Source organism: Crinia signifera, chromosome 1 (assembly GCF_055691185.1).
Source record: "Crinia signifera chromosome 1, ASM5569118v1, whole genome shotgun sequence".
Lineage (NCBI taxonomy): Eukaryota > Metazoa > Chordata > Amphibia > Anura > Myobatrachidae > Crinia > Crinia signifera.
In genome coordinates, this window is record NC_139217.1 from 49,561,615 (window position 1) to 50,083,109 (window position 521,495).

Sequence of the window (521,495 nt, forward strand, 5' to 3'; positions counted from 1 at the left end):
AGGTGTCCCGAATCTTCTTGTGGGCGGAACAGAATGTTCCAGCATTATCAGCAATATTCATACCAGGAGTGGAGAATATAGAGGCTAACTTCCTGAGCAGGGAGGAGCTGATGGAAGGGAAACCTGAACCCACAAGTATTTCACCAGATTACACTAAGGTGGGGTACTCTGGATGTGGACCTGATGGCATCCAGGTTCAACCATCAGGTGCCCAGGTTTTATGCCAGGACGAGGGATCCGCTGGCAGAAGCAGTGGATGCCATGACTATTCCCTGGGAGGGGAATCTTCTTTATGTTTTTCGGCCAGTTCCAAGACTGACAAGAGTGTTTAAAAAGAAAAAGATACAGGCCCAGACAATTCCAGTAATTTTAGTGGCCCTAGATTGGCCAAGGAGGTCCTGGTACTCGAGGCTTCAGAGATTGTCTGTGGACTCGTGGCGTCTACCTCTGAGGTCAGACCTTCTAGAGCAAGGACAGTTCAACCATCTGGATTTAGCTTGATTAATTTTGACGGCCTGGTTGTTGAAACCGCCATTTTGAGGAATAAAGGATTATCCGAGGCGGTGGTTAACACAACGATTAAAGTCAGAAAGTCAGTGTCTTCTGCAGATTATTATAGGGTCTGGAAGATCTATATTCGATGGTGTGAAAGACAGAAGTCACACACATCACGCTTTAAATTGGCAAAATTGTTGGAGTTTTTGCAGGATGGCTTTTCCTCCGGGTTAAGCCTTCAGTCACTCAAAGTACAGATCTCGGCCTTGTCATTTTACTTCCAAAGAAGGATTGTATTGTTACCGGAAGTACAGACCTTCCGGCAGGGGGTGTCTTGATTGAAACCTCCCTACAAGCAACCAGTAGAACCATGGGATTTATCTCTGGTTCTGGAGTGTCTTCAAAAGGCACCGTTTGAACCATTAAGGTCAGCAGACCTTAATTTCCTTACATGGAAACTGGTATTTTTGTTGGCAGTGGCGTCTGCAAAAAAAAAAAAAAATATCGGAGTTGGGAGCATTGTCATGCAGGTCTCTCTTCCTTATATTTCATGATGATAGGGCTGTCCTTCGGACAGTACCCCAATTTTTACCAAAAGTAGTCTCTGCTTTTCATCTAAATCAGGAGATAGTTCTGCCTGTGTTTCAACCCCCAGAGGGTTCAAGGAAAAGGGACAAATTGAGGAATTTGGATGTTGTGCGCGCCTTGTGCGTTTATGTGGACAGAGTTAAGAGTGTCAGAAAGACTGATACTTTGCTAGTTTTGTATGACATACACAAAATTGGTTGGCCTGCTTCCAAGCAGACCGTTGCTAGGTGGTTGCGCTCTGTTATAGCATTTGCATATACTAAAGTTGGTAGGCCTGTATCGGCCAGGATTAATGCGCATACCACCAGGTCGGTCGCCACCTCTTGGGTGGTTCGACATAGGGCGACAGCTGAGCAGGTTTGCAGGGCTGTCACTTGGTCATCTGTTCATACCTTTGCCAAATTCTATAGGTTCCATGAGTTCGCGTCGGTGGACGCATCATTCGGGCAAGCAGTGATGAGAGCTGCAGACCTGAGCGTACCCACCCAAAGGACTGGCTCTGGAACGTCCCAATGTGAAGCTGTGTCACCAGGACCATTGAAAGAGAAAAAGGGATTTTTGTAAGAACTTACTGTTCGAATCCCTTTCTCTGATATGGTCCTGGTGACACAGCGATCTCTCCCTTACGCTCAGTAAGTATGCCAGGTTCATGATGTGTCATGTTATATGGTTAAAAGTTATTTTTGAAAAATGTGCATATAATGTGTGCAGGCGTTTGTACTGAGTTAATGTATTCCAGTGGCTTTGAAAGATTGAACTGAGGAGTCTGGGATGCAGTAGGGGAGGAGCCTACCCTCTAAAGCTTTAGGATAGGTGCCTGGCTCCTACGGACCCTCCTACATCCCAATGTGAAGCTGTGTCACCAGGACCATATCAGAGAAAGGGATTCGAACGGTAAGTTCTCACAAAAATCCCTTTTTTTTTTATATAAAAAAATATATATGAAACATTTTTTTTTTTTACACAGAGCAGCCAGCAGGGGGCCGGGAGCCGAGCCGCTCATTAGATATTCATGTATTCACTGCACCCGATCATTACATATGCACAATCGGGAGCAGTGACTATACCCGGTCCCCTGCTGGCTCTGGGGGGGCAGCTTGTGCTGCCTGGGTCCCGGGGAGCCCTCCTCCCCTCCACAAAAGTTCTGGGGCAGGCAGGGAGACTTCAATCTCCCTGCCTGCCACCGTCCTACGGCTCCCTGCCGCGGACGCTCGTCCGCTGCAGGGGTTAAGATTTGCCGCGAGGGGCAACTCGCCCCTTCGACATTGAATACAGGGAGAGCGAGTGGCAGCCAGCCCTCCGGAACACAGCGAGTGTGCAGCGAATCCTAAACAGGATTTGCTGCACATGGCGATATTTTATATTGAATACTGCCCAAAGTATCTGCTGCGCTGCAATTCCAAAGCGGTATTTCTGTAAACTAAGATATACACACCCACTGACGACCTACAGATGATCACCCGTTCCATGGAACAGGTGATCTATCTATGTGTGTAGCTAGATCATTAACGTGCTGCCAGTTGAATGGCAAATCATCTACAAACCCAACGTAGTGATATGCAGTCCTGCAAGTCGCCATTGGTAGCTCAGATCTTGACTACATGTAGTCGTGATGTAGCCAAATCACCTGTGTTCTAACCAGAGAATTCTGGTTGGCACAAATCACCCATACACAAGTCGCTACGTATGCATTGGCGATCCAGCAACCGGGATGATTAAGGGGCGATTTCCCTAGCTTGTGTCGGGCTCAGGATGTAGGGAAAATCACTGTGTGTATGAGTCTTAAGAGTACTATGTACAGTATTCACAGGATAGGTTATCGATGTTCTTCCCTATTCGCATCCACTTCTTGGGTTATAGAGCAGTGATAGGCACACCGATGTACAGGTGGCCCTATGGTAGCACATTACCAGTCATCTCTGTAATACAGCATGTTTCACCAAAGAATCTGATGCTTATCTGTAATAACATAGCAGCAAGCTCTTTATATTAGTTTTTTTACTTATATGATGTGACAAGGTTTCAGCAGCAGCAGCACACAGAGATTAAGTGGAATGGCGCTAGTGTCAGATCATTCGTTCCAGGGTTGTAGAGTAGAGGCAAGGGTTGTGACACGGTTTCTAATCAAAGCTAGTAAAGAATGAGTCCTATTGGGTGGGAGGGGGATTCTGTACAATGACAGGAGCAATACATAAATCAACAACTAAGAGGGCAAAGCTTATTGCTATAAGCGGAGGAGGAAGCAGCTGGGTGCTACAGATCAAGGAGGTGTTGGATCTTATTTTTTTTTTTATTTAAAGTGCTGCCAAATATATCAAGGGGTGCTGTATCTGTCCAGTGTTTGTACCACTTGTGTCGCCTCGCTTATTCATCCAGCTACCTCAATGCAACCATTTGAAAATAAAATTGTGAGGTGTTCAGAATAGACTGGAAATTAGTGCAAATGACTTATCATTGGTTAATCTTACTGTAGGATTTTTTTATTTTAGCACGTTTTATGATTCAAAAACCGGAAGGGTGGTTTTGGCACACCAAACAAGATCCAAAAACCTGAAAAGTAACCAGTGCACACAAATCAAGGTGTTGCGCTCCCCAATTATACTATACCCAACATGGAAGCATTTAAGAGACTCTGTCCATATATAGATGCCAATGTTGCCAGTACCATTATCTGAGAGGCCATGTAGGGTGAGGAGTTTCTGAACACGCTGCAATACACAGTACAAAAAGTATGTGCTGGATATACTTTTGTACTGCCCGCAGATCACAACACAAGCAAAATGCATGCGATCCTGCCGATAACGCATTGCATTGCACGCTGCTATCGCAGCATGTTGGGGGGGCCTTGATCATGCACAAGTTGCATACAGATGTGTTTTGCATTACTTATTGCTTCAGTCATGCCAGATCGCCTTTCTCTTAGTTCCTGCTCCCGTGTGGCTTTCTCACTCACAATGTGCATCTTGTTTGCATAAATACAATCCGTAGCACCAACACGACATTGCTAGCTTACACTAATTACTGTGCTATGCACAAGAGTTCTCCTGCTCCGACTTCTGTTGTGCTTCATCTGCTAATTTTTACCTACAGGATGTAAAACCAATCCTTCAGCCTTTGGTCTCAGCCCAGTGTTTCTGATACACTTTGAGATTATTTAAAAGGTGCCCATACACGGTCCGTTTAACGGATCCGTTCGGCACTTAATTAGCACGCATCGCATCCCTAGTGCATGCCTTGTGCATGCACTGTGATCCGATGCGATGTGTACCTAGTACAAAAAGTATGTGCAGCACATACTTTTTGTACCGTACGATGAGATGCGCGGGAGCGCGCATCTCATAGTACAGAACGGACCGTCTATGGGCACCATTACTGTAATGGATTCAAAACTTAAGGCCCCCATACACTATGCGATTTCGGCACTTTGTGCTGATAATCGGGTGAAATCGGCCCAAAATCGTAGGTGTGTGATATCCGATCCGATGCGCGGTCCCGTGCGCATCGGACCGGATCAGGGAGGTAGGACGGTCTGTACATACGATCACGTCCGACCTCCCTGTATGCATATGCCTGCCACCTGACAGGCATATGCATGCAGACACCGGGGCAGCGGGTTCCTGAGCACCGGCGAGTGCTGCTGACTGACCTGGCTGGGCGGTGGTGGGGGCGGGCGACGGGTGCGGTGAGCGCTGCTGACCTGGCCGGGCAGTGTACTTACACATAGCAGCAGCGGGGACGGGCAGCGCAGTGGCGGCTATTATATTTTTAAAATACTTGTCAAATGACCGGCCGCTCTCTGATTGGCCGGAGAGCTCTCAGCCAATCAGAGAGCGGCCGGTCATTTGACAAGTATTTTAAAAATATAATAGCCGCCACTGCGCTGCCCGTCCCCGCTGCTGCTATGTGTAAGTACACTGCCCGGCCAGGTCAGCAGCGCTCACCGCACCCGCCGCCCGCCCCCACCACCGCCGCCCGCCCCCACTACTCCTCACCGCCCTGCAGCTCCCCGGGTTTTTTTTTACATGGGATAAATCGCATGCAAAAAATGGCACATCAAGTGCCAAATTGTATGTGAGCCTCCCGGGGAGCTGCCGGGCGGCTCGCAGGTAAATTGGGTCTGACTTGTCCCAAGTCGGCCTAATGTATGGGGGCCTTTAGAGAAAAAAATCTGGTACGCTACTGTTTGAAATGTCTCCGTAGCACTAGCAGCCTTGGGCAAAATGGTTTGCCGACAACCAAGCTGTGATTCATGTGACCCTGGACATTGTTGTGGTCTTCGGGGTAATCTTTATTAATCCAGGTCAGCGGTGGCCAAACCGGTTCTTGAGACCTACCAATGGTCCATGGTTTCCAGACCACCTAGCTGGTGCACAGCTGTAGTCATTACCACCTGTCACATTTCCCAGACTCCCCTAGCTGGTGCACAGCTGTAGTACATGATGGTAGGTATTAATGAGCAGGTGTACCTAATAAGGAGGAGGCTTCGAATTATATTTTCTCTTTTTCTTTTAAAAATATTTATACAAAGGAAAACCAGTACAGTAAAATAATTATATTTGAGACCTGTTTTTACTATAACATAAAAAATTGTGTGTGTGTGGGGGGGGGGGGGGGGGTGTCCTTATTTATGTACTTTCGCAACATTTAAACATCTAATTAAAATAACGCTATATTTGGATATACAATGCTATGGTTAGGAGTTACAGTTCAAATTACGAGGAAGCAGCTCATGACCTCACATTGTTATATAAGCACAGTTGCCTAGTTAGAATGTTAATGTATAGGTGCCCATACACGTTACAATTATTGTATACAATATTGCATCTCATCGCATCTCAGTTTTGCGATGAGATCTAGTACAAAAAGTATGTGCTGCACATACTTCTGTACTAGATCTCATCGCAAAACCGAGATGCGATATTGTATACACTATTGGGTATTTGTTTCCTAGCACAGTGCCCATCGCATACATTATGTAAATAAGGTATGCGATGCGATAATCTGGTAAATGACCTGGAATGTACAATTAAATATAATATCGCATGCCAGTAAATGGCATGCAATGCGATTTTTAATTGTACAACCCTGATGGGTGCTTACAATGTTAAATGCGCCCCCTTTGTCCACGCCACCCCCACTATCAACGCCAACCCGAAGCGTGGCGAGGGCAGCGGTACGCGTCCTCCAACCTTTTCATACCCCCACTATCCACGTCGGCGTGGAGTTTATTTTAGATAGTGTGGCAAATCCCGCGAGGGGGCGCGGAATACATGTTCAGTCATCCGCGTCCCCTCGCAGGGCTCGCCACGCTTCGGGCTTGCCACACTATCTAAAAGCAACTCCACACCGACGTGGATAGTGGGGTTATGAAAAGGTCGGAGGACGCGTACCGCCGCCTCTCGTGGGCTCGCTACGCTTCGGGGTGGCGTTGAAAACATTGTAAACACCCATCTGGGTGCTTGTACAATTAAAAATCGCATCGCATGCCGCTATATTGTATGCGATGAGATTTAGAAGATGCAGTAAGATCAAAATCGGGGGCGCCGTGCTAGGAAACAAGTACCCAATATTGTATACAATAGTTGTAACGTGTATGGGCACCTTAAGGGAGTAGCCAACTAGATGAAAAAAACATTGGGAGTGAAAAAAAAATAAGGGGGAGGGCAACTCCGTGCAGCGCAATTAGCCGCGATCAAAGAAATTGAATACCGCCCAAGGAATGATATGTGTGCCCTGTTATCTAAATGATCAAATTCAAAATTCATTATCCCAAAATAAATTAAGTAATTTTCGGAACATTCCGTGACTACCTCCAAGCTGTGTTAATTTTGGCAAGGATTTTCAATTAAGTTTTAGTCACTTTCTTAAAATCTTATTTAATTAAATGTCATATTTTAGTAATTTTTTTTTCATTTTCGTCTTCGTCTGTGGGTCTCCCGTTAACATTTCAGTCATTGATTTAGTCATAGTTTTGCAGTTTATTGAGACTGTAATGGATTTTGCTGAAGAACATTTCTCTATCGTATCCTAGAATACTTTGTCTACCTTTCACTGTGTTTAGTAATCGGTATCAAACAAGTGCAACACAATTGCTATTTCCTTCACAGCAGGTCATTTATTTTCTGCAAATATCCATTCAAGAATATATTAATTTTTTATTCAAACAAATGTTAATTTAATTAATACAATAAATCACTATAAAGATAAGGAGGGTATGCACTAATGCAAAAATAAGGTAAAAACACTTATCGGGTTTTTACTGCATTTTGTGATTTGCTAAACCCCACCGCTGGGTTAGCGTGACATGGAATATCGCCAGCAACACCACGTAGAAGCCTATGGGCTTCTTACAGGGACCTCCGTCACCCCGCACCAATTTAGATGACTAAATTAACACCGCCTTCAAGTTGGCCAGCATGTTTTCCCCCAGGAAAGGCTTACATGAAATTGATGTATAGCCACTGATGTATTTCTGGGACTTTATGGAGGTCACTCTTTAACATATTTATATCTGCTTTATTTGTTTAAAGAATTAATTAATATGAAACGCTGTTTAATAATAGAACTTTGTATGCTAAAAATGCAAAAATACTTTGGGCGGTATTCAACGTGAATACCGGCGACGTGCAGCGAATCCTGTTTAGGATTCGCTGCACATTCGCCACTGCTCGCTGCGTTCCGGAGCCTCGCCGGCTCCGGTATTCAACGAGTTAGGGGCTCGCTGCCCCTGACTGGCGAATTTGAGCTCCTGCGGCGGACGCCGCAGGGAGCCTGAGGACGGTGGCAGGCAGGGAGATGGAAGTCTTCCTGCCTGCCCCAGAACGTTTGTGGGGGGGAGGTGGGCTCCCCGGGAGCCAGGCAGCACAGGCTGCCAGCAGGGGACCGGGTATATTCACTACACCCGATCATGCATATGTAATGCTCGGGTGCAGTGAATATATGAATATCTAATGAGCGGCTCGGCTCCGACCCCCTGCTGGCTGGACTATGTAAAAAAAAAAAAAACTTATTAAAATTAAATATATATTCATGTGCTTACAGCACATGAATAAAAATAGCATGCCCCTCCTCAGAATAAAATTCCAGATTTTTTTACACCAATTGTAAAAAACAAAACACTTTATTTTAAAAATTCACCTTCCACTTCACCATAAAAAGATAGCGATTGCTACTCGGTGAATCATGGTGAAAAAAACCTTGAAATGTATTCGCCATCTGGTCATTGAATAGGGTGATTCACCGTTTTAGTCAGAAATTCACCTTACAGCACAAAATCGCCATAAAAACCTGGCGAATCAGCCTCATTGAATACCACCCTTTGTGTGTCCCCGCCTCCTCGTCGTCAAGACAACGCGATACCTGGTAGAGCCAAACACATATCAGGTTTTATGTGCATTTGGCAAGAATACAGTGGAGGAACTAATATTGGGATACATTCATTGGGTCACCACCAAGTAGGTGGACACGGTCATTAGGTTGACAGGCAGTATTTCATGCCCTACCATCCAATAGGGCAGGGTGGGAGAATAAAATAGTGTGCCGAGCCCAAATAATGGCAGTTGCTGCGAGCCTCCCGAGGGGACGCTTTGCTACTTTTCAGTGTCCATGTCGACATTTGGGACAAAAAAAATAAATGAAGAACCCCATTTCGACCTAATAATTGTTGACCTTAATGCTGCCTAGCCAATGATCCATACCCCTTAGGTCGACATGGCTGTAGGTTGACAGGGTCATTAGGTCAACACAAGCCATGCGAAGGGACGCGGTGCTACATTTTACTGTTTATGTTGACTGTCAACATTTGGGTGGGGAAAAAAAAAAATCATATCGACTTTCACTGTCGCCCTTACCCACCTACTTGCTGGTGACCTAATGATCCATACCCATAATATTGCATTGCCAGAGCAGGGCAGCTGTCCTAGATTATATAAATCACAAGTTCTCAAAGTCAGTCCTCAGGACCCCACACAGTGCATGTTTTGCAGGTCTCCCGATTGGTAGGTGTATAAAGCATTCCAAACTGGCGCTATACCGGCGGATCCATCGGCATAGTACGTACCCAGTCGTAGGTGCATACAAATTTGTGCATAAAAATACTAAAAAGTAGGTCGAACAAAGACTCCAAATCAGGACTTCGATGTCAGCTTCTGTTTATGGGTTCAAGTAAGACATTTAACAATGTAATAAGTTTTATTTTTGTCAACCTTTGTTATTTTATATTTGGACAACTGTCGGGTCTAGTTACTAAGCTTTGGGGAGAGATAAAGTGGATGGCGCTAAACCAACCGCCAATAAGCTCTGAATGGTCATTTTTGTAAACACAGGCAGATTTTGTAAGCTCCGTGAAGTGATAAATTGGCGAGTACTTTTTCAGCCTGTAGCAACTGCTAGGAGCTGATTGGCTGGTGATAAAGTACCAGCCACATTATCACTTCACCGAGCTTAATAAATCTGCCCCACAGCCTGTAACATGGCAGTTAAGAGCTGATTGGCTGGTACATTATCTCCGCCTACGCTCTCTCTCCCCATCTCTCTTCAAGGCTAAGTACATAGATCCCTTAATCACACAAACTAAATGAGAACACAATGTAAGCAAAAGCCAATGGAGGCAGAGGTATAATTGATAAGACTTTGTTTTGCCAAAGTACACGGAACAGGCTTGTTTTGACAATCGCTCTTCCTATGATATACGGTCTCTATGACTGACAATATGCAAGCAAGTGGTGGCTTACCCTGAATGACCATCATAGCGAGTCAATATCATTGGACAATATGTATGCACTGTACAATTGTTCTAAGCACGAAGACAATCAGGACGGTGTATACGTTCTTCCATCATTCTTTTTAGGAACATTTACGATGTCCATTGTATTCACAGAATAGGGACCTCACACATGGAAATGAATGTTCTGATACATGAATAAAGCACTTTACAGTTACCATTATGAAACGGAGATATACACAATCGTGACTCTCAATGTTTCAAATAGAACTCAAAAACCAACTGAAATGCAGCTTTGTAAATCCATTATAACTGCACCACAGAACATAAAAAGCAATTCAGAACTAGTTGACATTTACACAAGTGGCGATATTTACAGAGTCTACTATAAAGAATTCCTCACAGACAACTCACTGGCTGTACACTATACATAAGTGATGAAGATCTAGTAGAAACATTAAATAAACATTCACATTCTGTACAGAGACATTTTTTTTTAGAAAAAAAAAAAAAAGGAGAGGGAATCTGGGTAAATTTGAAATCTCAGTATATACAGTGACCGACGCATTTCACCATCCAGCATACACCGGCTCAGCATCGTAAGTGATCCCATACACGGGGCTGGAAGATTGTTGTCTGTGCAGTAGGGGCGATTTTGGACTGAAACCGATTACGTGTTGTTGCTCCGATCTCCGTTTTTGCTTTCGGACCAGACAGATTATACCAAAAAGGAGCACTGTATGGGAAGAAGAAAACAAAAACATGGACAGTTTAAGGCATGCTTGGACTTAAAGACAAAAATAGCCCACCCCCTCCATCAAAGAAAGCCCCAAGAAGAGTTTGGCGTCACAGAGGTCTTGCTAATCCTTGGTTTGACGCCAAGACATAGGCGAAACCATTGTGGACAAAGAGAAGATTGATCCTACACATGTAGTCATGCAAAGCAAGTGCAGTTCTCTCAAGTTGCAAACCGTAAGATTGCAGTCAACTTACCAAGTGCACAAACGACCAGTAGCATGATCGTAAGAGGCGCCAGTTTGCAAGAGTCTCCAGCCTTCCGCAAGAACGTCTCCATGCAGTACCTCGGTTCTGTGCTGCCGGTGGGGCAGAAGGCGTCTTCGGGACAGCTTATCGGGCTAATGTCGGGGGTCTGCACACATATAAGAACACATTTCATTCCAACCTTGTGAAGAATTACATTTATTGCAGAACTAAAAAAAAAAAAAAAAAGATTATTGTAATGCACCAAGTTGGGTTTAGGAAGAAGACAAAACACAATGGCCTGTAGCGGAATGCAACTTAACAGTTAGGGGCATATGTAATAGGGTCGGATCTGCTGAAGGTTCGGGATGCCAGACCATCGCGAACGTTTTTGTTTTTTTAAGTAGCAATTTTTTACAAGGCAAAACTAGGTTGGTTTTGACTTGTTAATGATTGCCACTTTAAAAAAAAATAAAAAACACACGTCCAAAATAAGCCGGCGTCAAGGGCCTCAAATAGAAGACAACAGTTTTTCGGTCTGTACCCCTCCATTTACTTACAGGACAATAGTGATCGACAGGGCACACATAGCAGCGTTCTCCTCCCCAGTCCTCCTGGTAGTCACCATCTTGGCAATACAGACATTCATGGTCTCCGAGACCTTTGTACATACCTGGGTCAGCAAAGCAGATATACTTTATTAATTACAAGTGTCAGACTTGGAATGCCCACAACTTTTATTATGTTGATTATTATTATGAGGGTATAATGCCCTGAGCAACTCTTCTAGGATCTATGTCGACAGTCATAATGCCGACATGTTAGAATATCGACACTTCCTCCTGGCGGCTCCAGCACATCTTCTGGGTCACGGAGGTCACGTGACCGTCACCTACTATTCCCAACTTTAACCTTTGGTACCTAGCCCTAACACCCCACCCTCCTCTCCACAACTCTAATGTTGACATTTCACCTGTCGACATTCTAAGAATGTCAACATAACTCAAAATTGTTATGCCGACATTTTTACCACAACCTTTCACAATGATGGGGGCCTAGACGGTTAGCTCATATGCCTGTTAGTAGGAAGTATTAAATGTTAAATCTGACCCCAATCGTAATGACCATATACACACGGGTTATTCTGGTTCACTTGGAAAGGCACAATCACTCTCAAATTGACAAAACCATGTGCACTGCAGGTGGGACAGATGTAACATGTGCAGAGAGAGTTAGATTTGGGTGGGGTTTGTACTTCAAACTGATATCTATATTACAGTGTTCAAATAAAGCAGACAGTATTTACCCTGCACAGAAACAAAATAACTCACCAAAATGTAACTCTGCACACGTTACATCTGCCCCACCTGCAGTGCACATGTTTTTCTCCATTAGAGAGAGAGAGAGAATTTGCCTTTGCGTGTGAACCAGAATAACCCACCGTGCGTTCAGCAACCCCTGCTAAGTACGACCTTTACTTAAAAAAAAAAAAACCCTCATATAAGAGGTATATAGGGGTGTGCTAAGCCCTTCCTTTGCCCCATTACAACCATAGGCAGAAGCAATCCTTTACTGCAGGCATGTCCAAACTATGGCCCACTGTTGTGAAACTACACATCCCAGCATGCCTTGCCATAGTTTTAGCATTCCCTAATGGCAAGGCATGATGGGACGTGTAGTTTCACAACAGCTGGAGGGCCATAGTTTGGACATGCCCGCCTTATTGTAACAGAACTCACAATAATCACTGCAGTGATGTCACAGCTGAACCAATATAATCTGATTATAACCATAGCAGATCGGCTAACCACATGGAATATTAATGAATTAACAGTACAATAACTAACAGATTAGTCTTACCGGGGCGACACGGACTGCACTCTATAGAGCCAACTTCCAAAGATTCCTTTCCCTGGGGGCACACAGCGCAGCCAGTGCATCGCGTAGTGCTGAGGAAACACAGATAGACATTACATGGCATTTCTAGCGTCAGACCACATACACTCCTAATGCTTCTGTATAGGATATGAACAGATTTAGGACAGTAAGTGATCGGGAAGTTGTGACCGGATAAAGCCACATGACGGGTAGATGGCTCTGTACAAGCAATAATATGTCCCGATGTAATAAGCCTTGGAGAGTGATAAAGTGGAGAGATAAACTACCCACCAATCAGCTGCTGGAATTTTTCAACTACAGCCTGTAACATGGCTGTTAGGGGCTTATTGGCGGGCATTTTATCTCCTGTTACATGATCTCTGTCCAAGGATTTGTACATCTCTTCCATAGGCACTTACAGAAGGTAATGTCTGCAATGTACAACTCCGTACTGGTCATGCAGCAATCATATACATGGCCGCCAATAGGGGGGTGTCTGTGGGTACAGCGGTCCCAGGCCCTGGCCTCTGGAAGGGTCCAGGCTGCGCTGAACAAAGCAGGTCCTGTAGCACAGGCGATTACAACCCAGGATGCCGGCGGGCAAGTAAAATGTTGCACCGGCTCTTGAGCTAAATCAGAGCGGCTGCTGGCACGCGAGCTCCGATTGGCTCACCAGCCAGTACTGCATTTTAATTGGCCTCCGGCATCCTGAGTGAAAGAAGCCTGTGCTCCGGGACATCCGGGCTGCAGCTCAGCGGAAGAGGAGATGGGGGAGCCGGAGCCAGGATACAGTAAGTCAAGTGAGGAGGGGCGGGGGCCCGGGACCTGGGGCCTGTACTGGAAAGGAGTCCCGACGGCAGCCCTGATCATATCTACCAGGGGAGGCTCCAGAGTTCAAATTCAAATAGGGGAGGTACAGCAACTGTCACCAACTGCCATTCCAAACAAACTCACTGGCAGCTGGTGTTTCTGCCCTATTTAAATTTGAACTGTGCTGCAGTCCAAACCCTGTAGCCACCACTGATATGGGAACACTTCTCCATAGAAAGCAATCAGATTCCATAATTGTATAGGCTTTACTTGCTAAATGCTACTTCAAAACCATAGGCCACGACTCCTCCCCCTAACTGCACGCTATCTAATATCACTATGGGGAAAACCATGCAACAGGCATTAACCCTTCTTTTTAAAAGTTATAGGCGTTAGAAGAAATGTACTTGCAAAATGACCCCAGTGGGCACGGCTGGCATTGCGTGGCATTCTGGTCAGCAGCAAAGGAACCTGCAAGGGGAAATTATACCCGTTACAATTAGAACAGTAATAATACCACATTCAAAGATTAGAAGCAGCTGCAGCTGGAAGGGGGATACGGTCATTGGGTCTACAGCAAGTTGGTCGACAATCATTAGGTCGACACAAGCATTAGGACAGTGTGTAGGTTGACAGTCAAAAGGTCAACATGGGGTTTTTCACTGTTTTTTGAGCCGACAGGCGGTATTTCATGCCCTACCATCCACTAGGGCGTGGCGAGAGAATAAAATAGTACGTTAAGCGCAGCGAAGCACCGTACCTGAAGCATTTTCGAGCGATGCGAGGGGGTGCAGTGCACTGGAAACTTTGCCCATGTCGACTGTGTTTGACTGACATTCGTGTAAAAAAAAACTGTGAAAACCCCATGTTGACCTTTTGCCTGTCGACCCAGACACTGTCAACCTATTGACCCGTCGACCTAAACCCATGTCGACCCAACGGTGTCAACCAACTTGCTGTAGACCAAACGATCCCAACCCGCTGGAAGAACAGAATAGGAGTTTAAAAAGGTAATTCCCTACAGCCAGTATAATGTAGAGATGAGCGGGTTCAGATCCTAGAGATCCGAACCCCCACAAACTTACCTGATCCGAGGCGTTCGAGCCGTTCGCGTCCATCCCGCCGAAAATGAGGCTAGAACGTCATCAGCTTGCGTCGGATTCTCAAATTCCGGCGCCTGAAACTGGACTTGTGACCAAGCCAGTTCATGGGCCCCGCTGCTGAACACAGGCAGCGGCGCTCGCAGCATGGGCTGTCTATGGCGGCGGCCTTCCTACCTCTCCTGCCCGCTGGTCCTCTTGTCCTACCACAGCAACCTCTCTCCCTGTGGACAGAGCAGTGACAGCGCTGCCCACCTTTCCACCATCTGTTATGATGCTACCTCCCTCTCCCTCATACCAGCAGCAACAGACCAGCAGCCACACCCGATGGAGGAGGAGCCAGCAGGTCTAGGAAGAGCCTGCAACAGCTCCAAAGTTAGTCAGCACAGTTTCAGGTATGTGATATGTGCTGCTGGGGAGGGGTTTAATATATTAATTTGTGTTGAGGAGGGGGGTGTCATGGAAATCTGTGCTGAGGGGGGGGGGGGTTTCATGTAAATGTGTGCTGGGGGGTCATGTAAATGTGTGCTGGGGAGGGGGGGGGGGTGACATGTAAATGTATGCTAGGCAGTAGGTTATGCAAGGGTAGAAGCATATGGAGTGTATGTGGGTGGACAGGAGGAGTAGTGTGTGTGTGTGATGGGTATAGGGGAATGGTGATAGCTGTTAGGGGATGTATGTGGACTGTGAAGTGGTAACAAGCGAGAGGAGAAGTGCAAGGGTAATGGGGCATAGAGGTACAGGGGGACGCAGTGGGGCACTGAAAGGCTAAGTCTTTTTTTATTTTTTGTGGGCTGCCAACCTCCTGCCGCTACTGCTTCTGAGTGCCTGGAGGCAAAAGGGGCACAGCAGTCAGTGAACAGCAATTGGAAGCAGCAGAGGTGGGACGTCAGCAATAGTGGCACCGGCAGGCAGTCTGCAGTGGAGGGGGAGGGAAGCACTATAAATTTTCTTGACCTCGGCAGCGATGGGGATTTCAGCACTAAGGGGCAGTGCTGTAACTAGGGTGCAGCAGCTGCAGGGGGGGAGCCGGCGCCAAGGGGGCGCAAGATAGCGGTGCAGTGGTTTGCTGGGCCAGAGGCTGCGAGAGCTGGAGGCAGGATGAGTGCCAGGGTGGTGGCTGCTCCGCTCCCCGGCCACTCACATTGCACAGCCAGCAGACCCAGATGAAAAGGGGGCAAGTACTTACGTGCACACAGGGTGCGCTGATATATAGATGAGTTTCAGAAAGTGAGAGATTTTGGGAGAATTTTCCCTTTTTTTTTTTAAGCGGCAATCATTTACACAGCAAAACCAGGTTGATTTTGCAGTGTAAATGATTGCCGCTTTAGTTATTGAGGTTAATATAGCGTAGGAGCAAAAAAAAAAAAAAATCCGTTGATTTTAGCAGTTTTTATGCTTTTTTAACAAAAAAAAATCAGAACCCAAAACCCAAAAAATCCAAACACAAAACACTTAGTAGGTGTTTTGCCAAAACCCATTAGAACCCAAAACCTCAAGGTAATCAGAACCCAAAACCCGAAAAGTGGCCGGTGCACATCCCTAGTATAATGTGGTCAACAGATTTCTTTAAACCCCGGAGCTTCTGAGTGTGTGTGCGCCCCGTATTTAAAAGTGCAATGGTCTCACTAGCTATGTCTTATAGTGCAGTGGTTCTCAAACTTGGTCCTCAGGACTCCTCACAGTTAACGTTTTCCAGGTCACTCGGCAGGTGCACAGGTGCACTCATTACTGAGTGACACATTCTAAAATATCCACAGGTGAAGCTAATTATTTTACTTGATTTTGAGAACCTGTGTTCTAGTGAGTTAAAGGATCGCCCTTTTAAATATAGGCCATAAACACGCTAAGAAGATTCAGGTTTTACAACACAAGGTTTTAAAAATAGTATCACCCCCCCCCCCCCCCTCTTGTTTTTTTCCCCAGATAATTTAATCCGGCAAAGAAATCTCAGAGGTACGCTTTCTTGCAGCTGGCTGAGGTTGGGTGATACTGTGAAATCTGTAGTCTTAATCATACACACAGTACAATCCCTGCCCTCATTAACGATCCACTCTCTTGTCTGTACATGCACAGATGAGGCCGTCGGTAGGTGCATGAACACTAGTCAATATACTAAGCGATATTGGGAAATCTGTAGTCTTGCAAACAGGGAAAGATGTATAAAGCAGTGATATAAACGGAAAATGAGCCAAAGAAGTTTCCCATGGCAACCAACCAGCTTCGAAGTAACCTATCAAGTGCATTATATAAAATTATACATAGCAAGCATGTGGCAATGATACATACAGTATATAGAAGGCAGGTATGCCAAACGTTGGGCACTGCTACTATGTGGGCATAATGTGTAAGTGGCACTACTCCTGATTTAATTATTAAGCAGTTTGCCTGAAAAAGAGGCGGTGGCACAAGTTATTTACTTTGCCAGGGGCCCTCAGACCCCTGTATACACCCCTAATAGGTGTGATCAGAGATTCCTGAACTCTTTGTATCCCCTGGGCATCCTACCTGCGTTATTTGTACCCTTAGCATTTGTGAAACAATACATTTGTAAGAATAAGAATTCCCATTAGATAAACGGATTGGTACTTGTGTATTTTGGCGGCGCCCATCGCATCGCATACCATAACGCATACGATGCGATATCGTACGATAGTGCACGATGGCATACAATTTTGAAATTGTATGCCATTGTACATGGCATACGATGCCATGCGATGCAATATTGTATAAGCACCCATTATACAATGTAAAGCACCCAAATGGGTGCTTACAATGTTAAATACACCCCCACGCCACCCCCCCCACTATAAACGTGAACCCGAAGCGTGGCGAGCGCAGCGAGCCCGCGAGGGGCGGCGGTACGCGTCCTACGACCTTTTCATACCCCCACTATCCACGTCGGCGTGGAGTTGAGAATAGAATAGTGTGGCGAGCGCAGCGAGCCACCGAGCCCGAAGCGTGGCGAGCCTGATACCTGTGAAGCCCGCGAAGGGACGCGTTTACCTGTGAAGGTATCCGCGTCCGCTCGCCACGCTTCGGGCTCGCTGCGCTCGCCACACTATTCTATTCTCAACTCCATGCCGACGTGGATAGTGGGGGTATGAAAAGGTCGTAGGACGCGTACCGCCGCCCCTCGCGGCGCTCGCCACGCTTCGGGTTCACGTTTATAGTGGGGGGGTGGCGTGGGGGTGCATTTAACATTGTAAGCACCCATTAGGGTGCTTATACGATTTTTGATCGTATAGGGGGTCAAAATCGCGTCGCATCGCATGCCATCGGGTGCATGGCATGCGATGCGATGATCGTACGACGGACATCGGGGGCGCCGCCAAAATACACAAGTACCAACTGATTTACTGAAAAGCAAAAAATCTGCTTTAAACACGACTTCTATGTCTCCCAGATCACAATTCAGGGAAAATATAAAACAGATAACAGAATTATAATCCACTTTGTCTTTTTCATTTTGTTATCAGGGTCCTACGGTGATGCCTGGGCTTGGAGATCCCTAGGACACAGCTGTGAGTTTAATTATCCCTTGAATATCCCATATCACCCCATTCCGGGTGCCGGACAGTTTCCCGACAGTCATGATCCCGACAGTCAAAACCCCAACACTCGGGGTCCCGACGGCCACCGGCTATTCACCCTCGTGGGGGTCCACGACCCACATAGAGGGAGAATAGAATAGGTGGCGAGCGTAGCGAGCCACCGTGCCCGCAGCGTGGCGAGCACTGCGAGCCCGCAAGGGGCTTTGCTGCGCTTGCCCCGCTGTCCGAGTCCGGCCAGTCGGGATCCCGACGTCGGGAATAATGACTGTCGGGACAATGACTGTCGGGACCATATACCACACCCTCCCATTCCACCATTATGGAAAATGTTTCAAGTACCCCTGAATCCCACACAGAATCATTGCCCTGGAACACTGCAGTAACATAGCCTGGAGGATACTTCTGAACCTCGTGGTCAACTGATTCAGCCCTATAGTGTGATAGTTGGAGTGTGAGAACATATTCTTTCAAAATGGCAATTGCTCACAATAAATGAAAGGATGGCCACACAGTGCCGCCTTTGTTTTACTCTAATATGAAACGCAAGTGTCTAAACAGAGCGCTTCAGGACTGAAATACACATTTTATACAATCTGAAGAAACAGCACAGAGGACATGTGGACATTAGCCTTGGGTCCGAGAGACCCAACTACTTAGACTAGATGAATTGAGCATTCTGGCGATCAGGGAGCCAGCATTCAATAGAAGGGGGCCAATGACGACTAATCGATTGCCAGCATCCCAAACGGCGAGTTTGTGGGCCAGGGTAGCATGCAGCTAGGGAAGGGGAGGTTAGTTTTAGGTACTAAAGGAGGGTCAGACTGCAGCCGCAGGCAGGCCCGGCGACAGGGGGGGGTCAAAGGGGACAGCTGACCCAGGCCCCGACCTTTGGAGGGGCCCCAGAATCAGCCACACATCCAAGCAGTCAGCCGCCCGGTACCCGAATTGCTGTGGGTGGCTGACACATAACCCCCCCCCCCCCTAACAAGAATATATGCGGCCACGGCACTGCAGACTTGGGAGGGGAAGCTTCCTGGGTATGCCTGTCAGAATACGCAGCTTCCGGCCGCCGCTTACACACACTGACAGGAGCACTGCAGCAGCACGGGCTCATGTCAGTGTGTGTAAGCGCGCGGCGGCCGGGAGCTGCATGTTTAAACAGGCATCCACAGGGAGCTTTCCATCCCGAGTCTGCAGCGCAAGTATTCTTGTTGGGAGGGGGGGGGGGGGGGTAGAGGGGTGGGTGTTATGTGTCAGCCGCCCACAGCAATCAAGTGCTGGGCGGCTGACTGCAGGGGGGGTGGGGGGGCCCCAGAAATATCAATTTATGGGGCCCCAAGATTTCTGTTGCCGGCCCTGGCCGCAGGGAGGGGGGGTGTTAGGTGTAGGCAGCGGGCCTTAGGTTTATGCACTAGCGGGAAAGGCTACGGTCAGGCTGCAGCGGGAGGTTGAGCCCCATACACACTACACTTTTTTTTTTTTAAGAGATTGTTCAGATGGGCCAGTCATCCTGCATGTACAGATAACGGAGCATGGCCCCCACCCTACCACTCTCCCCTCAGTCACCCCTTCCGCATCGGCAAGCCTGTATGCACTTGCCGATGCTGGCACCATGCCGCCAATATCGCCGGGTACACGCATAGGCCCTTATTCTGGTTCACTCGCAAAAGCAAATTCCTTCTCAAATGAACAAAAACCATGTGCACTGCAGGTGGGGCAGATGTAACATGTGCAGAGAGAGTTACATTTACGGTCACACAAAGCGAATTGGTATAAAGTGCTGTGAAATTGGAATACAATGCAATCTGAGCACAAGGTAAATGTATTGAGGAAGTACACAAGGGTCTAACAAGACCAGAACAAGTCAAAGGTTCATGCAAAGTAAGGAGACTTCTGTGCTTCAAACAGACAAAGTATTCACAGTTGCCCAGCAACCAGTGGGGACCGCCTGCCTTTGGCAACCACTGGACTTGTGACGAGAACATGCCACACGGCAGCTTGCAACATTGACAAAATAGGATTCGAGGGAACGCACATTCAAGGTTTTCATTTATACCTCTAATATAATGACCATTATTAATGCACAGAATTATATTGGTCAGTAAGAATGTTTAAATACGCTGGTTTTGTCTAACGACTTCCAAAAACGTTATAATTTAGAGGATCAATATTCTAAAAAATTGAAAGCACTTTGTTTTAGTTGCATGTATGAAAGCAGAAATACAAAAAAAAAAATGCAATTTACACATATGTACATGTAAGATTATACCTTCTTCACATGGCGGGCAAAACAAGGAAGCGGTCTCATTAGAAAAATAGCCAGCTTGGCAAGACTGGCACGTCACACTTCCTGTTGAGCTAAAAGACAAATGGAAGAAAATTGCTCCGAATTAGTTATGAGATAAGTAATCCACATAATATATACATACATACATACATAATAGACCAGGAGCTCTGAACCCACCAGCCTGATTCAGTGAATGGGTTAGCGCAGGGGAGCCCAAACCTTTTTGAATCATGGCACCCTAGGGCAGGGGTGGCCAAACCTGTCCTCAAGATCTACCAACGGTTCATGTTTTTCAGGCAACCTGTGGATCTATAGTAGGAATGATTGCAGCAGGTTTGAAAATGTGACAGTTAGTAATGACTACAGCTGTGCACCAGCTAGGTAACCTGGAAAACGTGGACCGTTGGTAGATCTCGAGGACCGGTTTGGCCACCCCTGCCCTAGAGTATCGGAATCATTTTGTGGCAGGCCAAAATTTCTTATGGAGTCATTTAAATTTAAGTCAATTATGTTCCTATGTCATCCTTAGGTTCAATTATATGGTGAGGGTCAGGGTCCAATTCTGTTTGTCCACATATCTTATGATTGTACGCCACCAGCGCTGGTTTTCCTGGTTTCATAGACCACCAAACCAGGGCACCCCTGCATGTGCTCCCTGGCAGCGCAGGGTGCCACAACACACAGTTTGAGATCCACTGGGTTAGCGCCAGTGGCGTAACTATAGCTCCGCAGCCCCTGCGGTGGCGGGGGGGCGCAGAGAAATTGGGGGCGCCGCCGGGGGCTGCGGGGCTATAGTTACCCGCAGTCTGCGTCTCGCCCGGCTCTCTGTCGGGACCTTCCTGACGTCACGGTCCCGGCCGGCTCCTGCTGCAATGAAAACTGACAATTAGAAAATGGCTGCCCCCATACTGCAGACAGTTTTCCGTCTGCAGTATGTGGGCAGCCATTTTCTAAGAGTCCGTTTTCATTGTAGCAGCAGGAGCCGGCCGGGACCGTGACGTCAGGAAGGTCCCGACAGAGAGCCCGGCGAGACGCAGACCGCGGGTAAGAAGGGGGGGCAGGTTAGGTGCGGCAGGGGGGGGCGCCCCCCCACATGCGGCGGGGGGCGCTAAATAGTTAGTTACTTCCCTGGTTAGCGCGATTCCCAGAAATTATTTTCACATATAACATATGCCTCGTCGCTGCATCCCCTCGGTACCATGCGGGGGGTTATGTTTACTTCAAAAGATAAGAAAGGGGGTCACAAAAGACCCATGCATCATTTTCATAGGCTGATTGATATCGTTGTGATGCAACGGTCTGCCTCTTTAGCATAGTGGGGGTTATTCTGATAAGATCGCCCAGGGGACTGATGTTTTGCGTCTGCGCATGTGCAGAAGCAGGGTGTGAGCGGGCACGGCAAACTACATGTTCGCCATCCGGCTCGCACCTAACAGAATCCCTGGCACATAAATGCTTATTCTGCAATAAGTAAAATGACCATCAGAAGATCAGGTCACAGATGGCTTACTATACTGTATGGAGAAATAAGATGGGATAGATAAAAAACCGCCGGAGACTTACTTGGTATAGAACCCACGGGGGCACGGCAGACATGTGGCTTGAGAACTTTGTGGCTGGTAATAACCGGGCGCACAAGGCAAGCAGTCGGACGTGTTTGTGCAGGAGCCACTGGAACAACAGACACATGACTCTGTATCTGCAGGAAAAGGAGAAAATATCACATTAGTACAGGGAAACCAGGAAACTTACAATGGGGCAGAAATGGGCCCATGCAGCAAGGACACCACTCGTGTTGACCTTTTGAGTGTCGATCATGTTTATGTTGACCATTCTTGGTGTCACAGGGCCTTATTCTAGTTCACTCTTTCTGACAAATTCCTTCTTAGATGGACAAAACCATGCGCACTGCAGGGGGGCAGATGTTACTTGTGCAGAGAGAATTAGATTTGGGTGGGGTTTTACTTCAAAGTGAGATCTATATTGCAGTGGAAAAATAAAGCAGCCAGTATTTACCCTGCACAGAAACAAAATAACTCACCCAAATCTAATTCTCTCTGCACATGTTACATCTGCCCCCCTGCAGTGCACATGGTTTTGTCCATCTAAGAAGGATTTTGTCAGAGAGTGAACTAGAATAAGGCCCATAGTTTTGACCAATAGTAGTCAACCTAGACATTTTCGATTCATTATCCTGGAACCAATGGAACGTACGCAAACATTACATAAAATACATCTTATAAAAGGCTAAAAAAAAAAAAATCAGACATTAGGTCATCAAGGGCAACATCAAGGTCACAAAGTAAAAACTTATTTGAAAGCATGAACTAAAAAAAAAAAATATGTATTTTATATTAGGGATGTGCACCGGCCACTTTTCGGGTTTTGGGTTCTGATTACCTTGAGGTTTTGGGTTCTAATGGGTTTTGGCAAAACACCTAAGTGTTTTGTGTTTGGATTTTTGGGTTCTGATTTTTTTGTTAAAAAAAGCATAAACACTGCTAAAATCGCTGAATTTTTGTTTTTGCTCCTAAGCTATATTAACCTCAATAACATTTATTTCCACTCATTTCCAGTCTATTCTGAACACCTCACAATATTGTTTTTAGGGCAAAAGGTTGCACCGAGGTAGCTGGATAACTATGCTAAGCCACACAAGTGTGCGGCACAAACACACACAGCCCCAAAACAGACGGTATATACGACAGTATTAGGCAGTGGGCCCCAGACCAGACAGGTAGATACGCCAGTATTAGGCAGTGAGCCCCAGACCAGAGTGGACAGGTAGATACGGCAGTATTAGGCAGTGAGCCACAGACCAGAGTGGACAGGTAGATACGGCAGTATTAGGCAGTGAGCCCCAGACCAGATGGTAGATACGGCAGTATTAGGCAGTGGGCCCCAGACCAGACAGGTAGATACGGCAGTATTAGGCAGTGAGCCCCAGACCACACAGGTAGATACGGCAGTATTAGGCAGTGAGCCCCAGACCAGACGGTAGATACGGCAGTATTAGGCAGTGAGCCCCAGACCAGACAGGTAGACACGGCAGTATTAGGCAGTGAGCCCCAGACCAGACGGTAGATACGGCAGTATTAGGCAGTGAGCCCCAGACCACACAGGTAGATACGCCAATATTAGGCAGCGATTCCCAGACCAGACGGTAGATATGGCAGTACTAGGCACCAGACAGGTAGATACATCAGCAATACTAGTATTGTGCACCAGCAGAATTTATAATAATTAATTTTATTATTAGGTACTGCTTGGCAGTGGCACTCACGTCAGTGCACAAGCAGCATGGAATTATTTTTTACAGTCCCACACAGCACAAGTATTATTATTTTTTATTAAATTAGATATAGCAGCCTAGTATGTAGTTGTACTACTAGGTAGGTACACTTAGGCAGTAACACTAACAGTGGCAACAGTGGACTGAGTAAATAATACTGGCAACCTCTATTCACAGTATTCAGTGCAGGCAGCACCAGTGGACTATATATAATTCAATTAATTATTAATAATATAGCAGCCTAGTAGGTAGAGAAAATAAACTACTAGGTAGGTAGGTAGGCAGGCAGGCAGTAGCACTGCCAGTGGTCACCACAAAAGATAGTTATATATTACACACCACCAGTAGCTTTATGCAGTGCACCAGCAGAATTTATAATAATTAATTTTATATTAGGTACTGCTTGGCAGTGGCACTCAGTGGCACTCGTCAGTGCACCAGCAGCATGGAATTATTTTTTACAGTCCCACACAGCACAAGTATTATTTTTAAATTAAAATTAGATATAGCAGCCTAATATGTACTAGGTAGGCAGTAGCAACAGTGGACTGAGTAACTAAATAATACTGGCAGATTCAGTGCAGGCAGCACCAGTGGAATGAATATATATATATATATATATATATATATATATATATATATATATATATATATATTAGTGGGGTGAGCCGGCACTCCAAATGGGGATGATGCAAACAATAGCTGACCCGGTGCCTTCCAGCGTGGACGTGCAGTCCTGGTATAGGGGTAGGAATCAGGCGGCACTCCCGGATTTGTTGCAAAGTGAAAATATTTTTATTCAATCATCCGACATGTTTCGGGCACGTCCCTGAGGACGGGCCACGTGCCCGTAACATGTCGGATGATTGAATAAAAATATTTTCACTTTGCAACAAATCCGGGAGTGCCGCCTGATAGATATAGATATAGATATATATATATATATTTTTATTTATTTATTAATATAATATATAGTACAGCACCAGAGGTAGGCCCCAGCACATAGGAGACAGTAGTACTACAGGTACACAGTTAGACTGTTCTCCTTGCTAGGGAGAGCTCACCCTAAGCAGAGAGGAGAACAGAGTACACAGCAGCACTGAGGGAGACAGCCCCAGCGAATAAAATAATTACAGCACAGCACACCAGAGGTAGACCGCACAGAGGAGACAGTAGTACTACAAGTACATAGTTAGACTACACAGCAGCACTGAGAGACAGCCCCAGCGAATAAAAAAATATTGCGTTCAAGGTCAAGCTCAAGTTTAAGCCCCAGCAGCAGCACCAACACACCCTCTCCCAACCCACTACTAGACTGGAGTAAAGATGGCAGGCGCAGCAGCCGCTTTTAAAGCCTCGCAAAATCCGGCGCCGGGAGATGACGTTCTGATGACGCGGACGGACCCCAGTCAGACAGGAATCTCCAAACGCTGCTCGGAACCGTGCTCGGAATGATGGCGTCCGTGGGGGCTCGGATCTCTGGAATCCGAGTCTGCACATCTCTATTTTGTATACCTATATACACACACACACACACACACACACACACACACACACACTACAAAAAATATAATCAACAAACTATAATGAAGCTAAAAGGAAATGTGTTTTCTTTAAGAGTGCAGAATAATTAAGAAAAGGAATGATAACCATAATATGTAACACTAGGGGGTCCATGGGACCCGCTGACTCTCACCGCAAAGGACAGCTCTTAACCAGGGCAGCCGAGAGGGGGGGGGAGCGGGTACTAATTACCCGGGCCCAGGCTTGCTGCAGGGGTCCCTCCCGGGTAGCAACAGCAGCACACACTTCTACAGCATGTGCTGCGCGTGTGTGCTGCTGCTGAGATTACAGTTTTTAGAGTTTTTGTTTCACCCTCCTCTAAACATTTTGGGGGAGTGGGCCAAGTGTGGGAGGTGCCCACACCCCAAATTTTTTACCGGGGCCCGGCATTCTTCTCGGCTGCCCTGCTCTTAACGCAAGAGCTGTCCTTTGCCATAATTATCGCATATGTTAGTGCATATGCGAAAATGATGTGCAGCGATAGGGGGCGGAGCTGGGGTGCGGATGTTAGAACATCCCCCCCTAGAAGAGCCAAGTGATTCTAACCGGCTGTCATATTCTGTGTTTCAACGGAAGCGGTCATCTATTAGAATGAACTTAGGTCTACAGTCAATAGGTCGACCCCACTAGGTCGACTGGCAGGAAGGTCGACCTGACTTAAGGTTGTTAGGATGGGACAAAGTTATATTTTCACACAAGTTGAAGATTTCAAATTAATAAACAATATATATATATTCAGTATATGTATCCAAGGACTTATCCATGTGACATATTGTAATTGCAAGCTACTATCACCTGTTGTCATCAATCAAAGACTACCAGCTCAATGTATTTTGAAGCCTCATCACCTGTTGCTGTCCATAGAAGAGATCGTGAAGTGAATGTATAGCTTAAATGTATAATTACACATGTTTACGTCAGAGAGCCGATTAGAACTGCTGACCAGTACTAAATATGTTCTTCCATATATGTAATGATTTAAATAAAGGTAGTTAGCATGATCACCATATATGAAAGCACCCCCATACTATTTGTGGCCGTAGGAAGTTTAGAAACTATAAATTGGATGATGTGACGACAGCAAAGTGGGAAGTGCTGGGGGCCCGCCCCTCACACTATCCTCACATTACACATGTCCTTGGATGCTGTGCTGTCCTGTTCGGTCTGTCTAGGAATTAAGCAATATTGTATAATATATTATTTTGGATAAATATGTAATTACGTGTCATTCATTTATCCTCGAACTTAACAGTGGATTTATTCCCGACTTATCAATGGTGACTCCGACGTTCCTGCCTAATCACATCAGGCTACCTGCTGCATTCTACGCAACTTCTACAGACACAAGGTGAGAAAAAGCCTTTTTTTACTATAATATGATTGCAAAGTTGCGTTATGAATGGCAGGTGGACTGATGTGGACGGTAGGTGACACGATATATCTTATATGATATTGCTTATTCTTATTCTAAATTGGAAAACTTATTATAAAAACTGTAGTAAATTATAGGCTGTTAATAAGGAATAGATTAATTTAATCACAGTGTGTGACAAAAGGTCAATTGTCACTGTGGTTCACGTTAAATATTAGGGCTCTTGTGTCTTACAATATTTTAACGGTTCTATGGGTTTTTTTTGGAACACTAAAATTAAGTTTTAAATAGATGTAATTTAATCAAAGTGAGTGACGGGAAGTCAGCTCTAGTATGTGATAGGTACAATGACTATTGTGTCATAAAATATAAGCCTTTCATTTGTACGGGTTTTTAAAACCTACGAAACTTCGATGAGATATGTCTGGGACTATCTGCTTGAAGTTTTATTCTGGTTCATATAGGTCTTAGCAAGAGACGTCTTGCTCGGATATTGAACTGGATTGTTCTGAATATGGTAATTCAGTAATCATCTATTAACTAGATCAAAATTATAGCCTATTCTAAATTGAAGTAACATATGGTATACAGTTTTTTTTAATAAAGCAAATTAAACTTCAGTAACTTAAGAAGAAGTGTTAAGATAATCATAACAGGTTAGAGATTAACTTAGCTTAAACTTAATAAAATAATGTACACTGAGAGCAATTAAGAATAAAATGAAGTATCTTAAAGACAGACAGTATAAAAATTCATATAAAACATGCCAACTAAAGTAACTAGTTACAATGAAATTAAAGTTTTTAAAATCCTAGGAATACATAAATGTGTGCCCAGATCAAACAACATGATCTGAGAAAGTAAAAATGTCTAATATGACTTATGTTTGAAGTCTGCAATTTGGTAAAATGGGAAAATGTATCCTGGCCAGGAAAATACATTTATATCTTTATTTAGTTTTTTTTCCCCTTTACCAATAAACAGTCAAATGTATTGCGTTACGCTCATGAGCTCAAAAGTAACAAACTAAAATTATCTAAGAAATCTTGACATAAGTTTATGTCATGTGTCTAAAGTAATTTGAAATGTTTCATGTGAATGCCTAATTCTTACGTATGCCTTTGTATGCTCTGCATTTGGTGAATTTTACTACTTAACTGTATTTGAACATTCAGTAAGTGCAATGTTTTAACATTTGAGCATGTACTGATCTAACCAACTGCATGTGAGAACTCAGGTCAAACAGGTCACGGTGCTGCACTATTTTTAGTACCAGTGTGTGAATTGAGTGATGTCTCTCTGTGTTAAAGCATGTGACATCTGTGCACGGAAGCTGAAGCTAGCTGAACACCATTCTGAAAAATCAAAAGCGCTAAATTTGAAAAACTTTTTTTTTCTTTTAGAAATCTGATCAGTATTTAAAATTTTATGTTTAATTTGTTTTTGAAACCATTATGTGACAGTAACATTTGTTTTTTTTCTGTCTCCTCAGTCAAGTAGAAATACGATCTGACTGCTATTTCTGTTCTCTTTTTTTTCAAAGTTCAAAAGTAAAGTACAGTTACATTATGTTTGCAGATAAGATATTTCTTATATTTCATTGATTATTTCTACTAGAATTTTTCCTTAAAGCAAGAAGTATGTGATATGTACACTAACACACATTATGTGTGCATTTAATTAGAACTGACAGTACTTAAAAGATCAGTGGTATAATTTTAGACCATCGCTAGTGTAATGACTTAGTATACAGATTGCTTAGAATGTAAAAACAAAACACGGATTACTATTGTTGTTCATATGTGACTACGTTATCCTTCATAGCCTAATATGAACACTGATAACTTACTGGAACATTTTTTACTAGCCACAGAGTGGCTCATTCCTGTTTTGGGATTTTGTTGAATTTTTATGTTCTGTGTTTAGTTTGTATGTTCTCTCCAGATAAGTTTTCTGGGTTTTGCCTTATTCATTTGTCATTGTTCTTGTATCTGTGAGCACAGCTGCTCAGGTGTAGCTTGTGAACTTTATAGTCTGTTTTGTATCATTTGTGGGTTAAGTCAATTTTCCAATTATGACCTCATAGCCTCTACGGGTGCCTTGTATATAACGATAAATCCATGCTGCAACGGAGTTTGGGTGGACCTAATTCACCCTTCCAGCCGGGGCGGCCACAGGTGAAGACTAGTACCTTGCAGGCACCGGTGGACCACTATGGGGATATAATATAATATATTATTATTATTTTATGTATAAGGTGCCACAAGTGTTTTACAGCACCTCAAAGGGCCCAGTCTAGGGCTTCAGACTAAGTAGAGCTGTTGAAACATCACTACCAATCACAGCTTGACCGTTAGTTGTAATACCGCTTCCTCGCAAACATCGATACTAGAAATTATGTCATCGCCTATATTGACAACTGTGGTATGCAATCTCTTGATTAATTGGTTTATAACTATGCTAGTGGATCAATCTTTTTCCATAGTATGAATAATGCCCAAGTTTCATAATTATTTTCTCTTTTATAATTATATGGTTAATTACACGCTAATTGTTTTTAAAAAAAATATATGTTTCTTACGTGTTTTGTTTGCTCTATGGGCGAACCATTGTGCAAACAAACAGGGGATATATGTAATAAATATATTTTTAGTTTTATAATGACATAACTGCTGCTGTGCAGTTTTCAATGTTTTATTTTGTTATACAATAACCATGCACATTCAAATAATGGTTATTTACATAACACCAACGGGAAAAATTAATGTCTAAGTATTATTTAATAAGTATATATGCCTTGATAAGATTCCTTGTATGGTCTGCGACCGCAACATACAGTATTTTAGTTTTGGATAATGTGCAAAGTTAATTTATTTTTTGTGTTTCTAGTTAGGTGATCTAACTCTTACCAGAATCCTGATTTAGTTTGGACTTTGGGTCACTACAAAAAAACCAGGGTGGAGCTAGTCTGCCCCAGAAAGGTGGCTATTAATGGCGAAGTCAAAGACCTGCGCAAGTGCCTGCTGACACAGGATATGGTAACAGAGTCAGAATTAAAGGATACTGTGGTTTTACTACCTCAGTTGCAGAAGCACAATTCAGGTTGAAGTCAACTTCTTACAGACCTGCGAGCCAGAGCAAGGGTTAATTCTGTGCTCATCCCAGATTAGCATAACATCTGCACCACTGACATCCACATTTTAGGGCTTATCATGTGTGAGACATTATTGATTATATGTTATTAAATGTTTTATAGATAAAATCCAAAATATGTAAATTATGAAGTTAAATCTACAAAATAGTCAGACAGAAAAGATTTGCCTTATGCTACCTCATAGAAACATCTAGACTGCTATTGGGGATAAGACAGTAAGTATTTGCACTGTACAGAGACAATTATTAAAAGTTATTCAGTAACAATAGTATCCATTATGAAATGGAAGATGGATTATCTGCTGATATAAGGATTGCAGAAGTATTTTACATAAAATCTATTGTGTGAAACATTATCCTATGGTCAAAAGGTAGTTGTATATGTACTAAAGAAATATTGTCTTATTTCAGAGCAACTATTGGTAAGTGTGGGGAATTGTGACCTGTTCACAGACTACACCTCAGGACAATAGTGTGTGCCGTGAAGATCACGTGTGCTCACATATAGGGCAAGCCAGAACCCAAATTTGGGTTATCCGTCATAACAGATGGAAGGTAGAATGGAGAACCGCAACACACACAGTAAGTGGAATACCTATCTAGGGTCTTGCAGGAGATCTGAGGTAGGAAACCCAGTACTGTAGCACATTGGAACTCCATGCTCTAAATAAAAATAAAAAAATACATGTAGAAAAGGCTGTCCAATCCTGGACGTGGTTGTGAGCGTTGGATATTCGGTTCAAGTTTCCTGGTATTACCAATAGCTTCTCTAGTCTGTGTTCATTGCACATAGCTAGGGTTACTGACGTAGATAATGTTACACAAAATTAGATTTACTATAGATATAGATTAAATTGCTATAGTTTGAGAATTTACATTGTCTCAATCACACTAAGTGATTATAAGTACAATGGCCTTATTGTCTCTGGAGTGCAACATACTACTGACATTAAATCAAATGAAAAACATCTTTGATTAAGAAAAGCACAATAACTATTCGATATTATAAGTGAATTCACGTTTTAAGGTTCAATGAAGAGAAAAGTAATTTAAAGCTAATAACACTGGTTTAATGTGTATAATAGTCTAAGATATTAGTCGACAGTCTATTTATCATATTCATATTGTTCCTACATACTGACAATATTACTAATATCCATTGATTGATTATATAATTGATACAATGATGAAAAGATAGGGTGATAATTGACAATTTTCTTTTCACTTACACTTAGCTGAACATATGGTATCCATAAGAAAGATGATCATTTATAGAGATAATTCTATATTTTTGAGACCAATAATTATACATATTAAGGGATAAAGCTGATTCTACAGAAAGAATAATGCATGGGTTTATTCTAAGTAAGATTCTTAGTAAGATTCTAATAAAATGGTTTATGAATCAAGACAATAGGTTACACGATTATTAATGCATTGTGCTCCAAGATTACAGAAGTTTCTCTGAGTACTTCAAACTGATCATCCGGATCCAGAGATGTCACCTGTATCTAAAGAAGTCCTGTCAACTATAAATCTTCATTTGTGGGAAAAACAGGAGGAACTGTTAGGATGGGACAAAGTTATATTTTCACACAAGTTGAAGATTTCAAATTAATAAACAATATATATATATATTCAGTATATGTATCCAAGGACTTATCCATGTGACATATTGTAATTGCAAGCTACTATCACCTGTTGTCATCAATCAAAGACTACCAGCTCAATGTATTTTGAAGCCTCATCACCTGTTGCTGTCCATAGAAGAGATCGTGAAGTGAATGTATAGCTTAAATGTATAATTACACATGTTTACGTCAGAGAGCCGATTAGAACTGCTGACCAGTACTAAATATGTTCTTCCATATATGTAATGATTTAAATAAAGGTAGTTAGCATGATCACCATATATGAAAGCACCCCCATACTATTTGTGGCCGTAGGAAGTTTAGAAACTATAAATTGGATGATGTGACGACAGCAAAGTGGGAAGTGCTGGGGGCCCGCCCCTCACACTATCCTCACATTACACATGTCCTTGGATGCTGTGCTGTCCTGTTCTGTCTGTCTAGGAATTAAGCAATATTGTATAATATATTATTTTGGATAAATATGTAATTACGTGTCATTTATTTATCCTCGAACTTAACAGTGGATTTATTCCCGACTTATCAAGGTGGACATGGGCCAAGGTCGACATGACTTAAGGTCGAATTTGCATAAAGGACGAAATGAGGAAGGTCGACTGGTCATAAGGTCGACATGGGGTTTTTCACTGTTTTTTGAGCCGACATGTGCCGACAGGCGGTATTTCATGCCCTACCATCCACTAGGGCGTGGAGGAGGTTATTAAAGCTGTGGCGAGCGAAGCGAGCCTCCGTGCCCGATGCATCGCGAGCGAAGCGAGCGTTGTGAGGGTCCGATTCTCATTGCCAACTGTGCCCATGTCGACATTCGGATAAAAAAAACAGTGAAAACCCCATGTCGACCTTATGACCAGTCGACCTTCCTCATGTCGACCTTTATGCAAATTCGACCTTAAGTCATGTCGACCTTGGCCCATGTCGACCTTAAATCAGGTCGACCTTCCAGCCAGTCGACCTAGTGGGGTCGACCTAATGACTGTAGACCTAAGTTCATTCTGACAGATGTACCGATTCCGTTTCAACATCATTAACCTATTGCTGCTTTACAATGGCACAGTCTGCATCTCGCAGCACCGATGTGTAGGGGGCGCTCCTGCTGAGCTACATTTCACAGCACAATATGGTAGCATCAGTTGGACACACCCACAGCTTACCAAGGGACCGATTCAGACGTGTTGGCCGAATGGGAGAGAAATTATTTGATGGTCACTGAAATTTATTCCGAATACCATCCGCCGAATTCGGGAGGGGGGCACTGATGTCCTGTATGTATATCAGAAGGAAGAGCATGCTGTAACTTCCGCACCATAGGACATCTAGTATTTTTTTGCAGCACACAATTTACTCATTAATGTCATTTCCAGACTAATCTGTGACATTTAATTCCGCAGTGAAATGTTTAAAGTGAAAGGTCGTCCCTGCACATCACAGTACTGAAGGGGATTCTACCATAGAGCAAGGCCCTGGTTCCATCATTTTGGGGAAAACCTCCATTGCATAGATTTGCCACCTGAAATGTTGGCAGCTTTCTGGTGTATTTCTAGTGAGGAACAGAGGTGACTGGAGGGGTTGGGTACAAAGCCCCGGCAGTGGGATGCAGCAACATTCCAATACACCCCCCCCCCCCCCCCTGCAGCCTTATTAACCTATTGACTGTCTCTCTAGACCAGGGGTGGTCAAACTGGTCCTCGAGATCTACCAACGGTCCATGTTTCCCAAATCCCCTATAGTCATTACTAACTGTCACACGTTCCATATCACCTAGCTGGTGCACAGCTGTAGTCATTACTAACTGTCACATGATCCATATCCCCTAGCTCAGTGGTTCCCAACCTGGGGTACTAGTACCTCTGGGGGTACTCTGCAGACCAGTTAGGGGTACTTGAAAATAACATTGGTAATGGCGGAAGAAGGAAAAGTCTTTTGATGGTGGCAGAAGACTCCCATTGCCATGGAGACGAACCACGTTGTGTCACTTTTGGTTCTGTCTGCAGCATCATTAGTGTCTCCTTGTGCTTTTGCCTGACCAGCAATCCACTAGGTGCTACCTTTGCTGCCCTCAATCATCAGCAATCATCTGCCCTGTGTCAGGTGTCAAGAAAGCAGTGGCATTAATCCTACAGGCATTAGTGGGAACACCAATAACAGTACACAGCCAGCGGACAGACACAGAGGATTCCTGACTGCATACTACACCTCCACTACTCCTTAATATAAGGACACGCATCAGTACATGCATACTGCTCACTTTCACTACACTCGTAAGTTCTGTGGATATTTCAAATTGAGATGAGGGGGTACTCATAAATTAAAAGTCTAATCAAGGGGTACGGGAGATAAAAAAGGTTGGGAACCACTGCCCTAGCTGGTGCACAGCTATAGTCATTACTAACTGTCACACGTTCCATATCACCTAGCTGGTGCACAGCTGTAGTCATTACTAACTGTCACACATTCCATATCACCTAGCTGAAGCACAGCTGTAGTCATTACTAACCGTCACATGACCCAGATCACCTAGCTGGTGCACAGCTATAGTCATTACTAACTGTCACACGTTCCATATCACCTAGCTGGTGCACAGCTGTAGTCATTACTAACTGTCACACGTTCCATATCACCTAGCTGGTGCACGGTTGTAGTCATTACTAACCGTCACATGACCCAGATCACCTAGCTGGTGCACAGCTGTAGTCATTACTAACTGTCACACGTTCCATATCACCTAGCTGGTGCACGGCTGTAGTCATTACTAACCGTCACATGACCCAGATCACCTAGCTGGTGCACAGCTGTAGTCATTACTAACTGTCACACGTTCCATATCACCTAGCTGGTGCACAGCTGTAGTCATTACTAACTGTCACACATTCCATATCACCTAGCTGGTGCACAGCTGTAGTCATTTCTAACTGTCACACATTCCATATCACCTAGCTGGTGCACAGCTGTAGTCATTACTAACCGTCACATGACCCAGATCACCTAGCTGGTGCACAGCTGTAGTCATTTCTAACTGTCACTTTCAAACCTGCTGCATTCATTGCTGCTATAGATTCACAGGTTGCCTAAAAGCGATATGGTCGCTTGGTCGACACACATTAGGTCGACCACTAAAGGTCAACATGAAATAGCTCGGCAGGGTCAGAAGGTCAACAGTCAAAAGGTCGACATGAGTATAACTTTTTTTTTTTCCCAACAGGCTGTATTTCATACAATAGAAGCTGGAAGAGAGACGTCCCCAGCGCTTCACACAAAAATTATAACCAATTACTTCCCTGTACAGTCAAGCGGCATGTACAAATTCCAAGGCTGTTACGATGCAGTCAGAAGTTCTCATTTAAAGAAACCTCAGCATCATGGGTTCATGCAATGAGAATAATAACTTCATAGCATAAAATTCACATAGAAATACAACATGTACACAAAAAACACAAATAGCACAAAGTTTCCCAGGAGCTTATTAATGTTGTGTAGCTTATTACCAAAGATGGTGGAGCTGTGAACCCTATGAGCCATACCTGCCTAAAAAGCCGTGAACTGTTGGTATATCTTGGGCAGGTTTGGCCACCCCTGATCTAGGCAATGTAGAATCTTCAGTGTCTGGATCAGGGGTGGCCATTACTAATCTCTACATAAGCGCCCCCTCTCTAAGTATTCCCCAAACCTGTTCACCAAAGACTCCATAGCATAACATTATACAGGAGCGCTAGAAGTGACCCCATAAATACCTAATAGCTTCAGAAATCTCTCCTATGACCTCCCCTCCCTCATCCGGGGTCTGTGACATAACCTGCTGCCTCCACAACATAGCAGCCTACCCTCCTGCAGGAGACTCCCTGAAATAGCAGCAATCTCCCTCTCTCCCTGATTAGTCTGGCAATCTCCCTCATGTCACCTAACCCACATTACACTGTTACATCATAGTTACCTCCCCTCCTGCATGAGACTCCCTGAAATAGCAGCAATCTCCCTCTCTCCCTGATTAGTCTGGCAATCTCCCACATTTCAACTAGCCCACATTATGTAGCTGTAGATAGATAGATAAATTTACAATGAATCATCAGCGCCATTCCCAGTATTGGTGATAAAACACAATGATCCCCATGGCTACATACAGGTCTTGTGGCCATTTATATGGAACCACGTGTAGATGTACAATCCCTGACACATATCCGTAACTTTTCTTTAGCAAGTATAGTAGCTCTTACTAACTGCTTTGGGGCATTTTAAAAGATTCCTCTCAGATGTAGCAGTACACACCCATGCTTCTTGGTGCCACGTTGAATCTCTTTTCACAATCTCTCCATATATGGAACTAGCCACGCCCTTTGGGTGGACCATGACACGCCCCCTCAATGGGGCGTTGTGCAAAATTATACTACCAACTATAATCTCCCCAAAACTAGTTTTTAAAAGTAGGCAAGTATGCTCCACGCTTCACTCCCTTTACTGGGATTTGGAAAAAATCATCAACACAGGTGGGTGCCTCCTGTAAATAGGCAAATCATGTAGTTTACAAATCACACACACTATTGGAGGGGGAACATTGAGGAGTAGAAAGGTTCCAAGGTGTATTAGCTATCTTTTGTACTTTTTGCCCAATAAATATACAAAGACAATACGTCAAGATGCCCATACACTATCCGATTTTGGGCGGATTTCAGCACTTTGGGCCGATAAATTGTGTGAAATCGGCCCTGGTCAGAAGGTCGGCCAGGCTGCACATAAGATCATGTCCGACCTTAAGTGGTTTTACTGTAGTGGGCGCTGGTGCTGAAGCAAGCCATGAGGAGCAGCGGGGCGGGCAACGGATGGTGGTGCTGCATTGGGTGGTGAGGAGCAGTAGGGCGGGCGGCGGGTGCTGAGCACTAGTGGGTGTGTTCAGCAGGACGGGCATTAGAATATTAAAATAAACTGTCGAATTACTAGACAGCCGCTGATTGGCTGAGAGCTCTCTCTCTCAGCCAATCAGAATGCCGGCCAGTCAAATGACAGGTTATTTTAATAATTTCTAATACAGTGCTAAACATCCTGTAAATGGCCCGCTAGCGCTCAGCACCCGCCACCCTGCTCCTCACCACCTGAACCAGCTCCCTGGTTTTACATGTGATAAATCGCAATGCTAGAAGCTACCACAGCAGAGAGTGACACCCCAGACAAGAAAGAGGAACTGCACAGGTTTTGAAAAGGAGCAGGGTGCTAGAATGAACACACTCTCTCTCTCTGTCTCATACAATGCTCCATATAATACCTTCAGTTTATGAAGAATGGTAATAAAATATTTGGACGGTTTTTGTTTTAGCATAAGGAGCAGTTACGGCTATTGGTAATGATCTGTATATGAATCATCCGCATATTTTCGGGTCAGATGATCCAAAAAAAAAAAAATAAATAAAAAAAGTGAACAATGACAAATCTGCCTTTTGTCAGACTCCTACCATAAAGAACAATGCTTGTGATAATAAAAAGCACACTTGGGTGTGTGACACAGACATGCCTAGAACCATCTTCGCTGCGTCACCTCCCTACACAACTTCCACATGTATTCGGGACCTGCTGACAGTCGCAAGGTCTGGTATAAATAAATAACCACAACCTATTTAATAGTCCAAGCTCGAGGGTAATCTATATTTTAAACTAGACAAATAAATAAATGTAGATTTGTCAGCTGTCCTACAGTCGCACTAAGCAGAGGTGGGTAGATTGTAGTTGTGAGTACGGTACTTGTTTCCTAGCACGGCCATAATCTTATGGATCGTGTACCTTTAAGTTAAGGTACACGATCCACACGATGGACCCGATTTCCTTTGAAATCAGGTCCATTTGGCCGGCTAAGACACAATATCGGGGGCATCGCGTCGGTCGGGACCATTAACATTGGTCCCGACGCGACCGACGCGATGCCCCCGATTTTTCCATAGGCTTCAATGTTAAAAAATATTTTAACATTGAAATCGTGTCGGGAAAGGTAAAATATCGGGGGCATCGCGTCGGTCCCATTAACATTGGTCCCAACGCGATGCCCCCGATTTTTCCATAGGCTTCAATGTTAAAATATTTTTTAACATTGAAATCGTGAGAAAATGTGAAAAATGTGAAATGGGCCAATATGACCCATTTCACATTATAGATGTCCCCGTCGTCACCCCACGATAGACGCCAACCCGAAGCGTGGCGAGCGCAGCGAGCCCGGGAGGGGCGGCGGTGCGCGTCCTCCGACCTTTTCATTCCCCTACTATCCACGTCGGCGTGGAGTTGAGAATAGAAGTGTGGCGAGCGCAGCGCGCCACCGAGCCCGAAGCGTGGCGAGCGCAGCGCGCCCCGCGAGGGGACGCGTATAACTTCACAGGTATACGCGTGCGCTCGCCACGCTTCGGGCTCGGTGGCTCGCTGCGATCGCCACACTATTCTATTCTCAACTCCACGCCGACGTGGATAGTAGAGGAATGAAAAGGTCGGAGGACGCGCACCGCTGCGCTCGCCACGCTTCGGGTTGGCGTCTATCGTGGGGTGGGGTTTACGCCGTTAAATTTGGGGGGGTTGGGAATATTTTACATTGAATCCAATGTAAAATCGGGTCCCAGGGACCCGATTTACATTTCATTCAATCAAAAAATCGGGTCGGTCGCGTCGATCGCATCGCATGCGACCAAATCGCATGCGATCGACCCGATTTTTCCGACACGACCACCCCAATGTAAATCGGTGTGGCCGTGCTAGGAAACAAGTACCGTGAGTACTACTATAAGCCGTCTATACATTTATTTGGCTTGAAACTCTAACACACCCTTTAAGCTAGCTTAACTAAAAATAACTCACGCTGAGACAATAAAGACACGGACACCGTAACAATTAGATTTAAAGGCCATAAGTATATTTATTAACGTGGTATGACCCTCTCGTAAAGGGCTGGCAATAAGGCGCCACGGAATGCCCAGCTCTAGTCACATCTCAAAATGGCGGCGACTTAAACGCCCCAACTGATTATATTAAATATGGGACGACTGAGACGGCCCATCTGTCTAAGGCACAACCTAACGCTGGGAAGTCTCACCACCCCCGCTCTGGCCGGTGTGGACACTCCGCTGACGGAGTGCCCACCGCGCCCCCCCGCAAAGGCAGGACACCCTGCCGTCTTTCCAGGGGGCAGTGCCTCCCAGCGCCCTCTCATGCCACAAGTGACCGCTGGACCGTGACGCCCTACCGCCTTAGCTGAGAAAATGGTAAATGTACCAATGATTTGACTATAAATTGAAATGCCGAAGGCAAGGGAGGGTGGGTGGGACTGAAGAAAATCTGCAAGAGGAAGTACCCCTGTAAGGACCTGCCTATATATACCCCTCTCCCTAAGCTCACGCCCCCCCCTCCAGTTCACCCAAAGGCTACTTAAACAAAACTGAAACCAACTTTAAACACACTAGCAGTCATTAACTCTTTCCTGCCAAACCAAAAAATGTAAGTCTCTTAAGTACGCTCTGGCTTAGGCAGCCCTTGCTTAATCTAAACAGCATCCCTTTTTTATATGGAAGTGGGGGGAGGGGAGTTATCAGAATCAAGATGCTGCAGCTAGACGCAGTGGGCTCGTAATGGTCTCCCTGACAACGTGCATGTACTGTGGCATAATCTGAAAGGGGCATTACGGTGGGGGTCAATAACATGGTGCAAGGGGCATTACTGGGTGGAGTAAAATGTGGTGCAAGGAGCGTAATATGGTGCATTACTGTGGGTGAAAGGTTGTAATGTATTGCAAGGCCACACCTGTTGCAGTGAGGGCAGGCCATGCCCCCTAATGTGTAGGGGTATGTATATACCGTGACACACAGAGCCCATCCAGTGGGGCAGTAGCCGATGCCTGGCGCAGCTCTCTAAAGGGCCCTACACACAGAGAGATTTGAGCTCAATTTAAATAATGGGTTAGAATGGAGGGGGGGGGGGGTCATATGACAAGTCACATTGGTGCAATAGTGCCCCCCCCCCCAAATACATAAAAGTTAGTGATAGTGCCCCCCTTAAAACATAATGCCCCCCCCCCAAACACCCTGCATTGCACCCATCAAATACTATGCCCCGCACTGCACCCATACTGTGTCCCACAAAGCCCTGCTTGCACAGGAGGAGAAACCTCACATACCCTAAACTGCAGCCACAGATCCAGCTACTTGCCCAGTCACCTCCTGGAGAGGGTCATGTTGGGAGGTATGCAGTCAGCACAGAGCCCAGCACATGCCCAGTCAGCACAGAGCCCAGCACATGCCCAGTCAGCACAGAGCCCAGCACATGCCGAAGCACCAGAGCCATCACTGCCTGAGCTACACTTCTTGCAGCGTTCACTCAGCCGCTGGGGCGCCGAGGCGGAGTGCTGCCAGTGCCGGGCGGTACTCGTGGTGCTCTCCATGCGCTCACCTGCCGGTAGGAGCCGGCTCCGCCGTCTAGAGGGGCAGCGTCATGGGGGCCTCCGCTCGGCTGAATGCTCAGAAGGCCACCGCACACAGAGATGTGTGGGCCTTCTGAGCGACAATAAGAAGCAGGTCTGTTATGTATTGTGGTCCCGCGCATCCCTGCCGCTGGGTGAGCCACACACACAGTCAGACACTTTCTGAGCGATTATGTGAAAGTGGCTGAATATTGCTCTGTGTGTAGGCATCTGAAGTGTTCATTCAAGCACCCTGCATCTTTCTAAATTCATGAAGTGCCTCTTCCCTGCCTGGGGTGTCTCTAGCACAAATCTGGTCTTCTTATCAGTGCTGAAATACTGATCACACTGTGCTAGAAGCAGAGAGCGACACCCCAGGCAGGAAAGAGTAACTGCACAGGTTTTGGAAGATGCAGGGCGCTAAAACACCACCACTCCCTGTATACCATCATAGCTGTATATTAACACCATTACCAAACTGATGACAATTTTGTCAGTCTCATATAAAATTGATATTTAACCAATATACAGGTGCCCTCATACACCTAGCGTTTTTACATTTTGCAGGTTATTTGTATTGGCAGAGTGTATATAAGTACGTGCAGTGTGGTTGTTAGACCTCACACTTAGAAGATATAACCAGTTTGAAGGGTTTATTCAAGTGGCAGGCTTGTAGGTTACAACAGTACTTTAGTAGTTAACTTCAAGCGGTAATACAACTTGTACATTTGGTAACGACAGTCTCTGGTTGTTACTTAGCTGTAGCGTTTTGGCGCGTGCAGGGTAAATGACAGTCTGCTGGTTTACGCTGCGGTATCTCTCCCAGTCTCGCTGCTGCCAATGATGACTGATCTCCCTGTGCAAAAGGTCACGCTGGTAACGGGTTTACAGCGGGGACTTGCTCCTATGCGCTCCGGTGCACGTGGAGCTACAAACAGCATGGACGGAGTCACACACGATCTGAGGCACACTCTAACGCGGGGACTTCCTCACAGGAAAGAGTAACGCTGCTAGCAGGGTCAGGGGTCTCTGCCCTGCTATTCGCTTAAGCGACCTGTCACTCAGGGTGACGCTTAACTACGTTGGCTGCAAGGGGAAAAGGCAGACTGAAAGTCTTGCACTAAACAGTGTATGCGGAGACAGGCGCTGAGCGCTGCTATCTAACACTCCCCCTCGCTTAAGGCTGTCTTCGGCTACATAAAAGAACTCAATACAATGCTTTGTCCTTTTGTAATACCTGTAACCGAAAATATGGTTAGAGAGAAAAGACATTCAGAACATCAAAAACTTCAAATCAACATTTTTGAACTTAGACAAGTCCACAGTCCTTCACGAACTTAGTAAGCAAGTTTCCCGACAGTCCTTTAGTAAGCATGTCAGCGACATTCTGTTCACTTGCAATGTATTCAACATCGATGGACTTGTTCTCCACTAGTTCTCTGATGAAGTGATGTCTTATCGCGATGTGCTTTGACCTTCCATGGTGCTTGGTAGTACAGGAAAGATCTATTGCTCCCCTGTTATCACATGCGATACTGATAGTCTCTTCTTCATAAAGTAGACCTAACTCACACAAAGTCTCTTTGATCCAGAGTGCTTCTTTTGATGTCTCTGTAAGAGCCATGTATTCGGCCTCGGTTGTTGAGAGAGCAACGGTCGGTTGTTTTCTACTCGCCCAACTAACTGCTGCTCCGGCCAGTGTGAACAGGTAACCGGTGTGGGAACGACGATCATCTTCATCTGCTCCCCAGTCGGCATCGCAGAAGACTTTCAAATTTGAATTGCTTGTCTTGGCGAATTTTAATTTCAAGGAACTTGTACCTTTTAGGTATCTCAGAATCCTCTTCACTGCGATCCAATGTTGTCTTCCAGGATTTATTGCAAATTGGCTCACCCGACTGACTGCATGAGTGATGTCTGGACGAGTTCCAATACTTGCATACATAAGACTTCCAACCACGTTCTTGTAAGGAACATCTTGCATTTCCTCTATTTCTTCTTGTGTGGTTGGTGACATACCTTTTGTAATCTTGATGCTTTTGTCAATTGGTGTATTCACTGACTTGGAGTCTGCCATCCCATACTTCAAGATTGTTGCCTCGATGTACGTTTGTTGGTCAACTGTGACTGTTCCCTTTTGCAAGTTTTGAACAATCCTCATGCCCAACAGATGATTGGCTGGACCTAAATCTTTCAACTTGAATCTCTGTTTCAGTTGATCTCTTACACTTGTGATGTGATCTTCGTGACCTGCTATAAGTATATCATCCACATAGACTGCTATGATGAACAACTTTTCTCCCAGAGTTTTGTGATAAAGGCAGTGGTCAGTCTCTGATCTAATAAAATTCATTTCAAGCAGTACTGTGTCCAATTTTATGTACCAGCAACGACCACTCTGCTTCAGGCCATATATGGATTTCTTCAGAAGACACACTTTCTCTGTCTGAAGTTCATTCTCATCATAATGATCTGGTGATTCCATATAGATCTCTTCAAGTAGTTCTCCATTTAGAAACGCTGAATCGAAGTCTAATTGGTATAGCAGTAAGTCTTGTAAAGTGGCGACTGCAATTACTAATCTGAGAGTGTTATACCTCGCAACAGGTGAGTATATCTCCCCATAGTCAATTCCGGATCTCTGTGTGTATCCCTTAGCAACAAGACGGGCTTTGTAACGGGCAACTTCTCCGTCTGAATTTAACTTCTTGCAGAAGACCCACTTGTTCTTGACTGTCTTGCGGTTGCTTGGCCTATTTACTATGGTCCAAGTATCGTTCTCTCTCAGTGCTGATAACTCTGTGTCTATTGCAGATTTCCATTTCGCCCAATCACTGCACGCTTTCGCTTCTTGAATACTCTGAGGTTCACTGAAAGCAATATTCGCATATTCTTCCTCATATCTTCTGGCTGGTATGCCCTTGTTTCTTCTTACAGAAGCTCTTTTAGTTGGTTCACTTCCTTCTTCAGTATTTTCTGTTGCAGGTATGCTTTCTATTTCACATACCTCTACTAGTGCTTGCTTTTCTTGCTCTTTTGCTTTTGTGGGTGATGCTGTTTCTTGAAATATCACATCTCTTGATTTCAGAAGACGTCTGTTCTCTGCATCCCAGAGCCTGTACCCTTTGCTCTCCTCACAATAGCCTAGCAATATGCACTGTCTTGATTTTGGGTCAAGTTTCTTCCTTCTCTCTTTTGGTATATGTGCATAAGCTCTGCTCCCAAAGACACGGAGGTGACTGATGTCTGGCTTCTTCCCAGACCAGGCCTCTAAGGGAGTTTTTCCCTTCACGGCCACTGTAGGTGTTCTGTTTTTCAGGTATACTGCAGTAGATACAGCTTCTGCCCAAAAACTCTTCTCCAGGCCAGCATCGTTCACCATCGCTCGTGCTCTTTCAACGATTGTTCTGTTCGCCCTTTCACTTACGCCATTCTGTTCAGGCGTGTAGGCCATCGTCAGCTGATGCTTTATGCCATGCCTTTTTAGGAAGTCGGTTAGTACTTCATTTTCGTACTCTCCCCCATTGTCGGATCTCAGGACCTTTAGCTTTAGGCCCGTCTGAGTTTCCACTAGGTTCTTGTACTCCACAATTTTCTTGACCACTTCACTTTTCTTCCTTATGAAGTATACGTGTGTCATTCTTGTGGCGTCATCGATGAGAGTCATGAAGTACTTGTAACCACTGGTTGACTCCTCTTCCATTGGTCCGCACACATCTGTGTGCACCAGAGCTAATTAGGTTTCTGCTCTGCCTGCTGACTTGGGAAATGGGTTGCGGGTCTGCTTGCCTTTTATGCAACTCTCGCACACAGGTCTTCCGGTGTCTTTCACTGTGATTCCTGTTGCCATCCCATCAGCTAATTTCTGGACATTATCATATCCTAAGTGTCCCAAACGTCTGTGCCAGAGCTCCATGGACTCATTTTCAGCAGAGGCTGCCAAAGCTACATATTCATCTGTGTCTAGGACGTATAGTTGGTTGCATCGGGTTGCTGAAGCAATTACAGTCCCTCTTTCATTATGCACCATGCACTTGCCCTTTGCAAACTGGACTCTGTAGCCTTTTGCCTCGAGTACGCTGATAGCGATGAGGTTACTTCCCAATTCTGGTACATACAGGACGTCTTGGATATCTGTGACTACTGTCTGTCCCTCAATTCTTAGTCTCACTGTGATTGTCCCAACACTTGAAGCAGTAAGGATCTTTTCACCAATCCCGGTAACTGTTGTGGGGTTACACTGTGTTAAAGAATTGAACCACTCCTTGTTGCAGCTGAAGTGTCTAGAGGCTCCCGAGTCCATGTACCAGAGATCCCTCCTTGGCTTGTCTGTTACATTCAGTGCTGACTCGTTCTTCTTATCATGCCGCTTGTGCATGCCACTAGTGTTCTTCAGCCTGCATTCTGAAGCCTTGTGCCCTACTTTGTGGCACGCATAACATTTGAATGTGCATTTCTTGGGTTTCGCACCCTTTGCTACTAAGGCAGAACCTTCAGCTATGGCATCTTTGTGGATTCTCTCTTGGAACTGTAGTAGTTTGGCTCTCACAACTTCAGTTGTAAGCTTGGTCTCATTTGACTCTAGTGCGACAACCAGAAAGTCAAATTCCTCTGTCAAATTCTGCAGCATTACCATTGCTACTTCTTCCTCATCCACTTTTGCTCCTACACACGCCAATTGCTGAGCTATCGATAGTATTTTATCAATATAATCGTTCATGTCCTTGCATGCATTCAATTTTGTTCCATACAGTGTGCGTCTCAGACTTATCCTTCTCATTAAGCCTTTATTTTCATAAGCACCTTGCAGAGTTGTCCACATGTCCTTAGCGGACTCCTTCCCACAGATAGTAGAATAAACATGCTGCTCCACAGCCAGGCCTATTGTGCCAATGGCCTTGTCTACCTCTTCTGGGTTTGGACTATCTCCTGGGGCTATTGTGACTTTCCATAGCTTCTCCCTCTTAAGCTGCATTTCCATAGCGAACTTCCATGTAGTGTAATTCTCTGAGCCTTTGAGCTTTGGAAAGTTCATGCTATGCCCTGTACTGTGCATTCTCGTTAACTCTTCCACAAATGGCAATTTAGAAATAATTCCTTTGTGTTCTTTTATGTACTGCGCTAGCACTTTGTCTTCAGGGGGTTAATCTTCGCGCACGTGACGTGCTGGGCCCATAACCTATTGGCAGAGTGTATATAAGTACGTGCAGTGTGGTTGTTAGACCTCACACTTAGAAGATATAACCAGTTTGAAGGGTTTATTCAAGTGGCAGGCTTGTAGGTTACAACAGTACTTTAGTAGTTAACTTCAAGCGGTAATACAACTTGTACATTTGGTAACGACAGTCTCTGGTTGTTACTTAGCTGTAGCGTTTTGGCGCGTGCAGGGTAAATGACAGTCTGCTGGTTTACGCTGCGGTATCTCTCCCAGTCTCGCTGCTGCCAATGATGACTGATCTCCCTGTGCAAAAGGTCACGCTGGTAACGGGTTTACAGCGGGGACTTGCTCCTATGCGCTCCGGTGCACGTGGAGCTACAAACAGCATGGACGGAGTCACACACGATCTGAGGCACACTCTAACGCGGGGACTTCCTCACAGGAAAGAGTAACGCTGCTAGCAGGGTCAGGGGTCTCTGCCCTGCTATTCGCTTAAGCGACCTGTCACTCAGGGTGACGCTTAACTACGTTGGCTGCAAGGGGAAAAGGCAGACTGAAAGTCTTGCACTAAACAGTGTATGCGGAGACAGGCGCTGAGCGCTGCTATCTAACAATTTGCACCACTTCACCTCTTTAGTGGCAGAGCCAGCCTCGGCTCGGACAGGATCTTATTTTTCCAGTGTTCCTTCCTTGGTGATACCTGCAATCCCAGAAGGCACTGCTGTTCCCACAGTTCCTGGGAGAGATCTCATGAGTGCAGTGTGAAAGGGTACATTCCCGGTTAGAGTCCCAGGAAGCATCCGGGAACACATTCCCGGGTATGACCCGGCTCTGCGAGTGTGAAAGGGGTATCAGTCGTATGATGTACAAGTGTCAGACATGACCAAGACGCACATTCTGAGTGAGAAAGACGTGTGGACCTGAAGTGAAGTGTCCAGACGAGGCTGAGGGATAATTGTCGGGACTTGAGCAACGTTGGCTGAGTACATTAATTCTGTAGCGGAGAAAGATTTTATTTGTCCTTGTGATGGGTCCCAAATACTTTGTAAGATAAAGTGGTGATATTGGAGGGGTTGGGGAATTTACAACATACAGCAAATGTCAGTAATCCTGATAATGGACACACACACACACAGCAGCTTCAGCTTACTGCGTAATACTGATTGCACCTAACTCCAAAGCCAATGTAAACAGAAAGTCAAACATCTCCGGTTCTAGGAAACACACACACACACACACACACACACACACACACACACACACTTACTTCTTTCCATTCATAGCATCTTCCCCAATTCTACAATTCTGCATGACTGTAGTTAACCCTTTAGCTGGCAACGTTGCTAGCAAGGTCACATCGGGTAAGGGTCATTAGGACGACCCCCAAAGTCTAACATGGCCTTAGGTCAACACATGAAAAGGTTGACATGGCTGTAGGTTGAAAGGGTCATAAGGTCGACACGAGCATTATGTTGACATGGATTTAAAAAAAAAAATTGTCCCAAATGTCGACACAGTCAACATGGAACCATATCGGTGCATCGCCGCATTTCCCTCCACATCCTAGTGGATGGAAGGGCATGAAATACCGCCTGTCAGCACATGTCGTCGCCCCCCCCCCCCCCCCCCCACACACAAAAAAAGTGAAAAACCCATGTCAACCTTTTGACCCGTGACCTTTACCACGTCGACCTAATGACCCAGTTGACCTACAGCGATGGTTGGAGTTTTTTTAAGGCGCTATTGTAAACATACAAACATATATAGTGTAAAATATATAAGTATATAAGTGGGGTAAAATAGGATAAAATATGTGCTTGCCTGTGGAAAAAAGATGATTAGGATAAAATGTATACAGCTCTTTTTAGAGTACTGTTGGGTTTTAGCGTTTTGCGGAGGTTCCGGGGATTGGCGCTTGGGTGAAACAGTTCTACACTTTCCCTACAATACCTCGCGGTTGTCCTGCGGGGATGTCCGTGCAGAGCTGTCACTCTCGATGTCTTCAGCGTCAGCTTCACCCGGCTTCTCCGTCCGATCGTGGTGACCGGAAGTTCGGGTAGCGTGTTTCCGGTCCTTCGTTACACGCTCCCGACAATGTGTGTCCAACGCGTTTCAAGTTTGGCACTCTTCATCAAGGATGAAGAGTGCCAAACTTGAAACGCGTTGGACACACATTGTCGGGAGCGTGTAACGAAGGACCGGAAACACGCTACCCGAACTTCCGGTCACCACGATCGGACGGAGAAGCCGGGTGAAGCTGACGCTGAAGACATCGAGAGTGACAGCTCTGCACGGACATCCCCGCAGGACAACCGCGAGGTATTGTAGGGAAAGTGTAGAACTGTTTCACCCAAGCGCCAATCCCCGGAACCTCCGCAAAACGCTAAAACCCAACAGTACTCTAAAAAGAGCTGTATACATTTTATCCTAATCATCTTTTTTCCACAGGCAAGCACATATTTTATCCTATTTTACCCCACTTATATACTTATATATTTTACACTATATATGTTTGTATGTTTACAATAGCGCCTTAAAAAAAAACTCCAACCAAACTATACCCTAATTAAGGCAGCTGAAATATCGCCAGCGCAGAAACATAAACCAATCCTATCTGACCTACAGCGATGTCGACCTTTTCACGTGTGCCAATGCATGTCAACCTTCGGTGTGTCGACTGTATACCGTTCACATCATATGGGACCCTGCCGCCCCACTGTGTGCCCCAGCTTAAGAAGAGGAGTTCCATTCTCTCCATTGGACCCGGCAGTGAGGCGGCGCTGTGTGACCATCGTCATCCTTGACGGAATCCCACCTCAGTATGACGTGTAGACGGCATGTGCCGAAGATCAGAGGTCAAGTAGGGGGAACTTAAGGCAGATTTATTAAGCCCGGTGAAGTTATAATATGGCCAGTACTTTATCACTGGACAATCAGCTCATAACTGCCACTTTTCAAACCCAGCTTGTAACTTGACAGTTAGGAAGTACCAGCCACTTTAGCACTTCACCGAGCTTAATAAATCTGCCCTTTAGTTCCTCCCCAGCACTATTTGGCAGGGGGTCATCAGACACTCCTGATACACACATAAATAAATAAGATGCTGGGGGGGGGGGGTTAAAGAATAATGGACTTGCTCCAGCCGTGTGATTTCACCTCACACCCTGACCCGAGGGTAACTCAGACATCTGATGGTAACAGATCTGTAGGCTGTGGACACAGCAGTGTATTACAGAGGCCAAAAGTGGGACCCAGCAGCAGTTCTGCTGTACAGTAGCTGCCACGTCTGAATCAGCCCCTGAGGCCGCAGATATTAGATTCTCCAAGGACACCCAGAATGCCATTGGAAATAAATATACTTATTGTAGATCAGTACAATAAAAAGGAACAGCATCAATAATCAGCAAAGACAACGTGTCACTTTGGTGCCCACATAGGACATTCGTTATCCATACAAAGATTATACACTTCCTACAGTTTAATAGTTCCATACGCTCTCCTTCCAGGGAACCTCAGGGCTTACATTATATAAAGTCCCTGTACCCGTCTACCAGGTGGAAACGCATATCACAGCGCAGACACTGACCGCTGCCATTCCTCTCACTAAAAATACAGGTGTAGATGTATGCAGCAGTGATCAGGGAGGAGAAGTGATAAAGTGCCTGGTACTCTATCACCGGCCAATCAGCTCCTGACTGTCCCATTTGAAACCCAGCCTGTAACTTAACAGTCAGGAGCTGATTGGCCGGTGATAGAGTACCAGGCACTTTATCACTTCTCCTCCCTGATCACTGCTGCATACATCTACCCCTGAGTTACAGAATTAAATAAATACTATACAGACAGAGGGGAACTCGGCTTTAGATTTTACAGGCGGTGTTTGGTTGGTAAATCACCTTTTTATCTCCAAGCTTTCATAAATAACCCCCAAATCATATAACATAGTATGGATGATAAACTAGCAAACAGGACCCGCTTCCCTCGTCCTCTGCCTGTTTTTATACAGTTCTATTACTGTTTAGTTCCCGAATGTAAAGAGTAATGCAATATACTGGCCTTATAGAAAAACATGTTAATAAATAATAAAATGGTTTACTTTCTGTTAGCAATAAAACTGCTTATGTATTATAAAGCAACCTCTGTGATCATTACATTATACCTCGCCAAGTAGCCGTGTATTTGTATATGTGACTTCTAATATCCTTCTATTCACCCTCAACGTGCTTTGTTCTATATTCGGGCACTCACCGTTGTTGGGGTATGCTCCAGGTGGGCAGGCGGAGCACTCAGTAATGTTTATGGAGCTGCAGTTGGCATCCAGAGTAGATGGGATATCAGTAGGGGACAGCTGAGTATTCACCAGGCATGCTGCAAGGAATTAGCAGAACAAGACAATTACAGGAATTCTGCAGCAGTCTGGTTACCAGACTTACATAAGAAGTAACATTGCGGCAAGAGTCGCATTATCTTACTCATACACCGAAACATAGGGCCTTATTCTAGTTCATTCTTTCTGAACAAATCTTTCTTAGATGGACAAAACCATGTGCACTGCAGGTGGGGCAGATGTTACTTGTGCAGAGAATTCGATTTGGGTGGGGGTTTTACTTCAAAGTGAGATCTATATTGCAGTGTAAAAATAAAGCAGCCAGTATTTACCCTGCACAGAAACAAAATAACTCACCCAAATCTAATTCTCTCTGCACATTTTACATCTGCCCCCCTGCAGTTCACATGGTTTTGTCCATCTAAGAAGGATTTTGTCAAAAAGAGTGAACTAGAATAAGGCCCATAATTCTGAGAAGAGAAATTTGCAATGTATACACGGAAGGAGGTTTCATTAAAGGCGTATTTACAATACAAACAAACATTGTAAAATCTGCACAACAGTATTAGTCCCGGCTTTGTCTACTGGTTACACAAAGTGTAATAATATATATTATTATTATTATTATTATTTTTTTAAGCAAAAGCTGCAAACAAACAAACAGACCTGAGGCTGCATCTGATTAATAAGACGGGGGCTATGTTGGATTAGACTAGGATATAACTCACCTATAAGGCACACACCGCTGACAGCCCACCAGAGTCTGCCGTCGCTCATGGTTACAGCGACATGTCCTCAGCTGGGACACCAGGCTCTATGGAACAGCGAGACAACCACAGTCACCAGAAACTAAACCTTCCTCCTCCTCTCCCAGCTGCAACTTCTTCTGTTCTGTCTCTGAGTCATCACCTGACTCACATCATGTGCTGGCCTCAATCTCATTCACTGGGACTGTTCCCTCCCTAAACTATTGTTAATAGAGAGGAAGAGATTATATATCCCTATAATATCCACATAATATATGTAATCTATCCATTTTATAAGTGTTTGTTTGGGGGTCTGATGCGGGTTTCACAATTGTGTAGCCGGTGATGGTCACTTTCCCAGGTAGGATTAAGGCCAGAGTTTGCCAACTCCAGTCCTCGAGAGCTACCAACAGTTCACGTTTTCCAGCTCACCTCACAGGAGCACTCATTACTGACATAGGGGCCCATTTATCAAACCATATTTGCAGCTAAATCCGTTTTCGGGGTTTAGCCGCAAATATTAAGTATCTCCTAAATGTATCAAAGGGGGACCGCAGCAGTGATCTCCGATCCCTGCTGCGATCCTCCCTGCAGTGCCGCCGGCCGCATCCCCCTTAGATTTCTATGGGGGGATGCAAAGCTGCCCGATGTATAAACATCGGGCAGCCCGGCATCGCACCCCTGGGCTATCGCCATTCTGGGATGGCGATAGCCCATTGTAGCGTATGGCTACACATCGCACTGACCGAGTAGGGCAGTGCGGTAAGAATGGTCGGCTGGGGTCAGCGCATAACCGCGCATGCGCAGACCCCCGGCTTCCGGGTTAGGGCTTCGCAGGGACAGGCTCCTATCGGAGCCCTGTCCCTGCGCCCTTAAAAATGATACATTCGCCCGATGTGATCACATTTTACAATGCGATCCTGGGCGGTAATATTCCACCCAGATCGCATTGTAAATGCGATCTTGATAAATGCGCCCCTAACACATTTTAAAAGATCCACAGGTGGAGCTAAATTCTTCACTTGTGATTCTGGTCGGGATGTACTAAGCCGAAAATGCGGTAAACCCCCCCACCCCCGTTTTACCGCATTTTCATATGTACTAAAACCCCGCCACCACGTTACCACGTTACTGTAGGGCAGGGTATCGCCACCTTCTTTGGGTGGTGATACCCTATAGAAGCCTATGGGCTCCCCCCTCCCTCTGGCTTACCTTGTTGCAGGTCCTCCTGGACCCAGAAGGTAAACCCCTCCTCCCCCTAACAAGGCAGCCGGACGTCCTGCAGGAGTGAGGGGAGAAGGAGGCGCCCAGGGAGGTGACGGAGACCCCTCCCACACCACATTACAGGTATCGCAGGGGGCCTCTGTCATCGCACCGCGATGCCAGCCGCATATGTTAATACATCCCACCCTCTGCGAGGAGACATGGAAAACATTAACTCAGGGTTGCCAATTTTTAGGCTGGTTTCACACACTCCGGCTGCTGCCGGACGGTGAAATCCCGCACGGCCAGGGAGCCGTGCCGCACACATTAGTTGTGAATGGACACTATTGTGTCCATTCACACGGGACGGCCACGGCCCGGCCGCACGGCTGCAGCCGGATCCCACCACTGGAAGGGACGGCTGCCGGGCTGTGGCCATCCCCTCCATGATAAAGTACTGTGTGCGCCACGGCTCCCTGGCCGTACGGGATTTCACCGTCCGGCAGGAGCCGGAGTGTGTGAAACCAGCCTTAGAGTCACCTCTCCAAGAGAAGCCTGGAGAGCAGACTTTCAGCAGCAGGGCGGGGCTTGAGCGTGGCTTCATTAAGCCCCGCCCCCAGGATGTAAATTTGCCAAATTCACGGATCTCCGTGGAGGGGGTGGGGCTAAAATGACGCAATGTGACATTTCAGCTCCGCCCCCTCCTCTGAGGCCCGTGGATTGCGGCATTTAAATGCTAAGATCAGGGGGGCAGTGGGGGTCCCCCTGAATCCGGGAGGGTTGCCCACCTTTCTGGGGGGACTGGAGGGGGACCTAATTTTCGTGAGACTCCCGGCCACTCCGGGAGGATAGGCAACCCTGCATTAACTGTTGGTAGCTCTCGAGGATTGGAGTTGGCTAACACACTAAAACAGGGGTTCTCAAACTCGGTCCTCAGGACCCCACACAGTTCACATTTTCCAGGTCACCCAACAGGTGCACAGGTGCACTCATCATTATTTATTGACACATTTTCAAAGATTCACAGGTGGAGGTAATTATTTCAATTGTGATTCTGTGAAGAGACCTGCAAAACTTGTTGGAGAGTCCTGAGGACCACTGTTGGGGAGTCCTGAGGACCAATTTTGAGAACCTGTGCACTACAAGATATATCTGGAGATCATTTGATCTGCAGATATATCTACAGACGGATCTGGCAGAATGTTATCCATATATGATGCCCTATTCTTTGTGATGGACATCCCAAAGGTCTTGGGCTGTAAACTTGCAGAATTTCTTTTTTCGTTTCTAATTGGTTGCATCGTTTCGGAGTTATGTGTCAAAACGTCCGCCTTCCCTTTACAATGCATCACCATTGTGCTCTGGAAAATATGACCATTGGTAAACTCTCCCTTTTGCATCTGCCTGATGACTTGGGACATGTGACCTGCTGGGTGGTCTGGAAACTGTGACAATTATGTGCAGCCATACATTAGGGGGGAGATAGATGATTTGCTTATTCCGTCGGAATTAAAATCAGATAATCTATGTCATGGGCCTTCCCATAAGAACGCTGGGTGTCCTCATGCTAAAGCGGCCGTGACGGACATACGCGGGGCAGGCAGCTGACATGTTTATGTGAAACATCCATTCGCATGGCATGTGACTGTACGCGCCCTGCGAATGGTGTGCCGGCGTGCCACCATTCGCAGGGCAGGGTTTGGTGGACTCGCAAGCCTGAGAATTCGCAGCCTTGCGAATCAACCAGAATAACCCCCATTGAATTGCTCACATTGGAGGCCATACTCAGATGGATGATCTGCAGCTAGCAGGGGGCTTGTGGAAGTTTCAGTGGCGCGACCGATGGTAATGTCTAAAGATGCACAAACCAAGATTGCCGCATCACAGTGGCATCTCTGCCCTTGCACCATCGGGCACACAAATGTACACCATGGAAGGGCATTTTATCGACAAAAGATGCAAGGAAGGCTGCAAGTGCCTCCAACTCAGATACAGACCCAATGATGAGGGAATCCGTCCCCTCCAACAGACCTCACCCCAGGGCTGGTGCGAGCTGTCCCAGCACCCTAGGCAAATCTTCGCACAGGGGGGCACTGCTGCAGCTCAGCACCACCCTCCAGTGGTCCGCTCCCTAGGCGAATGCCTGAAGCTGCCTAGTGGTGGCGCCGGCCCTGCCTCACCCCCATTATGGCTGCTTCCATACATTTCCCAGGCAAGTTTTTCATCCCAATCTGCCCCTAACACTATCTACATCAGGGGTGGGGAACCTCAGGCCCGCGGCCCCCGTAGCCAATCTGAGTGGACCGCCCACCCGCCCAGTGGCAACCAAAGACTGTCAGTCCTTTTCAGCTGCAGCCGCCGGAGCGTGGGACGGCTGCAGCAGGACAATGTGTAAGATACATTTTTGCATATGGCCCCCGAAGGATTTTTTTCCCCATACATTTTTTTCCCCTTGGCACAAAAAAGGTTCCCCACCCCTGATCTACACCTTCATGAAATGACTGCTGAATCTACAACCTAGAAGCTTGTATCCTAACAATATCTTTCTCATTTGTAAGTGTTACGTTACTAGCTGTGCTATTGTTGCTACACAATGCTGGTTTGGCAGACCAAGCTTTGATAAATACCCCCCTAAAGAAAAACAATGAGAGAGGAGAACTTGTGTATTGTGAAGAATGATAACTGTATTGTTGTATGCGCACCGGAGCTCCCCAGGCGGTGAGCGGCTCTGGTGCTCACCCACCCCCCAGCCGCTGTACAGGGTTGCTGGTGATTGCGGTGGCAGGCCGCAATCACCATGGCCTGCTGGGGATTGCCGTGGCGCTAGGGTGGGGTGATGCCCGGCGCCTGCGGCGTTCCGTGGCGGGGGTTATGCCCGGTGTGACGTGATGGGATTCCTGGGGGTGGGGGCAGTGGCGTAACTATAGCACCGCAGCCCCCTTGGGGGGGGGGGCGCTGTGCATATGGGGGCGCCGGGGGCTGCGGTGCTATAGTTACACCTCTCCCCAATCCCCCGCAGGCTTACCTATTTCGCTGGTCTCGGAGGCTCCGTTCTTCTGCTGAGGACCACCACAAAATGGCCGCCCCCATATAGCAGACAGAAACTGTCTGCTGTATGGGGGCGGCCATTTTGTGGTGGTCCTCAGCAGAAGATTGGAGCCGCCGGGACCAGCGCGAAAGGTAAGGCTGCAGGGGATTGGGGGGGTTTGCATGGGCGGCGGGGGGGGCGCACAAAACGTAGCTACGCCGCTGGGTGGGGGGTTATAGGAGGCCGCCGTTGCCACTCAGCTCTCTGATGCACACTGGTGCCCTCCAGTGGCTGGCACCCTAGTTAAATGCCTAGACCTGCCTAGTGGTGGCGCCGGCCCTGTGTATGCGCCATTTACCTACTAATACAGTATAATTCTACTGTTACAGGTCCGTTTGCAGTGTTAGGGGTGGATACATTTGAGATGCATGTGTAACACCCGCCTGGCACTGGGTATGACAGACTACCCCTGCATTGTCCCAGTTGATATACTTCACACCAGCTTCGGCTGGTCATGGGTTAGGCATAAGTACCAGCGGGCACCCGGAATACTCAGGAGTTTACTTACAGAAGCCTTCTGTGTGTGGGTTGCAGATGCCAGTGCAGTGTAGTAAGAATTGGTCGCCAGGCCATCTCATCATGAACAGCAGTTTATTTAGTGTACAAACAGGGTTATCACAGAAAGAACATTTAATTACTTGCTCTTCTCCTCCAGCACAATATGTGTATAGATTACATCAGGCTCCATCAGTCCAGCACATCCTTTCATTCGTGTAATGACGATGGGTCAGCGGAACATTACATCTCAGTGTATCCTGGGGACCAGTAGTGCCACAGCCGCAAACTGGGTCTCGTTGGGTGCGTTCTCCCGCTACTCGCTGGGGATTCTCTCTTTCTGCCCCGATGGTCAGCATATGAGGGGATATGTCTTCGTTACACATTGCCTCGCATGGTTGTGAGGGGAAACTGCGGTTCAGGGGGGAAGGGGGGGACGCTTGGTAAACTGCAATCTTCGCAGCTTATAGCGCCAACCAGAAACAGACCCCATATGTAATAATAATCACAATAATAATAAAACAAATTATATATTGAAACCCAGATCATGACTAATATAGGTAATACAGATACAATAGAGAGACACATAGCAGGCAATGACTGAGACCCGAGTCATGCTGCTTTGATGTATATGAAAGGTGTATGTGTAGCAGCTGCTGTTATCCCAGAACACGGCTCTCTTGTGTGTGTGCATTGGGTATACACATGTAATGATCGCCCCCCCCTGACCCACACTGAACAGAAGCAGCCACACGGATGGCTTCCTGGGCAATCTGCTATCACTGCCGCCCCTCTCCTGTCTCTGTAGCTGATACAATGGAACACTTGTTAGATGTTCATGTTTCAGGAACTGAGGATATTTTAGTTACAGTTTGACTGTGGGGAACATTTGGGTTTTACAGAGGACAATATAATTATAATTCTATAATGAATCAGCTTTATTATGTAAGCATGCCGGCTTAGCATGATATCCCTATCGATAGTAGTGATGGCCATCGATGCAGTCGCCATCGAAAGTAACTAACTATAGGCCAGATGCACTAAGTTTCCAAAAGTGATAATATTGAGAGTGATAAACAACCAACCAATCAGCTCCTACCTGCCATTTGACAGTCTGGGTTTGAAAAATGTCAGGCAGGAGCTGATTGGCTGGCTGTTTATCACTCTCTATTTGATCACTTTTGAAGCTAAGTGAATATGGCCCTATGTGATGTATAACCATCGATAGTTTTACCTATCCATGGTTATGTATTTTCTTTGACTTGCTGACCCGTTTCCATACAGAACATGGATGTGGGGCTTACGGGTTGTCGTGTCCCAACACCTTAAAAAAAAAAAAAAAAAAGACCATCGATGGCAAAAGTATTCAACATCGGCCATGAACCATAGATGATTTTGAATCATCGATGGTCATCCTTAGCTGATAGGAGCTCAGATGGGAAGATGAATAGGATGAATCATCGTCCTTGTATGGCACTTTTTCCTGCGGACAAGACCAGTTACAGCAGGGGTGGCCAAACCTGTCCTCAAGATCTACCAACGGCGCATGTTTTCCAGGCAACCTATGGATCTATAGTAGGAATGAATGCAGCATGTTTTAAAATGTGACAGTTAGTAATGACTACAGCTGTGCACCAGCTAGGTAACCTGGAAAACGTGGACCGTTGGTAGATCTCGAGGACCGGTTTGGCCACCCCTGAGTTACAGCATTCCGTGGGTACATGTCCATGGGGGCTTTCCTGTATACTGTATGTTATGGCTGTTATTAGACTATGCTGTGTGGGCATCACAGACAATGTAAGGGTTAGCATTACTGCCTCACAGCACTGAGGTCATGGGTTCGATTCCCACCATGGCTCTAACTGTGCGGAGTCTGTATATTCCCCCCGTACTTGCGTGGGTTTCCTCCGGGTACTCCGGTTTCCTCCCACAATCCACAAATATACTGGTAGGCTAATTGTCTCTCAACAAATTAACCCTAGAATGTCTCTGTGTGCATGTATATGTGGTAGGGAATATAGATTGTAAGCTCCTCTGGGGCAGGGACTGAATGTTCAAATATTCTCTGTACGCAGGATACTTCTAGTGCCTCACACCTCATGTCACAAACACTTGTAAAATGTACCTAGACACACCCGGTTGTACTGCATGATGCAGTGATTCGGACACATTTCTTTGGATGTGTAGAAAGAACTGCAGCAGATAGAAGAATGGAATCAATGTTTTCATCATTACCTACAAATCTGACATTTCAGGAAGATCTGTTCAGCGTTTGTCCAAATGGGTCCTGTGTGATTGACAGGCTGTGTCATTTGGGGAAAGTCATCTTTCCTGTATTTCCAGCCTTATTTTCTTAGTTGTACCAAGGGGTACCCGACAGGCATTTACCTGACTGTCAAAACACTGACAGCCGGGTTCCCGATGGCCACCTGCTATTTTCCCTCGTGGGGGTCCACGACCCCCATACAGAGAGAATAGAATAGGTGGGGAGCGTAGCAAGCCCGCAAGGGGCTTTGTTATGCTCACCATGCTGTCTGGGTCTGGCCAGTCGGGATCCCGACATCGGGCTAATGACTGTCGGGATCCCGACTGTCGGACCCCTGTACCACACCCCTCCCAAGTGTATTCTTTATGCTGTCATCCCTGGGTCTATGGGTGACCATTAGGTAACAGGCTTCACATGCTTCCTCTTGTCTAAATGTCATTTTGGTGGACGAGGGTGGGAGAGGATATATATGATTTAAATCAGTACATTGACTTGTGTCTTAATTACATTAGCGTGTCATGATCATTTGGTGAATGATCAGTCGTTAAACTGTAACATTGACATGAGACTGTGAGATTGCTTCCCGCTAAACGGATTTGTATGGTTTTAATCATTTTGTTATGGCTATACGTATTGTGGCAGGGACGCCATCTTTACACATGAAAGTAATGCAAACACCCTGCGTTTCCTGGGTGTACCCACAAAAACGCTGGGTGTGCCCAGGAAACTGACATCACAGCTACTTTCAGCTCAAAAGCCACCCAGTGTGTACGGGGCAGTGAGCGCTGATGTGCGCTACCGCATAATCGGCGATGGCCGCAGCTCATCATGAGTGACAGGGTGGACGGCTTTCCATAGAGTCCTGCTATAGAAAGTCATTCACCCTGGGAAAATCGCTCAGAAGGGGGAAAATCACTCAGTGTGTATGCAGTGAGCGATTGTCCCCATCATCGATCAGCATACACGCTGGACAAAATCACCCAGTGTGTATGGACCTTTAACTTCTTGCAGTCTACTGTAAATGATGACATTATGATCCATGTGGAATTAGGTCCCAAGTACTACATATGGATAATAATTGGGAACAGATAACCATTCATTAGACCATTTAAAAAATAATCTAGTTATATACAACTACACTGGAACAAGGGAATCTCTGCATTTCTAACATATGCATAACATCATGCATGTAATAAATACAATATATAAATAGGGTTACAACAAACATTTAAATCACACAAGTAAATCACACTGTTCTATCTCATACAACCTATGATTATTTCACTTTTAGCTAGTATTTTGTGTACTACCCACGGGTACATGGACGGATGACGCAATATTAGATATTGTCGTGCAAGCTGAGCAGCACACGTCAATGATAATCATGATTCACTAAAATCGTTATTGCTCTGCTCCAATATGGGCGACTTAATATACCTAAACCTTACTCGATCTGCACTACATAAGTGACAACTACACACATTTTTTAGTGGTTTTCGAGATTAGCGCGTTCAGACAGACAGACAGACGCGCTTCAGGAACTTTCTTTTATACTATGTAAGGATAAATATTCAGAGATATGTGTCTTGAAACCTGTGACAAAGCACTAATATATATATATATACACGACCATATATTACAAGCACAGTATGAATGGTGAGTCCCTGAGCACCCATACACGTGTTTGGCATCATTACAAGGGGAGCTATATGTGTATTAGCCTAGGGCACCTGGAACTAGAGCCAGCCCTAAATAATTTGATGCCCTAGGCAAGGTTTTGGCTGGTGCCCCCTATCACCGCCGCTAGAGATGATGCCAGCCTTATCAATGCCGCAATGCATACAAATGGGCATATACTTAGAGGCAAGCTGCAGTGAGAGACGCAGGGCGGTAGGGAGGTGCAGAGCAGTAGGGAGGGGGATAGTGAGAGGCAGGGAGGTAGGGAGGGGATAGTGAGAGGCAGGGAGGGGATAGAGAGAGGCTGGGAGGTAGGGAGGGGATAGTGAGGTGCTGGGCAGTGTGGAGGGTATAGTGAGGTGCAGAGCTTGAGGGAGGGGATAGTGAGAGGCAGGGAGGTAGGGAGGGGATAGCGAGGTGCAGGGTGGTAGGGAGGGGATAGTGAGGCAAAGGGCGGTATGGAGGGGATAGTGAAACGCAGGGTGGTAGGGAGGGGATAGTGAGAGGTAGGGCGGTATGGAGTGGATAGTGAGACGCAGGGCGGTAGGGAGTGGATAGTGAGAGGCAGGGAGGGGATAGTGGAGGCAGGGCGGTATGGAGTGGATAGTGAGATGCAGGGCGGTAGGGAGTGGATAGTGAGAGGCAGGGAGGTAGGGAGGGGGGGTGTGGTATGTGACTCCGACAGTCAGGATCCCGACAGTCATTATCCCGACGTCGGGATCCCGACTGTCCGGAGTCAGACAGCATGGCGAGTGCAAAAAAGCCCCTTGCGGGCTCACTGCGCTCGCCACTCTATTCTATTCTCCCTCTATGGGGTCGTGGACCCCCAGGAGGGAAAATAGCGGGTGGCCGTCGGGCACCCGGCTGTCGGCGATTTGACAGTCGGGATCCCAACGTTGGGTAAATGACTGTCGGGATCCCGTCCGGCACCCGGGAGGGGATAGTAAGAGGCAGGGCGGTAGGGAGGGGATAGTGAGAGGTAGGGAGGGTATAGAGAGATGCAGGGCAGTAGCGATGGGATAGAGTGAAGCAGGGCGGTAGGGGGGAGATAGTGAGATGCAGGGAGGTGGGGAGGGGATAGTGAGACGCAGGGTGATGGGGAGGGGATAAGTGAGATGCAGGGTGGTAGGGGGTAATAGTGAGATGCAGGGCAGTGGGGAATGGATAGTGAGATGCAGGGCGGTATAGGGGTGATGGTGAGACGCAGGGCAGTGGGGAGGGGATAGTGAGATGTGGGGAGGGGATAGTGAGACGCAGCGCGATGGGGGGTGATAGTGAGACGCAGGGCAGTGGAGAGGGAATAGTGAGACGCAGGGCGGTGGGGGGGGGGATAGTGAGATGCAGGGTGGTAGGGGGGGGTGATAGTGAGACGCAGGGCAGTGGGGAGGGGATAGTGAGATGCAGGGCAGTGGGGAGGGGATAGTGAGAGGCAGGGTGGTGATAGTGAGAGGCAGGGCAGTGGGGAGGGGATAGTGAGATGCAGGGCAGTGGGGAGGGGATAGTGAGATGCAGGGCGGTAGGGGTGATAGTGAGACGCAGGGCAGTGGGGGGGGGATAGTGAGACGCAGGGTGGTGGGGGTGATAGTGAGACACAGGGCAGTGGGGGGGGGGGGGTGATAGTGAGATGCAGGGCGGTAGGGAGGGGATAGTGAGATGCAGGGCGGTAGGGGGGTGATAGTGAGACGCAGGGCAGTGGGGAGGGGATAGTGAGACGCAGGGTGGTGGGGGTGATAGTGAGACACAGGGCAGTGGGGGGGGGCATAGTCATGACCCCCGTGACCACACCCCTTTTTAAAAGAAAACCCCCTTCCAGTGCGCCGCACACATCAAGCCGGCTGGAAGGTGCGGGACCTGACAGGAGGCAGATGAATCACTGCAAAACTGACACTGCCAAGCTGAGCTGGCCCTAGGCTAGGCAGGTCCAAACTATGGCCCTCCAGCTGTTGTGAAACTACACATCCCAGCAGGCATTGACATAGTTTTAGCATTCCCTAAAAGCAAAACTGTGGCAAGGCATGATGGGACTTGTAGTTTCACAACAGCTGGAGGGCCATAGTTTGGACATGCCTGCCCTAGACATTTTGCCTATGCCTTGGGCCGGCTCTGCCTGGAACCTTTACTCAGGCCTTGCCCGTAGGGCTGATTCAGAGTTGCACATAACTATGGTTTGCTGGTATTGTGCATACTGTGTGGCTGAGCATAGACCTTGGTGATCAATGCTGTCATTTCGAGGGCATGTAGGCAGAATTGCTGGCTGTGCTGAGTTGGACATAGCAGAGATCGGTCTTATTTTGGACAGGTCACACGAGGTATGGGTCTGGAGTAAATACTTAATGATTTGATGGCGGCTACTGGTACATACCCTTATTTGTCTCCCTGCCGACATAGGAGAGGGTGGGAGGAATAGGTAGGAAAGAGTGGCGGGGCCATCTTAACTTTGTAGGCACTAGGCAAAGCAATGCATTTGGGGCCCTTCCACACCCATTCCCAGGAAAAAATGTAAACACACACACAAAAAAAACCCCCAACAACGTGCCCATTCCTGTAGTCTTGTGCCATCTCGCCACTTACTTTCACACAGTGAATGGCTTTCAGCACTCTATCTATATCTGGAGCTATCTACCAATCAGCATGCTTGCGGCCATTTACTGTTTGGCTGCAGGCTGGGACGCTAGAAGAAAATGCTGCATTGTCGCTCTGTTTGTGTGTGATTCACTAAGATACCAACCAGGCCGCATTCTCTACTGCCTCCCAAGAAGCTCAGGCAGATGCCCACAACCCAATCTGCCCCAGCTCGAAGCTGCCCATTGAGGGCATAAGTTAAGATGGGCCTGAAGGGTGGGAATGTGGGGAAGAGAGATGAGCGATATTGTCGAGTATTTCCCTTGAATCCACAGTGATCGATATAGCATCATTAAGGACCCGCGGGAGAGTGCATTGTTTGTACGATATACACCGAGAGATATTTTAAATGATATCGCTCAGAAGGGCCAAAATAAGAGATATCCTTTAAACTATCGCCCAGTGTGTACATCAGAGAAATAATGACCACTGACAGATCAGCTTTCATTCACCGTATCCAATAAGATCATTTCCATATTGTTTTCTAGGCCTAGCAAACAATTAGCGCATGGATACAGACTGTAGGGTCAAATGTCAGTCATGGATAATCAGGCTGCTCCTATTCATATTCAAATGAAATAGTTCTTTGTTTAGCTTCATAACCACTGATTTAATATACCGAGTGACTGTCCTGAAATCAGATGGGAAGGAATTGGCCAATGAGCATCAATATTGGAGAATCTCAGCCAGAAGTCAACCGGAACGCCTTCAGTATCAGAGCAACATGAAGTCACATAACGCTGCCACAGGCCATCCGCTGACTCATCCTCTTGTATGTGTACAACGTTCATGGACTGAAAACAAAACTATCAAATACTATTAGGAAATTAAATCAACCGTTAATTAGATACAAGTAACCCAGTGGTGAGCCACTAAATAGAAGACAACCCTTTGTCCGTGTGAACCATGGATGTAAAGCGCCGCGCCAGGTTTCGCTAGTGGGTCTGGTTCAGCATTGTACACAAACCAGAGTTTTTTGCAGTTGATTACTGGACGCACAAGAGTGATGGTCTCGGCAGGTGCAGAGATTACAAATTTTTGACAAAAATATTTCGGATTTTCCAGTGCGATTGGCAAAACCCTGTTTTGTTCTGCATATTTTGGCACAATCGCTGTGTCCTAGGCGCATTAGGACTTTGGGAGATGAGCTACACCAGGCATGTCCAAACTACGGCCCTCCAGCTGTTGTGAAACTACAAGTCCCATCATGCCTTGCCACAGTTTTGCTATTAGGGAATGCTAAGACTCTGGAAAGGCATGCTGGGACGTGTAGTTTCACAACATCTGGAGGGCCACAGTTTGGACATGCCTGGGCTACACAGTCCCTCAGAGGCACAGGATTGAGGGACCATAGCCCAGGCAGGCAGAATTTTGAGAAATCCAAATTATAAAAAGAAAATAATTATAAAGAAATACAGACTGGTGCGTTGTATTCAATGGAACTGAAAGAATGTATATTTGAACTCACTATAGACCAACCCTTGTGCAACGGAATCTGCTGCTCTATATAAGAAACTGTAAATAAATAAATAAATAATACATCATATTTACACACTAAGCCTGGCTAAAAGACAAAGGGCAGTATTCAATGAGAAAAATTCTCCGTGTTTTATGGAGAATTTTTGCTTTTTTCGCCTTGGACGGAGCATTTTGCTCTCCAAAAGTGAACCACCCTATTCAATGTGAAATATTCGCCGTCTTTCTAAGTGATTTTCGCCGTCTCTCTCCGTGTAGAAATTCTCCATCTTTTGATGGAGAGCTGGAATGTGAACTTTTAAACTAAAAGGTTTTTTTTTTTTTATTTTGGTGTAAAAAAATCAGGTTTTTTTTTCTGTGAAGGGGCATGTTATTTTTATTCATGTGCTTATAGCACATGAATATATATTTAATAAAAAAAAGAAAAGATATTTTTTTAAAATTTTTTTACACAGTGCAGCCAGCAGGGGGCCGGAGCGCTCGAGCCGCTCATTAGATATTCATATATTCACTGCACTCGATCGTTAATATGCACGATCGGGTGCAGGGAATACTGGGTACCCCGCTGGCTATAGGGGGGGACAGCCTGTGCTGCCTGGGTCCCGGGGAGCCCTCCTCCCCTCCACATTCCTCTGGAGCAGCCAGGGAGACTTTAATCTCTCTGGCTGCTTCCGTCCCCCGGCTTCCTGAAAGCTCCCTGCCGCGGACGCTCGTCCGCTGCAGGGGTTAAGACTCGCCGCGAGTGGCGGCGAGTCTTAAATACATTGAATAGTGGGAGCAGGAGGCTCCGGAACAGGGAGAGTGCATGGCGAGAGAAAAAATCTCTCGCCATGCACAGAGAATTTTTTTCATTGAATACTGCCCAAACACTAGTGCAGGCATGTCCAAACTATGGCCCTCCAGATGTTGTGAAAGTGTGGTGACAGTACACGTCCCAGCATGCCTTGCCATAGATGTGCTTTTTAAGGAATGCTCAAACTCTGGCAAGGCATGCTGGGATGTGTAGTTTCTCAACAGCTGGAGGGCCACAGTTTGGACATATCTGCACTAGATATAACATATACTGATATGGAAGAATAAATTCAAGACATATCAAAAGGCTTAAGGTGCACTGGCTGTTTTTGCACATGACCAATGCTGTGAAAATCGCTGGTTGATAAATCGCTCAGTACATACTGTGACAAGGAATCACATACACTGGATAAGATGAAGTCTTAAGGTGCCCACACACGTACCGATCCCGGCGGTGCGATGCTATGTGATGGGGTGCGCGCTCCCGCGACACCTCATCGCACAGTACAAAAAGGTTTGGGTGAGTTATTTTGTTTCTGTGCAGGGTAAATACTGGCTGCTTTATTTTTTACACTGCAATATAGATCTAACTTTGAAGTAAAACCCCACCCAAATCTAATTCTCTCTGCACAAGTTACATCTGCCCCACCTGCAGTGCACATGGTTTTGTCCATTTAAGAAGGATTTTGTCAGAAAGAGTGAACTAGAATAAGGCCCTATGTTCCATCGGTCCTATCGTAGCCCACACCCCCGGCCTATCACCTGGGCAGTTATTCCATCATCAGGAGCAATTACCTCTTCCCCTGGAAACACTTATACCAGGAAAGCACAGGTGCTGCTAATCAGCCTAACCCAGAGTATGTTGTCCCTGCCACAATACATACTAAGTGATATTTACAGGGGGGGGATACTGGAAATTGGTTCACTCGGCTTGTAATACATGCCATAGGATGGCAGTGGCTGGTGATGATGCAGGAGCATCCATTAGCACTCATCGCCCAGCCATATACACTAGGCGATTTTGAGCTCAAAATCGCTTCGGGGTATACTCTATTGATGTCGAAACCAACGTTTTTTTTTTTTCTTGCTGAAAAACTGACGTTTTCAACATGAATAGGTCGGAAGGGGTTCCGATCTATTCAGTGCTAGCGGAATAGCTAGCATTGCCACCTGCTTTTGACGGAAACATAGAAAAACAGAAAGGTTTTGGCCGTGTTTCTGGCTATCTCAATCCGACATGAAAAGATGTTGGATTGAGGCAGGGAGGATGGCGCCGGGTGAACAGCAGCAGCTTACACGGCACTGTTCTACTGTCCGCCACCTCTCATACCCATCCACTTGTCCCACCGCCGGGCCACCCGGTCCCCGCGCCGGCCGGGTGAGCATACATCAGCGACCAAATCAGTCATCTGGATTTGCATTGAATAATGGATAATGGATCCATTTCGTCAAAAGAATTTCGGCCTTGAGATATGTTATATAAGAACATATAACCCATTGTACACATAGCTAAGCAATGAATAGCAATCGCAATAGCGGCTTGGTCTGATGTACCAGCTCAGACATGACTGCTTCATATAACCCCCTCTCACATGACTGCGAGCACCACTTACATTATTTGGTTTCCCAGGGCTTTCGTTTCCTCGTTTTTCATTAATTTTCTACTTTCAGTGCATTTGCCATTTCAGTTCTGTTTGTTATGTGCAAAAATACAGTAGGTCTATTCTAAGCAGACCATCAAAAATATTTCATGTATGCATGGCAGGGTGGGGGGGGGGGGGGGAAGAGTGGCAGTAGCGGTATTGTTTCTTTGGCGGTGGTGTCACTGCCGAGGTGCAGAAATGTCAGTGGAGGGGGATAGCCGTGGTAGCATTATTAATTTACTTTTTTTTTTTTACAGGGTGACGGAATCTGTATTGGGCAATATTTTTGTGGTGGTAGTATTAATGCTGCAGGGGATAGGAGTTGGTTACGGTTGAGAGATCTACAGTGTGTAGACAGACAGTGAATAGGTTTACCCTAAGATGTCAACATGCAATAGCATGACAGGGTCATATGGTCAACATGAAAAAAGTAGACATGACGAGGTCAACATGCGTTTTTCAGGATTTCTTTTTGAACGTCTTGTTCTTACAGGCATCTGGCGAACAGCATCGGGCAGGTGTCCAGTGTCCCCTGTGGATTCGGAGAAATGGATTTAAACAGCGAGTACCAAAATCCTGTTGTTTTCTACTTCATGCAGCAGGGAACAATGGAATGTAGACTTTACAGTGGGGACACCACAGAGCCATACTGGGTGGGAGAGCGCTGAAAACCCTGCAATACCACACATCCATACTGGGAAGCAGAGGCCGCAAATGTGTCAAGCCTAGAAACGAACAAAAAGGTATGCTGACTTCACCATGTAGCCGCTCTACGGAGTTGGTTTAAAGTAAACCCCATGGGCGCCTGCCCAATTGGAACCAATCTAACGTGTAGAATGCACCCTGATCTGTTCAGAAGCAGCCAAATAAGCTTGTCGAATAGTGAAACTAATCCACTATGCAAGGGTCTGTTTAGATGCAGGCCATCCGAGTGCATCATACTGGACAAACAAGCCAACCCTTCTCTGCAGTCCTACCCACATAGACCCTTTTAAAAGACCTAGATGCAGCAGAAGCATCAGAAAAAATCAACACAATAAAGCACCTAACTCCGACACACGCCTTGCAGAAGGCTCCAGAAAGGAAAGAACAAGATTCAAATCCCATGGAGCTGTGGGTGGAACAAACTGAGTATGCAACCAGTCCACCCCCTGGAAATACATCTGAACATCTGGCAAAAGAGCTATTGTTAAAGAAAATTGACCATGCCAAAACATGTACCTTCAAGGAACCAAGCTGAACGCCTACCTGAAAGAACAGCAGAAGGCAAGATGCATTGAACCTCAGGAGGGGCCAACCTCCTACTTTCACACCAGGAGATGTAAGTCTTCCAGATGTGGTGATGGTGAGGCCTCTGCAGGTCCGAATACCATGCCCAAAGGGGACAATCCAGAGTCACCAACAGAACTTTTCCACGTTCTGCGCCACAGAAGGCGATGAATCAGAGGAAAAGGAGGGAACTGGTAGACAAACTGCTCATTTCAAGGAATCACCAGAGCGCCAACCACCACCGCTGTCGGATATCTTGTTTGTGAACAAAATTCTGGTAGCGGATGATTCCATCAGATTAACTTGTGGAAGACCCCACCATTGAGAGAACATGCGATAGACCTTCAGATGTAGGTCCTATTTTCCTGGATCTATGTCTTGCCGACTTAGATTGTCGGCTTCCCAATTATCGACCCCCCAGAATGAATATTGCCGAGAGAGAGCCGCCCTGTCAATTTATATATGCCAGCACAATGGCATTGTCAGACTGAACTCTCCGACAGCACAACCCTCTAGTAAGGAATGTGCCAGTTGCAAAGAACACAGCCCGCAGCTCCAGGATGTTTGTAGACAGTCTTGCCTCGTGTAGAGTCCAAGACCATGGAACAGAGATCCAAGTCACTGCTCCCCAGCCACAAAGGTTTGTGTCAGTAGTGAGAACCGCCCATTCCCACACTCCGAATCTCTTTCTCCTGATACCAGCCACCAAAAAAAAATAGATAGTCATGTCTTTGGGGCTAAGAATACTCTGTGGTGAAGAAAAATGTGCGACCCTGACCACTGAGCAAAAAGGTCCAGCTGAAATGGTTCGGAGTGAAATTGGGCATATGGCATTGTCTCAAAGGCTGCCACCATAGAACCGAGGAGTCTGATACACATAACCGCTGTCATGAGGGATAAAAATCCCATTGCTTACAAGTGTCCATAGTCATGCCCAGGAACAGAAGCCTCTGCCTGTTGTAAATGTGACATGGGAAGGTTCTGAATCCACCGATGTCTGACGTGGAAACTTCTTGGGACATCTTGGGTTGATTCAGTTTTGCTTGGTAAGCTGCAAAAAATAAAATTCCAGCTTGTACCCATGAACAATTAACCCCTTGAGTGGTGTAACAAAAAAACGTTATATATGCAATTAAATGTACAAGCTACCTTATGTACATAAGTAGAACCTGTAGGATATTCAGTACGTTTATGTGAACACACAAGAATCATCAGAAATGGGCTTGAAAAACACTCTGCTCATTTGAAGAAGATTTACAAATGTGTAGTCACAGACTTAGTCTTGTCGGTAGAAAATGAATTAAGGGGAATTTAAGATGCAGAGATTTGCCAAGGCCAACATGGGTTGTATTTATAATTTGTACACACTTAGGGGACTATTCAATTCCGGGTCACGACTGTTGATCCATCTCAACAGCTGTGACCCTGGCTCGTTTTTGCTCGACAGCATATCACCAGGCGTGATTCAATATCCCGCTTGGCGATCAGTGAAAAGGGGGCGTGTCCCTGTAAAGGCTGTGAATTGTCGAGTTTCGGCCGGGATTGCGACAATTCGCAAGCTGTAATCGACAAAAGGGTCCCAAAACTTTCAAAGTCACGTCCGTTCTGTCGGACAAGGCAGCACTGAATAGGCGCATGCCGCTATTTTCCCCCATCGGAAATTGCGGCGGGCCTTGCATACCCTCCGTAGCCTGAACGGGCTAAATTGTGACTTTAAATTGAACTGAAATGGTTCCTTTAAGTCTTTTTTTTGGTTAAATTTACTACATCATCATCAGTATATGGCTATGTATATACCTCTTACGTGTTGTCATTTTTTTTAGTCGCTATGGCAACCCACTGACATTCACAAAGCAGGAATCCGATATAAAAATAAAAGCCCCAGAAGTCCACAGGGACAACAATACAATGGACACACTTCCGGTCCAGTCACCAATTATGCAAAAGAAACCTTTTGAGTAAAGTTCATTATACCAACTCGCTCATTCGGGACAGGTGACTGAGGCCCTTCCGGTTTCAGATAACAAAAACAGTTTTAGGATGGTTTATTATATGGATCTAGATATTCACTAACACATCTTGACAAAGGTCCTTGGTACCGAAACGTGTTGATACAAGGGTTGTGAATAGCTTACATAGATGTGAGGTTATGTTTTTATCTTTGTGGATTTATTTTATGGTTACTTTTAGACTATTTTTCAAATACCTTCTGTTAAAAACAAAGTTTTTTTTTTTTTTTACAAATATTCTGGCATTGTGACTGGCTGGGAATTGGAAAACTAAAGATACCTTGATAGGACTATACACGCGCTTTAATTAGTCACTAGTATGCACATTCTGTGCAAAGATACCTTTATGTGTACTTCCATCCATCCTGAATGTGCAAGAGTGGGATATGCATATTACGGTTTTAAGACTGATCTAAAGATACCTTTATATAGTTTGGGTACACACACATTTATAGGGTACAGAGTGCGCTTATGATATACTAATATGCATATCATATAAAAGATATTTATTTATAACAGGTTTGACCTTTATAATATTTTGTATACAAAAGATAAAAAACTAACAAATACAATTCAGTTCGTATCCTGTATGTGGTTCATTCACAGCATGTGATCAAAACATTAATCTGGCTCAACGCGTTTCGTCAACTAGGTGACTTCATCAGGGGCGAATAGTAGTTTCAAAATGAATGATACTAGTAAGAGGTCAATATGGATATAACCATAAGGGTAGGTAGGAGCATCTCCTTCTTAGGAGTTAGTTAAACAAGAATCAGATATGAAATTCTAAACAGATCGATGATCATCAAAACTGTGAATTCCTTCATACAATCAGGAACAGATTAAACTGCCCAGCAGTAGGTTTCAGATAACAATGAGTCATTCCAGCTTTGGACTTCAGAGCTAACACACCTACTTGGGACCATTATTCCCTTGTGGTTGTCTGAACCTTTAAGAACCTACTGCTGGGCTGTTTAATCTGTTCCTGATTGTATGAAGGAATTCACTGTTTTGATGATCGATCTGTTTTGAATTTCATATCGGATTCTTTTTTAACTCCTAAGAAGGAGATGCGCCCACCTACCCTTATGGTTATATCCATATTGACATCTTACTAGTATCATTCATTTTGAAACTACTATTCGCCCTTGATGAAGTCACCTAGTTGACGAAACGCGTTGGACCAGATTCATATGTTTTGATCACATGCTGTGAATGAACCACATACAGGATACGAACCGATTTGTAGTTGTTTTTATCTTTTGTATACAAAATATTATAAAAAAGGTAAAACCTGTTATGATATACTAATATGCATATCATAAAAGATTTATTTATAAGCGCACTCTATACCCGCTCTTTGTTCATTTCTACATTTCGGGTCCCGTCTAACAGGGGATCCAACAGGGTTGCTGCTCCAGGATATCAAGGCGCTCTGGGGGGGCGGACATCATGAAGGGGGCATGCCCGGGCCACCGCCGTCATGAAAGAGGCGTGCTTGGGCCGTCATTTTCATCAAAGGGGGTGGGCCCGGCTGCCACAGTCAAAGGGGGCGGGCCCGGCCCCTCCGAATCCACTGTGCTACCGGGAAGCGCCAGGCATCGCCGTCAACGGCGTGAGGCTGTTTTAGCGGAGCGCTGCGAGACGGGCAGGGCGCATTTTGCCCTTAAAAAAAAATAATAATAATTCGGGCAGGGCGCAGCGCCTAGCAGGAACACTAAAATAAATATATATCTATATATATTTTTTTCTATTCTTTTCTATGCTATTTTGGGTGCTGGTGACACCTCTTCGGAGGTAGAGTATTCCCTTACGCTGCGTTTGTGAGCTTATTTCAGGGGTCTTCCAAATTGTTCTAAATTGCTTTGTTACCCAGAACGATTAGAACCCCCCTTTCTGTTGCATAGCGCCACATTCTACTAATCCCTATCTTGTTATCTGTTGCAAATGCAGCAGGCAACAAGAAGATTACAAGGCCAATGATGATATTTCAAGACTCCTACATTAACAGCCACTGTATATCTAGCATCATCGCCAGCAGATGCAACAAAACACATTTAGGTTGAAGACTAATCAAGACTATACAACAAGTAGCAAAATTTTTAGAAAATCTAAACTTTTATTATACACACCGATGCACCAAAAATGAGCAAAAAAGATGGCAACTGTATTAAAAAAAAAAAGTAATAGAAAAAAAACATCAGCTATGCTATTGATTTTACAAAATAAAAATCATGAAAGCTTTGGATTTTACAGCGGCTCTAAAGAGTTCAATGATGAAGTCTATTGCAGTAGTTTTCAGAACCGTCGGTTGGGTGAGAGGAACAGTGATCCAGCAATAGAACCGGAGATCGCAGCGCTTACAAGTCCTACTTTTACCTCCATTTCTTCCTTTTGTGCGTTACCAATTGTAACATTTCACCATGCGGTCTAGAGCCAGCAGCACAGAAGACCTGTCGTACATTGTACGGCAGCATGTTGTCCGCATTCGCAGGACCTGTTAATGGTGTGTCAGGTATGAGTTCTATGCCAAATATCCATTTGTGAACCGCTGTAGCGCAGTATGGTTTGTCTGAGCCATACCAGAACAATTTAAAGATTAAAAAAAATGCTGTTAATACTTTGTGGCGGACTCCTTGCTCTGCAAAGCGAGATCCCAGTGTCCCAGATTATTTCTGAAAGATATTAGGTTTATCGTGGCAGCTATTCCCACTCGGAGACATTGTCTAGATCCCAAACTAACCCCTCAAGTGAACCATTAGCAGCCCCCTTTCTTTAGAGCAGCTAAGAAAGCAGTTTACGAGTAGTGGTCCATACTTAGATTAAAAGGTGAACAAAAAAAAAAAAAAAAAAAAAAAAAAAAAAAAGGTACGCCTACTACGTACCCAGGAACTCTCCAATCTTCATAATTCAGCCTTGCTATCAACCTGCGACATCACCATCCCATTCGGCCATAGCAATTATGCTTGCTAAGTGAACAGAGACTTAACCATAAAATCTAGTGCCATTGGCACAACCGATGGCACAATTGTCTCTGCTCAGTGATGCAGCTGGTTCCTAGTGTATTTACTTGCAGTTGACCAAAGTACTATAACTTTGGTTGGTTTCTGCTACAATAACAGCATTTCTGCCATTTGTGGTCTACTGAACGATGGTCCAACTGTAAATCACTGCAGGGTAGGCGCATGCTCTATAAATGTGATCATTCTAATGCCACATCTAATATCCCAGACATTAAAAAGACTAGGCCTCTGTGATTGTACTTATCCAGTACAGACGTTCTGTACAGCAGCTGTGACAGCACCCGATGGCCAGCATAGAGATACTCACACGGGAGTTAAAAAAAAAAAAAGATCGGTTACGGGCAACTCTGGTAAGCTTGACCCAAGACAGAGCTGCTCATGTTCAATACTTTTGAAGGTCATGGAAATGCTCCAGATTAAAAAAAAAACCCAAGAAAACCCCATAATGCTGAATACTTCTGCCACGGTTTTGTTACCTGGATCCATAGGAGGTATAGTTTGCTGTAAAGTCCCGCCCCCCAAAAAAAAAAAATCAAAGTGGGAGAATCTGTATCATTATTGTAGAACACATTTTAAAATTGGTTTCAACGCTACAAAATTGGCCAGCTTTCCATTCTCCGACACGGTTTCAGGAATAGGTCAAGTGTGTTTTATTTAGAGGATATAACCATTGAAAATAGACCCCCCCACCCACTTCTGGATTCCAGTCACAGCAGAAGGAAAAACAAAAACTCAACTGGACGGTGACTGTTTTGTGTTGAACCCAACTTGCGAGTGACTTTGGTCCGGCCACAGTTTACTGCCTGGAAACAACACCACCACCCCCCTATGACACATTGGTTAAAGGCTTGTATTTCTTTAGTTTGGACCATTTGCCAGTGGTATAGTTCATTTCAAAAACTGTATCGACCATCATCGTGGTGCTGCCTGTACCGTCTCCCTTCTGTAGGACTTCTGTGTCTTCGCGCAGTTTAATCTGTATGACGTCACCCTGCTCCGGGCAAGGATTCTCTGCAATAGAACATGACATTACAATAACGAAATCAAATACAGTTTGCGGAGATAGCATTTCTATATACAATGAAAGGAATGAGCGGCTTGGGATAGGGACTGCGTGTCTGAATAAGGCCTGTGATTTATGTGCCATCATACTTATACATAAAAAAAAAATATATACAATAATTTCAATGGTTCTACTTTCATAGAACTCCCGATCCTTACATTGCCAAGACAGCGACCTACCTCTTACTCCAGCCATAAATCCAATTATTAGCGCCTTCTCTGGCTTTGTAACCTTGTTTGCCGTCGCAAACATTTCACGTGCTGTAGACGCCTGTTCCTCCTGTATAATGTAGAGATAATCACATTCCTTCTGTAAACATTTACACTCATTCATTTAATAGTCTGCGGCTACAGAGGTTATACATACAGTAGCGCTTGCTGTATATAAAAGAGGAGCAATAACACGACCACAAATAAAGAAACTTGTGGCAAGCAATAATAAACCTAATGTGTACTGTTAGAATTATTATTACATAGAAACCTAGATCAGAGATGGTGCATTAACTGCATTAATTTTATTATAGCGAACGGTGTAATCTGATGCCCTCTATACTGAAAGTACAGTAATAAATACTGTGCATGGACAGAGGCAAGGGGACTTTGAAAAACAGACGCCCCCTTTACTAATCAGCATGCTTTACTGACTAGGCATCACATATCAGTGGAGCGACCTCTTGACCCACACAGCGCAACTAAATACCTGATCTGTGCACACAATTGTTTACACGATCCATCAAAACCGTGCATTCGGGCCTAGAATTGTTCTAATGTATGGCCAGTTTAAAGACATGTATGGCCAGTTTAAAGACAGAGGGGGGGAGCCAGCCAAACTTCAAGATTTAAAATACCGAGTCCCATCAACACTCTATCCCCAAAATAAGGAAGACTGCAGTGTCCTCTAGCGGATAAAGGAGAAATCTTATATTTTTCTATCATACTGCTGGGATGTCCTAGAGCGGTCTACTCACGGAAAGGAATGCTCCTGAACTGCACAAATGACACTTCGGCCAAAAGCCGAATCCGCCGCAGCGAAAGTGTCAAATATATAGAAACAAAAAAATGTGTTGGCAGAGGACGGGGGGGGGGGGGGGAAAATAGGTAAAGAAAAAAAAAAGGGACGTTTTACGATCATAGGGGGGGGGGGGGGGTTTATTTTTTGGTTCTGTTCCAAAATTGCTCCAAATGTGGGACAACTTGAGGTTTTTCAGGGTTTTTTTTGCGTGACAAATTCAGATTGACCTTTGTAACTGTCAACTTTTCCATTGTTGACCTAATGCATGGTTCGGTCTTGAACCTTAGCCATGTCGACCAGATACATGTCAACCTAAATTGAGTTGACTCAATGACCCATACCCTTCACAACGCACTGCTACATTAAGTACGTACTCATTTCTTCATCGATGGTCTGTATTTCTTACACTTGGTTTCATTTGCTTGAACTGCTACCATTATGGACGCTGGCCAACGTTCTGCTGCAATTAAAGAGTGGTCACTTACTGTAAGCGAAAGCTTTTTCTTGTTGGCGGGCTGCGTTTGAGTTGTGATCTGAGGGACTTGTGTTGTTGGCGTCAGCGGAGATGCAGGGGTGGTTGGAGTAGTCGGAGTGGTGGCTGCGACATTGGAATCGCTATGATACATTAAGGTCCGTTGCTTTAACTGGGTAGGAAGAGTGTTGTTGGTAGTCGTCTGCTCCTCTGCTTGTCGTGCTGTTTGTAAAGCTTCCCGAATTGACCCAGCTAACCAGCATAAAAAAATAAAATAAAAAAAACCCGAGAATGTAATAAGTGAATTCATTCAATCTATAATAAAGGTCCTATTAGAATACGAAGCATCAGCCGAATTCAGCAGTTCAGGGATACTGAATGCAAAGTGCCGCCTGGTTCAACGAGGACCACCCAATTCAGCATTTATGCTATGCCCAACAATATAATGGGGATCCATACAGACCACCACAAAGGGCAAGCGGTATTACCATTGACTTACACTGGCTTTCCACAACTTTCATTTACAGCCTTTTGCACACCGAACAAGCAGCTTCACAGCATTTTTCTGTCCAACTTGGACATAGAACACAACTCTGTCCACAACTCTGTCCAAAGAGAACCACACTGTTCTATTGTACTGGTATCACTATGACGGACACATTCTTACCTTGTGGAGCCTCAGATGCTGGGATGTAAGAGGACGACGGCACCACACTGGGGGTCGCTGGCAGGTAACTCGTAGATGGAAGGGCGCTCTCATTTTGCAGGAACTTGGCACACTGAATAGGCGGCAAGACATTTTACCATTAGGTAGGGAACCCAGACAGCTGTGCTATAGTAGAGGGCTACAGTAGGTTCTAGACACAAGGAGGCTGCAAGAGCTACAGATTGCCAAAGTCACGCTAACATTACGAATGTCCTGCAGTGTTGGGTGGCTGTAGGCCTTCTGCAACAGAAGCTGAGCAGGTGTCAGTCTCCTCACGTTCAAGCATTGACATCTAAATACTAAACTCGGTTTGTGCATATTGGGAGTTAAGAGAACAAGAAATATATTTTTGATGTTGAAGATTAGGGATTGCAAAATGCTAACAAATCCCTGCCGATAAGAGTAACACAGCTAGGGTACAGTTTATTTTGCATCTCCGTTAATTACTGAAAAGGTCGTGGTGTGTTCTACACAACAGACCAAAACATACCGGTGTAGAGACAAGTCCAGCAGCGTAATCAGGGGTTGCACTCTCCACAATGGTCTCTTCTTTTGGAGGCTTTTCTACAGTGTCAGCTTCTGGAAATGAAGAGCAGATGCAGCCAAGTTACCACTTGGTAAGAAGCACTTGGGAGGTGCTCCGGTGTACAAACAAAACAAACACACTTCAATTGTTCAAGAGGCCAGGAGTTGAATTTGGCTGGTAAACTATGGGTGGCATTACATGACAACTTAAATTATTATTATTTTTTTGGATCTCTGAAAAATAGCGTCTGTACCCTCTGTGTGATTATTACAGTACATGTTCAAGGACCTGAATCAGTAGCTTAACTATAGAGGGTGCATATAGACTGGCTTCTATACCCATCCCAAGCCAGCCTTAGAAAACCGTGCCAAGGGGGTGCTGAAGAATAAGTAAGGAAGAGGAGACCACACAGTAAACATAACCGTTAACATGAAAATCTGTAAACACCAAGGTGGAAAGAACAGCACTGGGCAGGCGTTCAGCAAAGGATTTACCGGTAGGTACCAAAATACCATTTTCTCCTTCATCTAGCGGGTGATACTGGAAAGCAGTTACAGTGGGGACGTTCCAGAGCTCCCAAACTGGGTGGGAGTGCGCTGTGAACTTTGCAAAAAAACTCCTCACCCGAATAATTGCAAAGTAGAACTTACAAAAGGGTCAAGCCTGTACAACTTTAGAAAAAGTTATTGCTCTTGGACCACGTTGTCGCGCTACACAACTGTTCCATGGAGACTGCTTGAGTGGCCGCCCGTGGCACTGTCTAATTGGGCTTGCGTTACTCTGCCCTGCAGGAGATATCGTGCCTGATGTAGGGCTAAGAAAATTGCTCTCAATTTCAATAGGTTTATTGGGAGTTTTGACTCTTGTAAAGTCCACACAATTTGAAAGCGTGCGCAGCATGTCACCGTTCCCCAGCCGCGTATGCTGGCATCCACAGTTACTAAAGTCCAATCACGGTCCCCAAACTGTCAGCCCTGGGGCAGGTGGCTGGACTGTAACCAAAGAAGGGACAGATGTGTCTTTGCATTTAGAGACTTTCTGATGAAGCTATAGGTGTGAATCCGAACCATTTTGACAAGAGTCCGAGTTGGAACACCCTGGAATGAAACGGCCATATGGTATAGCTTCGAAGGCTGCCATCGGATGCCTTACCAAACCATGAAGGGCTGTTTGTTTTTCTTGTGGAAGAAAAAAAAAATTCTTCCTTGTGCAGTATCCCGAATCATCCCCAGGAATAGCAGTGTCTGGGTCGGCCGCAACTGGTATTTAGGAAAAAAATTGAGAATCCAACAGGGTCTGAGATGGATCCACTGAGTTGTCACCAGATCTTGTAGAAGGGGAATTGCGGAGGGAGATTAGATAAGGAATAATCGAGATCCCCTGAAGCCTGAGTAAGGTCAGCTTACGGCTCCCAGGGTGTTTACCAAGACTATGGCAGTCATGATGACCTTACCCGAAGGGTAAGGCTTGGAATTGATAACGATCCCCCTTTACTAAAGATCTTAGAAACCTCTGATGTGGAAGGAATATCGGGATATTCTTGATGCCCAGAGATACTAGGAACTTGTGTTCCAAACCTGCTAATACTGAACGTAGGGATTCCGTTTTGAATTTGTATTTTTTTTTTCTTTGTAAGAAGGGATTGAGAGCCTTCAGATCAGGTCTTAATGAACTGTCCGGTTTTGGCACCAAGAAAATACTTTAATAAAAGCCTTCTTTTCTTTGATTATAACTTCATCCAGAAAAAGTTTTGAAATCACATTTTTTCTCTTTTGTGTAGATGTTGGAAACCCTGTGTTTAAAAACTAATGAGGAGGGATTGGGAAGGGGGGGGGGGGGGGGGGGGGGGGGGGGACGACGACTTTGCAAGAAGACTCCAATGCACCTAGAAACGACTGAAGGTGGGTTCCCTTCATGTGCCGAGCTTTGAAGTAGATTTTGCTCTTTTAAAATGGCGCCTGTAGATCACCGACAAGGAATCCTAATGACCATCTTGATCAAAAAGCCTGCTCTCCCGCTAGCTGGTGCCTGGATACTCACCACCACCCTGTGGCTGTCTGATGCGGTCAGGCTGGGGGTCCGCGAGATGCTGCATGCAGCGGCGACTGGTACCTTAGTGACAGTGGTCAAGCAGCCAGAGACTCCATTGTTGCTGCATTCAGGCCAGAGGAGTCTCCCCGACCGCTCCAGTGACAGACAGACAGGGGCAGTTACTGCCTGTCTGTGTCTTGATTGTAGCATTCACTATACAGGGGCCTGCTGAAACCGTACCCGAGGTATGAATCTAAGACTAGCTTGTGAGGGGTATAGAAAGAGGAACTAGCACACTGACTAAAATTCTTAAAGTGCCAGCTCCAGGTGACTACCCATTCCATACCTACTGTAACTGCATTCCAGTATCAACTGCTAAATCGAGAAAAAACAAACAAAAAAAAAAAACAGACTAAAAACTGTTTGAAAATGGCTGCAATTGAATACTAAAGACAGTTTTTAATCAGGCTAGCCAAAAAAAAAAAAAAAAAAAAGGAACTTAATTGAATAACCCCCTATTTGTCCTTTGTGTAAATAGATCTGCTAGCGGATCTAAGGAAAGCGGCGTTTGTATTTTTGCGTCAACCAGACAGAGCTATGTACTGAAAAATCACTTTATTAATATTCATGTTTTACATTAAAAGGTGATACCAAAAAAATAAAATAAGTGAAGCAAGTTATACAGGTGAATTGGAATCTCCACACAAAGCAGGACTTACCGACAGTCTTCCTCCTCCTCTTGGCTTCTTTCCCAGCTCCCATCTTGTTCAAATCATCAAGACGCAGGAACTGCAAACAAGATATTTACATAAGCCTAGTGTAAGCTTCGTACCTAACAGGATCCTTCTGTGTGTGTGTGTGTGTAGGCCCAGCCTACCCACAACTCATTAGCCTTATATCAGACAGACAATGACAGTCACTTACCTTCACTCCCCTCTCCCTTCCGAGGGGTGTCCTGGAGGGCGCAATAGGCGGAGTTCTGTTGTTAGTTGGGCTAAATACGCTAGGTGTTGTTGGGCTCCTAAACGGCACCTGCTTTGGAATTCCTTTCAGAGGAGCTGTGAAGGAGAAATGTAGAAAAGAAAATAGTTCCATTACAGTGGCGGGATCTCCTCAGAGGTTGGTCTCACCATCGTTTTACATTTGCATACATGCCCTGGGACCAAAACAATGCATGCTTCTACTACAAAGTGTACAACAACGTAATCTGCAGTGGGAGGGAGGCACAGGAACACATTTCTGACCAGGGAGAAACCCAAATTAGTTGAATTTTTTCTTAAAACTATTGCAAGTTACTCCCATGTTGCCGGCTGTATAGTGGCCAATTAAGTGTGGCAAAATAACTCTCCCAAACACAATTGTTAATGTTAGTTGTAGAGAATAAAGAGGAAGATGTATTGGGCCTGGTGAAGCGATAGAGTGGAAGGTAATAATGCACCAGCCTATCAGCACGTAACTGTCAAGTTACAGGCCGGGTTTAAAAAAATTACATGAAAGCTTATCGGCTGCTGCGTTATCACCTTCCACTATATCCTGCTCTGTAAAGGTGCTGCTCAATACGTTGGAGCTATGAAAACATAGGCTCACTTTGGCCAATACCACCAGCATTTCTGGATTTTCAGGACTGGGGGAAACAGTAAAAAAAAAAAAAAAAAAAAAAAAAAAAAAAAAAATAATATTTTTTTTTTTTTAAAGTTATCTGAATTCTGGTTGCAGTTTAACAAAAAATGTATGGAACTAATAAGCCATTTCAGTCAAGTTTTTGCATCATGTCCAGCACATTTGTCAGGTTTAGCCAATATACATGGCTAAACCTGGTCTATCTGGGCACCATCAGAGAGTTATACTTAGATGGGAAAATGGTCACAAATCAATGGAAATCGCCCCCTGTGTATGCGATTAAACACATCCAGACTGGAGCGTATGTGTAAGTGTATAGGCGTTACACATATCACAGCAGCCAATACATTCTCTCCCCCCCCCCAGCTACAGTATCAGCTCCTCATATAATCCAACGTAAAGGGGTATGCCGGTCATCTGATCCGGCTCCTGATTACAGCAATGGGGGAGCCAAACCTCCATCCTGCTGTCAGTATGGCGGTTGGACGGGGGGTGCACACAGCTTCCGGTGCTGTACTGTGCAGACAGCAGCGGAGCCTGGGGAGGTGGTGAATGGATGCATTTGTGCGGCATCCATTCACCTTGGGGGTTGGACAGCAGCTTACCTTGGTGCTGAACTTGCCTCCAGCACGGCAATCAGCAGTCGCGGTGCTTGGAGATGATGTCATCCCCAAGCGCCGCCCTCTGCAGTGTAAACCGTGCTGGACCGGGAATATTCCAGGTTGGCACCAGTGAGCAAATCCAGGATACGGACCGGATTGGAACAGTGTTCCAAATACAGGGTCGGATCCGGGATTTTGGTGTAAAAGAGGTATTACTTATACTAGCAGAGTATTTTATACCTTATCTAGTGTCAAGCTATGTGTGCATTCAGTGTCCTCATTAATCCAGAGTAATAAAAGGAGTGCCTATAGCTATGAATAGTCTGTTTCTCAGAAGGATGCGAGGCTCAGCCAGGACTAAGCAAACATTAGGTCACACTGACATCTTTCCCTATGCTGCATGCCCGAAACCAAGCGGAAACAGCCATACTCACTTGTGGTGTCCACTTTTTTCACCAGACCTCTTGCCTTTGCATGGAATGGAACGCCCGCCGTCTTCTTCAGCTGCTGGGCAGTTTCTGTGGCTTTGGGAATAAGAAAAGAAATGTTATTCCTGAAAGACACAAACAAGTGTTTATACTAGCGCTCTGTCCCATGACGTGTAAAATGTAGCGGCACCTCTTTAGTTTTATTCTAGTACGCATGCAGGAATGGGAAAAAAACAAAACAAAACACTCGGCCAGCAACACCTATACCCATGGTTTCAGTGTCCCCCATAGGAGAATAAATAAATTGGGAATGTTGATGTAGTAGGGGATAACAAAACATTAATGAAGATCAGCACTTACCAAATAGCCATCACCTCCAAAGAAAATAAGAGACCTATATTATAGCTACACAGTTCCTGCCTGCAATTTACCATATGCTTATATGTGGACGTACAACACCATCTCGAAGGACCGCAACATAAACTTACATTTCTGTAGAAGCTCTGCTCTGAGCGTGGCACTTTTTGGCTTCCGTTTCAGCTGGAAATGCTTGACCGGGGGAGTCAGTGGTCCTGCCAGCATGGTGAGGGCATTTTTGTTGAGGTACTGACATTCCAAGGGCAGCATAGCTGAGGCCTCACATTCACCCACTGGTTTAGCGGAAGAAAGGAAAAAAAATAAATAAAGTTACTGGTTGGTAAAAAGACAGCGGTTCTCACAACGGGAAAGAAATGAAGGTGATCCCACCTTTTTCTCTGAGCTCTCCCAAAATATCCTGTACGTTTGGATTCTGCTCCTCAAGGTCCAGATTTAAGGAGCCGGTGTCCGGAAACGATTTTAAAATGTCAGCTACCATTAAAATCCAGGGGTCAGAGTCCAGCGTGGCCAGTTGGATGATTTCGGTTAGTGCCATCTTCATCTGTACAGACAAGAATGTATTGTAGGCGTCAGATCAAGGAGGACAGAACTAGATGCAATATACACAATGTGATCAGCACAACTTTAGCCTGGAGCTTAACCAATAACCTGCACATTCTGGAATCTAGTAACAAATAAGTATTCAAACTGCACAAATTGTCAACGGTTTCCGCTGGTGAAAATAGCGGCCTCCGCCTAGACAATGCTGCTGTTTCCGACCGCATTGAAGGCAGTTTGACAAAACAGATCCGTTTTGTTTCGGAAATGGCTGCGGATTGACAAATTCAAGGACATTTTTTGCCAATCCGCAGCCGTTTGACAGGCGGAACACTGAATCAGAGACTGAATACCCCCCCCCACACACACACACACACCTCTATATCATTTTCCTTTCTTATCTTTTCAGCTGCACATAGGTGCCACAACTGTATAGGGCTCTAAAACCACAGGATTTTTATACATTTCTAATCCCCACAGCAGGAGGCTGTGAGCAAGGGTGTCCACCCCCCCCCCCCCCCACACCCCTTCCAGCATCTACTTGTGGCAGCCACAGGGGGAAACCATTGAAATGGACCCTAAATACTTCTTGACTAAAGTCAATAAGGTCTGGATGGCTAGACCCTAGGGTTCACTGGGGGGGGGCGGGGTGGTTTTTCCTGTTGGAGCAATTAAATTGCTCTGTCCCACCATTGATTATCATGCTTGTGGCTAGGTTTAGCTGCAAAATCCCGTAAGTCCTGTGGAGACTGAGGCAGAAATGAGCTCTCCCATGGCATTTACACAAACAGAGCACCAATTGAATTGCTCCCTGTGAGTGCCCACTAAGTAGCCTCAACAGGAGAGCAACAGAGTATGGCCCTAAATATCAATTTGTTACCAGCTTTTAATACTGCACTTCAATTCCTCTGGTTACATTTCCGACCCATGTAATTAGACTCCAGCCACCAGAAACAAACTGACAAAAACTATCCAACCACACTACAGCGAATGACGGAACAAATAGAAGAAAAAAAAAACCCCACCAGATCTGGAAAATTGGAAATCTCAATTTACAATCACAATTGTAGGACCCGCTGTGGTTTGTGAAATTATATTTTGACTTTGTCTTCTCATTTCATCATTGGCTGGTGCAATAGCAAGTAACAACCTTCTGTCCCTAAAGGACAACATTACTTTGGAAACAAACCAATTAAATGCTGGTCACATGTACGGCTTAAGTGTGACAAACCGCCAAATGGGTTTAAATAACCACAGGCATCCATATGGAAATACAGGAAACTAATCTGTGGAGTATATGCAACACTACAATGCATAAAGACACCTCCAGGCATTACATCACTAATGCTGGGCACACACGGTCCGATCACAGACATACACCGGGATATTGCACACTGTATGACAGTATAATATCGGTGTTCCTCTCCTATGAAGTAACAGGGTAAATGTCAGGCAGATGCAGCTGACCGGTGGGGACGCTGAACACTCATACTATGTCCATGTCGACATATGTGAACAGACACCAATAATAAAATAAAAACTCATGTAGACCATAAGCTGCTTGTGTTCACCTTTTTGTCAACATACCCTGAAATGGTCGACATACCCAAAGTTCTTTGGGTATCGGCCTAGCCGCTGTCGACCTAGACGTTGTCTACCATCTATACCGTAACCTCACCAAACACTACACGACATTCCGCCCAGATAGCGGCTATGGATGCGCGGCTTACGCAGCGTGTTTGTAGCAAACGCGTCCGCAAGTAACCCGGTCCCCTGCACAAAGCAGTCAGGGTGTGACACCACTGAGGCACAGATTAGTCTTTGCCTTAGGTTTTGATGTCACCGTCTCAGTCCCAGATAGACCTCAGTCATAGGAACAAGCCTCATTTCCATACTTTAATATAGTGTTGGGTACACAAATAACACCACAAAAGCCGCAGACATGGGCATCTCAGTGTGTCCTGTATACTGTTTTCTTGGAATAGTCTGCAATTTACCAGCTAGCAAAACTTTCGGTACTTCTTAACTTTCACGGCGCCAGCATGGCGCCGCGCGTCAGAGTCCCCTTGCAGGGCTCGCTTCGCTCGCCCACGCTGCGGGCTCGGTGGCTCGCTACGCTCGCCACGCTAATTAAAATCAACTCCATGCCAACATGGATAGTGGAGGTATGAACTATCCATGTTGGCATGGCGTTAACTTCGTTTATTTTACTTAGTTTGTGGCGAGCGTAACCCGGAAGTAGCGCGGCGCCATGAAAGTAAAGAAGTACCAAACTTTCCAAAACGTATGTAGAGTGCACACCAGGACGATCATACGATGGTCTCATCACAATCTGTACCCAGTTGAAGGGGTCGGTTTCAAATCCTGACTGCAGCAGGTAGGAACTGCAAAACGACCAACGGGGATGCGCATCGAATCTAAAACATGCCCAAGATACATACAATCAGTCGGGATTGTATCGAAATTAAGGACAAATCGGTGTGTATCCAACATAACTGTGCACATGGACAGATCTTTAAAAAAAAACTTGGTACAGCTCATCAACACCTTACTTAATATAAATGCCATTTGGAGGGTACAGACTGCTACTCACAAGATTAGTGGGTTGCTGGGGGCTTTATGAGGTGCCCTGGGACCACATTTCAAACTTTCAATAAAGTTCTGGAGTAAATAGGTTGATATCGCTTAGCAACAAGCGTAGCTGCCAGCACCCTTGCGACAGGGGCAGATTCATGATCACAGGAGGAGTTGACCCTTCGTCACTCTGAAACACCTCGGGGATATCCCAGTTACGGTCTCAACATAAATAACCAGATCTATGGGATGTAACAGTCCTCCAAACCGAACTTGGCCATGGTGACATTGACGTGGGCTGCACAATTTATTCAAATGCTAATATATGAATTCTCCTCACAGCTGTCATGTATGGACATAGAAATGTTATTGACAAGTCACCCACTGCAGCTGCAACATAACAGTAACGTCAAAGCGGTGACCAACAGCTGAATTGTTCGGCACCACCTAGTGGCCGCCGGTACGCACAATACTTGCATTTCCCCCATAGAGGTGAGAAGCAGGATTCGGCTTTTATTATATAGGATTAGGATTCCAGCTGGACTGTCCAGAAGGAATTATGAGATCAGGAGGCTAATTGCCGAATGTCCTAAATCAGCACTGATCTCTTGTTTATGTCAAACACCCGGATGACACTGATCAATACCGTATAGGGTTATAGGAGGAGTAGCAGGTGCTCTCATTCAGGGCATGTTGTCGTGTAATGCGAAGAAGTTTGAAGATTTTGTTAGCCGACAGGCGTTATTTCATGCCCTACCATCCACTGCTGTGTGGTTAGAGAATAAAATAGTGTGCCGAGTGTAGCGAGGCACTGTGCTAATAGCATGGCGAGCGCAGCAAGCCATGTGAGGGGACGCAGTACACACAAAAAAAAAAAAAAAGGTGAAAAACTTGTGCCGACATTTTGACTGTCGTCTGCAGTTTGTCCGGTAAGCATTCAGACACTGTTGGACAAAACCAACCCTGTGGGGGTCCCAAAAAGGGATCCTGTCATTACGCAAAGTGCATAAAAAAAATAAAAATGATATACCCCTTGTTGCATAACAGGAGGTAGAGGACATGTGGTTTAAGGGGGAAAAAAAAAAAGTTGTCAGATCAAGGAGTCAACCACAGAGAGGTGTATACTGGGCACACTATGCGCATGGGGAGCATGTTCAGGGCCACCCGCCAGACAGATTTAGATGCGAAAAATGGCCTGGGATGCCCATTGGAGTGGCCAGGACCTCTGTCCAATGTCAAGTTGGCACACACCAGGCAGACCGTTTTCTAGTGGGAAGCCACTTTTACGAAAGGCAACAGATACAGAATAAAAGGCGTAAGGCATTGATCACCCAAAACGCCCCCCCCCCCAAAAAAAAAAAGTTGCTGGTCAGAGAAATTCTGGGGATTATGGCTACAAGCAAAACCCCACATTAACAGCATGGGCAAGTGGGCATGGGCACTCGCTGTTCTTGGCACCCTACCAACATCGTTGTGTGTGTGTGTATATGAGGCTTATCTGTGCCCCAATCCACCTTAGGAAACTACAAGTAGAAGTGCATGCGCTCGACAATTGAACTGCTCCCATTCATTGATGCTCCGCTTAAAACAAATAAGTCCCCCCCCCCAATAAATTGACACCACTATGTATGCACACGAAGTACACTAAGCGCACTTCGTGGCCTGAATCGGACAAGACAGGACGCATACCACAATCCTAGGTGCCCATGAAAGAAAAGCTCAGTGTCTTAGAAATGAGATTTATTAAAAAGGCAACACATTTGAAATAAGCCTACAGTGTAAATGAATAATAAAAAAATGGTACTATTTCCTAGCACGGCGCCTGCGATTTTGACTGTATTGATCGGGTCGGAAAAATCGCGTCGATCGCATCGCATGCGATGGACCCGATTTTTACATTGGAATCAATGTAAAATGGTCCCGAGACCCGATTTGACATTGATTTCAATGTAAAAAGCCCCAAAACACCCCATTTTAATATAAACCCCCCCTCATGTTTTAAATGCCCCCTCCCAATGTTAACGCCACACCACTATTGACGCCAACCCGAAGCGCGGCGTGCGCAGCGAGGGGCGGCGGTACGCGTCCTCCGACCTTTTCATACCCCCACTATCCACGTGGAGTTGATTTTATAAAGTGTGGCAAGCGCAGTGAGCCACCAAGCCTGAAGCGTGGCGAGCCCCGCGCATAACTTCACAGGCATACGCGTCCCCTCGCTGCGCTCGCCACACTTTATAAAATCAACTCCACGGCGACGTGGATAGTGGGAGTATGAAAAGGTCGGAGAACGCTTACCGCCACCCCTCACGAACTCGCCACGCTTCGGGTTCACGTCAATAGTGGGGTGGCGTTAACAATGGGGGCCATTGTCCCCTATGTAAAATCGCGTTGATCCATTATAATGGGCCACGACCAGCGCGATCAACCCGATTTTGACTTGAAAAATTATTTAACATTATTCTCTATGGGAAAATCGTGTCGGTCGCATCGCGGCCCATTTTAATGGGCCGCGATCAACGAGATTTTCTTTTTCACCGGCAAATTAGCAGGTGATTGACAGAAAATCGGGTCCATCGCGTTGATTGTATGCCTTAAGTACCTTACACTTAAGGCATACAATCAATGAGACGGGCGCCGTGCTAGGAAATAAGTACCAAAAAAAAAAAAATCTGTATTTTAAAAGTAAAACGACACAATAGTAGGTTTTACCAAACACAAATAAACCTTACACTCAAATAACAGTTATGAAACCTTTTTGCAATAAAACAGAAGAACAAGCATCTTCCGAGAACGTATTATGAGCTGATAGAAACTCAGCAACTTCCTCTGATTTCCGCAAACTACTTTGCATGAGAATATCCACTGTAAAGCTCAATGTGTAAAAAGTGTACCGATGCAGCCCCCACACACAATTGAATGCCTGGCTGCAGTTAAAAGAGGATTTACAAATATTGTTTATTTACATATCGTTAAGCAATTAAGCTGCCCTGTACAGTTAAGCCCCATACACAATAGCCAACCCTGGCCACTGCCAATATAGTTAATATTGGCTTGGGGTGGCAGATATTGAGTGCACACACTGAACAATATCAGTACACGATTTTGTTCAGTGAAGTCACCGGAACCCACTAAGCATGCAGGTCATTGGACTATATAGCCAAACTGACCTGCAGGCGTAGAGTGCATCATTAACGATAATGAGGTAGACACTAAAAGATATTTTATTTATTTATCTATTTACAGTGTCTTATATAGCGCAGCAGATTGCGTTGCACTTTACAATAGTACAGTGATAAAACTAACTGGGTAACAACAGACTTGGAGGTAGGAGGGCCCTGCTGCAAGCTTACAATCTATAGGGATAAAGGAGGACAAGGACAGGCACCAGTAATAGCATAGCAGTCCCACCATGTCCAGAAGGGAAGCTAAATAATACATAAGTGCCTCAGAGGGTTAGGAGTGTGGTTCTCACAGTAAATATCGCAAAAGATAGCACTTATAAAACCCTTAAAAAGCTTACGATTATCAGAGCACATGGGTCGATAGAAGTAAAGTTATAGGAATAAACAGTGCAAATTGGGTTTAAACAAAGTAAGGTAATTACACATGAGATTGCAGCGATAAATCGCATGAAAAACATCAATATCGCATGCGACTGACAGCACATCTGATGTGATGCTTGATCTGCAGAAGCGATCTGTTAGATTGAATCCAAGCCGGGCTTCCTGCCACCTGGGAAAGTCATGGGTGGCTTTAGGAGGTGATTGCGTGCGACTTCTCAGAGGGGAGAACTTGCACAAGTGCATGCCCAGCTCTACTTTTGACCATGCAGACACAAAGAGAACATTGTATGCAGGTTTAGTGGACAATGGGTGCCTGATGACCTCCCGATAGTCATTACACCAGTGTCGGGATCCCGACTAACAAGTGTTATTCTTCCTTGTAGGGGTCCATGACCCCCATAGAGGGAGAAGAGAATAGGTGGTAATCACTGCAAGCCTCCAAGCGGCTTTGTTGGGCTCGCTTTGCTGTCCGAGTCCCGGCAGTCGGAATGCCGACTTCTGACTAGTGACTGTAGGAACCCTGACTTGCGCGCTATACCCCACCAGTAGACCACATGCCTGCCTCACTGCACTGAGGTCATAATTTCATCATCATGGTCCCGATCAGAGTGGAGTTTACATGTTCTCTATCGGGGGATGCAATTACCAAGGCGGTGACATAACTACAGGGAAAAGCACCCAGAACTAAAATTTGTGTAGTGACAACTACAACTTGCTGTAAATTGTGAGCGAATTGAATGGGCCTTTATGACGGCTATACGCAAACCCTATAGCTTCCACATTATATAATGGAGAGATCAGGAGAAGGCAAAGTTTGGTCCTGTAGGTCAATCTAGGATATCCATGCTTGAGCAGAGGTGGAAGTGCTGGGACTTGTAGAGGCTCCCCATGCAGTGTAAAGGATGCAACTACAAGTCCCTGCAAATTGTGGCTCTCTGCGGGGCAACATGAAGCCTCCACCTCATTTGTGAGACTACACACAGAGTCTCTCAGCGCGCACACTGCTCCAGGGCAAAGAGGGAGGAGTGGACCGGAGTCGGGCAGGGGGCGCTCACCTCGTCCACAGTGCGGCGCGGCAGGTGCAGTATCCCCAGCAGGAGCTTCAGCTTGACAGCGGAGGACAGGCTGTGGAAGCACAGGCGGACGTTGTCGATGACGGAGGTGGTGAGCAGCGAGGCGATGCTCGGGGGCGCCCACAGCTCGTCTGCCGAGCCCAGCTTGTTGTGCAGCCACAGGCCGGTGTCGCTCTCCCTCATCGACGCCATCTTGGGAAAAAGGGAAACATCGCGAGCAGGCATTTTATGAAGACAGCTAAACAGGCCGCGCAAGGCCCCCCCGCTGCTGCTCGGGAGCACGGGGGGCAGCGCCAGTTCTCGCGATGCCTGGCAGCGGGCCCGGCCGTAGCGACGAAGCTGCCCATGGCATATGAAGTCGCTGGAGTCTCACGCTGAGGCGGTTGGGCTGTTACCAGGGCACGGGCGCTGGATAAGGATTATTGGGGAAGTGAAGCACGTCGCTCGTCCTCGGCTCCATTCTGTAATTGCCCAAATCAAAGATGGCCGACAGATATCACAGCGCCTCCCTAAAAGGAAATCATTGGGACCGGCGCTGTAAGGCTTGGACGGTTCCCTGGTGGGTCCAAAAGAAACGAGTATGCACTGGACAGCTCCTAGAGCAGGAATTACCAACCACAGTCCTCAAGGCACATCAACAGTGCAGGTTTTAGTGATATCCAGACTTCAGCACAGATGGTTTAATCAGAATCCCTCAGATACTAATTAAGTCACCTGTGCTCAAGCCTGGATATCTACAAAACCTGCACTGTTGGTGTGCCTTGAGGACCGTGGTTGGGAATGCCTGTCCTAGAGTAATATTGGTACACGTACACCAGGGTTGCCTACTTAACCCTCTCCTTCAGGGAGAAAATGCTCTGTTCCTGGACTTCCCTAGTAATGTATTATGGCCATCACCTGTGGTGAAACATATTTCTTATCAATTAACCAGCTCCACACAGGTGATGGCAATCATACATTACCAGAGAAGTCCAGCAACAGAGCATTTTCTCCCTGAAGGAGAGGGTCAGGTAGGCAACATTGACGTACACTGAGACAGATGTACTAAGCTTGAAAATTGATGGAGAGTGATAAAGTACCAGCCAATCAACTACTAACTGCCATGCTACATTTGAAAAATGTCAGGAGCTGATTGGTTGGTGGTTTATCAGTCTCCAATTGATCACTTTTCAAGACTAAGGGCCCCATTTATCATTGACCGCATTTACAAAATGCGATCTGGGCGGAATATTACCGCCCAGGATCACATTGTAAAATGTGATAATTTTACCCCAATGTATCACCTGCCAGGGTGCAGGGACAGGGCTCTGAAAGGAGCCTGTCCCTGCGATGCCCAGAGCCGGAAGCCGTGGGGTCTGCGCATGCGCGGTTACGTGCTGACCCCGCTGATCGCACTGCCGCTCGGGCAGTGCGATGTTTAGCCATAGGCTACAATGGGCTATCGCCATATCAGAATGGCGATAGCCCAGGGGTGCAATGCCGGGCTGCCCGATGTTGATACATCGGGCAGCTTCGCCTCCCCCATAGAAACCTATGGGGGATGCGGCCGGCGGCGCTGCAGGGGGGGATCGCAGCAGGTATCGGAGATTCCTGCTTTGGTCCCCTGTGATACATTAGGGGGATACATAATATTTGCGGTTAACCCCCGAAAACGGGTGTTTTCGGGGATTTAGCCGCAAATATTAGTTGATAAATGCGTCCCTTAATACAGTGGTTCTCCAACTCTGTCCTCAGGACCACACACAGTACAAGGTTTCTCGGTCACACGGCAGGTGCACTCATTACTGAATGACACATTTTAGAAGCTCCATATTCTGATTCTGTGAGGAGACCTGCAAAACATGCACTGTGTGGGGTTCTGAGCAGAGCCGCCACAAGGGGACGCGCTCACACAAGACGTGCGTGCATCCCCTTGTTATGGTGCTCCCCACCGCTTCGCCACCAGTCCCCACTGACTGATCCCACCTCCCCGCTCCCCCCCCCCCCCTCACCTTGCCCGTCTCCCTGAAGTGGAGACGGGCAAGGTTTGCCTCCCTTGCCCCCAGGAAAGTGGGACGCGCGTGCGTGACGCTTATCCAGTTAGATTAAGCGCCGGCTCGCCAGCGGGGGCGTTCTGTGCAATTCTTGTGCAATTATGAAAATTGGTTTGCTCATTAGGCTATTCCATGCAGAAATTGCCAAGAAACTAATTTCCTACAGTGGTGTGTCCCTTCAGAGAATAGCTCAAACAGGCTCTAACCAATGTTTGCTGAAATATGCTCGCTCCTTGATGGTCTGTTGTGTTTGTAGCTCAGATGAGGCCGACTGCCCGCTTTTGGAAGATACCAGATGGGCCGATGTGCTGATGTAGTAACTGTCTGGCCATGCAGAAAGATCGGGGCAGGCCGTGAAGACTCCCAGCACTCTGCTGAGCTGCCCAGGATATGTGGTTATTAGGTCAACAGTGTCTAGGTTGACAGTCAATAGGTCGACCACTATTGGTCGACAGGAATATGTTGACATAAGTTTTTCATGATTTTTTTTAACCCGAATTGTTCTTATTTAACCATCGGTTAAATATTTTAAGCATCGGTAAATTCAAATGGTATCCATGTCATTGTCAACATATGCCGACATAGACACCAAAAACATAAAAAATGAATGTTGACATTTTCCTGTGACGACCATATAAGCGTCATCATTTTGCTTGTGTGGACCTAGACCATGTCAACATTTTTTATGTGTCGACTTATTGCTTGTCAACCAATAGTGGACAAACTATTGCCTTAATAGACACTATCGACCTAATAACCCATAAAGAGACGGGGACGGGGGGGTGCGCTATGAGACCAGGCCCGCTTTACACGCGGCATGTCCCTATGAGCTGTGACTACGCCCCCTGGCGAGGAGAGCTGTCCTTTGCAAAGCGGCTCCAGCGCTGGTCTTCCGGGTCTGAGACGCAAGAGTCCAACTGCACATGCATAGAATGACGAAGCCAGGCTGCGGTGCATGCTGGGAGGGATCCGTGACGGATCCCTCAAACACAGCCTGGAGAGAAGCCCATAGGTTTCTATAGACTAATGCCAACGTTGTCTGGCCTGACTCTATATGGGAAAACCCAGTGATCGGGCTTTAGAGGGTTATTTTAATTTATCAGTCCCCCGCACGTTCGCACAGCGGACCAAATTTTTTTTTTGTGCAGGTACATTTCTGTGCATGTGCATGTGCAGGGCGTGAGCGGGCGTGGGGTGGCAGCGGGGGGCACAGCCCATGGCAACGCCCAGCATTTCCCATGAAAACCGCCTGGTGATGCAGGTGCGGCGGGGGGCGGGCAGCTGACATCAGCGAATTCCGCCCAATTCCTACACAGGGCGCTCGCAGATCAGAGGTGTCTCAGATCTGCGAGCGCGGAGAAATCGCTGACCATCGAATGATTTCTCCCCCTCATCCAGGACTGCAAATGGATGATTATGCAAATCATCCATGCGCAGCCTTGCGGACAATTGCGGCGTGCAAGGTGGGGGTCATCCCTGCGGGCGGAGTTTAGTCCACAAGCAACTCTGCCGAAATTCGCAGCGCTGCGTGTGGACCATAATAAGGTCCTTAGTGCATACCTCCCAACTTTGGTTGTTCAGCAGGCGGGACGCTGCTGCTGCGCGCCCAGGGCCGTTTCTACAGGCGGACAAGCCGTGCAGCAGCCCGGGGCGCCGCACGGCTTGTCCACCTCTTTTAAACAGCCGGGGCGCCGGCAGCTGAGCTCACCCCATTGACGCCCGCCCGTCGCCGCCTCTGCCCACCACTTTTAAACAGCCGGGGCGCCCGGCCGGCAGCTGAGCTCACCCCATTGACGCCCGCCCGTCGCCGCCTCCGCCGTCGCCGCCTCCGCCCCCCTCCCCCTCCCTCCCCCTCTCCCTGTCCGCTGCTCCGCAACGAACAGAGCAGGCACAGCCGGGTGAGTGATTTCCGAGGGGAGGGGAGCGCATCGCGCGACGCTCTCCTTCCCCTCGCTCACTGTGTCATTAGGCTGTCAGCCAATCATAGGAGCTCGCGGGCTGGCAGCCAATCAGGAGCCAGCCCGCGAGATATGAATGGCTGACGGCTCAGGGACACAGTGAAAGCAGCAGCACCAGCGGGGGACTGGAGGGGGAGACACAGAGAAACAGTAAGTTGTGCTGCTGGCACTGTGGGGGCATATATGTGTCACTGTGGGGGCATATGTGACTTTTCATTTGTCAGCACTACAAGTACCAGCGCTCTGCATATACTCCTATTGAGGTCTTGCAGTAATTATTCCATGTATGTGACTTTTCATTTGTCAGCACTACAAGTACCAGCGCTCTGCATATACTCCTATTGAGGTCTTGCAGTAATTATTCCATGTATGTGACTTTTCATTTGTCTCCTGAAATCACTTTTAACTGCTAATTTGAATTATGGCAATTTCAGAACCAGTGTTGTATTGTTAAGGATGTTTCTAGCCTTTGCATAACCTGTTTGAAGCTGTTGTCAGTGAGGCCTAATTTATTGGGGTATATATTTTTGGCTAGTGTTTATTTAAAACAAGCTAATTGATGTCCTTTGATTAGCTGGTCATGTGCCCTCAGCTGTAGCCTCTTCTAATCAGACTTGGTATATATTTTCACTTATTAGGCAGTCCTCTGCCTGGGCAGTTCTCTAAGTTAGAAATCTCCTAAGTGAGAAATTACAAAGTGATATTACTTTTAAAGAACAGTTAAAAAAACAGTTGCCAAACATTGAACAACATCAAGCAAGGTAAATAATATATACATTATTACATCATGCTCAGCAAACTGCTATTGCTCATTTCATTACATGGAATTTTCACCAAACTTCACTCATCCTATAATCTCCCTGACACTCAACACTCCGTGCACATTGCCTCTTCTATTATTCACTCCCCTCTTCTAAACACTCATGAGCTCTTTACTTACTTCTCTACTTGTACTTTCACATCCACATCCCACCACCAATACAAAAAAACACAAACATCCACCTTTATCTATCTCTCCTTTCTAATCTTATTAGCTGGTGACATATCACCAAACCCAGGCCCAAACCACCTGTCCCACTCAGAGTTTACTGGTTGTATGCCTAGAAATTCGGCTAACCTCATAAATATCACATGCCTCCCACCACACTCCAAACAACTTACATGTGCCCTATTGAATGCACGCTCTGTTTGCAATAAATTAACATCCATCCATGACCTCTTTATCTCTCACAATTTCAACCTGCTGGCAGTTACAGAAACCTGGCTCACACAATCAGACACGGCCTCGCCTGCAGCACTGTCACATGGTGGTTTCCACTTCACTCACACCCCCAGGCCTGGTAACTGTAAAGGAGGTGGGGTTGGTATATTACTGTCACAAGATTTCACATACTCAGTTCTACCATCTGCTCCTTCACTCACATTTACATCATTTGAAGTTCACTCTATTAGGGTTTTTTCCCCTTTCTCTCTGCGTGTTGCTGCTATCTATCGCCCACCTGGGCTTCCCAAAACTCAATTTCTAGAAGATTTCTCTGCCTGGCTCCCCCATTTCTTATCCTCTGACATCTCCACTGTCATCCTGGGTGACTTCAATATTGCTATTGACAGTCCACCATCTTTGCATGCTTCCAAACTCCTCTCTCTAACCTCCTCTCTCGGCCTCTCCCAGTGGTCTGACTCCTCTACTCATGAGGAAGGCCACTGCCTTGACCTTGTTTTCACCAGGCTGTGCTCAGTCTCTGATTTTAATAACACTCCCTTCCCTCTCTCTGATCACAATCTCATTACCCTCTCACTCTCTTCCATTACCCCAAGCTCACTGACACTGAAATCATGCAAGCCTACTCTAACCCGCAGAAATACTAATGCTATTAATTTTCCACAACTTACCACCTCCCTGCAACAACAGCTCTCACTAATTTCTACATTTACCTCTCCTGACTCTGCTGTTTCCCACCTCTACCAGACTCTTGAAACAGCCCTTGATGACGTGGCTCCAGTTACCCATTACACCCCACGTAGGCTTAGATGCCAACCGTGGCACACCAAAACAACAAGACAACTACGAAATCAGTCACGTAAAGTAGAACGCCAATGGCGCAAATCTCGTAGTATGACTGATTTCCTCGCATATAAAACTAGCTACTACTCCTACAGCAATGCTTTGGACACTGCCAAACAAACATACTACCAATCTCTCATCTCTTCTCATGCCACCAACCCTAAGCGACTTTTTAACACCTTTAAGTCTCTTCTGTACCCTCCCCCTCCTCCCCCACCGGCTACCATCAGTGCACAAGAACTTGCCTCCTACTTTAAGGACAAGATTGATAACATCCGAGATGAAATGGTATGCTCTTCCACAACCTCTAACCCTCTTTCTTTCCCACCTGAACCCTCTGGCACTTTCTCTTCATTTGAGCCCACAAGTGAAAAGGAAGTATCCGCACTCTTCTTATCCTCTTACTCTACTACCTCTCCTCTCGATCCTATACCTGCGCAAGTCATCAAAAATCTATCTCCTGTGATTATTCCAACCTTAACTAAAATCTGCAATCTCTCTCTTACTACTGGTACTTTTCCTTCTCTGCTCAAACATGCAGTGATAACTCCTATTCTAAAAAAACAGAATTCTGACCCTAACTCTCTCTCTAACTATCGTCCTATATCTCAGCTCCCATGCCTCTCCAAGCTACTGGAGAGACTTGTCTACTCTCGCCTCACAAACTTTCTTAACTCTAACACCCTATTAGACCCACTTCAGTCAGGTTTTCGCTCTCAACACTCCACTGAGACAGCACTGACTAAAGTAGTGAATGATCTGGTAACGGCTAAGTCTAAAGGCCATTACTCACTACTTATTCTTCTTGATCTTTCTGCTGCATTTGACACCGTCGATCACGCTCTTCTCTTACAAACACTACACTCCCTAGGTCTTAATGATACAGCCCTTTCCTGGTTCACATCTTACCTATCTGATCGCTCTTTCAGTGTTCGCTTCTCTAACTCTACTTCCTCTTCATTACCTCTGTCAGTCGGAGTTCCGCAAGGTTCAGTCTTAGGTCCTCTGCTCTTCTCAATCTATACCTCCTCTCTTGGCAAACTAATCAGCTCTTTCGGATTTCAGTATCACTTGTATGCTGATGATACTCAAATCTATCTATCAACCCCAGAGTTGTCACCAGTGGTTTTGGGTCGAGTTTCTGATTGTCTCTCTGCCATCTCATCTTGGATGTCTTGTCGCCAACTCAAACTCAATATTTCCAAAACGGAATTACTTATATTCCCGCCAACTAAGAACAGTTACCATCCTGACATCTCCATCGCTGTTGACAACTCGATAATCTACCCTACCCCACAAGCTCGTTGCTTAGGGGTCATCCTCGACTCTGAACTGTCCTTTCTTCCCCACATTCAATCTGTCTCCAAATCATGTTACATGCATCTAAAAAACATATCCAAAATACAACCCTATCTCACACAAGACACTACCAAATCTCTTATCCATGCACTCATTATATCCCGCATTGACTATTGCAATAGTCTCCTAACTGGTCTTCCCAAGAACAGACTCTCACCACTGCAATCAATTTTAAATGCTGCTGCTAGGCTGATCTTCCTTGCAAGACGCTCATCGTCTGCTGATCCGCTCTGCCAGTCCCTCCATTGGTTGCCTGTATATTACCGTATTCAATATAAAACACTTCTACTTGCTTATAAAGCTATTAACCATACTGCACCAGTATATATCTCTGCACTTATCACAAAATATCTCCCATCTCGACCACTACGCTCTACACAAGATCTGCGTCTCTCTTCTGCACGGATCACTAGCTCCCATTCATTATTACAAGACTTTTATCGGGCTGCTCCCATCCTATGGAATGCCCTTCCACGCACATTAAGACTCTCCACCAGTCTCCAAACTTTCAAGCGTTCCCTGAAAACTCACCTCTTCAGACAAGCCTATCATATTTAAGTTCTACATGCATAACCCTCCGAGGCACTTATGTATTATACAGCTTCCCTTCTGGACTTGTAACTGCTATGCTATTACTGGTGCCTGTCCTTATGTTTCCCCCCTATATCCCTATAGATTGTAAGCTTGCAGCAGGGCCCTCCTACCTCCAAGTCTGTCTGTTGTTACCCAGTTTGTCTTATCACTGTCTACTATTGTAAAGCGCAACGGAATCTGCTGCGCTATATAAGAAACTGTAAATAAATAAATAATAAATAATATGTGTGGCACTGGGGACACATCCGTGGCACAATGGAAATATTTGGCACTGTGGGGGCATATATATGTGGCACTGTGGGGGCATATATGTGGCACTGTGGGGGCATATGTGTGGCACTGGGGACACATCTGTGGCACTATGGGCATATTTGGCACTGTGGGGGCATATATATGTGGCACTGTATGGGCATATGTGTGGCACTGTGGGGGCATATCTGGCACATCTGGCACTGTGGGGGCATATATATGTGGCACTGTATGGGCATATGTGTGGCACTGTGGCGGCATATCTGGCACTGTATGGGCATGTGTGGCACTGTGGGGGCATATATGTGTGACACTGTGGGGGGCATATGTGTGTTACTGCAGGGGCATATGTGTGGCATTGGGGACATATCTGTGGCACTAGGGGCATATTTGGCACTGGGGGCATATATATGTGGCACTGTGGGGGCGTATCTGGCACTGTATGGGCATATGTGTGGCACTGTGGGGGCATATGTGTGGCACTGTGGGGGCATATTAGTAAACGGCATGAGTTGTGCGGCAGCGGCGTGTGGGGCATAATGTGTAATAGACATTACGGTGTGGAGAGTATTGTGTAATTGCCATCACAGTGTGGGGTGTAACGGGCATCATAATGTGTAATTGTCATCACGGTGTGCGGCGTAATGTGTAATTGTCATCACGGTGTGCGGCGTAATGTGTAATTGTCATCACGGTGTGCGGCGTAATGTGTAATTGTCATCACAGTGTGCGGCGTAATGTGTAATTGTCATCACAGTGTGCGGCGTAATGTGTAATTGTCATCACAGTGTGCGGCGTAATGTGTAATTGTCATCACAGTGTGCGGCGTAATGTGTAATTGTCATCACAGTGTGCGGCGTAATGTGTAATTGTCATCACGGGGTGCGACAATGTGTAATTGTCATCACGGGGTGCGACAATGTGTAATTGTCATCACGGGGTGCGACAATGTGTAATTGTCATCACGGGGTGCGACAATGTGTAATTGTCATCACGGGGTGCGACAATGTGTAATTGTCATCACGGGGTGCGACAATGTGTAATTGTCATCACGGGGTGCGACAATGTGTAATTGTCATCACGGGGTGCGACAATGTGTAATTGTCATCACGGGGTGCGACAATGTGTAATTGTCATCACGGGGTGCGACAATGTGTAATTGTCATCACGGGGTGCGGCGTCATGTGTAATTGTCATCACGGTGTGCGGCGTCATGTGTAATTGTCATCACGGTGTGCGGCGTCATGTGTAATTGGAATCACGGATAAATAGTGTATAATGATTCAAGTAGCCTGTCTTTGTTTGGCCTTGATCTGTGAGGCGTACTAGGTCACTGTGTGGGCCTTTATATTTTTATGTCACTGTGTGGCCTTCACACAGTGACATCACAGTACAATGACAATTCCTGCGGTAACCAATATCTGGACCTGCAGGTTGCAAAGGTGAGATGTAAGGTAATTGTTTTCCTGCTAGACCACGCCCTTATATTAAGCCACACCCCCTTTAAAAATAAACCACGCCCCCTATTTCGGCGCGCGCGCCTGCGGCGCGCGCAATTTTTTCTATGACATGTTCACTTTTTTTTGGGGGGGGGGGGGGGGGGCGCATTTTCATTCCTTTGCCCTGGGAGCTAAATTGTCTAGAAACGGCCCTGTGCGCGCCTCAGGTGCGGCGAAAATTTCAGGGGTTGTGTGGCCTAATTTGGGGGCGTGGCCTATGCCCGCGGCTCTTACGCGAGGCCACGCCCCCATTTTGCCGCTATGGGGGCATGACCCAGAGGCTCTGTGAGCCTCTAGCCATGCCCCCAGCCCCCTGGCTGCGGGAATAGACGCTGTGCGCATGCGCACAGCGTTTATTCCCCGCTGCTTAGCAGCTGACAGGGGGGACTCCCAACAGCCCCCCACACCGCGGGACACTGCCGCCCGCGGGTGGGACAGCGGGACAGGCCCTGACAATCGGGACTGTCCCGATAAAATCGGGACTGTTGGGAGGTATGTTAGTGCATGGGAAAATACGGTAAACGCCCGATGTCAGGTTTTTTACCGCATTTTCCCTTTAGTGCATCCCCCCCCCCCCCATTCTCTCAGCGAGCACAGCTGTGTTCCTGCCGTTGTAGCTGATAACCATTAGCATGTATTTGATAACATATTCAATTATTCATCTCAAACATAATTCAGCTGGAGACAGCATTATAATTTAATGTTCTGTGTATAGTAAAAGGAGATGGAATATTGAATGATGAAACCAGCTTTAGTGAGAAGGAACCGCCATTTACGTGTAGTCTGTAACATGACAAAGACAATTATTAAATGGCTGCTTCTATTGTTGTTTTCTCTCGTAAATTATTCCAGCGTATAAGGCATTTAACTACTAAGTAATAAAGGCTCTGTTCTGGGGAAGATCAATACTCCGGTACTTAGACGGCTAAGATTTGCTGACCTTCCATTTTTCTCTTGAATAATCCGTCCATCAAGTCTCCACTCTTGATTTAGTACAGTAAAATAAAAGGGACACATTACACACGCTCATATCACACTTTACACTAATAATGTTGTATGTTTAACCCCTTGATGTTGAATAGGCATTAACAAGTCTGATAAAACATGGGACATTTGTGGCCCTCAGTATTTATTTATTTACAGTTTCTTATATAGAGGAGCATATTCCATAGGGATAATAGGAGGGATACATAAGGATACAATTCCATAGCATGTTAGTCCCATCAGATTACAAGATGGTCCTGATGGGATGCAATTAGATATGAATACTACTGGAGGTTGTGTGGGGGTCCTGAATATGATAGGCTTGCCTGAAGAGGTGAGTTTTCAGGGAACGCTTGAAATTTTGAGGCTAGAGGAGAGTCTTTGGGGCCCCATTTATCAAGTAATATTTGCGGCTAATATAACCGCAAATATTAAGTATCCTCTGAATGTATTAAAGGTGGACCGCAGCAGGAATCTCTGATCCCTGCTGCGATTCCCCCTGTAGCGCCGCCGGCCGCATCCCCCATAGGTTTCTAGGGGGGATGCGCAGCTGCCCGATGTATAAACATTGGACAGCCCGGCTTCGCATCCCTGGGCAATCGTGGTTCTCCTACTGCGGCGGGAAGTCCAGGAGCGCTGGTCCCGGTGGTTGCTAAGCAACCGGGACGTCGCGGCACTTCCGGGCCCGAATTCCGGTGGGGGCGGCGGCGCCTCGGCAGTTGCCGGGCAACCAGGATGCCTCCTTCAGCCCTGCTTCCACAGCGGTTGCCTAGGCGACGGGCACGCTAGGCAGCCGCTGCACCTGGAGATTAGGAGAAGCACCTGATGCAGCGATCAGCTGCTTTCTCTGCTTTACATTAGGCATGCTCCCTGTGTCATGGGTGGGGGATGCTTTTTAAGGAACTCTCCTGGGGCATTCCAGTGCCGGTTATAGAGTTTGGTGTGAGAACTCACTCTCTGCCCCGTAGGTTTATCCGGTCCCTGTTGCAGTTATTCCTGGTTTGCCCTGTCCAGAGTTATTCCTTGCTTGGTCACCAGCTGTACCACATACCTCCCAACATGACCCTCTCCAGGAGGGACACAATGCTCTGTTCCTGGACTTTCCTCTTAATGCATGAATACCTTCATCTGTGTTGAACTAGTCAATTGATGAGAAAGGTGCTGCAACACAGGTGATGGCAATCATGCATTAAGAGTGAAGTGCAGGAGCAGAGCAATGTGTCCCTCCTGGAGAGGGTCCTGTTGGGAGTTATGTGTACAATTACAAGTAAACAGTGCCTAAATCAGCAGTTCAGTTACATCTTGCAAAGACAGAGTATCCTATATTTCTCTGTTACATTGCCTGTGTCCATTGCTGCTACAGCTTGCTCCTATTAAGGAGGTATTGCAGAGACCTTAGTTAAAGGGCCATCACCCTTTTAGCAGGCTCTTAGCCTGTCATTTGTGTGTTTTCTTGTTTCACTTGTATGTTATTTATATTTGCGTCATACTTGCCTACCTGACCCTCTCCATATGGGAGAAAATGCTCTGTTCCTGGACTTCCCTGGTAATGTATGATTGCCAGCACCTGTGGTGAAACACCTTTCTTATCAATTACCTAGCTCCCCACAGGTGATGGCAATCCTACATTACCAGGGAAGTCCAGGAACAGAGCATTTTCTCCCTGATAGAGAGGGTCAGGTAGGCAAGTATGATTTGCGTGGTTCACCAATCTAGCACTTGGTTCAGTCCTGCACACTGAGTAATTCACTTTAGTAAGATTCTAGTCTTCACTTATCCTTTAGAGTGACCATTCCTCTGTCCTCTGTCATTTCTTTAGTCCTGTAGTTAGGGTAGTTCCCTCAGTATCACCGGTAGCTCACCCGGTTCAGCTTACACTGCCATCTGTCGACGTAAGTCCTGGCGGCATACTAGTACCGGTAGACATAATCAGTCTTAAGGGAACAGGGATGTTATAGGCACGAAGGCTCGCTGGTGTGCTCTGTGGGCTGAACTGGAGGGGGTTTTGGGTGACTACCCAGAAGACTCCAAGATCGCCAGCCCTCATCCATGGGTTCCCATAGGCCCTGAGGTGTCTCAGATTTGCGAGCGCTGGAGAAATAATTTGATGGTCGCAGCCATGTAATGATTTCTCCCCTGCACCCAAGGCTGCGAATGCGAATGGATGATTATGCAAATCATCAATATTCAGCCATGCGGGGAATCGCAGTGTGCGAGGGGTGGCGGGCAGCGAGTGACGTCTGTGGGTCGCGCAAGCCTCTGAAATTCGCAGAATAAGGTCCATAGTCATTGATGCAGTGTCTGCAATTAGTGTTACCCAAGGTTCTAGGGTGTATCTTACAGATATACTCTGGGGTGTACTGTAGGGATGGCCATTGTTGCCATTGCCATCGATGGTTGCCATCGATGGCAATTCTGCAACTGGCCATCGATAAACTAAAACTAAACTATGCAATGGATGACCATCAATATTTTTACATATCGATGGTCATCCATTGTTTTTAATTGCTTGGCCTGTGGGCCAATCAAAACATGGGGGCGGAGCTTCGTGGGTGTCGGGGGCGGAGCTATGCTCCGTGTCCCAGCACTTTGAAGAAAAAAAAAAAAGCAAAACATTGTTTTGCTGTTCCATCGATGGAGGGAAACAATCTGGTTCTCCCCCATCGATGGTGAAAGTATTCGACATCGGCCATGAACCATCGATGATTTCAAATCCCTAGTGTACTGTATCTTCTGTCCTGCAGTGGGTCCGGGCAGATTCTATCCTCCTGATTAAGGTCACTCCTTTATTACACTGAATACACAATCATTTATAATAATGAATAATAACGCTAAATTAACAAGAAATGTTCGTTCCGGCACTACTTCTCTGAATGAGCATTTTATACTGTCGGGAGATAGCATACAGCGTAAGTCACATCCAGAAGGAATTACTGTAATTCAGTGCATGATTTTAACCTATGAATATTTGTGAGCATTTACAAAGCACAATGCATTGCACACGTTTAGCTTACAGCAAAGTCTATGACAAAGAGCCTAGCTCATTACTGTCAGTAAATCTAATCCCGGCAAGTGATTGCTTTACAACAATCTGAATGAGCGATCAAGCACAACATTCACCTTTTCCATCTCGCTTGTAAATACACAGAGCAGGCGCTGTAGCATCCATAATCCGGATGTTAATGGCAGATACACCATGGAAATATATTTGCATACATTATACTCCTTTCAGCTTCCATGTATTATGTCTTCTGAAAAGACTGCATATTATTTGCAAATACAGCCAAGATCATACTTGCCTACATTTGAAAACTAGTTTCAGGGAGATTATAGTTGGTAGTAGAATTTGCACAGCGTCCCATTGAGGGGGCGTGTCATGCTCCACTTAAAGGACGTGTCTAGTTCCATATATGGAGAGATTGTGAACGTGGCACCTAGAAGCATGGGTGTGTACTGCTACATCTAAGAGGAATCTTGTAAAATGACTTATATCCAAATGTAGATGAGCCCAAAGCAGTTAGTAAGAGCTACTATACTTGGTAAAGTGCTGGGAAATGGTGCTGACGATTCAATGTAAATGTATCTGTCTCTCATTCCTTTTTCCCCAAAATGTAACAGTGTAATGTGGGCTAGGTGACATGAGGGAGATTGCTAGACTAATGAGGGAGAGAGGGAGATTGCTGCTATGTCAGGGAGTCTCCTGCAGAATGCAGGAGCGGAGGTAACTATGATGTAACAGTGTAATGTGGGCTAGGTGACATGAGGGAGATTGCTAGACTGATGAGGGAGAGAGGAAGATTGCTGTTATGTCAGGGAGTCTCCTGCAGAATGCAGGAGGGTAGGCAACTATGATGTAACAGTGTAATGTGAGCTAGGTGACATGGGGGAGATTGCTAGACTAATGAGGGAGAGAGGGAGATTGTTGCTATGTCAGGGAGTCTCCTTCAGAATGCAGGAGGGTAGGCAACTATGGCCAAAATTAGCCAGGGAACACCAGCTGGGACAATTGTGTGCTGTGACAGATACAGGTAAATACAAATAATGTTTATTGACAGGAAAAATACATTGCAAAAGTGACAAAGCATAAAGTATAGGGGTTATGGCAGGGGCATAACAATGGCACTGCAGCCAAAGTGCCAGCTTGGCTGAGCCGACTCTGTGGGGGCGCCTGGTCTCTGCAGATTCCAATGGGTTTTGCCGTCCAAATGGAATCTAGTGAAAATGTCCCTCCAAAAATGGTCACCGCCTTGGAGAAGACAGATGCTAGAGGTCCTACCAGACAGATGGATGATGCTAGAGAACCTACTGGGTAGCATATAACTAGGTATGCCAATCCCGGGGGAATTTTTTTTCAATCTCAGGATTTGGGATCGAAAAATGCTCAATCCCGGGATTAGCATCCCTAAAAAAACTCCCACTGGGGAGCTGGACAGGCGCTGCAGCTGTTGATCAGGGTAGGAAATGTCGGGGTGCCGCACTGAGTGGCCGGGCCAGCAGCAGCGGAGTAATTGGGGCAGGCGGTGAGGGCGCCACCCTGCGCAGCATGATCTTTAGCATCACGTCATGCTGTGCAGAGCCGTGTGCCGGGTTGGGACAGCCGGGCAGCGGCATTGGGTCACAGCAGCGCACAGGATCATCTGTCTGGCTACCCTCCTGGATCACCGGTCCTGGCTCCAGGTAAGCGTAAGTATAGGGGGAGGGGGGTCACAGGGGGAACCTAAAGGCGCCTGCTTAGTACAATCTCAGTATTGTTTTACAAAAACTACTCTGGGAATTTCGGTAAGCGGCTAGGTAGTGACAGACCGCAAGCGTTGCCCATGCCTGCGATAATTGATACATGCCTGTAATATACTCAATGATCACAGTGCAACCAATCCACATCTGAGATTGGGATAAATGTGTCCCAAGCTGACCATACAGCTACAGATTTATTGTCAGATTGGGCTGGCTGCAACAAAAACCTGGTACTGGATGAGAGCAGATGACAGTTGACCATTTGCTTGGAAATTCTGGAAAACTATTATGATTACCCGCATTTGCATGCGAGGGGATGTGTACGCTTACACATCCCCTCGCATGCAGCTGCCCAGGCAAAAAAAATATTCGATGGTCGCTATCCTGGTCAGAGATGGCCAAACTCGGAGCAGGTGCTGCTGTGACATGTGACGTCGGCCGCCCACTGCAAGCATTCATTGACACGCCCGCATTTGCAAGGGAACAGCTAGCATTTCTATGGGCGTGCCCATAAAATGCTGGGCATTCCCATTCTTTCTACCCTTGCCTGTCCCCTCCCCTCGTTGTATGAACGCCTCGGCGATTGTTCACACAGGGTTTGCACATGTACATATTCGCACAAGTGCTGTCCCCCAACATCACCCCCTAAATCTGTAGATGTATGGCCAGCTTTTGGGCCAGATGTACTAAGCTTCAAAAGTGATAAAATGGAGAGTGATAAACAGCCAGCCAATCAGCTTCTACCTGCCAAGTCACAGACTGTGTTTGAAAAATGTCAGACAGGAGCTGCTCCCACTATTCAATGTGGTTAAGACTCGCCGCCACTCGCAGCTAGTCTTAACCCCTGCAGCAGACGAGCGTCCGCGGCAGGGAGCCGGGGGATGGTGGCAGCCAGGGAGATTAAAGTCTCCCTGGCTGCCCCAGAACATATGTGGAGGGGAGGAGGGCTCCCCGGGACCCAGGCAGCACAAGCTGCCCCCCCCCCATAGCCAGAGGGGGACCCAGTATTCACTGCACCCGATCGTGCATATGTAATGATCGGGTGCAGTGAATATATGAATATCTAATGAGCGGCTCGAGAGCTCCGGCCCCCTGCTGGCTTTTTTTTTTTTTTTATTAAATATATATTCATGTGCTATAAGCACATGAATAAAAATAACATGCCCCTTCAGAGAAAAAAAAATCCTGATTTTTTTACACCAAAAAAAACAAAAAAACCTTTTAGTTTAAAAGTTCACATTCCAGTTCTCCATGAAAAGATGGAGAATTGCTACACGGAGAGACACGGCGAAAATCACTTAGAAAGACGGCGAAAATATCACATTGAATAGGGTGGTTCACTTTTGGAGAGCAAAATGCTCCTTCCAACGCGAAAATAGCACAAACTCGCCATAAAACACGGCAAATTTTTCTCATTGTATATGGCCCTTAATGCATCTGGTCCCTACATTTTTGATAAAAAACAAAAACAAAAAAATCAGCACTAGTATGCGACGAACTCAGGGCTTACAATACATTTCCATGCTGTATTTTTTAAATGTAATAATAATTAACCGTAAAGGTGGAATACTGCAGTTCTGGAGCTATTCACACTGCACTGATCAACGTAAGACAGGGGGAAGGGGTCGCACAATACTTCAGAGATGTAATCACACAATTTGTACACTTTTAAAATAGCCCCTTATGCTTCAGCCCTATTTCTGTGCTATCTAGGTCTCCGTTCTCAGGCTTGAGAGAATATACTGTAACACAAGGAGAAACTAGGACTTGTAGCCCTTAGGGAGACAGATACCAGAGGACAATAACAACTAGTCAGGGTAATTGTCTTTACTTACTTCTGTCACAGTAATAGAAGTCTTTTAACCATTACATCAAATTAAGCCATAGTTGCCTACCCTCCTGCATTCTGCAGGAGACTCCCTGAAATAACAGCAATCTCCCCCTCTCCCTCATTAGTCTAGCAATCTCCCTCATGTCACCTAGCCCACATTACACTGTTACATTTTTGGGTAAAAGAGGAATGAGAGACTGATACATTTACATTGAATCATCAACACCATTTCCCAGCACTTTACCAAGTATAGTAGATCTTACTAACTGCTTTGGGGCTCATCCACATTTAGATAGAAGTAATTTTACAAGATTCCTCTCGGATGTAGTAGTGCACACCCACGCTTCTAGGTGCCACGTTCACAATCTCTTTCCACAATCTCTCCATATATGGAACTAGACACACCCTTTGGGTAGAGCATGACACGCCCCTCAATGGGGCGCTGGGCAAAATTATACTACCAACTATAATCTGAAACTAGTTTTCAAAAGTAGGCAAGTATGAATTAAGCAAACCGTGCATTCCTCCATCATAAACATGGAGTTCTTACATACATAGGGGTCAATGTTATTAGCTCTGGAGCATACTTACTGACTTCCAGCCAAGTTGAGGGAAATTAGAGGGGGGGGCTGTGGTGGGGCATATGGGGGTATTTGCATTCCCGAGTTGATAAATCTGACAGCCTTGCATCCCCCATAGAAACGGAATCGGTACATCTGTCAGAATGAACTTAGGTCTACAGTTATTAGGTCAACCCCACTAGGTCGACTGGCAGGAAGGTCAACCTGACTTAAGGTCGACATGGGCCAAGGTCGACATGACTTAAGGTCGAATTTGCATAAAGGTCGACATGAGGAAGGTCGACTGGTCATAAGGTCGACATGGGGTTTTTCACTGTTTTTTTATCCGAATGTCGACACAGTCGACATGGACACAGTTGGCAATGAGAATCGGACCCTCGCATCGCTCGCTTCACTCGCAATGCTTCGGGCACGGTGGCTCGCTTCGCTCGCCACAGCTTTAATAACCTCCTCCACGCCCTAGTGGATGGTAGGGCATGAAATACCGCCTGTCGGCTCAAAAAACAGTGAAAAACCCCATGTCGACCTTATGACCAGTCGACCTTCCTCATGTCGACCTTTATGCAAATTCGACCTTAAGTTATGTCGACCAAGCCCATGTCGACCTTAAGTCAGGTCGACCTTCCTGCCAGTCGACCTAGTGGGGTCGACCTAATGACTGTAGACCTAAGTTCATTCTAATAGATGACCGCATCCCATAGAAACATATGGGGCTGCAACTACTGTTGAGAATGGAGTGCCCATTGCAAATATCAGAGATATCTGCCCCAGTCCCGTAGGGTTATACTAAATATTTGCGATTACCCCCTGAAAACGTGTGTTTTTGGGGAATAAGCCACAAATATGAAAAATGTGCCCCTATTATTAACCAAAATGATATATTCACTTGCAATAAGATTCCTTGATCAGAACTTCAAGTGACGACATATATGTCATGGAAAGCTCCGCGTCCTACAGCTGTCATGTGACTCAGTGAGGCCTCCTCACTGCTGGGATAATGGAAGCAGCTGACATTCTGTTGATGATTAGCATAAAAAGGATGCACAAAAATATTCACATGGTACGTAACTGCTTTGTGCATAACTGAATCAGGCCCAGTAGGTTTGGGGGCCTGTTTTATCATGTAAAGCCAATGATACCCCAGATAAAGTCTTTATAAAGAAATATAAAGGTGTTTATGTATGAAGCAGTGAAAAGAGTGGAGAACTGAGCCAATGAAGGAATTGCCCATAGCTACCAATCAGCTTTCAAGTAATATTTATCAAGTGCATTCTATAAAATCATACATGGCAGCTGATTGGTTGTCATTGCAGCCTCTTTATTGGTTCACTTCTTCACTGCTTCATGATTGGCCCCTATAATGAGCATATTAGCGTTTGCATTGTTACTACAAGCATTGCTTTATTTCAGGGATGTTGTTGAACTGCACATCCCAGCATGCCCTGCTACAGTTTTGCTATTTGGCCAAACTGAAACTGTTGCAGGGCATGCTGGGATGTGTTGTTCAAGAAGAGCTGGAGGGCCGAAGGTTCCCCATCCCTGCTTTATTGTTTTTGGCTTTCTGCCTGTGCTTTGCAGCCTTGTACGTCTGTCATTGGACATACTTGTTTTATTTGCGTTGCCCTGGGATGTGAAATCTAGCCTCTGCCCTGAATATTGTTGTATCCAGAAAACAGATCTAGAAAGCAGAGAGTTAATCTAATGAGTCCATTTGCAATATATTGTTTTATTTTTCCAGCCAAATTGAGATTTTAATTGGTATCGGTTCCGGATCACTCAGCTCAGAAAGCCCAGGTCGCCGTTTCCCATGGCAATGAAAATAAACATCTCCGTCTGTAGTATGAGGTGGCAGAGGGCAGGATCCGTTTTTTTTAAATATTGAATTCTGCTGCAAAGCCCATTTAAAAAATGTGATAATCCTGACACACTGCAGAACACCGCACTGCATACAGACATTCTACATGCGTGGACCCAAACACCCTTCAACTATTTTTAATAATTTCCATAGTAACATATTTTAGGCTGGGGGTATCAATCTGTAACACCCACCACCCCTTGTCCTTCCACATGTCAGCTGGCTGCTCCGAGTACCATTGCAGAGACAGCTCGGTTGCTATGACTGATCGCCATAGCAACAAGCATCACCTAATTCGCTGCACAGAAAAAAAAATCACTTGCTCACAAATGCTGTTCTACTAGCAGATCGGAGCAGCCATTTCTCATACCAGAAGACAAAAGAAAATCAGGAAAATAAGGTATTCTGCCAGTTATTGTCTACTCTTACGTCACATTGCATGGTGTTTAGCTAGCCTGCGTTATTACATTTCAATGCAAAATGCATCTAAAAAACAGATATTTTGGAAAGTGCTTGATTTACCCGTGGGTGATTGGAGTGTCAGTTTCAAACATGAAATCTGAGCTGCCATTACAGTGCACAGCACATCGTTGGATGATGGAATTAGCAGCAATGGGTTTTGCAGATTACAGAATTAACTGTAATGCCATCTTTATTGTGCTTGTGTTATTTTGAGCCTACGTTAGAATTATTGCCATGATGATCAGTTTAATTGGGGTGCAGGGGGGGGGATTCCAGGCCTTGGCGGAGGTGATGGGGTTAATGGGCGATTTTCTGCATTGTCCGGCAGGTAACAGCATTGACGCTGCAGAAAAGACAACTCCAGGGTTTTACTGCAATGATTACGGGAGACTTTGTGCGCTGTGCATTGTCATACAACATGTGGGAACACTTCATTAAGAAGCAATGAGGAGGTTGGCTAGATGCGATGTATTTCTGCCTGCTGAGTGACGGGTCTATGTTTGGCTAGCAGATCTAGAACGGTTTCTAAATAAATTCACAACAACAAAATATATATTGTGGAACTCTATTTCTGCTGCGGCTTCCAGACATAATATTCAATTACCTATTTCATGGCTGCAGCTGCTGTCGCTGCAGAATGTGGAGCTGGATGGGGCCATAGCCTGTACAAGGAGCATTAACAACCTATTGCTTCATTCGCATGTTTAGGGCCAGATGTATCAATCTTTAAAAAAGTGATAAAATAGAGAGTGATACACAGCCAGCCAATCAGCCCCTAACTGCCATCTTACAGGCTGGGTTTGAAAAATGACAAGTAGGGGCTGATTAGCTAGTTGTTTATCACTCTTCACGTGATCACTTTTTGAAGCTTAGTGCTTCTGGCCCTCAGTTCCTTTTATATATATATATATATATATATATATATATATATATATATATATATATATATATATATTTGTGTTGGACTTTTCCAGAAGATCTAGAAGGAGAGACTAGACGATATTCCTCTACACTAGTTTTCTTTGTGCATAGTTCTGCTACTGCTGTCAGTCCCTTACTGTACTTTACTGAATGCTATATGAGACACGTCTGCCAGCATACAAAGCCATTAACAAAAGTGCACGAACATCCAGCTCTTCCAACTTGGACCCTAAATAATATGTTTCTTATTCCCGCTCATTAGAGTCTCTTAAGGCCCCCATTCGATACACGATTTGGGCCCGATTTCATCCGATTCTGGAGGATCGGGCTGAGAAATTGGGTGAAATAGCCCAAATTGCGTAGTGTATGACATCCGATCTGATCCGATGCGCGGTCCCGCACGCATCGGATCAGATCCGGAGGTCGGGTGGCCTGCTCATAAGATAAATCTTATGTGCAGCTGTCAGTGCGGCAAGGAGCGAGGTCCGGGGGAGCGGGGCCCTGGTGCGGCTGGCGGGGACCGGAGAGCAGGGTCCGGGGGAACTGCAGGCTGGGTAGTGGCAAGAGAGCAGGGTAGCCGTGGGCGTGAGAATAAAAAAATTCTATTCAAAAGACTGGGCGGGTGCTGATTGGCTGAGAGCCAAAAGTTGGTAGAGTTATGGGCTGAGTTGTGGGGGGGGGGGGCTGTCACTAAGAGGGGGCGTTTGGGTTAGGCTGCAGGTAGGGAAGGTTAAGGGGGTATGGGGGCAGGGTTAGAATACTCCCCACCCAGGTTTCAGAAATCTGGGCATCTGGATGCCACTGTCTGACTTCAGACTGCCAGCACCCCAAGTGCCAGGCTGCCAATTCTGTCCTGCTGTATGAATTAGGCCCATCTGCCAATTATGCTGCTTTCAGACCGCAAAACTGGCTTTGACCAGGTATTTTAAAACGTTTCTAAAAACGGGTCTGCCAGCTAAAACCCCTTTCACATCGCATGTCTTTAAACGGTATTTCAATGCAGTTTTGTCTTTAAATGGTATTTCAATGCAGTTTTTGTTTTAACCCATAGAAAACAGTGGATGAAAAAAAACAGGTCTGAAACGGGTAGGACCCTGCTTTATTACCGTTTAGAAATACCAGTTCAATAGAACCGGTAAATTCACTCTGCACTTTTCAGACTGCACAAATTATTTTAAAACGGTAAAAAAACAGAAAAATAACGGGTAAAAAGTGCGGTCTGAAAGGTGTTCTCATGCAGATAGAAATTAGCAATCACATTAATCTGTGATCGCGTACAGGAACATCGTGACCATTAGTCCAATCTTACTTAGGCTACCTGTCGCAGGGCGGCTTGGGAGGCCTTAGAAACTGCGCCTCGCATTGCAGTCATTGGTCTGGCCACTCACATAAAAAGAGGGCGACACCCATTTGCAGAAACGCTGGCCACTCCCACCCACCAGCCCTCCCAGCCAACACCTTTGTCTGTCAATCAAAACTAAGCTTTGGAGGAGAGATAAAATTAACAGAATTAAAGTACCAGCCAATCACCTCCTAACTCTGCTGTTCAGTGGGATAACAATAGCCCTGCAGACCACACGTGGCGGGGAGGCGCTGAGAAAGTGTGGGCTCCGGGGGGGTCTACGGGACTATTGTTACCCACTGCCATCTCCGGGCATATCTGTCTGCGGTCACAACTCTCCCGGCTCCTGCTGCTAATAAAAACTTTGACACTCACAAAATGGCTGCCCCCATACAGCAGACAGTTTTTGAGGATGCTAGAGGAGGCAGCAGCCTCCTCTAGCAGCCGTAAAAATGGTCTGCTGTATGGGGGCAGCCATTTTGGGAGTGTCACTTTACATCAGCAGCAGGAGCCGGGAGAGCCGTGAACGCAGATAGATGCGGCAGGTCCCAGCGGGATGGGGGGGGGGGGGGGGGGCTGCAAACATTTTCGGCAGGGGGGTGCATATTTAATAATTACGCCACTGCTGCTGTTACAGGCTACGGGGTAGATGTATTAAGCCTAGCGAAGAGATAAAGTGGAGATAAAGTGGAAGGAGATAATGCACCAGCCAATCAGCTGTGTTTGAAATATGGCAGTTGGGAGTTGATTGTCTGGTCCGTTATCTCCTTCCACTTTATCTCCAGTTTATGTCTTTGCCAGGCTTAATGGGCCCCATACATCAGCAATCACAATTAATGGATTTCCAGATACAGGGATTTTTTGGCCAGATAAATGGATCCTACAATCTATCTGACTTTGCCCACACATTACAGATTTATTTCAGTGATCGGCAGATTTTTCCATCTAAAGATTGCATCTTCATATCTGGAAATTGCCCAATCGATTGTCATTTCAGCTGTTCATAATGTAAATAGATGAAGAAGACGAATTGGGAATGCCCACACATATAAAAAAGATCCGCAGATAATACCAGATTATTAAACATGTTTAAAAACCTGATTAAGCAATTGATTGGTGATTTTGATTGGGATTGCCAAAAGGGGGAGCCCACACATCTAAAATTAATTGTGGCAATCATCTCCAGATCTGAAAATTGTCACAATTAATTGCTGATGTATGGGGCCCTTTAGATCATCAGACAGTGTGCCCCAGTTTGGTATAGGTGAGCTACATGCAGTCTTGCCACCACAGCGGAGCAACCACAGAGATCTTAAGGGACTCATTTAGTGCACTCAAGGTTTCACTCTAATAGTCATATTAGCTCATTTGTGTGTTGCGGTTAGTACCCTGGGCATTGGGGCCTATTTATCATACAATAGTTGCAACACATCCCCGAAAACACCAGATTTCAGGAGATAAGTGCAAATATGAACTGTATCCCCTGAACTTGTAAAGAAGGAGCAGCAGTAGATATCTATCTCCAGGTTTCTATGGGCCAGGTGCGGTAAGCCTTAACAAAAGATAAAGTGTAGGGTGATAACGAGTGATAAAGTATCCGTCAATCAGCTCCTAACTGTCACATTACATACTGCATTAGACAAAATGATAGTTAGGAGCTGGGTGGTTGGTACTTTATCGCTATCACACTCTACTTTATCTCTTGTTGAAGCTTAGTACATCTGACCCATAGATAGCTGCAAAGCTGTCCGATTTACCAAGCCCCTTCAGCAAATGCCATCTGGGCCTATGGGCTACATTCAGGGGCGGGCTGGGCCGGGGGGCAGGGTGCCATGTGCCCCCCAGGCCGCTCTATCAGTTACTGCTACGGGCCGCTTGGTTACCTATCCTGTAGCTGCGGCTTTCAAAACTTGGCCGCAGCTACAATAACATGGCCGGCGGCCTCCATGCCCAGGATATAGGAGAAGGCTGTGTGTGTTCCTCCTGGCAGGGACTGTCGCTGCGTGGGTGACGTCATGACGCTGACGCCACCCCCCCCCCCCCTGCATCTGCTGCTGTGGAGGAAGAGCCGTTCCGGCCGGGACGTCGTGCGGAGGACGAAGGATCAGCCAGGCTGTGTCAACGGCACAGGAAAGCAGGGTAAAGAGAGCCGGGAGCCGCAGGAGTGGCATAATGCATTGCAGCACACGGACCTGGATTCGGAGGCAGGTGTAAGTGCAAAGGCCTGTGTGTAGTGTCCTGGTATTATTATTGTTATTTTACAGGGGGAGCAGCCTGTGGTGTCCTCCTGTTATGCAGGGGGAGGGGAGCAGCCTGTGGTGTCCTCCTGTTATTATTATGCAGGGGGAGGGGAGCAGCCTGTGTGTGTGGTGTCCTGGTATTATTATTGTTATTTTACAGGGGGAGCAGCCTGTGGTGTCCTCCTGTTATGCAGGGGGAGGGGAGCAGCCTGTGGTGTCCTCCTGTTATTATTATGCAGGGGGAGGGGAGCAGCCTGTGTGTGTGGTGTCCTGGTATTATTATTGTTTTTTTTACAGGGGGAGCAGCCTGTGGTGTCCTCCTGTTATGTAGGGGGAGGGGAGCAGCCTGTGGTGTCCTCCTGTTATTATTATGCAGGGGGAGGGGAGCAGCCTGTGTATGGTGTCCTGGTATTATTATTGTTATTTTACAGGGGGAGCAGCCTGTGGTGTCCTCCTGTTATTATTATGCAGGGGGAGGGGAGAAGCCTGTGGTGTCCTCCTGTTATTATTATGCAGGGGGAGAAGCCTGTGTGTGGTGTCCTGGTATTATTATTGTTATTTTACAGGGGGAGCAGCCTGTGGTGTCCTCCTGTTATGCAGGGGGTGGGGAGCAGCCTGTGGTGTCCTCCTGTTATTATTATGCAGGGGGAGGGGAGCAGCCTGTGTGTGTGGTGTCCTGGTATTATTATTGTTATTTTACAGGGGGAGCAGCCTGTGGTGTCCTCCTGTTATGTAGGGGGAGGGGAGCAGCCTGTGGTGTCCTCCTGTTATTATTATGCAGGGGGAGAAGCCTGTGTGTGGTGTCCTGGTATTATTACTGTTATTTTACAGGGGGAGCAGCCTGTGGTGTCCTCCTGTTATGCAGGGGGAGGGGAGCAGCCTGTGATGTCCTCCTGTTATTATTATGCAGGGGGAGGGGAGCAGCCTGTGTGTGTGGTGTCCTGGTATTATTATTGTTATTTTACAGGGGGAGCAGCCTGTGGTGTCCTCCTGTTATGTAGGGGGGAGGGGAGCAGCCTGTGGTGTCCTCCTGTTATTATTATGCAGGGGGAGAAGCCTGTGTGTGGTGTCCTGGTATTATTATTGTTATTTTACAGGGGGAGCAGCCTGTGGTGTCCTCCTGTTATGCAGGGGGAGGGGAGCAGCCTGTGGTGTCCTCCTGTTATTATTATGCAGGGGGAGCAGGCCTTTGGTGTCCTGGTATTATTATACAGCGGGAGCAGCCTCTGGTGTCCTGTTATTATACAGGGGGAGCAGCCTCTGGTGTCCTGTTATTATACAGGGGGAGCAGCCTGTGGGGTCCTGTTATCAAACAGGAGGATCAGCCTGTGATTTATTGTTGTTGCTGCTTTTGTTATTATTATTATAATACAAGTGGAGCAGCCTGTGGTGTTATTATACAGGGTCAGCAGCCTTCGGTGGCCTGTTCTTTTTATTACACGGGGGAGCAGCCTCTGATATTATTATACTCTTTCCCTTTTCCATTGTTCGATCTATCTAGATATATATATATATATATATATATATATATATATATATATATATATATAACAAAAAAACTCCATTTAACGCTGTTACTTATGGGCCGGTGCTCTGGACTTGCCCCCCAGGCTAAAAGTTGCCAGCCAGCCCCTGGCTACATTCCAAAACATGTATCCCATAGGAATCAGTACCGAAGCGACGGTCAGGAGATCGGGAGATTTCCCTAATACACAATTAGTGCATAGCTGCCTCCCCTCCTGCTTTGTGCTAGAGACTCCCTGAAATAGCAGCAATCTCCCTCATTAGTCTAGCAATCTCCCTCATGTCACCTAGCCCACATTACACTGTTACGTCATAGTTACCTCCCCTCCTGCATTCTGCAGGAGACTCCCTGAAATAGCATCAATCTCCCTCTCTCCCTCATTAGTCTAGCAATCTCCCTCATGTCACCTGACCCACATTACACTGTTACATCATAGTTACCTCCCCTCCTGCATTCTGCAGGAGACTCCCTGAAATAGCATCAATCTCCCTCTCTCCCTCATTAGTCTAGCAATCTCCCTCATGTCACCTAGCCCACATTACACTGTTACATCATAGTTACCTCCCCTCCTGCATTCTGCAGGAGACTCCCTGAAATTACAGCAATCTCCCACTCTCCCTCATTAGTATAGCAATCTCCCTCATTTCACCTAGCCCACATTACACTGTTACAGATTTGGGGAAAAAAGGAATGAGAGACAGATACATTTACATTGAATCATCAGCACCATTTCCCAGCACATTACCAAGTATAGTAGCTCTTACTAACAGCTTTGGGCTCATCTACATTTGGATATAAGTCATTTTAAAAGATTCCTCTCAGTACACAGTACACACCCACACTCACTGGTTGCCCATAGCAACATCCCATCTCCAATAGAACTCCTATGTAAGTATATTTACCCCACAGTGGCTGTATGATGGTTCCTATATACAGTACGTGCACCTATATACATTATCCTGGAATTTAGACGCTAGCTGTGCAAACCGCCTTCATTGGGGAAGGACACAGAGGATTGGTGCTAATCAATAACGCTATGCTGCCCACGTTTCACCTGTTAATCGGAGTGGCAATATAAAAATCAATATGGCTAAAATATTAAGAGAGAGGTTTTATTGTAAGCTAATACTTATATTTGTGTTGTGTAGAACAATTGATTGTAGTTCCTTCTGTGTAATAATATGCAGCAGTCAATTATGAAACCATCTATATTACAAAACCAGTCGCAGTAATGTAAAACATCAATCACGTCTGACATGAATAAAAACACCTCGGAGCAAATTCATTGGATCCATCCCGCCTGCAGATCTCTCTTCCGCTTGGTACATTCCTGATGCAGATATAGATTGGTCGGAACTGACATTCATAGGCTGTGATAGAAACATTGTTATATCATACAGAGATTAGGCATTGAGCGGCTATATATAATATATCTATATATAGATATAGATATATGACACGTTTGTCATTGTAAGATGAGTTTTTGGTGTATATTTGTGGACCAGAGACAATGGCAATAGATGGCAGTAGAAAATGAGAGATCATTCTGTTGCTCATTACATTGGACAATGGCCCTTATTCTGGTCTGGGAAGAAAATGTCAGCTGCCTGTCCATTTTCTTCCCATCGTACACACATATGTAAGTGACTTGAGAGTCCCTTTTATATGCATGCACCTTCCACATCTCCCCTGTTAGCGAGTCGCTTTTGCTAATGGGTGGACTCGCAAGGCTGCGAATTCGCAGCCTTGCGAATCAACCAGAATAGCCCCCAATGTGTACAGGAAATCTGTCTTGGTCCTGGTCTGGGAGGAAGGGAAATCATTTCAGCCATTGACCCCATTGTCTTTCATCTTAATGTGTCAGGCTGATTAGACTGCAGGTTTGTGTTGTTTACTTGGCTCTATAAAAGGGTCTGCATGTTCTTAAGCCTATTACTGTGCGGAAAAATGGCAAAACTGCAACTGTCCTCCACCCACCAAATGCAGCATTGCTGTCTCGTTGACACTCCCCCACCATCACTCATCTGCGGCTCTATTTTCCAGAATGCAACTGCAGTTTGAGGGTTTGGCAAAACCTCTGAATTGCGATTTTAGCAAATCTACGACCAGTGTTGAATTAGGCCCTTAGTCCTGGAGAGGTTGATACCTTATCATATTGACTACTGTTTTATCTTCTATTCCCTGTATCCTGTTATCTTTAATAAAACCAACTCTGGTTTGGAACCAATGTGTGTACTACCTACACAACTACCAACTTGAAGGCATCTGTCAATTATAATTATATTCATATATAGGCTGGGATGTATCATCATTGCAGTATTAGATCACACTATAGATTGCAGGGGCGCTGGAACGTTTTTAGGTTGGGGGGGGCAAGATATAATCTCATTTTGGCGCCCCCTAAATTGCTATATGTTACCCCCGGGCACTATACACACTGGCAGCGGCATATACATGTGGGCATTATACACCGGGCAGCGGCATATATGCATGGGCATTATACACAGGGCAGCGGCATATATGCGTGGGCATTATACACAAGGCAGCGGCATATATGCATGGGCATTATACACAGGGCAGCGGCATATATGCGTGGGCATTATACACAAGGCAGCGGCATTTACGCATGGGCATTATACACAGGGCAGCGGCATATATGCGTGGGCATTATACACAAGGCAGCGGCATTTACGCATGGGCATTATACACAGGGCAGCGGCATTTACGCATGGGCATTATACACAGGGCAGCGGCATATACACGTGGGCATTATACACAAGGCAGCGGCATATATGCGTGGGCATTATACACAAGGCAGCCTAGCCTAGCCGCCTCTCAGTGCGTGGCCGGCGGTGCTAATACTCGGGGAGGTCAGCGGGGGTCTCAGACCTCTCCGCGCTCCCTCTGTCACCTGGCTGCGGCAGTCCCCGGCGCCGCGTCTCCTCACGCTGCTGGAGGTCGGCGGGGGTCACAGACCTCTCCGCACTCCCTCTGTCACCTGGCTGCGGCAGTCCCCGGCGCCGCGTCTCCTCACGCTGCTGGAGGTCGGCGGGGGTCACAGACCTCTCCGCGCTCCCTCTGTCACCTGGCTGCGGCAGTCCCCGGCGCCGCGTCTCCTCACGCTGCTGGAGGTCGGCGGGGGTCACGCTGACGTCCCCGCTCTGCCGCTCAGCCTCCCTCTCTCCGTCCCCGCTCTGCCATTAACCCCTTCTCTCCTGGGGCTTACATAGGCGGACGGGCGGGGGCTGGATCAAGATTAATCAGCCGCCCGCCCGCACAGCTGGTTTAGCGCCGCAGTAATTTTGGGGGGGGGGCAAGCTGCCCCCTCGCCCCCCCCGTTCCGGCGCCACTGATAGTTTGTAAGCTTGCGAGCAGGGCCCTCCTACCTCCACGTCGGTTTGTATCAACCCAGTTTGTTTAATCACTGTTGTCTCCAATTGTAAAGCGCTACGGAATATGCTGCGCTATATAAGAAACTGTAAATAAATAAATAATTGTATCACAATGACAATAATTGCCTATGTATTAACATATGCCATAAGTATTGCAAAGAGCTGCCCTTTGCAAAAACCCTGAAAACTAGGTTTTTACCGCATTTTTCATACATCCCGGCCATAAAGCCAGTACGCTAGTAATTGCACCCATAATAATGCAGCTGTGCTTGTTCTCCTGCTCGCAGTGTTTAACAAGACAAATCATTCTGTTTCTTTGTAGGGCATAAAGATAGACAGACATTGTACGATGGTTTATAGAAGCACTACGACCTGCATCTACTCCTTGTTCCTCCTGATGATAACCATGGGTCTGCCGTTCATGAAGCTTGTCCTAGCAGAGGAACTGACTGGCACCACAATCCCACCAGAGAGTAAGCCATCATACTGTACCATTTTACTATCTCTTTTAATTGAATGTACTGGTATTTATTTATTACCAGTTATTTATATAGCGCACACATATCGCATGGGGGTGTGGACTATGAACCATCGGAGGCGTGGCCTGGCAAGAAGGGGGCATGGCCTATAAATTACACCATTCCGCGATTCAACATCCCTGTTTTGCCACAGTGGGGGCATGGCTCTCTGAGCTTCTAGCCATGCCCCCAGCACCTCTGGCTGTGAGAATATGCACAGCATCTATTCACTGTTGCTCATTGGGTGACAGGGGGGCTCCCAATTGCCCCCCCCCCCCACTACGGGTCACGTCCCTAAAAACAGATGCAGAAATCAGGACAGTTGGGAGGTTTGCCCATGAAGCTTACAATCTATATTCCCTACCACACACGCACACACATTCATTCTAGGGTTCATTTTTGTTGGGAGCCAAATAACCTACCAGTACATTTTTGGATTGAGGGAGGAAACCGGAGCACCCGGAGGAAATCCAAGCAAGCACAAGGATAATATACAAATTCCACACAGTTAGAGCCATGGTGGGAATTGAACCGATGACCTCAGTGCTGTGAGGCAGTAATGCTAACCATTACACTGTCCGTGCTGTAATGATTAGCATTATAGGACAGTGATCCCCAAACTGGGTGCCAAGGCACGCTGAGGTGCAGTGGGGCACTTCCAGGGGTTCTGAAGGTTGCTCGGTCCAGCACCAAAACAAATTGTTTATGGTCAATCTGAAATGCCAAACCACTGCTTGTGGCACTGGTCTCGGAGTGCCTTGATTAAAAATGATAGTTTGGGAAACACTAATATAGGAGGGGGGGGGGGGGGGGGGTTAATTATCCTACCAAGCAGTGCTTGCTCTCTGGGCATCCTCACTGCACTGGGAAACAACTTGGGCTACCAACAGTGCCACCTGGTGGCGGTACACAAACCAGTATTGTGAAAGGCATCAAATAAATGTGTCTAAAATGATAAAGGTAACTAGTATTATGTGGGGGAATTTGTAAAAACTGGTGTACAGGAAAATGGTACTGTAACCCACAGCAACCACATTCCATATTTAGTCTAAATGTGTTTTAAAATACACAAAAGGAATGTCAGTTTAGTTGCTATGGTTACCAACACCTTTTTATATGTCTGTGCCTGGTTTATTGTCCGGCCATGTGAGAAGACCTACCCCAGTTAGCATAGTATATCTGGCAATGCCCAGATAACAGGTTTGCTGATTCCGGCACGAACGCCAGCCTGCACCTCCTGTGCCAACTGTACCATGTGCAGTTTAAGAAAACTAAAAATACATTTATATTGCAAATCATTCATTGTCTCATGTTTTGCGTCTCGTACAGACCATTATTGCTGTTTTCTGTTCCATTTATTTGGAGATCAATAGGCCGCTGTCATTTAGACAAAAAAAGGAACAAACTTCTAGAAGCTGGAAGGAGAATTTCTGACAGTCCGATCATCCTCAGGCTGTACCAACATTGTAGAATTTGTGCTAATCAACTGTATAAATATGTAAATTCACTTTGCGTTCCCAGGTCGCCCCTGTGTGGATTGCCATGCCTTTGAATTTATGCAGAGAGCACTACAAGACCTCAAAAAGACAGCGTACAACCTGGACTCACGGGTATGTGTTGTACACGATTGTTTTGTAATGAAACAGAAATTGTATTTCGTACTGCGCCCGCAGAGAACACCTGCACTTGCGCATATCTTCCACATTGGTCCACGATGCAAATTTGCAACAGGCTTTTTTGATCAGAATGACGTCTTTCCATTGCAGGACGCTATGCAAAGCCGTCCACCTGTCGGCTCAGCTTCTGGTAATACCAGTGGCCGGCGATGATGCAGGAGTGCACATCAGTGCTCACAGCTCATCGCCAGGCATACACACTGGGCAGATTTTGGGCTGAAAGCAGCTCAAACGATAAAAGTGAGCTGCTTTCAGCTCAAAATCGTGAGGTGTGTATGGACCTTTAAATGAAACATGCAGGGCCCCCTAACTGTCACTCTAAATATGAAGCACTGCTAATCAGATACATTAAAATAAACTCTGCAATATAACCATAGTTGCCTACCCTCCTGCATTCTGCAGTAGAATCCCTGAAATAGCAGCAATCTCCCTCTCTCCTTTATTAGTCTAGCAATCTCCCTCATGTCATCTAGCCCACATTACACTGTTACATCATAGTTACCTCCCCTCCTGCATTCTGCAGGAGACTCCCTGACATAGCAGCAATCTCCCTCTCTCCCTCATTAGTCTAGCAATCTCCCTCATGTCACATAGCCTACATTACACTGTTACATCATAGTTACCTCCCCTCCTGCATTCTGCAGGAGACTCCCTGACATAGCAGCAATCTCCCTCTCTCCCTCATTAGTCTAGCAATCTCCCTCGTGTCACCTAGCCCACATTACACTGTTACATCATAGCTGACTACCCTCCTGCATTCTGCAGGAGACTCCCTGAAATAGCAGCAATCTCCCTCTCTCCCTCATTAGTCTAGCAATCTCCCTCATGTCACCTAGCCCACATTACACTGTTACATTTTCGGGGGAAAAAGGAATGAGAGACAGATACATTTACATTGAATCATCTGCACCATTTCCCAGCACTTTACCAAGTATAGTAGCTCTTACTGACTGCTTTGGGGCTCATCTACATTTGGATATAAGTGATTTTAAAAGATTCCTCTCAGATGTAGCAGTACACACCCACGCTTCTAGGTGCCACGTTCACAATCTCTTTTCACAATGGCCCTTATTCAGATCTGATCGCAGTACAAATTTGTTCTCAAAATGGACAAAACCATGTGCACTGTAGGTGGGGCAGATGTAACATGTGCAGAGAGAGTTAGATTTGTTTGAGTTATTTTGTTTCTGTGCAGGGCAAATACTGGCTGCATTATTTTTACACTGCAATTTAGATTTCAGTTTCAACACACCCCACCCAAATTTAACTTTCTCTGCACATGTTACATCTACCCCACCTGCAGTGCACATGGTTTTGTCCATTTTGAGAACAAATTTGTACTGCGATCAGATCTGAATAAGGGCAAATCTCTCCATATAAGGAACTAGCCACGCCCTTTGGGTGGAGCCTGACACGCCCCCTCATTAGGGCGCTGTGCAAAATTGTACCACCAACTATAATCTCCCTGAAACTAGTTTTCAAAAGTAGGCAAGTATGAATATAACATAATTCTGCATATAACAATTTGAGGTGCTTAGCATAACTTTGGCCAAAAATATGGGACCACCAACACTGACCAGGTGACCTCATCTGACAGGTCCTTTACACTAAGGTTCAAGTCCAGGGTACAAGCCAACCGTAATAGCAACATTTCATCTGTAATAGAACTCCCATCTTAGTAAATTTCCCCCACAACCTGTCACCTAGATGTCCCTCTTCTTAGGAATGTAACCAGTGCTCGAAGTGGACCGGTATACACCGGTATGGCATACCGGAACTTCAAGCACTGCATTTTTTACTGAGACACAGAACCTAGCTCCATTCCCTGCTCACCCACAAGGGGGAGCTGTATACCCTTACCCAGGGGTGTCAAACTCAAATTCATCGGGGGCCGCATCAGCAGATTGGTCACCCGCAAAGGGCCGGTACACATTCAGAAAGGGGGCGTGGCCATGAACAAATGGGAGTGGCCATGGGCAAAAAGGGCGTTACCACGTCCCCTTTCCGAATGTGTACTACTACAAGTATCATGGTGAGTAGTAGGCTGCCTACCTGTGTCCAACCAGGACGGGGAGAGGGAGAGCTGCTCTTCAAACTGTCTCCTGCACGATTTTTCTTTTTGCTGGTGGTGGCTGCCAGGGGTTAATGTCTGTTGCCAGGGATTCCAGCTCGTTGCCAAGGGGTTAATGTACATTTTCAGGGGTTCTTGCTCGTTGCCAAGGGGGGTTAATGTCTGTTGCCAGGGGTTCTTGCTAATTGCCAAGGGGTTAATGTCCATTACCAGGGGTTCCAGCTCGTTGCCAAGGGGTTAATGTCCGTTGCCAAGGGTTTCAGCTCGTTGCCCAGGGGTTAATGTCCGTTTTCATGGGTTCTTGCTCGTTGCCAGGGGGTGTTAATGTCCGTTGCCAGGGGTTCCAGCTCATTGCCAAGGGGTTGCCCACCCACCCCACAGTTACTGCTGCCTTTACCTGCGCACAGAATGTTCAGCGTCTGACAGGAAGAGCAGCTCTGCACGTCACCAGGAAGTCGCAGAGCTGTGCTTCCTGTCAGACACTGAACATTCTGTGTGCAAGGACGGAGAGGCGCGGGGGGGGCGGGCAGCGGGGGCGGATGGGCAGCGGCGAGGGGGGGGTGTCGGCAGAGGCAGGGGGCCACTTGAAGAGGTCCGGCGGGCCGGATTCGGCCCGCGGGCCTTGAGTTTGACACCCATGCCCTTACCCATTCAGATGCTCCGCTTCACAGGGAGCTGCCTGTCTCCACCCGTGAGCACTTAAACCAGGCATGTCCAAACTATGGCCCTCCAGCCGTTGAGAAACTACAAGTCCCATCATGCCTTGCCACAGTTTTGCTATTAGGGAATTCAAAAACTATGGCAAGGCATGCTGGGATGTGTAGTTTCACCACAGCTGGAGGGCCACAGTTTGGACATGCCTGGCTTAAACCATGCCTGCCTGCTCGCATGTCTGTACACCCGCTTGCCTGTATGGGGCAAGGAGGCAGCTCACTCCCCCCAAACATTAGATAATTGTTCCCTGATTGGGCAGAGGAGGGAGGACCCCCTGCAGCATCAAGCTTGTAGTGTCCGGCAAAGTTCCACCCTGTCGAGGAGCATTGTGCACTGTAGTGAAGAAACAGAAAATAAACTACAATTCCCAGCAGCCCTTGCTACAGTGAGCTGTAGTTTACTTTCAGTTTCCTCACTACGTTGCGGTAAAGCGTGCAGCCCAGGCCCAGCAGAGCAAAATGAATAAAGAGGGAATCGGGAACACAGGGGCAAGTTACCTCAGCCCACCCCCTGTCAGGCTCCTAAGTGTTTTACCAGCCCACCAGCCAGAGGTCCAAAAAGGGGGCGGAGCTACACGGCACTGTACTGTACTCTGTCCAGCCATTGCCAGGACAGCCAGCAGCATGAGCAGGGGAGGAGACCTCCAGCACCAGCCTGAGCCACTTTCAATGGTGAGAGTGACTCATGGCATAGGCACTGTGGGCCAGATGCACTAAGCTTCAAAAGTGATAAAATGGAGAGTGATATACAACCAGCCAATCAGCTCCTACCTGCCATGTCACATACGGTGTTTGAAAAATGTTAGATAGGAGCTGATTGGTTGGTTGTTTATCACTTTTCAAGCTTGTGTATGTATGTGTTTGTATGCATGTGCTAACTGCTAAATATTTTGTATGTATGTGTTTTTAGGTGTTTTTAGATGTGTGAAAATATGTGTGCATGTGTGTGAAAGTAAATGTGCATGTCTATAGGTGTGATTTTAACCCACTCCTTCTGCAGCCTAACCCTAACCTACCCTTCCTGCAGTCTAACCCTAACCTTCCATCCTGCAGCCTAACCCTAACCTCCTGCAGCCTAACCCTAACCTACCCTTCCTGCAGCCTAACCCTAACCTGCCCTTCCTGCAGCCTAACCCTAAACTACCCTTCCTGCAGCCTAACCCTAACCTGCCCTTCCTGCAGCCTAACCCTAACCTACCCTTCCTGCAGCCTAACCCTAACCTGCCCATCCTGCAGCCTAACCCTAACCTGCCCATCCTGCAGCCTAACCCTAACCTACCCTTCCTGCAGCCTAACCCTAACCTACCCTTCCTGCAGCCTAACCCTAACCAGCCCATCCTGCAGCCTAACCCTAACCTGCCCATCCTGCAGCCTAACCCTAACCTGCCCTTCCTGCAGCCTAACCCTAATCTACCCTTCCTGCAGCCTAACCCTAACCTCTTCTGCTGCCTAACCATAACCTCCCCTCCCACAGCCTGATTCTATCCTCACCTCACACAGCCTAACCCTAACCTCTCCCGCTGCCTAACCCTAACCTTATCTTGCGCAGCGTAACCCACCCCTCCCGCAGCCTAACCCACCCCTCCAGCAGGCTAACCCTAACCTCCCCTCCTGCGCAGCCTAACCCACCCCTTCCACAGCCTAACCCTAACCTCCCATCATACAGCCTAACCCTATCCTTCTCTCCCGCAGCCTAACCCACCACTCCCACAGGCTTACCCTAACCTCCCATCACACAGCCTAACCCACCCCTCCCACAGGCTTACCCTAACCTCCCATCACACAGCCTAACCCTAACCTTCTCTCCCGCAGCCTAAACCACCCCTCCTGCAGGCGAACCCTAACCTCCCATCACACAGCCTAACCCACCCCTCCCACAGCCTAACCCTAACCTCCCATCATACAGCCTAACCCTAACCTTCTCTCCAGCAGCCTAACCCACCCCTCCCACAGCCTAACCCTAACCTCCCATCATACAGCCTAACCCTAACCTTCTCTCCCGCAGCCTAAACCACCCCTCCTGCAGGCGAACCCTAACCTCCCCCACTTAAAAATCTCCACTTCGACCAATGAATGTAACACATTTTAACACTAAAGGTGCCCACACACGTTGCGATTCTTGCATGTGATTTGAACTTTTTAGTTCAACCGATGTATCGCGTGTGAGGCTGCAAGTGACACCTCGCGCTCCTGTACTGTATGTAGGCCTTCACTGTTTGCAGGAACTTATTGCTGATGTACAGTATGGTGGACAATGTCCTGATCTCCAGTTGGCTTGATTTGGAGATCCACTGCGACCCATGTAAATAAGCTTCAGGATTGGAGACAAACTGATGGTAAAGCTGATCACTTATGAGTGAAGGAGTACACTGTCAGGGTATAGTTGGACTGGATCATAAAATGCTGTTTTCCCTTGACAACCGGGGCCCCTTACTCTCTATACCCCGCAGATGCCACTAATCACAAACTAACAGACAGCCATCATGATTTTTTTTTCTCTCTAGCTTTTAATATGTTAATAACCTCTTCTCTGTCCCTTTAAGACGGAGACGCTTCTTCTTAAGGTGGAGCGGAGAACTCTGTGTGACTGCATATCCATGGATGGGCTGAGCTGAAGAGGAGAGACCCTGGTTAAGGAAATCCACCTTAACTCTTCTGCTGCTGGATACGGTACTGCAATGTGGACCAGCTCCCTCTGGCAGCGCAAGTGTTAAACGCAACTCATATTATGAATAAAGAATACACACGACCAATCCATCTTGACACTAAAATGTGCATGTGTGTGAGGAGGAATTTGCGTGGGAGAAATTCTTAAAAAACAAAAACAAATTAATTATTTTTTAATTGTATCCATTTTGCTGTGTATTATGTCATTCACAGATTTGATTAGCAGTGCACATTCTTAACCCATCTTGTATGTCGCTACTCCATATTCAACACGCTTTATTTTCCTAAAGATTCTACAGCCATGGGCCAATACAACTGTACTGTACCTTCCAGAACCATATAGTCTGGTTTGTGTGGATATAATTATGTATGGTTGAAGTGCAAGGGCCAGTTGTGTTAGATTTCACATTGATGTCTGTGTGTTAGCAACGTTGTAATGCAATGCAAAAGCTAATCGCTGAATAAGGACAAAACCAACCTGCAGCCAATCAGAACGCAAAGTTAGACCAACAGATAGCCAATCAGAGCAATAGCGATATAGAGGTCTTTTATTGTGATACATTCGGTCATTAACGTATTTAAAATAAAATTCTTATAAAAATGATAACACATCAGCCCGTGTAACACAATGCATACAGGACTGCACACTGAATCGGTAATGTACGTACAGTATGTAAGAAACATGTATTTGAAAGAAAGCGTTTGAACCAAACCTACAGCAATAATTTGTAGAGTGTAAATGTGCGCACCAGTACTCTAAAGAAGTGACGGCTTACTATACAATATATACACATTTTAGAAGAACAGAAAAATATAATTCAGATATTATAGTGTACATAGTAATTGTCCTATATAGACTGATCAATTTAGCATGTAACAATTTTTTCTTTAAAACGAGAGTAATCAATGCTGGTGTGGTGTAAAATTCCGTCATTCAGAATGTTGATATTTGTAGGTTGACAGTTGGCATGGCAATGTAGAGTTTTCGTGAATTTTAAACCCTACCTTGATAGCAGCCTAAAGGTGCCCATACACGCTCCGATCCCGGCGTGCGTTCTGGGCTAAAATAGCACCCATCACATCGATGCGATGTGATGAAAAGCAAGTACAAAAAGTATGTGCAGCACATACTTTTTTGTACTGCGCGATGAGGTGGCGCGGGAGCGCGCACCTCAAAGCACACATCGCACCACCGGGATCGGAGCGTGTATGGGCTCCTTAACTCTAATCTTAATCCTAATCCTAACCCTTCCAATTGTAAAACACAACGGAATATGCTGCGCTATATAAGAAACTGTAAATAAATAAACATGAGCTGTCAACATTATGTCAATATAACAACATCGGCAATATGTCATTTATAAGGGTATCAGCATTATGTCAATGTCAACATTTTAACTTTTGACATTAGGTCCATGTTGACATACTTTCGATTGTTTTGGTCATCACAATAATTAAAGGGTGCCCAACAGAACAATTCGGTTGTCTGGGCGCCCATTAATTATTGCATTTGTCGTACCCAGAATTAGCCACGTAGAACTACCAGCATCCAAACCACACACTTTTTGCACATTTCGACTCCTTATTTCTGCAGCGCCCACATTCCCCCCCTCTGAATGTTGACATTCTGTATTTCAACATTTTCAATGTTGACATTTTGATTACGTACAGTCCCTCACTTCTATAGAAATTATAATGAGGACATAATATGCACATTGTAATAAATGCATATTTTTCAGTTAACTTTACACTAAAAGGTAATGCTTCGAGTTTCTTATTGCATTTGTAACAAATGTATACTTTTGATGGTATTTTTAGTCTCCATTCTGATTTATCTCATTGTACACTAGGGGGGTATACAATCTCCACCGCTATTACCGATGGGGGAAATAGCGTTGGGCGCCTCTGCAATGCTGTCTTGCCCAACAGCATTGAAGAGGCTGCTCGACAGAATGGGCCCGACTTTAAAAGCTGTTGGGCCCATTTTGACGATAACGGGCATGAATTGTCACGATCACAACCGAATCTTGCAATCCACGGCCATTTTCGCGGACACGGCTCCTTTTCGCCAATCACCAGACAGGCCAGGGTCATGGCTCTCGGGATGAATCCACAGTCGTGATCTGGGATTGAATACCCTCCCTCAGCTGGATTATGGTTGGTTACTTACTGATGTTATAAACTTGGGAGGGGGGGGGGGGGGGCGGGCCTTTGCTCATCCAGTGCGCGGCGTTTCATTGCTCCGTAAGCAGCAAATTTCACTGCTTACCGCGCCAAGCTGAATTACCCCCATTGTGGTGGCTCGTGGGCAAGGGGGTAGTGGGAGCCTGGGAAGGGAGTCAATGGAAGATGCTTTATTAACTCTTGTAGTGAACGCTAGTAAAGTAGCAGACACTGTGTCCCTGTTCCCCAAGCACAGGTGGTTATGGGGTAATGGGGTCATTCCACCCACATAAGTGATTTTTGACACCAGTGATGTAGGGGCTTAGAATAGACCAACACAAAATGTGCTACTATTACCATCGCAGGAAATTCTCCTTGTATTAATTCATTCACTTTTAATTCTGGAAAATGCTATATTATGTTTCAAACAATTTCCATATGCAAAAAAATAAATTTTATGCATTAAATAATGTTTACAGTGTAGTTTTTCTGCCGTTTGCCTCTTGTCATTCATCACATTTCTCCTCTGTAAAATCAGACACGTATTTAGTAATGCCGTGCTCTTACCTAAATTACATATTAACCAAATATAAATAATTTAAAACAAAATCTGTTGTTCTGTCTTTGTTTTATAAAGTCTGATATCTATTGTGATATATAGGGCGGCCTCCATTAACTGCAGGCTTACGCCAAACTCAGTGGCATAACTATAAAATGTGCACCCCCCCCCCCCAGAAATTTCGTCAACGCCCCCCCTCCCAGTAAAAGAAATCCCCCTCTCTCAACCCTGCCTTACCCCGCCCCTGCCAGGTCTGTGGAGAGGACCCGCAGATCTACTTGTCAGCGGTCCCGGCGCTCCTCCTGGATGGCTCCTGCTTATGAAAATGACCAACACAAAATGGCTGCCCCTAACAGCAGACCGTTTTTGAGGATGCTAGAGGAGGCCGCCACCTCCTCTAGTATCCTCAAAAAGTGTGAACCCAGCACAGTGCCTGCTCATTAGATATGCACAGGACGGAAACCAGCTAAGGCAGCAGACAGCAGCAGTGAGCAAGGAGCAGGTACTGTACTATAGTACCGCCAGTAGCCTTGTAACAAAAAGCTTACCTCTGGGCACCTGAAAAGAACTAATGCTTACACCACTGCTTGGTAATCGTAATAACAAAAGATTATGTTATACAATTATTTTTCTTTCTGATAGTTCAGTGTACGCACACTTTGTTGATACACAAATGATTGCATATTTTGCAGAAAATGACCTTCAGAGTATGTGTGTAAGGTGTATATGAAACATAAATGCATCCTGTGATTAGACATAAATTTGTGCTATTTTCTAAGCAATCTGACTAGATTGCTCAGAAAGTAAGCACAGATCTCTCTGTGTGTGTATGCTCCTAGAGATTAAGGGGGAAATTTACCAATATGAAAAACCTAGTTTTTCTTATTGGTATTTCCCCTACGACTGCATACGACTGTTTCTGTCGTATGCAAAGTCGTGTTCCGGAGGGGAAATTACAAAGCAGTCATATACGACTGCTTTGTAACCCTCCGATGGTGTAACCATTCGTATTAGCGGCACATATATACGGCTGCTAATACGAATTCGTACAGGCAGTCTGCACGAATCAGTCAGATCCGTGCAGGCTGCAAGGTGTAAAAAAATAGAAAAATTAAATAATTTAAAAAAAAAACAGCGTGGGGACTACGTCGCCCCGGGACAGGTGAGTATGGTTTCCTTCCACAGCTTCCACCATGGATTTCGTCGGACTCCAGACGCCATCGCCGACAGCGACGTCGACTTGAAGAAGGACGTCGACATGAAGAAGAACGCCGACACAGGACTGCAGGACATCAGGACCAGGGCTACCTACGGAAAGAAGATAGGTAAGTATCAGTATGTATGGGCTTTGTATGTATTAAAGTTTTATTTTAAATGTGTGTCAGTGTGTTTTATTGTACTATTTTTAATACTGTGGCACTACAAGACCCAGCGGGCCCTTTAATGCCCCGCAGGCTGGGACTTGTGGTTCTCCAAGTCCCAGCTTGCGGGGGAGGCTTGCTGGGACTCATAGTGCCCCAGTATTAGACAATAGATTATTCTATTTTTTACACCAGAATTAGCTCGATGCCCACCGCTCAGGGGCATTGAGGACAGCACCAGGCTTCAGCCTGGTCAGGTAAGTCCTGGAGGGGGGGGACCCCTTCATTGGGGGGGTCCCCACTCCCCCAGGGCCCCTGGCCAGGCTGACTGGTCGGTAGGGTTAATGTTTTGGCCGCGGGACCTTATATCATAAGTGTCCCCCGGCTGTGACATTACCCTGCTGGCTGGTTTGGCCTGGGGCTGGTTCTTAAAATACGGGGGACCCCTAGTCATTTTGTCCCCCGTATTTTGGGAACCAGCCCCGGACCTGGAGCCTGGGGCTGGTTGTTAAAAATCGGGGAACCCCTATTTGTCGGGTTCCCTGATTTTTAATTACCGGCCCCGGCTCCTTCAGCCTGGTGCTGGTTACAGCTGTGGGGGGGACCCCACGCTGGTTTTTTTTTAAATGATTTAATTTTTCAATTTTTTTACACTGAAGCCTGCACGGATCTGACTGATCCGTGCAGGCTTAAAGCAAATACGACAGGGAAAGCAAGGTGTATTTTCCTGTCGTATTTGCGTGGGTGTTTTACACCACTTAGCAGCCGTATTATCAGTACGGCTGCTTAGTACATCAGGAACCACCATTCTTTTGAATGGTGATTTCTGTCGTATTCTATCGATGGTGTAGACATTCGTATTTGTAAATACAAATATGAATGTTCCATCTTTAGGAATACGAATTGTTGTATTTTCGGGATTGTAAATCCCAAAAATACAAATTCGTAAAAAAAAAGGTGTATTTCTCCCTACGAATACACTTTTTTTCTACGAATCCATTTTGGTAAATTTCCCCCTAAATATCTCTTGCTAACTAAGTCAGTGCATGCAGTCACAATCTAGTCAAATTGCTTAGCAAATGACTGCAAATCTGTCTGTGTGTACAGAATGAGAGATACTGATCGCAATCTCTCATTCTGAACCACTACCCTGCCTTTTTTTTTGCTTAAACAAAATTGCTTAGCAAATTGCTTAGCACAAATCTCTGCGTGTGTATGTGCTCTCCATGGGAAATCTTGACACCAGAAAAATTGCTTAGCACAGATCTCTACGTGTGTATGCCCCTATAGGCCCCACCCCCAAGATAGCACAATATGGCATGCAAATATTCCAGAATACCTCTGGTCCTGAGCATTTTGTATACAGAATACTCTGTATTGGGAAGGCACAGTAAATTGTCATCATTTGGTCAAAATACAAAAAAAATCAGATTTTCCTGTTCTTATGATCAGCTTTTAAATAAAAATAAAAGAAACCATGTAAAGGTAATCAGCTTCCTTCCCTGCACCTGCTGCCAAATATATATTTTTATTGTGTAACTGAACTACAGGACATGACACTAAAATGTAACGATAACAAAAATAGGAATTTTTTTAATAAAGAAAATGTTGACTAAAGATTCGTCCATGTTGTCATGACTAAAATTGACTAGACCAGTGGTTCCCAAACTGTGTGCCGTGGCACCCTGGGGTGCCTTGGTGGGCTTGCAGGGGTGCCCTGGGTTGGTGGTCCAGGACCAATTCAAGTTATTTATGTCCAATATAATAGTCAAATTGTGCACTGATCCTAAGGATGAGATATAAACACAATTTATGCTGCTTTCAGACCGCATAACTGGCTTTGACCCTGTATTTGAAAACGTTTCCAAAAACGGGTCTGCCAGGTAAAACCCCTTTCACACCGCATCTCTTAAACGGTATATTACCGTTTAAGTGCCGTTTTTTTACACTGGCAGACCCGTTTTTGGAAACTTTCCAAATACAGGGTCAAAGCCAGTGCGGTCTTTAGCGCGCACCCCCCATACCCCCCGCCCCCAGTTAACATCCCCCCCCTTTGCGAAGAACAAGGCTGCAGGATAAATAATACCTTTTCGTGACCCTCTGACAGCAACTCCACCCAGATTGGGCACATAGGAAGCAGGAGCAGCCAGCGTCCATCCCAGATATGAGGAGGAGCAGCAGTCACACTTATAAGACACGGCCCCGCAGCAGTAACAAGCGACATCACAGCGGCGCTAGCTAGCAGGGACCTGCGACCTGTGTGCGTCCAGGGGCTGCACATTATGCGCGCATGTCTGCCGCCCAATACACAACACTGCCACCAGATCAGACGCCTGTAACTCCCCGGTAACAGGAGATGTAGCCCACGCTTGCTGCAGCTTGATTTGCTCCCACTAGAGTGACTGTAACTCCCCCTGTGCCGGAGACAGTAGCCGGGCGCTGCACGGTGCAGAGCCTCTAGCATGACCCTTCCAGCATGACTCTTCCAGCAGGTACAAAAGGTCAGGGCGGTGTGTTAACCCGCGCGCGGGGGGGGGGGGGGGGGCGGGGGGCTCCAGGGGGTTAAGTGCATATGAATATTTAATGAGCGCTCATTAAATATTCACTGCACTGGGTCCGCTCATTGGCTGGATCCTAAATCCCGTTTCAGACCCGATTTTGATGCCAAAATACCGGGTCTGAAACGGGTAGGACCCTCCATTTTAACCGTTTGGTACTTGTGAGTTATCCGGGCGCCCGATGTGGTAATTGAATGTCATTACAATAAGCATACGATGCGACGCGATGCGACGCGATTTGCCATCGCGTCGTATCGCGTCGCATCGTATGCTTATTGTATGGTATACAATGGGATGCGATGCGACGCGACGCGATTTTAACACTTCCCGCCCATTTTTAAACCCGCCCTCTGCGACATCTGGCAGAAAATCAGTGTGAGGTAGTTTTGAGAGGAGAGAACAGGTGATTTCCAGTGTTGGTGTGTCTCAGACTATTTGTGAGGTGAAATTTCTGACATTTGCCCCAATATTGCCCCATTTTGCCCCTTACACCCTATTTCCCAATATGGCTTTGGTGGACAGTATCTTCAGCCTCCCTAAAACTGAAGAAGATACAGTTCAATTCCTGCAGGACAAAGGGCTGCTTCCATCTACAGCCACATGTCCAAATGGCCACCCTATGCGCCTGTCTATAAAAGAGCGCAAATGGCGCTGCTACATAAAAAGTTGCGGGAAAAAGCAGAGTCTGCGGGCCTCGCTATTCTACCCCGGATGCAGGCTGCCGTTTATGACAATACTGCGCTTCATATACTGTTGGTGTGATGAACTCACTTCTATAGAGTTTTGTAAAATCTGTAATAAAAGTACAATCTTTTATAATGCATTGATGCGGGAGGCATGTCAATGCGACCTGATGTCCCAGCCTCAACGCCAGATTGGTGGACCAGGGAAAATAGTGGAAGTGGATGAGACACTGTTTGTGAAAAGACAAGCCAATGTTGGCAGAGTTCTCCCACAGCAGTGGGTGTTTGGAGGAGTGTGCCGGGAAACAGGGGACTGTTTTATGCTACCAGTTGCCAAGCGAGATGCGACAACTCTGATCAATGCAATTGTGGAGCACATCGCGCCTGGAAGCACAATTGTCAGCGATTGCTGGCGGGCATACAAAACTCCAGAACTGGAGCGGGCTGGTTACAGTCACCTGAGAGTCAACCATCGCTACAATTTTGTGGACCCAGACACTGGTGCACACACCCAAAACATCGAAAGACTGTGGGGTTGTGCAAAATGGCGGAACAAACGCCAGCGGGGCACAGCCCGCCATCACCTGGACTCTTACATGCAGGAGTTTGTGTGGCGAAAGTGTCTGGCGGGAGACAGCGCATTTAACCGCATTCTACATGCGCTCACTTTGCTAGATAAATAATTACGGTGATTAATTATTGTGTGCTATGTGTTGATTGTTATTATAATTTATTTCTGAGATATGTTAATTACAGTTATTCCTTAAATTCAGTTGTCCTTAATGTGTCAGATATGAATGATATTGATGAATGATATTGGATGTTCACAACCACTCCACTATCAACGTGAACCCGAAGCGTGGCGAGCGCAGCGAGCCCGCGAGGGGCGGCGGTACGTGTCCTCCGACCTTTTCATGCCCTACTATCCACTAGGGCGTGGAGTGAGAATAGAATAGTGTGGCGAGCGTAGCGAGCCACCGAGCCCGAAGCGTGGCGAGCGCAGCGAGCCCCGCGAGGGGACACGGATACCTGTGAAGCCCATGAAAGTATGCGCTCACCTGTGAAGGTATCCGTGTCCGCTCGCCACACTATTCTATTCTCACTCCACGCCCTAGTGGATAGTAGGGCATGAAAAGGTCGGAGGACGCGTACCGCTGCCCCTCGCGGGCTCGCTGCGCTCGCCACGCTTCGGGTTCACATTGATAGTGGAGTGGCGTTAACAATGGGGATGGGATTGACATTGTGTCACTTTTTGGGGGTTTTGCCCTGCTAAAATCGGGTGCTGTCGCATCGCATCGCATGCCATGTGGTTAACATGCGATGCGACGTGATCAGATTAGATGGTACCCGATGTAAAATCGGGTTCGGGTGGTGATCTCGTCGCGTCGCATCGCATGCCATTTGGTTAACACACAATGCGACGCGATGCGATGCGATGCGTATACGATCAAAAATCGGGCGCCCAGATAACTCACAAGTACCAACCGTTTTAAAAAAAATGGCTTTTTTAAAACGGTAAAGTGGCTCTGCACCTTTCAGACCGCACAGATTACCGTTTTAAAACGGTAAAAAATCGGCAAAATACCATTTTTTTTGTGCGGTCTGAAAGGGGCATTATTTAACTTAATATTTGTTTCTAAATTTCTCAGTGAGTAACATTTAGCCTAGGGGTGCCGCAAAATAATTCTGATGCTTCAGGGTGCTGTGATTAAAAAAAGTTTGGGTCCCGCTCATTACATATGCACGGGATGGGGGCCCTCTCATTAAATATGAACTGCGCTGGGTCGCGCTCATTAGATATGTACGGAGCGGGACCCGTTCATTACATATGCAGGAGGGCGGGAACCCGTTCATTAAATATGAACTGCGCTGGGTCCCGAGCATTAGATATCCACGGAGCGGGACCCGATCTTTACATATGCAGGGGGCGGGGACAACTCATTAAGTATGCACTGCGCTTGGTCCCGCTCATTAGATATGCATGGAGCGGGAACCGTTCGTTACATATGCAGGGGGCGGGGACCCGTTCATTAAATATGCACTGCACTGGATCCTGCTCATTAGCGGAGCGGGATCAGCTCAGTGCTCTCTGCTACCTGGTCGTTTGTCAGCCAGCGGTGCCCACCATATATGCAACATATACCGTAATATACCGTTTACAAAATGCGATGTAAAAGGGGGTTAACTTGCTCTGACATGTTTTAAGAAATGTTTTAAATACCGGATCTAAGCAGGTTTTGCGATGTGAAAGCAGTATTAGTTACATTTAGCTAAATAGCTATATATTATATAATATGCATCCATACAGCTTCATTTTATTTTGCAGTAGACTATAGTACTGTACTACTTACTTGTATCGGGCAGGTTGTATTTTTTTATTATTAAAATTAAATTTTTAATTAAAAAAGAAAAAATTGCATTCTTGAATTGATATTTGCAGAAAATAAATGACCTGCTGTGAAGGAAATAGCATTTTTGTTGCACTTGTTTGATACAGATTACTAAACACAGTGAAAGGTATACAAAAGTATTCAAGGGAATGATAGAGAAATGATCTTCTGCAAAATCCATTACAGTATCAATAAACTGCAAAGCCATGACTAAATCAATGACTAAAATGAAACAAAAACGTTCGTCAAGATCCGCTGACTAAAATTTGACAACAGACGAAAAAAAAAAAAAGAACAAAATGTGACATTTAAATTCGTCACATTTTAGGAAAGTGACTAAGACTAAACCTAAATTGAAAATCCCTGGTGAAATGAACACTGCTTTCTCCTCACTTTCAGCAGAGTGCCTGGCATGCATTCAGTATCGCGTTTAGCTGTTTCCCAGAAGCACTGAAATAAGTATTATGCAAACACTTGTCAGAAAGTGCGTCTGTCCAGATCCATTCTCTGACATTGATCCTCTGAACTACCAGCATCAGAGCAGATTGTACAGGCTATGAGAAAGTTTGTTAATGCATTACAATTAACGTCCATGTGTACAGGGCTGTAGCAGTCACTAGTTCTGTAGCTGTCTTGGTGACATATTAACCATAGGCTCGCATCTGTTATGCAATCTGGGTGGGATCTACTGCATTACAATATGCAATTAGCGCTGACCCCCGGCAGTGCTGTCTGCAGCCCATAGACTACAATGGGCTAACGCCATTTTAGAATGGCTATAGCCAGGTCCGGCAGCCACTGGAGGGCGCCACTTTGCAGCAGGGAGCAAAGAGGTGAGTGGCACCGGCGGCGGCCGACAACCCCCCCCCGGGAAATGACGCGGCTCATCACATGGCGCATCACCTTACACCCCCTGCCATTCCCCCCACCCCGGAACGCTGCGGCGGCCTGGCTCCGCAATCACTGGCACCCCCCGTGTACAGCGGCCAAGGGGGGAGGGGGGGGTGGTGGATGAGCACCGGAATCCTCCCCCCTCGGAATGCCTCAATCACCGTCACCCCCCCCTGTACAGTGGCTGGGTCACTACGGTGCCTTGCACTGACAATAGCCCTGGGACCAGATATGATGCTGCCCAATATTGATACATCAGGCAGCATCACCTCCCCCATAGAAACCTATGGGGCATGCTGCTGCTGGCAGGACAGGAGGGATAGCAGCAGGTATTGGAGATTCCTGCAGAGGTCCCTCCATGATACATAGGGGGAGGTGGTGTAGTAAATGGGCCCCTTAACCACCTTTTACCTTTTTTGTCTTGGCTATGTAGCCAGCACTGTCAATAGTAATTCATAAGACCTGTATTACTATAACCTCTCAAAGTGACTCGCTTACAATATATAAGATAATAAGAATTCTCAGTTAAACAGGACAAGTTATTGCTACAGTCTGAACTGGTTTTAGCAGATTCACTTAATTCAATCTGGATGTTTCACTGGTAAAAGCATAGACACAGAGTTTAACCAGTACCTGGACTTCACGAGGGTCTGTATTAGGAAGTTTAAATTAGATGATGGTCATTGACATCAGCGGTCATGTGATTGACATCAGCGGTCATGTGACTGTCCATTTAAATCTTCTGCAGAGGCATGCAACCTGTAACAGACAGAAGGAGCAGCTTCAGCAGCAGGACCCCAACAGGCACAGGTGGGCAAGCGGCAAGCAGCGTTTACCTGCTGCCTAGCGAACAGGTCTGAATCATGTATGTCTAGCCATTATTGGCTGCCACGTCTTCGTGTGTCCCCAGTTCATGTTATGCCACATTACAGTGCCCCAATTAAGCCTATGCCTCATAGTAGTGCCACCATATATTATAACCATACCTCCCAACTGTACCAATAAGGAAGTTGGAAGCCCCCCCCCCCCCAATCGCTCTCTACTCTGCTTAGCCAGGAACACAAAGAATAGGAGAGTCTAAAGCAGCGGTGGCCAAACCTGTCCTCAAGATCTACCACCAGTCCATGTATCTCAGGCAACCTGTAGATCTATAGTAGGAATGAATGCAGCATGTTTGACAATGTGACAGTTAGTAATGACTGTGCACCAGCTAGGGAGTCTGGGAAATGTGACAGTTAGTAATGACTGCAGCTGTGGTAAATGTGACAGTTAGTATTGACTGCAGCTGTGCACCAGCTAGGTGATCTGGGAAATGTGACCGTCAGTAATGACTGCAGCTGTGCACCAGCTAGGTGGTTTGGAAAATGTGGACTGTTGGTAAATCTCAAGGACCGGTTTGGCCACCACTGGTCTGAAGGAATAGGAAAGTCTAAAAGGTGAGCAAATCAGATGTGTTTGACATCCGATCCGATGTGCGGTCCTGTGCATATCGATGTCGGAGTTCAGACCTGTTGCACTTCTGACCTCTGGCTACTGGCAGCGGGGAATGTGGTGTTATGCGATGCATCACATGTCGCATGCGATCCTGCTGGGACCTTCACAGGCGGCTCAAAGGGGTTCTGCTGGCCATACACTACTGCCAGAAGTCACAGCAGTGTATGTCCACCTTAAGGACATTCCTGATGATTCACCAGACAGCGAGGAATAAAGAAACTCCTGGTGTCTATCAATGCAAACCAAATGTGCCCTGGGCTTTGGCATTTTTTGCACACTCTGAAGCTGGGTACACATATGTACAATCGTCGGGCCGTTCTTCCGTTCTGGGGACGAACGGCCGTTCGATTGTATATGTATGTACGCAGTCCCGATTCCTTCTGTGAGATCGATAAACGGCCAAAAACGCTCTTGGCCGTCCACGGTTGGTCGGTCGAAGGTTCTTTGCTGCTTAAAAATCATCCGACAGGACGGCTACATATCGGAACAAAAGTGCCGTGTGTACGCACGTTCGATCGATATGCAGCCCGTTCCTGCGATCATACTACCAAAACCTAAACGCCCATCTGGGTGTGTACGGTGGTACAATCTTTTTCTTGCGATTGTTTGGACGGGAGTACGTCGGACGTCGCAAGTAAAATTGGACAGGTGTGTACGCGCAGATCGGTCGTGGCTTTTGGACGGTCGAACGTGTATATGGTCGATCGAACGGTCGCAAGAAAAATGAGATTGTATATATGTGTACCCAGCTTAAGTCCTAGTTACAACTATAAAGATTAGTATTAGCATTGTGTCATCATTATAGGGGTACTTTTTATATATTTTTTTGTTTTTTACTGACAAAACTGGGTATTTATTGAAATGAATGGTCCGACTGCACACAAAACCAGCATTATTTTGACTGTCTGTAAATACCCTGTTTTGTTGTATCACTGTCCCCTTTGTAAAGCGCAACGGAATATGCTGCGCTATATAAGAAACTGTTAATAAATAAATAAATAAATAAATGAATATTTTATATTTATGGTATATACACTAAAAGTGCTGTCTCAATCTGTCAATGATTTGAGACAAGGAGAAACAAACGCATCCAATCCAACTTCACCCATACTGGGAAATGCAGAAGAAGTTATGTGATTAGATAAACAACAGCTGTGCTTACATATTGGCAATTTGATCTGAAAAGCTTAATTGTATGTTTCAGTAACACAATAGCTGGAATGAGGCATAAACGGAGCAAGTAAGAAGCCGAAATAATTGTACAAAAGTTGTGCATTTTGAGTCAGGCATATTAAGCAGAAGCGTTAATAATATTAATAATAATAATAATAATAATAATAATACATATACATTCTGCATAAAAACAGATGAATGGATTCAGCTTGGTGTCTCCCAGCTTGTACAGGTCTCTCGGGCTGAAGCTTTTTCAAAGAGTATTCCTATTGGGAATTCCTATTTCCTATATTTTTGTAATATTGTGTAAGTTGTTTTTCCTTGATAAACAGATTATTGGAGAAATATGAAATCTACTGGCCCGTGTTCAATGTAACGAGGGGGTTAAACGGTGGGGATCGCCAAAAACAAGCGACCCTCGCCATTTAACCCCCGTGCCGGCCGTTCACCCTATTTAATGTCAGATGCTGGGAGGATTCCCCCAAAAAGCTTGGCTCGGCTAATGCGGGGATCCCACTGCATTTAGCCGAGAGCCTCGCTGTTTTAGCGGCAGCATACACCGTTTCCAAGTCAATGCAAAAACCCAGCAAGGTGGAAATGGTGTGTGCAGGGGGTCAGTTGAATACTGTCTATGCGAGCTGTGGCAGCGACCAGTCAGCACTGCTCGCTGTCACAGCTTGCAAAGGTCATTGGGTACTTGTGTATTATCACGGCGCCCCCGATATTAAGTCGCACGATTTTTCATTGCATCGCATGCCATACACCCGATGCACAGCGATGCGATGCGATTTAAGCCCCCTATACGATTTTAAATTGTGTAAGCAATGTTGCAATGCTTACAATGTTAAAAGCACCCCCACGCCACCCCCAGTATAAACGTGAACCCGAAGCGTGGCGAGCGCTGCGAGCCCGCGAGGGGCGGCGGTATGCGTCATCCGACCGTTTCATACCCCCACTATCCACGTCGGCGTGGAGTTGATTGTATATAGCAGCAAGCCACCGAGCCCGAAGCGTGGCGAGCGACCGCGTATTACTTTACATGTCTTCCGCGTCCCCTCGCGGGGCTCGCTGCGCTCGCCACACTATATCGTATCGACTCCACGCCGACGTGGATAGTGGGGGTTTGAAACGCTCGGAGGACGCGTACCGCCGCCCCTGGCGGGCTCGCTTCGCTCGCCACTCTTCGGGTTCACGTTCATAGTGGGGGTGGCGTGGGGGTCCATTTAACATTGTAAGCCCCCATTAGGGTGCTTATACAATTTATAATCGCATCGCATCGCATTGTATGGCATTGTATGCCATATACAATGCCATCCAATTTTAACATTGTATGACATCGGGGGACATCGCGGAACATCGCATCGCATACCATCGCATGCCTTATGGTCTGCGATGCGATGGGCGCCGTGATAATACACAAGTACCGGTCATTGCATATACCCCTATGTGTGTTTTCATATGCTTGCAAATACAATGTGCAAACAAGAAAATAAAAGTATTTTACTTGTATGCTGGAAACAGGTGATGATATGATTCACCTGTGCATTAGCAACAGACCCAATAGAAATACAGAATTAATTAAATGACTGGTATAACAGGGCGCCCAGCCCAAAGCATGGATACTCCGTTGCGCTATGTAAGAAACTGCTAATAAATAAATAAAAGCTCCAGCCTGAGCGAAATGCGTTAGAGGACTCGTCGTCCCGGCACCGCTAAGTGGAGTTCTTCCACTTTTATTTTATCCCCTGCACCACAATTTCGCTGGATTCACCCCGGTCCATACAACACATTTGACCGTGGCAAGGCAGGACTATCCGACAAGTAAACCCATCTGGCAGAACACTGCTGAGCTGACGGGAAACAATCGGCCCAGTGCCGCGGGTGAGAGACGCGGACAGAACTCATTATGAAGTAATGGTAAACAATATACAAAAGTGCGGTCTGACTCACTTTGGGTCTATACATTTTTATCATATATTTTTTATATGCTTTAGATGTGATGCTACATGGGATTATTACTATAATTGCCTGGTATCAGTTATATAAAATAATATTTTTTTTTGTATATGTCATTCATTAGATATTGTATTTATTTTTAAGTTATGTGGCCATCTGTAATTCATATTTAATCTCCAAAATGTTATTTTAATAAACTAAGATTATTATACTATACTGTTTTGAATGGTGATTCAGTTCTTCATGCACCCAGATAATATTAGCGCAGTATTTAATTGTTACACTTTCCAAAAAAACAAATGGAGGCACACTGGCGCTTTCTAACGTAACGTTACTTCCCTTCTAATATATGTTTATGTATTCTCTTTTTGCATGGATACAACATCTATGAAAACGTGCATATGAGGATACAACGTGATTCCCTGGAAGAACTTTTGTGAACACCATACATTAGAAGGGAAGTAACGTTACATGTTAGAAAGCGCCATTGTGTTTCCATTTGTTTTTTTGGAAAGTGTATATGTTTTTTTGAGGAGAGGTGTCTCCTTGGGCCTTATTTTGGTTCATTCTTTCTGACAAAATCCTTCTTAGATGGGCAAAACCATGTGCACTGCAGGTGGGGCAGATGTAACATGTGCAGAGAGAATTAGATTTGGGTGGGGTTTTACTTCAAAGTGAGATCTATATTGCAGTGTAAAAATAAAGCAGTCAGTATTTTCCCTGCACAGAAACAAAATTACTCACCCAAATCTAATTCTCTCTGCACATGTTACATCTGCCCCCCTGCAGTGCACATGGTTTTGTCCATCTAAAGGTGCGTACACACGGGGCAATTTGATCTCTGGCAATATATTGCTAGCAATATATTGCTCAGCAATCATATTGCCCCGTGTCCCGTTTTCATCTGCGACCATCTCTGGTCGCAGATGAAAATTTAAACACTGCTGGGTGAAGAGGCAGGGGATGTCGCTGGTCGGAGGAGCATGTTCCTCCGACCAGCGACCGTTCAGGGGCTGAAAACGGGAGCGCGCACCCAGCGATTTATCGCTGGTGTACAATCACTGGCAATATGGTCGCTCAGCGACCATATTGCCAGCGATTTCAGCCCCTATCGCCCCCGTGTGTACACAGCATAAGAAGGATTTTGTCAGAAAGAATGAACCAAAATAAGGCCCTTTTTCATTTGTTGAGGCTACATTGGCTGCTGCGCCAGAAGGTGGTCCACTTTCCTATTTCTCTAGTATTTAATTGTTGTCTAAAATGATTCCAAAAAAATGTTTTTTTTTTTTATTATTATTTTTGTAACTTTTTTTATTGTGTTTCAAAAAACATAAAACAGACAAACAGACGGATTGGGTATGAAATACCGATCGTCAAAATCCCGACGGTCAAAATCTCGACAGCTATTGACCGACGGTCAAAATCCCGACAAGGTCAAAATCCCGACAAGGTCAAAATACCGACAAGGTCAAAATACCGACATATAGAATGTAGACAGGTGAAACATTCAACATAACTTTCGGTCGACATGTTGCGACTTCGACATGGGTTTTTTCACAGTTTTTGGACTCGAATGTCGACACAGTGCTTCGGGCATGGTGCATCGCTACGCTCGGAACACTATTTTATTCTCCCACCATGCCCTAGTGGATGGTAGGGCATGAAATACCGCCTGTCGGCACATGTCAGGTCAAAAAACAGTGAAAAAACCCATGTCAACCTCGCGACCTGTCGACCGAAAGTCTTGTTTACTTTTTCACCTGTCTACATTCTATATGTCGGTATTTTGACCTTGGCGGGATTTTGACCATGTCGGGATTTTAAATGTCGGTATTTTGACCTTGTCGGGGTTTTGACCGTTGGTCATTGGTTTGTCGGGATTTTGACCGTCAGGATTTTGACTTCATCGCATATAGACAATACATTATCTAGTATTAAAGATGTGAATTACATTTCTCATATAATAGCAAAGGTTAAATACAAAAGCACGAAATAACATATATTCCGGTCATATCAGATAAAAAGGAAAAAGAGAAAGAAAAAGAAGATAATAAAAAAAAAATAATCTAAAAAAAAACTGTTAACTGTGAGTGTTTGGATTAAAAAAAATAGAAGGATTTAATCTCAGGACGCATGCATACTATGGGCCATGAACACATGCGCAGTCTAGCGATTATTGCGAAGTTTCAGCCATGCGGTCAGGTCTGCATAACCCCCAGAGTCAGTATTCCAACTGCGCAAGCATTGTATTCTCACTTTGGGGCCGACTCTGGATCACTCGTAGAGATCCGAATTCGGACCCAGTCCCGATGGTCGGGTTCTGCGCATGTGCGTGCCTGCGTTCGGCCGGGCAGCGTTTCAGCGCTCGGCAAGCAGAGAATTACAGAGCCAACCTGAATTAGGCCCTTTATGCAGAGCCCTTTTTACAAATGAAAGGAGCAGAGCGTGTTTAATTACATAGAAATCAACACAGAAATAGACGTAATTGACAGGACTGCAAACACAGGTTCATTTGCTGTAGAAGGAAAATGTTTCAATTTTCAAAACATTTCTAATCTCATTAATATTCCGCCCTTATCCGCTCTCTAGAAGTGACTCTGCTAAAAGCTGGAGAATTAATTGGAGAACAAAGCTTTTCATTTTGCTGCACATTTATCTCAATATTTCGGCAGCGTTGCCTGGCTACACACAGGAGCCTAATGTAATATTACGGTACTTGTTTCCTAGCACGGCGCCCACTACTCCATTTACGTAGTGGGCTATTCAGGGTAAGGAAATCGCATCGCATGCCATTAAGAGAGAGAAAGTTAGGGGCTTAGTCATCATCTATTATGAGCCCATTATTAATGGGTCCATTTATTATTATAGACCTGACAGAGTTTGCCTGCAGGAACCTGCCCCTGAGTTTCCTATGGGAAGGAGATCTGCCTCCTCTGCACTGCAAGCAGGGGCGGATTGGCCCACCGGGAAACCGGGCCGTTTTCCAGTGGGCCGGCACATTTTAGATCATAAGTGGCCGCTCACCCTCCCTATCTCCGTGCTGGGCCACGGCCGCAGCACTATGCCCTAATTAAAGATGGCCGCGGCCATCCTCTGTGGCTCCCAGAGATAAAATGGCCGCGGGAGGGCTGGTGCGCATGTGCGAGCACACACAGCTGCTCCCGTGGTCTGGAGGAACTATGGCAGCGCTGCCTGCCCACGTGATGCTCCCCAGCAGCAGCAGCAGCGTGCAGGAATGTTTCGTTCGCTGGGCTGGGGAGCAGGATCTGACGGGCAGCGGCGGCAGCAGCAGGCAGCCAGCACCAGACTATATATATGCATACCCTCCAACATGACCCATTCCATTAGGTACAAAATGTTCTGTTCCTGGACTTCCCTGCCAGTGGCAGTTACAGATGTGAGCCTGCAGCACAGTCCAATATTCAAAAAGGGGAGCCACACCTAATGCCACTCCAAACATCACTGTCCTGGACTCACTGGCAGTTAATGTGACCCCCCCTCTTTCAATATTGGACTGTGCTGGAGCCTCACCTCTGTAACTGCCACTGGCAGGGAAGTCCAGGAACAGAGCATTTTGTACCTAATGGAATGGGTCATGTTGGAGAGTATGTATATATATATCGATATAGATATATATCTATATATCTATATATCGATATTTCATCAGGACAACCAGAAACATAGAAAATACACAATTTATACTTACATGTCAGAAGAACAAACAAACACATGATACCCGGCCAGCTCCCACGCCGCCGCGTCCTCCAGGCCGCCTTAAGATGACGTCACATAGTGACTGGGGTGTGCCTCACTGGCATGCGCCAGGACGCTGCCTCGTTGCTGTGCTGCACGTCAAGCTCAGGCAAAGATGCCAGGCGTTACTATGGTAACACTGGCTGACAGTAGCAGGAGGCGGAAATGTATTGGCCGTAACTTCACTGCGGAGTACAGCGCATAATGTTAAGTCTGACTATCTCTGCCACGGCAAACTTAACATTATGCGCTGTACTCCGCAGTGAAGTTACGGCCAATACAATACATAGATTGTAAGCTCCACTGGGGCCGGGACTGATGTGAATGTTCAAATATTCTCTGTAAAGCGCTGCGGAATATGTGTGCGCTATATAAGAAACTGTTAAGAAATAAATATATATATATATATATTTATATATATTTACAGTATGCCTTTGATATAGGACCTTTTTTGTTTGATTCGGTCCCCGCGTGTTCGCACGGGGGACCAATGGTGTGCGTCTGCGTGTATGCAGACACAGGGGGCCTTATTCTAGCTCACTCTTTCTGACTAAATCCTTCTTAGATGGACAAAACCATGTGCACTGCAGGTGGGGCAGATGTAACATGTGCAGAGAGAATTAGATTTGGGTGAGTTATTTTGTTTCTGTGCAGGGTAAATACTGGCTGCTTTATTTTTACACTGCAATATAGATCTCACCTTGAAGTAAAACCCCACCCAAATCTAATTCTCTCTGCACAAGTAACATCTGCCCCACCTGCAGTGCACATGGTTTTGTCCATCTAAGAAGGATTTTGTCAGAAAGAGTGAACTAGAATAAGGCCCAGGGTGCGTGCACCCATGGTGAACATTCTGTTTGTCGGGTGCACACACCCAGGACAGTGGGCGGGGTTGAAGAAGGGCAGGGAGTGCCGGGCAGCCCCATTACCATATGCGAACACAGAATGTTTCATGCGCGTTTTCATGGTAATGAGGCAATGTCGCAGGTGAGGATTATATGTGTGCTTTACAGCAAGTGTTCCTATGAAGTGTATTCAATGCCCTTAGTGCGAACTATGACAGAGAGCAGTGCCGATAGCTCACCGTCATGGCTCAGGCTCGCCCTCAGTATTTAACCAACCCCCCTTCACTCGCCGTTTCCACCTCGCTGATTCTTTTCAGCGAGGTGGAAATGGTGAGTGCGGCCATCAAAAAGGCAGAGCTCGCCACAAAATGCAGTGGGTTTGCTACATTTGCGACAAACCTCGCTATTCCGGGGAATCATCACCGTGCTCTGACAGCGAGGCCCTGGAACAGTGAAGGCCATGCCCTCACACCTACGGCACGCGCATATATTCCTTTCACCGCTGCCAAAGTTGTGAGGTATGCATTAGGTGTTAGGGGCATTGCAATGTGTGCCATAATGTGTCAGAGGCATTACAATGTGCAGCAGCATAGTATCAGTATCATAGGCATTGTGGTGTTTGGCATTATGTGTCAGAGGAATTGCGGTCTTTGGCATAATGTGTCAGGCATTACAGTGTGCAGCATATTGTCTCGAGTAGCTCATGCTCAACTAAGGTTGGAGACCACTGTATTAGTGCAATGTAGCTGTTTATTATGTCATGTCCATTTATCTCAGGGTTGCCGACCCTCCCGGAATTCCCGGGAGTCTCCCGAAATCGGGTCCCCCTCTCGGCCCCCCCCCGGAAGGGTGGGCAACCGTCCCGGAATCTGGGGGACCCCCCTGAGCCCCCCGAATCGCGAAATGCCGCAATCTGCGGGTCTCAGAGGAGGGGGCGGAGCTAAAAAGGCACAATCGTGTCGTTTTAGCCCCCCCCCCCCTCCATGGAGATCAGTAATTTCTCCTATTTCCCGTAATGGGGGTGGGGCTTAATGATGTCACAGTCAAGCCCCGCCCCCGATCGGGTAAGGAAAGTCTCCTCTCCGGGCTTCTCCCGGAGAGGAGCATTTAAAAGTCGGCAACCCTGGTTTATCTGGTAGTTGCCAAGTAACAGAGTCTGTGATGCCGTCCACTTTTGGTGAGGTCTGATGACGTCACCGAATGAACACGCCTGCTGAGAGTGGGAAGTTTGGTGATGGAAAGGGCCTCTCATAGCTGTGGTGAAGAGAGCATCCTTCCCTGTTAACAGACCCCGCCTCTCAGCAGACCCCGCCCCCTATTAGGGCTGCTTCCAAAAATTTCCCGGGCTGGTTTTCCAACCCAATCCGCCCCTGACTGCAAGCCATGCACATGTATGAACTCGGGTCAAGCATGCATAGACAAAGAGGTGACAAGCCCTGTTATCAGGGAACAAAGCCTCCTCCTGATTGGATAACAGTTGCACTTATTGCATTAGAAATTCAGTGGTAGCCAACCCTAGCCCTCGAGAGCTACCAACAGTTCACATTTTCCAGACAACCTAGCTGCTGCACAGCTGCACTCATTAATCACTGACACATTTTAAAAGATCCACAGATGGAGCTAATTAGCTCACTTGTGATAAACTCCACACAGTCATAGGCATTCATCCACACTTACACCACTTATCTATGAAATAATGACGCGTACAACTGAATTGGGCTTAAAGGGGACGGCTTATTTATTTTGAGCAGGGGCGTCCTATTTGAAACTAACTGAAATTTACGTCCCTGCTCTAACTAAGGTGGCGGGCAAAGATCGGCATGGCAATAAAACACATCAGCTGGTAAAATAAAAAAGTAATGAAAATAATAAACTCCGGATCCAAGGGCCTCCTGCCCTTTTTCCTAGGACCGGCCAACTGCCAGCGTCCTTGGCAACAGACAACTTTATATGCAGACTTTTCCCAAAGGGCCATCTGCCCTTAAGGCCAGGGGTTGACCTTCTGCCTCTGCCCCTGACCTCGCATATATCACTAAGGCAGAGCTCACCACTCTGCCCGAGCCAGAAAAATTGGGCCACCTGCCCTGACACACAAACTGTCCGCAAAAATTTTGCCTATCCGAAGTAAATGATTGTTAAGGACCAGATGTGGGCCCACCTGGATCGGTGATGCCCACATCTCGACACCAACCACCAGCTAAATGTAAATACCGCTAGAATTTAAACTACCGTTCTTTCCGCCACAATAAGCCGACAACACTAAAGAGAAAAAACTGCCAAAGAAAAACTCCTAAAATTAAATAAATCTAATTAATGGGGCGGGAGGGAGGGCAACGATTCCAGAAGAAAGAGGCAGAATTTTCTGGAAGCAGGATCATCTATCCATCAATCCACGCCTCTAACTTCAATCCAGCCTATCAATGATCTACATGCAAATCAGCCACCTGCCAATCAAGCAAGCCAAGCCCCCCAGCCCGACTTCAGTGTGCAAGCTAAGGATTCCTGCCATAGCCTGGTGAGTTTATGCTGTTTTCAGCCAGACAAGCTGTCTTCTACAGTCTTTCTGTGAGGAGACCTGCAAAACATGCACTGTTGGTAGCTCTCGGGGACTAGGGTTGGCTACCCCAGCATTAGATCCTCCTTACCTGCACCACTCACCTGTGATTATGAAAGTTGTCCAGCAGGGGTCACTGCTCTCACACCACTACTATTGAACAACTCACTCACGGTTTTCAGAAATGCAAGTTAGGGTTTATGCATGGGTTCCCTTTTGTGTATTTCACCTTGCCATCCTTGGGGGAAGGGGGGGAGGTGAGCATGCTGAAATGTAGGTGCAGGCAGTCGATGACACCCCAATAGGGCTACAACAGAATAATAGAACAGCTACGTGGAGCGCCATAAGCTTGCTGATGGCATTCCTACTCCCTGCAGTATGGCACATAAGGTAAATTTGGGGCACAGTGTGACATACAGTGACAACGGGTCTGAGTCATAGGGTCGACCGAACTTAGATGAACAGTCATTGTCACTGTAGGTCGACACATGAACTGAGTTGACGTGCATTTAATCGATAAGGTCATTAGGTTGACACAAGCATTAGGTGAACATGAAAAAGGTCAACATGAATTTTCCCTGTTTTTTTTTCTCTTAAGTCGACATGGACGCCGTATAAGTGTCCCTACGCTCCGCACACTATTATATTCTTATTCTATACCCACTTGGATAGTAAAGTACGAAAAAAAAAAAACCAAGCCTGAGAACCTCATGTCGACTTTTTCCATGTGGACCAAATGCTTGTGTTGACATAATGACCATGTGGAGCTAATGTATGTCGACCTAAACACGCACTATAAGTATACGCACCACCTTAGTGGTAAGGTTTATATAGAATACATATAATAAATGCGATGGCATGTTTTATGTGACAGATGGCGAGCGTAAACACTTATAGATCTGTGTGTTTTGAAACCCCCCAAAAACAGTAGATTGCCAACGCTACAACGGATGAATAAGATTGTACGAAGATCATAAATAAGTTGCCCCAGGGACCCATCATTTTAAAAACTTGGGGTCCTACTTCATACATATATATTTATTAATTTTGACAATATTACATATTGCCCTTTAACATGCCATCAGACCTCCCAACTAGCCCCATAAATGCACCTGAGACCTCCTCAAATTCCATCCAAACTTCCCAACATGACCCTTAAATGTGGTTCAGATGTTCACACATGCTATCAGACCACCCAAAATACCCTTACATTCACCTTAAACCATCTCAAATGCCATCAGACCCCTACACATGCAAGACACATTCACATACCCCAAATATTAAATTAGAACCCTCCACATGCCCCTCATATACCACCAAACTACTCTGCCTGCCCCTTATATGCCATCGGTTCCTCCACATTTCATCAGACACCTCCACATCCCCTAACATGCTATCAGATCTTTCCACATGCCCCTGATATGGTAACACACTTATTCCCATAAAGGAATTCTCTTTAGTCAGACTAAGTAAGAAACCATTACTATCCAAAGAAACCCCCAAAACTTTGCACATATTTCGGGTGAAATATGGCCTTAAGTGTCCCCAGTCCCACCCCAAGGAGCACAATAAATTGACCATACCACACCAGGCAGCAGAATGAGTTAATAGCAATTAGAAGAATGACAGGACTCCAGAATGGCACCTCTACCAAACAGCCTTATGCAAGACTCAGGGGTAGATTTATGAAGCTCGGTGAAGGGATAAAGTGGAAGTGATAAAGTGTCTGGTTTTTATCATCGGCCAATCAGCTCCTACCTGTCATTTTTCAAACCAAGCCTGTAACTTCACAGTTAGGAGCTGATTGGCCGGTGATAAAAACCAGACACTTTATCACTTCACCGAGCTTAATAAATCTGCCCCTCAATTCTTGTTGTCCAGCTCCCACTCCCTGATTGCCTGTGAAAAGCTTTCTGATCACCGCATGCAATGGCGTACCAACATTTTCATTCCATCTATCAAGCAATAGACCTAACTTTGGCAAGGAATTAGGTAAAAGGAAACTGACAATATGAGGCATTGCTATGTCCAGTTGAGGGTATGACTGGGACCTAAGGTGGCATTTTTTAGGATGGTTAATGAAGCCGTACGCACATCCAGGGCAGTAGAGAGCCTGGCTGGGCTTGAAGGGTGTGGTATGGGACTCCGACAGTCGGGATCCCGACAGTCATTATCCCGACTGCCCGGAGTCAGACAGCATGGCGAGCGCAAAAAAGCCCCTTGTGGGCTCGCTGCGTTCACCACGCTGCGGGCACGGTGGCTCGCTACGCGAGCCACCTATTCTATTCTCCCTCTATGGGGGTCGTGGACCCCCACGAGGGAAAATAGCGGGTGTCCGTCGGGCACCCGGCTGTCGGCATTTTGACAGTTGGGATCCCGACGTCGAGTAAATGACTGTCGGGATCCCGACTGTCTGGAACCCGTCCGGCACCCGAACCTGAACTCCCTGTCATTAAGAAGGGCTGCTATCTGTCAGTGGGCTGCTGCTCCATCGCAGCCAATGCAAGTAGAGACTAGATCCCCTTCAGTTTTGATTACAGGATGTGATGTTCATTGAGTGGGGAAGTTGTTAGATGCCCTCACAACGTTTTTTTTGGTGATGTAGTGTGGTATGTAGGAGGATGTAGTATAGTGATGTAGTTCAGCGTGTAGGGGGCTGTAGCATAGTGATGTAGTGCGGCCTGTAGGGGATGCAGCATAGTGATGTAGTGTGGTATGTAGGAGGATGTAGCATAGTGATGTAGTTCAGCGTGTAGGGGGCTGTAGCATAGTGATGTAGTGCGGCCTGTAGGGGATGCAGCATAGTGATGTAGTGTGGTATGTAGGAGGATGTAGCATAGTGATGTAGTTCAGCGTGTAGGGGGCTGTAGCATAGTGATGTAGTGCGGCGTGTGGAGGGATGTAGCATAGTGATGTAGTGCGGCGTGTGGAGGGATGTAGCATAGTGATGTAGTGTGGCGTGTAGGGGGATGTAGAGTGGTGATGTAGTGCGGCATGTGGGGGGATGTAGCATAGTGATGTAGTGCGGCCTGTAGGGGATGCAGCATAGTGATATAGTGTGGTATGTAGGTGGATGTAGCATAGTGATGTAGTGCAGCATGTAGGGGGATGTGTAGCGTGGTGATCTAGTGTGGTATGTAGGAGGATGTAGTATAATGATGTAGTGCGGCCTGTAGGGGATGTAGCGTAGTGATGTAGAGGGATGTAGCATAGTGATGAAGTGCGGCGTGTGGGGGGATGTAGCGCAGTGATGTTGTGCCGCATTTGGGGGGATGAAGCATAGTGTGCCATGTGGTATGGTGCCCCCCCCCCCCCCGTCATTTTGTTCTGAATCCGCCCCTGCCATGCAGCCCAGCACACAGCCTCATGTGTGGGAAGAACTCCTGCAGCTGCTACCGCCAGGTAACGGGGTCCTCTCCCGGGTAATTAGTACCCCTCTCTTGGAACCACTGCGACACATCGACAAAGTTTGGCTTTAAGGGTCACCAATATTTGAATGTTTTAGCCAAAGATGAGAGCACTGTACCCAGTCCGACTCTGTGAATAGATTGTAGTTTTTATTTTGGCTGTTGGTATAAAATTGGTGTGTTCCGCAAGAAATCACGGTACTTATGTAGTAACTGGGCTGCCGATTTTGAAATCGGGTCCATCGCATCGCATCGCACCCGACCATATCGCATGCGATGCGATGCGATGCGATGGACCCGATTTTTCCATAGGATTCAATGTTAAAATGGACTGAGTCCATTTTAACATAGAATTCAATGGGAAAAGGGGTCCTTTTCATACCCCTACTATCCAAGTGGGCATGGAGTTGGATATAAACCTGTGGCGAGCGTAGCGAGCCACCGAGCCCGAAGCGTGGCGAGCGTAGCGAGCCCCGCGAGGGGACACAGAATACCGTCCCCTCGCGGGGCTCGCTTCGCTCGCCACGCTTCGGGCTCGGTGGCACGCTACGCTCGCCACAGGTTTATATCCAACTCCATGCCCACTTGGATAGTAGGGGTATGAAAAGGACCCCTTTTTCCCATTGAATTCCATGTTAAAATGGACTCAGTCCATTTTAACATTGAATCCTATGGAAAAATCGGGTCATCGCATCGCATCGCATCGCATGGTCGTATGCGATGCGATGCGATATCGCATCGCATCGCATCTGATTGTATGCCTTAACTTAAGGCATACAATCAAAAAATCGGCAGCCCAGATACTACATAAGTACCGAAATCACTTTATCCCAGATGAACAATAAACACGGCTTCAGGCAACATTGAGCTGTTGGAATCGTCAGCCTCATAATAATGATGATTGTGCATCCACTCTGGCAGGTCGTTATGAGCAGAGTGAATGGATTAGACAATAAATGGGTTTCACACCATCCGTGAAATTGAGCGATTTGTCAGAAGAAAACAAGTATCGTTACTAAAATATGGTTTATCCCAGAGGATACTTGGGTTATATACTTGCTGCGCAAATACAGTAGGTGCAGCATTTTATTGAACACCAGCAACCAATAAGAATGAAGCTTCTGTCAGCGATGCACTTCAAGTTGAAAGCTTAATACAAAAGTTGTTACCTGCCACAGTCACCTTTACGCCCAAGTGTAGAAAATACCCCCCTCTCCTCCAAACCTCAAGACCTCTGTCTGGGTGTCAGGGAACTCTGCTCTCCCTTGCCTAAAAGAAAATAAGGTGAAAAAAACTATAGATATAAACGGCTAACTACTCCTCACCTCTATGAGATGAAGTACCGTCACTGACCACTAGAGGGACCAAATTACTCCTTTGTATGCTTAAAATGGGGGGACATGATAGAAACTTTCAAATATATCAAGGGTTTTAACAAGGTACAGGTGGGAGACATTCTTCACAGGAAGAGGAGCAGCAGAACACGAGGACATGCACTGACACTAGAGGGAGGAAGATTCAGGGGAAATCTGAGGAAGAATTACTGCACAGAAAGGGTAGTAGATAAGTGGAATAGCCTCCCATCAGAGGTGGTAGAGGCAAATACAGTAGTACAAGTTAAACATGCTTGGTATAGGCATATTGATATCCTTACAAAAAAATAAGGATCAAATATGGTTTGAGGTAACATGTTTAAAAAAGGGGCAGACTAGATGGGCCAAGAGAGGGAGCTGTGAAGACAGATTGGAGGTGTGAGTAGATAGGGACTGAGGGTGGTATGGAGAGTCTGTGGGCTAAAAACTGTCACCGCTCAAAGTGAAAGTAAAAACGGTCACAGCTCAAAGTGTAAGTACATTGCAGAAGTCATCAAATGTTAAAACACATGTTGACCTTTTGACTGTAGACCTAGCCATTGTTGACAGAATGCTTCTGTTAACCTTCCAACCATGTCAACATTAGACATGTCGACCGATTTCAGGTGTCAACATAATCCATGTTGACCTTTATTGGTCGACCCAATGACCCATACTCTTTCACAGGCTGTATTTGAAATATGAAAGTTGGCAGTTGATTGCTTGGTACTTTGTCTTTCTCCATTTGATACATATCCCCCCATGTGAGATATTAAACAATGACCACACAAACACAAATGCTCCCCTATTAAAGATGCCATTAGTGTCTCACTTTCTCGATAACTGTAGCTTAAGTAACGTTAGGGCTCATTACATACATAGATTTTTCTCTTACGTTCTTCATGGCTAAAAGGATAAATTGGATTTTGGTCATCATTTTTTCTGAATCCATGGTGGACACTGGGACAGTGGGGTGTGGGTGGAGCCAAGGCTGCCAAGAGGTATTCCGGGACCCCGGTAAAGATGTGGTGTGTAGTCAAATCACGGGAGGTGTGGCCAGTTACCGTGATTAGGCCACGCCCCCAAAATTATTATGGGGTAGAGTATAAAAAACCCTCTAAAGACAAGGGGGGGGGGGGGGTGTTATTATCCTACCACTGTCAGTGAGACGCTCATGCTAAACCTGCTGTCAGTACACCACATGCTGTACGTGTGTACTGCTTCCGCCCGGGAGGTTTGGAGGTGGAGGGGGCATACCAGGGCCCCCGCCGGGCCCCTCTAGCAAGCCCGGGCCCAGGTAATAAGTACCCGCTCCCCCTCTCTCGGTGGCCCTGGGTGGAGCTACCAGCCCAGGCTCCTCCTCCTCCACGCCCCATAGAGGCTTCAGTTTGTTCAACAGCAAGCCCCAACGGAACAGGAAGAGAAAGAGAGAGAAGGAAACCATACAACCAACAGGGAAGAAGAAGATTCCCGATGGAAAACCCCCTCATTGTCAGAACAGTGCATGAGGTCGGGCATCCAGTTGTGAATCAGGGCCAGTGATGTCAGACACATCTCACAATGGGGCAGATGTATTAAGCCATAACAAGAGATAAATGCAAGGGTGATAAGGAGAGATAAACGTCCAGTCAATCACCTGCTAACTGCCATGTTACAGCCTGTGATTGAAAAAAGTCAGTAAGGAGCTGATTGGCTGGATGTTTATCTCTCCTTATCACCCTTGCATTTATCTCTTGTTAAGGCTTAATACATCTGCCCCAATGCTTTTACCCCAGCAAAGGGGTGGAAATACACTATAATTAGTTTACTCTGATTTCAAAGCAGGATCTTATTGGCTATCAACTGTCAACAACTGTCATGTGATTTGGGATAGCCAATAAGATCCTGCTTTGAGTAAGGGCGGGATGTATCAAATGGAAAATGCGGTAAAACCCCGGTTTTACTGCATTTTCCAATGTATCAAAAATGATACCGCACTGAAGGGTATCGCCACCTTTGGGTGGCGATACCCTATAGAAGCCTATGGGCTTCTTTTCGCCGCCCGCCGACGCAAACCCGCCGCCTCGCCGACCCCCCCTCTCGCTTACCTTCCTGAAGGGTCCTCCTGGACCCTGGAAGGTAAACCCCTTCTCCCCCTAGTGACGCAGCCGGACGTCCTTCCGGCTGCAGGGGGGAGGAGGAGGCGCCGGGGACAGCTTGCTTAGCTGTCCCCGGCGTGAGGGATGCAGGAGCCGGCTGGGAGGTGACGGAGACCCCCCGCACACCACATTCCAGGTATCACGGGGGGCCTCCGTCACCGCATCGCGATGCCAGCCGCATATGTTAGTACATATGCGGCGGCATCGCGGCGGGGGGGCTGCGAAGGGCGGCGATGTATTTTAATACATCCCGCCCTAAATCAGAACCTGCACATCTCTAATAATTACAGGCTAATATTTTCAGCATAAATTACACAAATTTTACAACCAACACGTTCAACACGACTGAACTTAATGTAAGATCCCCTTGTAACAGAGCAGAGAGAATGATTCCAGGGCCAACTGTTCTGTACAGACTAAAGAATGCATGTAGGACAACTTGTGCTTGTTATGTATTGGAATAACTCTGCTTCGTCTATAATTTGCCTAACACAGGAATAATCATCTCTCTTGGCCTAAGACCCTACAATGAGAACATAAAATAAACGCCAGAGAATAAAAGACAACTGGGGATTTTGCTGATCAGGCAGTATTGATAGGACCCCCCCCTCGCACCACTGATTGCATCAGAGGTCATTAACAATTCATTGGCTGCCGACCGTTGATGTTTCTAAGGTTGGATGAACACTTCTAGTTGAGGCTCATTAAGATAATAACTACTTCATAAGAAGAGAGCCCAGAAATCATTTTGAGCATATTTCAGACTGGCGGAGAGATTGGTGTGATGCAGAGAACAGAACGTAGCAGGGAGCTCCCCGACGCCTGGGATAGTTCATCATGGAAAGCACTTAGCGATAACAGATTGCTTCTTGCACCCAGTAGCAGGGCCGTAACTAGGGGGGGGCTGGGGGGTCACGTGCACCGGGCGCTGGAGGTGGGGGGCGCTGTCAGGTCCGATGCAGGATGACAGGCAGCTGAGCTGACTGGGACCGAGCTGTGACTAAACAAATACTCACCGCCCCTCCATCTGTTTCTGCCCCTGGACCGCCTGGTTTCCGCCTCCGGACCGCCTGGTCTCCGCCTCTGATGCCTGTTCTTTGCCTCAGCTGCCGCCAGAGCGAGATCGCTTCACTCCGGACCGGCCTTCTCCTAAAACACCGCCTTCAGCCTGACACGTCACTCTGGCGCCGCCCACCGGACTTTCTCTGTTTCTTCTGGCCGGACCAGGAGACTCATGCTGGGTACCGGATCACACACCGGAGCTGCCTCTCAATCAGCAGGTCCTCCGGTAAGCTTCACTCTATTCCCAGCACCGCTTCTGCGCTCCTATCCAGCTGCGTTACTCTGCTGCAGCCAGTTTTATCTGAGGAACTGGGCACCAACGGTAACTGGCTTGTTCTATTTATATCCTGCAATATAGGTGATTATCACATTTACTTTGACTTCTACTAGCGCGGCAGCGGGAAGCGCTGATGACTTTGAAAAGACTTGCCGGACGCTGATTGGCTGAATTCAGCCAATCAGCGTCCGGCAAGTCTTTTCAAAGTCATCAGCGCTTCCCGCCGTCGCGCTAGGAGATGGACGGAGTCAAGCTGCCGGCTACACCAGTCCACGGAACCCCACTGCCTGTCCCCCGACCCCCGCTGGCTGCACACAGGTATATATGTTGTCAGCGGGGAGGGGGGGTCTCCGTCACCATTGGCAAGACGGTCATTTGGTTCCTCCCCCCCCCCCCCCGGTTATGGGAAGGAGGGGGGGGGGCACCAAATGACTGCCTTGACCCGGGCGCCGGAAACCCTAGTTTCGGCCCTGCCAGTAGCCTGGCGGATTAATCAATGCAAATACTGACCATTATACCTTACACAGCATCTCTCCCAGTAATGATACCCCACAGTATATCCACACAACGGAATTGATGTGCTGCATACAATGCTCTCCTGCTGACAGCAAGCTGTAAATGTGTAACCCTGCTGTGCTGCAGAAAGCTCTGCAGGGCCAACTGCACAATGTCTGTGGGAAGGATCAGTCTTTGTGCTGCAAATAAAACCCTGTTATACTAAATAGTTCTCCGATTCTGAAACATTCAAAAAGAGAAAAAAAGTGATGGGTACCTAAAAGAAACCAGCGCGGACGGTGTAGTGGTTATCATTATTGCCTCACAGTTCTGAGGTCACGGGCAAGGGCGTAACTACACCTTTTTGGGCCCCATAGCAATTTTGAAAGGGCCCCCCAGCACTTCACCAGAATGAGGGCGGTGGGGGGGGGGGGGGGTCAGAATAGGGGGATGAGTATGATACAGTAGAAAGCATATACGCACAGGACAATAGAGACAGGATAGGACAATTGGGATAACAATAGGCATAGGACAGAACAATTGGCATAACAATAGGCATAGGACAGGAGTCAGGACAGTAGGCACAGAACAAGACAATAGAGACAGGAGGGGATATGAGGCATAAGCACAGAACAATAGGCACAGGGACAGACTTCCACTCCAAGCATGACCTCCTCTGTTTGCAGCAGAAAGGTAGCCCAGGACTTACTTTACTGCTGCACGGTCTTCTCCGAATTGGGGGCAGGTGCTGACATCATCCACCCGCCCCGAGCAGGCAGGAGGAATACCTGCGTTCCCTGGGGCCAGCCCAGCAATTTTGTGGACACACCAATGAAGTGCTGGTTGTCCACCCTGGAATGATACATTCTTCATCCCCTCACACGCACTGGGGAGGGGGAGGAGTTACTGGGAAGTGGCAGTGCTGCTCCCTGCTTGGTCTCCCCTTCTCACATGCGCTGGGTGGGCGGAGACATGACACAGGAGGCGCAGGAAGCTGCTTCTCCCCCTCCCACGCGCAAGGAGTTGGGGGGAAGGGGGTCAGGAGGTGCCAGCAAGTGCTGCTCCCTGCTGGATTTCCCCCGCTCACATTCGCCAGTGCAGGAAAAGGCAGGGGAATGCTTTCTGTCCATTGGGCCCCACCAGCCACCGGGCCCCATAGCAGCTGCACCCCCTTCACCCTCAGTAGTCCACCACTGGTCATGGGTTCCATCCCACCATGGCCCTAACTGTGCAGAGTTTGTATGTTCTCCCCAAGCTTGCGTGGGTTTCCTCCGGGTACTCCGGTTTCCTCCCACAATCCAAAAATATACTGGTAGGCTAATTGGCTCCCAACAAAATTAACCCTAGAATGTCTGTGTGTGTGTAAATGTGGTAGGGAACATAGATTGTAAGCTCCACTGGGGCAGGGACTGATGTGAATGTTCAAATATTCTCTGTACAGCGTTGCGGAGTATGTGTGCGCTATATAAGAAACTGTTAATAAAGAAATAATAAATAAATATATATTTTGACTGTGGCTGCGGGAGGCCGATATTGTCCCTGCACACTAAGCAATATTGGCTGCCCTAGCGATGCCGTGCCTTCACCGGGGCTGGCGAAACATGCAAGTCGCTTGGCAATATAGCCAATGATTGATGTCTTCCAAACATGCGGGTTAATGTAGACCTGCATGTCTGGAAGACATCAATCATGGTTAATGACGCGTGGGAGCGCACATCGCTAATGATATTGAGTGTACACACTAGATGATATCATGAACAATATCGCTTAGAAGCCCCTTTCTGAGCGATATCGGTCACAATATCACCTAGTTTGTATGGGGTTCAAGATGAGATCTTCTTCAGATTTGAAGATATAAGGACATAAGAACATTCACATATACAGTGAGTATTGATTCCTGTATAACGTATCACTCTTGTTTGCATGCTGTTTTGTTAACATCACTTATATGCACTAATAAATTGCATTTCCATATTTTAATATAACATGGAGTTCCAGAGCATATTTACTGATTGACAGAGAACACGAGTGGGGAAGGATTACAGTCTATCTCAGCGAGGGGCCTATTAATCAACTGATTTCTGAGTGTCTGTCTCCGCATGTATAATGACAGCATTAATTATCCCTGCCTGCTGACACAGAGAGAACGTGCTTTCTGACCACCAGGTCTCAGAGCAGATTTCTATGGTGGTGACACCACTACTAAGGTTACATAAAAAGCTCAGTGGTAGCGGGACCCAGTGGTAGGGATGGCCATGGTTGGGATCACCATCGATGGCGATGGTACAAATGGTCATCGATGGCAGCATATTATGTAAGGGTTAGCTATCAGTGATCCATTTTCTTTGACTGACTGGCCTGTCCAGCAATCATAACCTGGGGGTGGGATTTCATGGCTGTCGGGGGCGGTGCTATACTCCGTGTCCTGGCACCTTCAGTAGAATATTTTAAAAAACTATTCGGTTATGCTGTGCCATCGATGGAGGGGAACCACGTTAAAGCAGGGCCGGTGCAAGCCCCCCGCCCGCCCCAGGCAAAGCTCCCCCGCCCGCCCCCAGACAAAGCCCCCCGCGCTGCCCGCTGCCCGCGATGCGGCACGGGGGTGGGGGGGTTGCTATAATACTGTGATGCGGCACGGGGGGAGGGTGCGATAACACTGTGACGCTGAAATCCCCCAAGCAGGGAGCAGGCAGCGTTGATTAACGGGCGGGATGGGGGTCGGGGAGGGGAGAGGGAGGATTACAGTCTTACCTGCTCCCCGCTCCCTGCTTTCTGGTACCTCTCTATGGTACCTTGGCGGCTCAGTACCGCCCTCCAGTGGCCGGCGCCCTAGGCAAATGCCTAGTCCTGCCTAGTGGTGGCGCCGGCCCTGCGTTAAAGGGATTGGCCCCAGTGACTCATTGCATGGTGCCTTAAGCCAGGGTTTCGAACCCTTGTCATGTGCTCTCACACAGTGAATTGCCACTGTACCTGCCTGCATAAACATTTGTCAGCTGCAGACACTGGTGCTGCATGCACCTCTCCTGTTATGCTAATGTTATGTTTGTAGCTGTGGATTTCTCTCTGCTGTTTCCGTCATTACTAGATTATTGTTATATAACACTGAGTATCAAAGATCTGTAACCAGCAGTTACCAGTATTCCTTAAAATCAGGACAAACCTTGCGCAGAACTGCTCGAAACACTATCAAATTTGCCGAAGATACCCACCCGACTGGTATGCCAGTAGCACCTTCTGTAACCCAAGAATATGGACTTTCCCATAAAAATTTGCCGGTTTGGGGTATACATATGTTATAACCTTGTATTATTATACGTAGAACATAATTAATTATACCTCTAGTCTGCAAATATGCTGTCTCAGAGTTTCCATCTCAAAAACATCTCTAGGATCACACATTCTCACCCTAGTCTAGTGGCAACAAAGAGTGGACTACTGTAATCTCCTCCTGTCTTGCGTCTCTGACTAGCGTGACTCTCCACTCCAGTCTGTCCTCAGTGCTTCTGCCCAGCTCATGTGCTACATCTGCATCCCTCTTCTACACGCCCCATCCGGGCTGCTCCTCCCTTTCAGAACCCAATTCAAGCTTCTCACATTCACTTAGAAAGAACTCATCTGTTCCTCTCCCCTTTACATCTCTGACTGTGGGCGGGATGTATTAAAATACATCGCCGGCTGTCCGCCGCGATGCCAGCGCATATGTACTATCATATGCGGCTGGCATCACGATGCGGTGACGGAGCCCCCCGTGATACCTGTACTCTGGTGTGCGGGGGGTCTCCGTCACCTCCCTGCCGCCTGGCTCTCCCCTCACGCCGGGGACAGCTAAGCAGGCTGTCCCCGGCGCCTCCTCCTCCCCCTGCAGCCGGAAGGATCACTAGGGGGAGGAGGGGTTTACCTTCCGGGGTCCATGAGGACCCTTCAGGAAGGTAAGCCAGAGGGGGGGTCGGCGAGGCGGCGGGCAGCGAAAAGAAGCCCATAGGCTTCTATAGGGTATCGCCACCCAAAGGTGGCAATACCCTTCAATGCGGTATCAGTTTTGATACATTGGAAAATGCGGTAAAACCGGGGTTTTACCACATTTTCAGTTTGATACATCTCTGACCGTATCTCCCTTTACACTCCCATCCAACCTCCTTGTGTTCCACAAATGCATGTCGCCTCTTTTGCCAGATAATTACTTCCTCCCACTACCACCTCCAAGATTTGTCCTGTGCTGCTACCTACCTCTGGAACTCTCTTCCTATCCTTATCTGTCTACCTCTACAAAGTGTCAAAGGGCTCCACTTATTTTTCATCAAAGCCTTCCAGCTGTCGTCCTTTCCCACTGATCCTTCCTCTATGTCTCCCCTTTGTGTCTGCCCATCCCCTTAAGAATGTCAGCTCTCATGAGCAGGTCCCTCATTACCATTATCTCCTCCCCACTGCCTTCAATAGCACCTAACCTTTGGGTTCTGCTGTTCTTCTGCTTATTTATGTATTATGATTGCTGATGCAGCACTAGGTATATCCCTGTCCCTGTCCAGCAGTGCTCTGTGCTGCACGTCACTTGTTTCTTGTGTGTGTGTTGATCATAGTATTTCTGTACTTTGTAAGCTGCTGACTCCTTGTAGCGCCATATAAATAAAGGATAATAATAATAGCACTGCTTAGTTTTTACTTTAGGTGTGCTACTTGTGTTACATAGTACTTTAATATCCAAAGCTAGTGGGTCTGTTACCCCTTCTATAGCAGGAGTATCACCTAGCACTACTTTATTCTAATGTTTTTCACAAGTTTACAATTGTGGGGCGTGGCGACATAATAGTACCAATTCAGGTACTTGTGTAGTTTCACGGCGGCAGCCTAAGCTACGTTGTCAGCGTAGCCCAATGGCTGCCTAGCGTAGTCTCTGTGGCAGCCCTACGTAGTTAGCGTAGTCAGCGTAGTGTTCCCGCGGCAACCCTAGTCACTGTACAGCGTAGTCACCGTACTGACCCCGCGAGCTGCAGCTCTGTCCCTGGCAAGCCTAGGGAGCGCCTCTCACACAGCGCCGGTAACCGCAGATCCCCTGCGCTGGCAGATGCCGGCGGAGAGGTGATCATGCAGGCGGAGAGGTGCTCCATCTGCCCGAGTCTCAGTAATACTTGCATCGGGGCATGGCAACCCTGCCCGTGTCCGCTTCAGGGAGATGGGGTTAGGGGTTCGGTAGCTCGTGCGTCTCTTGCACAAAGGGGGGTGCGGACGCAAGTGCGTCTCATGCACAATAAAGGATGCATTTGCCAGTGCTCCATGTTACATACTGGCAAATGCCTCCACTTCAAACCCCCACTATCCACGCCAGCCCGAAGTGTGGCGAGCGCAGCTAGCCCCACGAGGGGGCGCGTTACTTGTCCTCCCGACCTATTCATACCCCCACTATCCACGTCAGAGTGGCAGCAAGTGGTGGCTTTGTAAAAACTGCACCGACTCTTCCTCTGTCTGCGGCAGGTTAAAGATGGTTCATTTTTCGGCAGCGATAACTGACACAATGAAATTTGTGGTGACAGAATGCTGACTGACTACACTAACTGTGTAATGCTGACTGACTACGCTAACTGTGTAATGCTGACTGACTACGCTAAATACGTAAGCTCCGGCTAGCTGCGATGCGGTACGCTGGTTCTGACAGGGACACTGACTACACTAACTACACTGGACATGATAACACTATGCTGATTCTGACAGGGACGCAAGATTGACTACGCTAACTACTTAAGCGGCCGCAGGAACACGCTCTATTGACTACGCTAACTACTTAAGCGGTAGCGGGAACACTACACTGATTCTGACAGGGACGCTACGCTGACTACGTAACTGCTGCCGTGAAAGTACACAAGTACCCCAATTCACATTACACCACACAGTAATGCCCCTTATACATACTGAGGCAGCTAGAGCCCCTTAGACACACTACGCCAGGATTACACACAGCGTAATGTCCATTACACATTGTGCTACACACTGTAATGCCCATTACACATTGTGCCCCACACTGTGATGCCCATTGCACATTATGCCGCACAACGTGATGCCCATTACATATTATACTACACATCATAATGACCATTACATATTATGCCACATATGTGCGGCTTACCTACATGCTTCACCCAGGGGCTTCATGCTCAATGCCAGGGGCTTAATGCTCGATGCCAAGGAGGTTTCATGCTAGATGACGAGGCGTGGCTGAAATGTTGGGGGAGTAGCCTACTGAGAAGGGGCGTTACCTATGCATGTGATGCTCAAGCGAGGCCACATCCCCATTGTTGCCGCTGTGGGGGCATGAATAGACGCTGTGACCATACGCACAGCATCTATTTATGGGTGACAGGGGGGACTCCCTAATGCCACCTCCACCTGCCAGCCCTGGGCGGGATGCAGGAACGTCCCCCAAAAATGGGACGTTCCCGCGGAAAGCGGGACAGTTGGGAGGTATGCCAATAAATATGATATATTATACACATAAACATATTTAAACAAGTTTCTCATTTAGATGTTTCAGAGTAATTATTACACCGGCAGTGTTGATGTTGCAGTTAACTTAGGTATATACAGATGGGTCTTGTCCCATCCTTGCTGGCGGGTCGCCAGAACGTACGCGCTGGCGACCCGCCAGCAGCCTCGCCAGCGAGGAGACTGAGACGCGCGTGCGTCTCACGCGCACGCGCGTCTCAGTCTCCGTCGCTAGCGCGACGGAAACCCTGTCCGTCTCCGCCTCAGGGAGACGGACAGGGTTAGGGGGGGTTAGGGGGGGGTGCGGGCAGGCGGCGGGGACCCCGGGTTACCGCCGGCAAGCCGGCGGGGACCCGGGGGAACGGATCGAAGCGCCGTCGGAAGGGGACGCGCGCGCCGCTCGTGCGCGCGCGTCCCCTTCTCACCATCGCCATGGCGCTGGCGGGGGATGGCGGCTGGCGACGCCAGCGCCATCCCCTGCAAAGATGGGACAAGACCCATCTGTACCTTGTTTTAATTCTTTCTGCTCAGCAGCAGCTGACTGAGAGCGATATAATTTTGCCTTTATTTTAAACATAATAAGAGAATTCTGCCGCTGGTAAGTAATAGCAATGGGGGGGGGGTGTGTGTGTGTGGTGGCGGCGCGAGGAGGAGGAGGGGGGTGTCGGGGTGCGCGGGGGGGGGGGGGGGGGGTCAGTCCGCTAAAGGTCAGTCCCGGGCACCAATATTACTAGTGGCGGCCCTGATGGAACGTCTAAGGCAACTATGCCTAAGGGGTTGGGAAGTGGGGATTGGTGGCAGTATTGGGGGGGGGGGGGGGGCGCATTAGAATGACAATTTGCCTAGGGTGCTGAGAATACTTACACCGGCCCTGTTTCTCCCCCCATACTCTAGTCTTGGGTAGATCTGGAACATGGCTTCCTCCAGGATTTCCCCCTCCTATGGTTGCCAATGCAACTCCACCCTCATTTCCCAATATCCCCTTCAGCTCTTCTTGACACTCTGAGAGTTTGCAATCTTTTGACTTCCCATCTTCTATAGAACTTACATCTTAGTAAATTTACACCTAGGAATCTCTCTCTTTGGGCATTAGACAAAACGCTGCCTCATCTTAATGTTTCCTATTGGGATTGTCTAGGTATCATTCACTGACCTAAAGGCCAATACACACTCAGCGATTTTAAAGCTCAGTTTTCTCATTTGAGCTCCAGTGTGTACGGGGCAGTGATGAGCGCTGATGTGCCCTCCCACATCCTCGGTATTACCAGCAGAAGAGTGACGGGATGGATGGCCTTTCATAGTGTCCTGCTATGGAAAGTCGTCTACCCCTGGGAAAATCGCACAGAAGGACGAAAATCGCTCAGTGTGTATGCACTGAGCGATTTTCAGAACTTTGCCATTCTATTGGCACGATCTTCCATGTCTTTTGGGAATGACCGGTTCTACGCCCCTTCTGGGTTAAAGTATTTACCCGTATACAAGTTGTTCTCAGCTTTACCTTAACCCTGGATTCCTCTTTATCGCTCTTGCATTGATACCCTTGTATTGTGTCTAAGCCTGCCTGGGAGGGGGCAGGTAGAGAATGCTGCACTCTGATTGGTGGATAGTTCCAGCCATTCACCAATCAGCATGCTGACAGTCAGTAACTGGTTGGCTGCAGGCTGGGTTTTACAGAAAATGCTGCATTGCCGCTCTGCTTGTACGACCACCTCCCAACCCTGCTCAAAGGCTCTTAGAATTGTGGGGCCCAGGACAGGTACCCAGACACACACATTATAAGCCTATAAGCCCTAGGTTGGGGATTGCCAGTATAATAATATACAGTACAATAATAATAATAATAATAATAATACAAACTATAAGCTACTATGTTTTGTTCCCTAGATGGTCACTATGCCCAGCAGAATATCCACTTGTAATAAATCCCACATAAGCAGTAACATAAACAACACTAGTAGTGGAGGAATATAATGAAAAGCATTTGTACAGGGCTATAAGAGGAAAGATTTACTAAGCCTCCAGTATAATGTCCCCATATTTTAGGAGAATCCTCCATAGGCGTAACGGCTGGAGACAGAATCAGGCTAATGGCATTGCAGCGTTCCGTGCCTGAAGTAGATTGTATAAGACATAGAGTAGGTGAGCTGGCAGCATGGTCAAGCTCAGCAAGTGATTACATCTGTGATACGCGACTGAGCAGCAGTAACCACGGTAACTCACCTGACTCTTCTCCCCCCTCAGTTATATTCACAGCTGTATGATGGGGGAGATTTATCATCTTGGAGAGATATATAGCGCCAGATGCACTAAGCTTCAAAAGTGATAAAATGGAGAGTGATAGACAGCCAGCCAATCAGCTCCTACCTGACATTTTTCAAACACAGTCTGTGCCATGTCAGGCAGGAGCTGATTGGCTGGCTGTTTCTCACTCTCCATTTTATCACTTTTAAGCTTAGTACATCTGGCCCACAGTGAAGAGAGGTAAAGCAACAACTATTCAGCTCCTGTCATTTCTATGGAGCTCCAGCCAATCGGATCACAACTGTCATTTCCCAAACACATGGCAGTTTTGAGCTGATTTGCTTTAGTACCATTTATTGTACATAAGGGTAATTCAGACCTGATCGATGGCCGCAAATGTGCAGCAGCCAGCAATCGGGTAGACCAGGCATGTCCAAACTATGGCCCTCCAGCTGTTGTAAAACTTCAAGTCCCATCGGGCCTTGCCACAGTTTTGCTATTAGGGAATGCTAAACTATGGAAAGGCATTCTGGTATATGTAGTTTCACAACAGCTGGAGGGCCATAGTTTGGAAATACACTCCCAGTGTTTCTTCTGGCACACCCAGCGTTTTTCTTAACACTCCTATTAAACGGCCGGTTACCACCCCCAGATGCTACTTCCTGACAGTCACCTTGCTAACATCTTGCAAATAGAGAAAGTAGTAGGACTTCATAGCTGATCAGCGACGGGCATGCGCATTGCGGCCTATCTGCATGCGCAGTTTGTTGATAATCAGTTGCCGTCAGGGCCGGTGCAAGCACCGCCTGCGCCCCAAGAAATCCCCCCCCCCACCACCCGCCCGGATTTCAGCACGGCACTACCCGTGGATTACTGCGCTCTGAGGGGGGGGGGGGGAGTCGGGGGATGCCGCACGGGGATTGCAGGTGGGTGCCGCACTGGGATTGCCTGGGGGGGGGTATCATTTAACTCACCTGATCCTCGCTCCCTGACCCTGCTGGGATGACTTCTGGCATTTCTATGGTACTTGCCAGCTCAGTACCGCCCTCCAGTGGCCGGCGCCCTAGGCAAATGCCTAGAGCTGCCTAGTGGTGGCGCCAGCCCTGGTTGCTGTACATAATGAGTATTAAATAGCTAAAACTTGTTGATAAATTGGGCCCAACAGTATGCAACACGACTGTGTTTTATAAATCTCCCCCCATGTTCATGACCTGATTGGCTGATAATCCTTTAAGCGGTTACCTACACCTTAGGACTACAAAGGTAAAACGCACTTTGCACACCCTAGCATGGCACACTCGCCGTCACCTGAGGTTTGTTTTGAGATAATAGGAGGGGCAGGGGACCTCAGTCCTAAGATGTCTGCATGTGTAGTACATAGTACTTACTTGTACAGTAAGTCCAGTTCCACCATAGGCACTTAGGGGGTTATTCTTGCCCACGCGCAAGGCTGCGAATTTCGCAGCGTTGTGTATGGATGTTACGCTGCCAGCCCCACCCCCCCCCCTCGCACCCCGCGATCTCTCACAGGCATGCACATGCGCAGATGCTAAAAATCGTTCTCCTGTGCGTTCCCCCGATTAAATAGAATAACCGGTACTCTTTACCTAGCACGGTGCCCATCGCGGCCATCGCGGGCATTGAATGCACTAAAAAATCTGGTGCGACGCGACCGACGCGATGCCCGCGATTTCCCATAGGGAACAATGTTAAATTTCTCAATTGACCCGATTTTTCTGTTCAATGCCTCAATTGACCCGATTTTTCCATAGGAAACAATGTTAAATGGCCCACAGAGGCCAAATAGGCACCCTAAAGTGTGAAATGGCCCCCACAATTGTTAACGCCACCCCACGATCAACGTGAACCTGAAGCGTGGCGAGCGCAGCGAGCCCGCGAGGGGCGGCGGTACGCGTCCTACGACCTTTTTATACCCCCACTATCCACGTCGGCGTGGAGTTGAGAATAGTGTGGCAAGCGCAGCGAGCCACCGAGCCCGAAGCGTGGCGAGCGCAGCGACCCCCGCGAGGGGACGCGGATACCTGTGAAGCCCGCGAAGGGACGCGTTTACCTGTGAAGGTATCCGCGTCCCCTCGCCACGCTTCGGGCTCGGTGGCTCGCTGCGCTCGCCACACTATTCTATTCTCGACTCCACGCCGACGTGGATAGTGGGGGTATGAAAAGGTCGTAGGACGCGTACCGCCGCCTCTCGCGGGCTCGCTGCGCTCGCCACGCTTCGGGTTCACGTTGATCGTGGGATGGCGTTAACAATTGTGGGGGCCATTTCACACTTCAGGGTGGCTATTTGGCCTCTGTGGGCCATTTAACATTGTTTCCTATGGAAAAATCGGGTCAATTGAGGCATTGAACAGTAAAATCGGGTCAATTGAGAAATTTAACATTGATCCCTATGGGAAATCGCGGGCATTGCGTCGGTCGCGTCGCACCCGATTTTTAGTGCATTCAATACCCGCGATGCCCGCAATTTTTTTACCTGCGATGCCCACGATCAAAATTGTGGGCGCCGTGCTAGGTAAAGAGTACCGAATAACCCCCTTAGCATCCACATTTATGTTGGTTCCTGCACTGGATGCTGGATTCCGATCACTGATCCCCTGCACATCATTACAGTTATGGTGTTACCTATACGTATTCCTAAATCTGTACACTGATGCATACACTACAGACAGGAGTGTAGAAATGGCTGTCACTGGTCCACAGGCAGCAGCTGCACACCGAGTGATGTGCGCTGGAAGGAACAAATGGCTGCCTGGCAGGGAACACGGATGTCTGGGTATTGTCTGGTGGCTGCTGGGAAGGAAAATCAGAGACAGCTACCACATAAAGTTGTTTCATCGCCTTCAAAGGAAACCACTGGGAGCCATTATAACGGAACAGCAGTGCTGATAAATGCCAATTACAAGCAGAAAGCCCTATTGTTATCTTTCTATGGCAAGACTGGTGATCTGTCACAAGCATTGGTGTTACGGGTAGCGCTGGCGGATTTGCCATGATCGTGCAACATTATTCAATTCCCAAACATGTACAACGTCTCTGCAGGAACCTAACAGGAATAAAACGCTGTCTGCAAATATCTAGACACAAATACTGAAGTGCTGTATATGAAGATATTAGTGGCCAGGTCCAGCCAAACACTTGCGACTGGCTGATTGTCTTCATCGGCCATCAGAAGTCCAGGAACAGAGCATTGTGTCCCTCCTGGAGAGGGTCATGTTGGGAGGTATGGATATGTGATATTGGATCACTTTCCTCAATACAAAATGAGCACGTCTAATTTCTTGGTGTTATTTGATTAATTTTGGATCTTTTTACGAACTTTTCTGAAAAACTGAAGTAGTTTTAGGCCAAATTTCTGCAGATATATAGAAAATTCTGAAGGGTTCTTCAGATTGGACTGTTAGAGGGTTCGCTGGTCCTATCAGATCCATAGGGGACATATCCATGACATACCTCACAATGGTGGGAGATGTATCAAACTTTCTAAAGTGTATAAAGTGGATTTGTTGCCAATAGCAACCAATCAAATTCCAGTTATTTTATCTAGCCCACAGGTTTTCAAACTCGGTCCTCAGGACCCCACACAATTCTCTAAGAATCTCCGCCCCCCATTGCAATTATAATTATCGCATATGTTCTAACATATGCGATAATTATAGCAAAGGACAGCTCTTGCGTTAAGAGCTGTCCTTTGCGGTGAGAGTCGCCGGGTCCCAGCAGGTCCCGGCGGCTCCCCCCTCCCTCCCACACCCGGCGCTGCTGCTGCTGCGGCGCCGGGCTCTCCTCCTCCCTGCACCCGGAAGAGGATCAGTGCAGGGAGGAGGTCACAGGTCCGGGCAGCAATGCGCTGTGCTGCCCGGACACAGGTGAGGGGGGAGGGAGGTTAATGCGGGGCGGCGGGGGTCCGTGCGGGCAGCGGGGGGTCATTGCGGGGCGGTGGCGGGTTTCCGTTAGAAGCCCATTGGCTTCTATGGGGCATCGCCAGATTTTTCTGGCGATGTCCCCCGCCGCGGTAACCCGGCGGGGGATGCTTAGTGCATCCCAAAATGCGGTAAAAACCCGATAATGGGGTTTTTACCACATTTTTAGCTTAGAGAATCTCCCCCACAGTCAGGAGCTGATTGGCCGGTGATAAAGTACCAGGCACTTTATCACTTCTCCTCCCTTACCACTGCTTCATACATCTACCCCTCAGTGCATGTTTTGCAGGTCTCCTCACAGAATCACATGTGAAATAATTAGTTCCACCTGTGGATCTTTTAAAATGTGACAGTGAGTAATGAATGCACCTGTGCACCTGCCTGGTGACCTGGAAAATGTGAACTGTGTGGGGTCCTGAGGACCGAGTTTGAGAGCCCCTGACCTAGCGCATACTGTAAAATGCTAGAATCTAGTTGCTGTGCCTTCTTTAGAAGGATCGATGCATCTCCCCCAATTCTCCTTTATAAGCTGCAGGCTCTGTAAGAAATGATACAGAATGCGCAGTAAGCGGAGTCGATGTCCTGTACACAGTAACCGAGTCAGGCAGGAGGACAGGCGCACATTGCCGCATTCTCAGGACACCGCCGCCTGCTCTCTGATGAAGGAGCTTAGACAGCAGAAAACAGTAATGAACCGCAAAGTGACAGTGACAGTAATTTCCTCACTGCTAAAAGCTCCAGCATCAGATCCTCACAGCTGAATAAGCACAATATCTCCAGAGGATGAATCGGGACATGTGTAGCAGGAATTACAATAGTAATATGCTGGTGTTTGACTGACAACTGAAAGCCAAGCAGAAACTATATCCACCTATTGCTGGCAATACGTGCCTCTCTCAAGCATCCTATGAATAGAACCAGTCACCCAGTAGCTTGTCATTAGCGTTCACTGATACTCAGATGGAGATGGTACTTGGGCCCTTCATGTTGTACAGCTATATTAAATGCCTCTAATAATCAATGTGCAAAATAATAACATACAGAAGAAGTGGCGCTGTGCAGCAGTCCAAGTCATACATGCTGTCATGTTTATCGTTCTCCCTGGGAGATCACAATGGTGTGGTATTTTATATATACACTTGATACTGTATGGAATACAGTATTAATATTTAACAGTACAGATGGTCTATAGTATAGGCTGATTCAAACATTTAAATAACATAAGTGGTCAGGAAAAGGTTAAACATATCATAATAAATAAGTACACAAAATCAGTACTGCACTTTCTAAGCTCACAATCTCCCACTTCTTGGTTACGCAGGGAGGGATTTCCCACTAGGCCCGTGAGGAACGGGCCTATGGACGACACCTGCTGGAGGCGGCAAACAGTGGCGTGATTTGTTTTCTTTTAAAAATATAATTACCTCCCGGAAAGTGCCCCCTGCAGCTGTACCTGCAGCACTGGTGCCGGGGTTCGAGGAGTGCTGAACACCCGGCGACGGAGAGAGGCAGCCCTTTAGTGCCAGTGAGTCAGTGACACGAGCTGGAGAGAGGCAGCCCTTTAGTGCCAGCGAGTCAGTGACACGAGCTTTGCCCCTCCGGCGTCGGGGATCCGGTGCTGCTGATATGACAGGCAACAGCTTCCAGGGACCAGGAGAAGAGAATAGCACTGGCGGGTGCCGGGGACCACAAGATGAGCAGCAGCGGCAGGCGCAGGGGAAGAGAAGAGAGAGGAGCAGTTTCAGGTGCCTGGGACCACAAGAAGAGCAGCGGCGGCAGGCGCAGAAGAGGAGGAGAGAGAGGAGCAGTGGCAGGTGGTGTAACCACAAGAGGAGCAGCGGCAGCAGGTGCAGAAGAGGAGGAGAGAGAGGAGCAGTGGCAGCAGGGGACAAGAAGAGAGAGGTGCAGTGGCAGGTAGCCCTGTGACACAGGGATCGACTGCTGCTGAAGACCTGGCGTAAGGGGATGCCGCCCTGCTATGCTGGGGAGAGGGAGCTTTGTGCTGCCAGGAATCGGGAGCTGGAGACCCAGGATAAGCAGCCCTGCAGTACTGTTGAAGGTACATGCACTGTTTTGGAGTGGGCAGAGCCCTCTGTCTCTCTCCTCCCTCTCTCTCACTCCCATCTCTTTCTCGTCCCCCTCTCCAGTGGCGTAACTAAAACTTTTGCGCCCCCCCGCCGGGACAATTTCACCGCCCCCCCCGGGACAATTTTGCAGCTGCCCCCCCCCCCCGTTAAAGGACCCCCCCGGGAGCTAGCAGGGGGGTCCGTGCGGCGCGGAGGTACCTGTATTAAAGGAGAGCCTGGAGGTCCCTGCGCCGCCTAGTATGATGCTGCCGGGGTCCCTGCGCCTGCGGCGCTGAGTATGATGCTGCCGGGGTCCCTGCAGTGAAGTGGAAATAACGCGCTATCTCCAGCGGAGATAGCGCGTTATTTCCACTTCACTGCAGGGACCCCGGCAGCATCATACTCAGCGCCGCAGGCGCAGGGACCTCCAGGCTCTCCCTTAAACAGGTACCTCCGCGCCGCACAGACCCCCCTGCCAGCTCCCGCTGCACCCACATGCAGTGGGGAGCTGGCGGAGATCCACCAGCGCCCGCAGCCCCCCGGCGCCTCCCCGCCACCGCGGGGGCTGCGGCCTAATTGTTACGCCACTGCCCCTCTCTCTCTCTCCCTCTCCTCACTCTCCCTCTCTCTTTCCCCTCCCCCTCTCTCTCCCCCCTCCTCTCTCTCCCTCTCCCCCTTTTATCTCCCTTGGTATATTGGGGGGGGGGGGGCAAAAAAAGCGGTACCTAGGAGCGGTCTAACACTTAAATCCAGCCCTGATGTTAAGGCTCCCGTCTCTTCCTCCCTGCAGCTGCTCTCCATTGTGATGTTTGAGGGCTCAGATCAGTAAATGTGGTAGAAGAAGCTGGTACACTAGGCATGTGCAGCAGCTCTGCTCTGTCCCTTACACTGCATGATGTGGTGGCAGCTCTAGTGATCATATTACAGTTGTGCTCATAAGTTTACATACCCTAGCAGAATTTGTGATTTTTTTTGTCAGAGAATATGAATGATAACTCAAAAAACTATTCTTTCACTCATGGTTAGTGGTTGGGTGAAGCCATTTATTGTCAGACAACTGTGTTTACTCTTTTTAAATCATAATGACAACAGAAACTACCCAAATGACCCTGATCAAAAGTCTACATACCCCAGTTAACCCCTTAATACCGTGTATTGCCCCCTTTAACATCAATGACAGCTTAAATCTTTTGTGGTAGTTGTGGATGAGACTCTTTATTTCTCAGATGGTAAAGCTGCCCAATCTTCTTGGCCAAAAGCCTCCAGTTCCTGTAAATTCTTGGGCCGTCCTGCATGAACTGCACGTTTGAGATCTCCCCAGAGTGGCTCAATGATATTGTGGTCAAGAGACTGAGATGGCCACTCCAGAACCTTCACTTTATTCTGCTGTAGCCAATGACAGGTCAACTTGGCCTTGTGTTTTGGATCATTGTCCTGTTGGAACGTCCAAGTACTTCCCATGCGCAGCTTCCGGGCTGATGAGTGAAAATTTTCCTCCAGTATTTTCTGATAACATGCTGCATTCATATTGCCATCAATTGCCATCAAAGTTTCCAGTGCCAAAACATCAGTGATCCACCTCCATGTTTCACAGTAGGAATGGTGTACCTTTCATCATGGGCTTTGTTGACTCCTCTCCAAATGTAACGTTCATGGTTGTGGCCAAAAAGTTCAATTTTGGTCTCATCACTCCAAATGACTTTGTTCCAGAAGTTTTGAGGCTTGTCTCTGTGCTGTTTGGAGTATAGTAATCAGGATGCTTTGTGGCATCTGCGTAGTAATGGCTTTCTTCTGGCGACTCGACCATGCAGACCATTTTTTTTCTTCAGATGCCTCCTTATTGTGCATCGTGAAACAACCACACCACTTTTTTTCAGAAAGTCCTTTATTTCAGCTGCAGTTATTTGTGGATTTCTCTTTGCATCCCAAACAATTTTCCTGGCAGTTGTGGCTGAAATTTTTGTTGGTCTACCTGAACGTGATTGGTTTCCACAGAATCCCTCATTTTCCACTTCTAAATTAGAGTTTGAACACTGCTGATTAACATTCTCAATTGCTTGGATATCTTTTTATATCCCTTTCCTGTTTTATACAGTTCAATTACCTTTTCCCGCAGGATCCTTTGACACTTCTATTGCTTTCCTCATGACTCAGAATCCAGACACGTCAGTGCAGCACTGGATGAAAGATGCAATGGTCTTTTAGGAGACCAGAAACTCACTGACCTTTTATAAACACACACTGATTACAAGCAAACAGATCACAGGTGAGGATGGTTACCTTTAGTAGCCATTCAAACCCGTTTTGTCAACTTGTGGGCATGTTATCAGGCCAAAATCTGCAGGTTATGTTAACTTTTGATCAGGGTCATTTGGGTAGTTTCTTTTGTCATTATGATTTAAAAAGAGTAAACACAGTTGTTTGACAATAAATGGCTTCACCCAACCACTAACCATGAGTGAAAGAATAGTCTGTGAGTTATCATTCATATTCTCTGACAAATGGCTAAAAAATCACAAATTCTGCTAGGGTATGTAAACTTATGAGCACAACTGTATATACCAGCTATTGTTGTCACAATTTAATACACTTGCCAAGAGGATGGGGTTTACAGACAACCAGAACCCCCCCCCCCCCCCCTGTGTTTGCCTATGAGACACACAGAAAAGTCCTCCTGAGTCCTGTCCCAGTGTATGTAATACAGTCATGAGGTCTGTCCAAGTTTGTAGTACAGTCCTGAGTCCTGTCCCAGTGTGTAAGTAGTACAGAGGCTGCTGCTATTCTTGCGTTTGACAAGATACATTTTAGATTTTTATTTTTCTATGTGTATTTTAATGTTGTCTTTTTTTGTAGTTTTCAGTTGTCTTTGTTCCACTACAAGAACATGTTATAAAATAGTTGTCTCTCAATTAGGTGGAGCTATAAACAGTACCTGGGTATTGTTACACTATTAGTTTAAAGCTAATGCCACAGCTCAAAGAACAAGGGTTACAGGGCCTTATTCTGGTTGGAGCGGCCGGGCCGTACGCGTACGTCCCGGGGTTTTTCACGATCTGCGCATGTGCAAATACGCTAATGCGCCGGCGCGAACACTCCACAACGCTTACGGCCGGTGTCTCAACGTGCGAAAAAACCTGTACGCGAGCGTACGGGTAATGGGGCGGCATAGGGGCGTGTTGATGGGAGCGGCCGAAATAATGAGGGAAAATGGGCGTAAATATGGGCGTACACGGGGGTGTGCACCAGAAATGAGCGGTGCTACTACCGCACGATCGACTAAGGCACCGTTCGTTTCGGACACCAAACAGGCGGCCGCCAACCGCCAGCTAAAACCACCCCTACAGATACCGCTTGCCAGCGTGCGCCTGAGTTGGCTAATTAACGCTGATTAGTACTCAAACACATACACCTGAATGTAATAAGCAATGCTGCAGTCTATTAACTCCAAACCATGATTTCACTGCCTGCAAGCCACACATGCAGCACGCAAACACATTGGAAGCTTATGTTTCTATACTTCTCCACATTTAAAGGTTTGTTTAATTTAAGGTAAGAACAGGGTTGCCGACTTTGTTATTCTCCTCTCCGGGAGAAGCCCGGAGAGGAGAGTTTCAGCAGCCGATCAGGGGGCGGGGCTTAAGCGTGACATCGCTAAGCCCCGCCCCTATGATGCTAAACCAGTAAATTTACGGATCTCAGTGTAGGGGGCGTGGCTAAAATGACGCGATTGTGTCATTTTAGCTCGGCCCCCTCCTCTGAGACCCGAGGATTGCGGCATTTTAATGCCGCGATCCAGGGGACAGCGGGGGTGCCCCCTGAATCCGGGAGGGTTGCCCACCCTTCCGGGGGCCGGGAGAGGGGACCCGATTTTCGGGAGACTCCCGGAAATTCCGGGAGGGTCGGCAACCCTGGGTAAGAATCTTTTTATACGCTAAGGTAGGTATTTGATAAACAGACACATTCACTACCTGCTTTCATAGACTTTACGCAGTAGCACACTCAATCTACACAAGTCGACATGTGTCAACGTGTTCACTCTAATACTAACATAGGTTTTGTATTTAGGATACAATAACATAAACCACATCTAACACCTACAAAGGATGTTTCTGCAATGTTTGAAGCCCATGACCACTATTTTCCACACAATCTTTGTATAGTACCCAAAATTATGACCTGTACCACTATCTCATCTGCTATGATTTGGATTTCACTACACTCTGGATGTAAGATGCCACCAATCACATTATTGCACTCTCATCTCTCTAACAAAGGATTCCTACATCTGCTTATGACACTGTCAAATCATATATATTTTAAAAGTTATGCATGTTTGTTCACAAGCTAATTTATCATGTTTGGCCCATTCACACATCTTTTTTTAGGGAGGACACATATGCATTCCTACACAAATGTACCTTTTCACCCTTGTTTGTCTGCCTCACCCACTCCATGAGGAAAGCATTGTTCTGGACCTGCTTTTACCTACTACTGTAGGAGCTACCTCACCTGCACACAAACTGCTTTCTCACCTATTAAGTTGCTCTGCACATGTGCTGACACAAACTAATTAGCAGGGAAAAGTTGGATAGGAACATGGGAATGGCCATGGAGAGGGTTACACATGGGAAACTTCCACCACACTTCCACAAATGTTCAAAAATACCCTGGTCAGTAAGTACACATAAATCTAGTATTTGTTTCACACAAGAAATTACACATACCACAATTTTGTTTTAATTTGTAAAATAAATTTATTTGCTGTTCAGCATCACAGCTTGACACTTTAATGTGACAAATCAAATAAACAAATAAAATAGACACACAAATAATAAAACAGCCAGAACAAGAGGTTGCATATCTCCAAACATGTGTTACCCTGCAAATGCAATGGTGAAAGAAATGGGGACACCAGAATACGTACTGCAACAACCAGGGTGAATACTAAGCAAGATACACACCACCAAAAAAAAATATCCTGCATTTGTAGAGGTCAAAATACGAACTTTCATGCCCATGGCACGCAAATGGATCCATGGGCAACTCAGGAAGCGGATGTCCAGTGCAATTTAAACCTTTGGCCTCCAATCACAGAGGAAGTGAACCAGGTCTCATTTGGGCCCTTTTTTGCCCCTTTTAGATGGTGCCTTGGGGACAGGGGCCTTTGGCTCAGCTGGCTTTCGGCGTCTTCCCCTAGTCGACACAGGAGGGTCAGCCGAGGTGGAAGGTTGGGGAGCAGCTTGGGGTGGGGCAGCAGATGGGGGATTGTCCCTTAGGGACCTGGCGGTGGACAGCTGCTCCGCAATAAGTTCATTCTGGCGGCTGAGGTGTTGGGCAATGCTTAGCATGCCAGCCGCCAGAGTGTCATTAATGCGGTTCAACGCATCAACCTGCAGCTGGTTTGTGGCCTTCCACTCCGCCAGAAAATCCCCCACCTGCTGCTGACGGATCGCAGCATCCACCCCTTGCTGCTCGATCCTGTCCAGCGTCACCAACAGGCTCTCACTCCATGTCTCCTGTGGCTGGGGCTGGGGGCGACGTCTTGGTGGAGGCTGGACCACCTGCTCCACCTGTGGCTCTGCAGAGGAAGATGCTGCCGGTACATCCTGACTTTCTGCTTCTGCTAGGATAAGAATTGAAAACAATGTCACCATCACATACGCAATAAAAAATATCTTTCTAAATACAATGCATTACTGTGACTTACCATCAAAAGCAGCAGCAAAGACCTCCGCCGGGAGCTCACTGTCCATATTGGAGATCCCCCTGATCTCCCCCACATCGATGACATCACAGGAGTCCAGCTCCAGGGGGGTAAACTCCAAATGGTCAGGCATAGGACCGCTCCCGGTGGACATGCTGTGGTTGTACCGGTCAGTCATCTTCCTCTTCAGGGCACTTTTGAAGTCAGTCCACCTACAAGTTTAAAAATACAAATATCACCATGAGATATGTGCACCACTGTGCTACGTGTAGGGTTACCACCTAGTCCCTTTAATTCCGGACACATGTTACTTACACAGGTTCTGTGGCAGTTTAAAATTAGGTGAAGTGGAGTCTTGAAGTCAGCCAGCCACAGAACCTGTGTAATTAATATGTGTCCGGAATTAAAGGGACTAGGTGGTACTCCTAGCTACGTGACATTTCCTAGTGTGGGTGATCTTATGTTTTTTTGCCATGTGTGGCCAAATAATTCTTTGATGGACAAAACCATGTGCACTGCAGGTGAGGCAAGTGTAAAACCCCACCCAAATCTGATTATCTCTGCACAAGTAACACCTGCCTCACCTGCAGTGCACATGGTTTTGTCCATCTAAGAAATATTTGGCCAGAAAGAGTGAACTAGAATAAGGGCCTCAGTTCCTGCTGGAGACTGCTGAAATATTGCCCTGACAAACACACTAACCTTTTCTTCACCGCGTCCCAAGTTCTGACCACTGGTGACACCTGGTTCACTTCCTCTGTGATCTTGTCCCAAAGGTTTCTCCTTGCACTGGCACCTGGCTTCCTGGTTGCCAATTCAATCCATTCGCGTGCCCTGGGCACGAGAATTCGCATTATGGCCTCTACAAATGCAGGGTTTCTCCTTCTGGTGGTGGTATCCTGCTCAGTCATCACCCTAGATGTTGCAGCACGTTTTCTGGTGGCCCCAGCTCTCTCACCATGCACCTGCTGGGTCACACCTGTTTGGAGAGATGCAACCTCTTGTTCTGGCTGGTTGCTTGGCCCTTGTGGAGCTGGTGGAGGTTCACCAGGGCCTGTTACTGAGGGGCCCGCTTGATCTTGCAGGCGACTCCTCTCTTGGGCCCTCCTTCTCCGCTCCTCTTCCCTCTTCTGTAATGCTTGAAGCAGGGATTCGGCTTGTGCTCTCTGCAGAGCGTCCTCTGCTGCTGAATCGTCAGAGTCAGACATGTTTGCAGCAATTGTGGGCTGCATCTGACTGAATATTTATATGTTAATCTCCCGCCACGAACAAGGGGGCGTATATTTTTCCCCGCAAGGTAGATGCAAATTTACGCCGATATTTCCCGCCGATAATTGCCGCTTAAATTACGCAGGTCTCAATGCACCTGATCAATCACCCGTATATGTATATACACAGGTTGTGGAGCATTGTGGGCTACATCGTGAAATGTGTGCACCTGTCATTCCAATGATGAGTGTTGTCAGCTGGTATCTGTTGAGTTCGTGTATGCTTTGTGAGTCACATTTCAAAACATCACGTTATAATGCTTTCCTTACATATGTAATGTGTATGAAATTGTCATACAGCAACATGTTGCATTGTGGCCCTTTAGGCAGCGTAGTTATAAGTAGAGGGTTGCGTGTATTATTTTCCGCCTACTGTATATACAGTACTCCTCCCCATGCATATCGCTGTATCGTGCCCCCTTTAAGCAGCGTAGTTATAAGTAGACGGTTGCGTGTATTAATTTCCGCATACTATATATACAGTACTTCTCTTCATGGCAATCGGTGTATTGAGCCCCCTTTAAGCAGCGTAGTTAGGAGTAGACGGGGTGCGTGTATTATTTTCCGCACACTGTAAATACAGTACTTCTCTCTTCATTGAATGCATGCTGTTGATTGTGGTGTGTGTATATCGGAACGGTCCGCGTAAGTTTCTATTCGCATCCAGTTTGTTAATGTAAGAAGGATTAATAAAGTTAATACCAAACAAACAATTTTTTACACCAATCAGCAAGCACCAAAAGTGATATATGTACCTGCAATTAATAACTGCGCCATTGCCACCATGACTTCAACCAGGGCTAGGGCGTTTTCTACCCAGGAGCTATTGGCCTTGGTTGAGGTCATGGACCGCCGCCTGGGGCCCAGGGGCCCTTATGTATCCAATCTGGAAAAGCGGCGGGCATACAATGCTGCCCGCCGGCTAATTTTCGCCAGGACCGGCGTGGACAGGAGCCTGGCTCAACTGGAGCGGCGCTGGTCGGACCTGCGCCGGCGGCAGCCAGTGTTGCTCAGCACACTTCGCCGCCATATTGCCCGATGTAAGTTTTTATTTACTAGTATGCCTGCGTTATTTTGCAAATGTTTTCTGTACTTTTTATAAATGTGTCCCTGAGTATGTGGGTGTATATGGGGGTGTATATGGGTGTATAGGGGGTGTATATGGGTGTATATGGGGGTGTATATGGGTGTATATGGGGGTGTATATGGGTGTATAGGGGGTGTATATGGGTGTATATGGGGGTGTATATGGGTGTATATGGGGGTGTATAGGGGTGTATAGGGGGTGTATATGGGTGTATATGGGGGTGTATATGGGTGTATAGGGGGTGTATGGGGGTGTATAGGGGTGTATAGGGGGTGTATATGGGTGTATATGGGGGTGTATATGGGTGTATATGGGGGTGTATAGGGGTGTATATGGGTGTATATGGGGGTGTATATGGGTGTATATGGGGGTGTATAGGGGTGTATAGGGGGTGTATATGGGTGTATATGGGGGTGTATATGGGTATATAGGGGGTGTATATGGGTGTATATGGGGGTGTATATGGGTGTATAGGGGGTGTATATGGGGGTGTATATGGGGGTGTATATGGGTGTATAGGGGGTGTATATGGGTGTATATGGGGGTGTATATGGGTGTATATGGGGGTGTATAGGGGTGTATAGGGGGTGTATATGGGTGTATATGTGGGGGGAATATGGGTGTATAGGGGGTGTATATGGGTGTATAGGGGGTGTATATGGGGGTGTATAGGGGGGGGTTTAAGTAGTTGATCAGTTTTTGGGTGTAGGATATCAAATAGTTTGCATGATAAATGTCTGAAATTTCACAGCAATGATAATTTTGAAGGTTATGAGCATGACTAATGTGAATTTTTCTTTCCCCCTTTTTTATGAAACCCAATCTTCGATTTCTATGCCATCAACATGAACATTTCAGCACGGGCAAGGGCACGCATTGAAGCCCGGGAGCAGGCAGCCCGGGACCAGGCAGCCGAGGAGGAGGAGGAAGAGGAGGAGGAAGAAGAGGAAGAGGAGGAGGAGGAAGAGGAGGAGGAGGAGGAGGAGAAGAAAGAGGAGGAGGAAGAGGAGGAGGAGGAAGAGGAGGAGGAGGAAGAAGAGGAGGAGGAAGAAGAGGAGGAGGAAGAAGAGGAGACCCAGGGTGCAGTTTTCACCCACACAATTTCCCCATCCCCCACCCCCTCCACAACCCCCACCCCCTCCACAACCCCCCCCCCTCCACAACCCCCACCCCCTCCACAACCCCCACCCCCTCCACAACCCCCACCACCCCCCCCTCCCCACCCCATTTCCAACCCCCCTACACCTCTCCACCACCCACCCCCAAACCTCTCCACTCCCCAGTAACACCCAGTACCTCGGTCCAAACACCAGGACCATCCTCCTTGCTCCTGCCTTCCCCAACCACTCCACAGCCAACCAGCGGCGCCCAGGATGGCTCAAGTAGCCGTAAGTAAATAATGTGTCTAATGTTGACCTACACATTTCTACACATAAACAATCACAACAACCACATATGTGTATCCAACATCAACATTAGTTGCAACATATCACTGCAGGGCGACCATGAGGTGTGTCCTGTCCTTCTCCAGGAACAAGGGTCCCCTTGGTGGTTTTTTTGAGTGTGGCCATGCCTCACCCCTTGAATAATTGACATAACAGTACATCCAATGAGATATCCGACATTAGTGGTGTGGTAGTTATGTGGCTCCAGGTGTTGGGTAACTCCAGTTCCCAGCATGATGTGCAACACAGGGCCAGATTATAATGGAGGCGCAAGGGGTCAGTGCCCCTGGGACCCCCTCTAGCTAGGGGCCCCCTGTGGTTGTCATTTTTTTTTTTAAAAAGACAATGTTTAAGTTATGTTTTTTTTTTTTAGCTAAATGTTTTGTGCATGGGTGGGGTAGTGCTGCAGCTTCACCTATCTGCCAATGTGACAATGATTTATGGTGCTGAGCATCGGGAGGCAAGGCACACTGATTGCACAAGTGTGCAGTGCATTTCTGGGAGTTGACTAAGTCCCATGACACTTTGCACCAGAGGACAGAGGCTGAGAAGTTTGTGCTGAGCTCTGATTGGTGGAGCTCATTACATACTTCTCAGGTCCATGGAGAACAGCAGCAGCAGCTTAGTCATAGGAGGGTTTTTAATCAGAGGCAGCACTAGGACTGTGAGGTCTCCTCCAGAGTAAGGGGCAGAGGGACAAACACAGGCTTTTCATGTGGTGTGTGTATATATATATATATGGTGTCTATTATTATTCCGAGTGCCGCCAACCCCCTGTCTATATATATATATATATATATATATATATATATATATCCCCTGCAGGTAACCATTGACCAAGTTTATTCTGCCTTTACTCTATGTTTTGACAGTATAATATTCGCCCATGCAGTGTGCGGCCAGTAATGACAAGTGCAAGGGGGCCCCCCGCTCTAAAGTACCCCGGGCCCCCCAAAGGCTTAATCTGCCACTGGTGCAACTTAAATGTAGAGATTGTTTTGGTAATAGTGTGTGAGGCCATGCGGATGCATGCTTTACAAACATAGCTGTAGGCCTATAATTTGTACAGCAATGTCCTAAATTTAAAATAGTAAGGAGTGCTTAAGCCACAACAATGTCATAACCCTTAAATAGCACAGGCTAATTGTAAAGTTAGAGGACAGTCCCCCAAAAACAAAGTACCAATTGGGATACAGCATACATTCATTGATGAAGGAGTAATTGAATTAATGTTATTTACTATGTACAGTATGTGCGTGTTAACATATTATTTTGTAGTACTGTGTTTACAGCAGACCCATCTTCAATGTAGTTTCTAAATGTATGTGGCCTTCACACATAACTCTGAACTTTTTATTATGTACAAATACAACAAACATTTGTGTATGTTATATATTATTTTTTTTTTTTTATCCCTTCACTACAGACACTGAACAGCACCAGGAGGAGGTCGCCAGAATTATGAGGGAAATGTTCCTGACCCTCCTCTATTTATGTATTCTTTTTGGCCAACTGGAGGCCCTCATTTAATTTATTTTTATCCCCCCCCCCCCCCTTATTATGTTTGTTACAAATAAAAGTTTCGATTCTGCTATAAATTGCCTGTGTTTTTACTAATAAATATGTTAGAGGGCTTGTAAGGGTAGGTACATACAGATGTGTACTGTACGTTATACTTGTAATTTGAGATGAGGGGTAATGATTGATGTGTGAATGTGTGTGCTTTTGAGTAAAATAACACATAGTGAAAATGCATGAATGTTTAATGTTGTTTGATTAAAACATCACACATAACATCAGGGTAGGTATACATGTTACACATTTTGGACAAAGTAATTACGTACATAATTTAGTACATATACAGAAACACCAACATAACTTGATTTAAAAGTAACAGCAATATGGGGACACATAGATAGTGATTAAAATGCCACATTAGAACATAACAAATATACATGTAATGTGGTTTAAAATGTAGTTTTATTAGGTCTTTATTAAGGTAGACAATTGAGTTAATAGAAAACAATAATTGAATAACAAATAGATTAATTAATCAATTGTCAGATTAGTAGTTGAGAGGCAAGATTTGCAGGTCCATATATGTGAAGGGTATGCCAGCGTGCACGGACGTACGCTCACTCTCACGAGCGGTGACATAAGCTGAGTTTTCCATTGAAAACAATAGGGACCCGTCCGTGCAAACTGGCGTACGCTCAGATCGCCGCAAGAAGGCGGTGGGGAGACGGAGGAAAGACGGCCGTAGACGGCACCATACGCTCAGTTGTACGCCTGTTGTCGGAGTGCAAGGGCTGGCCCGTCCGCGTACGTTGCCGTACGCTCATTTGTACACCACTCCCCTTCTACGTTATTTCTGCCCGTACGCAAGCGGCTGATTTGTGGGTGGACTTAACCCTAACGACCGCGTACGGCTAGCGTGCGGTAATTGTGAACGTACGCACGTTTGCCCGCTCCGATCAGAATAACCTCCGTGTCTACAGTAGTTCTTATTGTAGTTCTACCTATACCAAATGTATCCAGTAGATGGCGATGTAACATGCTCTGACACCCTCATCTAAATGAAATTATTTTGTGCATAAATATCTTCTGAGCAAAGTTTTCAAAAGTGTAGGCAGAAGCTGGCAGAATAAAGAAAGGAGATGTTTTAAACAAAGTTTTTCTTCTTCAGTTTGTATACAATTTTTGTGCATGCACTGTATGATAATGAGTAAGGGCCAAATGGATCAAGCTTCAAAAGTGATAAAATGGAGGGTGATAAACAACCAGCCAATCAGCTCCTATCCTGTCACATGACAGATAGGAGCTAATTGGTTGGTTATTTATTTCTCTCCATTTTATAATTTTTTAAAGCTTGATACATCTGGCCCTTAAGTCCAGGGTTGCCGACTCTCCTGGAATGGCCGGGAGTCTCCCGAAAATCGGGACCCCATCCCGGCCCCCCGGAAGGGTGGGCAACCCTTCCGGATTCAGGGGGGACCCCCCTGCGCCCCGGATCGCGGCATTAAAATGCCGCAATCCTCGGGGCTCAGGGGAGGGGGCGGAGCTAAAATGACACAATCGCGTCATTTTAGCCCGGCCCCCTCCACGGAGATCTGTGAATTCAGCAGTTTGTCATCATGGGGGTGGGGCTTAGTGACTTCACACTTAAGCCCCGCCCCCTGAGCGGCTGCTGGAACTCTCCTCTCCGGGCTTCTCCCGGAGAGGAGAATTATAAAGTCGGCAACCCTGCTTAAGTCTGAACCTTCCAAAACTCTGCCAAGGCTGATGGAGCCCAGTGCTGACATCACAAACCCTCCCTTAAAACTCCTTGGCACACCTGCATTTTTTCTGACATTCCTGTCAGTCAAACTGCAAGGGGAATGAGATTAGATATTTTCATACTGAGAGTTATATTGAGTTGAGCCAGAATAACAACAGGTCAGCCCAGGGCCCCCAGTACATAACTATATCACGAACGTAGCAGAACTATGCATTGTCAGGGCCATCACTGGGGGCGTGGCCAAACCTGGGAGGTGACGTCAATTCTTTTTTAAACAAAATAGTATCGGAACAGGGGTGGCTCCAGGGGGGAGGGGTGGTCCAGGGGCCCACCTATAATACTTCTGTAGTACTTGCAACCCCTCCCTCTTGGTTCTCCTATGCACTTTGACATATGTCAACTGGAGAATCTGCGTGGCACAATGCAATCAGAGGGCTCTATTGTGGTTTTAACACATGTGTGGTGCTTGGAGTATTTACCCATTTATATATATTCTTTTTTTTTATTCAATAATTTTTATTAAGAGTTTTACATTTTCCAAAAGAACCATACAAACAATTTCTGACAAGGACAGAATGAGCAAATAACATATAGGTACAAGCAATATCTTGAATTGTCATAGGATAGTGTATACAGAGGGTGTATCGGCTCCAATCACCACTATAAGGGAAACGTGTTAGCCCGAAGGCGCCATCCGGGCATACAGTACAAAAGGATATACTGAAGCCCTAAAACAGGATTATGATTAAAACGATACTACACCCCCACAGGAGAAAAACATATCAGAAAATAGTCATCTGTCGGAAATTCTATCCTAAACCCGCTAATCCTAACAAAGTAAACAGTCCAAAAAGCCAAAGTGTCCCCCCAAGTGTCAGGGTATTTACCCATTATATTTAATATTGCCACAATTGTATGGGAGCGAGTAATGAGTGTGGATAAGAGACGTAGATCTTGTGAGGAGCGAAGAGGTCGGGTTGTAAGATATTTTGAGGTAAGAGAAGAGATGTATGTTGGTGAACAGGACAAAATGTGAATATAGGTTGGTGCCAATTGGGACCAATCAATTCACAATCCCGGCGCACTAAGAATAGGTATATATAAATATATAATGGTCAACAGGCTATTACTCAGAGTGTCCTCTAAATACTCAGCAGCGCAATTGTGTTAATACCCTTCCAATGTATGTTGGTGTAGTTTGGTTTATGTTTTTGTGTGTAAGTAAAATCATTTTGTAATGTATTCTACCGTATTCAATACAAAATTATTATGAGTAAAGTGAAAGTCCACACATATCCACTCTCTTTCTTTTCCACATTTTCCATCCTCCTGACCCATGGCCAAACTGCTGGGTCACCGTATCATACAGCACACCAGGAACCTTTGCATTCTGCTACAATTAATGCAATAGAGATTACAGTATCTATACTTATGTATCAATGCCTATTTCCCTATAGATTGTAAGCTTGCGAGCAGGGCCCTCCTACCTTTTGACTGTCTGTAAATACCCTGTTTGTTGTATCACTGTCTCCTATTGTAAAGCGCAACGGAATATGCTGCTATATAAGAAACTGTTAATAAATAAAAAAATAGAATAAATTGTATTCATATGGGGCTCCACACAAACGAGTTGCCCTGGGGAAACTCAAATCTTAATCTGGCCCTGTTATAGAGGATGTGTTTGTTTAATGTAGCAGCCCTAGAAATAAAGACTACTACGGAGCATGTGAACATAGGACCCAGGTGAGGACTCTATGAGAAAGGGTTCCATAAAGCAGTCCCTTATACCCTGGAGGGCGGCAGATTGGAGCAGGTCCCCCTGGATGGAGGTGAGTGGCGCCGGCAGGTGTCCCCCCCCCCCCCCCCCCGAGCGCCTAGGTGGCTGCTGCATCACCCGTTCCCCCTCCCCACCCCTGGAGTTACTTAGTGGCACTCACCGCATCACCGGCACCTCCCGTCCCTGGCAACCCCACCGGAACGATGCCGCCGCAATACCCGGCACACACACACCCCCCCCCCCTGTCCCCCCACGTGCAGCGGCCAAATTCTTTCCTAGGTCCCTCAAAAGTGCCACTGTGGTGGTCCTCCTGTGAGACACAGGGATCAGTCCCAGGAGTTAAAGGCCCACATTCCTTGTTTGCATATAGTGTATCATTCCTACCCTCCACCTCGCACCTACATAAAGACTACCACATACAAAACAATACACTGACTCTCTGTCACTCAAACCCCCTTCTCCTCCCCATCCCTCCCTAGACTCCCCCTATACCCTCCATACCCTATCCCATTCTGAGTGCGCAGTTCATCCCAAAAATCACACAGTTCATCCCAAAAATCACAGAGACAGAAGGGGGTCTGGCTGGAGAGACACAGATTGGGCTGGCTGATCAGACATAAGGTGGGCTGGCTAGTGAGACAGAAGGGAGCTGGCTGGAGAGACAGTAGGGGGCAGGCTGGAGAGACACTGTGGGGCTAGAGCTGCATAAACATGGGGGGAAATAAGAGAAGTAGGTGGGAAGTCCCCCCAGCTGTACTACTGCACTGGCAGGGGTGGGGGCTTATAAGCACCACTGTCTACTTTGCCTCCATCCTCCTGGTTTGAACAACACCTGATAGGTGATGGTTTTTGATCACCAGACAGAAGAAGCTGTAACCAAGCTGAGACTTATCATTACCAGCTGTTTCCTTTTCATTTACAGTATGGTCAGACACAGATTACAGCAAAAGCAATGAATATATATTGCAATAAGATCCCTGGATATATTATTTTCCTGCCTTCTGCCTTCATTAACCATATTGCTTTTTTATGAAAAGGTGTTAATCTGGTTTAATATGACTTCAGTAAATTAGCTGCTATGCCTCTGAATAAGGTTACTAAAAACGCATTTGTTATTCTGGTCTTGTGGATATTTAAACACGCACAGTATTCAGTTTGAAGATGAGTGGTACAAGACAGAATATGAGTGGCTCACTCTGTGGGTGACGGACCACATTCTAATCACATGATCTATTTATTGAACTTCTAATTATTGATTCAATATAAATAACTAATCTTGTTTTATCCCCACGGTGGCACTGCACAGGAAGCTCATGTTTGTTCCAATGACTTATTTCCCTGCTGATTATTATTACAAATTATTTATTTATTTTTCTTTAAAGTCCGATGAGCACACAAGTGTGATAATCCCCATATGTATTTGGACAATATTATTATTATTTTTATTCTTTTTGGATTGTTAGTGATTGCATATGTTGTATAATAAACTTTTACGTGGCGCCGCGGAACCCTTGCGGCGCCATATAAATAAACGATAATAATAATAATTCTCTGACATTATTTGAATATAGTATATTATTACTAACGCTGAACATGCAACATTGGACATAGCGCTGTTTTATTCTTCCCAAGTTTTTCTATTGACGGTGTAGAGATTGAACTGTTCCTCTGTGAATTACAGCTGCGTAGTGTTCAAGAAGCGCATAAAGGGGACTCGATTTTGTATATGTTCTGAGAAAGCCTGCAAGTCTGACAAAGGCTGTTCTGTTCTATGGGCCTTAATCTGGATCACTCGCTCACCTGCGCGTTTGACCGATGTTTTACTACTGTGCATATGCGTAAACTATTTCACCGTCTTATTTGCACCTACCAGAATACCCAGAAAACACTGGGCGTTCCCATGGAGATTCGGCAGTGACGCGGCTGCCGCGGGTGGACAGCTGACATCACAGGATGTCAGTTGCCCACCCTCTTCCCGTACTGGGAGCATGCAAAGCTAAGACAACAGAGGGTAGTTTTGTGAGCTCCATCCAAATCGTTCGATGATCGTCAACCATCGAATGATTTGTCCCCTGCAGCCAAGGCTGTGAATGGATGTTTATGCAAAACTTGCCGAGCAAACGGGGGTTGGTGGTTGTGCGAGCGGCAGGTGGTGTTAAATCCACACACAGCGCTGCAAAATTTGCAGCGTTGCATGCGGACTTGAATAAGGTGCCCTGTGCATTGCACCAGTGGAGCTTGCAATCTATATTCCCTATCACATGGACATACACCCACACATACTAGGGAATTTTTCTTGGCAGTAGCCAATTAACCTATCAGTATGTTTTCGGAGTGTGGAAGGAAACCGTAGCATGTGGAGAACATACAAACTCCACACCTATAGGCCATGACTGGGAGTTGACCTATGACATCAGCAGTGGGAGGAATGAATGACTTTCTGCCTCCAGCTGATTGATGTACAGTATTGTTGTCATATGTGTTTGTTATACTGTAGCCTGTAATACTTATAATATATAAAATGCCTGTTTATATGGTATACTAGATAAATGTCTATCTTATTTATCGATTATATGTTATTGATGAAGAGTAAAGATCGGCCCTTTTGAAAGTTAGCGGACAGCACAATGCAACCCCTGACACCAGTGGCGTAGCTACATATGTGGCAGGCCCTGCTGTGGCCTGGGGGAGCGGCGGCAGCAGGTTCTGTGGTGGGCGCCTGGGCTGAACTGGCAGATGACCTAGGCAGCAGTGAGTGCATATTTAATGAGCAGGGACCCAGCGCAGTGTATATTTAATGAGTGGGTCCCCGCTCCGTGCATATGCTCAGCGCTCACTGCTGCCTGGGTCGCCTGTCAACTCAGCCAGCGTTGCCCATAGTCAATCGCCTCACCCCTTCTTGGGGGGCACCAGAATTTTTTTGGCAGGGGGGAGAAAAATTTCTAGTCACTCCACTGCTGACACTCTACATATCTCCTCTGTGCTCTAACTAACATACATACCCCAGATCTTACCCTGACGTGCCCTGCTGGCATAGGCTGCTTTCCGACTCCAATTGGTAATCCTATAGGAGTAGCTCTATTGTTCTATTGGAGTCCGCTCTACATGACCAGTATAACTGCGATTACCGCTGTGTTACATCGGGAAGCGGTCATCTATTAGAATGAACTTAGGTCTACAGTCATTAGGTCGACCCCACTAGGTCGACTGGCACGAAGGTCGACCTGACTTAAGGTCGACATGGGCCAAGGTCGACATGACTTAAGGTCGAATTTGCATAAAGGTCGACATGAGGAAGTTCGACTGGTCATAAGGTCGACATGAGATTTTTCACTGTTTTTTGAGCCGACATGTGCCGACAGGCGGTATTTCATGCCCTACCATCCACTAGGGCGTGGAGGAGGTTATTAAAGCTGTGGCGAGCGAAGCGAGCCACCATGCCCGATGCATTGCGAGCGAAGCGAGGGTCCGATTCTCATTGCCAACTGTGTCCATATCGACTGTCGACATTCGGATAAAAAAACAGTGAAAAACACATGTCGACCTTATGACCAGTCGACCTTCCTCATGTCAACCTTTATGCAAATTCGACCTTAAGTCATGTCGACCTTGGCCCATGTCGACCTTAAATCAGGTCGACCTTCCAGCCAGTCGACCTAATGGGGTCGACCTTATGACTGTAGACCTAAGTTCATTCTGACAGATGTACCGATTCCGTTACATCTACTTCAATAAACCATTGGTTAAGCCTTTGGGAATCTGCTGGTGTGTACGGGATACGGTCACTAGGTCTACAAGCATTAGGTCGTCATGCATTAAGGAAAGTCGACATGACTGAAGGTCGACATGGGTAAGGTCGACAGGTCACTATGTCGACACAAGCATTAGGTCGACATGGGGAAGGTCAACATGGGGTTTTTCACTTTTATTTTGAGCTACCATGTGCCGATTGACGGTATTTCATGCCCTACCATCCACTAGGGCGTGGTGTGCCAAGCAAAGCGAGGCACCGTGCCCGAAGCATGGAGAGCGCATCGAGCCATGCGAGGGGACACGGTTCTACGTTTCATTTTCCACGTTGACTGTGTCAAAATTCAGGAAAAAAAAAGTGGAAAAACCCCATGTCTACCTTTTGACTATCGACCTCCCCCATGTCGACCTAATGATTGTGTTGACATAATGACATGTTCACCTTCCGGCATGTTGACCTTCCGGCATGTCGACCCTCAGTCAGCCTAGTTGCTGTCTATCCAGTTATCCATACCCGTGTGCACACTTACTCTGTCACACCACCGCTGTTAGCACAAACATATTCCAACAAAGTAGATCTTTTTTATATTGTTTGAAACGTTGCAGGTGGCATGCTCTGGGACCTGTGCGCACCCCCCTCCTTTCTGTAGGCTTCTGCAGGCCTGAACTGAGAACCATCAGCATCAATTCTATACATCGGGAGTTCAAACGTTATTAAACTGTAAGCTGCTGTTCTCAGTGATCTGACTGAGGTAATCCGCATACCAATATACATGAATATTATAGCTTCTTAGGGGGACATTTACCAAAATGGATTCGTATAATAAAAGTGAAAAAAGTCGTATTCGTAGGCGTATTGTCGTGAATTTCTGGCGTATTCGTGAATTCGTAATTTAAGAAGTAAAAAAATCGTACTATCGTGGAAATTATCTTGGCGTGAACTTGTGATATTGAGGTCGTATTCGTATATCAAAATACGACTACGCATGTGTACGAAAAGTCTACACCATCGGTAGAATACGACTGATTTTTGCATGGGCTAGGCGTGTTTTCCTCATGTACTAAAAATTCGTATTTGTGAAGTTGTAAAATCGGATTCGTAAACAACTCCCATTCGTACAAAAATTCGTGAAATAAAATACACCCTCCTTGACAAGGTCTATTTTAAAGTGTATTTCACCGGCTTCAATGGAACACATGTGTTATCATTTGAAAAACACATCACACACACACAAACACACACAAACACACACAAATATCGACTATAGGACAAAAAAAAAACCTAATGGGACAAACTTTGAAAAGGACAAGACAAACAATAGCATTTCAGAACAATACACACTCAGAAATCACTTTGAACAAACTCACCAAAAATCCCCAAACAACTCACCACTGCACCTCTTTCCTACACACTCCAAACTACACCCACAACAAGTTTTGGCGCCTCCACGACTTATATATGGGTGTGAGAGCCCTCCCCAGTGTAAAAGAGATACACCATTCACGCTTGTAGTTTCATTTTCGTAGTGAGCCATGTGGTTGAATATACGAAAATTCGTATTTCATTTCACGACAAATTCGCGAAATAACGGGCTTTTCAGACAAAAATCTCTACGACATTCGTATTTCACCTACGAATCTACGACACTACGAAAACATGCGTAAACCAACATACGAATGCCTACACCATCGGAAAATACGAATTTTAAAAATACGACTTTGTAGTAACTTACACTCCGGAACACGACTTTTTCAAGATCACTATCATTCGTACACATTCGTATTTCCTACGAATACAAATACGAATACGAATTTTTAGGGAATCCATTTTGGTAAATTTCCCCCTTAACGTTTAATGCTGCACAGAAAGCAGCCTAGGTAATGGCCATGATTGGATATAATGTTGGCACATCGCTAGGTCACTACATAATCCGGTTCCATGCCGTAGCCTGTGAGGCATTCCGCAAGGGATACGTTATAGATGACAGATAACAGGAATGGCATATAAAGGGCTCTCTATTCCCTGCACCCATGTGTTTCCCGCCAGAGCTAGGGAAACTAAACGCTCATTTATTTAGTATGTGTGGAGACTGGTGTGTGCATTGATGGGGCCTCAATGATGCTTTATTACACAGGCAGCCTTCTGGATCTGGGAGGCCGCGCTCTGGGACATTTTTACGGCCCAATGCTGCTTCTTGTTTCTAATCAGAATACAAGCAGCCCATAATGCGTCAGTAATCTGTATGAGGAATAACTGTCGGTGTATGAACGTTGTCAGGCAAACGTGGCACCTGTGGTTGGGTTACATTGTGTGATACCCCAGACCCTGTATGTCCCTACAGATACTGGTGCCTATGGCACATTTATCTGCATACAAATCTATTATATAGTCTATGTGTCTACATGCATGTCCACGGAAGGGAGGAGGAGTGACTGATGGGGTGGTGTCGGTGAGCTAGCAGCAGGTCACATGACTTAGTGGCTGTTGGAGCGGTGAGCAGGAACAGGTGGTTGGTGGAAACAGTTATGTCAGTTATGCTCGGTTCTTGCATGGCCAGTGGTTCAGTGGTTTGGACAATCCACCGGGGATGGGCTGAACATCCTGGAGGTTGGGATGCCAAAATTCACTCTACTGACACCAGCATTCCGACTAGTGATGGAATTCAATTGGAATGTCGGTGTCAGAATCCCGAGGAGTAACCAAGGTGAATTATGCCAGGATGGAGGGGATAGGCTTAGGTACTAGGGGGGACTTAGGTCTAGGCTGTGTGTGTGTGGGTGGGGGGCAAGGTGCGGGAGTTAGGCCCTATCGGGGAGGATTAGGCTGCTAGAAGGTAGAGTTAGGGTTAACGGGAGAAGGGGTGGGTTGGTATACTTACCTGATCCCTGTCGGGATTACCTCCTTTGGGAAGCCAGCATTGGTATTCTGTCGATCTGATGGTTGGTAAGTGCATACCCCCTCAACAATCTTCCACCAGACATGTCATGCAGGATGGACATATAAATGTGTCTGTTACCAGTGCATGCGAGATCGGCAGGTCACCTGTACACCCAGATGCACCAACATATGCTGCAGGGCAGATGCAATATATCTGTGATCTATGTTGTTCACAGACATATACAAGGACACACAAGATTTTTTTAGATCTCTCAGTATCATTTTTTATGTTTTATCATATAAGGGAGGTATATGCATAATGCCGAATTCTCCTTGCAAATGCTTGACCCCCCTATACCCTGCCACCTAAACCTAACCTCTGTCTGCAGCCTAACTCAGACACCCGCCTTAGAAGTCCTAACCAGAGCCAGCCCTAACCAATTTTATGCCCTAGGCAAGATTTTGGTGGGTGCCACCTAGCCCTACCATTAGTTCCGCTGTCACCCAGAACCCCTACCCATTATATCACAGATTAGTGTTTGCTATTCACATTACACCACCCCGTATTGCTCCTTATTCACATTACAACCACCTTATTGCTCCTTATTCACATTACAACCACCTTATTGCTCCTTAGCCACATTACACCACACAGTGCTACTTGTACATATGGTGTCAGGTAGAACACTTGTACAAATTGTACCAGGTACAGCCCTATAGGCTCTTTGTGTCAGGAAGAGCCCCTTAGACACACTGCACCCAGGGCAGTAGAGAGCCTGGCCCATGTACTTTTAAAGAGGTGTGGCTTAGGAGGCGTGGCCTTGCACACTTTTAGTACCAACTTTGTGCTGGGTTCAGAAGTGCTGCTGCAGCTGTTGCCAGGTAATGGGGGCCCACTGGCCCCCTCCACCAGACCTGAACCTGGGTAATTAGTACCCCCTTCTCTCATAATGCCCACAGCAGTAGTGCCCCTTATGCACATAATGCCCACAGGAGTAGTGCCCCTTATGCACACAATGCCCACAGGACTAGGTGTGTGCCAGCGTAATGTGCCCACAGTGCCCTGATTTTCAATGTGGAATGGGTTTGGCAATGCAGGGTTCTTGGTCTCCTACCCCCTGCAGCTTTTGATCACATCATTCTGGTAGAAGCTGCAGGTGTAAGGTGGAGAGACTATCACCCTGAGCTCTCTGCATCTCTGTGCTGGCTGTACGTCAATGAGTGAATCAGAGGCTAGGGCAACGCCAGTGTCTTGTGTCATCACATCGGAACGTCAGATCTCCCCGTCAGCCTACGCGCTGTTGTCTAAAAGATCATCGGGCAGCTTGATGAAAAAATTATGCACAAAAAAGAGCTTGAGCTGTAAGAGAGAAAAGTAATTGTACGTTTTTTTTTAAGCTGTCAATTGCCTGAATAAATGTTTGAATTGCTCTCTGGAGATCGAGCTACAAAGTGTATATTTGCATACATTCCAATCTAAGTAAAGGGTTTTACAGCATCCATGGTCAGGGAGTTCCTGCTTATTCCATCGTGTTCTCCTATGTATTTATCTCAGGATTGGTCCAGTATCAACTGTGGAGATAGCAGAGCCCTTCCCTGTCCATCACCGTCTGGGGGTGTCCTCAGGGTACCCCGGTAAAATTTTGTGGCATGGCCTGATCGCGGGAGGCATGGCCAGCCCGCGATTAGGCCACGCCCCAAAATGTTTAGGGGAGGTGAAAAAAACAGTCTAAAGTCGAGGGGGATTGTTGGTATCCCCCCCCCCCAGCAGCAGCAGCAGCACACACCTTCAGCATGTGCTGTGCTGAAAGCAGGCTCAGCCTGGGCTCTCATGCTGTCAGTGAGACACTCATGCTGAGCCTGCTGTCAGCACACCACATGCTGTAGGTGTGTGCTGCTGCTGCCTGGGAGGGACGGAGGGGGAAGGGGGGTTTCGACCAGGGCCCCCGCCGGGCCCCTCCAGCAAGCCTGGGCCCGGGTAACTAATACCCGCTCCCCCCCCTTCTCAGCGGCCCTGGGTGTCCTATAGCAGTCACTGGGGAGATGGGGAGAGAGACATTACAGTCCAGACCTTTACGGTGTGTAATAGAAGTCCCATCTTACTAAATTTCCCCCTTACTGTCATTGGAGAATACTCATATTCAAGAAGGAGGCAAACTAGATTGTCTGTTTATTCATTAGGACTTTCGTTGAACAATTCATTTGGCATGGTAGAGATGAGACTGTTTAGATGTATAGTATAGTAATATATATAGAGAGAGAGAGAGAGAGAGAGAGAGAGAGAGAGTATTACACTAATTACTCACAAACCTCTATTTGTTACTTACTTTTGCATACTTGATCTATCTATCTATCTATCTATCTATCTATCTATCTATCTATCTATCTATAAAATTGGGGCTATCTCCTGGGACTCCTAGCCATGGGCGGATTCAGGGGGGGAACCCAGGCACGTGCCCTCTGTCATTTCAGACATAGCACATTTTGTAGCTGAGGAACGGGGCTTCCCAACGAGCCCGGGCCCGCATCGCTAGCCCCCCGGGAACCGGAGATATCGCATGGCAAAGATGGAACGTTTTCCCCATGGCTACGAAGATATAGTCTGTTAAACAAGATAGCTAGTTAAAGAGGGAGGTGGGGGGGGGGGGGGGGGGGGTTTCTCCCCCTCACACCAGAAAATGCAGGGACTAGGCTGGTGTAAAAGGGGCCAACCCAGGAATGTCCCTGCATGATCCTGGGACCATATTCCTGGGTAAATCCCTGCATTTTCTGGTGTGAAAGGGGTATTATTTCAAATAACTGGGACCTGCAGTGCTCTGAATACAGCCGGGCAGCCTCCCACTCTCTGCCTGCCTGTCAATGGCTGTCACTTCTGCCTGGCAGCGGCAATGAGCATGGAACCCCTGTCAATGAGCATGTAGGTAAGCAGCATTTATGTAGCATAATTTTTATGGTGTTTGGCATAATACATAATGGACATTATGATGTGTGGCTTAACATGTAATGGGCATTATGGTGTAAATTTTTAATGCGCACCTTTGTTTATGAAGCATATTTTGAATTTTGACTTAATCCGTGTGACATTATATGAATTTTGGCTCAATCCATGTGGCATTATGTAAATTTTGGCTCAATCCGTGTGACATTATATGAATTTTGGCTCAATCCATGTGGCATTATGTGAATTTTGGCTCAATCCGTGTGACATTATATGAATTTTGGCTCAATCCATGTGGCATTATGTGAATTTTGGCACAATCCATGTGGCATTATTTGAATTTTGGCACAATCCATTTGGCATCATGTGTAAGGGGCAAGTATAATGGGGTCTAGTATTTTGTTGCATAATGTGTAGAAGTTGTATATGGTGTGGTACACTACACTCAAGGACATGCCCCTTTTTCAGTGGCCACACCCCCTTTTCCGGTGCGGGCCTTTGGAGCATGCACAGCTATATCCTTCACTTTTGTCGCCCATGTGTACTTAAAACACCAGGGCCTATTTTTAATCCCATTCCCGCCCTCTCTCAGCTCTCCTCTCTCTAGCAGCTCTCTTAGCATGTACACTGGCACCACTAACACCGCCCTTCCCTTCCTAAACCCTCTCCTATCATGGTGCCCCCCCCCCCCCCCCGTCATTTTCTCCTGGATCCGCCCCTGCTCCTAGCCACATTCATTCCCTGCTCCACAGTTTTGTTCCCGGTGTAGAACCTGTCTTTATACATTTGAGAACTTAATGTGTGATAAGTTATTCTGTAGAGATGCCATAGTCCATATGACTCATAGAAAGCAGACAGCTAATTAAATGCAGGGCTATAGTATATATTAAAAATTCAGATTGTGTTCCTGCATTAATCATGGGCATGAATGAATATTATTTTAGTACTACTCACTGAGGCAAAGTCCTGTGATTAATTACTAACAGGATATTGGCGTACAAAGGTGATGTTGTACACTAGGAGCACATTAAATGTTGGAACTACTTTTATAGACCAGGCTCCTTCAATGCAATAGAACAAAAATTCATTGGAGGTCACAATGCAAATTCAGGAAGGTTCCGAGAAACGTGAAAGTGAAATGTATTATTTAAGTCAATAGGGAGGAGACCCCCTGTCCCTACTGTTCTCCTCAGCGGACGCAGCTTACATCACTGCAATAGGAACACAAGTACAAGTGCGTGAAACAAGTAACGATCCCAGCAGGTCCAAGGGGGTTATTCTGAACGACCATCGAATGATTTCATTTGCCTTTGCAAATATAAGTCAGTCTGAACTGACTTTTTTTTGCGGGCGCCGGGACGAAGACAGGGCGGATGGTTGATGTCATGTGACATCAGCAGCCGCCCCCAGCCTGTCCGCATACCTATGGGAACGCTCAACATTTTCAAGGGGAGGCCCATAAAAGGCTGCCCGTTCCCATGGTCCAGCACCGCCGCCGCCCCGTCCGATCTGGACCAATGGCCCAGGATTTCATTGCAGTATGCGGTTATAACGGTTACAATTTTATCCGGGCAGAGGCTGGGACAGGCGCTACGATCCCTTCATCTTACAGTACATGTCGGTGGTACTTAGAATTTGTGGCTTTTGCCCGAAACCGGGTGTTGTGTTCCTGGTCACAACGACGGTAGCTGGGAGCTATACATTGCTCAGTCCTGTTATACGTGTATAGCACATCATGTAAATGTCTGCAGTCTCTATGTAGAGGTCACCCATCCATGTTACTTTTTAACGTGGTAACTTTCCATGTTACCCTGCAGCACCCGTCCGCCAGAATAGATTTGGATATAATGCTGTTGGCTAATGTTTAATCCGTGGCCTAGCTTTACTATAGTGTGTGATAATTGACAGGAAACTAGGTATTTCTGCTTTCTAGATAGGTCAAATATGTAGATGTCATTGGAATCAATCAGCTATGAAGTGTAAATAAAAGGGGTCTGCAAGTACCCATAAGCCCAGCTGTCCTGCTTAGTTTAACTCTCTGACGGCCAGTGACATTCCTCCCAACATGACCCTCTCCAGGAGGGACACAATGCTCTGTTTCTGAACTTCCCTCTTATTGTATGATTGCCATCACCTGTTTCACACAGGTTACTTGATAAGAAAGGTGCTTCTACACAGGTGATGGCAATCGTACATTAAGAAGGAAGTCCAGGGACAGAGCATTGTGTCCCTTCAGGAAAGGGTCTTTTTGTGAGGTGTGCAGTGAGAAGTAAATTTACTACAGCTTCCTATAATGAAAAGGTGATGTTGCCCATAGCAACCAATTAGATTCAGTCTATGTTTTCTCTATTGCATCCTAGATATCTGATTGGTTGCTATTGGTGAAAATTCAATTATACTGATCCATACTTACCGACTTTTATTCTCTCCTCTCCGGGAGAAGCCCGGAGAATAGACCAGTTACTGCTGCCATGAGGGACGGGACTTGGCTGATGTCAGCAAACCCCACCTCCATACCACTAAAACGCAGCAATTTGCAGGTCCGTGAATTGGGGGAGGGGTTAAAATTACACAATTTGCATACTTTTTGCCCCGTCCCTTTGCCGTGGATCCACCAAATCCCGGACTTGGTGCCGTGGGTAAGGGGGTGGGGGGCTGTGGGGGAAATCGGGAGACTTGCTTGCCTTCTCGGGGGGGCCGGGAAGAGGACCCGATTTTTGGGAGCCTCCCGGCCATTCCGGGAGGGTAGGCAAGGATGCACTGATCACTCTGGGGCAGATTTTCCAAACTCTGCCATTACAGTCCAGGTTTTAAGGATATCAATGATTGAGCACAGGTACCTTAGAGCATACTTGCCTACCTGACCCACTCCATCAGGGAGAAAATGCTCTGTTCCTGAACTTCCCTGGTAATGTAGGATTGCCATCACCTGTGGTAAAACACCTTTCTTATCAATTACCCAGCTCCCCACAGGTGATGGCAATCATACATTACCAGGGAAATCCAGGAACAGAGCATTTTCTCCCTCATGGAGAGAGTCAGGTAGGCAAGTATGGTGTATTAGCCTAGGGCACCTGGAACCTTTTATCAGGCCCTGCCTCCTTCCCTTCAAACTGTAACCCTCCCTGCACCCTGCAGCCTAAACCTATGCCCCTCACCCCCCGCCCACCACCAGCCTGACCCTAACCCCTCTACTTGGTGCCTAAACCTAACCCTGCCTCTCGCAGCCTGATGATCGCATTGGGTGGAATATGACCACCCAAGATTGCATTGTAATATGCGATCCTAATGGCGGGGTGGAGCCCGTCCCTGCGATGTGCTGAGCCAGGCGCTGGGAGGTCTGCGCATGCGCGGTTAGCGATGACCCCATGCCGACCCAGCTGTCCGCACTGCCCCAGGAGCAGTTTGGTGTGTAGCCCAAAGGCAACAAAGGGCTACCGGCATCTCAGAATGGCGGTAGCCCAGGGATGCAATGTGCTGCCCGATGCCCAAATCCCTGTAATATGCAACAATACAGAATGTAACTTTTTTATTTGATTTTATGCAAATATTAATGAACGGGCCCCGACATTTTTTGACAAAAATTTAATGGGTATGTGTCACTGAGGCTTGGGACAATAGGCCGCCACACTAGGATTCTGTGTTCTATTTTCCTTTTTCAGCATGTTCCAGCTTGACAGAACTGTTGCCGTCAGTGTTACACTCGAGTCCATGTGGACTAAAGAATGATTGACCATCAATCACTATACTTTGTCCATGTCAGCAAGGACATCTGTCACTTATGTGTCTCATCTTTAACCTATATGACTGTATAACTGTATAAAGTAATTATTACCCTACAGATTGCCTGGGGTCACTGGTCAACATCACTGGAGTGACTGAACTTTGATGCTTTCCAGATGAATGTTGAATTTTGTTGTGATATCTAAGAAGAGTTTTGTGAGGTCATTTGGTGAATCAGCAGAATAGGCTTAGTGAAATTACTGGAAGCAGTGGTGGGAGTCATGTAGCCGGTATGCATACTGTACGGTAAGCCGCCTTTGTGTCTGCTCTGACTCCCACCTATCAGAAGTTCAGCACAGTAGGAAATCTGATCTTGTAGTCTTGGGTCAGCTATGAGCTCAGTGTGGTCAGTTGGCTTAGACCCGATGGGAGAATATCTCCAGACAACAATAGCATCTGTGACTAATGCCATTGTACTGCAGTATGTTTACAGTAACCACCTCTATATAATATACATATATGTTGTTGCAAATACCAGGAGTAGTCTGCAGGTCACATACAGAGTTATAGTTTGTTCTCAATTTGACAAGCCTGGACTTGTCAAACTGACAACCCTGGACAGTTTTGGAGTATGAGGAAATACAATTACCATTATGGCCAATCAGATTGGAGGTGTCAGGTGAGTGGTAGAACAGTGTCTAAGGGGTCAGGTGGCTATACAACAGGGTCTATGGGGATAAGTGAGGTGGAGTAGAACAACATATATGGGGTCAGGTGAATGGTAGAACTGAACCTATGTCAGTGAGCTGTATAACAGGGCCTATGAGGTCAAAAGAGGAGAGGAGTGAGACCAAAACAGGGTCAAGTCCAGTATAGAATTTAACCTACATTATGTGATATCTAATAGAACAGCACCATGGGGTTAGTTGATGGGTGCAACAGCACCTATGGGGTCAGGTGAGCAGTAGAGCAGCACCAATGGGGTTAGGAGTTTTACTTTATTGCATTGTTTTTTTATGAACCTATTCCCTTTTACTGTGCTGGTTGCTTTTACTGGTTATAGAGCCCATTGGGTCTTAGTGAGTATCTGATAGTAGGGGAGTGCTCTACACATTGATATACAAAGGCTCAGATAGAAAAAGCTACAGGTACTCCATTGCAAGCATTAACCTGTAAGAATTTGCTATATTCCTGTTGATAGTTGTGGTCCAACACTTAAAAAGAAACGTAGAAGTTGTAACCTCACTCAACATGAGTGGCAAGCCCTCAAATCACTAAAAGTCAAAAAGAAGTGATTATAAAAACCACAGACAAGGGTGGGGAGGGGGTTAGTCCTAATGGACGTGGAGGAGTATATTGCGTAAATAGAAAAACTGGGAGAAGGTGAGACATATTGGAAATTAAAATCGGACGCTTTAGGAAACATAACCAAAGCTTTGGTACTGTAGCATTAGATAAAAATGTCATCACAAAATCTGAATTTGATTACATCAATCTCCAACATCCATCAACTCTGACAATATATGTTCTGCCAAAAGTCCACAAGGACCCCCTCCACCCCCCCCACCCCCGGCCGGGAGACCAATTGTCTCTGGCACCAACAGCATTATGTCTAATCTGTCTGCTGTGGTAGACTTCTACCTTCAAACTATTGTGAAAACCACTCAAAGGTACCACTAGTATATTTCAATTGAGATAGAATATTCTCAGGATCTGAAAGACTTTATCATTGATAGTATAAGGTTTATTTTACAGAACAATTATTTTTATTTAAATGGTCAATATTATTTGCAGCAGATAGGGACCGCCATGGGCACAATATTTTCCCCAGCTATGCCAACCTCTTCATGTCATATTGGGAATCACAGCACATATGGCATGGTGGGTGCTGGGGGTAAACCTGATGCTCTGGAGATGTTTCATGTATGATATTCAGGCTGTTAATACTGTATGTTGATACTGGACATCGCTTCGCAATGCGATGAGATCTAGTACAAAGAGTATGTGCAGCACATATACTTTTTGAGCTGTGCGATGAGATGTGTGACGGGAGCGCTCATCTCATTGCACATAACAATTGTACTGAATGATGCAATTCTCCATTCATCCTCATTTTCTATTTTTTCAAAAACCATAAAATAATGAACAGGAGCTACAATTATAGCTACATATAGGACAAATACAATTTATAAAAATGATTATGTTGTAAAAGGGCCCAAAAAAAAAAATGCAATTAAATTAGTGGAAAATAAGGCACATAGATATAATATGCCAGTACATATACATAATAATTAATGAAGATAGCAGGTACTGAATGGCCGTTGTGCCCATACACATTATAGCACATGCCATTATGCCCAGCACACATTATAGCACCTGCCGTTATGCCCAGTACACATTACAGCACACGCCATTATGCCCAGCACACATTATAGCACCTGTCGTTATGCCCAGTACACATTATAGCACATGCCATTATGCCCAGCACACATTATAGCACCTGTCGTTATGCCCAGTACACATTACAGCACACGCCATTATGCCCAGCACACATTATAGCACCTGTCGTTATGCCCAGTACACATTACAGCACACTCCGTAATGGCCAGTACACATTACAGCACATGCCGTTATGCCCAGCACACATTATAGCACATGCCGTTATGCCCAGTACACATTATAGCACCTGCCGTTATGCCCAGTACACATTACAGCACACACCCTAATGGCCAGTACACATTACAGCACACGCCGTTATGCCCATACACATTGTAGCACACGCCGTTATGCCCAGTACACATTACAGCACAAGCCGTTATGCCCAGTACACATTACAGCACACACCGTTATGCCCAGTACACATTATAGCACATGCCGTTATGCCCAGTACACATTATAGCACACGCCGTTATGCCCAGTACACATTACAGCACACGCCATTATGCCCAGTACACATTACAGCACACGCCATTATGCCCAGTACACATTACAGCATACACCGTTATGCCCAGCACACATTATAGCACACGCCGTTATGCCCAGTACACATTATAGCACACGCCATTATGCCCAGTACACATTATAGCACACGCCGTTATGCCCAGTACACATTACAGCACATGCAGTTATGCCCAGTACACATTACACATGCAGTTATGCCCAGTACATATTATAGCACATAAGTGCTGCTTACCTACATGCTTGTTGCCAGGGGTTATATGTTCTTTGCAGGTGTTACCTGCTGGTTGGCGTGGGGGAAGGGGGGGATTTTGTGCTCATTGCCACAGTGGAGGGGTGGGGGGCATTTTATGCTTGTTGCCACAGAGGGGGGCATTTTAAGATCATTGCCCAAGGGCTGGAGAAGCTGACATGCTGCTCAGCAGAGTAGGTGAGCGGGAAGGGGACTGGATGTGGCTGCAAGGGGGGGCTTCCTATTTTGGCAGTCCTGGGCGGCTGGGCCCCACAATTTATGATGGCAGCCCTGCTGGCAGAGAGACAATAATTTTGCTATTCAGTGGTGCTGGGCTGCTGCTGGCAATGCGTTTACTTACTGTTAATTGATGTCACTGTTGCCACACACAGCCACTGGACTGAGAGTAGTCTTCTGCTACTGTGACCGGACTCTGAGCAGGACTCAGGGGAGCAGGACAGCAGGACCCACTACTGAGGACTCCAACAAAGGCTTCAAGTTCTCCCGTTCTCCTCCTCCCACCCTGCCCCAGCAGTTTGCCCCGCTTGTAATGTGTGCGGTGATGTCATGACGTCCCGACGCACATACAATCACAGACTCAGAGTGAGACTATGCACTCCCCAGCGAACAGTGCCCTGCCCCTACCTGCTACTGGATGTGGCTACTGTCCCACCTTCTCTCCAGCCTATGTATGTTGTAAATTGTATATTATATAAAATAAAGATGAGACCCAGGCCTGGGCGTCATCGATAGCGGCCCAGGTCCAGTGCCAGATTAAGGTCTATATGGGCATGAAGCTGAAATTTATGAAGGGCAAATTGTGTGCCGCTGCAGGGGATGTGGCCAGTGCGTTGTGTGTTCTATGCAGGGGGTGTGGCCTGTGCAGTGGGTGTGGCTATCTGTGGAGGGCATAGGTGATGTCCACATTTAACCATTTTAATGTGTTGTTATAACAAGAAAAAATTAAATGATAAAAAACCTAAGTTGGGAGTTCTATTGAAGATGGGATGCTGCCCAACCAATCAGAATCGACTTCTTATGTATTTACCTTCTAGAAGATAATAGATTGAATCTGTTTGGATGCCCATAGAAAAATACCATCTTCTGTAGAACTCCCATCTTAGTAAATAAACCCCAAAAAGTCTACATATAAAAATATTTTAAAACAAAAACTATTTTAGATAGCTAAAACATTTTTTGGTTTTACCTTTTATGTTTATACAAAAGTAAAACTATGCCTTTGAAAAGTCGGTCCCTTGGTCCCGATTCAGACCAGATCACTAGACTTACTCAGCAAAGCTATTGCCATGGGGGAGAAGGAGGCCGCTTCCTCCTAATGGGGAACACCTGCGTTTTCTGGAACACTCCAAAAAAACTCTTAGTTACTGCCCCCAAACGTCCACAGGGTGCCAATCACCCTGTGAGCAGCCTGAAATGGCTATATAAGACACTGTAACTGAATCTACTGCTCTATATAAGACACTGTAACGGAAGCTGCTGCCCTATATAAGACGCTATAATGGAATCTGCTGCGCTATATAAGACACTGTAATGGAATCTGCTGCGCTATATAAGACACTGTAACGGAATCTGCTGCGCTATATAAGACGCTGTAACGGAATCTGCTGCGCTATATAAGACACTGTAACGGAATCTACTGCTCTATATAAGACACTGTAACGGAAGCTGTTGCGCTATATAAGACGCTGTAACGGAATCTACTGCACTATATAAGACACTGTAACGGAATCTGCTGCGCTATATAAGAACCTGTAACGGAATCTGCTGCGCTATATAAGACACTGTAACGGAATCTGCTGCGCTGTATAAGACACTGTAACGGAATCTGCAGCGATATATAAGAACCTGTAACGGAATCTGCTGCGCTATACAAGAACCTGTAACGGAATCTGCTGCGCTGTATAAGACACTGTAACGGAATCTGCTGCGCTGTATAAGACACTGTAACAGAACCTGCTGCTCTATATAAGACACTGTAACGGAATCTGCTGCGCTGTATAAGACACTGTAACAGAACCTGCTGCACTATATAAGACACTGTAATGGAATCCGCTGTGCTATATAAGTCACTGTAACGGAATCTGCAGCGATATATAAGATGCTGTAATGGAACCTGCTGAGCTATATAAGACGCTGTAACGGAATCTGCTGCGCTATATAAGACATTGTAACAGAACCTGCTGCTCTATATAAGACACTGTAATGGAATATGCTGCGCTATATAAGGAACTGTAACGGAACCTGCTGCGCTATATAAGACACTGTAACGGAATCTGCAGCAATATATAAGACGCTGTAACGGAACCTGCTGCGCTATATAAGTCACTGTAACGGAATCTGCTGCGCTATATAAGAACCTGTAACAGAATCTGCTGAGCTATATAGTCACTGTAACGGAATCTGCTGCTATATAAGACGCTGTAACGGAATCTGCTGCGCTATATACAGTAAGACACTGTAACGGAATCTGCTGTGCTATATAAGAACCTGTAACGGAATCTGCTGCGCTATATAAGAACCTGTAACGGAATCTGCTGCGCTATATAAGACACTGTAACGGAATCTGCTGTGCTATATAAGACACTGTAACGGAATCTGCAGCGAAATATAAGACGCTGTAACGGAATCTGCTGCGCTATATAAGACGCTGTAACGGAACCTGCTGCGCTATATATAAGTCACTGTAACGGAATCTGCTGAGCTATATAAGAACCTGTAACAGAATATGCTGCGCTATATAAGAACCTGTAATGGAATCTGCTGCACTACATAAGACACTGAAACGGAATCTGTTGCGCTATATAAGAACCTGTAACGGAATCTGCTGTGCTATATAAGACACTGTAACAGAATCTGCTGCGCTATATAAGACACTGTAAAGGAATCTGCTGCTTTTGATGTCTGTGGGGGCACAATTTTGTTGTCAAGGGCCCCCACCCACTGATCTGCCCCTGGGTCATATATTATGGATGGGTCATGTATATGTGTATTATATTGGTTATCAATATAATTCTTGGCACTGGATGCAGGGAAAACATAAACTTAAAACACACACACTGCACCCCAGGCAGTGCTTACCAATGAGTTGCTGCTGGCAGGTAGTACTAGTGCAATCTTCTTCAGTCTTCTTTATTTTGCTGTGCAAGACAGTCATGGATTGGCCGCTTCCTCCCGCAAAGGTTGCACTTCTAGTAACGTGCGCGGTGACGTCATGACGTTACCATGCACATTTCACATAGACACAGACAGAGCAGAGTGACTGTCTGTCTATCACCTGACTCCACTGAGAAGATAGCCTCAGCTGCCCCGCCTCCTCCCACTCCCAGGCCTGGCGAACAGCTAGTGTCTGGCCTGCCCTGTTAAACAGCCCCGCCTCCTCCCGCCCTCTGACCTCTCTCTAATGTAAACTGCCCCACCTCCTGTTTTCCTTTTTTGTTAAAAAATATGAAATCTATTACACATTGATTAAAATAAAAATATCAGTCCAGTCCCGCCGTGTCCCCGATCAGCGGCCGCCGACGCCGCACCCAGTGCCCTGCTACTACTCCTCCTGCCTGCTGTTCTCTGAGTCCCGGAGAATAGCGGGCGGGAGGAGGCAAAGCCACAGACAGTATAAGTGCACTGAGTGCGGCGTCGGCGGCCGCTGATCGGGGACACGGAGGGACTGGATTGATATTTTTATTTTATTGATCATTGGCGATGGGCGGCGCAGAGGATCTCCAAGGAGGCGGGGCAATGGACGTCTACGCTGTGTCAGTGAGTAGTAGACTACTAGCGCGCCGGAGGAGACGGGGGCCGGGCCACTATGTCTGATTGCAGTGTCTGCAGCCACTAGCAGCGACAGTCAGACTCTCGGAGCGGATGTTACACAGGGACTTGACTGGGCTGATGCCGCCTACTGCAGTGCTCAGCGTCTGAGGTGAGCTGCCGGCCGCCTGCTTGTAGCGCAGGCTCACCTCTGCTCAGCTGTATATTTATGCTCTGTGCTGCCCCAGCTGCCTAATTCGGCCTCAGTAGCAGCGGCCTCCCGGGAAAGTTCCCGGTAAATAGAATGGCCAATCCTCCCCTGCTCTCCCGTATTGACTACATTTTGTTATCAGAAAACTTATTCCCAACTATTCTTTCCTCTTTCATTGAGCCCATCTCCCTCTCGGACCACGCTGTTATATGGGTAAAAATACGCCTATCCCACGAAAAAAGCCCCATAATAATGTGGAGATGCCCCTCATACCTACCTGCCTCAGCTTCTTTAAAACAAGCGGTAAATGCAGCATGGGATGATTTTGCCCTACATAACAAACCCACTGAACAAACCAACCCCGCCCTCTACTGGCAGGCCTCAAAGGCCACTATCAGAGGAGCCATGATTGCCCACACCGCATACCAAAAGAAAAATATTGCTCGCGAATTTGTACAAGCCCAAACCTCCTTGTCCACCAAATATATCCTCTTTAAAAATTCCCCCTCACCTTCCACCAAAGCAGAATACCAAAAGGCAAAATCTACATTCGAGGGTCTCTTCATTAAATCTGAATCCCTATACACTTTTAAATCAAATGCACGATTCCATAAATATGGAAACAAATCCAGCAAGCTCCTAACTAACATGCTTAAGGGACACCAATCCCCTTCACTAATCCACCCCCTCAAGAGACCAGATGGATCCTTGACAACCTCAAACAAACAAATAGCCCAAACCCTACACACTTTCTATAGCTCCCTATACGGACCCCCAGATTCAGACATACGACAAGCCCAGCAATTCTGGGAAGGTCTACCCATCCCACAACTACCCCCGGCCCTAACGGACACCCTCACGGCCCCCTTCACCTCAGAAGAAGTAGCAAAAATAATAGCCGGACTTCAATCCGGCAAAGCCCCAGGCCCAGATGGCCTGACTTCAGATTACTATAAACTCCTTGCCCCGAAAATTGTCCCCACCCTAGCAGCAGTCTACAATCAAATTCTGCAATCCAATAGTGCCCCCCCACTTTTTAATCTGGCCACCATCAAGGTCCTCCCAAAAGCAGGCCGAGACCTCACAGACCCGGGTTCCTACAGGCCTATATCCCTGTTAGATATAGATTACAAAATCCTCACTAAAATACTCGCAGAGAGACTAAAACCCCTGCTCCCTTCCCTGAACCATACAGACCAGACAGGATTTATAACAGGAAGGAACCCAGTGACCAACATTAGAAAGGTCCTGACAGCCCTGCATGTATCCCAGCGGACGGTGTCGGACGCCCCGCTGGCAGTTCTGTCTCTTGACGCGGAGAAGGCGTTCGACATGGTCCACTGGGATCATCTATATGAAACCATGCGAAGATTCTCCCTCCCCGAAAAATTCATCAATATTCTTCAAACTCTATACAGAAACTCTGCCTCCAGATTAGTGTGTAATGGCCAGCTATCAGACCCCTTCCCAATAGCCCGAGGCACAAGACAAGGATGTCCATTATCCCCGTTACTCTTTGCACTAGCCCTCGAACCTCTAGCAATTGCACTACGACAAACCCCCTCCTTTACAGGCATAAAAGTGGAGAATGTGGACCTCAGGGTCTCGCTCTTCGCTGATGACATGTTACTATTCTTAACAGCGCCAGAACACTCCCTACCTGAAGCCCTAAAAATTATCCAAACATACAGCTCCTTCTCAGGTTATAAAATCAACATCTCAAAATCAGAACTCATGATGCTAAAAGGCCCCCCTCCGCTCTTTCAGGCAGGGACTGAAATGCAGTCTATAAGAATGCAGGCATCCCAGTTGAAATATTTGGGAGTCCAAATTCCACCAAAACTAGAAAGATTATATCCATGCAATTTTGAACCCTTATTCACATCCATAAATAAGACCATGGATTCATGGACAGACTTACCGCTGTCCCTGCTAGGGAGAACGGAGGTGATAAAATCAATCATAATGCCCAGGTTATTCTATGTCATGCAAATGATCCCCATAAAAATTAAGAATTCAGATGTGAGGAAATTCAATTCCAGAATAACAAAATTCCTCTGGAACGGGAAAAAAACTAAAATAGCCCTTCACAAATTACAACTACCCAAAACAATGGGAGGCCTTAATATCTCCGACCTTAAGCAATACTCCAAATCTCTCCTATGCCGCTTTGCAGTAGGCTGGCTAACAGAATCTAATAATTATTCAGACTACTCCCTAGATTGCGCCCTCTTTTCCCCCTTCTCGCCTAGCGCCCTACTACACACACCAAAACACAAAATCCCAAAACACATATTACAGAACACTCTCTTCACAGACATTCATGCAGCATGGTGGTCTGTCTCCCAAACGATGAATCTGGATCCCATGATATCCCCATGGATTCCCCTCTGGGGCAACCCATTATTCCCCCCAGGACTAGACAGTGCGGGCACCCAAAGAATCTTTCTCAAGGGACTGAAAAAGATCTCCCAGGTGTTTGACCCAGGAGGCAATCTACACTCCATCTCAACCCTACAGAACCAATATGGGCTACCCCCCGGCTCTCTTTTCCCCCTCATCCAGATTTTCCACTATGTGCGCTCTCTCCCCTTGCCTAAACTCAAGGAACCTGCCATGATGAAGCTATCCGGAGTGGCCTCCAAATTCACGCAGGGTAAGTTCAAATCTAAAATGTTTTATGAAATTCTTGCAACCACACCTGCTCAGAAATATATGACTCAGACTAGTGCTCGTGGAAGAAGGACATCCCTTTTATTGAACGATTCAAACAAAATCTTTAAATATCACAGCAAAATTATAAAAATACTAAAATCCTCTGTACTGCAAGAGGTACACACAAAATTCCTGCATAGAGCATACATTTCCCAGCACCAGAGAAGTTTTTTTGTGCTGGAGGAGGATGGCTCATGCCCGAAATGTAGATCACAGGGAGCTTCCTTCTTCCACAATTTCTGGTCCTGCAGGCACATAACAAGATTCTGGAATAAATTAATTTGCCATATTAGATACACATATGATTTCCCTGCACAGTTAGCCCCCCTCCCACTCCTGTTCGCCAATTTTGAATCATGGAACATCCCCCCCTCCTCTAACAACCTTATACCCATACTTACGCTCACAGTCACTGTTGCAAAAAAAGTCATCCTCAACTCATGGATAAAACCCCATATCCCAACAGTGAATGAAGTCGAATCCCTACTACTGAAGTCCTCCGACCTTTTCATGCCCTACTATCCACGTCGGCGTGGTGTGAGAATATAATAGTGTGGCAAACGCAGCGAGCCACCGAGTCCGAAGCGTGGCGAGCGCAGCGAGCCCCGCGAGGGGACGCGGATACCTTCACAGTTATGCGCGTCCCCTCGCGGCCTTCACAGGTGTCCGTGGCGACGCGGACACCTGTGAAGCCCGCGAGGGGACGCGTCTACCTGTGAAGGTATCCGCGTCCCCTCGCGGGGCTCGCTGCGCTCGCCACGCTTCGGGCTCGGTGGCTCGCTGCGCTCGCCACACTATTATATTCTCACACCACGCCGACGTGGATAGTAGGGCATGAAAAGGTCGGAGGACGCGTACCGCCGCCCCTCGCGGGCTCGCTGCGCTCGCCACGCTTCGGGTTGGCGTGGATCGTGGGGTGGCGTTACAAATTTGGGGGGCCATTTAAGGGTTAATTTGGCCTATTTGGGCCCAAATCGGGTACATTGAGGCATTTAATAGTAAAATCGCGGTCAATCTGCCGTTTTAACATTGTTCCCTATGGGAAAATCGCGGTGATCGCGGGCATCGCGGTCATCCCGATTTACCCGCGATGCCCGCGATGACCGCGATCACCGCGATTTTTACCCCCGACGCCCGCGATTTCAATCGCGGGCGCCGTTCTAGGTAAAGAGTACCGAATAAGCTAACATTTAACAGCCTCCTGGAGGGACTACGTTTATAAACCTCATACTCTTATGATGATGTTATGTTTTTTCTATTCCCACCTCCCAGGTGGATGTGATGTTTAATGTTTATAACCACTTGTCAGAACCTTAATAAAAACAATTTGAAAAAAAATAAAAAAAGTAAGGAACAATTGTTCATTTTAGAATTGTGTCTATACATTAAAGAGGGAGTATTATACACCAAAGTTTATAGAAAAACAACAGACTCCAATAGTTTGTTAAAAAAAAACACAAGTCGATATCACCCGAATTGGCTCAGTGGAACCCCTTCAGCCAATTTCTACATGTAAAAAGGAATTGCACAGAACCTGAAATTTTTAAGGAACAGTCATTGGAAATGAGTTCACGGTTTTTGGAAAAAGGATCTTATAACTAAAGCACAAGATGAAGTTAATAACATTAGTCGAACGAAACTCTTACATAAGGAATAAAAGTAAAAGAAGCTTATGAACAACGTTAGTGTCTAGATCCCCTTCAGTTTTGACAATTTTACCATCATGCCCTGGGTCCGGATTCAGTATGAAATCCCGGCGGTCGGGATCCCGGCGTTCAAAATCCCGACGCCAGAATCCCGACAGCCGAAATCCCGACAAGGGGGGGGGGGAACGTGGATCGCCCCCCCCCCCCCCCCTTGCGGGCTCGCTGCGCTCACCACGCAGCGGGCCCGGTGCCTCGCTACACTCGGCACGCTAATTTATTCTCCCTCCAGGGGTGTCGTGGACACCTACGGAGGGAGAAAGTGTCGGGATTTCGGCGGTCGGGATTCTGAACGCCGGAATCCCGACCGCCGTGATTTAAACTGCATCCCCCTGGATCCACGTATACCTGGAGGGGGAATATAAATCACCATGCCCGAAGCGTGCGAGCCTTGCGGGCCCGCAAGGGTACAATGCAGGTAAAATAAAACTAAATAACCTACACCTACGTGAATTACAGATAAAATAAAAAATGTTGCAAGGGCATCTATCAACTTCCGCCCTCACTGAACATCACTTCCTGTAATCAATACTGAAGGGGATCTAGTCTCTTCCGATGAACAACACCAATGGTCATTCATCAGAAAATTTCATTGCCAACCTAAAGAAGTAGAAAATGTTTTCTGAGAAAATTGGAAGATTTAAATAAAAAAAAAATACCCGGTACTTGGCCCTCATTTACCTATTAATCTAAAATTCATCAAAGATGCCCTTGTGAAGAGTGCCATTGAAGCACCAAAAAGAAATAGCACATGTAGCCAAGCGGCTTCCATAGGTGCGGCCTTTACTTGATGTGCCGTTCCACCAAAGGGACAAGTAAAATCAAAGAATTTGAGGTCAAAAGTGTTAATTACCCCATAAAGGACTTTATCACCTGCAATTCTAGAAATGTCATATACTGTACACCTTTGAATGTACTTGCGGTCTAGTGTATGTAGGAAAAAACCACGAAGTGCCTTACAGTGAGACTGTCTGAGCACATCAACAATATTAAAAAGGATTTCAAGGGAAACACGGTGTTGACATACTTTAAAAAATTTCATAAATCAAATCCATGTTTTATCAAATCATTTTGGGGAACACAGCAAATAAACCCCAATTGGAGGTGCAATAATATAGAGGTACGGTTAAAACAAACCCACACATGGTCTCAATCCTCTAATAGTCTGTGCCCTCGTTGTTGTTATATATATATATACTAGGTGATTCATCGCGCCCTACGGGCGCTCTTCACACCGTCGTAAGGGGCTGCGCCCCCTTAATTTGTGAACGTTTGTATATGAGAAATATGGTTAGAATTGTATGAAAGATGCCCTGTATTGCAACTTAGGTGTCCGCGAATCGCGGGAGGGGGGGTCGCGGAGGGTGCCGCGAATTGCAGGAGGGGGGGTCGCGGGGGGTGCCGCGAATTGCAGGAGGGGGGGTTGTGGGGGGGTGGATGCTGCGAATCGCGGGAGGGGAGGGATTGCAGAGAATCGCGGGAGGGGGGTCGCGGGGTGGGTTGCCGCAAATCGCGGGAGGGGGGTTACCGGGGCGGGGGTTGCGGCGAATCATGGTAGGGGGGGTCGCGGGGGATGTGCCGTGAATCACGGGAGGGGGGGTCACGGGGTGGGGTGCCGAGAATCGCGGGGGGGTGTGTGTGTGCCGTGAATCGCGGGAGTGGGGGGGGGGTGGGGGGGTGTTACGCGAATCGCCACAAGAAAAAATCAACACAGAAAGGTCAACACATGTAAATGTTGACATAAGTGTGGCACTTCATTGGTGTCCATGTCGACACATGAGAATGAATATGAAAACATTCAAAAAATGAAAAAAAAAACTTCAAAAACTCATTGTCGACCATAGCCATGTCAGTGTTTTCCATGTGCAATTTAATTCTGGAGCTGCCGCGAATCACGGGGGGTGCCGCGAATTGCGGGAGGGGGGGTCGCGGGGGTGGGTGCCGCGAATCGCGGGAGGGCGGGGTTCACAGGGGTTCCGGTGGGGGGTTGCCGCGAATTGCGGGAGGTGGGGGGTCACGGGGGGTGCCGCGAATCGCGGGAGGGGGGTTTGCGGGGGGTGTGACGCGAATCGCCACAAGAAAAACTCAACACAGAAAGGTCAACACATGTAAATGTTGACATAACTGTGCCACTTCATTGGTGTCCATGTTGACACATGACAACGAATCGCGGGAGAGCGGGGTTCATGGGGGTTCCGGTGTGGGGTTGCCGCGAATTGCGGGAGGGGGGTGGGGGTCGCGCGGGGGGGTGACGCGAATCGCCGGAGGGGGGGTCGCGCGGGGGGGTGATGCGAATCGCCACAAGAAAAAAATCAACACAGAAAGGTCAACACATGTAAATGTTGACATAAGTGTGCCACTTCATTGGTGTCCATGTCGACACATGACAATGAATATGAAAAAATTAAAAAAATTAAAAATAAATTTTCAAAAACTCATGTCAACCTTTTTCATTGTCGACCATAGCCATGTCAGTATTTTGCATGTGCCATTTAATCCTGGGGCTGCTGCGAATTGCGGGGGGGTGCCGCGAATCGCGGGAGGGGGGTCGCAGGGGGGGTGCCACCAATCGTGCAAGGGGGGGTCGCGGGGGGGTCCTTTTTGCCGCGAATCGCGGGAGGGAGGTCGCGGGGGGGGTGTTTTTTCCGCGAATCGGGGGGGGGGGGGTCAGGGGGGAGGGTTTACAGCGATTCGCGGGAGGGGGGGTCGCGGGGTGGTGGTTATGCCACGAATTGCGGGAGGGGTCGTGGGGGGGTTCTTTTTGCAGCGAATCGCGGGAGGGGGGGTCGCGGGGGTGTTTTTGCTGCGAATCGCGGTAGGGGGGGCCGCGGGGGAGCGGGTATTTTTGCCGCAAATCGCGGGGGGGGGGGCGCGCGGGGGGGGAGGTTTTGCCGCAAATCGCGGGAGGGGGGCGCTCACCTGGTGGCCGTGGAGTAGCGGTGCTGGGCAACATGGGAAGGCAGTGGGTGTCTGGCACTGTCTGTGGGCTCACTGGGCTGGTTCTCTGTCACATACCTCCCAACATGACCCTCTCCAGGAGGGACACAATGCTCTGTTTCTAGACTTCCCCTTAATGTATGATTGCCATCACCTGTTTTAAACAGGTTAATTTCTCAGAAAGGTGTTCAGCACAGATGAAGGCAATCACACATAAGAGGAAAGTCCAGGAACAGAGCGTTATAGACACAGACACCCACTTTGAGTGACAGATGTAGCCAAATATATAGGAGATATATAGTTTTTTGTCATTTACTTATTGTTTATTATTGTATATTGTATATATATATATATTGTATATTGATATATGTTTTTCCATTTTATCCATGGACTTTTGGACTTGGTCTTTACTATATCAAATCCAGTGGGACAAAACAAAATGGATGTGCACTCCACAGAAGGATGTCATCCACCGGTTGTCTTCATACAAACTGGCTGGAACACAAGGGGACTAGAGTAACTTCACTTCCGGTCTGGTAAATTCGAGATTATACAGCGCTACGCCGTATTCCCCAATTGAACGGCAGGAAACAACTGTTTCTGTTTGTAAATTATGTGTGGGCTTTAAAAAGGGCCCCCCTCAGCGGCAGTACCTATGCTTCTGAGGAAGGGCTATTTAGCCCGAAAGCGCACTTAAGTCAACCTACTGCCGCCGAACAGACCCTCCTGTGACCCAGGGATTGAGGATTGCCTGTTGTTGCCATTACTGCTGGTCAGAATATGTGGGAAGCCATCTACACGGTGTACCCCTTTGAACTAGGAGGACCTGATATCCCTCGGTGGGTTACATGCATTTTTATTCTTCATAATTGTGAGTGTATCCGATAAATTTTCCCTTTTTATTTGAAAACAATATTGCACTATATGTGTCTATTTCCAGTTCCTTTAGGAACCTATGGAAAAAGCCTATCGATCCTAGTGAAGGAAACATCCTACCTGTGATATGCTGATTTATTCCGCTCCCATGTGAGTGTGCTGTGTGAAACAAAAACACAAATGATCCGCCCTACAATATTTGAACTATTGTTGTATTTGTCTCTTTTAGCATTTAAAAGGACTATCCAGTTTTTGCAAGTCTCATTTGTGTAATTCGCCAGGGTGCACATTTTTCTTATTAGTATCCAACACACCCGGCCAATGCAAGCCCGCTGTGAGGTCCCCACTCAGAAGCCTACTTGCCTATTCTCACAGAATATCTAGGGAACTCATGATTTTGCGGGACATCTCTGGGATCCCAGGAGATTAGTCATAGAATCACAGAAACATATAAATGGACAGCAGATAAGAACCATTGGCCCATTTAGTCTGACCCTTTTTTAACCATATTGTTACCTCAGACCTAGTTGATCCTTATTTATTTGTAAATATATACTTACAGTATATCTATTCCATGCATGTTGAAATTGTTCTACTGTCTTAACATCTATCACGGGGGTGGCCAAACCTGTCCTCAAGATCTACCAACAGTTCATGCGCCAGATACACTAAGCTTCAAAAAGTGATAAAATGGAGAGTGATAAACAACCAGCCACTCAGCTCCTGCCTGACATTTTTCAAACACAGTCTGTGACATGGCAGGTAGGAGCTGATTGACTGGTTATTTATTACTCTCCATTTTATCACTTTTGACGTGTATCTGGCCCCCTTGAATCTCAGGCAACCTGTGGATTTATATGACCGTTGACTACAATGACTACAGTTGTGCTGTGCACCAGCTAGGTGATTTGGAAAACGTGGTTAGGCCTGTGTTTTCCCTGACACTCCCAGAAAACAGACGTTACCACCGCTAAAGCTGGCTTTCTGTCATGCGCAGTCAATCGATAATCGGCTGTCCTGCAAAATCGCAGGTCTACGATCATGTCTGATTAACTATAATCATACAGGGAACATTACAAAATTGCACACAGAGAATACAATCTTAAAATACATTATATAAATAAACATTAAATTAGCTTTCTCAGTCAGTGACATATCTTAATCAAAGCAGTCATTCATGGAATATACTGGAGTGACATCTGATCAGTGGCCGATTTTACCTGTGCGCCCCCCCCCCCCCCCCCAGTACAATCCGTTACCTCAGTAAGTCAGTAGGTGACTGCACTGGCTACATTGCCGCATAGAGAAATTAGTTCCCCCACCTCTGCATGACCACTTTAAGCCATGATTGTGACTGGCATTTCCTATTGGAAGTGCTACCTGCCAGTCACCTGCAGGACAGGCCATTTACCATTGGTAAATGTTCCATCGCTCTGGGACTGCCAGTCCGGGGTGTGATTAGCAGAGAGCTGGCTTGCTGTAGGAAGCCATTACCTGCCTTTCGTGCAGCCCAACTTGGCTGCTATGGGTGGCAGCGGAGGCAGGTCATAGAAGCTGGTGTTTTGTGCATGCACCAGATCCATTGCGCAGCTGCCAGTACCTGGCTGTTTCCTTTTCTCCACCTTCTCAAGCCCCCCTACCCAAAACAGGTAGGAGTAGCTGCTGCATCTGATACATTCATTTCCATCATTATTGAACCAAAGGTGTAAAGTTCTGTGTAAGAATAGTGCTACGGCACTGAGGGGTAGATGTATGAAGCAGAGATAATTCAGGAGAAGTGATAAAGTGCCTGGTACTTTACCACCTGCCAATCACCTCCTAACTGTCCCTTTTTAAACCCAGCCTATAACTTAACAGTCAGGAGCTGATTGGCCGGTGATAAAGTACCAGGCACTTTATCACTTCTCCTCCCTTGTCACTGCTTCATACATCTACTCCTGAGTCCTACTACACCAGATGTTTGTAGCCCCCAGTAAGTAACTGTAATATAGAATTTCCATTTTTTAGTCCTTATCTTTGTATGAGAACAGGACATTCTAAGCAGCCTAGGTGTGACCGGGGAGAATGATGTTTGGTGAAATAAGAAACCTCATGTTGTCATAATACATCCACCAGATACACAATGAAGATACAGCAGCAATTTTTTAAAATTGAATAAAACACTTGCAAAGCTTTAATATGATGCAGCTATGACCTACAGTATATGCAGGTTTCTCTGCACAAGTGTCACTTCCTATGTCTGTAAGAGGTTTCACATAGACATGTAGTGCTGTGATATTCTCCAGCTTTTCCTGTAATCCGTATTAGTCAGCCATAGTCAGCTGTTTTTATCTATCTATCTATCTATCTATCTATCTATCTATCTATCTATCTATCCTCTTAATGTAAAAAGTTTTCTTAAGATCACAGTCATGTGTTTGTGATGGAGAATGGACTTTTTACCATTCATAACAAAGGGGGAATTTAATTAAGCACAAGGTTCAACAAGGTAAAAAAAAAACCTTGTGCACCTTGCACCCAGTTTCGGATTACTACACAAAGAGAACAGAGGTGAAATACAGGGGGGGGGGGGGGGGGGGGGGGGGGGGGGGGGGGGGGGGGGTGTTGCACATACCTCACAAACCCTTCTGCAGAAGATCCCACTCCTGACATTGGATGCACTAAACAACTTTGGAATTACAATTACTTAATTTGTCCTCAGGAGGATTGTCACTTAAGTTCCAGAACAAGTCCAGGTGACGTTTCCCAAAATGAACATTTTTAGGAGAAATCAGACTTTATCTGTAGGTGCAAGAATAAATGTGCAGTGATTTTATATACAAATTCACTGCTTAGTCAGCGGCTTAACACTGTCCGCCACCCGTCCGAACGCCAGCCCCACCACCACCACTGATTCCCTACGATAACATGCGGGACCCCCTTGCATGCCTCCGCTAGCAGGAGAAGTCATTTGATGGTCACCATTGAATGATTTCTCCTGCCTTCCCAAATAAAAGTCAGTCTCAACTGACTTTTAATTACGAGCGCCTGGACGAAGACAGGGCGGGCGGCTGACGGCCTGCCTACGTACCCATCGGAACGCCTTGCGTTTTATTGGGGACGCCCATAAAAGGATGGACGTTCCCATCACATAAATGTGCATGTGCACACCGACCATCGGGGCTGGGGACGATTTCGGATCGCTAAGAGCGCTCCTGAATCGGACCCAAAGTTTTCTTCAAGACCGTTTTATCTGCTTGGAAGTACTACCTCCAATCACTAAAATACTGTCCAATCACAAGTGAGAATAATCTTGTTAAAAAAAACACCAGTTCATGCAAATGATCAGATAGAATAAAAGGAGTATAATCATCCACAATAGTAAATCTTTATGCTGTACAGTGCTTTAAAAATAACTTTATTGGACTTTTAAAACTTTTAGCAGCTCATCTGATTTTTATGTGTTAGTGCAAAGGTTCATTGTAGCTGTGATGCATTTAAGGTTTCAATAATCCAATAAACAGCTACATTCCTAACGCATCTTTACCATCCTCCTATTGCTGTGGCAGTGTCCCTAAACAGAAACAGAGATACGGGGGGAGAATCCCCCCCTCCCCCCCATTACGGCAATAACCGGCCCTGGGCTCATTCAGCTGGTCCTGGTTGCATAAATACAGGGGGAAAATAGCTGGGATCCTCCTGTATTTCTATAACCAGCACCAGACTCATCCCTTGGTCCTGGTTCCCAAAATGTGGGGGAAAAAAAGGAGTAGGGGTCCCCTTGTATTTTGGCAAACAGCACTGGGCTCAAATGGCCAGGGGTGTCATGTCACAGCCGGGGGACACTTTTTATACAAGGACTCCTCGCCAAAGTACCAACCTGTGGCTGGTCAGCCCAGCCCAGGACCCTGGGGGGAGTGGGGACCCCCACAATAAAAGGGTCCACTTTTTCAGGTCAAACCCAGTGCCCTTGGGCGGTGGGCACCGGGCTGATGGCATGTAAAGTCTTAAAAATTGAATAATAAAGATTAGGTTTTGTTGTGGAACTACAAGTCCCAGCAAGCCTCCCCCACATGCACGGACTTGGTGAACCACAAGTCTCAGCATGAGGGGCATTAATGGGCCTGCTGGGTCTTGTAGTTCTACAACAATAAATCACACACACACACACACACACACACACACATAAAACTTTAATTCATACTACAATCACTCATCCATACTTACCTATAGGTTCCACCATAGCCCTGTCCTCTTCTTCATTAGAAATCATTAGGATACCTGTGAAAATAATTATACTCACCAACTCCTCATGCACAGAGCGCGTATTCTAGGTTCCATGTACTCAATCCACCAATGTAAAAAAAAACTGAGTAGCCCGACACCATATTTATTTATCAACAGTTTCTTATATAGCGCACACATATTCCGCAGTGCTCTACAGAGAATATTTGAACATTCACATCAGTCCCTGCCCCGTGGAGCTTACAATCTATATTCCCTACCACATGTACACGCACACACAGACATTCTAGGGTTAATGTTTGTTTGGAGCAAATAAGCCTACCAGTATATTTTTGGATTGTGGGAGGAAACCGGAGTACCCAGAGGAAACCCACGCAAGTACGGGGAGAATATACAAACTCCGCACAGTTAAAGCCATGGTGGGAATTGAACCCATGACCTCAGCGCTGTGAGGCAGTAATGCTAACCATTACACCATCCGTACTGCCTCAAGCATCCGCAAAAACATTCTGCTGTTAGGGGGCGGCCATTTTGTGAAGTCCATTTTCATTAACAGACACCTGAAAGGAGGGGAGCCGGGACCGCAGACAAGAGACAAGTAGATCTGCGGTCCCGGCAGCGAACAGCAAGGTTGGTTGCGGATCCCGACTCTCGGTGGTGGATGGGAACAGAGGGGCACGAGCTCCAACAGTACAGTGCATGATAGCCCCGCAGACCCCTGGCGCCCACACTTAATCAGCGCCTCCCCATGACCACGGGGTCTGCGGGGCTATTGTTACGCCACTGCTCCCAAGTGCATTCTTTGCCTACATTTTACTTTGCCTCTCCAGGAGAAGCCCTGAGAGGAGACCCAAATGCTGAACTTCACCAAGCAGCTATTTGCGAGTCCGTGGAGAGGGGGCGGGGCTAGAACGACATGAAATGATGCAATTTGCATCATTTTAGTACGGCCCCCCTCCCCAAAGAGCCACAAATACCGGGCTTTGTTTTAGCGGGTGCGGGGGATCCGGGGAGCATGCAGGAGACTTTCCCACCTTCCCGGGAGGCCGGGAGCGTGACTCAAATTTCAGGACCCTCCCAAACCTGGAGGGTAGTCAAGTATGCCAGTGTTTCCTCAAGGTGCTTCCCCCCATCTAGCATGGCTGATTGATGCAGGGGTTGTGTCTGCAGCCACTGTCAGTGGCATAACAATAGCGCTGCAGACCCCGTGGTGGCCGGGAGGAGCCAAGTAAGTGTGGGGCGCCAGGGTCTGCTGAGCTATTGTTACTCTGCCGCTACCTGAAGGGTACCTGTCCTGGCCGTCACTCTGTGGCCGCCAGCCCGGAGCCGCAGATCTACTAGTCCAGCGCTTCTCCTGGGTCCTTATGACAAAATGTCCATCACAAAATGAACGCCCCCTTAGAGCAGACAGTTTTTTAAGATGCTAGAGGAGGCAGCGGCGGCCTCCTCTAGCATCCTTAAAAACTGTCTGCTGTAGGGGGCGGCCATTTTGTGATGGACATTTTGTCATAGGGAGCCAGGAGGAGCGCTGGTCTGCTAGTAGATCTGCGGCTCCCAGCCGGCGGCCACAGAGTGACGACCGGGACAGGTACCCTGCTAAAAGACAGGGCGGTGGGACGCAGGGTTTCATTTAGGTGGAGGGGGGGAGCCGATATTTTCCGGTGGGGGGGGGGCGCACAAATTGGCGCTATGCCACTCACTGGCCACTGTGCTGTGGGCAGGGGGCTGCTGTTTGTGTAGAAACCAGGCTCTCCTGCAGCTCTGGCAGCAAACACCAGGCTTCAAGCAGCTCCATCAGCCCCATTGTTAATCTGGCCTTGACAGTGCCCAAAGCTCCTGGATGATTATTATTATTATTATAATTTTATTTATAAGGTGCCCCAAGTGTTTCCAGCGCCGTACAAAGGAACAGTGTACGGATGGTAGTGTGATATCATTTGCAGGCCAATGCTGATGTTTGCAGATGGGCTGCTGAAGCTGGTGGTGCAGTAGCTGGAATCCTATGTGCACTCTGTGAGGTACGAGCAGCCCCAAGCCCTTACCTGGGCGTGACCTAGAGTGTCATCTGGTTACTCTAATGTAGGCATGTCCAAACTATGGCCCTCCAACTGCAAGTCCCAACTACAAGTCCCATCATGCCTTGCCACAATTTTGCTATTAGGGAATGCTAAAACTATGGCAAGGCATGCTGGGATGTGTAGTTTCATAGTTTGCCATAGTTTGGACACGCCTGCTCTAAAGTATCCTCCTGTAATTAGGGGTGGAGGCCAGTGTTGTGTCCCTGTGTAGTGAATGGTAAGGCAAGGGCTGTATCCAGGGCCGGTGCAAGGCACCGGAGCGCCCCAGGCGAGGGGGGGTGGGGCAGTGGTGCTGTGTAATCTGGCGGCACTTCCCGCGCCATCGCCTGGCTGCCGGATAGCGCGCATCACTGCAGGGACCCCGCCGCCAGATCACACAGTGCCGCAGGTACCCGGCACGGACACCCCTGCAGCCTCCATGCGAGAGGCGAGGGGCGAAGTGCCGCCCTCCAGTGGCTGGCGCCCTAGGCAAATGCCTAGATATGCCTAGTGGTGGCGCCGGCCCTGGCTGTATCCCCTGGTAGAATGAATGTGTGCATGTACATGTGGTAGGGAATATAGATTGTAAGCTCCACTGGGGCAGGGACTGATGTGAGTGTTCAAATATCCTTTGTACAGCGTTGCAGAATGTGTGTGCTATGTAAGAAACTGTTAATAAATAATTAATATACAAGGGTAGATCAATGAGTACCTGTGTTTGAAGACATGTGGCTTTGAACAACGCCATACCAAATTTCAGATTGATTCATACTGTAGGTTAGTTTTTTTTTTCCCCACCACAACAATGCTCCGGCTCCCTCATCCGGAATTGTTGTGGCCAAATTGCATGAACTGTGCTATGATATTGTATTTTTTAGAGGGTTTAAAGACATGGCAGGGACGTTGATCCAAAGCGCCCCCTGTATCCTTGTGAGCAGTGGTGCGGGTGGGCGGCCCACTCTTCCCTGTGTTCGGGCGCACGCCCCTCCCCTGTAGCCACGTGCACAGCGGCCGCGCTGCTGCTCCTCTCTGTCACCTGGCTGGGGCTAAAGTCGACCTGAGCAAGCCAGCCAGTGATGAAGAGCCGGGACTCGGGCGGCAGACGGGCGGTACGCAAGCTGTAGCTGTTACCTGAAGCTAGTTTGTAAGCATGAACTCAGAGGGCAGCCCTCTGACGAAGTCCGGTGTGACTAAACACGTAGGGGCGTGGCCTAGCGTCTCTGTGATCGTGTGTCTGTGGAGCTGTAACGGAGTGTAACCTCTCCCACGTTCTTTGGCTACGGAGTACTCGGTTCATGCTTACAAACTAGCGGCAGGTAACAGCCGCAGCTTGCGGTACGTCACCCTATCTGTTTGTTCTGATTTCTATATAATAAAAAGTGGTAACACACTATTGGAGCGCCCACACTTTTTTCTAGATTTCATTGACCCGTTGGATTCGGGAAGAATGCAGAGTAGAGCAGCCAGCTTAAAATTCAAGTGAAAGTGCTTACCCTAAAAAAGAACTCAGAGAGATAGAGGAACAGAGAGAGGAACAGAAAGAGAGAGAGAGATTCATGGAGAAACAAGAGTGTGTGAGAGAAAGAATGTCAGGGAGAGAGGGGCTTCGTAGACTTTTCCTCAAAGGCTGCCGCATCTCCCTCCCAGCTCCCGGCTTTTAGTTGACAGCTGCCGCCTGCCTGCTTCAGTGACAGTCACATTCACACACTGGTGGTGTGGAGTGGACTGTCTGCCGCCCGAGTCCCGGCTCTTCATCACTGGCTGGCTTGCTCAGGTCAACTTTAGCCCCAGCCAGGTGACAGAGAGGAGTAGCGGCGCGGCCGCTGTGCTCGTGGCTACAGGGGAGGGGGGTGCGCCTGAACACAGGGGAGGGTGGGCCGCCCGCCCGCCCGCCCGCACCACTGCTCACAAGGATACAGGGGGAGCCTGCCCGCACCCGCCCGCACTGCTGCATAACATAGCCACACCGCTGAGTAAGATAAGGGCGCCAGTGGCACTAAGCGGAAAATCTGAGGCAATGGAGCCAGTGCCCCTTTAAGCCTTGCGCCCGACGGCAGATGACTCCATTGCCTCCGGGAGTTCCGACACTGAGCGGGAAGTATTTTGATTTAAAATAGAGATCCATATTTATGGTTATTATACTAGCTATCTAAGGTGCCGGGAGTGGTAGTATTTAAGACATTACACAAAATTCCGTGCTTCCACTGATGTAAAATATACAAACATCTTCATTAAAGGGATGACTTGCGTTGGCATAATGCCCTGGCATCGTACTTGGCTGTCCCTCTATTTGCAGAATATTTCACAGATCTGTCTGGAGCAGGCGTTCCCTGGCCCGTTCCCTACAATAGTGTACATAAAGCAGGGGCCATTTGGTTGAAATATATTTCTAAAAATGTCTGAATCACGGGTGACTGCGGTCCCTGGCAAGGGCTCAGTGCATCTCTAGTAACACGGCCCAGGGGATGCTGCTGGCTGTGCGGATAAATCATCTTATTGCAATTTTACTCAGATCCGTAGTCACTGAAATGTGTATCATAGTGACTGAGAAGTGCTGGGTCAGAAAAAGTTAATTATTCATTGGATCCTCCTGCAATCATGTAATCAGTGCTTGTTGGGTAGACACACTTGAGCAGGGCTGCAATCCGCTCCTTCTGGCACATAAGTGGAAACAAGTTCCACCACCTCCCCAGGACCACATTAAGCCCTGCTCTCCAGCATGTTGCAGGAGGATTACAATTTTTTTCAGAAAGCCCCTCGCACCCACAGAAGTGTGGCCACATGTGCTGCAACCCACCCACTTCCTTGTGAATCGGCCAGGGTGGCAAATGTTCTAAGCCTTGGAGAGATAAAGGGTCAGCCAACCAGCTCCTGATAGTTTTTAAACACAGCCTGTAACATGGTATTCAAATACAGTGTAGCCTTCATAAAACCAAGAGGATTTTATATGTAGCACGTTCCCACATCTCCCTCTCTGACTTTATGCTTTACACCCATTGCATGAGGATGAAAATGACTTTTTCCAAGGTCGAAGAGTTCTTTAAAGTATTTAAACTGGTTTCATCTCACTTCAGAAACAATGAAAGATCTGCTCACGCCCCCCAGACGCTTGTAATGTTATACTATCAGGATGTGTGCATGCTACACGCAGCCCGGGACTCTCCGAGTGGAAATTTTTACATTCTCCTCACTATCTAACTTTTTAAACCTGTATTGGCCTTGCGTGTGAATGTGAAATGACTAATCTTTAAATAATTGAATCATTTTTCTCTGTGTGAAGGCCACTGAGCCTCTGCATACTAAAAAGGATTATATACACGTATAATTCCCATTCTCATTCGTTTTTTTTTTGTGAATACTGGACCCAAGGTGTTCGGCCTATGTTTGGGGTTTGACTTATGTTTGCTCAGCTGGCAGCTGCTAATTACAGAGAAATGTCAGGCTGCATAGTCTGGCCAAACACCACTAAAGTTTGTCTCTCTCCTCTGACCGTCATATACTGGCATTACATTACAGACCAGACAAGGTTAGTACCAGTGACGCCTTCAGAGGTAGGCCGGAACAGTTCAACTTTCAAATAATAAAGCCAAACCAGTTGGAGCCACCAACTGTCATTCCAAACTGACTCATGCGGTGGGTGTGGCTCCCCTATTTTAATTTTGAACTGTGCTGCAGCCCCACCTCTGGAGCCGCCACTGGTTAGTACTGCAGAGCTACAAAAACTAAAAAAGTTATCAGTCCCAAGGCGCAGTCGCTCTTCTTCTGGCGGTCCGAAAGAAGGGGTCACCACTCAACCCTGCGTGGATACAGTTTGTGGAGAAAGGGACCAGGGGCGATGAAGAGGTGTTAACACATCCAAAAAATGAAATGAAAAGATATGGTGATAATGGGTTAGAAGCAACCTTGATTATTGGGAGATAATCTTTATCACAACAATCGGAAGAGGGTTCTTCAATTGCATACCCGTACTCACGTTTAAGATTGAGAATTGTGCTCATGAAGGTATCTTTTACAACACTAGGGGATTTCACCACGAGTGGATTCTCAAGTGCTGGATGCGTACCGTACTCACAAATATATGTTGCTAGCACAGGCGCATCAAGGTTTCTTTTTTTAGTAAGGGAACCCAGTCTCTTAAGTGCAGTGTATGTCCATAAATTGCACCATATAAAAAAGACAGAAAAAACCTCTTTCAAGAAAAGGGGTGTACAGATTTATTTGCATAAAACAAGGTTTGGGGAACACCGGATGGAAAGAACACGGTACCTGGTGACTGAGGTATTGGCCTTATACCCCAATCGTAACCGCATACAGGTGGTGAATTCCCAATAATGAAGTACAGCAAGGCTCCTCTCCTGCCAACGCGTTTCGACAGGATAACCTGTCTTTTTCAAGGCTTGGAGAGGAGTCACATCAAGCCGATATTTATACCCCTGCACTTATTAGGACAACCCCGGAAGTAAGGGGAAAACCGGAAGTCAGGGAGCGTTTCTCCAAACGTTAATTCCCTGCTACTAAAGGACTTTAAATCCATTTGGAAATATGTAGGGAGGCCCTCTGGTCTAATAGCCACATTTGCGGCCAAAAACGGGGGTCCCAATTGATAGTATTAATGCCCGTAAGTCGCGTGGAACGCACGCGCTTCGGGCAGTGGAACGCATGATGCCTTCCGGCGTCTGCGTCATTTCCGGGTTAACGGAAACGTAGCGCCGCGTCACCCCACAGTCTGATTTGGCCATGGAGTGAATGGATACTGTGTCTATACACAGGTCCATTGGTTTTAATGGCCGTGAAACGCACGGCCATTTTGACGGAAATAGGCATAAGACTGTAATGCTCTAAAGACGGCTGTGAAACGCACGGCCATATTAATAGGCCTGCGGAGGACTAAAGTGCAAAAAGTGATAAAAAATGTGCAGGGGTAGAAAAAACGGCTTTTACAGTAGCAGCAAAACATTAAAAACATTATAAAAATGCAAGATATACATAATAAATAAAAGTAAATTGTATGTAGGGGTAAAATATTAAAATTGACAATTATGTTAAAAAGTACATATATAGATGTAAAAAAAAATGTTTTTTTTTTAAAATAATTAGAGGAACCACTTGAGCTCAAAGTCTGAGTTCAAACCGTGTGGAGAGAGTGACTTTAAATCAAAAATCCACTTCATCTCTTTCCTGGCTAGATTAGTCTCTTTATTTTTATGGCGCCAGTTATCTTTTACTAGTTCAACCCCCAAAAACCTTTAATTTGATTGGGAGAACAATGGTGGACCTCTTTAAAATGTAGTGAAAAGGGATGATCCGCATTCCCCTTTTTTATATTTCTTACATGTTCTGACCACCGGACCTTTAAGGTCCTGGTGGTCTTACCCACATACAATTTATCACAGGTGCACATAATGACGTATATTGCAAATTTGGAATTGCATGTCATAAAATGATTAAGTTTAAAAACCTGTCCATTAAAAACTAATTCCACTGTTTTTTTATCCGTGATGGAACAAGATTTACACATAGCGCATTTATAGAGAAACCCTTGGGGAGCTTAATTAGAAACAAGGGTTTCCATAGATGCGGAGATTGCGCTATGTGTAAATCTTGTTCCACCACGGATAAAAAAACAGTGGAATTAGTTTTTAATGGACAGGTTTTTAAACTTAATCATTTTATGACATGCAATTCCAAATTTGCAATATACGTCATTATGTGCACCTGTGATAAATTGTATGTGGGTAAGACCACCAGGACCTTAAAGGTCCGGTGGTCAGAACATGTAAGAAATATAAAAAAGGGGAATGCGGATCATCCCTTTTCACTACATTTTAAAGAGGTCCACCATTGTTCTCCCAATCAAATTAAAGGTTTTTGGGGGTTGAACTAGTAAAAGATAACTGGCGCCATAAAAATAAAGAGACTAATCTAGCCAGGAAAGAGATGAAGTGGATTTTTGATTTAAAGTCACTCTCTCCACACGGTTTGAACTCAGACTTTGAGCTCAAGTGGTTCCTCTAATTATTTAAAAAAAAAACATTTTTTTTTACATCTATATATGTACTTTTTAACATAATTGTCAATTTTAATATTTTACCCCTACATACAATTTACTTTTATTTATTATGTATATCTTGCATTTTTATAATGTTTTTAATGTTTTGCTGCTACTGTAAAAGCCGTTTTTTCTACCCCTGCACATTTTTTATCACTTTTTGCACTTTAGTCCTCCGCAGGCCTATTAATATGGCCGTGCGTTTTACAGCCGTCTTTAGAGCATTACAGTCTTATGCCTATTTCCGTCAAAATGGCCGTGCGTTTCACGGCCATTAAAACCAATGGACCTGTGTATAGACACAGTATCCATGCACTCCACGGCCAAATCAGACTGTGGGGTGACGCGGCGCTACGTTTCTGTTTACCCGGAAATGACGCAGACGCCGGAAGGCATCATGCGTTCCACTGCCCGAAGCGCGTGCGTTCCACTCGACTTACGGGCATTAATACTATCGATTGGGACCCCCGTTTTTGGCCGCAAATGTGGCTATTAGACCAGAGGGCCTCCCTACATATTTCCAAATGGATTTAAAGACCTATAGTAGCAGGGAATTAACGTTTGGAGAAACGCTCCCTGACTTCCGGTTTTCCCCTTACTTCCGGGGTTGTCCTAATAAGTGCAGGGGTATAAATATCGGCTTGATGTGACTCCTCTCCAAGCCTTGAAAAAGACAGGTTATCCTGTCGAAACGCGTTGGCAGGAGAGGAGCCTTGCTGTACTTCATTTTGGGGAATTCACCACCTGTATGCGGTTACGATTGGGGTATAAGGCCAATACCTCAGTCACCAGGTACCGTGTTCTTTCCATCCGGTGTTCCCCAAACTTGTTTTATGCAAATAAATCTGTACACCCCTTTTCTTGAAAGAGGTTTTTTCTGTCTTTTTTATATGGTGCAATTTATGGACATACACTGCACTTAAGAGACTGGGTTCCCTTACTAAAAAAAGAAACCTTGATGTGCCTGTGCTAGCAACATATATTTGTGAGTACGGTACGCATCCAGCACTTGAGAATCCACTCGTGGTGAAATCCCCTAGTGTTGTAAAAGATACCTTCATGAGCACAATTCTCAATCTTAAACGTGAGTACGGGTATGCAATTGAAGAACCCTCTCCCGATTGTTGTGATAAAGATTATCTCCCAATAATCAAGGTTGCTTCTAACCCATTATCACCATTTCTTTTCATTTCATTTTTTGGATGTGTTAACAACTCTTCATCGCCCCTGGTCCCTTTCTCCACAAACAGTACTGCAGAGCTGCCTGGAGACATCACGGGGCCTGCATAGGGTGGCATAGAGCCCTGCTTCATGCATGTCGACCTAGTGGTGTCGACCAAATGCTTGTCGGCCTAGTTCATGTCTATCCTCTGATCCATAGTGGATCCAAAAGTGGATGTTTCCTGACAAATTGAGAAAGGGCTTGGTTGGACAGTGAGCTGCCATTGCTGCGAATGAGGTTAGTGTGTCTCACAAGCACGCGCGCCCCCATTCGTGCCGGGGCTCTATCTGTATGTGCGTGATCTATCTGTATGTTATACTGGTCTCACTGGGAACAGGAAGGCCCATTTACTATTGAATATTTGTGGCTAAATCCCTGAAAACACTCTTTTTTGGGGGGAAATTAGCTGCAAATATTAAGTACCTCCCATTTGTATCACGGAGGGACCACAGCAGAAATCTCCGATACCTGCTGCATTCCTTCCCCCCCCCTGTCCCGTCGGGGTCCCGACATTTACAGTAATTTACCCGACGTCGGGATCCCGACTGTTAAAACACCAACAGACGGGTTCCCGATGGCCACCGGCTATTCTCCCTTGTGGGGGTCCAAGACCCCCATAGAGGGAGAATAGAATAGGTGGCAAGCGTAGCGAGCCCTGCAAGGGGCTTTGTTGCGCTCGCCATGCTGTCTGAGTCTAGCCAGTCCAGATCCCAACGTCAGGCTAATGACTGTCGGGATCCCAACTGTCGGAACCCTATACCACACCCGTCCCGCCCACAGCTGTGCCAATATTGGGCATTGGGTCCCAGAGCTACCGCCATTCTGAGATAGCAGTATCCCTTTGTAGCATATGGGCTACTTACTGCACTGCCAGCGAGGCCGTGTGATCAGCGGGGGTTAGCTAGGGTTATGGGGTGTACACACCTTTAGTGCCAATCGTGCATGCACAGACACCCCGGTACCTAGAAAAGCACAGCTCCTGCAGGAACATACATCTCGCATAATGCAATGTGGTAAATGTCCCCCTATATATTACTGGTTCCCCTCTTCTGGCAGAGAGGTGAATGTACTGTATAAGGGCTTTACCAGACACAACAATTCTTCAAACAAATTTATCTTATTACAGTAAAGGATAATTCCCATGAGGAATACTGTAGGTATATTAGGCAGATATAACGTTTTTCTTCACAACACAAATACATTTAACAAGAGTCAATTTCTCTTCAGAATTTCAAAACTGTAGACACAAGTTAAGTTTTATTATACTTTCTTGTGCTACAGGGTTTAATATGGTTAGATATTCTACTCAGCAATGCATTCTCAAAGTTACGAAAGTAAACTTTTGATTAAGCAACACTTCTCTGTGGGCCGTAAATGACCCTCTAGCGCAGTGGTTTTCAACCACTGTGCCGTGGCACACTAGTGTGCCTTGAGCTGTTCTCAAGTGTGCCCCCAGATCTATAGATGCCCAAACTAGTTTACAGCCACCACCAGTTCAACTGTTATTTAATGGTCTCTTCTTTTCATTTAAAGGGCCAATGTATTTTATTTGTGTTACCTGTGGGGACCAGTGTGATTGTTTTTTATATGGGGTGAAATAGGTTTGTTTTTTAGCTTTGGGGGCCAATGTGTTTTGCCATGTGGGGATCTCATGGTGTGCCTTGGCAATTTTAAAATCTTATTTAGTGTGCCGCAAGGTAAAAAGGTTGAAAATCACTGCTCTAGCGTATATGAAGATGGAAATCCTAGCTGTACCATCTTAGGGATAAGTTTATGTATACTGACCAGACACTATATATATATATATATATATATATATACTAGGTGATTCATCGCGCCCTACGGGCGCTCTTCACACCGTCGTAAGGGGCTGCGCCCCCTTAATTTTTGAACGTTTGTATATGAGAAACATGGTTCGAATTGTATGAAAGATGCCCTGTATTGCAACTTAGATGTCCGAGAATCGCGGGAGGGGGGGTCGTGGAGGGTGCCGCGAATTGCAGGAGGGGGGGTCGCGGGGGGTGCCGCGAATTGCAGGAGGGGGGGGTTGTGGGGGGGTGGATGCTGCGAATCGCGGAGGGGAGGGATTGCAGAGAATCGCGGGAGGGGGGTCGCGGGGTGGGTTGCCGCAAATCGCGGGAGGGGGGTTACGGGGATGGGGGTTGCGGCGAATCATGGTAGGGGGGGTCGCGGGGTGGTGGTTATGCCGCGAATTGCGGGAGGGGTCGTGGGGGGGTTCTATTTGCAGCGAATCGCGGGAGGGGGGGTCGCGGGGGTGTTTTTGCTGCGAATCGCGGTAGGGGGGGGGTCGCGGGGGAGCGGGTATTTTTGCCGCAAATCGCGGGAGGGGGGGGGAGGTTTTGCCGCAAATCGCGGGAGTGGGGCGCTCACCTGGTGGCTGTGGAGTAGCAGTGCTGGGCAACATGGGAAGGCAGTGGGTGTCTGGCACTGTCTGTGGGCTCACTGGGCTGGTTCTCTGTCACATACCTCCCAACATGACCCTCTCCAGGAGGGACACAATGCTCTGTTTCTAGACTTCCCCTTAATGTATGATTGCCATCACCTGTTTTAAACAGGTTAATTTCTCAGAAAGGTGTTCAGCACAGATGAAGGCAATCACACATTAAGAGGAAAGTCCAGGAACAGAGCGTTATAGACACAGACACCCACTTTGAGTGACAGATGTAGCCAAATATATAGGAGACTAGGTGATTCATCGCGCCCTACGGGCGCTCTTCACACCGTCGTAAGGGGCTGCGCCCCCTTAATTTGTGAACGTTTGTATATGAGAAATATGGTTCGAATTGTATGAAAGATGCCCTGTATTGCAACTTAGGTGTCCGAGAATCGCGGGAGGGGGGGTCGTGGAGGGTGCCGCGAATTGCAGGAGGGGGGGTCGCGGGGGGTGCCGCGAATTGCAGGAGGGGGGGGTTGTGGGGGGGTGGATGCTGCGAATCGCGGAGGGGAGGGATTGCAGAGAATCGCGGGAGGGGGGTCGTGGGGTGGGTTGCCGCAAATCGCGGGAGGGGGGTTACGGGGATGGGGGTTGCGGCGAATCATGGTAGGGGGGGTCGCGGGGGATGTGCCGTGAATCACGGGAGGGGGGGTCACGGGGTGGGGTGCCGAGAATCGCGGGGGGGTGTGTGTGCCGTGAATCGCGGGAGTGGGGGTTGCGGGGGGGTGTGACGCGAATCGCCACAAGAAAAAAATCAACACAGAAAGGTCAACACATGTAAATGTTGACATAAGTGTGGCACTTCATTGGTGTCCATGTCGACACATGAGAATGAATATGAAAATATTCAAAAAATGACAAAAAAAACTTCAAAAACTCATGTCAACCTTTTTCATTGTCGACCATAGCCATGTCAGTGTTTTCCATGTGCAATTTAATTCTGGAGCTGCCGCGAATCACGGGGGGGTGCCGCGAATTGCGGGAGGGGGGGTCGCGGGGGTGGGTGCCGCGAATCGCGGGAGGGCGGGGTTCACAGGGGATCCGGTGGGGGGTTGCCACGAATTGCGGGAGGTGGGGGGTCACGGGGGGTGCCGCGAATCGCGGGAGGGGGGGTTGCGGGGGGTGTGACGCGAATCGCCACAAGAAAAAAATCAACACAGAAAGGTCAACACATGTAAATGTTGACATAAGTGTGCCACTTCATTGGTGTCCATGTCGACACATGACAATGAATATGAAAAAATTAAAAATAAATCTTCAAAAACTCATGTCAACCTTTTTCATTGTCGACCATAGCCATGTCAGTGTTTTGCATGTGCCATTTAATCCTGGGGCTGCTGCGAATTGCGGGGGGGGGGGGGGGGGGTGCCGCGAATCGCGGGAGGGGGGTCGCAGGGGGGGTGCCGCCAATCGTGCAAGGGGGGGTCGCGGGGGGGTCCTTTTTGCCGCGAATCGTGGGAGGGAGGTCGCGGGGGGGGTGTTTTTTCCGCAAATCGGGGGGGGGGTCACGGGGGAGGGTTTGCCGCGATTCGCGGGAGGGGGGGTCGCGGGGTGGTGGTTATGCCGCGAATTGCGGGAGGGGTCGTGGGTTTTTTTTTGCTGCGAATCGTGGTAGGGGGGGGTCGCGGGGGAGCGGGTATTTTTGCCGCAAATCGCGGGAGGGGGGGGGAGGTTTTGCCGCAAATCGCGGGAGTGGGGCGCTCACCTGGTGGCTGTGGAGTAGCAGTGCTGGGCAACATGGGAAGGCAGTGGGTGTCTGGCACTGTCTGTGGGCTCACTGGGCTGGTTCTCTGTCACATACCTTCCAACATGACCCTCTCCAGGAGGGACACAATGCTCTGTTTCTAGACTTCCCCTTAATGTATGATTGCCATCACCTGTTTTAAACAGGTTAATTTCTCAGAAAGGTGTTCAGCACAGATGAAGGCAATCACACATTAAGAGGAAAGTCCAGGAACAGAGCGTTATAGACACAGACACCCACTTTGAGTGACAGATGTAGCCAAATATATAGGAGATATATATATATATATATATTGGTGCACTGTGCTTTTAAGTGTAAGAGTTGGTAAATTGAGTTCTCCTGGCTCTACAATAAAACTTAAGATGTCCTGAAAGACTTGTTTGAAGTTTTTCCCTGTCATCTAAGTAGAATCAGTTATTACTAGAGACAGGATTATATGCATTTGCATATTTGCATATGCATTTGCATATTTTGCCCATTCTCACTGGTTATTGCATATTTTACCTAAAATCTAGTGATGGTGCATATTTTAGGCCATGCCCCCTTTCCACCCGCGATTCACAGCACTGCCTTGCCCTGCTGCTGCTGGCCAGATAGTGGTAGAGTGTGCAGGCCGGGGAAATATGTGCGCAGGGTGGGGGACCTTGTACGCTTTGTCTGACACTGCTCTAGGCTGCCAATCCATGTTGATAAAAGTCAGTAGGGGCGGATGCCATTACGAAGCTCCTGAACCTTTGCCTGCCCCTGGCCTGGGACTACACACCAAGAGACAGACTTCTGCAGCAGAGGAGGCGGGCAGAAGGGTTGTGACATCACGAGACGCGGAGGAAATGCCGTGTCAGTGAGTATGCGGCATAGGGAGGAAGCCTTCCACTGCGCCGCCTTCACACGCTATGCTGACATTTGATCCATCGGAGATGAGGGTCCGTGCAGTTGACGCAAGAAGAGCTTTGGACACTGCAGTCTGCTGTAGCAGCCAGGAAGAAAAAAAATCCTGTGCACAGCACTAGACATCTGCAGATGCTGTGGGCCAATTTTTGAGGTTTATTTGCAACTAATTGTATGCTGATTTTTAAATAAATAAGTTAAAAAGTACCTCTTTTATTATTTAATGTATAGCATATTTTAACACTTTTCATGCATATTTTAAGTATTTTTCATGCATATTTGCATGCATATTTCAAGCTTTTTATGTTGCATATAATCCTGTCTCTAGTTATTACACTTTGAGTCCTGGCTATCATCAAAATTAGCAGTATCTGAATGGGTAGCAGTTGATTTCCTGACAGTTGGGATCCTAGCGGTCACAATGCCGACACCAAAATCCTGATTGCTGAACTGCCCGAAAGTCGCAATCCGACCAACAGGGGCTATTCTCCCTCATCCACGACCCCCACAGAGGGAGAATAGAACCTGTGGTGAGCGAAGGGAGCCACCGGGCCTGTGAGGGGCATTCTTGCACTCACCCCCTTGTCAGCATACCTGCTGCCAGGATTCCAATGTCAGTATACTGTTGGTATACTGACCGCCAGGATCCTAGCCGTCGACAATCATACCAGATTAATCATAACTCAATGTAATTTAGTCATAAGCAGAGGGATGGAACTGGGTGGAACTGAAGTCCACCACCTGTAATGGTAGGGGGAACTCAGTTCCAACTCCACCACAACCCTGCACAGTAATTACAACAGAAAAGCCTGTCTCAGTAGCTTCCTTTTTCTGGCACGGTGTATGTGATGTCATGCTGTTTCCACAGCTGAAGGTAACAAGAGAGGAGAGGAAGCGGCTTGGACAGAGACAGATAAGAGTATAAGTGGCACTTACTGTGGACATTTTGTGTAAGGGGTACTACTGCTGTCGGTATTATGTGTATAAGCAATACTGCTGTGGGCATTACTTGTAAGCAACACTACTGTGTGGCATACATGTATAAGGAATACTACTGTGTAGTATAACGTGAATAAGGGGCACTGCTGTGTGTCATAACATGAATAAGGGACACTACTTTATGGTGTAATATGAATCAGGGTCACTGCATGTGGTGTAATGTGAATATGATTGTGCTACTGTGTGGCATCATTTGAATTGGCGGTCCTATTGAGAAATGTTGTCGTTTGCAAGGGGTGCTGAAAACCCTGACCCCGGCATGGGTTCTTCCTAATGGGTAGGGAGGTAGGGGGGGGAGTGGTGGTGGCAGTGGAAATTAGTTCCATAACCTCTCCTATACATACCTCCCAACTGTCACGATTACAGCGGGACAGTCCCGATTTTCGGGTCCTGTCCCGCTGTCCCACCCGCGGCAGGCATTGTCCCGCTGCGGGGGGTGGCAGTTGGGAGACCCCCCAATCTAATAGAATAGACGCTGTGCGCATGCGCACAGCGTCTATTCTCGTATGAAAATGAGGTCGCGGCTAATTAGCATAAGCGGTGCCCTCATTTGCATACGCTCCACCCCTTTTAGGGCACTCGCGCGGCATCGCCGCGCGAGTGTCCCTATTTCCCCAACACAGAAGTTGGGAGGTATGCCTATATATATACAAATACAGTTACTGTCCCCTAAAGTTCAGGAAAGTTGACAACCTTATAACTCTGTGTAGCAGATACAGGCATTTCTAGCAGCTTTTTTGATCATATTTGACTACTTTCTCAGACTAATCTGTCTGAAAGCAGTTGTGACAATACTTACACACTATTCTGTCAATAGGGACTAATTATCAGGAATTCTGGGGTGCTATTTTGGGAGTGATAATGCTGGACACAGACCACATCATCACTCCTCGAGTGCCGCATGTATAGTCTGAGAGGCCCTGCAAACCTTATATGCCTGCAGGTTCGAAAAATAACAGGTGATCTATGGAGGTACGAAAAACAACAAAAAACATCAGAATATTGACCCATTACCGATTACAACGATTACACAAATCACCTTGTATTGTACAACGTTTGCAGTAATGGCCTGGAGAGAACTGTGCGGCGTGGAGGAGGAATGGCCTCTTCCCAGTGTGAGCGGCTGGATTTCGTAAGCGTGCAATTACCCTGACATGTGCTCTCAGGGAATATTGAGGAGCTCTCAAATGGAAAATCAATTTCCTTTCTCTGAGAACTAGTTTACAAGTGACCCACTTACACTGAAGCCTTTCCCATTTCATTGCTTCAGGATGGGAGACACCAGCGGGAAAGTTCATTGCAATTAGTCATGTATTTTTAAAAAACCTTATAAAAGACCGAAGGGATAATTAGTGCAGGCTACCCATGGCAGGACCAACAAGCTTCCGCTGTGGCTAAGGGTCAAGGGTACAGAGCTGTAGTAAGACTCTGAGGGGCCCTGGGTATGAAAATCGAGGGTGCCCTAAGGTATAAAATGAAATATATTTGTGTTAGTGTGTAAACCGTATATTCACAATCTGTGAAGGTTTTTTAAACTATTTCATTACGATATATACTCTTGTACAAATAGAGATTACTGGGTGACTACTCACTTAATACACCCTCTTATAACCTTGTCTCTATGTTTTCCACTCGCCCTCACTATGGGGGAGATTCTGTAAAGCAGAAATGCGGTAAAAACCCCGTTTTCGGGATTTTTACAGCATTTCTATATGCTATATGCCCCCTCCGCAGTGCCAGCGCTGCGGAGGGAATCGCCAGCAAAAGCTGGCGAATCCCTGCAGAAGCCTATAGGCTTCTTACCGCAGCGCTGTTTGAGGGATCCGTCACGGATCCCTCCCAGCGTGCCCTGCGGCCGGCGCCGGGGTCTGCGCATGCGCAGATGGACTCCCGGGTCACAGACCCGGAAGTCCAGTGCCGGCACCGCATCGCAAGTGACAGCTCTTATCGCAAGAGCTGTCCCTTGCGTTAATAACGGCATATATTACAGCATATGCCGTTATTAATAATGCGGTAGCCGGCGATAATGGGCGCGGATGTTACAACATCCCGCCCTATGAGGGTTTTATCAGAGGTGCTGCAAACAAATTCCCCCTCCCCCTTTCTCCCATCCATTCCGTAGCGCATCATAGAGGCCTCATTTTCCCCCGATGTATGTATATATATATATATATAAATACATATGTATCTAACTCTCCCTCTCTCTCTCTCTATACACACACACACACACGGGTTGTGGTCAGGATGCCGGTGTTCACTATACCAATGCCAGCATCCTCATTACTGCCTTAAGACCAGTGTGGGAATACCAACAGCAAGTAGGATGCCGGCGCTGTAATCTCAACTGTTGGGGAGGGGCCGAGTAACACCAGGAACAAGATGTATATGTTAGTGTGTACATTGAAGTTATACTGTCGATAATGTGTGTATTTTGTCTTTTGCTTTGTATTTCTTTTACAGGTCAACTAAAGATACCAGCGTGCACTTAGGACCTTATTCTGATTCATTCGGAACGCATGGAGGACCGTTGTTTTGTGTCTGGGCATGCGCGTTTCTGTGTGTGCACCCACGGTGAAAGTTTGCCGGGTGCGCGCACCCTACCCCCGAGCAGGGGGCGCAGTCTATTGCCGGGCAGCATCTGAGCGGGTGCTCAGACTCTGCCCGGCTTCTCCCGTCCCCGGCAGTGTGGCTTTGCGCAGCGTGACGACGTCTCAGGTCACGCTGCACAGCCCTCACAGTGACATCGGCCATGGCTTGTCCTGCGCGTGCTGCCCTCCCGCCCAGGCTGTCTGATACAACAGCCCGGCTCCATTGTTGAATGGCCGATTGTCCGCCCACCCGCCCGGCTCATAGCACACCTGCCCACCCTGCTCATCGCCCACCCGACCGGCTCATCACCCACCCGCCCGGTAAGCAAATATGCGGGGTGCCCGGGGCGGTTTTTGTATTAGGGATGCCAATCCCGGGATCCCGGGAATCTCGGGATTGGGCATTTTTCAATCCCGAATTCCGTGATTGAAAAAATGCCCCGGGATTGGCATCCCTAGTTGCATGTAATGAAATCTTCAATGTCAAAAAATTTTTTTGGGGTTTGGAAAAATACTGGGTTATTTTAGATTGTAGACTTTTACACACTTTACACATACTACAACACCCACATCTAAGAAATCCCTTATCAGTACATTACATCTCCAAACTGATTGCACAATGTTTGCAATACCCTAGATGTACTTCCTACTGTACGTACTACTTTCCACTACTACACTCCAATAAATAGATACAAAATTTTGAGTTGCATGTACTGTAATGAAATTTTCAATGTCAAAACTTTTTTTTTGATTGGTTGGAAACATACTGTGATATTTTAGATTGTGGATTATTACCCACATACTACAACACCCACATCTATGAAATCCCTTACCTTTGATATCATTAATGGGAGATTAGGCATTATTCGCACTTTTTAGAAAATTATTTTTTCATTACTGGCTCTTCTGTATATAAACACGGTTTGCTTATTACATGTCCTAGTAACAAGGGATCTTTAGTAAGGATATCCCAATGCCTGTTTACAATTTTTTCAATTTGGAGGTCTCTCTGGATGATCAGCCACATAGTGTTGAAATTCTCACCTTCACACAAAATTCCTCTGACACCGCTGAATGTTTGGATGTGAGCCCTGGTGACATCCTTCTACCCACTATGTCCACACACATGGTTGAAACAATCATACTTAAAGCCATCTCTGTTACATACTGTGTAACCAAGTGTTTTTCCGCTCCTACCTAGGGTGTTTTCCAACCCCTGGCATGGGAATGGGTACTCTACCGGGCTTTTCCATTGAATCCCTTGAGGGTTGAGGCCCCCTTGGAATAGCAATCTACTTAGTACCAGTGTTTCTTGCATCCCAAGGTTAAGGTACTAAGCTGGGCTTTGTGCTGTCTCCCCATCAGAGGCTACGAACTTCTGGAATGGGAGCATTCTACTAAGTCCCAGTTTTTTCCCACTCCTTGGGAATGGATACTAGACCGAGCTTTTTGCTGCATTATCCTTCAGGGGCTGCAAACCCCATCAAGAGAGTCACCTACTAGGCCCGGTGTTTCTCCCCTCCCTACCAGTGGGGGGAGGAGCTGGCTATCCCCTCGCCCCCGGCAGAGTGAAGGTACTCAGCTAGACTTTTCCCTGCCCGAGTATGGGAGATCCCACCCCCTCCACCCAATGGAGCAGTTACTCAGTCAAGGTTTTCTCTATTGTTCTGCCAGGGGCTGGTCCACACCCATTGATAAGAACACATACTACACTTTTGTTCCGATATGGGCCCGTCCTGTCGGATAAAAATTAAACAGCACTGAACCTTCGACCGACTGAGTATGGATGGACAAGACCGTTTTTGGCCGTTTATCGCTCGTACGGGACAGCGTACACACCTATACAATTGAACGGCCGTCCGACTCAGAATGGAAGAATGGCCCGACGATTGTATATATGTGTACCCAGCTTTACTCTTAGCCAAAAAGGCAGAGTAGTGACAAAACCATGCTGCACTGCAGGTGGAGTAGATGTAATATGTGCAAAGAGAGTTATATTTGGTATCAGAATTTTATCCACGGAACCACTAGGCCAAAAGTTTGTTATGGAGAAATTAAATATATTGTATATTAAATATATTAATATTTAAGAAATTGTGTTTTATATAACATATTTAGGTTTATTTATGTAGATTTGCTTCTGTTTATGATTGGCAGCAACAAGCACTGGTTCTGCCTATTACAATGACAATAATTAATTTGAATTGGTCCTGTACCACAAACCCGAGACCCCCATGTATGGGTCCCGAGGCACCCCAGGGTGCCACAGCACACAGTTAGGGAACCACTGGTTTAGTCGGTTCAAATCCACCCATAGCACGATATAGGTTAGGTCAACAGTTTCCAGGCAGAACTTCATCACCACGAACAAGGTCGACATGGAAAAAGGTTGACATGAGTTTTTGATGATATTTTTTCTTAAACTGACTTGTTCATACTTTACCATACGAGTGGACATAGAGAGAGAGAACATCATAGTGTAACAAGTGCAGCGAGGCACCATTCCCAAAGTATGGTGAGTCATGCGAGGGGACGCAGTACACTAACACGGTGTTCATGTTGACCTATGTCGACATTGCCACAAAAAAAAAAAACATGTCAACCGTTTCCCATGTCATCATTGTCCATGGTAAACCTTTGCTCGTGTCAACCTTTTGATCAGTGGACCGATGCAGCTGCTTCTCCTCCTATCCTGCGATACTCGTCAACTATCTTCCTATTCAGGGCACATTTGTGAATTCGCACCCTTGCGAGTCAACAAAACCCGCCTTGTGAATGGTGGCCGGCCCCCACCCATTCGCAAGGTGGATCCGCATGCAGGGCTTGCACACGGATGTTACAAAGTAACATCCATTCGCATCCTTGTGGTATCCGCCCCCATCATTTGATGGTCGGTGACCGTCGAATGATGGCGAAGGTGCACACAATATAAAAAAGTGACTCTAAAGTCATTTGTTATATGCGTGGAAGCTCGGGAGGAAGTGGGCGGGCAGCTGACATCCGGTAATGTCAGCTGCCTAACCCCGCACCCCTGTCCTCGGCTATTAGCTTAAGAATACCCATCGTTCACATGGGAACACCCATGGAACGCTGGGCATTCACATATGGTAATGAGCCAACCCGCCGCCCTCCACCTAGCAACCGCAAAGTTGGGTCCTTGAACCCTGCGAACAATCTGCATGCGCATTCAACAAACATTGGTCCCCATGCGAATGTGCGGCCACATCGAACGGAACTGAATAAATGTGTCAATGGTTCCACTGCTGTGGGCATTATGGGTACTATTTTGAGGTCATGCCCCTTCCTTGCGAGGCAACACATTTTTTCTCAGTGCACGGTGCCTCTTCAAAAAGTATGGGAGGTCACAAATGTATAATTTACAGGGGGGGAACAGAACACCCTAGAAGGGGCCCTGCTAACAACACTAAGTACCATTGGCAGCTATGAGCATACTGTAGGCCAACGAGCATTAGGAGTCAGTATTGGTGCCGGTTGTTTGGAGATTCTGCATATACTCAGTCTGGTTGTTTCTAACAGCAGCAGAAGAAGTAAGTGATTGAATCAATACATAATGATTCAAGTGGTCCTGGAGAGGTGGTGGAACTTATTTCCCTCCCCATCTCCCGGGATTAGGCGGAGCCTGGGCCAGTGCCACGTTTTGCTGTACCACCTGCAAACTACAAGATTTGTGCCCTACATCCCATTCTTTATCAAGTCTACTAAATATAGTATGTAACACTGCCAAGCTGTATTGCTGGGGAACAGTGCATTGCTTATTACCCCAAATTGGTAAGTAGATCCATAAGCAGGACCGCCAATAGTGGGGTGCTGTGGGTACAGCTGTCCCAGGCCCTGGCCTCTGGAAGGGCCCGGGCAGCTCATTTTGCCCACCGCAACCCCCCAGACTGCCTCCGCTGTGCTGCCTGCACATTTCCAGTCCGCTACCCCTCCCACTCATCGCCCCTCCTGACTCCTGCTCCCTCATCCCCTCCTTATCTGTGCAGACTGCGCTCAGTGCACTGACTGAACGCAGCAGGCCCTGAAGCACAGGCTTCTTCAATGCAGGATGCCAACAGCCAATAAAATGCTGCACTGGCTTTTGAGCCAATCAGAGCTAGTGTACCGCTAGCCAATCAGAGTGGCTGCCTGTACACAAACTCTGATTGGCTCACCAGCCGATGCTGCATTTTAATTGGCCGCCGACCAGCACAGATAATAAGGGGATGAGGGAGCAGGAGACGGGCGGTAAGTGAAGGGAGGGGGAGAGACGAGGAGGGGAGATGAGGGGGGTAGCATACTGGAAATCAGTCTCAAGCCCCAAAATTCCTAGTGGCAGCCCTGTCCATAAGTCATCAGTGCATGATTTAAGAAATCCTGAAAGCATGAGCTGCTGCGGTACATGAGTACTAGGGTTCAGATTTACATGTTTTTAGATCCAATTTTGGAAGGGCACAAATCTGTCCTCCGTTCTGAACCAGCTGCGTCTTCCACCATTTAGGAAAGTGCAGAATTGGTGAATCTGGATGCTAGGCTCCATATTCTCTGCATTATTATTATTAGTATTATTGTTTATTTATATGGCGCTACAAGGGTTCTGCAGCGCCTAACATATACATAGATGAGTAAAAAACAAGAAAATAACGAATTACACTGCAAGGCAATTTAGGGCAGGTACATGGTAAATAAAGACACTTCCATCAGGGGACAGGACACTGACGCAGCTATTATGGTGGCAGAGATGTATTCTAAGAAAAGCACATGAGGAGAGAGGGCCCTGCTCGTCAGAGCTTACATTTTAGATCTGTTTCCGAGCCTTGTGAGTTTTGCTCACAGCTAAAGTTCCTTAAAAGATCAGATACCGAGTTACTATTCAGAAATGAGTCAATTCTCCACCTGTATTGTCGGATACTTCTTATTGTGACCATTGTTATGCACTATGGATTTTGTACCCATCATAAATTTTGTTTTGAATGCAGATCAATAGAGCAATCAATCAGGCTGACATGCGGAGAAGAAACCCTTTACCCTCTTATAGGGATGAGCAATGAGGGACATAGAGGCAGCAGCCAGGGGGAACTGGGTTTTGGGGACAGCGAAATATTAATGAACACTATAAGAAATATGCTTCAAAAGAAAACATTGTTATAACGTTTGGTAATTAAATATTGATTCATGTCTTTCATAATCTGGGAATGTGGTAAAGTGGTAATTCTGTGTCTGTGGGGTGGGGGTGGGGGGGGGGGAGTTGTACTGTAAATGATTTGTTTTCCTCCTGCTACCCCCCCCCCTCCCCTCCCACTTAAGGTGCAAATATGCCAGGGATCGAACAGATCAGAATCAAGCCTTTAGTTCTGAATGCTCTCTTTTGATACATCCCATCTCGTATTATCTACTGTTAGCATTGGCATGCGTCTTTATTGTTGAACCTTTGATCCCAATTTGGATGATTCTAGGTCACTTTTGTGCCAACTCTGATCAAAACAATACAAGCAGACTTAAAAATAAATAAAAATGTATGATACTGTACGAAACAGTAAGGCAACAGTTGGCTATCTTGCTGCTGTGGAACTATAAGTCCCAGCAGGCTGGTGGCAGACTCCCACAGCCTCACTGTTTCTCTTCTCACAGATGACGCACAGCTGCCATCCACTCTCTATGTAACATCTGCTGCCTGCATCATTGATTATTTACTTTTAATATCGTTTTGCAGCCACAGTGAATAAGTCTTCCCGTCTTATTTTGATATACAGCCTCCCAGGGACTGTGAATAATACATGTCATTGTGTTTCTGTTTGGTTAATGCTGATCCAGTACAAACACTGGAGAAGACAAAAAAATCAAAAACACTTTGCCCTGCAGTGGCGCTGTACAGGGCAGGGTGCCAATCCAGGTGTCGCGGGGAGCCAGCTCCCCAAGTTATGGCCCTAGTTAATGCCAGCTTATTTTTGGAAAGGAATTCTTCTGGTCCCTCTTGGTTAGTGCCCATTTGCCCATTCACAGCTGGGCACGCATGAGCAGACCGTGCAAGATGAACAATGAGGAAGATGGGACTATGGCTTCAGGTCCCCAAGTGACAGCCAGTTTGGACATTGATCATAAAACTGTTCTCTAGTTTCCTCACTAATACCCCTTTCAAATGGCAAAAATATTTGACACAGGTTACAAGAAGGGTTAAACCCAGGTTGCCCTCTGTATAATGTGCAAGCTGGGTTTAGGCCAGATGTACTAAGCTTGAAAATTGATAAAACTGAAAGTGATAAACCACCAACCAATCAGCTCATAACTGCCATGCCACAGGCTATGTTTCAAAAATGACAGGTAGGAGCTGATTGTTTGGAGGCAATTTATTGACATTATTTTTACAAAAATTTGACATTTTTTTTGGTACTTGTTTCCTAGCACGGCCACAATCGCGGGCATCGGGTGTCATTTTTAGTGGTATACGACGCGACCGACGCGATGCCCCCGATTTTCCCATTGAAATGCATTGAAAAAAGTCAATATCGCGTCGGTCGCGTCGTATGCGGCTAAAAAAGGCTTAAATGGTCCAGACGCGATGCCCCCGATTTCCCCATAGGGAACAATGTTAAATGCCTCAATTTACTCGCGATGCCCACGATTTCCCATAGGAATCAATGTTAAATGGCTCAATTGACCCAAATCATCATAGGGAACAATGTTAAATGGGCCAGAAAACCCAAAAAACACCCCTGAACAGTGAAATGTCCCCCCAAAAGTAGTTGACGCCACCCCACGATCAACGCGAACCCGAAGCACCCGCCACACTATTCTATTCTCAACTCCACGCCGACGTGGATAGTGGGGGTATGAAAAGGTCGGAGGACGCGTACCGCCGCCCCTCGCGGGCTCGCTGCGCTCGCCACGCTTCGGGTTCGCGTTGATTGTGGGGTGGCGTCAACTACTTTTGGGGGGACATTTCACTGTTCAGCGGTGTTTTTTGGTTTCTGGCCTATTTACCAGTGTTACCTATGATGAATTGGGTCAATTGAGCCATTTAACATTGATTCCTATGGAAAATCGGGGGCATCGCGGGTAAATTGATGCATTTAACATTGTTCCCTATGGGGAAATCGCCCCCTATTTTTCCTCACGATGCCCACGATCATGATCGTTGTGGCTGTGCTAGGAAACAAGTACCTTTTTTTCACTCCCTTTTTACAGTAAACTTTCACTTAAATGTTTTAAAGGGCTTTTGAAGCTAAAACACCCTTTCTTTCAATATTTTTTAGTCATCAGATTGCATTTCCTATATTTAGAATGGGAAATGCGATCTAGCCAATATGTGAAAAAAAAACACAGCAATGAGCCATTTAGGTCCCTGCCCACTGACATAGAAAGCTGAGCGTGAGGGTGGGGACACAGGTCGATCACAGCCAGGGACCTGTGATTGGTGCTGTGGTGAGGGCTGACGGCCATCGGATACTCTTGCGCTGCTGATTGATCCTCAGTGCAATAAAATGATGCAGCGAAGCACCAGCTCACTTTACAGCACAAGGGGGTCATAGCAGGAAGAGAATCCGATGGACGGCAACCCTCCAATCACTGCTCCCTAGGTCAGGGGAGTATAAGCATAGTTGGGCTGGGAATGTCATGGTGGGGGCCCGGGGTAGCCAGCACGGCAGGGCCACCAGCAGCAAATACTCATGGAACATACCTCCATAGGACTGTGGAGTACATTTGAGCACATTCAAATATTTTTTCACCCTTGCAGACGGATGCGAGAGGATGTGTAAGTGTACTCGCACGGGGGGGGGGGGGGGGGGGGTGTTTTGCCCGGCAGCGTTTACCTGTTCACCAGGCTGCAAACATACGCTGACCTGGTAAAGCTGGCAATCTGACCAACGAAACGCGTTGGTGTTATCCTGGACTGTGATACCTCTTTGATCTGTGCAACCAGTTGGACCGTGATTTGCATCTCTCCACATTTTTGGATTGTATACCACACACCATTATACCTGCTTATTCTGCTGACCGCCTGGTCCCACTCACTGGATGTCTGAGGACCTACAGATCGGGGGATATTAGCCGTGCCACTCGTGAGATTTAGGATTGGTCCAAACATCCATCTTTAGGACCGATCCCTCCAGCGACATCCCGGAACTTGCTCAATATTTGTACCCCATTGGATTGGGACTGCTGCTCTAGATCAGTGCAGGTTATACAATAATACTGGGTCCCACTACTAAATCGCACATGTTTTTGATTCTTGCCATATTTGAATAGATTTTATTCCTTTATCAATTGTTTATTAAAAATAGTTTTGAATTGATTCACTTGGCTGTGTTGTTCATTGTGATCGCTGCTTTAGCACTTATTGCTTGGATGCTAAACTTGCAATGGGCAGACTCTCCACCCTTTAGAAGGCTTGGTACATCTCCCCCAAATTCTTTCATGGTATTGAGCAAATTATATGAAAATGCAGATTATATTATGGCAGAAATGACCCCAAACAGTGCGGAACTTGCCATGTAAGGGTCACTGCTAGACACTGCCCACTGTGCGTTATTGAGGGGCAGTGCCCGCTTCTATAGATTTGCCCTTGGAGATGGTTCTCAGCACTGGCCAATAGAAAACTAATATTCTTACTCTGCATATTGGATGCAGCTTCCGCCGGCTATTTTTACATTCCAGCATCTATAAATTATTTATTAGAGGAGTATTAAAAATGATAAAACGTAGAGTGTAATTAGATTCGGTGAACGTGACATAATGGGACTTGGCATGCTACAAGGTCAGCAGAGACCGTCGTGCCAGGGATCCGCTTATGTAGCCTCCCATATTGGCAGAGGAAAGTCCTGGAAGTCCTGGCTTGAACCAGATAATTGGTTGCAGTTTAAGTGTCAGAAGGAAGAAAACAAGACTCATAGTTACACTATAGTTACACAGTAGTTAAGGTTGAATAAAGATGTGCGTCCACGGAGTTCAACCTTTGGTTAGAGTGTATGATCCATTTGCTACTGTAAATCCATTATATAAACTGAAATCTGATTTTATTCTATACAGCTTATGATTGTTGTTTGTACCCCTGGATGTTTTTTACCCAATAGATGTTTGTCCAACCGGTACTCTTTACTTAGTTGGGCGCCCGTCGCGGGCATCGCGGGTACATTTATGTCTGGCCGCGACGCGACCGACGCGATGCCCGCGATTTCCCATTGAAACCCATGTTAAACATGGAAATCGTGTCGGTCGCGTCGCGGCCGGCCATAAATGTACCCGCGATGCCCGCGACGCGATGCTCCCGATTTGCCATAGGAATCAATGTTAAAAGGCCCGATGGACACGATTTTACTGTTAAATGCCTCAATGGACCCGATTTGGCCATAGGAATCAATGTTAAATGGGCCACAGAGCCCAAATAAGCACAATTAACCCTTAAATGTCCCCCCAAATTTTTAACGCCACCCCACGATCCACGCCAACCCGAAGCGTGGCGAGCGCAGCGAGCCCGCGAGGGGCGGCGGTACGCGTCCTCCGACCTTTTCATGCCCTACTATCCACTAGGGCGTGGAGTGAGAATAGAATAGTGTGGCGAGCGCAGCGAGCCACCGAGCCCGAAGCGTGGCGAGGGGACGCGGATACCTTGACAGTTATACGCGTCCCCTCCCAGGCTTCACAGGTGTCCGTGGCGACGCGGACACCTGTGAAGCCCGCGAGGGGACGCGTCTAGCTGTGAAGGTATCCGCGTCCCCTCGCGGGGCTCGCTGCGCTCGCCACGCTTCGGGCTCGGTGGCTCGCTCGCCACACTATTCTATTCTCACTCCACGCCATAGTGGATAGTAGGGCATGAAAAGGTCGGAGGACGCGTACCGCCGCCCCTCGCGGGCTCGCTGCGCTCGCCACGCTTCGGGTTGCCGTGGATCGTGGGGTGGCGTTAAAAATTGGGGGGGACATTTAAGGGTTAATTGTGCCTATTTCGGCTCTGTGGCCCATTTAACATTGATTCCTATGGCCAAATCGGGTCCATTGAGGCATTTAACAGTAAAATCGCGGTCAATCAGCCTTTTTAACATTGTTCCCTATGGGAAAATCGCGGTCATCGCGGACATCGCGGGCATCCCGATTTACCCGCGATGCCCGCGATGACCGCGATTTTTACCCCCGACGCCCGCGATTTCAATCGCTGGCGCCCATCTAGGTAAAGAGTACCGTCCAACCTTATTTTAAATGTATTTATTGTGTCTGCCGACACCACCTCCCCAGGAGGAGCGTTCCATAGTTTTACTGCCCTGACCGTGAAAAAGTTTTTTTCTTTTAAGGGAACGAAATCTTCTCTGCTGTAGTCTAAACTCATGCCCACGTGTCCTAGAGTCCTTCTTCAAAGCAAAGAGGGTGCCTGACAACTCGTTATATTGTACCCTGATACATGTTAAGTATGTCTCCTCTTAAATGTCTCTTTTCTAGTGTAAACAATCCCAAATTGTCCAATCTGTCTTCATAATGCAATTTCTCCAACCCCCCAACTTTTTCCAGTTCTATGATGTATTTTTTGTAGCGCGGGCCCAGAATTGTACTCTGTATTCTAGATGTGGTCTAACCAATGCTTTATAAAGAGGCATAATTAAATTTGCGTCCCTAGACTCTATACCTCTTTTAATACAGGCTAGTATCCTGTTGGCCTTTTTAGTAGCTACTTGACACTGAGCACTACACCCCAGTTTGTTATCTATTTTAACTCCTAGATCCTTTTTCAGTTCTGAACTACCCAATGCCACCCAACTTAGGTTATAACTAGCACACTGGTTATGTGACAGTATGTCTTCACGAGATGCATAACCTTGCATTTATCTACATTTAAGTTACCTAATTTTCCAGTTTTTTGCCCACTCATCTAGTTTATTTAGATCGTTCTGAAGGCTAGATAGAGTACATCCTTGTTTGTTCTAATTACCATGCTAATGGAGAGAAAGATCTGAAAAAAATAAATAGAGTTTAGAGGGTGGCTAATCCCGGCAGGTGGGAGATTGGGAAGAACGTGGGGGCAGGTGGAGATTAGTATGAGATCTGTCAGAGAAAACCCAGACTCCCCAAGACTCAGGGAAGAGCGCAGAAGATCAGAAACGGGGTTAGAAGAAGCTTAATCAGCAACAGATCAGGAGGAGAGAAGAGACCAGGGAACACCTATTATACACCCGCTAAGTGACAGCTCAACTAGTGTCCCCATTAAACCAAAAAAAGGGTGGCCAATGGTCACCCTACTGAGATGTCTATCCACCGCCTTGCGTATTAACATGCACCATGAGCTGCACATCAGTTGCACCGCTGGACTCTTGGGTCAGTGCGATTCTGTCTTTAGATGTAGTTGCTGACCGCTACACACTTGTCTGGCTAGTCATGTCCCCATTATACCACCCGCTGACTGAGATCCTTGCACAGACTGAGTACATTGGGCGCTGTGTCCACCTCTTATTACAACCCAGAAACTCAGAGTAAATAAATATACCTTTGCAGGATGACTGTAAAATGTCCAGTCACTTTCTCTGTATACTAATACAGTAACTACAGCAGGAGAACACAGGCAGAGAACATTAGCGCTGATGGATTTGGATATTGGGTCCCTGCAGAGCCTTTGTAAAGCCAGCATTGATTCCTCATAAATCTGCCATTGGCTTATTGCTTCTGTTTCGTGTTCTCCTTCAGCCAGCAGATATTATCCTATGTCATCGTGCAATGCATCAGTACATGTGCTGTATATACAAGGTGAATACAGATGCGGGCAACCTGTATATAGCACAGAATGTCTCCCAGGTTCCACAATCACCTGTCGGTTCCCGAGCGGACTGCCCAGAGGCATCCTGTAGTTTCTGCTTCTGATTGCTTTGCTGTGTTGTTCTCGCTGCTACAGAAAGTAGACCACAGAAATGAATGTTCCATAAAAAAAGATAGGATAGTTTTTAATTGAATCTTAAGAAAATCAAAATGTGCCTTGGTGACAACAAAATGAATACTACCCGAAGTAGAAGCCAGAACTGATCGATAATATGATTGGTAATGGTCCCTACTTTATGGGGGGTATTCAATCTCAGTTCACGACTGTCGATCGGTCCCGACAGCCTGACCCTGGCCTGTTTTTGTTTTGCTCAACAGCATATCGCCCGGTGGGATTCAATGTCCCACTTGGCAATCAGCGAAAAGGGGGCGTGTCCGCGTAAACGGCCGTGAATTGTCGATATTCGCCCGTGATCGCGACAATTCACGGCCATTATCGACAAAACGGGCCTGAAAGCTGTGGGGCCCGTTCTGTCGATCTGCCTGCTCAATGCTGTCGGACAAGACAGCATTGGATAGGCGCCCGTCGCTATTTCTCCCATCAGAAATAGCGGCGGGGATGTAATACCCCCTATATCTGTATTTGTTGTATTGAAGTTGGATTGTCGGAATAATGTGTCCAATTCAGATTGACTTGCTAAATAGGGTGCACAGGGTAAATTCCAGATGGGCCCCGCTACCTGAGGGCCGCACCCCCCTCCTCTAAGGGTCAGGTTCCAGACCATGCATTCAAACGATACATTGTTACACTACTAAATGGTCACTAATTTGGGACCGTAGCCATCCTGTCAATCAAATTTAAACCAGATGGAAGGGCAAATTTGTTCTCAGAATGGGCAAACCACCTGCACTGCAGGTGGGGCAGATGTAACAGATGCAGAGAGAGCTTTATGAGTGATATTGTGAACAATATTTGCTAGTCTGTATACTCCATATTGTTAACAATGAATTTTACCAGTGGCGGCCCGTTCCTTTTGTGGGGAGGGGGGCCACCTCTGATCACGATGCAGGCCCCCCCCCCTCCTGTTGCCAGCTGCCGCATGCGCAGTACAAACCTCTGTACTGCGCATATGGCCAGCTTCCATGGGCTGCTTCGGCAGTAGCCCATAGAAGTAATCATGGTCCCAGCGCCTGTATCATACAAATGACAGGCACTGGGACCAGCGTGTGCGCAGTACCGATATAGGTAATCCACATATGCGCAAACGGCGAATCCGCACAGCAGCGTGCAGAAAGGGAACACCTCCCAATGGGACTGCCTTTGTGACTAGCAGGTAGACTGCATCTGGATTCACTACAGTGGCGGATTTTAGCTAGGGGGGCTGCAGCCCTGCAGTCTATAGGTAAAATCCGCCACTGCATTTTACCATGTGTCGTTAACGACCCTCTCCCTCGCTCAAACATGTTTGGATGAGGGAGTCCTCCTTAACAACGGTCATGCTGCAGCCGCAGCATGACTGTCGCTCCACCGTAATCACCCCATGTGTATGCACCTGCCAATGCCGGCATCCCGCCAGGTCCCTACCGCCGCCAATATCGGCATCAGCGGGACTCGTTAAGTGTGCATGGGGCTTTAAACAAATAATAATAAAGATCTTTTGGGTGTATGACGTCATTATAGTGTATTACAGATCCTAACTGTTGGGTCGATTCAGACCTATTCACACAGGTCCCAATCCGTCCCAGCATGTGCGATAATGCGCATGTGCAAACCACCGCAACGAGTGGTTTTGGCAAATTTTTCATTCGCCTAGGCGCTCGAAGCATGAGTGACAGGTAGGGGTCCAGAAAAACTGTGGGCGTGCCTATACTGTGTGAGGACTGGGGTGCCTAGTGACATGCATTTATTCAAAGCATCCTAGTTATATAAGCTGTAAATAAAACCTAGTTCTAGCATTCTGGGACTATTTCAATGTCACCCCCCACCCCGGCCAGCCTGACTACCACCAGGGCCTGCGCCACCACTACGCAGCTTTAGGCTGAAGGGCGGCACTTGGGAGCAGGTCCCCTCCATCGGCACATGGAGCAACTGGGCAGCGGCCGTAACTCCCTCCCCACCCTGGGGAGCGACTCGTTGGTGACCGCAAATCTCCAGCGGCGGAGCGGGTGAGTGGTCTCCAACCGCCCCTCCTGTGGAGCGACTCGCTGCTGCTGCAATTCTCCTCAACCGTGGAGCGATTTGCCGGCCACATAACACACCCCCCCCCCCATGGGGTGCTGTAATGCCTTCCACCGGCCCTGACTACCACACAGTAATATGTTGTCCCTATGTCTCATCTTCATTATCTATTCAAATCCTGTCCAGCAAATGGTCTGGTTATTGCAGGCAGATGCAAAAGTACCCACATGCAGCCTATGAGCTCCCCTCTGTCTTTCAGCTAATTACTTATTCCCTGTAAAACCTTACATCCCACCCATCCATCATAGAGTGCGATCATGTCTGAGTACACATAGGACGAGGCTTACTGACACATGCACGGATAAGGAGTTGGACAGAGGAGTACATGAGAACCTGGCTGGTGGTAATCAGAGGCTTGTTCACGCTCCAGCTATTGATGAATACATTCCCGCAGAACCCTGAGAGAGCCTAGGCAGGAACATCCATCTGAGCACAGGAAAGATGTTACAGGGGACACAGCGGCTCTCAGCAGTTTTCCCATTAATTGCAGCGGTCCTACAATGAGTGTGAGTAGGGAGAGACAGCGAGTGCTAAGGGGGTAACACAAGGCGTAGCCAGAATTCTAACCGCCGCCATCAGTAAGTGCTAGGCCCGTTTTGCTGCTGGCCTGCTGCACGTGTTGCATCAGTTGTAGATGTGCTGCTCCCTCCAGGTATCGGTACAAGATGCGAAAGGTCCAGAAGTCCTCAAAGAAATAGTCCAAAAAACACTCCAAACGCGTTTTCGATTGCTGCCTGCAATCTTTATCAAGGAGATAGTGTGTGGACCAATCACTATACCTTAAATACCCCTCCCATCCAATAGGAAAAAACAGCATGTGAAATTAGAGACACTACAGTCCAATCGCCATCCGGTATGTAACTTCCGGTTTCGGCCGATGACGATTTCCGGTAGTGTGGAACGCTGCGTGCGTTCCACACACTCTCAGCTTCCTGCCGGATGTGACATTTGTGAAGCGCTGCGTGCATACTGTGTACTTCCAGCCTCCTGCCGGATCTGAACTTGGTAGTTTCCGGCGGCGTGGAACGCAAATGATGTTGTATGCGTTTAAAACCTCAGGGTAATATTGCAAGCAAGGGCTTCCATAGATGTGGTAACTGCAAAGGATGTAGAACGGTTGAGTATAGGGGAGTCACGAAGTATAGCGATTTAACCATAAATGGAACGCAACACAAAATTGGGGAATTTATAACCTGCAACAGCAAGAATATAATCTACGCCATCGAATGTTCTTGCCATCTATTTCATATAGGTCGTACCTCTAGGCCTTTTAAGGTTAAATTGGCGGAACATTTAAATAACATCACCAAGGGACTAGAATCCCATTCCCTTTCGTAGCATTTTAAAATGAAACATGATTCATCCACTAAGCATGTCATCAGATTCTTGGGTATAAAACAGATGTTCAGTAATGTACGGACCAAAAATTTGGCCACCAGACTTGCACAGGAAGAGATGAAGTGCATTTATAATTTTAATACATTGAAACCAGGAGGGCTCAACCTCGACTTCGAGGTTAAATGGTTTTTATGAATTTTGCACTGTCACTTTTTCACTATATGTATATATAGCTTTTATGGCCCCATACTTCTAATTAGTTGTTTTTACTGCATCTGTCATTTTATTATTAATTTTTTACATGTATTTGTATATTAGATTTTTTACGTCAGACCTTTTTAAACATAGATATCTATTTTATTGTTCCATGTCTATTTTTGCACTTTATTTATGCAATTTAGCACTGTTATGAGTCATACTAATACTATGCCGTTTCTCAACCGTAGTTTCATGCAAACAACGGAGACATTCCATTCCATTCCTGCCACACTATGCCGGAAATACGGCGGAACGGTCCATAATGGCTTGGTACACAAACAGTATCATATCCGATCCGCCAGGAAACAGAAAATATATGGAACGCATACAACATCATTTGCGTTCCACGCCGCCGGAAACTACAAAGTTCAGATCCGGCAGGAGGCTGGAAGTACACAGTATGCACGCAGCGCTTCACAAATGTCACATCCGGCAGGAAGCTGAGAGTGTATGGAACGCACGCAGCATTCCACACTACCGGAAATCGTCATCGGCCGAAACCGGAAGTTACATACCGGATGGCGATTGGACTGTAGTGTCTCTAATTTCACATGCTGTTTTTTCCTATTGGATGGGAGGGGTATTTAAGGTATAGTGATTGGTCCACACACTATCTCCTTGATAAAGATTGCAGGCAGCAATCGAAAACGCGTTTGGAGTGTTTTTTGGACTATTTCTTTGAGGACTTCTGGACCTTTGGCATCTTGTACCGATACCTGGAGGGAGCGTGGACTTTGGTTTTCCCGGGATCAATCCCGCTCAGCTTCAAGCCTTTTTGAGAACTTTGATAAACATCTTTGTTCTCCATCACATACGGTACTATGCTAAGTGGCTCCATTTGCCTTTTTATCTGTTTATGTTTACATGTTTAATAAATGGTTTTACACTATACCCCCCAATCATCTCTCATTTTGGGTCATCACGATCATACACGGAGGCTGTAAGGGATGTAGGGATTCAGAATCATTCCCACCAGTGTGACAGCTGCCCCGGGGACCTGTTTGAGTTCATTATATTCGGAGAAGAGGAACCCTCTCACCCCATAAGGGGCGTACGGTATTTATAAAATAGCCTTCCCTAGAATTGGAGAAGAGGATCGCCCCTTGACTTGCAGGGACGTATTGTTCGGCGCCAGTGGAGGAGATATTGATATTCTCCCTTTTTGTGCATTCTGTTCTTTGTGGTTTTAGGGTCACCACTCCATCATTATTACCTCCACAAGGCAGCCGACCTAGCGCACATCCACCTCAAACTTACCTTTGTCTTTGCAGTAGATGTGCTGCATCAGTGCTAACGGCTCTCTGTAGAATACATTCCCTAAGTGCGTTTTAAAAAACATCTTATCTGTCAGAACAAAGTATTGTACCCATCCAGGCAATTGGATAGCGACAGAATTATTAAACATTAACATGCATCACATCAATATGAGGGGGGGGGGGGCATATTTACAGAATAAACAGGACAAATTCCTGAGGCTTTCACCACCTCGCACACAGGGACTAATTCTGGTCCGTTTGCGCAGACCAGAATATTCGCAGGGGCTCCGATGATATGCTCCTGAGCAGGGTCATTTCTGCGCATTTGCATACACTGTTTGCATGCGGCCACGACGAACAGGGTGTTCGCCAGTGCACGCACCCAAAGTGTAGAGGTGTGGGGCGGCGGGCTGGGCCATTTGCATATGGGAACACCCAGCGTTTCATGGGCGTTCCCATGAGAATGCTGGGCATTCTCATGCAAATGCCCCGATGGCGCGGATGTGGGGTGCGGCCAGCTGGCATTGCGGAATGTCAGCTGCCCGCCCACTTCCTCTTGAACGTCAACACATATGTAACTGTAAGTGACTTGAGAACGTATCAACCAGAATAACCCCCACAGATCACAGAGGCAAACCCAGGTTCTCAGGGAGATCTCAGGTGTTGACACCACAACCTAAGCAGATCCCAGCATAACACCACCAGATCATGCTCATAATGCACCTCTGGGTGTCCCTCGAGTGAGTGTGTACTCTAGGTGTATGGCATTGGATACAGGTTAATGTGTTGTGATGATATGTCATCTCATAAATACAATATTGTATGTACACCCCATAGAGTTAATTGGTCTCCAGTACATCAGGGAAGGCAGGAAGCTCCCAGCTCTGTAGGAATCTGCTGCTGGTTTCTGGCTTCTGCTTTGTTCCTGTCCGGTAATTGTGGAGATGTCGTCTACATAACTATCAGGGCAAATGCCTCTAGAGCAGCCGCCCATAACTGGGGAGTCTCTAGCAGGACATTACACACACCCAAGCATGTCATGCTTCCAGGAAATCCATGGTGCCTGCCACAACCAGCAGCCTATCCCCGCTGTGATCCCTGCTGCCTAGTACACTATCAGAGAGGTCCCATTGATTAGCTGAAAATTCAGAGCCACAATCCACCTCTGACTAGACATTAGACAGCATGGCGGCTCTTACCTCTGTGCTGCACCCCCCCCCCCCTCCTTCTGCTGCTGGACCCCACCACCGGCTCCCAGCTGGTCCCCACCGCCGCCGGTGCCTTGATGTTTTGTGTATGCGTAGCCCCATTTATGCACATGTGCATACACCGGGTTCGTGCTGCCATGGCGATTGCACCCAACATTGCGGGTGGTGGGCGAGGGGGTGTGGGGCAGCAGCGCGGGGTACTCGCTCCTGGGAATGCCCAGCATTTCATGGGCATTCTCATGGAAACGCTTGGTGTTCCGATGGTAATCGCCGGGTGACAGCGCCGGGGACGGACCACTGACATCACTGGATGTGAGATGCTCTTTTGACCATCGAAACATGTGGGTGTTCCCCCGCAGCCTTCGAATGGATGTTGATGTTAAACACCCATTCGCAGACAGTGTGTGCGAACACTCACTGCGAATGGGTGGGGGCCATGCCACCATTCACAAGGCGGGGTTTGGAGGACTTGCAAGGCTGCAAATTCAACCAGAATAACCCCCATGATGAAAACATTTGGGATACCCACTTTAATAAATCCAACCTGGTTTTGCCTTTTAAATCATTGTCCCTATAAATCATCAACTCTCCAATGCCTGCGAGCCACAGACTATGGGGAGATTCGCTAAACTAAAAATGCGGTAAAAACCCCGTTAACGGGGTTTTTACCGCATTTTGGGATGCTCTAAGCATCCCCCATCGGTTTACCGTGGTGGGGGGCATCGCCAGAAAAATCTGGCAATGCAGCATAGAAGCCTATGGGGTTCTAACGTGACCCCTCGATGCCCCGCACCGACCCACCGCCACCCCGCACCGACCCCCCCCTCACCTGTGTCCGGAGCTGTGCTGCCCGGACCTGTGACCTCCTCCTATCTGCACTGTGATCCTCTTCCGGGTGCAGGGAGGAGGAGAGCCCGGCGCAGCAGTGCCGGGTAAGGGAGGGAGGGGAGAGCCGCCGGGTCCCCGTGGGACCCGCTGACTCTCACCGCAAAGGACAGCTCTTAACGCAAGAGCTGTCCTTTGCCATAATTATCGCATATGTTAATGCATATGCGATAATTATGAATGCGATGGGCGGCGAAGGGGGGCGGAGCTGGGGTGCGAATGTTAGACCATCCCCCCCTATTACACTTACCTTATACACTTCCAGGTTACCTACTACTGGAATAGACAAGAGGCCTCCCCACATTTCTCGCCTTCTGCTGTTTGCTGTATGACTAGTAGCAATAATCATTATGGGCATTATTATAAATAGCTGTGGTATGACCTTTCCATGTATTACTAGTATGTCTGTTCTCATACTGGAAATTAGAGGTGGGCTGGGAATGGCTTCTACCAAAATACAGCTCTGTGCGGACTGGTTCCCTCTCAGATCCTGTCAGCTCCCAGTACAGTCCCACCATTCACCTGCTTCCAGTGCAAAGCTTTGTGCAGGGCTGATCAGGGGAGGACAATGTCCCCATTCATCTGTATTTGGTGATGAGGCTGGGGAGGACGCAGGCAAGGAAGTCTCCAGCCAAGAGGCTGCGGCAAGGCCAGTGCTTCCACATTACATTACAAGATAAATCGCTGCCTTTTCCTAGAAACTGCTCCCCGGGAACGTGATGACTGAGAAGAAAAAAGAGCTGGAGAAATCAATAAGTATATTGTAAACTGAGCGAATGATGAGAGTAGATGGCAGCTAAGAATGGGGCGCTGAGCATATATATAGCCCAGCTGCACTGATCTTGCCAGTCCTTTAAACATAACACTGGGCGAGGTGTCAGCAGAATAGAAAACTGCAATGCTTGATTTCCGGATAGGCGGAACTGAAACTGCACCATAGGACAGAACTTACCGGCACATTCTATAGGACGTAAATGTTCTATCCTGGAATTTAGTATAAAGGCTCCTCCGACCTTTTCATACCCCCACTATCTACGTCGGCGTGGAGTTGAGAATAGATTAGTGTGGCGAGCGCAGCGAGCCACCGGGCCCGAAGCATAGTGAGCCCCGCGAGGGGACGCGCATAACTTCACAGGTATACACGTCCCCTCGCGGGGCTCGCTGTGCTTCGGGCTCGGTGGCTCGCCACATTAATCTATTCTCAACTCCACGCCGACGTGGATAGTGGGGGTATGAAAAGGTTGGAGGACGCATACCGCCACCCCTTGCGGGCTCGCTACGCTCGCCACGCTTCGGGTTGGCGTCAATAGTGGGGAGGCGTTCACAATGGGGGGGCATTAATTAATACCCATGACGGGGGCATATACAATGAGAAATGGGCCATATTAGCCCATTTCCCATTGTTTCCGCATGCGATTTATCAAATGCAAAAATTGGCACATCACGTGCCTAATCGTATTTGAGCCCTCCCGTGTAGCTGTCGGGGAAATTAGGTCCAACTTGCCTAAAGTATGGGTGCCTTTACACTGTATAATTGTATTATATTTATACAATCGCTATTGTCATCATTTCAGTCACTGGCCAAGAGGAGGGGGTTTCCGGGCAATTGGAAACACCCCTATGTTTTCCTATGATGGGGAAGCAGCGCAGATAACAGCACTGATATCGCTTCTCCCCCATAACGAGTAATTATACATTAACCGCACATTTCCTATGCTCCAAGTGCATGGTTTTTCCAGGCTTAACAAGCACAGTGCACCTATTACCACAGTAGTCACATTTATAATACATGATATTAAAGGCTGGGATTAGTGCTGAGTGCGGATTTCATGTGTGAAACAAACTGACCAACATCCCTGACCTGGTTATTCAGCATAAAATACTAACACAACCTAAAATAGCTCACAATATTGACTCATACTCATACTTGCCTACCTTAAGTGTCTCGTCTCCAGGAAAAGCCCGCAAGGGAGACTCTCTGCAGCATTTTGGGGGGAGGGGGGCTTGCCGTCATTAAGCCCCACCCCCATTCCTGGAAATGCTGTGATTTGCAGCTCTTCGGGGAGGGGGTTGTACTAAATGATGCGATTTGCATAATTTTAGTCCTGCCCCCTCCCCAAAGAGCCGCTAATGCCAGTGTTTGAGTGGCAGAGGGAGGCTTGCCCGCCTTTCCGGGGGGTGGGCGGGATGGGGACCCGATTTTCGGGACCCTCCTGGCCATTCCAGGAGGGTAGGAAAGTATGCCGATCACTGAATAGTGTAAGGAGGGGAGCCAGAGTAATGCCCACAAAATGTTGAAAACAGGGGTCGTGGTGGGAGGTTTCACCTTACCAGAAGAGGCCAGGTCCACCCACTCTTGTGCGGCAGGTGTCTATTCCCCACATGGCAAGGTTAGGAGGTATGCGATTGGTTTCTATGGCCAACACCCCCACTTGTTCGCTTTGGAAGTCTTAATTAATCTCCCCCAAAATATTTTGTGCCATGAGTTCTAGACAAGTAATTCTGTGTCTCTGACTGCTACATTCCATCTGTACTAGCTTCTTTATATTCTAGGAGTGAAAACCATTGTTGGTCCCTAGGACAAGCAAGCATATGGGACTTTAAAACAACCCCTTGGGCCCTATGTGGAATTGGATGCCTCTGTGTAGGGATAGCCATCAACCATCAATGTTTCATAAAACTTTCATCAGCACCAATAACACTGTTTAACCAATGGTTTTGCGTGGTCCTATGTATTGTCCTCCCAGGGCACAAATGCCTCCCAGGGCACAAATCTAAAGGTGGCATTAACCAATGCGGCCAAACAATGTTTTTTATGGGGGCCAGCGCAGCCTCATTGAAATGAATATGGGACAGTGGTCTGAAATGCTAATTCGCGTTTCTCATGTAGATTCACTTTTGCTGTTATTCAGAAACTTAGGGATCAAAAGTGCATACCTCCCAACTGTCCTACTTTTTGCAGGAACATCCCAGTTTTTGGGGACGTTCCTGCATCCCGCCCAGGGCAGGCAGTGACAGAGTGACACTGTCTAATCCTGCAGCCAGAGGGGCTGGGGGCATAGCCAGCAGCTCACAGAGCTGCTGGGCATGCCCCCAAAGTGGCAAAAACAGAGGCGTGGCCTCACATTAGAGTCGCAAGTATAGGCCATGCCCCCTTCCTACTAGGCCATGCCCCAAAATTTTGGCGCGTGCACTGTCCCTCCTCAGCTCACTCAAAAGTTGGGAGGTATGCAAGCATCACACTTTTAATAAATATGAATGAACACATGGCAAGTACATTGTTACTATATAAGAGCTGTGAACACACCTGTAACTAAAACACTGATATAAACATTGTGCACACTGAGGAGAATTTATGACCAGCAAATTGTTCCAACCCATGGCATTCTTTGGTGATGTCTCAGACATCCTTCAGCCCTGATAACGCCTAGTTATATATATTTACTTTATAACCCTTAAATATAATGGCAAACGCTGAAATAATTGCACGCCAACACAAACTTGTAAAAAATGTATAATAATGCTTTACTTGCAAGATAGCTTAATTACAGGTATTTGCAAATGCAGACTAACACAAGAAACATAAAATTGATTAGCTACTGTAATACAATAATTCAAAATCAAATCAAAATGGAAACCTATCAAGGACAGTGATCAGCCATTAAACCTCATTCATAATTACCTCCAGCCCCCCGTGCTTGCCTGTTCTTCCTCAACTGCCTAATCACTCCCTTTTTATGCCCAATATTTATACTTTGTTCAGTTCAGATACTCCATTATTCATATGGGCTGAAATGCGATTGGATGGGTGACATTTAATGAGATGCGAAAATGTGATTTTTGCGATTTTTTTCACCACAAACGTCTGAATTCGCACTTTTTTCCGAATTTGCATATTTAATGAGATGCGAAAAACTGAAGAAAAAAAAACTGCAATTTTGCCGCGAAATCGCACATTCTGAAAGTGCGATTTTTAGTCGCGCCGGAACTCACATCCAGATGTTTTCCCATTGAAAAGTATACAATTCGCATATTTAATCAGGAAAATGTGTCTAAAAACCAGATCCCCAGATCCCACCCCCCCCCCCCCAGATTTTTGGAACCAGGACCGGTCCAAGAGTCCAGGGCTGGTTTCAGAAATACGGGGGACCCCTATGCTTTTTGTCCCCTGTATTTTTGGAACCAGGTCTGGCTCAATGAGCCCGGGGCTGGTTATGCTCAAGAGGAGGGACCTCACGCCATTTTTTTTTATAAACACAAATTCGTACATTACCTCAAATTTGCACATTTTCATACCTCAAATTATCGCACTAAATCGCACTTTTTTCCCTGGAATACGCACCTCAATACATATGCGAATTCGCTGCAAAAAATGTGATTTAAAAAAGTGCGATAATGGGCGAATTTGAAAGTGCGGAAAAAATCGGATTCTATTAAATGTCACCCGATAAGTCAGTATTGAATTAATGATATTTTAATAATTTACGGTTACTAGGCAGAGAGATTTTGAGTCCTCCTAAACCTGAAGGCCTTGAAGTCTACGCATGTGTACCCTGTTATCTGGTTAGTTCCCATTACTGTTGACAAATCTGTGCCGACTGACTGTCTGCCTCGTCTTCTGTTCTATCAATATTGCATTCTTAAAACTTATAAATCAAAACAATTTTCTATAAGAAATCACTTTTTCAGCACTGTTCTAAATCTTCAGCCATTTTATAATGTTTTTATGCAAGTCATAGTTGACAAAATGGTTGCTGCTTCTGATAAACACCTGCTGCTTAGCGCAAAGGGTAGGCCTCATACGCTGTGGCTAGTACCTTGTGCAACAAGCTAACGCCGACTGCAGCAATAATAACAGTATTTAAGAAAACACGGTGTAAAAAGCATAGATCTATTGATTCGTTCATTTCTGTTTTAACAGCCCCAAAACACGAAACACAGGAAAACCCCAATCATTTAGGGGTAAATTTACAATCATTCGCGTGTCTCCGAGTCCATACGAGATTGAAGGGTTTTCTTTAAGACTGGATCTCAGTCATTTACTAAGCACAAAAATCAGCAGTTTGAGCAAATACGAATGAAAATCATAGCAGAACACACATGTGCGAATCAATAGAACATCTGCAAAAGTAGGCAGGACTTTCCACAGGCACCAGTCAACCTGGAAATGTACTATCATTCGTATCTGAAACTCTGCTGTTAATTCATGCTCAAACTGCCCTTGTTACATAGAAGTGTTTATGGCTGCCAAGCTTGTAGAAGCATGCACAGACCAGTCAGACCCGTCCAGTGCTTGTATGTAAAAAGTAAGATAATGAGTTAAACATTTAAAAAACAATGGCATGGGCAAGGGTGTAACCACCAATAGGAGCAAGGGGTGCAGCTGTTATGGGGCCCAGAGCTGAAGTGGGCCCATCTTTACTGTCTAAGTAATATGTTTTACATAAATTTGTCACCATCAGTTGCTAAATAGGGGGCCCTTACAAACCTTTTCTATGGGGCCTACAAATATCTAATTATGCCCCTGGGCGTGGGGTACCCCTCCTAAGCATAACCAGCCCTGGGTTCTTTGAGCCGGTGCTGGTTCCAAACATACATGGGAAAAAAAGACGTAGGTTCCCCTGTATTTAAAGAACCAGGAAAGGGGGTCTTTGGCCAGTTCTGGTTCCAAATATACAAGGGGGGGACGTACTGGTCCCCCCTGTACTTTTAAAACCAGTGTCGGGCTCTACTTGTCAGTAAGGTAAGGCCACAGTTAGGGGGGGGGAGACATTTATTTTGGTCCTGTGTCAGTTCAAAACTCAGATTTAAAAAGCAAGCTTTGGATTTATTGTAAATAGTACAAATTACATGATTTTAGCTGTTTCATCAATGTTTTTTTCCTTTAATAATTTTAAATGATTGTTTTTTTAATATTGATTTAAGGTAATCAAAACCAAATCCTAACCAAACCACTTGAGGGTGGTTTTGCCAAAACCAAAACACAATGATAATTTAAAGCCAAAATCAAAACGTAGGGGGTCAGTGCGAATATATCTAATTAAATGTAATGCCGCCTGCTATGTTAATGATGTGTAAACATTTGCTATACCAGTACTTGTTAGCTGTGTTGTAAATGTGTACTTACTGTGTTACATTCATCATCAGATTCATCTCGGGGATCAGATGATACACAACAACAGTGATCAAAAGCCTCTGGTCAATCTGTCCAATCCGGTCAATTGTGAAAGTCAGGAGATCATGGTACCTGTTAACAAAAAGCATTTAAGCATTTTTGTAGACGGCAAACTAGGATATTTTAAATAATGTTGGTGTAAACTATATATAAGGTATAGTATACTATGTCATTCCAAATAAGGTGGAAGGTGACAAATTCTATGAAGGACATAATAATATCTGTGTATGCAATGATACCGAAGACAAGCCCATGCATACAGCCAAGTACTGCCAGTATTAATCCACAACCATTTAATATTAGAAATGTGCACAGACCACTGTATTGTAATTCCCATTAATCTCCACTCAATTTTGACCACCTCGCAGCTCGCAGCAATATTGGCCAAAGGCTGAATGACTAAACAAAGCAACAGCACAAACACACAACATGTATATACAGTAGGTTTAAAATGTGTTGCAAATTAGTAATGCAAAGACTGCGCCAATGTCCCACCAAAATATAGGCCATTATGAAAAGACATGTGGTGCAATATGGAATTGACATTGAGCCCTCCCACCCACTTTTATGTTGGCTAATAAAAAGAATATGTACAATTTAACAAACCAAGCACTTCAGCGACCATACTGCTCCTTTTGTAGCTGAAGTGCTTGGTTTCTTTGAGCTCTCACAAACCTTTTTTTTTTTAAAGACTTCCTCCAATCATTAAGGAGAATATTGAAGATGAGGGTGTTAATTATATTACAATTTTGGAAAATAAATTGAATGAACTTGCTGCAAATTACGTAAAATAGTGGAGATGCCTACATGATAAATGTCCCTACCTCTGCTAACTTTGGCCTCACAAATGGAGACGATGCCTTTACAAATGTCAGGATGTGGGTAAAAATTATCCCATACTCATGAGGTGGCTTTTTTGGCCCAGACCTCACAATAACTTTATTCCACTGGAGGCTGTGGTATAATTTCTTATTCCCTTAGCCCAGTAGTGGCCAAACCGGTCTTCAAGATCTAACAACGGTCCACGTTTTCCCAATCACCTAGTTGATGCACAGCTGTACTCATTACTAACTGTCACATGACCCTGATCCCCTACCTGGTGCACAGCTGTATCATTACTGACTGTCACATATTCAAACCTGCTGCATTCATTCCTACTATAGATCCACAGGTTGCCTGATATACATGAACTTTTGGTAGATCTTGAGGACGGGTTTGGCCACCCCTGCCTTAGCAGCACAAACAATGGGCCTTATTCAGATCTGTTCGCTAGGCTACATATACTTGCATCCTAGCAAACAGGTAAGCGCCAGCTGTCGCCCCACCAAATGGGGGAAGGGGCCGAACATTCGTCCCTCTATTAGTGGGTCTGAATTGGCACCAGTATGTTGGTATACTCATGCATTAGAAGTTCCTCACAGCTTTCTGGACCCCAAATTTGGGGATTTGGTCATTGTAAATTGAAACCTAAAATAAAGATTAAGTTTGTCACACTAATAAGGTCACCACAAACTGCTACACACATCTGAGATAAAGTATGGGCGCCACTGGTCTCTCAGTGAACTACTATATCTAAACACATATATCTCATGTTGAGATGAATGTCAATAGTCCAGCGTACTAGATGATGCGCGCATCAGCCAACCTATGGCACGGTCAGCAGGTCAGACATACACACATGCTGCTGTACTTTTATCTTTAAGTCCTGTAATCCTTTGTCGCCCATTGTTACCGATTGTTCTATGCCAATCGGCGAATATAATCTAAACAATAATACTCAACTCCTATGTGAACGTTCTTCAATAGGTCTTTCACATCTTCAGTCATCTGTGGAGGAGCCGTCCCCACTAATTTGAGGCCCAGAGTCAACAGTCAATCAAAAATGCTAAGCACCTGTGCCTAATTAACCAATAGGCTGATTCGGCTATTGCCTAGGGCACCAGGACTGGGGGGGGGGGGACCTTGCAGATGATACCCGAAGAATAAAATGAAGGGCAAATTTATTTATTCCATGCTTCTTAGTTGCCACTCATCCCGATGGGCTGTAGGGGGTAAAGTTCCTAAGGTGCCTGCCAGATGGCTGTGCCAATGTTACTGATGGAACCATTACTTTATGTACATTGTGCCACAGCACCAGCTGGGCAGCCTAAAGCCAAAGTCTCCTTCCAACGCCACAAGCATTAGATCCTACCTGCCAGGTGTATAACCTTCATTACATGCACATGGGCATTATAAAGGGCGTGTGTTTAGCAGCATTACAAGGGGTGCTACATGTGTATTAGCCCAGGACCCCTGGAACCGTTAAGCAGGCCCTGCCAAGCACAGGTACATGCAGTGGCGTAAGTTCCTCCCAGTTGCCCGGAGGCAAGATACATTTAGTTGACCCCCCCCCAACACACACACACACACACCACCTTATATAAATTTATGTATGCATGTGTGTGTGTGTGTGTGTGTGTGTGTGTATGTATTTTATGTTTAAAATAAAAAAACTGACATCTATGGTCCTGCTAGGAGGGTAAGTTAGCAACAGAAGTGATATCAATGACTTTCAATTAACTGATTCAAAGTTGCAGGGGAGGAGAGGTGCCCCCTTGGGGCAGATGACTCCATTGCCTTCCAGAGTTCTGCCTCTGGATACATGCATGGATCTCTTGCATAGTGATGCGCGGCCCCGTGTGTCTCTATCGTCCAAGCGATCAATATCCAGCACCATAGATAAAACTAGCCCTGACATACAGCTCAGCGGCACTTGCGCACCTGCAGTGCTGAGCTATCTGAGCGATCTAGCATCACTCAGAACGCTCCTCGCTAGGTGTGTAACCTCAACTAGTCAAATCCAAGTTAAATAAAGGAGACACTCCCTTTATATACTATACTATTCTGCTTACAGAGCTATTCCTCCTGAACTTTTCCTAACTGATATTTGGGGTCTTATTCTGTATCAATCTCTCCCCCCGTGCATTCTCACGGGGGGGGGGGGGGGCAATGTTTTGCTAATGTGCATTTCTGCACATGTGCATACATTGGTTGCGAGCAGGCATGGCGAACTGCTAGTTTCCATGAAATAGGCGGTGCATTCCCATGGAAATTAGGTAGTGACGCAGCTGCCGGGGCGGGCAGCTGACTTCACCGGACTGTCCGCCCTGTTCTTGTACAGGGAACATTCAAAGCTAATGCACCAGAGAGTGTCTTAGTTTTGCGTGTATGTTCCAAATCATTTGATGGTCGGCGGGGAACTCGATGCACAAGAGGGGGGCAGGCGGCTGTGCGGCTTGCAGCGTTAAATCCACGTGGACTAGAATGAGATCCTTGGACCAGAAGATCGGTGTACCCAATGTGTGCCATATATACAGTAGGAGCAAGTTTCATCTTTGCTCCTTTGGGCGTGGCTAGCCATGGCTAGCCATGGCTATTCTATTGTTCTCAGCTGCAATACAATACGTATTGCAGCTGAGAACAATAGAATAGCCATGGCTGGCCATGGCTAGCCATGGCCAAAGGAGCAAAGATGAAACTTGCTCCTACTGTACCACCATGACTTATTCTCTTATCTTCCTGATCTATCTTCTGCCTCAACTATGTGTAGAGTCTACATCTCAGGGCCTTATTACAATGCATAGAGAAGGTCTGTGTGCCATTCTGTAACAAAGCAAGGTATAGTATGCATTCAGGGATGTGATAGTTACTCATCTGGACATTACACAAAAATGTGTCATGCAGAAAGCCCTATCGTTCTAAACCACTGGTATGAGCACATGCTTTGCGTCCACATAGTCTGAGATGATTGATGCTCGGCTTAGTTCCAGACTACGCTCTAGTGGTGGAGTTGTCCCTTGTGGTGTCTTGGCACTGCATCTGCGCATAGATCTTGCTCTTGCCATGATTGCACGGTTGGCATAAACTCACATTATGTTCTGGCGTGTACACATTTCTTAATAGATGCTCAATTTTTTATACTTCCTTAGACATGTTGCTATGCTACTATTTCCATATTCTCCGCCACTGTCTGATCTCAACACTTATCTTCTGACCAGTTTGAGCTTCTAGTAATCTTTTGTGATTTGCAATATTATGTAATACTTTGCGCTGTGCTTTAAAGAATTAAACATGCTTCAGTCATGTGTCAGCCACAAAATAGTTAGAAAGTATCTGTACCCTCCGTTCTTCCACCAGACCACATACATCTGTATGTACTAATGCTAGGGGGACTTCTGCCCTGGTTGCTGATTTAGGAAAGGGGTGAAAGGTTTGCCCCTCTGCCTCTCTGTGTCGCTCATAATCATTTTTGGCAATATCCATGCATGCTGGTCCAAATACAGTAATATGGCACCTGTTCATATTTCCTATTGCTGTAGGTCAGTAGGCCCAGTGGAATGTAGTAGCGGATAATCACTGGCTATGCCAGTCAATGCCTGCCACAAGTGCTGAAAGCCATTTGAGGAGCCATCAAAAAACTTGTGTCCATGGAGCCCTTCTCCATCAGGGCAATGCACGTGCCCACACATCCAGCAAAGTGGTGGATTGGTGGAATGCATCCAGGAGTTTGGTCATCTGCCAGAAAATCCAGACCTGGCCCCCTGTGAATTCTTCATGTTTCCAAAAATTAAGCACAAGATGCGTAGGATTCATTTTGAGTCACTAGAAGCTACAGTGGGGACCTTCATCCAGCATTTAGATAACATACTTGCTTTGTATTGTTCCAGCTGTTTGTATTAGTGATCTGAGCTGTTATTCTGTTCTAGCAATTTCTTTTGGGATTAGCAATCACCTCTTGGCCATAGCTACAAAAATAGAGAATCACCACTTGGACATAGCTACAGAGATAGAGAATCACCACTTGGACATAGCTACAGAGATAGAGAATCACCACTTGACCGTAGCTACAGAGATAGAGAATCACCACTTGGACATAGTTACAGAGATAGAGAATCACCACTTGGCCTTAGCTACAGAGGGAGAGAATCACCTCTTGGACTTAGCTGCAAGGGGAGAGAATCACCTCTTGGACGTAGCTGCAGAGGGAGAGAATCACCTCTTGGACGTAGCTGCAGGGGGAGAGAATCACCTCTTGGACATAGACACAGAGGGAGAGAATCACCTCTTGGACGTAGCTGCAGGGGGAGAGAATCACCTCTTGGACGTAGCTGCAGGGGGAGAGAATCACCTCTTGGACGTAGCTGCAGGGGGAGAGAATCACCTCTTGGACGTAGCTGCAGGGGGAGAGAATCACCTCATGGACGTAGCTGCAGAGGGAGAGAATCACCTCTTGGACATAGACACAGAGGGAGAGAATCACCTCTTGGACGTAGCTGCAGGGGGAGAGAATCACCTCTTGGACGTAGCGGCAGGGGGAGAGAATCACCTCTTGGACGTAGCTGCAGAGGGAGAGAATCACCTCTTGGACGTAGCTGCAGAGGGAGAGAATCACCTCTTGGACGTAGCTGCAGGGGGAGAGAATCACCTCTTGGACATAGCTGCAGGGGGAGAGAATCACTTCTTGGACATAGACGCAGAGGGAGAGAATCACCTCTTGGACGTAGCTGCAGAGGGAGAGAATCACCTCTTGGACGTAGCTGCAGGGGGAGAGAATCACTTCTTGGACATAGACGCAGAGGGAGAGAATCACCTCATGGACGTAGCTGCAGGGGGAGAGAATCACCTCTTGGACGTAGCTGCAGAGGGAGAGAATCACCTCTTGGACGTAGCTGCAGAGGGAGAGAATCACCTCTTGGACATAGCTGCAGGGGGAGAGAATCACTTCTTGGACATAGACGCAGAGGGAGAGAATCACCTCTTGGACGTAGCTGCAAAGGGAGAGAATCACCTCTTGGACGTAGCTGCAGGGGGAGAGAATCACCTCTTGGACGTAGCTGCAGGGGGAGAGAATCACCTCTTGGACGTAGCTGCAGAGGGAGAGAATCACCTCTTGGACGTAGCTGCAGAGGGAGAGAATCACCTCTTGGACATAGCTGCAGGGGGAGAGAATCCAGGGCCGGTGCAAGGCACCGGAGCGCCCCAGGCGAGTCGGGGTGGGGGCGCCCCGGTGCCGGGCGGGGGGGGGGGGTCGGGTCTGGGGGGGTCTTGGTTGGTACCTGCGTAAAAAAAACTTCTGTCCCCGGCGTCCCTGCTGAGTGCTGGTGTAGGGGTGTCCGTGCCGCCGGGGGAGCCTGCGGCGCTGTTATCGTGTATACGCTTGTCGCGCCCGGCGGGGTCCCTACAGTGCATAGAAAATAACTAGCGCTATGCGCGCGGCGTTATTTTCTATGCTCTGTAGGGACCCCGCCGGGCGCGACAAGCGTATACACGATAACAGCGCCGCAGGCTCCCCCGGCGGCACGGACACCCCTACACCAGCACTCAGCAGGGACGCCGGGGACAGAAGTTTTTTTTACGCAGGTACCACAGTGCAGGGGGTGAGGGGCGAACTGCCGCCCTCCAGGTGCCGGCGCCCTAGGCAAATGCCTAGAGCTGCCTAGTGGTGGCGCCGGCCCTGAGAGAATCACTTCTTGGACATAGACGCAGAGGGAGAGAATCACCTCTTGGACGTAGCTGCAAAGGGAGAGAATCACCTCTTGGACGTAGCTGCAGGGGGAGAGAATCACCTCTTGGACGTAGCTGCAGAGGGAGAGAATCACCTCTTGGACGTAGCTGCAGAGGGAGAGAATCACCTCTTGGATGTAGCTGCAGGGGGAGAGAATCACCTCTTGGACGTAGCTGCAGGGGGGGAGAATCACCTCTTCTTTTAGATACCCTGTCCCTGTGCTTGGGGGATGATACATCCCACCGATAGGATCGCATTGATCACATTTTAAATCTGATCCTTGATAAATGCGCCCATAATGTTTAAGAATAAAAGAAAATTCACATTTACCACATTCTTTGATATTATCCGGGTGACATGTTGCCTATTGTTGACTTACAACTTTAAATGTGTAACTTACAATGACACTTAAATATTTAGTAATAGAGGACTCAGTGGCGTAACTAAGTTTTGGGCGCCCCCCCCCCCCCGCCCCGCCAAGCACCCCCAATCCCCCGCCGCCCATGCAAACCCCCCCCCCAAATCCCCCGCAGACTTACCTATCGCGCTGGTCCCGGCGGCTCCGTTCTTCTTCTGCTGAGGACCACCACAAAATGGCCGCCCCCATACAGCAGACAGTTTCAGAGAACTGTGTGCTATATGGGGGCGGCCATTTTGTGGTGGTCCTCAGCAGAAGAACGGAGCCGCCGGGACCAGCGAGATAGGTAAGTCTGCGGGTGATTGGGGGGGGGGTGTGTAACTATAGCACCGCAGCCCCCGGCGCCCCCACGTGCACAGCGCCCCCCCCCACGGTGGCTGCGGTGCTATAGTTACGCCGTTGAGAGGACTAGATAAACATCTTCATGAGACTCTGCATTAAGGAAAAGCATTACTACTGAGAAAAGTAGAGAAAAAGGAAGGTCACCTGACTATGGGGGTTATGCAGACCTCGCTTCTCTACTATTTTGCACAGCACTGCGATCAGATAGCCACCTCGCCAGAGTGACAGCAAGATGGCGAATAGCTGCAAATTTATTCGCAACCCACTCACCATCAAACAATTTTTCCACTGTGTGCAGTCTGTGCACAGCCCAGAACCTACTCGGCCGGTGATATAGAATCAGGCTGATCGAGGCCGGAGCTGACGTCACACACACACACTCCCTGGAAACACCTGGGAACGCCTGTGTTTACCCTGACACTAACAGAAAACGGCTGTTTACAACCCCCAAATGCCAGCTTCCTGTCAATCACCTTGCAAACGGCCAGCGATTAAAAAAGCCGATGGATTTTGTCGCAGGATGGCCTCACTCACACGCTATGATCCAAATGCAACAGCAGACGGTGAAACATTGGATTTTCTTACATTCTTCCCATTACAGATTTGTTGCGTTTATTGTACGTTTAGGAACCAGTTGCTATAAAAGAGGCATAAAATAAAGTATCTCAGATCGTTCTCACATCAATTGAAAGTGTTACTAAACGTTTCCTAAGGAGGTGGATCATATACTGGAATATAGGCATATAGATTTACTAAAGTGCAAATTGTAGAAGTAGAGATGTTGCCAGTAGCACCCAATCAGATTGTAGATATTATTTCCTAGAAGCTGCTCTATAAATGATAAGTAGAATCTAATCAGCATCCTGGTGGTCGGGATGTCGGCATTCAGTGTACCGACGCGGCCATCCCGGCAGCCTTCAGAAGACCGGCGCCAGAAAGTCAAAAGAGTCAGGATGCCAACCCTAGAATACTGCTGACATCACAATCAGCCGAGGAAAGGGAGGGTTAGTTTTAGGCTAGTAGGGGGACTTAGGGTTAGGCTGCGAGGAGGGGAAGGTTAGGGTGAGGCTGCGGGGAGGGGAAGGTTAGGGTGAGGCTGCGGGGAGGGAAAGGTTAGGGTTAGGCTGCGGGGAGGGGAAGGTTAAGGTTAGGCTGCGGGGAGGGCGGGTTAGGATTAGGCTGCGGGGAGGGGAAGGTTAAGGTTTGGTTGCAGCGAGGGAAAGGTTAGGGTTAGGCTGCGGGGAGGGGAAGGTTAGGGTTAGGCTATGGGGAGGGAGGGGTAGGTTTTGGTTGCAGGGAGGGAAAGGTTAGGGTTAGGCTGCGGGGAGGTGAAGGTTAGGGTAAGGCTGCGGGGAGGTGAAGGTTAGGGTTAGGCTGCGGGGAGGGGAAGGTTAGGGTCAGGCTGCGGGGAGGGAAAGGTTAGGGTTAGGCTGTGGGGAGGGCGGGTTAGGATTAGGCTGTGGGGAGGGGAAGGTTAAGGTTTGGTTGCAGCGAGGGAAAGGTTAGGGTTAGGCTGTGTGGAGGGGAAGGTTAGGGTTAGGCTAGGGGAGGGAGGGGTAGGTTTTGGTTGCAGGGAGGGAAAGGTTAGGGTTAGGCTGCGGGGAGGGGAAGGTTAGGGTTAGGCTGCGAGGAGGGGAAGGTTAGGGTTAGGCTGCGAGGAGGGGAAGGTTAGGGTTAGGCTGCGAGGAGGGGAAGGTTAGGGTTAGGCTGTGGGGAGGGCAAGGTTAGTGTTAGGCTGTGGGGAGGGGAAGGTTAGGGTTAGGCTGCGAGGAGGGGAAGGTTAGGGTTAGGCTGCGGGGAGGGGAAGGTTAGGGTTAGTCTGCGGGGATGGGAAGGTTAGGGTTAGGCTGCAGGGAGGGGAAGGTTAGGGTTAGGCTGCGGGGAGGGGAAGGTTAGGGTTAGGCTGCGGGGAGGGGAAGGTTAGGGATAGGCTGCAGGGAGGGGAAGGTTAGGGTTAAGCTGTGAGGAGGGGAAGGTTAGGGTTAGGCTGCCTGGAGGGGAAGGTTAGGGTTAGGCTGCGGGGAGGGGAAGGTTAAGGTTTGGTTGCATGGAATGAGGGGTAGGGTTAGGTTGTGGGGAGGGGAAGGTTAGGGTTAGGCTGTGGGGAGGGAGGGGTAAGGTTTAGTTGCAGGTAGGGAAAGGTAAGGATTAGGCTGCGGGGAGGGAGGGTTAGGCTGTGGTGAGGGAAAGGTTGTGGTTAGGCTGTGGGGAGGGAAAGGTTAGGGTTAGGCTGTGGGGAGGGGTAGGGTTTAGTTGCAGGGAGGGAAAGGTTAGGGTTAGGCTGTGGGGAGGGAGGGTTAGGCTGTGGGGAGGGAAATGTTATGGTTAGGCTGTGGGGAGGGAAAGCTTAGGGTTAGGCTGTGAGGAGGGGAAGGTTAGGGTTAGGTTGTGGGGAGAGAGGGTTACGCACTTAGAAAGGGGGGTTAGGATGCAGGGTGGTTAGGTGTAGGTGGTGGGGTACAGGGGTTAGATTTTGTCACTAGCAGGGAGGGTTATGATCAGGCAACGAGGGGAGGAGTCAAGCCCCATACACACTAAACGAGTCCTGCCAACGCCGATAGTGCATTCACACTTGCCAATGTGTGAGTGTGTGTGTGTGTGGGGGGGGGGGGGGGGGTTTGCAGCATGGCTGTCATTAATGAGGACTCCCTCCTCTCCCTTTCTGAGTGATACTGTGAATAATATTGCCTTGTGTGTATAGGGCTTTATGCTGTTGTAAGGGAGGGTTAGGTTTGGGGGAAGGGAAAGTATGCGTAACTTGACCCATCGGTAATATATGCTGACCGCCAGTCATCCATATGTATCAGATTCTATGATTTTCTAGGGTATGGGTAAAAACCGGACACAGACAAGACACCGGACATCAAAATCTGCAGTCCGGAGCCTATAGTGTCCAGTCCAGGGGGTGTCCCGTCCTGGGGGTGTCCTGTCAGGGGGGCTTCACGTTACTGCTGTCACCAGGGAGAGGAGGAGAGGGAGAATAATGCCTCCCTGTATGCCATAGAGTGACCAACTTTCCAATGGGTGAACCCGGGACGGGGGGTCTGGGGGGGCTCTGCCCCACCCCCCCTAGGAAAGTCGGGGGTTAGGGGGGCGGCAGCCCTCCAAATTTTTTTGGTATATGAAGTCCTTTTTGGTGCGTTTTCCTTGGATTTAACTGTAGTTAACGCGTAAGATGCGTAGCCTAATACATTTGGAAAGGCCCCACTCTCAAAATACCTGACACCTCCTAACTGCAGACGTTACAAGCCCTATAGACACCTTGGTAAAGGCAAAAGACTTACGGCCTTACTACCATTCTCTGCATTCTCGCCAAATGCCGATGATCGAGCCTCCTGGGATACCAGTAGTAGAGCGACGTTGACTGACGTCAGCTCATCTGGCGGCTGGCTAAGGTAGTGGACCAGATGTACATTTAAGATAAGGATGGGTTCAACTGCGAAAGACCTCAATGACTACAGGCCGATTGCACTAACATCGGTGGTCATGAAAGTGCTTGAACGTATGGTGCTGAACCACCTGAGAGTTGTGACAAATGCTCACCTCGACCCCCTGCAGTTTGCCTACCGAGCAAACAGAAGTGTCGAGGATGCAGTCAACCTAGGGCTGCACCACATTCTACAGCACCTGGACAGTCCAGGCACCTATGCAAGGATACTATTTGTTGATTTCAGCTCGGCATTCAACACTATCATCCCTCACATCCTGGAGCCAAAACTCCATTCACTAGGAGTCCCAGAACCTACATGCTCCTGGATCACTGACTTCCTGACTGAAAGGAAACAGGCGGTGAAAGCAGGCGCATTCATGTCAAACACATGCACAATTAGCACCGGTGCCCCTCAAGGATGTGTCCTCTCCCCCCTGCTTATCTCCCTCTACACAAACAACTGCACCTCAGCAGAACAGTCAGTATAAATTATAAAATTTGCAGACGACACAACGGTTATCGGCCTAGTCATGGATGGAAACAAGTTGGCATACAGACGGGAGGTGGATCGGCTAACTAAATGGTGTCGCGGAAACAACCTTGACCTCAACCCCCTCAAAACGGTGGAGATGGTGGAAGGAAACCAAATGCCATGCACCCACTCATAATATCTGACAGAGTAGTGTCGAGGGTCGACTCCTTCAAATTCCTAGGAACAAAGATTTCCTGCGACCTCAAATGGGGTCCCAACATCATTACAACTGTCAAGAAGGCTCAGCAGCGGTTGTTCTTCCTGAGGCAACTCAAGAAATTCAACATCCCGCAGGAGCTGCTGCTCATCTTCTACACTGCCATAGTAGAGTCTGTTCTTTGCTCCTCGATCACAATTTGGTTCGGAGGAGCAAACGAGAATGAAAGTCCCTAGGAAAGTCGGGGGTTAGGGGAGGCGGCAGCCCTCCGAATTTTTTTGGTATATGAAGTCCTTTTTGGTGCGTTTTCCTTGGATAAAACTGTAGTTAACGCGTAAGGTAACCAACAGGTAACACACTGAACATCTCCTCTGTACTGCAGAGCATTACATCTATTGTGTGGGATTGATTTGTACTTCTAGGTAACACACTGAACATCTCCTCTGTACTGCAGAGCATTACATCTATTGTGTGGGATTGATTTGTACTTCTAGGTAACACACTGAACATCTCCTCTGTACTGCAGAGCATTACATCTATTGTGTGGGATTGATTTGTACTTCTAGGTAACGCACTGAACATCTCCTCTGTGTACTTTACAACAGTACCTAGCATGTGTGTAGGGAGGAATTTATTTTTATTCTAGGTGATATATAGAATCCTGGAATGCTAGTTTTGTTTTTCTAAGCCACTTTTATTGCTATGTGTTGTAGGGGGTGGGGACTAAATGAGTGGATTCCAATTATTGGGAATTGGGAACTCATGCATTGTTAGAGTACTTAAGTAGTCATTGCATACGGCTGTGGGCCGATTTTATCTGTGGGCCTAGATTGAAGTGGGCCGTTATTAAAGTGGGAAAACTGATTCATAACTACAGCGTTATACCAGCGTTAAACCGAAGTGAAACTGAAGGACAAAACAACAACGGAGAAAACTAAAGTCTACTTTGAGTGAGTTAAATTCATTCACACTACTCCGGCCTGCTTAATCTGGCAATTCAACCATAACATCAGCATTTTACATTTGCAAACAACTTTTACTATCACTGTTAAAGCTTGTACTTGCACTGTCTGTTTGGAAAATGACCAGCTGTACCTCTAATGACCTCACCTCTCCTGCTCTTCCATTGATAGTAGGTGTCCTCTTTCTCTATACATCCTCTCTGGGTGAGCTTATGTGCTCACTCAACATCCACTATCACATCTATGCTGATAACAGTGAAATCTACCTCTCCTCTCATGATCTCTCTCCCTCTATCCTCACTCATATCTCTAACTGTCTCTCTGCTGTCTACTCTTGGATGACCCAGCGCTTTTTTAGACTTAAAATATCAAAGACAAAGCTGTCATCTTCCCACCCTCCTGCATAAAACCTGACCATCGCTTATCCTTACCTACTGTTTATGCTCACTTCTTTACCTTCTGTGTCACCCCTGTCTGTCTATCCCTCCCCTTTAGAATGTAAGCTCTCACGAGCAGGGCCCTCTCTCCTCATGTGCCTTTCTTAGAATATATAAACCTCTGCCACCCTGATGATTGCTTCAGTGTCCTGTCCCCTGATGCAACTATCTATATTAACCATGTACTTGTCCTAAACTGTCTTGTACTGTAATTTGTTATGTGTTTTTGATTATAACTATGCTCTGTAAAGCGCTGCGGAATCTGTGTGCGCTATATAAGAAACTGTTAATAAATAAATAAAAATAAATAAGATGTGTAGCCTAATTCATTTGGAAAGGAAACGAGAATGACAGACGAAGGTTGCAAAGAGTGGAGAGGATGGCAGAAAAGATCATTGGGGCGGAGCTCCCCACTGTCCAAGAACTATACCTAGCCACTAGCCAGGGTCAATAAGCGTGCAGGAAAGATCTTGGCGGACAAGCTACACCGTGGCCACAACATGTTTGAACCCCTTCCGTCAGGCAGACATTTTAGGTCCATCCCAGCAAAGACGACAAGAACTATAAAAGGCTTCTTCCCAATAGCTGTCCACCAACTAAACCGTATTGAACGTACCAAATACTAACTCGAACTGTTCTAGATATATGTGAAATGTATGTGATGTATGTTTATGCCTCTCTTCCCACCCCCCTTGTGTTCCCTGCTTGATGCTGCACTGTTACCACAAAATATTCCAAGCATACGCAAGTATACCTGGCCAATAAAGATGATTCTGATTCGGAGAGGCAATAAGTCCACTCTCAGGGATTTTTTTCTATAGACCACTTTGTCATATATTTAAGTATTTAAGATTTTTGTTATTTGCATTCAGTTCATGTGTTCCATCATGCAAATCCAACATGATGTTGCCAACACCAGTGCACAGCAGGTCTACAGACTACAGGAGCACCCTCAATTATTTCAATACTTCATTGCTTCTTATCAGTGCATCTGCATTGTTTAGGAAAAGACAGTGCGAAAGAAACAAGTTATTGTAATGAATTAATTCAGAATAAAAGGCTTACCAGAAGAGAGCAGTGTCAACAACTGACCTTTCGTAAACACTGGCGTTAGTTGCGTACCTGCCAGCCCCTAATAATGTTAGCGTGAAGGGTGAAGTCGTGGACAGAAGGGACAGAATATTGTGACATGAACCGCCGGCGCCGGGCTAGCTGCGTCCTGCTGTAATCGCCGGGAGAGTTGGTGTGCGGGAGTGCGACTTGTCGCGGAAGTCGGTAGAGCGAATATCACGGGCATCTTCCCGCCAACGAGAATGAGCTCTTCCCGCCACCCGGCGCTTCCGGGATAGTCGCCAGATCAAAATGCCGCGCTGCCTAATATCTCCAGAGTTGACAGATGTTCTATTTGCCATGCCTGAATCCACCAACATTTTGAGTTACTTAAAACTGGGACTTTCCGCGTCCCGGGATGGGTTTGGCCCGGGACGCGGGATTTATGAGTCAAAACCGGGACAGTCCTGGGCAAACCGGGACGGTTGGTCACCTGTATGGTCCGGGCATGTAGCAAAAACCGGAACGGTCCGGACCACACGAGGAGGCTGTAATCTCCCCTTCCACATGTCACTGGTGAAAGCTATCACTGGCATACCCCCGGACAGGACACCCCCAAGACGGGACACCCCCCCTGGACCAAACACTACAAGCTCGGGACTTCAGATCTTGATGTCCGGTCCGGCTGTCCAGGGGTCTTAGACGGTTCCAGTTTTTACATAGTCCCAATTTTCTAGAATGCAAGAACCCCCTAGTTTCGTCCCTGGAGTGGAGAGATTTAAAAAAAAAGTTTCCCCTGAGAAAACGTCCTGTGCACTTGGCAATGTAACTCACAGCAACATACAGCAAATCAGCAATATCTCCAGGCAGCAGCAGACCCAGCAAGTACATGTGCGCAGCGCTTCTTATAGGATGAATGGATCTGTGACAACATGAGCCTACATTGCTATATGTACAGTAGCAGCATTGCACAATGCACTGGGTCTCATCATTGTACAGGATCAGTTGCACAGGGTCTTATCATTCTGGGTATTAGAAATGCACAGGGTCACCGTCTATTGCACAGGGAGGTGTCAGCATTGCACAGGGTCTCATCACTGCACTGTGGGTGTCAGCATTGCACAGGGTCTCTCATCACTGCGCTGTGGGTGTCAGCATTGCACAGGGTCTCATCACTGCACTGTGGGTGTCAGCATTGCACAGGGTCTCTCCTCACTGCACTGTGGGTGTCAGCATTGCACAGGGTCTCATCATCACTGCACTGTGGGTCTCATCACTGCACTGGGTATCAGCATTGCACAGGGTCTCATCACTGCACTGGGTATCAGCATTGCACAGGGTCTCATCACTGCACTGTGGGTGTCAGCATTGCACAGGGTCTCATCATCACTGCACTGTGGGTGTCAGCATTGCACAGGGTCTCATCATCACTGCACTGTGGGTGTCAGCATTGCACAGGGTCTCATCATCACTGCACTGTGGGTCTCATCACTGCACTGGGTATCAGCATTGCACAGGGTCTCATCACTGCACTGGGTATCAGCATTGCACAGGGTCTCATCACTGCACTGGGTATCAGCATTGCACAGGGTCAAATCACTGCACTGTGGGTGTCAGCAATGCACCGTCTAATCACTGACTGCATTGGGTGTCAGCATTGCAGCAGCCGGCCTCCCACCGGCACGCAGCAGCCGGCCTCCCACCGGCACGCAGCCCCGGCCATGTGCTTCAGAATCAGCAGCATGACAGCGTAAGTGACGGGGTAATTGACCATTGCACAGAATAAGTGCAGGAGGGGAGGGGGTGATTCCTTTCATTACTCCACCCAGGCGGCATCACATGGAGGACAATGCTGGCCAATGTATTCGGTGCTAGGACCCTGGGAGCTCCCTGGATGCAGAGTGTGCCGGCTTTGCTGCAATATAAATACAGTAGTGGTGTAACATGCAGAGCACATTCTGTACCGCTTCCTTCCCAGCTGCTGTGAGCTCCCATCCCCTCTGCACCCCCGGCGCACCTGACCCCTCTGCACCCCCGGCGCATCTGACCCCTCTGCTGCACTACTGGCTTCTTGCATGCATTATCTTCCTCCAAAAATGGTTTGTGAGACGGGAATACTGGCAGATGATCACAGCTCCATGCCGGGACCCCAGAAGGACCCCCTGATTGTCCCATCTCAGATGTGGCCCCCGCTGCCCAGTGCATCCCCTACCACCAGCACCTCCTCTCCACTGGCGGCCCCCCATTCAGGTGTGGGGGAGAAGGATGTCATTAAGGAACAACTGTATATCCGTGAATTCCAACCCACAGACCAGGAGGTGGCCAGGAGAATATTTTATGATGGCATTAAGGAAAGGATTCCTAGCTCAGCATTTAGAGGGTTAAAACACCAGCCAGTGCTCCAGTGCGTCTATGCTGTGATCATATGTAAGTACCAGTGCTGCTGCTGCTGATTGTGCTGTGCCAGGGATGCACCCAGTATAGCTGCAGTGCAGGCCAGGCTGCTGGACCTGCCAGTCAGTGCATGGGCTGCTGCTGCTACTGTGACATTGCAGATGCTCAGCACAAGTGAAGTGGATGTGATTGCTGTATTCATAGTGTGTGTGTGTATATATATATATATATATATATATATATATATATATATATATATGTATGTAGTTAGATGGTAGCTGCCAGGGGATGGCATGTCTATCCTGGTACCCCTGAGCTGAGTACCTGTGTCACATGCTGGTCACTGTCACAGGATGTCAGAGGCACCCAATAGTTCCATATTTCTTCAATACAATTCTTTTCAAGTTATTATGCACAGAATGGGTGAGGTGCACAATCTGGATCAAATAAAGTGTTGCGTGCAGTCAGGTTCCATGGGACAACCGCAATCCAAACCGCCATTGGTTTATCCAGAGAATAAGAATATAAAGTATCAGGTGGCATCGCAGTTGCTGGGAACCGGTTTTATCCGGTCTGCACATTTCTATAGCTACTGCTGCAAATCACTGGGGCGTCCTTTGGGGGATCTGATTAACAAGTACAGTACAAGTCATACGAAGAGAACTTCCCCAAACCGAGATGTTCCATGTGAGGCATTATCCAACGGCCCAGGCGGTATAACATAAGCTGGATCTGTCTTCTGCACTCTCAGGATCCCATTGCTGCAATGCACCCACACACTGTATGGAGGATTGCACAGCATTCAGCTGGGACCGTTACTATCCCAGGGATCTTGGTCTCAGAGTAACCTCCGGGTGTACATTATATATATATATATATATATATATATATATATATATATATATATATATATATATATATATACATACATACACACACACACATAAGATAGCACATATATGAGATAATAATTGATGAGACTGCAGAGATTGGAATGGGAATAGGATGTGTGATACAGTATGTCTGGGGAAGTGTTGGTGCAATGATGGATTGCTAGTGATAGGGCTGTTTCACACAGTACGGTTCCTGCCGCACGGTGAAATCCCGTACGGCCAGGGAGCCGTGCCGCACTCAGCAGTTGTGAATGGACACTATTGTGTCCATTCACACGGGACGGCCACGGCCCGGCCGCACGGCTGCAGCCGGATCCCCCCACTGGAAGGGACGGCTGCCGGGCTGTGGCCATCCCTGCCATTATAAAATTCTGAGTGCGGCGCGGCTCCCTGACCGTACGGGATTTCACCGTGCGGCAGGAACCGTACTGTGTGAAACAGCCCATAGGATGTGAAGTGCAGCCAGCTGTGCAGGGCTCAGGGAGGGCGAGAGGTGTTGGCAGGGGGTGTGCCCTGGAAGTTTCTGGCTGTCACACTTACTTCATGGCCCGGTGCAACATTTCTGTACAGAGCCGCAGATCGCCTGGGAAGATGTGTCAGTCAATGCTGCATACGCTGTTTCCTTATATACTGCAGATCATTTTATTACAGGTGTTCAGCCATTGGGACAGATCGCAGATTGCTCGGCAGAATGTGTCACTACTGAGCTGCAGATCACTTAATACAAAGGGGTCGATTCTATTAACCCTGAAGGGTGCGAGCTGCCTTTCTGGTGACGTTTGAACGCTGAAAACGGCACCCGAATTAAGCCTAACTCACATCCTTCGCAGGGCTTAATTCGCCGAAAATTGCTCGCACCCCTGTGGAGGAGCAAGCACTTTCCAGTGAATTCGGCCCGCCGTTAAGTGCACCCGGGCCCTTATTCAGATCTGTGCGGCCGGAGCCGCATACGGTGCTCCGGCCGCACAAACCAATCCCCGCCCACAATACGGATCGCCACGGCCGTCCGTACACGGACGGCTGGCGATCCGCATGAAAATGGTGGGGCGTACGCCTCCACCATGGTGGGAGCTGCCCCCTGCATTCGATGGTCTGCGACCATCGAAGGCAGGGCCGCACGCCCCACCAGCTCCCGCAAGCTGAGACCACACGGACAATCGTCCGTGTGAAAGCTTGTATGGGGGCGGAGAACTGACATCCGGCGATGTCAGCTTTCCGCCCCCATCACTGGCGTCATAGCCTCATTACCATGCATACGCCCCGCGTTTGCATGGGAACGCCCATGAAACGCGGGGCGTATGCATAGGGAAATGAGGGTATGAAGCCCCTCACGCCCCTATACGCCCCCTTTGCGGCGTAGAAACTTTATGTGCGGCGATTTCGCCTGCACATGCGCAGATTGACCTCTGCGCATGTGCAGAGTGAAAACATCGGCGGTACGGCCGCACGCGGGCCGTACCGCTCAGTTCAGAATAAGGGCCCCGGTGCCGTGATGAACTCGTGAATCATCCGCACCATTCGGGGTTAATAAGATCGACCCTAAATGGTGAAATGTAACAGGGTGAGAGAATCAGAAAGTGAGAGATTTTTTTAAAGCGGCATTTCATTTACATTGCAAAATCATACTGGTTTTGCAGTGTAAATGATTGCCGCTTTAACAAAACCTGGAGATTTCTTACCAAATCTCGGGACTATGTAAAAACCGGACCAGACTAAACCCCGGACTGCCGGACAGGACATCAAAATCTGCAGTCCGGAGCTTGGAGGGTCCGGTCCGGGGGGTGTCCTGTCCAGGGGTGTCTTGTCCGGGGGGGTCCCTGTGATAGCTATCACCAGGGACATTGGGGAGGGGAGATTACAGCCTCCCTGGGTGGTTCGGACCGTCCGGTTTTTGATACATGCCCGGACCATACAGGGAGGCTTTATTCTACCCCCCCTCCTCTACCTGGTGACAGGTGTGACAGGCAGCCCCCCCGGACAGGACACCCCCCGGACCGGAGGCTACAAGCTACAAAATGCAGAGTTTGATGTCCGGTCCGGCGGTCCGGAGGTTTTGTGTTGGTCCGGTTTTCACCCATACCCCCAAATCTCTCACTTTCTGATTCTCTCACCCTGTTACCTTTCCTCCAATGTTTCAGTCTATACAGTACTGTAGATAACGTAATAAAAGGCTTCAGTAAATGCAATGATACAATGGTCCAATACATACAGTACTGCAGGCCGTTTGATAGTGTTTCAATATATGCTGCAGAAAGCTCTATACTGCGTCCTGGTGAAAGCTAAATGCCCGGTAATGTTTTAGTTCTATGCAGCAGATTGCTTGATACATTGGCCCTCATTCTAGTCGCCTCGCTCCCCTGCAAGTTTGCACTGGGGAGCGATGTTTTGTGACGTCAGAGGATGTCAGCTGTCCGGCCGCTTCCCGTACAGGGAGCCCGCAGATCACCAGAGAGTATCTTAGATCTGTGAGCGCTAGAAATATCATTCGATGGTCAGCAACCATCGAATGATTTCTGCCCCGCACGCAATCTGAGAATGGATGTTTATGCAAAACATCCATTTGCATGCGTGCGTGGAGATTCACAGTTCGTGCGGCAGTCGTTTGTCTGGGTGGCGTTAAAATGACTTGCAAAACTGCGAATATTGCAGCTTTGCGAGTCAATCAGAATGACCTCCATTGTCTCAGAGCATCCAATGTTCGATACCATGTTACAGTGATATGATGCAGATAGCTTTATACAATATGATGCATTAATAGGCTGTAGGTGCTACGGTGGTGAGGGGATGTACTGTAGGTGATACAGTGATGGGATGTACTGTAGGTGATACAGTGGTGAGGGGATGTACTGTAGGTGCTACGGTGGTGAAGGGATGTACTGTAGGTGATACAGTGGTGAGGGGATGTACTGTAGGTGATACAGTGGTGAGGGGATGTACTGTAGGTGATACAGTGGTGAAGGGATGTACTGTAGGTGATACAGTGGTGAAGGGATGTACTGTAGGTGATACTGTGGTGAGGGGATGTACTGTAGGTGATACAGTGGTGATGGGATGTACTGTAGGTGATACAGTGGTGATGGGATGTACTGTAGGTGATACAGTGATGGGATGTACTGTAGGTGATACAGTGGTGAGGGGATGTACTGTAGGTAATACAGTGGTGAGGGGATGTGCTGTAGGTGATGTAGTGGTGATGGGATGTACTGTAGGTGATACAGTGGTGAAGGGATGTACTGTAGGTGATACGGTGGTGAGGGGATGTACTGTAGGTGATACGGTGGTGAGGGGATGTACTGTAGGTGATACAGTGGTGATGGGATGTACTGTAGGTGATACAGTGATGGGATGTACTGTAGGTGATACAGTGGTGATGGGATGTACTGTAGGTGATACAGTGGTGAAGGGATGTACTGTAGGTGATACAGTGGTGATGGGATGTACTGTAGGTGATACAGTGGTGAGGGGATGTACTGTAGGTGATACAGTGGTGAGGGGATGTGCTGTAGGTGATGTAGTGGTGATGGGATGTACTGTAGGTGATACAGTGGTGAAGGGATGTACTGTAGGTGATACAGTGGTGATGGGATGTACTGTAGGTGATACAGTGGTGAAGGGATGTACTGTAGGTGATACAGTGGTGAAGGGATGTACTGTAGGTGATACAGTGGTGAAGGGATGTACTGTAGGTGATATGGTGGTGATGGGATGTACTGGTGATGGGATGTACTGTAGGTGATACGGTGGTGAGGGGATGTACTGTAGGTGATACGGTGGTGATGGGATGTGCTGTAGGTGATACGGTGGTGAGGGGATGTACTGTAGGTGATACAGTGGTGAGGGGATGTGCTGTAGGTGATACGGTGGTGAGGGGATGTACTGTAGGTGATACAGTGGTGAGGGGATGTGCTGTAGGTGATACGGTGGTGATGGGATGTACTGTAGGTGATACAGTGGTGATGGGATGTACTGTAGGTGATACAGTGGTGAGGGGATGTACTGTAGGTGATACAGTGGTGATGGGATGTACTGTAGGTGATACAGTGATGGGATGTACTGTAGGTGATACAGTGGTGATGGGATGTACTGTAGGTGATACAGTGGTGATGGGATGTACTGTAGGTGATACAGTGGTGAGGGGATGTACTGTGGGTGATGCAGTGGTGATGGGATGTACTGTAGGTGATACAGTGGTGATGGGATGTACTGTAGGTGATACAGTGGTGAGGGGATGTGCTGTAGGTGATACGGTGGTGATGGGATGTACTGTAGGTGATACAGTGGTGAGGGGATGTGCTGTAGGTGATACAGTGGTGAGGGGATGTACTGTGGGTGATGCAGTGGTGAGGGGATGTACTGTAGGTGATACAGTGGTGAGGGGATGTACTGTGGGTGATGCAGTGGTGAGGGGATGTACTGTGGGTGATACCAGCGGCGTTACTATAGCACCGCAGCCCCCGCCACCGCGGGGGGGCGCTGTGCATGTGGGGGCGCCGGGGGGTTGCGGTGCTATAGTTACCCCCCCCCCCCGCAGACTTACCTATCTCGCTGGTCCCGGCGACTCCGTTCTTCTTCTGCTGAGGACCACCACAAAATGGCCGCCCCCATATAGCACACAGTTCTCTGAAACTGTCTGCTGTATGGGGGCGGCCATTTTGTGGTGGTCCTCAGCAGAAGAAGAACGGAGCCGCCGGGACCAGCGCGATAGGTAAGGCTGCAGGGGATTGGGTGGGGGGGGGGGGGGGGGTTGCATGGGCGGCGGGGGATTGGGGGTGAGGGGCGGGGGGGGGGCGCCCAAAACTTAGTTACGCCACTGGGTGATACAGTGGCGATGGGATGTACTGTAGGTGATACAGTGGTGATGGGATGTACTGTGGGTGATACAGTGGTGATGGGATGTACACTGGGTGATACAGTGGTGATGGGATGTACTGTAGGTGATACAGTGGTGAGGGGATGTGCTGTAGGTGATACAGTGGTGATGGGATGTACTGTAGGTGATACAGTGGTGAGGGGATGTACTGTAGGTGATACAGTGGTGATGGGATGTACTGTAGGTGATACAGTGGTGAGGGGATGTACTGTAGGTGATACAGTGGTGATGGGATGTACTGTAGGTGATACAGTGGTGAGGGGATGTACTGTGGGTGATACAGTGGTGATGGGATGTACTGTGGGTGATACAGTGGTGATGGGATGTACAGTGGGTGATACAGTGGTAATGGGATGTACTGTAAGTGATACAGTGGTGATGGGATGTACTGTAAGTGATACAGTGGTGATGGGATGTACTGTAGGTGATGCAGTGGTGAGGGGATGTACTGTAAGTGATACAGTGGTGAGAGGATGTAATGTAGGTGATGCAGTGGTGAGGGGATGTACTGTAGGTGATGCAGTGGTGATGGGATGTACACACTGGTATGTATACAGTAGATTATACAATGTAAATTAACAGTGATGGGATGATTGGATGTAGATGGTACGATATTATAGGATGTAAGCGATACAGTGTTGCAGCCATAGGATATAGGGGATATACAGTAGGAGCAAGTTTCATCTTTGCTCCTTTGGCCATGGCTATTCTATTGTTCTCAGCTGCAATACGTATTGTATTTGCAATATGATCTTAGTGTGATGTCAGCATTGACCAGATATATGAAGTGGCATTAGCAGGGGCAGGGGCTGCAAAAAGAGCTTGTTACTGTGCTGCGCTTTATTAAAGCTGGCCATACATTTATACAATTTGGGCCCCTTTCACCCGATTTTGCTGAACAGTGGCAAAAACCTATTTGTTTTGTCTCCGATACCGATCTGATGCATTGTCTTGTGCAGGGGCGCTGGAACGTTTTTAGGTTGGGGGGGGCAAGATATAATCTCATTTTGGCGCCCCCTAAATTGCTATATGTTACCCCCGGGCACTATACACACTGGCAGCGGCATATACATGTGGGCATTATACACAGGGCAGCGGCATATATGGATGGGCATTATACACAGGGCAGCGGCATATATGCATGGGCATTATACACAGGGCAGCGGCATATATGCGTGGGCATTATACACAAGGCAGCGGCATTTACGCATGGGCATTATACACAGGGCAGCGGCATATACACGTGGGCATTATACACCTGATAGCGACAGAACACAGGGGGGCTGATAGCGACAGAACACAGGGGGGGTTACAGTGACAGAACACAGGGGGGCTGATAGCGACAGAACACAGGGGGGCTGATAGCGACAGAACACAGGGGGGCTGATAGCGACAGAACACAGGGGGGCTGATAGCGACAGAACACAGGGGGGCTGATAGCGACAGAACACAGGGGGGCTGATAGCGACAGAACACAGGGGGGCTGATAGTGACAGAACACAGGGGGGTTACAGTGACAGAAAACAGGGGGGGTTACAGTGACAGAACACAGGGGGGGTTACAGTGACAGAACACAGGGGGGCTGACAGTGACAGAACACAGGGGGGGCTGACAGTGACAGAGCACAGGGGGGCTGATAGTGACAGAAAAAAGGGGGGGTTACAGTGACAGAACACAGGGGGGCTGACAGTGACAGAAAACAGGGGAGGTTACAGTGACAGAACACAGGGGGCCTGACAGTGACAGAACACAGGGGGGGGCTGACAGTGACAGAACACGGGGGGGGGGGCTGACAGTGACAGAACACAGGGGGGGCTGACAGTGACAGAGCACAGGGGGGCTGATAGTGACAGAAAAAAGGGGGGGTTACAGTGACAGAACACAGGGGGGCTGACAGTGACAGAAAACAGGGGAGGTTACAGTGACAGAACACAGGGGGCCTGACAGTGACAGAACACAGGGGGGGGCTGACAGTGACAGAACACAGGGGGGGGGCTGACAGTGACAGAACACAGGGGGGGCTGACAGTGACAGAGCACAGGGGGGCTGATAGTGACAGAAAAAAGGGGGGGTTACAGTGACAGAACACAGGGGGGCTGACAGTGACAGAAAACAGGGGAGGTTACAGTGACAGAACACAGGGGGGCTGACAGTGACAGAACACAGGGGGGGGGGGGCTGACAGTGACAGAACACAGGGGGGGCTGACAGTGACAGAACACAGGGGGGGGGTGACAGTAACAGAACACAGGGGGGGTTACAGTGACAGAAGGGGGGCTGACAGTGACAGAACATGGGGGTCTGACTGTGACAGAACACAGGGGGGTTAGGTTACAGTGACAGAAGGGGGGGGGACAGTGTCTCCCGTGCCCCATCCTGCTGACCAGTGACCTGAATTGCGTTGCAGCATTTATAGCACTTACTTCCCGCTCGTTGCACCGGTGCCCACAGCAGCCTTGTGCTGCCTTGTGTAGCTGGGAGAGAGGTGGGCATTTCCTCTTTTGCCGATGACTGCAGCCGCGGAAAGGCACAGCGCGGCCGACCGCAGCAGCAAATTGATTTGAGGCTCTGCTGGGCGGGGAGAACGTCAACGTGCTGTATTCTCGCGTGGGTCAGGGGGAGGGGGCGCGCTGTTTTAGCTGAGCTGACTGAAGGCTGGCCGCTCTGCAATATAACTGCAGCGGTAGCACTGCCTTGTCTTAATTTGAACGCACCGTATGTCCACACAGCTGCCAGCACCTCTGTTGACAGGTGCAGTGGTAGGAACAGCGTCGCAGAGCAGGGACATCGGCGCCTCTCCAGCCTGGCGTGCTCTGCCGCCCGCAAAGTGTCTTTAGCGCCTCAGTAATTTTGGGGGGGGCAAGCTGCCCCCTTGCCCCCCCCGTTCCGGCGCCACTGGTCTTGTGTGCATCGGATTGGAGCCAGACATCGCAAGTGCTGCACTTAAGATTTACCAAATCCGGCAGCCTTGGCTAGTATCGCATATGATACATCATATGCAAAAGGACTGTATACGGTGTATCATATTCAATCCTGTTACCCGGGAAGCTGACGGACAAGTTCAAGGGAGATTGCAGGAGTCCTTAATTGCATGCCTGCTGCAGAGGGGGGGGTTGGGATCGTTGGGTCTACAGCAAGTTGGTCGACAAGCATTCGGTCGACACTGTTAGGGCGACATGGTTCTAGGTCGACACGAGTTTAGGTCGACATGTCAATGGGTCGACACAAGCAATAGCTCGACAGAGTCAAGGTCGACAGTCAAAAGGTCGACATGCGGTTATTCACTCTCTTTTAACCCGAATGTCGACACTGTCGACATGGACACAGTTTCCAGTGCACCGCATCCCCTCGCTTCACTCGCAATGCTTCTGGCACACTATTTTATTCTCTCACCACGGCCTAGTGGATGATAGGGCATGAAATACCTCCTGTCGGCGCATGTCGGCTCAAAAAACAGTGAAAAGCCCCATGTCGACCTTTTGACTGCCGACCTAATGCTTGTGTCAACCTAATGACCTGTCGACCAACACATATCCCATGTTGGGAGGGATCCACTTGGATCCATCTCAGGGACAATGTGAAAAGAAGGAAGCCCGTTGGTTTCTATTGGGTGATGCCACATAAAGATGGTCTTACCTACCGGCTCCAGTACAGAATGTATCACATTCCGGAACTATGTACATAACGGAATTCAGCCAAGACTCAGAGAACTGAAGTTTTTGAGCTTTGGCCCTATTTCTTGGGTTATTCCCGCAGCACATCCCACCCATAGTGATAAGATGTACAATACTGCAGTGAAAGGATGTAAGTAATATGTATGTCATCTAATGATAGAGTAGAGGTGATATAGTAATGGAATGTGATCTGGGTGTGACATACACTCAGGGGAGGCTAAATCTTTGCAGTTTAAGGCACAGTGATGATTGGGCCCACAGTGTCACTGCGATGGGATGTACACGGTGACAGAATGTTGGTTAGACAATGTTATGCTGATGTATATGGCACTGTTACATAGATGGGATGAAGAGGATACAATGTTACAGTGATGGGATGTAGAGGATACAATGTTACAGAGATGGGATGTAGAGGGTACAATGTTACAGTGATGGGATGTACAGGGTACAATGTTACAGAGATGGGATGTACAGTAGATGGTACAATGTTACAGTGATAAGATGTAGAGGGTATAATGTTACAGAGATGGGATGTAGATGGTACAATGTTACAGAGATGGGATGTACAGTAGATGGTACAATGTTACAGTGATAAGATGTAGATGGTACAATGTTACAGAGATGGGATGTAGAGGATACAATGTTACAGTGATGGGATGTAGATGGTACAATATTACAGAGATGGGATGTAGAGGGTACAATGTTACAGAGATGGGATGTAGATGGTACAATGTTACAGTGATGGGATGTAGAGGATACAATGTTACAGTGATGGGATGTAGATGGTACAATGTTACAGAGATGGGATGTAGAGGGTACAATGTTACAGAGATGGGATGTAGAGGGTACAATGTTACAGAGATGGGATGTAGAGGGTACAATGTTACAGTGATGGGATGTACAGGGTACAATGTTACAGTGATGGGATGTAGAGGGTACAATGTTACATGTATAGGTACTTATGTGTTAGTTGGGCGCCCACTGTAGTTAGTATGCTCATACCCCCACTGTCCATGTCGGCATGGAGTTGATTTCATATAGTGTGGCGAGCGCTGCCAGCCACCGAGCCCGAAGTGTGGCGCGCGTAGTGAGCCCCGCGAGGGGATGCGGAAAACTAAACAAATAGCTTAGTGGGCGCCCAACTAACATATAAGTACCCAGATATAGGATGTACAGGGTACAATGTTACAGTGATAGGATGTACATGGTACAAGGTTACAGTGATGGGATGTAGATGGTACAATGTTACAGAGATGGGATGTAAATGGTACAATGTTACAGTGATGTAGATGGTATAATGTTACAGAGATGGGATGTAGAGGGTACAATGTTACAGCGATAGGTTGTAGAGGGTACTACAGGTACAGTGTATTACAGTGATAGGATGTAGAGGGTACTACAGGTATATTACAGTGATAGGATGTAGAGGGTACTACAGATATATTATAGTGATAGGATGTAGAGGGTACTACAGGTATATTACAGTGATAGGATATAGAGGGTACTACAGGTATATTATAGTGATAGGATGTAGAGGGTACTACAGGTATATTACAGTGATAGGATGTAGAGGGTACTACAGGTATATTACAGTGATAGGATGTAGAGGGTACTACAGGTATATTACAGTGATAGGATATAGAGGGTACTACAGGTATATTATAGTGATAGGATGTAGAGGGTACTACAGGTATATTACAGTGATAGGATGTAGAGGGTATAATGTTACAGAGATGGGATGTACAGGGTACAATGTCACAGTGGTGGTTGTAGATGGTACAATGTTACAGTGATGGAAAGTAGAGGGTACAATGTTACAGTTATAGGGTGTAGATGGTACAATGCGGCAGATGTATGAAGCAGTGATAAGGGAGAAGTGAGCCAGTGAAGCAGTTGCCCATGGCAACCAATCAGCTGCTCCGTATAATTTTATATTATGCAAATTATAGAAGTTGTTCAGTGCTGATTGGTTGCCATGGGCAACTTCTCCTCTGGCTCATTTCTCCTCCCTTATTTACAGCTTCATACGTCTGCCCCAATGTTACAGTTATAGGATGTACAGGGTACAAAGTTACTGTGATGGGATGTAGAGGGTACAATCTTATACTGCTGGGATGTAGAGGGTACAATGTTACACTGCCGGGATGCAGATGGTACAATGTTACAGTGATAAGATGTAGAGGGTACAATGTTACACTGCTGGGATGTAGAGGATACAATGTTACAGTGATAGGATGTAGATGGTACAATGTTACAGAGATGATATGTAAATGGTACAATGTTACAGAGATTGGATATAGAAGGTACAATGGCCCTTATTCTGGTCCATTCGCATGGACCAGAATCTTCGCAAGGGCATTGATGGTGGGCATATGCGCAGGGTAATTTCTGCACATGTACATACGCCGGGAGTGTGCGTCCCTGGCGAACAGATTGTTCCCCGGGCGCATGCACCCAAGTGTGGGAGTGGAGGGGAGCGTGAGGTGGCGGGCTGGATTATTTGCATATGGTAACGCCCAGCGTTTCATTGGCGTTTCCATGAGAATGCTGGGCGTTCTCATGCTAATGGGCCGATGACGTGGGTGTGCGGTGGTCGGGCAGCTGACATCACCGGATGTCAGCTGCCCGCCCACTTCCTTCAGAGTGCACACACACATCTAGGGTTGCTCTGAGCAACTTTAGATGTGCGTGTGCCTTTCACAGCATTTGATGCTCAGCTGACACCTGAGAGTGTCTTAGATTTGCATGCTGGTTTCACATCATGTGGTACTCGCCCCCTAGGCTGCAAATGGATGTTTATGCAAAACATCCATTCGCAGCCGTGCGGGCGATTTCGGCGTGCGAGGGGGGGCAGGGGTGGTCAGGCAGCTGGACGAGTGGCGGGCGACATTTAAATCACAGTTCCCAGCGCTGCGTGTTAATCAGAATAACATAATGGGTGAGATTTAATAGGATGAGATATTCAGAAAGTGAGAGATTTGGGAAGAAATCTCCAGTTTTTTTAAAGCGGCAATCATTTACACAGCAAAACCAGTTTGATTTTGCAGTGTAAATGATTGCCGCTTTAAAAAAACTGGAGATTTCTTCCAAAATCTCTCACTTTCTGAATATCTCATCCTTTTAAATCTCACCCCCTATGTTTGTGCTATTGACTTTGTAAATGGATGCAAAAGTGTGATTTGTTGAAGGTGTGGTTTGTTGAAGGTGTGGTTTGTTGAAGGTGTGGTTTGTTGATGGTGTGATTTGTTGAAGGTGTGGTTTGTTGAAGGTGTGATTTGTTGAAGGTGTGATTTGTTGGAGACGTCACAGGACATCTTCGGCAGACATGGAAGGAAATAAAAGTCATCTGAGACTGACTTTTATTTCCGATGGCAGGAGAGCCATCAAATGATCTCTCCTGCTAGTGGATGTGTTAGCGAACTCGTGCCCTCGCATCCGAGTTGGCAGCGCGGCAGCGTTTCAGCGCTCGGTAAGCAGCGATTGTTGCTGCTTACCCAGCCAACAAGAATTAGGTTCATAGTGTGTAGGGGGCCAATGTTCTTTGGCCAATTAAAGCCAGGTGAAATTCCGGCTTGAAAGAACCTTTGTCATACTTGTTGTCCTGGATTAAAAGAATATTATGGCTAACCTACACTTAGGGGTAAATGTATCAACCATTCTAAATAGAAAGAGTTTTTAATAATTGCGCCAGCAATTAGGGACAACTTGCTTTTAATTGTACATCAGCCAATTTCTGCCAATTTTCAGACCATAATTGCATTAAGCCTTGTTTTATTTGCACCGGAGATCAGCTACATTTTTTTATTCTCTTTGTTCTTTTTTTACATAATATTAATATACAAACTACTGTGTAAAAACCGCATAGCCACAACCAGCACACACATTCCGTCTGTGATTTTACTGGTACTGAAAATAAAGATTTGACATGTTGGTCACGTGTTACATTACTGTTTATAAATATCCTCATCTTCTATCTACTGTATGATATGAATTTGGTGATGACTGAATTATTGCACTAGCCCAGCGGTTCCCAAACATTTTTTGACACACAGCTCTCTAGAGCAGGAGCTCAGGACCCCACACAGTTCACATTTTCCAGGTCACCCGGCAGGTGCACAGGTGCACCCATTAATCATTGACACATTTTAAAAGATCCACAGGTGGAGCTAATTATTTCACTTGCGTAAGGAGACCTGGAAAACATGCACTGTGTGTGGTACTGAGGACTGAGTTTGATCACCTGTGCTCTAGGGCAGCGGTTCTCAACCTCTGTCCTCTGGGACCCCCAACGGTGCGCGTTTTCCAGGTCACCTCACAGGTGCACTAATTACTCACTGGCACATTTTAAAAAGATCACAGGTGGAGGTAATTATTTCACCTGTGACTCTGTGTGGAGACCATGCACTGTTGGGGGGGTCCCTGAGGACCGAGGTTGATAACCACTGCTCTAGGGTATCAGAATTTTTTTCACGACACCCCTGTGCCAAAAGTTTCTTATCTAGTAATTTACCCCCAAAAAAATTATTTGGTGAGGGACATGATTTGCTTCTGTTAGTCCATATATTCTATGACTAGCTGACCCCCCCGGCGTTGCCCGGGAAAACCTTGGGGTTTCTTTATTTCCAAAATTGCTGAAAAATGTCATCTTACAGTATGCTGTGACAAAGACCTAAGATTGTAATTTGTTATAGATTCCACCATAATGTTAGAATGTGTTTGCATTGATACTCAATGATGGCAATGAAATCAGGTGTGGTGTTGTTGTTTGAAACACAACGCTCCTGAGTTGATAACTTGTATGTGTTGATGAATTCCACATCCACTCCTGAGATTTAGCACCTACTGTATGACATATCTTCCAACATCTGAGGGTCAGAAATCGGTACAAAATCAGAAAGGGACGTGGCCACACCTCCATTTCTATACTTTCAATGGTACAGTTTCTAGGGTGTGTAATTACAGGCGCTGAGTGCGTGGGGTCCGGGGGTGGCGTTACTTACCGTGCCATAATTAATTAAAAATTCACCGTTCCCTGCCAGTGCCGCTCCCCTCACCGAATCTGCCTGCAGCAGTCTCTGAGGTCTGGAGATCTGTAAAGCACATGCATCGGGCATCTCTACCAAACAGTGGGGCAGCCACTGAGTGTGGGAGCAGGTCCGCGGGCCTGGCCACATGACATCATGACACGACGCACACTATCCGCACCACTGTAATGCACCACTGGGAATGGGTGCAATGGGCCAAATTCTTCCCTACACCCGCCGGGCCAATCCACTGATCCAGCCATCACAATCATCAATGGATGCATTGATAAGGTTTGGAGTTTAAGAAGTTGAAGAATAAGACTGAGAAAAAGAATTGCCATGTTACAAAGTGTACAATTTACTCAATAAGTCGTGAAAAAAATGTAAGTGTACATAGAAGTACAATCAAGAAATGAAAGTAGGATTAAAAAATAAGTTCTGATTCAAACTGATAATTGTTTGGATGGGGTGGGTTGTGAAACAAATCTATAGGTGGGGGTATGGATATTGTGGGCATAATTGGTGTTTGTTACACCTACAGGGGGCCCTCAACTGATGGGATTTTCACTACAGTGTCACGGTCACAGTGTCACCATAGGGGGATTCCCACTTGGGGTCCAGGTGGTCTTTTAGGGACCTTTTACAATCCTGTAGGTCTCTTCTCCTTGAGCTTACAGTCTCCCTTAATGATAGTCAATCACTGAGGGAGACCGTAGGCTCCAGGAGAAGAGACCAACGGGATTGTAAAGGGGTCCCTAAAAGACCACCTGAACCCCAATTGGAAATCCCCCTACGGTGACACTGTAGTGAGAATTTCTCATCAACTGGGGACCCCCTGTAGGTGTACCAAACACCAATTATGCCCACAATATCCATACCCCCTCCACCTATTGATTTGTTTCGCAACCCACCGCCATCCAAACAATTATCAGTTTGAATCAGAATTTATTTTTTAATCCTACTTTCATTTCTTGAATGTACTGTACTTCTACGTACACATATTTTTTTCACGATTTATTGAGTAAATTGTACACTGTAACGTGACAAATCTTCATCTCAGTCTTATTCTTCAACTTCTTACACTCATAACATTCAAATAAATGCATGCAGCGCTCATGCCCATCGACCAAACATTATCTATGAACCAAAAGAGTCTGGGAAACCCTTAAGGCAGAGCAGTGCCTGATATCCAATTGACTAACAGGGTGAGTGCAGTGTACCCACTTTGTATTGATCAATGGGTGCATTGGCCAGGACAAAGATTTCTCAGTGCAACTGGCCGGGGAGCGAAGTGACAGGCTGGAGGACTGGAGAGACGGATATGGGGAACAAAGTAGAAACGGTACATTAGGTACAGTTTTTATTTGCCGGTACAGACGGTTAAATAAACGGCAAATTATTTTTTATGTGTTCTGTGTGTGTTGTACTGTTTTTGTGTGTGTGTTGTAGTGTATGTGGTTGTGTTTGTTGTATTGTATGTATCTGTCCAATGCGTAAGTGTGTGAGGTGTGCTACGTATATACAGTATGTGTGTGTTGTGTCTTTGTGTATCTGTGCAATGTTTAAGTGTGTGTTTTGTGTGTGTCGTACTGTTTTTTGGGTGTGTGTGGTGAATGTGGGTGTGTGTTGTGCTGTTAGATGTATGTTATGTGTGTGTGTTGTGTGTATCTGCCCTATGTGTAAGTGCGTAAGGTTTGCTATGTATAAATCTGTGTGTGTAGTGTGCTGTGTGTATCTGTGCAATGTTTAAGTGTGTGTTTTGTGTATTGTACTGTTTTTGGGTGTGTACTGTAGTGAATGTGGGTGTGTGTTGTACTGTGAGTGTCGTGTTGTGTGTATCTGCCGAATGTGTAAGTTTGTGATGTGTGATACGTATATATATGTGTGTGTAGTGTGCTTTGCGTATCCTGGCAATGTTTAAGTGTGTGTGTTCTGTGTGTTTGTTGTACTGTTTTTGGGTGTGTGTTGTAGTGTGTATGGATTTGTATTGTACTGTACTGCATGTGGTGTGTTGTGTGTGTGTATCTGTCCAATGTGTAAGTGTGTGAGGTGCTCTATGTATAAATGTGTGTGTTGTGTGCTATGTGTGCGTATGTGGTGTACTGTGTGTGTGCGTGCGTGTACAATGTGTATGTGTGTGTGTGTGTGTTGTGTGGTCTATGTATATCCTCAATTATTTCCTAATTGTTTAAAGCCTTCACCATAATGTTAGAATGTGTCATTCATACTCAATGACAGCAATGAAATCAGGTGTGGAGTTGTTCCTTCGCAAACGGTTTCCCAGATCATCGATCTTTTCCCCCGAACATCAATGATGGAAAATTACAACTTGGTGTTTTTTAAAATTCTAAGTGAAATTTCCCAAAAACGGCTTCGAGGTGCACACCACCGGGTCCAGAGGTATCTTGTTGCTGAATTTGGTGTCTCTGAGTGCCACGGTGTGTCCGCAATGCGTCGGACACGCACACACACACACACGCACACAGACTCTTCAACTTATTATATAGATTGGCAGTCATCAGCACTATTAAAGCCTAGTAAGGGGCATACACACGTAGAGATCTGTGCTAAGCAATTTTGCTAAGCAATTTTGCTAAGCAATATTGCTGGTGTCAAGATCTCCCATGCAGAGCACATACACACGCAGTGATTTGTGCTAAACAATTTTGCTAAGCAATTTTTCTTAGCAATTTTGCTTAAGCAAAAAAAGGCCGGGTAGTTGTTTAGAATGAGAGATTGCGATCAGTATCTCTCATTCTGTACACACAGAGAGATTTGCAGTCATGTGCTAAGCAATCTAACTAGATTGGGACTGCATGCACTGACTTAGTTAGCAAGAGATATTTAATCTCTCGGAGCATACACACGGAGAGATCTGTGCTTACTTTCTAAGCAATCTAGTCAGATTGCTTAGAAAATAGCACAAATTTGCTCCGTGTGTACACCCCTGTACAATGATCATAAATAATTTGAATTGGTCCTGGTCCACCAGTGGAAGGCCCCCCCAAAGTGCCACTGCCCACAGTTTGGGAACCACTGCTCTAGCTAATAAATGTCTATCTTATCTAACATGTGCTATGTGATTCTTGCTGTTTGGGTTTTTCTATTCCGAAATCAACACTAAATTCTCTTTTCTGACAGGTGTCGTTTATTTTTCTTCCTTATCTCCATAGTAATGTGCTTTGTTGTGACCAACTCCTTGCTGCTGAGCTGCTGTTTGCCCGTCTTTCTATTGGGCATGAGGTACTACTACAGTAGAAAAATTATCCTCAATCATCTCGAGGGTGCTCTACGCACGGACATGTCTGATATTGAGCAATTTTACATGAGACAGTCAGGTGAGTATAACCCCGCAAAGGAACACTCTTGGCTGAGCCCCTTTCCACCCCAAAACCAGACATTTAATTCTTGCTTCGAGTCAACGCTGAGAAATTCCACAGACATCTTTGCCTTTTTCTTTTTAAATAAGCCCAGGAATATCCAATGCATGCCCTTCTGTCTAGTCTAGGAAATCAGTCCCGCTGTTGTGGTTATTTTCTGTGTACAGTATATCTGACTTCAAGAAACAGCTGCCAACGATCACATTTATCGGATGATCACAATGCAGTTAAGGTAGGTATACATTTCTTCCTGGGTTTGAACATATTTATGTATGCATGCTTCTGTATTGTATACATTCTATGCATTCACATATTCTATGTGTCAATTATAAGAATTGTCAAAAGCAGAACACTTGGTCCGATTCAGAGATGGACGGAAATTTAATGCCACTTGTAAGCAGCTTTGAACTTCCGTCTGATTTTAAGGAGGGGCCTGCATGTAGCTGCGATCTCAGCACTGTGACCTTCGTCGCAGACTGGGACAATGGCCATTAATGCAGATGGTCACATGCATATCAGAATCAGCTCTATTGTCCAGGTATACTTGCGTATACTAGGAATTTGTTTTCGATTCGCTGTGCAGCAGCCAGGTGGGTAACAAGTAAACAGCATACAGTATAAACAATATAACCAGGTGGGGGAACATGTACAGTCATAAATAAAGTTATTCCGAGGGGACACAGTGTTAGATTATGTGCAGAGGGTTATGGCGCAACTAGACAGTGAGGTGTTCATGAGTTCACGTGTCAACAGGTGAACCGCTTGAGGGTTCTGGTGGGAATAGCCCTGTAGCGTCTGCCTGATGGCAGCAGGTTAAACAAGCCATGGCCAGGATGTAGTTGGTCCTTGACTATCTTCGTTGCCCGCTTTTTTGCTCTGGACAGGTACAGGTCCTGGACAGAGGGAAGGTCTGTCCCGATTATCTTCTCCGCAGTTCTGACTACCTTTTGGAGTATGCATTTGTCTCTCTCTTGCTATCGGAGCCGTACTAGACAAGTATTGAGGAGCACAGTACAGACTCCACAATCGCAGAGCAGAAGCTTCTGTGGGATGTTGAACTTCCTCAGTTGCCTAAGGAAGAATAGCCTCTGCTGCGCTTTTCCAACAATAGTGTTGGGCCCCCATTTAAGGTACTGGGAGCTTGTGGTTCCTAGTTTGCACAACTGACCCACGGAAAGGGGGGACTGTAAAGCCAGGGAGTCTGCATGGTGAAATGAAGACTCTTGGCTCTTCCCGTCTGAGAGAACGGGGCAACACACCCCCATTTCCAGGAACGCAGGCCTCCCCCACCCCAGTCCTTCAACGCCGCTGCCTGTTAATATTGCAGCAGCAGAACTACAGGCGCCATCGCAAGGCCCGTTCAGCGCATGCACTCGTAGCCGTAGATTATCGATAATCAGAAATCTGCATGCCTCTGCACTCCTAGATCTATCTCTGAATCGGGCACTCTGTTCCTTTTAAGCTACATGGGGTTGCACTGGACAGTAGATTCTCTAAGCAGCTCTGCATGCAACACTTTCCTCCTGCAGGTTGCACACAGTTTATAGGAAACTGATCTGTAGTTTTTTTGTTCAGTAATGAAAGGCACAATAGCATAAATGCTTATTCTGAATGTATTCCAGTTTACAGTACTTAATAGAAAGTATGACCTTATGAAAGTTGGGTATGGGTCGACAGTAATTAGGACAAAAGCTCGACACATGAAAAAGGTGGACATGTTCAAATGGTCGACACAAGCAATAGGTCAACATGAGTTGTTAATGTTTTTTGGTGTCTGTCGACATAAATGGACATGGACACCAAAAAAGTGTACCACTTCGCTCGCCATGCTTCGAGCACGGTGCCTCACTACGCTCGGCACATTATTGTATTCTCAGCCCATATTCTAGTTGACTCGGATGGATGCGTATTTTCGGACGGCCACCGAGTGTTCTTAGCCCCGCCTACCGTGCGGATAGCTCACACCGTCCGAATGTGGTCAGAATAAGGGCCTATGTCCATGTGGGTATTTAAGTATGAAAACCCACCTTTTCTTTTTTATGTAACACTGTTCATGTCGTCCTTTCCTATTGCTTGTGTCAACCTTTTTGACCATGTCAACCTTTTTCCAAGCAATTACTAATTACTATCAACCGCATTCCATTAAAGATTTCAAAATATAATTTCATTAAATTGTGTTGATAACAATGACAGAAGACATATAACTTTGTAGTGCTCTAATTGGTAACTGACCTCTCCCTGGATGTAGTTGTACATTGGGGTGCAGTGAAGAACACAATGTTGTAATGTTTGCTTATGGTGCATGATGTCTGCATGCTACACAATGATATAATGACTTGTGTTTTCTTTCTAGGAGACTCAGAGTTTCTTAATTTTTTTTTTAAAGTGAACAAATATGGGTTTAAAAATGACACCTACAAAACCATTCTAGTAATACAGTCTAGTCCAGTGATCGCTAACCTTGACACCCCAGCTGTTGTTGAATTACACATCCCAGCATGCCCTGCTACAGTTTTGCTATTTGGCCATGCCAAAATGGATGCAGGGCATGCTGGGATGTGTAGTTCAACAACAGCTGGAGTGTCAAGGTTAGCACTGGTCTAGTCCATACTGTCAAGTTCGTATTGTTTGGTGTGAGCATTATTACTGCAGTATATTACTTAGACATTTACACAGTGACCCTCAGTCAGATCCCAAAAACCGACTGGAACTTTACTCATATGCCAGACCGGTTCTGCACATAGGCCTGTGATGGTGGATGCCGGAACGATTCAGACTTTCAGTGAATGACAGTGTGATGCCATTTAGGGGGCGTTAACAGCCTCTAGTTTCTTAAACAAAGGCGTGTCACCACTGACAGTTGAGACCGTCATATACAGTGGCCAGCTTGCACAGCCGGCCAATCATGTCAGAGATGTTTCGATACTGCATCCTACGGTACTGGTTAGAATCAGTAATGCATGCAGGAGGTGTGGCGCCCCCTGTCGCATTTCCATATTAGTGCTATTACCGCTGCTTCTATGTAGCTCCAACAAAAATGTGAATGAGGGACAGTGTACACAGTCCACAGATTTATACAAAACACAAAGGTACAGAGATAGGCAATAAAGATAAGGGTGCACTCAGTAATCCTCTGCACAGTATGTAGCTGGGATACAGGTGTGACTAGTTTTTGCACATACTCTGAGCATGTGACAGCACACACGTAACAAAACCGATATATTGTACGTGTTAGGGTGATCATTGTACTACAGGCTGACAGAGGGCGAGATTCTCTATCACAGAAATGCGGTAAAAACCCCGTTATCAGGGTTTTTACCGCATTTCTGTATTCTTTAACCTCCCTCCGCAGTGTCACCGCTGCGGAGGGAATCGCCAGCAAAAGCTGGTGGTTCCCTGCAGAAGCCTATGGGCTTCTTACCGCAGCGCTGTGTGAGGGATCCCTCACGGATCCCTCCCAGCATGCCCCGCGGCCGGAGCGTCGGTCTGCGCATGCGCAGACGGACTCCCGGGTCATAGACCCGGAAGTCCAGCAACGGCGCCGCATTGCAAGGGACAGCTCTTACCGCAAGAGCTGTCCCTTGCGTTAATGACCGCATATTTTAGAGAATATGCGGTCATTAGAAATGCGAATGCCGGTGATACTGGGCTGCGGATTTTAGAGAATCCCGCCCTTAAGCTGGCCATAGAGGGTACAATTAGTGCAGTGTAGTGCACACTAACAGTGCAGGTTGTAAGAACAGCCATAGATGGGGTCCGTTGTTTAGGAGCAGAAGCCTTGGAGAAGTGAGGTCTTTGCTTGTAAAGCGCACAGCACTCGCAGTACACCTGGCTTTGCAGGAGCAGCGCATAGAAATAATTGCAGAGCAGGGTCATTAAATCTACAAAAGAGACATTTATACATCTGTATAAGCACTTGGGCCGTGGTGGGTCTCCCACACTTTTAATGGAAGCCATTTAAGACCCCACAGCTCTATTATGAAGGAGTATCACATTTTTGGCCAGTGAATAAAATAACTAGCAGCTATGCTTATGCGCAGGGCCGGATTTAAAGCTCAGCCCACCCCTAGGCACCACATTATTCCCCCCCCCCCCGCCTATTATAGTGAGGGAGTGTACAGAAAGCAGTGCATACAGTACCTTCAGCAGCGCGAAGGCTGCAGGTCTTCAGCTCCCTGGTAGTGCAAAGCTCCCTCCTCAGCATCAGGGCGGCTCCAGCGCTGTGTCTTTTCATTAGCGGACAGGCATCACGGGGTTGCATCTCTCTGGTGCCGGGGATCGGGTGCTAAACACCCAGAGAGAGGCCACCTGTAATGTCAGTGACAGGAGTTTGTGCTTCCGGCGCCGGGGATTAAGTACCCAGTGCCGGAAGTGCAAACTCCTGTCACTGACCTTACAGGTATAGCACCTGATCCCCCGGAGCCGGCTAACAGTCACAGACGCTGAAGGGGGGCACTTCTGGTGCACACCACTGCTTACCATTGCCGCCCCCAGCAGGTGCCACCCATAGGCCCGTGCCTCACGGGCCTAGTGGGAAATCCGGCCCTGCTTATGCTCCATACACAGTAGGTGACCCTGGCTTTGGCCGACATAGTTAACAACATCGGCTGCGGGTGGCCGATATTGAGTGTACACACAGAATTATTTTGGTAAACGATATTGTTCAGTGACGTCACCCGGACCCGCTGAACATGTGGGTCGTCTGGCTTTATAGGCAAATGAACAGATGGGATGGATTGTAAGCGATGTGCGGGAGCGCATGTCGTTAACGATATTGAGTGTACACACTAGACAGTATTTTAAAAGCTATCTCCCGGAAGCCCCTTTTTCAGCGATACCTTTTACAATATCCTCTAGTGTGCAAAGCCCCTTACACCCGACACGATTCTGTCCGCAGCCAATATAGTTAACAATAACATTGTGTGTGGCCAAATTTGCACTGAACGATGTCGGTAAAAGATTTTGCTCATTGACGTCACCGATACCGGCTCACCATGCCGGTCATTGGCTTTATAGCCAAATTGGCCTGCATGTTCAGCCAAGAGGGATGGGAGTTGTTAACGATGCACGGTAGCACAATGTTGGCAAACGATATAGTGGATACAGATATAGGGTCTTCTTCTGAGTCGATCACAAAAGCAAAATCTTTCTCGAATGGACAAAGCCGTTCTGCACTGCAAGTGGGGCAGATGTAACATGTGCAGAGAGAGTTAGATTTGGGAGAGGTGTGTTCCTATAGTGCATATACACTAGACGAGAATGCACACTATGGGCAGTATTCAATGTGAATACTGGCGACGTGCAGCGAATCCTGTTTAGGATTCGCTGCACATTCGCCACTGCTCGCTGCGTTCCGGAGCCTCGCCGGCTAAGGTATTCAACGAGTCAGGGGCTAATTTGAGCTCCTGCGGCGGACGCCGCAGGGAGCCTGAGGACGGTGGCTGGCAGGGAGATGGAAGTCTCCCTGCCTGCCCCAGAACGTTTGTGGGGGGGAGGTGGGCTCCCCGGGAGCCAGGCAGCACAGGCTGCCCCCCCGGGGGTGCCAGCAGGGGACCAGGTATATTCACTACACCCGATCATGCATATGTGATGATCCGGTGAAGTGAATATATGAATATCTAATGAGCGGCTCGGTTTCGGCCCCCTGCTGGCTGGTCTGTGTAAAAAAAAATATATATATATTTTTTACAATTAAAATTAGCACATGAATAAAAATAGCATGCCCCTCCTCAGAATAAAATTCCAGATTTTTTTACACCAATTGTAAAAAACAAGACACTTTATTTTAAAAGTTCACCTTCCACTTCACCATAAAAAGATAGCGATTGCTACTCGGTGAATCATGGCGAAAAAAAACTTGAAATGTATTCGCCACCTGGTCATTGAATAGGGTGATTCACCGTTTTAGTCAGAAATTCGCCTTACAGCACAAAATCGCCATAAAAATCTGGCGAATCAGCCTCATTGCATACCGCCCTATATGAATATCGTTATCCTGCATATCGTTAATGATGTACAATATAGTTTGTACGCACTTTTAGTTATAAATTGTGGTATATGAACAATATGAATGAATGCGGGACATCAATTAGATTGGCTGATTCCTATGGGATAAATAGGAATATTATGACACGTAGAAAACGAGTGGCATCTAGAAACCGGTTCCAGGTTCTGATTGAATCCCACGGCACATACACACATTTTATAAATGTGTTTGTAAATTCCAGTCCTTGAGTTGTGTGCCCTGGCACCAATAACAGACGGGCACGTGTGTGATCTATACACAGTGCATGCGTTCTCTGCTGTTTATCATGTTCTATAGTCATCTTAAGACAGAGTTACTTCTGTATCCAAAAATAAAAGCAAGGCTTGAATATTAATATCATCTTCAGACTTACTATATATAAGACCGTGTAATTCTATTTTGCATCGCTTCAGGGGAGTTATAAACCTGTGTACCGCTGTATAATTAGAAGCCTTGAATATAGATACGAGAGACTTTCATATTACTGTCACTTAAAACATTATTTTTCTATCACTCAGTAGTTCAGCAGAAGCAACCAATGGTACATATCATTCTAGTTGCCAGTGTACCGCGGGAGGGGGGGGGGGGGGGGCAGTTGGAAGTCCCCCAGCCTGAAGGGAATAGACGCTGTGCACATGCTCACAGCGTCTATTCAGCATCGCAGACAGGTGGGAAACGGGGGCGTGGCCTGGGGAAGCATCATCCTGCACAGCCACCCCCCTTTTATAGGTCACACCCCTTATTGGGCGTTCACGCGTCTCCGTCACGAGAGTGTCCCGTTTTCAACATCACATATGTTGGGAGGTATGTGTCAACCAGTTATGCTTATTTTCCATAGAACAGGCCAAACTGTCCTCAAGATCTACCAACAGTTTATGTATATCAGGCAAGAAGACAAAATGGGTATCAGTACTTAATTAATTAAAAATATATACAGAATGTAATCCTAAAAAAACTATTGGACTGATTTTACAAAGATAGATACATTTAATAAAAATACAATTAATAACACAATAATGACCAATCAATAGTATATGAATGTAAAACACAGAAATGAAATAGCCAACACAGTTCCTGGTGAGTATATTATGGGAGCAGTCCATTCCTATTATGTCCCCTTGGGTGTGTATATTGTGCCTTAATAGAGTATTGAAAGGAGTAGTGTTAAATACCGTCCACCAATGTAGAATGAGCAGTCCCGCACTTCTGTCCTCCTCCTAGTGTTGGTATTTCAGTAAATTGTTGAGGCTACCCAGTGGCGTAAGTTCATACCAGTTGCCCGGAGGCAAGATAAATATTAGTGCCCCCAAATAGCTCAATCAGTAAGGTGTCTGTCTCCAGTAAGACAGGTCAAGGGATCTAATACAAGGTGACACTTGCAAAAATGATGTTAGGAGGGGGAGTCAGCCACAGAAGCGATATTGACAGTTTTAAATTAACTGATTCAAACTCAAAGGGGAGGAGAGGTGCCCTCTTGGGAGCAGGAGCCCGGCGGCAGATGACTCCATTGCCTCCCAGAGTTACGCCTCAGCTGTCTACCATTCTATGACCAATAAAGGTTGATGTATAATTGTAGAGTGCAGAGTGATATTAAAGAGGGGATACAATAAAAATCAGGGGTGACATTCTATGGGATGCGATTATCGTTTTTTTGCGGTAATTAGACCACAAAATGGCGATATCGCATTTTCCCATTAAATCGTTTATTTAATGGGATGCGCTCAGGGACTGAAATCGCATATTGTGTGCGTTAAGGTATGCTGAATAAAAATGCGAGATTAATTCGCATTTTTATCGCATCCAGATGTTTTAGAATACAAAAGTATACAAGTCGCTTATTTAATGCTATGCGCATTTGCACATCGCATTTTTTAGGTGGCTAATTATCGCACTAATTTCAGACCAGGGTCTGTTAGGCGAATTAGCCAGAACCCTGCACAGATCGCAATGTTCTGTGCAGGGTTCTGCAGTAAAAAATAAAAGAAAGGGTTAAAAAAAAAAAAAAACGAGCGCAGGGTCCCCCGCCCGAGTATAACCAGCCCCGGGCTCACTGAGCCGGTGCTGGTGACATAAAATCAGGGTCCCCGACAAATAGGGGTCCCCTTGATTTCATGAAACCAGCACCAGACTCAAGGTCCGGCGCTGGTTCCCAAAATACGGGGGACAAAGTGACTAGGGGTCCCCCGTATTTTAAGAACCAGCACCGGACACAACCAGCCAGCAGGGTAATGCCACAGCCGGGGGAAACTTATTATATAAGCTCCCGCGACCAAAGCATTAACCCCCTGGCTGGTCAGCATGGGCAGGGGTCCTGGGGAAGTGGGGACCCCCCCAATGAAGGGGTCCCCCCCCTCCAGGACTTACCAGCCCATGCTGATAGTCCGGGGCTGTCCCCGATGCCCCTGGGCGGTGGGCATCGGGCTGATGATTTGTGTAAAAAAAAAGAATTAAAACTATTGTTTTATACTGGCGAACTATGAGTCCCAGCAAGCCTACCCCGCATGCTGGGACTTGGGGAACCACAAGTCCCAGCATGCGGGGCGTTAAAGGGCCCGCTGGCACTTGTAGTTCTGCAGTGCAAAAAATAGTGCACAAAATCACACTGACACACTGTGAAATAAAACTTTAATACACACAAAACACACACACACTGATACTTACCTACCTTGAGCCCGTAGGTCGGTCCCTGGATCCTGGGTCCGTCCTCCGGGGCTCCAGGGCAGAATAGTCCGGTTCCGGGGCCTTGGTCCTGGTTCCGGGGCTGGTCCTGGGGTTCCGGGGCTCCTGGGCTGCAGAATCCGGGGTCCGGGATCCGAGGTAGTCCCCAGGGGTACCTAAGGAAGCAAATCCAACTTACCTGGTCCCCGGCGGCGACCTCGGACTCCTCACCGGTGACTGCGCTGCTCCCATCTGGTACCCGGCTTGCAGGACTTTGACCGGCCCTGAGATGTTTCCTCCTCGGCGTCTCTGCACAGAATGATTTCTTGGCCAATCAGGAGCCGAGAAAGTCGGCTCCTGATTGGCCAGAAATCATTCTGAATACAGACGCCGAGGAAGTAACATCTCTGCGCATCTAGAGCAGAGATGTTTCCTCCTCGGCGTCTGTATTCAGAATGATTTCTGGCCAATCAGGAGCCGACTTTCTCGGCTCCTGATTGGCCAAGAAATCATTCTGTGCAGAGACGCCGAGGAGGAAACATCTCAGCGCCGGTCAAAGTCCTGCAAGCCGGGTACCAGATGGGAGCAGCGCATTCACCGGTGAGGAGTCCGAGGTCGCCGCCGGGGACCAGGTAAGTTGGATTTGCTTCCTTAGGTACCCCTGGGGACTACCTCGGATCCCGGACCCCGGATTCTGCAGCCCAGGAGCCCCGGAACCCCAGGACCAGCCCCGGAACCAGGACCAAGGCCCCGGAACCGGACTCTTCGGCCCTGGAGCCCCGGAGGACGGATCCAGGGACCGACCTACGGGCTCAAGGTAGGTAAGTATCAGTGTGTGTGTGTTTTGTGTGTATTAAAGTTTTATTTCACAGTGTGTCAGTGTGATTTTGTGCACTATTTTTTGCACTGCAGAACTACAAGTGCCAGCGGGCCCTTTAATGCCCCGCATGCTGGGACTTGTGGTTCCCCAAGTCCCAGCATGCGGGGTAGTCTTGCTGGGACTCATAGTTCGCCAGTATAAAACAATAGTTTTAATTCTTTTTTTTTACACAAATCATCAGCCCGATGCCCACCGCCCAGGGGCATCGGGGACAGCCCCGGACTATCAGCATGGGCTGGTAAGTCCTGGAGGGGGGGGACCCCTTCATTGGGGGGGTCCCCACTTCCCCAGGACCCCTGCCCATGCTGACCAGCCAGGGGGTTAATGCTTTGGCCGCGGGAGCTTATATAATAAGTTTCCCCCGGCTGTGGCATTACCCTGCTGGCTGGTTGTGTCCGGTGCTGGTTCTTAAAATACGGGGGACCCCTAGTCACTTTGTCCCCCGTATTTTGGGAACCAGCGCCGGACCTTGAGTCTGGTGCTGGTTTCATGAAATCAAGGGGACCCCTATTTGTCGGGGACCCTGATTTTATGTCACCAGCACCGGCTCAGTGAGCCCGGGGCTGGTTATACTCGGGCGGGGGACCCCGCGCTCGTTTTTTTTTTTTACACTTTGCGCTGTCCTGCAAATGTGCGATTTTCAGACATGAAAATCGCACATTTTCAGGACTAAATACAGCGCACCACTTCGCTGCAAATCGCCCCTCTTCTCACTTTTCAGCCTCCAATGCGCATCACATTAAATATGAGCATTTTGACTGAAAAATGCGATTTCTAAAAGTGCGATTTGCGGCGATGTGGTGCGCAAATAAAACATGCGCATTTAGCGCATAGCATAGAATGTCACCCCAGATTACTGGAACTAGCAGTGTCCATTCAATTATATATTATATCAATAACTAGATTCATATAGAAACAAAGTATACACCAAAACTCGGTCTACCTCTCTAAGGAGGTCATTCTGGTTGGCTTGCTAAGCAGCTTTAGTTCGCTGCTTAGGGAGCCTTGTAACGCCGCCCGCGGGGAGTGTGAATGCCCGCTCCTGCCACCAAGCCAATGTTCTCGCCACACATAGCTTAATCATCAAACACAAATGTGCGGGTGAGTTTGCGAATCAGAATGACCTCCTAATTTAATTTATTTATTTATTAACAGTTTATTATATATAGCGCACACATATTCTGCAGCGCTTTACAGAGAATATTTGAACATTCACATCAGTCCCTGCCCCAGTGGAGCTTACAATCTATATTCCCTACCACATATACACGCACACACAGACATTCTAGGGTTAATTTGTTGGAAGGCAATTAACCTACCAGTATATTTTTGTATTGTGGGAGGAAACCGGAGTACCCGGAGGAAACCCACGCAAGCACTGGGAGAATATACAAACTCTGCACAGTTAGGGCCATGGTGGGAATGGAACCCATGACCTCAGCGCTGTGAGGCAGTAATGCTAACCATTACACCGTCCGTGCTGCTATCACTGTTAAAAGTTTGTGTTCTCCAAATAATATATACCCTCTTTGATTTAACATCAGTGAAAACTTCACTGACTCCATTGTGTTCGCCTTTTACCGCGCTTTTTATGCCTATTAGACTGAATAAATAAAATAAATTATTTTACCATTTTTAAAGGTTTATTTATCATAACTTTTTAGATAGATGTCAGTTGAGTGAAAGCTGGGCGTGTGATCTACAGTACCGATCACTCAAATGCTCAATAGTAAAATAAGCAAAACTGAGGTACTTGTGGAGTATCACGGCTCCCATCGTATGCCATCGTATGCCATATGTAGTGGCATACGATGCGATACGATTTTTACCGATTTTTGAGCATTTTTGCTCAAAAATCGTATGTGATCGCATCGGATGCCATACGATGGCATCCGATGCGATGGCACCCGATTATGATTTTTACCGATTTTTGAGCATTTTTGCTCAAAAATCGTATGCGATCGCATCGGATGCCATACGATGGCATGCGATGCGATGGCACCCGATTTTGCACTGAAATGCATCAGAATGCATTGAAATGTGTATTAAACTAGTGAAATGCCCCCAAATGCCATTTTTCATAGTACACCACCCCCACTATCAACGTCAACCCGAAGCGTGGCGAGCGCAGCGAGCCCGCGAGGGGCGGCGGTACGCGTCCTACGACCTTTTCATACCCCCACTATCCACGTCGGCGTGGAGTTGAGAATAGAATAGTGTGGCAAGCGCAGCGAGCCACCGAGCCCGAAGTGTGGCGAGCGCAGCGAGCCCCGCGAGGGGACGCGGATACCTGTGAAGCCCGTGAGGGGACGTGTATAGCTGTGAAGGTATCCGCGTCCCCACGGGGGGCTCGCTGCGCTCGCCACGCTTCGGGCTCGGTGGCTCGCTGCGCTCGCCACACTATTCTATTCTCAACTCCACGCCGACGTGGATAGTGGGGGTATGAAAAGGTCGGAGGACGCGTACCGCCGCCCCTCGCGGGCTCGCTGCGCTCGCCACGCTTCGGGTTGACGTTGATAGTGGGGGTGGTGTACTATGAAAAATGACATTTGGGGGCATTTCACTAGTTTAATACACATTTCAATGCATTCTGATGCATTTCAGTGCAAAATCGGGTGCCATCGCATGCGATGCGATTTTTAGCATACGATCTGCATACGATGCAGGTCGTGGGAGCCGTGATACTCCACAAGTACCAAAACTGATTGATCGTTATTGGGCAGGTTGATCAATGGAGTGAGAAGGTGGCTTCTATCAGCCTTTGGGCCTGCTTCAGGAGGCGGACACCATTGCAGCCCCTACTGCATCCCTTGCCACATTCCCTGCTGCATCTAATCCAAGGCTGCGCTAATAAATACACATCATTGCGTGTGTGAACATCGTCAGTATGACAACCTGCATCTGTCTAGCCAGCCTTCTGTTCTTACCACCCAGAAACACCCCGAAATTGCATCTGAGTGCAATTCTGATCTGCTTTTTTGAGCAATAAGAACCGGGGATCATGTACAATGGACGCAAATGCATGTTCAACATCGCCACCGCATCCCACTCTGCCCTTTAAGTCTCTGATTATCTGCTGATTGTGCTAACAGGTTCTAGTGATGCCAGAAGGTATCCAAATATTTAGCCCATGATCCGAGAACCTGTATCATATCCAATTAGCCACTTATAAGAGCTGAGTGGCAGGTTGGGCAGTATTATTGACTGATTACAGTAACTACAGTACTGTAAATTAATCGGGAATGAGCATATGTCACAGACTTATCTGCTTTGAAGTTGGTCCCTCGTGGAGACAAATGTAGGTGGGAGATTCGTGGGGCATGGTACCAGGTGTCACATCTACAGGAGATGGTGGTGGAGCAATGACGACATGATTCACCAGGAATCACGTAATGCAGAGCCCCTATATTTCCACTCAGTGGAGAAGTGGGTGGCATCCGGGAGGATGATATACTCTCCTGGAGTGTGGTAATACTCGACGAAATTCTGGCATCTCCTGGACATTCCAGGAGAGTAGCTAAGTATGCGCTAACATGCTTTTTCACAAGCATTGTATGGTTTGTAGCGGATACACGGAACAGAAACAGCAGTACAGAAACAAGTAGGCTTCTACTGAATTACTGAAGTCGTCTTTATGGAGAGATAGGAAATTGTACTGGGTGCTCCCCTATAATCACTGACGTGGGTTAAAAGGCGTAAAATGTGTTCTCACAGATTCCTCAGTATATCTCTCAGGCCCATGAGGTATTGACATGGTTATAGCTTACAAAGGTTTCCCGCACAAATACCTTAAAACTTTATTCAGCATTATGTCCTAATCAAACCCAAAAGGGGCAAATCTGGATTCGGGGATGCCATTCTGACCCCCAAGAACGACACGGCTGCAATCATTAATCGCACTAATTCAGACGGTGGTGATGAAAATAAATGACATTGTCCACTACACCGTGAAGATCCTTAACACCCTCAGCCCTGCTGGCCTCCCAACCCACATGCTTCTCCTCAAAGTGGGGGTTCCAGTAATGTTGTTGTGGAACCTCAACCCACCCAAAGCTCTGCAATGTCACCAGGCTGCGAGTGAAGGCCAACCATAGGAATGTCATTGAGGCCAAAGTGTTCATTTACTGTGCTTGAGGGGAATCGGTGTTCATACCCCACATACCATAAAGGTACAGTACTTCTCCTAGTTCAAGAGAGATCTGCTTTTCAATGACTATCAACAAGTCCCAGTGGCAGTTGCTGAAGGTGGCAGGGATAGACTTGGAGGACTGCTTCTCACACGTGCAGTCCTATGTGGTCTGCTAAACTGTGAGCTCACCCAGTAGCCTGATGATCCTAGCACCTGAGGGGGAATCACCATTGCAGTTTACAGAAGAGATCTTTAAGTAGAGAAAAAGAAGTTGCAAACATCTTATAACCCATCTTCAGCTCATTCACTTTAAAAAAAAAAAAATATCTTCAATATCTTAATACTACCACGCACATGAACCCAGCATATAAATTAAAATGGGAAGAAGGAAATGGAAACAGCATATATCAGAGTTCTACCCAGGTGAGACATCAGCTATTCGAAACTAATACCCCTTTTCCACTAGGAATTTTTTTGCGCGGGGGCGCGCACCGAGACGGGTTTTTTCTTAGTGTGAAAGGGTCCGACTTCCAAAACACAGGTAGAGAGACCAGGGAATTCAACCCTGGTTTCTAGAAGGGTAAAACACAGCAATAACACGTGTCTGTGCGCAGTATAAACGCACATTACCCAGGTTTTATATCCAGGTCACATTCTGAGGCCGTTTATTGGTTCTTCAGGGGCACCTGACTGTAAAAAAGCTATGTCTTGTGGACATTCTTGCTTTTTTACAAAGCTTACCTGGGTTTAATGTAAATGGCTCCGACACAGGTATAACACGGGTCTATGTGCAGTGGAAATGGTGTTTTTACCTGTGTCTTACACAGGTATGATCCGTGTTCAAAAACCCGTGTTTAACACAGGTTTCAGATGGAAAAGGGGTATTAAGTTCATAGGTTTTGTTTTTCTTTCGGGGAAAGTACAGTTATTTATTCAGTTCAAGATAAAATGTAAAATATGCATGTAGATAGCCAACTTGTTTACAATGAGTGACTAGTTCTGTAAAACATTGGGGGTTATTCTAATTCACTCTTTCTGACAAATTCCTTCTTAGATGGACAAAACCATGTGCACTGCAGGTGGGGCAGATGTTACTTGTGCAGAGAGAATTAGATTTGGGTGGGGTTTTACTTCAAAGTGAGATCTATATTGCAGTGTAAAAATGATGCAGCCAGTATTTACCCTGCACAAAAACAAAATAACTCACCCAAATCTAATTCTCTCTGCACATGTCACATCTGCCCCACCTGCAGTGCACATGGTTTTGTCCATCTAAGAAGGATTTTGTCAGAAAGAGTGAACTAGAATAAGGCCCATTGTGACAGTTAGCATGCACAAATGGCTGTGACATAGGGGTCCCACAGTCAGGATTCCACCGGTACTCCGACAGCGGGGCGAGCACAGAGAAGCATGACAAGGTCCACTTGAGTTTTTTATGATTTTTTTTTTTTTAAACCATGTCGGCATTGAGGGAGAATATAATAGTGTGGGTACGTGTTACACTAATTGGGGGTCCATGTCAGCAGTTGTGGACATTGACACAAAAAAAGTGATAAACCTCATTTTGAAATTTTCATGTGTCTACCTTTTCATATCGACCTTTTGACCCTCTCAACCTTTTGCATGTTGACCTATTGAAGGCAACCTATTGACTGTCTATCTGTTCAGGGGCGTAACTAGAACTTTGTGGGCCCCATAGCAAGTTCTTGTACATATGTACATATGTCCACCCATTGATATATACATCTTTATACTGACTGCATACTTATATAAACCCTTGTGCCAGGGAACACTTGGACTGATATCACTTTGTACAGGGAGTGACCTTAGGGAGCCACTACTTCTGGCACCACAACAAACCGCAGCTTACTCCTGGCTGGCTTAGTGGTGCTGCTGCCATCTCCCGCTCCCTGCTCCTCGTCAGGGGCCATGTCACTTGCCACTGCAGACAGCTTAGCACTGTTCCTGGTTGGAAGCCCTGCTGCAGAATGTGCTGGTAGGCATCATGCTACTGTTTGTAGGGGGTTGGCTACTGACTCTGCCAGCACATTCCCCTCCTGGACCCGCGTACATGAAGTATCCCCGCACCTACGGCCTGGAAGTGTCCCTGGAGCCGCAGCAGAGTAGTGTCCCCAGAACCGCGGTTGGGAAGTGTGCTTGAGTGCAGGAGATTTGCCTGGAACTGTGGATGGGAAGTGTCTTTGGTCCCGCGGCTGGGTAGTGTCCCTGGGCCTGCGGCGGTGTTACACCTATAAGTGATACAGGGGGTTGCTTGCCAGGCCCCCCCCCCCAACCTGCCGGCCCCATAGCAAGTGCACCCCCTTCACCCTTTATAGTTACGCCACTATCTGTTTACTTGCTTTTACTGCTCTAAATCTTTGGAAACAAGGTTTTTTTTTTGAGCAGCGCCGGCCTTCACTGAGAGAATCACAATTATAAAATTATTTAAACAATTTATTGTGTACACAAATGACAAATAAAAAATAAAAAACAACAAAATCAATAAAATAGGTCTAGGTTGCAACCAATTAATTCTGCATATTTGAGGGGATAAGGAGAATTTCTCCACTAGAAATCTGATCTCCAAAGAGGCCTTTAGAGTCTCCAATCACTTATTGGTATGTGTAGTTCATCACAAAACTTGGAGTGAAGGACAAAAAATAGTTCCGGAATATTACCAAGCTTTTAGATATAGGTTACCCTGGTCAGTCAATGTGCAGTCCATTTTGAATGGTCCACAATATACAAGTAGCACCTCGTGCTCCTGAGGAAGGTGCAATTTGGGTGCCGAAACGCGTTGAGCCATCTCTTCATCTTGGTTCTGGACCGGCATTTTATCAACAACACAGGACCCTGCCATCTCCACACCTGTCAGCGAGGTGCTACTTGCATATTGTGGACCATTCAAGATGGACTGCACATTGACTGACCAGGGTAACCAACTAATTTACTAATGGATACATATTATCTTTGTTTAATTGACTAATGCTTTTTTTTTGTAACGCAGCCTCTGTATAAAGTTTGGGGGACCGGTAAACTGAAAGTTAAAAGTAAATTCAAATATCTTCACATTTCTCTACATAAACAATGTGAAATAAAGGCTTCAGTTAGAAGATTAATTCAAGCACAGGAAATCTTGTACACTCATTTACTCAGTATAGCAGTGAAGAGATGTAGATTAGTTATTATAAGCTACTGCGTTCATTGTGCCTGTTAATTGCTGACCAGACAGAAAACTTAACCTCTGTTATATTCATTCAGAAAGAATAACAAACTGGAACTGCATTCCAAGAAAGCTACTACGGGGTGCAATTCAATTGTTTTTATCAAGGCCGCCACTAGCTGGAGCAGGAGATAGTAATTCAATTGTTCTGCTGTTTAGGCACCCAGCAGCCACGGAGGTCACATTTTTTTTCTCATAGCCTTCTGAGGTGTGAGGAGAAATATAGGCAAACTCTGCTCTTTGGCACCCAAACAATTAAATTGTGACAACTGTTTGGGCGTCTAAACAGTTCTGTTTCTGTGACAGGAAAATTAGACGCCCAAAACAGTTGCCCAAAACAGTTGAATTTCCCCCAATTGTGTCCAAACAATTGGCAAATTACGCCTCCCATTCCATAGAGGCACGCAGGAATACTTCCAAAGTTGGTGATACGGTACCTGGTTGATGTGCACCGTGGTGTTCAGTGGCACATCACGTGTCACTTGTATCACCCCTAGGAATCCACACATAACGCAAATTCCTAAATTAGGATGGCGGGAATGGGGAATGCCTCAGTTGTGTAAAAAACAAGTAGTTAAGCATGGATATTCTATATATTGCTATTGATCAGTAGGTCAAGCAGGATAGACAGCTTTTATCTTGGATATATTGATCAGCCGAGAGTAGTTATTGGCAATGAGAATAATTTTATGTCCGATCCGCTGTATTCTTTGCATGTCAAACAGCCAATACATACCACCCCCAGACAAAATCATTTTAGTGTCCTGGGAGCTTGGGGGAGGTTCCCAGCAGAGCAGAGATCGCTTGGAATACCCGTGGGAAAATAGAAATTCATCATCTAACAGAAAGGATCCTGTAGCAACAGGACTGGCTCATTGACTAGTATGTTAATTGGCTTGAAAAAATATTAAAATAACCAGCGCTTGACAGGGTTCCAGCCGCCTTAGGCTAACACAGAAGTGGCTAAACACCGCCCCCCCCCCCCCCCCCCCCCTCCATTCATTAATTTTATTGTTTTGTTTTTTTACCTGTTTGCTCAGTGCCAAGAGTTAGGTACTTGTTGCCAAGGGTTTCATCGCTGGTGCCCGGGGTTATGTGCAGCTGGCAGGGGTTACATGCTCATTGCCAGGTTGTTTTTGCTCATTGCCTGGGGATTCATATGCTCGTTGCCAGGGAGTTTCTTACTGGTTGCTAGGCGGTTTCTTGCTTATTGTCAGAGGGTTTCTTGCTTGTTGAGAGGCGGTTTCATGCTCCTTGACGTGGTTACATGCTTATTGCCAGGGTTGCTGCATGCTCATTGCTAGAGGTTTACTGCCTAGAGCGCACTAGCGCACCTGGAATCCAAACGTCCAGGTAGAGCTAGGCACGTTGTCTTTGCCTGACAGAGGCTAGAGGTCTAGTAGGAAGTCTAGCCTCTGTCTCCTAGAAGGTGGCGTCCATTTTGTGGAGGCCGTTTTTGCAGATTGCATGCTGTCTGCCTATAGTCAGCAGTGACCTCCCCCCCCCCCCCCCCCACACACACACACACACACACACTGCACCTCCCCAGGACCCAGTGCTCCAGGCTGCAGCCTGATGACACCCTGCAATCAAACCTAGTTTGTATGTGCATTCAAGTGAGAGTAAATGTAGATTGTAAGCTCCTCTGTGGCAGGAACTGATGTTAATGACTGAAACGGTTTCTTCTTGATTATGCGAGAGTTATATAAATGTCTGTGAATAATTGATAAAATGTAGCTTAATAAACATAATACTAATTAAATTGTTACCCATTTTCCTGTTACTGGAGAAAGATAACAAAACTCAGGAAATAACTGTAGTTCGTTATATGTTAAACGCTAAATGACTTCAGCGCCGACTCTTAATTTCCTTAGGGAAAGCAGCCGTGCAAGAAATAACTCCCTAGGGTTAGAAAATGCTAAATGAATAGAAATGAAAGAAGATTAAGCTTTCTAATGACAGGAAAACCAATACAAACATCCGAAAGTATGTTTATTAAGAGCGTCATTCCTGCTGAACACCTGAATACAGAGATTATCTGCCAGGAAAGCTGAAATTGCAAATCAGAATTTGGAAATGTGGAAGCCGCATAACGAACATACTGTATGTGGAGTGGATTAGATTACCTATGCACTATCGGCAATGCAGTCAGAAACGTATATTGTCAAGTTATCCAGCTACTGTATACCAGATCTTAACATCTATAAATTGTTGTTGCAAATCAATGTATCGCTATAGCTTGAAAAAACAATTCCCACTCTCATCAACCAATCATATTGTGTCTATCATTTATATATTGCAATGGGATACGGTCATTTGGTCTACACCAGCTAGATCGACAAGCATTGGGTCGACACCATTAGGTCAACATGAGTCTAGGTCGATATGGCTTTAGGTTGATATGGGCAAGGTCGACAGTCAAAAGGTCGACATGGGGTTTTTCACTGTTTTTTTGAGCCGACGTGCTGACAGGCGGTATTTCATGCCCTACCATCCACTAGGGCATGGTGGGAGAATAAAATAGTGTGCCGAGCGTAGTGAGGCACCGTGCCCCAAGCATGGCAAACGCGGCGCACTTTAACCTGTGTCCATGTCGACTGTGCCGACATTCAGGTAAAAAAACCCTGAAAAACCCCATGTAGACATTTTTGACTGTCGACCTTGCCCAAGTCGACCTAATGCTTGTGTTGACCTAAAGCCATGTTGACCTTGAAGCATGTCGACCAAGAGCTATGTCGACCTAATGGTGTTGACCCAATGCTTGTCGACCTAGTTGTTGTAGACCAAATGATCCATACCCGAATCTCCCAGTCAGCAGCGGTAAATTACCACGATTCACGGCTTTTGGGTGTGCTAAAGATGCAAATCGCGTAATATAGCCCCTCCCCGAAGACCCGCAAATTGCAGGATTTGCCGTACTTGGGGTGGAGCTTGATGACATCTACATCAGCCCCCCCCCCCCCAAAAGTGCTGCTGACAGTCTCCTCTCTGGGCTTCTCCCGAAGAGGAGACTTTAAAAGTAGGCAGCCTGTTTAAAACGTCTCCTGTGCTTTTAGCACTATATATATTTGGAATTTCATGGATATTTTTTCATTGAAAGAAGAATCCTGTTAGTGGCAGAGTTCCAGGATCCTGTTGTAGTTTGCTGTTGCAATTTATCATTAGAGCTTCCTCTGTATATATTATCCTAAAATCATATGTATAATGTTACGTTCTCTGCTGGCTGCTAATGTAGTCTCTGTATAACCGTCTACTTGTAGGCAAGGAGGGAGATGTGTAACACATTCCTGTTGTGCAGTGCATGAACTTTAATAGATTAAGGTCCATATAAACTGAGCGATTCTCGCCCTAATGAGCAATTTTCCCAGGGGTGGTTGACTTTCCATAGTACCGCGCTATGGAAATCCGTTCATCTGCTGGTATTATATATACAGTATATATAGAAACAGGGGTGTTGTTCAGCACTCTCATCGATAAGGTAAATGCCTGGGTGCCTTCCTCAGTGATAAATATAAACAGAAAGTTCCTGGAGCTTGGGTTCCCCAAAGAAACAGGCGGCACTCAATGGGCTGGATGGAGATCCATTTTTATGTCACATTAATTTAGTGAAACATACATATGGTCAGGTTGACGTTTCAAAGCCGGTGCGGCTTTGTCATCAGGACATGGAGACAAATAAAGTGCTGTGTGAAGGCACTTCACCTGACCAGTGTTTTCATGGGAACGCCTAAATGGTAATGAGCTCAAAAAGCCCTTCAAACCCCTCTCCACCCCCTGCTCGGATGGTTCCAAATAATCGTTTTCGGCACGGAATTCACGCCGTGTTCGGACATGCGAGGCGTTCACACGTGTGCAGAAACACCTCTGCACATGCGCAAACACAAAACATCGGCCGGCCGCACACGCAGCCGTCCGACTCAATCGGAAGAAGGGCCATTAAGATGTTTTTCAACCATCAATGTTCTTAATTTGGATGGTGTTAATTTTACCATTCAATGATGGAATTCCGATGTTTGTCACCATCCAATGGCAAACAAAAGATGGTGTTCCGATGGTCCCAACCACAGTCCCATCCCCAGCCAGCCACGCTGCATTGGTTCTGTGCATATGTGGACATGCTGAAAATGTTGGCGCATGTGTAAATAGGTTTATTTTTTTTCCTATTGTATTCTTTTGATGCGATGGTCAGTCACCATTGCATCAAAAGTGGACTTTGTGTGGTGCCGCCCCTAGTGGGCTCTCGTCGCTGAAGCCGGCGGCTTCTGGTCTCGCCTTTGATTGTTGTGTTCGTTGCCACTAAAGCTCCTGATGTCTACTCCTTGAGAAAGGTCCCTTATTGAGATCGAAACATTGGAGGACAGGAATCAGGTTCTTTGGAATATTAGACTTTAGTCTGCCAGATTAAATAGCATATGACTGTTTACTTCCGATCTGTACTCTATACTCTACTGGACCAGTCACTGACATTCTGTGGAGGCAGCCATTTTGTAGGCATGGTGTTTAAAAATGCAGTGTATTTATCCACTTCAGTTTAGTCCACAGACAAAATCAGCCAAATATTACACTTTACCATAAAGTTTCGATACAAATCCCCAAAGAAGGCCATTTGTTTTCCTCTCCCTTACTCCTGTGCTGTTTTTTTGCAGGTTCCTGCTTCTGGGTAGCAGTCCTGGATGGGAAAGTCGTTGGAATAGTGGCAGCCAGAGGCAACGAGGAAGACAATGTCGTTGAACTACGCCGGATGTCTGTAGATTCAAACTACCGCGGGAAGGGTATTGCTAAAGCCTTAGGCCGTAAGGTCCTGGAGTTCTCTATGTTAAACCACTATTCTTCTGTTGTGCTCGGAACGACGGCTGTGAAAATTGCAGCTCACAAGTTGTACGAGTCCTTGGGGTTCAAGCACGTGGGTGTTGTGGAGCATCACGCTGTTCCGGGGATGACGCATTCAATACTGGAGAGAATGTTTTTTCAACTCCGCTACCATCGCTACTGCCTCCAGCTCCGCGAGGAATGAAGGAGCACTGCCCGTCCCTTCCCCCTGCCCCCATTTACTTTTTAACCCATCACTGCAACAATCGCAAATATTTTTCTTTCCCAGTCAACGCCCCCCTTCTTGTAGTTGGTTTGCTCCTTATTGCAGAATGTACCACAGCCCCCTGCGGTATTGCAGAATGTATTCACTGTCCAGTTAGGATTGGTGTCCTAACGGTTATGTGGAGCTTACATAGGTGTCGCTACTACTACTACTTAAGCACATGAACCGGAGAACTGGCCTGGTGCAAATACCGTTTCATCTACTGGTTTTTAAATTTAATTTAAAGAACCGCCAATCAGGTAGGGATATCAAAAGAAACCTGAACGCACTGTATTACACCAGTGAAGCGTGCTAATAATAGATCTACTAGTTATTTGCACGACAATGTGAATACTGATGCTTGGTACAATGCATGAAGAGGCAGTGTCTTCACGTATGCACATGGCACTACCAATGAGGCAATGAGGTTGCACTTCTATGGATGCACCCGATAATCCTGACAGATCTCTCAGTGGACATCAGTGCATCCAGTTATGTGAACTTCCCCAGATTTTATACTATTTTTTATTTTTTTTTGTTTCTTTTTTTTTAAATCCAGCAGAGAAAATGTTACATCCACATCCAAACTGTGCCCATTTGTAAGATATTATGTAGATTATGAACAAATCTAGGTTTCCTACAGTCATGGCGCTACTTGCAATTCAGGACCAAGAGTCCTTCTTGGAAATGTGCATTGAAGGGTTCTCCCATTCTCTGGCTCATGCTGATGATGTCACTGAAGCACAAGAGAAGCTAACGTTACCTTGGCAACGCATTTGCACATTCTTTGCCGCCGCAAGGGCCACGCGTCAAAGAGAAAACAAGAATATATAAATATATATATATTTTTAGGGGAGGAATGTATAGACACCGATCAACTCCTTATTCATGTGATGTATATAAAACTACCTTGCTTGTAAATGTAACTGCTTTAAATATGCTATCTGAATTCTGACTTGTCTAATGCAAAAAGCAATGCAAAAAGCAGATTTGGCATGTGCCTGTACTTGGTATGTATATACGAGGTCTGCCAGAACACTAATTCCAAGTCAGCGGCTTCTCCTGTCTTGAATTGTATAGATTTTCTAACATGTTTGGGGGATAGAATTTTGCATGGAGTATGTATAGGGGTCACCGTTCGCTTTTAATTTAAAAGATAAAATGAAAAAAATAATAAGATTTGCAAAGTATGTTGGTAATTTAGGCTTAGTCTTTTTTAGGGAATGCATTTCTATATTATAGTAGGCTAGGTACTGCATTTTATTTCTCACTGCTGATAATCATTAATCTGTATACAGTAGGAAGAGTAGTGCCATTTGCAAAGCAACCAATAAGAGACATCTCTATAACCAGAGAAACTAGAACAGCAGGTAATTCCAGGAAACCCGTATACAGTAGATGGTATCAGATACTGTAATACTCACATATTACACATATTCTTGACTCCACTTTCATAACTGTCCTCTAAAGGCTTTAAGACATGCACTGAATGTATTCTGTTACAGGGCTTCTATTGTATGCCAATGATAAATATGCTATAATACCAGGAATCTTGGGTTGGTCAATCTTAAGGTGCCCATACACTTGTCAGATTTATCTTCAGATCTGGTTGGTTGGAAAAAAAGATGGTTATGGATGAGTGACAGTTTTCCAGCATTTCCAAGCCAATGGTCAACTGTCATTTGCTCTCATCCGTAACCATGTTTTTGTTCCAACCAGCCAGATCTGAAGATAAATCTGTGTGTGTATGGCCACCTTAACAAACAAATGGCTTTAGGATTATTTAAATATGACCTTAAAATTCATACACAGTATGCTGCACAACAGCCAACTCATTTTAAATATATTATATTATTATATCTAGGTAGCAGCTTGTGTGACCCCATTGGACATGGTTGTGGTGCAACGAGTAGACAGCAAAAAGGTCGACATGCATTTAGGTTGACATGCATTAAGGTCGACATGCAAGAAGGTTGACATGACTAGGTTTACATGGGTTTAGGTCAACACAAGCATTAGGTCGACATGGCGAAGGTGGACAGTCAAAAGCTCGACATGGGGTTTTTCACATTTTTGTGTTCCAAATGTCAACACAGTCAACGTGGACACTAAAATGTAGCACTGCTGCGCTCGCCATGCTTCGGCTCAGCACACTATTTTATTCTCCCACCATGCCCTAGTGGATATTAGGGCATTAAATACCACCTGTCAACACATGTCGTCTTTAAAAAAAAGTGAAAAACCCCATGTCGACCGTTTAACTGTCAACCTTACCCATGTCGACCTAATGACATGTCAACCTAAACCCATGTCGACCTTCTTGCATGTCGACCTTAATGTGTTGACCTAATGGTTGTTGAACTTTTTGCTGTCTACCCGTTGTCCAGATGCCATTGAACATGCAGCCAGCCAATGGTGCTGGCGAAGATCGGATGCTGCGTCCTAGGTTGCAGTTCGGATCAGTAATGCATGCAGAAGGAACGACTCCCCCTGTTGTATTACCATATTAGTGCTGCCGCTGTTGATTCTATTTAAGCAGAAGCAATCGCAACTCCAACCACATATGAATTAGCCCGTATCGGGAGGAGGTCTCTACATATTTCTTTTTTTATGACAAAAGTTGTGTTATTGTCTGTTTTTTGTTTTTAACTCTGCGTTCCTGACTTTGGCGCCTCATATTTGTAATACTACAGAACTGAAATATGTTTAACTGTGTTGGGAAATAATACCATGCGACCAATGTCTTTGATAACGGCCTCATTAATTAGTATAAAGTAGTTTGCGTTTTGATAATGTCCTCGGTAATGCCTGACATCTTGAACCTGACCGTAAATCTTTAAAAGCAAGCTGTTGGTGTGCGCCACCTGTCGCTCCTCCTTTTTTTTTTGCGGCTCACAGATACTTCGTTGCCCCCTGTAAATGATAATGACGCATTTGCCTGGGAACTCTCTCAAGATTTTGTTTAACAAAATCCTTAAAGACGGTAAGCACGTTAAATAATTAAATGGCAGAATTAGAAAGCTGTAATATCTATCTCCCTTTGTTGAGAAATGTTTTACACTTGTCATCATGAGTCAAAATAGAAGCACGTCTCAGATCAATTTGACATAAAACATCATGATAATCTTATTAGAACTCTGATAGTGCAGGGAGGTACAAAAATACTCTAGCCAGAGCTGTGGATGGATTAATAAGCCACCTCTCTAGTCTTTGATGTTTCCGGGGTTTTATTTTTGCACTGTCTCCAGGACCCAGGACTGCATCAACCTTATCCTTGCACAGTTTAGGGATCACATTAATGTGACAAGTTTCTCTTCTCTGGAGAAGATTTGTTGCAATATAAATGACAGCACCTTCCTCAATAAACTAAAGAGGAATTTACTAAAATGGCACTTCTATTTCACATGGGATGTTGCTATAGGCAACCAATCAGATCCTGTCTTCTATCTTCTAGTGGATGCTTAATAAATAAGTCGATTCTGATTGGTTTCCCATAGCAACATTCCATGTGAAATACAACTCCCATCTTATTAAATTCCCCCTAACGGGGTATACAATGTTGTCCCGATATTTGTGCTAGCCGAAAAGGTGTTTGAGCTATATGCAATAAGGCATTTAAAAGTCTACACAAGTCTCTGAGTGCCGCCTATGCTGCATAATATATATATATATATATCAGTGGCAAAACTAAGTTTTGGGCGCCCCCACCAAGCGCCCCCAATCCTCCGCCGCCCATGCAAACCCCCCCCCAATCCCCTGCAGCCTTACCTATCGCGCTGGTCCCGGCGGCTCCGTTCTTCTGCTGAGGACCACCACAAAATGGCCGCCCCCATACAGCAGACAGTTTCAGAGAACTGTGTGCTATATGGGGGCGGCCATTTTGTGGTGGTCCTCAGCAGAAGAACGGAGCCGCCGGGACCAGCGAGATAGGTAAGTCTGCGGGGGATTGGGGGGGGGGGGGGGTGTAACTATAGCACCGCGGTGGCGGGGGCTGCGGTGCTATAGTTACGCCGCTGATATATATATATATATATATATATATATGGAGTAAAGTTGTATGATGGCGCCCCCAGTGTTGATCTTTACACTAAGACCAATATAGCCTTAAATTGTTTTTTCAAAGCATATCAAAAGAGGTCCATAAATTACAAAAGTTTATTACAAAAACTCTTTATTTCAAACAATGGTAGCATTTATTCCAGATTGTGATGAAGTTCATTGAATCATTTTTTGAAGAAACTTGGAAACATAGCAAAATGAGAAACACCAACGCGTTTCGTCCCTTCCTGGGACTTCATCAGGGGTTGTGAATACCAAGAATTACTTCAGACTACTTCTCATAAGCAGGGATTCGTAACAAGCTGGTTATTGGGCCCTTGTATAGTTGAAGTGACATATTGCCAGCGATAAGTGTACCGTGTGTACACAGCTTAAGTCATTTCGATAATGCCACTTATATAAACTGTTTTCTCCATAACTCATATACTGTACGAAGTGACCAGCATTGCATGCATTCTCCGTTTATGTGTAATAGATACCTTTGTAAATGTAGTGTTAATGCTGATATGATATGACCAGGGAGACAATAAGTGGAAAGCGCAGGTTACGTAATGTGTCCGTAACCTGCTTACCCTTTATACCTAGCTACGTGCGAACAAAACGTAGCGCAGCGTAGCGTACCTTTTAATTGTATGTTATACACTTAAGAACCAATACCTTGATAAGAGATCCCTTCGCAGGACTTTGTCTCTAATTCTGCGAATATACTTTAAAGGACAGAGTCCGCAATGTACCTTATCGCTATTATGCGAATAACCAGACACGACCACTGAATAGAAGTAAGGAGGTTAGAACTCCATATAAAAGGTTGTATTAAAGTCCCTAATGGACAAAAGGGGGTTACAGAAATAAGAATAAACAGGTATAACAAGTGATACAATATACTAACAATGAATACTAACAATCTCTGCTAAGGGGAAAGGATACAATAATACAAGACACAACCAGCCAACAATACTTTAAGAATAAATACCGTGAAAATGCAACCGTTTACCGTGGTCATCTAGTATGCGAAGCGCAGTCCGGTCAGAGCTCACTATCGTTCAGGAATGAGCGATAGTCCGGTAGGAAGGTCCAGGGAAGGTAGTTGTGCCGAAGAGACCCTGGCTGCTCTGGGTCGCCTATCTTATAGGGTCAGAAGGGGGAGGTCAAAGGCCATTCTCATTGGCCAGAGATCATATGTCCGGTCCACTGTGATTGGGGGTTAGACGTTGTACCTGGTCTGACCAGGTGCAGGGGAGTGAACTTTAAGAGTCCTTTGTTTGGTGGTTTCGGCGTCAGCAAGGATAAGAACCGGTTTGAGCTAGTTTCCTTTGTTAACTACTTACAACAGAAACTGTCTCTGGAATATGGATTATGTCCATAACTATCGGACAGTGTACATTGCGAAATATTCGCAATGACCGGAATACTTTGCATGATGAGCTGAGCGGAACGGTACTAAACACGATACAATCAGGTGTGTGCAGGGCTAACTAAGCTATGTGTGGCGTTCTAAACCTTTTAACTATATATCATTTCGTGTAAGTGTGTTATTATGAATTTATGTGTGATAGTATGTCTACTCTTCTGGTCCACATTGTCACACATACTCGGGTATGGAAACTTTATTTGCGCAACTCTGCGAACCAAAATGGAGGCCATACTATCACAAAATGGCGTGTGTGTACCTAGACTTCCACAGTCCACCCTTTAACAGTAAATATAAAACTGTTACACTACAAAAACATTTCACACGACAATACAGAAATTCACAATCCTAACAAAGAAATTGGGATCCATGAAATAAACATATAAGGGGAGTAAACCATCTGCTCTCGGCCGATCCAGGATCATGGATAAACGATGGGCCGCATTTATCGAACAATCTACTCAGGGTCACGAAGGATAATGTACAATTTTGGGATAAAAATAAAAACAGGGGTGGTTACAACATATACACGTTCACAAATATGGCATCCTTTGGTAGGTATTGTTTGTGACAACAGACCCTTGAACTCTTTGTTGTCTCTCTTTTTGGTATGCTTTTAAGTATGATGGTATTAAAACATCCGGTCCTGGGTAAGGTGTCAAGTTTATAGATTCTACCTTGACCTAAGCTGGGACGGGTAACACACTCTCAGAACTCTGTATCGTCCGTCCAATGCCTGGCAGCAGGGCGGCGGCGGTATCCTTGATTTGGAAGATGAGAACGGATAGTGGGGGGGGAAAGACAAGAATAGGACCCACAACAGTAGAGAAAACTGAGAAAGGAAAAATTTTTGTTAGTGATCCTTTCAACCTGTTACCAGTGGGGTGTGTCACAGTCCCTTTTGTAGCTTGTACAGGTTGCTTGACCTTAGCTGCTCTCCAGTCCTCCCGAAATGGTGCCTCTTAGCGATTTCTTTCTTTCGCCCTCGAGTGTAAGGACCTTCTGGTTTTCAGTTCCTTTGGCAGTAGGACGAACGTACCCGAATCTCTCTCTCTGCGACTTTGTTATTGAGGTAGTGCTGGTCAACAAGATTTGGGGTGGTTCTTTCCAAAGGTCTATCAAGCAACCTGTATATGGCAAAGCAGGGGAAACAACAACAACATCTCCTGGTTCATGGTTATGACAGTTCACAACAGGTGTCAACAAAGTCCTTTTGCTGCAGTTTTCCAGGTGTGGATACATCACTTGCATTTGTGGTCTAGGATCTCCTTGTGGGATTTCCATAACCTGTGGCTGCCCGCCAAGCAATGTTTCGATGGGGGCCAATGAGGTGGAGTTCTGAGAGTGATTCTACTACTATAAAAAGAGATTATGGGGTGTACCATCAGTCCCTAAAGGTTCACACATGACTTAAACCTTTTATATATATTTTTGCATTCTCAAGGGTGCTTCTGGGCTGCCATATCTATACACACAAACGTCAACACATACATGTATATATACATAAAAAAATTAATAATAAATAACTATAATGCTTCTAGAGTGGACTGTGCAAAGCCAATTTTTTGTATTACCTGCAGAGGATCCTGCTGGAGGAGGGATGTGGAGATGGCTCTGTGGGAACAGCCGTTGCAGTTTCTTTCCTCCAGACAAGTAAGGCATGATTCTGTCGTCTTACCTGTCTGTGGGCACACCAGTAATTTCGGACTAATTTTTCCACATACCTTCCCTGTCAAGACAAGTCAGGCCATGGGCTATCTCTGTCCTGACAGTTTGGCATGTTCTCAGAGTCACTGGTTTTCCTTGTCCATCTTTCTATTCCTGTCCACATCCCTTCGGCTTCCAGACTGCTTCTCCTGCAGGGGACACAAATTTTGTATTACTATGTGAATATACTGACATTTATAGGGGGAACACAAACATTATCCGCAGAGCGCATGGCTCACCCAGCTGCCTTGCCAGCATGTTCATTATCAAGTGACACTGAATCCTCATTGAGGATGTGGTTTTTACACTTGATAACAGCCACTCTGTCCGGCAGCTGTATGATTGTCAAGAATCTTTTAAACTTACAACGCTTGCGCCACTGGAGTGCCAGCTACTGAAACAAAACATCTGAGGCGCCATAGGGCCTAAGATCTTTTGTATTACCCCAACAAACATACTTGGAGTCGGCATGAATATTGGCTGTTTTTCTCTCAGTTCGCCAAAAAAAATGAATGACCTCTTCCAATGGGTTGTTACCACCCTTTGGGGGCATGCTGCAAAAGGTCTGATTCAAACATGTCATGCAATCATATTTGTCTCGGCTCCCACTAAATTCCACCATTCCAGCAACCTCAGCACCACTCCACCCTTTGTGCCTTTGGCGGGCACACCTGGTAAGAGTGTTGCTGGGTTTACAATATTACCCATTTTTACTGGTAACATCAATGCAGGTTCCCATTTAGTGAACTTGGCTGATGAATATTTTTCACATGTTTAGGCAGAATTTTAGGGGTGTCCAGACTATATGAGGAGCATAAACAGTTAAAACACACCCCAACACCACATTCTCAGTTTTGTTTACCAGTAGTGCTATGGCAACTCCACTATGTAGACAAATATGAAGTGCTTAAGTAATAGGGTTTAATTGTACACTGCAGTACGACATTGGTCAGGCTGGCATCACCAGGTTTCTTACGTCACTATATCTGTCGCCCCCTCAGCAGGTCTAATATTCTAAATCACATGGTCTCTTGTGTCAGTTTTACCCATGGCAAAAAGCTGTAATCAGGCCTGTTTCTCCTTCTTTATTGTCCACATCTGTCTGTGAAGACATGGGTATTGTGATTGCACCTATTTATATGTAAATGCGTTTTACAACCCTTTTCATTCTTTGTAGAAGGGGAATGCTTTGTGCATTACTTGGACTGCTTTTCACAAGATGGTGGCTGTGGTTGCCCTGGGTAACATTAGGAGTAATGCTTAAAGTTATTGGGACTTTGTTTAAAATTTACTGAAAAATATCTATATTGTGACTACTCGCTTTACAGGGTACCGCATATTCACAATGGTATTTCTCTGCTGGGAGTGCGACAGATTCTTCGAACTATTTATCTATGATTTGTGGGTTTCTGGAACAAAAAAGTAGGGGAAGGAGAAAAAATTGGAAAAAGAGAGAGAGAAAAACTCAAACAGGGTAGAAAATATTAATGACAGTAATGTGTACATTTATTTTCAACAGAAACATTTTTCTTTTATTTTATTTTTTTTATGACGCCAGGATTTAGCACTATGGGGGAATTGGCTCTCAACTATTTGGTTCTTACCCTTGTCAACTCCTGTTCTGCTTCTTAAGCTCTCCCTTTCTTTCTGTTTCCCAATGTGGTTGTGGCTATGGGCTGTGTCTAGGGGTATTTAGCTAAAAGTTCTCTTTTGGGAACCTTGTTTCACTGGGTATTTTTCCAGCTCAACCTCAGGTTTCAAATGGTGAAGCTGTACTTTGGGGCGCTATACTTTCTGTTTTTAACAGGGTTTCTATTGAAGCTATGGTTGCCATTGATCCTGTGTCCTTCCCATCTTTAGTTCAAAGGGAACTCGGTATTTGTGCTGTAGTTTTTAGCTACCTTAGATGGATTTGACTCTATAACAGTGGAATACAACATTAGCCTCTGAGGACTGTCCAGCATATCTTGCACTTCTTGTGTAAGATTTCTAGGAGTGTCCAGAAATACCCCATCAGGGGTGTACTAGATGACACATCCCATTTTACATAGTAAATCTCTACCCAGGCGGTTAGTCGGGCCGCTGCAGCCAACAGAAAAGAGTGTTTGGTATGCAGAGGCCCGCTTGTAACATCTGCTGGTTTCGTCAGTGGGTAATGCTGTATTTTTCCTGTTACCCCACTTGCTGCTACTAATTGCTTGACACAACCTAGACCAGGAGGGAATGTTGTTAACGGGTTAGGTACAAAAAAAAACTTTATATTTAAACTATTCCACTTACCCATATCTGAGGCTCCTCCCTCAGATATTGTCTTATGTTACCTGGATGTGGGGTGTATGTGTGTCCTACTCCTTGTTTGCATATATGTGTCATGCTTAGGGCGGCGTTGGCTACTAGGTGGGGCTATGGCTATGTGTTAAGACCTACCTGTCTTCTCCCATTGTGTCTCTCAGTTACTTACATATGTTTCCTATGGTTATTTACCCTGCAATGTCTGGCTATGTGTCCATAGTTTCCACATTTAAAACATACTATTTGGTTTTGTCTTTCTGTCATAAATCGTTTGTCCAGATCAACAGCAGATTTCTTTAAAGTGTGTATTGACATCTGTCTGCAGTTGGGGTGAATGGTTTCTATGTTGGTTCTCAGATTTTTCCTAAGACCTTGTATCAGCACAGAGACAATCCCTCCCTTAAGATGTATGTTGTCCCTGTGGCCGGGGATACCAGAGTGTTTTGGCAACATCTGTAAAGCACGGTTGAAATATCCGCTGGTGGACTCACCATCTTTCTGTGTGATGGTGAACCCTAAGGTATTTTCAACTGTCCCTGGGAAATATACACCCAATTGTATATTTATTAGGCGTATATTTTCCTGGTTGCCCTGTTCAGTTAAGATCTTATCGCCCTCCACGCCACTGTCTCGAATGAACTTCTGGACATCTATATGTGAAGGGAGGCAAGCTCTCAACATGTTTCGCCAATCCTTATTGGTGGGCTCATCTGAATTTCCTCGCTCCCTTACAAATTTCTGACACTTTGCCAGATCTTTGCTGGGATCAGGGAAATTTTTGATGATTGAATGACGTTCCAATCGTGTCCATGTATTGTGCATGTCACTATCCTTTACAGGCATTACCTCATCCCCGCCTCCCCGTCCACAAGGAGGTTCCACTGTGTGCAGAGGGTGGATCTGTATTCCCCCTGCACCATTGGACAACATCCCAGGAGCAACTATCTCTGTGCTGTGTTGTGTGTACTTACCTGTGTCTAATACTATGCTGTTGACATCAGCCGTCTCCTCCTCCTGTGCTGGGACCCCAGCAGTGGGTTGCGCCTTTCCCTCAAGCATGTTAAGGGCATGGGAGACGGCCAGTGCCAACAGCTGCTCGTTCTCCTCTCGGGTTTCCTTATAAGGGGGTAAGACAGGGTACAAATTAGTAACAGATACCTTATTACTTATGTCTTTCTTATAAGTCATTAACCCCTTCGGCACATATGGGGGTGGGGGAGTTGATTCTATTGCGGCAACGGTTGCATTTTTATTGTGGCTGATTGTGTCCGATATTGCCAGACCTTTTATTCCCCATTGTTCCTGTCCTTCCTTCTGCCACAATTTAAGAATATCTATATGCTTCACTCTCTCCTTACGGCTGGAGAGTAGGCATATTTCATCTTTTACTGCCGATAAGATTTCTGGATCGAAGCTACCAACACTGGGAAATTCTAACTTGCTGCCTTGTGTCATTTTTCTCCATTTATTTTGGTAAACAACTGCGAGTTCACCGTGCTTCCTGCACATAATAAAAGCAGCCGATCCTCTTGGCCGGCTTGCTTCCTCCCTATCCTGCACGTTATCACAGCGTGACCCGTTATTACCCATAATTACAGGAATAAACGTTCACAGCTTAATAGATAATCGGTGGGTTATTACTTATCTGAGAGCTCCCCAACCACTCACTTCTCCACACAGCGACACTTCAACGCAATCAAGCGAAGAGCCCACAATGCGAGGTAACTTACTCAATCACCAAGTCTTTCAACTAGCAGCGAACTTCTAGCCAACTTGCTTGATGCGGCACAATTTTTCCAGGGTATAGCAAACTTGTTTTCCTATACCCCCAAAAATCGGATTTCTAAAGTAGCTAATCGGAAACAAGTGCGTTCCGATATATCTTCTTGTACCCTCCTAGCGGAATCAATTCCACTGAAGGGGCAGTTCCTATGGGCACGTCGTCACGTGAACCCGGTCCTAACTGGACTGTCCTACACTGGACTACACTGCGCTGAGTCGTGTCGTCACACACCCGTCCGCCTCAGTTATGTTTCACACTGGGCGCTAGTTACACCTTGGTCTTATGCTTATTTTTGAAATATTTCTGTACAGAAAATTTTCCCAGGCCGGTAGCTTTTCACTAGATTCTTATGCAGGTATAAATCCCTTATAATAAGCTATAGGAATCTATTAAAATAATGCTTGAGTTGCTTGCTTATGAAAAAAATGAACAAAAAGAAAAAAACTTATTTTCTTTTATTAATCACCGCCTCATTTGCAGTATATTACTATACTGCTTAAATAAAGCTAGTGGTTTAATACTGTTCACCTTTTAGTTCCTATGTGTGCTGCGTGTGCAGTACCAATGAACAGCCACGTGTGTACGTGCGTTGTTCACAGGCCGCCGATGAATCGGCCACCCACGTGTTCTATAGTGTATTTGCAAGGTTGCGCTCGGGTTTCGCTATACGCAGTAATTGCGCCTTAATGTGGAATAAATCCCTTAACTCTGTCCGAGAGTTACGTATCAAGATGCGAAATAAATCCCGTACTTAATCCGTAAACCACGTACAAAGATGCGAAACTTTCCCGATGTGGGCACGTGCGCGCGCACCTTGCGTGATACACAATAGACGCTTTACGTTACTGCAAAAGGCCCAGGACTTGTCGCCACGTGGCGTAGTCCCTGTTTTTGCGGTAACTAACAATGAATAATTATAGTTTTGCACAGAGGGGATCCTCTATGTACTATAATAAACACAGATTCCACGTGTGCGAACCTTATCGCACGTGGTACATATACTATAATAAACAAGCAGCCCAAGACACTATACCCCGTTAAACTACTTGTGGCAGGCAGAAGTACAGTTTACTAAACACTTAGGTATGGTATGCTTTAAAACACGTGGTGGCTTTCACCTATTGTACTCCGGGTTCAGCGCTAGCACTTCCCGAACCCCGCACCGCCGTGGACTCGGCCTATCCAGCAATGGAAACAAATAAATACTTCCACCCTTTTGCTGGTATAGGTCGATCCGCACGCCTGGTACTGAGTTCTGGACTGTGGAGCGGACGGACGAGCCCTCAATTGTTAATGCTGATATGATATGACCAGGGAGACAATAAGTGGAAAGCGCAGGTTACGTAATGTGTCCGTAACCTGCTTACCCTTTATACCTAGCTACGTGCGAACAAAACGTAGCGCAGCGTAGCGTACCTTTTAATTGTATGTTATACACTTAAGAACCAATACCTTGATAAGAGATCCCTTCGCAGGACTTTGTCTCTAATTCTGCGAATATACTTTAAAGGACAGAGTCCGCAATGTACCTTATCGCTATTATGCGAATAACCAGACACGACCACTGAATAGAAGTAAGGAGGTTAGAACTCCATATAAAAGGTTGTATTAAAGTCCCTAATGGACAAAAGGGGGTTACAGAAATAAGAATAAACAGGTATAACAAGTGATACAATATACTAACAATGAATACTAACAATCTCTGCTAAGGGGAAAGGATACAATAATACAAGACACAACCAGCCAACAATACTTTAAGAATAAATACCGTGAAAATGCAACCGTTTACCGTGGTCATCTAGTATGCGAAGCGCAGTCCGGTCAGAGCTCACTATCGTTCAGGAATGAGCGATAGTCCGGTAGGAAGGTCCAGGGAAGGTAGTTGTGCCGAAGAGACCCTGGCTGCTCTGGGTCGCCTATCTTATAGGGTCAGAAGGGGGAGGTCAAAGGCCATTCTCATTGGCCAGAGATCATATGTCCGGTCCACTGTGATTGGGGGTTAGACGTTGTACCTGGTCTGACCAGGTGCAGGGGAGTGAACTTTAAGAGTCCTTTGTTTGGTGGTTTCGGCGTCAGCAAGGATAAGAACCGGTTTGAGCTAGTTTCCTTTGTTAACTACTTACAACAGAAACTGTCTCTGGAATATGGATTATGTCCATAACTATCGGACAGTGTACATTGCGAAATATTCGCAATGACCGGAATACTTTGCATGATGAGCTGAGCGGAACGGTACTAAACACGATACAATCAGGTGTGTGCAGGGCTAACTAAGCTATGTGTGGCGTTCTAAACCTTTTAACTATATATCATTTCGTGTAAGTGTGTTATTATGAATTTATGTGTGATAGTATGTCTACTCTTCTGGTCCACATTGTCACACATACTCGGGTATGGAAACTTTATTTGCGCAACTCTGCGAACCAAAATGGCGGCCATACTATCACAAAATGGCGTGTGTGTACCTAGACTTCCACAGTAGTAACAGCTTTTGCTTATTACGCTGTATATAAATATTGCTGTTCGCACACACACACACTGCAAGTGTACGCTGCAGAAACATGTGCGATTGTGCCAGCTTATGTTTTTATATTTACTTGGCATAACATTTACTTGATACTCAAGTGGCACAGTAAGTGCATCAGTAAAGGGAATAATCTTGCATTACCAGTGGGTGCGGTAATATTTGCCAATGCACACAAATGTCTGCGTGTTATTGAGTATGCCATTTCCAGTGTCTGCACATGTCACCTGATTACAGTGGATCGATGTACAGATGGTCCTGCAACCCAAGGAAAATGTACAGTGTACAGAAATTGGCAACATATTTTCCTGTTGCGATTAGACACAGAGGAGTATAAATAGACAGGTGGGAACACGGTCTGTGCCTTTTTCTGTCTTCATATTGGCGGCATGATCTGAGCGCTCGATCGCTGCCAGCATATGTTGTTACTGGTAACGTATCAGATAGCATAAGTAATCGCATCTGTCCCTTGTTTATGTTCATTATGTATTGGGACTATGTGGGGTGTTTGTCAAATATTGATACTGTATGTTTTGTTCAATTGCAACTTTAAAGTTTGCCCAAAAATGTTACTGAGTTCTGTATGAATGAATGCAATAGCAGCATAACCCTTTAAGTGCCAAGTGCGTTTGTCAAAATAGGTGTAAAAATTGCCATGCAAACATTTATATTCATCATATTGAGCTGTAAAGTTTACCTTATATAGGAAAGATATTTTTTTCTTTTGCACATTTTTCATTTGAATTTATATAACAAATGTGAACGACGCTGGGATTTTAAGTGGATATGTAGCGTATCTCTCACAGAATATGTTGGCACTCAAAGGGTTAAGCTGTAAACTGTCAGTCATTTTCAGGGAGAGGAGAAAAGGGTTCTTGTGTAGTTTCACGGCGCCAGCATGGCGCCGTGCTACTTCCGGGTTGGGTACGCTCGCCAAACTATCTAAAATAAAGTAACTTAACTCCATGCCAACGTCGATAGTTAATACCCCCACTATTCACGTTGAATTTAGATAGTGTGGCGAGCGTAGCGAGCCACCGAGCCCGCAGCGTGGGAGAGCGTGGGAGAGCGAAGCGAGCCCCGCAAGGGGACTCAGACGCACGGCGCCATGCTGTCGCCGTGAAACTACACAAGTACCGAGAAAAGTCGTAGTTATGGCTCCGGTGTTTCCAAGATATTCCCATATAGTGCAACTGGGAATCTATAATCATTTAAATGCCCTATCGCACCCTATGATTTGTAAAGTGAGGCACATGTTCTGCAAATTTGGCCAGGCAGGTTCATCCGCGGCAACTGAATCCCCCCTTTAATGTTTGTAGTGGATACAATGGGACCCCTACTCATAATTGATTCTTTTCCAGATAATGGTGACAGATAACAACATGGGTCATTTATGTAATGTATTCAGAACATGTTGCTCCTTGCAAGCGAAAGTGAGAGGCAGATGTACAGTATGAAGCAGTGATAAGGGAGGAGAAGTGATAAAGTGCCTGGTACTTTATCACTGGCCAATCACCTCCTAACTAACCCTTTTTAAACCCAGCCTGTAACTTAACAGTCAGGAGCTGATTGGCCGGTGATAAAGTACCAGGCACTTTATCAATTCTCCTCCCTTATCACTGCTTCATACATCTACCCCAGAGTTAGCAAAATGTCAGTAGTCACATTCTGATGTTTGCTATTCATTGCCTTACAGTGCATTTGGAATAATTATCTTTAATCTTTTGTGCCTTGTTACGCTGCCTCTTGGTAGAGATGAGCAAACCTTATGGCATTTAGTTAGTAATAGACATTACTTTTGATAAAGGACAAGCAACATTACCGGCAGGTAACCCTGCAAAGTTAAAGGAAAAAAAGTTGTGACATTTGTCAAAGCTTGGAGAGAGATAAAGTGGAGACAACCATGCAGGTAACTGTCATTTTTCAAACACAGCCTGTACAATGACAGATAAATTGGTTGTATTGGACTTTATCTCTCTCCAACCTTTGATAAATCCCCCATAGTTATGCAGGATTAAAACAGAGAACACTCACTTCAGAACCGTGCTTTGCTTCGGATGGAAACCAGGCAGCATAAACATCATCGCCCGATTCATCCCAGTCACTGATTAAATAACAAAAGCAATTAACCCTTTGCAGTCCAAATTTTTTGGGGCAATTCAAACAGTCTGGTTTAAATGTTTCAATTAATTGTAATTATTTTATTTTTGTTTTCATTAAAAAAATGGTCTACATTGAATATTGAACGATGTTAATGTTCTTATTTTAAAGCGGCTCACCATTGTATCTGCTACTAGCGCTAGCGCTGTTGAGCCTGACTAGACATTGGACCTGAAAGGGTTAAAAGGGGTACTTGTTTCCTAGCACGGCGCCCGTCGGGTCCCATCGCATACCTTAACTTAAGGTATGCGATGGGACCTGACCGACCCGATTTTCGGGATTTAAAGACGTTTTTAACGCACTTTGAAAATCGGTCGCATCGCATGTCATTATAATGGCATGTGATGCGAGTCGGACCGACGCGACGACCCGATTTTTACATTGGACCCAATGTAAAAATGGTCCCTGAGACCCGATTTTACATTGGACCCAATGTTAAATGACCCCCAGACCTGATTTTTAATTGTAAACCCACCCTGATGGTTAATTATGTGAAATGCACCCCCATTGTTAACGCAACGCCACGATCAATGTGAACCCGAAGCGTGGTGAGCGCTGCGAGCCCGCGAGGGGTGGCGGTACACGTCCTCCGACCTTTTCATACCCCCACTATCCACGTCGGCGTGGAGTTGATTTCATATAGTGTGGCGAGCGCAGCGATCCACCGAGCCCAAAGTGTGGCGAGCAGATGCATAATATGTCTGAAGTAATGCGCGTCCCCTCGCCACGCTTCGGGCTCGGTGGCTCGCTACGCTCGCCACACTATATAAAATCAACTCCACGTGGATAGTGGAGGTATGAAAAGGTCGCAGGACGCGTGCCGGCGCCCCTCGCGGGCTCGCTGCGCTTGCCACGCTTCAGGTTGACGTTGATCGTGGCGTTAACAATGGGGGGCATACAATGAAAAATGGGGTCTGGGGGGCATTTAACATTGGGGCCAATGTAAAATCGGGTCTCAGGGACCATTTAACATTGGTTCCAATGTAAAAATCAGGTCAGTCGGGTCGATCGCATCGCATGCGGTTTGGTTGCATACGATGCGATCGACCCAATTTTTGCGACCCGATTTCATACAATTAAAATCGGTGGCGCCGTGCTAGGAAACAAGTACCAAAAAAGGTAGCAATTAATTTTCAACATGTTCAGATGTTACTCTTTGGTTGTGATTTGCTACATACCATAACCTCAATGTAGAATAATCTTTATCCTAATTCATCGCCAGGGCCAAGCACAGGAAAGTAAAGGGACATTTCTCCAAGGCACTCTCTTGTAGTTAAATTGTTTAAAATACCTTGTAAGTGAGAGATTTTTGGCGGTTCTTCCCCATTTTATTAAAGCAGCAATCAATTAGATGGCAAAATTAACCAGGCTTTGTAGTATAAATGATTGCCGCTTTAAAAAAAAAAATAGGAAAACTACCCCAAAATGTCTCCCTTCCTAAATCACACCCTGTTACATTCGGCCCAAAGTGTCTTACTGTTTTACCTAGCTCATCTCTATCCGTTTATATTTAAACTGAAATAAGTTTTAAATTTGAGAACCAGAACCAGCATTCACAACAAGAAATCATATTGTGCAACTCCTACAAGGCGTCATTGATTGTACAGTGCAAGTATTTATTGTAGTGACGAATCAGCACTGAGATAAGCAATACATGAAGTACCCAGTTCAAATTTGTAAAGGAACACAAATGAGGAACCCTAAATGTGACGATCTCCTTGTATTATTCTCTGCAGCAGCAGCAGGGCGGTGTGGAGAGAAGCAGCGCTACCTCAGAGACTCATACTATGCATTACTTCTGTTGGTAATAATGCAGTATGCATAAACTGGCTGTAATGACATTGTGATATTAAACCGTCCACATTGCGCATATTACTGTATGCAATCAGTAGTAAAAATGTCATCAGTCCTGTTTCATCCCACGTATGTAATAGGACACATTTGACTCTTTGGGATGTTAATAAAACTCACCTTATAGGGGGATATTCAATCCAAGGTCCCATTCTCGGCCGGCTCAACGTGAAATCAGCAGGCGGGATTCAATGTCCCACCTGCCGAACGCCGAAAAGGGGGCGTGGTAACAAGATACGTCCAGCAGCTCAACAATCCACGGCCGTTTTCGGCAGAACAAGCCCGACTGCTTCTAAAGTCGGGCCCGTTCTGCCGAGATACCTGTTCAATGCTGTCGGGGAAGACAGCATTGAATAGGGTACTGCCGCTATTTCCCCCATCGGGAATAGCGGCGGGAGACTGAATACCCCCTGAGTGTAACTATAGCTGTGAGACCAGAAAGAGAAACAACTTTATTGCTAAGTCATAACAAAGTCCTAAAACAATCTTGTCCATAGTACAGATAATTGTGTATTCATGTTATGCGATGTGTTGCAGAAACGTATATTTACTTTGACTGTACAGTGAGCTCTCATAAGAGTATTTACTGCATACCAAGAGCCTAAGTGTTAAAATGCAATAAAAACTTCTCTGAATTATTATCTCTCTAAACTGTGTGTAACAAATAAAGATATTGAGTTTTCAGAATATTCAAATCAAACCTACTGTATGTATTAGCACCGCAACAGGTTATATGGCGAGGCCACACCCATGAAGTGGGAATGCCGGCACTGAGTAAGTAATGCCCAGCCAGGGCGTCCTGATTGCTGTGGCTCCACAGGCAGCAGGGGGCCTGTCTAGTGCCTCCAATGGATGCTTCGGGTGGCTTTGCAGTGGTGCTACTGGCTGCAATGTAGTGTTCTATGCGCCATACAAGCCACATGGAGGTGCTTTAGGAAACAATAGTGCCACCCCTTGGGATCTAAGCCCCAAGTGATGGCGCCACTCACAGGCAGGTGACGGTCACACAATGCAGCCATCAGCCTTCTCTACCTGCTGCCCAGCCTGCAGCCAAACAGAAAATGGTAGTCATCATGCTGATTGGTGGATTTCTGGAGTTATCTACCAAGCAGAATGTCGAAAGCCATTAACTGTATGAAAGAGCTGTGGAGAGATGGTGCAAGACCGCAGGAGGGTTGTTAATATATTGTTTTATATAGTTTTTATATAGTTAATGGTTGTGCATTGGACCCCTGCCATTCCTTTACCCAGGGTACAGTGCTGTTAAAACGGCACTGGCAGTGCCACCAGACACATTCATCTTCTTCTAGGCCTCTTAGTCCATACACAAATGACTGAGAATATTCAATATCTGTACATTTATGATTTAAGGTGTGTACACACGTTTCGATTTGCTTTAAATTCGATGTTCGATTCAATTTTCCATTATATTTGGCATCAGATCTTTCCATTCAATTTGGACAAAACGAATCACACAGAATGCGGAACTGAACGCGGCTTAAAACCGTTCGATTTCAATTCTGTTTTATTTATTCGAAAACATGTCAAAATTGAAGGCGTGTACACCCCATTAGACAGACTTTCAGGGTAAAAAGTTGCCTACAATTTCCATGGTCAGATCAAATCTTGTTGGCATAGAAGAATACAAAGCAATACACCATTAAACATACCAGTTACCAGTTAGGATCACAAACTAGTGTGCTTATGTTTGGAACCGTATTCCCTGTCCTAGATGGAGTGACAGTAGAACATAATTCAGTAATATATTTATTACACAGTGTAACATTTTCTAGTGCCCAGTACAAACACAGACATAAACCTGAGCTCACCAAAAGCAAGACCGTTAAATGGCAGGTTAAAGGTTAAAGTTTAATTAACAATAGATTTCTCAGGACTGAAAATACCGTTTACTATTCGGCAATATTGCAGAACATAGGATTTTTTGATGTTGTAGCCAGATGTCTATCAGGAAAAAGTACTATCTGGACAGAAGATTTCAAATATATACTTGTTAGAGATAAAGTTTATTTTATGGTGTTGGAAACTTCCATTGGTCATATATATTTGAATATCATTTGCTGTTAACTAAAATGCATGTTGCACTATAGTGCATTACTTCTGTAGGTTTACCCTGCTTGGCATTACCTGGACTTGTATCTGCGAATGAGTACAACCTGCACTTTCATTGGCCTTGAGCCATACGTGCTCTCAGTTTCTCTGCTATTACAGAAGTACTAATCATGGTGATGTAATATACAGCATACAGTATATCCGGTCAGGCATAGTCTAGGCCACAGGTTCTCAAACTCGGTCCCCAGGACCCCACACGGTGTATGTTGTGCAGGTCTCTTCACAAAATTAAAAGTGAAATAATTATCTCCACCTGTGGATCTTTTAAAATGTATCAGTGAGTAATGAATGCACCTGTACACATGCCGGTTGACCTGAAAAAGTGAACTGTGTGGCATACTTGCCTACTTTTACAAACTAGTTTCAGGGAGATTATAGTTGGTAGTAGAATTTTGCACCGTTCCCCATTGAGGGGGCGTCATGCTCCACCCACAGGGCATGTCTACTTCCATATATGGAGAGATTGGGAAAAAATATTGTGAATGTGGCACCTAGAAGCGCGGGTGTGTACTGCTACATCTGAGAGGAATCTTTTAAAATGACTTATATCCAAATGTAGATGATCCCCAAAGCAGTTAGTAAGAGCTACTGTACTTGGCAAAGTGCTGGGAAATGGTGCTGATGATTCAATGTAAATGTATCTGTCATTCCTTTTTTCCCCAAAAAATGTAACAGTGTAATGTGGGCTAGGTGAAATGAGGGAGATTACTAGACTAATGAGGGAGAGAGGGAGATTGCTGCTATGTCAGGGAGTCTCCTGCAGAATGCAGGAGGGGAGGTAACTATGATGTAACAGTGTAATGTGGGCTAGGTGAAATGAGGGAGATTGCTAGACTAATAAAGGAGAGAGGGAGATTGCTGTTATTTCAGGGAGTCTCCTGCAGAATGCAGGAGGGGAGGTAACTATGATGTAACAGTGTAATGTGGGTTAGTTGACATGAGGGAGATTGCTAGACTTATAAAGGAGAGAGGGAGATTGCTGTTATTTCAGGGAGTCTCCTGCAGAATGCAGGAGGGTAGGCAACAATGCTGTGTGGGGTCCTCAGGACCAAGTTTGAGAGCCCCTGGTCTAGGCTCTAAAGGGAAGCTTGTATACATAAGCAATGAGCAAGTTGGACATGAATGAGAAATTGCCGGAATGTCTACAACTACAATTCTTTTTCTTTTTTTTTTAATAATCCACTTTTTTTTCCAGTGGGCTGTTTCCATCTTCTAATAACCGGTTTGTTTAAAACAATTTCACTTGAGTTAGTGGCTGCAGTCTCTGAGCTGAACCAATGTTATAAAGGGTCATGCAATGGTTGCTATGCATCTTGTATATTCCTGTGCAATGCTGTAATCCTGCTTGTGCTGTGCCCTGTACTGCTTGGCATATGCAACTTTCATGCTATAAGTAACTATCTGCTACTATTGTTATTATTGAATCTCAGTTTTCTAATAATATCCATATTTTGATTATATTATTACTTTTTAATATTCATTAAATATGCAAGACAAAACTCACTGTCACTACAATGAATAGTAAATAGGTAAGCAATAATCCTGCGAGAAGTCTCAAAGGGAAAGAAAACATCCAAATTACATATACAGCTCTTTGTTAATTAAAAATCCATTTTCTGTAATCTTTTTAAGAGAAAAGTCACCCATAATTGCCTACTTTTGAAAACTAGTTTTAGGGAGATTATAGTTGGTAGTAGAATTTTGCACAGCATCCCACTATGTCATGCGTGTCATGCTCCACCCAAAGGGCGTGTCTAGTTTCATATATGGAGAGATTGTGAAAAGAGATTGTGAACGTGGCACCTAGAAGCGTGGGTGTGTGCTGCTACATCTGAGAGGAATCTTGTAAAATTACTTAGATCCAAATGTAGATGAGCCCCAAAGCAGTTAGTAAGAGATACTATACTTGGTAAAGTGCTGGGAAATGGTGCTAATGATTCAATGTAAAGTATCGGTCTCTCATTCCTTTTTTCCCCAAAAATGTAACAGTGTAATGTGGGCTAGGTGACATGAGGGAGATTGCTAGACTAATGAGGGAGAGAGGGAGATTGCTGCTATTTCAGGGAGTCTCCTGCAGAATGCAGGAGGGGAGGTAACTATGATGTAACAGTGTAATGTGGGCTAGGTGACATGAGGGAGATTGCTGCTATGTCAGGGAGTCTCCTACAGAATGCAGGAGGGGAGGTTACTATGATGTAACAGTGTAATGTGGGCTAGGTGACATGAGGGAGATTGATAAACTAATGAGGGAGAGAGGGAGATTGCTGCTATTTCAGGGAGTCTCCTTCAGAATGCAGGAGGGTAGGCAACTATGAAGTCACCCCACTTATTTGCTGGACTGTGTTGTGCAGTAAGGAAACAGAGCCTGTGGCACCATAGTTATATTACTGCTTGCATTCATGACAATGATTGGAGAGCAGCCATCATGTTGCCTGATTGGCTAATGTAAAGAGAAGTCTCAGCAATAGGCTCTGGTTGTGCTTAGCCTTTTATAATGGGGCATTACAGCTGCCAGTCATACAGTCACTGGGAATCAGCTGGCAGCAGCAGAGCCTCATAGTGCCTGTGTAAGCTGCTCTATTCTTACTCCCAGTATTGCACACATCCATATGTGAAGTTCTCCAGTCTTCATAATGCAGATGTTGTTGGCTGACTCAATATTATATGGATGTGGACAGTGGTTTATATCTTCTCTTTGGCCCAGGCTTAGTAATGTCTCAGGCTGTATACTCCTAAATAAATTCAGTCATACAGGATCTCACAACTTTTTTAAGCTCAGTGAAGTGATAAAGTGTCTGTTTTTTATCACCGGCCAATCAGCTCCTACCTGCCACTTTCAAACCAAGCCTGTAACTTCACAGGTAGGGGCTGATTGGCCGGTGATAAAAACCAGACACTTTATCACTTCACCGAGCTTAATAAATCTAATAAATCTACCCCTGAGACACTGGGGGTTATTCAGGTTGATTTGCAAGGCTGCGAATTCGCAGCCTTGCGAGTCCACCCAACCCCGCCTGGCGAACGACCACCCCCCGCCGCCCCCTCAAAGTGCGGCTTCGCCCGAACAGCTGCGAATGGATTTTTTGCATAAACATCCATTCGCATGGCTCGGGTAACCGCCCATGGAATGATGTTTTGCGTGCACGCATATATGTGACTTTTCAGTCACTTACATTTGCGTGCACGCTGGCATGGATATAGGCGGGCAGCTGACATCCGATGATGTCAGCTACCCGCCCCCCACACCCGTGTCACTGCCTCATTACCATGGGAACGCCCATGGATTGCTGGGCGTTCCCATATGGTAATGGGGCAACCATTACCGCAGTACGGAATTGTTCTGAATGAGGCCCACTATCCCCTACCTGAACTGACCCGAGCACACTAAACCACGCCCACATGGGCAGGAGGTCCTCTAATTTCTGGATCTGCAAATGGGACAATTCCTTCAAAAATAGGGGCAAGCCTGCCCCCATTGTGCTTGGCAGCGGTCAGAATGCCCCTGATGTGCTTTATTATATTGCATTACTGTAATAACTGTGCCACGATGTGCTGTCCACCTTACATTAACTATTTTATAAAAACAAGAAGCTAATTTCCCTTTATTTTGCTGGAGATTATTGTTTTTGTAGACTGTGAATCATCACTATTGATGTGGCATACGGGGTCTATTATTATAATTTGAGGAGCATAGAATGAACATAGGGGAAGATGTACTATGGCAGGATAAAGTGGAGAGTGATACTTTACCAGTCAATCAACTCCTAACTGCCATGTTACAGGCAGTGTTTGAAAAATGGCAGGACCTTATTGGCTGGTACTGTAGCTATCTCCACTGTACCTATCTCCACTTTATCACTCGCCAAGGCTTGGTACATATGGCCCTAAATCAGTTTTGTTTCCTCCAGCACAAGTAAGATTTGTCTCTGTGGGGTAGATTTATTAAACTTGGTGAAGTTATAAAGTGTCTGGTTTTTATCACCGGCCAATCAGTTGATACCTGTTATTTTTCAAACCAAGCCTGTAACTTCACAGGTAGGAGCTGATTGGCTGGTGACAAAAACCAGACACTTTGGGCCTTATTCTGGTTAGTGCGGCCGGGCCGTACGCGTACGTCCCGGGGTTTTTCATGATCTGCGCATGTGCAGATTCGCTAATGCGCAGGCGCGAACACTGAACAACGCTTACGGACGGGTCTCAACGTGCGAAAAAACCTGTACGCGAGTGTACGGGTATTGGGGGCGGCATAGGGGCGTGTTGAGGGGAGCGGCCGAAATAATGAGGGAAAATGGGCGTAAATATGGGCGTACACGGGGGTGTGCACAAAAAATGAGCGGTGCTACTACCGCACGATCGCCTAAAGCACCGTTCATTTCGGACACCAGACAAGCGCCCGCCAACCGCCAGCTCAGACCACCCCTACAGATACCACATGCCAGCGTGCGCCTGAGTTTGCTAATTAACGCTGATTACTACTCAAACACATACACCTGAATGAAATAAGCAATGCTGCAGTCTATTAAGTCCAAACCATTATTTCACTGCCTGCAAGCCACACACAGCACGCAAACACATTGGAAGCTTATCTTCTATACTTCTCCACATTTAAAGGTTTGTTTAATTTAAGGTAAGAATCTTTTTAAGACCTGCTTATATACGCTAAGGTAGGTATTTGCTAAACAGTTAGACACATTCACTACGTGCTTTCATAGACTTTACACAGTAGCACACTCAATCTACACAAGTCGACATGTGTCAACGTGTTCACTCTAATACTAACATAGGTTTTGTATTTAGGATACAATAACATAAACCACATCTAACACCTACAAAGGATGTTTCAGCAATGTTTTAAGCCCATGCCCACTATTTTGCACATTAATTAATTCAATCAATTAATTAATTTTCATAATTATAGTTGAAAGCCAAGATTTGCAGGTACATATATGTGAAGGGTATGTCAGCGTACACGGACGTACGCTCACTCTCACGAACGGTGACATAAGCTGACTTCTCTATTGAAAACAATAGGGACCCGTCCGTGCAAGCTGGCGTACGCTCAGATAGCCGCAAGAAGTCGGTGGGAAGACGGCCGAGAGACGTCCGTAAATGGTGGTGTACGCTCAATTGTACGCCTGTTGTCGGAGTGCAAGGGCTGGGCCGTCCGCGTACGTTGCCGTACGCTCATTTGTACGCCACTCCCCTTCTACGGTATTTCTGCCCGTACGTAAGCGGCTGATTTGTGGGTGGACCTAACCCTAACGGCCGCGTACGGCTAGCGTACGTTAAAGGCGAACGTACGCACGTTTGGCTGCTCCGATCAGAATAACCTCCTTTATCACTTCACCGAGCTTATCTTCCCCTGTGTTTTGTTATGCGATTGGTTGAATGTGATAGATAACTAGGTTGCCTTTTCCTCATTTCAGAGACGATGGGCCAATGCACCAAGCTTCAAAAAGTGATAAACAACCAGCCAATCATCTCCTAACTTTCATGTTGCAGGCTGGGCTTAAAATGACCGTTAGGAGCTGGATTGCTGGTTGTTTATCGCTCTCCACGTTATCACTTTTTGAAGCTTAGTGCATCTGGCCCAATATGTGATCAGCAAGTACTGTACTCAGGCCTTTAATGATCTCTGGCTGCAGAGGGGTAACGTGGGACCCCGATGGCCGATGTTACTGTGAAAATCGGAATAGCTGCGATATTTCATTTTGCTGCATAATGTGTTGACATTTATTTTTTCATTCATATAACAATTCAAAAGGAAATGTATTCTGCTGATGTAAATAATGTTTCAATAAATCAATCAATCTTAAACCTGTCTAATGTCTGTTTTATATGTCATTGTGGTTGACATAAAGAAATTCACTCACTCAAACACATTTCCAATGAATATAATAATAAATAATATTTTATTATTATGTATTAGCAGTTATTTATATAGCGCACACATATTCCGCAGCGCTTTATAGATAATATTTGAACATTCACATCAGTCCCTGCCCCAGTGGAGCTTACAATCTATATTCCCTACCACATGTACACGCACACACAGACATTCTAGGGTTAATTTGTTGGGAGATAATTAACCTACCAGTATATTGTTTCTGGACTATGGGAGGGTGCATGGAAGGGTTAGGGCTAGACTGAGGGGAGCCCGTTTAGCATTAGGCGTTAGCGTACTGAGGGGCAGATTTTTTTACACTCGGTGAAGTGATAAAGTCGCTGGTACTTTATTACCGGCCAGTCGGCTCCTAACTGTCAAGCTAGATTGGGTTTGTAAAATGACATTCATGAGCTGATTGGCTGATAATAAAATACTAGCCACATTATCACTTCACCGAGTTTAAATGATCTGCCATATCAGATGACACTGCTGGAACATTGCATCACCTGGCAATGCCAAACCTGGAAGATACCGCTGCACCACTGGAGATAAATGGAGGTAAGTGGTGTCAACATTCTCCAATCGGAACATGTCGATATTCTTAAGCCAACATGATGAAAATCAACTTGCTGATTGTTGACAAGTAGCGACTGTCACTGAAAATATACAAGTCCATTATTGAACGTTACACTCACTGTAACTGTCATTAGAACCTGTCACCTTTCATAGGCATTAACAAACATTTCACATATTTAAAAACAGTTAGGTTTTTATGCAGGTCTTGTTTTACTTATTTTATTTTAAAATTTGTTGAAATGGTTTAAATCTTTTCTGCCTGTCCTCTGAACCAGTTCAATAGGGGAATTCAATCGCCGGTGGGAAATTTAAAAAAATTCTGCAGTTTGGGGTTTTACTGCGGCCGTGGGATTTCAGGACAGTAGTTTTCAACCGCTTTCCTGAAGTGACAACAACAGTAGGGTGTCCATTTTTAAATTTGAAGGTACGACGTGAGACACACTCTACTATTTTTCCTTTTGCTATTCTGAGAACCTATGCAAAATATGAAGTTAATCGAACAACTCTAACAACTCTAACCATGCCCAAAGATGCTTAAAAAACAAGGAAATATTCTAAATTCTCAAGAATTTTATTACTTTAGAAAAATACAAATCGTCTGAAGTTTGGGGTATTAGCCATTCCAAAATGTATCTTGTAACATAAAGGACAAGGGTTGAAATACATAGTCAGACTAGAATGATAAAATATTACAATTGAAAGCTTATATGTTTGAGCCACGGTATGGCGAAAAATCATTAAAATCACATAAACAAGTCTACCGATAGCGCATCTTTGGTATTTGTTTTTTTCACTCATCGCGTGTGTTGGACAACCTAAAGAAGTTCTTGGAAGTCTATTTCCTTGTTTACCTCATCGAGATACTTCTGAGTCAGGGAAACACCTCGCTCTGCTGCATCGTGACCAACAAAGAAGTCTTGGAAAAAAAAACGAGCTTGTTTGAAGGCCATATTCTCATGCCACTTGATGAATCGCTGTCCAGAAAGTCCAGTATCAAATCGTACCTTTTGAAAAATTGTACTGAACTTGAGTCCAGGAAGTCAGTCATATTTCCGGACAAACCTGAGGCACATCTTTTGGACCTATTGTTAGGCACAATTCCTGGTGATTTCCGCAGAATGGCGAAGTGTCGGTCTTTATCTTTTCACCACGTATTTCTGCCAGCATTCTTCTTTTCATGTCTAAAGGGACAGAATAGTCCAGCAATGCTAGTGCTGCCCATTCATGCGTTCAGGTACCAGAGATGATTGCTAAATTTCTCCACAGCTACTTGAAATACTTTAGGGTGAACTACACTATAAGCATCCAACATTCAAAAGAATAGCAAATTGTGGTAAGGGGCAGCGATGACGGACACACTGTCTGCCATCGCTGCCCCTTACCACAATTTGCTATTCTTTTGAATGTTGGATACTTATGGTGTAGTTCACCCTAAAGTATTGAAAGTAGCTGTGGAGAAATTTAGCAATCATCTCTGGTACCTAGCGCATGAATTGAATCAGGCTGTTTTTATTGCAAATGTACCCTAAGTACCAAAGCAGTGAAGATGCTGTGGCGGTTATGGGACCCAGAGGTGAGTTGGCCCTGCTCCCCACTAAGGTTCAAACTCTGCTCTGCTGAGAATGGGGAGCCTGAGTGGAGAGAACAGCATTGTCAAACACGCACCTACCCTAAATTTGCTATAGTGTCAAAAAGCACTGTTTTGCCTTTGCGGCGCAGGGTGCTATGAGGCCAAACCATAACCACTCCCCCTTTTTCAAGTGCGCAATAATATGCCATGGTTTCTACACAGCCTTAATCCAACCTTGGATGAGAATAGGTTGCTTGATGTACATCATCTCTAGCCAACAGCTAAGCTAACCTGCTAAGAAAAAACAATGACCAGTGCCTCTCTGAAACAGGGATAAATAAATGCCTCTTATTCTGTGTTAGTGCATTTTATATTGTTTGCTGTGTGGATGCCCAGTGGTTGTGCCTCTGTTTTCTTAGAACACATTTCAACACAATCTATTACACTTCAGTCCACACAAATGTCTTACCAATCTTGATTTTTCAAAAGTATCGAGATCTCATAAAATATGACGTTGCTTGAGGCAGTGTCAGGGCGAGAAGATCAATTAATAGTGATAATTTTTATAGCAGTTGTTCGTGGGGGATGATTTTGATATGTTACACATTGAACATGTATAACATGTAGGTCCAGAAAAAAAACGTATTTACTATGTAAATCGCATGAGATTTTCTCATCTGGTCCTTCCACCTGTAGTTCTGTCATGGTTTCCATCAGACAGAATATGTGTAAGTCGATTGACCCAAAATTGGAGGTGAAAAATCTAACAACCAAAAAGGAAAAACGGGCATTACGAAAACTAACCAAAGATACTTCCATCATAATATAACAGTAACATAGTAGTTACGGCTGAAAAAAGACGTTAGTCCATCGAGTTCAACCTTTTTGACTTGTAACTACTGACTCGAGTAAGTCATATCTATAGAATTCCCTTAGTTGCCAAAAATGCATCCAGTTTTGATTTAAATTCATTAACATTAGTTGCTGTAACCACCCCCACCGGCAATGAGTTCCAGAATTTTACTGCTCTAATGGTGGAGAATCCTCTTCTTAATTCAGTACGGAATCTCTTCTCCTCGAGCCTCAGTACATGCCACGTGTCCTAAGTATAGGCCTGTTAGTGAACAAATCATCTCCCAGTACCATATGATCCCAATCCTGTATTTGAACATACTAATTAATCATATCACCTCTCAACCTCTGTTTCTCCAGTGAAAACATATTCAGCCTGGTTAACCTATCTTTGTATTCTAGTGATTTAAGACCTTCTCTGTACCTGTTCCAATTCATTTATGTCCTTTTTAAGGTGCGGTGCCCAGAACCAATAATAATAGAAGTAGACAAGGAGGAGGGGGGATTGGAGTACAAAACAAAATAGACTACAAACTGGAGGCAAATAGGCAGCTTAAAGATCCCAATTTTTACACCCCTGCTAAATACCAATCTAACACAAGAATATGGTATAAAGCTTTTTAATTTATTCAAGGAAGCTAAACATGATGGTGGTCATATCCAGGGAGAAACGCAGTTTTCTTTATTGTGAACACCTTATCACCTTCCCAAGATTCACAAAGCCCTCACATCAACCCCGGGGTGCCCTATAATTTCAGGTATTTATTCAACTTTATCCAATTTATTATTTTATGTAGATTCTTATATGCAACCCTGTGTCTATCCTCAGGTCCCATGTTAAGGATACATTACATTTCTTCCACCTTATCCAAAATATCAAATGGAAGGAATCTTATTTGTTCCAAACAATGGATATAGCAAGTCTTTATTCTAACATTCCCAATATTCTGGGGACACAAGTCATCTCTAGACTAAACCATGACAGGGACCTGGGGGATAGACACCAACAGTTCCTTACAGATGCAATTTTATAAATTTTAAAGCACAATTATTATTTTTTTCAAGACACTTTTTACCTTAAGGTGATGGGAACGGCCATGGGGACCAGGTTCCTGTCCAGTTATGCAAATTTATATATGGGAGAGGTCAAACAAGAACTTATCTGGGATGGAGAATTTACTATGAACCTGGTCCTCAATGGCCATTACTGATGACATTTATTATTTGGGATGGGGATTCATTTACAGAACTTTAATTTGTTGATCACCTTAATTCAACCACATATAATTTAGATTTTACTCACATTCTTTACCCCAAACAGATTTCCTTCCTGGATGTGATCCTTCAAACTGAAGGGAATATAAGCATCATCTCTAATCACAAGAAAGTTGGTTCAAATGCCAACCTACAATATAGCAGTGCACCTTACCTCCCCTGAAAGAGAGGGTTACCAATAGGGCAATTACTTCACTTATATGGGAATTGTTCAAATACACAAATATTCATAATGCAAGCAAGAGTCATGATGTCCTCTTTTTTAACAAAGAGGCTACCCAAAACATCTGATACAAAAAGCCTATAAAAATGTGACATTAACTTTTAAAATGCAAAAAAAAGATTGTGATCCCTATCAAAAATATTATTAGCAATAACAACAATTTTCTTAAACAGGATCCCCTTTAGTTTATGTACTACCCAAAAGAAACATCTTTGTCTTCCAAAGAAACAGAACATTGAGGGATAAACAAGCACCAAACTTTATGGAAACAGAGATTACTAAGGGGGTTATTCTAGTTCATTCTTTCTGACAAAATCCTTCTTAGATGGACAAAACCATGTGCACTGCGGGTGGGGCCGATGTAACTTGTGCAGAGAGAATTAGATTTGGGTGGGGTTTTTCTTCAAAGTGAGATCTATATTGCAGTGTAAAATAAAGCAGTCAGTATTTTCCCTGCACAGAAACAAAATAACTCACCCAAATCTAATTCTATCTGCACATGTTACATCTGCCCCCCTGCAGTGCACATGGTTTTGTCCATCTAAGAAGGATTTTGTCAGAAAGAATGAACTAGAATAAACCCCTAAGTAACAACAACCAGAGATGTTTCTTAACCCAACTCCCAAAGGGTTTAAATTATGTGGAGGAACAAGATGTATAACATTCACTCATATCTTACACAAATCCAATTACCAAGGGACAGATAAATAAGAAATAGTTCAGAAAATAAATAATTTCATATACTGCAGTAGAAATTATATCCTTTACATGTTAACTTGACCATATATCTGTAGAACTACCAGGAAATTAAAAACTCAGGGGCAAACGCAGGATTTTCAGAAGGGGGTTTCCAGAGGGGCGGAGCAAAGCCGGGTCAGTTAAAGTATTATAGATAGACCAAATGCATATAAATAATAATAAATATATATAGTGGAGTGGGCTTATTAGTCATAATTTTCTGGTGGGAGGAGAGCTTGCTTGACTGCAGATATCTCCAGTTCCCAGAAATTGATTTCTTAGATTCTAATGGAATTATAAACTAGAGAATCCCACCTACCAAGTGGTATTGGGGACTAGGGGATCAGAGTTCAGGAGGCAGAGCAATCTGCCAATGAGTATATAAAACTACATACCAGGTGTGTGGAGCTAGAGCAGTAACCAGCTGCTGGAAGGCTGATATCTCTGGTTCTGGGAACAGTAGAGACAAGCTGCTAGTGTACTTCAAAGGGGGAGAGTCCCAGCTTTTGGAATATACCCTCATAAAAACTCTAAGTCAGAAAGAACCTGAAATATCTGACTGGGAAAGGCAATTAACAGGCTTGGATGGGGACCACTGCTTTGAAGTCAGATATCTCCGGTTCCCAAGGGCCGATTTTTTTAATTCTTGTACCCCTGGAAAGAGGGGACCCTCAGCTTTCAGCCTAGGGCCCTTAGACTCCTGGGGGGGGGTGTTTCTGGGTACTCAGAAACCCCCCCTGCGTGCGCTACTGAAACTATATTCCTTGAACACCGCAGGAACATTTTAAAGCAGGTTCAGATTGAGACATTTCACTGAAAAACATGCCGGGAATCCTAGAGATGTAACAATCATAGGATTAGAACATATTCCAAGAACTTTGAGGGGTGGTGACCATGTAAAATGTTTACTGAATGTTTAAAATGAAATCAATACATCCAAATGGACTAAATGAGGCAGTTGAATTATACATCATTATATTTCCAAACTCTCATTTCTGCTCAAGCATCTAACACAAAACTTATTTTTAATACATTTAAATCCCTTCTAAACCCTCCCACACCCAAGCCACCAGCCACTATCCATGCACAAGATCTTGCTTCCTACTTCAGGGATAAGATTGCCAAGATCAGAGATGAATTGGTATCCTACAACTCAGCTGGTGATCTGCTCCATTCCATGCCTGAGCCCTCTGACGCATTTACTTAATTTGATCCCACAAATGAAGATGAAGTATCTGCACTTTTTTCTTCCTCCCACTCTACTACCTCTCCTCTTGACCCTATACCCTCACAAATAAGTAAATCTATGTCTCCTGTGCTCATCTCAATCTTAACTAAAATCTGTCACCTCTCTTTCTCTACTGGTGTCTTTCCTTCATTGTTCAAACATGCAGTTATTACTCCGATTCTGAAAAAACTAAATTCTGACCCAAGCTCTCTCAAACCACTGTCCCATCTCTCAACTTCCATGCACCTCCAAACTACTTGAAAGACTTGTCTACACTCGCCTCACACACTTTCTTAACTCACACAACTTACTGGACCCGCTTCAGTCAGGTTTTCGTGCCCAACACCACAGAGACAGCACTGAATAAAGTTGTGAATGATCTGGTCACTGCTAAGTCTAAAGGCCACTATTCACTACTAATTGTTCTAGATCTCTCTGCGGCTTTTGATACTGTTGACCACACACTTCTCATACAAACACTACAATCCCTAGGTCTTAAAGACAGTTCATGTATATCAGGCAACCTGTGGATCTATAGAAGGAATGACTGCAGCGGGTTTGACAATGTGACAGTTAATAATGACTACAACTGTGCAGCAGCTAGGTGATTTGGAAAACGTGGACCGTTGGTAGATCTCGAGGACCGGTTTGGCCACCACCGATGAGTGATTCAATTTTGGGAAATACATGGTTTTATGTGCTTCATGTAGCCGGAGAGTCTCAGTCCCGATAGTACAATAGGAAGTGCGGTCCACACAACAGGAAGCAGGAAGTGTGGGACCACATGTGCATCTTTATGCCAAAAGCATCAGCCCATCCGGAGGCACCCACTCCTGCATGATGGACAGGAAGACCGCGTAAGCATTCCATGTACCGGATGTGCCTGTTGGACTGGACTACAGGAAATAGAGATTCAACCCGGTAATTATAAAGTGCTTTTTTTAGTATTTACACATATTTTGATTATCTTCAAATGATATTTAAGTAAGTCTGTCTCCTATTTAAGGGATTTTTTATATTGTTTTAGAGAAAATTCATGTTAATTATACCATAATTGTTTACGTCAGGTGTGTGGTGCAATTAATTTCTTGAGTGTATTTAAACCCTACCCTTGAAAGAGAGTTAGTTACCTTTGAAAAAGCTGCATAAGCAGCGAAACGTGTTAGTAGGGTTTGCTGGTGTTCTTCAGAAGTCTTTATTCCAGATTGTTCACCCACATCACCCATTTCAGGATCTTCTATAAGCCTCAGGAGCATTGCCCTTCACTGGAAACCACATTGCAATTGTTCCTTTACCATCAAGGACTCTTCTATCCTCAGTGCAGGTATCAAACAAGTTTGGAGGAATGCCACCTCCTTAAAAGCCAGGACTCCATCCACTTCACAGCGACAACAAACAACTTTGGAGAAACGCCACCTCCTTAACCCCTTGAATGGTGAGTTTTGCTGGGGCAGGACAAACCTACCAGGGCAGGTTTGTCCTGCCCCAGCAAAACCCACCACAGATCATCGGAAGCTGCCAGCCCCCCTCACCTTCGCTCCGGTGTTAGTACGCCGGAGCTCCCCTATCGCCACCTGTCAGTGATCACACAGGCGGCAAGCTCGGGGATGTTTCACGGCGGCTCGGGAGGATTTGGGTGCCTGAACTCTCCCGAGTCCCCCCCAAGCCGCTTCAAACATCCCCGAGCCTGCCGCCTGTCAATTACTGGTACTAATGGCAGCGGGGGCAGGGGAGCTCCGGCGTACAATCGCCGGAGCTGAGAGGTGAGGGGACAGCAGAGCGGGAGGGGACAGCAGAGCGGCCACTGGGGAGGTGGGGGGTGCCCGGACAGGTGATGCGCCAGTGGTGCACACCTGGACACCACTGGCGCACACCTTCACTTTAGTGGTATGCCCAGAAATTTTAAAGGCCCCGTCAACAAGCAACAGAAGTGGGAGAGGAGTCCCAATATGTGTCCATTGGACTGATAGAACACCAACATGTGGAAATAGTACGAACTTACCCAGTACTGGTGAACATAGTGGGTGACCAAGCGATTTATAATTTTCCTAATTACCATTATATTTTAACCTTAGTGCACACCATAGTTGTTAATTGTTTTGCAATAGCTTTTTTTATCAATTGATTATATACTGCATTAAATTGATTTGTTTTACATTTCCATTGCCACATGCCTGATATTCCTTAGCGCAGTTATACCTATTCCTACAGTAGGTAAAAGCACACTCATATTAAACACCTATCTTGATATCAACTTTATCTACTATTTTCATCGGACAATATTACATATTCACTAAATAAATGTAGGGGTTAATAATTATTCACATTATCAACATTTTATTATAACTGAAATGAGCATGTTCTTTACATACTTCACATATATATACATACATACATACATACTTACATGTACTTTCCTTTATTGATCTTTGTCACATAAACATGTTATTGCTAATCTGTATATTGCAATGATTACTAAGATCTACCATGATCAATTTGCTACCATCATTTTTCCTACCACTGAACCCCCTGCCCCCCCCCCCCCACCCCATTAAATGGAGCCCAGGGTTTTTGGCACCCTTGCAAACTACAACACAATCATATTCACAATATACTGCATGTAGTCACCCTGATTCCTATTAAACCACAACACAGTGTCCCTTATTCACATTATGACATACATTAGTGCCCCTTATTCAAGTTAGTCTACACAGTAGCACTCCTTAGACATGTATGCCACACAGTTGTGTCGCTCACGCATAATGCCCAAAATAGTATTGCTTATACACATAATGCCAGTAGTACCAGTTACACATATCTGTCTCTGTTCCTCCAGCAGCTTCCTCTCCTCTCTTATTCACTTCAGCAGTGGGAATGGCATGACATAACATATGACATGCCACAAAAGGGAGCCGCTGGGACAGACTTTTCTGTTGGAATTACTGAGCAGGGCTGTGGTGGAGGTGGAACTGAGTTCCATCTACCATTAGAGGTGGTGGAACTCAGTTCCATCCCGTTCCTCCCCATTTTAACCCCTGACAATACCATACCTCCCAACACGATCCATTCTAAGAGAGACAAAATGTTTCTGAACTTCCTTCAGTTGCAGAGATGGGACTGCAGCACATTCCAAAATTCAAATAGGAAAGCCACACTATCTGCCATCAGGGGAGCCACACCTACTGCCATCCCAAATATCACAGCCAAGGACTGACTAGCAGTTTATGTTGCTCCCCTATTGGATTTAATATTGTCTTAACAGCGTTAACAGTGTATATATATCAGTCTAATATTACAAATATTATATTTAATTTAAACATTTTAAACAATTTCAGGTCTAGGAGCTTTTTTTTATACCCATTTCACATCGCAAAAATAACCTGGTCTCTGTGTGATCTGAAAAATTAAATTTAAATTTCCCAGGTTCAGCTACCTGGCATTCCGACCTGGGATTAAAGAAGGGTTCATCCCAGGTCAGACCCGGGTTGCTGTGCAGTGTCAGCCTAAACAGTGACAAAAGGTCAACACAAGCAAAATGTTGGCAAAAGTTTTTTGGGTACTTGTGTATTTTGGCGGCGCCCATCGCATCGCATACCATAACGCATACGATGGTATGCGATGCGACGCGATATCGTACGATAGTGCACGATGGCATACAATTTTCAAATTGTATGCCATTGTACATGGCATACAATGCCATACGATGCGATGCGATTAAACATTGTATAAGCACCCTAATGGGTGCTTATACAATGTTAAGCACCCTAATGGGTGCTTACAATGTTAAATGCACCCCCACGCCACCCCCCCACTATAAACGGGAACCCGAAGCGTGGTGAGGGCAGCGAGCCCGCGAGGGGCGGCGGTACGCGTCCTACGACCTTTTCATACCCCCACTATCCACGTCGGCGTGGAGTTGAGAATAGAATAGTGTGGCGAGCGCAGCGAGCCACGGTCCCCGAAGCGTGGCGAGCGCTGCGAGCCCCGTGAGGGGACGCGGATACCTGTGAAGCCCGCGAAGGGGCGCGTTTACCTGTGAAGGTATCCGCGTCCCCTCGCAGGATAGCTACACTATTCTATTCTCAACTCCACGCCGACGTGGATAGTGGGGGTATGAAAAGGTCGTAGGACGCGTACCGCCGCCCCTCGCCGGCTCGCTGCGCTCGCCACGCTTCGGGTTCACGTTTATAGTGGGGGGGTGGCGTGGGGGTGCATTTAACATTGTAAGCACCCATTAGGGTGCTTATACGATTTTTTATCGTATAGGGGGTCAAAATCGCGTCGCATCGCATGCCATCGGGTACATGGCATGCGATGCGATACGTTCATCGTACGATGGACATCGGGGGGGCCGCCAAAATACACAAGTACCGTTTTTTGTGTCAATGTCAACACCTGAGTATGTGAACTCCAAATGTCAATAACTCATATCAACCTTTTTATGTGTTGACCATTGCCTGACCTGGGTTGCTGTGCAGTGTGAACTGTTAACCTGGATCGAGCAACCCGGGTCCCGTTACACTATGGAGGAGGCAGCGGTTGGAGACAGCGTCAGCTCGAAGTGCTGCCTCTTTCCCTACACCCGATGATGCAAAGCCTCACCGCCCCACCCCTGTCTGATGTCAGCGACACAGCTTATTGCTAAACATTGCAAATGCTAGATTGCTCCCGGGATGGACCCTTGTCCACATCCCAGGTGCAACCCAGCATTTACGATGTGAAAGGGGTATAAGCAATGGAGCAGAAACCACATGTATGTATGTTGCCTACCCTGGGCCTAAAAATAAATCCAAATAGCCACACCTCTTTTTCTATTCAAATCTGTATATTCCAGAAATAAATACTGTGTTGTTATATGTAAAGAGATGGCTAATGTAGCATAACCTAGTGCACGATAGTTTGCATTGTTAGACCTTGGATAAAAAGTCTCGCACCAACCACATTTACCATGGCAGTGTACTGAGTGTATTTTCATTGAAAACACTTTTTGTGACATTTAATAGGATGCTATTTTTCGGCAGAATTTGCATGTTTTCTCGAAATCACCAACCTAATGAGATGCGAATTGCAGTAAAAATGGCACTTTTTGCTGTGAATTCGCACATTCTGAAGTGGCGATTTTTCAATTCGCATCCAGATGTTTTCCCATTAAAAAGTATACAGATACAAATTCGGGAAAACTTTACTAAAAATCGCCACACAAACAGACCAGGTTGTGATGAGTGATTTTGACAGAACCATGCACAGATCAGTGCGATCTGTGCATGGCTCTGTCCCAAAAAAAAAAGTGTAAAAAAAACGGAAAAAGGCGTAGGGTCCCCCTTCCTGAGCATAACCAGCCCTGGGCTCAAAGAGCCAGCCCTGGTTTCATAAAACCAATGAAGGGGTCCCCCCTCCAGAATTTTCCGGCCCATGCTGAAGCCCAGGGCTGTCCCCGATGCCCCTGGGAGTGGGCATCGGCAGGGGCGGGTAATAAGTGACCCACCAGTTGCTCTAGAACTACACATTTTCCCTTGCTAAGATGACAAAACTACAGCTTGCACTCATAAGTAACTTACAGTATGTATCAAGCTTCAAAAAGTGATAAAGTGGAGAGTGATAAATAGCCAGCCAATAAGCTCCTAACTGTCATGTCACAGGCTGGGTTTGAAAAATGGCAGGTAGGAGCTGATTGAATGGCTGTTTATCACTTCCCACTTTTGAAGCTTGATACATCTGGCCCTAAGTAGTGAAGAGCACGACATAGTGTTACAAATGTCTGACAGAAGCTTTTATCTGACACAAATAGAAAACATGGAGAACGCTACACTAATTTGGAGGAAGAATTACAGTAGTATACCTTTTTATTATACAGTAGCAATAAGCACAAATGAATACATGTTATAAGAACTGCAAATAAGAATGTGCTAAAAAAGCAAACACATAAATGTAAACATAAAGATGATGAAGCACTAATAATAATACAAATGAAATCTAAATCTACTCTGCTAATCCGAGGAAATGCTGTACTTCAAAGCAGCTGATAATCATCAACGTGTCGTGTCTGAGGAAGGAAAAGTTGCTTTGGAAAACTCTACAGTCAGTGTTGAGACAAAAACAAAAATAGCAATGGTAACTAAAACAATGGGCTGTGGATTAGCTCACAGACAATGTATAGGTAGACAGTCAATGGGTCGACATGCACTAGACCAACACTGACAAAATGTCAGCCTAAATAGTGACAAAAGGTCAACACAAGCAAAAGTTTTTTGTACGTGGACTCCAACTGTCAATAACTCATATCAACCTTTTTATGTGTTAACCATTGCCATGTTGATCTTTTGTCAATGTCGGCCTAGTCTGCGAGCCTTCCGTATCCTAAAATGATGTGTCCACACTACAGTATAAATAGAACAACAATTGGAAAAAGCTGCTTTCTGTGTATACTAGTGAGAATAAACGTTTAATCACGTGTGTGTGTGTGTGTGTGTGTGTGTGTGTGTAAGACAGCAAAAAAAAGTTTCATATCACTATAGAGAATCACTAAGTTTTTAATTGAGGAATTCACTTGATGGCAGCACTCGTAGGACTCGGTAAAAGCACAAAATATTGGTAGGCAGTTTCTAACAGAGAATAGAGTTTACGGGTGTACAAAAAGCTTATTGTGTTAGAATTCGCTAAATGTGAGTCCATTGTGACAGTACAGCAGAGATTTCGTACGAAGTACCAAACTGAAGCACCTACAGACAAGACAATTCATGCATGGAACTAAAAGTTAAATGAATGCCTGTGTCAGGGAACAGGAACTGGTCAGCCGGGAACATCGGCAGAGACCAAGGGGTCGATCCCGTTTTCACACTGAAAACGGCACAAGAATTAACCCTAACTCACACCCTTCGCAGGGCCGAAGTCAATCAATTACCCTATGGAGGTCCCGCTGTAAAGTGTGCCGGGTCCTGATCATCCGCACCCTTCGGGGTTAATAGGATCAACCCCCATAAATGTTGTAGGTGAAACATTTTTGAGGAGTGCTACAAAGTCAATTCATTGCGCAAGTCGTAAATTGCAGCTGTCGCATCTAACTGTGTGGCAAATTCACACAATAAGCTTTTTGCACACCCATAAATGCCATTTTCTGCCTACCAATCATTTCTGCTTTTACCAAGTCCTACAACTGCTGACATCTATCAAATTCCTTAACCCCTTTCAGTGGTTTCCCTGGGGCAGGACAAATCTACCAGGGCAGGTTTGTCCTGCCCCAGAAATACTCAACACAGAAAGTGCACCACTGCAGGGGATGGGGGGGGGGGGGGGTAGGATGTGTGTGCGCCAGTGGTGCACAGCTAGAAGCACCACTGGCGCCCAACTACCAATCAGTGGCATGCCAGAAATTCCTCGTGAGAGTCGGCTAATGCAGAAATTTCCGGGCAAACCACGAAGCGGTTAATTATAAAACTTGAACAGATTCTATATAGTCATATGAAATTTTTTTACTGTATTGCTTTATTTATTATTGCTTATTACCTTTTTATATTTATATTTTGTACATTATAGTCAACTGAAATACATTCCACTCAATACATATGGTCAACAGTGTGTGTGTGTGTGTGTGTGTGTGTGTGTTTGTGTGGGGGGTGGGGGGGGGGTAATAGATGCAGGTGATGTAATAACAAAATAGTAATATATTTTGCATTATATATTAGGATGCAACTTACATTAAAGCATAACCGTTACCATGTAAATTGAGACGTCCAACCTTTAAAGCTTTTAATTAAAACAGATAAGGCAAGCAAGAGAAAATACATTACTGGCAGAGGGAATTACATCTCAGCAGAGCTGTGCTTGAGCACAGTGCAGTTGTACCTGTGATGACTGTGATAAAGTATATTTGGAACATATTTCTCAGTGAGAAAACACAATATAGATTAAGCACAAGGAATAAATAAAAAGCTGCCGCTCTCTGCTGGGTACCTTGGCTACAATAAGTACAATAAGCTGGTATGATCCAGTCTTGTCCTACTGTGGTTGCCTAGGGCTACAGATAGAATAATGCGAGCTAAATTTACATGTTGGGTATTAGGTGCAGATGAAAGATGCAGGCAAGCGGTTGCTTAGCGATTCACAAAAGAATCAGTGCGGATCTGGGGGGAGAATATGGTTACTAAATAACAGTCCTGTAGGGCGTTGTTCTACTTCACTTGATGCTCAGTCATGCATCCCCAGGATTTTCCACAGGATAAAGTCACTTTCAAAGGGACCTACAAATACATGGATCACTGGTTCTTAAAAAGATCTGCATACTTTACATATAACATGTTAATGGAATATTTCACACTGTTGTGAATGTCATTCATTTCAGTCTCATTCATGTAATCCTACAAGAAACTGGGAGAGTATTGTCATTTCTAAACACATTGTAGCATGTTTAGTACTTACACAATAGAAAGTCATAAGAAGCTATTCACAGGAGCATTTCACTATACTGTATATATGTGTTCCAAATGGCTTGTACTCACTTGTATTTGGACTTGTATTTTGTATACAGTATGTCCTGAAGACAGGGAGCACGTCCCCAAAATGTTGGAGGAGCACGTCCCTGAAACGGTGACTAATAAATCAAGTGTGTTTGACTGCAAATAAGTCTCCAGGTGCCGCCTTTACACATATCGGTGTGTGTGTGTGTATAGATATATACTATATATTTATATAAAGGAGCACTGTTACATCCTGATCCCACTCTGTCATTTGAGTTTGAAGAATAAGAAAATTAATACAATTATGGGGCTTCGATCCCAGTGGCCGTTTATATAGATTCAATATCAACAGCCACCGGGACCCGGAGGGCTACCGGAATCGAACAGGAGGGAAGGAGGGTGATGCGTGGGGGGAGGCTGCATAGAGCACCATTACACTGCCCCCAGGGCTGCCATCACAAATTTTGGGGCCTGAGACTAACAATATCGGCAGGGCCCCCCCTCTCCCTCCTCCCTCTTCCCTTTCCCTGACGTGTTACATTATAATTATTTAATTTACCTGTTTCATGGGCAGGCTGGGTCGGCAAAATGCTTATCCCAGGCACTGGCAGGCTGCACCACTTATCACTCCCTCGTTGTGACACATGCGGCGCCAGCTCCTTGTCCTCTGGGCTCCGTGCGGCGTGACGTCATCACGTCACTTCACACTTGTGGGGGCTTCCTGTGGGGGCTCCTGGCTGTCCTGCTGCCCACTGCACTGCCTGTTTTAAGGTCCCAGGGAGGCAGCGGGCACCATAGTCGCACTCAGGCCATTCTGATACTGTGCGGCGGACTGCAGACGAAGTGCATCCCGCAGCTGTGAGGAAATATGGCGTCCGCCAATTAGAGGTTAGGGCCCGGTGGCTACGTACTGAAGAGTCAGGGGGGTGCTGCGGGGATAGAGTGGCCTGGGCCGGGCCCAGTCCCCATAGCACTCCCCTGTCGGCGGCCCTGCTGCCCCTCGATCTTGTCAGACAAGTCTATTTCTGCTTACGAACCTGGTCCTGCAGGGCCGCGCATTGGGATCAAATCTGCATCGAAGGCAGTTAAACCTGTTCGATTCAGGGTCATTTTTTATTCAATTTCAATTAGATTTTGCTTCTAGAAGCAAAATCTAATTGAAAATTACCCTGAATCAAAGTGTGTGTGCGCCCCAATAGACAACTGTTTAGACAAAAAATAATGATACCAATAGTCAAACTTCACAGTCATCAGCACTATATCCGTTTTTCAAAACTCCTACTATATCTATAGGATCATTAATGACTATTATCACAGTGATTATTTTTACCTTTAATCCAACTCCTTTGGCGTGTTGTAAAGATTCCATGGTGTGTTTAACAAGTGCTTTATTTGGAATATAAAAAGTAAATGAATAACATTTAAATACATATAATGTAAAATGACAAATTAAGTCAAATATGCATGATCAAAGAAATAATTTGCAGTCAATACCAACACGATTTTGAAAATAAGATAAACAAATACAATGTGCTTAATACTTTCTAATACTGCTTTCACATTGCACAACCTGCTCTGACCCGGTTTTTTAAACGTTTCTTTAACCGAATCAGAGCAAGTTTAACCCCCTTCACATTGCATGTTGTAAACGGTATATTACTGGTTAATTACCGTTTTTGTACCTTTCACATTGAACCCATTGTGAAAGGTACACGGTAATTAATCAGTAATATGCCATTCCTCCCCTGGTGCTTGCCAGCGCACACTGCACACACAAGCACACCAAGCAAAGCTACCCCAATGCTGGGCATTAGAGCTGCATTGCTCAGGGGGTGACCCGGAGGCGGCAGCCAAAGCAGCAGCCCACCGCCGCCGTACCAACAGCCAGACCAGTACCTACCTCCCTCCCCTTCCCGGGGCAGAAGCCCCACTCACCCTCCTTCAGCAGCATCTTGCTGTGCGGCTGCTGCCTCCACCCCCTCCGCTCCGACCTGCGGGAGCTGTGGCCGCGCAGCTGGGATGATTTGTGGAGGCCTGTTAGGAGCGCTCCCGGAGCGGCCGCTGCTCAGGTCCCTGGGCCACCCTCACCCACGCCTCTCTGATGGAGACTTCCGTGGGACCGGCCGCAGGCAGGGGGCGACGTGGGAACCGGCTGTCCGCCGCGGGGGAGCCTTTTCAGGCGGACTTCCCCACCGTGACGCCGGCTGTCAACGCTGTCTTCTGCAGTCTCTGCAATTTACCGTGTTATAGCTGCAGTGTGAAAGGGGTATTACTGTCCCCATACATGGTATACTAAATTGAAATCTATGTGAAGTAGACACAAAGAAAACATGACAAACCCATTTCAATCTTTTCATGCGTCGACCTTTCCCTGTTAAACTTTTGTCTATGTCGACCATTTGGTGTTGACCTATTGACGTTCGACCCTTTATACCAGGGGTGGCCAAGCTGGTATATGTATGACACAAGTCTGACTACAGGCCCACAACACATCACATAGGGATCCTACAGGACCGATCTCTTGTGGATCCATCCAGTTGCTGCACAGCTGACACCCAGAAACACTCATTTCATGTATGGAGAGAAATGAGAGATGCACGTGCTCAGTTTGCTCAGACTTGCTAGATGCGGCCCTTGTGGAGCTGTGTGCTGCTCAGAATCAGGCTCTACCTCTTGCTCCTCATACCGATTTCCAACTTCTAACACTGGACAGAAGTTGAACCCTTGTTTCATCACTCACCCGATACTTCCTGAGCTCTATCCTGAATGTTGCTGTCTAATGAGATAACATCTCTCACACTGCAACTGCACATTTCGGTGCATCGTGTGATGTCACTAAACATGGGCAGCCAGAGAGTTGACCAGGCCCAGAGGGGTTACCAGAGTGTGGTTTCAGTAAATTCCCTTCCAGGAATCCGGACGTGTGGCTGGCTGAGCCCCTCAGAATTTTAGGGCCCCTCACAAGGTCAGGGCCCAGTACGGGTGTCCCCTTTGACCCTCCTGTCGCTGACCTGCCCTTGTACTGGCCACATCCTAAAAAACTATACCTAACATTCTGACTTGCACAGATCTTATGTTTATAACCTCACATTTATACCCCTTCCACATCGCACTTTTAAAATGGTATATTGCCGTTTTTTTTCCATTTTAAAACGTTTAAGGCTGCAATGTGAAAGTGCCAGAGTTGATTTACCGGTTAAAGTTAACCGGTATTTCAACACGGTTAAAAAGCAGAGTCCTACACAGTTCAAAGCCGTTTTTTGGCAGTTTGAACAGCTCTTTAATGTGCTATAGAGTAACTCACTTCACCCCCAAACCTTCTCCCATCAGCATTCTGGCTATAACAAACACTCCCTAAGCCCCACAATGTTTAAAAGTTCCTTATAGACTTTCTGGGTCTCTGTTTTGAAACAATCTGATTAGTGTATAATGTTACACTCTACTATTTTGCAATAGGAAAAGTCTATTGTTCCTTATATATACAGTATATATAAATAACGACTCACAACTCATTAGTATCTTTTTATGTCCTTTTTAAAATATGGGGAAGAATATGTAGCCACACCTATGCAGAATCAAGGGGTTTTGAGGTATCATGCCTCATGTTGTGATATATATGACATTTTGCATCAGATAACGGTTTTGTACTGCTGCACCAACCTGCAAATTCCTGGATCTGAGAATCCTCAACTTCAAATAACAGTTCATCATGGATTTGCGCAATTATCCTGAAAGAAATTAATCATGTTTTTTCATCATCATTATTTTTCATTTTCAAAATGTCAACCCACAGTAATCATAAAGGCACAAAGCGCATAATACACACATCATAAGTACTATTGCAAATAGGGAATGTAAGAGTACAAATTCCATAACATAACGGTCACAGAGATACAAGTGCACATAAAACATAACAGGGTAGCGTCTAACGGGGGCTCACAGCGTAGAGGGAGTGGAAACATTGATAGTAGGAGCTAGCAGGACACAAGAGGACAAGGGAGGTAAAGCGTATAAAGGTAACAGATAGTGTGCATACTGAGTTTGGAGCATACTGGCATACTGAGTTTGGAGCGTGTTGGGGAAGTCCAAGTAGTGTGATGAAAGAGAAAAAAAAAAAATCAGTAAATTATATAATCTGCCACTAATAAAAGAGTATTGTGTTTAAAAAAAAAGGAAATAATTATAAGTTTGATCTTTATTTTTATGACTATGCATACAGAAATATATTGGTTTTATACTCTTTTATTGTTATGTCAACATATATGCACACTGTATCGCAATGTTTTCAATGCCAAACTTTCCTACGGTGTATATAAAGAGATAAAAAAAAAAAGAGTATTGTATTTATACTGTAGGTAATTTGCATAATTAATCATTCTTGATGCAACTATGTTTACATTCAAAATATAGCAAACGTATTACAGATAAAGATTGATGGTGAACATTTCATGGCTCACAATTCACCAGAACAAGTTTGGACACTAATGGCATGTGCTCCACTGGGTGCTGCCATCTTTAAATTCACATGCCTCTGAATGCATTTACTGGGGTCACAACATCATTGGTTTTAAAGTTACTATGTATATATTTTGCATATCAACCTCTTTACTGCCAAGTGTCTGTGTGAGGCCTATGGGGATTCACTTTTAGTAAACAGATTTCAGCCCCTGCCCCGATGGTCAGGGTTTGTGCATGCGCATTTCTGTGTATGCTCATTTCTGCGCATCTGCGACTGTGAATGGCCTCTGTGATTTACAATATCGCCAGGCCGTTTGCAGCGGGGAGGGAGGGACAGGGGCGGTGGTGGCGCTGGGCCATGGGAACGCCGCCCGCCCTGTCTTCATCCCGGAGCCCGCAAATAAAAAAGTCAGTCTCCGCTGACTTATATTTGTGAAGGCAAGAGAAATCATTCGATGGTCAATGACCATCGAATAATTTCTCCTGCTGCAGGCACATGCGAGGGGATGTGTCTTTGTAACACATTCCCTCACCTGGTTGCACGGGGAAACAGTGGTGGGGAGGCGGCCTCACAAGGACTCGGTAAGCTGCGAGCTTCATTAGATTTGGGTGAGTAGTTGTGTTTCTGTGCAGGGTAAATACTGGCCGCTTTATTTTTACACTGCAAATTAGATTTCAGTTTTAACACACCCCACCCTTTATAAAAACGTACAGCAATAATTTATTACACAAAAGGCATATTTCACTTTCTGTAACACAAATTTCAGTAAAGATGATTATATATTAAAAAATTTACAGCCCTTCCTCTTCATAAAATATAATTTGCTTTTACTTTTCAGTTACCTTTTTATTAATAACTTTACTCCACAGCTGTATAATGAACACACTGCAATTTCCTGACTTATTATTTGAAACACAACTTTACGATCATGTTAAATCACAGAAGACTTATATTTTTAGTAAATAATTAAGCTCTATGTAAACAATTTAATGCAATCTCACGACACACTATAAAAACCGCTGTAAATAAATTGTGGATTTCATGCTGTGTACAAAGAGAATGTTTTTCTGATTATTTTTCATTCTACATCCTCCTCCATCTCTGACTCCCCAACTCTATTTCCCCGTTTCATGGAATTTTATAGTTACTCATGGTCTTCCATATGAATTATTTATGAGCTTCATTACCACCATCACCTTATCTCATTGGTAATGCTTTATAACATCCCAACTCTCCACTGCTAACTTTCATCACCTTGCCATCTTATAAAACAATTCTGTTCATCTGTCTTTATAAGGGTACACACCTTCTCTCTAATGTTCTCGCCTCATTAATCCTCAACCATAGTATAAGTTCTAGGACATACTTTCTTGGAACTCGGGCTTCTTAACGTACTGTATAGAGTAACATAGTAATACAGTAATTAAGGCTGAAAAAAGCCATTAGTCCATTGAGTTCAACCTATCTAACTTGTAACTAGTGACGTGAGTCAGTCATATCTATAGGATTCCCTTAGTGGAAAAAATGCATCCAGTTTTGATTTAAATTCATTAACAGTAGTTGCTGTAACCACCCCCACCGGCAATGAGTTCCAGAATGTTACTGCTCTAATGGTGAAGAATCCTCTTCTTAATTCAGTACAGAATTTATTTTCCTTGAGCCTCAGTACATGCCCGAGTGTCCTAAGTATAGGCCTGTTAGTGACCAATCATCTCCCAGTTCCATATGATTCCCAATCCTGTATTTGAACATACCAATCATATCACCTCTCAACCATTTCTCCAGTGAAAACATATTCAGCCTGGTTATCCTATCTTTGTATTCTAGTGACCTTTTACTAGTCACCCTTCTCTGTACCTGTTCCAATTCATTTATGTCCTTTTTAAGGTGCGGTGCCCAGAACTGAACACAGTATTCCAAGTGTGGTCTCACCAATGCCTTGTAAAGAGGCATTATCACATTGGCATCCCTTGAATCCATACCCCTTGCATGCCAGTGTCGGGTTTGCTTTTGCTGCTGCACTTGAGCAGTGTGCACTATTACCCAATGTATTATCTATGATGAACCCCAAGTCTTTCTCTACAGCAGAATTCCCTATAATAACTCCATTTAGCCTATAAGTAGCTTGTTCATTTTTGTTACCAGTAGATACCCAAAACACGAGTCATGAAATTAGAGTGGCTTCCTTATTCACTACTTTAAAAACCTATTACTTACATGCAATTTACGTAATCCTCATTAGTCACGTATTAAAAAAAAAAAAAAGTCTTCAAATCCATATATATGTGATTTTCGATAATAATACAAAATATAATATCTGATTATTATACTTGATTTGCAAGCAAATGTAAAGTGCAAAGTAATGGAAATTAATAATGTTAATTTCATTAACCATAGTTATAAGACTCCATAATGTTCGCCAGGCAGCCAGAGTTATAAAATATAATCAACAACCATACAAGAACATACAACGATGATGAAAAAGGTGCAAAAAAAGTGTGTAGGGTAATGGATCTGGTGAAATGAGACTTCCTAATGGATGGTGCCAACTTTGCCTTTGAAGTAGTCTCCCTTCTCGTGATTAATTATCGTTCACCACAGTAATTATCATTAAAACATATGACTAAATCGCAAGCTATCTAGAAGACACATCAGGCATCCCAAGAAATAATATTTCCTCTGTATATTACTTCATTATACTCCTCTGCATACACTCTTAGGAACTCCACCTTTATTATAGCAGACGATATATTTGCAACCTCTTCACACTCTTCTCCCAATCAGCTGGATCCTAATCCCCCTCCTTTATCACACATCTAACTCAGTTCCTTCTTCTCAACATGCATCTTATCATTTACAGCCAAACCTGCTGTTATAAAGATCATTAAAAATATATTTTAGGCCAGAGCCTTAATACATATTTCAGACTCATTATTAGCCAAATAAATGACATCTAATAATAAGCAAAATTTTATATCTGAAATAACAGAAGTGTTTGTAACTTTCAAATGTTTTCAAACGCACAATACTGAAATGATCAGTAAAAGGGAAGTACTGACCCTAGTGGATGTCTAGTTCCATGGGGGTCTATTGCTGGGGTGACTTCTCCCCTCAAAAAAGTTGCGCGCAATCCTCTCTTGAGCCACCCGGGACCTTACCGGGGGGCAGGATAGCATGCAATATTGTGTATCGTATGCGGTCCTTTACCAACTAATAAGCTCCCAACTGCATTGTTACATGCTACACTTGAAAAATAACAGTTAGGAGCTGGTTGGCTGGTACTTTATCTCCATCCACAAGGCTTAGTACATGCTCCACATCTTAGACATATGCAGTAATGCCCATTTCAAGGAATTATAGGCCTTAAATGGGGAACCATGGCACCTAGAGCAAGCTCATGACTCTGCTGATCCAGGGGCTTCCCACAGCTCTGTCCTCTGCGCTGCTGTGTCAGCACAGCAAGCACTCCGAGGCTTGAGTGACACATTGGTGGCCCCAGCACCGCTCTCTAGTCTGGCCACCTGGCACAGAGTGATGTATGTACATGCGGCTCGGAACGCAAAGTCCCGGCAGTAAGGGTTCTTGCAGCAGCCGCTCGGCACCCCCTGAAACTTCTGGAGCGCGCACTTCACTGGAACTATCCTCCCTATTTCCCGCCTGCATCTCAAGTCCCCTGGTCCTTGCGCCCAACTCCTAGACAACTTGTCCACTAACTTTCTCCCCTCTGACCTTCCCTCACTCATTTTAGGGACTACAACCTTACTATTGATGAACACTACCACATCCAAACTACTTTTACAGATTAGCTTGTTTGGCATTTCTCACTTCCATATTTGTGGCCACCCTTTGGACTGATTCCTGATTTCAATAACTCTGTCTGGTGTTCAGCCCCTATCGTTTAACATCTCTCTGCTCCTTCCCCTCTCTGAATTATCACTGAAAACCATTGATCCCACCAGCCACAAGCCACTCTCTTTCCACCCCATCACAGCCCTCCCCTGCCCCAGCCAAACTGTCACACTATTATTATTTTGGTATCACATTTCCATTCAGAAGCCTACATCAATCAACCCCAATAATATTATAATTGCTTGTAACACATTATCTTCATAAATGCCTCAACAGGATTTCACACTGAATTGCTTTGTTTCAAATTCATCATCTCCTCCAACAGCTCTGCAATTTCCTGATGTAAACAGTCCTACACATTCGTTGTCACAGTGTTTGGCTCCATCTTCCCTCCTATTCCCCTTTCTGTTGGAGTTCTCCAAGGTTTTCTCCTTGATCCCTTTCTCCCACTGTGTGCTTCCCAGCTCCTTTCAGCCTCCATTAACACCTATAAGCTTATGACACACAACTTTATATTATTCCCTCTATCTTCCCCCACAATATGAAATATGGACCATCCCCCTCTGTGATGTGATAACAATACCTGTAAGTTAATAAAACTAAACTCACTGTCTTTCCCCTTCCGAAGTCATCTCTTCTCCACTCCTCTCCGTCTGCACTGACAGCTTCCTCTCCTGGTATCCAGAGTCTATCCACCTTGACTCCATTCTCTCATTCACCCTTCACCCAATCTTGGGCCTATAAAATCAACAATATTTCTAGGATCTGGCACTTTCTCACCCGTTATTCACACCCGTATCAAACATGCTAACTGTAATCTTCTCCTCTCTGATCCACCCATCTCTCACCATGCCACACTGTAATCTCACATCAACTCCTCTGCCCACCTTATTTTCCTCACTTGTCACTCCACATCTACTCACCCACTCTTTGAGACACCCCATTAGCTCCCTGTACTACACCAGATTCATTTAAACTGTTCTCACTAATTTACAAAGCCCTTAGTTACTCCGCCCCCTAAATCCTCAACCTCATCTCCGCTCACACTCCGCTCCACTCACACTCAAGCTCAGCCAGCAATTGACAACAGTACTTCCTCGCTACCTGCTTGTTTACTTTTCACCACCAAGACTTGTTGCATGCTGCTCACATCCTCTGGAATGCCCTCCCTTGCTTCCCCTAGCTACTTTAAAGGCCCATACACACAGAAAGCAGCTCACTTTTACCATTTGAGCTGCTTTCAGCTCAATCGCCGGCCCCCGCCACATCTGCTAGTGTTACCAGCAGATGAGTGGCGTGGTGGATGTCTTACCATAGCGTCCTGCTATGGAAAGACATCCACCCCCATGAAAAATCGCTTGGGCGCGTGAAAATTGCTCAGTGTGTATGCATGCGTATTCGCTGTGCACACAAACACTGGGCAAAAATATTATTATAATTTAAACTATTGTAATGCAGAGCCCTCCCTATGTCTAGTTAGGTAATTATGCCTTTTGGACCTTACTCAGGTCCGTTCACATGGCCGCGTGCGTTCGGACGGGGCCGCTGTTTTCTCTTTGCGCATGCGCTTGGTGCAGAATGTTCGCCGGGTGTACGTACCCATCCTTGAAGCAAAGTGGGCGGGGCGGACCATTAGCATATGGGAACGCCCAGCATTTCATGGGCGTTCCCATGAGAATACTGGGCGCTCTCATGCTAATGGCCGATGGCGCGGGTGCGCGAGCGTGGCCAGCTGACATCACCGGATGTCAGCTGCCCGCCCTCTTCCCTCAGAATGTGCACGCAGATATAAGGTTGCTCTGGGCAACCGTAGACCTGCATGCACGTTCCACATCATTCGATGTTCGATGATGTGGGTGTTCCCCCGCAGGCTGGGAATGGATGTTTATGTAAAACATCCATTCGCAGCCAGTGTAAACATATGCACCGTGCCGGCTTACCACCATTTGTAATGCGGGATCTGGTTGACTCGCATGGATGTGAATTCGCGTCAGAGGGAATCATCCAGAATAACCCACTTTGTGGGTTGCATTTATACACCTATGTCAGTTTTTTATTTTTGTATGTGATATTGCTGACTGTAAACCAAAGTAATTCACTATGATGTTACTGTAGCTCATGGTTTAAGCGAACACTGACAGAGTTACAGAAAGGCTTTTTTACACGTTCTAGAAAGTTATGTTTATTTGTAGCTCTATTAGATAAATCATATTGGAAAATGAAAAGGGATGGGTTTTGTGTGTCTTTGGCAGGAGAATGAAAGCGTGGTTTGCACAGGTCTGTATTCAGCCCCGCCCCCAATGGTGGGGGTCTACCTCATTACCTCACCTGTGCTCCTGTCCTGTTCTTCCCTTCCTCTACTTCATCTTCAGTCTCCTTGACAATTTCCACACCTACTTCTGAACTGATGCTGATTTTAGTTCTACCAGTTATACCCCTATTTATACTGTATCTTTCAACACACCCTGTACGTTACCTTGTAATTTGTTTTTTTTTGTTTGCTATGTACGGCGCTGCGGACACTTTGCGGCGCCTTATAAATAAACGTACTACTACTACTACTACTACGTATGCGCGATTATGCACATTTGCAAACCCCCACAGCAAGCGCCTACGCAGATTCTTAATTCACCGGGGCGCTCGCTGTCTGAGTGACAGGTAGGGGGCGTTTCACCCAGCTTTTCATGGGCGTGTCCACTAAAACGGTGGGCAGGTCCATAGAAACGCTGGACGGGCCCGTCAGAACGCAGGCCTGCTTGGGGTGGATGACGTCACATGACATCAGCACCTGCCCCAATTTGGCCACCTCCGTGCAGAAGCCTTACTTTTATCTGCTAGGAGAGGGGAGGGGGGGGGGGGAAATAATAATTTGAGGGTGAGTAACCATCAAATGATTTTTCCTCTGTTCGGACATAAGCCTACACATCTGCTCGCTAGGTAGCGAATATATGCAGCCTAGCGAACAGGTCTGAATGACCCCCTATGTTGCGGACTTTAATTTCAACGTCCAATATGTGAAAATCAGGCTGCTGCTCCATCTAGTGGTGAAGCAGAGTAATCCGCGTACTGTAGATGTGAGCTGCAATAGATACCTTTTCACATTTAGTTAAGCAGGATACAGGCACAGCATCAAATATTTTGTGACCACATACAAGCCATCCAACTGCCATATAGAGCACAGAGATGACAAAGGAAGCTGTGAACCTGCATGTGACTATTTCCTTTGCAGTCAGTAAAGTAATCCAAGCATAGAGCGGCAATATGGAATATTTTTTTCAGGGCTATTTACCATTGTAAAATCACCAAGACACAGGCTCTGAAGAGAGACGCTTCTGATGATCAGTAGGAAGTGAAGTGATGGCTTATAATAATATCGCTTTACTTTAGGTTCACCAGATGCTACAGGGAAGCAGCACATGCGCAACCACCCAGCTGTACACGTGCAGAGTGAAAAAACGTGCAATGGCCATTGCAGTCACTCCAGCCCCAATAGGGAACATTTGTTTAACACTGTGATGGTTCAAAGAGGGGGCCCATGTGCAGGCTCTGTGTGGACCCCCACCTCTCCAGGGGTGCAGTAGGCTCTGGCTTTGTGGTAGAGTCTACTGCACATGCACAGGTCTCTAAGAACATGGTGCCTTGGTACAAGGGACATCTCTATTATGCATACGTCAATCACCAAGAAAATGGATGCCATGCCACGTTCCTGGTGATTTCTTCAGCCAGCAGCGATTTGACAAAGCGCTAAGTATAATTATATGGGTGCAAGGATGTTTGCAGCCTAGCGAACAGGTAAACACTTACCAACCGAACGTTCACCCCCCCAACCCCCCCCCCCCCCCCCCCCGTTCGCAAATAAAACTCACCACAAGGTTACTGCAGCCCTTAACAGGGTATAACAATGAGCCAAAACAAACAATACACGATAATGTAGGGCAGGTACATGGTATATAAACATTGTTGCATCAGGGGACAGGACACTGAAATGTGGCAGAAACTGATGGTCAGGCGATGTTGTAGGGAGTAAGGACTAGAAAATAGTCTAATATGGGAAAAGAATGTGGAAGCCATTGATGAAGTAGGAAGTCTTAAAAGCTCCTTTGAAGTTCAGTGCAGTCTGATAGAGAGAGGTAGAGAATTCCAGAGGTAGGGAGCACCATGAGCGAAATCTCGGAGACAGGAATAGGAGAAGTAATTAGTTGGCAGGAGAGGTGATGTGTATTTGTGGAGCAAAGAGTGTGGGCGGGAGTGCAAAGGGAGATCAGATATATACAAGGGTGAGGAATGGATAAGGGCTTATTGAGTGTTAACGCTTGAACTGGATTCATAATGTAAAGGGGAGCCAGTGTAGGTTCATAAGAGGGGAGCTGGACATAGTACAAATAGCTGTGATAATTCGTTATACTGAAATATGAGACCCATTATGTTTTCCTTATCACCCAGGAAAGTTCATATTTTTTCTACATATTTTTTATTATAGAAATGAATACATTTGTTCTAGCATATGAGCAGAATAAGGTCATTATGTACAGTATGTGAATAATCAGTTACAGTTCCACAGATGTTCACTAACCTGGATGTTAAACTAGAAGAAGACGCGATTGATGATGAAATTGTAATCATTGCCAGTTTGCATAGGTCAGCAGCCGACCCTAGAATAAATGTGCATGTTAAAGTAGTCAGAATGATAGGCTAAAAAAACAACACATAAATGAGGCACACATAAAAAATAGATTTGTGATTTTTCTATGCTGCCTCAATGCTAAGAACCTTTTCATCATGAATGAGCATATACTACTACAGACAGAATAACAATTGCAAAAGATTATCCCATACCTATCACATGTATATTAACTGTTACATGGCATGTCTATATGAGCATCACATTTCCAGTTACTTAAAACGCTGTAGTTCATTTTAATTATATATTTATTCAAAATTGATTCAGTAAAAAAAAAAAAGATTTTAAAATATCTAGATTTTATTATTTTCATTATTGGTAATAATGCTGGTTATACAGTATACAAAAGTATCATTAAAGTGTTTATTTAAAAAATTGCCATGGCCAAAGGCTGTGTTTGAAAAATGACAGGACGGAAATGGTGGGTACATTGGGGCAGATGTATTAAGCCTGGTGAAGAGATAAACTGGAGATAATTTGGAAGGAGATAACGCACCAGCCAATCAGATCCCAACTGTCATATTTCAAACACAGCTGATTGGCTGGTGCGTTATCTCTTCCATGTTATCTCCACTTTAACTCCAGTTTATCTCTTCTCCAGGCTTAATACATCTGCCCCACAATCTCTCACCAGACTTTGACAAATATACCGCACATACTATAAAATGACAGAAGCGGATTGGTTACTACTTTATCTCTCAACACTTTTCTCCCGCCAAACTTTAATAAACCACTGTCCATATTACCTGTGCAGGTACACATAAATTCTATAAGTTTTTTTTTTGTTGGGAGGTAGAATTTGTTAGAAGACAATTAACCTACCACCGAGTGTTTGTATAGTGGGAGGAAACTGTAGCAGCCAAAAGAAACCCATACAGACAATGAAAGAACATACAGACCCCACATAGATAGGGAGATGGTCGGAATTTAACTGATGACCTTGAGGCAGCAATGTTAATCAAGGTGTCACTGTCTGTCCCTTTGCATTAGTTAAAAAAAACACACTCACTTCATATGGGAGATGCTTTCTAATGGGTGTCTTCCACTCTACATCAAATTGCCCTTGCTCTAGCATAAGACAGAGGAGCAGTAAGAAGCAATTGTATGGAGGAAGTTATCCTAGGAGCTTCAAGGAGGAAGCTGTCCTAGGAGCTACATGGGGGAAACCCACCCAGGAGCTGCATGGGGGTAGCCCACCCAGGTGCTGCATGAAGGAAACCCACCCAGGAGCTGCATGGAGGAAGCCCACCCATGCGCTGCATGAAAGAGGCTCATCCATGTGCTGCATGAAATAAGGCCTCCCAGGAGCTGTATGGAGGAAGCCCACCCAGGAGCTGCATGGAGGAAGACAATCAAGGAGCTGCATGGAGGAAGTCCATCCAGGAACTGCGTGGAGGAAACCCATCCAGGAGTTGCGTGGAGAAAGCCCATCCAGGAGCTGCGTGGAGGAAGCTCACCCCTGTGCTGCATGGAGGAAGCTCACCCAGGAGCTGCATGGAGGAAGCCCACTCAGGAGCTGCATGGAGGAAGCCCACCCATGCTCTGCATGAAAGAAGCCCATCCATGTGCTGCATGAAAGAAGCCCACTCAGGAGCTGCATGGAGAAAGACCAACCAGGAGCTGCATGGAGGAAGACAATCCAGGAACTGCATGGAGGAAGCCCACCGCTGTGCTGCATGGAGGAAACCCATCGAGGAGCTGCATGGAACAAGTCCACCCAGTTGCTGCATGGAAGAAGCCCACCCAGGAGCTACATGGAGGAAGCCCACCCAGGAGCTGCATGAAAGAAGCCTACCCAGGAGCTGCATGGGGTACCCCACCCAGGAACTGCATGGAGGAATCCAATCCAGGAACTGCATGGAGGAAGCTCATTGAGGAACTGCATGGAGAAAGTCCATGAAAGATGCCCACCCATGCGCTACATGAAAGAAGCCCACCCTTGCACTGCATGAAAGAAGCCCACCCATGAGCTGCATGGAGGAAGCCCACCCAGTAGCTGCATGGAGAAAGACCACCCAGGAGCTGCATGGAGAAAGACCACCCAGGAGCTGCATGGAGGAAGACAATCCAGGAGCTGCATTAAAGAAGCCCACCTTTGTGCTGCATGGAGGAAGCCCATCGAGGAGCTGCATGGAGGAAGTCCACCCTGGTGCTGCATGGAAGAAGCCTACCCAGGAGCTGCATGGAGGAAGCCCACCCTGGAGCTGCGTTTAGAAAGCTCACCCAGGAAATGAGTGTTGGAAGCCTACCCAGGAGCTGCATGCATGGAGGAAGACAATCCAGAACATATGCAATCCTACTCTCCCAAAATCATGCTTGTGTATATTTTGTGATTACATTTACAGTATTTACCTTGGATGACAAAATTTACAGCCTGCCTTTCTGCCTGGGCTCTTAAGCTGTAGTTTTGTGAATTAATATGTGGAAGAGGTCTTTTACGTCCCATGAGTGAAACCACAAATCCTGCATTCAGGGGAAAGAAAAAATTGTGGTTTAAGACGAACAATAATAAGTTTGGAAATTGATAGAAATGTATTGCATTTTGATAGATGCCTCTGGTGTGGTGTGTGGATGCAGGAGAGGATTGGACCCGCTTAAGCCAGAGCCGAGGACAGGACTGCTATGCAGCAGCAGGAGGAAGAGGAGGCAAAGGCAGAGTAGCGGTGGGGAGCGCCGGGCTGTCTACTGACCGGCGCTGAGGGTGATCCCAGCTTATGAACTGTGTGTGTGTGTATTGGGGCACAGTGTGTGTATTGGGGCACAGTGTGTATGCACAATGTGTGTGTGTGTGTATGGGAGCACAATGTGTGTATAAGGTCACAGTGTCTGTATTGGGGCACAGTGCATGTGTTTGTTTGCACACACACACACACACACACACACACACATATATATATATATAACACAAAATCTCTAGAATTGCGCTAAATGCTGACTCTCGGTCGCCTATAACACTTGGTCCTCTACTAGTAGAACCCCACAATCCAAATCACCCTACAATAGTGTTATATGGCGCCCTTACATAAATTTAGAGTTGAACTAATTTCTGTTTTTCCCAATCCTTGTTTGTCCAATTTGTACACACTAAGATTTTTCTTTCATGTAAAATACATTTATTGGCACATACATAAAAACATTAAAATCAAACTTTTTTGCAGTTAATTCTTGTCTTTGGTATTATCCTTTGATTATTGATTATGGTTTTTTGATATCATCCATAATCAAAGGATAATACCAAAGACAAGAATTAACTGCAAAAAAGTTTGGTTTTAATGTTTTTATGTATGTGCCAATAAATGTATTTTACATGAAAGAAAAATCTTAGTGTGTACAAATTGGACAAATAAGGATTGGGAAAAACAGAAATTAGTTCAACTCTAAATTTATGTAAGGGCGCCATATAACACTATTGTAGGGTGATATATATATATATATATATATATATATATATATATATATATGAAAAGGGCAAAAAGGTACCCGAAATCGCGCCCTAATAACAGAAAGCAGCACCTCTGGGGATCCCCTGTTAGCTAGGACCCAGGACAGATAGAAATACAGAGAAAATCAGAGTGCGCTATGGAGGAATACACAACTTTCTTTTTTTATATATAATAAAATACAAATATTTAATAAAAAAGCCTCCAATTGGGCTTAAAGAAGATACAGAGCTACACAGTCATTTTACAGAGTCAATTCCCACAATGTACAATAATCCAATACAATGGCATCCCAACGCGTTTCGTCAACTACGTGACTTCATCAGGGGCGTTTGATGAGTTGAATGAAAAAGTACGATTGCACTTCTTGCAGCGCCTCTAATTGATAGAACAAATGTATATCCCAAACCAGGATTTTGTGGATGTATATATATTGCCAAATATCAGAACACTTGTTTAACTGACAAAAGGTATGTCCCCATATACTTTGTTTCTCACACCTTTTATAAAGGTGTTAACTTCAAGGATCGACAAATAAATATAGCAGGGTGACCGGATGTTCACTCTGGTGTATCCAAATGCTGAATGCATGTGCTTGCGGCATCATACAGACAACATCACTTTGCTTTTTCTTTATAGAATGAAGCATCGCTATTGACAATGCTAGTAGAGAAGGGTTCCTATGACAGGCTTACCTGTACTGTGGCACTGTTCTATAACTTTCTGTGTAAAATCTGACACTGTGTATTTTTGCAGGAAATGTTCCATTATTGTATAAGCTTCAGCTCGTGTGGTGCCCAGAGACTGTGAAAGACGTTCTTTTCCTTTGACATTTGTAAATAAATGAAGAAAGAACTTGACATACAATATACAGACATAGGCGTATCAATAAAACAGCAGCAGCGTTTGATGGTTTAGGAACAACACTGTTATACCCCCTTTATACCAGAGCCTCATCCCGGGGTATTGCCACTCTACTCCGGGCCAGGGCTTGGTGTAAATGGAGTAAAAAAAAAATAACCTGGGTCCTGTTCCCCGGGTGTCCGACCCGGCAAATGCTCCGGGACGGACACAGGGCTTCCGCCGGAGTCAGGGGCCATGTAAATGGGTGACCCATCCGACCCGGGAATCCATTTCCACCAATAGGGGAGCCCATACCTCTGGACCGCAGCATCCTGTGGTCAGTCCAGAGGTTCGGCAGGGGCTGCATACAGCCTCCGCTGCTGTCTGTGGTACTATGCAGACAGCAGCGGAGGCTGGGAGGAGGTGAATGGATGTGTGCGGCATCCATTCACCTCACAGAACGAGGATGGGGGAAGCCCAGCAGCTTTTCCCCAGCATGTCAGTTGGCGTTGTGGGGGTCCCGACTGGCAGCTTTCCCAGTGCTTGGAGATGATGTCAACCTTCGCCGGCCCATCATAATGCCATAAAAGGGAACAACTGCTGGGTCGCAGCCAGGTTGGAGCCGAGTCCAAAAACCCAGGTGTGGTCCCGCAGTTCTGGTGTAAAAGTGGTATTAGAGAAGCAAATAAAGCCACCAGCAAGGAAATGGTGACAACTTTAGGTTCTGACAACAGTCACACGTTGCACACCTTTCATAATTTATTATATGTAGCAGAAGCCGAAGATGATGTTGAGTGAATGATCATGGTTTAATGCCTGGCCCTGGGCTGGTTATAGATTTTTAAAGGGACACCTCGCACAGTGGTGTCCAGGCCGACCAGTTACTTTTGGCTACTTTTACAAGATTAAATTACGCTTGTTGCCCTCTCTGATTTTGATGTAACCAGACCAGGGTATATACATACCTTATAGAAATGAAAAACTGAGGCTGGTTACTTATTTCAGTTGGAAAGTTTTTTTTTTGTAATATGTATCTATTCTTATTTTACATTGTAAATACACTGTAGGTGCTGATTTTGTTAAGGGTCAGGCGCAGCTAGTTCCCATTTCTGTACCCAATTTGCACTTGCCCATCAGCGATCTGGCATTCCAGGGGCTGCGACTTGCTTGAAATGCCACATATTTCCGTGCACGCCCAGTGCGCCAAAGCGGGTTATCCCATCCCAACTCTAGGTTAGGGCCACAGTAACTTCATATTACAGCACCAAAGAATTCTAGATAAAGTTTTATTTCCAGTTATTCAAAGAACCCTGTAAAGTAAAACATCTCCATACCGACTCCATAGATCACAGAGTAGACCACACGTTTAGCTTGCTCTCGGTCAGCTTGGGTTATATTTCTATATTCTACCTTTTTCCTGTGTGGAAGGAGAACAAATGATCAGGTACAAATGGAAAATAAAACATCACCATTGAAGATAAGACAAATCAGTATTTTAGGCTTAAGCAGAACTACAAGCAGGAGCGATGTTACTAATACTCCTTTCACTTAGCAAATGCTGGGTTGCACCCTGAAATTGGACATGGGTCCATCCTGGGAGCGACCTGGCATTTGCAATGTTTTGCTCCCCACAGCGAACCGGCAATAAGCCGAGCCGCTGTCATCACATGGGGGCGGAGCGACGTTGCATTAACAGGGGGCGGGGGGAGGAGGCAGCGCTTGGAGCTGATGCTGCCTCCTCCATAGTGTGAATGGGACCCAGGTCGCTTGACCCAGATTACCCGTTCACACTGCACAGCAACCCGTGTCCGACCCGGTATTAACCCTTCTTTTAACCCGGGTCGGAATGCCGGGTTGCTGGACCTGGTAAAACTTTAAAAGGCCCTTTCAGATCGCACAGAGACCCTGATCGACCCGGCAAGAACACGGGATCAACCCAGGTTTTTTGCAATGTGAAAGGGGTTTATGAAAAACAGAAGGTCATTCCTGGAAGTGTATCAGTAGATACTCACAGCCCAAAAGGTATTTTGTGATGTTAATGTTTTTATACAGTATGCACCTGTTTACCATTATCGAACCAAAATCCCAGGACTGAGACGGTATTTGAAACACGGTTCCAATATGGGTCGTACCTCGGGTCTCCGAATAGCATACACACTGAGCGGCTTTTTCCCCCTACCCCGTGCTGATAGCGATGGGAGGACGGCTTTGCATAGCGCAGAGCTATGCAAAGCCGTCCACAAAGCCACTCATCTGCTGGTAATACCAGCAGATGAGCGGCTTTCACGGCGATAATGCAGGAGTGCGCATCACCGCTGGGCCGTACATACTGGGCAATACACCAAGTTTGAGCAGCTTTCAGCTCAAAATCGCCCAGTGTGTGTATGGGCCTTTACTGTTCTATAATTTCATGATGAAGGTGGTTGCAATTCACCAGATCCTGGCAGCCAAACGCTCCCAGAGATGACTTCATTATATCTCCCAGTTTGGCATTTTCTATTTCTGTTTTCTCTGATTTATTAGTTGAGCAGTTATCAACAATTTCCTGCTTGACATATCAGACTGTGTTTAGTAGTAGATTCTGTTAGACTCTTTGATCTGTGCTGAATTGTTCACTTGCAGTGAGGGAGCTACAAAGGCAGCAAGCGCCCACGCACTTTCCAAAACAGTGCTGCAAAACTATGATACTATGATTCTGTGCTGTTATCCAGATAAAGCCCAGGAGTCCCCATGCAATTTCCTTGTGTGTAAACTCACATACTGTATACACGAGACAGACCCTGTGCTTGAGAAGCTGCCATCTGTTTGTTCCTCCTGTGCAGCTGGCAGAGTATCATTCTGTCTTTTGCAGATTGCTAGGCACTTCCTTTCAAATATGCTAATTGAAAGGATAGGTAATGAGAAGATTGGGTACTTGTTTCCTATCACGGTGCCCATCGCATCGTATACCATAAGACTAAATATGGTATGCGATGTGATGCGATGCGATGTTGTACAATAAAAAATTGGATGGCATCGTCTGCCATACAATGCGATGGTATACGATGCAATGTTAAATGCCCCCCCCCCCCACACACACACTATCAACGCCAACCAACGGTACGCGTCCTCCGACCTTTTCATACCCACACTATCCACGTCAGCGTGGAGTTTCGGCGAGCACAGCGAGCCCCGCGAGGGGATGCGGAATACATGTAAAGTAATACGCGGCCCCTTGCAGGGCTTGCTGCGCTCGCCACGCTTCGGGCTCGGTGGCTCGCCGACGTGGATAGTGGGGGTATGAAAAGGTCGGAGGACGCGTACCGCCGCCCCTCGCGGGCTCACTGCGCACGCCACGCTTCGGGTTCGCGTTGATAGTGGGGGTGGCGTGGGGGTGCATTTAACATTGTAAGCACCCATTAGGGTGCTTATAAAATAAAAAATTGTATTGGGGGTGCATTTAACATTGTAAGCATCCATTAGGGTGCTTATACAATTAAAAATCGTATCGCATCGCATTGCATGCATCGAATGCGGTATTATGGCATGCGATGCATGCAATGGCATAAGATGCCATAAAATGGAAATAGTGAGCGCCGTGCTAGGAATCAAGTACCGAAGATTGCATTGGCAACTCATTCCACTAATGTGTGCCTATACACTTATTTAAAAGTACTTCTATGTCATTTCCCACCCTTGTAAAACTAGACAAATCTTCTCTCTAAGCTTCCGGATCTGGATCCACTATGGGTCTGATTCTGATTTCAGCAAGAAAGCGACCATGCAATTTATGTACAGATTAAATGCAAATGCAGCATGAGGCATTATTTCAGGTCAAAGAGCGTATCCAGGCATGCGACCGTAAGAGGAACCTCAGAAAACTGCAGTGTGAGCGGTAGTCCCTGGTGGACCTGCAGCTGTGCGGCTGGGACACGAAGGACGACCTGGACAAGACCAAACACTCTGAGGAGGAGTCCAGATGCATCGTCTTCCGTTCCAAGGTGGAGAATCTGGAGAAGGGTGAGAAGCGTTCTTCTTTATTTTTCAGGAAACTCCACTCTGGCCACACGTTCCTGACCGAGCTGCCTCCTATTTTATCAGTCCTGGGCCCACAATTTCTGATGGCAGCCCTGGCCACAGGCGTTGCATATGAGGACTCAAGATGGTAGCAGTCTGCTGTCAGTGTCAGTAAGCTAAAGCTGGCTCTAGAATCTGTATTAATGCTACAGACACTGGGCCTGGCTCACCTACAAAAAGGGGTGACAGGCCCCCCATTTAAAGAATGGTTCCAGGTGCCAACCTCTCTCCTCCTCGACAAGCTACAAGCAATATAGCAAGACCATATCTGCATATAGACAAACGCAGACCGATAACCAGGGGTTAAAGTGGGGTGTAACCGAGCTCCCCACCTCCCGTTGCAGGGGGAACTAGTTCCACCTCCACCACAGTCATGCACAGTATTTTCAACAGAAAAGACTGTCACAGAACCTTCCTTTTCTGTTATGGCACAAGTGATGTTAGGCCATCACAAGGAACTACTGTTGTGGGCATTATGTGTAAGGGGTACTACTGTGGGCATTTTGTATAAGAAGCACTACTGTGTGGCATACATGTACACTGTATAGTGTAACATGAATAAGAGGAACTACTGAGTGATGTAATGTGAATAAGGAGCACTACTGTGTGTCATAACTTGAATAAAGGGACTATTATGTGGTGTAATATGATTCAGGGGTACAACATGCAGTGTAATGTGAATATGAATGTGCTATTGTGTCATTTAAATGGGGGGCACTATTGTGCAACCATACCCCTTCCAGTGAGACCACTGTCCCGTTATAAAGTAAATAATATAATATAATGTAGAGCACAAATTTATAGTTTGTAGGGAATGCCAGAAACACTAGCAATGGCCAGGGTTCACCTAGGGGGGCACTTATCATTCAATACTTGCAGCTAAATCCCCTCGGGGGTTAGCCGCAAATATTAATTATCACTAGAATGTACCATAGGGGGACAATCTCCGATTGCTGCTACAATCCCTCCTGTACCACTGCCGACTGCCTCCACATAGGTTTCTATGGGGAGGCAAAGCTGCCCGATATATCAACATCGGACAACAATGCTTCGGTCGGCGGGGGGGGGGGGGGGGGGGTAGGCGCTAACCGTGCATGCGCATTTCCCCCCGGCGCACGGCTCAGCACATCACAGGGATGGAAAAGGAAATGGTCAAAGATGTAATTTTTGTGGGATCAGCCAAAGATATTCATTTAGATGAGGAAGCTGGGTGGACCCAGGGCCGCCGAGAGGGGGGGAGCGGGCACTAATTACCTGGGCCCGGGCTTGCTGGAAGGGCCCGGCGGGGGCCCTGGCCCGATCCCTTCCCCCTCCGTCCCTCCCGGGCAGCATCAGCAGCAGCACACACCTACAGCATGTGCTGTGCTGACAGCAGGCTCAGCATGAGTGTCTCACTGACTGCACACTGTAGGTGTGTGCTGCTGCTGCTAACTCTGCTGAGGGGGGGGGGGGGCAATAACACACACCCCCTCGACATTAGAGTGGTTCATTACCCCCTAAACATTTTTTTTTGGGGGGGGGGCCTAATCGCGGGAGGTGGCCATGACTTCAGAGGTTAGGCCACGCTCCGACATTTTACCGGGGCCCAGCATACCTCTCGGCGGCCCTGCTTGGACCAGCCTTATCACAGTGGTTGGGGGCTTCCTGTGCAATCAAAAGGCTGAAAATGATGTGCAGTTGATTGAGGTTTCAGCAAAACGGGGTGCAGGATGCCCCACAATCCATATTCTAGATGCTCATCTATTGAGTCATTTTCTGAGAACCAGGGAGCGTACTCAGAGGTGCAAGGTGAGTGCTTCCACCAGGATATACTGAAGTTTGGATGCACAAAGGACAGTATAAGGACTGTATAATGAGAACGTGACGGGAGGCTACATATCATTGGCGTCAAAATACACCCTGTGGTGGATTGGGGGCATGAGAGGCTCACACTGAAGGGCCAGCTCCAGGGAAATTTGGAATTTTATATGTGGAACAGGCTGCCAGCCAAACAGAGCTTGCATGCCAACAGTTGTGCACAGTGATTGGCTGCCAGGGTGTGAGCTCAGACTGACTCAGGAGCCAGCGCCAGCAAGGAGTGGGAAAGGAAATCTCTGCTCTCCTCCCCACAGAGTGAGTTGGCACCAGTTACGCTACTGCTACATGTGTGGGCATTTGAACCAAAGAACAAAAATGTTGTTACATAGGCCCTTATTTTGATTGAGTCGGATGGCTCCGTGTGCGTTTGGACGGCCAATGTTTGGTGTTTGCGCATATGCAGTGTGCGCCTCGCACGTCCGAACACGGAGTGAGGTCCATGTAGAAAACGATCATACGGAACCATCCGAGCAGGGGGTGGAGAGGGGAGTGAAGGGATGTTTGGGCTCATTACCATATGCGTACGCCCATGGGCGTTCCCATGAAACCGCTGGGCGTACGTATGGTAATCCGGCTGTGACGGGTGCGTGGGTTGCGGACAACTGACATGGCCGGATGTCAGCTGCCCGCCCATATCTCTGCTTTCATACGGAAAAATGTCCGAGTGGTCTGGAGCACTCGGTGCTGCCTGACCCCTCGGCCCATCATTCGATGGTCGGCGACCATCGGAGGATGGGGGAGGTGTTCGAATGAAACATCCACTCGCGGTCTGTTCGCTCGGCGTCTTACCACAGTTCGGACGGTGTGAGCGATCCGTACGGTAGGCGGGGCTAAGAACACTCAGTTCCTGTCCGAAATACACATCCATCCGAATCAACTAGAATAAGGGCCTATGTCACAAAAGCCAGATGTTCCTGCAACTTTTCCGCCGACTATTTTCAAAATAGTCGTGGATTGTTTACATGGTATTTGCAGGTACCCCTCCATGAAAACAGCTATTTTCAGTTGATAGCCTGCAAAAATGCTATGATAAATAGGTTATTTATTGCTATGGGAAAATGGATTCCAACTTACAGTGGTAGCATTAATGTTTAATTTTGGCCCCCAAAAAACATCGTTTTTTAACCCACACTCCTAGTTATTCCTCAGTACTATCTGAGGACATGGAATAAAAATCCATAACATTCAAGCAAAATACATAAACACAGATTTTTTTTGTACACAAGATTTGAAAAGCAACTTCACAATATTAAAGCTGTTTCACAAGCGCTCTGTCATCAACCTGTCCTGCTGATAGCTGATAGCAGGCATGGGGGCTATTAGTCCCTTAGCAACTAAAATGTTACAAATGTTCCAGTCATCCAAAAATGATAATAGAGCCTTTATAGTGTTAAGTGCTTTTCCAAAACCCCAAATCATACAGTGCTCCAGCATTACCTGGGACACAACATATACGGAAGTGGTAAATAATGAGAGAATGGATTCTTTTTTCATTTTTGTTGTAGCTTTTATTTGCATATTTTCTTATCACTACTGTAATTACAAAAATATGGCCATAATGGGCAGTTTAATACATATACACTTAGGCCATCCATGTAATTATGACAGCTGCACTCAACCACTTATTTAGCTTACACTGACTGTATTGCACCTGCCTGGCAATGATTTATATATATGACTGCTACTTTACACAGACAAATATAGACTTTTGTGTATATATCTTGAGGATTGCAGAGCTTTATATAATACTCCTTTCCCACCACACAAATAACCCAGGCTCGACCCAGGTCTCTGTGCTGTGTGAAGGGGCCATTTGAAAAAACCTGGGTCCAGCAACCCAGCATTCCGACCCAGGGTTAAAAGAGGCTAATCATCTGGAACTTGCTACAGTTCCAGATGGTCGCTTGCGGTACCGGTCTGAGCTTGGTCATCTGCATCTTCGGTTCCAGCCCGGTTTTCAGCAATCCCTGTCCCAGCATTAACAGCATAAGCCTGGTTTCCAGCATTACCGATCTCACCCAGGTTTCCAGCAATAATGGACAGTTTCCTAAGTATTATCAGTTGTAGCCAATTCATCAAGCATTATTGGATCAGTTCTTGTTACTTCAGTATTGCCAGACTCTACTCATTTATTTCACTTTGACCGGTCCTATCTAACCAATTGTGAAGTACAAGTACCAGACAAGTTTAAATGTACCGTTCACAGCTTCAGTTGATCTCTGCATCGCCCCTCTGTTTTCAGTCCAATTATCACTACTCTTATTGCTGACTCCTAGTGATAGCCTTCCTATCCAGTTCCTTCTTTCTCTCTACACCAACGGTTCTCAAACTGTGGGTCCTGACCCCAAAGTGGGTCACAACCTGCTCAGCATGGGGTCATGACTCCATGTTGCTGGCCATCAGGCTGATGACTTTTCTAATATTAGTCAGTGATACAAGGAGTCTGAAAAATATGTTGAATTGTCTGTTATGTTAGACTCACATAATTTTGTGCCTCTACAATGCTGCCATGTTTGTGCTGTCTGCTGACTACACATGTGATGTGATGGGTTATGGTATATTAGACTCCTCCCATCACTCTGTACCTCCACAATGCTGCCATGTACGTGCTGTCTGCTGACTACACATGTGATGTGATGGGTTATGGTATATTAGACTCCTCCCATCACTCTGTGCCTCCACAATGCTGCCATGTATGTGCTGTCTGCTGACTACACATGTGATGTGATGGGTTATGGTATATTAGACTCCTCCCATCACTCTGTGCCTCCACAATGCAGCCATGTATGTGCTGTCTGCTGACTACACATGTGATGTGATGGGTTATGGTATATTAGACTCCTCCCATCACTCTGTGCCTCCACAATGCTGCCATGTATGTGCTGTCTGCTGGCTACACATGTGATGTGATGGGTTATGGTATATTAGACTCCTCCCATCACTCTGTGCCTCCACAATGCTGCCATGTATGTGCTGTCTGCTGGCTACACATGTGATGTGATGGGTTATGGTATATTAGACTCCTCCCATCACTCTGTGCCTCCACAATGCTGCCATGTATGTGCTGTCTGCTGACTACACGTGTGATGTGATGGTTTATGGTATATCAGACTCCTCCCATCACTCTGTGCCTCCACAATGCTGCCATGTATGTGCTGTCTGCTAAATACACATGTGATGTGATGGGTTATGGTATATAAGACTCCTCCCATCACTCTGTGCCTCCACAGTGCTGCCATGTATGTGCTGTCTGCTGACTACACATGTGATGTGATGGGTTATGGTATATCAGACTCCTCCCATCACTCTGTGCCTCTACAATGCTGCCATGTATGTGCTGTCTGCTGACTACACGTGTGATGTGATGGGTTATGGTATATTAGACTCCTCCCATCACTCTGTGCCTCCACAGTGCCACCATGTATGTGCTGTCTGCTGACTACACATGTGATGTGATGGGTTATGGTATATCAGACTCCTCCCATCACTCTGTGCCTCTACAATGCTGCCATGTATGTGCTGTCTGCTGACTACACATGTGATGTGATGGGTTATGGTATATAAGACTCCTCCCATCACTCTGTGCCTCCACAGTGCTGCCATGTATGTGCTGTCTGCTGACTACACATGTGATGTGATGACCTTCTACAGTAACTTGCTGGGGTCCTTTAATTATTTTTATTGTCTGATGGGGTCCCAAAGCAAAATAGTTTGAGGACACCTACTCTACACCTTCCAAGGACAGGAACTTCTCTAGGCCACACAGCTTTCTGCACACACTCTCCACGCAAACAACTGTCCAAGGCCCCCTCCCGACAACAGAAACTAATCCAGACTTAACATAAAATATTGATAAATGTCGAACAAAGATGAAATAAAAACATGTGAATTTATAGATACAGGGACTTATTCTGAATCGCACACAATGTAAAGATGTGTCCACATATATCACCATGCCTGCGCTCCCAGGGGAACGCCTAGCGTTTTCATGGGGATGCCCATAAAACACAGGCCATTCCCCTGATGACGCACCCTGCCCGCCTCCTCCCTGAATCGGCCCCAGTGTGGGAGCTCTGTGATAGTCATTAGCATTGATTGTCTTTTTTTCCATTAAGATGCATTGGAGTGAATTGTGTACCCAAGTTGCTCTGTTTTGCAAGAAAGACAGATTTCAAAGACAAAAAGTCACAAAAAAAGACACCTGGCACTACCGAATCGCACAATGGCATGGCACATGAAGGGCTGTTTAAGACAAAAGGAGGCTAGATGTACGTGGACACATCTGTACACACAAAGATGCTTTTGCAGTTTGGACAGCATCAGAGATGTTGTGGAAAATAGATGGCCATTCCTTTGAGGTCACTCTGAGGTGGCTACAGTAATGGCCCATTCAGCGGGCATGTTATGGGAGTGTCATGGACTTGTCAATACAAGTGGCTGCGTTCCGAGACATACAGATGCAAGAGGTTGTGGTCAATTTTCTGAAATGGCATCTTCCACTGGGCTGGTGATGTTTAGGAAGGTGCGACCGATGGTGGTGTACACAGGCGGAAAAAGTGGGCATCTCAGTCCTTGCACATTCGACTGAATGCCTGTACACATGGGAAGGAGTTTGTAGTGGCATTTTTTTTTTTTTTTTCAAAAATGTTTTTATTTAGGCACTGTGAACAGACAATAAAATACAATTTGTACACATGCAGGTTGTATAGCGTCATCATTTCAATGGAACAGAGTTGATGTCGAAGATACATGCATAGGTATAATTGGGTGTATAAACTTTGATATTATAGTATACCAACTACAAGTTTGACAATGACAATTTGAGCATTTGAATAATGAACAATATATACTATATGCAACAGTAAGGATAGAATCCGTTATTGTATCGTATCAACCTGCGTCTATGATGGAAATTTATTATACAGGATATTACAGTGAAACGTTTTCCAGAAATAAATTTATTTAATAGAACATGCGTTTTAATTTGTGTCTCTCTCTCTCATCCCTTAACCGCCCACCCCCATCCCGCGACCCGGTTTTTAAATGGTGAGATCAAGTTGTTATCTCATCGAATGTAATGGGAGGGTCATTGGCCACTAGACGATGCAGATACCAGGTTGTGTTCTGTAGACTTTGGTGGATTTGTTGTCTCATATCTACAGACAATGTGGCGATATAACTCTCCCATATCGTAAAGAATTTATTTATTTTGTGTTCCTTGTCCAGACTAACCTCAATCCAGTCCATTCTGAACAAGTGGAAGAGTTTACATTTAAATAAAGGAAATGTTGGAGGTGAACTAGATATCCATTCATGAAGAATAGTTTTCCGTGCCGCTGCGCTAATTGCCAGCAGGAGATGTCTAACCCCCTTTGACATTCTCATAGAGGATGAAATCGTACCAAATATAGCCCAATCTGGTGTGAATGGGACATAGTTGATTAATGATAATTCCGCGTATTGTTTGACCTTTAGCCAGAATGACCGGACTATCGCACAGGACCAAAAGCAGTGGTATAAATCCGCATTAGGTTCCCCGCATCTATAACATGCGTGGGATGTAGAGCGTCCCATTAGGAAGCTTCGATGTGGGGATAGATATGCTCCGTGGAAGATGTTTAAGAACATCTCTGTGTATGTGGTTGAGGATAAAACTTTACAGGATTTTGTAAGTGCCTTGAGTAGGTCTTCAATTTCATAATCTGGGAATTTGGATAGCCACTTAGACATGCCACTATTAGACTTTGAATGATCTAAGTCAATTTTAAAGTATCTGTAATAGAGAGATATAGCCTTTCGCAAAATGGGGGGTTTACTCAGCAGTGCATCAATCGGGTTTATCCAATCCTTTTCAGAGAGTACTCTTATTACTGATGACACATAGTGTTGCGCCTGCAGGAAGGCCATGGGGTATGCAGCTATGGTACTGAATTTCTCCACAGCTGAAGTGAAAGTCAGCACCCTATGTAGATCTTTGTCAACCAAGCAATTCAGATTGTTCACGCCACCCACCCTCCATATAGTGAAGGGATATGATGCTTGACCATTTTGAAAATCAGGGTTATTAATGAAGGGGAGCAAAAGGGATTTGTGGGAGTTTAGCCCAGCTTTGTGTCGAACCCAATGCCAGGTTCTCTTTACATTCCAAAGCAATGGGTTATTTTGTATGTGTTCAGGAACTTCCTGGTCGTGGAGATGTAAGAAAGAAACCAGACTGCCGCCACCCAACAGTTCTTTCTCTAGAGTGGTATTTGCATAATTATCTTGCCCTGAGATCCAATCCGAAAGGTAGCGGAACATTGCTGCATTGTTATATAGTTGGATATCCGGGAAGCCTACTCCCCCATTCTCCTTTGGCTGTTGCAATTTTATCAAACTTATTTTTTGTCGTTTGCCATTCCATATAAATTGTCGAAAGAATTTATATATATATTTTAAATCTTTTGCAGTAATATGTAAGGGGAGGGCCTGTATGAGATACATTAACCTCGGAAAAGAAATCATTTTTATTAGGTTTATACGACCTAGGTATGATAGTGGTAGGTTTTTCCAACTGTCGAGTTCCTCTGAAAGGTGTTTAATTAGGGGAGTGTAGTTAAGCATATATAATTTTGAGGTTTGGCTGGGGATATTGACTCCTAAATATGTGAAACAATCTTTAGTCCACTGCAGTGATAGGTTTGCCATGAATGGACTCAATCTAGCCACACCACCTAGCAACAAGGCCGTTGATTTATTTAGATTTACTGCAAATCCTGAAATTTCTTCAAAGTTTCTCAGAATGTTAAGTATATGGGGTAGTGAGTCAATGGGATTGGATATGTAAAGGAGCACGTCATCTGCAAATGCTGTCAGTTTGACTTCCCTGGAGCCTATAGATATGCCTTTAAAGACAGGGTCCGACAATAGCACCCGAAGCAGAGGGTCTATGGCCAGGTTGAATAATAACGGCGATAGGGGGCAACCCTGACGAGTGCCTCTCTGCAACTCCAATGGGTTACTACTACTACCATTTATCATCAGCCTTGTAGCGGGGGATGCATACAGATATTTGATAATATTAATGAAGGTGGAGCCAAAGCCTCTCCTCTGTAACATTGCAAATAGATGGGGCCATAAGACCGTGTCAAAGGCCTTGACAGTGTCTAGACTTAGAAGAGTATTGTTGTGTGGTTGCATCACAGAGGAGGCAGTCACTGCCGCTATAGCTGTTCTGATGCCCTGGACAGAGTGGCGACCTCTTATAAATCCTAGTTGGTGGGGAGTGATTAGATCAGGCATAATTATTTGTAGTCTGTCCGCCATTATTTTTGCCAGGAGTTTTACATCTGTATTGAGCAGACTAATTGGTCTATATGAGTCCAATAATGTCTGGTCTCTGTTAGGTTTGGGGAGTAGTATAGTGGAAGTATCTGTAAAATATTGGAAAGGTGTATGGTTAGTGATCAAGTCGTTAAACAGTTCCACTAATGCTGGGGCTACTTGTTGCTGCAGTAATTTATAGTATTCATTTGAAATCCCGTCTGGGCCCGGGGATTTGCCCAAGTGTAATTGGGAGATCGCGTAGAGTACCTCAGTTAAATTGATGGGTGCATTAAGCGAGTCCTGTTGATCGGGGGATAATGTGGGTAATGCTACGTTTTGGAAAAAATCTGCATGTTTTTGCGGATCAAATGGTTGGTCTCTGTACAGGTTGGTATAGTAATCTTCAAATAAGTGAACTATCCCAGTGGTAGAGGTTATTAACTCATTACTTGTAGGGTGTTTGATTGCAGTGACGTAGGGCCTTTTGTGTTTGGGTCTGGAAAGGGAAGCTAAAAGTTTCCCAGCCTTATTACCCCATCTATAAAATTTGTGTTTAGTATATAGTACATCTTTTTTTGCCTGGGTTGTCAAGTGGACGTCTAAAAGTTGTTTAGCCTGAGTATATTCATTTTGAGTGGTAGGGTTTGGGTTTGCTATATAGTTTTGGAGGGCTTTTGTTAGGGTTAGTGACAGGGTTTTGTATGTTTTTGTTGCATTTTTTCGTTGTCTAGAAACATAATCAATGATCTGTCCTCTTATTACTGCTTTAGATGTGCCCCAGAATATGGTGGGATTATCCCAGGCCTCTATGTTGTCATCTTGAAAATTCATCCATTGGGTTATAAGGAACTGTTTAAAATTATCGGAGTTGTATAGATAGGTGGGGAACCTCCATACTCCTGGGCCTTTGTTTCCATTAGGAAGGGTAAGAGTAAGTGTTATGGGTGCGTGATCTGAAATTAATATAGGGTGGATGTCAGTATTTTGTACTTGGGTTATTAACTGATTTCCTATATAGAAGGCGTCTATACGGGACCAAGACTGATGCACTGCTGAATAGAAGGTGAAGGTTTTGTCTGTTGCATTAAGGAGTCGCCAAATATCTACCACCTGAAGAGTGGTCGTGAGGTTTTGAAATTGTCTCCAGATCTGTGGAGAGGAAGAGAGAGGCGTGGGCTGTCTGTCTACAGATGGAGTTTCTACTGCATTGAAATCGCCTGTTATTATCAGCGAGAAATTTGTCCGTTGTGCCAGAATCCCTATTATCTGTCCTAAAAATTCTTGGGGCAAAATGTTTGGGGCATATATGTTTACCAAGGTATATTTGGTTCCCCATATCTCTATATCTAAAATCAAATACCGACCGTTTGGGTCTGCTATTGTGTGCAATATCGTATAGTTAAGATTTTTGTTGAAAAGAATGGCTACACCTCTAATCTTTCTACAATAGTTGGCTGTTACACAGTCACTTAGCCAAGGTGCTCTAAGTGTAGCAATGGCATCGTTGGTCCAGTGCGTCTCCTGCAGGAAAATAACATCTGGGCGGAACCGTTTGAGATGGGTAACTACCCTTTTTCTTTTAACAGGTGAGTTCAGACCTCCAACATTCCATGACACAAATTTTAGTTTGTTATTTAACAGAGTACTAGAATTAATATCTAATGTTGCCATACTTATCCGATTCCAGCTCTGTCAGCGGCTTTTTTCACAATTGAATGGGAATGAAGCACGCCAGGCCCCGTCCCAGCTAGCGGGGAGCATGCATCCAATTTTCTATGGGTTTTCTGACCGCGGGGGGAGAAGGGGGGGGGGAGAGAGAGATCCAACACATATAACAGATAGAGAGTCACACAGTACCTTAACCACCTATTTCTACATTTTCCTCCTGACAAACATTTTGAGACAGGCATCACAAGAACATTGCGATGCATGTCTGAAACAATAACGAACATAAACAAGTACCAACAGTTTAGTATTATTTCAAAAGCTTATTGGAGGGAGCGCTACTCCTGAGATAGACATGTTTTCCTTAAATGTGAATATTGAAATACATGAGATCCAATTATTTGCTTTGGGTTACCATTTATCTATTGGGGGATCTATCACGATTTGCGTCAACACCAAAGTGAGTTTTTGCTGCTTTGGGATCTGTAAAAAATAGGGTATGGCCACCATCCTCAGCTCTGAGCTTAGCTGGGTATAATAGTGCAAATTTTACACTGTGATCATGTAGCCATTTACAAACCTCCGAGAAATCTTTTCTTTTTTGGGAAACTGCGGCTGAAAAGTCCTGAAATATCAAGACCTTGTAACCATCTACCTCCAATGAAGGTGTTTTTCTAAATGCCGAGAGGACTTTTTCCTTCATGCGGAAGTCTAAGTATTTTGCAATCACTGGCCTAGATCTGGCGTTTGCCATTGCCCTTTCTGGTCCTATCCGATGAACTCTCTCTATATGGGGTAATATTGTATCTGTTTGAATGTGTAGTGCTCTAGGGATGGTATGGGTGATAAGATCTGTTAGGGATTGACCGGACACTTGTTCCGGAATTCCTATGAATCTAAGATTACATCTTCTGGTGCGATTTTCTAAATCATCTATTTTTGCTAATAGAGCTTGGGTAGTGTCTGTGTGTGACCTCACATTTTGTTGTATGCCCTGAACCTGGTCCTCTACATCGCTGACTCTTTGTTCAACATGATTTATTCTTGTCGAATTAGAATCAATCTTTGCAAGGGCCGCATCAAAGGATGACTGAAGAGAGTCGAGTTTTTTGTCAAGCTGAGGCATCAGAATTTTTGAGAGTTCTTGTGCCATTTCTGAGATGGTTGAAGGACCGGGTAGGAGGTGATCAGAGGATGATGGGCCTTCGGGGCTGATGTGCTCTGAATCTACAGACGTAGGGGAGGGGGGAGATGGTTTCCCTTGGGCAGGCTTGTTTTTCCCCATATTGTTAACTCTTGAGTTTTGTGTTGACTTAACAGGGGTAGAACTACGGAGGTATTTGTCCATACCCAAGTGTGAACTCAATGTGATGTGTACACCAGATAGTATACTAACAGAATATTTTTACAGATTCACCAACACGTAAGGAGAGTAATGGGTATTGATGAGGTAACAATGTAGGAGCAGCGCTCACATATATTCTAAAACCTTACATTTGTAATGTCCAGTGTTGAAAAACCACCACTATGTGGTGATATTAGACAATGCTGTAGCAGCAACACAGATCGGAAGCTATTATAGCAGAATAAATGAAGGGCTGTGAACTGTTTCCCTCTTCTTCTTCTGCAATGTAGGGCGTTGAATGGTCTCAATGCAGCAGAACAGTCTGTGTAGTTAAATCCTAACAGAATATGTACAGGGATAATCTAAATACAGGTTGAAATATTAAGGATGGTCACCAGGGGGCGCTTGTGTACAGCTTTATCGCAATAACCTTAGAGTCCTTGATAGGTAATCTGCGAGGCAGATGTGCTTTTAGAGAATCTAAACGAGATCCTGCTGTACAAGAAATGTCTGTGATTCGGCTTAGGATACCACCATTAGGTGGAACACAATATACTGCAGTTATTATGTAGGTAGTTTGATAATAGTTAAAGTAGAGAGGTGTAGTTAGGTGAGTAGGTTTGAAGGAGATGCAGCAGGTAAAGTAGTGTGGGCAGGAGGGTATGGCAAAAAAGAAGGGGGGAGGGTGACACAGCAGGGAGGTAGGGAAGAAGTAAGGGGAGAAAGGTGTGTGGAGAATAAGTAGTTGTTAGTAAGGGGGGACAGTATTACAAACAAAGTTAGTACCGGGAGTTGATGCTGGGAGCAGTAGTGTCCGGTTGTCTTGGTCTCTCAGCTGTCACCAATTGTCTTGCCTCAGGATAAGGGGGTCCGATTGGCTTGGCCTCACCACTGCACTAGGTTTTTATGTCCTCAGGACTGCAGGCCAGAGATACCAAGGCGTTTCGTCGCTTCTTCCCCACCACTTCAGGCTAGCCCTCCTTTCTCTCCCCGCGTCCAGGCTCTTCTTTGTCCTCCCACCACGGGTCCCACCGTTTTGTCACCGGTGCTCTGTGAAGGGGAACCACACCGGGAGTCGGCCAGTGTCCGGCGCCTCGCAGGGATGCAATTTCCCACCGCAGACACGCTGTGGGAGCGGTCCGCGCAACAGCCTGTCCCGAGTTCCGGCGAGCAGGCAGGGGGTCTCTCACAGCCGCCCGCGCCTCTATGCTGAGGTAAGCGGACGCGCAGGCTCAAGCGGGCGGGCTCTCCCAGCCGCCGTCTGATCGCGCCGTGCCACTGGCTTCTTCGGCCGGGTCGGCGGCTCCGCAGTCAGTGGATGAGAGGGCGCTGAGTGTCAGATGGATCTTGCTGGAAGTCTCCGTCGATCTCCTGGACAGCAGGTGAGGAAGGAAAGCGGGCGGGCAGCAAGGCAAGGCAGACTAGCCCACCCCTTCGCCTCCGTTCAATTAGCGGGTGTTAGCGCCCGGCTGGGGGACAGCCCCGGCAGGTATACGAGTCCCCTGGATGTTTGTGGGGTTGAAGGTTTTATGTTGTCCCCAGCAGCGGCTGGTAGTAGGAACGCCACGCTAGGTTTCGCGCCCACAGTGTGGCGTGTAGGCCAGGTTCCACTTGTTGTGGATTGACTCCGGTGAAAATCTATTTCTCCAAGACCGAGAGAGGTATCCACCGATTCCTTGTTGTTTGAGCTGTCAGATGAAGCGGATAATATTTTCGGGTATTTAGTTGATCAGGTAGATGTATATGGATTAGATATCTTTCAGTCAGGAGAGCTGGTAAAAAGCGGCCATTCCAGATGCTCCGCCCACCGGAAGTCTGTAGTGGCATTTTTATAAACTCACAGCTGGTCAACCGCCAATAAATACTACTGCATGCACTTCTGCAAAACAGCCCTATAATCTTCAAGTGCCACTTTTACCCCTCCAGAATTCATAGTCTATTAAATATAAAACTGGGAAGACGATCCTATTTTGCGCTGTGCTGTGGTTGGGATATAATAAGGAAGAAGTACACGAGGAATAAACAGTGCCAGGTACAACAAAAACAATGAGAGGTATTCCATATGCAATATTTATTTATTATCAATTATTTATATAGCGCACACAGAGTATGTTACACATTCACATCAGTCCCTGCCTCCAGAGCTTACAATCTATATTCCCTTCCACATGTACATGCACACAGACATACTAGGGTTAATTTTGTTGGGAGCCAATTAACCTACCAGTATAATTTTGGATTGTGGGACGAAACCGGAGTACACCCACGCAAACACGGGGAGAATATACAAACTCTGTACAGTTAGGGCCATGGTGGGTAATCAAACCCATAACATCAGCGCTGTGAGATGGTAATTCTAACCCATATGCTGCTTTCACATTACAAACCTATCAACCTGTTTTTGTAAACGTTTCGTAAAACGGGTCTAAAGCCAGTTAAACCCCTTTCACATTGCATGTTGTAAGTGGTATTTTACCATTTCAATACCATTTTTGTACCATTCACATTCAACCCATTTCACCCATAGAAAACAGTGGATGTCATTTTAAATGGACATTTCTGGGACACAGGCTCACATACCTGTATGAGGTTTTTACAGCATAAAAAGAAGAGGGTGGGTAAAAATCAAGTCTCCTCTCTGCACAGAAGGTGGTCAACAGTCATTAGGTCGGCACTATTGGGTCGACATGCTAGAAGGTCGACAGGTGTCTAGATCAACATGGCAGAAGGTCGTCATGAGTCTAGGTCGACAGGGGACAAGGTTGACAGCTGTCTAGGTTGACACATGCGCTAGGTTGACATGGGTTAGGTCTACATGGGGTTTTTCACTGTTTTTTGAGCTATGTGCCAAAAAGCGGTATTTCATGCGCTACCATCCACCAGGGCATGGTGGGAGAATAAAAAACACTGTGCTCAAAGCATGGCGAGCGCAGCGAGCCATTTGAGGGGACGCGGTGCACTTAAAACAGTCTTCATGTCGACTGTGTCGACATTCGGGTATAAAAAACCAGTGAAAGACCCCATGTCGACCTTACCCACGTCAACCTAGACACCTGTCGACCTTGTCCCCTGTCGACCTAGACTCATGTCGACCTTCTGCCGTGTTGACCTACACACCTGTTGACCTTCCAGCATGTCGACCCAACAGGACTGTTGACCAAATGATCCCAACACCTGCACAGTATGCATTGGGTTAAAAAGTCTCCTCTCTGCTCTTTACTTCCTGCCTGTGCCTGGTGAGATCACAAGGGAGATAGCCTATCACCCTCTGTGACCTGCTCATGACTTGTAAATACCGTTTCAGAGCCATTCACACTACAAATTGATTGGCTCTGAAACGGGTAGGACACTGCTTTTAACCCGTTTTGAATTACAGGTATTTTAAAAACGGTAAATTCTCTCTGGACCTTTCACATTACAGCTAGAAATGTTTTAAAGCCATTTAAAATCGGCAATATACCGTGTTTTAGCTGTAATGTGAAAGGGGTAATAGTTGCCTACCCTCCTGCATTCTGCAGGAGACTCCCTGAAATAACAGCAATCTCCCTCTCTCCCTCATTAGTCTAGCAATCTCCCTCATGTCTCCTAGCGCACATTACACTGTTATTTCCTAGTTACCTCCCCTCCTGCATTCTGCAGGAGACTCCCTGAAATAACAGCAATCTCCCTCTCTCCCTCATTAGTCTAGCAATCTCCCTCATTTCACCTAGTACACATTACAGTGTTACATTTTTTGGGGGAAATAAATGAGAGACAGATACATTTACATTGAATCATCAGCACCATCTCCCAGCACTTTACCAAGTACAGTAGCTCTTACTAACTGCTTTGGGGCTCATCTACATTTGGATATAAGTCATTTTAAAAGATTCCTCTCAGATGTAGCAGTACAAACCCACGCTTCTAGGTGCCACGTTCACAATCTCTTTTCACAATCTCTCCATATATGGAACTAGACACGCCCTTTAAGTGGAGCATGTCCCCTCAATGGGGCGCTGTGCAAAATTCTATTACCAACTATAATCTCAATGAAAATAGTTTTCAAGTATGTTCGGGATGCAGTTTAAATCCTGGCGGTCGGGATCCCGGCGTTCAGAATCCCGACGCCGGAATCCTGACCGCCGAAATCCCGACAGCTTCTCCCTCCGTGGGTGTCCACGACACCCCTGGAGGGAGAATAAATTAGCGTGCCAAGCGTAGCGAGGCTCCGGGCCCGCTTTGTGGCGAGCGCAGCAAACCCGCAAGAGGGAGCAATCCACGTCCCCCCCTTGTTGGGATTTCGGCAGTCGGGATTTCATACTGAATCCGTATGTTCTAACCATTACACCGTCCATGCTGCCTGTCTAAAGTTTTTGTTAAACACCAGATAGAAGTCACAACGGTTGAGATTGCAACTTCTGCTTGGGCTCCCACTATCACTCCACAAATTTGTAGCTTTTTCGATTTATTTCTAAACACTTTTTGGTACTCTTTACCTAGCACGGCGCCCATCGCGACCATCGCGACCATCGCATGCACTAAAAAACGGGTGCGATGCGATGCCCGCGATGGCCGCGATTTCCCATAGGGACCAATGTTAAAAATCAGATTGGTCGCGATTTTAGCGTTAATTGGCTCAATGCCCGCGATTTTTACATAGGAATCAATGTTAAATGGGCCACAGAGCCCTAATAGTCCCCCTGAAGTGTGAAATGGCCCCCACAATTTTTAACGCCACCCCACGATCAACGTGAACCCGAAGCGTGGCGAGCGCAGCGAGCCCGCGAGGGGCGGCGGTACGCGTCCTCCGACCTTTTCATACCCCCACTATCCACGTCGGCGTGGAGTTGAGAATAGAATAGTGTGGCGAGCGCAGCGAGCCACCGAGCCCGAAGCGTGGCGAGCGCAGCGAGCCCCGCGAGGGGACGCGGATACCTTCACAGGTAAACGCGTCCCCTCGCGGGCTTCACAGGTGTCCGCGTCGCCACGGACACCTGTGAAGCCCGTGAGGGGACGCGTATAACTGTGAAGGTATCCGCGTCCCCTCGCGGGGCTCGCTGCGCTCGCCACACTATTCTATTCTCAACTCCACGCCGACGTGGATAGTGGGGGTATGAAAAGGTCGGAGGACGCGTACCGCCGCCCCTCGCGGGCTCGCTGCGCTCGCCACGATTCGGGTTCACGTTGATCGTGGGGTGGCGTTAAAAATTGTGGGGGCCATTTCACACTTCAGGGGGACTATTAGGGCTCTGTGGCCCATTTAACATTGATTCCTATGTAAAAATCGCGGGCATTGAGCCAATTAACGCTAAAATCGCGACCAATCTGACTTTTAACATTGATCCCTATGGGAAAATCGCGGGCATCACGGGCATCGCGTCGCACCCGTTTTTGATTTACCCGCGATGCCCGCGATGCCCGCGATTTTTTACCCCCGACGCCCGCGATTGTAATCGCGGGCGCCGTGCTAGGTAAAGAGTACCCACTTTTTATAGGCTGTTGACATGATTTGTTGCAAGGCGTGACAATATAGACACGGACCTCTCCCCCAGATTATAACTTTAAAATGGCACAGTAAAGTGGAGATAATCGGTCGTTACTGGTAAAGTTCAGACTGACAGCACTAAAACAAGCAGGTGTTCCCCCAACAAGTGTCATCACTAGGCAAGTGCCTCATGTGTATAATGGGAAATTCCCCACTGCATTCCCATGCTAGGGCAACATAGAATTAATTTTAAAAATGTTTTATTAATTTATGGCAGATACATTAAGCATGCTCGTGGCTACTTTTCATACCTCCCCTCCTGAACGTGGAGGGAATCCATGGAAAGAAGCGTTGGGTACAGACTGATGACACCATTGGCATCATAAAGTGTTGGTATGTTGATGCTAAATGGCATTATCGCATCCCTGAGGCAGGAACAAACATCCCTTTTTAGGAGAATTGCGTGCTCTATATAAAGGTCACAGCCTAGTGTGGAAGTCTATTGACCATTCTGGAAGAGGTGGCAACTATGCGAGTTTGAGAAGCTTTTCTACTTTCTCAATTATCAACTTTTCAAAAACGCTATTAAAATGTTTTACTCACCACTGAGAAGCCAGGCTTGTAAATATATCAATTGTTTCCATTTCATTAAATAGTTGTAAAAGTTCAGGATCAGAGGAAAAGTGAGCAAATTAACGAAGCTCTATTTGAGAGAAATCTAAAAGAAAAACAACTTTGTATAGCATGAATGTTCTAATAGATATGTAGACCAAAATCTCCCAACAAAAATAAGTGCATGTAAGGTATTCAAAAGTATAAATAATGGCATTTTTAAATAGCTCAGCATGGTGTACTCACAATGAGAAGAATGCAGTGAATTAGAATGCACAGGCAAAAGTCTCTCTCTTGTGGGCAGATATATATTACACCGATTAACAGAGCCAATGTGTATAAGGTACAATGCTCTAATGCAGTGGTTCCCAAACTGTGTGCCTAGGCACCCTGGGGTGCCTCAGGACACTTGCAGGGGTGCCTTGGGTTGGTGGACCCGGATCAATTCATATTATTTATGGTCAATGTAACAGGCAAAACCAGTGCTTGTGGCTGCCAATCATAATATATGTGGACAAACAGAAGCAAATTCTGTCCCTCACCAGATAACTGTGACATATAAACACAATGCACTTATTTAATATATTTTTTCTGAATTTCTCGATAAGAAGCATTTGGCCTAGGGGTGCCTTGAAAATACTTTGATGTTCTAGGGTGCCGTGATTCAAAAAAGTTTGGGAACCACTGGTCTAATGTAATATAAGGAATTAATATGTTAGATGGATCAATAAAAAACCAGAAAGGTTACAGAATCTCATACAATACTATTTTTTTTTTTAAGTATTTCAGGCTTATATATTAGTTTAACACAATGTTTGATTCTCATTAGGGACCTTATTCTGGTCCACACGCAATGCTGCAAATTTTGCAGCGTTGCGTATGGACTAAACGCCCCCCCCCCCCCCCCCCCCCCCCCCCCCCCATGGCTGCGAATGGATGATCTACATAATCATCCAGTAACAGCCTTGGGTGTGGGGGTGAAATCATTCAGTTAGAGACATCAAGTAATTTCTCCAGTGTGACGGTGTCTCCGACCTGCGAGTGCCCTGTGCGGAAAGAAGGCAGCAGCTGACATCCGCTTACGTCAGCTGCCCACCCCCGCACCACCGGCCCTTTACCATGGGAACGCCCAGCCGTCCCCCTCCCGCAGTGCTAGGTGCGGGCGGTGCGGCGAACATGTAGTTTGCCGTGCCTGCTCGCACCCTGCTTCTGCACATGCGCAGAAATGCATCTGCACATGCGCAGACGCAAAGCATCGGTCCCTTGTGCGAAGGCGTGGGGGACCGAACCAAGTAGAATAACCCCCTAGGTGCGAATGTGCAGGTAGCAGCCAGTTGGATTCTCTGGTTGGCAATATTGTTGCCAAATTTATGTCAGTGTGTGAGCTGCACTATAAACTCAATCTAGACACCTACATGTGAGCAGGAGTGTGCACCAGGGCAGTAATGTTACCATTATGTCGACTTAGTGGAGAGCAGGGAAGATGGATTGAGGACTAGCACTGTAATTGCGCTAAGTACACCACCAAGGAAGCTTTTCATAGTTGGAACTACCACAAAATAGTGAGAACACATTTTGGGATTTATGCAGAATTATAGCTTTGGCTGCAGGTGAATTCTTGAAGAACACTGTTCTATTGGGGTAATGTCTAAATGTCAGTATATAATAAGCTGTTCGGCAGTGCCATAGAAGGACACTAATGCTCCATGGCCCTGCCTCGCCAATACCTGCACATGTGATGCCATGACATATTGAAGAGGGGATTGGGACCAGAAAATGGAGCACTTGGAACATTCTTGGATGTGTCAGGCTCCTTTGCAGGCAAGTATGACAATGCCGCCCCCTTGGCGTTGTGAACAAATAGTGCAAACAAATAATGTTTAAGTTGAGCGCAACCCTCTTAAATAGATGTTCAATAAACAATCAATATAATGAAAATTGATTTATTGTGACAGGCAAATAAACAAAAGACAAAAAATAAAGATGATAAAGATACTTCCAACAAAATAATGGAAGGACTGCTTAATTTTCCATAGGTTGTTCACAGAATAGACTCTCCGCTAGCCTCCAAACTTTCAAGCGTTCCCTGAAAACTCACCTCTTCAGGCAAGCCTATCATATTTAAGTTCTACATGCATAACCCTCCGAGGCACTTATGTATTATATAGCTTCCCTTCTGGACTTGTAACTTGTTGGGACTGCTATGCTATTACTGGTGCCTGTCCTTGTGTTTCCCTCCTATATCCCTATAGATTGTAAGCTTGCAGCAGGGCCCTCCTACCTCCATGTCTGTCTGTTGTTACCCAGTTTGTTTTATCACTGTTTACTATTGTAAAGCGCAACGGAATCTGTTGCGCTATATAAGAAACTGCAAATAAATAAATAAATAAATAAGACTTTATCTCACCATGTGTTTGGATTGTGGTGGGCTAAACGTCAAATGAAGATCTGCAGCACCACCGCAGATGGCTTGATAAGGTATGAGACCTCAGGTATAAAGTGCTGGTGCGTCCATAAAGTGCCCAGTGGCCTTTCCAAAGTGCAAAGTGTAAAATGCACAGGCAAAAAGGAATATGTGTCCAAAAAGTAGCTGCAACGCGTTTCGGAGATACCAAAGTCTCCTTTTTCAAGCTGAGTGTGGACACATATGCAGCGGAATCTCCTTTTAAACCCACTTCCTGGGTCCAAAAATTCCTATCAGCCAGTGAGACCTCCATGATTTTCGCGGGCCGGAAGTGACATGCGTTCCACACGGCACTTCCGGTTGCGTTCCACCAGCCGGTTTGTCACTTCCGCTGCCGGTTTTGTGAACAAATGCAAGTGACACCTCTGGTCCCCAGGAGGTGACATTACCACCTAAACCTGAATGTGAGTCATCATTAATTATACAATTATTGAAAATGTTAAAATTCAGATGCAAAGCAGAATCCTGCTTATTTATTATCAGCTATGTCAAGGGATTGTCAAGGGTGCTGATTAAAAGGTACACATTTTGGTAGAAACACATATTTTATCAACTAGAACTCTGTGTTCTTATTACTGCACCGCTCCTGTAAGCATTAAAGACATGGCAAGCTGTTGTTTTAACTTCCTGCAAGATGTAGTGATCGCCCACAGCCTTGTTATATACAAATCTGCTTGTTTTTAGTGGGTAGAGGGTATTGTGAAGTGGTCAAACTGTTTACCACATAATTGCCTACTTTTGAAAACTAGTTTAAGGTAGATTATAGTTGGTAGTATAATTTTGCAAAGTGCCCCATTGAAGGGTGCGTGTCATGTGCCAACCAAAGGGTGTGTCTAGTTCCATATATGGAGAGATTGTGAAAAAAGATTGTGAACGTGGCACCTAGAAGCGTGGGTGTGTACTGCTACATCTGAGAGGAATCTTTTATAATGACTTATATCCAAATGTAGATGAGCCCCAAAGTAGTTAGTAAGAGATACTATACTTGGTAAAGTGCTGGGAAATGGTGCTGATGATTCAATGTAACTGTATCTATCTCTCATTCCTTTTTCCCCAAATATGTAACAGTGTAATGTGGGCTAGGTGTAATGAGGGAGATTGCTAGACTAATGAGGGAGAGAGGGAGATTGCTGCTATTTCAGGGAGTCTCTTGGAGGAGGGTAGGCAACTATGGTTTACCATGGAACTGGATGTTCTTACTCGCTGTTATCTCCTGAGGAAATTCAACTTTGCTAAACGTAATGCTCTGCAGAATGCAGGAGGGGAGGTAACTATGATGTACCAGTGTAATGTGGGCTAGGTGACATGAGGGAGATTGCTAGACTAATGAGGGAGAGAGGGAGATTGCTGCTATTTCAGGGAGTCTCTTGGAGGAGGGTAGGCAACTATGGTTTACCATGGAACTGGATGTTCTTACTCGCTGTTATCTCTTGAGCAAATTCAAATTTGCTAAACGTAATGCTCTGCATTTCTATATGAGAGTGGTGCACCTCTGGGTAGCGGGTGTCAAAATGTGTGTTTAGTCAAATATGTATTTTCTCCAAAGCTTATGGATAAAGATATAGGGTGCACACTCTATATATAAACAGCTGAAAGTTCCAGATAAGGGTCTTAAAACTCTGTGGTGCATAGGCTCATAGGCTATAATGGCAAAAGTCGTCTGAAGGATCTGGTACATTTGACAATTAAGAGACAGAACAATTGTGGTAAAATGATACAAACGGTGACTTACCTGCTGCAAGGAACGTGTGACCTTTAGCAGATATAAACATGGATCTTGGATTAATTGTCACAATTTCTTTGGCTTGACCTGTTATACAGAATGTATAGAAATACATATGTAGTAGTAAAAGAGTTTCCTCGTTGTGATTACATATTAGCATTCTCACCAGAGCTATTCAGCAGACTTCCATAAATGACCCACACAACAATGGGCTGATGATGAATATCCAAATATTATAAAACTTTTGGGGGGTATCCTATTAGCAGCAGTGATTCACCGGTGCTAAAATGTTCGGTCAGGGCTATCCTGTTAGCCCCTATACCGGCATCCTTTTTCCCAATAACCGTTTTATTGTTTATTTGCTTTGCGTACCTCCAGGGATTATGCTCTGAAGCCTATTATCCCCAATAAACCGCAACCATGGCCCACAATAATACATGTGATCAGGAAATTATCCACAATCAAATATGTTTTCGCTGATAAAAATGGCCGCTAATTGGATACCGCAAAAATGGCCATTGGTCATTAATTGCAAAATCCAGCCACACTATTTTATTCTACCACCCAGCCGTAGTGGATGGTAGGCCTGTTGCCTCAAACAAAAAAAAAGTGAAAAACTGATGTCGACCTTTTGACTGTCGGCATTGCCATTGTCGACGTAATGCTTGTGTCAACCTTCCAACCCTGTCGACCATAGCCATGTCAACCTATTTCAGTTGTTCCCTAAGCCCTGTTGACCGTCAGTGGTGGACCCAATGCATTTTGACCTACATAGGGTCGGCCTAGTGACCATTTCTCGCTCAGCTAGTAATATCTCATTGTATTTTGTGAGAGTGTAAGCTCTCTTTTCTGTGGGGTTGTATATAATCTTTTAGGGATTTGATCATTGATTAGCAAAGGATTTAAGATACCATTCGCAAGCACGACTTGCTGGCAGGGCATGTGAATGGATATTACACAGTAACATCCATTCGCAGGTCGGGGGGGGGGGGGGGGGGGGGGAACGCCCATATCTTTTGATGGTCGCGACCATCGAATGATGTGGAACATGCACGCATATGTAAGGTTGCTCTGAGCAACCTTACATATGCGTGCACGTTCTGAAGGAAGTGGGCGGGCAGCTGAAATCCGGCAATGTCAGCTGCCCGCTCCCTGCACCCTCAACATAGCCTCATTAGCATGAGAACACCCAGCATTCTCATGTGAACGCCCATAAAATGCTGGACATCCCCATATGATAATGGGGCCGCCCGTCGCACCTCCACGCCCCTCGCACACTGTCCTGGGTGAATGCACTTAGCGATCCAACTATTTGCACCCTGCGTATGCACATTCACAATAACACAACATCGGTTCACGTGCAAACGAATGGCAGCTTCGAATGGAGCTGAATAAGGTCCTTTGTGCGAGTCTGCCCATCGTTTTTAAAGCAACAATCATTGTCAAGGCAAAACCAGGTCGGTATTTGCCTTGGCAATGATTATAGCTTTAAAATAGACTACTTTGATATATTTCTCAAATAAAAAGAATGAAAAAAAAAAAGATGGTTGCCCATTATCAAATATTCTTCAGCTTCCACCCAGTAGTAGGACATTGTTGCAAAAATGCTGATATGTGATCAAAATCTGTAAGCAAGGTATTGGATTTTGTGAGAAGCGTCTTGTTTTTATTCATACGTTTTACCATTAGCTCTTTGAGATGAGTTCTCATTCCTCACATGTTTTGTGGATTGGTAGAAGAGCCCTGTATGTATTATTGCATCTGCATGGTATAGAGTAGTGGAAGATGGGCGTGTTTTATAAATAATAATGATGATTTATTGTTTTAGTATTTTCTTTCTTATATAGATTCTGGACTTTTTCCATTGCTAGGCAGTTTCCAGACTGATTACAGTCCACTTGAAACAACTTTTTTACTTTGTTATTTAAACCTATTTACCAATATGCAGATCATTAATTCGTCATTCATAATGTAATGCTACAAAACAATATGTAAGAAGTCCACTGAGGTTGCTGCATCGGTGGTTTAACATATATCTGTAGGCTGTAATAAAAGCTTATTTTTACATGCGAGGCAAAGACAAAAGCTTCACTTTATCAAAAAATAATTTTGTGAGTTAACTTAACATAATGGGGATATACATCTGACTGCACAAGTGTGCAGTGCATTACTGGGAGTTGACTAAGTCCCATGACACTTTGCACAAGAGGGCAGAAGCAGAGAGGTTTGTGCTGAGCTCTGATTGGTGGAGCTCATTGCTTGCTCCTCAGGCCTATGGAGGAGAGCAGCAGCCTAGTCATGGGAGGGTTTTTAATCAGAGGCAGTTACCCATTGACCAAGTTTATACTGCCTGTACTCTGTGTTTTGACAGTGTAATATTCTCCCATGCAGTTTCCGGCCAGGGGGTGGGCTGTGTGATATGCAGCTGCTCACTCAGCAGGGGGGGTTGGGGGGATTAATGCAGCTGCCGGCGAGTTCGGGGGGGGGGATGCGTCCACTGCCGCTCCACAGGGGGGAGAGTTGTGGCCGCCGAGTCCCTCTACAGGAGTGTGGGGGGATTTCAGACTAGACACACCGCTCAGGTTATGTGGCCGCCACTCACCTGGCTAAAAGGGAGGGGGGGACCTGCTCCTGAGTGCCACCCTCCAGTGGCCGGTGCCCCCAGGCAAATGCCTAAAGCTGCCTATTGGTGGCGCCGGCCCTGACTTCACCAGGCTTAATACATTTGCCCCAATAAGTACTACAGTATGTTGTAAGTTCAAATTCTATTTTTCCACTATTCAGCAATAACTTTTACTTAAACCGTGTAATGTCACCTTGTACAGATCGCTTCTTTTCTAACTGAATGGAAATCTTGGAAACACCCTGGATATTCTAAAACAGAAAATTTATTAATCACATTTAAACTGGTTAGTGATCGTTTCTAAAAGCATTGTGCCATTTGTAATCATTTCAGAATACTTATAAAATGAGGTGTAGGGCTGTTATCTACTGTATATTAAACATTAAACTCTGCTGTGATCATTGTCCAAGGTTGCAGTAATGTGGGATACAACCCTCAAATATACAGATAATAGTAAATAAAAATGATTTTAAGCTGGTGCTTAAAGAACTGACAGAGCTGTGACATAACTAATTGCCTCCAGTGCATAATACCAGCTATTACCCCTTTTCATACAGCCTGCCTGTCTTTCTGTAGCCTTTCTGCAATCTGAGACATCCTTCATGTTTGCTTTATCCATGGACCATATAGGGTCACAGCTGGAAATTCCAAGGATGTTACCTTGGTTAACTGAGCTAATCCTAGTGATAAATTATAGTGCCAGATCCTAACTGGTTTTGTTGATCAGAAAATGTTAAAAGATTTGTAGCCGCAAGCTGACAGGTAGTGAGCAGAAATGATTAGCTATGGTGTGTGATAATGAGAGTTTTTCACTACCCTTTTACTTAATGGCTTGTAGACAGCATAAACTTGCACTCATGCATCACTCAGCCAGCCAGCCAGCCTCGTTCACACCCCCATCCAACAGTAGCCAAATTAAAGGGTTTGTTAAATACCCCATCAACTTACAGGATGTTTTGCTGAAAGCCTGCCGCTAACAGTACCAGTCTGATTCCAGGTGGGAGATACGCATCCCTAACAGATATGAATATGTGATTATTGTCATTACAACTGGACTTATTTTCAATTTAATATAGTTACAGTACAAATAAGCATTTTACGTATCCAAAATATAATGTATCTTTGAAACGTTAACCACAAGATGTAGCAATTGTGTATATCAGTGATGTCAAACTCATGGCCCTCCAGCTGTTGTGGAACTACACATCCCAGCATGCCCTGCCACAGTTTTAGCAATCCATTATATAAAATCTGTGGCAGGGCATGCTGGTATGTGTAGCTCCACAACAGCTGGAGGGTAATGAATTTCACAACACTGGTCTAATACCGCTTTCACACTGCCAAAACGTTTTAAAAAACGGTATTTTTAAACGGTATTTAAAAACAGGTCTGAGCCTTCACATTGCAGTAGATTACCGGTTTAAATACCTTTAAGTACCATTCTCATCAGTTAACCCGTTTAATCCCCTGAACACGTTTCAAGGCAGAATGCAGGGGACAGCCTATCACTGGTCTGTAATCTGTTGTTTTTACTAAATACCGTTTCAGAGACATTCTCACGGCATAAAAAACGGCTCTGAAACGCATAGGACTCTGCTTTTTAAATGTTTTGAAATACCGGTTATCTTTAATCAACTCTGGCGCTTTCCCACTGCAGCCTTAAATGTTTTGAAATGTGAGAAAAATGGCAATATACTGTATAACAAGTTCGGTGTGAAAGGGGTATAAATGTATTTATAACTATACTCAAAAAACCCATTGAAGTTAGAAAACTAAACTGCATAATACACAGTTTCTATGAATGGAAATAATACTGTTTTCTGTACTGTTTATTGTTTAGCAACATAAATAAAAAGAACAATATAAGAAATAAAAGTGCTATATTTATTTAGGGCAAAAGGCCAACCCTAAATTAATTTTATTCACAAAATACACCACAATTCACTGCAATACAATCACTTATCCTCATCTACCTTGGTGATATATGACGAAAGGCCATCAACAAATGTTGATTTTATTTTTTGTACCTAAGATAGAAATTATTATCATTGTAACGTAAAAAACAGCACTGAAAACAAAATATTTTATATCAGTACACATAAGCGCATAAACATACACAACGAATGCCATATGCAATGAGGATAATTTTATTATAAGAATTATAACACTTCTATATTTATTCATTCTCTACAATGTATTTATAGAGAGGCTGTAGTTCACAGAATAAGAGGGGAAAGTAATTAATGGCCAAAAGATAAAATTAACAGCCTAAAACAGGGTTGGGGAACCTCAGGCCCGGGGGCCGTATGCGGCCCCCATAGCCGGTCTGAGTGGCCCGCCCACCCGCCGGCTTTGCCGGGAGTCAAGTACAGGGGAATTCTCCTGAGAGGTCGGTAGTTCTCGCGAGATTCCTCTTAATCAACAGCAGCCGGAGACTGTCAGTCCTATTCAGAGGCAGCCGCCGGAGCGTGGGATGGCTGCAGCAGGACAATTTGTAAGAGATATTTTTACATTTGGCCCCCGATGGATTTTTTCCCCATAAAAACATCCCTTGGCACAAAAAAAGGTTCTCCACCCCTGGCCTAAAAGAATACAATACATATTGGGCCTGATTCAGGTTCTGACGGTCTTGCAGTACATGCTGCACTGTTGCAATGCTCAGTACTTTGTTCATTCGCCGTAGTCAGTGGGCGGTACGAATCATGTGTCATGCACACTATGTTTGAAGAAGGAGTTGATTGACAGTCTGCAGCTGTTTGGGGACTGGGAAGGGGCCCAGCCAGACTGGGTCGCTCTACCCCTATAGAACCCCCCTCACTACACTGCTGCTGGCCTGCGGGTCATCTGGTCGACGTCCACCATCCTCAGTCACAGCCGTGGTTTGTCTGCAACCCACCGCACAGCAGCCCCCTGGCCGGAGCCTGGCTGAGGCTCTGACCACCTTCAACTTCATTAGTGATTTAGCAGCGCCTGCTATCCAATGCCTGCCCGGAACATTGAAACAGGCAGTGGGCATCAGCACATCCAGGAGCCCCCACTGGAAACCACCACATTGCGATGTGACGTGATGACGTCACGCCGCGCGCCAAACGATGATGAGTTGCTAGCACCGCTGTCACGAGGGAGGGAGTGAGGAACGGTGCAGCCTCAGTATGCCTGGGATCAAACAACCAGATCAGCATTTTGGCCCGCCCTTGAAATTGGAAAAGTTAAATAAAATAATTATATTGTGTAAAAAATCAGAGCAAGGGAAGGCGGTCTCTTTGAGCAGGCAGCAGCGTGTGATTATATCTTATAATCTTCCAGATAAGATTATACTAATTAAAAATAAGGAATAATAGAAGGGGATTTTTGTAAGAACTTACCGTTCAAATCCCTTTCTCTGAGTCCACCCTGGTGACACAGTTCAACCATGGGACGCAGGAGGGTCCGCAGGAGCAAGGCACCTTTGCTGACTTCTTTTGAGAGGCAGGCTCCTCCCTTCTGCATCCCAGAATTTCTCAGTTCAACTTCTAAAGCACACTAGGATACATTACTCAGTACAATGCCTGAACATATTAATATGCACAATCAAATAATAACCATATAACATGACAACACATGAAACGGTATAAACTTATTGTAAGGAAGGGATCGCTGTGTCACCAGGATGGACTCAGAGAAAGGGATTCGAACGGTAAGTTCTTACAAAAATCCTCTTTTCTCTTTCGTCCATCCTGGTGACATACTGTAGCTCAACCATGGGACGTTCAAGAGCCAGTCCTTTTGGAGGGTACGCTCAGGCTTACAGTTCTCATCACTGCTTGCCCAAATGAAGCGTCCTCCGACGCGAACTCATGCAACCTATAGAATTTGGTAAAGGTATGAACAGAGGACCAGGTGGCAGCCCTGCACAACTGATCCGCCGTAGCCCCATGATGCACAGCCCAAGAAGAAGCAACTGACCTGGTGGTATGGGCATTTATCCGTGAAGGAATAGGTCTACCTACCTTAGTGTAAGCAAAGGCAATTACTGACCTTAACCATCTGGCAACGGTATGCTAAGAAGCAGGCCACCCTCTCTTATATACGTCATATAGTACCAAAAGCAAATCAGTTTTGCGAATATCCTTTACTCTTTCAACGTATATGCGCAAAGCGCGAACAACGTCCAGTTTCTTCAACTTGTCCCTATTTCTGACCTCCTCAGGAGGGCAAAACACCGGGAGCACAATCTTCTGGTTTAAATGAAAACTTGACACTACCTTAGGTAGAAACCTAGGCACTGTACGAAGCACAGCCCCTGTCCTCATGGAAAATTAGAAAGGGAGACTTGCAAGACAAGGTCCCCAATTCTGAAACTCGCCTAGCCGAAGCTATAGCCAACAAAAATGTAAGTTTCCAATACAGAAATTTAAGATCAGTCAACCTTTTTGGACAAAAGCCAGTTTGACTACACACACACATCTTTCTAGGTGAAACACAGAATATGACAAATTATTGTTATACGGTTATACAATATATATACGCATAAACTAAATCTGTTGTGAACCGCACAGCCTTCTTCTTACAAGATAGATCATCACTCTAGGTGTGGGTGGATTGCCCTCATGATTCGAGCTGTTATATTAAGTTAGAAAAAAGTTACTTGAAGCTTCTCATTGCTTTAGACCGTTACAAGACATACATGTACAATTTATTGTTTGACCACTCTTGTGCATTATATGTGTACACATTTTTATTGTATATTGTCTAATTATTTAAGCTTTAATAAAATATATATTGAAAAAAAAAAAAAAAGATCAGCCAACCTTATAGGCTCAAATGGAGGTTTTTGAAACACTGACAAAAATTAAAAACAGGTCCCAAGGTGCCACCGGCTGCCTATATGGGGGTTTAAGCATCATGACTCCCTGCAAAAAGTCTGTACTTCAGGTAACAGGGCTACCCTTTTCTGAAAGAAAATGGATAAGGCCGACAACTGCAGTGCAAATGGTTGCCGCTTTAAAAAAACTGGCGATTTCTTCTCAAATCTCTCACTTTCTGAATATCTCATCCTATTAAATCTCACCCCTTGAACCTAGATGTGTGTACCTTCTGACGCTCATACCACCTAATATAAATTTTCCAGACACAATGGTAATTTGCAGCTGATACAGGCTTGCGAGCCCTGAGCATAGTCTGGATAACCGCTTCCGAAAACCTCTTATTCCTTAATAAGGAGGTTTCAAAAGCCAGGGTGTCAAATTTAGACGAGCTAGGTCCAGGTCCAGGTCCTTGTTTGAGCAAGTCCGGTCGAAGAGGAAGACTCCAAGAGACCGTCGACAACCTCAGTATGTCTGAATACTGCGACCTCCTGGGCCAGTCCGGTGCAATCAGAATGATTTGTACCTCATGTGTCCTCACTCTCTTCAGGACCCGCGGAAGCATAGAGAACGGAGGGAACACATAGGCAAGGTTGAAACGCCACAAAACTGTCATGGCATCCACTGCCAACGCGGTCGGATCCCTGGTCCGAGAGCAAAACCTGGGAACCACACAGTTGTGCCTGGAATCCATCAAGTCTATCTCTGGGAGCCCCCAGAGAGTCACTATCTTCTGAAAAACTTCCTGATGAAGCACCCACTCTCCTTCCAGTAGCTCTGCCCTGCTGAGGAAATCTGTTTCTACATTCCGGATCCCCGGAATGAACACAGCCGACAGAGTAGGAATGTTCACCTCTGCCTACTGGAAAATCCACGAGACTTCCTGCATTGCCATCCTGCTGCGAGTGCGGCCCTGATGATTCAGATAAGCCACAGCCGTGGCATTGTCTGACTGTATGCGTACAGGAGATCCCTTCAGGAGATCCTCTGCCTGCAGAAGGGTGTTCCAAACCGCCCAGGGCTCCAAGATGTTTATCGGCAGTCTGGATTCTTCCTTGGACCACTGACCCTACAAGCTCAGGTGTAGGACTACCGCCCTCCAGCCCTTGCGACTGGCATCAGTCGTGACAACCAGCCAATCCCACAAGCAAAGAGAACGCCCTATTTGCAGAGACTCCAGATCCGTCTACCAGATCAAGGACTCCCTTGTCTCCTGAGACAGCAACAGCTGTTCCTGTTTCATGGTCTTTGAATTTCCTGACCAACATGAGAGAATGTTCCACTGAAATGTTCTTGAGTGAAACCTTGCAAACTGGAGTGTCTCAAAGATTGCCACCATTTTGCCTAGCAGCTTCACTTCCTACCAAACTGTTGGATTCAGAGACTGAAGGATCAACAAGACCAACTGGCGAATGTCCACTGCTTTGGACTCCGGAAGTGTGTGTCCAAAATCACCCCCAGAAACTGGAGTCTCTGTGTTGGTGTCAAATGAGACTTCAGGAGATTTAACAACCACCCATGGTCTTGGAAGAACTATGTTGCAAAAGCCAGATGATCCTGCAACTTCTTCGCCGACTCCGCCTTGAACAGGATATCGTCACTATCCCTTTTAGCCTGCCGTGACAGCCATCACTTTATGAAGACTCTCGGCGCTGTGGCCAGGCCAAAAGGAAGAGCCTGGAACTGTAAATGAGTCTCTCCTATCGTGAAACGCAGTAAAGACTGATGTTCCTTGCAGATAGGTACATGCAGATAAGCATCTTGGATGTCCACAGATGCTAGAAATTCTCCCAACTCTATGCATAACAGCACTGATCGAAGAGATTCCATGCGAAAATGGTCCACCCACAGGTGCAGGTTTAAAGACTTCAAATTTAGAATGGGTCTGAAGGACCCGTCTGGTTTGGGGACCAAGAAAAGAATGGAATAAAATCCTCTCTTTCTTTCTTCCTGAGGTACCGGGACCGCCACTCCCTTCTCGAGAAGAGACGTTGCCTCCCCCGAGAGCTTTCCGATGGCAAGCTTCCCGCGGTAGGGGTGTTGGAAGAAATCTCTTTGGGGGAGGCCCCCTGAGATTTATTCTGTAACCCTGTGAAATGATGGAGAGAACCCAAGGGTTCCGTGGTGGAGATTTTCCACTTGTCCCGAAACTGCAGGAGGCGACCCCCCCACTCTGCAACCAGAACGGGGAGTCTCCGCCCCGTCATGCCGAGGACTTATCCTCGCTCTTGGATGGGTGCTTCTTAGCAAAGGGCCCGAAATGGGATCTGGGTGCCCTCCCCTTACTGGCTGGAAACTTTCCTTTTCCTGCCTGTCCTCTGTTAGATGCACCCCCTTGAAAGGAAGAACAAAAGGATGGCTTAAAAGCCCCAAACTTGGACACTGAATGTTTTGACGTGGTGGGAAGGAAAGTGCTCTTTCCCCCGTGGCCTGCTTTATAAAATGGACTCAAGTTCTGTCCTAAAAAGCAGTTCTCCCTTAAAAGCCAAGGCCTCAAGAGACTTCTTGGATTCGCACAGATGTGGCCGACACCTTTGACGCCTTCTTCCCCGGCCTCACATACATACTCTGCCGCACAACTAAGCTTTTCAGCCAATGCAAAGGCCTCAGAGTCAGGCTGAAGCTGATTTCCTAAGGCTTCAGCCAATTTAATCATAGCCTTGGATACCCACGCAGAGGCAATAATAGGATGTAGGGTAAATCCCACCCCTTCAAACACCGCCTTAAGGCATCCTTCAATTTTCTTGTCCACCGGGTCTTTAAATGCAGCACCCCCCTGAACAGGTAAAGCCGTGGATTTAGACAACCTGGCTACAGGCTGTCAATGTCGAGTTTTATACACGCCATTTTAGGATAGTATGGCCGCCATTTTGGTTCGCAGAGTTGCGCAAATAAAGTATACATACCCGAGTCTGTGTGACAAAGTGGACCAGAAGCGCAGCCATACTATTACACATAAATTCATAATGCCACTAACACTAAATAAAATATAGTTAATTAAAGGATTAGTGCACTACACATAGGTTAATTAGAAATACACGATTGTTTCTGTACATGTTTGGTATCATTATGTTCAGTGTCCCGTACACAGCATTCCGGTCACAGCCAAATATTCGCAAGTCCCATGGTCTGATAATTACGGACAAAATACCTATTATATGTATTTTTATCATGTGTCCTGTATGAGACAAAGGAATGCAGTTGTAACTAGTTTGTGTTGCTGTTTACGACCCCCGACGACATGCCAGCAAACAAAAGGACACCCAAGTACCCTTCCCCCCCTGCACGTCTCCAAGCCAGATGTAATACCTTGCCCAATCACTGAGGACTGGACATTCGAACCCTGACCAATAGGAATGGCCTTTGTCCTCCCCCTTCTGACCCTATAAGATAGCCATCCCTTTGCTGGCTCTTTCTCTTATTTTGGAACTGCTGATGAATCCCCTCACCATTAACCCGGGCTATAGTTCAATCTGAATATAGCGAGCTCCGACCGGACTGCGCTGCACTATTTCCCTGACGGTAACATTTGTATTCCCGTTTTATGTAATGTGGCTGATTATGATTGTATCTGTTTCTGCATCTTTATAAGTGTTTTTAAAGTACTTATTATTGTTGGATAAGTGTATCACGTGTTACTCTGTATATATTCTTATTTCTGTAATCCCCTTTTGTCCATTAGGGACTAAATACACTGTTTACGGAGAATCTATCTCCTCACCTTTATACCGTGGTCTCGTCCATTATTCGCATCTAGCGATAAGGTGTATTACGGACATTGTCCTTTAAAGTGTATTCGCAGATTAGAGACAAAGTACTGCGAAGGGATCTCCTATTAATGCATTGGTTCTTTCGTGTATAATACACGATAAAGGTACGCTAAGCTGCGCTACGTTTTGTTCGCACGTAGCTAGGAATAAAGGGTACACAGGTTACGGACATAATACGTAACCTACGCTTTTCACTTATTGTTCTTTGATCATATAAATATCAGCTTTGATAATTGGGGGCTAGCGTCCGGCCGTTTCACACTCTGGAACTCGGTACCAAACGCGCGGCTTGACCTATACCAGCAAAAGGAAGGAAGTGATTATTTAACCATTGCTGGATAGGCCAGGTCCGCGGCGGTGCAGGGTTCGAGAGGTGCTAGCGTTTGAACCCGAAGTACAATAAGTGAAATCCAAGGAAACATTAAGCCACGTGTTTTAAAGTATATTTAAGTGTTTAGTTAACTGTACTTCTGCCTGCCACAAGTAGTTTAACCCCTTCACGACATTTGACGTATATATACGTCATGGCCGGGAAGTACTTCCTGACACATGACGTATATATACGTCATGACTTCAAACTGTCACTGCGTCTAGAGACGCAGTGACAGAGGGACGATGTCTGCTGTCCCTGACAGCAGACATGTCCCTGCATGCCCAGGGGGGGCTGCGATGCCGCCCCCCCGTCGGCGATCGCTGTGATTGGCTGTTCAGTGTGAACAGCCATTCACAGCGTTTTCTGTGTCACCGGCGAATAACGTTCGCCGGTGACACGGGATCGGAGGTGATTGGTGCTGTAAAGTACAGCACCAATCACCGCGGGGTGTAAGGGTGACACTGGTGTCACCCCACCTCACCCCGCCCGCCCCCAAAGGCCGTGATTGGTTCGTCGGACCGACGGACCAATCACAGCCATGGAGGGGGGTTTAAACTAACGGTGACTGCACTGCAGACGCCATTCCGGTCTGGAATTGCGTGCAGTGCGGTCACCGTGCCCAGCTGCCGCCATACACTGACCAGAACCTTGCTCAATACTTACCTGATCACTGCTTGGGATCTTGCTTCATCTTGTGACATCCTGTGCTGTGTTGTGCTGTGTTGTGCTGCTGCAGTGTCATCGAGTTAGAGAGAGAGAGATAGAGAGAGAGAGATAGAGAGGCCTAGTGACAGAGAGTGCTATATTTTGTGCTGCTGCAGTGTAATAGAGTTATAGATAGAGAGATAGAGAGAGATAGAGAGAGAGAGATAGAGATAGTGACAGATTGTGCTATATATTTTTTATATAACTGACTGCTGCCCCCCCTTTTGTGCTGATCAGTATAAATTAACTGATCAGCAACTTTTTGGGGGCGCAGGTTTTTTTTTATATATATATATACCTGTCAGTGCTGCTGCTGCAGTGTCATAGAGTGATAGATAGTGAGAGATAGAGAGATAGAGAGATAGAGAGATAGAGAGAGATAGTGACAGAGAGTGATAGAGACTGCTATATTTTGTGTCTGCTGCCCCCCTTTTGTGCACCCCCAGCAACTTTTTGGGGGTGCAGGGGTTATTTTTCATATATATAACTGTCAGTGCTGCTGCTGCAGTGTCATAGAGTGATAGATAGTGAGAGATAGAGAGAGATAGTGACAGAGAGTGATAGAGAGTGCTAAATTTTGTGTCTGCTGCCCCCGCCTTTTGTGCTGATCACTATATCTGAGGTGATCAGCAACTTTTTGGGGGTGCAGAGGTTTTTTTTTATATATATACCTGTCAGTTGCTGCCAGTTGCACTGTCAGTTGCACCAAAGGTTGTGCACCTGCTGCCCCTCACTGGTAATCAGTGTCGCATCACTGATCACCTTTTTTTTTTTTTGTGGGTGCTGTGGGATCTTTTTTTAATTTTTTTTTTACACACACTGTGATTTTGTGGGTGTCCTGTGGCCACTGTGCGCTGATCAGTGACGTACATCACTGATCAGCTTTTTCGGCACAGGGTTGATCTATTTTTTATTTTTTTTTTGATCAAATTCCTGTTGCCTTTGAGCGCTGTTCAGTGACGGACGTTACTGACCAACATCTGTGCTCAATTTTTGGCGCAGGACCTTTTTTTTTTTTTTTTTAACCCCTTCAATTTTTTTTTTTTTAACCCCTTCAATTTTTTTTTTTTTTTAACCCCTTACATTTTTTTTTTTTTTTATAAAGTATTTTTTTTTACTGCACTACATACACACTACACACTACATACCCCCCGGGTTGAAATAAAGTTTGTACCCCCCCCTACACTATACACGTGTTGAAACATTTCACTACCAGTAACACAAAAATAAAAATGGCATCCCAAATGTCATCCCAAATGTCATCCCAGTCATCCAGAAGAATGTATTCAGTGGAGGAGGCATATGCCATGCTTGCCTCTGACTCTGACACAGCCAGTGAGGCAAGCGGGGAATTTGAAGGATTCGTCTTAAGCTCCTCTTCCTCCTCTGGTGATGAGGGACCCCCTCAAAGACGCCCCCGTAGAGCAGCTGAGACCCCCCCCCAATAATTGATCTCGTATGGACCCCACCACCAGACAATTTTGAGCCCCAGGTTCCTGAGTTTTTGGCCATGCCAGGAATCCAATTTGATTCCACAGGTCTCAGAGAAATTGACTTTTTCAAATTATTTTATAAATTTAATGGTGGACCAAACTAATTTATATGCCCAGCAGTTTATTGCTCAAAACCCCACGTCATCATTTGCTAGGTGGACCCCTGTAGATGCAGTAGAGATTATGACGTTTTGGGGTCTGGTGTTTCATATGGGCATAGTAAAAAAGCCACAAATTAGGCAATATTGGAGTACAGATGTTCTGTACAGCACCCCATTTTACCGTATGGCCATGACTCGGGCTCGTTTTGAGGCAATCCATAAATTTATACATTACACCGATAATGCACAGTGCCCACCCAGAGATGATCCCACCTTTGACAGGCTATTCAAAGTCAGGCCGGTCATTGATCATTTCAGTGCCAAATTTGCAGAGCTATACATCCCTGATAAATGTATTAGTATCGACGAGTCCCTTATACATTTTAAAGGAAGGGTTAAATTCCGCCAGTACCTTCCCAGTAAGAGGGCAAGGTATGGCATAAAAATGTATAAGCTGTGTGAAAGCATCACAGGGTACACCCACAAGTTTAGGGTATATGAAGGGAAGGATTCAAGAATTGAACCGCCAGAATGCCCCCCCTCCCTCGTAGGTGTTAGTGGAAAAATTGTCTGGGATTTAATGCACCCCTTCCTGGATAAGGGTTATCACCTCTATGTGGATAACTTTTACACCAGCATCCCCCTGTTTAAGGCCCTTGGTTCAAGAGGTACAGCAGCTTGCGGTACTGTGCGCAAGAACCAAAGAGGCCTCCCCAAAACGCACATTGCCCAAGTACTAAGAAGGGGTAAAAGCAGGGGAATATGCACCGAAAATATGTTGTTGGTCAAATATAAGGACAAGAGGGATGTCCTTATACTGACAACAATTCATGGAGACAGTACCACCTCCATCCCTGTACGAGGTACCAGTACCCACACCTCAAAACCAAATTGTATCCTAGATTACAATAAGTACATGGGCGGAGTGGATCTTTCAGATCAGGTACTGAAGCCGTACAGTGCCCTGCGGAAAACAAATATCTGGTACAAGAAGCTGGCCGTGTATATCATCCAGATGGCACTGTATAACGCTTACGTGCTATTCCGTTCTACCGGCCAGAGGGGGACATTTATGCACTTTCAAGAGGAAGTCATAAAGGGCCTAATATTTGGGAACCAGCAGGCAGAGGGCCCCAGTACTTCTAGTACTGGCCCCCGTATTGTACCAGGGCAGCATTTTCCCAACGAAATCCCCTCCACTGCAAGAAAGGGCAGGACACAAAAAAGGTGCAAAGTTTGCTATAAAAAGGGAATAAGAAAGGAAACTATTTTCCACTGTGAAACTTGCCCCGACAAACCCGGCCTATGTATAAAGGAGTGTTTCAAAATATACCACACATCTATGGATTATTAGGTTCATCATTTCACCGTGCTTCGGGGGTCTTGCTAATGCCACATAGCACCCACCATTCATTCCACCAGAATCTGAGCTGCAAAATCCAAAAATCACTCCTTCCCTTCTGAGTCCTGCCATGCACCCAACTGGTATTTTTTGGTCACATGTGAGGCATTGCCGTACTCTGGAGAAATGGGGGCACAGATTTTGGGGTGCTTTGTCTCCTTCATTCCTTGTGAAAATGAAAAATTTTGAGCCAGAAGTACATTTTTGTGTAAAAAAATGTAATTTTTCATTTTCACAGCCCAGTTGTACCAAAATTGGTGAAACCCCTGGGGGTTTGAAATGTACACTATACCCCTAGATGAATTCCCTGAGGGGTGTAGTTTGCAAAATTGGGTCACTTGTGGGGGGGTTCCACTGTATTGGTAATGCAACATAGCACCCACCATTCATTCCACCAAAATCTGTGCTCCAAAATCCAAAAATCACTCCTTCCCTTCTGAGTCCTGCCATGCGCCCAACTGGTATTTTTTGGTCACATGTGAGGCATTGCCGTACTCGGGAGAAATTGGGGCACAGATTTTGGGGTGCTTTGTCTCCTTCATTCCTTGTGAAAATGAAAAATTTTGAGCCAGAACTGCATTTTTGTGTAAAAAAATGTAATTTTTCATTTTCACTGCCCAGTTGTATCAAAATTGGTGAAACCCCTGGGGGTTTGAAATGTACACTATACCCCTAGATGAATTCCCTGAGGGGTGTAGTTTGCAAAATGGGGTCACTTGTGGGGGGGTTCCACTGTATTGGTAATGCAACATAGCACCCACCATTCATTCCACCAAAATCTGTGCTCCAAAATCCAAAAATCACTCCTTCCCTTCTGAGTCCTGCCATGCGCCCAACTGGTATTTTTTGGTCACATGTGAGGCATTGCCGAACTCGGGAGAAATTGGGGCACAGATTTTGGGGTGCTTTGTCTCCTTCATTCCTTGTGAAAATGAAAAATTTTGAGCCAGAACTGCATTTTTGTGTAAAAAAATGTAATTTTTCATTTTCACTGCCCAGTTGTATCAAAATTGGTGAAACCCCTGGGGGTTTGAAATGTACACTATACCCCTAGATGAATTCCCTGAGGGGTGTAGTTTGCAAAATGGGGTCACTTGTGGGAGGGTTCCACTGTATTGGTAATGCAACATAGCACCCACCATTCATTCCACCAAAATCTGTGCTCCAAAATCCAAAAATCACTCCTTCCCTTCTGAGTCCTGCCATGCGCCCAACTGGTATTTTTTGGTCACATGTGAGGCATTGCCGTACTCGGGAGAAATTGGGGCACAGATTTTGGGGTGCTTTGTCTCCTTCATTCCTTGTGAAAATGAAAAATTTTGAGCCAGAAGTACATTTTTGTGTAAAAAAATGTAATTTTTCATTTTCACAGCCCAGTTGTACCAAAATTGGTGAAACCCCTGGGGGTTTGAAATGTACACTATACCCCTAGATGAATTCCCTGAGGGGTGTACTTTGCAAAATGGGGTGACTTGTGGGGGGGTTCCACTGTATTGGTGCTTTGGGAGTCTTGCTAATGCAACATAGCACCCACCATTCATTCCACCAAAATCTGTGCTGCAAAATCCAAAAATCACTCCTTCCCTTCTGAGTCCTGCCATGCGCCCAACTGGTATTTTTTGGTCACATGTGAGGCATTGCCGTACTCGGGAGAAATTGGGGCACAGACTTTGGGGTGCTTTGTCTCCTTCATTCCTTGTGAAAATGAAAAATTTTGAGCCAGAAGTACATTTTTGTGTAAAAAAATGTAATTTTTCATTTTCACAGCCCAGTTGTACCAAAATTGGTGAAACCCCTGGGGGTTTGAAATGTACACTATACCCCTAGATGAATTCCCTGAGGGGTGTACTTTGCAAAATGGGGTGACTTGTGGGGGGGTTCCACTGTATTGGTGCTTTGGGAGTCTTGCTAATGCAACATAGCACCCACCATTCATTCCACCAAAATCTGTGCTGCAAAATCCAAAAATCACTCCTTCCCTTCTGAGTCCTGCCATGCGCCCAACTGGTATTTTTTGGTCACATGTGAGGCATTGCCGTACTCGGGAGAAATTGGGGCACAGACTTTGGGGTGCTTTGTCTCCTTCATTCCTTGTGAAAATGAAAAATTTTGAGCCAGAAGTACATTTTTGTGTAAAAAAATGTAATTTTTCATTTTCACAGCCCAGTTGTACCAAAATTGGTGAAACCCCTGGGGGTTTGAAATGTACACTATACCCCTAGATGAATTCCCTGAGGGGTGTACTTTGCAAAATGGGGTGACTTGTGGGGGGGTTCCACTGTATTGGTGCTTTGGGAGTCTTGCTAATGCAACATAGCACCCACCATTCATTCCACCAAAATCTGTGCTGCAAAATCCAAAAATCACTCCTTCCCTTCTGAGTCCTGCCATGCACCCAACTGGTATTTTTTGGTCACATGTGAGGCATTGCCGTACTCGGGAGAAATTGGGGCACAGATTTTGGGGTGCTTTGTCTCCTTCATTCCTTGTGAAAATGAAAAATTTTGAGCCAGAACTGCATTTTTGTGTAAAAAAATGTAATTTTTCATTTTCACTGCCCAGTTGTATCAAAATTGGTGAAACCCCTGGGGGTCTGAAATGTACACTATACCCCTAGATGAATTCCCTGAGGGGTGTACTTTGCAAAATGGGGTGACTTGTGGGGGGGTTCCACTGTATTGGTGCAACATAGCACCCACCATTCATTCCACCAAAATCTGTGCTGCAAAATCCAAAAATCACTCCTTCCCTTCTGAGTCCTGCCATGCACCCAACTGGTATTTTTTGGTCACATGTGAGGCATTGCCGTACTCGGGAGAAATTGGGGCACAGATTTTGGGGTGCTTTGTCTCCTTCATTCCTTGTGAAAATGAAAAAACTTGAGCCAGAACTGCATGTTTGTGTAAAAAAATGTAATTTTCCATTTTCACATCCCAGTTGTACCAAAATTGGTGAAACCCCTGGGGGTTTGAAATGTACACTATACCCCTAGATGAATTCCCTGAGGGGTGTAGATTGCAAAATGGGGTGACTTGTGGGGGAGGTTCCTAACTTTTAGCACTTATGGTGCCTAGAAACCTACATGGTGCCTAAAAAAAAATCTCATAAAAAGGAGGCTCCAAAATCAAGTAGGTGCTCCTTCTATTATGAAGCCTGTGGTTTGGTCAACGTGCACACTAGGGCCACATATAGGATATTTTTGAAAACAAAAGAATTGGGGGAATCAATTTTTAGTCACATTTCTCTAGTAAAATCTACTGTATTCGTTAGAAAAATGTATTAAAATTGAAACTCTGCAAAAAAAAAAGAAATTTTGAAATTTCACCTACACTTTGTTTTAATTCCTGTGAAACACCTAAAGGGTTAACAAACTTCCAAAATGCTGTTTTGAATACTGTGAGGGGTGCAGTTTTTGAAATGGCATCATTTATGGGGGTGTCTCACATACAAGTCCCTCAAAGTCACATCAGAACTGAACTGGCCCCTAAAAAAATCAGTGTTTGAAATTTTCTTGAAAATTTGAGAATTTGCTAGTCATATTTGAAGCCTCCTAGTGTCCAAAAAAATGAAAAGGAGGTTGAAATAATGATTGCAACATAAAGTAGACATATGGTCTTTGTTAGTTATTAACTATTTTGAGTGGTATGATTATTTGTCTCACAAGCAGAAAATGTGACATTTTGCATATTGCTAAATTTTCCATTTTTTCACGATATTTTGGTATTTTTCACAAAAAAACACAGACTGTATCGACCAAAATTTACCACTTACTTGAAGTACAATGTGTCACGAGAAAACAATCTCAAAATCACTGGGATAAGTAAAAGCAAAAAAAAGTTATCCCCACTTCAGTGAGACATGTCAGATTTGAAAAAAAGGGCTCAGTCATGAAGGCACAAACTGGCTCTGTCATGAAGGGGTTAATGGGGTATAGTGTCTTGAGTTGCTTGTTCATTACAGTATATGTGCCACGTGCGATAAGGTTCGCACACGTGGAGACAAAGGCCTGTGTTTATTATAGTACATAGAGGATCCCTTCTGTGCAAAACTATAACTTTTATTGTTAGTTACTGCAGGGCCAGGGACTCCGCCACGTGGCGATAAGTTCTGGGCCTTTCACAGTAACGTAAAGCGTCTATTGTGTATTACGCAAGGTGCGCGCGCACGTGCTTACATTGGGAAATTTTCGCATCTTTGTACGTAATTTACGAATTAAGTGCGGGATTTATTTCGCATCTTTATACGTAACTTTCGGACGGAGTTAAGGGATTTATTCCATATTTATGCGCAATTACTGCGTACAGCGAACCCCGAACGCGACCTTGCAAATACACTATAGAACACGTGGGTGGCCGATTCATCGGCGGCCTGTGAACTGGTTTAACAAACGCACGTACATACGTGGCTGTTCACTGGCACTGCACATGCAGCACACATAGGAACCCAAAGGTGAACAGTATTAATCACTAGCTTTATTTAAAACAGTATAGTAACATACTGTGGATAAAGCGGTAATTAATAAGAGAAAATAAGTTTTTCTTTTATTGTTCATTTTTTCCCAAAACAAGCAACTCAAGCATTATTTTAATAGATTCCTATAGCCATTAAAAGGGATTTATACCTGCATAAGTATCTAGTGAGAAACTACCAACCTGGGAAGATTTTCTGTACAGAAATATTTCAAGTTTGAGCATAAGACCAAGGTGTAACTAGCACCCAGTGTGAAACAATCACTGAGGTAAACGGGTGTGTGACGACACGACTCAGCGTAGTAGCGCAGTCCGGTGTAGAACAGTCCAGTGTAGGACAAGGTGCACGTGACGACGTGCCCATATGAACTGCCCCTTCCGTGGACCTACCTATTTTGATCCACCGGGAGGGTACAAGAAGCTAAATCGGAACCCAGTGATCTGATCAGCTGCTTTAGAAATACCAGTTTTTGAGGATACAGGAAAAACAAGTTTTGTTGTGTTCTGGAAAAATTTAGCCGCACCTTGCAAGTTGACTAGCAGTTCGCTACTAGCCGAAAGACTTGGTGATTGAGTATTATTACCTCGTACCCTGCGCGCCTCGCTTAAGTGTGGGACCGTTGCAGGTCGCTGAGGAGGAGTGTTTTGGGAGCTACTCACTGATAAACGACCCACCGGCCCTTTGAAGTGAACCTATCATTCCCTTAAGGGGGAACCGTAGCTCGCACCAAGGGGCCGTGCTACCTAGGGAGGAATTACGCCGACCACAAGGATCGGCGGCATTCATAATGTGTTGAAGCACGGTGAACGAGCAGTTGTTTACTTAAATAAATGGAAGGAAATGACACAGGGCAGCAAGTTAGAATTTCCCAGTGTTGGTAGTTTTGATCCAGAAATCTTATCAGCAGTTAGAGATCAGATATGTTTGCTCTTGCCACTCGAGGAAAGAGTTGAACAGAATGAATGTCTAAAATTGTGGCAGAAGGAAAGTACAATCCAAAGGGAACATAGTTATCTGTCAGATGCAAGTATAATCAGCCACAGGAATACGAATGTTTCTACTCCCCAATATGTAAAAAAAAGGGAACAATTCAAGTCCAAAGTGAAACCAAAAATAACCTGAAAATGAATAACTTGTGTACTGTTTTTACCCCCTATAAGCAAGATACTGATGCCAGGAACACAATTGGAGACACAGGTAAGTACACACAACACAGCACCGAGATAGTTATTCCTGGGATGTTGTCCAATGGTGCAAGGGGGAGTGAACCCCCCCTCTGCACACAGTGGAACCTCCTTGTGGATGGGGAGACAGGGATGAGGTAATGCCTATAAAGGATAGCGACATGCACAATACGTGGACACGATTGGAACGTCATTCAATCATCAAAAATTTCCCTGATCCCAGCAAAGATCTGGCAAAGTGTCAGAAATTTGTAAGGGAAAGAGGAAATTCAGATGAGCCCACCAATAAGGATTGGCGATGCATGTTGAGAGCTTGCCTTACTTCACACATAGATGTCCCGAAATTCATTCGGGACAGTGGTGTGGAGGGCGATAAGATCTTAACTGAACAGGGCAACCAGGAAAATATACGCCTAATAAATATACAATTGGGTGCATATTTCCCAGCGACGGTTGAAAATACTCTGAGGTTCACCATCAAACAAAAAGATGGTGAGTCTGCCAGCGGATATTTCAACCGTGCTTTGCAGGCGTTGCCAAAACACTCTGGTATCCCCGACCCCAGGGACAACATACATCTTAAGGGAGTGATTGTCTCTGTGCTGATACAAGGTCTTAGGGAAAATTTGAGAACCAGCATAGAAACCATTCACCCCAACTGCAGACAGATGACAATACATACTTTAAAGAAATCTGCTATTGATCTGGACAAACGATTTATGACAGAAAGACAGACAAACGGCATGCAGAAACTGATAACAGCCGATAGTCACACTTTTAGTAAGGATCCAACCAATAACATACCACACCCAAGGCAAGACACGGTAAGACAAAAACAAACTGTATGTTTCAAATGTGGAAACAAAGGACACATAGCCAGACATTGCAGGGTAAGTAACCATAGGAAACATAACACATATGTAAGTAACTGGGAGACACAATGGGAGAAGACAGGTAGGTCTCAACACATAGCCATAGCCCCACCTAGTAGCCAACGCCGCCCTAAGCATGACACATATATGCAAACAGGGAGTAGGACACACATACACCCCACAACCAGGTAACGTAAGACAATATCTGAGGGAGGAGCCTCAGATATGGGTAAGTGAAATGGTTTAAATGTAAAAGTTTTTTTTATCAAACCCGTTAACAACATTCCCTCCTGGTCTAGGTTGTGCCAAGCAAATAGCAGTTACAATTGGGGTAACAGGAAAAGTGCAGCATTACCCATTGGTAAAACAAATAGAGATCATAATCGGGCCCTTGCATATCAAATGCTCTGCCTTATTGACTGCAGCGGCTACGATTGACCTTCAAATTACAGAACTACCTTAAAATATAAGTTATGTCTGCTGCTGGACTCCAGAGAATTCATAACTTAGAGACAACAGGACCAGTATGCACGAACTAGATGCAAAATTGTTAGATATACCCCCATGACTAATGCTGCACTGTACTGTTATAGATTTTTTTTAATCCATCTAAGGTAGCTAAAAACTACAGCACAAATACCGAGTTCCCTTTGAACTAAAGATGGGCAGGACACAGGATTAATGGCAACGATAGCTTCAAATAGAAACCCATTTAAAAACAAAGAGCATAGCGCCCCAAAGTACAGCTTCACCATTTGAAACCTGAGGTTGAGCTGGAAAAATACCCTGTGAAATAACAAGGTTCCCAAAAGAGAACTTTTAGCTAAATACACTGGGAAAGAGAAAGGAGGGAGGGCTTACAGATCAGAACAGGAGTTGAAAAGGGTAAGAACCAAATAGTTGAGAGCCAATTCCCCCCATAGTGCCAAATCCTGGTGTCATCCAAATAAAAGAGAAATTTTCTGTTGAAATAAATGTACACATTACTGTCATTAATTTTTTCTACCCTTTTGAGTTTTTCTCTCTTTTTCCATTTTTTTTTTCTCTTCCCCTACTCTTCTGTTCCAGAAACTTTAGAGAGCAACAAAACCCCTCCCCCGGGTCTTGCGGGATCGCACACTGTCCTTACAGCCCACAAATGGGTTGATACCAATACAATGGGTCAATGATCTATTGTTATGTCTTTTTCTCATCCACAACACCAGCAGATGGCGATAGACAACTTCTGGTGTATCCTCCTGAGGCGTCCTGAGATAAGGTATCTCAGGACAGATTGCGGTTGCGCCTGAACAGGGGGGAGAGGAGGAGGGGGAAATCTGGGACACATTAGTAACCATAAACCCACAAATCATAGAAAAATAGTTCGAAAAATCTGTCGCACTCCCAGCAGAGAAATACCTATTGTGAATATGCTGTACCCCATAAAGCGAGTAGTCACAAAATATATTTTTCAGTAAATTTTGAACAAAGTCCCAGTAACCTTAAGCATTGCTCCTTATGTTACCCAGGGCAACCACAGCCACCATCTTGTGAAAAAGCAGTCCAAGTAGTGCACAAAGCATTCCCCTTCAACAGAGAATGAAAAGGGTTGTAAAACGCATTTACATATAAATAGGTGCAATCATAAAACCCATGTCTTCACAGACAGATGTGGAGAGTAAGGAAGGGGAAACAGGCCTGATTACAGCCTTTGCCATGGGTATGACTGACACAAGGGACCATGTGATTTGGAATACTAGACCTGCTGAGGGGGCGACAGATATAGTGACGTAAGAAACCTGGTGATGCCAGCCTGACCAATGTCGTACTGCAGTGTACAATTAAACCCAGTTACTCAAGCACTTCCTACTTGTCTACACAGTGTAGTTGCCATAGCACTACCGGTAAACAAAACTGAGAATGTGGTGTTGGGGTGTGTTTTAACTGGTTATGCTCCTCATATAGTCTGGACACTCCTAAAATTCTGCCTAAACATGTGAAAAATATTCATCAGCCAAGTTCACTAAATGGGAACTTGCATTGATGAATTCTATAAATGTTACCAGTAAAATGGGTAATATTGTAAACCCAGCAACACTCTTACCAGGTGTGCCCTCCAAGGCACAAAGGGTGGATTGGTGCTGAGGTTGCTGGAATGGTGGAGTTTAGTGGGAGCCGAGACGAATATGATTGCATGACATGTTTGAATCAGACCTTTGCAGCATACCCCAAAGGGTGGTAACAACCCATTGGAAGAGGTAATTCATTATTTTTTTTTCTCTCCCTCGTTCTTTCCACAACACTGAGAGGGGAAAATTGTACACTGGCTATACCGTAATAGATGGAAAAGGCATAGTAGAGGCTGAACCCATTGGACGTCTCACTCAGCAACAGCAGCCTCATTAGTAGTACTGCGGGCTGAGAGAAAAACAGCCAATATTCATGCCGACTCCAAGTACGTTTGTTGGGGTAATGCAGAAGATCTTAGGCCCTATGGCGCCTCAGAGATGTTTGTTTCAGTAGCTGGCACTCCAGTGGCACAAGCGTTGTAAGTTTAAAAGATTCCTGACAGTCACACAGCTGCCGGACAGAGTGGCTGTTATCAAGTGTAAAGCCCACACCTTCGATAAGGATTCAGTGTCACTTGATAATGAACACGCTGGCAAGGCAGCTGGGTGAGCCATGCGCTCTGCGGATAATGTTTGTGTTCCCCCTGTAAATGTCAGTGTATTCACATAGAAATACAAGATTTGTGTCCCCTGCAGGAGAAGCAGTCTGGAAGCCGAAGGGATGTGGACAGGAATAGAAAGATGGACAAGGAAAACCAGTGACTCTGAGAACATGCCAAACTGTCAGGGCAGAGATAGCCCATGGCCTGACTTGTCTTGACAGGGAAGGTATGTGGAAAATTAGTCCGAAATTACTGGTGGGCCCACAGACAGGTAAGACGACAGGGTCATGCCTTATTTGTCTGGGGAAAGAAATAGGAACGGCTGTTCCCACAGAGCCATCTCCACATCCCTCCTCCAGCAGGATCCTCTGCAGGTAATACAAATCGACTTTGTACAGTCCACTCTAGAAGCATTTTAGTTATTTATTTACTTATTTTTTTACATATATGTGTTGACGTTTGTGTGTATAGATATGGCAGCCCAGAAGCACCCCTGAGTATGCAAGTATATATGAAAGATTTTAAGTCATGTGTGAACCTCTAGGGACTGATGGTACACCCCACAATCTCTTTTTGTAGTAGTAGAATCACTCTCAGAACTCCACCTCATTTGTCCCCATCGAAACATTGCTTGGCGGGCAGCCACACGTTATGGTAATCCCACAAGGAGATCCTAGACCACACCACGAAAAATAATGCAAATGATGTATCCACACCTGGAAAACTGCGGCAAAAGGACTTTGTTGACACCTGTTGTGAACTGTCATAACCATGAACCAGGAGATGTTGTTGTTTCCCCTGCTGTTTTACCATATACAGGTTGCTTGATAGACCTTTGGAAAGAACCACCCCAAGTCTTGTTGACCAGCACTACCTCAATAACAAAGTCGCAGAGAGAGAGATTTGGGTACGTTCGTCCTACTGCCAAAAGACCAGAAACCCAGAAGGTCCTTACATTCAAGGGCGAAAGAAAGAAATCGCTAGAGGCACCATTCCGGAGGACTGGAGAGCAGCTAAGGTCAAGCAACCTGTACAAGCTACAAAAGGGACTGTGACACACCCCACTGGTAACAGGTTGGAAGGATCACTAACAATTTTTTTTCCTTTCTCAGTTTTCTCCATTATTTTGGGTCCTATTCTTGTCTCCCCCCCCACTATCCGTTCTTATCTTCAAAGTCAAGGATACTGCTTTCGCACTGCTGCCAGGTATTGGACAGAGGATACAGAGTTCTGAGAGTGTGTTACCCGTCCCAGTTTAGGTCAAGGTAGAATCTATAAGCTTGACACGTTACCCAGGACCGGATGTTTGATAGTGATAATACCAGCATACTTAAAAGCATACCAAAAAGAGAGACAACAAAGAGTTCAAGGGTCTGTTGTCACAAACAATGCCTACCAAAGGATGCCATATCTAAAAAACAATTGTATATAGTGTAACCTCCCCTGTTTTTATTTTTATCCCAAGATTTGTACATTATCCTTCGTCACCCTGAGTAGATTGTTCGATAAATGTGGCCCCTCATTTATCCATGATCCTGGATTGGCCAAAGAGCAGATGGTTTACTCCCCTTATATGTTTGACTCACTGATCCCAAATTTCTCTGTTAGGATTATGAATTTCTGTGTTATTAGGAAAAATGTTTGTACTGTGACAGTTTTATATTTACTGTCAAAGGGTGGACTGTCAATGTCGAGTTTTATACACGCCATTTTAGGATAGTATGGCCGCCATTTTGGTTCGCAGAGTTGCGCAAATAAAGTATACATACCCGAGTCTGTGTGACAAAGTGGACCAGAAGCGCAGCCATACTATTACACATAAATTCATAATGCCACTAACACTAAATAAAATATAGTTAATTAAAGGATTAGTGCACTACACATAGGTTAATTAGAAATACACGATTGTTTCTGTACATGTTTGGTATCATTATGTTCAGTGTCCCATACACAGCATTCCGGTCACAGCCAAATATTCGCAAGTCCCATGGTCTGATAATTACGGACAAAATACCTATTATATGTATTTTTATCATGTGTCCTGTATGAGACAAAGGAATGCAGTTGTAACTAGTTTGTGTTGCTGTTTACGACCCCCGACGACATGCCAGCAAACAAAAGGACACCCAAGTACCCTTCCCCCCCTGCACGTCTCCAAGCCAGATGTAATACCTTGCCCAATCACTGAGGACTGGACATTCGAACCCTGACCAATAGGAATGGCCTTTGTCCTCCCCCTTCTGACCCTATAAGATAGCCATCCCTTTGCTGGCTCTTTCTCTTATTTTGGAACTGCTGATGAATCCCCTCACCATTAACCCGGACTATAGTTCAATCTGAATATAGCGAGCTCCGACCGGACTGCGCTGCGCTATTTCCCTGACGGTAACATTTGTATTCCCGTTTTATGTAATGTGGCTGATTATGATTGTATCTGTTTCTGCATCTTTATAAGTGTTTTTAAAGTACTTATTATTGTTAGATAAGTGTATCACGTGTTACTCTGTATATATTCTTATTTCTGTAATCCCCTTTTGTCCATTAGGGACTAAATACACTGTTTACGGAGAATCTATCTAACCTACGCTTTTCACTTATTGTTCTTTGATCATATAAATATCAGCTTTGATAAGGCGTATCCACTAAAGGGATCTTCTCCCATAAGTTTACATGTTCCTCTGGCATTGGGTACATGATAGCAAACCTTTTAGGTATGAGAAGCTCTTGTCAGGAGTTTTCCATGCTTCCCCCAGTAGAGAAATCATGCCCTCATCCGAGGGAAATGTCACAGAATCTCTGCATATTTTCTTGAAAACATAATGAGCAGGTACTTTATCCTCCTCTGAAAGATTTAAAGTCTGCTTAACTGCCAGGATTAATTCCTCAATACAGGGACAGAAGATTCAACCTCTTCCTTCTGGTCCCAAAATACATCTTCCGCGCACACACCCTCCTCATCAGAAACTAAATTCAATAGGGGAGGTAGATAAGGGGTGTCTGGGAGAAGTAACCTCAGGGATTTTGGCAAGTTGTTCCATAAACACATTCATTTTATGAACACTGTGCAGTGTCCAGCATGACCTAAGATGGTCCCCCTGAGATGTGTAATAGAGCCCACAGATGGTTGAGAGGGGGAAAGAGGGCCAGGAGATTTCACAAGATCATCTCTCTGCCTACTTAAAACCTTAACCAAGGCATTCATAGACCTCCCCAATGCAGCCGCCCACGCAGGTTCAGACTGTGCAGACCTCTGGACTTGAGCCTCACTGGGCACACACTCACATGAGGAGCACAAATCCCCCTGATCCATCTGTTCAATGGTTAGTTTAACACCACAAAATCTGCAGTTAATTAACATGGCAGGCGCTCCCTCCCCCAGAGCAGCAGTACTACACCTTACTGTCATGATAACACACAGTGCACAATGTCAGGCAATTAATGTAGCAGTGTACTTATCTGTCTGCTTTCTGCAATGGATCCTCAGCGATCACCAGGAAAGCGCTGCCCAGGAGAAACTTCCCTCTAAACTGTAATGAGATCCTCCTTCTGCTCCGCAGTATGGAGAGAAAGGGCACCAGAACAGATGGCAGGAAGAGACCAAGTCCCTGCTTCAGCGGGGAAGGAAGCCTATTGGTGCCTTCTCCCCCTTCAGCCGCTCCCACCAGTGTTTCTCCTCACCTGCAGTGTCTCCCCTCCTTCTGGGACCACTTGGAAGCGTCCAGCTGCGCTGGACTCCTGTAATAGGCTTCAACTCAGGTTTTCAGCCTATAAACCCCAGAAAATGGAGTCTGCCATTGCGGGGGGCCTGTCCCCACAACATCCCTAAGCAGGCAGCCAGTTCAGGACGCCCCACGGTGCCCAGGAAACCTCTCTGTAAGGGAGGTTGAAGCGCTGTGGAGAAGACGCAGCTGTGTCCCTCTGCACACAGAGAGCTGACAGGACACGCTTCTGTCAGCCTCTGCTGCGCTCTCAGTGTGTATAAACTTCCTGTGGAAGTAACACACTGGACACCTGCACAAACTAGTGAATATTAATAAAATAAAAAACACCTAGCTACTCTACACAAAATGGCTGGAGTCAGCAGCCAGTCAACAGGCACCCACTCCGGGGCGCACCTAAAACGAACTGAGGAATTCTGGGATGCAGAAGGGAGGAGCCTGCCTCTCAAAATAAGTCAGCATAGGTGCCTTGCTCCTGCGGACCCCCCTACATCCCATGGTTGAGCTGTGTCACCATGATGGACGAAAGAGAAATAATTAGATAATTAAATAATAATAATAATAATAATAATAACAATAGTATTTTTTGTAACAATGGGGGGGGGGCTGCCTATTTTGTCAGTTCTGGGCCCCACAATTTCTGATGGCAGCCCTGGTTGGATCCGATGCTGCATCCTAGGATGTGGAAGTGGATTTCTACTTATATCAGATGCCTACCTGTTGCATTGCCATATAAGTGCACTGTGCTTCCAAATAAGCAACAGCACTGCACGGTCCATACACATTTTAGGTTGTTTTTAAACGATACCGTTCAATATTAAATGTGTTGTAAATGCATCTCCTTTTGTTTTGATTTACAGCTGTATACATTTAACTAAACGAAGAATACGTGTTTTCCAATAAAGACATTTAAAACTTACTTGTCTGAACTGTAAAATAATTCTGGGCAATGGATGCAGATCTTCAAGTTGATGCAACTAAAGATATACATGGACATGCTTACTTTATAACCGCAGAAATGGAAGACAATGTGCTATAAACAGTGGACAGAAAAAGTCCATGTATATTAAATGCAAAAGACTGCGATACAGACTGCGCCCCGGCACTCACCCAATTCACGAGGCGGGGGGGGGGGGTGTTGGTGATGGGGGGTGCCGGTGCTCACCTCCTGCTTGCTGCCGGGGGCGAGTCACTCCATGGGGGGGCGGGGGGATAGACGCGCGATGCGGCGGCAGCCGGAAAATTGCTCCACACTGGGGGGGGGGGGGTGGGGGGGGGGAGAAGAGTGGCCGCTCATCTCTGCTGCTGCCGCCGAGTCGCTCCACGGGGGGAGGGGGGATAGGCGATGCGGCACCGGCAGCCGCCAAGTCACTCCACGGGGGGCGGGGGTAACGACACCTGCTCAAGCTTCCGCCCTCCAGTGGCTGGTGCCCTAGGCAAATGCCTAAAGCTGCCTAGTGGTGGCGCCGGCCCTGTACATATTTATTGTACTGATCTACCCATAGTGATGTCTATTTAATAGGGGCATGTGTATTAGTGTCCGAGTTCCCCAGAGGTGCAAGAAAGGCCATCTGAACATTTTTTCTCTCTCGGCCCCTTTTACTATGACACTCAGCTCCCCATTATATATCTACCAATGTCAAAAGAAAGGTGTTCTACCAGTAAGATGACAATGGAGTTGCTGATCTATCAAAAGTACCGCTACATATAAAATAAAATGTTAACCCTTTGAGTGCCAATGTTGCTGTGAGCGATCCTCAAAATATCTGTTAAAAATGCCAGCGCCGCCCACAGCGAATGTTCTTTTAGTATAAATTAATACAGGATGAGTATCCCTTATCCGAAATGCTCGGGACCACGAGCATTCCGGATAAGGGAATTTTTTGTTTTTTGGAATAACTTTTTTTTAGGCATACTTACTTGTCCCCTGGTGGTGCCCGGTGGTCCCTCGGCATCCACATTGTCCCCCCGGAGTCCAAAGCAGGCCTTCAGCACCACCTTAATACAAAGTATTGAAGAAAAAACGGAGGCCCTTTGGAGGCCCTTTGGGTGACCATAGAAACAGGGGAGAAGGCAATTCTTTGTATAGGGGTGATCTACAGACCACCAGGTCAGGAAGAGGAACTAGACAAGAGCCTATTGCAGGACATCAATAAAATGGCATTAAAAGAAGAGGTGATAATCATGGGAGACTTTAATCTACCTGATGTAAACTGGGAGCTGCCTGTTGCAAGTTCCACCAGAAGTAGGGACATGCTGAATTCCTTGCAAGGAGCATCCCTCCAGCAATTGGTGAGGGAGCCCACTCGTAAGGACACAATATTAGACTTAATACTTACAAATGGTGACAGAATATCTGACATAAATGTGGGTGAAAATCTGGGATCCAGTGACCATCAAGCAGTATGGTTCAAAATAAAGACAGAGACTGACTCATCGCACACAAAAACAAAGGTGTTAGATTTTAGGAAGGCTGATTTTGTAGAGATGGGAAACTCTGTAAGGGATTCTTTGGCAGAGTGGAAAAACTTGGAAGGAGTGCAGGATAAGTGGGAAAAATTAAAAAGTGCAATTCTAAAAGCAACAGAACTTTGTGTCAAAAGAGTTAGGAAAAACACAAGAAAAAGAAAGCCATTGTGGTTTGCAAAAGAAGTAGCAAGTATTGTGAAAGCAAAAAAGTTGGCCTTTAAGAAATTTAAGCAGACGCAGAAGAATGAGGACAAAGAGGTGTATCTTGTTAGACAGAAGGAGGCTAAGAAGGTAATCAGATGTGCAAAAGCACAGGCTGAAGACAAAATGGCCCAGTCAGTGGGTAAAGGGGGAAAAACTTTTTTAGGTATATAAGTGAAAGGAGAAAAACAAAAAGTGGAATAATTAGACTAAAGACAGAGAGTGGAAGTTTTCTTGAGGGGGACAATGTAATAGCAGATAATATTAATAATTATTTCTGCTCAGTATTCACTGCTGAAAGAGAGGGGAAGGGGCCACAGTTAAGTTGCAAGTATAGTCAGAAAACTGAGGGAGAGACAAGTACATTTACAGAGGAGAAAGTCCTCACAGAACTCTCAAAACTGAAAGTGGATTAATCAATGGGGCCAGATGGGATACATCCAAGGATACTAAAAGAGCTTAAAGGGGACCTGGTAAAACCAATAACAGAATTATTCAACCAGTCACTAGCTACTGGAGTAATCCCAGAGGACTGGAAAACAGCGAATGTAGTCCCACTGCACAAAAGTGGAAACAAGGAAGAGGTAAGCAACTATCGACCAGTGAGCCTTACATCAGTAGTAGGGAAATTGATGGAAACACTCTTAAAACAAAGAGTTGAAGAATATCTCAAAACCAGCAATTTACAGGATCCAAAACAGCATGGGTTTACTGGGGGAAGATCATGTCAAACAAATCTTATTGACTTTTTTGACTGGGTGACTAAAGTAATAGATCAAGGTGGGGCTGTAGATGTAGCTTATCTATTCTTTAGTAAAGCTTTTGACACTGTCCCACATCGCAGACTGTTAAATAAACTTGAAAGCTTGGGATTGGATTCTAAGATAGTTGAATGGATAAGAGTGTGGTTGCAGGACAGAAAACAGAGAGTTGTAGTAAACGGAGTACAGTCAAAGGAGGGAAAGGTTACAAGTGTAGTACTCCAGGGATCTGTACTTGGATCGGTGCTTTTTAATATCTTTATTGGTGATATTGCAAATGGAATTGAGGGTAAAATGTGCCTTTTTGCAGATGACACAAAGGTATGCAACAGGGTAGACACACCAGGAGGGGTAAAACAAATGATTGAGGATCTAGGTAGATTAGAGAAATGGTCAAGAGAATGGCAACTACAGTTTAATGCCAAAAAATGCAAAATCATGCACTTGGGTCTCAGAAATTATTATAATTATTATTATAATTTTATTTATAAGGGGCCACAAGTGTTTCGCAGCGCCGTACAAAGGAACAATACAGGGAGACAAAGCTTGGCATAACATTGAATAAATAACAAAAATACAGTACAAATAAAGAGCGCCACAGTTCAATACACATTACAGCTTAAATGTAAGTAGTGAGGACACAATCAACATACAACTAGAGGCTTGATGCCAATGATGGAGACAAGTATGCGGACAAAGATGGTCACTGAGTGTTGGAGTATAGGAGAGCTGTGAGTGAAATGTGAAGAGACGTGGGCTTTGACAACAGGAGGGAGGAGGGCCCTACTCGGAGGAGCTTACAATCTAGTAGAAATCCAAAGACTCAATATAGTATAAATGGCACTATAATGGAAACTACTGAGGAAGAGAGGGATCTAGGTGTCACTATTTCAGGGGACTTAAAAGCAGGTAGGCAATGTAACAAAGCAATGAAGAAGGCAAGTCAGATGCTTGGTTGCATAGGGAGAGGTATCAGCAGTAGAAAGAAAGAAGTAATAATGCCACTGTATAGGTCATTGGTACGACCTCACCTAGAGTATTGTGTTCAGTTCTGGAGGCCATATCTCCAGAAGGATATAAATACATTAGAGACTGTACAAAGAAGAGCAACTAAAATGGTGCATGGCCTACATCACAAAACATACCAGGAAAGACTAAAAGATCTTAATATGTATACTTTAGAGCAGAGAAGGGAAAGGGGGGACATGATAGAAACTTTCAAATATATCAAGGGTTTTAACAAGGTACAGGTGGGAGACATTCTTCACAGGAAGAGGAGCAACAGAACACGAGGACATGTACTGAAAATAGACGGAGGAAGATTCAGGGGAAATGTGAGGAAGAATTTTTTCACAGAAAGAGTAGTAGATAAGTGGAATAGCCTACCATCAGAGGTGGTAGACGCAAATACAGTAGTACAATTTAAACATGCTTGGGATAAGCATATTGATATCCTTACAAAAAAATAAGGATCAAATATGGTTTGAGGTAACATGTTTAAAAAAGGGGGCAGACTAGATGGGCCAAGTGGTTCTTATCTGCCGTCAAATTCTATGTTTCTATCTCTGGAGTCTCCAGTGGTCCCAGGAGTGCTTTCACCGACGCGCGCACACACTCACGCAAAGCACTCCTGGGACCACTGGAGACGCCGGAGAGGATGCTGAAGGCCAGCCATGGACGCCGGGGGACTATTTTTTTTTTAATTGTTTCAAAACCACGGTTCTTGGAATAATTCGGATACGAGATCTACGGATATGGGATACTTAACCTGTACAAATACAGCCAAGTCAATGAATTGAAGTTTAGTTAAATATTGCACCCAAAAAAAGAATAGTCGCTGTGGGCGACGCTGGTATTTTTAGAAGATATTTTGAGGATCTTTCCCATCAACATTGGCACTTTAAAGGTTAATAAAAAGGTGTTCTTGGCAATTTTCACACCTATTTTGACAAATTTCTTTAGCACTCAAAAGGGTTAAAAGATGCACAATTAGTAACCTGGTGACAGCTTGAGAAACAGATACACTTTGAGTATCCCTTATCCGAATATCTGTTATCCAAATTATTCTGAAAACCAACGTCTGAAAAAAGGAACTTGATATAGTATATGACTAAAATGGTCAAGTTTGAATTGAGAAAATCATGCAGCATACATATATATCCGCATACATCTAGCTTTAATATGCAATTTGGCAAGACTACTGTGTAGTAATTTTTTCCCCAAAAGTGCATCGTAGTTGCAATCTGCAGTAAGAAAACGGCAATATTGTATACAGATTCAGGCTCAGCCACACACAGATATACAAATGATGCATATCAAATTACTCAGCGCAGTCTCATGAAGAGGTTTAGGCACAGTCAGGCAAAATGTATGCCAAGCCAGATGGATCCGACGTGTCGAGAAGGGATGTTTAGCGCGACTGCAGCAATTGTTTATGAGGACACATCTGTATGTTGAACTTAATATAGGATAGTAATAATAAAAGCATAAACTTACATATTGTATGTAAATGCTTAGAGGAAGTTATTCACCAGTTATTCTTACCGTGGGCTCAGCTGTTGATGGTAAATGGCACAAGTTTGTCCGCGGAAGCTTGCTTTTACACTGTAGGTGTAAGTGCAACTTTTCAAAAAGCACCTAAACAATACATACAGACATTGAAAAAGCTGCAATGATGTAAATTTACCAAAATGGTTTTAGTTTTGAGTATAGACAGAAAAAAAACCCTCTTATGCACTGTAGCGTTATATATAATGCATAGTTGCCTCCCCTCCTGCATTCTGCAGGAGACTCCCTGAAATAGCAGCAATCTCCCTCATTAGTCTAGAAATCTCCCTCATGTCACCTAGCCCACATTACACTGTTACATTTTTTGGGGAAAAAGGAATGAGAGATAGATACATTTACATTGAATCATCAGCAGCATTTCCCAACACTTTACCAAGTATAGTAGCTCTTACTAACTGCTTTGGGGCTCATCTACATTTGGATATAAGTCATTTAAAAAAAATCCTCTCAGATGTAGGCAGTACACAGCCATGCTTCTAGGTGCCACAAATCGCTGCGCCATTAATTGCAGTTCACTCTATAGTTCACTCCTGTCAGAAGTAATCTGCCCCCCCCCCCCCACCACCACCAGTTGCGAAAAGGGCAATCCTCTTTTAAGACGTTGAGGATGGAAACTCGAATAAGACAACAGTGTGTTTTTGTCAGTCGGTTTCTTAAAGACCCTAGTAGTGTAGGTGTCATCAATCACTGTACTTGTTATGTCTAGGAAGTCCATGGTAACAGGGTCACTCTTATATGTGAACCTGATGTGTCCAGGTAGAAGGTTCAAGTCACTAACAAAACACTCCAGTTGTCTCAAACTGCCAGTCCATACAAGGAATAAATCATCTATAAACCTTGTATAAAAGCTTATATACTTAGAGAATTCGGGGTTAGCCATAATGAATGTTTTCTCATAAAAATACATATACAAATTAGCACATGCTGGGGCCATATTTGACCCCATAGCGGTCCCAGATAATTGCAGAAAAAATGCATTGTTGAATAAGAAATAATTCTTGTGCAAAATAATATTCATAAGGAGTATGAGGTAGTCAATGGGAGGACCACTGTACTTACTACTCGTTATAAGAATCTCTGTTACTGCTGCTGTCCCATCCTCATTAGAGATATTTGTATATAAGCTGCTTATGTCTAGGGCTACTAGAAAGCTATCTAGGGGAGGCTTTCCAAACCTACATAATTTTAACAAAAAATCAGTAGTGTCATGCGTGAGGTCATAGGGGGTCTGTACCACCACGGGTTGCAGATGAAAATCCACAAACTGTGACAGTGGCTGGCCTAGTGACCCCCTGGCAGAGATTATGGGTCTGCCTGGGGGGCCGCTAGGCTCTTGTGGATCTTAGGGAGCACATATAGTAACGGAATCTTTGGAAAATCTTGTTTCAGGAACTTCAAAGTGTCAACGGTTTGTAACACGCATATCAATTACTGCATCGATCTCACTCTTATATGCTGATGTCGGATCATATGTTAACCGTTTGTAACAATCTGTATCGTTCAGCTGTGGCATTACTTCTGCAATGTAATCACATTTGTCTAAAAATCACAATTCCCCCGCCTTTATCGGTGGGGCGGATAACTATACTGGTATTATCATTATCATTGTACACACATACAAGAGTCCTTTACAAAAACGAACTCAAACCCAGGTTTTCATTTAGACCGTCCGGTCTAAATGAAAACCTGGGTTTGAGTTCTTTTTTGTAAAGGACTCTTGTATGTGTGTATGTATGTATGCCTGTAGATTGCAGTACATTACTAACATTTATTTTCTCACCTAGTGCTATATGACCATTAAAGTATCGATATACTAAATTTATCTGCAATGTGAGGACTTTTTGACGCCATTCTCCTAATTGACCACAAGAGGTCATAGGTCTCCCAGATCGTTATACAGACTTGCTGTGCTTAAATGCATCACCATGAATCCAGTGAATCTGAATGTCAATTCCAGCTTGTGTAATTTGTATATGTTATATGTATTTTTGTAATATTTATATTCTTTGCACTTTTAGTTCACTTTGTTAGGAAGTTTGATTGCATGTATCTATTCATGTTATTTTTATCATGCATTTGCATGTTCTGTACCACATTCTGATTACTGACTCTCCCCCAGGTGTGTTCCATTGGGTGGAGCTGATTGATCAGCTGACACAGAGGTTGGGGCTATATAATGTTTGCCATTTACTTACCCTGTATCCTGATGACAAGATTAAATTTCTCGAAACGTTGACAAAAGAAACAGGTCTCTGTTTGTATTTTTTCCAAGTCACCGGAGTGCCGCCTTATCCTTGCACTACATAGTGGAATCCCGAGGGGGTTGCCAGAGGAAGGCACCTGGTGCCATTACCAGGAACTGAGCTGTGGAATGCCGGCCTAACACTGTGTGTGTATATATATATATATATATACTACAGTCCATTATGAATGCAGCTGCAAGGCTAATCTTCCTAGCCAGACGTTCATCGTCTGCAAAGTTACTCTGTCAGTCACTTCATTGGTTACCTGTATTCTACCGTATTCAATACAAAATTATTTTACTTACACACAAAGCCATAAACCAAACTACACCAACATACATATCTTCTCTTATCTCAAAATATCATCCAACACGACCTCTACGCTCCTCCCAAGATCTGAGTCTCTCATCCACACTCATTACTCGCTCCCATTACCGACTGCAGGACTTTCTTCGGGCTGCACCCACTCTGTGGAATGCCCTCCCAGGCACAATAAGACTCTCCTCCAGTCTCCAAACCTATAAGCGTTCCCTAAAAACTCATCTCTTCAGGCAAGCTTATCAAATTCCAGAACCAGTCATAGAACCTTGCATTCTGGTGGAATCGATGCAATAAAGAATACAGTATCTATCCTTATGTATCAATGCCTATTTCCCTATAGATTGTAAGCTTGCGAGCAGGGCCCTCCTACATTTTGACTGTCTGTAAATACCCTGTTTTGTTGTTTCACTGTCCCCTATGTAAAGCGCAACGGAATATGCTGCGCTATATAAGAAACTGTTAATAAATAATAAATAAATAAATAATATATATATATATATATATATATATATATATATATATATATATATATAGGAATTGACTGTCCTTGTCTGTCAACACCCTGCTCCTTATCTGTCTATTCCCATGTTAATTGCCAGTACGTCCATCACTAGCAGTACAACATGCGGCTGATAGGATACGAGTCATACACAGCATAACGCTATGTCTCTGGTTTCATGGTTTTGTTTTGTTTATCACCAGGTTTCCATGGCAGCACGTCTTGGTCAGCGTGAGGTACGCCTCTATGACGTCATCATCCGCCACCAGCGCCAGTCCACGCTGAACCTGCTGTTTGTGTGCACGGGGGTGGGAAGCCTATTTAGGTAAGTCTGTTCACTCTGCTTTTTGTACTCTGATGAAGGAATAAACATTCCGCAACTAGTCAGCACATATATTCAGCTTTTTTCGTCTGCAAGTCCCCTATCGAGTGCCGCCAGCGCCATGCACCAATCTGTATTATCCTCTTTCAGAGGGCACCGGGGCCATTACCTAAGTACCATTGAGAGTGCCGGATCCTGCATCTATAGATAGATAGATAGATAGATAGATAGATAGATAGATAGATAGATAGATAGATAGATAGATAGATAGATAGATAGATAGATAGAGATATATATCGTGGCAGAGTCAGAAATGTTCCACATGAAGGTAATGTGGAACAACAGGGTCAAGCTTTAGAATGGCAGTAGGACTGATTAGATCTAGTCTGGGTTTTCCTAAAGATATTGGGTGAAATTACCCCTAGTGTGAAACATTGTCTGTTAATTAACAACACCTGTGGTTTCCTGTTTTGTTTGTCCAGAGCAGAGGGTCAGGGTTCCCATTGCCTTTTAGTGGCTGGGCAATAGGCTAAGGGGAAAGTGGGGATTATGCAAAGGACAAAAAGAGGAAAGAGTATGTCACGGTGTGGTGCACCTTTAATTGACTCTTAAGAATAAAAGTTGACTTTAATTGATAATGTTTAAAACAAGTGAAATATAAAAACACACAAGACAAAAAAACATAAATGTTATGTGTTTAAAAACCGGCGGCTCACTCACTCAGCACAGTCTAAAGATTGTATATGAATAAACTGTTAACAGGAATTCCCGTCGACACTACTTGTGTCAATTCCAACGGATTAATATCCCACAGTATATGTGGGTGCCCAGATCGGGTTTCACTACCGGTATAGGGGTGTATATTCGCTATATGGACCACACAAAATGTAATAGATTTAATATAACCTGATATCAAGCTTGGTCAATTAGATCGTGGTCATGCAGTATCATTATCTGGTATTTATGGTACATATTCAGTGTCAACTCGTGTCGACAGTTCTGTATGGATGTTGCTTTTATACGTGAAAGTCTTGTAAGATATGAACAACTCGGGGAGCTACAGTGGATCAGCCCGATTGTTTATTCATCAGGTCAGGTAACGGTCATATAATAACAATATAGTTCCACTACAATTTTAGAATGAATAGGAATGCGCTGTAATCTCAGATTATAAAATGCACTGAAATAGACAGTACAGTCAATCAGTCTGACTGTCTTGTCACCAAGCGTGACGATCGCACTGTATTGGTGCTACCGTAATATGATAGTAATATCTGAGTATAGTCACAATCAGTTGGGAATGTACTAAAATAAACCGTGCTGGTAGTAGGTTATCTTTGTAGTGGAGTCCTGCACATAAGTATTTATTTCACCAACTATTTTGATACAAATGCTTGGAAGTGCACTGAGATAAGCAGTGGTATTGGTTGCTTGTATTTTGTAACCATGTCACGTGCAACAATGTTTTATTATACCATTAAATGCTTGATACGATGTATGGAATCAGTATGAGAAGTTATACTTCAATAAGAAGCCCCAAACTGGATATGTATTGGAAAAAGATCAGTCTTTTCCAATGTGTCGACCCTTGCGTCAACACTAGTGTGCGGGGTTTTGGCTCAATAATACTATGAGTATAGGGCATAGAACCAACACTATCCGCATAGATCAGTGCTGGCTTAACTTGTTCTATCTCAATCAGTAATAATATACATCATTTAGTGTTTAACAGGATTGTGTCGGCTGTATAGGATAGCTATAATAGCTGTATAGTGTAAGGGCCAGACAGTCCTTTAAAGTATGAGTACATAAACCCCTACTATGCACAGTGTTTCCAAAGAGCCAGTGAGGGTTAACAGAGTCACTGTATGAGCACTCTGCCCGCACGTGGCTGAATGTGATCAACACGATCGCGGCATGCACAGGCTGGTATGAGGCCAGTAACAGTGGGTGATCATACAGTATAGTGGGTGTTCACTCAGTACGGTTGTGTACCCCTTGGTAGTAAATCCTGTGGAAAAATTACAGATCAAAATAAGTGCTGTGAGTGAGTGAGTGAGTGAGCGTCACCGCTAGCCGGCGCGCGCTTCGCTTTAGCTTTTTCAAGCTATAGTGGGGATTACACTAGGGTTTTCTGGAGTGTTCCAGCATTGTCAAGCCTATGTGTTGCCTGCTGGAAAATCTGACATACTGTACTTTGAGAATTGACAAAGTTGGTATGCTGTGTACCTGCTACAAATAAAACCAGACTTTATTTCCATTCAGTGTATGTGATTCCTTATCTGTAGATAGATAGATAGATAGATAGATAGATAGATAGATAGATAGATAGATAGGAGACAGTAAAATGCACACCTGTCGAAGTTCATTACTGCTTGTTAATCTGAACTTTTCTCCTGCAGCATGGTGTGCCTCTCGCTCCAGTGCTTTAAGGTGAATCTGTAATATAAACTACACTTTTACCATTTATAGGGTTAATTTTATGATAACACATAGCACTCTCACTAAAGACTACATCTACAATCAGACAGTTGCGTAGCATTTCACTTGCTTGGAGTGATGTCATCCTCTAGATTTTCTGTAGCCACAAATGCCCACTATTCTTAAGTAGCAATACATGTACTTTATGTACCTGCAGCTCAGTTCTCGGACCAGTCCACTTGTGAACAAATTGCCGTAAAATGTGCACTCATCTAAACCCAATTGAAAAAAAATGAAGAAAATAATATATAAAAATATATTGTATAGGTAAAGGAACATATGGACCAATATTCTACTGCATCTTTATCTTACTGTACTAGTCCCTGTTCCTGACAGCTGGAGAGCAATAATCATTGTGCACAATATGGTAAGGTATTATGCCACCATCTAAATAGTATCAGTGTGACAGTTACGTCCCAGTGTACTGTACACATTGCCTTTATAGTTACTCTGACGTCTCAATGTACTGTACACATTGCCTTTGTAGTTATTCTTACATCCCAATGTACTATACACATTGCCTTTATAGTTATTCTTACGTCCCAATGTACTGTACACATTGCCTTTATAGTTACTCTGACGTCTCAATGTCCTGAACACATTGCCTTTGTAGTTACTCCTACGTCCCAATGTACTGTACACATTGACTTTATAGTTATTCTGACGTCCCAATGTACTGTGCACATTGCCTTTATAGTTACTCTTACATCCCAGTGTACTGTACACATTGCCTTTATAGTTACTCTGACGTCTCAATGTACTATACACATTGCCTTTATAGTTATTCTTACGTCCCAATGTACTATACACATTGCCTTTATAGTTATTCTTACGTCCCAATGTACTGTACACATTGCCTTTATAGTTACTCTTACGTCCCAGTGTACTGTACACATTGTCTTTATAGTTACTCTTACGTCCCAATGTCCTGTACAAATTGCCTTTGTAGTTACTCCTAAGTCCCAATGTACTGTACACATTGACTTTATAGTTATTCTGATGTCCCAATGTACTATACACATTGCCTTTATAGTTATTCTGACGTCTCAATGACGTACTGTACACATTGCCTTTATATTTACACTGTATCAGTGCTATCCAATTTAATTGTATATTCCCCTTTGTATCCACCTCTACTCGCTCCTACATCTTTACTTGGTCATATTAAAGTATACTGTAGCTTCCTACCCTCCTGCATTCTGCAGGAGACTCACTGAAAAAGCAGCAATCTCCCTCTCTTCCTCATTAGTCTAGCAATCTCCCTCATGTCACCTAGCCCACATTACACTGTTAATTTTTATTTTATTTTTGGGGGGGAGGGAAGGAATTATAGACAGATACATTTACAATGAATCATCTGCACCATTTCTCAGCACGTATACCAAGTATAGTCATTTGTGTATAAGTCATTTTACAAGATTCCTCTCAGATGTAGCAGTACACACCACCGATTCTAGGTGCCATGTTCACAATCTATCCATATATGGAACTAGACACGCCCTTTGGGTGGAGCATGACACGCCCCTCAATGTGGCGCTGTGCAAAATTCTATTTCGAACTATTATCTCCCTGAAGCTAGTTTTCAAAACTAGGCAAGTGTGTATATACCTTATTTTGGACCCCAACCCATCAAACATCAAATTGTAGTGATGTAGGCACTCCATAAGACCAGTAGCGCATCATTTACATTTATCTCACTTTATTGACCAATTTAAATTAGCTGTTGTATATATTAAAATGTAAGTAAAGATTTATTTTTCATTTACCCCTAGAAGTACTGACGTCTTTTTCAGCTCCTCTTCATTTACTTGAATAGTATTGTTTTCCATTACTAGAAATCAAATAAGTATATACTGTACGTTATCTGTTATAGATGATACAACTTTTAGGTTCTGGGTTTTTATTTTACAAAATAAAAACAGGTACTCCAAGGGGGCGATTCAGATGGGTAGGATGGATGCTTCGTGACATTGCAAGTTTTTCTTTACACCCCAAAGAGGTTTGCAGGAAAACTTGCGTTATCTGGATCCTATAAATGCTTGATATGTGCACACTGCCTGTAACTGAATGCTTGCCCAAGTACCTTTAGTTGCAATATTTTCTTCATAGAGACAAGTTAGAATAAAGAAATACATATAACATATAGATGTCACAGCAAGGCTTCTCATATTACAGCCAACTCCCACCCCCGCATGTCCCCCGCGGCAGCGGTAATTTTCAGCTTTCCAGGGAAATGCTTCAGATGCAAATCAAGTCATTTAGCTCCGTCCCTCCTCGAAGGCCAACAAATTGCTGGGGGCAGGGCTTGATGATATCTACAACAGGTCCTGCCCCCGAAGTGCTGCTGACAGTCTCCTCTCCAGGCCTCCCAGAGATGAGACTTTAAAAGTAGGCAACACTGATTTACTATGCAATAGTGTGGACAACCCACAGGAAATCTGATTTAACTTTTGTGAAGTACAAAAAGACACATTTTACCCTCAATTCCATTTGCAATATCACCAATAAAGTACTCCACTTGTAACCTTTCCCTCCTTTGACTGTACTCCGTTTACTACAACTCTCTGTTTCCTGTCCTGCAACCAAGATCTTATCCATTTAACTATCTTAGAATCCAATCCCAAGCTTTCAAGTTTATTTAACAGTCTGCGATGTGGGAAAGTGTCAAAAGCCTTACTAAAGTCTAGATACATCTACAGCCCCACCTTGATCTATTACTTTAGTCGCCCAGTCAAAAAAGTCAATAAGATTTGTTTGACATGATCTTCCCCTTGTAAACCCATGCTGTTTCGGATGTAAAGTGCTGGTTTTGAGATATTCTACAACTCTTTGTTTTAAGAGTGTTTCCATCAATTTCCCTACCACTGATGTAAGGCTCACTGGTCGGTAGTTGCTTACCTCTTCCTTGCTTCCACTTTTGTGCAGTGGGACTACATTCACTGTTTTCCAGTCCTCTGGGATTACTCCAGTAGCTAGTGACTGGTTGATTAATTCTGTTAATGCTTTTACCATCTCCCCTTTAAGCTCTTTTAGTATACTTGGATGTATCCCATCTGGCCCCATTAATCATCAGAGTTGATGGCAATCATACATTGCCAGGGTAGTCCAGGAACAGAGCATTTTCTCCCTGAAGGAGAGGGTCAGGTAGGCAACCCTGGTCTAACAAGATACACCACTTTGTCCTTATTATTCTGTGTCTGCTTTAATTTCTTAAAGGCCAGTAAGAGAGTGTATGCACCTTTACATTGCTTTTTCTGATGAGTAAAGGCAGAAACATCCATAAAGAACAATGACCATTCTTACCAGCTAAAATAGTGGTTAATGGAAGTTCTATGTTGCAAAACAAATCCCATAGCTCTTCTGTCTGCAAACAACAACAAAAACCTAAATTATGACAAAATAAAGATTAATTGCAAGATGTTTAACCCCTTACCGCCGCAGCCTGTTTTTGCCTTCCTGACAGAGCCCTTTTTTTCAAATCTGACATGTATCACTTTATGTGGGGATAACTTTTTATTGCTTTTACTTATCCCAGTGATTTTGAGATTGTTTTCTCGTGACACATTGTACTTTAAGTAAGTGGTACATTTTGGTCGATACAGTCTGTTTTTTTTTGTGAAAAATACCAAAATGTCGTAAAAAATGGAAAATTTAGCAATTTTCAAAATGTTAAATTTTCTGCTTGTGAGACAAATAATCATACCACTCAAAATAGTTAATAACTAACAAAGACCATATGTCTACTTTATTTTACCATCATTATTTCAACCTCCTTTTAATTTTTTGGGACACTAGGGGGCAGCAGAGACAAAATTATACACAGAACACAGAAAACGCTGCAATTGGCTGTTCACATTTGAACAGCCAATCGCAGCGATCGCCTATGGGGGGGGGCATCGCTGCCCCCCCTGGGCTACGAGGGAAGATGTCTGCTGTCAGGGACAGCAGCCATCGTCCCTCTGTCACCGCGTCTATAGACGCGGTGACAGTTTAAAGTCATGACGTACATTTATGCCATGCGTCGGGAAGTACATCCCGGCCATGATGTAAATGTACGTCAAATGTCGGGAAGGGGTTAAATGAAGATATAACCAATGACATAATAGCAAAATTTGCTTTATAGAAAAATAGTTGTATTTATTAAAAAAAAAAAAAGGTCTCCTTCTCAAACAGTAAGTTCAGATTTACACAGGTGTCAAGCTTACATGCTTACACAAAATACAGTTGCCCAAATGTGCCCACTCAGCCCAAATTATATGCTTATAGTCTTTTAGGGGCCAATTTACGAAAATATTTTTTTATTAAGATAATGAGAAAACGGGTGTTTCACCAAATTTACTTCTGCCCCATGGCAGAGAAAGTAGTGCAGTCTGATCAGCTGTGTGTGTCTCCGATGGATAAACAAAAATAAAATTAGACAAACTAAAAAAAAAATTGACTCACCAATCAAGGATCTGCTGATCTGCTCTGTTGAAGGCTGCCTGTCATTGGGGTTCGGCGCTGCTCCTGGTGCAAAATGACACTGCAAAGCAGAAGCTCACTTTACACCACAGCAACCCTGCAGGTCAAAAGGTTGACATGGGGTCTTTTCACATTAGTTTTGTCCCGAATTTCGACACAGGACATGGACACTGAGACATAGCACCGCATCCCCTCGCATGGCTCGCCATGCTTTGGGCATGGTGCCTTGCACACTACAGTATTTTATTCTCCCACCACCTAGTGGATGGTAGGGCATGAAATACCACCTGTCAGCATATGTTGGCTCAAAAAAATGTGTAAAACCTCATGTCGACCTTTTGACTGTCGACCTTCCCCATATACTTGAGGGCTCCTTTGAAAAAAGCCCGCTAGACTGGCGAAACGCGTCAGTGTACCAGCTACAACAATCTCTCCTTGATGTGCCAACGGTCGACCACTTGCTGATTGAAAGAACCTCCCTAACAAAGAACCCAGGACCCCAAGTTCCTCTTTCAGATCCAGCTACCACTTTGGGCCCAGGAACTCGCTCCGGATACCATCTCCACTCCAGGAACTCTATGCGCCAATGGGCTAATTCTATTGAGATCTACATATAGCGAGTGTCTCAGATGATATTTCCAATAGAGGGGACTGTTATAAGGTCACATGGTCAATTTGGGATTCAGCAGCAAACCAGCCATCTACTGTATGTGAGAGATTGCACTGTTACATGCCAACTAATTGGTTTTACTTATATAGTGTATGTTCATGTTCTAATTTATTTTATGGGATCTTAAGTAATAAGTGTATATTTTTGAATTACCCATGGTTTATTCATTTAATCGTTCCTCAATAAGCTCTGTGGTTATTTGCCTTTTGGTTGCCTTTTTCTTCCAGTGGGAACAACTCTCCCATTATATACACAGCTGCTAGGAGCATCTACCCATTCCAGCCCCTGAAACTCCCTTTGGGAACATCTTTTCTTCTTGCTCAGTTGACCTAATGACCCTGTCGACCTTAATGCATGTCGACCTAATGCTTGTCGACCCAATACTTGTAGACCTAGTGACCGTATCCCTCTGGAGCAAAGAGCAGTCATACTGTAAGTTTAACAACACTACACTAAATAAAGTTCCTTCTGGCTCTTTAGATTTAGCAGTTTAAGGAAACAGTACACAGGAATTTGGTAGTGTGTGTATGTGTGTGGGTGATTACTTTGATTAAATATTACCCTGATCCCAATCACACCACACTCACCTGAAGTTTATGCTGGAGTTTCACCATCAGATGATACAACATATTCAGTCTCTTGCAAGTTGCATGATGCTGTAAAACACATGGATAATGGCTCTTGGCATTTTAAAAATGGAACTTTTACCTCTTCTTATATTATATAAATTTAATTGATATTTTAGTTGACAACTTTACACCGTGTTGGAATTGTTCAAAAGAAAATAGTGTGAGATTCTTCTGTGAGGACAGACCCTGCTCATCGTTTTTGTTTTAGAGGGTTCCATAGACGTGAAGAACATGGAAGAAATCGTCTCCCAAATCACAGAATTGAGCGGTAGATTTATTAAGCTTGGAGAAGAGATAAACTGGAGATAAAGCGGAGAAAAGGTAAAAGGAGATAAAGCACCAGCCAATCAGCTGTGTTTGAAAAAGACAGTTGGGAGTTGATTGGCTGGTGCTTTATCTCCTTTTACCTTTTCTCCGCTTTATCTCCAGTTTATCTCTTCTCCAAGCTTAATAAATCTGCCCCTGAGTACACTGTGAAGGTATCCGCATCCCCTCGCCACGCTTCGGGCTCGCCACACTTTCTATTCTCAACTCCACGCCGACGTGGATAGTGGGGGTATGAAAAGGTCGTAGGACACGTACCGCTGCGCTCGCCACGCTTCGGGTTCACGTTTATAGTGGTTGGGTGGCGTGGGGGTGCATTTAACATTGTAAGCACCCATTAGGGTGCTTAAAAGCACCCTTTAGGGTGCTTATACAATCTTTCATCGAATAGGGGGCAAAAATCGCGTCGCATCGCATGCATGGCATGCGATGCGATGTACTCATCGCGCGATGGAGATCGGGGGCGCCGCCAAAATACACAAGTACCACAGATAAAAAATGTTATATTTGAATAGATTGAATATGAATTAAATTTATTCTACGCAAAGACAGCAGATACTTCAGAGGATCGGAAATATCTACATGGATTGAATACCCCCCCCCCCATAGAACACAACTACTTGTTATACAAACTTGAGTGTGCTGAGAATTGTAGGTAGTCTTCAGGTCCACACTTTCACAATGTATCTTCACTAAATCTTCAAATGATAGATTACAATCAGCTGGATTCAGAAGCCATGCTGCGATTCTTGGGTCTAAGATAACACTCTGTGCAACTGAGAACAGATATTCAAAAATATGGCCCTTATTCAGATCGGTGCGGATATTCCCGCATTCTTACGGAGCGGTCCGCACGCCACGGTGTTTTGCCGCATGCGGCCATCGTCCGTAGAAACGCCCACGTGTACTCCGCATTCGGACGGACTCACTCGTTAAGAACAGGGCGTGTTTACGGACGACATACAAAGCATGCGTGTGCGGGAGAAACACTCCGATTCGGCACGGTATCACAGAGTATTACAGAGTATGCTCGGGAATACCGCATCCGAACGGGAGCCAAGCGGTGCTACCGCACGTAAGCGGAGTATTTCCGCCAAAAAACCCACTATGAACTATCTTCTGCAAAACATCACATGACCCACTTATTCAATTACCTAGCCTCATAAAAAACAGCTTATTTGGAATTGGAATCAATTAGATTCCAATATATCCTTACAAGCATGCCTAACACATGCATAGCCCACATTAACCCTTACAGCAATGTAAGTGCAATGGTTTCTATTACACCCTGTGTCAAACATTATAAACAATCTACACATATACTATGTAAAGTGCAAATAAAACCGACAACTGTGAACTTGCATAAACATTTTATTAACATATACATTTAGCAAAAGTGAAAAACAAATAAATTAAAATTTAAAGCAGCTGGTCTTTCAAGTCCTGCAGGTCAGCTTGCAGGAGCCGGAGATGGTGCTCAACTCTCATGAGGGCCCCACGCACCCCCTCATCTGCCGGTGTGGTGTCATCTGTGGGCATGTCAAAGGGGCCAAAATTAGTCATGTTATTCATGCATACATTTCACATACTACGACATAAATTGCACAAATGCTAGGTGACATGTGTGTATATATATATATATATATACAGATATATATCTATCTATGTAGACAGATAGAGACACACATAGATAAATATATATGACACATACATATATACATACATGCAAACTTATTTGCTACATAGTGTATTTTTGGCCCTCCACCCTTAACTCTGCAGAAGACATAACAGTCATATTGTTTCTTCGCAGTCACAACCCACCCATGACTAACCAATGACAAGCAGGTCATGGCCTCCGTCAATAAGAACTTGTCACAATCTGCTCACTCTAAGTTCAGTGATGGTTGGTGGCATGGGAGTTATGCAAATGTCAGGAATGCACAATACACATCCTCAAAATCATAATTCTGTCTAAACCAAACTACAATTCTGTGAGGGACAAAAATAAATCAGAACTACAGGGGGGGTTTAGGTAGAGGAGGCTCCTGGGACACTGCCAACTTGTGACTCCATTCCAAGGTAGGCCGGCCCATACTCCATTTCTAGCATACATCCTACAGTTGATAAATAACATTGACCAACAATATAGATTCCACTATTTGATGGGTCATAATCAACGCTTGCAGCAGGTGAATTTAATCCACAAATGAACCACTCATCCCTTTACTCCAGGATCCTGTTTAACTACAACGGTTATGTGGCATTCAAAATGGAGCTCCAACCCATCCCACAAACCGGTGTAATTCAGAGGTGTCCTGGATGAAAGGGATGCCTTGGACACCCCATCTAACCCGTACCTGTATCTGTAGCTACCCACTTTGGGGTCTATATGAATAGTATGGGCCCAAAATTTTGTTATCAACACTGACACATAACAAATACCTGTACAATAACTTCATGAATGATGCATTATGTTAACATACCAATCTCCTGAGATTCCGGGGCCTGGCACGCCTCCTCCCCATCGTCATCCGACTCCTCCGGGGCAACCGTGGCCTCCTCAGACCCCTCCTCCTCCGCCTCCGCCACCGCCTCCGCCTCCTCCTCCTCCTCCTCCTCCTCCTCCTCCTCCTCCTCCTCAACCCACACCTCCTCCTCCGCAACCAACACCTCCTCCTCCGCAACCAACACCTCCTCCTCCGCAACCAACTCGGCTTCAACATCCTCCTCCTCCTCCACCACCATCTCCTCCTCCTCCACTTCCTCCTCCTCCACCATTGCCGGCACCTCCTCCTCCTGGTCTTGGCCCTCCTCCTGTGCCAGGGCTGCCTCCGCCTCTTCCCGGGCCTGTTGTGCTTGGGCTCGTGCTGTGTGTTCGAAAAAAACATCATGGTCAATGTGGGGTCATTGGGGCACATGTAGTAATCCATAACAAGACATATATGGAAGGGTGATAATGATGGCAAACTATGCAGGAAAGTAGCTCCTTACTGTTAATGGATTCAAAATAGTGACATTTAAATTAGTATGTGATTGGTAGTAATTTGTTCACACATTACAACCCAGCCATTTATCACTGTGTAACACATATTAGATCTGGCACATTGTATGCATCAGAATCCTCAATGCTATGGCATTACATATAAAAGCCACATGACTGCATGTTAACCAGGAAGAAGCACACATAACAGTCTATGGACTTTTAAACCCATGGACACCCAGTTATCATGAGACACATTTTATTGTTTATATATGCTATGTTGTAAGTGCGAAATTTCATAGCTAAAATACTCACATTCCGCAATTTCGCCCCTTAGTTGTGTCAGCAGCTGGGGCTGGCGCCTGCGGAGGTCGGACCACCGCCTCTCCAGCTGCCCGAGGGACCTACGCACCCGAGTGCGGGCGTAAATCCGGCGCCCTGCCGCAGCGTAAGCCCTCCGCTTATGGCGGTTGGTTATGAAGGGCCCCGCACGGCCCAGCCTTGTCTCCATGACGGAGACAAGAACTCGCAGCTCCTCATGCGTGAAGGGTTCTGCCCTCCGTGTCTCCGCCATGTTGACAATGGCATCTATCAACCAATCAGGTGGTGGCATTGGTTGATCACAGTTATTTGTGTTAATAACTTTATTGTTCATTTTTACATTAACAGCGTCTCTGCGCCAACACAAATGGTGACAAATTCGCATGCCTTCAAAACCGTAGTGTTGATGTATGGCAATGAACAAATCTGATATATATAAAACACAGTGTGTATGCACTTAGCAAATCCAATGACGCCTCGCTCCGCCAAGCAACGCGTGCTATAGCTTAGCAACGCATAGCTGTAGTTAGCATTATTTACTCTATGCATCTATGTGTATGCGTACATTTATGTGTAAAAGACACATACACACACTTGCAGGTATCCTGAGACCACCATTATCCAACAGCCCTGCCTGCCTGCCTGCCTGTCTGCCTGCCTGTCTGCCTGCCTGGCTGCTCCTTGAAATGTAGAAACATGTGAATAAATTCTAATATCATATATATAGATATATATATATATATATATATATATGCAAACAAATCAGACATCAACACATGATAAAATCCCAAACACATTACAGAAGAAATCAATGTACTCACCAGTCATCAGGGATAGTATCAACTACAAAAATGAAGATAGAACAAACACATAAGATCCCTTGTCCAAGGTCTAATAATTAGCACCTATATAGAACTTCCCCCAAAACTCTTCACATATGCTAAATATCTCCTATTTCTTTGCCATTAGGAGGGCAGGCTGGCTAATGTTGGTTTTGTAACACTGACAACTAACACACGGGACTTATTTGAAGGGGTGATTGTGACTAAAATGGGTGTGTTATGTCAACTCAATAACATGTACCTGAAGTATCTTTGCGCCACAGAGTCCCGCAGCTGGTATCCCCTCCGGCATTCAGGGGCGCGGGATGGCCGCATGGGCGGATCTTGCGGCTCAGATGGTACCTCCCACTCCTCAAAGGGTATCTCACGCCGCACAGCAATGTTATGCAAAAATACACACAGGCCCACGATCCTCGACACCATTTCAGGCGCATATTGCAAGTCACCACCAGTGCGGTGGAGCACTCTAAATCGACCTTTTAAAAGGCCAATTGAGCGCTCCACCACTTGCCTGGTGGCAACATGCGCCACATTGAATGCCTCCTGTGGGCCCGGTGCTGGGTAGCTGTACGGCGTAAGTAGCCAGGGCGTACATGGGTAACCGGAGTCACCCAGAACCCACGCATCACGGCCTTCCAGCTCTTGTAGTCTTTGCCATATCCCGGTTTGTCGGATGACATGAGAGTCATGGGCACTTCCGGGAAACTTCGAGTTGAAGGCGAGAATTTCCATGGATGGGCCACATACCACCATCACGTTCAGTGAGTGGAACAATTTGCGGTTCCTATATATCTTCTCACTTCGAGATGGAGGCACAAATGGTACATGGGTGCCATCCACAGCCCCTATCACATTAGGGAAGCCAGCAATTTGTTGGAAGGCGTGCTGGCTTCTGCGCAGGGTCTCGGGGGCAAATGTCATGGCCATGAAGTGCCCCTTGCGCCTGAACATGGCCGACGTCACACGCCTCAGGATTCGGCAGAAGGCCGGCTGAGATATTCCAGCAAGTACTGCCACTACTTGTTGGAACGATCCTGAGGCGCAGAAATGCAACACCGCCAGCAGCTGTGTGTGAGGCGGAATTGCTGTCGTGATCCCGTGTAGAGGTTCCAAATCGCTCTGAATTAGGTTGAGCAGATCCAGAATTACATTTGGGGGTAACCGGTACCTAGTAAGTACCTCATCATCGGGCATAGCAAACAGAGTCACCCGTGTGCGATAGATTCTAGCACGTCCTGGCCTCCTTGGGCGACGAGTGGGGAGAGCCGCAAGTGCCCTTACCCTCCTCTCCATGTAGCGCAGAATAGCTTCTGCAACCTATAAAGAAATGAACATAAATACTGATGCACCTATGCACATAATGGCCATATCCCACTACAAATTGATTTGTAGCCTTCAATACGTACAATAGATGGCCGCCCCGTGTAATCCCGCAGATCCATTTGACTCTCTAATGATGACACAATAATATGAACTCAATACACACCGTCCAAAACACACAGATAAAGGTGTCAGCATTTTTTGCCAACATCATGTACTATGAGACATTTCATCTATTGCTGGGACATGTTGTCCTGCAATAGATGAACCCACACAGGTTTAAGACCTGTGAGTGAAATAGTGAACATGTGACATGTTGCAATAATGATACACACACTTTGCTGGCCCAACAATCTGTAGGCAGTGAGGCAATGGTGCATACCTTCATACACTTACATAGTGAATGGATATCATATCTACAAGGAGCATGGAAGAGCTTACCTTAGACCCTGACAAGTGGTGATCTGGAGACAACTGATTCTACCAGCAACTCACTATTTATAGGGCTCTCACATGTGTTGTCTATAACAGTAGAGATGAGTATTGCCTGACTTGTGGCGTGGATTCTCTAAGGGAATGGGCTACTTTTAGCTTGCAATGAAACGCCATCATACGACAGTAGTCATGAATCAAATGTCATGTCATGCTAGCAAATAGCATGTGTATTGTGCAATAGTCCCAGGTGTATCCGAAGATTCTATGCAATGTTATCATTGGTGACCAGTATTTCATTTAGAACTTTCGCCAGGTTTTCCACAATGGAATTTCCGCCACCGTATGCGGCGCGAAAGAACAGCGACGTACGCTCACGCACGGAACGCAGCTGCCGCTGATGTCCGCCAAACAGGATACTCAAACAGTATAAAAAGGGGTATTACAGGGTGACAATGTTGTTGCTAACATGTCTGGCTCCCAACCAGAGTTAGACCCAGAGCTCCAGCAACTTTTTGCCAAGCTGGACTCCAGCACCACCTATGTGCCACTGCACATGCAGGCAGTGGGTAATGAGGAGCCTGCTGGCCCTTCTACAGCAGGCCAAGCTGCACATGACCATTCGACAGCAGAGCAACCAACACCTGGCCCTTCTGCAGCAGCCCAACCTGCAGCTGGCTCATCTGCAGCATCAGCAGATTTGTTTGGAACACAACAGGGGACTTCACAAGGTAGTACCATGGCCAGCACTTCAAGTGCAGCGACTGGTGCCAGGGGGCGTGGCCAGGGACGTAGCAAGGGGCGAGCCAGTGCAACAGCCGAACCACCAAAAAAAAACAAGGCATATGAAGCACAGGAGCTGGCCATCCTGGTTCCCCGAGCACGTGATTGGATAGAGTGCCCATCCGAGAAGCTGACACACACACGCCGATGGAAGATTTGGGAACAGATAACGGCAGAGATTAATGCAGTTGCGCCACAAGTTCGTGAGACGGACCATGTGAAGAAGAGGCAAGTTGTTTTGTCATACATGTGCCCAGTAATAGCCAAGTAATGATTTAATTGATGCTTATATGCATTTTGCAAATGGCACATGAGGTTGTTACGATACACATACATTATTGCCATGTTATTTCCTTGAGAGTCAGAGTAGGGTGATTGTGAATGTGTATTGTAACGGTTGATATCATAGTTGCATGTAATATTATATATGGGACATTAATCACATGTTGTAAGATGTAGCACATAGCAATGGCTGCAACAGCTAACATTGGGAGTGACATGTATTAATATGTCAACTTACATTGCAGGTGGCAGGACTTCAAAACCAACCTGAAGAGGAAGATGACCAAGCGGTGGGACCACAGCCAGACATCTGGGGCCGGCCCCATGCCATCAGGGCTAGAGCTCACCCCCCTGGAGGAGATGGCGGAGAGCTGTATCTCAGTTGAGGAGATCAGGGGGGTGAGCACGATGGATAGCGAGGCCCCAGCTGAAGTGTTTGCGTCTTTTCTGGAAGGTAAATATTGGTCATGCCATAAACTTGTGCAAGTAATTATCGTAGAATGTCTCCTAATTGTGTTTATCTTTTCCCACAGACACCCCACCGCTTGGTGAGGACTCTGCTCAGGAGGTGGAGGAGTCCGTGCCACCTGGCCCCAGAGGTAGGCCTGTGCAGCAGCAGGCATCGGGCCAAGCCGATTTGGCCGCCTTGGCCCAGGTGCTTGTGGACATCAACCAGCAGGGAGATTTGGCATCAGAACGGATGCGTAGGACCGAGGAGATCCTGGCGAGCTTGGTCAGCACCCAGCAGTCCATCGCTGGGAGCATGCAGGCCATGGCTGAGTCACATCAGGCCATGGCTGCAAGTGCTCAGGTGCTGGCCGAGCAAGCCACCCGCCAAAATGATCTCCTCCTCCACCATAATGAGCTTATGGTGGAGCTGGTTACCAGCAACAGGGTCCTAATGTCATCCGTTTCTGGTGCATTACCAGCGGAAACACTCCCTGCTGGCAGGAGGGGTAGACCAGCCAACCCCTCCACATCATCTGCTCCACCTGCCCCAGCATCTGGGCGTCCCCGAAGAGCTGCTGCACAGGCCAAGGAGCCTACCAAGGCCAAACGTGGTCGGAAATGAACTTGTGGCCGCATTAATCTCTACCGTTATGTGTTCCCAAATCTTCCATTGTGCTGTGTGTGTCAGCTTCTTGTGTCCAATCACGTGCTGAGGGGAACCAGCTGAGCCCTTGCTTCATATGTCCTTTGTGGTTCCCCTGTTGCCCTCTTGTGCCTGGCATTACTGTCAGCTGTACTTGAAGTGATGGCCATGGTACTATCTGGTGAAGTCCCCGGTTGTGTTCCAAATGAGTCTGCTGATGGTGCATATCAGCCAGCTGCAGGTTGTCCTGCTGCAGAAGGGCCAGGTGTAGGGTGCCCTGCTGTCGAATGGTCAGGTGCAGCTTGCCCTGCTGTCGAAGGGCCAGCAGCCTCCTCATTTCCCACTGGCTACATGTGCAGTGGCACATAGGAGGTGCTGGAGTCCATCTGTGTGCTATTATATTTGTGTTTTATTATTATTTATTTTGCTGCATTCCTGGCATGTTGTTTATAGTTTTGATGTTTAATTTTATGGTCATTGCATGACAGTGGCATTGAGTGTGACATGAATATAAATAAATGTGTTTACTTTACCCAAAATGTGTGGTTTCATGAGTACATGTCGAATACACATGTGTATTGCTAGTATTAATATTCTGTCATGTCCATTGTTAGCAGTTTTTAAGTGTCTGAGAAGTACAGCATATGTGGGGGATTACTAAGGTTTCCTTGAAGCAGCAATGGTTTCAATTAAAGCACTGACAAGCGTCCTATTAGTGAGTAATGAGTAAAGGAGTAGATTGTATTGGGTTCAGGTGTTAATGGTTGTAGTCATTAGGCGTACGTTCGCCTACCGCATGAACGAGTGGTGTCCGCAAAGCAATAGTACACTTGTGGACACCGCACATTTCAGCCCTTTTTGCTCGCGTGCATTCGGAGTGGTTTCCGAATGTACGCCCCCCAACATAAGTGTACTCCCCCGTGTCCGCCCATGTTTCCGCCCCGTTTTGCCCACTTTGAAACTACGCCCATGTGTCATTCCGCATGACGCCCATAATACGCCCCTATTTCCCGACTGATTGCGGTGACCAGTTTTGGACGGGCTTTGTCCGAACTGGTACCGAGTCAAGGCGTGGCACATGCGCGTAGCGTTCTACACGCATGCGCAGACGCCGTAAAGACGCAATCCGTAAGAACGCGGTAAAGTCCGCATCAATCAGAATAAGGGCCTATATTACTGGTTATAATTCATACCTCTTAAGTGCATGAGGTCTTGCATTGATAAGTATAAATTAGCATGGGGCTGGTGCAAGTGCTGCTGTTGGTTGTGTCAGCTGGTGTAAAATCAATGGGCAGGATGCACGTTCCCCACATTAGTCCTATGGAAGCATGCATTACAGCTGCATAAGTTAGCTATATCGGTTCCACGGCTCCCTGCAACTATGCCCACCTTGCGTATGACCCGCAATCAGCCCACAAGTGTGGACTATGCTCCTCTGTGCCTTATACTGCTTCCACGTGCAGATTTCATGTGGAAAGGGCTTGAGTGGAAAGGGCTTATTTACAGGGATTTTCCCTTAAAACCAGAGGCTGTATAGACCTTATCATAACATAAAGAGATTTCCTTATAGATCAGTTATGATGACCTGAAAACACCTATTTCAAGTGCAGCTCATCTACAGATGGATCAAATCATTCACACCAGTGATCTTAAGCTGCCCATACACTAGCCGATTTTGGTCCGATTTCGGTCAGATCAGTCGGATCTGGCCGAAATAGGACCAAAATCGGCTAGTTTTGATGCCCGCTCAGAACCGATGCGCGGTCCCGTGCGGATTGGATCTGCGTCGGGTGGCCGGAGCTGCTGCACGTCCGATCACCCGACTTGGGACCTAGTCTGTAGTGGTAGTGGGGCGGCGGGGTGGGCGGCAAGTGCAGGGTCCGGGGCAGCTCTGCAGAAACACTGCGCTGGTCAGCGGTGGCAGTGTTTTGAAAACAATTCAAACGATAGGCCTGCCGCTGATTGGCTGAGGGAGAGAGCGCTCCCAGCCAATCATCAACGAGGTTGCTGATTGGTTGAGAGCGCATCCTCTCTCAGCGGCCAGCCTATAGTTTGAATTGTTTTCAAAACACTGCCACCGCTGACCTACGGTCTCCGCAGTGACCATCCAGCCGGACACTGTGAAGACTCCTGCCCGCCCTGGACCCCATCCAGCTCGGACTCCAGACCCCCTGCAGCTCCCCGGGAATTTACATGGGATAAATCGCATGCAATTTATTCCATATGAAAAATGGCACATCAAGTGCCAAATCGTAGTGAGCTCTCCCGGGGAGATGCCGGAAGAGCTCAGAGGACATTAGGTCCGACTTGTCTTTCAGACAAGTCGGCCTAATGTATGGGGGCCTTAAGTCTGTATGCATATACCGGATTTGGTTTTATCTCAGACGCCAATTTCTTTTTATGCCACATTTGCAGAATGCTGAGATCCAATAGATCCATCCGCAATTGCACTTGCATCCAACTAAGCGGTTTAGTTACTAAGATGGAAGTTCTATTGAAGATTTGATGTTGCTATAGGCAATACATCAGATTCACTCTATTATATCCTAGAAGGTGCAAAATAAATAAGTAGAGTCTGATCGGTTGTCCATAGCAACATCCCATCTTCACTAGAACCATCTTAGTAAATAAACCCCTAAAAATCCGGCTCTCAGTTGCCCAGACTTTCCTTTCCCTCTGCTGATCCTTATGAGGAGAGGAGTGACTTCATTGGGGACTCTCACCATCAAATGCAACCATTCTACTCCCCACAAGAATTTGCCTCAATTATCCTGGTAGGAGTGTGCATCACCCCACAATCTAGCACAAAAGTAGCCCAACAACAACTAGCTTCCCCGATAATAGACACCGAACCCAAGTACCCGGACTCACTGTTCATAATATTAGGTGACTTCAACAGGGCCAACCTGTCCCAGGAGTTACCAAAGTACAAGCAGCAGGTGAAATGTCACACCAGGGAGGGGCGGAAGCTGGACCACTGCTTCACCGCTATGAAGTCTACCTACCGATCCATCCCATGAGCAGCCCTGGGACTTTCTGACCACTGCATGGTCCACCTCCTCCCAACGTATACTCGGAAGCTAAAGTCAGCAAAGGCCACTGTCAGGTCTGTTAAAAGCTGGTCAAGTGAGACAAAACCAAAGCTTCAGGCTTTTTTCGATTGCACGGACTGGAGGGTTTTTGATGCCTCTGTGACTGACCTGAACGAACTAGAAGACGTCGTGACATCCTACGTCAGTTTCTGCAAAGATCTGTGTCTACCATCCAAAACAGTTAGATCCTTTAATAACAATAAGCCATGGTTCAGCAGTCAGCTAATGAAGCTCTGACGGGCCAAGGAGGATGCCTACAGTGGTGGGGATAGGGCACAGTACAAAGAGGCCAGGAACACCCTGACAATAAAGGCTGGCAAAAAAGCGCTACGCCTGCAAGCTGACAAATAACCTCTCAGCCAACGACCCTGCAGCAGTCTGGAAAAGTATGCAAGCTATTACCAGCTACAAGAAAGCCCCAAGCCCAACTCCACTGCTCCAGGAACTAGCTGAGGAGCTGAACGAGTTTTACTGCAGATTCGAAAAAGGAGCCCAGTGCCTCATACCCCCTCCCTCCTCTCGACCATAGTAAGGAAGCTCCACCGCCACACCACCCTGACAGACACTCCGAGGTCTTGTAGGTGGACCAGGGGGAGGTAGAAGCTTTGTTCAAAAGGGTCAGACTTAGGAAGGCTGTGGGTCCTGATGGAGTGTGGCCATCTACCCTTAAGACCTGTGCAACGCAGCTTGCACCCATCTTCACTGTGACACCTCACTGGAAACGAGTAGGGTCCCCGCCTGCTTCAAACGCTCAGTTATTATTCCGGTTCCCAAGAAGTTGGCTGTGAAGGATCTAAATGACTACAGGCCAGTCGCACTAACATCAGTGGTCATGAAGGCATTCGAAAGACTGGTATTGAACTATGGGCCTTATTCTAGTTCACTCTTTCTGACAAAATCCTTCTTAGATGGACAAAACCATGTGCACTGCAGGTGGGGCAGATGTTACTTGTGCAGAGAGAATTAGATTTGGTTTTACTACAAAGTGAGATCTATATTGCAATGTAAAAATAAAGCAGCCAGTATTTACCCTGCACAGAAACAAAATAACTCACCCAAATCTAATTCTCTCTGCACATTTTACATCTGCCCCCCCCCCCCCCTGCAGTGCACATGGTTTTGTCCATCTAAGAAGGATTTTGTCAGAAAGAGTGAACTAGAATAAGGCCCCATCTGAGGGAGGTGACAAACACCCATCTCGACCCCCTGCAGTTCGCCTACCGAGCAAACAAGCGTTGAGGATGCAGTTAACCTAGGGCTGCATTATATCCTGGAACACCTGGATCATCCAGGCACCTACGCGAGGGTCCTATTCATTGACTTCAGCTCGGCATTTAACACAATTGCCCCCGCTATCCTAAAGCCCAAACTTCTCTCCCTAGAAGTTCCAGAATCTACCTGCTCCTATATTGTGGACTTCCTGACGGCACGGAAACAGGTGGTGAAAGCCAGAGCCTTCACATCCGCCATTCGTACGATCAGCACTGGTGCTCCCCAGGGATGTGTCCTTTCCCCCTTGCTCTTCTCCCTCTACACTAACGACTGCATCTCGAGTGACCAGTCAGTAAAAATCATAAAATTTGCTGATGACACCACCATCATCGGCCTAATCAAGGAGGAAGATGAGTTTGCATACAGACGGGAAATGGACAGACTTTCACAGTGGTGCGGCAGAAACAACCTGGACCTAAACCCCATCTAAACAGTTGAGATTTGGGAAGCCAATCCCGGGGCATTTTTTCAATCCCGGGATTCCCTGGATTGGGTTTCCTAATAAAAAAAGGGAGAGGAGAGCAGAGAAGATTATTGGGACAGACCTCCCCCTGTAAGAGAACAATACCTAAACAGGGTTAAGAAGAGATCTGGGAAGATCGTGGCGGACAAACTCCACCCTGGACATAATTGGTTGATACTCTCCCATCAGGTAGACGCTTCAGGTCAATCCATGCGCATCTGATGCAATGTGTGTATGTCCTGTTATCCCTCTTGTACCATGCTTGAAGCTGCACTGTATCCAAAAAAAATCCTTGTATACGAGAGTATACATGGCCAATAAAGTGATTCTGATAGAGATGGAAAAGGAACTAAATATCATTCCTTTTGTTGTGAGTGTTGAAAGAAAAAAAAGATTGCCTGCCCCCCCCCCCCCCCTTTAACCCCTTCAGTGGCAATCCCGGAAAATTCTCGGGATTGCCACTGTTTAGAGCCGGGCAGTGCTGCCGAGCTGCCAATCACTGAACTCAGGCAGCTTCGGCGCTGTCCGGCTCCCTCCCCTCCGCCACACCTCCTCCTTCCCCCTCTGCCACGCCTCCTCCTCCCCCCTCCCCTCTGGGTTTTCTATTGAAGTCCCCGGCGCGGGCTTATGAGAAGCCGGCTGCCGGGGATGGGGTGCGGGTGCGCAGGTCCGGGCAGCAGCTGATTGACAGTTAAGCGGCGCTGCCCGGATCCAGGGAGGCAGTGGTGGTTTTTTTTTTTTTTTCCATCAATAAATTTTTATTAACATAAAGTTTTATAAGGAGTACAAAAGAGAGAAGGGGATACTTAGGGGGGAAGGGGGGGGGGGGGAGGGGAGTGGACTACATTCAGTAGCGGGAACAATACAGTAAGTACAGTGAATGCAGTGAATAAGGCGAAAGTTAGAAATATAACATAGCGGAAATCTCGCGCTACGCAGAGCGGAGTGAACATCAGGTATATTACATACAGTATAACAAGAAGCATTGAGATAGAGCCAGCTATTCAACCTTCAGTAACTGGGAACTCGTGTCTTAGGGCAGCACTTATGTTGACCTCCGCCTAATTCTGACTAATTCTGACTATCACCCCTAGGGAAAGGGGGTGAGCACTGGTCGGGTTCTTGGGGCGTGGGTGAGTCTGGGTCTGGGGGTTCATTCAGACTAAACAGTGGCGTCTGCCCGGGGGGACCGGGGGTGGAAGTCTCGGCCTCTGTCCCATCCGTCATGTAACTCCTCCAAGGGGCCCACCTGGAGTGGGGTGAGGAGGGATTAGACAAGTAGGGGGCAAAGCCGGTCTCCATATAATAATGGTGGTTCGTTTTTAAGATAACCTGGAGGGGGGAAGGGCTGCTTCCATTGTTGGGCTAGGTTTGCTCGAGCCGCAATCAAGATGTGCCCGAGGACATATGTTTTCCCTGTTGGGAGCTCCTGGGGGTATATATGGAGTAAGGCTATGAGTGGGTCGGGGAGAAGAGATATCTGAAGCACCGTGGAGATTAACTTAAAGACCTCTCCCCAGTATTCCCTGAGCTTGGGGCAGGACCAGAAGATATGATATATATTGCCCACATTTCCGCACTGCCGCCAGCACATATTAGAGCATGTAGGCCAAAATGTGTGAAGGCGATCTGGCGTTAGGTAAAGTTGATTGATTAGTTTTATATGCATCTCCGAGTGGTTAAGGCAGCGAGACATTGTGTAGGAGGTTAAAAAGATCCTACGCCACTGGGGAGCAGATAGCTGAGTGCCTAGGTCTGCCTCCCATTTTCTATGGGCAGAGGTCTTAGTGAACTCAAAGGGAGTTGTCAGGGTGCCATACCAAAAGGAGATGTCCCCCCTGGATGACGTCAGGGTGGGTCGAGAGAGGGCTGCTTGGTAATGTGTTTCTGGAGCAGGGCGGTTGGAGAAGTGGGCATTCCACCAATGGGCCAGTTGTAGGTAGTGGTGGTGTTCCTGGGAAGGGAGGGAGTATGCTTCTCGGAGGGAGGCGAAGGGGAGAATTGTGTGGGTGTCTAACACGTCTCCTAAGGAGTTTACCCCGACACTTTTCCAGCGGTTCAGGTTGAGATTGGGTATCAGTTTTGCCACTGTGGTGATGGGTAGTGTAGTGATAAGGGCTGTCGTGGCACGGAGGGTGGCAAGTAGCTGGTCCCATATATGGAGAGTGGCAATAGTTGCAGGGAGAAGGTCAGTTAGGGGAGGCCTTATGTGTTTTGGGATCCTAAGTAAGTCAGGGAGAGGGATTTGAGGGGAGAAGACTTGCTCAACGTACACCCACGCCACGGGTGCTTCTCTTTCGGAATAGTATTTAGACGAGGCCAGGAGGCAGGCTGCTTGATATTGGAATAGGTCAGGTAGATCAAGTCCACCGAATGCTCTAGGCAGTGACATTTTGGAGCGGGCCATAGCTGGGGGTTTTGTTGACCAGACATACTTCGTCAGAATGGAGGTAGCCAGTTGCAGGGACTTTTTAGGGAAGGTATATGGGATGGTGCGAAACAGGTACATTAACTTAGGGAGCAGCGACATCTTAAATGCTGCCATCCGTCCCATCCAGGAGACCTAAAATGTTAGCCAAGACCTGGAGAGAGATGCAAGGGAGGCTAGGAGGGGGGATAGGTTGACCTCAAAAACGGATACCATGTTTGGGGGAATGTGAATACCCAGGTATTTTATAGAGTTAGCCTGCCAGTTGTAATGATATGTGGCCTTCAATGATGGGAGGGAGGATGAGAGGTTGATCGGGAGGGCATCGGTCTTGGATGTATTGAGCTTATAATAAGAGGCAGCGCTATAGGAGGCTAGTGTTGTGTGGATAAACGGGAGGGTATTGGTGGGGTCCGTCACGAAGAGCAGGACATCATCCGCGAAGAGGCTAAGTTTATGGTTAATGGGGCCTACCCGGAGGCCTGGTATGTTGGGGTTATTTCGAATAGACATAGCTAATGGTTCTATGGAAAGGACAAATATTAAGGGCGAGAGGGGGCAACCCTGCCTTGTGCCATTGGAAATTAAAAATGGGGAGGAAAGAAATCCATTGCTAAACACGCGGGCCGACGGGGTGCTGTAGAGCGACATGATTGACATCAAAATCCGGTCTTTGAAGCCGAAGCGTAATAAGACCTCTCTCATATATTGCCAGTTCAGTCGGTCAAATGCTTTTTCAGCGTCGAGAGATAGAAGGAGGAGACCTTGCTCCTTAGATAGAGAGTCAATTAAGTTGAACACTCTCCTGGTATTGTCCGGGGCCTGTCGCCCCGGGGCGAACCCCGTCTGGTCCGGGTGCACCAGCAAGGGCAGGAACTGATTGATTCGGGATGCCATTAATTTGGCGAAAATTTTGATATCACTATTTAATAAGGCTATCGGGCGGTAGTTTTGGCACGCGGCAGGATTTTTACCAGGTTTCGGGATGGTCACTATTCTGGCTTCTAGTAGTTCCGGGGGGGCGTGACCAGAAGAGGAAAGTTCATTGAACAGGTCTTTCAAGTAGGGAGATAGGAGTTCGCTAAAGGAGATATAAAAGTCTGTTATGAACCCGTCGGGCCCCGGGGCTTTGTTGCGGGGGAGTGATCTGATGACCGCCAAAATTTCTGACTGTGACCAGGGGGCGTTTAGGGAGTCTAGCTGCTCTTGGGTAAGGGAGGGAAAGTGTAAACTGTCTAAGAAATCCCGAATGGTAGCATTAGTGGGCTGGACTATGGAGGAGTCTAGGGAGAGGTTATAAAGTTTAGAATAGTAGTCAGCGAATTGATTTGCGATATCTTTAGGGTTGCAAATTTTTTCTTTATTGGGAGATATTATATGTTTGATTCTGTTTCTAGCTTGTTGGGCCCGCAATTTTCGGGCCAACATTCTGCCTGATCTGTTACTAGTGAGGTAGAATCTTTGTCTCAGCCTATTTAGAGCTGATTGGGTGCGAGCTAAGAGCAATTTTTGTAGTTGGCTACGTACTGAGGCCAGCAGTGGTGGGGTTTTTTAAGGGAGCACTCCCCATAAAAAACTCACCCAGTGGGGAGCTCTCCCAAATAAATAAAAACCACCACTGATGGGGTTAATCTAGCTATGGGACCATGGCCAGTATACAAAAGTTTTTGGGGAAAGGGTTCTGGGTACTCAGACTTTAAAAAAAAAAAAAAAAGTAAAATGTCCCCACATGGCATAAATAAGTGCATGCAGCCTCAATGGTTTTCATATACAAATTGGAGCAGAGACGTTTAGTTGCTTAGAGATACATATAGGCCTGGTATGTTGGGGTTATTTCGAATAGACATAGCTAATGGTTCTATGGAAAGGACAAATATTAAGGGCGAGAGGGGGCAACCCTGCCTTGTGCCATTGGAAATTAAAAATGGGGAGGAAAGAAATCCATTGCTAAACACGCGGGCCGACGGGGTGCTGTAGAGCGACATGATTGACATCAAAATCCGGTCTTTGAAGCCGAAGCGTAATAAGACCTCTCTCATATATTGCCAGTTCAGTCGGTCAAATGCTTTTTCAGCGTCGAGAGATAGAAGGAGGAGACCTTGCTCCTTAGATAGAGAGTCAATTAAGTTGAACACTCTCCTGGTATTGTCCGGGGCCTGTCGCCCCGGGGCGAACCCCGTCTGGTCCGGGTGCACCAGCAAGGGCAGGAACTGATTGATTCGGGATGCCATTAATTTGGCGAAAATTTTGATATCACTATTTAATAAGGCTATCGGGCGGTAGTTTTGGCACGCGGCAGGATTTTTACCAGGTTTCGGGATGGTCACTATTCTGGCTTCTAGTAGTTCCGGGGGGGCGTGACCAGAAGAGGAAAGTTCATTGAACAGGTCTTTCAAGTAGGGAGATAGGAGTTCGCTAAAGGAGATATAAAAGTCTGTTATGAACCCGTCGGGCCCCGGGGCTTTGTTGCGGGGGAGTGATCTGATGACCGCCAAAATTTCTGACTGTGACCAGGGGGCGTTTAGGGAGTCTAGCTGCTCTTGGGTAAGGGAGGGAAAGTGTAAACTGTCTAAGAAATCCCGAATGGTAGCATTAGTGGGCTGGACTATGGAGGAGTCTAGGGAGAGGTTATAAAGTTTAGAATAGTAGTCAGCGAATTGATTTGCGATATCTTTAGGGTTGCAAATTTTTTCTTTATTGGGAGATATTATATGTTTGATTCTGTTTCTAGCTTGTTGGGCCCGCAATTTTCGGGCCAACATTCTGCCTGATCTGTTACTAGTGAGGTAGAATCTTTGTCTCAGCCTATTTAGAGCTGATTGGGTGCGAGCTAAGAGCAATTTTTGTAGTTGGCTACGTACTGAGGCCAGCAGTGGTGGGGTTTTTTAAGGGAGCACTCCCCATAAAAAACTCACCCAGTGGGGAGCTCTCCCAAATAAATAAAAACCACCACTGATGGGGTTAATCTAGCTATGGGACCATGGCCAGTATACAAAAGTTTTTGGGGAAAGGGTTCTGGGTACTCAGACTTTAAAAAAAAAAAAAAAGTAAAATGTCCCCACATGGCATAAATAAGTGCATGCAGCCTCAATGGTTTTCATATACAAATTGGAGCAGAGACGTTTAGTTGCTTAGAGATACATATATTATATTTTTGTATGCATTTTTCAATAATGGACTTAAACATAGAAACATACAATTTGACCATAGATAAGATAGACCACTTGTCCCATCTAGTCTGCCCCTTTTTTAACCATATTGTTACCTAAAACCCTATTTAAACATTATTTATTTGTAAGTATATCCTTACTATTATTCCATGATTGCTCTACTGTTTCAGCTTCTACCACCTCTGATGGGAGGCTTTTCCACTTGTCCACTACTCTTTCTGAAAAGCAATATTTCTTCAAGTTTCCCCAGAACCTCCCTCTCTCCAGTTTTAGTGCATGTCTTCTGGTAATAATATTTCTCTTGCTGGGGGAAAGGGGTTTTGGGCTTGCACTGACAATTAAATCACTACCATGATATTACCAACTTATCTTCCTATTTAGGTCCAAATACTAAACATGTAATTGTTGGTGGTGCTCCCCAGAGTTATGGATGACCATAAGTTTAAGGAGAAAAAAGATAACTCTTTTTTTTGGGGGCACTAACTTTTATTTAATTATTTTTAATATTGTTTTGATTATTATCCCAATGTGTATAGGGGATAGTCCAAAAAACAGTACAGCTGAAATTCCTGGAGTAAGTGGGATATATGGAGAAAATATTATTATGACAGCAAGAGAGAAAAAAAGGATTCTCTAAAAGTGAAAATTAATATCTGTATGTGGATCTCAAAGAAGAGCTCAATTTAAATTAAGTACAGTGGCTTATGACTATCTGAACACCCCTAGTATATCTGGTTCTTTCAGATCTAACTTTAACAGATCAATACCCACTTAAAAGTGGTGGATGTTTCAGCTTGTTTTCGTCAATTTGTCCATATGTGGTGCTCCACAGAACACCCTGGACAGTTGATCTGTCTAGCTGAGTTTTTTTTTTTTTTAATTGCTTAGTGATTGTGCAATAATCCTTTATGCTAAATGGGGTATTACCCCTTTAGGCAAAATATATGTGAAAAATAACAAGTGATATTTAGTGAATGGCGATAATATTCTAGTTTGGTGGTGTCAGCCACTTATAGAGGGCCCTAGTTTGGATAATTACCCATGTGTTCAATTGCATTTAAGATTGTGCGTCTTTTTATCTGAGCTTGAATGAGTAGGAGAATTAGTATGCACCCCTATGGTCCTAACTGCTCTCTGTTTGCCCGTGTGCCTATGAGGCAGTGAACGGGCTAAACCGTGTGCAGATTAAGGGGCCACTTAATGGGGGCAGCAGAAGAAAGTAAACTGGGATCTGCTTTTGGGGCTTAGCTCCCGGATCACCCCTGTTGAAATAACAGCGCAGGGGGTCACTCTCTGGCTGGCCGCAATGAGAGTCCCTTAGCGAGAGTAGTAGAATAGAGATGGTAGGACTTGAAAGTGTAGTACTTCACAGTTCAGTGTAATTGGTCAAAGAGTGGATATATATACACTTATGTATGTTTCCTAGATTATGTCTATAATCAGCACCCCACAATAACGGTTATTATGCCCCTCAGGGTATCACTATTTTGGCACAAAATAATAGGGATATAACATTTGACACTGACTGAGAAAAGGGACAGTGTAGTACTTCACAATTCAGTGTTATTGGTCAAAAAAGTGAGTATATATACACATGTGTATGTGTCCCAAATTATGCCTATGTTCAACACCACATAATAATGTCCATTATGCCCCTCAGGGTATCGCTATTTTGGCACAAATACTGGGGATATAACATTTGACACTGGCTGAAAAAAGACAGTATAACACTTCTATCTACTCCCGTAAACTATGCTCAGATTTTAGACAACATATGTCTCTATTGAGATTCCTACTGATCCTCACAATATACGCTCAGATATGCAAATATATGGTATTCACACTGATACATTGTTAGGAAGGTATAAGTAGTTTTAGGTTTAGCCTGAATCCCTATATCAAATATGTAGGGTAAGCTACAACACCATCGTTTTGACACAATGTCCCAACCAAATTATTACTTATCCTTACTGTGTGGTCTACACGTTCAAAAATGCAAACACATGATACTCACACTAATACATTATTAATTAGGTATAAGTGATCTTGGTTTAGCCTGAACCCTATATCAGATATGCAGGGTAAGCTACAATACATTTTTGTGGACACAATGTCCCAACCAAATCGTTACTTATCCTTCTTGTGTGATGTCATATGTGCATCAATAGCACCAGGGTCCTCTCAAGGGCCGTCCCTCCACCTTGCTGGACGCGCGTTTCGCCGTGTAATAGACAGGCTTGTTCACCAGTGTCAGTGTATTTAAACATTATTTATTTGTAAGTATATCCTTACTATTATTCCATGATTGCTCTACTGTTTCAGCTTCTACCACCTCTGATGGGAGGCTTTTCCACTTGTCCACTACTCTTTCTGAAAAGCAATATTTCTTCAAGTTTCCCCAGAACCTCCCTCTCTCCAGTTTTAGTGCATGTCTTCTGGTAATAATATTTCTCTTACCTTTTTTTTGTTAGCGACACAATATAGAAAGTTGTATGGCAGTAATTTATGGTTCCAACCATCTAGTAAGTATCCTTTCAGTAGTACCTTTTAATATTGTCTAAGGTCACATGATTGCTCAATGCATATTAAATACTGTACATTCACTCTATGTTAAACAGCTCCACATGTGACAGAGGTACTATAAATTCATATTGTGGATTAAAGCAAACCATAACTCATCCAATCTAATCATACCTTTTTTCCAGTTCAAGATCTTCCCATAAATGCGAACAATTGTTCGAAGAAGATCTTTAGCATTGAAGCAAATCACTGTAGTCTGTCTTTGCAATATTAGATGAAGTACATTTCTGTTAAATAAAATTAATTTATACACATTTTGTGTCAAACATATCAAAGGGTAAATAGAAACATAGAAATTGACTGCAGATAAGAACCAAAACATAGAATTTGACTGCAGATAAGAACCATTCGGCCCATCTAGTCTACCACTGTTTTTTTTAAACCTAATGTTACCCTTAAACCCTATTTGATCCTTATTTTTTTTGTAAGGATGTCCTTACCCAGGCATGTTTAAATTGCTCTACTGTCTTGGCCTTTCTGTGAGGTATTTTTTCCTCAGATTTCCCCTGAACTTCCCTCACTCCAGTTTTAGTGCCTGTCCTCAGAACTGGACACTGTACTCCAGGGCTGCCATCAGAAATTGTGGGGCCCGGGACTGACAAAATCCCGAGACACACCCCCTCTTCTCCCCCGCCCGCGTGTATTAAAATGATACCTGCGGCATGGCAGCGGCTTCTCAGGCTCATCCTTCTCCGGCATGCTGGGCGCCTGCACTGTAAGCCGTGCAATGACGTCACACCATGCGCGGTGTACAGTGTGGAGGATCCGGCCATGCCTGGGGACTGTCTATGTGCGGTGGGCTGCGGAGGACCTGCGGGCTGCCGCTGTGTTGGGGGGGGGGGCGGCTGCAGTCAATGGGGGTGCTGGCGGGCTGCTGCCCAGGCCCTACCCTCTGTCAGAGCAGCCAGGTCTGGGACAGTTGTACCCATAGCACCCCCCTGTCGGCAGCCCTGCAGTACTCCAGATGAAGAAGTACCAGTGACCTATACAGTGGAATTATTACTTCTTTCTTTCTACTGCTAATTCCTCTGCCTATGCAACCAAGCATCTGTCTTGCCTTCTTCATTGCTTTGTTACATTCCCTACCTGCCTTTATCTCACCTGAAATAGTGACACCTAGATCACCCTCCTCAGTAGTTTCCAATATAGAGCAATTAATACTATATTTAGTCTTTGGATTTTTGAGACTAAAGAGCAGGATTTTACATTTGTTGCATTAAACTGTAATATCCATGCTCTTGACAATTCCTCTAATCTACCTAGATCATTTACCATTTGTTACACCCCTCCTGGTATGTCTACCATGTTGCATCCCATTGTGTCATCTGCAAAATGGCATACTTTCCCTACAATACCACTCCTCTCACCTGTATTTTAGGATTAGATGATAATTATATTTAGTCATGTTTTGTACCGTCCCCTTACTTCCTGAGTCTACTTCCCTTTGTCCACCAGTCGTGATGTTTGTTTTCTGATCTACTGTTTTGTTCCATGTTTCAAGCCAACACTCAGCTACGTTATGTTTTAATCTACTACAACTTGCTAAGCTGGTTCATCATCATCTAATCGTTTGATACACTTCGCTATCCCACAATTATTATGTTACCTGGTACATCTTGACCGTATGACCTTTTTCTACTACTTATTGTATTCTCTTTTGTACAAATCAGGGTAAGGGGCCACAGTTAAATTGCAGGGATATTCAGCAGGGCATGCTGGGATGTGTAGTTCAACCACAGCTGGAGTGTCAAGGTTAGCCATCACTGACCTAGACATTGTCAATCTACAGTAGCGCCTCTCAACCAGCCGAGGAAATCGCCAGATTCCCTGAGCTGGAGAACGCTGGCGGAGAGCGTCTCACACGCACGTGTGTCCCCTTCACTCGGCGGCGGATGACGGAAACCCTGCCCGTCTCCGCTTCAGGGAGATGGGCAGGGTTAGTGGTGGGTGCGGGCAGCAGCGGGGGAGCGGCGGAGGGCTCTCTCACAGCTCTGCCCCTTTCTGGCGGCTGGCGATTCTATCACCAGGAGCAGCACCACACCCAATATTTGAAGTGACATAGACTGCAGCATTCAGGCAAATAAAAAGTGTGTTGTTAGAAAAACATCAGCTTTGGGGCAGGACTGAGAACAAATAAAAGTGAGTAGTAGAGAAATTAAGAAGAAAAGGATTAGGCTGCTATGGTGTCATTGAGAAAGGTAAGGAATACCGTTGCTAGATATGACATAGAGTCCAGTCTCTCAGCAGCCAGCATTTGGTAACATATACCCGGGCATCCAACTAGTGTCTTTTTATCATGGTCCCATTTCTCCCTACAGGTCTAGCGATGCTGGGATGAGTGATCACTATTAGCCTATTAGTCATACTTTGGTATAGTGATCTGGACTCTAGGAGTGGGGCAATAATTAACAAAAAACGATAGTCTCATTTGGCTTCAGTTATGAAAACATAAAATGTAGGTTTACCTTAAAAAGTTATATTGTGCTTGGTCTTTTCTCAGCAGAGCAATATCTGTTATATCCATGAAAATATACATATCTACTTCATGATAATTGTCAGGCTTACTTGGATTAACAGATTGAAGTTCACCCTGCCTTTTAATTAATATAAGAATTCCACTTAATGACGAATTTAAATCCTGCCAGGAAATATTTTGAATTATTAAAAAATCAAGTTAATAGTTGATTTCAGCAACTGAGCAGATGATATAAATGCACGGATTCATTATATAATCTTTCATTTATCAATGACAGGTGATATATGATATCATGATTACAGTTGGTCTATTTATGTAAAGATTATAGCTTTATGCATATACTTTATGCATAATCATGCCAGATGTAGCAAGCTCCAAAATGTGATAAAGTGAAGAGTGATAAAACAACCAGCCATTCAGCACCTATCTGTCATTTTTCAAATCCACCCTGTAACATGGCAGTTGGGAGCTGATTGGCTGGCTGTTTATCCCTCAATTTTATCACTTTTTGAAGCTTGATACATCTGGCCCTCTGGCTAATATTTTCTACATGTTTAGCTACATATTTCACCAGCTATTGCTATATACTTGTATTTATGTACATATTTTTACATTATTCAAATTTTCAGGCATTGGGAAGCATGAACCGTACCTGGAAATACTGTATATGTATATCATATGAAGTATTAATGAAACTCTTAGGGGGAAATTTAGTAAGATGGGAATTCTACTTCACATGTGATATTGCTATGAGCAACCAATCAGATACTATTATCTTCTAGAAGGTTCTAAATAAATAAGTAGAGTCTGATTGGTAGCCCATAGCAACATCCCATGTGAAATCGAATTCCCATCTTAGTAAATTTCCCCCTTAATCTCATATAAACTCTTGATAAAGTCATGCATGCAAAGGTTTCTATGTTCACTAGGCTTCAAAAAATGTAGGCCCTTATTCTGATTGAGTTGGGCGGCTGCGTGTCTGCGGACGACCGGCTGACGTTTTGTGTTTGGGCATGTGCAAGGGTGTTTCTGCGCATGTGCGAATGCCTCACATGTCCGAACCCATAGTGAATTCCGTGCAGAAAACGATCGTACGGAACCATCCGAGCAGGGGGTAGAGAGGGACGTGAAGGGCTGTTTGGGCTCACTACCATATGCGTACGCGCCGCATTTCACAAAAACGGTGGGCGGGCATATGGAAATCCCGGCGGTCGGAATCCCGGCGTTCAAAATACAGACCGCCGAAATCCTGACACTTTCTACCTCCGTGGGTGTCCACGACATCCATAGAGGGAGAATAAATTAGCACGCCGAGCGTAGCAAAGCACCGGGCCCGCTGCGTGTCGAGCGCAACAAGCCGGCAAGGGGTGGCGAACCACGCCCCCCCTTGTTGGTATTTAGGCGGTCGGGATTTTGAACGCCGAGATTCCAACCGCCGGGATTTCTTATGTATTCCCACGGTCCATGTGCTTGGCGTCTTACCGCATTCGGACGGTGTGAGCGATCCATACGATAGGCAGGGTTAAGAACACTCGGTGCCCATCTGAAATACGCATCCGTCCGATTCAACCAGAATAAGGCCCTTAATGTGTACTGTGAAGTTATCAGACTCACTGTAAGACTGTAATTATTATATTTTATTAGGTGTAGTGATTAATGTACTTTTTAGCCCGTCTGTACCCTCTTATTCTCTGTAGATGTTTCTATCCACCCATATCTGTGTTTACTTCCATAACCATAGTATTAGACTGTAGATCAGATGCTGTTGCCCAAATATGATCAGACAGGAAATGTCCACAGGGGGTGATCCAATTCCCCTGCTATTTACAGGAAGGTTATGTTCACAGGGGCCTTTGTGCCTTTCTGGACTCTAGGAGACTCTTTGGAACCGGACCCAGCAGGGGGGCAGCAGCAGATGGACAGCTGTAGATTACCTGGGGGGATATACCTGACTCCTTGTATTGACACTCCTTTGCATATCTCTGGTCCCTAGCAGACTCACTGGAACCAGACCCAGCAGGGGGCGCAGCAGCAGATTGACAGCTGCAGCTTGAAGGGGGGGATATACCTGACTCTTGAATCCACAAATCCGGACCCAGTGCAAGTCCACTGATAGTTCAGGCACCGTGGGAATTTAGAAGGTTTTAAAATGACTTGTACACATGCCAGCTCCTCATGTTAGTCACAATCCTGGCCGAGGGGTCAAACTCTGCCAAGGGATCTTGTGGAACACGTCGTTTGCCTGGGGTGGGCATCCTACTACGCTATTGTGTGGAACATCTGCTATCACGACTGTGTGGAGAGTGATAGTTTTGTGATTTGGAACCGTGATGCTAAAAAGTACTTGAACTGCTACCTGGATGTTTCTATGCTACATTTTGCCTCTTGTTCCTGTCTTTATCTACTTGTGTGTGCTGTGATAAAAAATAAACCGTATTTTGGTTTGATCTGCTCGGTGTCTGAGTGATTGAGGAACCGGTAACCTCACATTTGGCAGCAGCGACAGTGGGATCATTCAGACACCAACCATCGAGCACAGAAAGCAAAGAGAACAGAGGATCAGACCATATGTAAGGAAACGGAAAATGCAGTAAGGTGAAGTTCAGCAAGTGAGCAGGTGTCAGTCCTGTGAAAGGGAAAATGTTTCCAAGGAAAGAAAATCGATGCCTCAAGACCCCTGGAGCAGAGAAGCTCAGGGATGGAGGTTCTTCAGTGTATCGGCAGGCTGGGAAACCGGATCTGTTATTTATTGTCAGAAAAATGCAGTATATCTGGGAGTACTGGGAAGAAGCTCAGCAGATGATCAGCGGGTGGAGAGTATCCAGCATACAGGACAAGTTGTGTTACCTAGGGAATGCATTCCTGCACTGTAAAGGTGAGGCCACCTCATGGAATCTGCTGAGGGAGCCAGAGTTTGTAGAATTTACAGAGGAAGTGATTGCTACAGTGACCCAAATGCGACAAAGAGGACAATATTCTGAGGCTGAAGGACAAGTCCAGAATAAATTGATGCCCCAGATAGAGCCAGAGAAAAGGTCCAGAATGGGGCTACTACAATCTGGGCAGACAACCGAGGGGTCTGCCACAGAATTATTTGTTACCACAAGAGAAGGGTCGTTGTCAGGGGGGCCTGTAACTGCCCTTGAAGAAATGAATATGGAGGAGTTGATCTCAGAATGTCAGCTGCGAGGTATACCCGTCCAATCCTGCACGCGCAGGGAAATCGTACAGCAGATCCTTCAAGATCAGGGGGATCCTACAAAAGCATTTACCGATTATCGGGCGTGGATCCTCAATTTCGGTGCACAGTTGAGTGTGTGGGAACAATTGGAGTGTCTGGAGGAGTGCTTTATTGTGGCAGAGGAAGATGCGATTGATCACGGGCTCCTGGACACCCCAACATTGCGAGACCAGTGTCGCAGGGTGGCTGATGAAAGGCACCATCTGCAACAGCTTCTCCCACAGCCTAGGGAAGAAGCTGCTTAGTGTTCTATACAGGGGGAGGTTATCCCCAAAGTGAAGGAAGTGGGGCCCGTTAGCCAGGCACCCCAGGAGGAGCTGCACTACAGCTTCCATTTTGCTGAGGTGGAAGATGGAGAATTATTAACCTGCTGCCAGGGGATCTATGAGGACTGCGTCCAAGAGGAGATCACCGTGGTTAGAGGAGTATTCGCCAACATCCAGGCTACAAGAATACCAGTCATAGATGACGTCTTGTTTCAGGCTGCCTAGCATATTCAGCTGGGGAAGGTGGTTATCCAGGAGGAGGAGGTGTGCGCAGAAGTAGCTGCAGGTGAGCGACTGGCTTTTGAGGGGACAGTGCTGACACGGCCTGTCCTGCAACCACCCACTGAATTGTTCCTGATGGAGGGTCCCTCCTCAGCCCTGGGCATTGAGACCAAATGCGGTACTGAAATTTGCCATGCCCCTAGTTTGGGTTTGAGGGAGGAAGGATGTGACAGAGTGGCGGAAGTGCCAGGGCCAGAGCCCCAATATTGGCCTGCCATTTGGCAGATGTTCCTTGTGCAAGAGGGGGAGGTGGAAAGTGCTCCCTGCCCCATTGTGCCAGAGGCAAAAGTATTAGTACACCCTATAGGTGTGACCGGTGTAAAAGTTTACAATGTTGCAGAGGGGGGGGGGGGAGGGGGGGGGATCACGGCACCCAGCATCTGAAGAAGAGGAATTGCTAAATCCCTTGTTAGTTCAAATGTATAACTTCGATTGTGATATTGCCCTTGCTGGTTCTGCAAACCAGCCGCCATTTACAAGATGGGTTTGGTATGATGTCACTCTGTGGGACTCCGGTGGTACATCCAAACCTCAGATTCTCTGCTCTGAATCCCACTACAGGTTGTTTTCGGTTCCTGAACAACTCGGTACAGGGACTAAAATAGTAGGGGAAGGAATGTGAAGTTATCAGACTCACTGTAAAGGTGCCCACACACTAGAACGAATAATCGTCCGATTTTATTGTTTTTGATCGTTTGGACGATTAATCGTTCGATTTTTGTGTGAACATCGTTAAGTATTTTTAATACTTACCATCCGATGCGCGTCCCCGTGTGTCTTCTGCGGCGTCGGTTCATCTTCCCTGCTGCAGGGAAGATATGCAAATATTCGGACCAATTTCTGGTCATGTGTTGGGGGCGTGGCTTTGACGCGGCATGTAAAGCCGGAAGCTGTGTTCCCCCGGCAGCTGACAGCCGGACATGTGCCAGAGCCGGCGGGGACACAGCAGGAGAAGCGACAGGAGAAGCTTCAGAAGCGAGTAAGGAGAAGCGGGCTTCAGTAAGTATGCCAGGGATACAATGCCAGTCACTTCTGGGTGTCTTTATTTCCCAAAGGAGGGGTGGGTGAGCTGCTGCTGCTTCTGGCGGGGATGAGTGCACTTTGTGAGTAGGGTAACCACACTCCGAGCAGGGCTAATGCCGTATACATGCAGCCTGAGCCGGGATGGCACTGCCCCATTCTCACACTCATCAGAGTGCATGATGGCAGTACTAGGAGTAGGGTCTTAGAGGTACTGCTGATTTGGGAGGGGGTTATGCATAGTTACCTGTGTAACTTTTATCTGACAGCACTTACAGGGTTAACATCTAGGGTTAAATGTCTTATATTACAGTATAGATGTGCAGACTGGGAAGGAGCACTGGGACACTGTAGTTCCCAGTACTGTACTGGTAGCACAGAGATACTGTCCTTCCTTCCATGTGTCATAAAATTATTAGGGGATATATATATATATATATATATATATATACTAGGTGATTCATCGCGCCCTACGGGCGCTCTTCACACCGTCGTAAGGGGCTGCGCCCCCTTAATTTGTGAACGTTTGTATATGAGAAATATGGTTAGAATTGTATGAAAGATGCCCTGTATTGCAACTTAGGTGTCCGCGAATCGCGGGAGGGGGGGTCGCGGAGGGTGCCGCGAATTGCAGGAGAAGGGGTCGCGGGGGGTGCCGCGAATTGCAGGAGGGGGGGTTGTGGGGGGGTGGATGCTGCGAATCGCGGGAGGGGGGTCGCGGGGTGGGTTGCCGCAAATCGCGGGAGGGGGGTTACGGGGGCGGGGGTTGCGGCGAATCATGGTAGGGGGGGTCGCGGGGGGTGTGCCGTGAATCACGGGAGGGGGGGTCACGGGGTGGGGTGCCGAGAATCGCGGGGGGGGTGTGTGTGCCGTGAATCGCGGGAGTGGGGGTTGTGGGGGGGGGGGGGGGGGTGACGCAAATCGCGGGAGGGCGGGGTTCACAGGGGTTCCGGTGGGGGGTTGCCGCGAATTTCGGGAGGTGGGGGGTCACGGGGGGTGCCGCGAATCGCGGGAGGGGGGTTTGCGGGGGGTGTGACGCGAATCGCCACAAGAAAAAATCAACACAGAAAGGTCAACACATGTAAATGTTGACATAAGTGTGCCCCTTCATTGGTGTCCATGTCGACACATGACAATGAATATGAAAAAATTTAAAATAAATCGGTACTTGTGTATTATAACGGCGCCCACGAAATCGTCCGAAAATCGGCAGCAAATCACATGGAAAAATCGGATGCGATTTTGCGGCCGATTTTGGGCCGATTTTCGACCGATTTTTCACTTTTTCCGGCCAATTTGCATGCTGTTCCATTATTGCACACCTTGCACACCCCCGATTTCCATCGTAGTGCATCGCATGCAATATAGTGGCATGCGATGCATGTGAAGTGATTCGATTTGTAATTGTACAATCACCCTGATGGGTGCTTACAATGTTAAATGCACCGCCATTGTTAACGCCACCCCCACTATCAACGGCAACCCGAAGCGTGGCGAGCGTAGCGAGCCCGCGAGGGGCGGCGGTACGCGTCCTCCGACCTTTTCATACCCCCACTATCCACGTCGGCGTGGAGTTGATTTTAGATAGTGTGGCGAGCGCAGTGAGCCACCGAGCCCGAAGCGCGGCGAGGGGACGCGGAATACATGTATTCCGCGTCCCCTCGCGGGGCTCGCTGCGCTCGCCACGCTTCCCAAAAATCACATCGCATACCATCGCATAGTACTTGGGGGTGTGCAAGGATGGAATAACATGTAAATCATCAGGAAATGGCCGAAAATCGGCAAAAAATCGGCCGAAAATCGGACGCAAATCGGATGCGATTTGGATTAAATCGGGCGCCGTTATAATACACAAGTACCAATAAATCTTCAAAAACTCATGTCAACCTTTTTCATTGTCGACCATAGCCATGTCAGTGTTTTGCATGTGCCATTTAATCCTGGGGCTGCTGTGAATTGCGGGGGGGGAGGGGGTGCCGCGAATCGTGGGAGGGGGGTCGCAGGGGGGGTGCCGCCAATCGTGCAAGGGGGGGTCACGGGGGGGTTCTTTTTGCCGCGAATCGCGGGAGGGAGGTCGCGGGGGGGGGGGTGTTTTTTCCGCGAATCGGGGGGGGGTCACGGGGGAGGGTTTGCCGCGATTCGCGGGAGGGGGGGGGTCGCGGGGTGGTGGTTATGCCGCGAATTGCGGGAGGGGTCGTGGGGGGGTTCTTTTTACAGCGAATCGCGGGAGGGGGGGTCGCGGGGGTGTTTTTGCTGCGAATCGCGGTAGGGGGGGTCGCGGGGAGCGGGTGGTTTTGCCGCGAATCGCTGGAGGGGGGGCGCGCGGGGGGGGGGAGGTTTTGCCGCAAATCGCGGGAGGGGGGCGCTCACCTGGTGGCTGTGGAGTAGCAGTGCTGGGCAACATGGGAAGGCAGTGGGTGTCTGGCACTGTCTGTGGGCTCACTGGGCTGGTTCTCTGTCACATACCTCCCAACATGACCCTCTCCAGGAGGGACACAATGCTCTGTTTCTAGACTTCCCCTTAATGTATGATTGCCATCACCTGTTTTAAACAGGTTAATTTCTCAGAAAGGTGTTCAGCACAGATGAAGGCAATCACACATTAAGAGGAAAGTCCAGGAACAGAGCGTTATAGACACAGACACCCACTTTGAGTGACAGATGTAGCCAAATATATAAAAGATATATATATATATATATATATATATATATATATATATAGATAGATATAGCATGGATAGTGTAATGGTTAGCATTACTGCCTCACAGCGCTGAGGTCGTGGGTTCGATCCCCACCATGTCTCTAACTAAGCACAGTAGCTAAGTGGAAAGTTCAGCAAGTATACACCAAGTCCACTTGTGACAGAGCAGAATGTGCACTGAGCTGTCAATACCGTTTACATAGCCAAGCCCATTACCTTCTACATAGCCCAGCCCATTATTATAATTTTTCTGAAATCTTAAGATAAATCTTTTGTCAAAATGTACTCCTTTGAACAAAATCTTTTGTGTTGGGCAGATGGGGAGTTCAAGGGAAATCTTAAGATAAATCTTAAGATCACAGATCTTTCTAGTGTGTGGGCACCTTAAGACTGTAATTATTATATTTTATAAGGTGTAGTGATTAATGTACTTTTTAGTCCGTCTGTACCCTCTTATTCTCTGTAGATGTTTCTATCCCCCCATATCTGTGTGTATTTCCAGAACCATAGTATTAGACTGTAGATCAGATGCTGTTGCCCAAATATGATCAGACTGGAAATGTCCACAGGGGGTGATCCAATTCCCCTGCTATTTACAGGAAGGTTATGTCCACAGGGGGTGATCAGCACACAACGTAATCAGCTGGTGTTTCTCCTTTGTGCCTTTCTGGACTCTAGTAGACTCTTTGGCACCAGACCCAGCAGGGGGGCAGCAGCAGATGGACAGCTGTAGATTACCTGGGGGGATATACCTGACTCCTTGTATTGACACTCCTTTGCATATCTCTGGTCCCTAGCAGACTCACTGGAACCGGACCCAGCAGGGGGGGCAGCAGCAGATGGACAGCTGCAGCTTGAAGGGGGGGGATATACCTGACTCTTGAATCCACCAATCCGGACCCAGTGCAAGTCCACTGATAGTTCAGGCACCGTGGAAATTTAGAAGGTTTTAAAATGACTTGTACACATGCCAGCTCCTCATGTTAGTCGCAATCCTGGCCGAGGGGTCAAACTCTGCCAAGGGATCTTGTGGAACACGTCGTTTGCCTAGGGTGGGCATCCTACTACGCTATTGTGTGGAACATCTGCTATCAGTGTGGAGAGTGATAGTTTTGTGATTTGGAACCGTGATGCTAAAAAGGACTTGAACTGCTACCAGGATGTTTCTATGCTACATTTTGCCTCTTGTTTCTGTCTTTATCTACTTGTGTGTGCTGTGATAAAAAATAAACCGTATTTTGGTTTGATCTGCTCGGTGTCTGAGTGATTGAGGAACCGGTAACCTCACATGTACAAATAATGCTACACACATAAAAGAAAATTACAATATCATATATTTCGGTCAATGGGGGTATTCAGTGCTGTCCGATATAGTATTTGCACGGGACCCTGCATTGTTGGAAACGGCAGCTAATTTTTCGAATTAGGGGCCATTTCTGACCAAAAAGATGCGGATTCACCGATCCAAGTCTTTTCTGACTTTCAGTATGTTTCCGATAGTCGGCAGATCGAAAATTATATTGATTTGGTTGAAAAAAATTCGACCTATTCTTGGCAACAGAGACCAATATTTTCAAGGATCGGAAATATTGTCCGGGATTGAATACCCCCCAATTGTTCAAAAGGAGCAAGTTATTATTATTAGATTTTATTTGCAGTGCCTTACATATGGCGCCCATCTCTCCATAGTATCTTGCTGGATCGTAACTGGAAACATAAGCAACCTTTTTAAATGTTAACATTTCAGTTATTGCTTTCTGGTCTACCAGTATATCTGCTCTAGTTTTAATAACGCAAGGCCTTAATTATCTGAGGTCATTTACATTTTTTCTAATTATATTAAACATAAAGAATACTGACCTTGGATGGGGACAGCTGGGAAGAACCATTCTGAAACACCATTGTAAGTAAAATGGCTTTAGTTTGATTGCTATCATCAAGTAGCATACACTGCTGCTCCACACTCATGGACCATATATCACACAACCGTATCGCATCACTTTGAACAACATTGTGCTGCTTCCCTAACACTTTCCTTGTGCTCTTATTTTCTTGAACACATGACTTCGGCTTTGGAGACTCAAAACATTTTAATGGAAGTGTAGCAGATGAAGGTCTTTCTACATTTTCATAGCTAATGTCACCTGGGAATGAAAGTCTAGTGCTCAGTTTCTGAATTGGTTCATCCTGTGTAACGGAAGGGGCAGCCAACAGTTGGCTTTGATCTTCATTAATTACACTGCCAGTAAAAACACTTGCAGTCATTGGCGATGTGGCAATTCCATGCTTCTCTGGCAATGCAGACTGTAAGAGAAATATTAAGACTAATAACTTAAGATATCTACTCTACATACTGTTCCCTCAACCCAAAAATGGATTTTTGTCCTACCTGGAAAATCCTTTTTTCTGAATCCATCGTGGTCACTGGAACAGTGGGTGTGGGAGGAGAAAAAGGAAACAGAAAGTGTCCAACCCTCAAAAACCAGCGAAAAGGTGTGAAAGGGTGGGCGTCCAGTGACCACCATGGATTCAGAAAAAAAAAAGGGGTACTTCTTTACTTTCACGCTTGCCACAAACTAAGTAAAATAAACGAAGTTAACGCCATGCCAACATGGATAGTTCATACCTCCACTATCCATGTTGGCACGGAGTTGATTTTAATTAGCGTGGCGAGCGTAGCGAGCCACCGAGCCCGCAGCGTGGGCGAGCGAAGCGAGCCCCGCAAGGGGACTCTGACGCGCGGCGCCATGCTGGCGCCGTGAAAGTAAAGAAGTACCAAAAAAGGAAAGAATTTTCCAGGTAGGAAAAAAATATTTTTTTTTCTATCATACCGATGGGGGTCACTGGAACAGTGGGAAGTGCCAAAGCTATCCCCTCACCAAAGGGAACGCTCCTGAGCTGCAGAAAGGACACTATGCCCAAAAGCAGAATATGCAGGGCAGGTTTGTCCTGCCCCAGCAAAACCCATCACAGTTCCTAGGAGCCCCCCCCCCCCCCCCCTCACCTTCGCTCTGGCGTTTGTATGCCGGAAGCTGAGCTCCCCAGCCACCAGTCACAGCAGTGACCACAGGCAGCAGGCTCGGGGATGTTCGCGGCGGCTCGGGAGGACTTGGATGCCTGAACTCCTGAGTGCTCCCGAGCCGCCCCAAGTCTGCCGCCTTCATCACTGCTGTAAAGTGAATGGCCGCTGGGGAAGCGGCACGGGTCAGTGATTGCCGAAGCGGAGGTGATGGGGGGGGGGACGACACATCACTGTTGTGCACCTATTGCATATTAGTGGTATGCCCAGAAATTTTCCAGGACAGCCCGCTGCGGCAGCGCAGCTGAGCCTGGAAAATTTCCAGGAATACCACCCAAGGGGTTAATGTATTGAGGGGGGGGGGGGGGGACACCTGTCCCTCCTTATAAGGCTGGTTCTGATTTGGACACAGGAGGGCAAGGAAGGCAGCATCTGTGGCTTTAGCTTAATACAACTTAGTGTACACATCTCCTCGCATGCTAGTGAGTGGATTTGGGCAGCAAAGGAGGGGGCAATCGGCTTGTGGGCGAATATATATGCAGCTTAACAAACAGGTCTGAATAAGGCCCTAAGTTTTACATAAAGGGGGTGATTCAGTTCTCTAGGATGTACATGATATGCTCTTGTAGAACTGCACATAGTTTCCATTGCAAGTTTTCCATCACACCCCCATACAGGTACGCTTGAGAACTTGCTATGTTGGAGATTACTGTAACTGGCTAATACTGTATGTGGGCACACAAGCATTGTTGTGAGACAAGGCATCACAACACCATATAAATTCCCCCTAAACTCATAGAGTAGTGCCCGTAGTGGGCAAATCATCTCACAATGTGGTAGAATACTTGTTAGAAGGTCTGGGCAAAGCATCATTCAACTATGGAAATGCCTGTTTTATTTAGTAAAAAATGTATTTAAAAACATAACATGTTTAGCAAATGTAGAGCTGAAGTGAAACATACAGATGGAGCCATTTCTTCTGGCCGTCTCTGGATATCCAAGGCCTATTGTTCTCAGATGCAACACAATACATAGAACAATAGAGTAGGGGATTAGCAGAGTAATCATATTACTCATTTAATCCTATTAAAGGGCTAGATGAGGATGGCTCCATCTGTAGCTCCGAATAATAATTTTGGGGCACAAACTTCAGAAATCGACCACCAAGGTTATTATTTGGAGGTCCTACAATTCCCTTCTGAGTATATGATGGGCCGGCACAGCAAACCATGGCTTGGATTGCACTACACATTCATCAATACCTATGCCTATTCATGAGAACAGAGCTGGAGCCTACTCAGGTTGTGCAGGCACCTCAGGATTACATAGCTTCCCCTCTATGGCAGAGTTCAAGCACTAGTAATAATGGATACACACCACACAATTATACATCTTGATGCACCTTTGTGCCTGAGTCGGGCACACTGCTGATCGGATATTAGAGTCCCCGCCTTTTCAATGCCGCCGGAAATGGCCGCAGATTGTCAAATTCATGGAAATTTTATGACAATCCTTGGACTTTCCAACACTTGGAACATTGAATTCCGACTGTGAGGTTTCTGATGAGAGAAATTAATACCCCGCAGCCTCAGAAATGTCTTTTAAATGTATTTGGAGTTTTGGTGGCGGTGGCAGGGAGATGGTTTGTGGACGCATGGTGATGGCTGTTATTATAGGCTTTATATTGGCGTGTCGCGGGCAAGTCTATGAAGTAGTTGCAGACTCAGATGCATAATCGTTCTCATTGGGGGCCATACTATGGCTTAGAATCTGCACAGCTGTATGCCAGGGAAGGGCGACTTAGACCCTATACCTAGTTTTGTATGCAGGAATAGATTTATAGGTGGGATAGTGGTATAGATAGAGCAATATATATTTTAGTACAATGTTTACTACAATAGTTTTTGTATTTTGTAAAGTATTTTGTATATTCAGAATATTTATTTCTTGAGACTTGCCTTATCATTCCTCACACAATCTCCTAAAGAGAAATTATAGTTGCTAGGTATTTCTGAAATGTTTTCTGAAAGAAAGAATTTATCAAAACATAGCATTAAGTAACAAATTTTAATATAAAAAAAAAAAAAATCCAGTCAAATAACATTATTTTCTCAGTACCAAAATGTCAGCAGCACATTGTAAGTTTGCTAGAAGATATACAATTCTCCATAGGAATAAAACTATTTTTACAGTACGATGGAGTAATGTTCTATATTTTATTCTAATTACATGCCCGGTCAGAGCCGGTAGATCACTGCTTCTCCTCATGGCCATTAGACTGCATCACATATCATTCATATTGTCCCAACAACAGTTGTAAAGCAGCCCATACACGCTGCTATGAGGGCGTGCTTTCCGTGCTGTACTAGCACGGATCACATTGCATTGCATGTGCATCCGTTGTGCATGCAATGCGATGCAATTTGATGAAACCTAAGTACAAAAAGTATGTGCTTGGGGCAGCCCAGCAGATTACCTTCGTGCTGGGCTTGCCCACAGCGCAGCCTTCCGGGTCCCGGCAGCAGCGATCGGCGCTTGGAGATGATGTCATCTCCAAGCGGCGGCTCAGAAACCTCCTGCGCCGGGTGGAGATGGGAGCGCTGGTGTAAAAGGGACCAAAGACGGGTCGCACCTGGCTTGAAGCTGGGTCCAAAAATCCGGGTGCGACCCGGCGTTTTGGTATAAAAGGGGTATAATACATATAAAACGTGAACCAAGCAAACAGTGAAGGTGTCCACAAATTCCACACATACAGTATGTAAGGAATTACTTTTACAACATAGGATATAAGACAACCTATATTCAGAGTAACATACTACCTGTATGACTGGCCTGTAGAGCTGTCAGTATCTTTCCAGCAACAAGCGAAAGAGGCTCTTTCCTACAGTAAATTCCCAAATCCTGGCTATATTTTTCCATGATTCACCTTTAAAATAAACGGATTACTATAAAAATCCCCACTTTAAATAGAGGGCCTGATTCTAATCGCTGTTGTGCAAATTTGCAAAGGCCTGCTAGCTGCAAATCCATTCGCAACTCACTCACCAGCCTGTGCAAATGTGCGTAACTCTGACCCTTTCACACGTCTGCGACAGAGAATGGCGGACCAAGGTAAGCATGCTATCCCCAGCCCCCTTCCCACACACACATTCAGGATGCCAACAGCGAGGATTTTGGTGCCGTATTGAGACCAGAATAAAACTGCCCATACACGGTCCGTTTAACGGATCCGTTTGGGACTTAAATAGTACACATCACATCGCATGCATTGTGCATGCAGTGTGCATGCAATGCGATGCAATGAACAGCTAGTACAAAAAGTATGTGCAGCACATACTTTTTGTACCGTACTATGTGATGCGCGGGAGCGCGCATCGCATAGTACAGAACGGTGCCGGCAAAAACAGAGCGTCTATGGGCTCCTTCAGAGTTCTAGAACCAATCTTCTGACAAATGTCAGTATTCAGATTAGGGATGGACATCGGAGCACAATGGTTTGAAACCATCGTTTTTTTTTATTACGTTAGTGCTTTTACCATTCGATGGTGGCATTCTGATGTTTGCCAACATTGGGGCAGATGTATTAAGCCTGGAGAAAAGATAAAGTGAAATGTGTTTAAAAATGACAGTTGGGAGTTGATTGGCTGGTGCTTTATCTCCTTTTACTTAATCTCCAGTCTATCTCTTTTTCCAGGCTTAATACATCTGCCTCATTGAATGGTAAACATTCAATGGTGTTTCAATGGCTGTTATGATTCCAGGCCAATTCACTGCCGGCCACACTACACAGGATTTTTGTATGTGCCAGCCATTATATGACGGTGGGCTTGCGATGTCCACCCCTAATTCCGACTGCCTGTATGCTACACACACCCACCAGGAAGAAGACTCGGGTAAATGTGAGCTGTGAAGTAAACACAAGGCATCTGGGCCAGCATTGCAGCCACAGACAAGTCAGTAACCTCAAAGTTTAAAGGTGCCCATACACTAGTAAGATTTATTTGCAGATCTGGCTGGTTGGAACAAAAACATGGTTTTTGAGTGACAGTTTGTCAGTTTCCCAGCATTTCCAAGCAAATGGTCAACTGACATTTGCTCTCATCCATAACCATGTTTTTGTTCCAACCAGACAGATCTGCAGATAAATCTGCGCGTGTATGGCCACCTTCAGATTCACGACCAATGCAAAGAACTAGAGATGGGTCGTTCCTGAACGAAGCGTATCTTTTAAACGGATCCCTTTAAAGAACGAGTGAGCCGCCGGTCTTTGCAATATGAAAATAATCCACCCTCCCGCCCGGTGGATACGAATGAAATTAAGTAAAATTAACCCTTTTTCAATGTGAGCCGGAGAGTCGTGCTAACGATCCGGATCTTTTCACTGGCTGCTCCGCTGGATCCCGGCTCGGCTAAGTGATCCGTTTTGCCCATCTCTACAAAGAACCGCAGCCACCACCAGGCTGGCACACAATTATTGCTGGCTGTGAAATAATCTAGGACAGTCTCAAATATTGTTTTCAACAAGTGACCCCCTCAGCCATAACCCCGGACACCTTACTAACCCATTACCCAGTCTTATGGTGGGATAACACTTACACGGTTTAACTACCCCACTAGTGGCGCACACGGGAGACAGGAGGAGCTGAGAGAGGGCATGCACAGCGCAGCGACTGACTCAGTCTCAGACCGGGAATGTAATGGATAGGCGGGAAACGTTCACAATGACGTCGCCATACCAACGGCCGCAACGTACCTCTGCTCCCCGCTGCACACGTGACATGACTGTTTTATTCCCTGTAGCCCCGCCCACCCCAAATCTGTGGCGCGGCATCTTCTCGCGTAGGCAGTGGCACTGAGAGGAGGGCGGTGGGAGTGTTGTTCATCGCAAGGATCGGATGCTGATACCTGAGGGACTCCGTAGCCGGAGCCTCCTGACGTCACACGGAGCGGGAAAAGCAAACGCAGCTGTTACGGACACAACAGTACGTACTTCCCGTTCTTATACATTGCATATACAGTTACACCAGTCGCCGTAATGTATTGTATACGGTATCATTCACTCCGCTTCTGAGATGGCTGCGGCACTCGGGCGGGCAGCACCTCCTTCCACTACAGGGAGACTGATCCCTGAGGCAGAGCAGGCTGCTTATAGTTATACACACGGAGCCCGCATCACCCAGCTATTGCGCTGCACCCTAGGCCCCGTCACCCAGCTACTATACACTGTGCCACATAGGGATCCCACATCATACATCTGCTACTACACTCTGTGCCATGTCACCCAGCTCGTACACAAGTGACGACTAATCGTGACACTCCAGCTGTTGTTGAACTACACATCCCAGCATGCCTTGCTACAGTTGTACTTTTTGGCCATGCTAAAACTGATGCTGGGATGTGTAGGTCAACAACAGCTGGAGTGTCAAGGTTAGCCAGCACTGTCCTACACCCAGTGCTCCATCACCCAGGTGCATCTGCACCCTGTAGCCCCATCACCAAGCCACTATACACTGTGCCACATGAGGAGCCCACATCATTTCATACACCCTGTAACCTAGGCGCCACTGCACCCCTTGCCCCATCACCCAGCTACTATACACTGTACCAGTCACTTAACAAACAGGGTTGAAAAACGGCGCTTCAATGAGAAATCGACAGTCACCTATTTCTCAAAAGAAAATAATTGTCTAAAATGTGGCAATGGGATTGCCAAAAGGGGTCCAATAAGTTATGTTCTTTTATTCCTTCAACCAGGTTCACTTTTACTAATGACCTGACAAGGGATAAAACCACTTTTCATAATGCAGATAGCATTAAAACTTTCAGAGGTGTAAAAAATAAGGTGTAGATCAGTGGTAGCCAACCCTAGCCCTCGAGAGCTACCAACAGTTCACATTTTCCAGACAACCTAGCTGCTGCACAGCTGCACTCATTAATCACTGACACATTTTAAAAGATCCACAGATGGAGCTAATTAGCTCACTTGTGATTCTGTGAGGAGACCTGCAAAACATGCACTGTTGGTAGCTCTCGAGGACTAGGGTTGGCTACCCCAGGTGTAGATACTCCATACCCTTTGGGGGGGCCTTCTACTTAGGCCACTGAAAATAGGTGTATAATTATAACTTCTCCCTCAGGTGCCGGCATACAGTTTCAGATGTACCTCAAAGAGGGCAACATATGCTCCACATAGTGTAAAACAAATTTTTATTCAAATGCAATAAAACACTTTAAAATGTGATAAGTACCGTGAATGGCCAGATGTGATTACACAGCCAATAAATGTGTCCCACCATGCGTTTAAACTATTACCTAGGCTTTCTCAGGAAGATGGAACGCGTTGGTGGAAGTGGGAGAGCTTTTTTGGGAAGATCTACACAGCGCTTGGAGAGAACCCCTAGCGGCCTACACTCCTGGGGGGGAAAGTCCCGGTCCCCCTGGTACTAACAATGGGAGTGGGGATTGTTGGCGCTCTTTTTTGGCTATGTGACCACAACATCTGACCATTGGGAAGTTGGTGTAGAAGTACCCAGGATTTCGCTCCAACCTATTTTGCTGACAAATAGCCTTGGTCATAAGGTCATTCACTGTATTTTATCCCAGTGGTTCTCAACCACGGTCCTCAGCGACCCCCAGCAGTGCTCGTTTTCCAGGACACCCAGCATATGCACAGGTGCACTCATTATTCACTGACACATTTTAAAAGATCACAGGTGGAGCTAATTAATTCACCTGTGATTCTGTGTGGAGACCTGGAAAACATGCACTGTTGGGGGTCCCTGAGGACCGAGGTTGAGAACCACTGTTTCATCGAATTTTATTGCACTTGAATAAAAAATGTTTTACGCTGGGCCAAAAAGAACTGTAAAAAAAAAAGTTTTGTGCGAAAAGTTTAGCCCTAAAGCTGATTAGGGCTGATAGGCAGGAGTGACAGCTATCCTATCTGCCCCTCCCCTTTAGTATGTAAGCTCTCACGAGCAGGGCCCTCTCTACTCATGTCATGTCTTTTTTTAAGACTACATATATCTCTGCCACCCTAATTACTTTAGTGTCCCTCCCGTGATGTAACTCCTTATTTATCATAAATTTGTCCTAAATTGGCTTGTGCTGTAAGTCATCGGTTTTTGCTCATTTAGATAGTTAGACACTGTGGAACCCTTGTGGCACAATTTAAATAAATAATAATAACATAAAGCTACAATGGGGCAAACAAAAATAATGTATTTTGTCTAAGAACCTCCTCCTAGCTGCCAGGTTCCTATGTTAGAGAAGGAATCTAGGAATAGCCATCTACGGTTTTGGTTCAGTGGTTTCATATAGCATTGTGATGTACTCTGGCATTGGCTGGCGAAAATCCACTCATGACACAATGGTGTGTTTTCTTCCTGCTCTGAAGCTCCAGTGAGACTACTAAACAGTGCATTGGAGGCTGTCCCATTCATATTATACTGCAGAGTCTGACTGTGACATGAAGATTTAAGCTGTGTACACACGGTGCAATCTCGCTGGCAATATGGTCGCTCAGCGACCATATTTGCCAGCAAGATTGCACCGATCTGTTTGTGCTGCAGTGATAAATTGCGGGGTGCACGCTCCCTTGTTCAGCCCCCTAATGGTCGCTGGTCCCTCTGCCGCTCTCCTGGCAGAGTGTTCTGTTCATCAGAGACCATCTCTGGTCGCTGATGAAAACTGGACACTGAGCAATATATTGCACCGTGTGTACACAGCTTTAAGCCCCATACACACGGGGTGATTTTGCCAAGCCTACATGCTGAGAGATGTACGCTAGGGAAATTGCCCTTGAGCTTCCTGGTGGCTAGATTGCCCATACACACATAGTGATGTGTGTATGGGAGATCTGTGCTAACTCCATTTCCTAAAGCACATGTAGGCGTACTGACTAGATCTTGACTACAGGTGGGCAATGGCGACGTGTGGAACCACTTATCACTATTGGGTATACACATGGAGAAATACGTGCTTAATTTCTAAGCAATCTTGACAGATCACTTAGAAAAGAGGTTACAATCACCCTTTGTCTATGCCTCCTTACACTCAGTGTGGGTCTCTTCTGTGTATATGTAACCATCTATGATTCCTGAACGATGCTTTACATACCACTAATAAGATATACACAATACTGCACTTTTAATATCCATCTCTAATCCTCGAATCCTTGACTGGCCACATATGTCTTTATGATGAGTAAATGCTTTTCCTAGTGTTCATTCTAGCACCCTCCATCTTTGAAAATCCATGCAGTTCCTGTTCCCTGCCTGGGGTGTTGCTGTCTGCTTTGGTTTTTCTAGCACAGGTCTGACCTGCATATCAGTGCTAATATACAGGCCACACTGTGCTAGAAGCACTACAGCAGACAACGACACCTCAGGCAGGGAAGAGGAACTGCATGGGTTTTCAAAGATGACGTGTGCTAGAATGAACACTACTTTTCCCAGGCACAGAAACTCCAGTATACTTACACACCATTAATCCTGTACTTTGTGAAACCCCCTATATACAGCACTCCCAATACTTAGGTGACCATTGTCCATGCAAATATACGCAATGAACTAAACGCAGAGAAAACCACAGACACAATAATGAACAGTACAATACAGTATGTATTTTTTATTGCATACTATTTTCCTTGTTCAGCAGATGTTTTTTTGAGGTTGCGGCCCATCCCAACACTTCCGATTATACATTCCTTTGCGCTATACAAATAAATATTTGTCTCAATCTACTACAGCTGAATTGTATCACATTTTTCCATGTCAACAAATGTAGCATGTCTATAATGTATGGAAGACACTCCTTTTTACAGTTGATATTTTAAATGTATTTATTTTTTTACTTTTATAGGACTCCTTAAGTGACAATCATGAGTTTTGGGGACCGGTTTGTACAGACATTGGGGAAGGTATCCTATCCTAAATCCTCCAAGCTTGAAGGAGAAGACTTTGATTGGCTGTTTGAAAACACGCATGTGAAATCATTCCTAGATTGGTTCTGTGCCAGCTTAACTGAGCAAAATGTCCTTTCGGAGGAGAAATTACAGGCCTTCAATGACTTGCAAAAATCCGGTAAAGCTGTTCTGGATGAAAATGCTTTACAGGAGGTGATGAAAACTTGTAAACCATCTATTTCAAATGATGCTATGGAAGAAATTGCCATAGAGAAGCTAGAGGAAGAGCTACATGCTCTTCGGGCATTACGAAATCTCCACATACAGAGGCGCAATAAGCTCCATTTGGTGGCTTCGGCCAATGTACATTCATGCTTAAAATTCAAAGGTACTGAAGATGAGGAGGCAAAGTCATTGAAAGAAATCCTCAGTGTCCTGCAGGTGACCAATAACAAGCTGAATCATGAGCTCCAGGCTATTGTCGATGGCATTCAGAAGCTAATGGCATTCTATGCCCCCCATGAAAAGAGTTCTATGCTATCATCACCAATTTTCCTATTTCAGGTTCTCCTAGATAAGTATTTGTCATGTGAAGAACAAAGCACTGCTGCTCTCACTCTATTTACTAAAGAACATTTTTTCGAGGGCTTCTCTAAATGTGTCGAGGGTTCCGACAATGACTTTCAGCTAGTTCAGCTGGATGGGAACTGCGAAGATACGGCCCTTGAGGACAAGTGCAAAGAGATGATGAGACTCCAGCTGGCTTATATTAGCGCAAAACATAAGCTGGTACAGACCAAGGAAAAACACTCTAGCTTACAGGCTGGTTTGAAATGGGTGGACAGTAATACTAGCGTAATGCAAAGCAAGGTAAGAGTATAGAAGTATAGGGCTAAATGTAATAGTGTGTTAGAATCAGAATGTGAGCGATTTAGGGAGAGTTTTGCCATTGTTTATAAACAGCAATCATTTACACTGGAAAAACCAGGTTGATTTTGCCATGTTACTGAGTGCAGCTTTAAAAAAATAATAATAATGGGTAAAATATCCTCCAATCTCTCACTTTCTGATTCTAGCACCCTATTACATATGGCCTATAGTGTATGCGGTATTATACTTGATAACTAAGAATTGCCTCTGTAACTGGTTGTTGTTGTTTGACCATAGAATGTAATACATTTTTGAGATATGCATCATTTACATATAGATATACACTAAACCGATTTCCACTTCTAATATATAAACATAGAACAAGAAGGCAGCTAAGAACCATTTGGCCTATTTAGTTTGCCCCTTTTTCATCCATATTTTTACCTCAAACCCTATTTGATCTACGACCATCCTTTATGTCTATTCCGTGCATGTTTAAATTGCTCTACTCTCTTAGCCTCCACCACCTAAAAGCAGCTAAAATATTATATGAAGAGTGCATAGCCACTGAAAGCAAAACCAACCCAAAGAAGTTTTTTAAATACATAAATAGTAAACTTTTAATTAAGGAAAACATAGGCCCACTAACTGATACTAGTGGAAAAAGTGTTACTGAGGACAAGGGAAAAGCAAAACTGTTAAATGAGTTCTTCTCATCAGTATTTACTAAGGGAGAGCAGACTGTGGAACGAACATTTCACAAAAACGGGACAAATAAGCCTGATCTCAATGTGGATTTCACGCCGAAGGAAATAATACTGAGGCTAAGCAAACTCAAAACAAATAAATCACCAGGGCCAGATGGGATTCATCCGAGGGTATTAATGGAATTAAGGGATGAACTAGCTACCCCCCTACATTATATCTTTAGCAAGTCACTATTGTCAGGTATAGTACCAAAAGATTGGAGAATAGCAGAGGTAGTGCCAATATTCAAAAAAGGAAGATCCCGCTAATTACAGACCCGTTAGTTTAACATAAATTGTGGGTAAACTATTTGAAGGATTTTTAAGGGATGGTATCCAGGAATATTTAGATCATCACCGTCTACTCAGTACTAACCAACATGGGTTCGTGAAAAATCGTTCATGCCAAACTAATCTACTAGGGTTCTATGAAGAAGTTAGCAAAAACCTCGATAATGGAAATGCTGTAGATGTGATTTTCCTAGATTTCGCTAAAGCATTTGATACTGTCCCACACAAGAGATTGATTAATAAAATGGAGAACGTAGGATTGGGTGAAAATATCTGCAGATGGGTAGGGAATTGGCTATGTAATAGAGAACAAAGAGTGGTTGTGAATGGTGCCGTATCAGATATGATACCGGTACTAAGTGGAGTGCCCAGGGTTCAGTTTTGGGGCCCATTTTTATTAACGATATTGGGATAGGGTTACTCAGCAATGTATCCATCTTTGCAGACAATACAAAACTTACAAAGTCATCAAATCATCAGAAGATGTCACCATGCTTCAAAATGATCCATTAGAGCAGTGGTTCTCAATTCTGGTTCTCAGGACCCCCCCCACCCCAACAGTTCACAGTTTCCAGGTCACCCTGCAGGTGCACTCATTATTCACTGACACATTTTAAAAGATCCACAGGTGGGGCTAATTACTCGAGCTAGCGAGTCGCCCAAAAGAAAGGGATCTTTTCACTGACCACTCCTTTTCCCGCCACTCTCTTTATTGAGCCACTTTGCCCAACTCTAGTTCAGGTCTCCCCCCAGTTCACGTTTTCCTTGTCTCCACACAGAATCACAAGTGAAGTAATTAGCCCCACCTGTGGATCTTTTAAAATGTGTCAGTGAATAATGAGTGCACCTGCAGGGTGACATGGAAACTGAACTGTTGGGGGGGGGGGGGGGGGGTCCTGAGAACCGGAATTGAGAACCACTGCTCTAATGGATCGAGTGTAGAATAAAAAATATAATAAAATATAAATTCCACTTGCAATACTAAGACTAATTTAAGGCGCGGTATAAGCACATGAAGATGAAACATTGCTGTTCATTCTAGCACTCTAAACCTGTGCAGTTTCTCTTTCTTGCCTTGGGTGTCGCCCTACTCTGGCGCTTCTAGCACACTCTGGTCTGTATCCCGAAAGAGGAACTGCACAGGCTGTGAGAAGTGCAGGGTACTAGAACACTAATTAGGATCATTATTTATGTTAAATATGACGAGGGAAATCTAATCCGCTCAATTCTTTCTGCTTTGTATTGTGAAGGCCTCTCATAAAGATCAGCTGAAGGTCAGAATTGCAAGTTTAAAAGAGGAGGCATCACAGACTGAAAATCGCATAGGCGCCATAAAGCGAGAGACTCTCCCAGAGCTGGTCCGGGAGAACGCCCAGCTGCTGAACATGCCGATTGTGAAAGGAGACTATGATTTGCAGATCGCGCGCTACAACCTGTACAGCTCCAGGCAGGACATCGTGTGCGACCATCTAATGAAGCAGAAAGCCTCTTTCGAGCTCTTACAGATGGGCTACGAGTTGGAGTTGATGAAACACAGAAATGTGAACCGTCAACTGGAAGCCTTAATTAGAGAACTGAGGCAAAGTGCAGAGAACTTGGAGACAAGGCTAGCAATGATGTCCGATGTTACCCTGCTGTCCTCAGCCAAACCCCGGACCAATATTGATTCTAAGGATAAAGCTTCTCATGGGTAAGTATAAACTGCCGGGCTGCTAAGGTATAACGGATAGGTCAACTACTTTCATGGATATTTAAGACACTTGTACCCCTTTCAGACATACTCCAAAATCCCAGGTTTTTAAACATGAACGCGCAGGCTGCACCCGGGAAAATGACCCAGCAGTCAAATTGCTGGGTAATTCCTGGGTTGCATGTCTGAAAGGGGTATAAATGTATCCCTGGCGGTTGACATATTGCCAGACTTCCAAATGTGCTCTTAGAGTTTAGTTACTCATTAATGTATGTAATGATAATCGGGGCGGAATCATAGAAACATAGAATGTGACGGCAGATAAGAACCACTTGGCCCATCTAGTCTGCCCTTTTTTTAAACATGTTACCTCAAACCATATGTGATCCTTATTTTTTTGTTGGGATATCAATATGCTTATCCCAAGCATTGGCATATATATATTGTTCGGTATCTGTTATAGGTTATGACTAATGAGATTTTGACATTGTACCTGATTGTTAGCTTTGTGTGTTGCAGATTATTCCAGATCCTGGATGGAGAGAACATGCAGAAATTATTTAGAACATACAGCGGTTTAGAGTCCATGGCTCAGAAATTATCCCAGGACATCACTTCTCTGAAAGATCAGCTGGCCGTTTCCGAGCAAGAACAATCCCTTTTTATATCCAAGCTGGAAGCTAACCTGAAGGAGTTACAAGATGTAATGTACTCGGATGGGAATGAGCTCATGTTACAAACACCAGTAAGTTCTAAGCATAATGGTCGGTGCCAATGGTTTGGACAGTCATCGTGATTTTATTTTAGAAGTTGTTTTATTTATATATCCTTTATTGCCGGTCTCGTCTCCTACATGCATGTACAGTGGAAGCTGGGGTGCAATGACTCTACTGCTAGGGAGATGAGACAGGCTCTAGGAGGCAAGGAGGACCCACAGGGAAGTAAGTATGCAGCTGTGGATGAAATGGATAGTGGGACAGAGCAGTGCACAGCACAACGAGACTTGGTACAGGATAGAGCAGAACAGAGTGGAGCAGGGGGCAGAGTCTTGAGGGAGCTAAGGCTTAATGTGGTAAATGCCAGGTCCCTTTACCACTAATATATCTTTCTTGTAAAACTGCATTATATGTTTTATAGTTGTCTACTAAACAATCAAAGTGTATATAACTAGTAAGCCTGCTCGACGATAATGCTTCGAAAGCTAGTAGATGTAGTTTCATATGCTGCCAACAGATGGCAGTGTTTCGGAGTCACACAGACACAAGATTAGATATACAGATATATACATACATAGAAAAGTGACAGCAGTTGTCCACTGCATGGCAGGTTTGGAGATGTAATGAATAAAGGGTCTTTTTTTTTGGTACTTGTTTCCTAGCACGGCCACAAATCTTGGCCATCGGGGGTCATTTTAGTGGCCTGCGACGCGACCGACGCGATGCCCGCGATTTCCCCATAGAGAACAATGTTAATTGCCTCAATTTACCCGCGATGACCACGATTTCCCATAGGAAACAATGTGAAATGGCTCAATTTACCCAAATTATCATAGGAACAATGGTAAATGGGCCAAAAACACCCCTGAACATTGAAATGTCCCCCCAAAAGTAGTTTACGCCACCCGACTATCAACGTGAACCCGAAGCGTGGCGAGCGCAGCGAGCCCGCGAGGGGCGGCGGTACGCGTCCTCCGACCTTTTCATACCCCTACTATCCACTAGGGCGTGGAGTTGAGAATAGAATAGTGTGGCGAGCGCACGCGGATACCTGTGAAGCCCGCGAAGGGACGCGATTTTGTAGTGCATGCGATGCCCGCGATTTTACCCCCGATGCCCGCGATCATGATCGTTGTGGCCGTGCTAGGAAACAAGTACCTTTTTTTTTTTAAATGTAGTGGTATCAGTTCAAAGAGAAGCTGATAGACTGATGCATTGGGATCTAGTGTTGTAGATCTAGAATTAGTAACTGTTTGTTTCTATTTCAGGAGCTGTCCGCTGATTTCCAGAATTTAAATTCTCACCTGGACCAATTAAACAAGATTTTACTGGAGGTTCTGGAGGATCTGACCTTAAAGCGGAAGATTTTGCAGTCTAGCAAATTTGACCGGGTGGGGAAACTACTATATGTGTACTTTTATCAGAATGAAAACCTTCTGAAGACTATGGTAGAGAACCTGGAGTCCCAGGCAGACATTCACCCCCACAGCAATGACTCTGGGTTATAAAGAGATGCAGAGATGTGGGACACATACAGTAGAGAACATGGAGACCCAGGCGGGCATTCACCCCCCACAGCAATGACTCTGTGGCATACAGCAATGCAGGCATGTGCATCACGGGGTATGGTCCGTTGGTCAAACTAAAGATGGTTGACAATCATTATGTCAACATACTGCAAGGTTGACAGGTCATTAGGTTGACACAAGCATTAGGTCAACAGTTAAAAGGTCCACATGGGGTTTTTCACTGGTTTTTGAGCCGACAGGCGGTATTTCATGCCCTACCGTCCACTAGGACGTGGTGGGAGAATAAAATAGTGTGCCGAAAGCATGGCGAGCGCAGCGGTGCACTTAATCCTGTGTCTATGTTGACTGTGTCGACATTCGAGTAAAAAAAAAAAAAAAAACAGTGAAAAACCCTATGTTGACCTAATGCTTGTGTCGACCTAATGACCTGCAGTATGTCGACCATACAATCCATACCCTGCATCACATACTGTAGAAAATGATTTGCAGTCTGCTTTTCTGTATGTGTATATATATATATATATATATATATATATATATATATATATATATATATATATATATAATTTTTATATGATTTTTTAATTATACAATCAAAGAATTAAGAATGATATCCCCTGCAGTCTGCTTTTACATTGTGCTTTTTACCACACCTTTTCAAAGGTTTTTAAGCATTTTTTTATTCTTATGAAGCGACTGTACTGATGACATTTTCTCTATTTTATGAAGTTTTTCAAAATGTATATAAATCAAATGATTGTTTTATATGAAAATGTATGTTTAGACTTATCGACAGATGGATAGAGCCCTAGGCAATTTAGTTACATAACCACATGCAGCTGCTTGGGTATATCTATATGGCAAAGGGGCATTTGCACATAGGTTACATATGCTAAGGGCATAGGGCCTTATTCTAGTTCAATCTTTCTGACAAAATCCTTGTCAGATGGACAAAACCATGTGCACTGCAGGTGGGGCAGATGTTACTTGTGCAGAGAGAATTAGATTTGGGTGGGGTTTTACTTCAAAGTGAGATCTATATTGCAGTGTAGAAATAAATCAGCCAGTATTTACCCTGCACAGAAACTAAATAACTCACCCAAATCTAATTATCTCTGCACAAGTTGCATCTGCCCCCCTGCAGTGCACATGGTTTTGCCCATGTAAGAAGGATTTTGTCAGAAGGAGTGAACTAGAATAAGGCCCATAGTGAGCAGTGCGTACACAAATGTTCATCATTTTAGGACAGATCTATTGCACCACAGGTAGGGCCTGTGGCGAGCGAGCACCGATAATGCACAAAAGCTATAGAACCTAGTGTATGGATGGGGTGGAGTGCTCATCCGTAAAATATGGGCCGTTAGTATGGGCAAATACACACTTCTCAAACATTGGGGCAGATGTATTAAGCCTTAGCAAGAGATAAATGCAAGAGTGATAAAGAGAGATAAACGTCCAGCCAATCAGCTTACTGACTTTTTTCAAACACAGTCTGCAACATGGCAGTTACCAGGTGATTGGCTGGGCATTTATCTCTCTTTATCACCCTTGATTTATCTCTTGTTAAGGCTTAATACATCTGCCCCATTGCCGGTTATGTATAAAAACACATTTTCTTACCCTAAACAGATAGCACAAACAATCCTTAGTGTTAGTCAGTTTCCTATTTAAAACCTGTTTATTAAAGCATTGTCAAGAGGGATGTTAGAAATCTCAGGTATTTGATATTATTAACAGTTTCTTATATAGCGCACACATATTCCGCTGCGCTTTACAGAGAATATTAGAGCAGTCACATCAGTCCCTGCCCCAGTGGAGCTTACAAGCTATATTCCCTACCACATGTACACGCACACACAGACATTCTAGGGTTAATTTGTTGGGAGCCAATTAACTTACCAGCATATTTTTGGATTGTGAGAGGAAACCGGAGTACCCGGAGGGAACCCACGCAAGTACGGGGAGAATATACAAACTCCTCACAGTTAAGGCCATGGTGGGAAACCGTATTCCACCTTTGGGTTGCGAAGAGCATGTATGATTGTTAAGCGTACTTGAAGCGAAGTCCTTGACTGAAATGTCTGGAACACGTTTATAAGTGGCAAGGTTTTGCGCTATTCTATGATTTTATAGAGGAGCTGGTCTGAAGGTGGAGGGGTGTATAGTGTCTAGAGAGCACAGGCTAATGAGACTTGCCAATGGGGCTAGGTGCATGAAAGTGACTCAAGCATACAGTACTTCTACTCTGGAGTCTACTGCACTGATATCGATTTCTGTATGTCCTCTGCATAGTTACATAATGGTTCCATATGTGCCCTTGAAATCCACAGTTCTATAGAGGCACAATCTCTGTGATTCCAGTTCCTGGGCTTCCTCTGTGTTCTGTCTGGAATGTAGCTGTCGTCTTCTTACAATAGATTTTTGAATTTTTAGAATCTTGAGTGGCTGGACCCTCATGGATGAATTGAGGGCAAGATTAGATTGACAGTTGTTTTTAAGTGGATGAGTTGTGTCTTTGGTGGTAATAAGATATGAATTATACAAAAAAAAATGATTAAATGAACACAGCAGGGGTGCTCCCCGCTTCTACAAAAAGTGGGAACTTTATATTCTAAGCCTAGACCAACAGGTCCAAACACTTATACAAAATTCCACCACCAAGAGTCCACCACCTGGTATCTTTTAAGACAGATTGCTATCTGATAGGTAAAGACCTGTTGATCATTACGGTATTGTCGTCTTCCTCTTAAGTGGGGGGAAAAAAAACCCCGCCCTAGATTTTGAATTGGTCGCATGTGTCATAGTGCGACCAGAGAGGTCTTTGAATTCTTCTATTAATCTTGCCTTATTCTAATTGGTTCTGTTGTTTGTCTCCCCTCCCTTTTTCCTACATGTCTTCCCTACCCTTCTTTCCCTTTCTTTAATATACTCTGATAATGTTATGGTATTTATTTGTATGTGTAGGTAGATGTGCAGCCAATAATACTCTAGTACAGAATGATATATGTTGCTAAAGTCTGACCTATCTCCCTACAATAGGCTTGTTTCCCCTTGTGTGACTACCAGCCCACAGGAACACTGACCGTGCAATGATGGCTCTGAGACATAGGGCTGTCTATCAGATTTATTGTTTCATGCAAGAATAACATGTAATCAATGTATTTTACCGTATAACATTACTTTTGCAGTTAATCAGACAATTGTGCTTTGGGCTGCTTGCTGATTATCTTGGTTTCTTAATGGTTACTTCTATACATGCATCTGCATTGTATTATATTTTATTGCAAAATACAATAAAAAAAATTGTTGAAAAAAAAAAACGAATACAGCAGATATAGAAGTAGCTTTGGCGTCCTCTAGTGGTTGAAGCAAAAAGTGCTGGCAGCAGGAGATTTGAGTCTGTTTAATACGGATGTGTACTGGTAGAGATCAAGAAATATATAAAGATGCTCTTTACCTGAAGGTAATTAATGCTGAGAAATAGTCCAGGAAATGTGAAAAGAAGTTACTGTAGGTTATGAGATTGTCTCTATTCATATAGCAGAGGCTGGCTATCGGGCAGAGGTGTCAGAACTTGGGTTCCACTGGTAAGTCAAGCCATAAAAATGCCATCAATATCTTCAGGATACCTGGAGAAGGGCAGAGGAAGCCAGTATTCCTCTACAGGAGATCAGATTTGCTGCCTCTTAGGGGGTTATCCAATTATCCGCAGTCATTTACTATGGCTAATTGATTTGCAGGGTATATCGTATTCGTCCTGGTGCTGACTCTTATCCCTGAAGCCTCCGCATTTATCAGGGATTTGGTTGCTTCGGCCTCAGGCAGATGAAACTAAATCCGTGGTGTGACTGTTTTTAATGCGAAAATCCACAGGTCTGTTATTTTTTTGCAGATCCTAGGTATATTTGGGTGTTAAAGGAATGCTTTTCTCCCACAAAATAGGGTCTTGTTTGGTATGGCAAAAAAAAAAATATCACAAATTAAAAAAGAAAATGTGATAAAGCCCCAATTTTTTGCAACTGCAAACTTTTCATGACTAATTGGTTACCAGCCTTCATAGGCGTCAGGATTCAAGACCAGGCAATGGTTTATTTAGATTGGATAGTGTAGTGGTTAACATCATTGCCTCACAACACTGCCTTATCTGTGTGGAGTTTGTATATACTGGTAGGTTAATTGGCTCCCAACAAAATTAACCATGTGAATGTGAGAGTAGGGAATATAGATTGTAAGCTCTACTAGGGCCGGACTTATGTGAGTGGGCAAAATATTCTCTGTAAAGGGCTGTGGAATATGTGTGCGCTATATAAATAACTGGTAGTAATAATAATAAGTAGAGATCTTACCACTCAAATAAGCATCATGATGGCAGAAACCAAGGGTTAGGTGGCAGTGTGGGAAGGAAAAACAAATCAAGGCAGAGGGCCCTGCTCATAAGAGATTGCAGTATAAAGGGGAGGAGCAGATGGGGGAGACATGGCGTGGGGAAGATGCAAGGTGGTGCAGTGGGTTAGGATAAGAGCTGGCTGGCATTGATGAAGTGGGTCTTTGTAGAGAGATGTAGGGGTATATTTAATATGTGGGTTTTAAGAAATGGAGATGTTGCCTATGGCAACCATTCAGATTCTAGCTATTACTGTCTAGATCAGGCATGTCCAACGTTGGCCCTCCAGATGTTTTGAAACTACACATCCCAGCATGCTTTGCAATAGTTTTAGCATTCTCTAATAGCAAAACTGTGGCAAAGCATGCTGGGATGTGTGGTTTCACAACATCTGGTCTAGATTTAAAAGTAGAATCTTGATTGGTTGCCATGGGCAACATCTTCACTTCTAAAAACCTGTACAGTTTTGCTATTTAGCCATGCTTAAACTGTTGCATGGCATGCTGGGTTGTGTAGTTCAACCACAGCTGGAGGGCTGAAAGTTCACCATCCCTGGTATTTACTGATTAGAGGGATGACCGGCTAAAGGAAATTTTGCATAACTGATTCCTTTAAAAGCAACTATACGCCCCCCAGGTGGTGGTTTTTTGTTTTTTAATTATTTTCTTTGCTGTGAATGTTCTTCCAAGATGTGCTAATAGTTTGGCAATATTCCAATGACTACTTTTTGCTGTAGACTTCTTGGAATAGGTAACCTTTAATTATAGACACCCTGCATATTCTATACTTATCTCTTGTACTCTTTTATAATCTGGAAAACCACACATTTCTTCCTAGAAACAGTCCTATAGTGAGTGACCAGTTTCCTGCTGAGGCCTGCACTGCACCTGTACTGGTGCTTCTTGTACTGATCACATTTCTACGTTAATACATTTTTGCATGCAGAACTGACATGCATTACAACTGGAAACAACAGTGGTAATACAAGACTGGGTAATAACAGAGGGTGTGGTATAGGGTTCCGACAGTCGGGATCCCGACAGTCCGGACTCAGACAGCATGGTGAGCGCAACAAAGCCCCTTGCGGGCTTGCTGCGCTCGCCACGCTGCGGGCACGGTGGTAAGCTACGCTCGCCACCTATTCTATTCTCTATCTATGGGGGTCATGGACCCCCACGAGGGAAAATAGCAGGTGGCCGTTGGGCACCTGTCTGTCGGCGTTTTGACAGTCGGGATCCCGATGTCGGGTAAATGACTGTCTGGATCCCGTCCGGCACCCATAACAGACAGGCATAGAGGTAAGCTTATAATCTATATGGAACTAGGCATTGATACACAAGGATAGGTGCTACTAGCGGTGGCTCTTATCTCTGCGGAGAAGGAGGCTGCCGCGATGTGGACCCCCACTCCACTGCCGCCTCTGTGCTCATGATTGCCGCCGCCAATCTCGGTCCCCGGCGCATGAACCGTAGCTTCTTCGGTACTGCGCATACACTGGCTCCCAGCCTTTATGGGCTGTTTTTGCAGCAGTCCACAGAGGCATATTCAGGATCCATATCATCCTCATACTGCTCATGCATAGAAACCGTTTTTTATGGGCTACTGCTTAGCAGCCCATGTAGAGGTGTCCTGGAGGGAAGAAAGACCTCCTAGTGGGACTGCCTTGGGTGACTGGCAGGTCGGACTATCAATAGGAAGTCACTGCCAGTCACAGTGAAGCCAGTGCAGTCTCACAGCCCATAGGTAATAACTTCCACTGGGTGCTACCTATTGCATAAAGTCCACCAGATTGCAAAGGTACTTGGTGGGCTGTAAGATAAGGTCACCCAGCGACGTTGGCATGGGGTCCGGATGGTGGGAAAGTGAGAGATAAAATAACTGAAGATATATGTGGACTCCACAGTGATCACCTAACTCATCAAATGAGGGAACCCTTGTATTTATAGAAGCCAGAATGGTTGTCTGGATCTCTTTGTAATGTAATGTGGTTTTGTTGGTGATCAGGAGACAATGGCTACAGGGTACGTCTCTTGAAAGGCAGAACTCCAACATTTTTAATTAGGGTGCCGCTGAGCATAAATGTGCCCCGGTGGGGAATTATCAGCACTTTTAGTGGCCTCCGCTAATACCTGGCACTCCTCGGATTTCTGCAGTTCCAAGGTGATCCTTCAGGTGGGGATATGTAAATGTTATACTACTGAAAACTTTGGGACACAAGCCTTCGTCTCCTACTAGTAACCCCGCACGAAGCAAGTGTGTATATAGATATGATACAGATAATGTTTACAAATTGTACTGAAGCAGTACTGCAAAACTGATCTGGAATTCTCTATCATACAACTGGTATAGCTTTATGGTGCATGATGTAAAATGCTGTGTCCGGAACACAATTTATAAAACTGTAATGCTCAGTGTACCAGACTACACAAACCTCTCTGATCAATAACCGATTCATTCCAAAACTAACAACAACACAACTACATTGTGACCTATCCTCCTACAGTGTAAACAGTGAAGAACATAAGGCACTGTCCAAAAACCTGACCTTCCCTCCCACTCAGTGCCTGGATTAAACCGATCCATAGACTGGAATTAAAAACCACCTAAAATAATCTCATGTTTATGGACTCTGTCCTGAGAACAACTCCCATTGGTTGTAATCAGTGGTCTGATATCTCTAATGTGTTTAGAATGGCTAGTAGACTTCTTTCCTACTTTGACAATCTGAGTGATATCCACATACTGTATGTGACACAATTTACAGCCTAGAAGCAAGCACACCCCCAGCCATCATGCGCAATGGGTGGTCACTGCCTTACTGCCGTCGCATCCCTGCCGCACTGCCAGCGTCGCATCCCTACCTCACTACCAGCATCACATCCCTGCTTCACTGCCAGACATCACCCTACATCAGGGCTGGGCAACAGTGGCCCTCCAGCTGGTGATGAACTACACATCCCAGGATGATTTGCATTCGTTTTGCTATGTGGCAATGCAGAAACTGCTGCAAGGCATGCTGAGATGTGTAGTTCATCAACATCTGGAGGGCCGCTATTGCCCAGCCCTGCCCTACATCATCTTTTGTACAACTATTTCATAACAACCATTATATAAGATATACCGCTCTTGTGTGTACAGTCACACTATAAAATGCGCACGCCATTCGTTGGTGGAACACATTTGGTATTGTATATTTCTGGTATTAAATAAGAATCGCACTAATTCAAAAACATTGCTGTCTGAACAATAAACACCTTTCTTTATTGCAGCTTATCTTCACTAATCCTTGTTATGAATAATGGACACCGGGACTACAGTTCTTTATTATTATGTTTTGATTCACTGGCTGGACACATTTTATCTATATATAGTTCCAAGCGGACCCAGGTATTATAGCTAGTAAAAACCTATAATTATATACTGTGTATCCGTGTCCTCATACATGTAGTCTCAATATGCCACACAGCGCGCGATGCCTGGTACAAGTCAGCTACTAGGTCCCATGTAACTTTGCTAGTGTGGGGCTTCTATTTTTGTCAAGGATGCTTGACTGCAGATTAATTTGATATTAACGAGCATTATCTGAGACTGTATACAGTGCACAATGGAACTTGGGTACTTATGTATTATCTGGAATCCCATGTTAAATGCACCCCATTTTTTCATATCCCTATTATCCAACTACGCATGGAGTTAATATTATATAGTGTGGCGAGCGCAGCGAGCCACCGTGCCTGAAGCGTGGTGAGCGCAGCGAGCCCCGCGAGGGGACGCGGTCTCATAAGAAAAACGGGCGTCCAGATATTACATAAGTACCAGAACTTGTATTGGAATAAATCTGCAGCTGCTGTATTATATATAGATGCAGAGACTGAAATGCACAGATATAAGTGTCATATATCCAATCAATCGGCACAGTCTCCTGGTGGTGGAACATGTATGATGCAGGTTAGGCAAAATAGGCTCAATGTCAGATGGCCAAAGTACAGGGCCAGATTAAGATTTTTTTTTGGGGGGGGGGGGTTCTGGGTACAAGGGGGCCCTCCTTGTCACCTTTTCTTTGTGACGTTTGTCTCCGAAGTCTGCTCTGCACTGGTCCTGCCTGCACTCCAGATAGGCAAACTCCTTCCCCCTGTGCCTCTGCTGCAGCCTCAGCTCTACTCCCACCCAGTACCTCTACAGCAGTCCTTCTCCTCTCCCACTGGTGCCTCTGCAATAGCCCTCCATCCCCCCTCTTGTGCCTCTGCTGCAGCCTCAGCTCTACTCCCACCCAGTACCTCTACAGCAGTCCTTCTCCTCTCCCACTGGTGCCTCTGCAATAGCCCTCCATCCCCCCTCTTGTACCTCTGCAGCAGCCTTCCATCCAGACCCCATTCCCCGTACCTCTGCAGCGGCCCTCCAGGCATCCACTTTTTATGTATCCATTTCCTCAGTCCGCACTAATGTTTTGCGTGTGGACATAATGTTGTCACATGGGCTGGGTGACTCAAAGCTCCCATACACTTATGCACGGTATTGCATAGCTCCCTGGCATGCAATACACCATCGCCCAACTGCCCGCTGGGCTCCCGGGTGGCAAGATCACACAATACATTGGGGCAGATGTATTAAGCATTAACAAGAGATAAACGCAAGGGTGATTAAGAGAGATGAACGTCCAGCTCCTTACTGACTTTTTTTCAAACATAGTCTGTGACATGGCAGCTAGGATCACCCTTGCGTTTATCTCTTGTTAAGGCTTAATACATCTGCCCCATTGTTTGCACACCTTTTGCATATAATGTATTGTGCGATCTCAGCAAAGGCTGCGGGATCCAACAACTGGAACTGTTTTGGTAAATGGCAGCCACCTTTTAGATTCCTACATTGTCTTCCAGCAATGAAATTGTTATGGTGGCCATACACACTAGTGTGATTTTCTTCCTTTACAGTGGAGCAGGCCAAACAAATCCTTGAGATCTACGAACAGCCCACGTTTTCCAAAACCCCTGGCTGGTGCACAGCTGTAGTCATTCCGGTCACTTGACCCAGATCACCCAACTGGTGCACAGCTGTAGTCATTACTGTCACATGACCCAAATCACCTAGCTGGTGCACAGCTGTAGTCATTACTAACTGTCACATGACCCAAATCACCTAGCTGGTGCACAGCTGTAGTCATTACGAACTGTCACATGACCCAAATCACCTACATGGTGCACAGCTGTAGTCATTACTAACTGTCACATTTCCCAGACTCCCTAGCTGGTGCACAGCTGTTGTCATTCCTAACTGTAACATTTTCAAACCTGCTGCAATCATTCCTACTATAGATCCACAGGTTGCCTGACATACATGAACTGTTGGTAGCTCTTGAGGACAGGTTTGGCCACCCCTGCTCTACATCAAATTTTTCATGTGTTGGACAATTCCACCTCGACCTTGTGACGATATTTTGTCTGTCGACCATATCCATGTCAACCATTTGAGGTCAACATGGACACTGTGAACCCTTTACAATAACTGTTTAAATGAGTATCTCTTACATATTGTTAATTTACCATCTGGAGCACTGACCAGTATAGTGATATTGATTAATAGGAATATGATGTGTTCAATAGTGTGAAACTAGAAGCATCTGGATGTTGTTCTTGGATTCCAATTTGCTGTGTTCCAAAGATAGGGATCTCCAGGAGGAAATGGGCTGGAGCCCAGAGAAACTGTACTGTGGATGCCAAGATAGAGGTAGATAAATAGCGTAATTTAAGCTGTTAAAGGCTTGTCTGTGTACAGGAGAAGTTACACTGACCCTGGCAACTGTAATCCAAGCAGAACTGGTGGTATGGGCATCACGGAACTCTAGAAGTCACACTCTGTTATTAGGGCTTATAGAACTATTAGATTTAACTTGAAAAACTATAACCTGGGGAATAGTCAATCTGATGCCAGGGATTTAAGAGCCGATTTGGATAAATGTGGTGCTTCTGATAAAGGACGGTGGGCAGCACGGACGGTGTAGTGGTTAGCATTACTGCCTCACAGCGCTGAGGTCATGGGTTCGATCCCCACCATGGCCCTAACTGTGCGGAGTTTGTATATTCTCTGCACAAGTAATATCTGCCCCACCTGCAGTGCACATGGTTTTGTCCATTTGAGAAGGAATTTTCCTCAGAGTGAACCAGAATAAGGCCCTAAATATCCAACCCTATTACATTTGGTCTCATGACTTGTGTAAATTATTTACAAAGTGCTTCTTACCACAAGCACAATATTAATAGCTTCTCTGAACTCTTACAGTACTTATAAATAAAATATGCAACATAGCATAAAACTGTTTTATTGGTTTTAATAATAACAAAGCAATCTTATCTAAGTCCTGCAGTCCAATTCTTCCTAGTCATATTCCATATCAATCCCTGATGCGTTTCGTTAAGGTTTTTTTTTCCCCAAAGGATCATCCTGAGAACTGCACCCATTTAAAAAAAGTTCTCTATCCACCCCACATTTCCCCTGCGTCAGCGTTAGATTCACGCTGGTCTTGGCATTAGGGGGGGTGGTGCTAAATATGCAAATTGCACCATTTAGCCCTGCCCCCTCGAAGACCCGCGAATTGCGAGATTTACCGTGCTGTGGGGCGGGGCTTGATGACATCTACATCAGACCCCACACCTGAACTGCTGCTGACGGTCTCCTCTCCGGGCTTCTCCCGGAGAGGAGACTTTAAAAGTAGGCAACCCTGAGTATTCTCCTATGCACTTTAACTGAAACAGAACTGGGTAAAAAATAGGTGGAGAAAGAAAGGATAGATTTAATGGTGCTCTTTTGTGTCTTGTATTTCCGGGTGTCGGCTTTACTGTCCATTAAAATGGAAGTATTAACATTTTAATGAAAAAAAAAATCTAGGGTACTTGTGTATTTTGGCGGCGCCCATCGCATCGCATCGCATACCATAAGGCATACGATGGTATGCGATGCGATATTGTACAATGCCATACAATTTTTAAATTGTATGACATTGTATATGGCATACAATGCGATGCGATTAAACATTGTATAAGCACCCTAATGGGTGCTTACAATGTTAAATGCACCCACCCGCCGCAAACCCCCCCTCTATAAACATGAACCCGAAGCGTGGCGAGCGCAGCGGTACGCGTCCTCCGACCTTTTCATACCCCCACTATCCACGTCGGCGTGGAGTTGAGAATAGAAAGTGTGGCGAGCGCAGCGAGGCGAGCGGAAACGGATACCTGTGAAGGCCGCGAGGGGACTCCGATACCTGTGAAGGCATCCCCGTCCCCTCGCGGGGCTCGCCACGCTTCGGGCTCGCCACACTTTCTATTCTCAACTCCACGCCGACGTGGATAGCGGGGGTATGAAAAGGTCGGAGGACACGTACCGCCGCCGCTCGCCACGCTTCGGGTTCACGTTTATAGTGGGGGGGGTGGCGTGGGGGTGCATTTAACATTGTAAGCACCCATTACGGTGCTTAAAAGCACCCTTTAGGGTGCTTATACAATCTTTCATCGTATAGGGGGCAAAAATCGCATGCCATCGGGTGCATGGCATGCGATGCGATTAAAAAATCACGCGATGGAAATACACAAATACACTATAATACACAAGTACCAAATCTAGAAACTGTGTATTCAGGCAGAGCTGGAATGTTTATACAAAGTGCAGTTGTAATAAATTCCTGAATCGCCAGCCGGGTAATGGGATATCCACTGTCAGGAAAGCACTTGATTTTTTTTTTCTTTAAAGCAACGAGAGGCGCGTTCCCCGTGTGACAGATGTTACATACTATATGTTTCACAAATTCTAAACATTTTGGTGAGATTACCAAGTGCAGTTTGTAACCGAATGATTTTATAAGGTGGCTACAGCTTGGAGATTACTGCAAATGGTCCTATTAGGATTTTACTACAGTTTGTAAGTAATACAGAGGCCATAAAATCCAGGCTGAGAGATGAGTGCTTGTGACAGCAGGGAAAGGAATGGAAACATTTGTTGAGAATCCAGAACGCTGCAATGACTGCTGAGCAAACATTACAGCCAATGATTTTATAGAACGGGTAGATTCAGGGTTCGTGTACCATAGTTGCATGAACAATAGTGTTCCATCTAGTATACAACGTTCTCTCAGTATTATGACCCTCTCCATTCTTTACAATGAGCCTGATTCTGATTAACTTGCAAAAGCAAATTCTGTCTCTAATGGACAAAACCATGCTGCACTGCAGGTGGGGCAGCTGTGACATGTGCAGAGAATTAGATTTGGATGGGGGTTTGTACTTCAAACTGATATCTATATTGCACTGTAAAAATAAAGCAGCCAGTATTTACCCTGCACAGAAACAAAATAACATCCAGATCTAACTCTCTCTGCACCTGTTACATCTGCCCCACCTGCAGTGCACAGGGTTTTGCCCATTAGAGAGAGAATTTGCTTTTGCAAGTGAACCAGAATCAGGACCAATGTGTAATTAGCAGCAGTACAAGTGACAAGGAAATAGACTTTTATAGAATTTAATGATAACTTACTGCATGAGTTCTGTGGATAAAAGTGGTATCTGTTCCAGTTTCTTGCTGGTGCTTGATGCGGAGAAGGTGGTGTTTGATTCATGGTCTGGGATCAATTTTATGAGGCACTCCAGCAGTTAGGTTTTACATCATACTTACATTCTAGTAAATGGTTTCCTCTCCTCTCACTTTTTATCCAGAGAGGTACCCAACAAGGCTGCTCCCTCACTCCTTTATTATTTTCTTCAGACAAAAGAGTTTTAGTTCCCTATGATCTAGAACAGTGGTAGCCAACCCTAGCCCTCGAGAGCTACCAACAGTTCACATTTTACAGACAACCTAGCTGCTGCACAGCTGCACTCATTAATCACTGACACATTTTAAAAGATCCACAGATGGAGCTAATTAGCTCACTTGTGATTCTGTGAGGAGACCTGCAAAACATGCACTGTTGGTAGCTCTCGAGGACTAGGGTTGGCTACCCCAGATCTAGAACTTGCAGATGATATACAGTATATAGACTACTGATATCTAATCCAGTCACCTGGATACCTGCTATAATGAGTTCCATTGCACTCTTTGGTTAATTTGCATAACAATGGAACAATAGGCCTAGGGAGGGAGGGAGTGCACCAGCTGCTAGTGGCTACGAGCCTGTCTTTCTATTGGTCAAGCCCTGTGAGGTGGGACTTCTTGGCTAGCCCCTTGCTCTGCCCACTGTACAGCCAAATAGAGCAGTATGTAATGGCAGGAAATTAGTACTAAGGGGCAGATGTACTAAGCCTTGTAAAGAGAACTCAATCACAGCCTGTAATATGACACTTGGGTACTGCTTCTTTAGGTCTCTCCAGGGGATGCAGTCACAATCCCGGCGGTCAAAATCCAGACACTGGAATCCCGATCGCCAAATTCCCGGCACTTTGTCCCCTCTGTGGGTGTCCACGTCGGGATTTTGACCGCCGGGATTACATACCAATCCCCTCTCCAAGGCTTCATACACCTGTCCCTATGATTTTGTTTTCAGTGTGGATAGAATGATTATTTTTATATAGTCAGGCCCGGGGGCCAATTGCGACCCGTGCAGTCATTTCAAGTGACCCGCAGCCTCCAGCTGGAAGCCGGCAGAGCATCAGATGTGGGAAGCACAGGACACTAAAGGTGGGGCCCCGGCGAGCGCGCCTTTACCTTGCTGTCTGCTGCAGTGAGGAGGTGCCGGCCGCCATAATCAGATGTGTTTGGGGTCCTACCCGTGCGGCTGCAATCGTATATCACCCTACTCCACAATCACAGTGACAGCAGTGTGTGGGGAGGGGGTACAGCATGGGGGAAGCTTGCTCCCGTAACATGCGGAGCAGAGGAGGGCGGCAGCGGGAGCCCAAGCATCTCCTGTCCTGCAGTGCCTGCTTTGCCTCTCCTTCCTCTGGCTCACAGAAGGGGCTGGGAAACATACAGAGAAGGGAGGGGGCAGAGTGGGGGACATACAGTGAAGGAGGGTCAGGCTGGTGGACATACAGTGAATGGAGGCACTGATGGACATTCAGAGAAGGGGGAGCAGGGGCAGGCTGGGGGACATAGAGTGAATGGGGGCAGAGTGGGGGACCATTCTGATTAATGATTCAAAGAATGTCAGGCTGAATGTTCTGCCCCACACATTTACACTTCACCAAATCTGGCCCTCGTCGCAAAAAGTTTGGACACCCCTGCTTTAGACTACAGCTGACCATTCTCAATTTGGGGCTTTTAGGTCTAGTGGGGAGATTTATCAATGCTTGCAGAGAGATAAGAGAGAGATAAAGTACCAGCCAATCAGCTCCTAACTTTTATGTTACAGGCTGTGTTTAAAAAGGAATGGATTGGCAGTTTATCTCTCTCCATGCTTTCAGAAATAATATATCCCCAGTGTTTCTGGGAATGGGTAAAAACCAAAACCGGACAGTTTCCCAAAACGCCGGACTGGACAGGCGTTCTGTCCGGTGGGGCTGCCTGTGACACTAGCCCACTGGATGACCTGAACAGTGCCGTCAAGTCCGGCCCAATTCTTCTTTTCACATCTAGCCTGCGAACATTATGTTTCAGAGGGCAGACGTACCCATTAAGCCAGTTTATTAACTCTCTCTATCATGGACTGAAGCTGGGCGATTTATAAAAGTCTGGTGTAATAAACCTAGTGCAGGAAATCAGCGACTCTGCTCCCAGCTCCTTGATAGTCATGTATCCCTTTGTTATTATGTAAGTGTAGCTCGGCTTATATTCATTTTTCTGCTGTGTGCTCTGTGGAGATTAAAATGTGATTTTCCAAGATCTCATTACACTGCCCAATGAGCATCAGAGTTCCCGGCCTCCTGCAGTCTTTCTGCCATCTGGACCCGGAGCTGACTTATGACTTGGCACTCGCATCGCCCTCCTCTAGCAACCTTGGAGGGGTTGTATGACTGTAATAACAGACTTCTCTGTACAGGCTGTCACTTTCTGTTGGATTATGGAAAACCTAGGAGATGGCGCAAAGATTCTATCCTACAGAAATGTGCATCTGTATTGTAACCAGCGGGTTACTAAGCTCCCAGGTTACTCTCAATGTAGCGCATAATAGCTTGAACGGAACAAAATGGACCTAAAATGTTTAATTTTATTTTTTGGTTTAATTAATCCTAGCTCAGATGATTCTTTATTAAAGACCTATGCAGCCCATGAGAAAGCTGCTATGACTGAGGGAAGTAGGACAAGGGGTCTACAGCAAGAAGGTCGACATACAAACAGGTTGACATTCAAAAAGTCGACACAAGCATTATGTCAAGCAGTGTCTAGGTCGACTGGGTTTTTCACTGTTGTTCGGGCTGTGCGCATTCGTATTTCTGCGCAGGGTGCGGGCACACATGCCAAACATTCTGTTCACCGGGTGCGCGCACCCTACACAGCGGGCTTAGGGCGCCGTGTGTTCCATGTAAATGCTGGGCGTTCTCATGGTTATGAGGGCAGGCGGGGGCGGGCAGGTGAAATCACCAGATGTCCACAACACATTTGTTGGCCAGCTGCTCAATCAGATTGTGATGTCACTCAGGTGCCAAAAGGGAGGGGTAATTCTGGTTAGGAAAAAACATTTTGTATCCCAATTGCACACTGAGGGCCTTTATCTAGTTCACTCTTTCTGACAAATTCCTTCTTAGGTGGACAAAACCATGTGCACTGCAGGTGGGGTAGATGTTACTTGTGCAGAGAGAATTAGATTTGGGTGTAGTTTTACGTCAAAGTGACATCTATATTGCAGTGTAGAAATAAAGCAGTCAGTATTTACCCTAAACAGAAACAAAATAACTCACCCAAATCTAATTCTCTCTGCACATGTTACATCTGACCCACCTGCAGTACACATGGTTTTGGCCATCGAAGAAGGATTTTGTCAGAAAGAGTGAACTAGAATAAGGCCCTGAGCAATATCTACATGATAATCAGATAATACAGAGATCTTGGTTGAACCTAAGAATGGGCGTCCTCATGGTAATGAGGGCATGATGGACAGGCGGAGGGGCAGGCAACTGACATCAGCGCATGTCAGCTGCCCGCCTACTTGTTGACTTGCAAGGCTGCAAATTCGCAACCTTGCAAGTCAACAAGTATAACCCCTAAAGTATATGCTGCCAGTACTTTTTGAACTAGATCGCATCTAGTTCAAAATGCACGCTGCGCATCCAATTGACCCATCACCATTAAAACCTGTTATAAGAATAGTATTTTACTTTTTTCCCCTAAAATTCATATCAGTCAACACGTAGACATTGTAAACATTGGAAATGTTGACAAATTGAGTATACACTTTACCCAGATTTCTATCTTATAATCATGGCCCTTATTCTGATCGGTGCGGCCGGATCCGAATATGCGGCCAGCACCGTGCGTCCTAAACCCCGCCTTCCATACGGATCGCCAACTCCGTCCGTACACGGTAAGAAGCTGTCCGAACGGACCGCACGTGTATTTCTCACGAATACACCTCCTCCATCTCAGGGAACCTCCCCAATCATTCGATGGTCGCAGAACATCGAATGCAGGGCTGAGTGGTCCGCCAGCTCCCGCAACCTCAGACCACACGGGCATTTCTCCGTGCAAAAGCAGGGATCTGGGCGGGCAGCTGACATCCGGCAATGTCATATGTCCGCCCCCTACACGTGCGTCACGGCCGCATTACCATACGTACACCCAGCGTTTGCATGGGAACGCCTATGAAACGCGGGGTGTAAACATATGGTAATGAGCCCAAACAGCACTTCACACCCCTCTCCACCCCCTGTTCGTAGTGTACACATTTCATGCGGAATGTGGCCGTGCGTCCGGCTCGCACATGCGCAGAGACGCCTCTACACAGGGGTGGCCAACCAATCAGAGCCAAAGAGCCCAAAAAAAATGTTCTGGCAAGACAAAGAGCCGATACCAATAAAAATGGGCGTGGCCTAGCTCCCAGAATGCCACACCCCATTTTTAAATGGGTTGTGGCGAGATAGAGATATCACATACTGTTAATTTAGCCCAGGGGGGCTCAGGATGGCACCAAATGAAGTTATCTGCAGTGCATATAAATATTGTACATCAAGTGTGTGTGTGTAATATATATATATATATATACACACACACACACACACACACACACACAAACACACACACACTTTGCACTGCAGATAACTTCATATGCTGCCATCCAATGAGCCCCCCTGGGCTAAATGAAACATATGTGATGCTTATAATGCAAACACACTTGATGTATAATATTTATATATGGCAAGGCTCTGGAACCCTCAACCACTGCAGGTAACTGCAGAAATCTTCACTTCGTGCCCTCACAGCAAATGTGATATCTAAAAAATAACCCAGTGTCCGGCACTCAAACTGTATAAATATCTATATATTGGTATTATATAGATAACAGTACATACGTGTTTAATTTAGCCCAGGAGGGCTCAGGATGGCAGGCGGAGCAGGAGACGGCTAAAGAGCAGGAGAGCTCAAAACGGCATACGGCTATGCACTCTGCAGTGTCTAAAATGATGCCGGCCGGGACGCTGATTCCTAGCGCAACTGCGCATGCGTTGGGTCACCGCAGCCCGTCGCGCTGTACACGCAGGTGGCTCACATCAAAGGGAGGGAAAGCTGTCTAGCCGGCGCCACTGAGAGGCACATGAAAGGGAGGGAGCCGCACATGAGAGAGGGAAGAGCCGCATGCGGCTCGAGAGCCGCGGGTTGGCCACCCCTGCCTCTACACATGCGCAGACACAAAACATCGGCGGCACGAACGCACGCGGATAATACCGCACCAACCAGAATAAGGGCCCATGTTCTTTACAAGGTCCTGGACCCAAGGGTCATGTGTACTGTGTCTAAGAATCCACCATCTAAAATCCTCCCACCAAGTAGAAAACCGCCTCTAAACAGGAGTGTAGTAAAACTGTTTTTAGACACTGATCTCCTATCCAAGGGCCTAATAATGTCCATACATTGCGTACAGACAAGGATTAAGCCCTTAAATAGTAGATTAGACCAATGTTCACGCAAAAGAGTGATTATTATCCAACGACGCATGTGCTGCGTTCACAGCACTCATGCATCAAGGTGCTGCTGCAATCTCGCTCGCCAAGAGGAGTTCATGTAAACATGATTGACAGGAATTGACCCCTTGGAGGTGTGAACAGGGAGTGGTTGGAGGCATGTCATGGCGGTTGTCAGCGCATGTATCTAGCTATCACTGTGAGCTCCTGCATGCAGAATCATGTTGCCTGGGCTACTACCGCTGTGTGCAGTCTGCGTAGCCATAGCGCTACACTTAGCCTCGATGCTCCTCTTTTTGCATATACCATAGGCTGCGAATGTGCGCACAATTGTAAATGGCTTTGCCATGTCTTCGGCGGGCGTTCCTTTTCATTTCTCTGCGACAGCTTCCCTCGCTAACATTAGCAGCTCCGAAGCCTAGAAGAACCCAATTACATCTGGGTACACACATGAATTAGGCCCATGAGCGCGGCCATTGACTCTCCTAATCAACTCTGTGTTAAGGCTTTACCTCTATCTGCATGTATAATATTAATTATTTAGATTTGACAATGGAAGTCTATTCTTATCCTTTTTTTTCCCAGTGATCCATACGTAAGGTCCACCATGGCTTCTTGACACTGTCACGACCACCATCTCAGCTACCCTGGCTCCCTGTGCTGTCCCGGTCCTACAGACCTCTGATATGCTACCCTCTGTCTTGGTGCTCACCTCCGCTGCTGATACCCATGCTGGCTGTCTGCGTTCCGACACTCTGTCACCACTGGGTGGCAGCTGTGGTGTGTGGTCTCCTGCTGTGCGGGCTCTGGGTGGCGTGGGGGATGGGCCGCCGTGATGGTGTCCGTGTCGTGTTGGGTCTCTGGCTGGGAAGCACCGGCTGCAGCGCCTCCACGTATATTCTCCGCCGGCTGGTTTCTGTCGCCGCATCTGGTGGCGGCCATCTTCTTGGTTGCTACAGCCTATGCTACGCGGCTCCAAAGTGTGAGGTCACATGCGCAGCCAATCACCACTCAGCTCTACCCTTAAAGTCTGACTAGCCGGGCCAGACCGGCAGTCAGTACAATGATGTCTACCCGCTAACATCATTGGTCACTCCTGGTTATCCCTGTAGTATCCACTACAGCTCTCCTTCGCATCCTGGTAAAAGTCTTCGCTGATCTTCCTGCTGATCGTCCACTGCTCCACCATGTCATCACGGAACCCTCTGCCGCCTATTAGGATAGGACAAGGTTAACCCCCCAAAGGGTGTCATCTTCTTCCTTCATTCCTAGCGGTTATTATCCATGGTCGCATCCCTGGTCCTGCAGCTACAATCTCACTCAGCACAGATTCAACTGGACTTCATCTTCTTCTCTTTCATCCAATCATCCAATCCTTCATCCAACCATCCAATCCTTCATCCATTCATCCAATCTTTCTTTTAATTATCCAATCCTGCAATCATCCAATCATTCAACTTCCCAATCATCTTCAAGCTCTCCAATAAGTATTGTTTATTATTGCCTTCTTTCAGTTTATCAATATCTAGTTATTCTTTATGCTATCATTCATATCTTGTACCGCAGTATCTTTATTAAAAAAGGTTTAATTTTATCCAATTGTTTCACTCCATCTCCATCTGTCGTTCATGCAACAGCCCTACATTAAAGCACCCATCCTCCGTTACACTCCAGCTGGTGCTTCACAAAACGTGACAGACACGATAGGGCAGATGTATTAAGCCTGGTGAAGTGATAAAGTAAAGGTGACAGCACAGCAGCCAATCAGCTCCTAGATTTGAGGTTACAGGTTGGGTTTATAAAATGAAAGTAGCTGACTGGCTGCTGCGTTATCAGCTTCCACTTGATCACCAGGCTTAATACCTGTGCCCCAATATTTCATGCACCAGGTTAGCTCTGCATACCCAGAATTCTTTGCATCACTGGTCTGGCATATGCCAGGCAACTAAGTATGCATCAGCCGAACACGTGAGCAACAGAACTCTCTGCCCCAGTGATGCTACATTCCTTTCAGACGTGATTTGTTAAGCATTTCAAACCACAAAGCGCACAAAGCAGACATCAATGTGTAACTAAAAACTCTCAGCTGAAAGAAATATTAGCAAATGCTGAGTGCAGCCGGCCTTAGTGAGGGTAAAACATGATGAATATTGTATTTTAATGAATATGAATGTGCTCAGTTCTCGGGTCTTGTTGCCTTTAGCTGTTTTGCTCTCTCCTCAGCTGCACTCCAGTGAATACTAACACGTAGAAAATGCTATTTTTTGGCTGAGCTTGTCAGAAGTTGGATTTGCACAGTACTTTGGGAGGGATGTGACCTGCTTTCCAGCATTATGTTCACATCAGCAACTGTTCTGCTGTATTACGGCAGCAGGGGCTGCTCACAAAGCTGCATAGAAGAGGTCACCGACATGAGAGGCTAGGTATTAATGGAGTGCAATGTACGGTGAACAGTCGCACTCAAGTAGCCCTTAGCTAGGGTTGGGAATGTGAGAGCAGGAGCTGTTGGGTTCTTTCGTTAACTGTGCAAATAAAGACAATGCTGACACCCCACATCGCTCATCCCAAAAAGTGTCTCCCTTGCTCCAAACGTCCACTACGTGCCACTAAGACCTGCCACAGACTTCCACTGTGCCCAGGTCTAATGTTTAGGTAAAATGTCATACACATCCTTGTACCCAACATCATGCCCACTAGTGCCATGCCCATCATACACAATTTTGTACCAAACTGCATGCCCACTGCCATGCAAATCATCCATATCCTTGTACCCAACCTCACGCTCGCTAGTGCTATGTCTAACATACTTGTCCTTGTACCCAACCTCATGCCCATGAATTCCATTCATATTGTACATGTCCTTGTACCCAACCTCATGTCCCCTTGTCACATGCCCACTCAACATTAAAGACATTAGGTTTTTTTGCCTACCACACACATTTATACCTAGCTTCCTGACAAAGAACCCGTACTCACCATCATGCCCACTATTACACATCCTTGTACTCCGTCTTATGCCTAATGGCACTAAGTCTACCATACACAGGGACTATGTAAAAACCGGACCCGGACAAGACCCCGGACCGCACATCAAAATCTGTAGTCCAGAGCTTGAGTGTCCGGTCCGGGAGGTGTCCCTTCTGGGGGTTGTCTTGTCCTGGGGGATGCTTTTACCAGGGACATGGGCAAGGGGAGATTACAGCCTCCCCGTGTGGTCTGGACCATCCGTTTTTTGCTACATGCCCGAACCATACAGGGAGGCTTTATTCTCCCCCTTCTCCACTCCCTGGTGTAGCTGCCCCCCCCCGACACTACAAGTTTCGGACTGCAGATTTTGATGTCCGGTCCGGCGGTCTGGGGTCTTGTCTGGGTCCGTTTTTTTACCCATACCCCATTAACATGGCTTTAGCTATAGGGTCACCACTTAGAGTGTATTAAATCGCTCTATACCAAAATATAACTTTCTTCCTCATGTGCGTACCGTACCGTACTCACTCGATGCAAGGATTTTTTGAAGCATATAAAGGTATCTTTTTTGGAGACTTTAATCCTTATCTGCCCCCATCTCATTTACCATGGGCAGTTGACGGCAGTAAAAATGGAAAGGAAAAAATAAAACAAAGGAAAAAACTATCACCTGAGGGGCAGTCACATTGGACAATGACCGCTTTCACAGGAAGACCGCTTACACCAAAGAATATTCAGTCACTTCTTATGTACGGTACGCATCTCTTAAGTGAAAGCCAACCGTCCTTGGTAATCTGTGATTCACTATATATCACGTGGTGATTTCGGAGGATTCGTTACGAAAGATGCCTTTATATGTGCATCTCCTCCCACTTTTCTGTGAGTTGGGTACGGATTCTCTCTGCAATCACCGGATCTTTAATTTTCTTGGATATACCAACATTGTTATTTTATTCTGACACACTGCATTCATTTTTTGCATGTACACTGAATATCACCGGGGGAACCCTTGTTTACTAAAGGAACATCTGCGGCAACAAATCCAGCACCAACAAGTTCGTTTTTTTTCCTGTAATCTCTACTAGTGGGGACGGCTTTTGTGGTCCCTCATCTGATTTGTGACTGCACGAATTGGCTGCGCCTTGGGACCATTTCAATTTATTTTTCTTGTTCATGGCTTTAGCTACCATACACATTCTTGTACCAAGACTCTAGTCCTACAGAATTGTGTGGCCAGGACTATACATGCCCCTCTGTGTATCATGCAGCAGCTAGATTACTCCAGGCAGTTTCCAACCTAACGGCATTGTTTTCTTGTTCTTCTTTGGCCTGTTCTGTGATAGACCCAGCTTCCCGAAGCAGACAGTGGAAGGTCTAAGTGATTTTCCGGTGGGGGCGCTGAATGCAGCAGGGCAGAACACACCAAACATAAAACCAGTGAATGGATTCTAAGGTAAAGCCGGCCATACATCTACAGATGGATCGTCAGATTGGGCTGGTTGGAACAGAATCCTGGCAATGGATGAGAGCAAATAACATTTGCTTTGAAATGCTGGAAAACTGCCAACAACGGTCATTCAGATATTACCAGGTGTTTGTTACAACCGGCCCAATCTGACAATCGATCTGTAGATGTATGGCCACCTTTAGTATGCTACCCACAATGCACAATGACATGATTGGAGTGTTGTTCCAGTGGTTCCCCTGTCTAACAGAATGCATTGTTATGGCGTATGTTGTGACCATAATTGTGCTGCCCCAATGCCATATAATCTGTTATTCAACAGGCGTTATTATGAAAGTCTCATTTTAAATAATGTTGTGAAATTTAACCATGTCATGTAGTAAAAGAAGTATCAATTGTAATATGTATTTTTTAACTGGCAATTAAAGGACTATAATACTGCTTTCACATTGCAGAAACGGGTATTGACCCTGTATTCTTAAATGGGACTTTAAAACGGGCCTGAACCTTAAGACCTTTCACATTGCAGGTGAAAACCGTTTTAAAAAGCATTTAATACCATTCACACATTCAACCTGTTTAACCCCCAAGGGACACGTTTCAAGCCATAGAAATAGAGCCATTCACACTGCCTAAAAAACAGCTTTGAAACGTGTAGGACTCTGCTTTTTAACCGTGTTGAAATACCAGTTAACTTTAACCGGTAAATCAACTCTGGCACCTTCACATTGCAGCCTTAAACGTTTTAAAATGGAAAAAAAACGGCAATATACCATTTTAAAAGTGCAGTGTGAAAGGGGTATAACATGTGTTTAAGACCAAAACAAGTATCTTTCCTGGACCGGTTACTGTATCCACCATCATATTTGCCAATTACTGTATAGAGAAGAACATTAGTTCATCGTCATAGGCCAATAGTTCTTAAGATGTATTTAAAGCTTTGAAGTTTTTTGTTTTGTTTTTTTAGATGTGACAGATCCCAATGGGGATCCTCAATGGGGGATATTTATCAAGTTTGAAGAGAGCTAAAGTGGAGAAAGATAAAAGATACCACCAATCGGCTCCTGTCAATTTCCAACATTAAAGGCAGATAGAACAAGTGATATTCTTGTTATTCCTTACTACAAATGTTAAATGGTTCTCTAGCCAATCAGCTCATGCCACGTGTTGAAAAAAATGGCAGTTAGGGGTTGTCCATTTA

The 521,495-nt window shown here is 45.8% G+C and overlaps 6 protein-coding genes and 1 long non-coding RNA gene across 10 annotated transcripts; 3 read left to right on the forward strand and 4 right to left on the reverse strand.

Moving 5' to 3' along the window:
* Positions 1 to 8,140: 8,140 nt before the first annotated feature.
* On the reverse strand, positions 8,141 to 50,285 carry LOC146010646 (uncharacterized). The gene is made up of 9 exons (XM_083151303.1): positions 50,074 to 50,285; positions 49,267 to 49,386; positions 21,979 to 22,114; positions 20,398 to 20,486; positions 13,882 to 13,945; positions 12,647 to 12,735; positions 11,347 to 11,459; positions 10,799 to 10,955; positions 8,141 to 10,541 (listed from the first exon to the last, which is right to left on the reverse strand). The coding sequence occupies exons 1-9, from the start codon at positions 50,120 to 50,122 to the stop codon at positions 10,375 to 10,377; spliced, it is 984 nt and encodes a 327-aa protein (XP_083007429.1). The 5' UTR covers positions 50,123 to 50,285; the 3' UTR covers positions 8,141 to 10,374.
* A 21,995-nt stretch (positions 50,286 to 72,280) lies between these two features.
* Positions 72,281 to 88,707, reverse strand: NELFA (negative elongation factor complex member A). The gene is made up of 11 exons (XM_083151316.1): positions 88,221 to 88,707; positions 80,861 to 81,032; positions 80,602 to 80,763; positions 80,120 to 80,209; positions 78,388 to 78,521; positions 78,183 to 78,252; positions 75,397 to 75,485; positions 74,868 to 74,979; positions 74,214 to 74,452; positions 72,897 to 72,996; positions 72,281 to 72,665 (listed from the first exon to the last, which is right to left on the reverse strand). The coding sequence occupies exons 1-11, from the start codon at positions 88,461 to 88,463 to the stop codon at positions 72,481 to 72,483; spliced, it is 1,596 nt and encodes a 531-aa protein (XP_083007442.1). The 5' UTR covers positions 88,464 to 88,707; the 3' UTR covers positions 72,281 to 72,480.
* Positions 88,303 to 125,669, forward strand: NICOL1 (NELL2 interacting cell ontogeny regulator 1). 3 transcript variants are annotated; one of them, XM_083151342.1, is made up of 4 exons: positions 88,303 to 88,329; positions 118,185 to 118,335; positions 119,902 to 119,990; positions 125,384 to 125,669. In XM_083151342.1, the coding sequence occupies exons 1-4, from the start codon at positions 88,318 to 88,320 to the stop codon at positions 125,453 to 125,455; spliced, it is 324 nt and encodes a 107-aa protein (XP_083007468.1). In that variant the 5' UTR covers positions 88,303 to 88,317; the 3' UTR covers positions 125,456 to 125,669. The 3 variants fall into 3 exon arrangements, with proteins under 3 accessions (XP_083007468.1, XP_083007487.1, XP_083007476.1); XM_083151361.1 differs by lacking the exon at positions 88,303 to 88,329 and adding an exon at positions 88,655 to 88,797; XM_083151350.1 differs by lacking the exon at positions 88,303 to 88,329 and adding an exon at positions 108,223 to 108,380.
* A 2,792-nt stretch (positions 125,670 to 128,461) lies between these two features.
* Positions 128,462 to 278,857, reverse strand: LOC146011477 (uncharacterized). The gene is made up of 4 exons (XR_014444947.1): positions 278,490 to 278,857; positions 261,852 to 261,971; positions 136,746 to 136,871; positions 128,462 to 129,537 (listed from the first exon to the last, which is right to left on the reverse strand). It is a non-coding gene; the product is annotated as an uncharacterized LOC146011477 (long non-coding RNA).
* NAT8L (N-acetyltransferase 8 like) lies at positions 277,603 to 320,891 on the forward strand. Its single transcript, XM_083151329.1, has 3 exons — positions 277,603 to 278,198; positions 295,799 to 295,963; positions 317,567 to 320,891. The coding sequence occupies exons 1-3, from the start codon at positions 277,847 to 277,849 to the stop codon at positions 317,932 to 317,934; spliced, it is 885 nt and encodes a 294-aa protein (XP_083007455.1). The 5' UTR covers positions 277,603 to 277,846; the 3' UTR covers positions 317,935 to 320,891.
* Positions 320,892 to 357,552: 36,661 nt separating this feature from the next.
* POLN (DNA polymerase nu) lies at positions 357,553 to 486,697 on the reverse strand. The gene is given in 24 exon segments (XM_083151402.1): positions 357,553 to 358,497; positions 360,044 to 360,099; positions 362,374 to 362,441; positions 371,595 to 371,673; positions 374,055 to 374,165; positions 375,838 to 375,966; positions 377,320 to 377,402; positions 398,281 to 398,395; positions 402,486 to 402,563; positions 405,293 to 405,350; positions 406,048 to 406,113; positions 407,073 to 407,126; positions 431,603 to 431,659; positions 436,658 to 436,750; positions 442,422 to 442,505; positions 444,314 to 444,378; positions 445,851 to 445,911; positions 448,266 to 448,334; positions 449,265 to 449,407; positions 469,804 to 469,916; positions 472,155 to 472,327; positions 481,537 to 481,980; positions 484,654 to 484,718; positions 485,515 to 486,697. Coding segments are annotated over 24 exon segments (2,433 nt in total). The 5' UTR covers positions 485,615 to 486,697; the 3' UTR covers positions 357,553 to 358,428.
* A 756-nt stretch (positions 486,698 to 487,453) lies between these two features.
* On the forward strand, positions 487,454 to 505,220 carry HAUS3 (HAUS augmin like complex subunit 3). 2 transcript variants are annotated; one of them, XM_083151389.1, is made up of 6 exons: positions 487,454 to 487,677; positions 491,558 to 492,470; positions 494,758 to 495,197; positions 495,717 to 495,942; positions 497,182 to 497,304; positions 505,096 to 505,220. In XM_083151389.1, the coding sequence occupies exons 2-6, from the start codon at positions 491,577 to 491,579 to the stop codon at positions 505,123 to 505,125; spliced, it is 1,713 nt and encodes a 570-aa protein (XP_083007515.1). In that variant the 5' UTR covers positions 487,454 to 487,677; positions 491,558 to 491,576; the 3' UTR covers positions 505,126 to 505,220. The 2 variants fall into 2 exon arrangements, with proteins under 2 accessions (XP_083007515.1, XP_083007505.1); XM_083151379.1 differs by lacking the exon at positions 505,096 to 505,220 and having other exon boundaries at positions 487,456 to 487,677; positions 497,182 to 502,616.
* Positions 505,221 to 521,495: the final 16,275 nt, after the last annotated feature.

Bases quoted from the DNA above. Each gene is read 5' to 3' on its own strand.
- LOC146010646 (XM_083151303.1), bottom strand. From the start codon at position 50,122: ATGAGCGACGGCAGACTCTGGTGGGCTGTCAGCGGTGTGTGCCTTATA. The intron at 13,946-20,397 runs GTATAATCTTAC...TTCCCCTTGCAG, and splicing joins TTGCCCGCCATGTGAAGAAG to GTTCCTTTGCTGCTGACCAG. The intron at 11,460-12,646 runs GTAAGACTAATC...TTGCTGACCCAG, and splicing joins GTGCAGTCCGTGTCGCCCCG to GTATGTACAAAGGTCTCGGA.
- NICOL1 (XM_083151342.1), top strand. The intron at 118,336-119,901 runs GTAAGCCATCAT...TTGCGTTCCCAG, and splicing joins CACCACAATCCCACCAGAGA to GTCGCCCCTGTGTGGATTGC. The intron at 119,991-125,383 runs GTATGTGTTGTA...TGTCCCTTTAAG, and splicing joins CGTACAACCTGGACTCACGG to ACGGAGACGCTTCTTCTTAA.
- NELFA (XM_083151316.1), bottom strand. From the start codon at position 88,463: ATGCCTGCTCGCGATGTTTCCCTTTTTCCCAAGATGGCGTCGATGAGG. The intron at 80,764-80,860 runs GTGGGATCACCT...CCGCTAAACCAG, and splicing joins GGGAGAGCTCAGAGAAAAAG to TGGGTGAATGTGAGGCCTCA. The intron at 74,453-74,867 runs GTAAGAATGTGT...TATGCTGGTTAG, and splicing joins AGCATCTGAGGCTCCACAAG to CTGGGTCAATTCGGGAAGCT.
- NAT8L (XM_083151329.1), top strand. From the start codon at position 277,847: ATGCATTATCTTCCTCCAAAAATGGTTTGTGAGACGGGAATACTGGCA. The intron at 278,199-295,798 runs GTAAGTACCAGT...TTATCTCCATAG, and splicing joins CGTCTATGCTGTGATCATAT to TAATGTGCTTTGTTGTGACC. The intron at 295,964-317,566 runs GTGAGTATAACC...GTTTTTTTGCAG, and splicing joins ATTTTACATGAGACAGTCAG to GTTCCTGCTTCTGGGTAGCA.
- HAUS3 (XM_083151379.1), top strand. From the start codon at position 491,577: ATGAGTTTTGGGGACCGGTTTGTACAGACATTGGGGAAGGTATCCTAT. The intron at 492,471-494,757 runs GTAAGAGTATAG...TGTATTGTGAAG, and splicing joins CTAGCGTAATGCAAAGCAAG to GCCTCTCATAAAGATCAGCT. The intron at 495,198-495,716 runs GTAAGTATAAAC...TGTGTGTTGCAG, and splicing joins AAGGATAAAGCTTCTCATGG to ATTATTCCAGATCCTGGATG.